At 46.1% G+C, this 576,716-nt stretch overlaps 1 protein-coding gene, 1 long non-coding RNA gene and 1 pseudogene across 2 annotated transcripts; 1 reads left to right on the top strand and 2 right to left on the bottom strand.

Annotated features, from left to right (window-relative positions):
• Positions 1 to 53,327: 53,327 nt before the first annotated feature.
• Positions 53,328 to 316,383, top strand: RASIP1 (Ras interacting protein 1). Its single transcript, XM_069607023.1, has 12 exons — positions 53,328 to 53,834; positions 121,909 to 122,062; positions 150,582 to 151,168; positions 168,548 to 168,939; positions 185,398 to 186,039; positions 249,781 to 249,818; positions 251,874 to 252,025; positions 254,696 to 254,811; positions 262,300 to 262,540; positions 273,694 to 273,866; positions 283,988 to 284,135; positions 310,138 to 316,383. The coding sequence occupies exons 2-12, from the start codon at positions 121,929 to 121,931 to the stop codon at positions 310,335 to 310,337; spliced, it is 2,823 nt and encodes a 940-aa protein (XP_069463124.1). The 5' UTR covers positions 53,328 to 53,834; positions 121,909 to 121,928; the 3' UTR covers positions 310,338 to 316,383.
• Positions 101,263 to 104,027, bottom strand: LOC138553251 (small ribosomal subunit protein uS2-like; annotated as a pseudogene).
• Positions 316,384 to 477,765: 161,382 nt separating the features above from the next.
• LOC138577037 (uncharacterized) lies at positions 477,766 to 539,248 on the bottom strand. The gene is made up of 4 exons (XR_011303973.1): positions 538,494 to 539,248; positions 531,131 to 531,179; positions 479,038 to 479,461; positions 477,766 to 478,017 (listed from the first exon to the last, which is right to left on the bottom strand). It is a non-coding gene; the product is annotated as an uncharacterized lncRNA (long non-coding RNA).
• Positions 539,249 to 576,716: the final 37,468 nt, after the last annotated feature.

Raw genomic sequence — 576,716 nt, forward strand, 5'->3', positions numbered from 1 at the left:
TGCGAGTCGCAGTACCCGGCGAAAGAAACCTCTCGAGCGCGTTTCGAACCCTCGAGCAGGACTATGACCTCCAAACCTTCCTCGAAGGTGCCGTCGACGAAGGTCCCGTCGACGTCGATGTCTTCGACGCCGTTGTCGAGGGGACCTTCGACACACGGGTCTGTCGACTCGACGCCAAGAAAAGTCACGGTTTCCACACATCCAGTGACTATCCCCAGGCCCTCGACGTCGATGACTTCGATATTGTCGAGTAGAATTCCAATTCTGTCGAGGTCCTCGAGGCCTCCACCTCTGTTTTCGACGCCACGCTCGAAGCCTTCGACGTCGACGACATCGACGCTTTCGAGGCCAATAATGACAAGTTCGGCACCTTCTGCCTTGGAAATGGGATTTACTCCCCTTATGAGTTCAGAACAATTGAGAACTATATCCTCAATTTTAGAAGAGGGTGAATTGTCTGAACAAGACATATTTGAGTTACAGGGACCTGTAACCCCAGTTAGAGAGGAATTTTCCTCTGAAGAGCGCAGATTAAAGGATCTTCATGATTCTTTACATGAGGCAAGTGGGTTAGACACTTCCCCTGAGGTGGAGTTTGCTAAGCCAGACCCGGGGGAGCATGCTGAAACCCCATACAGAGCCTTAATGGCCAGAATTACAGAGTTCATGGGGTGGTCTGCACCTTCACAATCTTTCCAACAAGATGACCTCACGGATATTCTTGACAAAGGCCCACAGGAGGATCCTGTGGTGCCTTTTCATAAAGCTCTTCAGAGAAAGATCATGACAAACTGGGAAACCCCAGATGTAATACCTGCAGTAAATAAAAAACTGTCTACAAAATACAGGGTATCTTCCACAGACCCAGAGTTTTTGTCTAAACACCCATCCCCAGAAAGTCTGGTGGTACAAGCAGCATCCTCTACCGATGTCAAGACAGCTTACCCTACAGTCCCACAGGACAGGGACGATAAAAAATATGATGCTATGGCAAAGAAAGTCTTTTCAGCATGTAGCATGGTGTTAAAGTCTGTTAATGCTACTTGCACCCTTGCTAGGTTCAGCCATACACTTTGGGAGTGTGCTTCTACAGCGGCTGACTGCATCCCGGAGGGAGAAGAAATGGATGCGCTCCTGAATATTATACAGGACGGTAAAGACGCTATGTGCGAATCCCTCCAGACGGGCATTGACTCGGCTGACAGTATCAGCAGAGCAATGGCGGCAAGTACTTCAACCAGGAGATTTGCTTGGTTGAGAAGGTCGGGTTTTGCCCCAGATGTGCAAGCCAGACTCTTGAACATGCCATTCGAGGGCTCTTCTTTGTTCGGGAAAAAGGCGGATGACAGTTTAGAGAAACTGCAAACTTCAAAAGCTGCAGCAAAATCCCTAGGAGCTGCAATCCGTCAGACTCCTTTTTGTCCCACAGGAACCTCTGCGAGGGGCAAGTCCTTTCGCTTCTACTCCGCATTCGGAAGAGGTAGAGGACGACCGGCTCAAAGGGGTCAAAGAAGAACTACCCGAGGTGGACGGGGTAGATATTCTAAAGCCGCAGCAACAGCAGGTGCCTCTTTACCATCGGCATCTGCATCAGCCGCCCCAAAACCACTCTGAGGACTCCCCTCACAGGAAACCTGTAGGAGGCAGGTTGACTCAACATCTGACGGTATGGCAGGCTATCACGTCAGATGCTTGGGCAGTGGAAACAGTCGCCCAAGGTTACTGCCTGCCTTTCCTATGTATACCTCAGAGTCATCCACCGGGGATCAGCTCTCAGAAAGCTCCAGATCCGCTCCTCTTGCAGGAAATTTTGGACCTGCTAGAGAAAGGTGTCATAGAACCGGTACCTGTAGCGGAGAGGAACAAGGGCTGGTACTCCCCTTACTTCCTCATTCCAAAGAAAGACGGAGGACTGAGACCCATCTTGGACTTGCGAGAATTGAACAAATTTCTCAGAAAAGACAAATTCAAGATGGTCACTCTTTCTCTGATCCTCCAGGCCCTTCAGTTCCAGGACTGGTTGGTATCTCTGGACCTTCAGGACGCTTATTTCCATGTGCCTATCCATCTCAAACACAGGAAATACCGGAGGTTCGCAATTGGCAACTCTCACTATCAATTTCGAGTGCTGCCATTTGGGCTGACCTCCGCACCGAGGGTCTTCACCAAGTTAATGTCGGTAGTGGCTGCAAGCCTAAGGAGGGAAGGGATTCACGTCTACCCTTACCTGGACGATTGGCTGATCAGGGCTGTTTCTCCGGAGCAAGCTCAGATCCAGCTAAATCACGTGTGCCACTTCCTTCACAGACTGGGCTTCTCCCTCAATTTAAAGAAGTCACAAATGATACCATCGCAGAGACTCCAGTTCATAGGAGCGATCCTGGATACTTCCCTGGGAAAAGCCTCGCCACCAGAGGTGAGGGCTCAAGATATTCTACAGATGGTTACCAAGTTCCAGCATGCCCAACGTCTCCCAGCCTTCGACTTTTTGAGGTTGCTAGGCCTCATGGCATCCTGCATTTTCCTCGTGCCAGAGGCTCGTCTGAGAATGAGATCCCTCCAGTGGGCACTGAGGACTCAGTGGTGGGCCTGTCAGGAGAACATTCTGAAAGGAGAACAGTTTTGGCAACCCTGGCCGGAGATAACAGTAGTCACGGATGCCTCACTCACGGGGGGGGGAGCCCACGCAAACGATTTGACCATCAGCGGTCGTTGGTCTCCATCGGAGTCCAGACTACACATCAACCTGTTAGAGCTGAGAGCCATCAGACTTGCGCTGAAGGCTTTCCTGCCAGCTGTACAAGGGAAGAACGTCCTGATAATGACGGACACAACACGGTGGCCATGCATTACCTCAACAAAAGAGGAGGCGTAGGATCACTACCCCTGTGCAGAGAGGCGATGCAGCTCTGGTTTTGGGCAATCCAAGAAGGAATCTCTCTATCGGCAGTTCACCTAGCCGGAGAGAAGAACTTGACAGCGGATGCTCTGAGCAGGCAGAACACAGTCTCCCACGAGTGGGAGCTAGCTCAGGAAGTCCTTCAAGAGATCTTCGCCCTTTGGGGAACCCCTCAGGTAGATCTGTTCGCCACCAGCCTAAACAGGAAATACGACCTGTTCTGCTCAAGGGAATTTCCTCTGAGAGGAGCTCTGGGAGTGGACTGGGAGTTTCCGCTTCTGTACGCGTTCCCACCGGTCCCTGTCATTCCTCAAATGATCAGGAGGTTGAGAAGATTCCGTCGAACCATGATCCTAATTGCCCCGGATTGGGCCAGGAGAACGTGGTACCCGGACCTTCTAGACTTGTCCATCTGCCCTCCAATTCGACTTCCACTCAGAGAGAACCTACTCTCACAGAAGGGAGGTCAGGTTCTCCATCCAGACATCAAAACCCTCAACCTTCACGCTTGGCTTCTGAACGGCTGAGGTACAAGGATTGGGACCTCCCTGATGATGTTATGGAGGTGTTGCTTTCGGCAAGGAGGCCAGCAACAAAGTCTTTATACCGCTGCCGTTGGAACAGATTTTGCAGCTGGTGTAGAGAACAGAATATTGATCCTTTTTCATGTGGTACACCAATGGTTCTGTCCTTCCTACTATATTTGGCAAATTCAGGCCTTCAAGTTGGCACCATTAAGGGCTATCTCGCAGCGCTATCCATCTTTAAGCGTACTGCGGAAGAACCATCCTATTTCAAATTACCCTTGGTAATACAGTTTCTAAAGGGGTTAACCAATGTTTATCCCCCAAGACCATTCCAAGTTCCCCTATGGGATTTAAACTTAGTACTAACTTTCCTGATGGGTACACCTTTCGAACCTCTCCATTCTTGTTCGTTAAGATTCCTTACCCTTAAAACTGTTTTATTAATAGCACTTACATCTGCCAGAAGGGTGAGCGAATTACAAGCTCTTTCTTGTAAACCCCCAAGTTTTTACATTAGTAGACTAGCCAGGATAAGACAGGCAGACCAGCTGTTTGTAGGTTACACAGGTCACAAGCTGGGGTTACCAATAACTAAACAGACCATATCTAGCCATTCTGGAATGTTATAAACTGGCAGGGAAAGAGCCCCCTCAAAACCTTAGGGCTCATTCGACCAGATGTATTGCAGCTTCATCGGCCCTCAAAAGAGGCGTGCCAGTTAAAGACATCTGTGCGGCCGCTACATGGTCGTCTATCCATACCTTTACACGTTTTTACAATTTGGATTCCTCCTCCAGTCAAGAGACTAGGTTTGGAAGGGCTGTACTACATTCTATTCATCAATAGAAGACAGCGTGAAGTCAGTACTCTCTCCTCCGAATTTAGAATACTGCTATGGGAGCCTATCTAAGATGAGGAATACGTCGGAGGACACAATCCCCTCGAAGAACAAGTTACTTCTTACCTTGTAACGTTCTTTCGACGGGATGTTCCTCCGACGTATTCCTCATCGACCCTCCCATCCATCCCCGCAGTTCTACTTCCCTTGTTGTTGCAGCTTACGCTCCTTCAGGGTGATTAATCTAGTCCAGACAGTAATACTGTGGGCTACAAAACGGAACTGAGCAACGGACGCTGCGCGCGGCCTTTATAGGCAGGATGACGTCGAACGTCGATACGGCGGCTGTCGAGGGACATCGACTCGAAGGACGTCGGCGCGCAGCGCCCTCTAGAGAAAAATTTTTCCGAGGCCAGCAGAGCTGGAAGGAGATATCTAAGATGAGGAATACGTCGGAGGAACATCCCGTCGAAAGAATGTTACAAGGTAAGAAGTAACTTGTTCTTCTCTTGGAGGTAAAGGCGATGCTCAAGATACTTCCTCGTGAAGAAGAAGATGGGAGGATGGCGTCCCATCCTGGACCTACGACGACTGAACAAATTCATCAAGGCACAGAAGTTCCGGATGGTCACCCTCCAACACGTCCTGGGTCAACTAGAGGAGGGCGATTTCCTGTCGTCGTTGGATTTGGAGGATGCCTACTTCCATATTCCCATCCTAAAGGGACACCGAAAGTTTCTCAGGTTCGTGGTCCAAGGGCGTCACTACCAGTCCAGAGCCCTTCCCTTCGGATTGAGGTCGGCACCCAGGGTGTTCACCAAGTGCCTCGCACCGGTGGCGGCGCAGCTGCGCCGAGGGGGGATCCACGCCTACCCCTACCTGGACGACTGGCTCATTCGAGCAAAGACGAAGGAGCTTGCCGTGGAGCACACGGCAAGGACCGTTCAACTACTCACGGACCTGGGATTCTCCACAAACTACGCCAAGTCCCACCTGGTGCCCGCGCAAGACGCACTGTTTCTGGGAGTGAAGCTCGACACAGTGTCGCTTCTGGCCTCTCCGTCGGAGGAAAGGACGAGGGCCATCTTGGGCAAGGTGCAGCGGATGCTGGTTGCGGACGCGGCCAGGGTGAGGTCCATCAAGTCCCTCCTCGGAATGATGTCTTCTTGCATTTATCTCATCCGCCTGTGCAGGCTCCAGATGCGCCCGTTGCAGGAGTTCCTGGACGCGCGCTGGATCCAGACGACGGGCAGCTTCGAGGAGAGGATCACACTCGACAAGAGTTTCCGACGAGCGATCCGGTGGTGGGGCACCCCCGCGCATCTGATGGCGGGCATGGACTTCCAGACCCCCGGCCACCAGGAGACAGTGACCACGGATGCCTCCCTGGAAGGGTGGGGAGCGCACACCGAAAATCTGCACGAGAGAGGCCTTTGGCTTCCGACGGAGAAGTCCCTCCATATCAACGTCCTGGAGCTCCGTGCAGTGTTTTGGGCCCTCAGGTCCTTTCTTCCGTCCCTCAAGGGCAAGGTGGTGAGGATCTTCACCGACAACACCACCACCATGTTCTACATCAGGAAGCAGGGCGGTACCAGATCCCCAGCCCTGTCCAAGGAGGCGCAGGATCTGTGGCATTGGGCCGTCGCCCAAGGGATGTTTCTGGTGCCGTTTCATCTGGCAGGGATAAAAAACACCATCGCCGACTCGCTCAGCAGAGAGCTGCGCTCGTGCCACGAGTGGGAACTACGACAGGATCTAGTGGACTGCGTCTTCCGACAGTGGGGCACACCCCAGATCGATCTGTTTGCGACGGCGACGAACTCCAAGTGCCAGAGGTTTGCCAGCAGGTTTCCCCAGCCGAGGAGCATGGGCGATGCTTTCTCGTTCCCCTGGGAGGGCCTGTTTCTATACGCGTTCCCTCCATTGCCGTTGCTGATCCGGCTCATCAACCAGCTCAAGAGATCACGGTGCAGGATGATCCTTGTCGCACCTGCGTGGCCAAGGCAGATATGGTTCCCAGACCTTCTGGGCTTGTCAGCGTCCCCGTCAATCAAGCTGCCAGTGGACGCGGATCTTCTCTCCAGGGAAGGAGGCGCCATCCTCCATTACGACCCGAAGTCGCTTAACTTGCAGGCCTGGCTCCTGCAGCGTTATTTGGAGGCTACGACATACCGGCCGACTGCAGAGAGGTTTTTGCAAAGGCCAGGACGTCCTCAACTCTTAAATGCTATGGACACAAATGGAAGAGGTTCTCTGTCTGGTGCCACGCACAGAAGATTAACCCTATACGGATTACGCCTCCCCAGGTACTGCCGTACCTTCTGACGCTGGCCAAGGCTGGACTGGCGCACGCGTCCATCAAGATTCATCTTGCTGCGATCTCCCGATACACCAGAACCACGGGGCGGACGTCTTTGTGGTCTCATCGTCTGGTGAAAGAATTCATGAAGGGACTGTTCAGATCGTTCCCGCCGGTGAAGGCTCCGGCCCCGGCGTGGGAGCTCAACGTGGTGCTGACCAAGCTCATGGGACCTCCGTTCGAGCCTCTGCACTCGGCTCCGCTGAAGTTCTTGTCGTGGAAAACAGCGTTTCTTGTGGCCATCACCTCCGCACGAAGAGTGGGAGAGATCCAGGCCCTTTCCTGCAAGCCCCCGTACTTGACTTTTCACGACACGAGGGTAGTGCTCAGGAAGCACCCTTCCTTCTTGCCCAAGGTGCTGTCGGACTTCCACCTCAACGAACCCTTGGTGTTACCTGTTTTCTTCCCGTCGCCTTCGTCGCTGGCCGAAAGGACTTTGCACTCGCTGGATGTGGCTAGAGCGCTGAAGTTCTACGTGGACCGCACAAAGTGTTTTCGGAAGACGTCACTTTTTGTGAACTTTGGACCTGTTAATCAGGGGAAGGCTCTCTCGAAGGCCTCCATTTCCAGATGGCTCTCCGGCTGTATCATGTACTGTCATCGGTTGGCAAACCGACCGCTGCCTGGCCGTCCGAGAGCCCATTCCACCAGAGCGATCGCAGCTACCACGGCGTTCTTGTCTGGTGTGCCCTTGCTGGACATCTGCAGGGCTGCTACGTGGAGGTCGACGCACACCTTCACGAAATTCTACTGCGTCGATCGGGATTCCAGGGAGGAGTCCGGGGTCGGCCAAGCAGTGCTGCGCAACCTGTTCGCCTAAGGTGAGCCTGGTGAGGAGGTAAGAATTGCTTAATGTTGAGTTTGATGTAATGCTTAATGTTGAGCCTTTGCCACCTCCCGTGGTTGTGCATGTGTGTACTGCTATGTATTCTTTATTCATGAGCATGTGAATCCATGCCAGACCCCATGCTGGAGAAGGAACAAGTTACTTACCTGTAACTGTTGTTCTCCAGCATGGGTCTGGCATGGATTCACATGCGAACCCTCCCGCCTACCCCTCTGCGGCTCTTCACTTGGTCATACTGCCACTTCACGTGCTACCAAATCTGAAGATGGCTGCCAGAGGCGGGGCTTAGGTAGAGGGCAGTCATTGGCTGTGGTCAGTATGACGCAGAGATCAGTGATTGGTTACTACTACGAAAGACAGATCAGAAACGAAACTGATACTGATTTTTTCTTTACTGAGGATTCCCAGCCTGACAACGGGGAATATTCATGAGCATGTGAATCCATGCCAGACCCATGCTGGAGAACAACAGTTACAGGTAAGTAACTTGTTCCATCATCCTCCTCTGTGAAGCGCAAGACTGTGCTGATCCTGACGGACAACACAAGCGGGAGGTGAGGGCTCTTTGCGGCAATGCAGAGAAGCAATGCGACTGTGGTTCTGGGCTCTGCATAACGGCATCTCTTTGATAGATGCTCATCTTGCTGTAAGGGAGAATGTCACAGCAGATGCCTTGAGCACACAGATATTAGTCTCCCACAAGTGGGAGCTCTGTCGGGAAGTTCTGGAGGAGATCTTCTCCTTTTGGGCAACTCCTCAGGTGGACCTCTTCACCTCCAGTGTGATCAGGAAATGCAAGTTGTTCTGCTTCAAAAAATGTGCTTCATCAGGGACCACTGAGGGACGCACTGGCGATCAAATGGACATTCAACCTCCGTTATGCTTTCCTGCTGATCCCTTTCATTCTTGTAAGGGTGTAGAAGTAGAAGACCGACGCACAGGTGGCATGCTTTTGGCTATAGACTTTTATTAGTGAGCAATTAAAAGAGAAAACCCTATCTGACCCTAGTTCTAAGAGAGGTTTCCCTGCCTCAACTAATACTAAGGTCAGTCTAAAGCAAAAGGTCTATCCTGTGTCAAAAGCCTAATTCCATCAGTTACACTATAAACTCAACTAAGGAAGACGGGTGGTCTTCTTGGTCCAGAAGAATGGCTCCCTTCTTCTTAGACAACAATCCAAAGTTCAGTTCTGGGTCAAGTAAACAAAATTGTTCTTTTCCAGGAATGTAAATCAAAAGTCTCAAAAAGGTTCTTTGTGTATTGCAGCAAAACACACAAAACAAACATCTTGTATCTTCACAGTGTCAGGGGAATGACTCCCTCCCCCTGACCTTTCTTTGGTTTCTCAATGGTTCTCACAATGCCATGACAAGTGTCTTTTTTCTCCTGGCCTTTAAGACATGTTTCACAAAGCCAGAGGACATTGCCCTGCTATTGGATTTTTCCACAATGTTCATTAAGACCAAGGGGTATGTCTCCCTTCCCTTGGGCTTTCTCCAAGTACCCTTCAGGATCTCCAGTATTTACTGTGTTTCACTACCCTACCAGGTACTGTGACTATGATGATGATCCCAGAGACAATTTGTCATTGGCTGTGGGTCCCAGTCCCTTCGCAGTTCCTCTTGTTCCTCAGGAGTTACACCAAGTTTGCTATGCTGTCAGGCCCCCCGTCGGGTTACAGACCCTCCTTATTAGTTTCTTCATTTTGGGTCCAGGCCCCTTTGGCATAGGCTTCTCTCTCTCGGGTCCCAGACCCTTTTTGTATTTGCCTCTTGTCATTGTAGACTCTTTAGGCAAAGGTTTCCCTGTCTTTTGAGGGCTCCCACAACTATCCCGCTCTCCCCACCCTCTTCTGGGTGCTTATCGGTACCTCGCGGTTGCATACAGGCTTCAATGCCCCTGTCTGGTGTGTCCTGATCCTTCGAGGGACGGCGGTGACTCCGCAGGGGTTCCCAGTGGTCTCCAGCCCTCCTCCGATTGTTCCAATGACTGCTGTGGCTCTGCAGCAGCTACCTGCCGCTAGGCCCGTGCCCCAGGTGGTTACTTCGTTCCAGCCTTGTTCGGCTGAGTGCTCCACCCCCTGTCTCCCGCTCCAGCCTTTCCACAACAGACCTTCTGGTGGCGTAACTGCAGGCTGGTATCTTTCTCGTCCTCTGCTGTTCCTTCCTTCGTACAGGGTTCATATCTCCCGGTTCCTCCAGGGAGGACCTTTCCGATTTGAAATTCCCTCTTCTGTTGTAATGGTAGCTCGGCCAATAGGAATCCTTTAACAACTAGAGCATTCGGTAGATGTGCTCTTCATGCTTTCCGCACTCCTTCCTCATCCCAGGATTTATGTTGAGGACTCCCATTGAGTCAGTTGGTCTCTTCCTCGTCTCAGTACTTCCTACCTGGCTTGGCTGGTTAACGTACATCAGTAAACATGGGAAGGTACTGGTGGGAGGGGTGTAGGAAGGTGTGTCAGGGTTCGATGGGCTATGGGGATACTACGTTCTACCTTTCAGGCCAGGATTATGGTTTTGGTAGGGTGGTCCTTCAGCGTTTTCTGGTTAGGTGGCATCCTTGCTTCCTCCCTCCTCCAGGTCTTCATATGGCTTTGGGACTCAATCATAGAGCCATTACAAGAAAAAATTACTTGTTAGTGCTAGGAAAAATTATGTAACTGAGGTATGGTCCTCTGCGCCTCAATGAGCCATGCTAAACACCCTGGTGGCGGAAAAGTTTCCAAACAGCAGCTGCACTGTGGATAGGATTGTCATACATGTGGAATCTGTATGAGGAACATCCATCAGTAAGAACATTACCCGAGTAGGAAGTTATTTGTTAGTTTATTTTGGAAATCGGTTCCAAAATAATACAAACATACAAGCAAAACTAGGAAATACTATACAATAACAGTCTTTAAAACACAAAACGTACCTTAAATCATCATCCGTTTCCTTTTAAAGTAATACAAATCCTCAAAACCTAGATTTTCAACAAGCCAATATAATCTATATAAAGTCTAAATAAGTAAATAGACTTAAATCAATTGGGCTAGTAACCTGACCTTTCCTTATACAACTGGACAATAGCAATACTTGAAAAAACGACTAAAATAGGTTTTCGTACAAATGGCCAATCACCTAGTTTTACGGTTAATCTACCATCTACATTTTATTCAAGAGAACATTAATTGATCTGCTTCTTCTAGACCAATACATTTTCACATAATTACCTATAGCAAAGACCATGGAATCAGAGTCACTCTGTCGATAGAATTTAAGCACATCCCATTCAAACCCACGCAGATCGTAATGCAGGGAGTGACCAGTTTTTCCTTGCACGGTTATAAATTAGACAAACTATCAGGACACATATCCCATCCTCTCTTACAGATGAGGATAGCTGGCAAGAGGTCAATGGGGACAGTCCCCCATTTCATCATAAGATGAACAAGAGCTAGAGTACCGGGACGTAGTTTTAGAATAAGCACCCTTTTTCGGTAGGGTTCAGATATCCCATTCCCCATCTGCTCTTCCAGCAGGTGGAGTCTGTTAGCCTTTTGCGCCCAATTCTCAGAAGCTTTATTAGCTCCCTTATAAGTTTACTAATTTAGGCTGGATCATTAAAAATAAAAGCTAGTTGGATGGCATGAGAGACATGCCTTATACGTTTGAACTATGGAAGTCTCACCGCACCGTCTCCACTAACATCAATAAGAGCGTCCATATGTTAAAACTAAGTTTCTAAACTCGAGATTTTAATCCAATGTAATAATGGCTTTAATTTGGCTTCCTGCTGAAGGTGTGTGCTTCCCTGGTCTAAGTGTAAAGGGACATTCTTTTGTGGTTTAGTGCTAGAAGTGGTTTTAAAATATACATATTACCAATCAGCATAACATGATATAGTATACCCCTATCTCTGTCGCGTACAGAGCAACCGTTACAGTTTAGGATGTAGTGTTAGGTAGAATTTCCATTTTGGGTGTAATTCTCCCCACTTGTGAGTTCCACAGCACTTTTTGCTGGACTCTTGGATTTTTTTTACCAGTTCACCTGAGTGAGTGGAAACCTTTTTCGACACTCACTCAGTCTTTTCCTCTACGTTTGGGAACCTTTTTCAGCCCTTTTGATTTTATCTTCTTGGAGTCATTCTTCCCTCCAACTTTTAAGGCATCTGCAATTTATTATTGCATCACACAGCACTTTCTGTACAGTGTTGCTGGGAGCTCCTTCAGCAGCTCTTTTTATTTTCCTTGTGATAACAAACGTTGCCAAGGACAGGGGGATACTTTTTTCCTAACTGACATTTATATTGTGGAATCCACACACCTCACATTATGTGGAGTGCTGAGGGGACACAATGGGCCTCATTACAACTGTGCCGGTCCGGAAACAACGGTGCCGATAAGCCTACCGGCACTGTTGTTTCTGGACCGGCAAAGTACAACTCTGCGGGCAGGTGCCGTCCCGCCAGCCAGGATCAAACTTGCTGGGCGGGACGGCACCCGCTCGCAGAGTTCTCACGGAAGCACCAGCACCGTTGTTAATGGTGCCGGTGCTCCTGTGTCCCCATTCCCATGGAGTACTACTCCATGGTAATGGGGACTAACAAAATTACTGGCGCCTGACTTCCTGGCCACCGGACTTGGAATAGCCCGGTGGCACCGGGAACTCGGGTGCCAGTAATTCATTATGGGTCCGGCTGCTACCTGTCGGTTTTACCGGCACGGTTACTGCCGGACCCGTAATGAGGCCCAATGTATCCCCTTTTCGACTTCTCCGGTAGCTTTCTAGTTACAGTGACCAGTTCATCTGAGTGGCTGGTGGCAGTGGATGATTTCTACCAACTTTTTGTGAGCTTTACACACTATCGCTGTCGCAGCTGCAAAAAAGGGACACATGGGTCATCATTGACCTAAAATGGTGGCTGTACCTTTTTTTTTGCCATCTCTTGATGACTTTTCCTTTCTTGAGCCGCCTTCTGCCTACTTGGGTGGGACAGGTCCTACTAGGTCTTTTGTCTTTGGTAGGCTTCCTTGCGAAAGCCCCGCCAGGGCTCTCGTGTGCCTGAAAGGAAAGGAAGTGGTGCTGAGGGAGGATGAAAACTCCCCATGTCTTTGTCCTGCAGTGTTTCTGCCTGGATCCAGTTCGAACTGGGAGGCTGGCTGTCCTTTTGGACAAGCCAGCCACCAGATATGCATGAAGGCTTGAATGGTGATTGGTGAATCACAACGGTTTTCCTGCATAAAAGACGGGTCCTGGGGCAGAAAAGGAGAGTTGACCAATGGAAAGAAGATTCAAAGGACGACGTCTGCAGCCGCCTCCAGCGACGGTCAGTGACTGCTGAGTAACCACTACTGCTCCATCCTCCTCTTCTGCTCGGCGGGGAAGATCCAGACCACACAACTTCCTCCTTTGAACTAGTGGGACTATTTTGAGCTGTCCCTCGAAGAGCTGCGCTTTAATCTCCCAATACCCTGGGAGCTAGACCATTTTGCTGTGCATAGTCTCATGAGAAGCGCGGTTTCGGCTGGAATCCTGTGGGCATCCTTCTGGGCCTAGAGTGACTCTTTCCTGCTCTGAGACGTCGCCTCTTACAAGTCGAGTACTGAGAAACGGAATCCTGTGCTGAGTTCCAACACGCCACTATCGTGAAGATCGTCTGCTGGGCGTCCCATCCAAAGAAGCAGACTGCTCCCGCCAAAAGTTTTCTTCAGGCCCCAGGCCAAGAATCTGAACAGGAGCTGCTGTCGCCTTACCTTGGGGACCCACCGGTGACATTGTTGTTCTTCAACAGAAAAGGTACTGTCCATCTCCTAGGTGCTTACCACAGTGCCTGCTGTGTTGATCTGGACTCCCCCTGAGTTTCTTGAGACACTATGGGGTGGACAACCCAATAGTGTTCTCACAGGCCTAAGGATATCAGTCCTTTGTGCTACAATCCATCAGGGGTCTATCCGACCTCCCTGAACCCTCTTTATACTAAACGTTTTACCTACCTGCAATATTGAAGAATCCTGATAAACTTTTTAGCTTTGACAGCGTCTGCCTTCCTTTGTTCTTCTGCCCATGGTCCGTGTCCCAACTGACTTTTATGACTCTCATCCCCATATAGGGCTGGATTTTCTGAAGTATAGGCTGCCTAGAAGTTACTTCCCAATATCCTTGTTGCTTTATATTGAAGGTTAGTTAAATAATTGATTAGATAACTTGAATGCTACTCTGACTACTTACCTGTTTATCATTTAAAATCTACCAGTGAATTGAGTAATGCTCAACCAATGTCTTATTGCAAATATGGGAATAAGTTTACTTAACCTGAAATCCTAGTAATGTGTTTAGTTGCCTTAATGTTTATAATGAATAACCATATAAAACAACAGTATGTAAGTGTATTCTTGACTATACTTGTGCTGTGAGGTCTTTGTACTTACCTACAGCCCTTCTCCCTCCTAGACTAAGCCTGGCTGTTCGACCAAAGCTACCAAACGTTTGGGGTAGTTCAGGCCAAACCTAAGAGTGGTAGCCCTATACTCCTAAGAGTAAGTCTTCTTTATATAGTCCTACCACAGGTGAACTTTAGTAAAACTCCCTTACACGTACAATTATCCAAAGTGGGGAGTTTACTTCCCTGAAACCAAGGTTTTTAGAAAAATGAGTGTTTGGTACGCAGCATCCTGCAAGAATGGTGGAACTTTTTTGATTCTCTGTTTGCACACATAATTAGTATTCACATGCACTCCCAAATAATTAAATAGCACTTGTTTGATGCTCGCATCCTCCAGTAAATGCAGCCTCGTTTTAGAAGCTCATCTGACATGCACCTTGTTTTGACTGTATTATTGGTCAAGCCGTTGTGCCTACACATGCCATTAAAGGTATATAATTGGCGTTTTGTGTATTATTGTAGCAAGGAGTATCCCTTCCATTCAATATGGGAGTGTGGGCATTTTAATTTCGAATGCCATTCGCTAGTGCATTAATACAGGGAAAGGGGGGGGGGGGGAAGGAGCAGGACTTAACACACCACTACCTTGGCCTCTTAGCAACTTGGAAGGGCTTAGTAGTCGTGCCCCAAAGACCACATCGGACATTATTGTAGATACCACAGATGGCAGATAAACCTTTCAGGATCAGGGACGTCATTTCACCAAAATGCCAGGGGTAGCGGAAGTGACATCACACGACCATTGACCCCCTGATGACATCACAGGAAGTGATGTCATTTGACCCCACCCCCAAGTGACATCACAGGAAGTGATGATACATAACCTTACACCCCTTGACAAAACAGCCAGTGGCATCATATAGCATTGTTCCTCGGTACAATAAGAAAAATATGGTCACATATCACTGTAATATGATATAAATTTCATACAAGAATGCATCACCATATGTCACGTTAAAGAGAATACATACATGGTTCATCAGCACACAGACCTAGAGGCTGACACCACAGCATTGTTCTCATCTATATGCTACTGAGCTTATATGTTAGTAACCATACATGTCTGAACTATATGGTCAGTGGCATATATGGTTGAGTAGACCTTGCTAGGATTCAAACCTATGATGGGCAGAACATACATAGACCCCAGCAGTGAGCACTTAACCCACTGAGCTATCTTAACAGCTAATTATCCTTAAATGTGCATACCACAGCATTTGCTAATGTGTTGGCTATGGGGATTACATTTCTTATTAACCTAACACTTACTATTACAGTGCTTAGAAGCAGCAGGGATATGTCATGGCACACTAGTAAACCTGATAATTGTAGTGCTATACATTTTCTAAAAGGATTTGTGAGGTTGGTGGGTAGATATCTTCATAAATGTTTCTTTTTAACTTCACAATTGATTCTACAGCATAGTGTGTCACAATTGGACAGCTCAGGGATTTAAATCATATGGCATTTTTCTATTTCTGCTGCAAAATGTGCTGTCAAATGTATTGTTTCGACCTGGGGTTGGGTACAGCTCCCTCTCGTCACTCAGTGTGGGAACCTCTGCCCCCTTAGCACAAATCTAAATCTGCAACCCATTAATATATGCACAGTAAGTGAACACATCTTAAAGTGAAATATACACATTTAGTTCAATTGACCTTTCCTTTTAGAAGAAAGTATTATTTGCCTTTAAAATAAGTAATCAAAACTGGAAAAATAACCTGAGAGAGAAGGATTTATAATAACTATACCGACAAAGTGTAAAAGGTGTCCACCTTTTAAACCCAACAATTTATAATGAACTATTCCAAGGAAACAGGATGGGTCACTGGGACAGTTAAGCACCAAAAGCCGATGAGCAGGATCATAGACAGCCAGGCAGGCGAACAAATCCAAGCTGAAATGAAGCTTCCAAGCCATCCATTGCGCTGATTGTTCACACACACACACACACACACACACACACACACACACGTTTCATAGGAGGGCAGCCAACCCATAGCTGCCTACACTCTGGCGCTTACCTGGAGGCTCCAGAATTTTGTGATGGGGGCACACAGCACCCTGCCACATCAAATACTATCTCTTTTCTGACAGAACATTTGAAAACAGAGTTTTGTCTCTGTGAGGCACCAGGCTTGACATTAAGTCTTGCTGTCCAAATGTTAATATCAATATTTTGCTAAGAAGCAGTCCTGCAATATACAGGACTAATAAAAAAGGGTGGTTTAGTGCCAAACATAACATTTAACAGGCACCCACCACTGAAAGATACATTGCACATAAAAAGACATCTCCCTACCTTGCTGCGATTAAACTATCTCCCCTGCACGTACCCGGGCTGGTGCTGCTGCTGTCTTCTCTCAGAGCTCTGCCTCTCAGCCCGCCTGATCTCCGGACGAGCTCAGCTCGAGAAGGCTACATTTACAATCACAGACAGACACTGAGACGCCGCGCCAGTGGGCAAGTTGCACCCATTCTGCAGTTTGGGGCTGCGTTGACAGCAAAGGCCAAAAAGTGTAACAAAAATACTGCTTTGTTGATGAGCAAGCACATTGGCAGGCACGGCAGGCCTACTTTTACGATAATGGCAGCTGACAGTGTTTGTAATGAGGACTTGTGTTCTTAGAACTTGAAGTCATAAGATTATGTGCGCCTGAAGTCTGCGCCTCGGACGTGGCGTTACTCGGAGTGCAGGGAAAGCTATCAGATGGCTGATTAATTAAATGAGCCCATTGTATTGGTTTTCACGGTGGGATAGAATAACAGTTAATAATTCTCTTAAACATTTTTTAGATTACGCTGCATAAAAAATGCATGCTTCCTTACAGCACATTTGCTGCTTTAGTGCAGTAATGGAGGGAACATTTCGGAATACCCTGGTGCTTTGCTCTGCTTTCCTTGGTGCTCGGATTTGATGACGCACATACATTGTTAAAATATCACACGTTTAAGATTTTGAAAGAGAATCTCAATGTGAACGTTTGCAGCTGATAAAATGTCACAAACCGGTGCCGTGTTATCCAGTGGTTTGAGGATAATAAATACCATTCCAAAAATAATTGTCTAAATTAATCAGAATGAACAATAATCCAGTGTCTTGTCTATAGCTATTTTCTATTAAGAAACTTGGTTTTGCATGTTTCTTACTTTGCCTCCACAGGGGTACGCCTGTTGCATCTCGCAGAACTCTTCTAGTGCAATCTAACAGTTGCTGTGAACAGGAGAATTTGTTCTGCCTTGTGGTGGTTTGAAGCAAGAAATATTTAGCAGTATACAAAAATGCACGTGTTGGGGCACAAAAATGCATTTATAGTGGCATTTTTGCTGGGGCCTCTTAATCAGGCAAAAATGCAGCTTCTGCAGTGCAAAACATTTCTATTGAGGTTCCGATCCATGCAGGGAAATATGTATCCACAGGACTGCTACAGCCTCGCAATTGGGAGAAAGTAGTAATACCATTGGATTCCAATATTCTGCGGGGGAAGGGGGGACTGTAGGCGTAACCCTGAGAAGTTAAAGGAGATTCTTGACCTATGTGGTGTTGTTGTTGCAGACAATTTAGAGCATGCATGCTTTTCAAAATAGTTTGTTGAAACAACAAACTATTTTTAAAAGCACAAAGGCTGTTGCGACAAGTTCAATACAAAAGTAAAATCCTACCTTGCTGTGATTAAACAATCTCTCCTGCACGCACCCGGGCTGGTGCTGCTGTTGTCTGCTCTGAGCTCTGCACCCCCATCCCCGACGAGCTCAGCTCCTCTCAGGAAGGTCAGTTTCAGTCAGACACACGCTAGTCTGTGATGCCCGCTGCCCAGGCATGGCAGAAGGCAATCTGGAGCTTGCACGCATTTGAAAATAGTTTGTTGAAACAACAAGCTATTTTTTAAAGTGCAACCTCCAGTCCGGGAACACAGAGGTCGCAAAAATATTTCAGAGGTCGCTGGGGAGACAGCAGAGGTCGCTCTTGCGACCTCTGGCGACCCTCAAATGACGTCCCTGTTCAGGATCTTCAATTCAATCAGGGATTCCTAGAGTAACTCCCTTGGAGTTATGCTATTGAATACGATCTTGAGACAATGGTGGACTCGCCTACAGAAAACTATGTCGGTTTCCAGGTTGGCATCTGCACCATGGGCCTCTTGTTTGGGTACCTGGTCTTCTGTTTCCTTACCGTGCATCCCATGCACACTGTCCTCTCCACCCCATCTTTCTGCTACATCCCATTCAACATTTCCCGTGGGAGAAACCCAAGCCCCTTAGTCCAAGGGCTTGGGCTTGCTAGAACGATGTGATTTACCACTGTGAAAATCCTTTCCAGGGCGCCACAGATTTCTGTTAATATTTCCTTAGAGCTCATTCAAAATTGTCTTGTTATCCACAATGTTACTGACGATGTGGCAGTGTTCTTGACCATGGCCATAGACGCAAAGTCTTTGGATTGATTGAGGATCTGAGCACCTGCGTTGGATACGTTGTTAATCTGTTTGTCTACAGCCACAATATTGAACCTCATGAACTTTCTTTGACAGCTAGGGCCATGCTAAATGAGAGTCCTTATAAGTTTTACCTGTTTACATTACAATTTCTTCCTCGATGGCATGGTTGCGACTGTTCCTTTTCACGCTTCCTTGACAGATTCCATGCCCAGCTCAGAAGAGAAGCTTCTGCCCTCCTATAGCCATATTTATTTTTGGTGTCTCTTGTTTTGTTTTCCTGACTTGATATGGATTATTATTTCAGTGTGTGCTTACTCTTTTAACTGAATGTGAATGGCATACTGCTGCCCTCCAGAGCACAGGAATTGCTGGTAGGTGAGACTATACTAAACCTGGTTTCTTTTTACTCCTTTTTTTTAAAATTATTTTCAGGTGGTCTTGTGGAGGAACTTGTTCTTGGTACACACTTTTCTACATGGCATTATTCCTATCTCAGATACTGTCCACAAAGTTCTGTCACCAATCTGGAAGACTGCGACTGTTCTTGCCAGTCAGTGATGGATGCTAGACTACAGAGTCAGGCAATTCCTGTATTGGTCCTCTGAATGGATTTTCTGCACCTTACATTTCATCCTTCTTAAGCCAGCGAAAGGGTGAATGCATTGTGCTAAAAATATCAGTGTTTGAGATGAATGCCTGCTTTTACACAATTTTCTTCAAATTACAATATTATCACATGGTATTGTCATACTTGATTGTGGCCCAATTCACATTTTCCTTTTTTTTTCTTCTTCAAATTCTTTGGGAATTTCAGTCAACTTTAATTAAATATAGATGTGGGGTGGGGTAAGGGAATAGGGTAAGCTGGAATGGGTCTCCCCACATTTTCGAACAAAGAAAATGAACAAAACAAAGTCGGTCAAATTGGGAAAAGTCAATTTTTGTCGATCAAATGGACCTAAACCCTATCACGTTGCTACAATTTGATATTTCGGCAAAACAATATTGCAAATACTTGTGACCTACCCGTACAGCTTTCTGAAATCCAGTTGCCAAACATGAAGGCGGTTCAGCATTTTTCTGCTGGCAATCTGCATTCTTGCGTTTCTATCTAGTGTTCAATTCCCTGTCCCAATCCAGTTATAGAGATGAATGGCTGTTTCTCTGTTTCAGTCCCATAAGCCCACTCTGCTTTTGTGAAGGATTTGGTTTAATTTTTCATTTAAAATGTTATGAAACGCACCCTGAAGGGTGGCAGAGTGCTGTGGAAACTGAATGAAACGCACCCTGAAGGGTGCAGAGTGCTGTGGAAACTGAATACAGAAATGCATTACAAAAAAATTAGTGGACTTCCTTCCGCAACTTCCAGTACACAGTCTGGTGTGTTTCAAGGCATTGCTGGCAGAAGCAAAGTTGGCGGCCTAAGACATCATGGAGTCCACAGTGGTGCATATAGACACTTCAGGCCGTGCCATCTGCATCGCCACAGACATGAGAAGGACTGCCTGGCTGTGGGCTACCAAATCCAACCCGGACATCCAAAGTGCATATTGGACGTTTCATTCGAGGGTAGCGACCGCTTTCATTCCACCACCGATGAGGAACTTGATAAGAAGAACAGTTCCCAGACTGCAAAATTCTTATCTATCCTCACAAAGTCATTGCCTAAGCATACAGCCAGATGCACCAGTGTTCCGACAAGGGGTGGGCCTTCGGTGGGTTCCGGGGCTTCCAAGAATGAAGGTCCAGGCAGCCGGGCCGATCTCCAAGTCAGTACCACCGCAAACAGCACAAGGCAGGGAACAAGAGCTTCTTTCAGTCCCACTCCTGAGCCCCAGCGGGAAAAAGGCATGACATTCCCTTCCGGATCCACGTGTCTCCAGCAGCGGTACGGGGGGGGCCCACAAAGGCTTGCCTTTCACGCACAGTATTGGCGCGTGAGGTTCACTGTCCCCTGGATCCTATCAGTAGTGTCCACGAGCTACCGCCTACCGGTTCCTCCCTCTGCTCTCTCCTCCCCTCCACTCCCACAGATTGGGACAGCAACTCTGTTGGCGGAAATTCAATCGCTCGTAGAGATCCAGGCAGTGAAAGAAGTCCCTGCCTCTCAGCATGGTATGGGCTTCTACTCCAGGATGTTCACCACACGCAAGGAGAAGCAGGCTGGCCTGAGAGTTGTTGGACCTTTCCACCCTGAACCTTTCCCTCCCTCTTCAAAAGTTCAAGATGGTTACCCCTGCGCTTATTGCAGAGACACTGTGCAAGGGAGACTGGATGTGCTACCTGGATCTGAAGGATGCATACCTACACGTCCCGATTTGACAGCCTCATCGGTCCTTCCTGAGGTTCAGGATCATGGGCTTCCTTTTCTAATACAAGGTTCTACCCTTTGGCCTCAATTCAGCCCCCAAGGTCTTTACCAGGGTTATGAATGCAGTGCCAGCCCTCCTCAGGGCCCAAGGTCACCATGTCTATCCATACCTAGATGACTGGCTCGTCAGGGCGATAGCCCCATAGGCGGTCCATCACACCTCCTCCGCCCTCATGAATACGCTACACGAATTAGGATTCTGCATCAATTTCAAGAAGTCACAGCTGCAGCCGACGCAGAGTCTGGCGATCCTGGGCCTCATCTGGGACACAAGCTCTGAGAGAGTTTTTTCCTCGGAGGACAAGATCACAACCATCAAGAGGGCCACAGGTCATTTTCTTAGCAGAGTGGTGACCTCAGCAGGGTGGTACTAACACCTCTTGGGTATCATGGCGGCATGTCTACTGGCAGTGCATACATAAGGTTCAAAATGAGAAGATTACAGCTGCACTTGGCAGCCTCATGGAGTCAGGAGCAGGGTTCCCAGGCGGAACTCGTCAGCATTCCTCCTTTCCTGGTGGAGCATGTACTGCAAATTGAGGATTGGCAGACGTTTCCGGCAATCAGTACCACAGCTTGCCATAACCACAGATTCTTCCTTGGAGGGCTGGGGGGGTCTACCCTGGACAACCACAACGTCCATGGAGTTTGGTCTCTTCAGGAACAGAAGTCCCATATCAATTGGCTAGAGCTGAAGGCGATCTGGGCTCACTCTCAAAGGCTTCCCGCTGCTTATCAGTGGCAAGATGATCCTCATTCAAACGGATAACTCCACCAGCATGTATTACATCAACAAAAAGAGTGCACCAGGTCTCCTCCCCCATGCAGACTGGCAGTCAGCATTTGGGAGTGTGCTCTGGAGAACAACATTCACTTGAGGGCAATCCACCTCCAGGGGATTCCAACCTGGAGGCGGACAGGCTCAGCAGGTTGGGTGCGGACAATTAAAAATGGTAATTGAACGATCAGGTCCTTCAGGGGATCTTCAGCAGATCGGGGCATGCCCAGGTGGATCTCTTCGCCATCAGATACAACAGGAAGTGCCCTCAGTTTGCATCCTGGCAGGGACAGGGCCTAGGCTCCCTGGGTGATGCGTTACAGTTTCAGTGGAACAGCATGAACGCATACACATTTCCTCCCACTCCCCTTGTACAAAGGTGGATCTGCAAGATAAGGGAGTCCCGACAGCTCTGTATCCTTCTGATAGCTCTGTGGTGGCTGGTGAGACCATGGTTCTCGGAGCTCCTCAGCCTGTCGGACCAGCCTCCGATTCACCTTCCATTGGGCCCAGCTCATCTGCTATCGCAGCAAGGGGGCATGGTCACCCATACTGCACCGCAGAAGTTAGCCCTCAGAGCGTGGTTCCTGAACAGGTCACATTGAAGCATCTGCGTCTTTCACAGGCTAACCTAGACATCATACAGGGTGCTAGGAGTGATGCTACTAGGCGCCAGAACAAAAGCGAGTGGTCTAGGTGTTACCATTGGGCTGAGTAAGGAGGTCGATCCTCTTACTTGTACTTGGGAAGACATGCTATCCTTCTCTGCACACCTCGCCCACTCGGGCGTGCCAATAGACACCTGCCGCAGGCGGCCATTGGACCCTACCGGAACTCGGAGGAGGAAGTCTTCTCTTCCTCCAACCCGGTGGTTAAAAGACTTTTGGCGGGCCTCACTGGGCTCTACCTGCTTATCAAGAAGCCACACCCCGTGTGGGACATCAACATAATATTGGGCGCCATGGTGCATAATCCCTTTGAGCCAATGTCGTCCGCGGACATCAGGCTGGTCACCATTAAGACAGCCCTCTTGGTGGGTCTTACATCTGCACGCCGGGTCAGCGTGATCCAAGCTCTTGTGGCTTCCGAGCCTTACACTACCTTTCATAGGGACAGGGTGGCCATTAGAATGCATCCCGCGTTCTTGCCTAAGTAGTCTCTTCGTTCCACCTAAATGAGATAGTGCTACCCATTCTTAAGGACGATGCTCAGAGGGTCCTGCACCGTCTGTTAGGCACGCTCTAAAATTCTACCTGGATAGAACCAAGAGCTTCTGCAAATCTGAGGCTCTCTTTGTCACCTCTGGGTGGTAAAGCCAGGATATCCTGCTTCTAAGACCTCCATAGTAAGGTGGATGGTTTCGGCCATTAAAGAGGCCTATGAGGGATAGCACAAGCCACTTCCAGTAAATATGCATGCCCACGCTATCACAGCCAAAGCCACAGTAGTCGCATTCCAGAGGCACGTTCCGTGGCAGGTCATCAGCAGGGCAGCCACGTGGGCCACTCTTTCGGCCTTCTGCAAGCACTACTGTCTGGATGGCGGCTCTAGACCCGGCTTTCGGACAGGCAGTATTAAGGAACTTGTTTTCTTAAGGAGGGTCACCTTTCCACCCTGGGGCTACATTCAGTTGTAATCACCCATACAGTATGGAGGAGAAGGGACGGGACGTAGGAGTAATTATAAGTTACTCACCGTAGTGACTAACATACTCCTAGTCCATAGTCCCCTTTCCTCCATACGTCCTACCATCATCCCCCTCTAATAAATCTGGTGTCATTAGGCAATGGTAATATTGTTGACGCGTCAATGGGGACTGAGGAGTGGTGCCGGTGGGCGGAGTCAGGGTGGCATATGCTCCCAGGGCCGCACCCCTGCACGCCTCTAAATTTAGAGGGTAAGAAGATTTTTTTCTTGTGAAAAAGGTTGTGTCTCTAGCGAGGGACACCCATACAGTATGGAGGAAAGGGGACTATGGACTAGGAGTGCGTTAGTCACTACGGTGAGTAACGTATAAGGTATTCACTGTTGTCCTCTCCTCACTTGGGGCTGCCAGGTCATGGATCTTCAGGATCTGCTGCTTTCCTCCTGCCATCTCTTCCAAAGGTGGTCACTTGCTGTCTGGACTGGCTTGGCTTTAAAACTGGACCTTTCCTCCCTTTGGTTGGTGCCTCGGGAGATTGATTGCCCCTGGGTTGTGTGGGCTGGGCTGCCTTATGATTGAGCTATACATCCGGGGGCCGGTGGTTGTGCAGGGGGAAGGGTCTGAGCTTACATAAACTGCCCCCATCTTGAATGTTAACTGGTCCTGGAAATCTGGGTCTTGTTTTCTACAGGCTGGGGTCTCTGCTGCAGTGGCTGCTGCAGAGAAAATGCATTGGGTGTGGGCTGAATAGGGTGGCCATCAGCTTGAGGCAGCATGATGGAGAAAGTTGATTTTGCAAAGCAAGTGCGGTGCCAGAACCACAGGCAGAGCCAGATAGGGCGAACAAGCACTGGAGGAGAGGATGGGTGAGCTGGAGAGGGAGCGTGAGCAGATATATGGAGCGGAAAGTACCTGTGAACAGAACAGAGGGAGTAAATGCCCAGATCACATCGGGAACCCAGCAGAAGTACTCTGGACTTGAATAGAAGACCGGACAAGGGAAGAAAATGGAGGTTGGGAACAACTATTGCCAAACCACAAAGCATTATACAATGACACACTCTCAGATGTATATCTTACTTGGTTCTGCCTGACCAGCAATTGTGCAGCCCTTTCATTCAACCCGTCAAAGCATGATGATGTATTCTGCACAGTGGTAGAAAGTGTACAAAGAGAAGTAGTGGAACTATGTTCCCCACTGGCCTGCACCGCTCCTCACGTACGCCATCGCCACCCCGCCTCAAACGCACAATACAAAACACATGCTCCTGCTATTTAATGGAACGCACTGTGCAGTGCACTGAAAGTGAAAGTTTCAATTTCTTCCTGCACTTTTATTTTAAAACGAAACCATTCCGGGACGGTTTCTTTTTAAAGTAAAAGTAAAGGAACAGTAAAGCTTAATTAAAAGAAGTAGAGGAGCACCGCTCCCGACCCCTTCGACCACTGATTCTGCATCACTACATATACTTGTGTATAAACGTGCCATTCCTTCTCCAACAAAAGGAGGAAAATAACCCAACAATATGACAAATAACTACTGCATAACTGACGTTATGTTTTCACTGGTTCCATGTCATTTCGCCAACCCACCTTTTTTCTGACGGGTGTTTTGCCAACTCAATTTTTTTTAACACATTATTTTTAGGGTGACCCCCCCCCCAAGAACCCCTTAATTTAATTATTTTATTTATTTACCTCCCCCTCAACACTTCATTTACCCTTTCCCACCCCCCCAGACCCCACCAAAATTCCGAGGGGAATTTTCGGCAAAACTCTCGTCTGAAAAACGGGTGTCGGCAAAAGGACGCAATACCATTTTCACTAACAATTGTATAAACACAGTTTGGGTTTAGTCATGTAGTGCATTCATTTCCAGTTTCCTGGGAATGGCCTGTCTAGCTCTTTTGGATACCTTGTCATGGTACGAGCTGAAGTTGCTTTATGGTGTATCCATGCAGCATTTCATCTGGTTGTTCTAAAGGCTTGCTTCGCTATTATCTTTCTCGCCTCTGACCAACCTTAGGGAAACTCCTGGTATTGGTTCTTCATCATCACTAGCTTCTTGTGACTCTTCATACCCTTGTTAGGTTCATTGTTAGGATCAAACTCTTCCTTTAATTTTCTGAAGAGACTGCACTTTTGGGTAGTCAGGCAAGTTTCCCTGAGCCATGATTCTTTTACTTCTGTTACTGTCCATGTCCGGGGCTCAAACTGTAGGCTTGGTTTACTGATAGGTGGCCTATTCCTTGCCAGTACTTTGTCTCCTCTTTGACTGGTGGAGAAAACCATGCCTCATCTGCTGCTCTTTCAGTCATTGGTGGTCACTTGTTTTTTTCACACTGAAGTGTCTCAATTTGAGGAACCGCCTGTCAAAGAGGATTTGTCAGCGTGCCCTTATATAGCACCCCATGAGGGCTTTCCCTGCCACCATTCTGGTTGAGGTAAATTGGAGTAATAAGGTATTTCACTAGAAATTATCATAAATGGCTTGACACAATGTCCCTGATTTGTAGCATTTCGAAAATGCTTTGTTCAATATGTGTATGAACCTTTCTACTGTATTCCTTCCTCTCACTGATTCCTTATCTATGATATCTATAGGTGTCACCAGGATAGACCACCAACATAACACGTAGGACTACAATTATTTAGTGGCTACCATGGACTCCTCAGAGGCGAAGTCGCCACAGGCACTTTTCCCAAATCAATCCTCCACACCAGAGGAATGGGAGGCCTTCTGGTTTAGGATGCTAGACGTCTTTTCCAGGGCTCGGCGCTGACTGCCTCAGCGCCGGTGGCGCCATCAGAATCCAGTGCGCTTGGACGAGCCAGCAGAGACCCTACTCAAGTCTGCGATCGTACGTCTGTGGGCTCAGCCATGGCCCTGTCCCTACGGGTCAATATGTTTCCAATGTCACTTGTCCGGCATCTGCTCTATCCTTCACTGCTCTGCTGCCACTGAGGCCTCTTGTAATATGCAATGAGTCCTCAGTGTACATTCATGTCAAAGATGTCGAACATCTTTGATGAGGAGGGTGATCCATCCCCTCTGGCCTCAAGCCTCTGTGCCCCAGAGAGGTAAGCGACTTGCCTGAGTAATTCTAAGTAGAGGACAGAGAATTGATGGATCTTGCCATTGATCTACTGGAGGCAAGTGGGTTGAATAAATCTCAGGATCTCCAAAGGTGGACATGCTTCCTACACTAACTCCAGGAAGAGCTTGGGCTTCTTTTCAACGTCTGATAGTTAAGATGGTACAGACCGTGGGGTTATCTGCTCCCTCTAGATCTGAAGTACAACTTGATTTGACTGACATTCTTGACTAAGGTCTTCAATCAGGCAGTAGAAGCTCCAGTTCTGGACTTGTGGAAGAAGGGACTTCGCGAAAAAGCATAGGCTGGCACATTCAAACTGGTTTTTCTTTCCTCACGTACCTCTCCTGAGAGCCTGGTGGTCCAGGCTGCCACAGCAAACCTGAAGACAACATCCTTCCCCTCTTTACCTCCGGACAGAGAAGAGGTGTGACACATGGTGGGGTAGGAGGAAGGTTTTTGCCTTGGGAAGTCTAGGCCTAAGGACCATTAATGCCTCCTGTGCTATGGTTACATTTTCTTTTTGTCTCTGGTTTGCGGTTTCAGGTGCTTCTGAACACCTGTCTTTAAGAGAGATCAAAGAGGGCTTCAAGACCCTGGTCATTGATGGCAATGAGACATCCCACCAAATTCTGCAGGTGGGCCTGGACACAGCCAACTGTGTGGTACGATCCCTGGCTACACGGACTATTTAGGAGGTACTTGGGGGTTTCGCCCCGTATGTCCAGGCAAAACTCTTGGACATGCCATTTGAAGGCAATAACTTGTTTAGGGTGAATGCTGATGAGTCCCTCCTGAATTTCCAGTCCTCAAAGGCAACTGTCATGTCTCTGTGTCTGGTGGTTGAGCAGCTACAGGCATGTTCCCCAACTAGTAGAGCTAGGGGATTTCGACCCTTCCCCATGTTTCCTCGGGCAAAGTTTCAATGCTGCCGCAACAGGGGTAGGAGTGGAGGTGCTCTGAGAGGAGGCTTTTCTGCCTCAGCCCCCTGTGAATCTGGCTTCCCCTGCACATCCCTGTGTAGAGGGAGGATTTCCCTGTTTGGCACCGAATGGTGCCTCACCAGGTCCAATACCTGGGCCTTATAAGTCGTTCAACAGTGATATTGCCTGCCCTCCAGAGCAACACCACAGTCACCACTTGATCTGGACCCTCTCCTGTTCGGGGAGGTTTGTCAGTTTCTGACAAAGAGTACAGTAGATTGGTACCCCAGTTTGAATGCAGCAAAGACTGGCACTCTTATCTTGTACCGAAGGAGAATGGGGGTGTAAGGGATCACTATGAGCAGGAGTTAGGTTAACAAAAATTTGTCTTTATTGACTTCAAAATGGTAACAAAAGAAAATTAAGTTGGGTAAGAGCCCCTGTTTAGAGTCCAAAATTCGTTATCAGCAGGCTTGGTTAGAGTGTAAGGGAAAAACCGTAGTTTAGTCTTCGTATGCCACTGCAACCTCTCGGCTGCTTTCTCACTCTCTGCTGGCCTCTGCAACAGAAAGGAAACAAATCCATCAGTTTTTCCTTTTCTCCTCCCTTATATAGGGGCTTGGATAATTCCACCCAATCAGGATGCTTCCCCGCCTGAAAGCTTGAAAAGCCCCTCCAAGCCCCGCCCCCTTCCCTGGAGGATCCTGGTCGCCATAATGGAGCCGTACTGGTGCCTCGTGGAGAACGCTGGTTTTCATTGTAAAAGTACATGGTCAGTTCTGTGATACAATAATGCTGTTTTCTGTGGCGCATTCTTTTGTTTATTAACACGCTCGTATGGTTTTCTGTTCCTGTCATTATACTGCGGTTTGACTTCGAAAGTATCTTGCTACCGTTAATCGGAAAGCACGTTTTTCCCTCGGCTGCCTGAGCCGGAGCTTTTATGAAGTCTGTACTTGTACGGTCGCGGCCGTGAATGCCAGGGCCTGTGTGTGTTTCGTTTTCATGATCCAGCACTGTTTTATTTTCTGTCTCTTGTCCCCACCAACCCTCCTTTGGGTTTTCTGTGTCTGGAGCTTCTGTCAGGTTGTCACAGGGGGGTTTGTAATTGTTTATTTGTAAAGCACTTGTACACAAGTGAAGTGCTACAAAGTGCTTCATGGCGTGAAGGGAATAAGGGGATATCATCGTCATTCTTGGACCTTCAAGATTCCGAATGATCCAAAAGCAATAACAATCATATTAGGTAAGGACATTTCTGCTAGAGTAAGTACGAGACAAAGAATGGCAGAGAATTGGAGGGGACGGGAGACGAGCATACAAGACAAAAGGTTGTTTGTCAATGCGCCTCTGCGTGCAGGCACAGCAAAGTTGGGGAGGAGAGAAAGCGGAAGACAGGACAGATAACATGCTAGGCCTAGTACATTCGTGGTCATGCAAGTGAGCAAACAGAAGTGTGGGGGATGAGCACAAGTGTGCCGTGTCCACCAATGGAGAGGATTAAGTGCAGAGTGGTTGGCAGTCTCATGGAAACATAGTCCAAGTGCAGTAATGCAGGCGGAGTACAAGAGGCCCCGAGGCAAGTGCAGGACTTGAGTGGGAGCCTGGGACCTGTGAGGCTCTGGAGGTACATCAGGCGACCAGTCAGCTGACTGAACAGGTTGCGGATGAGAACGAGGAGGTTATTAGAGGAGACGGAGAGACAAAGAGGAGGAGAAGAGGAATGTCTTGAGGAGTTTCCGAAACTTAAGGAGGTCCAGCTCAAGACTGAGTGAGACAGGTGGGCTATTCCAGAGGGAGGCACCCGAAGAGGATTAGGATCTACCCCCAAATCTCTGTTTGGAAAAGCAGCTCACCCGCAGAGAGTTGGAGGAGGCTGAGCGGAGAGCTCTGGAAGGAGAGTACTTGGGATAACAGCATAGAATATAGTGGGGGTCCCGGCCCCAGAAAGCCTTGTGGACTATGCAGAGGGACTTGATCTTGATCCTTGCAGCCAATGGGAATAAATGGAGGGATTTCAGCGCCGGAGAGATGCAGTCCCTGGGCTTGAGGCCAAGGATAAGTGTTGCAGTTCTGTTCTGGATAAGTTGAAGTGGTCAAAGAGTAGCAGTGTGAAGTTTGAGAAAGAGACTGTTGCAGTAGTCCAGTCTGGAGAGAACCAGGGCTCTGGAGACAGTCAGCCTCTGGGGGAAGGTGAGAAAAGGTAGAATACCTCTGAGGAGGTGCTGTTAGTAGTCGCAACTTTTGGACATGTCCGAGATGTGAGAAGAGAAGGAGAGAGTAGAGTTGAAAATGACACCCATTTTTTTTGCCCCACTAGTGGGTGAGGGTGCAGGATCAAGAGTGGTTGGCCAAAGTGAAAGTGGAAAAACGGAAACAGGGGTCCCTATGAGGACGATCTCTTTCTAACTGGCATTAAGACAGAGATCATTAGCAGCACACCAGGACTGAATTGTGGACAGACAGTTCGGGAGGAGGAAGAGGCCAAGAGTAGCCTGAAAGAGAGCTCTGTGTCATCCGCATAACACTGAAAGTTGGAGGTGAAGGCACAGATCATGTGGGCCAGGGGGGGGCATGTAGACATTGAAAAACCAGGAGGATAGATTAGATCCCTGGGGGACACCACAAGTAAATAGAGTGATAGTGGAGAGAAAGGAACCAAGTTCTACCTGTGAAGGACTGTCAGAGAGAAAGGATGCTAGCCCTGCCAAGGCTTGATCAGTGATTCCCATTGTCTCAGGGAGATGGGCGATCTGGATGTTATAGTCTACCGTATCGAAAGCAGAAGAGAGGTCAAGCAGGATGAGGACAGAGGGAGAGTTAGAGTCATTGTTTACAAGTAGGTCTTCATGGGTGTTCAGAAGAGCTGTTTCCATGCGTCTGGATGCTCTGAAGCCAGACTGATGGTCATGGAGAGAACTAACAGATTTGGTGTGGGGTGGTAAGCTGAGTGATAGCCAACTTCTCCAGGAGTTTGCCCAGGAAAGGAGTGATGGAGATCGGGCGATAGCCGGAATAGTAGGGTTGGCAGAGGGATCTTTTGAGCAGAGAGTGTACAAGAGAATGCTTGAATGAAGTGGGGAAGACTCCAGTGGCGAAGGAGAGGTTGCAGAGTTTTGCCAAGGCTGGAGCTAGCGAGTCAATGTTGCCGTTGATGGTTTTGGAGGAGCAGGGGTCCACCTGTTTGGAGGAGGTTTTCATGGACCGGAGTTCTCTAGAGACCTCCTCAGGTGTGACAGAGGATAGAAGGGGAGTAGTGGGGGAGGACAAGGGGAGCCCAGGTGAAGATGGTGTACAAGTGTGTGTGGAGGAGAGAGAGGACAGGATATCCTGTGTTTTGGTGGTGAAGTGTGCAGCCAGGGCCGAGCAAAGGGCCTGGGTTGGTGCGATAGAGGAAGAGGATGCAATTTGTTAAGGATTTCAAAGGTACGGTACACTCCAGACCAGAACTCTTTCTACTGGCCCGGGGATGCAGCGCACAATTAAAACACTCACTTTTATTTTATTTATTACAAATTCAGTTTGAGAAGGCACCCAACCCGTCTCACACCCACCTTTACAAACACCCATGGTCAAAATGGACCATGAACCTGGCCAGTTTGTAATAATACAATATTCATTTATTTTTAAATTCCAATGAAAATCAGACAGATTTTATATAGGGCAGCAATCACTAGTGTGGTGTTAATTACACTGTAATTTGATAGAACACACTTAGTTGGACCTACATAAGATATATAATGCACAATTGAATACTGGCAAGATTACTTTTTTGGAAGGATTTTCTGATAGCACCACAGTTAATATTTTCCCCTGCAACGCTCCCTCAAACCCCTGTTAACTGAATTTTGTGTGGGTAGAAAGGAGTAGCAAGGAGTCCAGTATACTAGGCAACAAACAGAATGAAAATCCGACCTTCCACCCCTGAATGGGATGCAAAATCGGATTGAAAACCTTTGAAAATTGAGCAAAATAGCACTCGAAATTACTAAATATTTGTTTTACATGTGCGGTTGAATGAATGAGGTAGAAATGAGTGTAGCCGTATCACAGATGTAAGACCACTAGCAAACTACAAGGCAATGTACTAACAATGGGCATACAGTTCAGAAAATCGACTTTGGAAGGAAAAACACACTGCAGCCAAATCACACGTGGAAAATTTACATTTGCTTAGTTTCACAGGTTTAAAATGACAAAACAGCTTGGAAAATGGGTTACACAGACGCAAATCGGAATGCGGTTTTGATGCTAAGGGACAAAGGCACATCACAGGTATAATAAGAAAGTGAAAGGATAACTCTGGAGGGATGACAGTATGAGATTCTTAACGGGAAAGGAAACTCTGTTTGTAAACGGGAATAATTTCACGGGACAACTCTGTGTTGTTAGTAAAGTGATTTCTTTTACTGAAACTATATTTTAGTGACTAGGTTGTCAAAAAGAGAAACACTGCCTGTAAAAAGGGTTAAGCTGCAGTTTTAACTCTTTCACGCCGTGTGTCTCTATGTGACAATTTATTCAAAATAGTACTAAGGGCTTACACAACAGATTAAAAGAATTGGAACAAACAGCGCTAACACATGGAGATCACTACAGATTTTCCTAAGAACAAGGTACACAGACGATTCTGACAATTTTAAGGATTTTTGCAAGGGCAGTAATAGGATCTCTATGGGATTGGACCTAATGCAAGGTAACAAAGCAACGGATGCAATTTGTGGTTACTGGGGAAGGGAAATACAACAAGCACTTGAATGGGGTAGCTTGGACAGCGGACCAGGTTTCTGGACAGCGAGGCAATATCTGGTCACTGCAAACAGCGGCAGGCTCTCCTAGAAGGGAACAGCTGGGCTTCGTCTGGTCACTGGATTACGAGGTGCATCAGCTGGGCTCTCCTTGAATTATTGGGATTTTTGTGGGGGGTTTTCTGGATCAGTGGTCCTGCCTGGATAGGATCAGCTAGCTCTGGCCTGGCAGTGGAATCTGGAATCTTGCAGGGTGAATGTGGAATATCTGGATCTCTGGATGCGCTGGAGCTGGAAAAGTCAGAAGAGTCCAGAGATCCCTCTGCCTCCCCTTTTTATAAGGAAAGGAGCATGACATGAGAGCATTGTACTATGTGGGCTGAACTAAGCTAGACATACCTCCTAAAAAGGGATAGGTCAGCCTATGTATGTCGCCTCCTCCCTGAAAGCCGATTGAACTGAAGGAGGTGACTCAGTTTTATGGTGGGTGGTTTTTTTACATTGTGCTTTGTTCTACCAAAGTTACTTTTGCCAAAATCAGTTATGGAACAAAACACTCATATTTACAAATGTCATCATCAGGAAACGTATGCTGTTATGCTCACCTGGTATCCTGCGGGCGCCTGGAAAGCTCTGAGGTCTGGAATCCTGGATAAGTAGTTGCCCAACGTGGAAATAATGAATCTTATTTTCGAGTATGGTGAGCTATCCGTCCTGCGTTTCTTGTGCAGGGGCGCTTAGCGGTTGCTGGCGCTCTGACCGAGTTACTTCACTGGTGCAGTGCGCCTTCCTTCGGGTCCAGGCCTGCTGTGACCCCAAGTCTGCTGTAGACAGGTAGGTTTGATGTTTTATCAGTCTTTGTCTGCTCTTATATGGTGGGTTGCCGAAGTTTCATTAATGTCTTTATTTCCTTCTTTACAGTAGTGAAAGTCTTTTGGTGCTGGCGTGCCGGGTGGAGATGCACGCTTTAGGTAAGAGACAGCACGAAGCGCAGCGTTCTTTTATTGTCTATTTAAAGCTAACCTGTGTTCTCTTCTTCTTCTCCTCCTCAAAGGTCACTGTGGAGCTACGAGTGGACGAGAGAATGATGAAACCTGGGCCCAAGCATCCGTTAAGGTAAGTAATGCATAGAGCGCAGCGCATTTGTTAAATGTTGAAAGCGAACCTGAATATTTCTCCCTTTACCTTGCAGGATGCTGCTGTGGTGTTCTGGATGGAAGCGCAACGTAGCGCGACGGAATTCAGGTAAGAATAATGAAATTAGATGGTCTGAAACCGCACATGTTTTAATATTATTCCCTTTCTTATTATTTCAGGTTGCGATGTTCGAGCGGAGGCTGCGACAGCGGATTGCAGGAATTCCTCAAGTTAGTACTCACAGGTGAGTGATGTTGATCCTTTTCTTCTCTCTTTATTTCAACAGGTTGCGGTCTTCCAGCGAGGGATTGTTGAGATGCTGGATCGTGTACTCACAGGTAAGGCAGAGTAATCTTGTTCTTGCAGGACTGCAGAGAGCTGCTGAAGCCAAGGAGCTGAACACGATGAGCGTCACGCTGCTAGATGCAGAATAACGTGAAGCGTGTTCTGCTGGTTGGGTGTGGTTTAAATAGCCCAGGTAAAGTAGTTCCAGGCCCAGTCACACCCAAAGCACTAGACCACATGGCTTAGTTCTTAAGAACTGAGCTATGCGGTGGCCTCCATGTTGGATTTAAAGTTCCCATGTTTATAATTGAAAGCAAACCTGCTATGTGTCTTCCTTACAGCATATGAGCCTGGTGCCAGAGGCACCAGGACTGGCTCCAGGAGCCCTTTTGCAGAAGTTTTAAGGCCCTTAGGGCTATTGTGGGTGCTTGCTTGTGCCACAACTTGTGTCCCTTAATAGTGGTCATGACATATACGGGCAGACTACATATTTTACAAGACACATGCTGATCCAAATCCCAAGACGGTGCAATGCTGTTTAGTAATTCTGGCATTCTTTCGCCATTTCCATGGAAAATATTTCACCTAAAATTCTACAATTTCCTATATGTATACATATTATCGCTGGTCATGTTCTCATTAATTTTCAAAGTTGTACCATGTATGTTTTCCCCAGAATTCACATTTTCCTGGCGTTTGGGTTCCCCACATGCTGGAAAACCCTACAAAGTCTTATTTTAATTGTGCAAACATGACATTTAAATTGTCATAATTTCATATTAATTTGTCTTTTGATTACTGAAATAAATGACATGAACTGAATAGTCTCTGAAATGAACGGGGCTGGCTTTGTTTTCCAAATATGGGCATTCCCTTCCAGGCCACAGCCAAATGTCAGGCTCTGGTCAGTTTAGCCCAGTGATGCCATGGATTCGCCTTTGAAGTCCTTCAGTTTGAGTTGAGGGGAGGTGTCTCCAGGAATTCACACCTATGTGCCTTGGCAGTCCATTGTCTCATGCTGGAGCAGTGCTGCTTCATCTGACGAGTGTGCTAGAGTCTCCCCCTTGGCACATTCATAGTTTCCAGGGGGCTGGTCCACTTGGGAGAAGATGATTCTGTTCCCAGGAAAGGCAGGGCCCTTTGAAGCCAGGGCATGCCCAACCTTTTCTACTGGCCTCAAAGTACTTTTATTTATTTATTTTTCTTTCGTTAACCAGAAAGCAAGTCTTTCAGAAATAAATATCATGTGTATGTTTAAAGCAAACCCCCATCACATTTCTATGCAAGCACAAAGCCTTAGTTTAGCATTTCACTTTTAAAAAGGCATTTTCAGCACCATCTTACAAATGGGTTAATATTCCTTGAATGTTCCTTTAAATGTAGTTTTTTTTCCTCTCGTCTGTATTCTGAGCATTTCCATGGCCCTAGTCAATTTCTGCTACACAGGAATCTTTTCAATGCAAGGGTCCTTTGAAACTGACATAAGCAAAGAGAAAGAGTGCTTCTTGTGAAGGGGTCCCCTGTGTTATTTTGTTTCAAACAGTAAAGCGTTTGCTATATGGCTTGGAGTGAAGTTCTCTGCTATTTCACAGATTTTGCCTGACACAACATGCCATTCAGTGAGGAATGCCCCCGTTTGGTGGTGTACTCGCTGAATATGGGTGTACATGGATGTGTCTTACTAGAACCAAACTGGGTAATGTTGAAAAGATGAAAAGGGCATCAGTGAAGTGTCATTTTAAATGCAGAACATTTTCTTTTTCAGTGGGAACTTTTGAGATGGCAGCATAGCAGCGCTGCCTTTGAATTATTTTCTTTGGTGCACATGCAGAAAACACTGGCAGCCATTCTCGGGGTGTTCCATTTTCCATCTCGCCCCATATGTGCTTGGCAAAGACAGCGCAGCCATTATTTTTGTAATTGCAAAACGCTGTTTTAATGCAAGGGAATAGCGCTCAGCAGAGCCAGCGCAGCCGTTCTGCTTGTAACTGCTGGAATGCAGTTTGGTGATGTAGGGGAGTTCTGCTGGACTGATAAATGTACCCCACAAATAGGATTGGCCAGTTCCTTACAGACTTTGAAAAGTTTGGCCGTGTTGTTAGATGCCGCGGAGATGCGGGCTTGAATATGGACTTGTCTTGGATCGCATGCAGAGTCTGTATTGCCTTCGCAGAAGACGGCAGGCCAGCTTATCAGAGGGTGCACCTGAATATCCCCATTTCCGTTATGCTGGCCTGCACTTGTGTTTAAGGTCAGCTAGGTCAGAGTCATGCCAAGTGTTGCACCTTTAGGCAGGCTTCAGTCAAACCCTCATAACAGGGGCAAGGATTCCAAGGGTATTGGAGATGGAAAGATGAAAGTTAGAGAGGGCTTTATCAGAGTGGCAGTCAGCCGCAAGAGTAGGAGGGGGAGAGTAGGTGGAGGCATAGGCAGCCACTGACACTTTTTTCATGGGTCAGATGACCTTGAAGGTCAGAGGCAGTGCAGGGTGTGCCAGTGCTAAAGGAGAGGACAGCTTCAAATGAGATTAGAGGAGAGAGTGATCAGTCCATGAGAGTGGGGTAGTGAGATGAATAGAGAGAGGAATATCTGTGGAGATAAGAGCATCCAAGGTGTGGCCGGCAGTGTGCGATGTTCCATAAGGTAGAATGGATAGGGAGAGCGAGTTGCAAAAGTCAGGAGAGTCTAGATGGATGTTGAGAGGAGCTTGGGGGAGGAGGAGGAAAGGAGAGAAGATGCCAGGTCAGCCCATTTTGAGAGGAAGAGTTGGACTGGGCCGGTGGAGTAAGAGAGGAGACGGGAGAGGGAGTAAGCCTGCAGACAAGGCATTCAAAAGAGGAATAGGCCTGAGTAGGGACGGGCGAAACGGGGATCCACTCTGGAAAGATTAGTGTATCTCCACCTCCTGGTCTGTTGGGCCTGGGTTCCGAGAGAACCTTGTAGCCTTCAGGGAGGAGAGTGTCAAAACTTGTGATAGAACTGTCCTTAAACCAGGTCTCTGTGAGAGCGAGAACATCAAGGTCCAGATGTTCCAAGAGGTGGCAGATGTCAGAAGAGTGCTTCACTGCGGAGCGAGAGTTAAGTGTGGCAACGTGGAGCAAATTTCCATTTCTGAAAGACTTACGGGGGGTGCAAGGGACAGTAGTCCCCACCGTAAGCGGTGCAAGTGCCAGAGAGATAGAGGCATGAGAAGGCAGAGGTACTGACTAGGAGTGCAAGTACAAAAGCCGGACCAGTGAGGAGGAAGGTGGAAAGTTGATAAGGCGAGGAAGGAGCTCATCAAAAGGGAGGTTGTTTTGCGGCCCTTGTACCAAAACGGTACCATTGCATTAGAGATTCATGATAACCCTGGAGGTCGAGGAGAAGGCAAGAAGTACATCCCAGCGGGTGCCACCATAGATGTGTGAGGATGAGTAGGGAGAGAGCAGAGCATAGAGTCGAAAGGTTGTGGCAGGGAACGATAAAGAGGATGTCTGTGAAAGTCTCTCTGGCGGAGGCACTGATGTAGTGTTAGCGATAAGAAGGCCTGGTTGGTGCCAAGTGTGTCCTTAAGTTTCTTCCTGCCAGACTTAGTGAGTGGTGAGGGATAGGAGATAGAGCAGCAGTTAGAGAAGATAGGAGAGATAGAGAGCGCTATTGAGAAGGGTACAGGTGTGGTGCACTAAACCACGCTGAGCAACTGGGGCGCTTGAGAGGGGGTTGACAGGAGGGTGCAGACTCACAGGGGACACATTAGGAATGCGGAAAACATTGGGAGCTGAAAGAGGGGGGAGTACAAAGATAATACAAGAGCGAGGAAGTAGATAGGGTAACTAACTAGGAGCAGAACAATGCAGGATGAAAAACACACCTAGATTCACTTTTATTAAGCAGTACAACAATGCAGGATGAAAAACACCTCGATACGATTTCCTTAAGCAGCACAACAATGCAGAATGAAAACCACACCTTACATACGAAATAGTACAACACTGCAGGATGCAAACAACCCTAAATACGATTTTTAAATGGCACAACACTGGAGGATGAAAACCACACATAGATACCATTTTTTAACCGCCACAATAATGCAGGATGAAAAACACCTAGATACGATTTTTTTAAGCAGCAGGACAATTCAGGATGAAAAACACACCTAGGTTCGATTTTTTTAAGCAGCACATCAATGCAGGATGAAAACACACTAAAAGGTAATTATTGAAGCACATGTATTTGCCACAGCAGTACAGACTTGATGGCAGTGTGGAGGGTGCTCAGAAATGTAAGAGTCCATCTAGTGAGTAGATTATGGAGTACAAGGCAGTGAGGGTGCCTGGGAGGGAGAGGGTGAGAGTCACAGAGAGAGGATTTGAGCTTATTCCCTTTTCTGGATTTGAGGCTCTTTTACCAGTACCTGCAGAAGGACAAGTACAAGACTGTTGCACTTTCCCAAATCCTCCAAACCCTCAACCTGCAGGACTGAATAGTGTTGTTGGATCTTCAGGATGCCTACTTCCATGTGCCAATTCACCTGAAATCCAGAAAGTACCTGAGATATGTAGTGGGTAAATGCCACTACTAGTTCGAAGTCTTGCTGTTCGGACTTCCTTCGGCACCCAGGGTCTTCACCTAGCTCTTCTGGCATTGGTAGCAGCTCACCTTAAGAGAAGGCGTTCATGTATTTCCCTACCTGGACTGGCTTGTCCAAGCTCACTCCCCAGACCAGGCGTCGGCACTTCTCTTCTGTATGCGCAGCCTATTGCACAGCTTGGGCTTCTGTGAACTTCAAGAACTCTATTTTTGCCATCTTGGTCCCTCTGATTTATCAATGTGGTCCTGGACACTGGCCTGGACAGCGGCTTCCCTCCCGAGGACAGTGTGTCAAACATCATCAAGATGGTTCATGTTCTACAGTGAAGGACAGGGTTCCGGCCTCTCCTTTCCTGCCTTTGCTGGACCGTCATGACTTGCTCCATTCTTGTTGTCCCAAAGGCTCAGCTACTCATGAGGTCTACACAGTGGCATTTCAGTTGTCTGTGGTCTCAATTTCAGGTGTGCATTACAGACCTTCTGCAGGTTTCAGCGATTGAGTCCCGAGACCTCACGTGATGATTTCTGTGAGACAATCACTAAAAGGGGAGTTGCTTCAGCAACCCTGGCCCCAACCGATTATAATCACTGATGCGTCCTTGAAGGGTTGGGGTGCTCACCTGCAAGACCTAACACCCAACTTCCAGTGATGTCCATCGGAAAATGTGAACACCTTAATTTGATGGAATTGAGAGTGATCAGACTGGCCCAAGTCACTTTCACCCCTTAAGAATGGGGCTGAAATGTGCTGATCCTGATGGACAACACAGTAGCCATGTGAAATAACGGAAGATGGGTTCTTCATCGAAGTACCACGCTGGAGACCAGGTACGTTATGTATGTTTATTCTGCCCAGATGTACACTAGTCTAAGTGTAGTACATACAGATCAGCACAGGAACACTGGCCCATCTACCCACCAAGCCAGCTTACTCCAACTGTCCCTCAGAACACCTCCGCTCAAGCAGCCCCCTACATTCCACAACCTCAGCACATTTCACTGAACCTAGGGACGATGCAATGTCCCATAAACTCATTTACTACGCTTTTACCCCATTCATCAAACACACCACAAGAGCAATGAAGCAGCTGCGCACAACCCGTATGATTGTGCAAAAGCGATTGTACAAAAGTTCCCCACAAGAACCAGCCACCTTGAGCACACTTGCAGCATGGACAACCATGCACTCCCAAAGGGCACACTGCTGCTGACTCGCAAGCGCATGAAGGAGCGACGCAGCTGCGTCGCGTTATGCAGTGTGTTCACCACGGAGGATTCAGCTCCTTTTTTATGTGAGCGGGAGCAGTTCGCAGTAGGGCTTTCAGTCACAATGGTGGATGGTGATGGCGATAGTCATCGGAAGATTAGGTGTTGTATGAAGAGGCAGCAATTGGCTGTCACAAAGCATTTGTTTGCAGCGCATTGTCCAGTACGTGAGCAAAAGAGGCACTGTGTCTCCAGTATGTCCGTGGATAAGGGGGAACTGTCCCATTTGTACGCTGGGTGAACTTTGGAGTGTGGAATTTTGTGAAAGGTGTTGTGGATTCATTGACAATTTGAGAGAATTGGATCCAGATCTCTGGTGGTTTTGTGTGCAGCTGAGAGGCCTCACTTCATCTGAAGACTGATGGGGTTAGTTGTGTTGGGGAGGCCGGTAATGTTTTTATGTTGGTGTTTTGTGTTGTGGCATAAGAGTTAGTGACTTCCTTAGGTCGGGTTTGGTCATGGGTTGATCTGTGTCTGAGGCCTGCAAGACAATGTTGTTGTCAGTGTTTATGTTGTGGCCCTTGAGTGTCCGTGATAGGTTTGGTCAAATATGGGCCAGATTTATTAACTTTGTTTTCCTCTTCACGGGTGAAGCGTGGACATTTGGGTGTGGGTTGTTTTATCTTGCATTGGGGGCATTGTTGGTTATTTTGTTTGTGGCATGTTCTTATTTGTATTGCAAACATTTTGGTTATGTGGGTGTTGGGAGCTGGTGATTACTGCACAATGTACTTTATATCTCAAATGTTCTTTCACATATATATTATGTTTTCATTCCATTTTGGTATGGAGCATGTAATTGTGTTGTCTTGTTCATATTTTTGGTGGTTGTGTGGGGGGGGGGCGGGTTTTACAGAATGCTGGGTGGCTGTTGGTTACAATCGGGGCCATGTGAGGTGCATGGTTAGTGTTGGACTGTGGGTTTCAGTCTGGGAGGTTGTGTGTTGGGAAATTTGGTTACAATATGGTTTGGTGTTTTAAGGTTGACTGTCGTTTCAGTGAAGTTGGTGCTGTCCATTGGGGGTTACAGTATGGCTTAGCTCAACTGCCTAGACAGTATGGCGTGGTTCAACTGTTTTTTATTGGTTGGCGTTGTCCAGTATAGTCAGGTGACGTGTATGTGTTTTATGGCGCGTTTACACTTTTTAGGCATTTGTTATCCCATGTATGGTGCACGGTGTGGGTTGTCTGTAGCTGCAGTGGTTGGGTTAGCTGTTGTCTGCTGTGGCACATCCACCTTCAACGCCAGCTTACTCCCACTGTCCCTCAGAACACCTCCACTCAAACAACCCCCAACATTCCACAACCTCCTAACATTTCACTGAACTTAGGAACAACGTACTGTCCTATAATCACAATTCACTAGTTTTAATAAACAAGGTGGTGTAATGTCCTTGCCTATGTTCAGGAACGGATGGGGCTGTGGTTCTGGGTTCTGGGCTCTGGGCTCTGGAGAATGATGTGCTTATGATGGTAGGTCATCTCTCCTGGACAGAATACATCAGTGCAAATCCCTTGAGCAGACAGAATTTGGCCTCCAACGATTGGAAGCTGTCAGAAAGCTCTAGGGGACCCCTCAGGCAACAGGCAGTTGTTTCCGCCAATCCCTATCATCTGGCTGGTTCTCAGAAGGCTAAGCATCTTCAGGTCCACATTGATATTGATCTCTCCGGACTGGGCACAGAGGACATGTTGCCCAGAGTTGCGAGACACATCCAACTGCTCTCTGTCACCTTCTGCGTCAAGTGTATCTGCTCTCCCAGTTAGAAGGGCAGGTGCTCATCTGAACTACAGCACCCTGAACATTTATACCTGGCTGCTGTGAGGCTGAGCTATAAGTAGTGGGATTTGTTAGATGATGTCCTGGGCATGCTCATATTGGCCCAGAAGCCTGCCACCAAGTCCATTCATGTAGGTGGCGCATGTTTTTGGCCTGTTGCCGGGAGAGGTATCTGGATTCTTTTACGTGGAATGAGTAATCTATTTTTGTTAGAATCTATTTCTGATGCCTGCTCTCCTGATCTGAGACAGCACTTGGCTGACTCTAAGGAAATTGATCCAAAGAAGTTAGCAAAGGCTGCTGACTTGTGGGTTGCCAGCAGGGCTACTCACAAGGATTCTGGGGCAACTCAGAAGAAGGATGATGGGAAGCAGCAAAAGAAAGATGGCAAAGAGAATTCTAATACCTCCAATCCAAAAGAGGGTCCCAAACAGAAAAAGGGTAAGCCACAAGGGAAACTGAATCAGGCTAGTGAAACCTCTGGTGCCAACCCAGAGGGAGGTCAGCAGAAACCCCCATTTGTCAAAACATTTGGAAAATGTTATGCTTGTGGGTCTACTGCCCATGTGAAAGGGGATCCAGATGCAAGGGTAAACCTTCAGGGATCCACACTGCCTCCATAGCCTTCTCCCCAGAGGTAGAAGTACAGATGGCAAGTGGAAACTTTCAACTGCTGGCTGAAGACACCATTGGAGTCTCTACCAGTGTTTGTTTAGTGTCCCTGGTTCTGTGGGACTAGCATAATTTAGATGTCTATAATTCAATTCCAGATAACACAAAAGAATATTACAAGGACAGTGTACTTGTAAATGGTCAGAAGACCCCTGCCATTAGAGACAATGGGGTCAGCATTACAGTGGTGGATTCATCTTTTTTCAAACCTGTGGATGTTGCTAAGGCACCCAAAGGCCTCACTAAGCTTGCTGGAGGCCGTGTCTGAATGCTTCCTAGCTAGACTACCAGCTCTCATCCAGTGCAACAACCTGACTGTCAAGATACCTGTTAGTGTACAAAGTGAGGTGCCTGGGAGAGCGTTGTTGGGGAATGATTTCAAAACTCTTGGACTTGTATCAAGCACTCCCAGTAAAAGGAAACGGGAGCAGACAAGGAAGGCCAGAGAGAGTACCTTAACTGACTATCTAGTGGATGTTACAAAGGAATCTATAACACCAGTCCACAGGAATTACTAATTGCTATTTCTAAGAAGAATGAGACAAAGGAGAAACCCAAGGTCTGAAAGAAAAAGCAAGAAAGCACTCCTGTGCTACCAACAATGACATCCCTGAGAGGACTGTCCAAAGTCACACATGTGACTGCTCCACCAGCTGAGGCTGAGAGTGAGGAACAACCAGGAAAGGTTGAATCAGCTGCTGAAGATTCAGAGCTGGAAGAATACCTTACCCCTGTTGGAGATCTGGATCCTAAAGACCATCCTGAGCTGCAGTCTTTACTGGCAGAAGGTGGCCCCTGTAGGGCAGAGGTCAAAGAGAGTGCCCTACTCTTGAAGGACTTCACCAACAGGCAGCTTCCCAGGCAAGAGACAGGGAAGCATAGGTTGTACTGGGAAGATTACCTCTTCTACAGTGAACCAACTGAGTCTATTCACCTGAAATCCAGAGAGTACCTGAGATATGTAGTGGGTAAATGCCACTACTAGTTCGAAGTATTGCTGTTCGGACTTCCTTCGGCACCCAGGGTCTTCACCAAGCTCTTCTGGCATTGGTAGCAGCTCACCTTAAGAGAAGGCATTCATGTATTTCCCTACCTGGACTGGCTTGTCCGAGCTCACTCCCCAGACCAGGTGTCGGCACTTCTCTTCTGTATGCGCAGCCTATTGCACAGCTTGGGCTTCTGTGAACTCCCCAGACCCCAGTCTTTACTGGCAGAAGGTGGCCCCTGTAGGGCAGAGGTCAAAGAGAGTGCCCTACTCTTGAAGGACTTCACCAACAGGCAGCTTCCCAGCTGGACGGGCAAGAGACAGGGAAGCATAGGTTGTACTGGGAAGATTACCTCTTCTACAGTGAACCAACTGAGTCTATTCACCTGAAATCCAGAAAGTACCTGAGATATGTAGTGAGTAAATGCCACTTGTAGTGCCTCTAGAGACAAGACACCAGTTTCTACAGTTAGTCCATGAGATTCCTTTGGCTGGTCACTCGAGCTTCATGAAGACCAACGAAAGGCTTTCTCTGTATTTCGACTGGCCTAAGTTTGGGGGTCTGACGTAGATAAATTCTGTAGGAGCTGTCACACTTGTCAGACCTCTGGCAAGAGTGGAGCCAAGAATGTGGCACCTTTTGGTGCCCCACCCAGTGGTGGGAGTCCCTTTTGAGAGGGTAGGAATCAACATTGTTGGTCCCTTAGACCCTCTAACCTCTTCAGGCAATCGATTTATATTGGTTGTAGTAGACCATGCTTCTAGGTATCCTGAGGATATACCTACGAGGACTGTTACAGCTCAGGCTGTTGCTAAGGCCCTAATTGGTATTTTTACCAGGGTAGGTTTTCCTAAGGAAGTCCTCTCTGACAGGGGATCAAATTATATGTCCCACTACACGCAGGCCATGTGGAAAAACTGTGGAGTGACTTACAAGTTCTCAACTGCCTACCATCCCCAGATGAATGGGTTGGTAGAGAGGTTTAACCGTACTATGAAGAGCATGATAGGTGCTTTAGAAGAATCCCTTAAAAGAAAGTGGAACCTTCTATTGCCATGCCTTCTATTTGCTTATAGAGAAGTCCCACAGGAGGGAGTTGGATTTAGTCCCTTTCAGCTTCTCTATGATCATCCAGTTAGAGGTCCATTTGCCCTAATTAAGGAGGGGTTGGAGAGTGCTCCTTCTCCCAAGCCAGTGAGAGTCACTGACTACGTGGTAGGTCTCCGGAGGAGAGTGACACACATGATGACAGAAGCATCTGATAACTTAAAAGCAGGTCAAAAGGGTGTCTGCAAGCTGCTGTTTACCGCTGGTGCCACGAGTGACTTTGCTGCTTTTTTGTTTTTTCTTTTGTTTTCACTGCGCTATTCCAGTGTTTGATTGCTGCCTGGAATCCATCTATTTAATCCTGCACTGTGACCTTAAGACTGCCACTGACGCGGCGGACACACACACCCAGGAAACAGGACATAAATCATGGGCATTGTGGCCCTTGCGGCGTGAAGCCCGCTGCGGTGAAAAGGGCATCTGCAAGCTGCCGTTTACCGCTGGTGCCACGAGTGACTTTGCTGCTTTTTTGTTTTTTCTTTTGTTTTCACTGTGCTATTCCAGCGTTTGATTGCTGGCTGGAATCCATCTATTTAATCCTGCACTGTGACCTTAAGACTGCCACTGACGTGGCAGACATGCCCCCAGGAAGCAGGATATCATTCACGGGCATTGTAGCCCTTGCAGCGTGAAGCCCGCTGCAGTGAAAAGGGCGCCTGCAAGCTGCTGTTTACCCCTGGTGCCACAAGTGACTTTGCTGCTTTTTGATTTTTCTTTTGTTTTCACTGCGCTATTCCAGCGTTTGATTACTGGCTGCAATCCATCTATTTAATCCTGCACTGTGACCTTAAGACTGCCACTGACGCGGCGCATACGCCCCCAGGAAGCAGGACATAAATCACAGGCATTGTAGCCCTTGCGGCGTGAAGCCCGCTGCAGTGAAAAGGGTGTTCCGAAACTGCTGTTTACCGCTGTTCACTGCTGGGCACAAGGAATCTCCATTAGCAGTCTGAGGATTTTAAGAGTTTATAAACCGGAGTCTTCAGTGTGTGCGGGCCTAGTAAGGCGACGCGCAGTGACCGAGAGCATTTCTACGGGAATGGATAAACCCAATTGGCACTTATCTGAAAGAAAAATGTCGCACATGACCGGACCACAGACAAGACTATGGGAGAAAAATGAGATAACAGCAAAAACGCCAACTACCCAAGGAGCGCTAATGACGAAAAAGCAGCATCGTACAGTTAACCAACAACATCAGAAAGAACCTAACGTGGTACAAGAAAAGATGCAAGAAATGAAGGTGAGTGAAAGACACACCCTTGCTAATCTTGGGAATGTAGCAGATAATGTGGAGCAGCCGGTGCACATGAGTTCCATATTGAACTCACCTCTAGTGGACATAAGTGAGGGACCTAAACTGGAATCTACCTTAAATTTAGGGAGACAATATGAGAACGCAGGAACACAGTTTGCTTGTACAAATATACCATTTGAGACAAAATTGTAACAGAGCTCCTCCAGACGACGGTACAGAAGATCATCTCTATGGGGACAACTCCTACTGAAGAAATTGATCAGCAACTGATAGGGGCCCCGTTCTGGGAATCAGTAAATGATAACGAACGGGATAAACCACATCATAATCCTAAAGCATAACAAGAACTTGACACCCAACTCAAAACGTATGTTTATACTCCGGCAAATACTTTGTGTAAATTACCACAGGATAAAACTAATATGCCACGCGACTACCAAGCAATAACAACAATGGCAGAATTGACACAGAATGAGGAGGTGGAACTGAAGAGTAAAGCCGCAAGATGCCAGAACAGAGATCCCTCCACAAAAACGATATCCATGAAACGAAAAGACACACAACAAGACCTACAAGCAGCAATCTGTCGACAATTAAGGCTAGATAACTGCCTAAATCAAGAGCTGACGAAGAATAAGGAGAATGTACAATGTAGTAACTGTCCCCAGAAAGGAGGCGATATGTAATTGAAAGAAAAAGCAGTGATGGCAAAACAAAAATGGCAAAAAACGTTCATGCAGGGAGCTAAAATAGAAACAAATACTGGGCAAAGGAATCGAACAATACTAGCCCGGGCAGCACGTCTATCTCTGGATATAACTGAACGAAGGAAAGACATTTTTGAGGAGACATGTAATATAACAAGAAATAACCCGCATAATACATCAACACCAATGGGAAAAAAGGGGACAGCACAATCATCCGATACCTCTCCAAAAAGACATAGATCAGAGAAGTACAAAAGAAGTACGACCTCCAAATATAGAGAGTACGAGAAATAATGAAAACGAACAAGGATGACCGACATTTTGAGAAACAAGAAAATAACCATGACTACGAGACAACAGAGACAGAGTATCGGGAAAGTATACCAACTACCATGGTGGACCTGCAAAACATGCTTATCGCTGTCAGCTCGCAAGCCATGATCCCCTTTTTAAAATTACAAAAAGCAATGGTTGATGCAACAAAAGACCAGGCCACACTACTTGCCCAAATACATACGAAGCAGATAAATGTAGAGGCTTTTGTAACAACTATCCAAGAACGCTTAAATTCCAAAGCGGGGGTGAGTAGAATGTGGCAAAATAGACTTTCCGACATCGCAAGAGCCGATAAAACTGAAAAACAGCTGATGGAGGTACTGACATCATTAACGAAAAAGATAATGGAAGATAAAGCAAGCGCTAATAACCAAAACATGAAACAAAGAGAACCAGGGTATGGACTCGGGCCAGAGCCCCCTAGTGGGAAGGTAACAACAGAAATAGAGAAGAACATAGAAACAGTGGAGAAATCAAATCCAAGAAGACCTGATACTATGACAGTGGAACAGGCCAGGGTGGCAACGAAAACGCTGTTCACTCCTTTTGAGATCTTTGATGCCTCAAAAAGAGAGAATACCATAAACCAGAACAATAAGAAAATGAAAGCAATCAAAGGAAAGCAGATGGGCTCACGGTCATTCTTGCATAAATTACAGCCGATACAACAAAATGTGCAGAAAGAATTAAAGAAAATACCAAATTTCAAGAACAGAAAAAGCCTCAGTTGTTGCAGATAAATTGGATCAAGACAGAAAGGCTGTCACCAAGCGGACTGCTGAACCGCAAACAATGAACATAAAATCGCCAATGCAACCAGAAGATCTAATGAATCTGTCCATTTACCCAGTCGAAGAGCTAATTTCGATCATAGATTCAGAAATGGATCCAAATGATGGTGACCTAATAATGATCGATGAATATCACAAAGATCTTTCCATTCACTCCATATCAATGGAATTGACTTGTGAAGACATATTAGCTACTGACTTTGAATATTCAAGTCTGTCCGACATGGCAATAGAAGACGGGAGACAGGACGACAGAAAATCAGGGCTACAAGGAGGAAATCGGCGATACGATGAAGAATCTAAGGTATTGTTTGAGTCGGACACACAAAGACACAAGAAATTGGAACAGAAACAACTGAGAAACTCTAGAGCGGGAACGAATGACCTCCACCTACCAATATTTATAGATCCGATGAGGAGGTTAACCAGCAATAGAATCACTCTTGAACGAAAAGAGCAAACAAAAGACCCGCTGACATTGAACAGAGCTAATGTCTTACGACTACTTAATGTAATACCCCAACTCAAAACAATCTGCTCTGTTGACTTCAAGTCGATTTATTTTCCGGATGATGACTTACTTAACTTAGTCGAAATTGACCTCCACTCTGAACAAATAAAGAAGCGCATCATAGCAAGGGATCTACACTTGTCCAGACGGGGCTTTGACTGTAGAGAATTACCACAAGGAGAAACAACGAGGAGAAAACAGAAAATAATGGAAGGAAGAAAGGTGTTTTCCTGACACAGAGAGTGGAAATATCTGGAGAAGAGGCATATTAACATATGAGCAAAGAAACCATGATGAGAGAGAATTAAATGGTAACAACTATAATACGTATGGCAAGATCGAACATTTCCAAACACTTCATATGGAGAGACATGAACTATGAAGACCAGAACAGTACACAACGAAACACAGATTACGAAGCCCAAGAATTGGTAAAACCAGCACAGTCATAACAACCAAACAATCCTCCATCTGCGGGCTACACGTTATGTTCGTGGAATGCGAGCGGTCATGCTCATCTTTTTGAACAAGGAACACCCGAACTCGCAAAAGAGACCTAATATGTTTGCGAGAAACATGGAAAACCACAGAAGTAATCTGTGATGGGTATATTACCCACTCAAATTCAGCAATTGAACGCAAACAAGGAAGACCGTCATCAGGAACGATGATAATAATAAAAATTGATCTGAACTTGAAGATCATGGAAACCAGGAACTTGAATCCATGGGCTCAGTACTTGACCGTACAAATTTGCGAACAGAGTCCAGTCGCCGTTAAAGACCATATGAAAGAAAGGCAATGTAAAATAATCTGTATTTTCAATCTGTATTAGAACTAAATAGCGATTAGTGATGCAAGGTTTTAGATTCTATCTTCTCTGCGATAGACAAGCTTAGTAATAAGCACGAGAACATAGAATTCATCATATGTGGCGATTTGAATATTCATTTGTATTCTCCCAATGGAAAGCTTTGCAAAATTACAAAGCTAATTGGCAGAGCACGGAAATGGACAAAGGAAATCGCTTTGAGAAATGTCACCTTAACAGGAAAAGCGACAAATGAAAAAGGCCATTTGATACCAACCTGGACCTGAGGAAAAACAAAAGCTATTATAGACTACAAATACGTATCAGAGGGATTATGACAAGCAATATCAAAAACTACAAACATTGCTTCAGACAAGAGTGACCATCATCAGTTACTATTAGTATGGAAACAAGGTACAAGCCATACAGAATTGCATCATTTACCAGTCTTGGAACTGAACAATGGGATGACCAGTTTAAGAATGAAACCACACCATATTTATCAACTTGTAGAAAAGTTTGAATGTACAACAAGAACATCACATAAAAAACTGAATTACGAATGGATTCTTCAGCCATATCAACGAGCACGAAGTAAAAAAGGAAAAATAGCAAAAGTGCATAAACACTATTTCAACAGCGAGATTAATAACAGAAAAAAGGAATTGCAGAAAAAAGTACGAATCCTAAAAAAAAAACACTTTTCAGAAGCCAGTATACAACAAGTAAGATTAGAAAAACAGAAATATAGAAATTGGCTAAAATCTGCTGAATGTACTTTACATCAAAACGATGCTGAAGCGATTCTGATGGCTTTGGAACAGAGAAATACGTGAGAACTATGGTCACTCCTAAAACAAAACACAACGAACAAAGACAACATAATTCAGGAAGTAACTGAACAGAACTGGGCATGCTACTTTTCAGACCTTTACAAGGAAAGATAACAAACTTATAAAACAACCTCTGTGAGTCCGGTCAAGAACTGGAATTTATCATGGGGCACAGAGGACATCTCAAACAATCGGCCATCTGAAGGCATCAAGGGCTCCAGGGCCTGGTGGCCTCTCCAATGCAACTCTAAAACTAGCACCTGAAGAGTGGACATGGTTTTTTGTACAACTACTTATGCTGATTTCCAAAACAAAATAAATTCCATAGACTTGGAAAATAGCAACGCTGATCCCTATTTTTAAACAGGGCGGTAGAAAAGATCGTGACAAATATAGACTGATCGCCCTGTTGGATTCGCTGGGTAAGCTGTTTGCATCCTTTCTCCTGAAAAAAACTGAACACATGGGCAAGAGCGAACAAGAGACGTGCTATTCGACAAACAGGATTTGTCCAAAAAGTCGATACCAACATCAATTTTATCCTGCTAAACCTGATAAAGCAAGAGGCGGGGTCTGTTCTTGGATTGAGAGGGCTATGATGGGTTGCTGCCCTGCAATGTGGTCTCCTCTTGTGGTTTCTCTGGCATTTCTGGAAAAGAGAGTACTTGGCCAGCTCTTTTGTTGAGAGGCATGGGTTGAGGCACGTTGGTACTGCACATGTAAAGACTGGCACTTGGGGTGGGGACAGGAAATTGGGCCCACTCAACTGCCACCATCATCCTCTGGGCAAGACTGGCTCTGGTTTTCACCATGGTTGTCGTCCTGCTCTGAGAGGTGTGCCTAGCCCCTCGTGATATGGTCAGCGTGTTCACCTTGTTGAATTGGGGACTGCGGAAGTTGATATTCAAGCACTGTTCTGTAAAACAAATGTGTTCAGCAATAGGAAAGAGAACGGGAATAAGATAAAGAGGGGGCAGAAGAAAGGAAACAGAAATGTAAGATGACAAGGATCAGCTAGAGATTTTGAGGTTGGCCGAGAAGCACATAGCGACAGATAGAGGGATGGAGATATGAGAAAGGGTAGAGAGAATGAAAAAAAGAGAGATAATAAGAACAGGAACCAAGAGTGTGAGGTAGATAGGGAAAGAGATAAGTGATGTAGAATATATAAGGAAAGCAAAGAGAATTGTGATCAGGGGGATATAGAAGTCGGGAGAGACAGAAGAGGCATGTGGAAAGAAAGGGAGAGAGAGAAGTCAATGGTAGAGGGCCTTGGAGAAATAACTGATGAGAAAGAAAAAAAGAGGACAAAGTGGAGAAGAAAAAGATAGGGAAACTTAAGTTGAGAGAAATTGCAACAAAAAGAGAAAATGGAATCAGATGCAAGGAGTGACAGAGCTAGAAGGATAGAAAGGGGTAGCGATAGAGAAATAAAAAAAGATCAAGAGATAGTTGGGGAGTACACAGGCTTAAGAAATGATGGAGAGTGATTTATTTGAGTTTTATAAGGCATCAACTGTGAGTAACAGTCCCTTCTTGGAGCCTCTAAAGCAAAAGGAGTTCAATGGGAAGTCTAATTAGTCGCATGCTTTGGAAACATTCAGATCAGTTAAGTGCAAGTGAGCAACGCAAGGGAGAAGAAACCAAGAAAGCTGAAAGATAAGAGCAGACCTACAAGGAACCATGAAGTGTAAAGCCCATATGCGCAAAGACAAATGACGCACCACAATGATGCATGTGATGGAGAAACATCAATAGGCTACACTGGACAGAACCAACTAAAGACATTGAAAGTGGGATCCATTCTGTGGTGCAAGTTCTTGGGGCCCACATGGAGGTTAAGACGCAAGTGGAAACACTTAAGAAAGATTTTGAGTATCTTCCAGAATTGACTCAGGTGCTTCCCAACTGGCTCTTCCTCTCTTCTGAAGAGCAATGTGAAAAGGTAAGATGGGATTCTTTTGAGGACCCCCACCCTGCAATCACCCACCCCCCGCCTTGCCATCATACCCCTGCCACCTCCCCCCCCCCCTCTGACCCGCCTACCCTCTCTCACACCAATCGCAGCAGAGAAAGAAAGCGTGCGGACCGGACAAGTGTGCGGACTGGACAAGGGTGTGAACTAGACGATGATAATGACTGGACGAATGTGTGGAGCGGACGAGTATGAGGAACGGACGAATATGTGCAACGAACGATACTTAATATGCTTTGGAATGAAGGAAACACTTGAAAACATACATCACACCACACCCCATGCTTACTCTCCCCCTTACACCACCACTCATCTAGAACACAGAGATACTATGACACCATTTGGTATAACTGTTCTCATATCTGCATTCTCCCGCTTACTCCACATCACTCTAAGTAATCATTGCTGGTTTCACACCCCCCCAGCCAGGCGTTCTCCTCAGGCCTAACGCAGCCACACTCGTTCTGGGTAAAACCGACCAGAGCGAACACATACTCCTGACCGCTCAACCACCACACCTACAGCTAAGAAGCAGCTACCACTCGATTTCCGCACCAGCTGCACACATACCTGGTGCGCACACGCACTTTTGGACTCCCTCTACTCTCTCTACTGACCTGAACTTCGGTTCCCAAGGGCGTTCAACCTACCAGCGCCTTCAGACCATACCAATGGTATATAAGGCGCTATATAAATGCAAAATAACAATAACAATTGATGATGATGATCCACACATCTCGAGTAGCATGCCAGCGTGCCTGGTGGCCAAACTCCACATATCTGGTGGAAAACGCTCCTCGTGCAGAAAGTGGACCAACTGGCTTGGATCACACCTCGTCTCAAAGAGAGGACCTGCAGACTTGCCTTCTCATGCCATGCACCCACACTCTAGAACTCGATCCCGGTATCGGCTCGGAATACCCCCATAATTCTCCAATTCCACAAATGTCTCGAAACGTGGGTTTTTCAACAACATTTGACCAAGAACTAATCCTGGTGGCAGCACAGACTGACCCACAGACTGCAACTCCCAGTACTGCGCTACTGTTGAGACGCCAACCAAAACGCTGGCTACCCACACAGTACAGTGTTCCGCTGTTCTCGAGCTAGGTCCACGCTTTAAGCAATACAATGAATAAAACAGAAAAAGGAAGAGAGAAAGAGAGAATATAAAGACAGATAGGCAGAGGGAAATAGTCAGAAAGTGAGAAGAGAGCAGAGTAATTATAGAAGTCGTTATTGTACGAAGTGAAAGTGATGGAGCGCTAAGGAGTACATGAGTGATTGGGGCAGAATTTAAAATACCTATATCCTTTCATGTATGCAAAGGAGTGCTGCTAAGGGCTGTCCTTTTTTTAAGTGTGGGACTTAATGTCAGGTTTTTGCATTAAGTCAAGCTAGCAAACCTACTGACCCCAAATATGCTACCTACTTTGTACAGTATGTTCACTTTGCTATACCTGCTTTGTACATATAGCAAAGTGAACATACCACAAGGGCCTGCACATGGTTACTGACACCAGTCTCCCCCACCAACTGAAGCCCGCCTCCCCCCCTCCCCCCCAGCGATTTCTGATCCCACTTGAAGCACTGTGCCTGCCTCTATGTTGCTTTGGTGGTTTCTTGAGGGAGGGTGTCTTGGAAGGGGAAGGTGTGAGGTGTAGACTGGTAAAGCAAATGCGGGGAAGTTGGGAGAAGGGGGTGAGGAGAGTAGGCGAGGCTGGCAGAGAAATTACGGAGTGTCAGTGAAAAACAGACAGACCCTGAGGCGTTGCTAGGGGGGCCTGAGGGGGCTATAGCCCTGGGTCTTTTGGTTGTAGCCCCGGATAGAAGCTCGGGGGCTACAACCAAAAGGGTAGTTAGCCCCGAGTCCTTACATTAGTGTAGCCCCAGATCGTTCCCAGTCCTAGCAACACGGCAGGTGAACGTCAGGGGGCACAGTGGCAGAGGTGCCAGTACAACAAGCTCACAGTCAAGCAGTTCAGTGCGTTTTCTCTCCCTCGCTGGTCACACCAGGCCTCCCCCCCACCTCCTATATCTATGCCACTCTCTGCCTTTGACCACCCCTTGCCTTATCTCCGTCTGCCTCTTTCCCACCCACCCAAGCTCCCGCTGCCTCACTCTTGCCGCCCCTCAATCAGCATTTCTGGGCCTTGCCCTCACTTTCCCACCCGCATGACCTCATTTCCCTCGCCCTGGTCTTCCTGCCCGCCACCCGTCCTCCAGGCTCGGCCTGCTTTTTGCCAACGCCGAGGGGATATCCGCACCCAGTGACCCTCTTGGACGTTGGAGGAAGAGGGAAGGTTTGATAGCAGCCGAAAACAAAGGGATGCAAGAGTTCAGGCGGCTCGAGGGGACATGACGAGGCACCGAGGGGAAGTGAGGGAGGAGGCCTAGGTGGGGAGGGCAGGCTTGTCACCCTGGGAAGGCAGCCCTGCTGCACAAACCACTGCCGCCGGGACACAGACCGCCCCCCGAACTCCCCTACCAGGGCACGATAGGAGTCCAGAAACGTTGGCTACAACCCCGGTTTTTGACAGCGAGAGACCTGAACGGTCTGACTTTACTCGAAATTTCGACGCGCGCATAAGCGAACTTTTTGTGACGATCCTGTAGGACGGGCGTAGACCTCTTTCTTTTTATGAAGTGATAACGGAAACGTTTTTACTGCTTTGAAAGAGGGACTGATATTTTCGATTGGACTGATTTTTTATTTATTTTTTTGAATGGAGCGGCCGTTGGAACCAAACCGCCTGTGGCTTTACTTTGCCCAATAGAGAGCTGCTTTGGTTGGATTTGGGAGCCCAGGGAGTCGTCCTGCACGAGATGCCAGAGGCGTTCTGAGAAGTGGAGGGCAACCCGCGCTGAAGACCGAGTCACAGGGACACACCGGGCTACCTGCACGCGACGTAAGTGGCCATTTCCAATGATTGATGTTGTTTTGTTAATGGTCGGTGTATTGCAGCATGGCTGAGAAAGGGCGGCCGTTAATTGTCTTCATAGCCTGTGCAGAATGCACCCGACGGTGTTTACTTTCCAGCTGGCAATGACCCCTTGCCTAGCCTGTTGTAGAAATTGCGCATCTTAATCACCAGGCCTACTAATGACATGTGATGTTAATGTGCTTTTATACTGCGCCATTTCCTCACCAAAGTCTTCTCAGAGCGTCTAGGCTTGTCCGCGGAGCGGCGCCCATTTTCCCCCTGCAAGAAGCGTCCAGACCAAAGATAATGAGGCAGGCGGAGACACGAGGATGCTAAATCCGGGAAAAGACGCGACCATCACAGGGGAGTGCTTTGGTTTGCACAGTTTGAGCCACCACCATTTTAACAGAAACATATGATTGAGATAGGTCTAGAGTCTAAATGTGCACCATAGCATCAGACCTAACATCAAGGAGTGAGTCTCCGCTCCAGGGATGGACTGGGAACCAAAGGAGGCCCTGGAAATAATTTTCAAAGTGACCCACTGCCCCTGTTCCATTGAAAACTTGGAAATAAAGGCCCATGATGCAGAGGCTTACCAGGAAATCTCCCTATAGGCCGGTCCACCCCTGCGCGGCTCCAATATGGCTACCCATAGAGGGAGCAGTGTGGGGTCTGCTCTTGGAGGTGAGTTTCTGGCTCCTCACTTCGGACTGGCCATTCTAAGGGCACGCAGGCTCTTTTCGTTGCTGCTCTGTTCCAATTTCAGTCTGCGCCACACCGTGGCAACGTGTACCCGCCAACTCATCCACCTTTTGCCTCCCACTATCATAAGTTGCCTATGTCGTATGTGGCACACTGTTAATTCCCAATTCGATACCAAGACACTGGCAAACAGTGGAGGGCAGCTTCACTCCAATATCATGAGGTACATTTAGCAGTTCCGTTGCTTGTAACCCCTCTGCCGGTCGACTGCGCCCAGCCCTGGGGGCTGTGTGGTAGTAGAGTGCGGACAGTGCTGTCTCTCTGCGACAGGAATGACTCTTTGTGACTTCTCTGCCAGCAGTCACAATGGAAGTCTTGTAGATGGGTAGCTATCCTCTATGGCAATATATTCCACGGAGGCGTTCCGAGTGACATCTAATAGACATCGAGAGGGATGCTCAAGTTGCCCTGAGAGCTACTTTCCTTCAATGCCCCCCTGGGGTCCTTCTGCCCCCTGCGCTATCGCCTAGGAAACAGCATTCACAGGGGTGTAGAGTGGAGGCCTGAAGGAACTATGAGAAACATGAAGAGTACCCCATTTCCTCTCTCCTCCGCAACCCCAAAAGGGGGACATTCTTGGCCGAGAAAATTCTGTCTCCCAATTCAGTGCCATGAATGCATTTGATTATGAATTTCATAATCCTCTGCAATGATGTCACAGCAGAAGGATACATTAACCGGAAAGGGAAATAGTTGCTAACCATACACAAGTGCATGACTACAAATATTGGAATGCGACAAAAAAAATCAGGGTCGGGTGACTTGCTCACAGTCACCACGGCACCACTTGTGGTCTCCAATGATTTGTAAAGAAGGCTAAGAACAATGGGACTGAATCGCAAAGCAGTCACTGTGAGTAACTCTGACCGACGTTTGACTTAGTAGCTGTAAATCAGAGTTACTCAAGCAACCCCGCGTTGCGATGGATATAGCTCTCTCCAGGTTTAAGTCAAAGCTACTCACTTCTGCGTGAATTGACCCCAATGTCAGGAGGCTTGACCACACAGATCAGGTGCAGGTGCGCCATGCAGACCCTTGCAATTCTAATACGCAATTGTGTTTCTGGGCCCTCCCTTAATAGGGGAAAAGACGGAGGCTGCAGGGGCCTACAGTTGGTTCTGTATTGAAGAAGACCTCATCAAGTGAACTGGGGATCCACCCTGCACCCAGGCGCTGCTCTTCTGTGATCCAGTTTCTCTGGGATTCTGTAGGACTCTGTCTCAGTGTGCCCCTGACCCACGACTCCTCAGGCATCCTAATGGAATGGGGCGTCTCTCTTAGGAGGGCGCATTGGAAGAGTGGCAGGTAGGCGCTTTCTCTAACTGATGTGCCCGTATCTTTGGCTACATGTCCCCAGTGAGACTGCACAGGCAGCAAGTCTAGAATGATCAAGGGAGATTTACCAGCCGACAGATCATTCTGGAAGGGCTGTAGGGCTGGGGAACCGGGGAATAGTCAGCCACAGGCTAGGCCTGGCCAGACATGGGACTGGCTCTGCACAGTCATGCCTATTTTTCACTTCTCGGTATAGGCCAGTCCGTCTTGGGTTGAGAGCAGGGCAACACCTGTAGATTGGGGTTCATTTTACTGACCTATACATATGCATGTCTCTTCCGTTCTCCCTCATCCCCGCCGCCCTCCCACCAGCCCCCTTTGCAATTGGCTCATTTGGAATTTAAGACCGTTATTGCAATCCAAACTGAAAAACGGTTGGGATGGCTAACAAAAGGAAAGCGTGCCGCCAACCCCGCCAAACCCTCGTCCATCACACTCCCCCAACCACACACACATTTTAGATGTGAAGTGGATGTAGTTTAAGTGCCTTTCAGGAGAAATAAACCCAGCCAGTCCCAAGTGGTGCAGTGCAGTGTTCCTGTATGCAGAGATATATTGAGTGAGTCGCACAATACTACCAGGTGCAGGTAGTCTGCACACCTTCCTAGCTAGTATAACTGCATAAAATGGCACCACGTAAACACCGGCTACGCCCTGCGCCACTCGCATCTGCTGCATCACACCCACAGCCGGTCAGATAGCACAGCGAGTAGAGCGCTCGCTTTGACATCCGTGCAGAGCCTGCTGATGCAGGTTCGTATCCCGGCAGGGCCAAACTCAGCCTCTCATCCTTCCGAGGTCGATAAATGAGCACCGCACACCGTGGGAAATAAGCAGCGCTCAGATAGCTGAGGGTTCGTAGCGCTATATAAATGCACAAACAAACATACTAGACTTGTCAACTTGACAGCGTCCACGGGGCTTTCCACCTTTTGGATTAAGAGGACGAAGTGCAGCAGCGCAGTGCGATTCCACAAGCAGGCCGGCCTTCTCGCTGCCTGACAAAGACCCTAAACTGGTATGGAAGGAGATGGGGGTGCCTAATTATGCAGTCATGCTACCCTAACTCATCAACAGGCCGACCCTGGAGACATTTCTGCATCAGGCCAAGAGGCTTTTGCCGCCTACGGTCAGCGTTCCAGCCTGCCCCTAGCGAAGGCCCCAGCAACAAGACCTTTGCAAGACGCAGGATGTCTAGTGGGAAAACCAGGTTGGAAGTGGAACCCGGGTATCCTGGCACATATGTTATGTTATCCAAATTTGTATAGCGCTTCTTCACAAACAAGGGCATCATGGCGCTCGGGCAGGAAACTAAACGCAAAGCTAACGCTAACAGCAGGGAAAGAGCTTAGGCGGAGAACAAGAAGGTCTTCAGAGCCTGCCTAAAGGAGAGATGATCAGTGGTCTCACAAAAACGCAGCGGATTTGAATTCCACAGAGAAAGATCAACCGCCCACGCAGGCGTACCTAAACTGAGGCACCGTGATCTGCAGGGAGGTAGAATAGCGAAGAGAACGGGATGGAACATAGTGTCTGAATTCAACCTGCAGATACTCTGGGCCTGTCTCATAGAAGGCTCGATGGGCCAGGCATATAGATTTAAACTTGACTCGTTTTGCCACCGGAAGCCAATGCTAAAAGTTACAAATTCCAGAGGCTGAGGACCAGCGGGCAGCGTCAATGGCCAATCTAGCAGCCGTGTTCTGGAGCAGCTGTAACCGATGAAGGAGGAAGGCAGGTTGTGCCAGAAACAGAGCATTACGGTAGTCCAGTGACCCTGAGGTAAGAGAGGACACTACCACAGGGCAAAGGGGGACAGGGAGGTAAGGCAAACTGTATGCAGCGTCCGTAGTTTAAAATGAACCGACTGGCACACAGTGCCAATCTGATCCTGCATGGGTAGCGAGGACGAGAACTTCTCGCCTAAGTTCTTGACAACCAAGGAAGGCTGGGGAAGAGGGCCATGTTCCAGTGGCCAGAAAGTCGAGGACCACCCTGAGGATTCAGGCGATGACCCAAATATGAGCACCTCCGTTTTATCCCCATTAAGACACACAGCCAGTTATTACCCATCCAGGAGTGAACTGCCAGGAGGCATAAGCGACAACGCTCCAGTAGCCGGCACAGAAAGATCAAGCCGCACCAAGATTTGTGTATCATCGGCATACGAAAAACACTGAAAACCAAAAGAGGGTGTAATCTTAATAAGGAGTAAGATATAGAGATTAAAGAGAGGAGGGGAAAGAGCCGAACCCTGATGGACACCACAATCAAGATGCAATACTGCAATACATAGACTCCTATATAAAAACATGTGTTATTGTAAAGAATTATAAGGATACTTTGAGACAGAAAGTCCTGTGTGCCTATGTAACATGTCTCATTGCTCAATAATTTTCAAGTTGGAGGACCTTTTGCCCCGAAACACTCTGGTAAATATGTAGATTACATGTAAATCAATTTTTAAAAATGTTTTATTGAGCACATGGTATTTCAACAGGAAATGTGTTGAGTTTGATGCTCCTTAATACCAGTGTGGTCTGGTCTTATTTAGGCTATGTATTTGACATAATATTTGATTTTTTATCGCCTTCAGGTTTTTGAATTGCATTTGAGGGACCCAAAACAGACTTTATAAGCTATGCAACATATGCACAATGCCAGGTGTTAGCCTTTATGTACAGAATGTAAAGGCTTTGGGTGCCCAGTTGTATCTGCAAATGCGTTCGGACATTGGAACAATTTGAAGGCTGAAATCCTCTAATTTAAAGGGCACAAAAAATCCTCTACAAAGGCAACTGGGCTAGGCACCTGAACCTCAAAACAGTCATGTATAAATTGAGGTAGAAAAAAAGTACTGTTCTTGATGGAACCTCTCTTCAACGTCAGATGTTGAGCGTCATCTCACATCTGGCAGGAGTGCCATTTTGGTGTATAACATTGCCATCAAAGCATATTAGATGCAGCAAAGCCCTCATGAACCATGTAGAAACAAAATGTCTTAGCGCTTCAAAGCAATTTATGCACTAGGGTCCCACCCAATAGGAAGGAAGGAGGGTTAGCTATGTTACCGATATTCTATTTAACACTGTGAGGGTTCAGAAATGGGAGATGGACGCAGAGTTGTAGTTTTCTCAATGTTTGACATTTTTATTTAAAAAAAAAAGAGGGGTGAGATAAATGCCCACCTATCCCTATCCTAACAAGAAAGTTCCTACCTGGCAACCTAAAACTAAAGAAAGATGACCTAGTGTCCTTAATGTATCTGGCCCTCACACTAATACATATAACGAGAGTGTACAAGGTAAATAGATCTGATTTCAGTTTAACATAATCGTGCAAAAGTTCAAACCTATGATTTCCCCCAAGTACTCCTTGTGACCAGGGTGTGGTTCCCTTCCCCTGGATCAATTCAGGAAGTCCTTTGCAGAGAATTGTATTCAACAAAGTTCTACCCAGTTTAACACAAAGGGCCTCATCACGAGTTGGGCGGTATCCCGGCGGTATTACCGCCGGGATACCGCCCGGGCTAATAGCATTACCGCCAAACCCTCTGGCGCTATTAGCGCTGAATCACGGGTTCAGTGGTAACGGTAATTCCCCATTCCCCATTGGGTCTATTTGACCCAATGGGGGATTTTTAGTGCAATTAGCGCGCTCTAATATCGCAGCACTAATTGCGCCCGAAAATGGGAATTTTTCCTGCGCATTTACCCTCGGCTCAGAGTTGGGGGTGAATGAAGCCAAACCCATGATTTGGCAGACCCTTAAATGCGGCGGTAATAGCATCACCGCTGCATTTAAGGGTTACTGTGAAAATTTGTGATGAGGCTGAAAATGTCTTTTCCATTTAATATGTTCTTCCACTTGGTAAAGTAAATTTCTCTTTCACAAAAAAATCTGTTCCAAAATAAAGGTCCAAACTACAAGCAAATGTTTCCTCCACAAAGTGCTCTTTCCAGGATGTAAAGCGGATATAAGGATAACGCAGTATACTTCCAATGGAATACCTTTGTCGGTATAACACATTAAGGGCCTGAGTCACAGAAGCATTTTATAATGCACAAACCATTGAAAAATGCTCTGTGAATCAGGCCCCACATGTCTTTTGTTACACAACAATTTGTCAGATGGTAAAGTTAACAGTTTCTTCCCACAACACCTTTCTGCCACAACCACATTTCTTCAAAACAACTGTTTCTTTTCTGGTATATTTGCCTGCCAGCATTAATTACACCTGATCCCTTTCCTGGTGTACTCGCCTGCCAGGAAGAAAAACTCCTACAATCGGAATTGGTCTTTTCTGTTAGTGGCAATGTTTGTTCCAGCGTTCTCAACACCAGTGTCCCTTGTGAGGAGAGTTGGACAATGATTGCCTGTCTTTATAGTCGCTTGACTGCTGGCAATGAGGGTTACAGATTTCTCTAAGTTGATATCTCATAAAAGGAGACTTGTGCCCAAGTTGCCTCTATACTTCTGGATAGGCTCTTGGCAATGTGGGCTTCAGGTTTCCCTAATTTAAAATCTCAGAAAAGGAGGATTGCACCCTTATCTCTTTACTGCTTCTGAATAGCCTCATGGCTGCTGTCAATGTGTGCCATGACTCGCGCTGGAAACAATCACCCACTAGGCAAACAGCAAAGTTCTTTGTTCTCTTGCCTGCTCTCTTGGCGGTTGCCATGGCAACTCCATCAATGCTGTAAGCATGCACAATGTATGCCAGCTTCCATGCTCTCACGTCCAAAGGCTTCAGTCATTGCCATGGGTACCTGACGTACAGTGGTATGTTGTCACGTCACTCCTGACTCTCCAGAATCACAAAGAACGTGAGCTCCATGGTGGCAGTGCTTCTAATTGAAGTAAGTACCCCGACGTTCGGTTACTAGTTGATTGCCCTTTTTGATTCATTTGGCCTGTTTCTGCCTCCTAAACCTGCTATTGGATTACATTTTGGACACCTTCTTTTGTGATTACCCAGATAAACAAACTTTGCTTCTGTCATACAGATTGCCTATTGGAACACCCCTTAACCCATTTCTGCTGGTTTTCTTTGCCTTCTGTTCCTGGTGTGGGTTTATGGAGAGTGGGAATTACTGTGTTCTGTGGACCTTCTTTGTGCACTGGAGTTTGGACACTTTGCAACTGGAATCACTGTGCACTGCAAATGTCAATAGTGCATCCTCGTTCCGCCCGGGGGTAGTTCCCTTAACCATACTAACATCCTATCCTTCCCTTCCACATCTAGTACCTTTTCCTCCTGTATCCTACTAAATCCCTCAACTCCAGGACTCCTGCTCCGACTCTTTCAGCTACCACAGAACCTACAATAACACATTAGGTAATCTTATTTTCACCTAGCTTAGATTGGACTTTTTTCTTTTACTTTGGTACATGTTACACGTCCTTGTCTCTTCTTGCCCCACAGAGTGACCATACAGATTTTGTGCCACCAGTCGACCTCTTGAAGGGTTTTGGCTTTGCGCCCAGTGGTTCACAGTTCAGTGTTGCTCTAATTAATGTTTTTCCCTTCTGCTAGATTATTGGTACTAAAACCCATCCTTCTTCTTAAAGCTTGGTGTTTACCTGGTGGTCATTTTGCTCTTTCATTTGAACCAACAGGTAAAGGGGTGCTTCATAGGAAAGGTCGCCCTCAGTGAGGAGACCCCAAAGTTATTGGGGTTGTCCTGGAGAAGAACACTCAGAAAATCATTGTCAGTACTTACAATGTGGGTTACACGTATCCCCAAATTGATATCTCAGAAAAGGAGAATTGCATACTGCAATATGTTCTCGGAGCGCCCGGGGTTACCTTTCACTCCAGGCCAACTCACCAGTCTCCTTCAACGTTTCCGCTTTGCTGCTAGCTGCTGTGGGGGTCCTTCTGCGGTCTGACCATACTGTTCTCAGCTTTGCACGGCTCTTCTCTGGAGCTCCACAGTCTCTGTTGAGTCTCTGCGTCCTCCCGCACATCTGAGAAGCTCACATCGGGTTGGGACCATGTCTAACACACCGCTAGGCTTCTCTCATCGCTGCCATCCATGACTGCTTCCAGCTGCACGCACTCTGCAAAACCACACACCTTCTCTTCCTGCATCAGCTTCTGCTGGTGTTTTTCTTTCTGCTTCGGTGGCCTCTCTCCTGACAGCTTGTGCCTCTGCTACTCTTTCCACTTCTCTCAGCTGGGGCTCATTCTCAAGTTTAAATATCCCGCTCAGGTGCCTTACTTTACAACAACTAGACTGCACATTGGTTTCAATAGAACTTCTGATCTTTACTAACTCTTGGTCCCTCTTCCTCATCCCAAGACCACCGGCATTATGGATCCTGAAGTCCATAGGGATTTTGGGTCTTTTATATCCATTTAGTTTCGATTGCTTTGTGAACGGAGAGTCATCAGAGTTAGTAGGTGTTAGATAAATGGTTTGTTATTTAACATTGACGTTAGAACTTCTACCTAAAATAAAGTCCTGATAATTAGAGGGCGTCACATTGAATTCATGAAACCCCAAGGTAGAAACCTTATTCTGTGTTTGGGTTGTTTCATGGGAGGGACTTGTACAGTGAAAGCATGTCATTAAGTATTTGAGAAATATAGGGCCCTTGTCCTCACAAGAGGACAACTAGTGCGTCCCTCCCAAAGGAGTCACCACTTCCCCTTAACGGCCATCTGCTCCCATATGATCCTCCCTCATAATAACACCCCCAGGTTTAGGATCAGGTAGCAGCTGATTTCCCCTAGCCACATGGGAGGAGATTTTAGGTTGCAGTCCAGTGATTCATCGCAACACCCATTATGCAATGCAGCATTGAATATTTCAAGTCACTTGCAGGCATTGGAGTGGAACAGACTTACAATGGCTGCTATATGGCTGCTTTTTCAACATTTCAATGTTTATTTTATAGCTTCCTATTTACAAATAACTAACTGCCCTAAATGGGTGGACATTTCCAGTAGCATGATAGCTATACTGGCTGTCATAGGCCCACCCCTTGAACTTGGGAACAAACCCATAGCAGCCCCTATAACCGTCGCTGCTGGACTTTGACCCTTTAGTTTTTCTTTTTTTACTTGTTTTTGCGGAGGCCTTTTTGTATTTTCCGGTTTGTATAGTGCACATTTTAGACAGCATGTTTTTACACACAGTTATGTCTTGCGTGTTGGTCAGCAGACTAAAGAGGGGGTAAAGTGAGTGTGTTTGCCAAGCCTGCCACTGAAGCATCTAACACTTTAACATATTGTTTCTAGGGGAAACACATTCATAAAATAGGGCTAGGAACGTGCAACGTTCTCTGGCGGGGTCAACTCGAAGAAACAGCGTGCAAGAATGCCCTGCATCGTGGATTAAATCAAATACATTTCATTACAAAAAATCTAAAAAGGCAGAAAGTAAAACACAATCAGAAGGTCAACAATATACAAATCATACCTAGTATAGTACTTTTATGTTTTGTGTTGATATTGTTGTATAGATGGATAGCTATGAAAGCAGTATTTGTGTAGGAGTCTGTGGTTTAAGCCATTTCAAGGTAGGTCGATTATGTTTGCGGCATAGGGCTAATAATAGTGTAATCGGCCTTTGTCAAGACCAGGGCTAAACATCAGAAACAATTGAATGCAGTGTCTGTTGTTTCAACACGCCTTCAAATCATATGCTTAAAATAAAGTAACAAAACAAAAAATGCATTTTATACAACAATTTGCATCCCTTGGACATTTTCCCCATAGCATTAAAACTCCCGACGGACCCATCTTAAACTTGATTCTTGCAGGGAGCATAATATCACATCCCCTCAACCTGGTCCCCACTATCCATTCTCATTATTGCAGCGCTCAGGTGTAAACAGCAAGAACATAAGGAAATAGATATTCTGTGGCACAGGCATGCACCGTGGGAGCTCTCAGACCTGTGGATTGCAGCCATAATGCTTCAAATGGTTCTATGGGAAAATGTCCCAGGAAAATGTATTCATGTGGAAATGTAGTTAGCAAAAAGTCATTTAAAAAAATGCCATTCAATACAAGCAATCCAAAGGGTGTAAATGTTGCCAGTACTAAGGTCGCCAAAAAAGCTATTGTTAAGAATGCAAAGGTACAAGGCTGTAACCCTAAATATGACCCAAACCTCAAATGAAACCTCTACAATCACCCTAACTCCCTTCCTAAACCTTCCCCTAACTCGAATTACAACCCTTATTTTACCCTGAACTCTTACAGAATGCTAACCCTTCAGTGCACTAAAGCATTTTATTGGCATGTTACTCACAGGGAACCTATCTCCAACCCCATCAAAGCTTGCCACAAATTACATAGCCCTTGCCCTAACCAAAACACTTGTTCTAATACTAACTTTAGCCTTGCCCTCCCTGCAACTCGGCCACTTATCCGAACGCTTACTTTACACTTACCTCTAGGTTTACCTTAACCGTTATCCTTTACCAACATCACCAGCCCTCTCCAACCTCCCTATCCCTTTCCTGAAAACCTATCCAAACTAGAACTCTATTAGCTCTAGTGTTTCAATAACTCCTATCCTAGCAATAACCATGACACTTAATTGGCCCTAATGATTAACCAAACCCAAACATCTTTACTCTAACTCTTATCCTAACCCTAAACTAGGCAATCACAAGCCCACAACACCCTCTTGGCACTAACAATTACCCTAGCAGCACTACATTTTTGACTATTTTTCAGCTGCATTTATTGACTACTTTTTGCTTGGCAATGTTTTCACTGCGGAGGTATTTTCACCTCACCCTTTTCACTGACTGCATTTTTGTTGGCTACATTTTCACTAGATACCCTTCAAATATATGCTTCATGTTAAGTCCTTTCACAGTAGATTGTCCGTTCTCACAACACATCTGTACAGACTTTGTTAGTGGATTTTGGCTCCATTGGCCTCCCAACTTGATTTGAATATAGTGGGCCTCATTACGAGGTAGGAGGTAGCCATGGTGCTATTAGCACCATGGCTACCCCCTTTCCGCATTCCGGGTCTGGGTTCCCGAAATAGGGACTTACCTGGTCATTCCAACCTTGGAGGACTCGGTAAGTCCCCATTCTGGGAACCATTCCCCATTCCCATTCGAGCCCCCATAGGGCTCAATGGGAATGGGGATGGAGCTAATAACGGTACCGCAATTTGCGGTACCGTTATTAGCTCTGAAGTACCTTAACGGGTCTCTTCCATAACGCCTGGTAAAACCAGGCGTTAAGGAAGGGACCCGCTAAGAGACCTCGGAATAGGGTGGTAAGGGATTTCCAGCACCGGTGTCCTTACCGGTGCCGGTAATCCCTTACCACCTACCTCGTAATGAGGCCCAGTGTTAGCGTATCATGTATCAGCTTAGATATGGGGGGTAGATAAGGACTAGCACACCCATTCAGTCTGTCGTTTTCCGTGCTTACTGAAACGCTATAAACCGTACTCATTCCATGGTTTTACCATGCTCTTACACAACAATGACTTCTCGGAGTCTCCCTGAGGCCTCTCTGAATTCTATAACTGATTTCTCTCAACAATAAGATCTTCTGGGTCACTGTAGAGGCCGTCCTTAATAGTCCAGTGAGGAACTGGTCCAGGAAGAAAGGAGTGGGAGGGTGATGCAAGGCTTTTTGTGCATTAGCTGGGTTCCCACAATGCCTTTTCCAGTTGTCCAAAGACAGAGGAATTACAATAGCCATCTTAAAGTACAATTCAGCTCACCTTATGGTCTGTGCATTGACAGTAGTTTTTTCGATTGATTTTTTGCCAAAAATAATCCTTTGAAAAAAGTAATTGGCATATTTTTTTAAATTTGGGTGGTTCCCCCTCTAAGCCCCTCTTCACCTGTTACTGTTCCCACCATCCCAATCCCCCTGCCCCTTTTAGTCCCATACCCTCATATACATTTCGATGAGTTTTTTTAATGACAATTTTTGGGCAAAAATGACATCGAAAAATCTGTCAATGAAAGGACGGTTTATCGTTTTATTGCATATCCATGGTAAACCGATCTATGATTTGCTACTATGTTAAGCATGTTCTCTTTCAGAATTGGGTTATTATATCTTCCCTTATGAAGGCGAGCTGGGTAGGGTCTCGACAATGTTTGTGGAGGGAGAGAATACTCAGAGAGAGACCCAGTCAATTCCTTCACTAAAATGTACTATAAGTGAAACTGAAGGTGGTTGCTGAAAGTAGGACCCGGCATGGAAAATGTTAAGGGGTCTATGGAAGACTGGTCATGGCTGGCTGCGGCCCTTGTTTCCTCCCATGATGAGCCTCATTGCTTACTTTAGGGAAAAACCCTGAAGTAGTTACATTAATGTTGTGGAATAGTAGGGGTTTTAACAGCATTGTTAACCCAGTTAGTGATGCCCCCATCTTACAAATTTTGAAATAGTAGCATTATAGGAGGTATGGCTAATGGAGACCCCGAAACTAGAGGGTTATACTCTGATTTTAAAGGATGCTGCTAAGGGGTAGCTAGGTCGGCCGAGTGGGTGCCCCATGTTTTGAATGAGAAATTCCTTTTGCCCGTACATTGAAGGGCTATTTATTGACTGAAATGACCTCCAAGCTGGCAAATGAACTGTTACTAATTAATGTATATTGGAACCCCTACGGAACAGATAAAGTAGCTCTGTTTGACCTTGTGAATGACGTATTGTCAGAAGGGCACTGTAGGAGAGGTTCTGCTGGAGTGATCCTGATGGGGGATCTTAATTGTAGAGCAGAGGACAAAGACAAAGGTTCCTATGAGGGGAAGGAGGGGAGCAGGAGGAAAAGGAAAAACTGGAAATGTGAATAAAACGCAACTTGCACCCAAGGAACGTGGTAGTAGATGTCGGGGTAGTAATGGACCGTTATGGCCTCCACAAGTTGATTGGGAACACTCCCGGAGATTATGAAGGTAATCATACTTTGAGTAGAGGGTAAACCAAATCTACCATAGATTACATATACGTTTCAGTGAATTTGTTGAGGTGTATAAACAGTTTGAGTGTCATACAATGTTCTGTAAGCGATTATGCTTATCCCTCAGTAAGATTTTCTCTTTGGGTATATAGGTCTGTAACAAGTATGGCTCTGATAAATTTGAAGACTGGTCCAAATAGGAATAGAGTCAATTGAACCAAGAGTATGTTAACCAAGCTGAATAATTATCTGATAGAACACAGGAAAATTATGGAAAATTAGGCGGTTTGACCAGATTGGTTCAGACTCTTGTAAGACTTTAAAACAAAAGTGTTGAACGAATCTTAGAAAGTTAAGCATACTGGATTTTTGGGAAGGGGAGGTTTTGATCCATTGGTACGAAGTAGGAAAAGTGACCTAAGGCATGAAATTCGAAAGCTAATAAAGAAAGATACATGCATAGTTGGCAAAGAGGAGGCAATAAAAAAACATAAACAATTCCAAAACTGGATTTAATTCTACAGGAGCAATAAAGATAATCGAGCTGCTCTGGAAATGTTGAGCTATGTCATAAAGTTCAACTCAGCAAAGTTTTGGAAAGCCATCAATAAGATAGATGGGAAAAAAGGAAAGGTGTCAAGAGGCTTCTGAAAATGTCATTTCTGAGGGAGTATGGAGTGAATATACGACTGTTAAATTCCATATGAAAGAAGAAACTAGTCTCAATTTTGAAAAGGAGAATTTTGCCATTTGGGACCGAGTATGGCATACTGACGACCTCAAAATCTCAATAAAGAGATCTAAAGAGTTTAGAGTAGCTGGCCTCAACAGAGTGCCTAATCTGGTGTATAACTCTAACAGCAATCTTTGGGCTGTTGTCTTGGGTCAGGTGTTTTCTGCCAAAGGGCAGCATGTGAGATATTGGCTGGGGAGATGAGAGGTGGTTGAGTTTGGAAGTGGCACTGCCACATGCAATCTAGTTTGCAATGTGCAATAAAGAAAACATCTTGGATTAATTGAACAAGCTAAAATGGTTTCATACAGTTTTTAAGGTGAAAATGTTTGTGTTTGTGTTGAAGATTGAAAAACATCCATGCAGACCAAATTTGCATGCCCTGAAGATGGCTGGTTTATGTAATGCAGATAGATTACTCAACCAAAACTCGAGTCAATGATTTTGAAACTCCTTTTTGACTCAAGCGTGCAATAGTTTCTTCAATTGAATAAGGCTTATTTTGGTATCAAAAATTGGAAGGATACATGCCATCAAGAAAATAATGGTGCATTAATGGCTTGGATAGCACTTTGCACTTTAGGCGAATTGTTGACTTTTTTAAGATGTTCAAACTTGGTACATTATGAATGAAGCAGAGAGAGAATGAATGGTGTAGTTTGATTAAGTGAATTTAGGTTCACAGTGTTTGGTATTCACAATTTAGCAATCAATGGTGATTACATGTACAATTTAGATGAAATGTGTTTAGAAAAAGATATCATTTTATGTATGAACAAATTCATGAATACATATTTTAGCAATACAAATTGGGACTAGATCACATTTGTGGAATTGATCCTCAACATAAAATAAGTGTCAAATGCAAAGAGGGTGTGTTACTGTGTATTCTTTTATCATTACAACAGGTTATACCCGAAGCATGGAGGAAAGCCTGTGTGGTACCAATATTTAAAAAAAGGGGACTTGAGATGTCCAGGAAATTATAGATCATCACAATCCTGGATTTTTACTGGTCTGTATTACAAGATCTAACAGAAAGGGCAAATGGTATTGGTAAACCCATGAAATAACAAACAGGTTTTCTGAAGACCTGTGGTACCACACTACATGGGCTAGTTGTACAGTTATTTAAGGCAAGAGCTTTGATTAAACTGTCTCATCCCCTGTGTATGGCAAGTATAAATCGTGCCTGTGCCTTCAACACAGTGGACTGGAACAGACTCTGGAGCAAGTTAGATGGCTGGAGTGTTCAAGGTGGACTGCTGCATCATTTGGTGGAATTACACACTGGTTTGAATATCCAGGTACGGCTGGATAATTTCAGCAAAGTAGGATTCCCAATCGATACAAATAAATGCGTTACACAGCGGTGCGTTCTTGCCCTCTGTCTTTTTAATTTATATCTAGCCGATATTGTGGACAGCTTGGAGGGCTTTAATAACCTTCCACCAAGATTGGGAAATCTGAAAATACCAATGGTATCCTGCAGAAGATCTACTTCTTTTTGATTAAACAGTAATAGGACTGCAGAGAGCTATAACAGCTTTGACACAGTACCTGAAAAATATTAAATTAATCATAAACTCCAAAATAACGGCCATAATGGTTATTACTAACAAAAAAGTGAGACAATAAGAAGCATGGTTTATAGGGAAACAAAGATTAGAGAAACTAAATGAAATGAAATACTTGGGATTCTTGATCTCGAGTATGGCAATGTTTAGCACATTGAATCTAGTACTAAAACAAATGCAAGCTCGGCTGCTCACCCATTTGTTTAGGATTCCAATCGCGCATCAGACTCTGGATCAGGACACTTGGTCTTAGCCTGGGATGTGATGCTCAAAAGGAAAGCTTTTTCTTAAATTTCAATGGATTCAAATTGAGCCGGTATCCAACCCGTCTCACACCCATTTTAAAAATACCCCGGGTCACAATGGACCATGAACCAGGCCGGTTGGTGAAGATACAATATTTATTTATTTTTAAAAGTCACAAAAATCACACACATTTTTATATTGGGCTGCAATCACCAATGCAGTGATAATTACAATAAAAACTACTGAACTACACTTGGTTAATTTTCTACATGAACATATCCAAAGCACAATTGAAGAGGAGCACTTTTTGAATTAGGATTAAGGTTTCCCCCTGCAATGTTCCCTCAACCCACATATAATCGAATTCTGAGTGCATAGGAAGAAGCAGCAGGTAGGCAAGGATACGTTTTTAACATTTGTAATTTTAAAACTGGAATTTTCTTCTTTTGTTTGCAAAAGCCCATTTTGACATGTGGTGAAAGCCTGCATTTTTCTTTCATATTCGGTATTTCCATCTGACTTCCCAATATTGTTTTACAGCCATAGTTAGTTTCTTGTAGGCAGCAATTTGTTTGAACACAGATACACTGACATTGACATAGGCCCAGAGGGCTGAAGTTTCTTTGAATTATAGATATTTGACACTTTGTAACTCAAAAAGTAAAGCGCTTCCTGTGCGGCTGAAAATGAAGTTTCTTTTATTTTCCCAGGTTTGGCTTGAAAGAGCCTGTCATTCAGGGATCATGCTTTCTTCTGCTGAAGCACAATGGGGTATGGATGGGCATGGCAAAGCTTTATTAATAAAAGTAGTTTGATGAAAAACAGATGAAAATAGCGTTAGAGCAGCATTCTTTTTAATTTGAAACATTCCCTTTTTCAATGGGAACCTTTTTGTTTTTGCAAGCAGCAGAGCAGCGCTTCTTTGATTTGCTTCTTTTGTGTGCACCCCAGAACACCCTGGCACCTTTCTCTGTGTGCTCCCTGTTCCATCTCGCCCATTTTATGTTTGGCAAGATGGTGCAGCCATCCTTCTGTCGCTGCAAGGCGCAGTTTTTGACGCAATGGTGCCCCAAGGAGCCAGCACAGCCATTTTGCTGTTGACTGCAGAAGCGCAGCTTGGTTATGGAGAAGAATTCTGTTGAGTGGGTCAATGTAGCCCACACATTGAAGAAATATCTTATGGAAATACTCGAAGTTTACATTAAGGCCCTTCATTAGTTATTGTAAAGGGAAGGTGTTGCCAACCATATTATACAGCCTTGAACTCCTTACATTGGATTGCAAGAAATTGGAAAGAATGGAGAGTACCTTTTGGAATAAATTGCTAAAACTGCGAATGGCCTGCCCTGACATGAATTAGGACTACTCTACTGGAGGTGGCTAGTGAATTATCAAAGTTGAGGGTACATGGTAAGATCTTGGTTCCATCAAATAGATCCTTGTTTGAAGACCTCCTGATGGTAAAAGAAACAAATTCTTGTGGTTCATTGAATGAATTTAGTTCAGAGTGTGATTCCTTATTCGATGAGGTGGATTTTAATGCAAACAGATTAATAGAACATCCTGATAAAATGTATCAAAAAAATAAGCTGGACCAATGGAATGGCGACCAAGACTTGATGCACAGATAAAAAATTCATTCTGAAATAGTTAATCAATATAGACCTTATCAGAAATTGGCAGAATGTATTGATACATTTCAATTTTTATAACTCTCACTCCATCTATATGAGATTTCGGTTTGTTGGGAACATTGGAGAACATCGGATAGTTAGGGATGAGTTAGAGGTCTCCCAGAAGAGGAAAGGTCCTGTAGATTGTTCAGTAAGGAGAAATTCGAGTCCTTGAAACAGTGGATCCTTTGTTGTTCTGTCATTAGGCCCCTGAGAGTGCTGTATCTGGGTAGATTTTTAGCTGAAGAAGAAAATCGAACAAAAGATTGGTTCTGGGATAAACTGATAGGTGGGAGAAATGTCCCCTTAATTCTTGCACTAGTAAGATTCTTAAAGTACATCCATGTTATTATTGATGAAATCAGTTATATATACATTAATTGATACGTTTTAAATATATTAAGGAAATGGTATTTTTAATGGGATTATTTTTAAAGAAAATTCTGTGTTATGTTATTATGAAGTGTATTTATGTGTTGATATGTGTTAGTTTTTATAAACAAATGACACAAATTGTTTTTTAAACAGGCATTTGGAGTATTAGAAATTAGTATTAGTATTAGTATTAAAAATAGTCTCTATGATACTTTGCACACATAACTATACCACATACACACACAACGCACTATCCTCATCACAGATGGCCACCATAAAACTAACCAGACCCCAGCACCACGGTGATGACTAGCCCTGGCAATGTTGCCTGAATAGCTCTTCCTGTTCCAATGAGCACATAGGCTGAGAATGTGGTCGTTGATGCACTTTCCTGCACATCTCTCCCAAATTTCCTTTTTTTGGTGTAAATGGGTTCTTGGGGGGCACTGGTTGTACGACTCTTTGCTGCTCCCCCCACCAGAGCTTCCTTCCTTGTTTCCAGTACTATCCTCCTGCGCCACAATAGACCACCTCGTTACCAATGAAGTAACCTGGTTCCAGTTAAGAGTAACACACCGGATCCACGCTCAGTAGGTAAGATCCTTTATTACTGTTCCATGTTAAGTCCAAGGTAACATGTAAGAATGATAGTTACACGCAGAGCAACACTGGACCATCCGCACCTAACCAGGGTCGCCTTCCAACTGTCACTTTAGGAACCCTGACCCAGGCTCCATTGACATTCCATCCTGAGATTCCATGCACACGTCCAAGCATTCCAGCAAGCAAACTACTACGCCTCTCCCTACTTACCTTCCACAAACATTCACCCAAAACACTTCCCAAAACACCTAGATTAGAAGAGCCGGGAATACAGAAACTGAGTGGGAATCCACGCCAAACTCAATTCAGAACCTTTCACCCAGAACCCATACACTATGCACCCCATACAATATCTGGTCAAACCAAGGTACCAGGGTGACACAGTGTACCCATCTAGAACAAAAAAAAGGGAAAAGGAACCCTGCAATCCACATACTGAACTGCAAACACACCTGGAGCTGCAACAAAAGACTGATCACAAAACTAATATGACCATCTTCAAAATCCCATACAGTTTTGGGACATACTACTTTGAACACAACAACAACCGCACAATAATGCAACTGGTAGCTCAAGATCTTGACCAAAAAAAGTAGAATTCATCCCAAATAAAACACTGATCACACAATATGCTGTGACCCATGATAGATATTTAGTAACAGTAGTGCAATAACTTTGAAAACATGTGAACTAGTACACGACTTCTGTACCCTCCGCCTCGCATTACCCTACACCACCCAAACTCCATGCACCAAAAGATGCAACATTGCCCATACCGCATGACAAACCATAATCCCAGCCACGCAAAAATAAGCCAAATCTGCAACCCAACTAACACACCCTTCCAACCTCAGCTATGCTTACACCATACCCCTAAACAACCGTCCTACAATTTCCTGAACACGCCTGGAATCCAGGCAGTGGTGTCACACCCATTCAGTGCCCAACCAACCCATACTCATAAATACACATCCCACAAGCATAATCAATTTTTTTAATCCACCCCAGCATCCAGGGGACGACAGCATACCCATGCAGAGAGTTGCCACCCCAAACCACAAGCCACACGCACATCCCAAAGATCCCAACCCTACAAAACAGCCAAGAAACACAATACAAGGACAAAACAACACATAATGCTATTGTAACGCTCACCTGATTCCCGTAGAGGCGCCGGTCTTGACTGGGCGTATACCGTATCTTCAAAGGTGATGTGTAACACACGGCTGGCTCTTTGGGCTGGACCTCTGTGCAGTGTATGCCTGGCTCGGAGGGTAAGATGTCTGCAGATAGAAAATATGGGATTAATGAACTGGGTTGTTGAATGTCTCTCTCTTCTTCCCTTTCTCTTCTCCTGTAGAACCCCAAAGGTTAACGCTCTCACCTTAGGTAAGTGAACGCCGTGCTCTCCATCTGCCTTGAGGCAGGGTGCTGTAACCAGTTTCTTCACTGGATAAGGGGAGCAGGCCTCTTGACTTCAGAGGACTGCTGTCTGTCGTTTACTGCACGAACGGTAAGTTTCGAGTAATTCTAATGTCTTTAAAGTCTTTAGTAATGATGTCTCTTGTTTTGCAGGGTTCCGGCAATGGCGGATGACGGGCTGCAGTGAGTTGAAGATGGAGCCCGTGTAATGAATAGAAGCGCCTGGAAGCACGTAAGTAAGCGCTTGTTGCCTGCTTCACGAAGCGCTCTAACTGTCTTTTATTTTGCAGGTACAAGTTCGGAGCGGCTGCCGGAATACCCACTGGGTTAGATGTGGAAAGGAGTAATGGCACGTGAGTATTAAAGTTCCCCAATGTCTTTAAACGCACCTTGTTTTGTCTTTCAGATGCGGGATGCAGCGCCGAAGGCCTCCGGAGCGTGCGAAGAGTTGGTAAGCTTTTGTCTTTCAGATGCCGGAATGCAGTGTGAAGACCTCCGGAGCGCACGAAGAGTAGGTAAGCCTTTGTCTTTCAGATGCCGAAATGCAGCACGAGGCGTTGGTGACAGCCGATGGACCGGGTAAGTGAAGAGCTGTCACTGAAGACCGTAATGCTAACCTGTTCTTTCTTGTCTTTATAGGTGTTGCTGAAGACTGGATTCAGGATGGTAAGCCCTTTTTCCTTAGGCCCAGGATCAGATGCAGAAGACACGATGAGCGTCCTGCTGCTGAGGATGCAGAATAACGCAAAGCAAGATTCATCCATCGGGTGTGGTTTAAATAGCCTCCAGTAGTGCTTAGGTGTCTCCTTCCACAGCCACGCCTAGGCAAGAAAAGAGTTCCTGTTTTCCAGAAGAGTTCCAGTGTTCTGAATCTAGGGAGTGGCTCCTGCCCCACCCAACAGGAAAAGTAGTTCCAAACAGAAGAGGATCAGAGGCTCAACTGGCAGGCAAGTAAGCATCATGGTCTGCTGCAGGTAAGTCCACCCAAGCATTATGAGCCCGGCGCTTCCAGCGCTGGGACTGGGCATATTTATGAGCCTGGTGCCACTGGCGCCAGGACTGGGTCCAAAAGGTCCCAATTGGGACTGGTTGGCACTCGGAACCTGGGTTATGGATCTGCTTCCAAGGGAGTTGGGAAAACCCTGACCTTTTGGAAGCAGAGATCATGACAGCTAACTACAATTGCAATAAGCTTAAACCCACCGGTCCAAAAATGATGTGCTTCACAGCGCCATCCAAGTACCAACGATCCATGAAGATTCTCCCTGCACCCTCATCTTCAACCAAAACTCTGTATGAACTGCCGCGTACACTCATGTCCAAATCCCCAGATGGAAACAACACTGTTTGCCGATATTCTCCCGTGCGTAACCCAGCATCCTCTGGTTCCATGACACAATGCTTTACCCTAAATCCTGGCATGAGGCCACAACGTAAAAACGACATGAATAATACATGCCTCCACATGTTACACTTAAGCACCTGGCCTCCCTGCTCGTTCATAGGAGGTCACCATATGCAACAAACACAAACAGCTATTTGAAAGACATCTGCCTCCCCCGCATTGCCCTAAATGTACTCCCTCAGCTCGGTATCCAGTAATATTTTCCTCATAAATGCGGTTGCCATACATAATGTGGCCGGTAAAAGGTTGTGGTGACATTATATATGGTGACCATACATATGTGGTGAAGGGGAGCAGGGGTTGCGGGGGTGACTCCCGCTCCCTTTGGTGAAAAAAAAAAAGGTTTTGGGGGTTGCTGCAGTGTCATCCACATGTTCAATGTAATAATGTCCCTGGAAAAAACGTCAATTTTTTGTTGACTTTTTTGCCAGGCTACATTTTTGCAGGAACATTATTACATGGAACCCTCAGCTCAGCGTTCCGAATTCCACGTTCTACGTGGTGGCATTGCCGCACCCACAGCACCTGATGTCATCTGTATTCCACCTTCCCTAGTGGAGGACGGATTGCCCTCCTGCGGGGCTCCCGTGCGCTCGCTTCAAGCGTAGCGCATTGCTCACCACCTTCCTGCAGTGCTCCCTGTGCACTGCCATCGCACCGCTCACCTCCATCCTGCAGTGCTTCCTGTGCACCGCCATAGTGAATGGCACTAACCACCATCTGCCGGCCACAGGCCCCCTTCCACTCAGGCCCACAGCTCTGTATCTCTGCCACCAGAAGGGCTGCCACCCATCTTTATCAGCATTCTCCATCCCACCTGTAGGTGCTGTTCACAGGCACCTCCCCGGGTAATGGAAAAGGTCGCTTTAATGTGACAGGCCACAGCTTACAAATGCATGCTAACATGGCTCCCTGGCCTTATAGACTACAGATCAAATAACAATCACCAATCAATTAATTAATTAAACAATTCATCACTTCCTGCCCCTTATTACCCCCTCAATTCCTCTCAACCTTCATTCCTGCTTTCTCACCCCCCCATGTTCTCCACAAGGCCAACGCCCCTCCTTCAGTACCTCTTCCCCCCTCCCTTTGTACCCCCAGGAATAGCCTGCTCATGCAAACAGCACCACCACCATCCTTTACCTCTCTACTACCCGATTTTGCTCCCTCCAACCATCCTCCAAAGGGCCATGTCCCCAGAAGCCCCTTACCCCTTGTCAAACTCCCCCGCAATGCTACCCTCAACACCACTGTCCCTCCGAAATACTCTCAGGCCACACAGCCAGGCTGACCTGCCACATCAACATCAATGTGAAACCATTAACATAACCATTCCCCAACCCTTAATGCCCCAGCCTATCACACCAACGCCACAATCCCTCCATCTAATAGACCAATAGGTGTGTGAATCATTTGGAGGTCGAACGCTTGCTTTTACCCTAACGGCATTTTAGATTGAAATACCTGTGACAGCTGCAGCACTGCGAGCCTCGTAGCTCTTGCTGCCGTGCATATCGCTTCCTGGAGGAGGCGGTCCTGAGTTTGTCACGTGACCAATCACATGGTTTTTGACTTCTACATAACGGCAAGCAAGACGCCCGAGCGGCGTATGTGAATCATTTGGAGGTCGAATGCTTGCTTTTACCCTAACGGCATTTTAGATTGAAATACCTGTGACAGCTGCAGCACTGCGAGCCTCGTAGCTCTTGCTGCCGTGCATATCGCTTCCTGGAGGAGGCGGTCCTGAGTTTGTCACGTGACCAATCACATGGTTTTTGACTTCTACATAACGGCAAGCAAGATGCCCGAGCGGCGTGTGTGAATCATTTGGAGGTCGAACGCTTGCTTTTACCCTAACGGCATTTTAGATTGAAATACCTGTGACAGCTGCAGCACTGCGAGCCTCGTAGCTCTTGCTGCCGTGCATATCGCTTCCTGGAGGAGGCGGTCCTGAGTTTGACACGTGACCAATCACATGGTTTTTGACTTCTACATAACGGCAAGCAAGACGCCCGAGCGGCGTGTGTGAATCATTTGGAGGTCGAACGCTTGCTTTTACCCTAACGGCATTTTAGATTGAAATACCTGTGACAGCTGCAGCACTGCGAGCCTCGTAGCTCTTGCTGCCGTGCATATCGCTTCCTGGAGTAGGCGGTCCTGAGTTTGTCACGTGACCAATCACATGGTTTTTGACTTCTACATAACGGCAAGCAAGATGCCCGAGCGGCGTGTGTGAATCATTTGGAGGTCGAACGCTTGCTTTTACCCTAACAGCATTTTAGATTGAAATACCTGTGACAGCTGCAGCACTGCGAGCCTCGTAGCTCTTGCTGCCGTGCATATCGCTTCCTGGAGGAGGCGGTCCTGAGTTTGTCACGTGACCAATCACATGGTTTTTGACTTCTACATAACGGCAAGCAAGACGCCCGAGCGGCGTGTGTGAATCATTTGGAGGTCGAACGCTTGCTTTTACCCTAACAGCATTTTAGATTGAAATACCTGTGACAGCTGCAGCACTGCGAGCCTCGTAGCTCTTGCTGCCGTGCATATCGCTTCCTGGAGGAGGCGGTCCTGAGTTTGTCACGTGACCAATCACATGGTTTTTGACTTCTACATAACGGCAAGCAAGACACCCTTGCGGCGGTAAGCCCGTCGGTGGAAAGGGCGCTGGCTGTTGTGCGGCTGTTTGGCGAGCTGCGCACAGGAACATCTACACGTGCAGGTACTTTTCAAGTATAAGTCACCTACATTAACAACGTAACGCACATCTGCCATTCGACAAAGTAATCATCATATCTTATTATGAAAAGGGGCATCACTTCTCTAAAATCAGGTATGCCTGCAATTACTAAAAATCATGTCACCAACGTGGAGCGATCTTTCTTTAACTCTTCGTCTAGTTTAACCAAGAAATGTCGTTTGAGCTCTACCCCCTCTGCAACTACAACTAAGCATTCCGTAAAATCTAAAACTGCCTCTTCATTGCAAGTGGATATCCGCCCTTTTTTTTGTGATATGGATAATTTACACTCTAAAGCGAAGGGTCAGATGACCACATCTGACGAACTGATTGGTTCAGTCATTAAACCTGCCACAATGTACATCCATGGCACGAACACTTCAGTCTCCGAGACGTGTGGATTGCAAAATTCTCCAGGAACACCAAGAGCTCAAATTAATGGTGAAACTGGAGGCGCCCCCACTGTCACATTTGCTAAAGAAAATGTCTCTTTAACAGACAGTATACTGTTAAACAATGTACTTACTGCAAAGACAATAATGTCTGCAAACAATTCTGCTCTGCCCTTACCTGTTGTAAATGGTGTTAAAAGTCCAATTTCTACCGACTTGGCAGTAATAGACTTGGACATAAACGCTTCTTGTTTTACTGTACACACTCTTTCGGATAACCTCTCTAAATCACCAATTATGTTCACAAACATTAGTGATTCTTACTCTGCTGAGAAAATATCATTTATTGCTCCCACACCGCGTAAAATTGCCCCTGATCATCATTCTATAACGGAAGTAGCAAATCCACAAATTAACATGGTCACTATTGCCTTGTCATCTATGAACACAGCTATTTTGTCTCTTGCAAAACTATTTGAAGCTTTGGCTTCCAAGGCTGATGTACATTCAGAGCAACTAAATCAGTTGCTATCTGGTCATCTTGACATAATAAATAAGCTAAACGATCTTCACCTCCCATCTATCCCACATCCGCAGAAAAAATCTGCTAGCTCTCAAACTACTGTATGGTCTGATGAGCTTCGTCAAACATATTCTATCTTACCCTACATAAGTAAGCCCATCGTGGATTTAACGGCCAGCCCTACAGAGCATTTGCCTGTCTCTACTGTTCAGAATAAAAAACCAAACTATGCTTTGTTTGGCAATATGGGGACTGAGACCGTATCTTTAAAGCAAGGGAAACCTAAGGATGATCTACAGAAGAAATCAAAAAATATTAAATCTGTCCCCAAACGGTCCTCACAAATTAAAGCATTTGTTAAAAATATTACATTGCCCACATCAAATTCTCAAATGGCTTCTAAGGCAATCACAAAGAAATATTTAACAATGTCCCAGACAAAGTCAACTAGAGAAGCTGTGGTGAAACATAAAATTGTTCAGTCGTATAGCCCTTTGAATGCTTTGGTTGATGTAGCGCTCGAAGTAGAACCAGATCTACCTGCAAACAATTTGAAAAAAAGCCGTCATCTTTACAACCCAAACAATCTACACATGAACCGAATCTAATGGCTCAGCGACGAGAAATTAGACAGGCTGTTGATGACTACATGGCTTCCCAGCCGGTCTTAAAGAAGTTGGTATTACCAAACTGTGAACCTATTGTTCCTGATGTCAAAACATTGAGTCCAAATGTTAACTCCAGCTCTGCAAACACTCGATCTCTGAATTTTTGCAAAATTCAAGGGCCAGGACAGCAAGTGATTGATGACACTAGGACAGCGTCTCAGAAGAATAAAACACAAGAAGAAAAATTGTCTTGTCTGAATATTGAATCTTTGATTAAAACTACATTAGTCAAAATTCTTAATATTGATACCTCTGTAGTCGGAAAAGACCCGAAACTTGAGACCTTGAGAAATAAAACACCTATGAAGGCTAATAATAATTCTGAACTGACACAAGGGAATTTGCACCCTAAGAGACCTGCTGTCCATTCGCTATCTTTCAAATGTTGTCCCTTACCGGCCACTCAGTACCTCTTGAATCGCGCATCTATTTTAGCTATATTCAGTGAGTTCTCAGAGCTGGATGATATTGGCTCTATTGATATCGCACAAGTGGAATTCCCTGACCACTCTCAACGGTCTTCAGTAATATTGTGGATAAATTCTCGCATTGTAGTTAATACCATCTGGGCAGTTCGAGCAAAACTGCTTGAATTAGGTTTTATGGTTTCGGTACATTCTAGTCTATCAGAACATACTTCAGAACAAAACACTCAGCTTCTCACACATCAATTTACAAACCATAACCTGAGGTGCAGTCCTGTAAAGTGTGCCTGCAATCAAAAGCAAACTCAGCGTTAGCATCAGGCAAACAATGAGGTTTCCTTTTCCTTGATCAGATGGAATTCCAGGGGGCATCGATATCTGATGAATAACCGACTTTATGATCTGTCGAAGCATGATGTCATACTGTTACAAGAATCTTGGCTCATGCATCCGCCATCCTGGGATAACTATGACATCTTGCTTGTACCCGCTGAGAAGGGGAAATATGGAAGGCCTACCTCTGGTCTTCTAATGGCCGTTAAACAAAATTCTACTCTTAAAGTTGAACCATGGTTTTCTCTAACGCTTCGATCCAAATGTCAAGGCTCATTGGTCCCGACATGCATTGTGCACTTATCAATGTATATTGGAATGCCCTGAGCATTACAGATGATATATTTTTGGCCAACATAACTAACGCACTTAATCTTACCATTGTAGACGACAAAGTAGATTCTATTATCATTGCCGGAGACTTTAATCTCCACTGTCTTGGAACACCTCGCAGTACAGAGTTGAGTCGGTTGAATAAATGGCTGAACTTAGTTGAGGATAGAGGTCTGTTTATGTTAAACGGTTCAATTGCTCCTGATATACCTGCAAGAGCAACATGGCAATGTGCCTTTAGTAAAGGAATCATCGACTATATCTATGTAGATAGCCGTATGTTAGACAGGGTCAAATCATTTCAGGTCATAGATGCAGAAGCAAGTGACCATAATATTCTTAACATGTCTTGGACTTCCAAGACTTTCACGAGTCACGAAATGCCACAATACTTAAGAGGTTCCATAAATGTGAATACAGCTGGGAACAGATTACATTGTACTGAAACCTCTTTGAAAGCATTTAGACATTACTATGAGGCTCAACTTGAACATCAGTGTATGTTGGATCATAACCCTACAGTTACATATTATGAGTTAATGCAATTGTTTCAACCCGCTTCTATCATGCATACACAAAAACAATCACCTCATTTTCATACTTTCAATCATGAAATTAAAACTATGAAAGCTCTAGTTCGAGCAGAAAAAAGGGAGGCTTGCAAACTTAATGATGATAATCGAAAGAAAATGCTTATGTCGATTAAAACCAGGTATAGAAACTGGTTAAGAGGCAAGCGGGCCAAACTATATCAACAAGATGGTAGCAAGATGTTAAAAATACTGGCTAGCAAAAACTCGAAAGCATCATGGGAAATTATAAACCAGGCGACTGCAGGTCAGCAGGCTGCTATACAGACGAATGGGGTGAGTGAAGGATCCTGGGTACAATATTACTCTAATATGTATGCTTCTCGTACCATCATAGCAGACAGCTTTAAGCTTCAACAGTCTGCGTTTGAGCTTAATTTTGACGAAGAAGACCTTTTATTCTTTATCAATAAAGCTAACTCTTCACGGGCCCCTGGGCCTGATGGGTTGTCAAACATGCACCTGAAGCAATTTCCTCTAATTTGGGCTAAAATACTGTACTCCATTTTTGTGCACATACACAAAACCCAATGTATTCCGGCATTGTGGAAAAAGTCCATTATTGTTCCTATTTATAAAAAGGGGGATCGATCTAACCCGGCAATTTATCGCCCTATATCCTTGTTAGACGTGCCGGGAAAAATTTTCTGTCGCCTAATTTTAAGAGATCTGCGTGTGTGGTTGACCAACAATCATGTGGCAGATCCTTTTCAATCTGGCTTTACCTCAGGAGTTGGTACTCTGCCTAACATCATGACCATTAACATGCTAAAATCCCAATATGCAGCACGGAAGCAGTTTTTATACTTTGCTTTCATAGATTTCAGGTCAGCTTTTGATTCTATAAATAGGAGTCTTATGTTTCAGAAATTGTATCTCTTGGTTGCCCTCCCTCTTTGTTAACCCTTATTGTACAGCTACATTCTAACACCTCTATGCGTGTAAGATTAAACTTGGATGGGCTTCTGTCATCTTCCTTCTGCACATACACGGGCCTCAAACAAGGCTGTATACTGGCCTCTTTTTTGTTTAACTTATTTATTCTTGACTTGGGTAAACTGTTTTCTGAGGTGCCTTCTGATGCCCCAGAGTTAGGGGGCCAGCGCATAGGATGGTTATTATACGCTGATGACTTGGTCCTAATATCGCAGACCCCAAAGGGATTACAAAATTTACTAACTGCACTGTCAACTTATGCTGAGGATAATTACTTAATTATAAACTTTGACAAATCTCAGATTTTGATGTGTAACCCTCATGTTAACAGAAAATCCACTTACTTCTCTTGGTCCATTGGCAATGAACCCCTGAAATCCGTTTCAGAATACAAATATTTGGGCCTCACGGTGCAAAATACATTAAATGACAATTTTTACTTACCCAATTTACAGTCTAAACTAGCTAACTTGATTTCTCAAGCAAGAATCTTGAATTTTAAGTATGGCAAATTTACTTTAAAACACCTTTTGCTCTTCTATGAACAAAAAGTTATACCTATACTATTATATGCTGCAGAATCCAAGCCTTGTCTCAGTGACAGAATATGGAATAAGTTTGAAGCTATGTTTTGGAAGAGTGTCTTACGTCTACCAAATTGTGTTCCTATGCCCATACTAAGATTCGAACTTGGCTTGAATTCAATGGCTTCTAGAGTCAAATGGCGGATGTGTGCTTTTTTCTGCAAATGTTTATTGGGCCTAGGAATGAACAATATTTTAAGTACTGTAGCTCGTTACTTGATTTCTTCTACTCATTCTTATCCACGTACTTGGCGTAATTATGTAACTGAAATTTTGCTTATAGCTAATATATCAATCACTCTTTTACTTGAAAATCCAGCACGGGCAAAGACAAAATTTTATCAATGGTCATGGATTCTTAATCAAACAACATGCCTGAAATATAAAGATTTTGATAGACGTATCTTTGGTCATAAACTTTTGGGCCATTCTGCGCCTTATTTGTTGAAATGTCCCTCCACTGACATAAGGAACAAATATCTCCGGTTTAGGTTGAACCTGTTCCCTACTAGGGAAGTCCTTGTGAGGCGGCATTTGATTCCAAATAACATGGACTATTGCCGCTATTGTCGAATAACTAATGAAAAGGAGACATTACAGCATTTGATCATTTTTTGTAGTGGCTTGCATGATCAACGGTCCAAATTTTTTACAAATTTAATGAACTTTTATAGCCAAAAAAATGGTACACAAATTTGGGAAGCAGTATGTGCTGACATGAAATTTTCTACAATTAAATCATTAGTGCAATTTTTGGATGCAATTCTACCTGCTTTTAACTAAGTAATGTTGAACTAAATAAGCTACGAGCTAGATTTGTTTGTTAACTGCTTCGTAATTTTTATGCTACTAAAATTGCAATTTTAAAGAAGAATTGATGTGCAATTATATGCATGTATATTTCCGTACTTGTTGATTTTAGTTTGTTGCTATTTACTGTTTTCATTCTGCTTTTTCTCTTTTTGAAAAGTTGAATTATTCAGCTATATCAAAATAAAAAAAATAAAAAAATAAAAAAAATAGACCAACCTAAAAGGGCATGAGGGAGGGGGGCTTTCTCCCCACCTGTTCTCCCCAAGGCCACACCCCTCCTTCAGTACCTCTTCCCCCTCTTTGTACCCCCAGGGCTAGCCTGTTCGTGCAAACGGTACCACCCCCTCCTTTTCTGTGCTACTACCCCATTTTGCTTTCCTCACCCATCGTCCAAAGGTCCATATCCCCGGCACCAGAAAAACCCTCTCCCGAGGTTTTCTTTGTGTCCCACACTCCCCCCACTCCCTTCTACATCCACCCATTTATGATACCCTCCACCTTTAACCTAACAACCAACCAATAGTACTGTTCCCCCTAAGTGATAAATGAGCTCCATCATCCCTAAACACATCAAAAGCCTCATATTTGATATCCGGGTGTGCAAGCATCTGCAGCCCCCAGGACCTGCAGAACTTCAACATCTACTGGTTAATTTTCTTCCTCATCTGTTCCACCACCCCCTCCTTCACAGCTGCCCTCCATACCCTTCTTGGCATCAACTTGGTCCAAACCAAAACAACCTCTGGCTAAATCTCCCTCAACCAACTAAGGTCCGTCTTCATCGTTTTTAACAGTGCCACACCTGTCCCTGTAACCAAATCGTTCTCCCCTGCATGTAATGCCAGAGCCGCTGTCACCCCATGAAGCACGCTCATACCCACCAGCATATGCAACAGTTGGTCCCACCTGAGCCCTCCCACCCCCAGACCATCTCAGCAAAGCCAAATCATAACTACACCCTAACTGGCTGCCAAAAACCCTTTTTGCTGTAGCTTTTCAGTCCTGCCTATTTCACTATGGAATGTCTGCATATCCATATCTGAGGCAACTCACCACTCCTGCAAGCCGAATCTGAAAAAGAAAAAGACAATGTGCCACCCCTCTGAAAAGCCTCCTCCAACCTCGTCCCTTTGCCCATAAGAAACCCTTTTTCCTAAACCCTGATGTACCCTTTATACTTTGCCGATCTCCAGCGTCCCAGGCTCTTCACTGTGTCATCAGACAAACCCAGCCTGCTCCCTTCGGACGCAGTCCCCATCCTAAAAGAATGAGTCCCAACATCCTCTGTCCTCTCGCCCACCGCCAAAAGGGCCCTCCTCATTACCCCAAAACCTGTGCAGCCATCACCACTTCTCTGTTCTCATGCTGAAAAACCAGACCATCCCTTCCCTTACATCTCTCCCGCCATAACAATCCTGTTCTCTCAACGCCTATACAAAAGCACCCCAATCTCCCTACCAAACTGATCCGTCTTTGATTTACAACTTCTGATAACCACACTGTCTTCCGACAGTCAGAGAACCCTCCACAACAGGCCTCCTTCCCCTCGCTCCTTCAGCACCAACTCTGACTGCCCGAATGCCCCCCAAAAAACCCACATAAACATGCCAAAAGCATAGTTCTTTCCTGCCGCGGCCAGCATATGCCTTCAACCATCTGGGACAACCTCTTTAACAAACCCGCTGTCACTGGTCTCCTGCCATCCTTTGCCTTCCCCTTTTCCTTTACCCATCCTTCCAACATCCTCCATGCCATTCCCCCCCCGCTAGGCTGAAAGCCCCAGAACCACTTTCCATAAAAAGAAATGCCTGCCAGCGTCCCTGCTATTGTTGCCCTGGACCAACCCATACCCACACAACTCAATATAAATTTAATCACATCCTCCCTCCTTCTCGCCTCTGCATCATCCACCCCCTTCCAACTGCGCGCTCCCCCTCACCCCTAGAAAATCCAACCAATGCTCTCCTGTATGCTGCCCGCTATGCTGGCGCCAGTGAACCCTCTACTAAATGTAGGGCTCTCAATCTCCTAGCCACCTCAGCTCCTCTGGGATCCGGTGCCCCTCCGCCTCTGCTTCTGGTGCCAGCCCACAGAATCTCTACCATTGAAAATGAGATAATGAATCAGCGATGCCGTTATCTTTTCCTGGCACGTGCGTCGCCCTAAACACTATCTTCCATTTTAGGCATTTCAACATGAATTCTCCTTATTGGACACCCTCTGGTCCCTGGCGGATTGTTTGTTCACAATGTTAACCACTGCCTCGTTATCCACATTGAAATTCACTTGCTTATTCCTCAACTCTCCTCCCCACAAGTCCAAAGCCACCAGCAACGGGAAAAATTGCAGGAAACCTATGCTCCTCCCCACCCTCTTCCGCTGCTTAGGCCACCTTTCCATGCACCATTGCCCCTTCAATACAAGCCAAAACCTCTAGCACCCGACGCATCTGAGAAAACCTGCACGTCCTATGCCAGAGGGTCCCCTTGCAGCCACATAGACATACCATTAAATTCCTCCAGAAATCTCAGCCATACCCTAGAATCTTACCTGACAGCCCTTGAAATCCTCACCTGTGATGTGGGTGCCTCGCCCCCGCCATAGAACAGGCCATGTTTCTACAAAAGATGCGACCTGGAGCCACCAACCGACACGTAAATTTGAGATGCCGTACCAGACTCTGCATTTCCACAAGCATCATTATATGAACCGCTACTACCCTCTCAAGCAACTATATCAGCTTGCTCACCTTGTCGTGTGGCAGGCGTGAGGTCATAGCCATGGAATTAAGTACAATTCCAAGATAAGTCAGAACCACTGCTGGCCCCTCCATCGTGCCCTCTGCCAATGGCCCTCCCAACTCGAGCATCAGCAACTGAAAAACCTCCAGCATCCGCTGGCACTTCTCCTCTTCACCCACCCCACTGATGAACAAGAGATCATCCAAATAGTGTAACACTCCCCCAAAACTAGAACTGTAAGTGAAAACCCACTGCAAAAAGGAGCTAAAACACTCAAGCAATGTACATGACACTGCACAGCCCATCAGCAATGCTTTGTCCACATAGAATTGACCATCAAACTGCATCTCCAGCAACCAAAAATCCTCCAGATTCACCAAGAACAACCGAAAAGATGATTTGATGTCACACTGGGCCATAATAGCAGCGCAGTGAGACCCAAAACCTTGTCGGAAAGTCAGGGATAAACCTCTGATAAAAATTTGCCAGGCCCTGGAAGCGTTGTATATCTTTCACTGTCTTGGGGGCCGGGCAATTTAAGATTGCTTTAATCTTTTCTGGATCCTTTTGAACCCCACTGGCTAGGAGGAAGTAACCAAGGTAGGAAATGGAAGGCACCTCAAACTGACATTTTTCAGGTTTCACATAAAGATGGTTCTCATGAAGGCATGTTAAGACCTCACGTACATGCCTTTGATGTTCTGATTTAGAAGTAGAATACACCAGTATATCATCGAGATATACCACCACGCTTACATGAGATAGGTCAGCGAAAACCTGGTCTATGAACCTCTGGAATACGGCAGGAGCATTCACGAGCCCAAAGGGCATCACTGTATATTCAAAATGACCCAGAGAAGTTCTGAACGCAGTCTTCTATACGTCGCCAGCTCTTATTCTTAACAAATGATAGGCTCCCCTGAGATCTAGCTTGGTAAAAATAGTAGCTCCTTGTACCGCTTCCAGGATTTCCTTGATCAGAGGAATTGGATAACGGTCTTTAACAGTGTGTTGATTGAGACCCGATAGTCTATACATGGCCTAAGCTTGCTAGATCCTTTCTTTGGGATAAAGAAGAGAGATGCGCCAGCTGGGGACTTGGGTTCCCTGATAAGTCCATTCTTGAGATTCATCTCTAAGTATTCCTTTAGAGCCCTGCGTTCAGGGATGGACAAAGGGTACATCCTTTCAAAAGGAATGGAGACTCCTGGTGTGGTTTTGATGGCACAGTCTTCAGCTCTATGAGGAGGAAGAAGGTGGTGGACTTTATCTTCAAAGACCTCGCTGAAGTCCTGGTAATGTACTGGAACTGCATTGACTAAGACAGAGGAACCTTCATCAATCACCCCTTCTAACAGTCTTGACCTTGCGAGGTTTAAACAGTTCATATGACAAAAGGATGAGTTGAAAGTAACAGTATTGGCTGTCCAATCAATAAACGGATTGTGGCGACGTAACCACGGCATACCCAGAATGATGGGACAATGCGCTGCCTTAATAAGATCAAACACCAACACTTTGTGATGCTGGAAAACCGTAGCCTGGATGGGATGGGTTTCCTGGTTGATCGGGCCTGAAGATGGGGCTGATCCATCCACTTGTTCCACTGGAATTGATCTGGGCTTTGAACAGATGGGCAGGCTTTTTTCTATTGCCCACGTTATGTCCACAAAATTCCCTGCCGCTCCACAATCCACAATGGCCAGGGTTTCCCAATTCCGATAAGCAGAGGATAGTTTAACCTTCAATACCATGAGACAACCATCCTCCTCAACCTTCTGTACTCTGGGAAGACTACAGGAACTGATAGCAACCACCCCTGACCTATCCCTGTCTAGGTCCAGGGAGCTGCGTTTCCCAGCCGACGGGGAGGAACTTCTGGGCAGTTTCTAAGCAAATGCTTCTGCGAGCCACAGTACATACATAAGCCTAGCTCTATCCTTCTCTTCATTTTTTCTTGGGTCAAAGGACCACAAGCTGCTCCAATCTGCATTGGCTCTTCTCCCGAGGCATTAGCAGGTACTTTCATGTGATGGGGAACACAGCAGGGGTTGTGGAACGGTCCGACTACACCTCTTTTCTTGTCTTCTTTCTCCTAGACTAAACTCCACCTGTAGTGCCAAGATAACGAGTTCCTGGAAGGACTGGGTTCGAGCCATTCTGGCTAGCTCATCTTTGATGTCATTGCGAAGCCCTCAATGAAACAATGTCTGTTGGGCTGAATCTGGCCAACCAGCTTTCAGTGCCAAACGTTGAAAGGCTGAGACATAAGTTTGAACATCTTGTGACCCATGCCGCAACTCCAATATAGCTTGGTAGGTCGAATACTGAAATTCGGGTCTCTCAAACCGGGTTTCTTAACTGTTGGGTGAAGGCGGCATAGTCATTGATGACTGGATCCGACTGGGTTATCAAAGGCGTAGCCCATGCCAGGGCATTGCCTACCAGATTGGAGACTAGGAACCCAACACAGGCCTTGTTAGATTCATAAGCCTGAGGCCAGAAAGTAAAATGAGACAGGCATCAAGGAATTCCTTTAGGGTCTTTCGATTACTATCATACTTTCCAAATGGTAATGGTAGAGGTGGTAGATCGCCACGATTTCCTTCATCTCGGACGGCGATCTGTTGCCTTAAGGCCAAATTTTCATTTTGAAGGGTCTGCACTTCTGCCATCAAACCTTGGATGGCTGTAACCATCTCTTGATACTGTTCCAGGGAAACCATTGTATCCTTCTGGCATTGCACGCTCTCAGAATCTGGGGAAACCTCCCTCCCTTCCTCCTCACCTTGACCTTCAATGGAGTTCTCCTCCAGATCCTTCTTCCTTCTGTGATATGTCTTCGGTTGAACATTCACTTTCTTCTCTTTCTTTTGCAGCAAATAAGGTATTTCTCTGTGGGAAGCCACACTGTCGGTAGGAAGGTCCCAACAGCCTGGATTCCCCCGAAGTGAGCCTCCTTAAACAGGGAAAAGCCTCCTGGCTGAAAAACCCTGAAATCCCACGAAGGTTGTGATGGCTTGTTGTGGTAATGGCTCAGGAGACGTGAAGATGACAGTGAACTCCGGATGACTCTGAGATGATGCTGTAAGGAGGTCCCCAATGTACTGCAAGTTGCTGGAGTAGAGTGCAGTACCTGAGAGAAGGAAAAGGATTCAGCCAGGAGAAGGGAGGGGCAAGAGCTCCAGTACAAGCGGCCGCCAGAAGGGACCTTGCAGGTAAGAATATAAGTCGGAAGTGACCCGACCAGATAGAATGGAGCACAGAGAAAAGAAAAACACGAAACAAATTAAAGAAATGAAAAGGCAAAGAAACAGGTAGCAGGAGGATCATAAAATGAAGGGATGAATAATAAACCAAGAAAGGACGATCGAGAGATCAAAGTGCGGATCCACAGAGTAGGAGGGCAATAAAGCACTGGGTGGGGGCCCAAGCACAAACGGGTAGAGCAGTTGACCAGAGAATCAGTGACAGGAGTGTAGCACACAGAGAAACCGAGGTGCAGCGCACCGCGTCGTAGACTCTGAGCAATAATCCGGCAGGCGGCGGCCATTTTAGAGGTAACAACTAGACCGGTAACCACAACCGGCAAAAAACGTGATGGAACTGTTTAATGGCACCGCCAATTATCCCACACTTTCCACGGATGCATGACACCAATATAGACCTTCTCTAATCCCACTAAGAGAGAAGACTCATATCCCTGGAAGGACAATTGTCCAACTCTGAAGTTGACGTTCACCCCAGATTATATGAGTTTGACAAGACTTTTCCAGGTGTGTGTATAACACATTTTATATTGATATAGTCTGGTTAAAATGCACTTAAATCCTCTGCAATAGCCCTCACATCTCGTACTTGCCTGAGGATAAGCCATTCCAGTATGCTATCAGCTGCTGCGCTCCTGTTTTTGGGGCATGGTCGTCATGAGCAGGGGTGTTGGTAGGTCTGGAAAAGATCTGGGGCTACGCTAATGTCAGAACTGTCGGGACTCGGGGCTAGCTAGTCGTTTTGTTGTAGCTCCTGAGCTTCTATCCGGGACTACAACCAAAAGACCCGGTGCTATAGCCCCTCCAGCCCGCCCAGCGACGCCTCTGGTCTTGAGTCAGCATGCTGCTGCACTGTGGTCTTGGGGCACAGCACTGGACACAGACATTTGCAACTACTTCTTCTCTGTATGTCTTGTGAGAAACACAGTGACTTGTGCAGAACTGCGTGCAGGCCTTGAGTATACAATATGCATGCCATAACATCCCACAGTATGCACGCGTAAGAAACTTCTATTGTGCAAGACTGAAAGTGGCTGAGTGCGTGTACTCAGCATTTCACCAGATAGAAGGTGTGTTAAAATGCCAGTGAATATACAAGGACAGGGGTTTGATAGACAGGCCATTTCTCCCATCAGAATAAACTAAGGGAGTGCCGAAAAGAAATCCAAAATTTGAGATACCAGGGTAAATTGGTTTCCAGATTGCAACAAAGCATGTATTAATAGAGAACTACAGAGCGGTCAGAGTAGAAGCACAGATAAAGCAATGATTAAATTGAAGCAACTCAAACATGGCGTTATCTGTGTTTCTACTCAGTCCGCTATGTAGTTCTGGTTTCTAACCTCCTGATTAGAAAGGGGCATCACGTGCTCTTTTTCACAGAATGTGGGCTGACTTATGTTTGTTCCATATTTATTGAAAATATGAGGCTGACGTGTGTTAATACATCGCAATGGACACGTTTCTCAAACATAGACAAAGAAAAAGCCATGGTTATTTTACCCTTTTGTAAATGTTTCTTTGTTTAATTTTGATTTCGTCGAACGGGCAGCGACATGTTTTTGAGATAAGTACCGTATGTTTGACCGGCCATAGGCGTTGACTCTCCAGAAAATAAGGGGCGTTTCAGCTTTATGACGTGTTCTGTGATGTGCGTCTTGGGTGCGAGTTCTAGAGTGTACGTAGACGTCTCTAGAGTTCTAGAGTGTACGTGTACGTATGAGCATCTCCTAGCAGTCGTGCTGTGCTTGTCGGCGTGGCGGGTGGGCTGACAGGAGGGGGCAGTGCTCCAACAGATGGATTTTTGAAAGCTTGTAGAGCAGAGAGACGATCCGTTCGTTCGTATGGGTTGGAATGTTTCTCAAGGGTCTATACCACCTCAGTCCAGGCCTTCATTGGCGTCAAACAGGTTAGTTGAAGATGCGGGAGGAGGGAGCACTAAAGTACCCATGGGTGTTAGGGCGCGCCTTTGCTTTGTCTCTATCCTGGTGGGTAGCAGGCCAGCTTTGGGAAGCTGCCATAATGTACTCGTCAAGCGGATAGGATGGCCCAGACCCCTCGACTCTCCCTGTGAAAAGCAATTGTTTATGATTAAGGTAGAGGGCCTTGAAGTCTACGCTTTATTTGATTGGTTGCCATCGGCAGTGGAGATGTGGTTGAATAATCTTAGGCCATGGACCAGGCAAGCCACGTGATTGTGAGCTCTTTTAGTTTTGTCAGTGATCCCCATTTAGAAGAAGTACAATAATCCCGCAGCGCATTAACTTCAGCAGGTGAAAGGGCAAATCTGTAGTAAAAGGCTGGCGTTCTCACTGAAGTTAATTTGTGACAAAAAAATGGACAACAGTCAAATGTTTTGTCCTTAGGGCCCTGGGGGAGGGGTGGGGATGGGGCACGAGGCACTGCTGGCTCACAACTACATGACGAAAAGGGTCACACAATCTGAAAGCTTCGGGCAGAGTCGATTCTTTTAAATGGAATGCGTCACCATGGTTAGCTAATACATGATTTGGGGATAGCCTACAGCGCCTTTCCTCAGCATCTTTTGGAGGTGGCTATCATTGCTGTATATAGGATACCTCGCTGGTAGTTCTATAGTGTGCAACTAAGGTAACTCATGTATATATTGAAAATGATTGGTGAGATGGCCCCCACCTGTGGCATCCTGCAGAATAGGCATCAGTTGGAGGAAACCTAATACACATCCCCTCCTTTACTTTATTCCTGGCACTTGTTGCGAGACCCAGGATCTCTATAATAGATCGATACTGGGATAAGTGGGTTACATTGGGCAGGGGCATCCCTCCCTCATGACCCCTTCCCTCACAAGGGAAACACCTTCTTACCCTCCCCCTTCTTCCTCCTCTGCTCCACCACTTCTGACGGAAGCCCCACACCCTGTAACGGTTTTATGACACGGCACACTCCAGCCGGGGACTTCTTCCACTGACAATGAATGTGGCGCACAATAAAAACACCTTTTTATTTTTATTTGAATCTTGGGTTCTTTCTTGAGAATGCCACCAACCCGTCTCACACCCACCTTATCAAATACCCCGTGTCGCACTGGACCATGAACCAAGCCTGTGTGTAACAATGAAATATTTATACATTTTATGGTTCAATGAAAATCGGAGCAAAATCAAAAAATAGGGCAGCAGCCACCACTGTTGTGGCAATACAAATGCAACAATCCTACAATACAATGAATTCAAATTCCTAACATAGTCTACATAAACCTTTAATAGAAAACAGAAGCAAAATTACTTTTCAGAGTGACCGATGGCACACAGGTTATGCACTCCCCCTGCAACACTTCCCCCAAACACTGGCTAACGAAATTCTTTGTCGATGGAAAGTAGTGGCCAGGAGTCAGTAGAAAGAGGGAAACATCGCAATGTGAATCCATCCCACTAGCCCCAGAAACAAAATTGAAAACCTTATTTAAGAGCAAAATGGCATACTTATTATTTGTGCATCAGTTTACAATTACAGTGGGATAGCCAGGACAGAAATCCATGTGGCTGCACTTTAAAAGACAAGGAAGCTTACAGACTACTGAGCAGAGCACCAAAACAATGTGAACATAGGTGAGAAAATCGATTTTGGAAAGAAAACAATGCAAAATAAAACACACGCAGTAGCGGCAGTAAAATGGCAATTCTTTTCTACATACAACTTGTGAACACAGGCAGCCACAGAGAAGGGCTGAACTGCCAAAATCAAAAATCTTTTTTAGGATCAGAGACACAGGCACATGACAGATTGGATTCTGATGGAAAGGGATTACTTTTAATAGGATGATAGTGCGGGTTTTTCTATGGGAAATGCAAATCGGAATTTATGGAAAAGCACAATGCACCTGCAAATTCGGTTTTTTTGTTGCACTAGACTATTTCTGTTGAGACTATATTTTAATGGCTATGGTTAGTAAAAACACTATAAAATTGTTCTTTTTGAAGGGCAACAATAATGAATGTGAATTTTCAATGGGGAAATTAATTGATTTACTTCAAATGATACTAGGGACTTACGCAGATAACTGAAAGAATTAGAAAAGTAATGCGCTAACGGACATAGACTAACACAAATTCTTCAATGAAAAAGGTGAACAGATGATACTAGCAACTTGGGATTTTCAATAGGATTTTCTAAGAGATGCAGGATTCAAAAGAGAGGGGTATGCAATATGGGACTTTCAATGGGATTTCCTATAGGATGCAAAATTAACAGAGCGGGATATGCAGTTTTTGGGACTGGGTGAGGTGATACTTAAGCTTGAGTTTGGGACTTTGGGCAGCCAGCGAGGCATCTGGACAGAGGGGCCAAGGGATCTGGTCACTGGGACAGCAGGGTCAAGAGATCTGGTCACTTGGACAGCTGGGCTCTCCTGGATGGGATCAGCTGGGCAAGGTCTGGTCACTATGGACAGCGCGATGGGTCAGCTGGGCAAGGTCTGGTCACTGTGCTCTCCTAGGGGGATCAGCTACCTTTCCTCCTTTCTCCCTGGATGCTTGTGTATGCCTGGATCTGGATGGGTGGTTCTGCCTGGATGGAATCAGCGGCCTCTGGATCTTTTTTTTTAGTCTGAATCCTTGTGTTTCCCTGTCTCCCCCTTTAATAGCCAGTATGACATCATCAGTTTACAACCTGGGGGGGAAGTACCCTGGACTTACCCATTGGCGGGATAGGGCAGTCTCCCAGTGTCCCCTCCTTTCACTGGGCTGGGCTTGACTGTTGGGCGCAGCTTTTAATCTTCACGTGGCAGAACAGCAAAGGTAGCCATTCTGAATGTAGGTCACTTTTCTTATGATTGAGTGAAATGAGGCAAATGCAGCCATTCTTTGGGTGGCAGTGTTTGAGGCTTGCCACACATGTACCCAGCAGACAAAAGCACTGCCATCGTTGTGGCCTTGTTTAAATGCGGTTTTTGGTTGTAGGGGGCTTCTGCTTTGGCCCTTAAAATATACCCCACAACCCCGACACTCCACCTCAAAAACCTTCAAAGGCAGCGATCGTCTCCACCTGGCGACCCTCAACTCACGCTAAGCCATCAAACACTATGCTGACATCTGCCTTTTCCTTAAAGACACTGACCTGGACATACTTGCACTCACTGAAACCTGGTTCAACACCAGCTCAGTTACTTCCTTTGACTCACTCCTACCTCTAAGATCACCTCGAAGCCTCAACCCCACCGTGCTGGCTGTGGGGTTGCCTTAATTTTCCCAGAGTGAATTTCTTCTTCCATCCTACCCACTCAGCCCTATTCATCCTTTGAGAGGCTAGTATGCAAATTGGTCATCTCTCCTTCCTCCACCTTGACCATAGCTACCATCTACCAGCCCCCAGGCACTTCCTCTCTGTTCCTCTCTGAGTGGGTGGACTTCTGTTCCTCCCTACTCAATACCACCTCCAACCTGTTACTACTAGGTGACTTCAACATCCACCTAGACTCCCCTTGCACAGCAACCAGCCTCTTCACTGACCTCTGCTCCTCCCTATCCCTCTCCATTTTTCCCTCTGGCACTACCCATTCTGCTGGACACACGCTGGACGCCATCATCCACTCCATCCACACTCTCTCTACTCCCCTGGTTACCCCTCTCTCCTGGTCTGACCACTCTCTCCTCACCTCTCACATGGGTCCCTATGGCCCTGTGACAACTCCTCATAAAGCCCTACCAACCTTGTTCATGAACATCGGTCCGATGAAACGCGTGCCAGCTGCTGCCTTCTCTTCCACCTTCATTCCCCCTTGCCCACCCAACACAGACTCTACCACTGATTCTGCCCTAAGTAACCTATATCTGTCCATTACCAACACGCTTGACATCCTTGTCCCAGTCATGAGGATCCGCCTGAAACCTGCCTCCAAGCGTAACACCTGTTACGACTCCGAACTTGCAGACCAAAAATGTAAGTGCAGGGCTTCTGAATGGAATTGGCGCACTTCAGGCTCACCCTCTGACAAACTGGCCTGCCACCTGATCCAGAGACACAACAGACTCTCCATCTGTGCCAAAAAAAGAGCCCCCATTCAGACACGAGGGTCCAATGCGTCCAACAACACGGCTGAATTCTTCATAATATGCAGGGCTCACATATATTCTTAGGTTCCTATGGGGAAAGAAGAAACATAGAATCTCGTTATGCAAATTTAAAGCCCCCAAAGGGAAAGGTCGAGTTGGTTTTCCTGAATTAAAAAAATACCATATGGTGTTTGTTTTGCGCCAAGCTCAGATGTGGTTTGTCCCCACTATCTTGAACCCACCAAACTGGCTTTTTTATGGAGAGAGCGATGGTTTCCCCCACATCCTAACGGATTGCCCATATATTAAAGGGACCAATAGATTTATAACCAGTAATACCATTAATACCAGATATTGTTTATCTTAGATCATACTTATTCTCATCTATCCCCAAAATATCTCACTTTATATCTCAATATATTTGGATGATGCCTCTGATAAAGATTAATTAAAAAAAGATATGTTGGAAAACCGTGGCTCTCTCTAGGTATGTGAGACAACTTTTTGTTAAGGGGCTACCTCTCAATGAGATGGTAACCAAATATCATATTCCTATGATTTTTATGCGCCAATATTTAAATTTGATTGATGCTATTATGGTAAATTATGATGTGCTCATACATAATGATAATATTCATCAAGCTAACATAGTGCAACACATGTTTAACCAAAATGTCACTGCTTCAATGTATAACATACTTATATTTGGGTCAGATGACAAAGTTCCATAGAAAAGTCAAATAGAATGGAAACTATATTGCTCCTTGACAGATTCCCAACGAAAGTGGCCTTTGATTTGGAAAACAATTTCTGAAGCTATTATTTTGTCAAGTTTACTCTAGACCTTATACTTCTTTCACCATAGGGCCTTTATTACTCCATTAATTCTTTTCAAAGGTGGTTTTTCGCAAGGTGAAAATTGCTGGAGCTGCCTATGTATGAAAGGTTCTTTCAAACACTTGTTTTTTTATTGTATCCATGTTAAAACATTTTGGGAAATAGTATGGAGTATGCTTAAATCCATTTTTCCCTTGCAACAGGAACTTTGCATTTCTCTCTTGTATCTAGGCAGCTCAGCCATTGAACCTGTAATAGCAGTAGCTATCCAAACTATAACCTCTAATTGGAAGGATCTTAAACGCCTGCACTTTAAAATATGGTGGAACTCTATATAAAATATCCATAGAATGGAGAAATGGAATGCTTCATCCTCACTGTTACAAGATAAACATGAATTGAAATGGAGGTAATTCATTGAATATTTAGAAAATGCATCACCTAGTCCTTAATGTACAACAACAAGGAAACAATGCCCCCCTCCTGTTACTGTCTGTCTTGTTTGTCCATCTGTTTAATTTTCATAATACATACTGTATACACCTATTAGTTTATATTGAATTTGCATCTATGCATTAGGTTATAGAGTGTTTGTTTTAGTGTATTATGCCTTTCATATATTATCAATCTGTTCTGGAAAATCTTCTTTTACCATTATATATATACCTGAACAAGGTTTCTGTATGTTTTAAATTAGCCTTGTATGCCAATGTATTTGAATAATAAAAAACTTAAACAAAAAACATAATCTGCAGGGAACTTGCCAACCCGTCTGCAGTATCTTCTGCCCCTACTCTTTCCCAGGCCCTTTGCAATGCACATGCCTCTCACTTCATTTCCAAAACCCAGGACATACTGTACAGCTTTGTCGCGCACTCTTCCAATCCAACTGTCCCCGCTGTGCCCCCCCACCACTCACCTTCCTCCTTCTTCCTTCTCCTACTTCTCTCTTGTCTCCCCTGAAGAAGTCACTAGAGTTGTCAACTCCATGAAGATCCCTTCCAAGCAGGTTGCCCTTGCTCTTCCAGAACCACCAAGGACAACATCTCCTCTCTTGCCCCTGCTCTGGCTGATCTCTGCAATCACTCCTTCCTCAAGCACTCCCTTGTATGCCCCTTCCTGAAAAAACCCTCTGCTGACCCTTCCTGCCCAGCCATCTACAGCCCCATTTACATCACCCCCTTCCTGGGGGAAATACTTGAGAAGTTGGCCCTGCCCCAACTCAACTCTCATACTGAACTTGTTGGCGGTCTACATGACCACCAGTCTGGATTCTGAGCATCCAGAGGCATGGAAACTGCTCTTCTGAACACCCATGAAGAACTGCTTGCATCCCTTGATTCGGACTCCCCTGCTGTCCTCATACTCCCTGATCTCTCTTCTGCATTTGACACAGTGAACCATTCCATCCTGATAAAAACGCTCGATGATACCCTTGGTATCTCAGAGCGGGCACTCGACTAGCTTACCCCCTTCCTAACTGACCATTCCTCCAAAATCATTCTGGGCCCTTTCTCCTCCCCTACTTCCTCCTTCACCTGTGGTGCCCCCCAGGGCACCATTCTTTTGCCCTGACTAACATATACCTTTCTCTGCTGGAACGCCTCATTTCCTTCTTCTCCCCCAACTTCCAGTGCTATGCTGACGACACACAACTCTTCTTCAAACTTCCTACTGAGGCCCTTGCACCTTCCTTCATCCCTGACTGCCTCTCTGCCATCCAGGCCTGGTGCACTGCTAATGACCTGTGCCTCAATGCCAGAAAAACAGAGATTCTCCATATTGGGTCCCCTGAACCCTACTTCTTACCTTCACTCTGGCCTTCCTCCATGGGCTCCCCCCCTGCCCTATCCTCTGAAGCCAGGAATCTCAGAGTCATCTTCGACTCCTCCCTTTCCTTCATCCCTCATATTCAGGACATTGTCAAGAAGTCCCACTTGCAGCTCTTCCTTCTCAAAGGAACTCTACCCTTCCTCACCTTCCCCCAGAGACTCAATGTTACGCATGATCTGGTTCTCTCCAGGCTAGGCTACTGCAATAGCCTCCTCCTTAATCTTCATTTGTCCATCCTGCGACCCCTCCAGCTAACCCAGAATAAGGCAGCAAGACTTATCCTTGGCCTCAAGCCCCAGGATCACATCTCTCCTGCCCTACAAAGCTTTCACTGGCTCCCGGTCCTAGCACGGATTAAATTCAAATCCCTCTGTATAATCCACAAGGCTATCTGGGGCCGGGGACCACTCTATCTTCAACACTTCCCAACCAAATACTCCCCTTCTAGACTCCAACTCCATGGATGTGAAACGGTTTGCTAAACAGAGAGCTGGTGTTCGATCACTTTCCTTGGCAGGCTTCCTTCTGTGGAATAGCCTCACTCTCCCTCTGCGTCTTGAGTGGGACCACCTTCAGTTCCGACAAAGCCTCAAGACCTTTCTCTTTATCTCTTCCTTCTCCTCCTCTCTTCCCTGCTAATCATACAGTAGCATGACTGATATGCAGGGTCCAAACGGTGCTGGTGCTTCCGTGGAGGGTTTGCCTACCGTGACCACTGTGCCCGGCAAGGTCAGACCTGTCGGGTGCAGAGGCCCCAGCAGGCAAACTCATAGTTTGCCGGTCCGGAAACAAGGGTGCCGGTGAGCTTAACCATCAGTGCTTATTAAAAATGCCCAAACTAATTTCATTAATCATACTTCACATATAGAAATGGTTAAATCATGAAATACAGATTCATTGATATAGATAAATGAAAAGCGGTGGGTTAATATATAGAGACGGCACGGTCGGGAAGGGGGAGGGGTGATTTTGCAGCGGGCTGGGTGGACTGTTGCACCCAGAGCCCCACGTGCAATGAGCAACAACATTCCAGCATGCCTCAAATGAGTGCAGTTTTTAAAGGATTACTAGCTTCTGTGTACACCTATTTCAGCAATCATATTGATTTCTGCATTGATGCAGGCGTGCCTGGTTGTCCTCCACATGTGGGCCTCCACAGTAAGATGTAAATGTGCAAAGGCCAAAGGTGCATGTTCATAGTGCACATTGGCAAGACATATTCTTTTGCCGGTTAGTTCAATGTTGGCTAACACTGTGGCACATGAACCTTTTATTCTATTGCAATCTGCAGCCACTTATCATGATTCCTACTTTCTAGCAAGGTTAGACTTCATTTATTTAATGGTTATTTGTAAAGTGCCTTTACAACAAATGGTGTTTCAAGGTGCCACACAACAAAAAAGGGGTTGGGGCAGGGAAGATAACAACTATAACGGTCTACTAGGCATTGGGCCTCATTACTAGGTTGGCGGTAACGGGTTAACGGCAACGGTAAGGGCCCCGTTGCCGTTAACCCCTTACTGCTGCATTACGAGGTCCCTTAGCGGGTCCCGGTAAGGGCGCCTGGTTTTACCAGGCGCCCATAGCGGGAGCTGCTAAGGGACCAGGGAGCTAATAACGGGCCTGCTATTAGCTCCTTCCCCATTCCCATTGAGCCCTATGGCGGCTCAAATGGGAATGGGGAATGGTTCTCAGAATGGGGACTTACCAGGTCCTCCAAGGTTGGAATGACCCGGTAAGTACCCATTCCGACAACCCGGACCCGGTATGCGGTAAGGGGGTAGCCATGGTGCTCGTAAAGAGGCCTATTGTGTCATTCGGAAGGTGCAATTAATTAACAAGAAGTGCAGGGCAGAGGGAGTTGGGAGATGTAAGGTATAGGTCAGCCGGAAGGGACAATGCTAGGGTGGGAGGGAGGTGGCGGGGCAAGAGGAAGTATACAATTGCAGGGGGGAGAAGAGAGCCAAGGGGGTTAGGCAAGTGCTAAGGGGAGGCTAGGTGGGCAAGTGCCTGAGGAATCAGGGAGTGAGGGCCACATGCTTACCGCAAGGAATGGGGAGGATCAGGCTCGGTAGGGATGCACACCCCTCCAGGTTTGTCAGGGGAATGGGGCCCGGAAGGGGGTGGGTGGCAGGAAGACAGTGTGCTGTGGTATACTGGGTGAGGAGGGCCTTGTGCCCTGTGCAGCTCAGAAGGACTAAGCAGCCAGTCAGTGCAATATATGGGGGGCATTAGCAGTGGTGGGAGGGAGGGTATGAAGAAGAGAAAAGGTGCATCTTGAGAAGGGTCTGAAACTTAGGGAAATCAGGCAGAAGCCTGAGAGGGGCAGGTAGGCCATTACAGAGAGTGCTGCTGCCGAAGAAAGAGATCTACCCCGCACTCTCTGCTTGGAATAGCGTCTGATCTGTAGAGAATTGCAGCTAGATGGCCGAAGGTCTCTAAGCGGGAGGTATTTAGGGAACGAGTCGGATGTAGTGGGGTCCTTGCTCCAGAAAGCCTTGTGGATGATGCAGAGGGTCTTGAACTTGATCCTCGCAGCCACCGGGAGCCAGTGGAGATATTTTTGGGCTGAAGAGATGCAGTCCCTGGGCTTGAGGTCAAGTATAAGTCTTGCAGCCGTGTTCTCGTTTAGTTGAAGGGAACAGAGGGAGGATAAAGGCAGATGTAGGAAGTCTGTTGCAGTAGTCCAGTCTGGAGAGGACCAGAGCTCTGAAGACATTGAGTTTCTCTGTATGCCTGCTGCTCCAATTTTCTACTTAGATTCTTCAAATATTGTGAGTTTATTACAAACACGGCTCAAAATTAGGAAAGCAGGAGTTGCAAGCAGCGCCTGGGTATCCAGCAGTAACCGGTCAGCAGGAGCTACCACTAGGGAACAAGGAGCTAGTTTATAGCATTGCATTAGTTGCCATGAGGAGCCAAAGTAGCTCTTGGTAATTGTTGGTTTTAAGCTCACTAGGCTCTTCACATTTGATTTGAGTGGCATACTTGAAATAATCAGACTGACATTTATTGTTGTAATATAAATCAATTATTTTGATGGTAAAACATACAAAAAGCAATGCAAAATTGAAATTTTAAGGCCTATCTATTGACATTTCTTCAGAAACAGTAATTATTTAAAACAATGTATTTAACTTTTACATCTCAAGTCACAACCTATTCAATTTTTTGTACAATGAAAACAGTTTCCAAACACTGTGCAAAAGCTTGAAACGACCTTTGTTAAACATTGTAAAGAGAGCCACACATCATTTAAAACATATTTTTTTCACCATACAAGTTTTATTTTCAAATATTTCATATCAAAGGGATGTGGGAGATTAAGACCATTCAGTTGGTGCCCCAACCCACTCTGTGGCTTGGGCAGTGGGGGCTGCAGAGCAGTCCTCTGTGCTTGCAGGTTGTGCGCTCCAGTCCTCTTGCGGTGCTTTAGGAATGATTGCAATATCTGCATGCTTGGCAGAGAATTGCTGGATGGGCACAGAGGGCACCTTCTGACCAATCAGCCTCCTCCGGCTGGGGGAAATCTGGCACTGGTGCAGTCCACTCGCCCTGAAATTCTTCTTCAGTGACAGCTTTCTCAGCAGCAGCCTGTTCCTCCTTTTCGATCTCCTCTGGGTCATGCTAGAAGTAAAGATCAGGCATAACCTCCCAGGGATGCTCACAGGAAATTGTGCTCCACATGCGTAGCACCTTACGGGCCAGCATCCTCCACATCTGGCCCACAGAGTGGGCTCCCTTATTGTTGCAGGGAATGGCAACGTCAACATAGCACAGTGGAGAGTCTGTGTTGCATATGGCAATATTGGGGATATTGACATATGAAACCTCAGTCAATGGTTGGTGGTCAGCATGGGGGTCAGTTACTACTAACATTTGAATCTTGAAGTGAACCTTTCCACAAGTTCAAGTTCGGAAAGGAAAACCTCTTTTGCAATGTTTTGTGGAAAGGCTGGCCGCTGGAAATAAAATCTGGATCAATTCCATGCATTTGCATGGCCAGCACATTCAATGTCAGATCTTTCACAAATTCAAAATCCATCTGCTGGAAGATTGGCTTTGCCACCCACTGTTTGCTTCCTTTTGGTAAACTTCTTGTTATAAAAAGGCATCCTGAAAATTCCTGCAGTTTTTGCTTGTTCCCTTGCAATGTTCTCATTGTGTGCAAGTACAGCCAATCTTGTTCTGGCATCCATACCGTCTTTGCCAAATGCAACCTTTTAGGGCTGTACTTTAGGCACATATTATGGAACACCTCCAAATCTCCAGTGTGGCAGAATTCGGTGAGTCCCCTCATGTCTTTTGAAAGTGTTTTGACATACACAATCTTCTCCAGTGCTGTGTGAAGAGGGGAGCCTGGAAACAACCACCTTTTCTTATGCTCCTTGCTCAATGGTCCATGTGCATATTTGTGGAAATGTTTGTTTTCCCCCCCAAGCGTTTATGTTAGAACAGTGGTGCATCAATGAATGCCAATTTTCCAGCAGAATATCAACAGATCCATCACAAATTGTGGATATCCAACAAAAATGGTTGTTGTTAGAATGTGACCAATTTAAAATGTTTTCTGTGGCCTTTTCCCCCCAGCCGGTGTAATTTATTTCGAAATTGATTTTGCGATGTGCCATACAGCATATTGATGCTTTGTCTGGTCTGGAAACCGCTCTCGCATGGCCTTGGCTATTGCAATATGCCTGTCAATGGCTATCAGGTCTATTTGCATTCCTCTGGATTGCAGAAGTTGAATGGATTTAATGAAACCATATTTTTCCATGGCCACATAAGATGTACATTCAGATACTTGCACAATGGCTGAACTCACAATTTTCTTGGTTTCAATGTCTTGGAAGTGGTAAGTGCAGTATTTAGCAGAAAAACCTGGACTGTCACACTGTCCACCACCAGCAAGCCAGAGCCTTTTTCCAGCAAGAGCATTGTCCATTGACATCTGTTTGAGTGTCAATGCCTGGCTAATAGCTGGGAACGAGAAATCCTTCTGATATTTGTAGCATTGGGTTTTTGAAAGGAACTCGAGTCCCAGTAAGAAAAGGGGTATTTTCTTTCTTGGGTCAGGGATGATTGTTATTCTCATATGTAAGTGCCTGTGATCTTACAATTTTATAATTTATTTCCTTGTGTTATATAATTCTAAGCTTATTTAAGTAGCTTTGTAAAACCATATATTGTACATGTCCATTGGTTAAGGACTATGGTGCATCAATTATATCAGAGTGAATCTGTGGGTCTCGAAACTTGAGACGCAACCTTCCTTTTATATACTCATGTGGTTAATGTGTCCCAGGCAGTAGGAAGTTTTCGCTACACCCCTCAAAGTCTTGGGCACACAGTTTATACATGGTGAACAAAAACATACACCATTCATATAGTGAAAGGTTGTATGTTATTCAGTGACAACGTACATTTATATGAAGGATTAATTTATTGTTGCATGGGTTTCTGCAATAAATACATCAAGGTTGTTGATCTAATGTTTGCAATGTGCTGACAGTATTGCAAATTATCAAACAAATAACTTAGCTTAAATGTACAAAAGATATTGTTAATCTATAACTATTAGTATAAATCAATACATTTTCCCTTCTCATACCTCATCGTCCAGACCGGTTGCAGTAGAAGAATATTACGTTGTTGATGTTCCAGGCACTGCCTACATAACAGTAATTGTAATAATAAAGATGTAAAAGCAAAATTACATGCAAACGATGGTCGGTATTGGCAAAGAAGCCTACAAGCCACTTTGTATCAAAAGCTAATATTATACATAACAATAATCAATATTTTTGAAGTTGAACTTGAACAAATATATATTTTGTATAGTCACATCTGAAGGATTATTCTAAAGAAAATGTACTTGAAAGGTGAGTGAGGTTGCTGTTGACTACGGAATAGTGGTTGATGTACCATCACAGTCCTTTAATCGATGTATATATTCATGCCATTGTTCAATAGAAAATTTACATTAGTATTATAATTTAGACCACATCAAAAATGATAAAAAAAGGTTTGTGTGCAAGTCTCTTGGCCTCACCATTAGGATGTTGGACGTTCCTGTGATTTCCTCCATGGTAACGGTTTGTACTTCCATTGGTGCGGTAAAGACAGAAAAGGGCATTTATTTTTAAAAGACCTCTTTTTAAAGAGCGTGATATGATTGTGCGTTAAGAAAGGCTCCCATTGCACTGAATTATTCGAGTATCCCTAAAGTAGGGATACACAAAGTGATCTAAAGTAAAAAATGTATAAACCACAGTGCATTGTGTCATGAAGGAAACTTGTGTAATAAAATATCAATGGAATTATTCCCCAAAAACAAAAAACTGTTCATTATGTTACCTGTTCACAGACTATTTCAATATATTGAGTGGTCATTTAGAAGACATATTTTACAGGCAAATTTAGAAAATGGTAAAATACATTTAGAAATGTCGAGTCCACTACTCACCTGGGTCAGCGTGTGCTGAAATTCAGTTGGAACTGCATTAGGAAGTCATTTGCGAAGGAGTCTGGGGTGACGCATTTTAGTGTACTGTGATTGTTCATACACATCATCTGAGAAGTGCATGCTGCAGAGGCAGAATAAATTGCCCTTCATGTCATCTGAGACATCCTTGGCTCTGCTTTCATTTTCGGACACTGGAATTCTGCAGCTAAAGAGCCATTTTCTCATTACATTTAAATCCTATGGCAAAACATGCAGGACTGTACACTGACTTTTAGCATGGCTGTTATGAGTGCAACCCAAAATGATACAAGAAGACATTGTTGGATTGGCCTTATGATCTTTTAAAGACATTTTAATAAATATCACTATTAAAAAAGTATCACAAGGGGGCGCGGACCATGACGGACGTGTGAAGCTCGCGCTCCGTCTGCACCGCAAGGCCTAGAGAGCTTTTTGTTCACCCCCGGCTGAGATAAAAAGCAGAGGTGAATAATCGAGCCCCCGCACACTGCCACAGGAGGAGACATCACAGCGGAGAGACCAAAGGGGCATCTGAATCAGAGGAGTACCGCAGAGGCCCCCGATGCCGGAAATTTACGGCCCGTTGCGACAGCGAGCGCGGTGTGGACGGCACCCCGCATCCCAAGACTGGGCCCACAAGTGAGGAGCCCACACGCTGGGCCCAAACTCTTGGCGAGAGACCAGTTGGGGGCCCCACGAGCCCCACAACAGAAGAGGGCCCAATCCGGGTCCCACAGTGGTGACCGCGAGCCGCAATGGGAGAGGCCTGGAGGCGCGTACCCTGTGGGACACAGAGCTCGCCTCACCCACGCGGCAGCGGGGACGCCCCAGCATGCTGAAAGAAGCGAGAGGCCCCGGTACGCCTGGGTGGGCGTACGCTGCTCGCCACAGTGAAGAGGTGAGGCGGTCCAGGGGAGACACAGAGGAAACCATGCAGGGGTCTGCCCCCCCTCCTCCTCCTCCTCCTCCACCAGTCACACATAGACCCTGGAGGGGGCGCTGGCAGGGGGGAGAGAACCCCCCACAGGCCCCACACCAGAGAAGAGGGATGGGGTTCCTGCAGCCGCTCCAACGGCCCTACGCCTTAGCCTGGGCTGAAGAGGAAACAATCACACAGGCACGGACACTCTCCACGCGGCGCGTGGTGGCCCCCTATATCTCATCCCTCACTCCAATTGCTCCAGCTACCTCCATTGAGCCCTAACCCACGAGGTCCCCCCACCGGGCCACAGCTAGCGGGTAAGGGTAACAAGGAGGAGTAAAGACTCCCAGACCTCGAAAATAGGGAACGTCGAAATAACCTGCGCATCATGGGGGTGTCCTCCAAGAAGTGGAGGACATAGACTCTCAGGCACAACACGGATCCGGTTACATAAGGGACCCTTAGAATTGGCTCTCTCAACGTGAAGGGCCTTAACTCCCCGGCAAAGCGCTCTCGTGAAATGAAGAAGGCGGGAGTGGATATTCTCTTGGTGCAAGAAACTAGAACAGTGAAGGGGGAAGAGAGAGCCATCCCAGGATCACATGTGGGTCAGACCTTCTGGGCATCTGGCCTCACTAAGAGAGGCGAAGTGGGAATTTTGGTCAGTAGGATCCACAAGCTCACCAAATCAACAGTATGGGGCCGGACGGATGGGAGGGCCATAGTTTTGTCGGGCAATCTACACAACTCCAGAGTCACCATTGCAGCCATATACTGCCCCAATGTGGGCCAGATGGAATTCATCCAGGAAGCACTGGGAGAGGTAATGGCTAAAGCAGAAGGACTCCTCTTTCTAGGTGGCGACTTTAACATGTGGGCAGACCGGGAGTTGGACCACAGTGGGGGATCCATTCCATCAGGTAGTAGTGGGGGACGGCCACGGGGTGGGGGTTCCAAGACACAATGTGGGACCACGGGCTAGTGAATGTATGGAGAGAAATGCACCCGGCCAGGAAAGGATACACGTTCTACTCAGCGGTCCATGGTACCAGGACAAGGATAGATTACATCTTCCTGGAACACCAGTATATGAGTAGAATAGATGCAATCGATCTCCGCCCGGTCAGCTGGTCAGATCATGACCTCGTCTGGGCGAACATTAGTATCTCAGGACTAAAATCTAGAGAATCCCTGTGGAAATGTAACGACTTTGTACTTAGGGACCCGCTCTTTAAGAAAGAGATGGCAGCGGCGATCAGAGAATACTTTGAGTTTAATGAAACGGGGGATAGTATGGGATGCGGCAAAGGCGACCTGGAGGGGTAAATTGATTGGTGAGGGGGCCTCTAAAAAAGGATCAGGACTCTCCTGGCTCACAGACTGAGGTCCGAAATATGCATACTGGAGAGGTCTGAGGGGAAGGGGGAAGGAGAGAGGGAGAGGGACCGGGACCTGGGCATCGCAAGAGGGAAGAGACCAGAACTGAGAGAATTGGAAATGGGGAAAAATGTAGCCGGCCTCCAACAACTAAGACAAAAATACTATGAAAAGGGAGACAAGGCCGACGCCATGCTTGCAGCCAAACTCTGCCAGCGGGCGGATAGATGGGTGACAAAGCTCAACAGTGGGGGGCGAAGGGGAAAGATCAGACCCAGAGGGGATAGCGAGGGAATTCACCAGCTTCTATGAGACCCTATATGGGAAAGAAGGGGAGGAAGGAGGAGAATCATTAGAGACCTATCTCGGTGGAGTAACCCTCCCCACCATCGGACCCGGAGAAGCTTCTGCCTTAGAAGCTCCGATTACAGCGGAAGAGGTCCTCTGGGTAATCTCAGGTTTGAGGCTGGGAAGGGCCCCGGGAGAAGACGGGTTTACGGCAGGCTTTTAAAAAGCCTTTGCGGCCCAACTTGCGGGATTTCTAGCGGGTCTATTGTCGAATATAATGATCACTGGAAGGGCCCCCCCATCTTTCGGTAAGGCGTTAATCACGGTGATCCCAAAGGAGGGGAAGGATCCGGCTGATTGCCGGTCATACATGCCAATCTCCCTTTTGAATGTGGATGCAAAGCTATTCACCAGAATTCTCGCAACGAGACTAGACGGCCATATGCCGGGGCTCATCCACTCTGACCAGGTGGGCTTCATACAGGGGAGGCAGGGGGCAACACGCTTCGTAAAACCTTGCACGTTATGAGGGAGGCAGCGCCTAGGGGGGGATAACCCGGTCTTAGTGGCCATCGACGATGAAAAGGCGTTCGACCGGGTGGACTGGGGGTTCCTGCACGGGGTGTTGAAAAAGCTAGGCTTTGGCAGGGGGATCCGACGAGCTATTAAGGCCCTGTACACAGCTCCATCAGCTAGAGTCACGGTAAATGGGCGTCTGTCACACACCTTTGACCTCCAGAGAGGGACCAGACTGGGCTGCCCCCTCTCCCCGCTCCTGTTCGCAATGACCATGGAGATACTGGCAGAATGCCTTAGAGGCTCCCCGGAGGTATTGGGCATCGACGTGGGAGGCTGAACCTTCAAAGTTGGCCTCTACGCCAACGACATTCTGTTGCACCTGAGGGAGCCGACTAGATCGGTACCAGCGGCCATACAACTGATAGAAAAATGTGGTCAGTTCTCAGGCTTCAGGGTAAATGTGAATAAGTCAGTGATCTTTCACTTCGCTCCAGACATAGATAGGAATTTGGCCGAACTGCCCCCTTGGGCCTTCAAATTCAGGTAGAGGGGATAAAATACCTGGGCATAAATATTGTTAGACCCAACGAGGACTTGAGCCAGGCAAACTACCCCCCCCCCCCCGTTTCATTAATTATTCACGGAAATAGAGGGATGGGTGAAGGGACAAATATAGTGGATGGGAAGGGTAAACGCGATAAAGATGAATCTTTTACCTAGGGTGTTATACGTTTTTCAGATGCTCCCTCTAGAGGCACCGGAGTCCCATATCAGGGAAGCCAAAAAGCGCATAACGAGATTTATATGGCAGGGCCGAAAATCCAGAATTGGATACAAGACCCTAATCCTCCCCAAAGAAAAGGGGGGGTTGCCCTCCCAGACTTGCAGACCTACCACAGAGCCGTGCAACTAAGGGCCTTGGCCCCCCACCTTAGAGAGGACTCAAACAAACAATGGGTCTACCTTGAGAACTTTTATCTGCGCCCAGTCACTGTAGGGGAATGGCTGTAGGTTCCACTGAAAAAGCTCCCAAAGAGGATCAGAGACCACCCGATACTTGGGACAATGTGGAAAGCTTTAGCCGGAAAGGGAAACAGAGGACAGGTGACCACATGGCCCTCACCACTGAGCCACCTTTGGTCGCCGCCAGTGAGAGAAGAAATCTGTGAACACTACCAATCCTGGTTCGAGGCTGGACTTTGTAGGGTGGGTCAGCTGGTGAGGGAGGACACCTTCATAAGTATCCAGGAATTGGAGGAGGTATTGGGGATAGGCAGACTCTCACCACTCCTATACCTAAGGCTTAAGGGGGTTTTAATGGCATCGAAACTAAAGCTGAGTATACAAAGGAAGCTCACCCCTGTGGAAAAGATCCTAGACACCCACGTAAATATGAAGGGGCTCATCTCTCTCCTCTACGGGGCACTCATAAACCCCCCGGCGGAGGAGCTACTGGAGGCCTCAGAAGGAGATGGGAAAGGGACTTGGGCGGTGGAATCGGGGAAAATCTATGGGGACGACTATGCAGGAGGGCGTTCAAGACCTCAATCTCATGCCAATATAAGATGCACACCATAAAATTCCTTCACAGGTGGCAGTATGACCCGGCCACACACTCAAGGATGTTCCCAGATGTTGTTCCCCTGTGCTGGCACGGATGTGGGGAGAGAGCCAAGTACTGGCACATGTGGTGGTCATGCCACAAAGTCCAGGCATACTGGACAGAGGTACTGAGTTGGCTTAAAGAGGCGGGGGAGAGTTCTTACCCACTGGACCCGATTCTGGTTCTTTTTGGGCTAGAGAAAAGGGGCAAACACTGGGAAAAGCTCCCGGATTGGACACATTTCCTACTCCTGGCTGCCAGGGCCTGTCGGGCTAGAACGTGGAGGAGGGCTTCCCTCCCCACGAGGAGAGAATGGGTGGCGGTGGCCAAGGACATTTACTTTATGGAAAGAATCACGGCAGCAATACAGGGGTCCAGCGCACAGGTAGAAACTGAATGGCTAAAATTCATGAACGCATTTGCCAACCCCGAAGACAAGGCATGAAGGCCGCCGGGGCCCGCGACCCAGCCCTAAAATCATCTTAGTATAAGAACACTTGATCGCTGAGTCCTGGGAGTCGGTTTGTCACCGATACCGGGGAGCCCGACGGAGCTGCTGTTAGAGGACTATCGGATACAGATCCTGTGACCTGAGACAATGGATTTGGGCGGGTGGACGCTCTGGGGAAATATTGTTTCTTATGTGATTGTTAGGGGCACATGCCCTGAGTTATGTATTGGAAAATGTTCCCTGTTCAATAAAACTAAATTTTTTAAAAAAAGAAAAAGAAAAAGTATCACAGCGAGTAAATCAAACATCACATTCCTTCGATAATAAAAAAGAAATACTTTATAGAAAATTGCACCTAAAGCAAACATGCATTGAAAACATGCACTACGAAAGATTACATTTGGAAACAATACTCTGTAATGTTATGTGCTATTTGCAGAGATAAAAATGCATAGGGCAGTTGATAATGGTGTAGACTTTTGGAATAAAATAAAATGAGAATAGGGTGCACATTGAGCATAAAGTAATAGAAAGTGGTCTAGCAGAGAACATGGACACTATGGAAAACAATACTAAAAGTTGACTAACCGTTACTTAGAGGAACAGATGAGCCGATTCAGTGAGCAAGGTAAAAAGTGGAGGGACGGCGATATCTGTTGTCGATTTCACAGATGTTTTCTTGGTAACTTCTAAAGTGTTTATAAAGGCTTACAGAAGTGGGTGTGTATGATGTTTTCTTGGTAACTTCTAAAGTGTTTATAAAGGCTTACAGAAGTGGGTGTGCATGTCAATGTCTGACCTGTTCGTTCACTCCACCAGGCCTCTCTGACAATGTTTGACCTCCTCAATCCCGCCAGTGCAACCCACTTGCGAGGGCACGACCACAGGTGCAAACTGCCATTGATACCGGAGGGGGATAGATATGGATGAGGGGAGCGCAATAGACCCGGAACAAAGACATATGTTGATTACAGGGATGGCGTCTTGAAAGGGGAGACTGGAGACATCGGGTCTTGGGTGGCCATGTGGATAAGGGTCCCCATGCGAAAGAACCCTTTGAGGTGTACATGGTATTCGGCACATTGAGAGTTCCCATCCTGCCAGACCCCTTGCAAGGGCATGCCCACAGTTGTGAACTGTCATTTATGCAGAGGTGGATAGATGTGGATGATGGGAGTGCAATAGGCCCGGTATATAGTCAAAGGACACATGCATATGCTGATTGCAGGGACATGGTCTTCAAAGGGGAGACTGGAGGCACTGGGTCTGGGGTGACCATTTGGATAAGGGTCCTCATGCAAAAGAACCCTTTGAGGAGTACAGGGTATTCAGCACCTTGAGTGTTCCTAACCTCCCAGCCCCCTTGTGAGCGCACGCCCACAGGTGCGAACTGTCATTGATTGCGCAGGAGGATGGATGTGGAGGAGTGGGAGCGCGATAGGCCAGTAAACCTGTTAAAACGCACCACTCTTTTACGATACTCTTAGATGTTTGGATGTGTTGTGGAATTACAAAAAATGTATAACTGGTCAGAATAACACATTTTTTATTTGTTTTATTTAGTTTGGTAAAATGGATGGCAATGACACTACAAGTTATACTGTTGCGGTTGCGGTCTGTATAAATCCACGGTATTGTCCGTGGTCACTGGGGAATTCATCACGAATGGCTCGAACCACACAGGCATATATTACTCGTAGAAGGCGAAATCCAATCTTCCATTAATCCACCATGTAAATGCACGATATGCCACAAGCCTGTAACACCTGTGTAAGAGATGCAGAAATAGTTTACTTGAATGAACCCAATAATTGTATTTCTTTTGTTTGTACTACCCTGTACAATGTAAGGCATCGTTATGCTTTAAAAAGTACCTTTTCATGCAAATTACTGACAGTACTTGTGATTTAAAGTAGGGATCAATTTAGAAATGTAAACGCACATTCCAGCAAAAACAGTTAGGGAGATTCTTCCAAGTGAAAGAAACGTAATTGTTCGGATGATAAATCTAAAGATGCACACTTTGGTTTCAGATTAGAATGAGTTATTTATTCAATTTACAGAAAAATGATTTTGTCAGTTATCCATTGAAGTTATATTGATGTAGGGGAACAACATGTTATATTAGCCATCTATGTTGTCAAAGACACAAAATATATAGAGTGAACATACTCGTTACTTGGATTAGAAGGGCGTACTGTAGCTCAAAGTTCATGCATAAGGACCATCATTTTTCGCTACAGAGATCTTGTAAGGCAGGCGTCCCTGAAATCATGCAGCTTGGTAACGCATAGCGGTGGTGTGTCTTCTTCGGCAATGTAGGCCAAGCAGCCAGAGTTTTCTCTGCAACAGCAGTTCTCCACCAAAGTAGGCATAAGCTCACAACGATGGCAGGTACATGAAGTGGAAACGTGTTCCATGCGAATGGGTTCAGGCTCCGGCAATTGATCCTCATGGCTTTCATCTGATTCCACATCGTCTTGAAATTTTTTCTCTTTCAAGGATTTCCTCTTCTGAATATTCGGGCTCGCACAGGTAGGGCTGAACATTGTTGCCATGTTTCCTGAATACTGAAGAAGCACAGAATAAACAGCGACGTAAATAAAAACATTTTTGTTTGTAGATACTAAAGAAAAGAGGTTAACCATTAAAATTGAATATAAAAAAAAAAACAAGCGAAGAAACAGCCATGTTACAAAAACACATTAGGCCTGATCACGACTTTGGCGGTAACACCGGCGGTATTACCTCCGGCAGTATTAGCCCTACCGCCGAACTCCCCGGCGCTAATAGCGCCGGATCACGAGTTTGGCGGTAATGTAATTCCCCATTCCCCATTGAGCCCATTCGGGAATGCCCCATTCCCCATTGGGCTCAATGGGGAAAATTCGCGCTCTTACCGCCGGCAGATTTTCTGCCACCGGTAATAGCGTGAATTTTCGGCGGATACCCCCAGCTCAGAGCTAGGGCGAAATCCGCCGAAGTCCTGATTTGGCGGACCCTTAAATCCGGCGGTAATAGCGCAACCGCCGGATTTAAGGGTTACCGCCAAAGTCGTGATGAGGCCCATTGTGAAAAGACAAGTTTAATAGGCTCAAACTTTAAAAGTTTGCAAGGACACATGTTTAAATATGGTTTGGTAAAGACAGTTGTGCATAATATACGAAATGAAAAGCAACTATTGAGTTAATTCATGAATATGATAGTAAGTATAAGTACTGGTTCTCGTGTGTCGTACTTGGCAGAGCAGAAACAAGTCAAAATTAAATACACTGACACCAAGGAAAAAGAAACACCAACGTTGTGCGATAAGAAAGGGTTTATTTACACCTGTCGAGGAATAAGGCATCTTGGCATTTCCATGGCGACACATCAGCAGTTTGCTTGCAGAGGACGTTGACATCAGACGGGCATTGGCATTGTGAAATGGGGCGTGAGCATCTAGTGATGTCAGCGTTAGGGGCGGATGATCCGAATTAGTGCTGCAGGGGCACCTGAATTTAAGGCAATAAATCAACGGATAAGGTTAGCACAAGATGGTGGTACCCGACCCGTCGTTTTTGCATGTATTAAAGTGAGGAAAAACTCTAGTAAGTTGCACTTGAATTATTTTTTAAGAATGATCGATACATGCCCAATCGATTGGGGTGATAACACTTCTGACCGAACAACCCCTTTAAAACCTTAGATTCCAGGTAGCAGTCTCCCAGTTACTCGCCAGTTAAATAGGAAAAGCAGAATTCCAGCTCTATGAAATGACATGGTGGGGAGTGTTGGAGGGTTACACCTTCATGTCTGGCCATGAGTAGTTCCTCTCTGACACCCAGGGGTGAGGTTTCGGTATCTCTGTGTGGGTGGAGTCATGGCTGATATTCACACATGAAGCTATTGCATTCCAGGTGTGTGAGGAGTTAGGTGGTGATCACAGGCTCTGGTGTTTTAGCATCACATAAGGACCCAGATATTGTTCTGTAGTTCAAATAAATCTCTGGGTCAAAGTTCAGGTTTTTTATCATTGGGTGATGGTCACATGGTTAAGCTTCTGAAGAGATTCCCCACAATGAATGCAGCTGTGACGAAATCACTACTGCTCTACAGGAGTACATGGATGAGTGATGGATAAAACATCTACTCAACCCCACACTACCACTAAACCATCAGTGATCCCAATCATAAAAATTAAATGGGCACGACAGGTACACCTCCTTCATCTCTTTAATGTACCATGGGCCAAGGGCAGGACTATACTATTCATGAGAGATGAGAGCTACAACAGAAGCAGAGCAAACAACAATAGTACAGGGGTACTAAAATAAGTGTCCAACCAAGGTTCTACAAAAACAAGTTACTTTAATTTAATCAACAATACAAATACACTAATCAAAAACAATCTAACCTACTCCTGTAAAGGAAGACTCAGAATATGCCAACTTTGTAGTGGAAGGGGACAATCCGGGTACTGAAGATTTCAGCAGCAACATCTAATTCACAGAAGAAGTAGAAAATGTAGAAAGTGGGGTCTTTCTAGTCACTGGGACCCTTTAACAAAGGCCAGGGGGACAGAACCACTTCAGATACCTGTATTGCTTGTTCTTAGGGCTTGACAGTGTCTAGGCTCTTTGCAATGGGTAGAGTCAGCATCAAGATGTTTTGAGGCTGTTGTTCCTAATGGATCGTGGGTGTCAAGAAAGTTGAGTCAGTTTGAGATGGTTCAGTGAAGCATTATGGTTCTCTAGCAATGATTGGCCCGAATTGAGTGAAGAACAGGCCGGCGACTGCCAACAGGTGCTGGGAGCACACACATGATTTCATTTAGGATCAAGAATGCTCACAGGCAGATTCTGGCTTTTGGTGCTCTGTGCTCCATCAGTCTGTTGGCAGGAACGCACACGGCCAAACTGTAAAACAGCTGTTGAGAGGTGTCATGAGACATGTGTCATGAGACAGGCTCAGCAGAGTTACAGGTTTGCCCTTTGTTTTTCCATATGGAAAATTATGAAAGGGGGTTCTGATTAGCAGATCTAATTTTCAGAGACAGATCTAGCAACATATATTTTCATAATTATCAAAACGGCTCAGGCTATTCCGCACTCACAGATGGCATTCTCTCACAGTGGTATTGATGAGGTTTGTTAGTAGTAGATGCTAAAATAGCAAGGCAAATTTTCTCCACAATGAAGTCAGTATCGGGAACCAAGGAATTAATAGATTTTATGATCATGGTAGTTTATAATTTTGTGGCACGGGGCAGCAACCGGAATTCCGCCAGGAAATGCCACGCCACAGATCTTGCTGAATGGAGGAAATTTCAGATGCTGTGGAGGATCTTAGTGAACTAATTTTCAACTGGAAGAACAGCATGAGATTGTCGCACTGCTATTGTGCTGGAGTTGGAATAGCAGAACCCTCAAGGCTGTCCACAGATTGTTAAAGAACACCTTGGAAGAATTGACGGACTCACTGATGTGGTACTGGACTGGGAGTGGAATGTCTGGGCTCTACTTTTAGCTCGCTTATTGCTCTTGTTGTCTTTCTCCAAAACCGTTCCAATCCATGGCCCCACCATTTTAAGGTCAAACCAAAAGTTGATGGCTGGAATGTTTTGAACAAATAATAACCATGGGCACATCTCTTGGCAACCCTCCAGTGTTTCAGCCTGCCATGCCCTTACAGAAGGGCAATGACCATATGGAAATCAGGGTTGGTCCCACCCCAAAAGGGGCAGTCTAGCCCGAACTGCTAGGTCACATCCCTTCTGCAGGAGACCACAAGAATCCCCAGACTTATTTCGGCCTCGTTGGGCGTCATCAGTGAGGAGTAGCTTGGGTCTCTAGGCCCAGCAAGCTTGAGACCCACATCTGGGCATACCCGTCCCACTCAGGGGTGACTGAAGCACAGCTCTTGGCAACCCTTTTAAGGTACATTCGTCTTCACGGGGCCGATTAGCCACGACAGCGTTGGCTGTTTTATGATTACCATGATTGAGAGAAGCCAACTGGTTGAATGTTTGGCTAATGCCTTCTCCAATGCTTCCAGGATGATTGCTGAGGAGTTATCAAGGATGGGGTGAGGCTGAGGAACATATATAAAGAGGCGCCACAGGGCACGTTTATGTTTTCATGAGATGTTACAATCTTTTCTTGAGTTTGCATGAATCTTGGACAGATCTCACCATTGGTTCCGAATATGATGAAGGACATTTTGCACAATGAGAGTGGTAGGCCGTTGGAGGCAGAGATGTTTACTCCCTGGGAAGAATATCTCAAGGCTGTGTCTTTCATCATAAATTGGTTTCTACCCCAGTTGTAAGAAACATAAGCTGTCTATGTCCAATAATAATACTTGGGCATAACATGGTGGAAGCCTTGTCAGTGTTGTAGTCTGTTTGCTTGCTAGTTGCTTGAGTGCTTGTTGAATGTCATTAATGCAATGTGGAGCGAATACTGGTGAAGGGTTCCTCGCTGTCAGTTGGGACAGACAGGATATGGGCATGGACCCAGAGACTGGCTTATGCTGACTCTCCCTCATCCTCTGAGGGGGAAACACCGGTCCAGTATTTAGCTGATTCCAAACATGCCACTTTCAAGGGTGCACATGGGGTGAGGACTGACACTTCAGGAGGCACTGGTCCATTAGTGGCTGGCGAGCTACACATATTGGCACAGAGATTTCTGAGAAATGGAGTCCCCTTTCTACCACCAGCGTAGGTTTAGTGGCCCAGCGTAGGTTTAGTGGCCCACCCTGGTGCTGCTCCCATGGCACTGCCCTGACTTTCTTTGTTGCAGCCCATTCCTGCTCCAACGGCATCTTGCGTTGTACATTGCCCAGTGCTGAAACACAAGGCTGGTGCTATTGTTGGATTCCCCTCTTCCGCGGGCCACAATTGCATTGTTGCAATGTCATATGGAGTTAAGTTCTTTAGAATCTTGTACAGAAAAATGCTGCAATGAGGGCCATGCTGGGGAAAAGCTGTTCGTTTCCTTGGTTGGGTGAATAAGGCGTTTAATGAAGTTTAGGGCAAATTTGTAAAGCCCCCAGCCTGTATCATTTTGTGTTGGGGCCAAAACATATGTGTCAGTTATGTGTTTCTATAGTCTTCACTGGCATAACGGGGCCCTCACAGCCCCCTTGGTGTGGGGGCCCCATGCTGCCCATGCCCAGCACAGGGGCCCAGTGGCGGTTGGGAGGGCCCTCAGCAGGGCTTGCAGGGTGGCTTCCACATTTTGTTTTACGCCACTGATAGTTCTGTACTGAGTCAAGTGCAATATAGTGTGGAAGCCCCAGTAGCCTTCATCTCCAGCGTAGATGTTCTGAGGTGGAAAGAGAACTCTAACCTATTTCTGGTGTCCATACCTTTCTGTCCATCTGTGTGTTGCGTTCCATATATTTTGAGGACTAGCCATAAACTGCTCAAATAATTGCTCAGTTCCACAGGGTCAAGGATAGCCACCCATAATCTTGCAAGGTGGCAGCTGTAAGGAAGACGTGGTATCAAACAGTAAGACACACATTAGTGATCACAGTAAGGATGTTTATTGACCACAACTGGGTTTAAAAAATGCCTATCTAATCCTAAATCTAAAGATGGGAGAATGCTGCGACCATCAAATAATAATAACGCAGTCGTAGTGTTGTCTTGGTCAAAATAAAAGGGCCTATACTAATAAACCTATTGCCAGTCCTTACTTCTAAATACAAATAGTGTGGGAAACAATGTTATGCAAAAGAAAGGTGTTCAGGAAATGATATTTCAGGATATTCAAGCCATTGACTTCTCTTCCCCATGTTTTTAGCACGGCACAAGGCAGCACACTCGATTTTAGCACAGTCTCTGGCTTCTCTAGCACGAGCATGCAGTTCAAATCTCAGTATCAGGGCCTTCTGTACCAAAATCTCTTTGCCATTCATAGTCTCTTACATCAGAGGACCTGATACGACAAACAAACATTCAAAAGTTCCTTTCTCTTCAGGATTCTAATGTACAACATCTTGGGTGATTTTCGATTCACCCCGGTTCTCCCTCCGCCAGGCTCAGACCCACTTTAACAAAAAATCTTCAATTGGGCTCCCTCTGCTGGGCTCATCCCAGATTCATGTATTTTTCCAAACTTTCTCTTTCTTCAAAATTGAAGACTTGAATTGTGCGCTGGATTTTTTCTTGACCCATCACAGGTCCACTTCGATTCACATTTATTTGTTCACTTTCAAATGATCTCTCTCCACCGTACTCAGATCAAATGTATCTACTTTTGTCACTCCTCAACTGGATACCTTGCAGAGACTTTCGATTGAGCACCCACATGGTGCTGGACCACTCTGTCAAAGGTATTATAGCTTGCTTTAAAGTTCAATCACTCATCAGCAGTTTAACTTCACTCGTGTCTCTCATCATACGCGTTCCAACATTGTTCGTTCCAGCGCTTGCCATACAATATTGCTGTTGATTTCACTGACGCTGCTTTGTTCTTGGAGCCAAGGACAGTACCACGGTGGCTGGGGATTCTCCCTGCCTTGATTAATGACTTGTGAGGGCCCCGGGTATCTCAAACACAAAATGCAGGAATTTTTTGCCTGTTTTCCTGAACTTATCTTTTCCAATCTCGAGGACTCATGAAAACAATGGTTCTTTGTCGAAAGTATCAAGGGTACTTCCCTTGCGATCCCTTTCTGTTTTGCCGTCTTTCTTCTCTCGTTAAGCTGTCATCTTGGAACTGCTATTTCCTCGTGTGTTTTGCCTCTCTTGCTCCGCCTTTTATCCGTGTGGGGAAGTGTAATAGAAGTCAGGTGTGAGTGATTGTCGATAATTGCCTGACCTCGCCTGATCATGCTATTGGGACATGGCAGGTACACGGCTCGGTTGTTAGTCTGTTTTCCCATATATCGAGCTGACAGTGAGAAAGTGTTTGCATTGTAATGGGGGGGGGGTCCTAAATAGCCTACCGGGTAGGATACAGTTAAGGGGTTGCCAGGAAGGGGATATCTGAAAACCCCTCACTCAGGTGATCCTCCCACACTGGTCCACCCCCAGGAACTGGATGCAAAAGTGATGGCCACGTCCTGGCCACCTGGATGACAGATCCCCGGGTACTAGTGGGTAAGACACCTTCTGGTTTATCACACAGCCCAATCTGTAGGAATTTAATTTCAGAGTAGAGTTTGTCACTGGTTGCAGAAGTTAGGTGGTGGATTAATTATCTCTGATACAAGTACAGGGCCTGCCAAATGGCATTCAGCTGGGTGCATATAAAATGGATATGGAAGTATATGAGAGAATGTGTGTATGATTATTTGTGAGTGAATGTGGCTTGAAGAGGTGGGGGAGTTGGTCTATCTAAAGCACTTTTCTAAGATGGTTGGCCAGAATTAAGGGTTATGAGAGTTATGATCACAGTATTGACAATGAGTTGTCGGTATGCAAGGTGTGTGTTCTTAATTGCTCCCCCCTTGTCATTTGCAGGAAAGGCTGATGCATGTTCTGCATTATGGCCATTGGAGGAGGAGTATTACCAAGAAGGGACTGCGGGAACAATATTAGTGGTCAACCATGGACAGTGATGTGGAGAGGATGGTCAGGACTGTGCTCTATGTACATTGAGTGGTATGGTTGGTGAAACCAGTTGTCTTGAGCACTCTCCCAATGAGGGCCCGGCTAGGCTATATCATCTAAGATTGCCATTGATTTGACAGGTCCCCTAGATATTCTGAGATGTGGTGCTACGTTTGCCATTGTTGTGGTAATTTACTTGGATAAACGGTTAAAAGTAGAGATTGCTTCTGAACTGACCACACCATACCACGCATTATAAGATTTTCTGAGGAGATGTTTTTATAGGGTGGGCTACTCTGATGGGAAAGTGTCTGATAATGGGATCCAGTTGACAACAGTAGTCAGGATGACATTTTTAGGAGACCAGAGTATTAAATCAAGAACCATGTCTCTGTATCATTCCAGCTGGACAACATTGGTGGTGAGGATGAATAGAATTATTTAAGGAATTTTCCGTTATCACTGACTAGGTTGGAATTAGAGAAATAATATGTTGAAATTGTGTTGATTTATAGGTATAACCTGAATTCCTCTACAGCATGACCTACGGCATGACACCAAGTGTTAATGAGGTACAGGGTGCCAGGAACAATTTTTATCTACTGTGGCTGGACAACCATGATGAAAGTAAAGTGCATTTGGAGGAGGTGTTGAAGAGAGTGAGAGAGGTGCTAGCCAAAGGCTTATTCTGATAAGGACAGTGGAAGAAAGATTGTGTTTAGAGGGGGAGGGAGGTTGGGTCAGATTTCGGGATCCCAGAAAGATGGTTAACGGGTTGCTGGTGCTTATGTCCCACAAGAGGACTGCTAGGGATGGAGCTTGGTGTGTGCATTTGGAAGACGACCAGGTTGTGGGAGAACAGCAGGGTGGCCGAGATTGTGTCAGAGGATTGTTTTCAGAATGTCAAGCATGGTGAATGCTTCCTTACTTAAGATAACCCTGGGTGTAGTGATTCTAGAGTTGGTATATAATACTACTAATCAAGGTGTTGGTAAGACCGGTGCCAGGGAAGTGACTCTGCGCAAGATGTTCTGTTGAGGTGTGCCAGGCCTGCTGGTGAAGTTGTGTGTGATGATGCAGAAAAATGTCGCAGTGGTTCGGTGCATGGAAATCGTAGTATTGAAGGATGGATTTTACTTTGTATTGATGACACGTATTAACTGTGAAGGTTATGGCTGTTTGGTTTTTAATTTTTTTTTTTATTGTTTTGTTAGTTTCTTTTGTATGCACTTGTGGTGAGAAAGATGTAAAGTAATCGTGACTGCTATTTTCCGGCTGGCTCACTTTAACATGTTATGTTCAATTCTGTCATGTATATATGTCACATGAAATTGTGATCGGGAGGGTTCCATTCTTGCGCCAGTTGGAATTGGGCTGGCTGGCGTGCTTGTGTGAGGTACTTGGCTACCAATACATTATAAAGGAGTCTTCCCTGTACGAGAGGCCACTCTTTACAGACAGCGAACTATGTCTTGGTGAGGGCCAGAGTGCAGATGTCGTGGCTGGAGATAATTGTGAACTTGCGGCGAGCTGAGTTGCATGGGCAGGGAGCTGAGGTTGTGTACCCCACACAGAAGCCATAGGGGAAAGTTGAGCAGAGGAGTTGGGTACTAAGCCTGTGCTGGCACAATCCCAGGTCCTGGGGACCAATGGAAGTTGAGGGACGTTCTAAGTCTTGATAGCTTCCGTCTGGCTATAGCCAGTACAGATCAAGAGTTTGATGCATATTTTCCTGGGTCAGTGTTGGGATGTTTGAGTGGTGGTTCTAATTTGCTCTCATTTATTGTCAATGCCCGTCAGATGTTGGTGGTTGACTTGGATCAACACCTAGCTGTTGCTGTGAAAAATGATGGTTAGTAAATGGCGGGAATTGCCTTTGGATGGGACTGCCAGCAAGTGGCCCGCAGAGGCTCTCATAGCTCGGGATGTCTAATAGCTATTTTGAAAAGCGTGAACCCAAGGCCTCTGTTCCGCGGTGAGGAAAATGCGATTATAGTTTAGGGTTAATGATTATGATTGCCACTATTGTCTGAATTTTTCCGAAATGGGAGCCGACTAATCATTGGAAAGTGATTTGTGATTTAGAGGGATTTGCAGAGGCTGCAGGAGCTCCTAGGGTGACAATGTTGGTGAATAGGTGAATGAGGCAGTCGGGTCAGGCACTGTGGCAAAGCGATGGAGATTAGAGGCACCCAATAATTTGAATGGTTGAAAAGCAGTCCACTGGGGCTGCACAAAGTACTGTGACACCAGTATGGCAATTTCCAGCCATAAATGATGCCTCTTCAGTGTTGACGTTCAAAAGACTTCTAGAAATGATTTAAGTTTTTCTATGTTTTTTTATTTATTTATTTGCATTTTTAAAGCGCTCACACAGCCCTGCGGCATCGAGGCGCTGTTACAGGAATATGTCTTAGTTGCGTATTTACAACGCGCTTAATACCCAGAGGCTTATAAGCGCGAACCTGTGTTGCTTCGTGTTGTCTTGTTGCCAAGGCGAGCACGTTGCCGCTGAGCTAGACTACCTATACTAAAACAACCTGCCTCTTGCTTGGCCAACCCCTTTTTTAAGTGACTTAATAACAGTTTAAAAGATGTGTAAACATGTTTCCACTTCCATGCTTCGCTGTTAAAAAAAATTGTGAAGAATTTGCTGAATGAGAGTTTACAAGTCCAAAGTGTCTTGAGCGTAATTGCTGGTTTGGGGTCTAGAGATAAAGTGCCTTTTTAATTAAGACGGCTCAGTGTGTCCCATTGTTTTTCGTTTTTTTGCAGAGCTGGTGATAGAGTAGACGATGTTCTCAGAGGAGAAAAAGGAAGGAAGTCCCAGATTTGGGAAGCTCAATTTTCCTGTCGGCCTCTGGATTAATTCTCCCAAGAAGCACTTTGCAAAACTGGGCCGCCGCTGGCCCAGCGTGGGCTCCATCAAGTAAGTGTTTGTCTCTTTCCATTTTCCCCTTCCTTTGCTTTACTCATTCTCATCTTTTTCCTCCATATTTCATTTGTTCTCTTTTAACCTTTTGAGTGCCACTAGGGCGTGTATATTTGCCCTATAAAAGGGGTCGCAGTTTGCTATGAGGGGTATATATGCATCCTAATGTGAGAGGACAGGAGGCAATAGGACCCCCGTGTGTCACCCACATCAAGTCCTGGGGACTGCTGCACACATTTTTTATTTCGGACTTGCATATTACAGGTCTGCCTGCTGGAGCCTCCGTGCACGACAGGTCTGACCCTGCCAGGCACAGAGGCCATGGTAGGCAGACCCGTCACAGAAGCACCGGCACTGTTAACAATGGTGCCGGTGCTTTCATGGTGTCCTCACTCCTATGGGACTCTATGGCAATGGGGAACAACATTTTACCGGTGCCTGACTTTCCGGGCACCAGGGTTGTAATCTCCCGGTGGCACCGGGAAGTCAGGCGCAGGTAAATATGTACGCTTCGGCAGCAACCCGCCGGCTGCACCGGCACGGTTACCACCGGACTGTAATGAGGCCCACTGTTTTATTTCTTTACACCGATATGGAACAACGTAAAAGGTTAACCCTTCTTTTTTGTGTCACAAACATGTTTGTATGGCTAATAATCCTGCCTCATCAGTAATAGTAATATAATATATATATATTGCTTATTCCTAAGCACTGTAAAAAAGTTAGGAAAACAGAACAAAACATATGAGATGAAAAAGGCACTTCCAATGTTAACGGTTAGAATTGGCGAGAATATGAGTTTTGAAGAAAGACCAAAAAGAGGCAGGAGTGAATAAAGAGAATACAGAAGAACATTCCAGAGTTTAGGAGCAAGTGTTATGGCCCAGTAGGGCCGGTCCCCCTTCTGCATGCATGCAGTAAACACGACACAGGAGCCAGAGATGGATAGCTGGCGCACAGGGAGCCGCGAGCCCCTTTCATTGGGCACTTGCACATGATTAGAGCTGTCCCTGTGGGTGACTTGCTGTGGTCACTTAAACCACGAACATGTGAAACTACCCGCACCCTGGTGGTGACGGGCCTAAGTCACAACATCGCAGGCCAAGGGTAACGACAAATCAATAATGAAATAAAATTACAAAGTGTACAATTTACACACACTTCTACTAGATATCTCGCCAGGTAGTTCGCAGGTGGCGGTCGAGCAACACTAACGCGCACCTACACGGCATCCATTTTGAGCCCTCTTGATAGGCGGGTTCACAGCTGTAAAAGCACATCAATGTTCCTTTATTTTCTCGGGCCGTGCGCAGCTCCCACCAGCGACAACGTGCTCAGCCACTGGGTCCACTTTAAGCATGCCGAAGATATGCGGGATCGCAGCTTCAAACAGACATAATTACTGGGACCGGTTTTCAGCATATTAATAACGTGCGGGCTCACAGCATCAATTGCGCATCTTTACTGAGTCCTCTTTGAGCATTTATGGAAAAAGCAGGAAGCCAATTCAACCTCACACCATAGTCTGTTTGGGAGCAGGGGGGCAGGGGCGTGCTCTGGGGCAGCATGGCCACAAGGATAGGCACATAGGCTGAGTAGTGTGGGCACCCCGTCGCTCTTATTCCTATTACCCTATTCCCCCGAAAGAATAGTACAGACAGGTTTTTGCTTGTGGAAAAATTATAGGCCGTAGGCTTATTTATTTTCTGCAGAAAATAACACCAAATAATAATCATAACAAACACAGGATAACACCAACTCGCTTTTTGGGCACTTCGTGTCCAGGGGTTGTGGATGCCCAGCCTTCTCCTCGGCTCGTCTTAGTTACCCTGGGGCATCCGTTCCTGGACACGTGCCGCCGCCTACGACTTTCTTCTACCGTGTACCGAAGAAAGTACTCGGCGTTCCTGTTCCTTGTTCTGTCTCCTTTCCTTGCCTTTTTTCTGCTGGGTGGGTTGGGTGGCAAAACGTTTCCTTCTCCCCCTTTTCCAGGCCCTAGGAGCTTACCCGAGTGAGGTGAGCTCCTTGCCTGGTTGTGCCTAACCTGCATTTGCTTGGGGTACTTATACCCCCCTGGCCCTTTGTTGTCCCTCTGAGGGGGCCGGACCTCCTCCTGCCCCCCTGTTGCTTTCCTCACACCTTTCCCCCCATCGTGTGGGGTTTCCCTAGCAACGCTGAGGGTGGGGGCGCCGCTTGGCTGCCCCTCCCCTTGTATTTCGCGCCGTTCTGTTTCCCCCACCCTGCGCCTAACCCCCCAGGCCCTCCATCGTGCCGTACTTTGTACTGCACGGGGCCTGGGGCAGTCATGGGTTTAGGGATAACTCACTTGGGCAATCACATTGTTATTCATCAAGGAGCTATAGGGTATCAGGTGCTCCCCGACACCAGCAGGCAAAGCCGCACACGATGGGATCATGGGCTATAGCTGCTACGCCTCTGCAGTACTTGTAGGGGTGCATAGGGGCATGTGTAGACAGTGGTCTGGGCTGCCGTCCCAGGGTGGAGACATCATTATAAGGATGGGCGGGCTGCAGGCAGCGGTCATGGGCCGCTCCGCTTCAGGCTCCCCCAGTGGGGAGATAAGCCAATTAAGGCGGTGGTGTGGGCCGCTCCTTCTCAATCCCTGGAGGTAGTTGCCTTCCACAATGCAGGGGTGCTCAGACTCGCTACGCCAGGCGGGAGCTTTTTTTTTTTTTTTCTCTCTCTCTCTCTCTCTCTCTCTCTCTCTCTCTCTCTCTCTCTCTCTCTCTCCCCCCCTCACCCCCTCTCTCTCTCCTCTCCCCCTCCCTCCCCTCTTCCCCCGTCCCCCCCTTATCATCAATGCAGAAGCGGTCCACGCCGCGTTGCTCATGTATTCCTTCGGCCGCACACAACCACACAATCCGTTGGTCATCAGTATTGTCCATGGCGCAGCAGGGGCGTGCTTCACACAGCGGAGCCTCCCCGCTATAGCCCGCACTGGGTACTCCTGCAGCAGGCACTCATGGGACAAGAGACCTTGTCAGCTGCACCGATCGTTGTTGGGGGAGGACCCATCAGCGAAAATGGAAGTGTGCTCCAACATGGATGGGCTGCAAATGGGTTCTCTACAGATCTCGTTGCCAGTTGTCACGGGGCCGGGTAGGGCCATACTCCTTCCTGCATGCATTCAGTAAACAAGACATAGGAGGCAGTGAGTCAGATGGATAACTGGCGCACAGGGAGCCACATGCCTTGAAAAAGACCAAGGAGGGTCAAAACACGTTGTTAGCTTTCTGTTATAAAACCCACACCGTGACCAACCTTTTCCAACCAGTTTGAGATTTTGTTAACACGATATTATTATTACAAATCAGAGCCACTGCCTAGGCGCTTGTGTGACTAGGGTTCTAACCAGTTTCTGTCTCTAGGGGACATATTGCACTGCTAGATCTCTGTGCCCTGCGGGACACGGCCAACAGGGTGTGCCAAAAGCACCAGTGCAAGCCAAGCAAAGTGCTGTGCTGAAACGGCCAGTGGCTAAAGGGCCGTGCCTAAAGAAGGCACACGGGAACGTAGGAGCAGAGAAGGAGAATAAACAGCGATGAGAGATAAAGGAAGGACAAGCCTTGGGTATATTTGAACACAATAGAGAGGTAGTGAAACTAAAAAAGGGCAGAAAATGAAAGCTAACTAAGAGAGGCTAGTGAAGGTGAAACAGAAGAAGGAGACGGGAACTGGAAAAGGATATCAAAAGAAGATTTTAAAATAGTATTCAAAGCAGAGCGAGTAAAGGATTTGCATAAAATATATGTAAACTCTGTTATTCTGTAGAGAACATATTGTTGCCATCGAGCCTGTGTCTAAGTGTTCTCAATTTGTGCACATAATGCAACCGAGACGGAGTAAGAGAAACGGATTTGCCCAGAATCACAACATTTTGGTCAGGTAGGAAGTCTAGATAGTAGTCCTGGACCTGGACTACATAATGTGTTTGGCCAGTGCAAAATGGTTGGTTGGTGGCAATTTGGAGATGGTTTTGCGCAGTTGCCTTTTCATTTGCTGATAGAGGTGCGTATTTAGTTCGAATGTTTGTTGTGCTCAGTAATTATTTTCAGTTTTTCGTCTGTTGCGAATATTGTTATCTTTGAGCTTGTGACTGTATTGCTAAGCGCGCAACCCGGCTTGCATGAAGGCAAAAAGATCTGATTTTGCGCGATACACACCGTGGGAAAGTCGTTTGTGTTCTTTTACTTTTCATGGGGCCTTCGCTCTTCGTCATATAGGATAAAGGCAGCAGTGATCCCAGAAATAAAACGTCGACAAAAATGAGTTGCTGCAAAATAGGGGTAGTCAAAATTAGTGCTGCTATGATGCAGCATGAACGAATGCAAACATTTTGCACTGGCAACTTTTTTTTAATGAAAATGGGCCCTAGGTCTTGCATTGGGGTCTGTATGTGTAACCCTACAGCCCCCCCCTTCTTTTTCTTCACTTATCACACACATTTTGCCTTATTCCTAGCAATTGCCACTTGCTGGCCGCACCACCACTGTTTGTTGTTTTTTATTATTTATTTGTTCATGTTTTATTTACTTATTTCTATTTTTGCTCAGCACTTTCCACCTCTTCCCGCCTCCCTGGCACTTTACCCTTTCCCTCTCCCATGCACTCGCGCGTTGTCAATGTCACTGGGCCTAGTAAAATCGTTGTTTTGTTCTCCCTTGTTCCCCTCCCTTGCCCTGTCGCGCTCTGAAACACTTGTGTACGAGCGCGATACAAATAAAATATCAATCAATCTGTAGGTCGCCTGGCTTTAACGTCAATAACTTAATCCCTCTTCCTCATCACCACTATCTTTTTTCTCTTCTTTTCTTTGACCCTTATTCCTCCTCTGTTTAACTCTTACCCCATTATCAAATTACCATTCCTTCATTTTTAGTTTTGGATATTAGGTGCCGGATTGCGCTCCCGACACCAAATGTATACAATATGGCTGACCATTGCATCATTTGCGCTACAGCCCAGCCCACTGGAAATGCGCAGGTCATTTTCAGAATAAGGTGAGCTACTCATTTCCAAAAATGGGTCTAAAAACAGCACATCCTCTGCTGTATTTGTAGACTCTCCATTTTTTGAGAACCTGTCTAAAATCTACATTAAAAATAAAATTAAAATAAAAACAGTCACAATATGATGGGTGAAGGAGGGAGAAGGGGAGTGATGGGCAAGAAAGCAGAGGGAGAGCAGTGGGCAAAAGAGCAGAGAGGAAGCAGTGGGTCAGAGGTGTGGTGGTGGGCCAGAAAGCAGAGTAGGAGCGGCATCCCAGAAAGCAGAGAGGGTGCAGAGGTCCAGAAAGCAGGGATAACAGTGAGCTACAAGGAAGAGGTGGGGCAGAAAGCTGAGAGGGAGCAGTTGCCTAGAAGGAGCCAGTGAGCTGCAGATTGGGAGAAAGGATGGGGAAGAGTGTGATAGAATAGGAGAAAGGATGCAAGATGCAGAAGGAGCGAGGAACGATGAAGGACGGTAGACTGCAGGAGGAACTACACTGGGGACTAAGGTGTGAGTTGGGATCATGGTTTGGAGTGTGGCGGGTATTAGAAGAGTGTGAGTTGTAACTTGGCAGTGTTGCAGAACACCTGAGTATGCACATGACTGGCAGAGGGAGAGTTTTGGGAGTGTTGGTAGTGATGGGGAATTGGTGAGTGTGAGGGGTGTTGGTGAGTTGGTGTGTGGGTGCTTGGAGAACATAGAAGGGGAATATTTTTACAATTATAACTGATAATGATCAATAAAGTTAATAATATCAAATAGGCATGCACATTAAACCAAAAAAGTAGAGTAAACAAACACTGTTCTTTCAAGCCTGGGACACCTGGGACTCTTCCTATTAAATTGTTACAAAAGGTGCAAATAATGAGAACCTGGCTCACTTGTAGCCTCACACAATGCTTATTTCTTGCAATCTGCCAATCTTACACCCGGCATTTAACAAAAAATGTGCTGCATAAATGCTGCAATAAATACAATTTTGTGCCGCAAAATGTGCTTTTTAAGCTGCACAAAGTTTCAATTCATGCCACAATATCGTGGTCTGAAAAAACTACAAACAGTGCAAAACGCTGAAGCTAGACTACTCCTCGGGATGAAATGATTTCAACACATCACCGCAGAACTTCGAATCCTCCACTGGCTTTTACAGCTTCACAGATGCAACAATACTTTACTCCCCCTATGATATAGCAGTATCAAGCCAAAGACCTAACGTTGGTGGGCCCCTGGTCAAGGAATACAGTACAATTAGGGTATGTGCCAAGATCTCACCTTTAGAAAAACGTGGGGACAGATGTAAAGGGGGTATTGGAGAGAATGGATCAGGAATGGAGAGTGTGGAAGAAAGGGGGACGGGCAGGGGAATATGGCAGTGTAGAGAGACCTGTGGTTTCTAAAACAACACATTTTAGCATTCAATAAAGGCCTTTGCGGGAGACCATTAGTGGTGACAAAAAAGAACAGTTGCCAGCTGGCTTGTGGGAAGCAAAAATGGCCGCCCATGATATGCTAGAATTCACAAATGCGCATGTGGACACAGCTGCAAGTAGAATGTGTTTGCGGCTAGACCTCCAATGTGTTGTTGAATGCAACCAGAATTGCACCCGAAATGTGCTTGATGCGGATGTAGAGCGCTGTTCAGGCACATGTTCTTGCCTATACCATTAAATTCCTTTTCCTCCCTATCCTCTGCTTCACCAATCGCACTTTCCATGGAAAGGCGTCAGCTTATTTTACAAGTACATTGCAGCACTACACACTAAGGCCCAGTACTGCAGCACTAGTTCCGGTTCCCAACTTCAACAGAAAAAAACGACAGAGAAGACCTCTTTCTTTGTACTGGCCACCCCATTTTCATCTCAATATCTAAGTATCGCTGCATGGAAGAGACCCAGCAAACGTTCAGGAAATATCCAAAGACCTGGTTGTTCAACTTTCTGATCTGAACAAAGCAGCAGTAAGCCAGACTCTAAACAACTAGTAATATATGTGATCCTTAGGACACCCTCTTTTCGGGAACCACATTCGTATCGTACCGTATAAAAAAAAAAGTACCCAGTCAATTTACCGAAGCAAATTTCAGAGTGGTACATTTCAGTTCAAAATAAAAAGGTGATGGCCGGAATGTTTTGAATTAATCATAACCACGGGCACAGCTCTGGGCAACCCTCCAGACCATTGTTTTTCTGCCTGCCAAGCCATTACAGAAGGGGAAAAACCATATGCAAATCAGGCTTGGTCCTATCCCAAAAGGGGCAGTCCACCCCACACTGCTAGGTCACATCCCTTCAGTGCAACCATAATACCGAAAAATACCGAAAATCTTAAATAAATATATATAGGGTAGTGGGTTAAGGGATTAAAATGGGTTGGGTGGGGTTATATGGATAGAAAAACAGGGGACTTGTGGGAGACCCCCAAATTAATTATTTTGTTTCATTCGGTAGTTCTTCAGTATTTTGTTTGCAGTGAAATGTACCACTCTGAAAGTTTCTTCGGTAATAACACATATAACCTATAAAATCACTCTTCAATGGAGACCAGCCTCCCCTCCCTCCTCTTCAAGGAACCACATTTCCACCGTTCCCCCCCCCTCACCTTTGGGCGGATATGCCAACAATTCAATACAGAACATGCACTTTAGCCAAAAACTAGAATTCAGAATTAAAACCCGCTTTACTCTACAACCAATCTCGATAATCTCTGCAGGGAGCAGCTAGAAGATACCTACCTTTTGCACACCCACCATTTCCTATTAGACTCCATTCTGAACCACAAGCTCTGCTAACAAGGAAGGCATCTAACAGCACACATCCCAGCCCTCCTTTCCACTTGTATCCTCCAACACTAACTCCTCACCACTCACATTTTGCACCCTTAGACCACAATAATTCCCCATCTAAGACCAGCAAGGTCTAACCTACAGAACATTCCCACCCTGTCAACTTGTAATCAACACCCCAAGCACACCCATCACTACCTCTGAACTCTGGGGCTATCCCACCCCATCGCATTCCCCCACCTTAACAGTGACACCACACCGACACACAGGTAACAAGTGCTTACAACCTGCACGCACCAACACTAGAGATTTCTGCATCTGCCATACCTTCTTTCCCACTAACACCACCCTGCCCACCCGCTTTCTTTTGCAGAGCCACGCGCAATGAGGCCCGCATTACTGGCAGAAGGGTGCTATAGAAGACCACATACCTTACACTACCATACCTTAATGCAGTAGTAGCAATGGGAGTAGGCACAAAGGTTTGCCAGGTGTATATATATCATTGATAAATGGGGGCCGGATCACAAGTGTGCGTTTCGGTGGCGGCGGGCAAGATTGACATGTGAATGCCTCTGGGTCTGGGAGAACAGGGCTTCAAAGTAAAGCATACGGTTGTCAGGGGCTGAGGGGGGCAAGACTACCAGTTGTGGGAAGAGGCTAGCATTATCACAAAATACAAGTGGTTGGTAGACGGTAAAACAAAATGTGACCTTTCACTTTGCATCGTTGCTGATGATGCGACAGATCTTCAGCCTACACTTTATCGCCTCCCATGTCACTTCCTGTTTGAGGTTGACGGAGTTTCCCAAAATGGAGGACAGACTAAGTGAGAAAAACGATTGCAAACATTTTTAAAATATGACAGATGAAGACGGTTTCCCTGGGAAATCATCACAAATTATAAACATGTTCATTTTTTTAAAGGGTTATGTCTTCATGCCTGTAAGGTGATTGCATACAAAATGAAAAAGCGGAGGCACACAGCCCTACCAGCTCCCCCCGTACCATATCCCACCTAAACCTCCACTAATCTACCCTCTACCCCTCCACATACATGCACAGCGTGTGGACGCAAGCAGTACATGCACACAGTGCACCGTGCAGATGCCACATGATCGCCGCTAACTTCATCTTCTTGTTTGCGAAGCAGTCGACGAAACTGTGGTGGAGACTTTTGGGCAGCCAACAGCTGAGGAACATCTCTGAGCCATGGAGGCAGAAAATATGTTTAAGAGACACAGAAACTCACAGCTCCTCAGTCAATAACCCAACAAGGAAACAGGCAGCAAAGGCAGAAAGAGGATGCGTCCTATACAGCTGGGCAGAAATGGGTCGGGGAAGCAGCATAGTATCTATGTCCCAAACTTGAGGCCCTCGAGTACAACAGTGCTTTCCCAGTTTTTCTCAATGAGCCTCTTACCGTAGGCCTATGTGTTATATTTAGTGGGTACGTTAACAATGGACTTCCTAACGGTACATTCTGGGGGCATGACTTTACAAGACAATCCAAGCTTCTTGCAATGCTGCTCAACCCACCCACGTCACATGACCCAGCTACACTCCAGGAGTTTCCCATTGCACCTAATGATAGTAAACCTGCTGGCTCGGCAGTCGCATGGCTGCCATTCTGGATCAAAGCTGCCTGAATGAAATCATTTGTGGGTAGGCGTACCTGGGTATCAGAGTATTTCTTGCTTCATCCTTATGCGCATTTGCTGACCAACTGCCTCTCAATCTGCATCACCACCCCTTAACATGGCCGGTGCCGCTATGTCACGGCCACAATGATGGCTGTCGCTTTGCGCCAGCCAATGCTCATGTTTGTCCTCTAACCTATAAGTAAAAGACCACTGGTTTCCACACAGAATAACTGTGGCAGAGGATATGCCCATGGACCTTACTACTTGGAGAAGACAAAAGTCAGAACTAGTGTGGCACCTAATGAATTAATCTGACTTACTGTAATTGTGAATATGTCTACCGTGTGCCCGCAAATATGCCAAGACTGTGCCAAAGAAAACCTGTATTGATGTGCCAGATAATCTGTTGGCCATTACTACTAATGGAAGCATACGCCTAGTAAGATGCATGTTCCAGTGGATGCAGCCATTGATGATAATGGCCAGGAGACTCTTCCCATTTGAATACATGCCACCTGGTTTTCTTTTTTCTTGTCTGGCAATGCCCATTTGAATTTCTTTTGTATACTGAATCCATCAAAACAAAATACACAGAGTATGGCCATCAAAGTAATTGGGCCAACATAAATCGCCCATCAACATTACAGTGGCAAAAGTTGTCCGCACATCATTTTGCTGTGTCAGAAAAGGTGTCCATCAGAATGATTACGCCTGAGGATATTCAGACCGAAACAATTTGGGGGCTGGTAAGATAGGCCCTTCAGTACTTGCCCGCCGTAGAATACCGCAAAACAAGAGGTGATGGCTGGAAAATTTAGAATTAATCTTAATCTCTGGCCTGGCTCTGAGCAACCATCCGGACTATCGTTCTTCACCCTGCCAAACCATTAGAGAAAAGGGAAAGACCTTATGGAAATCAGGGTTGGTCCCACCCCCAGTAGATGCAGTCTAGCCCGAACTGCTTATGGGGTGATGTGAGAAGTTTTGGGCTAAGTGAGCCACCTAAGCCAGGTGCCCTAAGCATTATTCTTTAAGTGTATATGCAATACTGTGATGCTGGTGTATGTGCTTGCCTTGTGGGTCTTCGTCTCGGCCTTTGAGATATGATATGATAGGTTATTTATAACACGCTTAATACCCAGAGGTTTCTAAGCACGGACCCAGGGATCGAACCCGTGTTGCTCAATGGCATCTTGCTTCCAAGGCAAGCAGGTTGCCGAACTCTGGCTTTCAGAAGGGCCTTCACACCCACATTCAACCCACATGTCAGGGACAGAAGTACCATTGGATAGATTTACTTATCATCACTTACACAGTTCTTAAATGCACCTTCTCATATGGAGCGTTTGTATTTACTGTTGCGCAGCCTTATGAGTTTCAACGCCTATTATTTTAGCAGAGAACCACTGGCTTAGCCGGTACGGCGAAAGATATGGGGATAAATGAGTCTCATGTTTTTGTAATGCCCACAGATGTGTTCTTTATATTGCATCACCCCTTTGATACTTTTCATCTGCTTTGTGACGCATTTGTACACTGCGCTCCGTTACTAATTTTTACCGTTGGATGTCTGTTAATACAGCGTCATCACATGTGGGCTTCTCGCTCGCATAATGCACTCGGCTATGCTGGTGGAACAGAGTTTGCACAGTGGTTAAATTATTCCATCTCATCAGCTCCCTTTGGAATGGCGAATTTCTCACATTTAAGGGCGAATGCTAGAATTGATCAATTAGACCACACCTGCCCTTCCCGCCCTGTGTTATCCACAGCCATTCACCATCCTGCGCAGTCTATTTTCTGCGAGGCCAAGCTCAGCCCCCTCTCTGGGCAGTCCCAGCATTAACGTTCTGGAGTATGAGTTCAAGGTACGCCTCTTTTAGTATTGTCTGTGCACATCTCGGGCCCATCATGCATTCTAATATGACACAAGGGCTCATTAATGCTACATGCAGGAAGTGCGCTAGCAACAATGGCATGCATGAGCTGTTGGGTCCCGTACATGCAATTGTTGCAGCTTTTCAAAATGGAGCGCCAATGTACACTTTTACTCTCCATCTTGTAAAGGATATACATGCCGCCTGCATATTATGCTTTGCAGACAGAATTTCCAATGGATTTCTAGGTAAGCTGCCTGCTTTTGTCAGGTGGTAAATGCAGACGGAGTCCATAGGAAGCGATTTGCTGTGCGCCTACATGAAAATCTCATACAGGCGTACAACTAAGAGGTTTTGCACACAGAGTAGTAAGGACGAGCGGTAAACTGACTCCCCTTCCTGTCTCTCCCTCTACCTAGAAAAACCTAAACCTAAACTGCTGTACGCAAAAGAATAGGGTATCTACTATACAATCATATTTAAGAGAACATATCAGATAAAATCAGTTATGTTGTTCATTTAATGTATTTATTTGATTTATATACCAGAGGAACAATGCATCTTTGATCACAAACGAACGCACAATAGATAAGAAATCAGATTTGAGGGGAAGCAGTGAGCTTCTTACAATGGGGTGAGTTTGAGGGACATTCTGACCAGGTGTGGAGGGGGGTAAACCGAAAAGTCACCGGGTACAATACATAAGTAGGCATACATAGATGAAGGAGAATAAACAGTGGACATTTTTAAGTGCAGGTAGGCGATATGGCCAGCTGTGCTCGGGATGTGACGACGATGGGTGAAGTGCTAGAGTGGAGGCAGAGGAAGTGAGGGACAGAAACATGTTACAGATGAGGGAAACATTTTAACTAGTAGGTAGATGAGAGGTAGATAAAGAGGGTAACTCGGAGGCGAGGACGTAGGCTTTTAGTTTGGTTTTGCACAAATCTGTGTAGACTGTTTCTCGGATGTCTGAGGGAAGATAATTCCATGCAAGTGGAGCAAGAAGAGAGAATGAGCAGAAGCGAGAGGAAGCACAGGGAGGGTGAAGAGCTACAAGGGTAGTTGAGTGGGCAGAACAGAGTTTACGAGAAGGCTTGTAGGGTTGGATAGAGTAGGATACATACAGTGGTGCCTTACCATAGATAGATTTATGAACCAGGAGAAGACATTTCAATCTGGCCCTGTTTCGCATCGTCAGCCATCCAGCCTGGTGGTGGTATGAGGAAGTAGGTGTGAAGTGAAGGAGTTCAAAGAGAGTCCTGGGAGCGAAGTAAATGATGTTGCCGCGAGTACAGAAAGCATAATTGGGGACACCACAGAGGATGCTGGCACAGTGGTGCAGTTTAGAGAAGACAAGAGTGTTTAAGAGATACTTGGCGGTGTTGAAAGGAAGGAGGTGCCCGATTTTCCTAATATTTAAGAGGTTGAGGCGAGCTGCTGTTTCAGTTTTGGAGATGACAGTAGAGAAGGTGTAAGGAAAGTCAAAGATGACAGATGTTTCGAGCTGAAGAAGAGTAGGAGAGGGTGTCAGGGGGGAACTGGATAGGTAGAGGAAGAGATGAGTGAGAGCTTATCACAGGGAAGAAGAGCACCTCTGTTTTGGTAGAGTTTAACATGAGAAAGTGAAAAGCCATCCAATATTTAATGACAGAGAGACAGTTTGAAATTTTGACAGAGAGATCAGAGGAGAGTTCAGAAAAAGAGAAGATTTGGATGTCTTCCACGTAGAGTTGGTACGAGAACCCAAAGGAGGAGATTAGAGCCCCCAGAGCAAAAGTGTCGAGTGTAAAGAGGGGCATACCCGAGACAGACCCTTATGAAACACCAACAGTTAGAGTAGTGTGTTGAGAGTTGTGGTTGTTCCAGGAGACAGAGAATTGTTGAGGTACAAGGTAGGATTCAATCCAGGCAAGGGCTCAATCACGAATCCCAAGAAGAAAAAGAGCATTAAGGAGTTCAGAGTGATCGACAGTGTCAGAGGCAGCAAACAGGTCAAGGAGAATTAGGATAGAGGATAAGTTGGAGTGCTTAGCAGAGGCGAAGAAGTTGGACACATTCATGAGAGCGGTTTCCATGGAGTTACAGGAGCGAAAACATGCTTGCAGGGGGTCTTGAAGGTTGTGAATGTCTAAAGAATTGATAAGACGGTTGAGCAGAACCCTTTTGAGCACTTTTGAGTAGTGCGGACTGAGAGACACAGGGTGAAAGTTAGCCGATAGGTTTGGGTCAGCCCCTTGCTTTTTTAGGAGAGGGATGCAAATGGCTGTTTTGAAAACAGAGGGAAAGCAAGCAGAGTCAAAGGGACAGGTTGAAGAGTTCAGCTAAGAGAGAGGCCTCTAAAGGGGCAATAGGCTTGACTAGCTGAGGAGCAAGAAGGTCTGATGTGGCAAAGGAGGTGTTAGCCCCCATCAGTAGACATAGGACTTTGTGATTATTATTGTGACTAAAGTGGGAGATAGAGGCAGAGGATGATGGTAGAGTAGGCAAACTGTGAAATTTAGGAGGAGGGAATGTGAGGAAGGTCAGGAGAGAGCCTCTAAGTTTGGAATTTGTTGCATCAAAGTATTCAAGTAGGTCCTTAGCTGTGAGAGGGGAGTTAATAGTCATAGACTTAGGAAGAGTGAGTTTAGGGTGCCCTGTAGCCGGCGAGAAAGGTTTGGAGGGAGATTGGACTTGAGAGAGTTCAAGTGGGTACGTCTCCATTTGCGCAGCAGCCGATGCATGTCTGTGCATAGAGAGCGTATGCATGGGGTGACCTATAGCTGTAGATGCTGAGATTTAGGGGCAAAAGTAAGCAGTGGGAAGTGAGAGGAGAATGAATCATATAGTAGGGATTGGAATCTGGAGAAGGCAGTGTTGGTGGAAGAGGCATCAGGTGTGAAGCAGGACAGTTAGAACTGTAGGTCGGAGAGAAAATAGGGAAAGGAAGAAGGTTTACATTTCCTTTTAGTAAAAGGTGAAGCAAGCAGTGAGGAAAAGTCAGAGGCTGGAAAGGAGATGGTGGTGGAAACAATTAAGTAATCGGATATGGATGGTGTGTCAGTAGTATACATGGCTGAGAGAGAGGTGGAGATGAATAAGAGATCCAAAGAGTTTTGTGGGTAGGTCGATTAGGGATAGGGTGGAGAGCATGGCCACTAATTAAAGACTGAACCTCAGATTTCTGAGAAGTGGTTGGAGAGGGACGGTTAAAGTCACCTAAAAGAATGAGGGGATTGTGATGGGTCAGAAATGAGAAGCAGACACAAAGTTGTAAGGTTTTCAACATTAGACATCTTTATTAAAATAAAAGGGTTAGCTAAAGGGTTTTCTGTCCCTACCCTAAAGAGATTTCCCATGCCTAGGAAACTAAAACTAAAGATCAGTCTGTGTCTCATTGCCAAAATTATGTAAACTGACCTTGTGTCCGAAATATATATATGACCCTCACACTAGAAATGAACAACTAAAAAGTGCAAGGAAAAATCTCTCTGATCTAGGTTTAGCAAACAAATTTCACATGTAAAGCAAATAGATAGATCCAACAAAATAGTCTCCTCCAAAGATGAATCCTTGGATTCAGAGGGTGTTTGCCTTCCCCTGGATAATTTCAGGAAGGATGGTGAAATTGTCTCTTTTATACAACAACTTCTTAAGGATGACTTTCTGGTACACTCCCCTGCCAGGAACCCGTCAGTAGATTATTTAGATCCACTGATATACTCTCCTACCAGGTATCTTTTCACAATGTCTATTCCTTTTATATACTTTACATGGATTACCTGGTGTACTTTCCTGCCAGGAACCCCCTTCTGGGTTTTGTATATCCGCTGGTATACTCTCCTGCCAGGTATCTTTCCCCCAAAGGCTCACTGCCTGATGTAATTTTTTTACCAGGACTTCTTTCAATGTTTTCTGTTTTTCAGCATAGCGCAGTTGTATTCCTGTACTGTATATACTTCATTGGCTTTAGATACTGCTTGTTCCAAGCTTCCCCATATGGACATCTCTTATATGGAGACTTGTTCAAGTTCTGTCTTTCAACTTCTTCACCAGTATTCATTTGCTTGTGGCAATACTTGCTCCAACTTTCCTCATATTGACATCTCATATATGTAGACGTGTGCACATTATGTCTACTAACTTTTTCATTAACATTAATCTGCGTGTGATAACATTTGCTCCAACATTCCCCATATTGACTTCTCATGAATGAGTATTTGTGCAAATGCTGTCTTTCTATTTTACTTGGTCGGTATTCAAAATGAGTTCTTAATTATGCCTGTTAGTACGCCCCGGGATCCCCATCATCACTGGGCAGACTCAACAGTATCTGATAGCATTTCTGACCCGTGGGACATTGCTGTGGTGAAGTCTCCCCCAGTGGATGGCGTCTCCCGCTTTGCAGACTCTCTTTCAGCTCTCCCGCCGGCTCCGAATTCACTTGCTGGTGAAGATGCTGCTGTTTGGCATGACCACATCCTCGACAGCTTCGCTGCTGCTGCTGTATCCTCTGCAGCTCTCCCCCAGTGCCTACTAGGCTTCCCTGGGCCTTGTGCCACTGTGGTAGGTAATGCTTAGAGGCGTCAGCTTGAAAGCACCTGCCTCCTGCAGCATGGTCTGTTCCCATGTCTCTGCCTTCACCTGCGGTTCTGCTTCCTGCTTTGCCCACTCCGCTTCTCTCTTCTCTGATTTTCAATTGTAGGCGTAAGTCATTTTTAAATGTCCCGCACAGCTGAGCTTCATTGCAACAACTAGTCTGCGTGTTTAGCTTGGGGTTTCTTTCAATCCATATTAACTCCTCCTTCCTCTTTCTCACCTCACTACTTGAGGCATTATGGGAGTTGGAGTCCATAGGATTTTTAGGCCTTACAAAATGATATTGTTTAGGATTTTTGTGTTAAACAAAAACATCAGAAACAGGAGATTTTAAATGTATATTATGTGTATATTAGGTATGAATCGTGTTCTGCTCAGTGTGTTTTGTAGGAAAGGTTTTAGGGTTTTTCGATGGGAGGGATTTGTAAAGGGACAACAAGCCATTTAGAATTCAGGAATTATGAGGTCTTCTCTTCTGGAAAGGGAAGAACACTGCGTCTTTCCTGATGGGGTCGACATCTTTACCGACAGCCATGTGTTCCTCCCTCATAATACCACACCCAGGGTCAGGATTAGGAAGCAACTGCCGTCCCCTGGCCACATGGTACGAGATCTCTGGCTGCGGATCAGTGATGGCTCTGCAAGATTCATCAAAGGATGTTTAGTGGTAAGGCAATCAAGGAATTACCAAAGATCATCAAAGAATGGTCCAGTGGGTCCAGGCGGTCGATAGGTGGAGATTATGTGAATCGAGTAAGGCAGAGCAATAGTACAGATGGTAAATTCAAAAGAGGTAGGAGAGGACGTGGAATTGGAGATTTGTGAGGCATTGAGGCGGGAAGAGAGTAGGTGTCAGATGCCTCCCCCTCTCTGCCAGTCAGTCGAGGAGAGTGAATGAAGGATAGTTTGCAGTCGTAGAGGGCCATCAGAGTGACGGGGTCAGGTGGAGAAATCCAGATTTTTGTGATAGCAATAAATTCTAGGGGAGGAGAGCTGGAGTGAAAGTAGTCAGTGATAAAGGAAGTTTTGTTTCATACAGACTGAGCATTCCAGAGTGCAATGATGAGGTGAGGAAGAATATAGAAGTTGATTCTCAGAGGAAGAGAGATGAGGGGGATTGGTGTTAGAGGAGGTATGGTGCTTGTCGGCTTTGTTTGTTGGAAGGAGGTGGAAGAGAGATGTAGTAGTGGGAGTTTTGAGTTATGAGTTTTATAATAGGGACTGGAAAGGACGAAGTTGCAACATGATTGGAGAAAGCGAGGGAGAGGTGACGAGGAGGAACATATCCTTGTCCAACAGATGTTTTGGGCTCTGCTCTCTTCTTTAGGGCTTTTATTGTCCTTGTTCAATTTATGTCTCTAGAGTCTCTATTTTTGGATTCAGGTTCTCTTATTTCACAAGTGTCCTTTGGTAGCTGGGTCTGCACCATGGTTTGTTATTGTTGAGCATTATAGGTTATTCCTTAAATATTACCCTCTTGCCTCTTAGCATTCTTTTCCATTGGGGTGTTCCCCTTAGGGTTATGGTGTGGTCCTTGCCATCGGTACAAGTTGCACAGTCGTGATGGAACAGGAATGCCAAGAGGCTAATAACTAAGGACTAATCATGAAATAAGAAGAGAACATGGGTCCAAATAATAATGAATGTAGAGACATACATGGAAGAAGGCCAATCAAAGCCCTGAAGAAGAGCGCAGAGCTCGAAACACTTGTTGGCACAAGGATATGATTAAATAAAATAAACAACACAACAGATTTTTTCGTATATGTTCTCATATATGTGATTATTTAGTAGTTGGTGCAATCAGAAACCTAGATACCCTATCCTTTTGCATAACAATTACATTGAGGTGTATAGAGAAGTGCCTCATTTTTGTGGGTAGGTTCAGATATTACACATGCATAATTTGCCAAGTGCAGGAGGTTTCTACAGACTCTTCATTTTTTATCTTGTAGACTGCTTCACGCCTTGGTTTTACACCTTAATTTTTTGCTCCCGGCCATACAAAAATTAGCTCTGTTGCCCTCTAATTTCCCTACTCTCCACATCTGCCTTCCAATTAATCCCAAACACATTAAATCAAACAAGTCTTTTTTAAATCCAATGGTCCACCTGACAGGACTGATATGCACCCTTGCTATCACAAAATATTCCCCACTTCCTCTCCCACCTTTTGTCTGTGGCACCTATTCCCACTTTCCCACCCTCACATTTCTCTGCGCTACTTTTTCTTCTGCATACTAAGTTCTGGATACTGCTGGCTGGGCACAGTGAGTACGCCAACTATTAGACCAGTGAGATTTCGGGCAGCTTAAAAACTGTTATCATAACACAACATCTGAATGTCACCAGTGAGCAAACATTGCAAAATCAGTGCCATATATTGCCAAGAAGTCCTGTGTTCTTGGAGTACGCAGCGCAGAGGATTCCTCCAAGTTATTTTTACAACTCACAGAGCCTTGACTCATGTCACATTCGGGAAAAAATGTGCTTAAACTGATAGGGAAAGGAAATGAGGAGCCAGCATACTTCAAAGCGGCGCCTAGAGCCAGGAAGTGACGCAGATAGCAAGTTCGCAATGGCCCGTTGATCAAGCACACTCGACAAGTTATTTTCAGCTTTAAAAAAGCACCGTCAATCCTTGAAAATGTGATCTTTTGGATTTAATCGATGTTTCACATCAAGTGTCAGGAGCAAGGTTAAAACGATGTAAGAAAAGGGGAAACCGCCAGTGGTGGAAATGGAAAAAAATTGGTGGGGGATCCCACAAGGGCCGAGGTGGGGGCAGAGTTTGGGGTGGGGGGCGGTGCCGAGGAGGCGGTGTTAAGGGGACGGAGCTGGCAGTTGACCTACGATCAAAGGAAATGTCCAAAATAATAGTTTAAAACAGCACTATTTCTTTCATGCTGCTTCTTTTCCAAACTATTCATCAATTCCACTTTAAACCATTTCCATGGCACTGGTGATGAGTTACTTCACTTTCACTATGCAGATAAAAGTTTTGAGCGGTGTTGCTGAGTAAATCCTTTAAAATCCACAATGTGCATTCCATTTTATAAAAAAAACTTCCCCTTGGGTACTATTCAAACACGGGGATTTCTGTTCGCCATAACCAACGTTTTCCTTTACTTGAACCACACCCAGCACAGCTCCTGCAGCTCCCCTCTGAAAGTAGTTGGGTGGCTGCATTGTGTGTTATGTTACTAGGGGTATTTATTTATGCAATATTTGTCGGATTCTTGTATATTTATTTATTTATGCAATATTTGTCGGAAACATGTATCTGACAAACATTGCATAAATAAATAATCTGGGTCCATGTATCTGACAAACATTGCATAAATAAATAAATCAACCGGGTCGTGACTGAGGACCAGGTCGTGGCTGAGGAAAGTAACCTCCTCTTGTGACCTCTTGCATGGGGTCACCAGAGGAAGTTATAGTTTGCTTGCAGGTGCTTATTTTCTTCTCCACAGCGCTTAGCAAGGGTTTGGGGTGGTTTACTCTGGCCGGATCTTGAGATCTGGCTACACATCTGGTGCCAGACCTCGAATCCGGCGAGAGCCGGCCCAATGACCAGCGCTGGAAACCTCTAAGACTGGGTTTGAAATTGCAATCTTACAGCCCTCTGTTATACCCATTGGATCGTCACACTGTACCATGATATGAATTCTCGCTAAACTCGCGCAGCCTCATGTTATGAAAATCTTTCATTGCATGCAGTGGACCACCAATGCTAGTACGTATGTGTTGTGGGTCCTCTGCACGTAATCTTAAACCTTTACAAGGCGAAGGAAGATTGAAGAAGGAAAAGCGAAACAAACTCGCTTTTACTCTTTCATTTTTCCCCGTGTCTCATGAAAAAGTCAACTCTGCCTACAAATACGCTTTCCAGGCAGGCGTTTACTAGTGGAGACCTATCGAACCTGCATGGGGTTCACCAGGCGCAAAACTCAGGTGAGGAATCCATTAATTATATCCATTAATTATATGCCGGCATGAAAATGAGTTGAGTTCCAGTGCTCACAGATGTTCTCAGGATAACTATGAAGGGATTTATAAAAAATTAGAAAAGTGGGTATGTATGTGATGCAGAAAAGGGCCGGAAAACACTGCTGAATGGAGACACACTTATGTGGATTGCAGGGGCGCGGCCTGCTTCAGGGGAGCCTGCCAGGAGACACTGGCTGGTTACCAGACATTTGGTCGAAAAAAATTGGTCGACTGGACAAATGGTCGAACCGATTTGGTTGAAAACCAAATGGTCGAATTTGTTTTATTTTATTTTCACCCCTTTTTTTTGGGGGGGGGGGACCCCCTCCAACCCTTTTTTTTCTAAAAAACCCTTTTTTTTAAAAACGAAAACCCGAAAAATATATATATGAATAAAAAAAAAATTCGACCATTTGGTTTTTGACCAAATTGCGTCGACCAAATGTCTTTCGACCAGTTTTCAGTCGACCAAATGTCTGGACACCACACTGGGTCTGGCTAGACCATGTGAGCAATGGCCCCTGCGCGGTGGATACATTTGAAGTGTACATGGTGTTTGGCTCCTTGGCCGTTCCCACCCTGCCAGACCCCTTGGAGGGCATGGCCACAGCTGCGAACAGCCATTGATACTGGAGGGGGGATAGAGGGGCATGAGGCATGCAGAAAAGGGCCAGAACACTGCTGAATGGAGACACTCTTACGGCCTGCTTCAGCGGACCCTGCCTGCAGACACTGGGTCTAGCTAGGCCATGTGAGCATCAGCCCCTGCACAGAAGATACCTTTGAAGTGTACATGGTGTTTGGCACGTTGGCCGTTCCCACCCTGCCAGCCCTGCCAGGACAAGTGAGCGTGTCCTTGATTCAATGAAAAATTGAAACAGCTATTCATAAAAGATGATTTTTATTTTATTTTGTTGCTGACGTTGATGGCACAAATGTATTACAAATTGTATACTTCGGGTTGCAGCACAGTGTGGGAAAATCCCCTGTACTGACCGCTGTCACTGGGGAATTTGGCTCGAATAGCACCAACGACACAGGCGGGTATTGTCGAACGTGGTAGCCAAGCCTCCCATGAAGCCACCATGTAAACGAATGAAAGGCCACCAGCCTGTACCATCTGTGGAAGAGAAACTTACAAACTGTTTTTAAATGAACATGATAAGTGTACAAACCTTAATTGAAAATGCAATCTTGTATCCTATGGTATAGTTGCCAGTACAAATGTTACTTCATGGATCAATCAATTTGGGCTTTAAAGTGTAGACACATTACAAAAGTGAACACCCATGCAATCCATAACGTTTGAGGGACAGAGAAATATTGTTTCCTGGTTGTACGTGAAAGATACATAAGATGACCACTATGATTTCCCCAAATCACGAGAGATGTATTGAATTGCCAGACTACATTCATTTGGCAGTGATAGATCAAAGTTATGACAATATAGGAGACAAACATGAAATGTTAGTGGTCTAAGTTACATCACATCTAGAGTACACTTACTCGTTACTTGGATTGCGAGGGCGAACTGTTGTGTGAAGTTCGTGCATAAGCACCATCATAATCCTCAACACGGACCTTGTGAGGCAGGCTGCCCTGAAGTCATGCAGATCGGTAACGCATTGCGGTCATGTCTCGTCTTCTGATCTGTAGTGGAGATGTCTTCCATGCGACTAGGCTCTGGCTCAGGATCCGGTGATTCGTCCTCCCAACTGTCGTCCAATGGCCCATCATTTCCGCATCTTTCAACTAATTCTGCCTCAGGATACTCTGGCTCATACTGGTAGGGCTCGAGTGTTGCCATTATATGACAAAATTAAATTCGATAGTAATGCTAGTACTAGTATCTGTTTGCACAGGCTATGAGCAACGAAGATAGCTGAACATAGCAGAAACGAGTCACAGGAAATCCAAAAAAGGACAGTGAAACGAATTAAAAAGCAACTCTGATGTTGTCTGATGGGAAGCGGTCTGTTTATACTTATTGAGGAAATAGGCGTCCTGCCATTTCCATGGAGACGTGTCATTAGCTGGCGAAAAAGGGAACATTGACACGAGACGTCCATTCGCATTGTGAAATGGGCCGTACGCGTCTAGTGATGTCAGCTTCAGAGGTGTGGGATATGATTTAGTGCCGCAAGGGCAGTTCCACTTAGGGCGATGCGGTAACGGATAAGATTAGCACAAGATGGCCACTCCTCGATGCTTCATTTCGTATGTGTAAAAGTGAGGAAAGCTATGGTAAGGTGCATAGGAAATGTTTTTACGATTGATCACAGATTGCTTTAAACCACATGCCTGAACACTCGGGAAAATAACATTTTTGAGTGCACTATTCCTTTAATATTTAACTTTAAAGTCATGGGGCCTCATTACACGGTAGGTGGTGGACCAAGGCATGGTCCGGCATGTGCTAATAGCACCTTGGTCCATGCCGGTAAATTACCGGCACCGCCTTGGAGGAAAGGGAAATTACCGCCCTATTCCAAGGTTGGAGGGGCGGGAATTCCCCCTTCCTCCATTGCCCTTCCCCATTCCCATTTTTGCCCCATAGGGCATAATGGGAATGGGGAAGGTGCTAAGTACGGTACCGCAAATTGCGGTACCGTAATTAGCACCCTGGTCCCTTTGCGGGTCCCTACTTTAACGGCTGGTCTACACCAGCCGTTAATGTCGGGTCCCACAAAGGGACCTCGCAGTAAGGCGGTAAGGGTTAACGGTCACCGGTACCATTACCGGTGACCATTAACCCTTACCGCCTTCTGTGTAATGAGGCCCTTGGACTGTGTTGCAATAGGGAAGGAGTACACACTTACATCTAGTGTGCACAATTTCCAGATTTCGTTTAGTTAACATTTCCTTTGTAGTGTCTGAACTGACAGGTTGTTGAATTTGCCAGATATCGAGGAAAATGATTGGCCATACTCTGGGGATCAAAGGATTAGCATTTGTCAATCCCAGGACATCAACTGAGAGTCAGTAGAAAGTGTGGCAAGGGTCTGGGAAAGTCAGATAGCTTTTACGAGAGGGGAAATCATTTTTCACTGTGCACATATAAAGAAAAGGGATCAAACAGATTTAGAGGGACTCCAGGATCTACAGTGTAAGATCAGCAGCAGTCAATTAGAAATGAATGAGGTTTGGAGCCAGTTGTTCAGATCAAAATAATTTTAATGGGGTGGAAAATAGTGTGAGAAATGTTATTGAATCTGACCTTGCCAGATCATTTTGTTGGCATATAGTGTGAAAGTGAAACATATCAATCTGAATATTTAAAGGGAGACAACTTCTTTCAGGTGAATTTTAAGCCTTGAGAAATAGCCTAGGGAGGCTCGAAACACGTGGTGGTCGCTACTAAAATTGGAACCATCAATAAATGCAAGATGCAACATTTCTGTCAGTGAACTACATTTGATGACTAATCTTATGGTGTATGAAATCCCTCGTTAATAAGAGTGCGCTCTAAGCACTAAAATGAGAAAAGTTGTCTCCGTAAAGGAGTGTAGTGGGACAATTATTGACTAGAGAGCATGTTCAGGCTTTTCCCCCGCCTTCCTCAGAAGAAACTAAATTATAAGATAAAAAAGGTCACATTTGAAACTGCACGAAAATTCTCCTATGAATGCAGCTGACACAAAGAATTGTTATTTTTGCGCTACCCAACTAGGGAACAGATAAGGCATTAGCTTGCACAATTGGTGTGTTTTAAAATACAATAGATTAGGTGACAGGATGGCATATACACAAGATAGGGACTCACTGCACAAGTAGGGCAGAACATTGTAGGTAGATAAGGTTGCTGTGGATACACAGGGAGGTACATAATGTGACAGGCATGCACCAGGAAATCAGTAAATAGCAAAGCAAATGTGTTCTGCAGAGGAATAAAAATATGACAAGCAGTTGCCATTTTAAACTGCACAAGTACAGCAGAGAATTAAGCTCTGTAGCTTTAAGAGAGGCCTTGCAGCTAAGCACACTATTTGAGAAAAATCTATTTAATTCAGAAAAAATGCTGCAGTGGCTGGACATAGATACCTCAAAGGAATGTCAAGGCCGAGGACACCGTAGGGGAGGTTTACATACTGGAACAAGATACCATTGTGAGCATTCAACTATTAAGGTAAATCAAGTTATGACAACACAGCAGACTATTTGAAGTTCATAGGACTAAAGGAGCATCTCAGGTAATTTCCTAAGTGGCTGACAGATTAATGTCTCAGCGATCGGCTAGGTGTGACATAGAAACGCAGATGCGGCTAAAAAGACAAATAATTGCTGCAACAAAATCTTAACATGGTGGAAGTAGCACGACTCACAATAGTTATTCATAATGTGTCAAGAACAGAATGGCGCGTTTACTGTTGCAAGAACAGGGAGGGCTGGAATTTGGCAAGAACAAAGTCTTTGAAACCCAGAGACATCAATGCAGAAATAACATGGGCTGTTTTTTTTAATTAAGACCAAAAGCGATATGCTTGTCCTCTCCTCCCATCTACATACACATGTCCTCATGCCGCCAATTCACAGAGAGTGTGACTGCATGTTAACCAATAAGCATATGTTCTTTTCACAGCAGAAGGAATTTAGAGCTTGCCAATAATATTCAAGCATGATGAGTTCATACATTTTTATGGGTGGGACCTTAGTAGATAGTTACCCAATGAGTAGGCTGGGACATATAGATACTATATGTAGCTTAGCAATTAGGACCAATGAGCAGTAGAGCTAGGTTTTCATAGCTCAGTGATTATGATGACATCAGGATGACTCATTTGTATTATATAAATTGTGTTTTCTGTTCAAAACAGAGAGGAATTGGAGAGAGCGAGCTTTGCTGGGCTGGGCTACCTGTCATTTGGCATACCACACCACAATCCACTCTGTGTCGTCTCTTTATTGGCAGATACCAGGTTGAGGGATCTACTGTTTTTGGATCTATGATTTTCAGGAGCACATGATAAGTTGGCACTACAGAATGGAGCATGCCTGTGTCTTAACTCTTGCACCACCATGAACAGGAAACTGCACTTCTGCTCTCTATGGAATGATCAAGGTTTGTTACAAACCAAGCAGGTCTCCCAGCTGTGCTGCGCCATCTTCTGTATATTTCTTACTGTAGCATAACTTTTTATTAGCTAAGCATCTAATGAAGCAAGCATGTTAAGTGTTCTATGAGACTAGACTGGCTTACATTGGCTTACATTGGAACCAGTTTGGACATGTTTTCTTAGTGTCACGTGTTACTTTATAATGGCCAAACCAACGGGAGCATGTTCTTACATAGGCGTACTGGCATATATTGGCAAATCCAGCTTTGTACCGAGTGCCAGAAATGATACTATGAAAAACATGTCAAAGCGAACATGAGTATGTTCTTAGATGGGCATACTAGCATATGTTGGTGGAGCCAGCATGAACATGTTTTTATACTGGCATATATTGCAGGGACCGCCATGACAATGCATTGGGAAAAGCGCCTGTGCCCTTTTGGTAATTTTCCATACATTGTACTTTTTTCATGTGTTACCCTACACCCTATAAAACCGATTGCATGCCAATAGGAGTGATTGGAAGGGAGGACAGGGGACAGGAGTCTGCTCATTCACACAGCAGTCCTTAAGTGGGTGCTTTCAGACTTGAAGGATTTAACTGCGTGTAACATTGAAGCAGCACTAGAATAGTCTCAATAGAAGGAGTTAGATGCCCTCACACAAATAAGTTTGCCCCTCCCCCACCATCTCTGAAGTTAGAGCCTCTCCCAAAATTTGAAGGGTTAGCCCACCCCATTTTAGGTTTTGTAGAACAGCAGGCCATGCTGTTTCACTGTTGGCAGCCAACACTTGGAACAGACTCCAACTGGCACTCAGGAGTATGTTATATCACGAAAAACCTTGCAAATTAAAAGAAAGTCTCTCCCCTAACTAAACATTCACCACTGTACATTATTACAGCATTCCATCATAAGTCAGTGACATTTCTCCCATCCTAAGGGAGCTGCTTTGGCTTCCAATCCCAGCCATAATATTGGATAAGACTGTCTGCAAGGTAACCACTGCTTGCCCACCTACCTACTTACCTACCTACCAAACTTTGTAGCTTAGGTCGGTCACTCTGCTTCAAAAGCCGCACCAAGTCAAAGCGGTTCAAGATTAAACTGGAGTGTAAGGAAAAACAGAAAACAAGCCGTCTCGTGCTCCACCATGGCCTACTGGCATACCCTCCCAGTTGCAGTCTGCATCCTGGCAAAGCTCTTGCAATTCAGGAACAAATTCAAAACTTTACTCTTCAGTCGACACCTAGGTGCCACCTAGGCTCCTTGCATTCCTGCATTACAGCCCATTGCCTGGAATATACCATGCCACATATTGTAACTGCCTCTTAAACCTGATATGTTGGATCGATGTCCAAATCCAGGGAACAAAATACCGACTTTGGAGAATCCAGGCCCTGCAAGGTTGGTATTTTGTTCACAGTCCCCTCTCCCAGACTATTTTCGGCGGCTCCACCCACACTGCCCGACACCGCTGTGTGAGCCCGTCTGCCCCTCTCCCTGCGCACCCTCCATTTACCTGAAGCAGGGTCCGGCTGCCTTCATCGTGGATCTACAGGCTGTGAAGATGGAAGCCCCACGTGCAACACATCGAGCTTCTGTACGTGACCTTTTGTGCGTCAGGCTACCATCTTCACGGCCTTCATGCTGCAAACAGATATGTTAGCCTCAGCAACATATTTAGTGCTCTGTTGCTTCCAGCTAAGTCCACAATATATAAAAAACCCAAAAGCCAATGCAAACAAAAATCAAAATAGTCAGATACATTTAGAAATTTGTTTAGTGCATCGGGGCTGCTTGGATGGTGAGAGACACACTCAATATGGATAGTACAACGTGACATATTTTAAGGAAATTAAGTGCTGTTGATGTATTGTGATGCAGTCATATGTTCCCCCAACCTGACAGTATATTCAACACTTCATTAAACCATAAACACCCAAAGATATCCAACACTCTCAAATGCCTAACAAAAGCGCATTGGCTGACCAAAGGTCGCTGAACTGAGGAAAGATGTATTGGTTTTTCCTGTTGATATTGCCCGGGCTCCATACTAGCATTGGTCATGAAGGAGGAATTGAACTGGAAACACATTTGAATTCTTTTTATATATGGTATTTTCCAAACCCAACCGTTTCCTCTTGGCCAACCGTGCCATGCTCGAACATGCTTGCCCGGTTTTAAATACTCACTTTCTAGTGCGTTTTTATTGATGATGACATAGCTTCATGCTAGCAAAACCGATAAATTACAGAGACCAAAAAAAGAACAGGCCATAAATACACATTCAGAAATGTTTAAAAACAGACAGAATAGGAAACAGGGCTGCTAAAGCGGAGAAAATAGTACTCCTCAGACTGTAGCACGCGAGAAAGTATGAGGGAAAGAGGAAATGTTAAAAACAGTAGAGCCACAGAGGTGGAATGAGAGAGGTGAAGGAGAGACACATGGAGAGGCCTCAGCTCTGCAGTGACAGGCCGATCAACGATTGCAGCAATGATGACAAACCATGTTTTAATCTCTTCAATCAACTGGCTCTCTCCCCTCATAGAATGTTTGAATCAGCACTCAGCTGAGACCTTTGTCAAATGGTTAAAATATAAAAGAGAAAAGAGCACAGTGATGTGTCTCAAACTCGGCTCTTTTGGCTGCTCAATACCCTACTCTCCCACCCAACCCCAGGCGAATAGTCTACTCTTTTGTCCTCCAATGCTCCGTCTAGGATTAATTCTTGAGGGCATTCTTGCCTGAGAACAGTCAGCCTATGTGTGTTTTGGACAGGTATTGCAGGTGCAGCAGATTCAATCCCTGTGAAATGATAGGAAGAACCTTGGTGGCTGAATGATGGAGTGCGGCTTATATGGCCGTATCAGGTATGGCTCAGAGATCATCTGGTGCAAGGTTGCGTTGATGAGAAGGTCGTTTCATGTGATATAAAATAGCAAAATGTCCCAATGTCACCTTCAATTAAATATTAGGGTTGATTGGAATCGTGCCAATGTATACCCTCAGTATGCATAGAAGTACCAGTGGCAGTAATAAAATAACCAGAGCAGCATTAGGGACTTTGGCCATTGGGGTTGGATATTTCCAATGTTGGGGTCTCCAGGTCTGGTCGTCAAGAGACGAGTCCCCTCTATGTTTCTAGGAGCAAATTTGAAAACAATGAACAGGTATTTAGGTGTTCGTGCTTGTCCTGAAAACCTGGTTTGACTGCCTCTACGAAAGCTAAGAGTAGAAGACCTCTGCTCTAAGCCTACAGATGTTTTAATGATCAGTAGCTTTGGAAAATTGATGTTTTTTTATCAGCATTGTCTAATTTCAGGTAAATAAATACCATCACACATTGATGCCCCAAAGTGCATTGTCTGGTGGCTCATAATTAATACAACCTGGGCAAAGTCCCTGCAGTGAGCTTAAATCTCATTGCAGACATGTGCTGTTGGCATTTTTCAGTAAGTCTTCACTTAAAGAACACCATCCATCTCTCCATCTCATCTTGATAATGGTTCACTGGGCAATCAAAGAATCAAAGCCACGCCAATCACTGTCATATTTCCTTTTTCATTTTCAGGTCTACCTCTTCGGACACAGCAAGCCGTACCAGTGAGACAGTGGAGTTACGCCAGCCGACCAAGAATAAGAACCAGCGCCACAAGCGTCTGTCCAACATATTCCACCGCAGCACCAACAATGTGGTGGGCACCATCAGCTCCGGAAGCAGCGGAGGGCGCTGGGCCAGTGAGAAGAAGCTCTCTGAGATCATCGACCACGTTCCAGAGGACCTGGTGGAGCTGTCCAGCCAGAGGAACCTACCAGGCATCCTCAAGATATTTGGCGATGACATCTCTTCGGGCACCAACTACAAGAGTGTGCTGGCCACGCCGCGCTCCACTGCCCGTGAGCTGGTGAAGGAGGCACTTGAGAGGTACGCCGTGACTGATCCTGATACAGATGCGTTTGCCTTGTGTGATGTGGTAGGGCGCTTTGAAGGCCATGAGCGAGACTGGAAGATGGAATACTTGCGCATTGTTGGGGACCGGGAGAGACCCCTCGTGTTGCAGGAGATGTGGAAACCCAAGGTTGGATTCTCACGCCGCTTTGAGATTCGTCGTAAGGAAGAAGTGGAAAAGATGTCTGCCGAGGACACAGAGACAGCAGGTAACGTGATGGTTAACTATCTGCTTTTAAATACATTTATTTGAGATTGATACTCAGAGGAAGTTGGAGGGCAATCTCACCGGTCATTTTTACCAAGATGGAGGTGTATGTTTGCTGGCACAGGCTGTACCCTTAGTGTACACATGAAACAGTGATGCAGCCTTGATGTGGGAGAAGCCCACACGGACCTAACAACTACAGAGATGGCTTTAGGCGTTTGACCCATTAGGAGGAGTACTGTCAAGGGCTAGAGCTGTTGTGTGTCAAGGATGATGACTTTGAGGAGACTATGCTTGATTAATTGGGATGTCTTTACCATATGCCCTGCTAAAGAGAAAAGTCTTCAAACTCCTCCTAGAGTTCACTTTCCAGATCTTGTCTACCTAATCAGGTGTATGTTGTGTTCAGATTTGACAATCTCTGTGTCTGTGAGGTTGATATGGTTGGACAATCTTGGATAGGTAATTTGAGGTGGAGGCACCCATTCTGTGGGACGTCCCAAGAGAATGGAGGAAAGCGGGCAGGACGAACGAGTACGGAGAAGTGACTCACCATAGTGACACTGGTGCTCTTATTCCGTAGCCCCCTTTCCTCCATACAGTTGGGATGTTCCCTGGCTGTAAATGTTGTTGCAACACTTAGTCGGAAGGAGACCTTTCCAAGGACAAGGGTGGTTTTATAGCGAGCAGAAGAAAGGGTTCTTTTGTGCCAGTGTAAGTGATGGAAACAATTCATATTTGCATATTCACCCAACCATCGAATGATAGATTAGTTTTAACCAACACTATTGCTTGCGGACTGTCTAGATGGGTGCTGTAGGCAGACCCCTTGGATCGGACCAGGTGATCAATGGTGGGTCGGGGTTACAGATATGATCACTCCATCTGTCTGTCCCGGGGCATGCTGGACTTTGAATGAGATTAAGCCCATCACTCTTGCTTGAAGGCTGTTCCATGTGTTTAACGCCCTTTTGGTGAATAACTTTCTTCTGTTACTCCTGGGTCTCCTGCATTGTCTTAGGGCTATTTGTTCTAGAACCAGATCACGGCTGCCAGGGTCTATGCAAGGATTGAAAAGTAATATTTTACCCCCCACCTTCCCCTCATAAGTGTCCACCTTCACACTAGTGGATGCAAAGTGGTGTAAAGGGGGTGGGGGCTGTTAATTAAATTAAACTCGACGGGTGAAGAAGATTTTCTGTTTATGGTTCAACGCTCTGCGATACACTTCCTGTGTTTCTCAGAATGGAACCTAACTAAAAATCCACCTTTTTCGTTAGCACTCGTCAGACAAATTCTGTGGCTACACACTGCAACTAGTTCTCCTAACAGCGTTCTACTGCCTTCGGGCTTCAGTGTTCTATAAATCACCAGTGACAGTGAGAATTGCTTTCTTCAAGTTCGGCATTCCGGTGACTCCCGATCTCTGGTGCCTTTATCATTTGCCCACATCTCCAAATGGGTTGGCCTGGCCTTGTCCACCAGACCCACTTCCCTCTATTTAGAACCATGAGTTATTCAAAGCCTTGCAACATTTAAAAATTGCAGATAGATTTTGAAGTTCTGAAGAAGTCCTCTTGGCTTCTGGAAGGTGCTTTTCATTTTCCACCATCAGTTCCAAAATGTTTCATGCAGATTACAGTAGAACATACGCTGCTCAACGTGTTCACCTGTGCCGTAGGCAGGAATTACTACGTAAAATGGGCAGATGTATGGAACTGAGAGCAGCGTGCTGCAGGGTTTGGTAAGGAAATCTAGGCTGCCTGTGTTTTTGAGAGGGAGACAAACTCATCCTTTATGGCATGAGTGTCTCTGAACAGTAGTCTTATGCAGGGACGAAGCCAATCGGATTCTGCAGAACACGGGCTGAAATCTCTGATCTCAGCCCGCGTTCTGCGCAACCCGCAGGCTGCCTCCCAGCCACAGGCCACCATAAAAAAAAATATTGCTCTTAAACCCCACCTCCCTCCACTTACCTTTTGGTGCCGCTCGTAGCTGTTCCTTGTCGTCCTGAGCGCTCCGGTTGGCCGCCATGGAAAGAGAAGCAGAGCTATGATATGATATGATATGATATGATATGATATGATATGGCATTTATAACACGCCTATACACAAGTGTTTCAAGGCGCGACGAGGCAAGGGGGGGAACAATGGGAGGACAAACAACGATTCTACTAGGCCAGGTGTCATTCAGATCGTGCAAGTGCAAGGGAAGGGGGGAAAAGGAAAAGTGCGAAGGGGGAAGGGAGAGGGGAAGTGCAGTACATGGGAAGTGGAATAAATATGACACATAAATAGCCAGCTAGTGGCAAGTGCAAGGAAGTGCAGACGTAAGTGCTAGAAGGGGGGGACTGAAGGGATACAGAAAAAGGTCCCCAAGTGCAGGGGTTGCCAGGGAGGCAGTGCAGGTGGGTAATTGATGGGGCCTGGGCCAGAGATCAAAAGGGTGGCCAGGTAGCCAGTGCAATTTCGGTCAGGAATTCAGCAAGGGAGAAGGAGGAGAGAAAGCAGAAGCAAAGAGGAAGGTTTTGAGGTGTTTTCGGAACCGGAGATGGTTCTCCTCAAGTTTCAAGGAAGCAGGAAGGCTGTTCCAGAAAGAGGCCCCTGCTGAAGAGAGTAATCTGCCACCAACTCGTTGCTTGGAGAAGCGACTGACCCTAAGGGAGTTGGAGGCAGATGAGCGAAGAGCTCGAGAAGGGAGATATTTAGGTAGAGAGAGTTGAAGGTATTTCGGTCCCAGACCCCAGAAGGCCTTGTGTACAACGCAGAGGGTTTTGTACTTAATCCTCGCAGCCACTGGGAGCCAGTGCAGAGATACGGAGCCCCACTTTCCTTTTCATGCCAGCCATCTTGGGAAAGGATTTTCCTTCGTTCAACGGGACACTTGTGTCCCATTGAACGAAGGGAACATTTTTGTTTTTTTAGCACCCTGGGTTGCCTCCTGGGGTGCTAATGGACTTAACACACGATCCGGCTCGCCGGATCGGGTGTTATTGGCCCGGGGTCCGAGTTAAAGACCGAGCGAAGTTAGGCTGTGTTGTGGGAGGTTGCTAAGAGAACATATTATGAGTTGGGTGGTAAATCTGCCAGTTTTTGGCCTTAAATTGGGGGTGTTTACCTGCAGCAGTATGTCAGATGTAAATCCTCTATACTTCTAGTTCAAACTGTGAATTTGGCAGTGCGGTAAGAACTGCCTTAATTCTATTACCACCCAAAAGGTGGAAGTAACAGAATTGCCACTGCTTTTTTACTGTCCCACAATACTCGTAATGAGGCCCACGGTGTAAACTAAAGGATTTCGTTTGGGGTTTTATGGAATCCTAAAACCAGGGGAGTTGGTAGGTCTGCAAAAGACCCGGGGCTACGCTAATGTCGGAACTGTTGGGACTGGGGGCTAGCTAGACTTTTGGCTGTAGCTCCTGAGATTCTATCCGGGGCTACAACCAAAAGATCAGGGGCTATAGCCCCCTTACCCCCCCCTAGCAACACCCATGTCTAAAACCTTAAGCTCTCCAAGTGCTTAGTATTCACAGAGGTCTAACATTTTACTGAACAAACATAGCGATTTACAGGGTTAAACCACTGTCATGAACACATCCTGTGCTTGATCCTTTGTCTGTTGTGTGGTGCATGGAATCCAGTATGTGGGAGATAGGAAGGCGGCAGTCCCTGGTGTAGAGATAAACAGCACAGGAAATGACTCAGCTGGCTAATATCTGGCTGACATGAATTCAAATCCAGCAATACCGCAGTGGTCACAGCGCACTGGGTCGGTGCCGGGCTTTTGCTTCAAATGTGGCGCCCTGTGGTTGTTTTAATTCCCAGAGCATTGTGTGCTTGGATGAGGCCATTTCCTGAAGCCTGACGGGTTTTCAAACAACCTATAATGTTGCCTGCTTCTAAGGCCAAAGCCAAGACTTGGGAAATGTATTCTCACTCAGGGTGTGGAAATCCTGGACAGGTCATTCAAAATGTCTGCTAGCTAATGGTCGTTTACGAATAGGCCAGGACTACGCCATTAATTACACGCAACGTACATTATTTGTAAGCACTCTCGAGTTTTGGAAAATTAGGTACCCGGAGGTAGTGATTTTCAAAGGCTCGTACAGTTTCCAAGTGGAAGGCAGTCTTTGGAAATCGCCTCTCGGGGTTCTTCGGCTCCAATGCCACGACACGTTATGGGTGCACAAAAGGAAAGGTCCAAAATATGGCCCCACAGAAATGAAGCAGGGCCTGCCACGTGTCAGCACATGGGCACGTGTTGCTATGCAGCCCCAGCGATTGAAGGCAAGGGAAGTCTTGAACACTGGTAAACAGAAAGGGAGTTACACGCAGAAAATGATGCCAAACCTTCAGCCACACAGAAAGTCAGGCCCGACCCTCGGGTACAGATGAATACATCACACCAATAGAAAAGCATAAAGGAAGTGATGTCACAGGGAGGAACGTCTACCACACGACAACACTGGAAAAAAAACAAGACAATTATCCTTTCCTAACCCCGAAGCAAGGCGATCCCCCCATCTCACTATCAAACGGCCTTCCAAATGCCTAAATTCACATGCGGCTAAGTTCCACACAGCTTACGTTTACAACAAATGCACTGTATGCGGGATCCAACGAATACATCATGGACAAAATGCAAAGACTCCAAAATAATGCCCTTAGAGCAGCGCCAAATATTCCAAACAGAGAACACATCTCGGCAGCTAGAAGAGATGTCCATTGGCTGAAGATCAAAGACCGAGTCGCACTTAAAAAACTCTCTCTCACGTCCAAATGCCTTAATAATATAGCGCCACCCTACCTGACAGAAAGAATAAATAAGAGAACTTCTAACCGACCCATGAGATCTGCTAACGCCTACACCTTAGAGGGTCCTAGATTTAAACGTTCTACAGCCGGCGGTTCTAGTTTCCTGGTCATAGCCGCTCCATCCTGGAACGGACTCCCCTTAGATCTCAGAACTGACCAGCCCAATTCTAGATTTAGACGTAAAGTCCTCACCTGGATACGATCAAATGATGTCCAATTCCTGTTAACTGAGCCTCCTACTGCCTATTCAACTGTTTATGTTTTACTGTACCTCGGAACTGTATTACTTGAAGAATATCTATATGTGACTACTGGTATTACTGCAAACTATGTCAGTATGTACTTACCTACCATGCAACTAAGCTTTTAAGTATACTTGTAAAGTTTGCACCCAGCTACCTGAGGATTTTGGCTGCGTTTTATCAAATAATAAACAAACAAAAAACAAAGAAAGGTTACAGTAGAAAGCCACTCCTGCTCACTGCAGACGGTCAAAGTTCATTTTGAAGACGCAAGTTCACATCTGCACATGGGCGATCCGTATCCTGAATCCAGCAATCGTTGCCGGACATATTGCAAAATGAGTGCATAAGCGAAGAATACACAAAGTTGCCGCATTACATTTCATAGCCTGATTTTCTACTCATATCTCGGGGGGGGGGGGGGCGGTGGGTTTGCTGCACACCTAGGCGATGCCCCATGCATGTGAACCCTGTGATTAATTGCATTACCCCTTGCCCTGACCAAGAGCCAGTCACTTAATTACTTTTATGGGTTGAAACGTCTAATGCAACCATTTCTTTTTTGATGTAGATGTCTCCTCCGAAGCTGATTTTCGCACTCATCGCAATTTTTGGGACACTTCTCTGCGACCATAAACGTTTGAAATTTTTCTACTAAAAGTACATTACTTGACTGACTGCTTTAGTTAGGGAACCCGAAAGAATATAGGCTTCCCCTCCATGACACTTCTCCATGGAGGATAGCTCAGTGGCAACGTGCTTGCCTTGGAAGGTGACACGAAGCAACACAGGTTCGATCCCCGGGTCTGCGCTTAGAAACTGCACCTAAGACAACAACAAAAAAAGAATTGTGTAACAGCTCCTTGTGTGAGCACTTTAAAAATGTAAATAAATAATTATGTTGTCCCCCGACCTTGCCTACTATTTAATGTAATTCAATGATTGGACGTGAGATCCACTTACAACAGCCCTTCCCTGAAAAACGTGTCCTTTAAGCATATAACACACTATTGCTTTGTGACTTGTGGAGCATCCCCCTTCACAGGAAAGGGGGGGGCAATAATGAGGATGCACAACATGCAGCCAGACAAGATGAAAAGCCGCTTGGAAAGGAAGGCCTTTCTGGAAGCCATGAGTTCACACATAAATAACTGTCCACCATACTCTTAAATGCACAGAAGGAATTGCAATAGACAGTGAGGCCCAGCATGCAGTAAAACAGAAAGGAAAGCTCAGTAAATTGGGTGTGCACGTCGCGCGACATGCATGCAGCAAGCACGGGACTGGGTATCGAACCCATGCCCTTCAAGCACGGCACTGAGCAGTGAAAGGGGAAGGAAGGCCGTCTCGCCACTGTCGGTTGGCTGTTTCAGGTCTGTGGATACCGAAATGATTGGTAGACTGTGTAGTCCATGGCTCGTGAGACGTACCCAAAGCGCTTGGCTTTATGCTGTGCCCTTTGTCTGCTGTAGACAAGAGCTATGTGTTCCAGGCATGGCCCTAAGCCATTCCAATACCAAGTACCTACAAAGCGAGTCCTGTGAGTACTTTGTACTGTGAATACCGGACATGATTGAAGTGCAAGACCTTGGCGTGGCAGCAAGGAGCATAAACGTATTAATACTTATTGATGACACCAATGATGGCACTTGACATATCTGTAGGCGGAATTATGAGCATAACTTGATGCAGGTTATGGCTCCCTTGGTAACAATAATAGTTCAATTGCAGTGTTTTATAGGTCTTGTGTTATCAGTATAAGGAGCCTTCAACAAAAGTTGCTATTCTGGGACATAGATATGAGAGAGACTGAGACAGCGAGAGAGAGCAGAATTAGCCATTTCACCCAAGTCACACACAACACTGTGCCACCTAGTAACCATCAGTGGAAGTTCACCCCCACTTCATAGCCAGATGGGCAATGCATGTTGGGTAAGCACATTACCTCACAAGTCACAAGCCTTTTTTCAAGTAAACGCCTTTGTCTATAGGGCAGTACTGTTTTATACATATTATTTTTCAACCCAAGGCAGACACCTCTTTAGGATGCAGACAACTGCATGCATGTTTCACCCTTGTTAGGGATCATTAGCACAGTATAGCCTGAAGTCTGAATCCTTTTGGTTGGAGCTTTGAGGCATATTGTGCAAGCACCAACAGAGCTGTGGTGGTTTTGAAAGGCTTGAACAAAATGTCTTCACCTGAGATGTGAAATCAGAGTTAGCCATTTCAGGCAAGTCACACACAGCACAGCGCCATCCAGTTGCCATGAAACGTCATATTTGCATGAAATACGTGTTGAAAAATATCCTCGTCTCAGCCCCTCTTTATATCCCTTCTTCCAGTACCTCTTTCATGCCCCAATCTGTCTTCCTCTCCCCTGTCACAGTGCTATTTCCTTGTCCCAGTCACTCTTCCTCATCCCAGTCTTTCTTCTTTTTATTCCAGCCCCTCTGCCTTGTCCTATTCCCTCTTCCTTTTCCTCACCCCAGTCCCTTATCCAGGTTCTGCTTCCCCTTCCTCGTTCCAGTTCCTCTTTTTCTTGCTAGCGTGCTCCTATCCCTCTTTCTCTTCACCATCCTAGTCCCTTTTCCTCTTCCTAATCGCGTTTCCTCTTCCTCATCCCAATGACTCTTTCTCATCTCAGATTGTCTCCCTCTTCATTGTTAGTCTTCCTTCCTCATCCCAGTCTCTGCTCCCCTTTTATCACAGTCCATCTTCCATGTTCCCAACCAACTTCTTTGTCCAAGTCCCTCATCCCCATCCCATTCCCAATTCAGTGTCCCAGTCGCTCTTCTTCTTGAACGCCCCAGCACGCTTCCTTCTCCTAATTGCTGCCACTCTTACGATTCCTGTCCCCACCCCTTTTCTTCCTGTTCCTCTCCTCAGGCATTCTTCCTAGTCCCAGTACCTCTTCGTTGCCCCACGTCCAAATGCTTTTCCTTGCCCCAGACCATCATTTTCTTCCTCATCCCAGTAACTCTTCATCATCCCACCCCCTTTTCGTCATTCCACTCCCTCTTTCTCACCCCAAACCCTCTTTCTTGCCCCAGTCCCTCTTCCTTTCACTGTGCCTCTTCTGTTTCCCAGTCCCTCTTTCTCATCCCAGTATAGTTTCTTCATCTAACTCACGCCAGTCCCCCATTCACTTCCTAATCCCTCATCTAATTCCTCATCTCAGTTCCTCTCCCTCATCTCAGTCCCTCTTCACCATCCCGTTCCCTCTTTCACTTCCTAATGCCCCTTACTCCTCCAAGTGGCTCTTTGTCCTTGCAGCCCATCTTCCTCATCCCAGTCCCTTTTCCTCATCCCAGGCCCTTTTCCTCATTCCAGTTCCTTTCCCTCATCCCTGTCCCTCCATCTCATCCCAGTCACTCACCCTCTTCCTCGTCCCACTCCCTTTCCACTTCAGTCCCTCTTACGTGTTCCAATCACTGTTCTTCATACAAGTTCCTCTTCCTTCTTTCAGTGCTTCATTTTCTTCTTTGCCTAAAACACTCCTCTTCATCCCAATCCCTCTTCACCTTGCTCTCCACAGTCCCACTTCCCGGTCCTGTTTCCTCTTTAATGCTGCTCTTCCTTATCCCAGCTGCTCTTTCTCTTCACAGCCCTCTTCCTATCCCTCATCAAAGTCTCTCTTCCTCATTCCAGTCTCTCTTCCTCATCCCTGTTTTATCTTCCTTATCCCTCTTTCTCGTCCAAGTCTTTCTTCATCTTCCTCATCCTCGTTCCTTTTTTTGTCCCTGCACCTTTTTCTAATGCTCATCCTAATCCCTCTTCTTGTTCCAGTCCCAGACCCTCTTCCTTATCCCAGCCCCTCTTCATCCTTTTGCTGCCTTTATGTTGCCCCAGCCTGTCTTCCTCTTCATCATCCATTGCCTCTTTGTGGTTCTAGTCTCTATTGCTCATTTCAGTCCAATTTCCTTATTCCAGTGCTGCCTCCGCTTCCCAATTCTTCCTCCTTTTCCCCTCCACTTTTTTGTCCCAGTCCCTCTACATCTTCATCATCCCATTCCCACTATCTCATACCATCCAACCATCCTCTTCCTCATCCCAGTCTCTCTTCCCTGTCCCAATCCCTCTTCCAGCCCCTCTTCCTGGAGCTATTCCCTCTTCCTGATCCGAGTGCCATTCCTCATCCTCCCAGTCTCTCTTCCTTGTCTGACTACATATTCCTCTTCCCTCTTCCTCTTGCTCATTCAAGTGCTTCTGCCTTGTCCCGTTCTGCCTTTATTCTTTCTCAACCCAGTCCCACTTCCTTGTACAAGACCTGCTTCCTCTTCTTTTTCTCTGTCCCCTTTTCTGATACTACTCATGCTTCCTCATTCCACTGTCTCCACCTAATGTCTGTCCCTAATTTTCTTGCTCATGTCAGACCCTCGTCCACGTCGTTGTCTAGCACTCTCTTCCTCATCCCTCTCCCTCTTCCTTTTCCTTGTCCTTCTTCCCCATCCCTGTCCCTTTTCCAAATCCCTCTTTCTTGTCCTACTCCCACATCATCTTCCTTATCCCAGTCCCCATCCTCTTTCTCCTGCATTTACCTTGTCCCAGCCTGTCTTCCTTTGTTGTTCTAGTCTCTCTTGCTCATTCCAGTCCCCTTTCCTCATTCCAGTGCCTCCTCCTCTTCCCAATTCTTCCTCCTTGTCTCCTACACATTTTTCTCCCATTCCCTCTACATTTTCCGTATCCCATTCCCACTTCCTCATACCATTCAATCATCCTCTTGCTCATGCCACTCTCCCTTCCCTGTCCCAATCCCTCTCCCTTGTTCCAGTCCCTCTTCCTGGAGCCATTCCCTCTTCCTGTTCCCAGTGTTCTTCCTCTTCCTCATCCCACTCCCTCTTCCTTGTCTGGCTACCTATTCAACGTTCCTCTTCCTCATCCACATGCTTCTACCTTATCCCGTTCCACCTTTTTTCTTCCTCACCCCAGTCTCTGTTCATTGTACAAGACCTGTTTCCTCATTCTTTTCCCTGTCCCCTTTTCTCATACAACTCTCCTCTCTCTTCGTCATCCCATTCCCTCTTCCTTTTCCTTCTCCCCATCCCAGTCCCTTTAACTCATCTCATATCCTGTTCTCGTCCAAGTCCCTCTTCCTCTTCCCTGTTCTGTTTTCCTTGCCCCTCTTCCTCGTCCAAGTCTCTCTTCATCATCTTCATCCTCGGTGCTCTTTTTTGTCCTTGCACCGTTTTCTTATCCTCTTCCTAGTCCATCTATCTTGTCCCAGTCCCACATCCTCTACCTTATCCCAGCCCCTCTTCATCGTTCTGCTGCATTTACTGTGCCCCAGCCTGTCTTCCTTGTCATCATTGGAGTCCCTCGTTGTTGTCCTAGTCTCTCTTGCTCATTCCAGTGCCCCTCTTCTTCTTAATTCCTTTCCTTGTCTGCCCCACTTTTTTGTCCAATTCCATCTCCATCTTCCTCATCTCTTTCCCACTTCGTTATACCATTCAATCATCCTCTTGCTCATCCCACTATCTCTTCCCCATCCCAATCCCTCCTCCTTGTTCCAGTCCCTCCTTCTGGAGCTATTCTCTCTTCCTGTTCCGAGTGCTCTTCCTCTTCCTCATGCCAGTCCCTCTTCCTTGTCTGACTACCTATTCCTCTTCCCTCTTTCTCATGCAAGTGCTTCTGCTTTATCCTGTTCCACTTTTTTCTTCCTCCCCGATCCCTCTTCCTTTTACAAGACCTGCCTCCTCATCCTTTCCCCTGTGCTTATTTCTTACACCACTCCTGTTTCCTCATTCCATTCCCTCCACGTAATGTATGTCCCTCATTCACTTTCTCATACCAGCCCCTCATCCACTTCTTTGTCCTGCTCTCTCTTCCTCATCCCATTCCCTCTTCCTCATCCTCCTTCCTCATCCCAGTCCCTCTTCCCCTCCCTAATACCTGTTCTCTCTTCCTTGTCCCTCTTCATTGTCCAAGTTTCTCTTCGTCTTGTTCCTCTTGTTGTCCCTTTTCCTTTTCAAATCCTCTTCCTAATCCCTCTTTCTTGTCCCAGTCCCTCTGCATCTTCCCCATCCCGTTCTTACTTCCTCGTATTATTCAATCATCCTCTTGCTCATCCCAGTCTCTCTCCCCCTCACAATTTCTCTTTCTTGTTACAGTCCCTCTTACTGGAGCCATTCCCTCTTCCTGTTCCCACTGATCTTCCTCTTCTTCATCCCAGTCCTTCTTCCTTGTCCGACTACCTATTCTTCTTCGTTCTTCCTCATCCAAGTTCTTCTGCCTTGTCCCGTTCCACCATTTTCCTTCCTCACCCCAGTCCCTCTTCCTTGTACAAGACCTTCTTCCTCTTCCTCCTACCACTCCTGCTCCCTCATTCCAGTCCCTCCACATAATGGCTGTCCCTCATTTACTTTCTCATACCATCCCCTCATCCACTTCTTTGCCCAGCTCTCTTCCTCATCCCAGTCCCTCTTCCTTGTCTTTCTTCCCCACTGTCTCTTTTCCTCATCCCATATTCTCACCCCTTCGTCATCCCACACCCTCTTCCTGTCTCTCCTCACTGTTCTCTCTTCCTTGTCCCAGTCATTCTTCCCCATTCCAGTTCATCTTCCTCTTACTTTTCCCAGTCCATTTTCTTCATTATTGTCCCTCTTTCTTGCCCCAGTCCCACTTTGCCTTCCCATTGCCTCATTTACCTCCTAATCCAACTACGTCTTGTTTGTCCCAGTAACCCTTCCACTTCCTCTTCCCAGTGCCTCTTCATCTTCCTTACCACAATCTTGTTTCCTTCCTCAATACCCATTCCTTGCACCAGTCCCTCTTCATAGTTCCTCTTCTGGTTTCTTGTTTGAGTGCTGCTTCTTTACCCGAGCCTGTCTGCCTGTTTCGAGCACCTTTTGCTTCTTCCTGTACTTGTTCTTCATCCCTGTTCCTCTTGCTGATCCCATGGTCTTCCTTGTCCCACTCAATTTTCCTCTTCCTTCACCAGTCCCTTTTCTTTGTTCCAGTCCCTCTTCCTCGTTCTGATGCCTTTAACTTATCCCAGTGTGTCTTCCTCTTCATCATCTGTGATGAATCCTGCAGAGTCAGCACCAAACCACAGCCTAAAGTCTCCTCCAATGTGGCCAGAGAAAGGCAGCGGCTACCTGACGCTAGCCCTGTGGGTGGAATCAGGAGGGAGGATCACATGGGAGGAGACGGCTATCAGGTGGAAGTGGCGACTCTGCTAGGAGAGACGTAGTATTCATCTTCTTCGGAGGACGAGAGTCATATTATTACCAGATACCTAATGGCATGTTATCAATGTACAAGTCCCTCCCATATAACCACTAAAAGAAACTTTCATAGAAAATCATCTAGACAGAATAGGTTGGCACCTCGGGTTCAAGAATCAAATGTGAAATCCTGTAATGGTCATGATTCTGCCATGGGTAGAAGTCCTCACCCCGATGTGGGATCACAAACCCTTCTCGTAACTTCCCCTCACCCTGATAACTCTCAGTAAATAAAACAGTCACACTTAACTGAGTATAAAAAGATCAATACTATTGTGAACTTCAGCATCGATAATGCTTATGGTACTGGGACGAGGAGGAATGGCTCAGAGACCGTGAGGATTAAGAATGCTCTTAACCAAAAGGTGCAGTGTTTTGCTTTTCAGACATGTGTAATAACCTCAGAAGTACTTACACTATTACACGGACTAAAAGTTCTTGGACCCAGGAAGTCAATAAAGCACACTTAGACCAAGGGTTGAACTATGATGGGCTCATTACAGGCCCCTTCATTCATACTCCATAAGCACACCGATAACTATGGGATAAATGCAATTGGTTATACCTAAGCACACAAACAAGGATAACACTTTAATAAAACAATATAAAATTAGAGCAGGACCACATCAATCAGCCCCACACCTCTAGTACACCAGAAGGGAACCGAACAGATTGGAAACAGAAGAAAATTATAAATCTGCTTTTCCAATTTTGTTAACGTGGACGGAACAGCAGTTTTATCTCTGCAAGGTCGTGGATCGTTGATTAGTTGCAACAAAGCGAAAATACAATTATCACCCAATGATAAAAGGGACTGTCCAGTCAAGGTTGTATAAACATATCTACTTTATTATTATTATAACAGACCGTACTAGCACATTACAAAACACAACCCACCCTGTAAACGAACACAGAGGACAGACAGTTTCACAAAGGAAAGGGATGCACTCTAGATACTGACAGGAGGGTAGTCGGTAAAGCAATCAGTCTTAACTGTTCAAGGTTATTTGGTTTCAGCACCAAGGAACGAAGGGGTCATAAATGTCACTAGTGGCCTTTGGAGAAGGATCAGGGGGACAGAACCACAATGTACCTAGTGCTTGAGAAGATCTTGATGCTCAACAGGGTTGAGTCGGTTCCAGGATGTTTTGCAGCCCCTGCAACAGAGTACAAGAAGGGAGACAGCTGTGGGTATCAGGCGGCAGGCAGTTCGGGAAGCGAGGTTGGACGGACGGCTGCAGGCTGGCCTACACCGCGGCTCAGGGTAAAAAATCATTGTCTATGTGCTGGTTGACGGTTCTGGAACGCTGGTCGAGGAGTCTCAGCTGGCTTTAGTGACTTCAGGTGACAACAATCAGTGGTGCAGCCAGTCGCTGTTCGAGGGATTGACTGCCTCGAGAAATGGCCTTAAAATATGGATGCTGGTTGATGCTTGTTGTGGCACACCTCCTAGCTTCCTCCAGCTAAATGTGACAGGGAGGACTATGCATGTAGCCTGTGTCCCTAAGAGTACTATGTGTTTGTTGTGCAGTGAGCAGAGGAAAATGTGTGCAGATTAGCCCAGCACATTTTCTGAGGTTGATCTCCCATCATTTTCATTACAAAACTTCAAATAAATCCCAGGTGAGTGCACACTCCCCGTGCGGATGGTCAAATTCCTCACAGCCTCTCAGTTTGTACTTTATCCAGCCAATGCTGTTGGGCTCACTCCCAGTTCACAGTTCCCCAAAGAAATATTCTTGACCATTCACCAAAGCAAACTCCTTAGGTCTTTCTTTAAGCTCCTCACAAAATGTTTCAAGTCTCTGTATACACCAAATCACTCTTGTCCAACAATTTGGCATTTTTCTTTCCTCCCCTATGTCAGAGTCTTGACCAGACTCATTGAACCCTCCAGGGTCTCCTCTATTTATCAGTTGTATAAGGTTCCTTTTTTCCCCAGGGCTCACCAGACCCCTCTGGGTTTTAGGCTGTGTTAGATTTTGTGGTGCGATTGTTGGCACCTGCCATAACTTGGGTTTCTTGGGCTCCCTTAACCCTCCTCATTAGCCTTCTTCTTTGTGTTGTGTCTCGCTCACCTCCCTCCTCCATGGGCAACCCTAGTACGTTCTTGGTTTTCTGGTGTGCTCCAGAAGGATGTTGTCAGAGCGTGGGCGTTACTGCTCATTCCTCTCTTCGCTCTGTCTGCTATAGAAGCATTTGCTTCTCTGATTTTTCCCGTCTCGGCAGCTTCATCGGCCTTCAAAGGTTCCTCCTCTCCATTTCTCTCTTTGCTGCCTTAGCTATAGAAGTGTTTGCTTCTCAGATTCTGTCCCTCCCGGGAGCTTTGTTGGCCTTTGTACTTTGAACAAAGGATTAATTCCTTCCCTCTGTTCTGGTCTTGGTGTTCGTTTCCAGGCCCCAGGCCCAACATGGCTTCAACCTGGTCACACCACCAGGTGAGACAGTACTTTCGACCCTGTCTCCTCCACAACAGTATTGCTGCACTTGGCGCTGGCCATTTGGCATCTCTCTCTATCTGCTCTTCATTGCCACTTTTGGCCTCGTGGTCTAGCATGGCCCCACACCTACAAGAGGCGTGCCTCTGTGAATTACTCCTCTTCCTCCATTCGAGCTGCATCGTCTCTTTATTCACTCCGCCGTATTTCAAAGGGGCGTGTTGTTCTCCACCAGCTGCTGAGCTCAAGGTGCTTCCAGCCAAAGATATAGAAGCAATGTCATTGGGCCTCATTACACGGAAGGCGGTTAGGGTTAACGGTCACCGGTAATGGTACCGGTGACCGGTAACCCTTACCGCCTTACTACGAGGCCGCTTTGCGGGTTGGTACTTTAACACCTGCTTTTTAGCAGGCGTTAAAAACCAACCCGCAAAGGGACCAGGGTGCTAATTACGGTACCGCAGTTTGCGGTACCGTAATTAGCACCTTCCCCATTCCCATTATGCCCTATGGGGCAAAAATGGGAATGGGGAAGGGCAATGGGGGAAGGGGGAATTACCGCCCCGCCAACCTTGGAATAGGGCGGTAATTCCCCTTTCCTCCAAGGTGGTGCCGGTATTTTACCGGCATGGACCAAGGTGCTTACAGCACCTTGGTCCACCGCGTACCGTGTAATGAGGCCCATTGTGTTTTGAATGCCACACAGAGATGCCATTAGTCTTTTACACTCCCACATATAAGGTGTTCCCTCAAAGGGTGTTCCTTATAGCAGTGGGAGTTCTTGTCCCCTAGAGGGGAGTCACTCCCAGTGAGTTCCTGCTTTCCCAGACCCCCTATGGAGAATCTTGCTTAGCGGCTCCCCTCTATAGCCTCAAAGGGGATGACTCCCCCCTGGGATGAATTGCCCAGACTTGTCACAATAGTTAACGCACTGAGGGGGTTACAGGTATGATGCAGGGGTAGCAGAGGTAGCTGGGATGGGTAAGAGCAGGGTAGTGGGAGGAGCATCAGAGGGCAAGAATTTTCAGAGGGGAGAGGTGGGGTTGAGTGGAGTGATTGGCAAGATGTACATTGAAGATGAGGGCCGTCAGGTCTTGCGACTTGCAAGCCTTCTTGAAGAGTGGGGTGGAAGAGGCCGATCTTACCCTGACGACATACTATACCAAACAATTCACTCACTCGCCCATTCTCATAAAATGTCCTTCTTCAGTGTACAGCTTTGTGGAGTACTTCTTAGGTGAGGAAAGTATGTTATTTGTATGTGTTTCTATGAAAATGTAGGTGTTCTAACCCTTACCTGGGTCTCTAATCTCGATTCGAACTTCTTTTACATTCGAGCAAGTTATTTTTCTTTTTATTACTTTCTCTCCCTAATCTTTCTCCATCTCTTCCCACATTCCAACATCACTGTGTTTTTCGATCTCTTCAATTTATCTCTTCTTTTTTTTCTCTGTGAGTGTTTTATCTCTTTTCCCTTTTTCTTCCTGCCATCCAGTCCTTTTCACCTGTTATTCTGTTACCTAATTTCCTCTGGAATTGTGTTGCATTCTCCCCTCTCTCTTTTCTACTCACATTTGCTATTCTTTGTTTCCCTTCAACCGGTTCCTTGCTGACTGTTTTCGTCATGTGTTCCTCTTTTCTTCTCTTTCTGTCTCACAATATACCCTCCACCTGTCTTGCCTCGGTCCTGCTTTCAATCATTGGTTACTCTTCTATGAATCCTTTGCTTCCTCTAGTTTTCTCTCCATTTCTACCATGATTCTCCCCTTTGCCTTTCCACAACTAGTCTCTCATCTTTTCCTTTTTCCTCCTTTTCCCTTCACCCACCCTCTTCAATTCTTCTCGTCTCTCCCATTACTCTGATCTAGCTCCACATGTTTATTTATTCTTTCCCTATTTTGTTCTCTTCTTTGATTCCTATTGCTTACACCTCACCCCATGTCAGGAGGGTCAATTTCACTTAGTCATAGCCTTTTAGTAAACATCACTTTGTATGCTCGGACTTGAAGACCTATGTAAAAAGAATAAGTACAAGCCCCAGAATGCAAAGAGTGAGTTGATAAAAAGCCAGGATGGAAAGAATTGACTTCAATGTTATGTGACCAGTTGGTAACTACACATTGGGCCTCATTACGAGTATGGAGGTAGCCATATTGCTTTTAGCGGCATGGCTAACCCACACCGGGTACCGGGTCCGGGTTCCAGAAATAGGGAATTACTGGGCCATGCTGACTTTGTCAGGCCCGGTAATTCCCATTCTCGGGACCGGGACCCAGTACATCCCCATTCCCATTTGAGCCCCCATAGGGCTCAGTGGGAATGGGGAGGATTCTAACAACAGGCCCGTTAATGACGGGCCCGTTGTTAGCATCCTGGTCCGCTCGCGGGACCCACTAAGGACACCTGGTTTTACCAGATGCCTTCAGTGGGACCCGCTGCAGACCTCGTAATGTGGCGGCCCGGAATGTACGGTGCCGGTCCCTTACCGGCACCGTACATTCTGGGACCCCCTTCCTCGTAATGAGGCCCATTGTTTTTGTCATTTTTTTCTCTGAGCTTCTACCTTTTTTATGTATTGCTAATATGGACCCCTTGTATCTCCTTTTGTTCCTCTCTCCCATGTGTGGCCACCTCATCTTGCCTTGTCTCTTCATCCCAGGTATCAATGCCCAGGCCCGAAGGCTACAAAAGAGCCGTTCCCGGGCTGCCTCTGGTGGAAACACGCCAGTCAGGGACCGGGATGACCGGCTGTCGCTCCGGCGCAGCATCAGTGACATGAACCTGAACACCAAGAAACGACGCGAGCGCAAGAACGTCAAGAGCATGGTGGCCAACGAGGACGAGGACCCTGGTCAGTGCACAGAGCCTATCCTGCCAGATGGGACTTTCGAGACACCAACCTCCGCGGAAGGGGCCACAAATCCTGCCAGTGCTGATGATGTTGCCGACACTGTAGACACCGGCGACTTGGAACGTCTTTCCCAGTGCCTAATACAGCCACCCAGCGAGCTTCCGTACTTTCTCCTGCTGCAAGGCTACAACGAAAAGCAGGTCAGAGCCTAGGAGCCTTCAAATGCGGGCATGGAGTTAATCCATTAATGTACCATTTATTGTTAAACTGGGGTAGGGAAATGCTCTTTGTACATTAACCTAAACCCCAAATGCGCAGAATTGTGTTCCTTAATTGTTTATTTGTACATTGCAACATGTTTTGAATTTGTATGGAGCATTTTAAATAAGCCCATGTTGAATGTGTGCTGAAAAGCAACTAAAGTCGTATTATACAGAGAACGTTGTGGAAGTGGCCGCTATGTGGATTTGTGTTTCCAGAAAGCATTATACTAATGTCACTAGCAGTCTTGAGAGACAGTTCTGAAAAACAAACCAGCCGCCTGGGTAAAAGATTATGAAAAAAATATGATAGGTTATTTATAACGCGCTTAATACCCAGAGGTTTCTAAGTGGGGACCCGGGGATCAAACCTCTGTTGCTTTGTGTGGTATTGCTTCAAAGGCGAGCACGTTACCCCTGAGCTATCCTGCTGAGACATTATGCTCCATTTAGCCATGTTTTCGCCCCAGATTGTAGATTCCACAGACAGACATGGGTGCAGTTCCAGTTGCAAGCTTTCTTTCCTTACCTATCCCTGCCACTTTACTCTCTAGTCAACTCTTGCATGACCCGTGCTGTCCCAGAATATGACGAGCACGCTGTACTTCCTGACGCATCTGCAAAGAGCTAAGGCCCCCACGTCCCCCCAGAGGGGCATTATCACTACTGGGATCCCACATGCACGTCAACCTTACTGCTTTCCCAGCAGGCTAATGGGGTGTTTATGCTTCAGGACCTCTAAAGACCCTGAGAGTTTAAGGGGGGCTAACTGGAATCACCCTGGTGCTAAACAATGGACTGCAGCTGTTAGAGCGTCACCTTTTTGCTAAGCAGACAACCTCCCACGGCTTGCCTTAAACTGGGCGCCGATAGGCAGGGTTCCTGTTTTTGTCGTGCGTTTTCCATAAATAAGGCAGGCATGTTGTTGGCCACCTTTATTTATCTTACGCCAATGGTTCTCCTAAGCTGTCAGTCACCCTTTAAAATGCTCTAAGCGGCCTTGCGCACGCGACCCTGCCAGCTTCTCCCACAAACAGGGTAGCATTCAGATAATGTTTGGCACATGCCAAGCTGCTCAGGCACTCGCCGCGCCCTTCCAAAAAGACACTTAATCGCGTGAGAAAAGGTGCCCTCCATCGTCAGGAAATGGCCATTGCTACCGTTTGCTGGAGCCACTGCCTACAACGTGAATGCCATCTTAACGAATCAGAATGCCATCTTATTATCCACCTCGGCCTGCAAATCTCCTGCTCCAATCTCATTCACATTGACCACAGCGACCCTAAATAAACAGTCAGTCCTCATCTAGATGGAGACTAGCTGAATACCTTTGCGTATCAGTCATCAGCAGCCTGAGTGGAGGCGCTGTCCAATCAGGATGCTCGGAGCGGGGACTGTATTCTATGGTACAAGCCGGCATTCCGAGCAGCCTCGTTGGCCAGCGCCTGTTCGCTCCCCCGCTCCCACTCACCTTAGCACCTGTGTAGTTTCCTACACGGGTACTAATGATGTCTTTTTTTTATAAAAAAAAAAAAAAAGAAACGTAACTTTCCTGCGTGGCGCTGTCTCGCGTCGTGCGGTGCTGTTGTCCCCTCACTCCGTTGTCATGTTGATGGCAGCCATCAGCGCTGCAAAACGCTGGGTCGGGCTGGGCTGCGCATGAAAGTTACGTTTGTTTATTTTTATATTTTTTTAAAAAACGTTAGCACCCAAGTAGGGATCTACAAGGGTGCTAATGGTGATATGCTCCTCGGCGGCGGGCTGACCCTGTCGGTAACGGCGCCGCTGCCCTCCTTACGGGACCCCCGCTTCGCTCGTACCCTTAACTTGTGCCGGCAGATTGTTACCGACTAGGTCTTTCTTCCTTCTCCTCCCCATTTTCCTTCACTTTTCTCCCTTGTCCTTTCTCCGATCTTTCTCTTCTCTTTTTCGCTCCACATCACTCTCTCTTTCCTTTGTCCTGCCTCTGTCTTCCGGATGGCCCTTTGCGTGCTAAATTTCCTTCTATCTTTTTTATGTTCCTGATTGTTTCTTCCCTCGCCCTCCTCCCTCCATATCCACTCTTCCTGCCTCTCCCTAAGCTAAGCAACACCGGCTGAAACATTATAAGAGGCGCGTCGACCTTATACGAGAAAGACATGTATACACTGGGAAAGTATCAAGCGATGTATATGGGTTAAACGCCTACACACATGCAGTAGGCAATGTGTACATTGTCATGGTTATGCAATATGTGAATGGCCACTGTATGTATGATTTACTTTTAGCCAGTGCAGAGCAGCAGTGACTAGCTTTTAAGAGTCCTTTCTTCTAAAACGCCTTTCTGTTACACTTTACAGTCATTCATTCATAAGGAACTGTTGATGGCCACCCATATTATCTAAGCTGGGGAATAACGACCCCAGGAGTGGTAGTAGTTTAGTCCAGTTCTGTATTGCTTTCAGTTGCCAAAATGGTTGTTTGGTAAAGCGCCATATATTCCCATTCATTAGGAAACCGGTTTGGCAACGCTTGATAGTTCGAGGGCACTTTGCCCTAGGTACAAGGAGCTGCCCCTGGGGATAGCCATAAATAGTGACTAGTGCAGCATTCCAAGGAAGTAGTTCCACATGTGCTCCCTGCCAAATCACATATGTTGAATGCTGTGCGGTCGCCCGGCATGTTTCATAGAGTCTGATCCAGTTCTAGAACAATTCAGGACTGTGGATTACCAGGTATGGACTGGGAACTAAAAGAGGCCCTGGAAATAAAGTTCAAGGTGGCCCCAGATGAAACATTTTCAGCAAGCCCAATGCTTTTCCTATGAGAAAATGTGGAAATGCCAGACAAAAGAGGCCCAGGGTGCAGAGGCCCACCGGGAAATCTCCAGCGTTCCCTATATGCCAGTCCACCCCTAGATTAACCACGTGATTAACTATTGGGGCACCTCCCCGGCACACCTCAAGACGTACTCACTAGGCCGAATAAATCATTTTTTGCCTTGAAAATGACCCCTGAGGGTCGAAATACGTGTCGGCAACACTAATAAACACTTGATACACTCCTAAAACCAATAATTCGTATGCATTATTATAGAGAATACACTCTCAATCTCATCCCAGTACCTGGCGCAAACGTGAAGAGTCTCAACCCCCCTTTCAATTTTCAGCCAAGATCAGTGGGGCACTGTCCTAAGTGGAGCCAAGCCACACGCAGCAGGGTACGCAACAAACTCCTAATCATGTGTGGCAGTCCCGTGTTTCTAGTGCTCCCACCAACTCTTACACAATTCTTCTGTGTCTCCTCCAGAGCCAATTTCAAAACTCTTCGGTGGTATCAGTTTTCATTTCCCTGCATTGTCTTTTTATACGAGAATCTCCTTTGAGTTCCACATTTACGGTTTGTTGTAAAAGGTTCAGCTCACCTGAGCATGTGCCAAACAAAAGCAGAGTCTGCCCATTAACTATAGTAACAGATTATAGCAACACCATCCTGAAGTGACTCTACTTTCTTGCAGAAACTGACATGAGTCCACACTGGCACACCTCGCCACTTGTTGGTAGAGTTCCTAGTGAGCAGGATCTGATGTGGCTCGTGCCACCTCGGGGATATGCAACTCTTATGCTGGTGGCTCTTTATGAATACAAAAAACATAACTGAGAGTACACATGTACCTTATGTTTACTCGGCTCGAGTTGCAGCGCTTATTGCAGTAACGAGAACCTTCATGCTTTCACAGTTTTCTTGGTAGTGGTTTGGAACGATCCACGGACATTTTGAATGTACCCTCCTTCATTTGTGTGTTGCAACTGCAAACATTCAGAGACTTTAGATAGCAATTCAAGAAGGTTGTGCCTGATGCATCTTCTTTGGAAAGGGGTTCTGGCAACTCTTTTTTTTTTGTAACATGTTGAATGCAACATCTGCTTTCTCTTGGGGGATATCTGAAAATACACCATCTGGGCTACTGTGCATAGTACTTTTCAATTAGTACGCTAAATCTCACCCCAGAAAATGTACGAGAAAAGATTATCTAAGTAGGAACACGTGCTTATCAGTCCCGGGCCATAGAAAGAGGTACAGTAATAGGTGCAATACAGGTTTATTAGAGATACCAACTGCTTTATCTGTGGTAGAAGAGAGAGAGGAACATTTAGAACATCTTTGAACCAAAGTGCTGAGTGATGTCCTGGGAGGATAGCTCAGTGGCAGCGTGCTCGCCTTGGAAACAAGATGACACGAAGTAGCACAGGTTTAATCCCCGGGTCTGCGCTTAGAAACCTCTTGGTATTAAGCGCGTTATGAATGCGCAACTAAGACATATTCCTGTGACAGCGCCTTGATGCCCCCGGGCTGTGTGAGCGCTTTAAAAAATGCAAATAAATAAAAAATAAATACATTTGCTTTTTTTATCCACAATGGAAGGTAGATATTTCCCCTGAAACACAAATTCCACAAATGGATTTTCTTGGTCAATAGGTATCATTAAATGCCTGGCAATGTTAACTTTACCCAGATAGTCCTAACCTTATTTTCGTGCCACTTCCCCTTGCATTTCAATTTGAGAAAGGAAATGCTGAATGAAAAAACGTTAAGTGTGGTTTGTTTGGGCAATCAAATGTCCAATATCCTTCCTGTTTCCAATAATGGCAGGTAGTACTGCTTCCTATAAGCACCCTCTGAGAACCCATGACATTTTGAAAACCATGGGTAACACTACCTCCTCTGCCCTGGCCGCTTCCCCAACCATTTCCGGTGTTGCATTTGCGTTTGCGCTTAAAGCTTCACAATTGAAACATTAGCTTAGATTAATTTATTTCATGTTTCTATTCCTGACACACCACACAATGATTAGCTACCGCCACATGATCCTTTAATGGCTTTGTTTGCCATCCAACACATATCACCTTCAACGGTTGTTGAAACTTGGGTAGAAGCCTTTGAACAAACACAGCATCCACTGTCCCTTTGGAAGTTTCTTCTGCTTTGTTAATCCGTTAAGCTCTCTGAAAACAATCTTCAACTGATCTAAATATTTGGCCGGATATTCATTCTTGTTCTGTTTACAATTGTTAATTTTTGTCCAGTCTGTTTTTCTCCATTGCCTACCACAGGTATATTTCTCAACAAATGTTCCTTTGGCAGCATCACTTCAGCACACCTATTCCTGGATTCTGTGCAGGCCAACCACAGATGCTGGCACGCTTCACCATAAGGTCACTCGTCTGCACTCTTTTAGTTCATTCTAATTTCATAAATTCTTCCACAACAGCTCCGACTGATGAGAAATCGTTTTAAACAGATCCAGATATTCTTTTTAGATTTCGCTCACAATTCCTAGGATGCATCTTGTACCATTTCAGTTCAGTTGCTTATATACACACATTCATACTTTACTTTACTTTTCTTTACAGGTCTATATTTGTCCAGACCTATTAACGCACCTATCTATCTACTCACTTTAAGTAAGCGGTCCCTAACTAACTAGCCCCATCCATCCACCAGACTGTATTGATCTTTACTGCATCAAAAATAAAAACGGCTGTGTGCACAACCTGACTCACTTGTCCTCACAGACTGCCTTGATGACATATCCTTTAACACCACTTTGGAAGAATGGTCAAAGTTGGGCCAGTGATCCCCATATCGGAACACCTGCCATTAGAGGGTATTTCAGACGGGTGCTGGTTTCAGTAGTCAGGATCCATAATGGAGAACCTGTCCAAAGTGTTGCACTGGCTCTTGGACTGAGACAATATTTGAATGGCTTATCAGTCATTCTGGAGAGTGCCCGTCTGTGCCCAGGCACACCCTCCTTTCGCGCCACTGACCTTTCAGGAAATGTCTCCATTTCTCATTAGTGCAGGTCACTGCTTTTCCTGTCTGTCTCCTGAGAGACACGGTCTTGAGCACAGTTCAGAGCATGGAAAGTTCCAATAAGCGGGACACCAATATCAGCAGCATTGGAGGCCCTTTGATTTTAGAGCACAATGAAATGAGTTCAGATTCTTTCCGGTTCTTTTCCTGGATGGAAAAGTAGGCTTTTGATGGAAAAGAAGCACAGAGGCCATCCTGGCCCTATGGAATTCCTCAGACACTAAACGAGGGAGAAGCGAGATAGAAGCTATTGGAAACCTTGTGTTTATAAATGCAGTACAGTGAGAGGGGGGATAGGCTAGACAGGTAAGTAGCTTCAGAGGTTAAGTGTCAAGAGTTGGTAAGGGGGAGATATGAGAGTGGCATGTAAATGCCCCACTGTCCTAAATGCAGCCTAGAGCCAAGGAGAGACATGCAGGAGACATTTAAACACATCCGGGATGTGAATAGACTAGAGAAGGTGGGCATGCAAGAGGAGTAGGCTCAGAGGGAGGAGGGTCTATGAACAGGATCATGAGGTAAGACGTGTTGGTTGGGTACTCAAGACAAAAAGACAGACATTTTCTGCGCAATGGGCAGCCAACGCACGAACGCCCGTCCCGGCAAAAGAATGGGAGCAAAATCACTAACAGAATGAAAGCAAATGAAGGCCATGGACAGACACAGGTGAGTAAGCAACGGCTGAGGGCAAAGATGGAGTTGGAAACTGGCCACAATATGCATTGAAAATAAAGAGGGCGCAAATTAAGAATTGCAGATATCGGATGTTCAAAAATAGAGAGACCATGAATGGCTTTTTCTAAAGATAAAGACTTGGTTCATCCAGGGTGGTGAGGTTTGGAAGAGATACTGATAATCATAATGTTTGTTTTTTTAATTGGTTTTGCTGTATACTGGAAATTCCAGTTTCAGAGCACCGCTTAGCGGTTGGTGGAACACACATTTGTGGTTCTCAATTGTGCAAAGATGGGATGCAGTTTGTAGAGCTGATCACTCCCACTCCCCACCCGACAAAGACAGCGTAGAGAGATTGCAGACAACTTGAAAAGGTCATAATTTTTACAGTTATTGTGTATACATGAAAAGGTTGACATTTTGTCATTACATGCAACAAACTGGCTGTTGATATTGTCCTATTTTTTTCTTCAAAGTTCTGGCACTCTTTTTGTACGAGATATTTTGAAATGGGACCTTTGCAGGTGACGTACTTGGGTTCCAGAGGAGGAACTGCTGGCTGACGCAGCCATAGAGACTGCACTTTCAATATGTTGACATGTCCAATCCTTTCTGACGTGTGCTTGGCACTGGGCCTTAGTATTGCGTGCTACAGCTTGCCCGCTGCAGTCCCAGGGCCCCTTAGCCAAAGCACGCCACAGGACATGAAGGGATCAGGGGGACAGAGCAGGGAAGCAGAGGAAATCAGAGGCACTACCTCAGAAAAGGGAAATTACACGTGACAAGCTGTCAGAAGTGGCAGATGACCTGAGGGCAGGCGAGGTGAGAGTTCCCTTGCTCTTATAGACAGACAATTCTACCCCGTTGACCCACACGCAAAATCTGTTTACTGTGATTTTACTGAAAACTCCATGGAAAAAATCACTGATTTTTTTAAATGGTTTATTTAGGGGGGTCACCCCCAAACCCCAAGATTCCCTATTTTTTTAACATTCAAATCCCTCCCCACCAATTTTAACCCCTTACCCTCCCCCCATATATATATATATATATTTTCCATTCTGTGTTTTTTCGATGGATTTGTTTCAGTTAAATAATCCATCGAAAAACAATTTCCCGTAGGCTCTGGTAATAAATTGTTTCATCAATAAACTGACCATCACTCAAATTGATTATTATGCTTTGGGACCGGGATCACAACGAGTTTTATCCAAATGGATTTTCATGGTGGGACTTCCCGTCACTAGAACAAATACTTTGGAAAAAATGGATAACACCTTGTCTGACTGCTTAAGGTGGAAACCACACCTGAATAGCATAATCGGGAAAGCTGGAGGCACCTCAGTAAGTTGCCTTCACTTTTCCAGGATCTACTGAAATGGCGTCCTAATTAACTTGGACGAGACTGCCACGGATCAAGCCATGTGACCCATTTGCTTTGGCTGAGCTATACGCGGGCCTGCATACAGGCACTGATGAGCAAGGCCAAGCAGTGGAAACTCTGTCAAAACCAGTGGATCAATATCCAGATGTGCTATCATGAGGATAGTGGTCCCGCGTTTTCCAAAGATGCGTACCCTATCCCACTGCACAATCGCACATCCCTCCCCCACTCTCTTGCAAACTATGATTCTGAGGAAAATATACTGATAGGTAATTTTTGTCTTTTCAGTTTGCCTAAAGTTACACTTCCCTGATCCTTCATAATCACTATTAATCTGGTTTAATTGATCCCAATTCGGTGCCATGTCCAGACTCGTTTGAATGAGGTGGCCCAAGTCGGGCACTGATTTATGCAGGGGTGGCATGAAGTACGAGTGCACACACAGATTATGATCATAGTTTAGGATAATGGGTTGGCACGTGTGGTGGCCAATCAGATTCCAGGAGTAGCATGTGCCACCCTAGGCCACTCCCTGGACACGCCCCTGTCCCAATTCAAGAGATGAAAGTGGTTGACAAGAAAAACCTATTTGTATTACCTTCTTTAGCTGAGGATAATGTCAGTGATGTTTTCATAAAATGACTGATTTGCAGAAACTCTACTAGAAAAGTACAAGTGAAAAGTGGAAACTCGTCTCGGAACAGTGGATCAAACCTTACAAAACCAGAACAAGTGCTAAAGCCTCTCTACACTGAAAGGTCAAAAACCAAATGCCTCTAGATATGAAGTGGATACAAATAATCTCTACACTCAAGCAGGACTGGAGCATTTATCAAACATCACACGTGGTTCTTTTACTTGTGTACATATACTTGCTGGTGTTTATTTTTTCTTTGCTATCAGGGGTAGTGCAAATTCCATTGTATAAACAAGATCAGTGTTTTTACTGTTCTTGGCTGTAGCATTTTACTTAGTTTGTCTTCCAGATCTATTGGAGGACAGGAATGGAAAAAGAATTAAAGGCAGCCGTGCTACCTTCTTTTAAAAGGATCACGTTGCTACACTGTTTAATCTGCTTTCAGGTGGTTCTTATCACTGCTGAATTTTTATTTTAAAGCAGCACACACTGGGCCTCATTATGAGTTGGCGATAATTTGGTGGTGAAACTGCAGAATTACAGTTAAACTCAATTACCGTTACTGCCACTTGGTTCAGCGGCTTTACTGCAAGATTACTACAAGTGTTGGTAGGGTGGCGTTAATCCACATTTTATGAGTCCACAGGACTTCATGGGGATTTCAGCAGAATTACCACCAGCGGAAATTTGGTGGCAGTAATTTCGCCTTTTTCGCAGATTATTGACCTTACCATCAAAAATATTAGGGGGTGTTTGTCCCCCCCAACTTTCATGGCACACTATTTTGTCCCCATTCATTTGAATGGGGCACCTTTTCTTCAGAGGTCATGTCCCCCCCAACATTTTCAGCAGAGTTTCTCCACTGCGTAGTAATGTAGCGTTAATGGAAGTAGTGTCACATTACTGCCGTTTTTACCCACACCGCCTTACTTGTAATGAGTCCCACTGTTCCTTTACCTGTGAACCCATACTTTGCTTGTATTTATTTTTTACTTTGCCGTCAAGAATGTTCAAGGCTCTTTTGTGATAACAGGGTCAAGTTTTTGCTGTTCTTGGCCACAGCATCTAAGTCTCTTTTCTACAGGACAGTAACATGAAACACACTTAAAGGTAATCATGTGCTGACTGTGCCGCGGTTGCACCAACGGCACACCTAATACAAGCCCGTCTGCGCCTGTGTGACAGAGAGCCACTGCCGCTAACCTGTTCCCACTTGTCTTCATCTTTTTCTCGCTTCAGTAAACTTTTCTACTTTACTGACAAACGACCCACTTTAAGTGAGCACCACCCTGATATGTTTGATGACGCCAAAGCCGGCCTACAATTATATCACATCTATAATCACCTGTTGCCTACCAAGGCCGACAGCGAAAATGCGGCATCTTTGAACATCCACCTCTGCGCTTCAACCATGGATGATTCTAGTCTACTGGGCCAGCTGCACTCATCAATACACATTCACTATTTAAGCATTGCTTAAAGGTAAAAGGATTGATCTAGACTCGCCATCTTCTTCGCTTGTTTATAGGAGTGTCTTGGATTTCAGAAGAAGCCTTGGCTCTATATGATGGATTTATCCCAAATAACTATGTTATACTCACTCAAAGTAGGGGGAGGAGGATCACCACTCTCAAGCCAGACTTGGGAGCGTAGTAGGGTCTGCTCAGAACTAGCATCTATTTTCTAAAGCACAATCCTTACTATCCTTGAAGTCAGTCACATGAATAACAGTTCAGAGACACTACACTTTACTGGAGAGAACTGAAATACTTCAAAGGTCATCACCACAAAGGCCTTTGAGGCCTTTCATTTACTATCACCTGAAAACATAACGGGCCTCATCTTGAACTGGGCGGAATTATTACTGCCACATTTACTGCTCTGTCCAATCTCGAGTTGGGTGGAAAGTGGGAGTTTTAACTCAAGCTTTTTGCTGGAGGTAAAAATCTCCCCTTTCCATCTGTTTTCGGTGCTAATATCGCCAGCACTAACAGCGCCAAGAAAGGCCCTTTGGGAGCCCAATGGGAATGGGGATTTACCTCCCCACCGCAGCTCAGGATCCGGCTCAAATTGCACCTGACCAAGTTGCATTAACGCTAATAGCGTCTGGCGCCGGGTTATATCGCAGCGCATTTACCGGCGGGGTACCGGCCAACTCAGGATGAGGCCCAATGTCTGTGATTTCCTCTAGTGAAAATTCAGGCTTCTTTTTTGAACCACTGTCGGCCCATTGATTTAAACGATTGTTGCAAAGCACTCAGATCCAGCCTGTGATCACTGATCTCAATAATGTTTCTTCGAAACAGGCTTCGATTAGATATGAACTGAAGAAGTCAGTAGTCATGCAACCTCTGCAGAAACAACCTATGACTCCAGCAGGTCCTAACAACTAGTGAGTCATCTGAAAATATCCATTTATCTGATTCCCCGCAAGAGAAGATGGCGGCCTCCCGCTCCAAGAAGGCTCGGAACAGGGGTTTTACTGTGTGGTAAAGACCCCATTCTTAGCCTCCTCATTGGCTGGGAGGCTGCTACACCTCCCTCACCGGGTACTAATTTTTAATATCTATCTCTGCACGCGTGTACGTTTTATCTGATCATTCGCTTTTTGCGTTTTTGTCATGAGATCTCGGCAGATATGGATAGTTAGATAGTTAGAATTTAAAGGTAGCCGTTAAAAATTGCAACACTTGAATGAATATGAACCTGTTAAAGTTAAAGCATTCAAAAGCTGATTTGTAGTCATAGATCTTTCCATATTTGATATTGTATATTTTGGCCACCATTCCTTGGTCACTTCGTCTCACTCTTAAGATCGGTTAAAATCAATGGGGTGGTGGTTAATCGGGCTCTTTCGATATACACTAAGATCACTCAAGACATTGTTGGTAATATTCAACCCTCTAAGAATGCTAAAGAAGCTATTCTTGTATTTGGAACAACTACATAGGGCCAAAGCTGTGATTGCTTTGATTCCTTCACACCTAGATTTTTCACAAGCATTCTATCTGGGCCTGACCCAACATCTTCTCAATAGTTTACAACATCTAGAAACGCATCTGCTCTTCTGCCGGGCCTATTTCCGAAGTTGATGTCATATCTATGATCCTTCAGACTGCTCCTCCAGACCCTCTATCTCCCTGTCTGGATAAATCTGTCTACCCTGTTTTGGCTTCCTTCCTTACTACTTTCTTGAATCTCTCGTTGTTCTCAGGTTCCTTCCCCTTAGGTTTTAAACATGCCACTGTTCTCCCTCTCCTCGTAAACACTTGACTTGTCTGACCCATCTAATTTCCATCCTCACTCCCTCTTTCTGAACTTATCTAAACTCTTGGAACATTTGGTGCAATCTCAACTTTTCTCCTTTCTTAATTCTAATTACTTACTTCCTTCTCAACAATCTTGCTTCAGAGCCAGCTTCTCTATGGAAACTATACTTCTTTGTGTATCCGACTCAATTTGTCATGCACACCATCTCAAACTTTCCTCTCTACTGATTCTTCTTTATCTCAGTAAAGCCTTTGACACTGTTGACCACCCCACTCTGCTCTCCACTGTCTCCTTCCTTGGTCTCTCTGGCATGGTGTTCAACTTTTTCTCGAGTTACCTCTCCTATCACTCCTTTTCTGTTTCTTTGATATGTTGTTCTTCTCTTTCCTTTCCTCTCTCTTGTGGTGTCCTGCAAGGGTCTGTCCTTGGTCCTTTCCTTTTCTCTCTTTACACTTCATCCCTCCCTGCTCTAATTACTAGTTTCGGGTTATAAGCACACCACTACACTGATGATACCCAGATTCTTCTCCCATTGCCTACTTTTTCTGACTCTATTCATCACTGTCTATCCACCTGTCTTTGCCATCTCTGCCGGGATGTCCTCCCATTTCTGAGCCTCAACTCAAATAAAACCAAAATCTTGTTCTTTCTTGCTTCTTCTAAAATTCTCCCCCATCTATCTACTTTTCTCGATTGCATCTTCTTTTGTCTTCTCAAGCACGGATCCTGGAAGTCATCTTTGATCCCTCCTTCTCCTTTCAATCTCATATCTTGTCCATATCTAGCTCCGGTAATTTTCATCTATTTAACGTTAGGAAAATTCAACATTTGATCGCTTTTGCTTCCACCAAAACTTTGCTCCCATTCTGGTTCTTTCCTGACTCTATTACTGCTCTTCACTTTATGTAGGCCTACCTATGTCTTTCTTCCTCTACATTCTATCCTGCACTCTGGGGTTAGGATTATATTTAGTTTTCATCCCTCTGTTCACATATCACCTTACCATGCCTGCCTTAAATGGCTTCCCGTCCACCGCCGTTGTGAATTTGATTTTCTTTGTCTTGTCTTTAAGCGAATCCATGCTGTCGCTTCTAGTTACCTCTGCTCCTTGATTTCGCTTTATCAACCTACTTGGAATCCCTGGTCTTCTTCTCAACTCCTCCTCTCTGTTCCCTAGCCACCTCGCACCGCCTCTCGCTTTCATTCTTTTCAGCTCCTTGCCCCTAAAAATTTGAATTCTGTCCCCCTTGAAATTCGCTCTTGCCCTTCTCTCTCTCTCCCTTTAAAAACATCTCAAGTCTACTCCTTCTCGTAATAACTGGTCTTTGATTCCTACCCTCTATTGTGACTGATTTTTCATTTGATTGTACCATCTTCCTTTTGTTAAAGCGCTTTGGATAAAAGCGCTACATAAGCACTGCAAATAAATAAATAAATACATAAATACCCTCCAGCCTATTAAGTCATTCCACAAGCCATTAGCTTTATAGTGGGACTCTGGCCAAATGAAGTCTGAACTAAAATAGCAGCTTTGTTTTAGTCTCAAACAGGTATTCACATCACCCAGAGAGGGGGTGATAAAGAGAAAAATCTCAGAGTCTGACGCACGGTGGATTTATAGTCTTCAATCAGCCACCTGATGTCTTCTGTAAGGATAGCTATCCTTTTGTAGGATTTGTAATATGGTTCGTTGGTTAATTTTCAAATGTATTTATGCTCTTATGATCAAGAAACTGTGCAAAACACATTCTCTCTCTGACAAAGGACAGATAAAGAAAGCTTTCAGACGTAACCATGCAATACTAAGGCTTTCCAGCTAGTGTTTTCTGTGGCGAGGCCACGGATGTATCGTGGTCAGTATTGAACACATGTTGGATGGCCGAAGTATGTATATGATATGCACAGAATATTGGAACTGTTTTTTGTGTTAAAGTACATGTTTTATATTAGAAGTATGTAGACATCTGGAGTTTTGGGAACGTTTTCTAATAAGAGTAATGGCTAACCTCCTTTGCAACATGGCGGGTTGCATGCTCCACCTCAGTATAGTATAGGGATGTTTGACTGCCACTCTAGTCATTACGTTCTAACTGTGCGAGGCCTTTATCGCGTCTGTGCAGCAGATTATCATGGCAAATGCAGTTCCAAATACAATGGTGATGGCTTGAGACACGCTGTTTTGGAAAACCTTCTTCCTTCCTAGCAACTGAATGATTGGTTTGTTTTGTTTTTGGACATCCATGAATCCGTAAGCAGTAAGGGGATATTCTTTACTGCATAATTCAAGAGACCCTGTAAATATTTGACTAGGTTACATGCAGTTATAACTAATGAAATAATAACTAAGGTAAAATTAACAAATACAAAATGACTAATTCCAAAATAACAAATTCATTTTTCGTTGTTTTCGGGGGGCTTCCACTTCCCCCCCAAAGCGCTCTCCCCCTTTTAAATAATACTTTTCCACTACCCCCAAAACCACTATTCCTTCTCACAACCCCATTTTTAGTTTTTTCAAAATTAGTTATTTTGCTGTTGTTTTTCATTCGTTATTTTTTCATTAGTTGTTTTGTATCCGATATAATCACTGCATAGCGTATGAATGTAGCATCACTAATGCTTCCATAATCCAATTCACAACTAAGGGCTTGTGGACCAGTGCAGAACCACATCACTGCATGGATATCATATCAGCACTGCTCATCACCTGAACCTTGTTTTTATGGCATGAAGTAATAAAATCGCAGCACAAATGTCGCCTTTACACAAAATTGTGGCAAAAATGCTGTGGTTTGACCTGGTGAAGGTGTACCCCATTATACCATTTAAGGGGAGCAGGGGTTGCGGGGGTGTCCCCCGCTCCTCTTAAATGGTATAATGGGTCCGGGTGCATGGGGTTATCCCCCACATCCTTTACATGGATTGCGGCAGCAAAACCACTGCTTTTTTTGCCGCGATTTTTTGTGTAAGCTGCCTTTTGTGCCGCAATTTGAACACATGGAACCGTTTTTATTTGGGTATCCCCTGAATGTGTGGACTGTTACAGGAGGCAGAGAACTGGGCATAGTACGACGGCCAGGCAGGCCTGTACTTCCATCACTATCTATGGATGTTTAGTGTTCTTGCATGACAAAGCTAGGGGCTAAGTCGAGTAAATGCCAATGATACCTCAGGCAGGGAACTACCAGGACTCTTAGAGATTGCTGTGAAGGTGCCAAGATGCCAAGAGTGTCTGTTAAAGGGAAGTGTGACCTGCTGCTAGGATCACAACAGCAGAGTTTAGTCACTCCCAATCACTTTTGTTTGTTGATGTTTTGGAATCGACGACCCAATATTATTTGATTAATCGTTAATACACATCTAGGCCATAAAGTCAGTGGGTTGCGTTTGTCAATTCAGGTAGACAGTTACATTAGAATCCAGGAAGGCCAACTACTCTGTCATCGCAATACTTCCCCGGAAGCTGATCCCAAACATCCATGACTCCGGTAACGATATCCCTTTTGATATGGATCAACTCAACTTGAATCTCCCAGAATCGGATGACAAGGAAGAAAGTTACATGCATTCTACCGCTAATAAAGTGTGCAAGTTAAGCAGTGAGATCCATTTTCTCTGATCATCTTAAAAGCCACTTAATAAAATAAATAATACACGTAATTCTTTTAACATTATTTTTGTTGGTTCAGTTTTTCTTTCAATGAGAAAATGATACACTAAGAAATACTTTTTTAATATAACTTTTTCGTGAAGAATAGCTACTTGAAATCCTGTATTTCTCCATTTATTTTATTTGTAAAACACATAGACAGGGTCCGTAGGCATAGTAGCGCAGAGACAAAAACACAAAACGGACAAAAGAATCATAAATAAAACGCGAAGGAAAAAAGAAAGGCTCAGTCCAGATGACCAGGTGTTATCCTGTCAGGTTAAGGAAAGAGGACAGTTTTAAGTTCCTGTTTGAAGGTCATAAAAACAGGAACAGGCTCTTAAAATCTGAGACTGGAGAATTCCAGGATCTGGGAGCAGAGTAGGGAAAGGATCCTTGCATGACTATAGCAAGTTTAGATTTAGGGATTTGCAGTAGGTGGGAGTTATTTGATGGGAGGGTTTGCCGATCTGGCAGCCAGGACAGTCTGCTAACCAGGTAGCTGGGGCCATTGCCATAAAGGCATTTGTGAGTATTGCAGAGCGGACGAAAGGTAATTCTGCTATCAACCACCTGCAACCAGTGCAAAGAACTCCTTCCATTTTGCAGTCTACCTTTTATGGCAGGCATTCTTTGTCAGCAATGTTCCACCATGTTTTACTCTGGCTATTCCCAAGACGGTGGCCATGTTGTCGTTCCAGGTCAAGATGCAAAAACCTCATGGGAAAGTAAGTATTTGCGTTTGTATGCTGTTGGGAGATGTTGTAACAGTCTGGTGCCTCTGAAAAGCAAGTAGTGTGGCGGCAGATTTTGCCAAATGTCTTGTTTTAGTTTTGCACAGTTGCCTGTTCATGAATAACCCAATGTTGACATATGTCTTACTAAGTCAGGTCATCTCTTACTTCTTCCTGCCTCCCATCCCAACAGGACTTTGTGGTCTATGTGATGACGAGGAAAAAACACCTTTTTGGGAGGGCTGAGCGAACACCCAGAGATAAAGGCGGACCTTACGTTGACACTTTCCTCTCTGCCCCTGATATTTTGCCCCGCCACTGCTGCGTCTGGCGCATGGAGCCAGCTGGCCAGCGATTTGTGACCCGGGTCCGGCCTTATCGGGGAGCCCATGTCACCCACAACGGAGGTGTGCTGCAGAGAGATGCTGTACTTTCCACGGGAGACCTGCTTGGGCTCGGAGAGCATTTCCTTTTCATGTACAAGGACCCTAGGGTGTCGCAGAGCAGGCCTGCTTGGCTTCCCAAAGCCTGGACCTCACCTGGCCTCAGCGGAGCCTTTGCATGCCAGATGTGTGGGCGGTCCCTGCAGGAGCGTCAGGAGGATTTCCAGGCCTACATGGAGAGCCGGGAACTGGTTCTGCAGTTCCGGTCCCAGGAGGAGGATGAACTTTTGAAGGAAATTATTGAAAAAACTGGGAACGCCAACAGTGAGTTCAGGCTGGCTCCGGCCTACCTTTTCAGCCTTTGCATCGAGCACTCAACTCGGGCTTTGGAGCCAGGACACTTCCCCAAATTGGCCATGAAGATCGCCCATCTCATCAAGGAAGTTGTCTGGGTAAGTGAGTGATTGTTTTTTCTTTTATAGTGCTCACTACAAACTGAAACTTCTCTATGCACTTGCCATTGTGAATGTATATGTATATATATGCATCCATGTCACTATACTATTGTAAACTGGTCTAGTTGGTTAAAGTGAAGTGCACCAAAACCTGAACCCCCAGAATACATTCAATTGATCGATGGACACGAAGCCAAATGGTTTTTACGTTTATTCATTCATTCATTCATTAATTCATTCATTCATTCATTCATTCATTTATTCATTTTAGTGTTTTTATATCACGCCCCTGGCCCTAAGTTTATCGCTTTCGAGCTGCATATTGCTTACTCGCGCTTGGGAGAATCTAGGGGATGGATTGGTGCTCGTGATCGGTGCCAGAATTAAGAGCCCTAGTCGTCCTCATTAGTGCACTGCTCACATATTGCTCTGCAGTGTTTCTCAGACCAGCTCAGAAGCTTAGGGGAAGGGAATTTAGACTCCTGCCCATTAAATCCCGGCGCCTTGACGAGACTGCCAAGAGAAATGATGATATGGGGCCCGCTGCGATGTCGCTTTTGTGATATAGAATAAAGGCAAGGGACCTCTCGGTGGAAGGAAGGAGGCCAGGCAGTTATTTTGATAATAAACGCATTTGCATACTGAACTCTTTTGTATGGCCAGTTAACCCTGATAAGGGTATGCTTAAAATTTCATTATCGCACCACAGCCTGCAATATTTAAAATACACTTTGTAGATCATTTGGAATAAAATGGAAAATGGATACAGGGTGCCGCCAATGTTTGCACTACCGTGCTGTTGGGTCCACTGTATGCAATTTTGAACACTCACAAAGTGTTGTAAGTGTAATTGTGAAGAGTAAATGAAGGCGAAATGGCCTTTACTCTTCACTTATCCTCTCCGCATTCTGAGAAATAAAATGCTGCCTGCGATTAACACTTTGCAGGCAGCCTTTTATAATGGATTCCTAAGGAATCCCTCTGCTATTTACCAGGTGTAAATGCAAGGCGTATTCCATAGGAATCATTTGGTTTTACCCCAGCATAAAAATCTCATGCAGCTGTTGAACCGGTGGTCTTCCAAAAAGGAGAGGAAAGCAAAAGGCAGATGCAAACTCCACTTTGCGGCCCTGCCATGTCTTAGAAAGGATGGAGCACACAATGGAAGAGTAAAGGCGTTTACACCACTCAGTACAAAGCGACCCCCTCTTTGATTTCATTTCTCGCCAGCTTAATCCAATAGTCTCTTTTCTTGCACTCAATGGGGTTTAGGTTGAAATTGTCTTTGTTGTATGTGAAGGGAATTCTCAGCACAGTGTTTGTCTGTCTTTCCTTTCATTCTATGGCTACCATCTGACGGAGAGGCCTTTCGGACTTCAGAAACCCATGCCTATTTATTTACAGTTAGTTGAATAAAAGATTTCCAAATCCTGCATCCACTTGACCGACCTATAACATCCTGGACAAATGACTCTCTCTCTCTCTCGATGCCGTAGTACCTTATTTTGTGAAATGTGTCTAAGGAACTAGCGGAATTCTAGTACACAGACCTATATAAGAAAAAAACTGTACACTTCTATACATTTTATCTGTGGAGTGTGAGATGAATGAGTGGTGGCCAGGGAGGGATGTCAGAAGCTCGCTAGGAGTCACTAAATGGAGCAAAGTGTTTTTTTAGAAGAATCAAGTCAGAGACCAGCAGGAAAACGGAGCTTCCTAAATCAGGGACTTCTTTCCTTTTTCTCCTCTGAGAACATGGGTGCTGCATTGCCAGCTCTACAATAAAAGCAATGCAACCAAACTAGCTGCCCTTCATTCGTGGTATTCAACTGTGCAGTTTCCCTAGAACCCACGTCAACAATTATGCCAATTGCGCCATTAAAACGCTGATGAGCCCTCACACTTTCAGCGAGTTGGAGTACTGTGCCAGCCTCATTGTTGGCGACCAGCATTACACCTGGTCTCCCACTTCTCCAGTAAGACCCATCTTCAACCTCCGCAGATCCTCTCCCACCTACACCTTCAGACAGCAGACTAGGTTGTTGTGAACAACAGGGCCCTTTTCAGCCTTGCTTATTGGTCCACAACCTAGCTCCTCCCTCCAAAAGCCCAAACCAACCCGCTCTGTGCACCCAACTACCCCAAATCCAACAACTCCCCCACTACCTACAAAATATATTGGGCCACCATCGTAATGCACTACCGTACCCCTCTTTCAGGTCTGTATCAGAACACTGGTTCTCTGTCCGCTTGCAAATGTTTTTTTTTAATGTAATTTTTTATGAAAACATTCCATTGAAAAAACTCATTGATTTGTTTTATGTTTTTTCTTTTTTGGGTGGGGTTCCCCTCAAGCACCCCCTCTTCCCTACATTTAAACCCTACTCTAACCCCCCATACACATTTTATCCCCTTACCCCCTCTACATTTTGATGAGTATTTTCCATGGGATTTGTTTTGGTAAACATTCCATCAAAAAAAACCCTGTCGGCCAAACGACGGTGTACGCCAGAACACTACCCTACTGACCTGATGGTATATATTCCAGCAAAAAAGGCCAATAAAACCACTTCTGCTTGATGGAGATCCCTAATTGCTAACTGAACACACGCCGCAGCAGCGGCGGCGGCGGCGATGCTGCAATGCTGCACACCATTCTCGGATTATCTACGCAGATATTGGTTGAAAGATTTGCTCTATATTTTTCCTCTTGCCTCTCCTTTCTCCACATATACCCAGTTATAATTTGTTACTAAAGCTTTAAATGATTATGAATTAGACCCCCCCCCAAGGATTTTGTTTACAATATTTCTGGTCGTGGTGCTCAGGAATCCGGTAAGTATAAAAAAGGAACGACCATAGAATACTTTTGTGGCATGTCTGGACCAGATATTAGACCTCCGGTCATGATGTAGCAATGCAGGCGAGTTGGAGATGGAATTGAAGTGGTAATGGTGCGAGGAAAGGGGTCCAGTGCTCTCTTAGAGCTGGTTGTAAAACCTGTAAGCCATCATTTACTGTTTGCTAGCTTCCATTTGTACCAACCTCAGTATTCCTTCAAATCACTATCCTAAAGTTTCAGTAAGTACTGCCGCAAGCTTTTGCTTGCCGGTTAACAATGAACAATTGCCCATAGCTGATTGGACGTGTGCAAATGCCCATTCTCTCTGTGTGTCTTGAACATTGGTTAACATGTCTGAAGAAGGGGCTTTAGAGGACTGCGCGGTGTTTTGAGGACCATGAGGATAGTTTCTATTTCTACTGCAGAGTACTTGGGGGAAGGCCCCAAAAGAGGCCTAGAGGAAATGGGAAGATGCGCGTGCTTATTGGTATTTATATTGGTGGTGGTTTGGGACTCTTGGACTGATGATGAAAGTTGGGATTTATTTCCGACAGCTGACCTTAGGAAGAATCTTACGCAATATCTAAAGCTCGCCACGGGCCCAATAGTGCAGTTGTGGTGTGGCACAATCACATTGGTAAAGTAGATTTGGGGTATGCGTCTCTCTAAATGATAGCAACTATTATTGTTCAAACCTAGGGTTGCCACCCATATGCGTCTGACCCCTAACAGATCAGTTTTGGTGTAATTTATTTTGGTGTAGGCATAACAATTGCTGTGACAAGGCCACAGGAACCCCTCTCAGCTGGGAGTGGGAGGCCTACCAGGAAGAAATCCAGAGCCAGTCCTACCCCCTGGGTGGACTGTGGCAGTTGAGAGGGCCGCAATTGACCCCCCTTGTGCCAGTCTGTTTCTAAGCAGTCCATCTATTTCTCATACAATACCTCCTACACAAGATGCTTGCCAGTCTTTTTGTGTTTCTTATAGTAATCGACCATCAAAAGAAGAAAACAACAAGAACCTTCAAAGTCATAGCCTTTGTCGAGTACCACACGCCATTCACAAGAAACCCATGACTAGACCACTGTGAGGCAGTGCCCCAGACTTCGGTGACATGCTACCCGCAGAGAAAGACCAGCAGAAAGAGAGTAGCACAGCGACATGGTCTATGCGCGGCGCGGTGCTGTCGGAAGAGGGCGGCAAGCAAGCACAGCCACTGAGCACCCTAGAACACCAGGGACTTACTCGCAAGACACAAACTCTTGTAACATTGGGACTTTCCTTCTGGCTCTAGGAACCATGCCCCTTAACACGAACAAGAACATTCAACCATACGGGCCGCCGCTGCTGTTCCAGGCCGGGCAGAGCAGAGGAAGTTGGCGTGGTGTAGCCCGCTACTTTTAACTTTGCCGGTCATCACAACGTATGTGTGGGTGGAAGCTAGGGCTAGATTGACTAGTGATAGAAAACCAATCCGCAGAGGTGGAAGGAGATATAAAGGGACTACAGGAAGTGTGTGTTATTCGGTCAGATTCAGCAAAGGAGGAGGTGAAAGACCGAGCGACCAGCAGCAGGGAGGAAGGAGCAGTTGAGTGCAGAGGCAATTTCTGGGCAAGGTATTGACTTGTGAGTGAAAGTGCTACTGCATTGTGAGTGTGTGTAGAAGTGTGAAAAGCATTGTTAGAAGAGTTGGTAGAGTGGGGAGTGAATTTGAAGTGAATCTGCGAGCGAAGGAGGATGTCTGAGTTAGTAGTGGATTGTATGGTGGTGGTGGTAGTAGTGGGGAGGGAGTAGTGAAGTGCAAGAGGGAGTAGTGGAGTGGAGGAGAGACCAAGGGAGTTGAGGAAGTCGTAGTAATGTGGAGGAGGGAGGAGTACTAGTGTGGAGGGAGGAGAAGTGAGGGGGTGGGTATAGTGGTGCGGAGGAGGGAGTAGTTGTAAGAAGGAGGGTCGAGTATCATCAAAGGGTCGAGGTGAGGTCTAGAACGTATGAGAGACATCAAAGGGACAGAGGAGGAATAGAGTAGAGGCTGTTTGACTGGCAGAAGAGTGTAGTAGAAAGAAGGAGAGAGGGATCAGAGAAAGTGAGTGTGAGAGGAAAATACCAAATCAAGCAGGGTGTCTGTAAGGCACACATCCTACATCCCTTTAGATCACTAACAACTGGCTAGAGAAGAGACATTTAGGAAGTCCCTGAGGGAGATTAGTGAGATACGGCAAGGGGCCTTTAGGTCAACATCTCAGTCCATTTAGCGATCAGCATACTGAGGGTGACACAATTTCTATATACTAACTAGGGGCTAATGTCGCCTGGGCTGGTAAGGATGTGCATTGAGAGGCGAGAAAGAGAGGGACGATCAGAGGGCTCATTGATATTTCAATAAAAACCCTCGAACCGCCTCTTAGATTTTGAATAATTCTTGTGCCATCTGTGACACTGCCTTCTCGGAATCTATGTTGTGTTCAGGTCTCGATAAATATTTCTAGGTCAGAGGGAACATCTTTCCCATTGGGGCATTAGCTGTGCTTAGTTCTGCAGGAAGCTTAAGATAGCATCATTTATAGGTGGCTTTAACAGAAGGTGCTATCCCTTCGAGGGCACCAGCAACATTATTTGTCTCTTAAATATCAGATAGGATATTTGCAAAAATGGGGAAGCCCCTCTACTAAGAATGAACACGGCCGAAAACCTGCTTTATAGGATAGTTCCCACTCAGGAGATTCTACAGCCACGTGTTAGCTCATTGTACCTTCCCAGCTCACTGTACCTTCCCAGGGCAGACTATCGATTTGACTATCAGTCTTGTCACGCCCACAAGAGCATTTCAGCACTGAAATACTAGGCAATTCTCCTCTGAACCAAAGCACCCCCAGCAACTCTAGACATGTGTTTCTTCGATCTTGGGCACCTTCAGTGACGCATGGCTGTGCAGATGTGGCTCTCTATGCACAGAAAGCAAGGGGTTCACAACTGGATTATGCGTACTGACTTAGGGTGAAACCCCAAGTGTTTCAAAATTAGCAAACAAATGAGAGTACCTGTATTTTGAATGAACAAACCCAAATATCTTGTTCTCTAGAAAGGGACCCACACAAAAGGGGTTGCAACCACGTTTTAGCTTTGTGTCCCTTACCAGAGGAGAAATATCCATTTGCATGTAAGTCTGGTCCCACCCACAAGAACAGTCGGGCATTCAAATGCACAATTCTCCTCTGAATTAGAGTACCAAAAGAACCCCAGACAGATGTTTGCCTTGTTGAGCATCGTCCGTGAGGTGTGGCCCAAAAAGCAAGGGGTCCATGTTCGATTACCCTTACTGACTTTAGGGGAAACGCCAATCATTTGTAAAACTCACATGACTGGTTTTACTGGTGTACTCTTGTTCAGAGGGGAATGATCTCGCATTTTAGATGGGACTAGACTGATGGGCAAATGGATATGCTTCCCCTATATGGCACAAAGAGCTAAAATGTGGTTGTAGGCCCTGCTGAGTGGGCACATCTTACAGACTATGGGCCTCATTACGACCCAGGCGGTAAGGGGTTAACGGCAGCGTTAACAGCGCCGACCCTTACCGCCTGAGTACGAGGTCCCTTAGCGCCATGGCGCTTTTAACACCTGCTTTTAGCAGGTGTTAAAATCCATGGCGCTAAGGGACCATGGAGTTAATTACGCCACCGTAATTTACGGTGGCGTAATTAACGCCTTCCCCACTCCCATTATACCCTATGGGGCAAAAATGGGAATGGGGAAGGGTAAATGGGGATTGGGGACTTACCGCCCCGCCAAGGTCGGAATGGGGCGGTAAGTCCGCCAACCACCATGGCGTAAACGTAGTTTACGCCATGGTGGTAAAGTCACGGCCCAGGCGGTGACTTACCGCCTGGGTCGTAATGAGGCCCTATCTCTGAAAATCGTGTTTCAAAAACCCTTGTATATTGTTTGTTAGTATTGAGATAGATAGGACAGTGCCCCATGTTACAGCCAATTAGAAGCCCAAGGTATTCAGGCCTTCACTTCTGATATTGGCCTGCAATCTGAGCCTCTGGATAGAGTGAGCAAAGCCGTCCTACATTTTAGGGCCCCTCCACCCATGTACATCTCTCTGCTTCCTGCCACAAACTTCCACCACTCTCCATCTGCCACCCCCAGCAACTGTAGGACCCCTCCCTCCCTCCTGTCTCCCCTCATTCATTGCTCTTTCATCGCTGGTCTCACTCCGCTGGTCTCCCTCCCTCGCCTAGCTTCAACCGTGCTGAGCGCCGATGCAAATGGAGAAAAAGAGACTACAAGTTAGTTGCATTCCCTATTTTCATGACAGTCATCTTCTTTGGAATTTGGTTTTACTTGAGGAATAGCTAGCGTTCTCTGTCTTTAGTCTCAACTAAAAAGAACATGCTTTTAGGAGTCTGGAAAACATACCAGTGTTCTGGTAATTCTGAGCCCTTTTCGGTTGGGCATTACAGTGCTGAAACCTTGTTAAATGCCTTAAACTGGGTTTCTGGTATGTTACAACCTCTGAATGCCCTCGAAGGTGGGAGTTATTGCTGACAGGCACTGTCACTGATGTCTTTCCAAAGGTCTCAGCCTGTGGGCAAATCTCACACCTTCCCTAAACATCAGTCCTCTTGCACTAATTACTATGTCATGGTTGGACATGTGTATGTTTATGCATTTTGTTGAGTATTGTATTTGTATTTGTTTATTTATAGAGTGCACTAAGCCCTGAGGCATCTGGGCGCATTACTTACATGAGAATCGTTTACAGGTTACAATAAATTAAAGGTGGCTATATGCAGTGAGCGGTACAACAGTATATACATTGAGTTACAAGAGGTGTAAATGAAGTGACTGAAGTTACATTGTAGATACATAAGAGTAATACAGTAGAAATTATAATAATACATATATTAAATTACAACGGTGATATGTGTGCGGTTGCAAGAGGTTACATAGGATGCAGAGTGACAGGTTGTTAATTCTCTTGCTTGGAGAGCCAGATTTTGACATTTCTTTTGTGTAGCCGCAAAGTCTAATGATGTATCCAAAGATTTGCTTACTCTCTAAGGAGGCAAGATGAGGCTGATCCAAAACTTATTACTCCTACTCGACCGCGTATATGACACAAACATTCTTCTTTTCTTCTAGCTTTAAACACACAAATACCCAGGGACTATGACCCTTGTCAACATTTGGGCTACAAATAAGTGCTTGTATGGGATATAGAATAACAACCCTACAAAATATGAATGCTATTGTCACACCTCAGAGAACCTGGCTGCTTTGGGCTAAATGGAAGCTGCGTCCTCCATTGCTGGTTCCTTCACGTACAACAAAGCGCAGAGTACGAGTCTAGTCTTTTTCTACGCATTCCGACGCCCGTACATAAGCCATTCACTTCCGGGGCGGATGTGTTGCAACAAACAGTTTTCCTGATCGCCTGCGCTGCCGTACTCCTTGCACTTCGCTCCTCAGTGTTTTTGCTCTCTTACTCGCCTCTTTCCTCCCGTCCTTCCTCTCTGTATTTCCAACTTATCCTCTCGCCTCCGTTTTCCTTGACCCTCCTCATTCTACTTTCCGCTCCCATCTTCCCCCTGTCCCTTCCTCCCGTCTTGTGTGATTTTCCCTCTGTCTTGCCTTCTTTCATTACTTTCCTCCCTGTCTTTACCTTAGCCTTACCTTTCCGTGTATCGACCTCCTTCTGTTCAACGGACTGCCTTGCCTCATCCCCATTGGCGTTTTCTTGTATTTCCTGTGTACCGACTCCTGCCTGCCTAACGGATTGCCTGCCTTTTCCAGTACTGTATTGTTACTACCCGAACAATTAACCCGTGCTACTCAGTCTTTCTTCTACTGGACCTACACCCAGGTTAACCATCTCTGGATATTCCTCATCCACTCATCTCTTCAGCTTAAGCATATCTTTCTGGGGTTTTTTATGCCTCTGGTCGTCCTTATCTGCAAAAACAAAAGGGAAAGACTCGAACCCAGGATAACCCGAAGCTTGCATTACATCGGAAAATCAGAGGTGAGGAGGGAGGGGAGGACAGGGGATCAGACTCTTCACAAGCAGAAGAGGATATAACAGATATATCCGACAGCTATTGATAATTGGAGACTATTCTCAATAGGACCTGTCATAAATATGACTTCTTTTCTCAACAATTATAATTATCCCACAAGTCAACAGGATCACCAAGTCATGCTTCTACTACACATCATCTTGGTCAGGGCAATGCAATGCTGTCTTCCTACGCTGACAAGGACGTTCCATGAAGAGACTGCACAGTCTCCAAAAGGAGGCATCTCGAATCTTACTATTCATCTTGCTGCATTAATCTCATCCAAGATTGTTTGGGGCACCTCAATTGTACTATGTGAATTGGGGCAAAAGTTAATTGGTTACCGAGGCCTCCCTTCCCAGGAACTGTATTCCTCTAGAATTATGGACCATATTATGACAGCATATACAATCCCACCTCTTTCCACTCTACCAGTATCTTGCCTATTTCCCAGCCTTTAGCGCTGAAACTAAGTTCTGTGGTGCCCTTCAGGGCATCAACCATGCTTAATAATTATAAAATAGACTGCCAAAAGTGACGTTACGGACCTAAGTTGTTTGGGAGGACTGAACACTGCCAGAACATCTGCTGCAGACCAAGTTACTAAGGAATATGGACGCTTCTCAGAGACAGCTCCAAACCTTAAGGCACTGTACAAAGAAAATTCTGAGCCCAGCCCTAAGGCCATCTTTAGGCCTCACCCTTTTGGATATGGTTTGTATACATCATATTCCCTTGCCACAAAACACTTAGGTTTGTAGTACTTGAGGTAACATCCTCTTGTTCCTTTCAGGTGGTCAGCAAAGCTATGAAGTTAACCTAATGCAGTCAACAATAGGTCAGAGGGATTTGTGCTAACGAGAGATGGTCCTCAATGCCTATAATCGATAGATTATAATTGTTCATTTATAACCCGCTTAATACCAACAAGTGGTTTCTAATCGCGGGATCGGTATTCAAACCTGTGTTGCACTACGTTGTTTTGCTTCCAAGACAAACGCGGTGCTCCTGAGCTATCCTTTCTCCCCAATGCTAATGGATCATGGTAATTTGACAATTGATGATCAGTCCATGATAGAGAACCTAGTTAACTAGTTTAGGTCAAGGACCCAATACCTGTGACCGAATGTTGACACTTGAAATGTTATTGGAAGCCCGGTAGGTCATAATACCTCCCTTTGACACAATGATTTTAATTCTCTTCTTTTTCATCCATCTACTAACTGCTGGCATACACAAGAAAGAGGAAGTTGTGACAAATGATAGATCACCATTCAGTCATAGTGATATTTGATTCTCGTCAGTGCTGGTCTAAAAATACCCTTCCAAAACAATGTAGCTTTTAACAGGGGTTAAAGATTAGAGGGGATATCACTGAGCGTTGAGGCGCCACATTGTGTGCTCTTGATTTAAAAGGCACCAGAGTAGCAATATCATTGTGGTGGGAAAGGAATGACAACAGCAATGCCGATGAAATGGAGAACGGCACCCAAGGAGATGGTGTGCTCGAAGATGACAAAGGCAGTCTTAGGTGAAGAGATCTTTTTAAAAAGACAGAAAAAAACAATTTAGAAAGACCGCTCTATGACCGCACAGAGGGGTCTTTCTAAATCGAACTGTCAGCCCTTGCGACGCACACACAAGTGCGCACAGAGGTTGACAGGCATGCCAGGTCCTGGAAGCGGCCAGGAGGAAGAACGGGTAAGTGGGTATGTACACATTTGTGTGTGTGTTTGTGTGCGCTTTGTTGGGACGGGAGGGAGAAGAAGGGGGCAGGGGGTGGGAGGTTCTGGGGTAAAACCCCCCGATTTGAACTAAATCCGGGAAGAGGGGGTGAGGGTCTTTTGGTTAGGCGACCTACAAAAATCGAAATAATTATATAGAACCGACAAAGGCAAATGAAAGATCACAGCAAACAAGCATTCCTCCACTGCAACCATCGATGATCCGCCTAATGTTGTCTAGTGCTATTAACACCACAGACTCAGTCCCCAACCTGTACAGAAAACAAACCAGCTAGCTGGTGATCCAGGGTATAGGCTTCCTCTATGTGATGCTGTTGCCAGGGGTGACAACGTAGGAATTTGCTGAGGGGAGGGGGTGCCAGTGGCAGATTTTAGGGATGTTCCATTGACAGTATAGGAACATTTGGCACATATTGTTTTTCCCTGGGGTTGCCCAGGCCTTGGAGTGTCCTTATACTCGGAGCCGGCTGTTTGCCACAGATTCTGGCAACCTTGCAAAGAAGGGAAGACGGGAGGTAGACCAGACATTGGACAGGTCAGCAGGATGCAACATAGCTTGTTTCAAAAGTGGCATGATTCAAATCAGATATCAGATGGGGGAAAGCCAGCTGAAAGAGGCATTAATCATGCTTTGCTCTCTATCAGCAAATCATGGTGTGACTTGTTTAGCTGCTCTTGTTGGACAGCGGTCATGCAGGGAACCCAAGGCTTTGCCTTTGGAAACGAGATAATTAAAATCTACCTGCGACATCAGTTTGAAATTCTAAAAGTGAGGTGGATGTAACATGTTGTCACAGCAAAAGTATACAAATCACGTTCGAGTGATGTTCAAAGAATTTCAGCAGTGATAATAATTTGTAAAGAGCTGAAAGCGTCTGCAATCTTATCAAACAGCCGTGAAGAGGGTGAAATCATATATTCCAAACCTTTCACTGGGTTGGGAGCGCAGTCTGTCGTAGACAGGATTGCACCCCAAGTGGGAAACATCCTCGGCGCCACCCTCCCAATCCCTATATGACAACAACAAAAAATTGCATCGTGCAAATGTCGTAAATGTATCATATTTTCCATTCAAAATAGAGCAAATAAAGCTAAAATAATGCTCTGTCTGCTTGACAAATTTCGATTTGGAGGTACATATTTGTCAGGTTTGGCTATTAAGATATGATTTGTGAACTTTTAAAGTGATTTCTGTAAAACCGACTGGGTATTCTTAAAAGCCAAAGCCAAAGCTTTTTTTTAACACACATGTAAAACATTTACACCTGAGAAGATGTTTGGTTATGCTCCTAAACTGCAGACTGGTCTCCAATTCCAACTTCATCACTTAACTGAAGTGTGTGATCCTGGGCAAATCATTTTATCTCACTGTGGCTTATCACCACAAAATATAAATACCTACAAGTGGTCAGTTCACTCTCTAGGGTATTTTAAAAAAGGCCCACACATAGTACTGCTTGCTCTTCATAATGATAATAAAAACTATACTAATGGTTAAAAATAATAACAAAAGAGACCATATATTGCACAAAGTTATTTGTCTCTTGACTTACTCAAGGCAACGCAGTGATGTTACCGAATTCAAAATAACGAAAAGATTTTTAACGGAACGTTTTTAACGAAAGAATTCCGATTTTTAAAAAAAGATTTGTATATGGGTGCAAGGGTAAGGGGTTAACACTGGTGGGGAGGAGGCTAGGGAGAGGTTATAAATAAAGTGAACTGGAAGCTTGTGGGTACCCCCCAAATTAAAACAAATATATTTCAATTTTGGTGCTGTCAGTACACTCTTAAAGAAGGGAGCTGGGACCTCTTTTGCCACACGGGCCACCACAAATCCTAGAACCTGCACTATGCGTTGGTAACTCTAAGGTGAGTGCTCCTTCATTGACGATAACACTACGCCCCTGTTTTTCTGTGTGGAAAACCTTTAAAATCTCATGTGTGCTGGTGGCAGGCTTCTAACACAGGTTCATATTTTATAGGTGCCCAGTCACTGCATGCTGTGTTGGTTATACATATATATGGTTCAGAAGCACAGAGGGCCAAACGCTGCTGCTTGTTTACTTTTTGGGTAGTGTGACATGGTCCTCTGCCTGGCGCAGAGGACATCTAGTGATGACTCCATCGGGGCTGGGTGCCTCCCCAAGCTAGCAGATGACGTGCCGGGAGTGGTTTCCGGACGATCCCCTGGTCAACCCATCCTACTCTCTGTCTCATGGCAATGGATGATCTCAGTACTTTGAGAACCTTGTTTCTGTAAAGGACACTGCTTTTCTATGAAAGAATATGAATTTGACTAACAGTGAGATACTGTTTTCCTCGTGTCCCAACTGAGGCCGCCTATCTGTACTGGGAATTGACTCACTGGGCCTCATTACGAGGTGGGCATAAAGGGTTAACAGCGCAGGTAAAGGTGCCAGTGCCGATAACCCCTTACCGCCCTATTACGAGGTAATTTACGGTACCATTATTAGCTCCATCCCCATTCCATTGAGCCCTACAAGGGCTCAATGGGAAATGGGATTGACATTTTCAATGGGGACTTACCGGTCCCGCTAAGGTCGGACTAGGCCGGTAAGTCCCCATTGAACCAGGGCAGACACGGTACCGGTAATGGTGCTAATCATGGCGCTAATAGCTAGCACCAACCTCGGAATGAGGCCCAGAGTCTAGGTTTGGTGTTGCTCGCTTCGCAAACGTACTCTAATAAGCAAGCCATGTCGCATTCCCATGTGAACCGCAAGCAGCGAGCCCGCAAACCTTGGTGACCCAGTATTTGCTCCTTAATGACATCAAGCTATGTGGTGCACAGAGAAACAGAACCCCAGTAAAGCATATTTCCCCTTCACTTACCCATAAATCAGTTTCCCGAGGTTTATGCACCTACATTCTAGACAGTTACACCATACAGAGGCCAACCGGACAGAACAAAGGGAAAGGAATGGAATTCAAAATGACCAATCACCCGTATAAAAATTTGGTTCAACCACAAACACGCAGAACACCTACATGTGATAGGAATTAGGCTCAACCAATCACAGCCACTCACTCAGGAACATCCACAAGTGCAAAGCATCACACAGAACTCAACCTCTAGGGAGGGGGTAGAGGAGTATATAATTCCAGAAGCTTGTAAAGCAGAGTGGGTGTTTAGGCTGGCGGGAGGAGTTTGAAGAATATTGGAAGGTGGGGAGAGAGAGACTAGAGGTGGTAAAGAAACATTGGGAGGTGGGAAAGGAATATCTGAAGGAGTTAAGGAGCGATTCGGGGGATGTGGTAGAAAAACATAATGAGGTGGAGAGTGAAATAGATGAGAGGCTTTAAGAACATGACACGAGAGAGAACCTAGTCAGCCATATTAGGAAGGTTCAAAGCATTCTTGGCCCAATTCAAAGGGTAGGAAAAGACCCCAAACTGAAAGTGTCAAGCCCACAGCAAAAGGAGTAATGTGCATCAGGTGTGGCGGCAAGGAGGACAGGAACAAGGACAGCGAGATGGTGAAGCGCCGTGAGTACAGACCCAAGGTCAGGCAGGTGATGAAGACTGTCAGGGCTCGACAAACAAAATGAAGCAAGACCAAATGAAGCGAGACCAACATCAAGCAAGGAGGTCGAGAATCTTTAAGCACGAGTTTGGAAATCAAGAGGAAGCTCTACTACTTCCACCTACCAGTGGCATAGATCCAGCAGCACCTATTGAGAAAAGGTACAATAGGAGTGTAGCAGATTGACAATCTTCAAATGATAACATTTTATTCGAAAATAATTTAAATGGGAATTGTAGGGTTTGATAATGTGTGTTGCTCTGTAAAACAATTGCAGTAGTCTTGGGAATATTCACTGGATTTATTTGTTACAAATTAACATTCAAGTCAACAAACGTTTGCAATGTTAGGATAATTAAATAATGTATTTTTTGCAGCTTATTTTTCTGTCAATACACTTAATGGTGCCTAACAAAATGCCTTTCTTCCTTGGAAATAGTAAGGCTCAGATTAAGAAAAATTATCAGTTTCTTCTGTTTAATTTTGCGTGCAGGCCACTGATTGCTTGGTAGTGCTGTTGAAGTGGACATTTGCAGCAGTATGCACAAATACTAATAATTAACAAAAAAATCTAAAATAACAAATGCAGTTTAAGAAGACCTTGCAGCCTAGTCGTATGGTCACTTTCAATGTCTGTCAGAACACCAGTACCTCCCACAGAGGGCCTATCCATCCCTCTCTCTCTCTCTCTCTCTCTCTCTCTCTCTCTCTCTCTCTCTGTCTCTCTCTCTCTCTCACTCACACACACACACCTTGTTCCCACAATGCATTCTCCTCCTCCGGGTTCACATTCTACTTTGAGAATAAAAAAGTGTTGGGACAGGTCAAATACAGAATGCGATCATGCATATTAAAATGAAAACTCACCAGCCTGTCCGTTACTTAAAGGGGAAGTTCAGTCGAAAATGGTATTGTTTAAAAAGATGGGTCATAATCAAAAATATATATAAAACATATATTTTATGTAAAATTTGTGGGAAATGAAATTCAAACTCATACTTTTCAAGCACTAGGAGGCATCCATTTTGTGAAATGAATGAGCCTCCTGTGCTTTTGTTAACTCTGCTCTGTTTGCACTAATCAAGGAAAAGCCCCCCACTGGGAGCTTTTGCTTATTCCTGACAGGGAGCAGAAAATGATGGTGTGCTCCTGTTGAGTGCCGTCCCCACCCCTTCTTTTTTATTATTTTTTTACTTTGCTGGCTTTGTACTCTGTTGTGCCTTTCGTTTTAAGTTTCCCGGGCACCCCGACCCAGCTCGGGAGACTTAAAGCGAAAGTACCAGCAATTATAAATACTTCGCGATCGGCGTGCAGCGTTGTATTCATAATTGCCGGCACTATTCTGTTTAGTCTCCCCGACTCCCCTGGCACGGGGGAACTCTGGAGACTTATAAATAATGCGCCGCTCATCGGCGGGCATCGTAATATTTATGAATGCAGGCACTTTCGTTTTAGGTTGCCTGACCTCGGGAAACTGAAAACGAAAGTCGCAACAATTATGAATAATTCACCAGCCGAGTATCATTGCTGCGATGTTTGTTTCAAGTTCCCAGGCTCGGGAAACTTAAAAAGGAAGTCACAGAAATTATGCTGACTCAGCCGGCGAAGCATTTATAATTGCTGTGACTTTCATTTTACATTTCCTGAGCTCCCCTGTACCTGGGCAGCAGAGGAAACGTAAAAAGAAAGTCAAGACAATTATGGATGCTGTGGCAGCCTCCTCTCTTCATGTTAAGCTCTGCTCTCTGGCAGCAGTAAGCAAAAGCTCCCATTAGGGGGGTTTTGCTTGATTAGTGCCGCGAGAGCAGAGCTTAACATGAACAGAGGAGGCTGCTTCGTTTCACAAAATGGATGCCCCCATGTGAAAACGTTTAGCCTAATTTCCCACAAATTTTACATAGGCATTTCAAAAAATATATTTTTGATATATATTTTTGATTATGGCCCATCTTTTTAAACAATAAAATGTTTGACCGAACGTCCCCTTTAATTTTGCTTGGTCGTTCATTAGGATCAGGTTTGTTAAAAGTGTTTTGTCAGGCAAATGAAAAATGATTTTCCACTGTGGGGTGGATACCTGATTGGACTTAGATTTTGTATTGCTCATACTCGATTTCCGGAAAAGATTTTTATTGCATGACTGGCAATTGAATTATGAACATTTTGTAAATCTCAGATCGTATGTGGCCTATTGTAACCTGAGCCATAGATATCTGCAAATGCAACGTTACCTGATGCTGTGCCCATCACCTGATTTAGGCAGGTTTATGCTGCTGCTGCTGCTGCATTTGGATCAGTTACCTACCTTGGCGGCTAAAGGCCGCGAATTGAATATACCTGCGCACAATAAAACATGTAGGATTTGCAGAAGTGCAAATGTGATAGAGACAAATCAACACGTCCTGACTTCATGTGCCAAGCTTGGTGATTTGTATATCGTGCACTTAGGAAGGTTTGTACATGACCATCGCTCCATTACTTCTCAAGCATTTTGGAGCTATTGCCTCAATACTCTGAGTTTTACTGTTAACTTTGCTCTATATAATATATGGGAGCAGATTGAAACTATGCTGGGTATTTGAAAGTTGAGGATGTGTGTGTTTGCAAATATTGATGTGATTAATGATTTGTTTTTTTATAATATATTTGTCTGACCTGAAGTGCATATCACGAATATATTTGAAAATTGTGGATGTATGCATGTGTTCCTACATATTGATGTGTGTGCAATTATTTATTTTTATGGTGTATGTTCTTAGATGTTCTTAATTATTTCTAATATTTTGGTATGGTGTTTTTAAATGTGTGTAAATTTGAGATGACAAGATGTGAAAAGTTCAATGAACTGACACACATTACAAAAAAAATACATAGCTATAGCCATAGACATGGAGAGAGAGAGTCAGATCTTTGTACGCTATGCCACATACAAGTGTTTTCTATTTGCGTTAGAAAAACTATAATTATATCACAAATTACGACTCAAAATATCTCCTGCTAAGTTACAAGTGGTGCTACTGTTGACTTTAGGGAAATACCGTGTTTTGCTTGAACTTTAGGGTGGCGCACTGAAAAATCTATAGGCCTGTGGCATTCCTATCTCCTGGCGCATGGCTGAATTGACCGCAGCACTGCCTGTATTTTACAAACACTGACCTGCGATAGTACGACTTAATCCACTTCAAGCCCGAAGGCCTTTTAGAGCCAAACACATGACTGACACTGGCCTGCCGGGGACATGTCCATCTCTCATTTTAAACGTGGCTGGCCCTCTTGGAAGTTGGCGAATCCCCAGCAGTTTTGGAAGCCTGTAAAGCCGCCAGCCGCTCCTTCCTCTTGAGTGCAGTTTACTGCGTAGTCCAGGTGCAGTTCAAGGCAGGGAAACTGCTGTTTCAAAGAGGAAACCTCGCCTCTTCCTTCAGTGGGGGCGGCCTCCGTGCTTGCCAGCAGAACTGCAGACAGGAGACCAGAGAGAATTTCAAGGAGAGCCTTTCACTGCCCATTGATGCATTTGTAGAGAAAAAGTTGAGAAGCTGTAACACTCAAACTGAAAAAAAACGGTTGCACATTTGGAAGACCCGTACCGTTTGTGAGGGCTGTCAAAGTTAGACAGCGATGGAAAACGCTCTGCACCCAGTCCCTCGCTCTCCCGCCTCACCTCCAGCCCAGACAGTACTGAGGCTGTAACACAAAGGCCTGTTTAAACATATCAAGCGGCCCAAAGGAGAGAAGCAAAATGCCAGGCATGGAGTCTGCGGTAAAACCATGCACAAATTAAGGCACGGCCTTGTTAGTGAATACAATATAGAGAATAATAGATGGGTAGCTTCAACTTGGCAGATATATTTCACCAAGAGTTTTGAGAGACATCTGATAGAGAAAGAAAGCAAACTCTTGCTCCAATAGGCCTCGTGGAAGAAAGCTATCCATCTATAATGTTATGTTGTGTATGAACCTCCTACCCCTTGTGCCCTCTTTCTAACCACTGCGCTGCCCCTCATGGAGCAGCATTGCATGGGTGATTGGGTGGTCGCTTGAGGGCCACATTCCATTCAGAGCCACATTCACAGTGTTAATGGTACACAGAGAAGTTGTTAGCGGTATCAGTAGACCACTGGACCCTAACACTCCGGATGGTGGCTTCAGTCTTGCACTATTGAGCTGCGCCATACTTTGGTCAGAAATAGAATTAAAATCTACCTCTCTGAAATGAACTACCCAATCCTGGCTACAGATGTTTTGTTTGGTCTGTCTTTTGTCTCTATGATCAAGGACCACCATGAATTTGCATCTTCGGGTGTGGGATTCAACTACTCTACTAAGCACCTTACCCATGCCCTTTGATCTCAGTTGTTAAGTGTGCGAGGCATCTAGGGAAAGGCAAGTTATTTTCCTGCCATCATGGTCTTTGCAGATGAAGGACGTGTGGGGGGAGGGGGGGGTCTTTGACTTTGTGATGTAGGGGTTAAATACGAAAGGTATTTAGGCCCCTCAGGATTCGGGTTGACAGCCAGCTCCTGTTTTGTCTCGGGAGGATAGCTCAGGGGCAACATGCTCACCTTGGAAGCAAGACGACTCAGAGCAACACAGGTTCGATCCCAGGGTCCGCGCATAGAAACCTCTGGGTATTAAGCGTGTTATAAATAACCAATCATATCATATCAAATGTGGAGTTGTAGAACAGGCTAGAGGCACTTTTTTTTTGTAATATCACATTGTATTAGTTTCAAACCTATAGCAAATATGAGTAAAGCACAAAAGAAAGACATAAATCAACACATCCATTGAGTAAACAGATCATCAGTCCATCCTAATCCCCCCAGTCAGATTCAATGAATAAGAGTTCAGTTTGTTTCTTCAATTTAGGTTCATGTGGTATATATGCCCCTATGGTCATTGCCAGTTTATGAAGTGTTCTTGACCCAAAGCATCTAATCCTCTGGCATTCCCACAGTGTATCAACAAATGTTGCATCTGAATTATCACATCGCAGACAGCGCAGGTGTGTCGCTCGCCCGCATCTAAAGAGCAACGTGCATGTATGTTCGATGTAGAATCTTAAATTGAACCAATCGGAATTGGGCTGAGACTGCCACCTCCCATGGGAACTTTAGGACTTCCACCCATTACTCTGGTTCTATGGGACCCGGATCTGTTTCCTATTAAAGTTTAGATAGGTCATGAGTTAGCTTCCAAGGACCTTGGGATCTCGCGGGATCTCACAGAGGTCTTTGAATTGTGCTTGTATGGCATGAGTGATGAAGGGGTAGTGATATCGTTCAGTGTCTGGCAGCACATATTTATGTTGGAGATCCGTAAAGGGAATGAGGTTCTCCCCATCCACAAAGTCACCCAAGATTGAAATATTGCACCGGATCCATACTTTGAATATACCAATCTTAGTTATTTCAAGTAGGTTCCTGTTATACCACAGGGGTTGTGCCTGTGTCAGCCTATTATCCCACCTCAGACATCGGGTCACCTCTTTCCATATCCAAAGTCACCCTTCCCCCATACAAGACTTGTACTGGTGCTATTTCCTCCGTCCACACCCTTTCGGCCCTTATGTGGGGAAGACAGCCATCACCATGTAGTCAGTTGTTAACAGTCACCAGTTGACTTGCCCAGTAATAATGTTGAATATTAGGGAGTCCGATGCCCCCCTCCCATACAGAGTGCTGTAGTGTAGCCATAGCAATTTGTGGTTGTGTCCCCCCGCCCCAAAGAAGCTCCCTAAGGGTGGCATTGACTTTAGCGAATTCCGTCGTGGGGATCGCATGCAGAGCATTCCGAAGGATATATGTGTATTTAGGGAGCATCAGAATTTTGAACAGAGGTGCCCTTCCCAGGAGAGTTACTGGGAGGGACCTCCAGTGTCAGATATCTTGGATGAATCGGTCTGTAATAGGGTCTAAGTTACGAGGGAGAACATGCACATGATTCGCACGTATTTGTAGGCCCAAATATTTAAATTCAACCCTTGAGATGTGATGGGGACAATTGGGAGGAAGCGCTCGTACCTCCCCTTGTATAGGAAAGGACACTGACGTGTGCCAATTAACCCTGAGACCACTGAACATACCATATTCCTGCAATGTTCTGATCACAGTTGGACAAAAGCGTAGTTGTATCACGAGCAGTTTGATGGCCAGGGTAAACAGAAGGGGGGAGAAGTGTCAACCCTCTCTGGTAACTATTCTAAGGGGAAAGATCTAGAAGTCATCCCGTTCACCCTCACCTCTGCGGCCAGTGCCTCAAAGAGCAGCCCTAATCCACCAAAGAAAGTTTTCTCCGAAGCCCATTTTTGCCAATGTTTTCCACAAGCAGTCTCAAATGAAAGGAGTGCTAGAGGTTCTTGCATATTTGCAACCTGGTCGATCGCCAAATGCCAGGGTCTGATGTGTGATTAGACTTTTCCGGTAAGAAGCCACATTAGTTGGGGAGGACTAGTGATAAGATAACTTTTAATAGGCAGTTGACGAGAATCTTAGCAAGTGTCTTAGCTTCCCTATTAATAAGGACGATCGGTCTATGGGAGGTGCATAGATTACAGGGTTTGCCCTTTTTGGGGATGTCTATAATGCTAGCCTTCGGCAGAGTTGGAGGTAAAACACCCTCTTCTTTACTGCGCAGGAACAGTTTACGTAAGTGTGGAACAATCCTGTTTCTGGGTTTTTTGAAGATTTGAACTGGGAGCCCAACGGGGTCCGATGTTTTACCTGAATGAAGTTTTGAAGCCACTGCTGTCAGTTCTTCTTCTGAGATTTCGACCTCCAGGTCATGTTTTTGTTCAGAAGAAAGTTGTGGGATAATGATGTATTGTAGAGTCTCAAGACTAATGAGTTGGTCAGTATCTAGCAGGGTTTCGATCCAGGGTTTTATAATAATCTGCAAAAGTCTCTGCAATTTCTCTTTCACCCAAGATCATTCCGCCCTTTCCATCTGTCAGTACCCTGACATCCCTTCTGTCTTCATCCCTTTTCGCCTACCATGCAAGAATCTTCCCAGCCTTATTACCCATTTCGTGGATTCAACGTTTTTTTCCCCAGTGAGCCTGTTTTGCATTATCTAAAGTGACGATTTGGGGTACCACCCTTGCTGACATCAGCAATCTGTATGTTGCCGGGGAATTTGATTTGAGAAAGACCTCCTCTCGCCTTTCAGCCTCTTCCCACACTTCTACTACTATTTTTTGTATTCAGGTTTTACGTTGCGCTGAGACCAGGAATATAAGTCCCCCAAGCACTGCTTTATAATTTCCCCAGAGTGTGACTGTGCTATCGACTGACCCATTGTGATTGCAAAGCATTCTTCTGTTTTAGTGGTATTGCCCTCCTCGATTTCCGGGGAACTGAGATAATAATTATTTAGGCACCAGCCCGCCCTCGGTTTGGGTCTGTCTCCTTTCAGCTCCATGAGAAGCGGTGCATGATCAGATATACTCCTGGCTAGGAATCGAACAGACTCAAATTTATGGACGTCTTAATAGGGGCAAAGTAGTAGTATTTCCTGGATATCGATGAATGAGCCCCAGAGTGAAATGCAAAGCCTCTGTCTTGTGAGTGCATGACCCTCCACGTATCACAAAGACGGATTGTGGACATAAAGGTGTATAATTTAGTGGGTGTGTCGGGGTTCCTACTTCAGAGGTCTGTCCAGTCCATAAGTGGGTCCATAACATCATTAAAGTCTCCTCCAATGATCCAACTCTCTGGTTGGTGGGACAATAGTAAGTTCTGAATGTGATCCAGGAGTTCCATGGAGAGTGGTGGAGTTGCATATACCACCAGGATACTAATGGTGTCCCCCTCAAACTCACCCCTAATCAAGACAAATCTGCCTTGTGTATCGCACTTAATTGTAACAGTCTTGAATGGTAGCCGTTTGTGTATGAGATTCAGAACACCCCGAGACCCCCTGGAGAACCCGGCATGCATGGCAGACCTATAGTTAAAAGTAATGACAGTCGGAACCGGCGAGGTGTGCTTCGGTTAGAAGGGCCACATTGGCAGAGTATCCATTCAGCAGTTGTAGCACTAGCCCTCTTAAAACAGGAGCAAAGACCATTGACATTGCATGTCATGAGGCTTATATTCCTAGTTGCAGTCTCAGTCCCCATTTAAGTACGAAGCAAAGACTGTCACAGGTGATATGTGCGTCTAAATGGCCTAAGTGGGGCGAATTCGTCCCTGGTATGTGATCTAGATAACTCAATGTGCATATCTGTACTCGTAATAAACCCAAGATTCCCAGCTCCCCGACTCCAACTCCACCCCTGCACCTCCCGACCAAACAGAAGCATCTGTCACCCAAACGTGAGACCGGCTGGTCCAATAGCCTTAATAAGCAACTACAGAAAAGCTAAGAGAAAATGAAAAAGGAAAAACCTAATGGGGGCGCTAGTGAAGCGATCAGCTGCCTCAGGTGTCTCGGGCCCAGCCACCATATCAAAAAATCTGGAAGTGTCTGTCCAATTTGAAAGTCCATTATGGAAGTCCCACCTATCTACAAGGGTACTCAGCCTTCATTCTAGGTGGTCTCTCCTGGCCTTCGGTTGCGGTTGAGGTGGTGTCCTTGGATTGCAATGGGATTGGGGGAAGTGCCCTGTCTCGGATCAGTTGGGGTAACTCCTACCACCTCTTAGTTCGGGCTCTTTCCTGTGTGTATCTCTATCCATGTCCAGCCCTTGCAGAGGTCAGTGAAGAATTGTGTTATTCCATTGCGTTGGGGAAAAAAGGACATATTTGATTGCCTGGGTCTGATGCTTTTTCTTAACTGCATCAAATGTATCACAAGTTTTCTGCACTTCCCTGGTGTAGTCTGGGAAAAGAGCGATTCTGTTGACGTTGTAAGTGATCAGCCCTTTCGAGCATGCAATTTTTTACAGGGCATCCCGGTTTGGTAATTAAGGAATTTGGCTACTATCATCTCTGGTGTGGCCACTTGTACGGGTGGGCCGGTTGGCATTCGATTGCTCTTTTGTTCGAAAAATTAGAGTTTTGGTTTCATGAGATCCACCCACCATTTATCAGGGAAGAGTTCCTTGTTGGGGCCATCTGTTCTTTCGGGCAGTGCCAGGATATCAATGTTGCTTCCCCGGGAGTGCCCCTTGCCCTCCTCAACTCGCCCCTCCCTTGTTTTGAGCAGCTGCACCATTTCCGTTAGACGGCACTCTGTGGTGCGTATTGTATCTTCCAAACCTGTTATGCGCTTCTCTGTATCCCCCATTCTAGAAGCTAATTTGTGCAGGTCATTGCAAAGTAAGGAAACATCGCAGCTGAGCCCATCCATCTTCCCCTCCATTGAGTTCCCGGAGTCTGCAAAGGTGCTCATCATGTCTGCAAGGGAAAGATCCATGGGTGGCGACTCCGTATCCAGCAGCTCTGTGGTCGACCGAGTGTGTTTAGGAACGGTGGGGTGCACACTGTGTATTGGTCCATTTCGTTTAACAACCCAGATTTCTTGGTTTTTTCTTTGGCCATATTGAGAGTTAGGTTGTGGCAAGGCGATATAGAGGGGCAAAGTGTCTACCGTCTGCACTGGGTGAAAAGTACCAGGCAGTGATGTTGTATAGCACTTTATAGAGGAGCCCCAAAGAGAAATGATTGTCTTGTGTCCCCCTTCAGACCTCACCAACTGAAGAAGCAATGATACCTTTTGGGACGATATTGAGAGGTCCATAGTCCCTGTCATTTCCAGGGGGTTCCTATAGAAAAGTAGTATGTACATATTTTCTTGGCAGGACTGCCTGAGCAGTCGCTGGCTTCTAAGTGAATCTGAGTACACTGTATCATCAGAGACCACATCTCGTTGCAGTTGCACGCTATCTCCAAGCAGTACGCTCCATGGCCACTGCTCTGAAAACTTCGTTGGGTGGCAGCGTTTGTCTTTGTCTTTGTGGGGGCCGGGTAAGAGGTTGGGGCTGGGACAGAAGGCACTAGAGCCCGAGGGTGGGTGTGTGCCCAGCCTGGGTGTGAGCATGCAGCATGGAGGCTCCCAAGCCGCAATGGCGCTCCAGAAGGATTAAAGCCTCACTGCCAACGTCCCTCCTCTTCACGTCTTCCCCGTCCAGTGGCCGACAATCTCGTGTACAGTCCCCTCTGACCCCAAAGCCTTCCAATAGTAGTTTGGGTGCCGCACCCATGTCTCCAGTGCCTGGGATGCAGACATGAGGTACCGGTTCCCTCTGTGGATCCATCGCAAAATGGCGCCTGACTCGGGAGACCCGCAAGCTTTTCTTTTGATATCTTTGTATGCCGATTTCCGTGTTGTTCTGGACACATATTATGGGAGCCTTTGGATGTAGGAAAACTCACTTGGGCTGCCTTATTAGTAACTTTAAGAGGATTCATTATGACAGGATGTGAGGGCCGGGACAGAGCTGCAAAGGCAGACTTCTATAACTGTATGCTGCGCAACAGCACCCCCGGGTAGAGGCACTCTTGAATGAAGGATTTTATCAGCCTGGTCTCTTCTTATGACATCTGGAAGTTAGCTCTTGTGGCTACTTCGGGAAATTCCATTTCTGGCCTCAAGATAACATTGAGTGTCTTCTCTTGGGGGCATGTCACCTATATAGGGCCTGTAACACTAGCAGGGGATCTCCCTATCTGGTCTACGGGCTCCTTCATGTAACATCGCAGTTAGATGGGTGAGACATCTGGACACTTCTTTCGGGTTACTCAACCCTTTGGATCACCAACTATTACCCCGAAAGTCGGTTCTGAATCCGGCAAGATCATAGGCGTTTACGTCAGAATGTTGTTTAGGGTAAATCTTCCTTCCACCTCCAGCCCGGGAGTGGCTAATTGTGCAATGACACATAGGGAGCCTCCTTTTTCCTTTTCCATAGGTGCATTTCCACAGACAGAGCGGGTGGTAACAACATGCTGACTTGTTAGGACCTGGTGTGGGAGGACAAGGTACTCCCTATCACAGAGGCCCGGCAAATTCAATTTGTTCTGCTTTGGCAGCTCTAACTGCAGGCAGCACCTCCACCCCCAGTTTCAGCTCTTTCAACACCAGTGGATTTGGTTAAGGGGCAATGCCTCTGACTCAGTCCACACTACAAAGGTATTGCAACCACCAGTTAAAGCGGTTTCTACCTGAAAGGTACAGAGCGCTACCCTAGAGGTAGTTGTGAAACAGAGGGTCTTCATGAGGATAGACGTTTGGCCACAAAGGTGTTTATAAGTTTCCGAGGAAATACAATTCGATCTCCCAGTCACATTAAATTCTTCAGAGGCAGGGGATCTTCTGACATACCTGACGGTAACCATCACTGAGGACTCCACATTGGTTGGACCAACTACTTGTGAGGGACCTTCCATCATTCCTAGGTTATTGCCAGTCACAGGGGGCATGCCAGATTATCTCCTGCTAATTCGGTATTTCTGGTGCCGGTTCCAATTGAGTCAACATCTGGCTGCTTCTTCCCTCGATTATGCTTGTAGCTTCTTCCTGTAGGGGATGGTTGCCCTGACTTGTGACTGGCCAACCGGTTCTAGTTGCACCTTCCCTCCTGTCCAGTTACCCACAGGATTCTGGCAAGGATCATAGCATTGTCAACTGACTTGGAGCTTGTTGCACCATATTGGCCTCGATGATTGTGTCTTTCTGCTTACAGAGCATGTCAAGCATGGGACCCTGGACCCCTCCTTGTTCCATCTCCTCTGAGGACACCAGTACTTTCTTCTCCCCCCCCCGAGGCTGGGTGAGTAAAAAAGTCTGGAGAGTGAGTGAAGCGGCCTTATATGGATAGGAATCTCAGAAAGAGGTAGTGGGTGCATGCAATACTGTCAAGATGTCCTTTTTCTGAGACATTCTTGTTCACACCATCGGTCCTCCTCTAGCTAATGAAGTCAGGGAACATGCTTACAATTGACGTCTTGTAGACCATGAACGTCCTAGATCCTTTCTGGTGGAATTCAATTGGAATTGTCTGTTTCCGCTACAAGCACCCAGTGACCGCAGTTTGGACTTGCTGGATACCATCAGGGGTTCTTCTCTATGACTGATGCTCAATCAGGAGAGAGGCAAGCAGCAGGAGCTCAAACAAACTCAAGCTAAGTACAAGTACCACCCAGGAAGCAGAGAGAGTGGGGGAGTGTCCCAGGAGATTCGCAAAGGAAGCAAGCTTAGTTGACGCCAGAGGCAAGCAGGTTGGAAGTGGTGGTCAATGAGAAAAATGATCAAGAGTGAAAAGGAGGTGCATTCCATGTGGAAGTGATTGTAAGGGAAAGCAAATATCAGGAGGTGCTAGTGAGAAGGGAATACCAGGAGGTAGAAGTGGAAAGTAACCAACAGGAAGTGATAGCAGAAAGTGAACAACAGGAGACAATATCAAAAGGGGGAAATAAGAAGGTGATAGGGGAAAGTAAACGTTAAGAGTTCATCAGAGAAAGAGCAGACCAGGTAAAAGAAGAAGTGAACGCAGCAGAGTGTCAGACGGAGATAACCATGTGTAGGGAGGGACAGGAGAGTATCAAGAGGAGGGTACTGAGGAAACCTGCCCAAAAGGTCCATTGCAATAACCACTGTAGTAGCAACAGAATCAGCCTTTATTTCTTAACAGCTATAGGGAACCAAGGAAACCAACACCGTTCCCTGTCTCAAGAAAATGGCCCAAAATCAGCTTTCTCTTGATATCTATATGATTTTAACACAATGAGAATCACACATAAAAACAATACATTGGTAGACATTAAGAGGCCGATTCATGGAATAATTAGCGCGGCGCAAGTGGGCAAAAACGTGCGAATCGCAGTGGAATAGCGAAAATCGCAGTGCAAGTGCGAAAATCGCACGAAAAGCAGCGCACGTCGATTCATGGAAGGCCGTGCGCGAGAAAACCAGCGGATGTGCGATAAAAAAGTGCGCGGCGCACGTTGGCGCACGTTGGCGCACAGGCCATCTAACAGCGTGCGCCAGGTCACAGCGAAAATCGCACAGGCCACAGCGAAATTCGCACATAGCGCAGCGCACGCAATAAAAGTAGGCGGAACACGGGCGTAACACTCGGAATGGGGAACAACTTGCCAAAACGTGGGCGTCACGGGGGAAGTACAGGGCACAAGTGCGCGGAACGCCCACACGCTCGCCTACAACACGTATTCATGGAATAGAATAGGGGAAAAAAGCGCACGCTCAAACCAGCGCACAGGCACAAACACGACCGCCACAAGAAAGGAGGCGGTAGCGTCTCTGCGGCTGTAAGAAATGTGCGCCAAAAGGTGCTCCAACAAATAGCACCTATATACTGCCATGATGAATGTCCCATACTGTGGCCCTCCAGGAAAAATGACGTGCAAAGGGGTACCCACAAACACGGACACCCGCTGACAAAAAATACGTGTGCATGTATACCGGGGTGCGCGGGAAGTGTCACACGCGATTTGCAGGGTACGTGCATCACAGGGGTTCGCGTGAAGTTATTCACGCGATCGGGCCTGGGGGAGCGGGCTACGTGTATTACAGGGGTTCGCGTGAAGTTCCTCACGCGATCGGGCCTGGGGGAGCGGGCTATGTGTATTACAGGGGTTCGCGTGAAGTTCCTCACGCGATCGGGCCTGGGGGAGCGGGCTACGTGTATTACAGGGGTTCGCGTGAAGTTCCTCACGCGATCGGGCCTGGGGGAGCGGGCTACGTGTATTACAGGGGTTCGTGTGAAGTTCCTCACGCGATCGGGCCTGGGGGAGCGGGCTACGTGTATTTCAGGGGTTCGCGTGAAGTTCCATACGCGATCGGGCCTGGGGGAGCGGGCTACGTGTATTACAGGGGTTCGCGTGAAGTTCCTCACGCGATCGGGCCTGGGGGAGCGTGCTACGTGTATTTCAGGGGTTCGCGTGAAGTTTCACACGCGAATAGCCTGGGGACGTGAATTTGAGGGGTGCGCGGGAAGTTCCACACGCGATCGGGCCTGGGGGAGCGGGCTACGTGTATTACAGGGGTTCGCGTGAAGTTCCTCACGCGATCGGGCCTGGGGGAGCGGGCTACGTGTATTTCAGGGGTTCGCGTGAAGTTCCACACGCGATCGGGCCTGGGGGAGCGGGCTACGTGTATTACAGGGGTTCGCGTGAAGTTCCTCACGCGATCGGGCCTGGGGGAGCGTGCTACGTGTATTTCAGGGGTTCGCGTGAAGTTTCACACGCGAATAGCCTGGGCGCGTGAATTTGAGGGGTGCGCGGGAAGTTCCACACGCGATCGGGCCTGGGGGAGCGGGCTACGTGTATTACAGGGGTTCGCGTGAAGTTCCTCACGCGATCGGGCCTGGGGGAGCGTGCTACGTGTATTTCAGGGGTTCACGTGAAGTTTCACACGCGAATAGCCTGGGCGCGTGAATTTGAGGGGTGCGCGGGAAGTTCCTCACGCGATCGGGCCTGGGGGAGCGGGCTACGTGTATTACAGGGGTTCGCGGGAAGTTCCACACGCGAATAGCCTGGGCGCATGTATTTCAGGGGTTCGCGGGAAGTTCCACACGCGAATAGCCTGGGCGCGTGTATTTCAGGGGTGCGCGGGAAGTTCCACACGCGAATAGCCTGGGCGCGTGTATTTCAGGGGTGCGCGGGAAGTTCCACACGCGAATAGCCTGGGCGCGTGTATTTCAGGGGTTCGCGGGAAGTTCCACACGCGAATAGCCTGGGCGCGTGAATTTGAGGGGTGCGCGGGAAGTTCCACACGCGAATAGCCTGGGCGCGTGTATTTCAGGGGTGCGCGGGAAGTTCCACACGCGAATAGCCTGGGCGCGTGTATTTCAGGGGTGCGCGGGAAGTTCCACACGCGAATAGCCTGGGCGCGTGTATTTCAGGGGTGCGCGGGGAGTTCCACACGCGAATAGCCTGGGCCCGTGCATTTCAGGGGTGCGCGGGAAGTTCCACACGCGAATAGCCTGGGCGCGTGTATTTCAGGGGTGCGCGGGAAGTTTTACACGCGAATAGCCTGGGCGCGTGTATTTCAGGGGTGCGCGGGAAGTTTTACACGCGAATAGCCTGGGCGCGTGTATTTCAGGGGTGCGCGGGAAGTTTTACACGCGATTTCTGCACGGTACGTGTATTTCAGGGGTGCCGGGGAGTCCCACATGTGATTTGACAGTGTGGGTCCTCCCAGGTGTACCCTGTACACCCTCCACGGCCCCTGCAGGCAGCCCACACCACAGGGGACTACCCTGCATCCCTGGTCATGTCCCGCAGGCAGCCCACCCAACATGGGCATGCCCCCCAGCAAAGGCACATGTCTCCTTGAACTAATGAACACCAACACATGTCCCCTTGCACCCCCACCCCCCAGCACTGTGGGGCACATGCCAGCAGTCCCCCACCCATGTCCAACTCATGTCCCCCACCACCCCCACCCCCCAGCAATGTGGGGCACCTGCCAGTAGGCCCCCACCCATGTCCAACTCATGTCTCCCACCACCCCCACCCCCCAGCCACCAGGGTCACCCTCCACCAGGGCCCCACTCATGTCTCCCACCACCCCCACCCCCCAGCACTGTGGGGCACCTGCCAGCAGGCCCCCACCCATGTCCAACTCATGTCTCCCACCACCCCCACCCCCCAGCACTGTGGGGCACCTGCCAGTAGGCCCCCACCCATGTCCAACTCATGTCTCCCACCACCCCCACCCCCCAGCCACCAGGGTCACCCTCCACCAGGGCCCCACTCATGTCTCCCACCACCCCCACCCCCCAGCACTGTGGGGCACCTGCCAGCAGGCCCCCACCCATGTCCAACTCATGTCTCCCACCACCCCCACCCCCCAGCACTGTGGGGCACCTGCCAGTAGGCCCCCACCCATGTCCAACTCATGTCTCCCACCACCCCCACCCCCCAGCCACCAGGGTCACCCTCCACCAGGGCCCCACTCATGTCTCCCACCACCCCCACCCCCCAGCACTGTGGGGCACCTGCCAGCAGGCCCCCACCCATGTCCAACTCATGTCTCCCACCACCCCCACCCCCCAGCCACCAGGGTCACCCTCCACCAGGGCCCCACTCATGTCTCCCACCACCCCCACCCCCCAGCACTGTGGGGCACCTGCCAGCAGGCCCCCACCCATGTCCAACTCATGTCTCCCACCACCCCCACCCCCCAGCACTGTGGGGCACCTGCCAGTAGGCCCCCACCCATGTCCAACTCATGTCTCCCACCACCCCCACCCCCCCAGCCACCAGGGTCACCCTCCACCAGGGCCCCACTCATGTCTCCCACCACCCCCACCCCCCAGCACTGTGGGGCACCTGCCAGCAGGCCCCCACCCATGTCCAACTCATGTCTCCCACCACCCCCACCCCCCAGCACTGTGGGGCACCTGCCAGTAGGCCCCCACCCATGTCCAACTCATGTCTCCCACCACCCCCACCCCCCAGCACTGTGGGGCACCTGCCAGTAGGCCCCCACCCATGTCCAACTCATGTCTCCCACCACCCCCACCCCCCAGCCACCAGGGTCACCCTCCACCAGGGCCCCACTCATGTCTCCCACCACCCCCACCCCCCAGCACTGTGGGGCACCTGCCAGCAGGCCCCCACCCATGTCCAACTCATGTCTCCCACCACCCCCACCCCCCAGCACTGTGGGGCACCTGCCAGTAGGCCCCCACCCATGTCCAACTCATGTCTCCCACCACCCCCACCCCCCAGCCACCAGGGTCACCCTCCACCAGGGCCCCACTCATGTCTCCCACCACCCCCACCCCCCAGCACTGTGGGGCACCTGCCAGCAGGCCCCCACCCATGTCCAACTCATGTCTCCCACCACCCCCACCCCCCAGCACTGTGGGGCACCTGCCAGTAGGCCCCCACCCATGTCCAACTCATGTCTCCCACCACCCCCACCCCCCAGCCACCAGGGTCACCCTCCACCAGGGCCCCACTCATGTCTCCCACCACCCCCACCCCCCAGCACTGTGGGGCACCTGCCAGCAGGCCCCCACCCATGTCCAACTCATGTCTCCCACCACCCCCACCCCCCAGCCACCAGGGTCACCCTCCACCAGGGCCCCACTCATGTCTCCCACCACCCCCACCCCCCAGCACTGTGGGGCACCTGCCAGCAGGCCCCCACCCATGTCCAACTCATGTCTCCCACCACCCCCACCCCCCAGCACTGTGGGGCACCTGCCAGTAGGCCCCCACCCATGTCCAACTCATGTCTCCCACCACCCCCACCCCCCAGCCACCAGGGTCACCCTCCACCAGGGCCCCACTCATGTCTCCCACCACCCCCACCCCCCAGCACTGTGGGGCACCTGCCAGCAGGCCCCCACCCATGTCCAACTCATGTCTCCCACCACCCCCACCCCCCAGCACTGTGGGGCACCTGCCAGTAGGCCCCCACCCATGTCCAACTCATGTCTCCCACCACCCCCACCCCCCAGCACTGTGGGGCACCTGCCAGTAGGCCCCCACCCATGTCCAACTCATGTCTCCCACCACCCCCACCCCCCAGCCACCAGGGTCACCCTCCACCAGGGCCCCACTCATGTCTCCCACCACCCCCACCCCCCAGCACTGTGGGGCACCTGCCAGCAGGCCCCCACCCATGTCCAACTCATGTCTCCCACCACCCCCACCCCCCAGCACTGTGGGGCACCTGCCAGCAGTCCCCCACCCATGTCCAACTCATGTCCCCCACCACCCCCACCCCCCAGCACTGTGGGGCACCTGCCAGTAGGCCCCCACCCATGTCCAACTCATGTCCCCCACCACCCCCACCCCCCAGCACTGTGGGGCACCTGCCAGTAGGCCCCCACCCATGTCCAACTCATGTCTCCCACCACCCCCACCACCCAGCACTGTGGGGCACCTGCCAGCAGGCCCCCACCCATGTCCAACTCATGTCACCCACCACCCCCACACCCCAGCAGTGCAGGGTCACCCTCCAGCAGGCCCCCACTCATGTCTACCACCACCCACATCCCCCAGCAGTGCAGGGTCACCCTCCACCAGGGCCCCACTCATGTCTCCCACCACCCCCACACCCCAGCAGTGCAGGGTCACCCTCCACCAGGCCCCCACTCATGTCTACCACCACCCCCACCCCCCAGCCACCAGGGTCACCCTCCACCAGGCCCCCACTCATGTCCCCTATCACCCCCAGCCACCAGGGTCACCCTCCACCAGGCCCCCACTCATGTCTCCCATCACCCCCACACCGCAGCAGTGCAGGGTCACCCTCCACCAGGCCCCCACTCATGTCTCCCACCACCCCCACCCCCCAGCCACCAGGGGCACCCTCCACCAGGCCCCCACTCATGTCACCCACCACCCCCACCCCCCAGCCACCAGGGGCAGCCTCCACCAGGCCCCCACTCATGTCTCCCACCACCCCCACCCCCCAGCAGTGCAGGCTCAACCTCCACCAGGCCCCCACTCATGTCCCCCTGCACCCCCACCCCCCTGCCACCATGTGCAGCCCCCACCAGGTCCTCACAATCCCCAATTATGTGCGTAATGGTCAGCCTCCACAGCCAAAAAGCCCTACCAAGTAACCCATTCACCCACATGGAAATGGAAATCACATGTTACACCCCCAATGTACATGAAGCAAATGAACCCATGTCCGTCACACACATATTTTCAAATTGAATGGGAAAACACACAACATGACATGCATGAAACCAATGAGATGAAACCACACAGTGAACAATGGAAAAAAAAATGTATTGAAAAAAATACAAATGCCAAAGAAAGAAAACTAACTACAATGTAAATGTGAAAAAATAAGCTGCATGTCCGCATAATAACACAAAACTAGAAAATCAAATCAAAAAAATTATGTCCAAAGTGAAATGTAAAAACTCTCCATGCAACAAAGAACTATGTACAAAAATAACAAGGGTCCATCATCATAACTGAACTAAGGAAACCTCCTAAAAAACCTACCTAAATATCAACTATATACAAAAAGTGGAGCAGTGTCCGTCGACTCCAAATAATAATAAGAACGAAAGGAAACCTAAAACTAAAGAACTATATACAAAGGCGGCGGGCAAGTCCAGTGGCTCACTCTGTGGTGTTCCGGGCCAGGGCATCATCGAACTCCTGTTCGATGTCCCGGAGGCGGTCCAGTTCCATGGCCCCGAGGGTCCGCAGGGACGACGCCGTGTCCTCCTCCAACCCCCTGCGGATTGCCTCGAGGCACTCGGCCCGCCTCAGGGCCCTCCGCATGGAGTTCTCCGCCCTGACCATTGTGAGCCGCGCCTCTTCCGCCCGCCGCCGCTCCGCACCTATGGCGTGGCCCAACCGCTGCCACACGGAAGACACTCTCTGTCCTGGGTCCTCCTGCCCTCCGGCCGATGCCTGCCCCTCCGATGTCGAAGGCCCCGAGCCTTCATGGCTCCCACCATCTTGCTGCTGCTGCTGCTCTGCCTCTGCCCGTGCACTGCCTCCTGCTGCCTGCACATCCTCCGCCGGCTGGGGTGCACCTGTTGATGTGGCCACCCCTGCTGGACGTCCGACTCCCGACTGTGGCAGGGATGCCTCCTCCACCAGCCTGGCCGCACTGTCCGAGGCAGCTCCACAGGGCACCCAGGTGACTGATGGGTGGGAAGATGGCACAGAGGACGACTGGCGCGTAGGGGGTCCAGTTGAGGAGGGGGTCGGAGCAAGCCCCATCAGACAGCGGAATCCGGCCTGGGTGACCTGTCCCAGCAGGCTGACGTGGTCAACGAGCCATTCGAGATGACGTGCAGTCTCTCCATGAAAAGACTGCAGGTCACCTCGCATGGCCCGTTGACGCAACGCCACACCAGCCAGGACAGGCTCAACCCGGACCTGGATGGCCACGTCCGCAGGCAGAGGAAGGCCAGTTGACGTCAGCTCATCCCCTGCCTGAAAACGGGTCTGGACGTAGGCATCCCTGCTGGTGCAAGATGATGCAGGGACAGGATCGGGGACAGGATTGCACACAGGCACCTCCGCGGCCGCCTGTGCTGCCTCCTGTCCCTGGTCCTGCACTGCACCACTAGCACCAGTGGGATCCCCACCTCCAGACCCTGTCTCTGGTGCTTGCGCGGCCCCCTCCTCCACCAAACCCCCCACCAACCTGGATGACTCCGTGCCATCTTCCCCTGTTGGGACCTGTGGGGTCCCAGCTGCCCCTTCTGCTGCCGAGGAGTCCAACTGCAACCTCCGCCTCTTGGACCTCCCCCCGGCAGCTGCGGCCTGGGACGCGGCACCGGACTCCTCACTCCCCGACGAGATGACAACACGGGAGGGGAGCCGGGCCTTGCGTCTCCGGCTGGCGGTCGGATCCCCGCCGCTGTGCTCCACAGCACCTTCTCCGCCCTCTTCATCAGTTGACGCTGCAGACAGGGAGAAACAAAACACAGGCATCAGGGCACTGTACAATGGACACATACACGCATGACAGTTGCACATGAGTGGCATTGGCAAACCTCAGACATGTCATCACAATCCCCAACACACATGTCATTGCAACTGGCACACATGAGCCATACCACAGCCATATCGCAACTGCCACCACCATCCCTACACATACAACAGCATCAGCAGCCAAAGGGGAGCCATACATCACATGCAACACAGGAAGTGCACCACACATGTACACACACCACCACACTTGCATGCATGTCTACACCTCTGCCAAGTGTCGCACTGTTCAGACGGGCATCCATGTCACATCTGCCAATCAGGCTTCCACATACCGCTGTCACATGCATCCATGTAGCATCACTGTTGCACCTTTGACAAATACACACACATGCACATGTACACAGTGCTCATACATGCAGCCGAAAACAACATACATGCCTGACATCACGGACATGTCTACTTACATACACATTCATCCAAACATGTGTGCACGCACAACTGCATTTGCCATGCAAGCCCACACACACAAGCACCATCCATGTCTCACACATTACAGCCCTCGCATGTGTCAGCCCCACGGCCCTGTACACCCCCACCCATACTCCACCCCATACAAACAGATGTGCAACCGGCACAATGGGGAATGATCACCACACGCCCTGCTCACAACCAGGATGCATGTACACTCACCGCTCGACTCCAGACGGCTCTGCTTCTCTAGGACCTGGACGTGGAGCGCTGGGGATATGCGTTCCAGGACCCCCATCTGTTCTTCCGACAAGTGGCCCCGGCGCCCCTTGGCATCCGCTGCCTTCAAGAGGCGCCAGGCCTTGTTCAGGGTCCTGGACCTGAAGTCCTCCCAGCGCTTCCTGACATGTTGTAAGTCCCGGACTGCCACCCCCTCCGCGTTGATGGCAGTCACGATGTCAGTCCAGATCCGAGTCCGTCCTTCCTTGTTGGCGCGGGAACTTCCAAAGAGGGCATCATACTGCCCCAGGACTTGCTCCACCAGGACACCAATTTCGGTGGCACTGAAGCTGGTGCCCCTCTGCCTCTCTGGCCGGGGGTTGTCAGTGGTCACAGATGGTGTTAGCCCCGACATGACAACCCCAGAGGCAGGAGTGGGTGGGCAACTGGGTCCTGGGGCTGGGCTGTGGAGCGATGGAATTCCAGTCGGGAGTCTTCTGTTCCAGCAGGGGTGGTCACAGCAACAGCACCCCTGGCTGATGTGCAGGCAGCAAATGGCAGTGCACGTGGGCAGCAGGCAGTCAGGCAGCAGCAGATAGCAGGTGGGAGCGTGCTCGGGGCTCTGGGGGGCAGTAATTCGGCCTTCTGGGCAGGAGCGTGGTCTCCCGTGTGCTCACGCGTGGCCAGCTTGGTACGGAGTGAATTGGCACGTGAAAATCCTGCACGTCAGCGTGAAAACCGAGGAAAGGCCCTTAGCGCGTAAGCGCGTCAGCACGCATACGCGATTCCATTGGACCAAAGGCCCTCAGCGCGTAGGCGCGTCTGTGACGTGACCCGCACGGGTGTTTCCCACACAGCACGTGATGACAGAGCACACGTGGAAAGACTGCACGTCAGAGTCTCATCGCGTGTAATTGGACAAAAGTGCGTGTACACGCGATTGGCCTATGTACGTGTATATGAGGTGTGCGCGGACACTTACACACGCAAGTACGTCAGCGCACCTGTATCCCGGTGTACGGCCATTTCCACCAATCACACGCAATGAGACTCTGACGTGCAGTCTTTCCACGTGTGCTGTCATCACGTGCTGTGTGGCAAACACCCGTGCGGGTCACGTCACAGACGCGCCTACGCGCTGAGGGCCTTTGGTCCAATGGAATCGCGTATGCGTGCTGACGCGCTTACGCGCTAAGGGCCTTTCCTCGGTTTTCACGCTGACGTGCAGGATTTTCACGTGCCAATTCACTCCGTACCAAGCTGGCCACGCGTGAGCACACGGGAGACCACGCTCCTGCCCAGAAGGCCGAATTACTGCCCCCCAGAGCCCCGAGCACGCTCCCACCTGCTATCTGCTGCTGCCTGACTGCCTGCTGCCCACGTGCACTGCCATTTGCTGCCTGCACATCAGCCAGGGGTGCTGTTGCTGTGACCACCCCTGCTGGAACAGAAGACTCCCGACTGGAATTCCATCGCTCCACAGCCCAGCCCCAGGACCCAGTTGCCCACCCACTCCTGCCTCTGGGGTTGTCATGTCGGGGCTAACACCATCTGCGACCACTGACAACCCCCGGCCAGAGAGGCAGAGGGGCACCAGCTTCAGTGCCACCGAAGTTGGTGTCCTGGTGGAGCAAGTCCTGGGGCAGTATGATGCCCTCTTTGGAAGTTCCCGCGCCGACAAGGAAGGACGGACTCGGATCTGGACTGACATCGTGACTGCCATCAACGCGGAGGGGGTGGCAGTCCGGGACTTACAACATGTCAGGAAGCGCTGGGAGGACTTCAGGTCCAGGACCCTGAACAAGGCCCGGCGCCTCTTGAAGGCAGCGGATGCCAAGGGGCGCCGGGGCCACTTGTCGGAAGAACAGATGGGGGTCCTGGAACGCATATCCCCAGCGCTCCACGTCCAGGTCCTAGAGAAGCAGAGCCGTCTGGAGTCGAGCGGTGAGTGTACATGCATCCTGGTTGTGAGCAGGGCGTGTGGTGATCATTCCCCATTGTGCCGGTTGCACATCTGTTTGTATGGGGTGGAGTATGGGTGGGGGTGTACAGGGCCGTGGGGCTGACACATGCGAGGGCTGTAATGTGTGAGACATGGATGGTGCTTGTGTGTGTGGGCTTGCATGGCAAATGCAGTTGTGCGTGCACACATGTTTGGATGAATGTGTATGTAAGTAGACATGTCCGTGATGTCAGGCATGTATGTTGTTTTCGGCTGCATGTATGAGCACTGTGTACATGTGCATGTGTGTGTATTTGTCAAAGGTGCAACAGTGATGCTACATGGATGCATGTGACAGCGGTATGTGGAAGCCTGATTGGCAGATGTGACATGGATGCCCGTCTGAACAGTGCGACACTTGGCAGAGGTGTAGACATGCATGCAAGTGTGGTGGTGTGTGTACATGTGTGGTGCACTTCCTGTGTTGCATGTGATGTATGGCTCCCCTTTGGCTGCTGATGCTGTTGTATGTGTAGGGATGGTGGTGGCAGTTGCGATATGGCTGTGGTATGGCTCATGTGTGCCAGTTGCAATGACATGTGTGTTGGGGATTGTGATGACATGTCTGAGGTTTGCCAATGCCACTCATGTGCAACTGTCATGCGTGTATGTGTCCATTGTACAGTGCCCTGATGCCTGTGTTTTGTTTCTCCCTGTCTGCAGCGTCAACTGATGAAGAGGGCGGAGAAGGTGCTGTGGAGCACAGCGGCGGGGATCCGACCGCCAGCCGGAGACGCAAGGCCCGGCTCCCCTCCCGTGTTGTCATCTCGTCGGGGAGTGAGGAGTCCGGTGCCGCGTCCCAGGCCGCAGCTGCCGGGGGGAGGTCCAAGAGGCGGAGGTTGCAGTTGGACTCCTCGGCAGCAGAAGGGGCAGCTGGGACCCCACAGGGCCCAACAGGGGAAGATGGCACGGAGTCATCCAGGTTGGTGGGGGGTCTGGTGGAGGAGGAGGCCGTGCAAGCACCAGAGACGGGGTCTGGAGGTGGGGATCCCACTGGTGCTAGTGGTGCAGTCCAGGACCAGGGACAGGAGGCAGCACAGGCGGCCGCGGAGGTGCCTGTGTGCAATCCTGTCCCCGATCCTGTCCCTGCATCATCTTGCACCAGCAGGGATGCCTACGTCCAGACCCGTTTTCAGGCAGGGGATGAGCTGACGTCAACTGGCCTTCCTCTGCCTGCGGACGTGGCTATCCAGGTCCGGGTTGAGCCTGTCCTGGCTGGTGTGGCGTTGCGTCAACGGGCCATGCGAGGTGACCTGCAGTCTTTTCATGGAGAGACTGCACGTCATCTCGAATGGCTCGTTGACCACGTCAGCCTGCTGGGACAGGTCACCCAGACCGGATTCCTCCGTCTGATGGGGCTTGTTCCGACCCCCTCCTCAACTGGACCCCCTACGCGCCAGTCGTCCTCTGTGCCATCTTCCCACCCATCAGTCACCTGGGTGCCCTGTGGAGCTGCCTCTGACAGTGCGGCCAGGCTGGTGGAGGAGGCATCCCTGCCACAGTCGGGAGTCGGACGTCCAGCAGGGGTGGCCACATCAACAGGTGCACCCCAGCCGGCGGAGGATGTGCAGGCAGCAGGAGGCAGTGCACGGGCAGAGGCAGAGCAGCAGCAGCAGCAAGATGGTGGGAGCCATGAAGGCTCGGGGCCTTCGACATCGGAGGGGCAGGCATCGGCCGGAGGGCAGGAGGACCCAGGACAGAGAGTGTCTTCCGTGTGGCAGCGGTTGGGCCACGCCATAGGTGCGGAGCGGCGGCGGGCGGAAGAGGCGCGGCTCACAATGGTCAGGGCGGAGAACTCCATGCGGAGGGCCCTGAGGCGGGCCGAGTGCCTCGAGGCTATCCGCAGGGGGTTGGAGGAGGACACGGCATCGTCCCTGCGGACCCTCGGGGCCATGGAACTGGACCGCCTCCGGGACATCGAACAGGAGTTCGATGATGCCCTGGCCCGGAACACCACAGAGTGAGCCGCTGGACTTGCCCGCCGCCTTTGTATATAGTTCTTTAGTTTTAGGTTTCCTTTGTTTTTTCTTATGATTTGGAGTCGACGGACACTGCTCCACTTTTTGTATATAGTTGATATTTAGGTAGGTTTTTTAGGAGGTTTCCTTAGTTCTGTTGTGATGATGGACCCTTGTTATTTTTGTACATAGTTCTTTGTTGCACGGAGAGTTTTGACATTTGACTTTGGACAAAATTTTTTGGATTAGATTTTCTAGTTTTGTGTTTTTATGCGGACATGCAGCTTCTTTTTTCACATTTACATTGTAGTTAGTTTTCTTTCTTTAGCATTCGTATTTTTTTCTAATACATTTTTTTTTACATTGTTCACTGTGTGGTTTCATCTCATTGGTTTCATGCATGTCATGTTGTGTGTTTTCCCATTCAATTGGAAAATATGTGTGTGACGGACATGGGTTCATTTGCTTCATGAACATTGGGGGTGTAACATGTGATTTCCATTTCCATGTGGGTGAATGGGTTACTTGGTAGTGCTTTTTGGCTGTGGAGGCTGACCATTACGCACATTGTGAGGACCTGGTGGGGGCTGCACATGGTGGCAGGGGGGTGGGGGTGGTGGGAGACATGAGTGGGGGCCTGGTGGAGGGTGCCCCTGGTGGCTGGGGGGTGGGGGTGGTGGGTGACATGAGTGGGGGCCTGGTGGAGGGTGACCCTGGTGGCTGGGGGGTGGGGGTGGTGGGTGACATGAGTGGGGGCCTGGTGGAGGCTGCCCCTGCACTGCTGGGGGGTGGGGGTGGTGGGAGACATGAGTGGGGGCCTGGTGGAGGGTGACCCTGGTGGCTGGGGGGTGGGGGTGGTGGGTGACATGAGTGGGGGCCTGGTGGAGGGTGACCCTGGTGGCTGGGGGGTGGGGGTGGTGGGAGACATGAGTGGGGGCCTGGTGGAGGCTGCCCCTGCACTGCTGGGGGGTGGGGGTGGTGGGAGACATGAGTGGGGGCCTGGTGGAGGCTGCCCCTGCACTGCTGGGGGGTGGGGGTGGTGGGAGACATGAGTGGGGGCCTGGTGGAGGGTGACCCTGGTGGCTGGGGGGTGGGGGTGGTGGGAGACATGAGTGGGGGCCTGGTGGAGGGTGACCCTGGTGGCTGGGGGGTGGGGGTGGTGGGTGACATGAGTGGGGGCCTGGTGGAGGGTGACCCTGGTGGCTGGGGGGTGGGGGTGGTGGGTGACATGAGTGGGGGCCTGGTGGAGGCTGCCCCTGCACTGCTGGGGGGTGGGGGTGGTGGGAGACATGAGTGGGGGCCTGGTGGAGGCTGCCCCTGCACTGCTGGGGGGTGGGGGTGGTGGGAGACATGAGTGGGGGCCTGGTGGAGGGTGACCCTGGTGGCTGGGGGGTGGGGGTGGTGGGAGACATGAGTGGGGGCCTGGTGGAGGGTGACCCTGGTGGCTGGGGGGTGGGGGTGGTGGGAGACATGAGTGGGGGCCTGGTGGAGGGTGACCCTGGTGGCTGGGGGGTGGGGGTGGTGGGTGACCTGAGCGGGGGCCTGGTGGAGGGTGACCCTGGTGGCTGGGGGGTGGGGGTGGTGGGAGACATGAGTGGGGGCCTGGTGGAGGGTGCCCCTGGTGGCGGGGGGGTGGGGGTGATAGGGGACATGAGTGGGGGCCTGGTGGAGGCTGCCCCTGCACTGCTGGGGGGTGGGGGTGGTGGGAGACATGAGTGGGGGCCTGGTGGAGGGTGCCCCTGGTGGCGGGGGGGTGGGGGTGATAGGGGACATGAGTGGGGGCCTGGTGGAGGCTGCCCCTGCACTGCTGGGGGGTGGGGGTGGTGGTTGACATGAGTGGGGGCCTGGTGGAGGGTGACCCTGGTGGCTGGGGGGTGGGGGTGGTGGGAGACATGAGTGGGGGCCTGGTGGAGGGTGACCCTGGTGGCTGGGGGGTGGGGGTGGTGGGAGACATGAGTGGGGGCCTGGTGGAGGGTGACCCTGGTGGCTGGGGGGTGGGGGTGGTGGGAGACATGAGTGGGGGCCTGGTGGAGGGTGACCCTGGTGGCTGGGGGGTGGGGGTGGTGGGAGACATGAGTGGGGGCCTGGTGGAGGGTGACCCTGGTGGCTGGGGGGTGGGGGTGGTGGGTGACATGAGAGGGGGCCTGGTGGAGGGTGACCCTGGTGGCTGGGGGTGGGGGTGGTGGGAGACATGAGTGGGGGCCTGGTGGAGGGTGCCCCTGGTGGCGGGGGGGTGGGGGTGATAGGGGACATGAGTGGGGGCCTGGTGGAGGCTGCCCCTGCACTGCTGGGGGGTGGGGGTGGTGGGAGACATGAGTGGGGGCCTGGTGGAGGGTGCCCCTGGTGGCGGGGGGGTGGGGGTGATAGGGGACATGAGTGGGGGCCTGGTGGAGGCTGCCCCTGCACTGCTGGGGGGTGGGGGTGGTGGGAGACATGAGTGGGGGCCTGGTGGAGGGTGACCCTGGTGGCTGGGGGGTGGGGGTGGTGGGAGACATGAGTGGGGGCCTGGTGGAGGGTGACCCTGGTGGCTGGGGGGTGGGGGTGGTGGGTGACATGAGTGGGGGCCTGGTGGAGGGTGACCCTGGTGGCTGGGGGGTGGGGGTGGTGGGTGACATGAGTGGGGGCCTGGTGGAGGCTGCCCCTGCACTGCTGGGGGGTGGGGGTGGTGGGAGACATGAGTGGGGGCCTGGTGGAGGGTGACCCTGGTGGCTGGGGGGTGGGGGTGGTGGGTGACATGAGTGGGGGCCTGGTGGAGGGTGACCCTGGTGGCTGGGGGGTGGGGGTGGTGGGTGACATGAGTGGGGGCCTGGTGGAGGGTGACCCTGCACTGCTGGGGGGTGGGGGTGGTGGGAGACATGAGTGGGGGCCTGGTGGAGGGTGACCCTGGTGGCTGGGGGGTGGGGGTGGTGGGTGACATGAGTGGGGGCCTGGTGGAGGGTGACCCTGGTGGCTGGGGGGTGGGGGTGGTGGGTGACATGAGTGGGGGCCTGGTGGAGGCTGCCCCTGCACTGCTGGGGGGTGGGGGTGGTGGGAGACATGAGTGGGGGCCTGGTGGAGGGTGACCCTGGTGGCTGGGGGGTGGGGGTGGTGGGTGACATGAGTGGGGGCCTGGTGGAGGGTGACCCTGGTGGCTGGGGGGTGGGGGTGGTGGGAGACATGAGTGGGGGCCTGGTGGAGGCTGCCCCTGCACTGCTGGGGGGTGGGGGTGGTGGGAGACATGAGTGGGGGCCTGGTGGAGGCTGCCCCTGGTGGCTGGGGGGTGGGGGTGGTGGGTGACATGAGTGGGGGCCTGGTGGAGGCTGCCCCTGCACTGCTGGGGGGTGGGGGTGGTGGGAGACATGAGTGGGGGCCTGGTGGAGGGTGACCCTGCACTGCTGGGGTGTGGGGGTGGTGGGAGACATGAGTGGGGGCCTGGTGGAGGGTGACCCTGGTGGCTGGGGGGTGGGGGTGGTGGGAGACATGAGTGGGGGCCTGGTGGAGGGTGACCCTGGTGGCTGGGGGGTGGGGGTGGTGGGAGACATGAGTGGGGGCCTGGTGGAGGCTGCCCCTGCACTGCTGGGGGGTGGGGGTGGTGGGAGACATGAGTGGGGGCCTGGTGGAGGCTGCCCCTGGTGGCTGGGGGGTGGGGGTGGTGGGTGACATGAGTGGGGGCCTGGTGGAGGCTGCCCCTGCACTGCTGGGGGGTGGGGGTGGTGGGAGACATGAGTGGGGGCCTGGTGGAGGGTGACCCTGCACTGCTGGGGTGTGGGGGTGGTGGGAGACATGAGTGGGGGCCTGGTGGAGGGTGACCCTGGTGGCTGGGGGGTGGGGGTGGTGGGAGACATGAGTGGGGGCCTGGTGGAGGGTGCCCCTGGTGGCGGGGGGGTGGGGGTGGTGGTAGACATGAGTGGGGGCCTGGTGGAGGGTGCCCCTGCACTGCTGGGGGGTGGGGGTGGTGGGAGACATGAGTGGGGGCCTGGTGGAGGCTGCCCCTGGTGGCTGGGGGGTGGGGGTGGTGGGTGACATGAGTGGGGGCCTGGTGGAGGGTGACCCTGGTGGCTGGGGGGTGGGGGTGGTGGGTGACATGAGTGGGGGCCTGGTGGAGGCTGCCCCTGCACTGCTGGGGGGTGGGGGTGGTGGGAGACATGAGTGGGGGCCTGGTGGAGGGTGACCCTGGTGGCTGGGGGGTGGGGGTGGTGGGTGACATGAGTGGGGGCCTGGTGGAGGGTGACCCTGGTGGCTGGGGGGTGGGGGTGCAGGGGGACATGAGCAGGTGTGCAGGGTAGTCCCCTGTTTTGTGGGCTGCCTGCAGGGGCTGTGGAGGGTGTACAGGGAACACCTGTGAGGACCCACCCAGCCTAATTGCGTGTGATAATTCCCGCACACCCCTGTAATACACGTACCTGGCCAAATCGCATGTGAGAATTCCCGCGCACCCCTGTAATACACGTACCCAGCCGAATCGCGTGTAGAACTTCCCGTGTACCCCTGTAATACACGTACCCAGCCAAATCGCGTGTGATCATTCCCACATACCCCTGTAATACACGTACCCTGGCCAATCGCGTGTAGAACTTCCCACGCACCCCTGTAATACACGTACCAAGCCAAATCGCGTGTGATAATTCCCACGCACCCCTGTAATACACGTACCTGGCCAAATCGCATGTGAGAATTCCCGCGCACCCCTGTAATACACGTACCCAGCCGAATCGCGTGTAGAACTTCCCGTGTACCCCTGTAATACACGTACCCAGCCAAATCGCGTGTGATAATTCCCACATACCCCTGTAATACACGTACCCTGGCCAATCGCGTGTACAACTTCCCACGCACCCCTGTAATACACGTACCAAGCCAAATCGCGTGTGATAATTCCCACGCACCCCTGTAATACACGTACCTGGCCAAATCGCATGTGAGAATTCCCGCGCACCCCTGTAATACACGTACCCAGCCGAATCGCGTGTAGAACTTCCCGTGTACCCCTGTAATACACCTACCCAGCCAAATCGCGTGTGATAATTCCCGCGCACCCCTGGAATACACGTACCCAGCCAAATCGCGTGTGATAATTCCCGCGCACCCCTGGAATACACGTACCCAGCCAAATCGCGTGTGATAATTCCCGCGCACCCCTGTAATATACGTACCCAGCCAAATCGCGTGTGATAATTCCTGCGTACCCCTGTGATACACGTGCCCTGGCTAATCGCGTGTAAAACTTCACGCGTACCCCTGATATGCACGTTACCCGCTTTGCGTTCCTTGTTTGGCAGCCCTGTGGACTGGTCCAGGGTTAGCGCTGCCCTTTGCGATGATTTAGCGATTTTGATGGCTTTTCCTTGCGCGAGGGCGTTCTTGGGGGCGTTACTGGCGCTGCTGCAGGGTCGCTGCGATACTCTGCGCCACAGCTGGTTTGGGAGCCTGAAATCCATGAATACGCTGTGCGCGGAAATCGGTTTTAGCGCACGTGCCTGGCGCAGTCAATCGCACGCGGACACTCTGCGCCAGCCGCTTGCGACACTTTTCTGCGAAATTCTATGAATTACCCTGTATGTCACTTATTATACAACAATTCACTTCCTAATAGAACTAGCTACGACTTTGAGAGGCATGGCTTAACAATACCACATTATGCCTGCATAATTCCATTCTCCTTACCCATGTGACAAAGTCTCCACATGCGGTGAATTGCTGCATCATACGTTACAAGCTACGGGCTGGTGACTAGAATTCATATGAACACTTTACTGGCTCTTAGGAAAGGATGCCACGGCTTCTTATGCGACGTGTCTCTTAGTATACATAGCTGGGCGTACCTATGTCTCGAGCAGAGATTAACGTCAAAACAATGCAGCCTTCTGGTCTTTTTCAATGTCTACCAATCTATCATGGCTTCTCCCAGTCCGGCCATGACACATCACTAATCTTGGCTGCGGTTCTGTTCTGCCCGGTACAGCTGCATGACCAGTGCTCATTACATAACATAAAAGACTGTTGGCTTCAACAACAGTGAGTATCAAGCAATATTGGAGCAAGAGCTCAGATGTTGGCTGGAGAGGAGCTGGAGCAGGCTAGGAGGTGAAAGAAGGAGATAAAAGTGGGGGGCAGGTGACTAACTGTATTGGAAGGAACCAGAAAGAGGTGGAAACTAATCCCGAAAGGGAGAAGGAGCTTGAAAGGAAACAGGAAGTCAGAAGTGAGAAAGATAGCAAGAAGGGGAGTGGCAAAAATAGGAATGTCAGGACAGAGGGAGAGGCAGAGGCAGATGTCTTGTTTGGGAGAGTATGTTGGGGAGAGAGCGAGGTCTAAAAAGGTTAAAAATTAAGGGAGACTAACCTCAGTTGAGAGATATAGGAGGAAGGTGAGAATAGAGAGATTAGAAGATTCTTTTTGTGAGGAGTTGATAAGGGAAATAGAGTAAGGGAGACGACCAGGAAGTAGGAGAGGTGTCAGGAGGTCTGTAGGAGCAGAGGGCGAGGAATACAAGTCTGCGTAACCCATATGAAGAACAACAGGAACAGTATAGTTGGCCATCCTCACATAATACTATCCCCTCGTAGCCCGCATTTAGAGGCCTCTGGAACCTGCTGAAGCATCTGCCATGGCCCCATTGTCTGGATAGTCTGAGTAGTCTGCAAGTTGCTCAGGAGAGGGTGCGTACCAGGCATCGGGAGACTAGAGCATTGTTTAAAGCATCAAGAGAGGGAGAAGAAGTGACAGTGAACAAAGAGAGAAAGAGAGAGAGAGAGAGAGAGAGAGAGAGACCCAGACATAGCACAGAAGAAGCATACGGAAATCCAAAAGCCTGAGGTGCTCAGTAGAGGGGAGGCACGCAGCACCCCACGAAGGCAGAGAGCTAACAGACACTTTTTTGGCAAAACACTCCCCGGAAGAGGATCCTGGGGCATACTTAAAGTTGGTGAAAATCCTTTTGGAATTTTGAACTAACCTTGAACATTTAGTTCCAGATTCTCAAATAATTTTCTTGGTGCAAGTGATGAGATAGCGCATCTCATTACCTGCGCCCACAAAAAGGAGAAGCCCAATTCTCGAAGGGCATCTGAAGGAACGCTTCTTAGATGTACTCATTCACATACGATCCCCGCATTTGCGCAAATAAGGGCGCGTTTCAGCGCATTTAAAATCGCATCAGAATTCACAAAAGCGGCCACGTCTAAATGTGCAGAAATGAGGGTCATTCCCCTGCGGCTGTTGGGAACAGGTGCAGGGGAAGGCACAAATAATGTGAGGTCCGTTTCTGACCCTCTCATGATTTTTCCTTTAAATGTGACAGCCACGCTTAAACCAAGGCTGTCACACTTGAATGGACATATGTTTCCCCCCAATCATTTCACAGAGGTAGGCCTTTTAAGGGTCCCTATCTGGGAAAATGCACTCCCAGCAATTAGTGTCAGGGGCGTTCCCAATATTCATGTATGCAAGAGTGCTGAAAGGTGCATTTTTGCTACTGTCCAGCCCCTCCCCCGAAATGCGCAGGTCACTTATAAGAATAAGGTACCTAACCATTTCAGCAATGATCACAAATTAAAAAAGTGCATCCTCTGCGCTTTTGCGCTAATTTTTAAGAATCTGCCCCTTGGTTTGTTATGAATGACAGGGGGGCCTCATTACAACCCAGGCGGTAAGGGGTTAACGGAACCGTAAAAGGTGGCGGCGCCGTTAACCCCTTACCGCCTAATTACGAGGTCCCTTTGCGGGTCCCTACCTTAACGGCTGGTTTTACCAGCCGTTAAGGATTGGACCTGCAAAGGGACCTTGGAGGTAATAACGGTACTGCAATTTGCGGTACCGTAACTACCGCCTTCCCTATTTCCATTGAGCCCTATGGGGGCAAAAATGGGAATGGGGAATTACCGCCCCGCCAACCTTGGAATGGGGCGGTAATTCCGCCATTCTGCATTGCGGAATCGGTAAAATACTGGCGGCAACCATTACCGCACAGGTCGTAATGAGGCCCAGAGACTCATCCTGATAATTAGGTGGGCGTTTTACAACATTGAGCACCACAGAATGTTGGTCTGTTATACTTCAAGGGGAGCAAGTCTCACTAACACTGGCGTTATTAACATTTCTGAAGGAAGTATTCTTGTTAATGGATGAAAAGCAAGATCTTTAGCCAGCTATTGTTTGGTGCCTCTCGGAACTGTTAATCTTTTTTTTTCTTTTGAAATTGTCAATAGTGGGGGCCGGGGGCCATGACCCCTCTGAAGATGAGTGATTTTTTTTCTTCTGTTTTTTTAACATTTGTTTTTTCTTTTCATTTAACTTTTATTCAATATTTCATGTTATGTTTTGTTTTACACGGTTTGATAAATATCTGTATGGTTTATATTTTAAACCAAATGCAAAAAAAAAAAGAAATAGGTCGACGTTTTTCCAACTTTCCCCAACATTGTAATAAACCCCTTATCCTTGAGCTCCTTGTCCTGTAGTGTCAATCAGTCCCATGCCCGGTTTCTGATAGTAGGTTTTTAAGAAAGGGAAAAGGGGGGTCCTCTTTGTGTTTTATAGAGAGGTCTGAGTCTGGAGGACGAATTTATACTGCAGGAAAAAAGGGGTGGACTCTGGCTGCCTCTTCCTCTGAGACACTAACAGGTGTCGCACTGGCATACATGAAACCAAGTCTGCACTGGTAGGACTTGTATTTCTTATAGTAGAACCCAACAACAATTTTTCACAGGTGCTAAAACTTCTTTATTTAACACACGCCAAATTTTTTATAATAGATAGACAAACTAAAAGTCCACTTTCACAAATTGCATTTCCATTATATTGTATCGGCATATAATGTCAACAACACATGATTGATAATACAACAAGGTTATCAAGTGCAATATTACTACGCATCATTTTGCCCTGAGACAAAATACTGTTGAAGACAGGTATGTCTGAGCACTGCATCATGCATTTTAGTTACTTATTTAGTAGAACCTTTTAAACAACACACGTTCCTTTCTTGTTCCTTATCCACAGTTTGTTCTGAGCAACACACGAAAGACTACTAGATTCCTTCTCATTTTACAGTCCTGAAGAAAGCTATAGAACAAACCCACCATCAACACCTGTGTTGTTACATAGCTGGAAACACATTTGAGTGTCGACTCTTTTTCAGTGCATGAGTAGTAATATTGCACTTGATAACCTTGTTGTATTATCAATCATGTGTTGTTGACATTATATGCCGATACAATATAATGGAAATGCAATTTGTGAAAGTGGACTTTTAGTTTGTCTATTATAAAAAATTTGGTGTGTGTTAAATAAAGAAGTTTTAGCACCTGTGAAAAATTGTTGTTGGGTTCTACTATAAGAAATACAAGTCCTACCAGTGCAGACTTGGTTTCATGTATGCCAGTGCGACACCTGTTAGTGTCTCAGAGGAAGAGGCAGCCAGAGTCCACCCCTTTTTTCCTGCGATTTCTGATAGTATACACGGCCAAAGGTTACCTGCAGGCTGTGCCCCCTTGCTCGTATACCAGCCTTCCTCTATCTGCACTTTCATTGCAGTCATTATTTTCATGCCAAATCTTTTGCCTCTCTCGATGTCGCTAACACGACAGGAATGAGCCACAACTTAAAAGGAGGTACAGCAGCCACCCACTCTATCAAGAGCTAAGTGTTTCCAAAATACTTTACACAAGGAATCAGAACACACTCCTTTGCTAAATGTTAGCAAGATTTTAAAGCAACCGAGAAGACTTCGAGTCGAATGTTAATTTCCTTACTATTTGGTTTATCTTGTTCAGAGTCTTTTGCCATTATTTTGATGGACGTCATGCACTTTTATTTAAAAACATTGAATTGATTAGACTTCAGCATTCACGCAGTGTTGATATTATTCCTTCAGCTTTACCAATAGCGTTATTGCGTCATCACGTTCTACGGGATGAAACGATTTAACATTTAAAGTGGCCATCTTGGATTAAATGGTTCTGCCTTAAGTTTCAGTTGAACACAATCCTCTTTTAACATTGATATCGTCTCTGGTCAGCAGCACTTGCCTGTCAGGCTCTATCACTTTACCTCGATAAGAACTCCTGTGTAGTGTTTTAAACTATACTTTAGTTCAAATATGCCTTTCAAATCACACTATTTATTTACTTGGGTTGAATTGTGAGCCCTGGATTACTTTTGTTAGTGGGAAGTGTGTTTGATAATCCCACTATTTACACACATTCTCACCTACCTATCCTTGCAGTAATGTGTTGCTTGCATAGGTCATGGATTCCTGGGGATCATTTTGAAACTTCCTGATAAATTGTGAGATTTCAGGTTAACTGTGTGATTTACCCATTTTGGTCTTTGATTCTCAGACTGTTTTTTGCTAGAGGTAAGCGTGGTTGACAGTTCCACTATTAACTGATGTCCTCGCCACCACTTAAAACCGTTATTTAAATCACATTGTTACTTGTTTATTATCTAGATTCTACATTTCGTCTTTGGATGATAGTGCTTTCAACTAATTCCTCATACAGATTTATGATACAGAAGGGTTTTCCCCTTAATATAAGGTATATTAATTAAGATAACCACACGAGTGTCTGATATACAACTTGTTGGATTAACATGTTCATTTGTTATTCCTCAATTTATTGGGGGTCATTCCGAGGTGGGCGGTAAGGGATTACCGGCACCGGTAAGGAGACCGGTGCCGGTAATCCCCTACTACCCAATTCCGAGGTCCCTTAGCGGGAACCGTAATAACGGGCTTGCCATTCGCGAGCCTGTTATTTGCACCCTCCCCATTCCCATTGAGCCCTATGGGGGCTCAAATGGGAATGGGGATTGGTTTGTTCAATGGGGACTTACCGGTCCCTCCAGGGTCGGAATGGACTGGTAAGTCCCCATTGAACAACACCGGACTAGGTACCGGTATGGGAGGCAGCCATGGAGCTAATTGCTCCATGGCTACCGCCATACTCGGAATGACCTCTTATTTGTAGAGTAAAACATGGACTATTGAAATTATGTACTGCTCCCAATGAAGGAATACATTCCTGAAATGCGTTGAGCTCATCTTGAATATAATAGGTTTTATTAAATGATTTTTCAGATTTTGGAATATGTTTAATTTTTTACATGATCTTTCTGCATCAATTCTTGAATTGTTTACTCATTTCCACAGCCTTTTTATCTATTGGTTGGTTATTCCAATATTGGGTAGTGTGCAATGGACGGGAGCGTCCTTTAACTTACGGCACTTCATTTTTGTGGAGGTTCTATTTGCAATTTGTGTGCCAGAGTTGCTTTTTTTCCTCACCTGCACCTTTAGTTACTTAATTTTTGAATTATGCAATACTTTTGAATTTTTTACTTTCTCTATATAATTAGTTGTGCTGTGGTACATTTTTACATTTTTATTGCAATTAGGCAGACAGACAGGGCAATATGGGAAAAACCACAATGTTTCCCTGTTCTGTAAAGATTGTGTCCAGGCCCATCAATTTTTTATTGATAACCTTTATCATTCTGCGTATTGTACATTTCTGAAACTTTTTACATACCTCAAGTTATTCCAGCCATTGGCTTGTCCTCTATCATGTCATTTTTTAATTACTTCTTTGATTTCCCTCTCTGTAAGAATAGCGCTGAAATGTTTTTGTTCCCTCACAGAGAGGAAAGGTAGCAATTGGGAGACAACATTTTCTAGCACTGAAATGAGAACCCATTCCCCCACCTTTCAGACTGTATAATCTAATAGAGTAAATCACACACATTCCTGCAAGATAGCCTCTTTTTCAACCAAAGATTGAGTTTTCTCGTCCACAAATGTCCCTGGACTACAGCAATCCTGGGCATTACTGCTAATATCCACTTTTTATCTTTAAAAAGTTCATATCTGTATGTTATTACCTGAAATGTTGGATTAATTGCCATACAAGGTTTTACACTGCACTCGACTAGAGCTTATCTGACTTGAATCTTGGCTGTTGAGCTTCTAATTATCTTTGAATGCTCAAAGGGCCTTCAATTTGCTGTCAATTTGATTTTCATGATCTTGGTTACCATTTAATGCTGTGGTCAAATATGATGTTTTATATCAGGATAAACACCTCGAGGCCATCAAGATCAGCAGATAGCTTGAATATCCCATGTTATTTGTTGAAACCCTATACTTGACATACTCCTAAGTCCTGTCCCATTTCCTCCATACTTATGAGCTCCCTTGCTTCTTCCAGCATCTCAGGATCTTCTCACTCAACAGGGGTGGGGGGGTTCATCGATGAATTTAACAGCCTGGTACCTGAAAAGCTAGACTTCACTCACTTGGGGCTTTCCGAACAGAATATGCTGGTAATGCAATCAGCTAGGAAGCCCTCTATGAGATCACAGTATAAAAGCAAGCAGACTAGCAGACTAGTTTTTGTTTCTGGAAGATAGAACATCTTTTTGATCCTCTACATTCTTCTTAAGGCAACGTTCTGTCTTTCCTTTCTTACTTAGCGCCTTCGAAGATTAAAATTCAATCTTGTCTAGCATATTTATCCACTATTGATGCTTATGTCAGCTACCCAGAGCTTGCAATTTCAACTTCAGATCCTATTACTAAGAGGCATTTTGAGGGCCTTCTTCGACTAAACCTACTGGTGTCGAAACGTCATCCGTTGGGGAATCTTAGTCTTGGCTGCATTATCTCATAAGCTGTTAGAACACATGTCAATGTCAGACATAACACTGGTATCCTAGGAAACAGCCTTCTTCGTTGCAGTTACTTCGGCTAGAAGAATCAGGGAAATCCAGGCCCTATCAACATCAGAACCGTATACAGATTTTCATAAAGATAAAGTTGTTCTTAGAACACATCCTCCATTTTTACCTAAAATAGTCTCGGGCTATCACTTAAATCAGGAGATTGCACTTGCTATATTTGTTCCTTCTCAAACCAAAAGAGAGAGAATGTTGCATTCGCTGGAAGTTTGGTGTGCTCTCAAGCTTTACTGAGACTGTCCTGGGTCCTTCAGAAGAGATGACAGTCTGTAATCTTTGGCAGGCAGGAGCCCGGTTTTCAGGCATCTATGGCTATTATCGCCCGATGGATCCTCTCTTGTACTGTACAGGCTACAAGCCTCAAAAGAAATCTGTGCCTTAGGGCTTGCATGTGCCTTAGGGCTTGCATGTGCCTTAGGGCTTGCATGTGCCGTAGGGCTTGCATGTGCCTTAGGGCTTGCATGTGCACGCAGTTAGAGCTAAAGCTACTGCTATTGTGTTTCAAAGAAATGACCCCATGCATGTTATTAGTAAGGCATCTATCTGGTCTTTCTTGTTTGCTTTTTGCAAGCATTACTGCATGGACACAGCTGCAAGTTGTGGGCGACAATCCTACAAAAAGTGTTTGCGTAAGAGTCGTTTCCTGCCTCCCTTGCCTGATTAGTGCTTTTTAATCACCCATAAGTATCTATGGAGGAAAGGGGATGGGCCATAGGAGTAAGTAAAAATTAACTTACAATAGTGACTTCTGTACTCCTAGCCCATAGTCCCCTTTTCACCATACTCCCTGCCCACTGTCCCCCTATAAGTTGGATAGTAGTCAGGTAACCCCTCTAGTAGCTCCAAGGACTGATGGGTTTTGCAGGTAGTCGGGGAGAGGGGTTAGCCACACCCACGCTGTGATGCTTTATTGTGCAACACACATTTACTGAGAGGGGAATTACACTATTTGTGCTGTGCAACAAGAGTTCCAGTCGTGTCCCGTGGGACAGACACCCCTAAGTATTGAGAAAAGGGGACTATGGACTAGGAGTACAGAAGGCACTACTTTATCTCTGTATAACAGCAGTATAATATCCGACAACAAATAGCAGGCAGAGTAGCATATGGAGATGTGTAACAGTGCCAGAGCCTGGTTACGCACATCAACTAAGTGATCCGACCGCAGCTTATTTTGCCGGGCCGGAAAGTTCGCATGAGAAAGGTGCGAACTACTAAAAGTTTGCACCTTTCTCATGCGAACACACATACTACGGGGGCTGCAGGGGTGTCCCCTGCAACACCCGCAATCCCCGCTCACTATACTGTAAAGTATAGTGAGCGGGGTGTTGCGGGGGACACCCCTGCAGCCCCCATTTATTTTTCTTTTTTTCGTGGGTGTGCTGGGGGGGTGTCCCCTGCAACACCCCGCTCACTATACCACACAGTATAGTGAGAGGGGTGTTGCGGGGGACACCCCCACAGCCCCCGCAGTCTTTTTTTTTTTTTGTTTTACTTACCTACCATGCTACCACCAAAGGTTTGACCTTTTGGTGTTTGAACCTTTGGTGGTAGCATTTTTCAGTCGGATTGTACGGTCGGACCTTTTTTTTCGGTCCGATCGTCCAATACCACATGAACACCCATTATTACAATTCCTGCATTTGTATGCTGAAGCAGCACCAGTACACAATTTGTGAGCACTGAAATAGTACAAATACTCTTTCCCATTAACATACATGTATCTCTTCAGGCCTCTTCACAATTATGGCTGCATATAAGACTATCACCAGTAGACTGCACCTTAGTTTGATTATCAGCGAGGAACCTGATGTTCTGTCCTCCTGTAGGACTGGGGAAATCTCCACAAAAGCTCAAGACCAGTCAATTGCAAAATGAGTGGACCCTCTTCATTAAAGGAGTCAATTGATGCTTTATAAAACCTTAAGCAACTGCCTGGACATTGAGGAGTATTCCAACAACTGGTTTGTTCTCTCAAGGATGTTCCCTCTTTAATTTGAGGTTTTATTTATTTATTAACATTTATAAAGCGCACAACAGTCCAGAGGCATTGTGGCGCTGTTACAGACAGTGAGAAATCGTTGTTGGTTGCAGAAATGCTTAGTTACAGGAGGTGAAGCAGAGTGGTCACAACATGATTATGAAGAGGTACAGGGGTATGCAGAGAAGCAGGGGTGGGAAGGGGGGAGTGGGTGTGTGTGTTAGTTGAAGAGTGTGGTTTTGAGGCCTTTGTGGAAGGCCGTGAGGGAGGTCTCAGCCCTTAGAGATTTGGGTAGGTCGGTCCAGAGTTTGGGAGCTATGTGGGGAAAACCGATCTCCCCTGCTTTGGCTCTTTTGATAGGTGGGATGCAGAGTTGGTTAGCGTACTGGCTTATTTTGTAGCGCGCAGAGGACTCTCTGGTGATGGTTTCAGACAGGTAGGGCGGGCGGAGAGGCTAAGGCATTTTTGCGTTAGGGTGAGGGTCTTGAATGTGATTCTCTCTTTTACAGGGAGCTAGAGGGCGGACCGTCTGGCCTGCGTTTTGTGGTCTCTTTTAGGGATGCTAAGGGCTGCTCTAAGCACCTTGTTTTGCACTATTTGGAGCCTATTTAGATTTTTTGCAGACATGCCTGCTAGGAGAGCATAGCAATAGTCTAATTTAGCTCCGATAGTGGCTCGAGCGTTGGAGAGGCAGTTTTGGTTGGATAGGAAAGGTTTAATGGCAGTAATTAGTTTTGTGGTGTGGGAGGAGGCGGAGGCAATAGCACTGCCCTGTCGTGTCATAGACAGGGAAGAGTCTAAGTAGACTCTGAGGGTCTTCACCGATGAGGAGACAGGGATAGTGGTGTTGTCGATGGAGAAGTTGGTTTATAGTGATAATACCGAACTTAAAAATCTCGAAAAAAAAATCTCGAAAAAAAAGGCCGAAAAAAAAAATATCGAATTTTTTTTAATGACTTTTTTTTTTTTAAATGGGGGGGTTCCCCCAACCCCCCTTTTTTCTATTTTTTTTATTTTAACCCTTTTTTTACTTACCTGACCCAAAAAATACATATATATATATATAAAAAAAAAAATATAAAAATATAAAAAATTCGATATTTTTTTTTCGGCCTTTTTTTTGAGATTTTTGTTATTCGAGATTTTTTTTTCGGCCTTTTGACCGACCACCGGAGAAGTTGCTGTATTTCTGGTTGAGTTTGGCCAGGGTTTTTTTAGGGGTATTACCCAAATTGACCTTTTACAATTGACCTTTTGCACAATTGACCTATTTATAGTGCTCCTAATTGACCTTCTGCACAATTGACCTTTATATTATTTCAGTTATTTTATATATGTATTGGGTTGGTTTTGGATTATAAATAATATAAGGAGATTGGGTGGGGGGTTGCAGGGTTTTTTGGATTGGGTGGGGGGTGTGCGGGGGGTTTATCCCCGCATATATGTCCTAATATTGACCTTCTAAATTAGGTAAATTCTCCCGAGGTCAATTGTGAAAAGGTCAATTAGTATACAACTTTTCTAGGGCCTAAGAGGATGATCTCAGTTGTATCTCCACTGAGGCAGAGCCCATTGGCAGCCATCCAGGCTTGAATGGTGCTGTAAATTTGGAGGAGGGCTGCTGAGTCTTGTTCAAAGGATCCGGTGAGGGGGAGGAGGACTTGCATATCGCCGGCATAGTTGGTGTAAGCTATGCAGAGTGAGTCCAATTTGTCGAAGAGTGGTTTTGTGAACAGGTTATAGAGTGTAGGGGCTGTGCAGGAGTCCGGGGACTCTGCAAAGGATTGTGGTAGGAGCGGCGTCAGCCAAATCCGAGAAGACCATCATGGCTCTGCCTTCTAAGAATGAAGTAATCCAGGAGGCTTGTTTGGAGAAGTGAGCTGTATTGGTGAGATGGGACGTAAAGATTTTCTGATCCACAAGGTCAAACGCTGCTGAGAGGTTCAGCAACAGCAGAAGGGCTGGTTTGCCTGTGTCTATTATCTCAGTTATTTGATTTTGGAGGTGAAGGAGGGTGGTTTCAGTGCCATGGCCTTTGCGGAAACCTGATTGCCTCTTGCCCAGGATGGCGTTGGACGCCATGAATTGATGGATCTGGTTGTGGGCTGCTTTATCTAGGATCTTGAGAAGGAAGGGGACGGTGTTGATGGGGCGGTAGTTATTGGGAAGGTGGGATCCAGAGAAGGTTTTTTTAGGAGGGGGCGGACCCAGGCATCTTTTAGGTTGGATGGGACCATAGCTGTGGTAAAAGAGGCATTGATGAAAGCTGTGATGATAGGAGCCAGGGACTCGGCGCATTCCTTGATAATGTTAGGGGGGCAGGTGTCCCCTTTGCACACGGATGGTTTGAGATGTTGGAGTCTGTTTATGACTTCAGGTTCTATGACGTCTCTGAAGGCGAAGAGGGGGGTGGGCGGTCTGTGAGGGGCGGTGCTGGGCGCCGCCTGATGGGCAGATTTGGGGAGTGCTTTATGTTGAGATTGAATTTTGTCTTGGAGAAGTTTAATTTTGTTAAGCATGGTTGCTTGTATGCTGGAGCACCAGGCTTGGTCTTTAATAATTTCATCGGGGCTAATGGAGGGCGTGATGAGGTCTATAAAGATAGAGAACATTTCCTTTGATTTGGAGTTAGCATTTGCGATGCAGTGGTTGAAAGAGTTCGACTTGGCTGTGAAAATAGCTTTTTTGTATTGCGAGGAAAGCCTTTTAAATTCTTTCAGTGTGGAGTCAGTAGGTGCAAAGGGCTAGTAGGTCTTCTGTGAACCAGGAATTAGTGTGCATAGAATTTATTTCCTTTTAAGCTTTGAATGGGGCTATGGCGTCAGTGGCTCTGGTGAGGGTGTGGGAGTAGATGTCGGCGAGCGAGCTGGGGTCGCTTGCAAAAGGAGGTTTAAGTTCTGGGACGTCCTGGTAGGGGAGAAGGTTATCCTTGGTTAATTTTTTGGAGCTTCTGACCATGGCTGGAGGATCATAGGAGAGTACTTTGGTAGTGGGGTCGGTGGGAACTGTGAATTGGATGTAATGTAATGATGGTGGAGGAGTAGTTGAGGTCTGCCACCCAGTCGAGGGTGCGGCCGTTATTGTGAGTCAGGCTTGTGACTTTTTGTGAGAAGCCAAGGTCTTTGAGATCTTTGGCTAGGGCTAGGGGTGCTTTATCTTTAGGGTTGTTGAGGCCTAGATTGAAATATTGATAATTACAATTGTTATCCAGCTCATTAGGCTGGGTTGAAATGTTGCCACACTGTGATAGGACCAAACACAGGTTTTCACAGATCAAATAATTAAAAAAAAAATCATGAATATAAACATGATGATAACAATGCATGAATATAACAATTGTGCATACCTGCACACCAACGTCTGTGAGATACACCTTTGCTTCTTCAAATGTAGGCCCTTAACTCAACTCCAAATGTTGGTTTGATGAAAATATCTTTTTTTGTAGGCATTAAACTTTTATGTGGGTTTACCTTTTATTATAAGCTTCTTCAGCATGCTTTTTATGTGCACTCAGCAGTGTGGGAGCTTTCATCTGGGACCATATAAAAAAAGAATAGGAATCTGCAGAAAAGTTAGCCAAAATCTGAAAGCCCCTTTCTTGAGAAGGAACACGGTTAAACGTTTTATGGGATGGTGCCATTTCAGGAGGTTCTACAATCATTTATTAGCTCACTGTGCCTTTTCTGCACCCGAAGAGATGCTCCACCTCAGCGGCAAATCACTGATGAAGGGGGGCGCTGTTGCGCGACAAGCATGGCACCCATGTAACCATGCAGCTCTGCACCACGCCAACTTAATCCTTCATGAAAGAGCAGGTCAGCGCCTGAATTCGGCTGGCACAGTGAGCGCCCGTGCTTGGGACGGCACAGCAGAATCTGGATCGGATGCATTGCGGTGGTGCTGAGGAGCGAGCACTGCGATGGAGCCACACTGCAACTGGCGGCAGCAGATGCCGCGAGTGGGTTTAGGACCTGTTCTAGTATACAGGCGGGCCCCCATCTCCTGTGAAGACCTGAGTGTGTGGTGAGCTTGGGTGCAGCCCCATGCCCGGTCTGAGTGGCGGTGGACTGGTGGCTGCGGTGCTTGCCACCCCCAGATGGTCGATGATCTGAGGTCAGTGGAGAACGGGCTGGCTAGTGGTGGCGCCTTCCCAGGACCACACGTACCCTCGTCTAACACCTTGCTCCCCCTATTTGGTAAGGTGGGGCGGTGGGAGTGAGCCCTGGGATGCCACGGCTTGGGCTGGAAGCAGGAGTGGACAGCGTTATTTGAGGCCTGGGGGTGCACAAAGTGAGTGCCGTTCAGCTCAGATGGGCAGAGGGGTCACTGACACTGACTTATAGCACTGTTGAGGTGGTAGTTGCCCAGGCCGCCATTGGAACTTACAGCTGGTGCTATTTCTAAGTGTTCCCTGATATCGGACAGTAAACAGTGGGTACCTTGAGCCATATGCAGCAGTAAAGTGACTGGCCAACAAAGCAAATAAGCATACTGCAGCACTGAGGTTGCTGGTTGATGGTGAGTCCTTTTGATCTGAAGGGCGAGTGCATACTGGCATTATAGTCCAGAACAGCAGCAAATGGCAGGGCAGTCTGGACGGCTTTACCGGTCAGTGCCTAGAACTCAGACACCCACACTGGCGCCCTCAACCCCTTTGGATCCGGCTCCATCCTCAGAGGATGACGCAGCACCTGATATGAGGTAGGTGCTTCAGAGCATGCATGAGGATTTTGCCTCAGTCAATACGAAACTGGACAGCATCACCTCCAATCTCAGCACATTAAATGCAAAGCAGGAGAAAGAAAGTGCTTACATCACTGAGGCGGAGGAAAGGATTGGCAGATCGAAAGGTAATCATTCAACTGTGAGGTCAGAGCTTGCATACGTACACAAGGAACTCAAGTCAGTGCAGTCCTAGTGTGATGACCTTGAGCCGAGATCCCGAAGAAACAACATCCACATAGTGGAGGTGCTAGAGAACAGTGAGCGAGGCAGAATGGAAAGATTGGTGGAAGAGATTTTGAAAAGGGCCCTAGACAATCTTGTTCTATCTCCACACTTCATGGTGGAGCGCTGGCATCACTCGCTGGCACCAGTGCCTAAGCACGGGGTGTGTCCCAGACCAATAATCGCCAGATTACTGAACTATCGTGACAGGGGCTTGCTGCTGAAATACGCTAGGGAGAATGGGGATCTTTGTTTCGAGGACAGTAGAATATTCTTGTATCCAAACTTCTAAATTGCTGTCCAAAAGGAGCACACAACATCTACAGGAGTGAAGATACTCTTGCGTGAAAGTCAAATCAAGTACTCAGTGCTGATGCCGGCTAGGATGCGCTTCCAGTACCAAGAGCAAACATATTCTTTTACTGAACATGAGGAAGCAGTTACATTTATAGAAAAAAGCCGTCCCTGTGCCGCAGGCCAACTAGAAGGGGAAGTTGTGGTGTTGGGGGATGAGGGAGCCACGGGACAGGAATGCTTACTTTATGTTGGTTCTGGTGCCGGGATGGAAGTACTGCTCAATGAGATCCTTTCAGGGAATGGTGCAGTAGCAGTCTTCTCTGAGCGCCTCTCTAGCTGCAAGATCGCTGGATGGTGGTACGGCATGAAGTTGAGTTGTTCATGGGGTACATTGCATATGTTGGGGATGCAATGAGCTTGGGGGTAGGGACAAGGGTGGAACGGGTGAATTGGTTTAAAAATACTTGGTTATTTGCAAATGTTTGTATACGAAGAAGCTGCTGCACACATGAGATCACAGACAACTGCCTGTTGTTCTTGGGTGGAGACAATGCGGGATAGCAGAATAGCAAGTCCAGCCAATGTTGTGTTCATGAGCTGTAATGTACGAAGGTTAAATAACCTGGTGAAGGCTAGAAATCTGTAAGCGTGTGTTCAAAAGGCACAAAGTCCAAGGGTTGTTGCTGCTGGGGACAAACGGTATTAGGGCGGTGAATGAGTCCTTTCCTTTGGGAAGCACATCAATACTACATAGACTACTCCACACGGTCTAGAGGGAACCTGACATTGTTCCACAGGGCGGTGGGGTTTCAGTTGCTTACATCACTAAGTGACCCCAAAGGCTGATACGTGGTAGTGCATGAAATGCTGAATGGGGTGGCAGTCCTGGTTATTAGCATGTACAGTCCTAATATAGATCACTCAGGCTTCTATGGCTCCCTTTTCAAGAAGTGTGATGAATAGCCAGACATCCCGTTGAAATGGGGCGGAGATATAAATACAATACTTAATGTAGGCCTTGACCGGTCCAGTGCAACAGCTAGGGCCCTTATTGGCTCTGCCTGAGTGATCCTGGGATGGCGGAAAGGAACTGGATCGATGTGTGGAGATGTATACATGGCCTGAGCGTGACTATTCTTTTACTCCTCAGTCCACGATATGTCTTTGCACTTAGACTACTTGCTAGTGTCTGACTATTTGATGAGGAAGATTCGTAACTGCGACATGCTGCCGCGGACACTCTCCGACCACTTGCCTATTATGCTCACAGTCAGTCCGTGCATAGATGCCCAGAATAGGCTTTTACGGAAATTCAAGCTGCTGGTGTTGCTCGACAAGGCCTTTGCAACCAATTTTCTTGAACACATACATACCTATTTTGATACAAACATGGCATTAGTGGACATTATGGGCATGCTTTGGTCGGTGTTTAAGGCATATATAAAGGGGGTGGAAATGAGCACAGAGTTTGGGGTCCTTTGGGTTATCTGCAGGGAGCTAGCAGAATATGAAGCAAGACTAAAGGAACTAGAGCGACAACTAACCCAGCAACATGATGTGAGCATGCTATGGGAGATAAAAACAAAATTGGAGAAGTTCCATTGACTAGAGGAAACGGAGATTAAATACTTCTCGGTTCCAGCTATGACAAGGAGATACGGGGTACCGGACAAACGTGGATGCCCCTGGCGAGGCTAATACAGGTGGAAGGGCCAAGTTTGGCCCCACTAGAAGTCGGAAACAATGGGGCGAAGCTATGCATGGAGGTTTATAGTCATTCCGTCGACAGCCAAAGCATCTAATGCCATACCATCTATAAAAAAAAACATCTAATGCGTTTTTTTTATTTGTTTGTTTTAATGGGGGATCCCCCAGCTTTTTTAACCTTTAAAACCCATTTTTATTAAAGTAAACCCTTTACCATCTAAAAAAATGCATTAGATGCTTTTTTTTAGATGCTTTTTTTTTGCTGCTTTGGTTGTCGATGCAATGACCGGATACCGTGGTACAGAGCATGCACACCGACCACAGAGGAGTCGTACAACTCCAAATTCTGACTAATAAGGTTTTAGATTTTGCACAAGTACACACCCTCAGTATTGTATATACGCTTAGAGGCGTGAACGAGCTGGACTGCCCAAGTTGTAAGTTAATGGAGCCAGATCATATGTATGTATAATATGTTCTGGTCACACCCACGACTAAAGCAATTTTGGTCAAGCGTATGCATGGAGTTGTCCCAAATGTTAGATATAGATATCCCTGTGGACCCCAGGTGGGCCTGCTGGGTTGCTACAGCAAAGTGGGAGACCTAATGTGCAGATTTCTCCACATTGGCTTCCGCCTCGCAACTAGAGCAAAACTGTTTGGATGGAAGCAAAAAGCGCAGCTGGCCCTCAAGAACTGGCTCACTATGATGACATGGGCCAATGAAAAGGAAGATGTGTACGCCTCCCTTCAACTGGATGACAATCAGCCCAAACATACGTGGATGTACTATCGTGCCTAGTTACTGCAGCCAAGGAGAGGCAACACAGAGAGCGTTGACTCGGATCATTAGGAAGCAGCTGGACAAAGGGGTCTGGCGACCACAATCTCTCATTCCTATGGACTCGCGAGAAAGGCATGTGTTAACACCACTGCAACAATACGGGGTATGGCTCTCATGCGTGTGAGCGGAACTGTGTTGTATTTTATACCAGGTGTCTAAATAAAGTCAATAAAATTAAATCTCTGATGATGCCCGTCAAGATAGAAAGACATGTTTGGGGTTGCTGGGCTCTCTTGTAAAGAGGAGAATTGTTAGCGATATATGTTCATTCTTTATAAAATATTCGATATAAAGACTGCATACCCTGGATTGTCCTTCTGGGCTAGGATCAGGCTATTATGCAAAAAGATATTTCTCCCCTGCGAAAAGTACTGTCAGCTCAAATGTGTTTTTAAACCCCCCTGAGTGGGATCCACCCCAGAGAATAGGTTATTTAACTGTTTGTTCTCAGTCGAGGAGCTCCCACAATTTTGGCAAATTTGGACCACTTAAAATGTTCAAGTTAATTTTGAAGGGTAATCCCACATGAACACCTTGCTCTCTGTGTCTAGAAAGGCACAGCAGCAAAGCCACAACTCACTGATGACCACCAGCAGGGCAGAAGCACGCGTCTGTCTGCCTAGCATCTCTGTAGGTGGGACCAGACTGATGTACAAATTGATATTTCTCCTCTGATGTCATCAGAGGTGAAGGATCATGTGATGTCACTTCCGCTACCCCTGGCATTTTGTTGAAATGACGTCCCTGCCTCCCTCTATTACTGATCTTAGACATTCGATGCAGCACTTGGCACTTGGCAGCACTTGGCAGTCCACTGAAATGATTAACTTTGCTATCTTTAACTAGTGGAATGATATGATAGGTTATATAAAACGCGATTACTACCCAGAGGTTTCTAAGCGCGGACTTGCGGGATCGAACCTGTGGTGCTCCATGTCGTCTGGCTTCCAAGACGAGCACGTTGGCCCTCAGCTATCCTCCAGAGAGACAAACAGCGATTGCACTGTCAAATAGTGTAGGCAAACCTGACTAGTACACGACTTTAATAATCTTCCAATCCCCAACTTGGACTTCACTTGCTGATGCTTTAGAATACTCTTTCTCTTTGTGCCTTTATCTTGTAACTCTCAAGATAAGAGGTCCCCAAAATGCCTGAGCGATCTGAGTATTACGCATGTTTATGGCTCTGTGCCCACCCCATGTCCATTCACACAATCTTAATCTGATTGCACTCTTGTAGCTCAGCGCTTGGATGGATCTATTTAAGACAGAAGCACTTACCCTTGCCCACTGCGCTGTTGCCGGCGTGTGAGGGCAGCATTTTAGTGAGTGTAGGCACGTATTTTGTTGTATCTGATGTAATGCTAAAGGGTAGGCGAGGAACTGCAGCAATTGCTGTGGACGGTGGTGGCAACTACTCTTTGGGAAGACCAGCCCTGTATACTTGGGATAACATTGTCTAGTACGCAGTGGCAGTCAGCCAGGAATAAAATTTAGTAGGGGCACAGAGGGGACCACAGGCAAAAGTAGAGGGGCTGCCTATAAAAGGGCAATGAGTGATGTCAGAAGCACTATTGCAGAGAATCTTTTGTGCACACCAACTACCACACCCCTTTTGTGTACCTCCCCTCCCATCAGAATGTAGGCACTAAACCATTAAGTCACTAATGACCCATCATTAGCAGTTTCGTGCACTACATTCTGATTGGAGGGGCTGTTCTTGGCTGCAGTGTTGTTCGGCAGCATTGATTGTGGCCCTGAGTGTGTGCTGTGCTGGCGGGCACAGCACTGCAGACAGTGCGGAGAAAGTAGCTCAGCTGAGGTAGGGGGGGCACAGGAGGGGACATAGGATTTCATAGGAGGGCCCCCCCTTGCGACGCCACTGCCAGTAAGAGGGCCTGTTCTTGGGTCTGGGGGTTGTGAATTTTCTTCTTGAGCAACTAGGAAGCTTCTGCTTCCTGGATCTCTGATGTTACTTAGGCATTCTTTTGGAGCTCTCCGGAAGTGAAACCTGGAAAGTCCGGATGTGCCGCTTCTAACGGTTTGTTTTCATTTTCTGTCAACTACAGGGGAAGATCAAAGAGATCGGAGACAAGCAACCAGAAAAGTGAGTCTGCTCCTATCGAATTTTCTTTATTTTTGGTTATTTGTCGGCAAAATGATGTTGTCTATCTGGCCTCATCCATGCGCAGCAGAAGAAAAATGCCCTGTTGAGAAATGTACAGATGTCCTGGAATGCTGGTAACTTGTAGAGGCGAGCTAAACTTCTCCGTTTTTTTCTTATCCCTCTTTGCCTGTGTTTCAATGGCTAATAATAATTTCAGTGTTTATATATAAAGTGCTTCATGCTGGGTTCCTCCTCTTTCTAAGCGCTTTAACAATAGGTGTTAACAATACCCAATTCAATGGCACTCAGGTTACTGAGCGCATAAGGATGAAGTCCTGCACTGGGTTTGCTAGATTAAAACCTGTGACTGGAAGTCGCTCTGTGAGGTGAGAGGCGAACTCTGACCTCGCTGACCTCTGATACTGGCATTTGGCTTCCTTAAAGGATGCGCGATATGGACAGTACCTCTCAGTTCAGAAGCTTCAGTGTCATTTGTTATTTTTGACTTTCAGGTGGGGCTTGCAACATCTCATTTGGCAAAGTAATTGTGTACATTGGGCCTCATTACAAGGTTGGAGGTAGCCTTGCCGGTAGAACCGGCAAAGCTACCTCCAAACTTGCAAGAAAGTCTGGCACCCGCAAATGGGCAATAACCGGGTATTCTGGCCCCGCCGGACCCGGTAATTGCCCTTTCGCAGGTTCTGGAATCGGGTGATCCCCATTTCCAATGGGAATGGGGATGCCTTTAGCACCGGCACTGTTCATTACCGTGCGGGTGCTACAGGCAAGCTGTGCTCGCGGGTGCCGACATGGCGGAATGAAAGGCACCGGCGAGCACAACTCGGAGTTTGCCAGTCTTTATAGAACTTTCATTAATCTTTGAGAACTGTTGTGTTGTTCTAAAGGAAAGTCTTGAAACACTGTCTAAAATCCACTTGTATTGTAATCCTCCTTCTCCTGAATACAAAATAAGGTGACTTTAAGCCATTTGCTCATAGTCGAAAATCAAACTAAAATGTTATCTTTTTAAATGGATCTGCAGTTAATCAATTTATGTCTGAAAAATCAAGGCCTTGTGATGCGTAAAGGAAAGAGTAGACGTTGGCAATCTTTCTATGAATACAGGTCAATAGATGTTCTGGCCCCAATAGATGCATCGGATGGTCATATCAATAGACACCAAACGTGCAACAGCAACCAAAGTAAACTTGTTCCAATAATGTCTGGAGCGTGTCATTTGCTGAATGTTCTTACTGCGTCTGGTTTTTCGCAGTGAATGTGCAACATGTTATACATTATCCTTTGATTGGCACAGAGCTAATTGTCTTGTCTACTCACTGGGCCTCATTATACGTTTGTCAGTCCGCAAACAACGGGACTGGTAAGCTTGCCAGTACTGTTGTTTCCGGACTGGCAAACTACGAGTTCTGCGAGCAGGTGCCTTTCAGCCCGCCAGGTCTGACCTGGCGGGTGGAACGGCACCCGCTCGCAGACCTTGACGGATGCACCGACACCATTCATAAATGGTGCCGGTGCATCCGTCCTCCCCATTCCCATTGGGTCCAATGGGACTCAAATGGGAATGGGTAGCAATATTTTCCGGCGCCCAGCAATGGGAAAATTAATGACTCTGGCGGCAGCCGTGCCAGCATTTACCTGCACGGCTACCGCCAAAGTCATAATGACCCCCACTGTTTTTGTTAGAACTGTGCCTAAAGTTTTACTTTTAATCAGCAGAGGTGTGATAGAAAGTCAACAAAGATATTGGATAGACGAATACTCCTTCCGGAAGGTTATAATGGTAAATTAACTTCAAATAGCAACTTTATAAAATTAGTCCTACATTTTCTGTCATCTTTATCAGTGATCTGAGCCCCTCTGCACCATAGTGCTGATTGCTAACACTGCCCATGCATTGCAATTCCTCACTAAATGTTTAGTTAGCAAAGGTGGAATGCCAATAGCATCTTCGACCATTGCTTTCAGAAGATACAGGGAATATCATTGAATCAGGCCCCTTTGCCCCACCTTAAAATGTAACCTTTTGCATTGTAGTCAACAGGGCAAAACCAATGTTGGCATGCTCAGCGTGGAGGACGTCGCTGCTGATCTCCAGCCGCTGATGCTATGGATGGCCAACTCAATGGAACTGTTGAACTTTGTGCAGAAGAAGGTTTTGGATGTGGAGAAGGAGTGGGAGGCAGACGGTAAGGAAGATCGGGTTTTCAAATGAATAATGCATGCTGACTAGGATTAGGACGGTGTACCTGCCATTAGTGAGTGAAATGACCTTCCAACAGCGACGTCATGTAGGGGTCCTCAGCGGTGTCAGGTAGATAACCTGACACCGCACTTTTGACCAGAGGCTGGATTTGGGGTGTGATGGCATCACCTGGCTATGTGAGGCTGCACCTTACATATTATCACTATACCTGACCTGTGGGTCATTAACTGGCAAATGAAGGCAGTACTGTTGCACTTCAGGTGTTCTATGCATCTGATGGCAGCACCTGGCCATTGGAAAGTGTGTACCTCACATATGGTGACTATAGCAGGTGTTGCGTGTCATATGTTGGCAACAGTGGGGAATTTAAGGCTGCATTGGCATTTGATGGTAGGACATGCCCATCTAAACATGTACTTCTTGCTGTGGCTGTACCAGGCCTATGAGGCTTTTGTTAGTAAAAGTTGTTAGTAAAAGACAACTGTACAGAGGGATTTGAGGCTGCACTTGTCATAAGGGGGAGTACCTAGAGGCTACACATGCCACCTCAGCCACAGACTGTTATAAGATGGCAGTATTGCAATATTTGACCCTGCACTTGGCATTTGATGCCAGAACCTGACCATGTAAACCTGTAGCTCACATCTTCTGACTATACCAGACATAGACTGGAATGGGACGGTAGTACTGGAGCATTTGAGGCTGCATTTTGCATGTAAGTGTGGCACCCGGGCATTTGAGGCTGTACCTTACACAGAAAGACAACGCCTGCCATGTGAGATTCAAACTGAAATGAGAGGGCAGTACCAGCTCATTTGACATATCATAGGAGCTTCTGGAAATGTGTGGCTGTTTTTCATCATATTTTGACCATAGCCGGCATGCACAGCTATAACTGGCATGAGATGGAAGTAATATAGTGTTCATGCCCCGATGGGGGAAGGACATGAGCTTTAAAGGGCCGCCAGCCTGAATTTTGGCCGGGCTGAGCTAAGTGAGAGCCTTAGCTCGGGCTGTGGGCCATTCAAGCCCATGTCTGCTCCCGCCACTGGGGCGTGAAAGCTATTCGCACCCCGGGATTTACTGAGGTGTGGATAGTTTTCATTTTTTTCATCTGACAAGCGATCAGCTCAGCACAAGCCCATCTCCCGTCAGAGAAAAAAAAGTACAAAAAATGGCTTCCGCCATTAAAATGGGAAAGTAACTATGTCCCTTTTACGATGACGGCGGCCATCAAAAACATTTTACAAAATGGCCACCGTCTTCCGAAAGGGGGACTAGTCCCTTTTCTATTTTAATGGCGGTGGTGCCGGCGGTGAAAGCACAATCGCACCTGGGAAAGACAGATTGTGATTGGACAATCTGTCTTTCCTGGGTGAGAATATGCTATATGAGAGTGTGCTGGCATATGAAGGCAGTGTCCCTGGCTTTTGTTTGTTGGTCTAGGTCTACCTCTGGTATATGATTACCCTTAACAAGGCCTATTTGAGGCAGCTGAATAGCTCAAATATAGTTAGTAATGAAAACAGACTTGTCTGCCTGAGGAATTATTTTTTATTTTATAAATCTTAAGCTTATTTTAGTTGTTTACATATGCATTGTCACTTGTGTTGTCATCAGAGTAAAAGGTCAGCTGGTGGCCATGTTGTGGAAGAAGGCAGCTGTGACAATCATGGTCAGAAGGAGGTTTGGAACACATTGTCACAAGTACATGTGAAACACCATGAGAGCAGGGTTCTGCCACCTGCCATTCTCCAGCTGGTTTGGACTGTGCATTCCACAAACGTGCACCTTTGACTTTACTGGCTAGGGCTGATGGGAATTGTAATCCAAAACTACTGGCAAGCTCAATGTTGCAGACCCCTGCTGTACAGAGAGCATTCTCCAGACATGGAATTCATAGACCACTCCAGAATGGCAGATGGTCAACATTGATTCAACATGTCTTCAAGCACCTGAAGTACCCCAAAAGCCCTGTCTGAGGTGTATCGTTGTCATTCATTGTTTGGGGAGTGGTCAATGTTTCATTGCAAAATAGTTGAATGTAGCATTCCATGTGACCGTTTATACACCCCTCCTTTTATCAAGAGTTTTAACTGTGTATGAAGAAGTTTCCACAGCCCCTTTTAATTTATATATCTTTCTTTATGTTATGATTCTGTTGATTGGCGGCGTGGCTGAGCATGTATTGCACAGGGCTGAGGAGGGAACGCGTCTGCATTTTGCACGGATTCTTTGGGTAGTGGGCTTCAGTAACTGGTTGCCGGGACCTTCTAGAAAACGGGAGAAAAACCCTCACAGTGTCTCGGCCACCATACAACAAGGCTTACAGACTGCTACTGAACTTCAGGAAGTTACCTTTGAGTCTGACTATTTGCGAGGAAAACAGTTCATATTCTTAAACCATTGACCCTTTAAGTGCGAATTTGGCAACCAAAGACAGACATCACTCATTTCTGACATTTCCTCCAGTTGGGGGATTTCCTGACAGTGCCACTGAGAGACTGGAGACTATTTTCAGAAGTAATACTATAGGCTATGTTACCATTTCTTCTTCGGCCTATTGAAATCCGATGCAGTATTTTTGAGCATTTATAAAGTTAGAGTCTTGAGCGACAGCTAAAACATTGTCTTTTCCTCTTTATTTTGGCAGGGATCTCCCATGATGCTTTGGTCTCCAGTGACCTTGAAGCCTGCGAGGAGGCAATGGCGCTGCTTGATGAGGTCATCATGTACACTTTCCAGCAGTGCGTGTACTACCTAACCAAGGTGAGCTGATGCAAAAAAGGTTCCTTTAAGATGTTTTTAAATTTCTGTGTATTTGAAAACTCAAATTTGCGATGATGCTGCGTTTTTACCTCTTTGTTCCTTGCCTTATTTCTAATTGATACTAATATCGTGGAATTTCCGCCAGAAACAAATAGAATGCAATAGTAAATTCCGGAAAGAATTCAAGCATTACAATTATTAATTAACTGGTGCATTTTTTGTTAAACTACAAAAAAAAATGTGCTGTATTGACTCGAAGCTTATCATACAAACAGAATGTAGCGACTGTTGGCACAATGCATTCTATATTTGCACATATTGGGTAGCAGCATTTTCAAATTCCTGTCCCCTGAGCCTATTAGCATGATTTCTTGTTCACGGAGTGCACTTAGACCAAAAAAATACCTTTACAAAAAATACAGAGCTATAGCAACTGAACCGTTTCCATGTGTGCAGCCAATCACTCCAAGACAGAGGATGTCGGGGTGCCTGAAAGTGAAATCAGTGCTTCACCAAGGCTCCTTTGTGTGCCCTTGGGCAGTGCAATAGAATGGTGCAAGGATAGTTTAGGGGAGTAACTCCATCAGCTGACAAGTAAACACCAAGGAGGTGATGGCATGCTCTCCTGAAATGCAATAATTTCCTCGGCTGCTCTGCGTTACGGGTGTGGCATGGCATTACATCTAAAAAGGCACCCATCTCCTGCTACACTCCTTGGAATTTGATCTAGTCTCCCTGCTTTCCCTGTGGTATGCAAGCACATATGTTTTACCCCCTTACATAGTGCTTGTCATTTAAAGCATGCACCATTTGGGTTTAGTCTCCAATCTCACGAATCTGCCAACATCTTTCTGGAGATGAAGCCTCCAGCGCTGGATACAATGATCTAGGTGAGGTCTCCGGAAAGGAATACCGTAATCTGGTCGGGCCTCCAAACTCTGGCTCACTACTCCCTGGAGGCATCCAAGACTGGAGCCAATGCTGAAGATATGGCCTCCGGAGCTGGACACAATACATCATATGACTCCCTCTTCAGATAGGCGCCTTACTCCAGGTAAGATCTCCACGACTGGTCCCCACGCTACAGATCAGCCCTCTCTGAATCAAAGTGGCCAGGTGGGCTTCTGAAAAAGACGCAATGCTCTGCTTCTATGTGATATTTCCACATATGGCAGGCCGACCACAAAAGAGACCACTTTGTTTTGGCTGATTTTGTGCGGCCTTCAATCGGAGATATATGACATCTCTGGGGGTGGTTTCACTCCCCCACCAATCCCTGGAAAACGAATACCCTGCCACCCCCACCCTTTCCTGCACTTGCGGGATGTCTTAGAAATGGAGAGTTTCAGTCGCCAAGCTCCCTTTCCTTCCCCGCCCAAAGCATTCCCTGCAACCCCCCGCAACAGACACACTTACGCAGACAAAAAAACATGCAAACACACTCACATTTACCTGCTCCCTGGCCCCTTCCTTCCTCTCCACAAACATTTCCCTCCTCCCCCACACAGAGATACAAACATACATACATACAGACACAGACAGACACAAATGCACACACCACTTACCTCGGGCACCTGCACCGTCCTTCATCTGCCCGGTGTTGCCTGTCAGCCACTGTGCACACACATATGCATCCAGTGGCATGACAGTTTGATTTAGAAAGGCTGCTCGGAGCGGTCTCCAAGCACGCTTTCCAAATTGATCTTTTTTATTTTCGTTTTTTTAAAGAGATTTTCACTCCACTCCAATGCTCTAGGCGGAGAGCTGCGTAATAGGACTCAATACTCTGAGCATAAAGCGCCATATGTTGGCTTCAGAACTAATCACAGGCAGGGGTAGTCTCCGGAAATGCACACAGTACTCCTGCAATGGCCTCTTGAACTAAAAACAAAATTACTGATGTGACTTGCTCAACTTGAAAAATAATCCAGATGAGTACCCCAGTAGAAGAAAAAAGACTCCAGGCGAGGACTCAATAGTGTACATGCTAGCACCAGAAGAATCATTCAGGGGGTAAGGTCACAAGTATACATGTTGAAGAAAATGTCAGAGGAGCACTTCATAGCATTCCATTATAAATTCAAATAGGATGGCTATTGGCCTGTATTACAACTCAACTAGCCGTGCCTCGTGTAACATATGCTGTTCTAACAGTTCTTAAAGGTCAATATCAGTCAGTAATTCATAGGGTCACTTTTGTCCCCCTTCTTAAATATCAGAATTACCACCGATTGCTTCCAGGAATGGTCATTGAAAAGGCTAAACATATAGGTAACTGTCTTCTTTTGAATTTGAAAGGCATATTTCTATCAGATGGAATGAGAGATATGCATGGTATGAGAACTGTATCTAAGTTCCACTGATTATGCAGGCCTCTATGATGTGTCTTTGTAGATGCATAATTGTCTACCTTGTTCTATGGCAGAGTACCCGTGATGGTATAAGATTGCGTAGTAGCATAATTACAGCACCTACTTCCAGTTTTAGCTTTTGAGGAGGCATTCATTTGCTCTTTATAGACTGCAATGTATAGCCAGTAATTAACAGTTCATTGCCACTGTAACTGCTGTGCCCTGTTTAAGAGAATCGGGGTGGAAAGAAGGAACTTGAAATTATTCTGAATATTTGCGATAGTGGAAGGTGAAGGTGACCACATAGAACCGGGCACACAGAGGTGCACTGGACAGATGAGGGCAACCTAACACTGATGAATTGCATCAGCTGAGTACAGAAACATACCTAAGCGTTTTATATAGAGCTTGCACTCTACTGGCATTTACTATTTTGGTGTATCTAAAGGAATCCTCACAGGAGTGCTGCTCACCACGACAGTGTTTCCTCGCCGCAAAGTTTTCAAGTTTTGGATATATATATATAAGGCAAAAAGAAGCTTTTCCTGAGAAAGGCAGCTGGTGGAGTGCACTCCCAAGAGCAGGAGCAGAGGAAAAAATGTCCCTGTAACAAATAAGAGGAAACCAGACACCTCAAAGATTCCTGGCAACAAAAATGTCTTCTTTATTAGTGTTTATGCGTCAGGAAAGGGAAACATCCTGGTAGAAAAAATGACGCGTTTCGCGGTATGCAAACTGCTTGATCACGTAAGTTACAAACAACACAGATGATGGACTATAGTTTTAAAGCCTTGACAACTCTCTGATTGTGTGTAGAGAGTGTCTACCTGCTATTAGCCGCTTTTTTTTCTCTCGCATTACCGAGCGGACATCTTTAAACATTAAAAAAGATACATGATCATCTTGGGTAGTTACACATAGAGTACATTTTCACATAAACCACAAATCTAAAAAGTATTAAGATGCAGTTGATGTTTTTTAAACTAGCATGATGAAAATAATGTAAAAGCGGTGTATAAGTAAAACGACTTTGTTGAAAACATTTGAAAGTATGATGCTAGAGTAATATATGTTAACCAGCGAAAATAGGCAATGCTAAAAAGGCATGATAATAATATTGCCCGTTCAGTTAGGCTGTGCTAATACGCAAAAGAAAGAAAGTACAGAAGTTAGTGCAAAATGCATTTTAACACTGAAAGGGTTTGTATTTGTAAAGCAGCGAGAAATAAAGTGCTTAGTGCTCTCCGTCCATGCATGTAATCCATAAGTATGGTGCTCAATAGACAAATGTTTGAATATAGATACAAATATCCTAATATTTATTTATCTATGGGAGCTATCAATACATGCATGGACTGCTTGCTTTTATTTTTTTTAAAAAAGAGGGGGGAAGAGAAAAAACATGCCCTCTTTTGATAAAGTGCTAAGTGCGTGCAAATGTTGCATTGATCTAAAGTGCAAAGTGCATTACGTATCCATGTTCTTTTTAAAAGAAAAAATGTTTTTGCCTATAAGTCATATTGAATAAATATTTGCCCATATTCATGCATCAAATTGTAAGTTAAAAATACAATACATTTCGAATGTATTTAAAAATTACTATGTGTTACACCCATTGACAATGATCTCGAATTTTAGCAGTAAGACAAATAAAAACAAGTCCAAAGATCTATGAGTTGAGAGGGCGCTTACAATAAGTACCTAAACCTTTACAGCTACCCATCTTTAAACAGTACTTAAAAAAGGAGAAAAACACCACTCTATCTACAAAGAAAACAATCCAAACCAACAAAGTATATAAGTTCACACAGAATAACTCAAAAATCATGAAAAAAGGAAAATATGCATACATAAAATACTCCAATGTAGTTAAAAAATTCATTTCATGTTTCAAGGAACAGCAAAGACTACATTTAACCCAATCTATACCCAGAAAGGAATGAATGATTAGTAGACCACAGTAAGATGCATTTAAGTACATTGCAAATAGTTCTAGGAGAGTCTGAAAAAGGCCTCAGGTACCCAGGAAGGTATATAACTCCTCATCGAGGTTGTGACCCCTGGGTTTTTTTGTTTCGAGGTCTAAAATACATTTGGTTTCCAATTGTCTTAGTGTAAGTTCACTGTTACCCCCTCTTAGTGGTTTATTGACTGCATGAATTCCAAAAAAGGTGAAACCGTCTAATTTACCGCAATGTTTGTTCTTGAAATGGAGGGCCATAGCGTAGGTTGGATCAGCATTCTTAATAGCCCTAATGTGCTGTAGCACCCTCAGTTTCAGTTTACCTTTGGTGCTGCCGACATACCACTTATTGCATGGGCAGTTTAAAACGTATACCACAAATTCAGTTTCACAAGTGATCCTAGATAGAATCTTAATGTTCTTACCTACAATAGGATGTAGGTAGCAACTGGTATTAACAGCGTAAGTACATGCTTTACATTTAGAACATTTTTGGAAGCCTGTCCTTTTGATATTCATCCAACTGGCTCCCAATTGATCGTGAAGAGGACTCATGAAACTTGGTACAAGGGTATCTTTAAAAGAGGATGATCTACGGAAGGTGATGTCCGCTTTGGATGCCAGTAGTTCACCAAGGTGTTCATCTAACTGGAGAACATGCCAGTGTTTCTGTATCACCTGGCGAATGTTCTGTGCACCACTGCCGTAGGTCAAAATTAGACATGTGTCCGTATTGTCCGTGGTTTTAGCTTGGACAGAATTGGAAACCAAGAGTAGGGAGCGATTCATGCCCCTTGCTTTTAAAAATGCTCTTTCCAATACTTTGATTGGATACCCGCGGTTTTATATATATATAAATATATATATATATATATATATATATATATATGTATATATATATATATATATATATATATATATTTGCTGTGAGATAATAAACCACAAATGCAAGTTTTGAGTGTTTTCTACGTTTCTATTTAATGCTGAGACGTCCTTAGACAACCACATAACATGCGTCCCATTATTACCATTTCATATTACATGATGTGATTTTGGTCATACTTATTCAATGTTCAAAATCTTTAATGAGCTTTGATTTTGGTGTTTTCAAGCCCCTCGTGAAGCTTCAATAAGCTAATAATATAACTTTGCTTGGGCCGATAACTTGGGCTGCCGGGCCGTTATCCCCCGTTCCAGGGGGATGAATGCCACATTGACACCCCCCACCCATTGCTCATCGACTGGTTCACTAATTCTTCAGTCACCATCTAACCCAACCACTCACTCTCTCACTTACTTTTCAATCAGTCCTCAGTGACACCATCCCTAACTGTCCATTCACTCACCCGCTGACTTTCAGCTTGCACCTACCAACTCCCACTTACTCCTCCCTCAATCATTGCTAACATTTTCCAAACGTGCAGTCACTTCTCACCCCCCTACATCAGTCACACTCCCACCAATCATGTGTCTAATATACACAACTGCAGTGTCGCATTAGTGCTGTGTATGAAATAAAACATCACAATTCAACTTTGAGTTAAAAACAATACACCTGTGTCATTTGTAGAGGAATGGGGGGTGAGTGATGGGGTTGCTGGTGAATGGATTCCTGGCTGGGCCTAAGAACAGCAGCCAATTGAAAATATTCACAGTGATTGACCACTAACTGAACTGTGTATGCGTGTTACTGTCTACATAGATTCCCCTACTGCATATGGATACTATAGTTAGCATATGGGTTCATGTTTCCACCCTTGTGATACATAGTAATGGTGCATAAGTGTTTTTTGGAAAGGCCAGAAGTCCAGACTGGAAACACGTCTAAATCTTTGGCGAAGAACACATCATATCTGTTCTAGAGAAGCACTATTCTGGCAATAGGGTTGGACAGTATCAAACCTATTATCACCCTTGTTTTCAGCCAATGCATGCTGTCAGATGCTCTGTTCAAATCTACTTAATAATGTTAGTTTGGGTCACAGTGCCATAATTATTGGCCCTGTTACCACCAAGGAACACGCAAGGAGTATGGAAATATGCTGCCAGTTAATTCTGTTTAATTGAAAACTCTACATGTTTTGGAAATGACTGAGTTTCAAAAATGTACGCAATAGGCTATATTTTTAATTTAAAATTAAATCTAACAGGAATATCACCGTCAAAAACGTAATTATCGATTACTTTCTACAAAGACAAGTATTTTAAATACATTGGAGCAGTTATCAAACAATCCCAGCTTTTGGAAACGTGCATGAGCTTTTCATGAAATATTCCATAAACATGTTCAACTTTTTAAAAGTTGAATAAGTTATTTGGGAGTTTCAAAGAAGTTAGAATTTGTAATACAACTATGATAGCTAAGATTCAATTTGTATTTAATATGCCCCAAGTTATAACCATTTTAGAAAAGGTGGCATGTATAGTTTAGGCTTTAGAAGTTAAAAAGGAATTTTGGAAAAGTTTGAATTAGTATTAGTAATGAAGAAGTTAGTCATTGCATAGTTTCGAAAAACTAAATTGTACTTTGGAATGTGCATCTTATTAAAGAGTTTAGAAATATTGCAATTATGTAATTAAGATGTTTCATGTTATTAAAGTGTTTAGAACCTGCATCATTTGTAATGAAAACATTACAGGTTACAAAATTTGCATTGAGATGTTAGAAGTCATTAAGGTTTTCCAAAAATGTGGAATTTGTAATTATAACACAAGTTACTAAGGAATTTAGAAAAGTCACAATTTGTAATTAACACACCAAAGGTAAACATTTTAAGTTGCAAGGCACTAGCCGGCTATAAAGTCACTCACCACCACAATTCTATACAAATAGGCAGCACACTATTTCTTAATCACCAAGAGTCAATTATCACTAGTCAATGCATAGTGGAGAGTACACATTTTGCACACTGCAAACGTTAAATGTTATTAAGGAATTTGGAAAAGTTTATCTTTGCAGTTAAATTGTTGTTAAAATAATGTAGGATTCATTGCCGCTTGTGAATGAAAGAAAATATTTACTTTTGTTTGGACCAGATCAGTAAATTCTGTTTTTGGCGCAATTTTATGCTGCACAAATTCTGTGCACTTGGAGGATACAGCCCCCCTCTCTATTAGGCAGTGTCTTGTACAGTTATCTCTTAAAGTAGTATTAATCTGTCATTTACTCTCCAGACCCTCTACATGGCCCTGCCAGCCCTCCTAGACAGCAACCCGTTTACAGCGGCCACCGATCTCTCAGATGTGGAGGAGCTCAGCAGCATGCCGGAAGGAACACGGGGCACCCTGGCCATTTACCAGGCCACGCTGGACCTGACGCGGGAGTGTGAGCTCCACCCAGACCTGGTCTCTCAGACGTTTGGCTACCTCTTTTTCTTCTCCAATGCTTCACTCTTCAACACCCTCATGGAGAAAGGTGAGCCAGCAAAAAGCAGCGTCCTTGAAAATGAGCAGCAGGTGGGACGTGGGGGTGTGACAAGAGGAACGGCATATAAATCTTAATTAAATGCACACACACCACGGTACACCCAACACACCACCATTAAGTCTGTAAATAGCACTATCAACAGCATGGGGGACTGGAAGCAAGATCTTGCCAGTCTAGCACAATACCACAAATGTAGTCCAGTGAGTGACCGGCAGCTGCAGAGGTCAGTTTATGACAAGAAGGCCACAGGCTCGAATCTCATCCTACCACGAATGATAAAAAGAGAGACATAGGGCCTCATTACGACCCTGGCGGTATGGAGTGAACAGCGCCGTAAAAGGTGCCGGCGCCGTTCACTCCGTACCGCCGTATTACAAGTTTCCCTCGCGGGACACGGTAAGCATGCCTGGGAAAACCAGGCATGCTTACCGGGTCCCGCGAGGGGAAGAGGGAGCAAACAACGGGCCATCTCGTAATGGCCCGGAGTTTGCTCCCTCTCTCATTCCCATTCAGCCCTACAAGGGCTGAAATGGAAATGGGGAAGGACCGTGTCCCGGTCCTTGGAGGGAGGAATTACCGGGCCTTCCGAACTCAGAATGGCCCGGTAAGTCCTCATTCCGAGGACCCGGACCCCGATGCGATTTCGGCGGCAGCCATGCCGCCAATAGCTGCATGGTTACCGCCGAACTCGTAATGAGGGCCATAGTGATGTGTGAAAAAACTCTTTATTTGATTTAATTGAGCATCTTGTACATACATGATGTACAGAGCATACAATAGATGACTACAAATGACAAAAGTGGTACATGATAACGGAACCAAAAGAGCTGAGTTTACTGGGTGGAAGTGGAACGATAGAATGCAGTGCAGTTTTGCACACTATTTTAAAAAAGCAGGACCTCTTAGTGGGTGGATATCCATGAAATAATCGAATGAGAAATGTCAGACGGAGAAAAAAACAAAAGTTATTTGAACGAAAATGTCTTTTGTTTTTTACTCCTGTGGACTGTTCTGGCAACCCGCTTGCTCCACCGCTTTACTTACCTTTTGGCAGCACACTTCACTGTGTGCCGCCAACTCCTCCATCCATGTGCGGTGGCGGTTCCCCTGACTTATGTGTATGGGAACCGCCGCCATAGGGTCCTTTTTTTTAAAATCTTTATTGCCGAGGGAGTGGGCACACCCCTACAAACCCTGATGCCATTGTAATGAACAACTCCGCTCCCTTTATTCACTGGAATGTCACTGAATGGGATATTTGTTTGAAATTTTCAGCTGTTAGAAGTTTTCGTTCAGCCGAAATTCGAGTCGTTATCGATCAGCACAGAAAACAAAAAACTCTATACCAGATACCCTTGGTGCAGTAATAGAATAAACCACACAAATAACAGTCATAGTAATACTAATAGAAAAACCCACAAAAAAACAGTCATAGTAATGAAGTGTTTTTCACCAATGTTGTCAACATAAGAATCTAATGTGTAGACATTGTTGAAATAGAAACAACAGGGTCGGTTCAACATTCGTGTATTTAAGACTTAAGCAAATGCTCACAACAGAAGAAGGTTTTGACTACAAAAAGAGAGAAAGTGTAGCACAAAGTTCTGTCGTACTTGTTTATAGGAATGTCTAAATATACCATTACCAGGAGGTACAGCAGGAAATGATCATCCTAGTTCTTAAATTGAATTTCATGTTTGTTTACTAACCATGTCTTCTTTTGTAAACTCGTGTTTTGTTTCTTACTTGTTTGTTTATAAGTGAAGTACAGCACACTACAAAATGGTAAATGTGTTAGTGTATAATGTTCTGAATCAATAAAACAGGGCAATGTGAAATTCCCACACATGTCATAGAAAATAAGGGATTTTCTTTGACCAGCATGTATGAATAGCAAGATGTTCTGTGAAGGAATTGAGGGATTTAGTACCTCTCTTAAATTAATGAAGGAATCAGCCAAATTAATGCTTGCTGTAACTAAATAAAAGGGTTAGGATATTTTTTTGTTATAAACAGTGTTTTTTGCCCACAGTCCTAACACTATAGGGCTACCATTCTGTTAAATTTGGAGGTTGCGTAGTCATGTAAACAAAACGCCTCCGTTTCAGTTCATTTTAGAGAATTAAAAATAATAAGCTTGTTATGATGTTACCCAATAATTATACTGCGCCCATCAGCACTGTAGTGGTCTTACTGCGTCTGCCCCCGTCTGAAAGGTGGCATATTGTGCTATCCTGCCAGGTTGTCGCCAGACCTTAGTCTGTGGAAAGTAAAGAAGCTATCCTTGTAAGAGGGATGACCTGCTTTTCAATGTACAAGGATTGGTCAAGACATGCCCTTGACAGAAATGAACACATACTAGATTAATAACCATGCAAGATTAATGCATGCTGGAAAACAATGGGGCAGGACACCTTTTGTTATAGTACTTTCAATGTACATAAACATTTCAGTGTTTGCGGAAAATGTACAGCAATCAACCATCAGTGGAGGTGAAAATCTGGTGCAGAAAAACAAGTGTGAGGAACCATCAGCTCAGATGGAGCTACGTCTCTTTTCTCCCAGTGTCTAACTTTAGAATATACATCTTTACACCACATTTTGCAAAGCACGATCCAATTGATTGATTAATGGCTGCCAACGATGAACTGTGGCGTAGAAAATAATCGATGCCAAACATCACACATTGGCCCAAACCGGCTGCCAATGGCTCTTTCAGTTCTGAAATACTGTTACATTGCTGCTGCATTCTGTTAGGTGAAGTCCTGCCTTTATAATAGTGGAAGCACAGCTAGAATGCCTGAATTCAGTGAATACTGACTGTTGTCATGCCACAATTTAAGATCAACATATAGGCCTTCATTATAAGTGCCGGTCTGGGAAAATTTCTGGTAAAACGGCTGGTAATACCAGATCTGGCATTTTTCCCGGACCGGCACACTCTGACTGTGCCGGTACACTAGGGGCAGTGAACTACCGACAAGCCTGATCTGCCGGCAGGCCCCTACCGGCAAAGAATTGCCCCATCACCTGCACTGGTAGTAATGGTGCCGGTGATAGGGGCAAGCTCATTCCATGGAGTCCTTTGGTATTCCATGGAATGGGAACTTGATGCCATTCCCGGTGTCTGTAACATCCCGGTAACACCTGGATATTGGGCGCCAGTAGCACTAAGGTGAGTTTGCCGGTAACCCGCTGCTAGCACCGGCGGGTTACGGGCAGATTCGGAATGAGGGCCACAGTCATGAATGCGTCGATTTTATATAGCGTGCTCATGATTGTTACGTCGCAGATCAGATGACAATACTGCTGAGTGCTCATTTCTAATGTGCATTATGGCACAGCTTATGGATGCGATTTGCCACTTATCTAGCTCAGTCAGTTGTGCACCTACCGCAGAGAATGTGATACGAGTTGGAATCCGGGGTTAGGCAGCTCATGCTTTCCGAATCTGATAAAGTGATACATTTAGTACCTCTGAGTTGGGTGATGAAAGGTAATAACTTTATTCAAGCGTACAAAGTCCTAGACTGGCGTTGACTTTTTAAATGGCTATAAGTAACTTAGTGAGTTTTAGCATTTTCTGCCGAGATCTGTGTGCGTAACCTATAAATTCACAGATTTCAAACCAGGCCCGAACTACTCAAACTTTTATCTTATTGAGGTAGATAACATTGAGCTGTACATTGGGGGACATCTTTTAGTTGCCACTAAACAAAATCGAACATCTTAAATTGCAGATGGTATGAAATTAAAACCCAATAATGTATTTAAACATTAACTTTTATTTTCATTAAAACAGGCTAATCATATTTGTCGTGCATTATTATAATGACCTCCCATGATTTCCTTGTCCATTTCTTTTGGACTGTTCTATTTTACAGTTGTTAGGGTTACTGTCTGTCCTCGTCCCCTCAGCCACGCACACCCCTGTCCATGTCAGGGGTGGGGACGGCCCTGTTCACACCATGGACCATGGGAAGGGAATTCCTGCCATTGTTTGGGAGAGTTATCTGCAGGAAGCGCCCCGTTTCCCTCTCTAGTGCCTTGCTCTCTGGATTGGCAGAGAGTGCTCACTTCCTGTTCACGACAGGAAGCAGTCTGTCTCAGCGTGCTAAGGTGAAGTGACGTCGGTTCATTTTCCAACACAGTACCGCGCCCTAAATTGAAGAAAAAAAGAATAATGACGAGTCTTGTGAGGTCAGTCGGGAGAGAGCAACGGGGGAGCAAAGTAATAGAAATGATAGTGATTATTCATCTGAAGATCTGTGACGATCGGTTTTTTTTCAGCCACAATTGATGAAAGTACATTTAAGGGTTCATCGAGTGAAAAGAAACAGTGCCATTTTCCTTTACACCTTCAGCATGTGGTGCATCATTATGTAGCAGGACCCCAGATAAACGGTGCGCCTGCTTTATTATACACCCTAAAATCAGGCCAATTAAGAACTAGCATGGGCAAAGCCAACAGTTTTGGATTTTGTGAAGGCATGGGGTGGATTTCCTTGGCATTGACATGATGATGGTGTTATAAAGTTACACCAAAAACATATAACACAGAGGGCCCCTTGGCGGCTGATTCTCAGGGTGCACCTCCATTTCACGCCCGCCAAGGGGGGAAGTCACTCACCCAATATCCCATGGAGGGCACCAGCTATGATGGGGCTAACTAGGAGGCATCCTCCTCCTCCTCCTCCTCCTCCTCCTCCTCTGGCCCAGGAGTGTATGGCTAGACTGCTACAAGGCCACATTCACAATCCCAGCTGATGGCCTCCAGGGCCCCTAGACAATTCCATTGGTGCTCTGTTCAAGCGTTAGACATTCACGGCTTGCCAGCCACGCTCTGCCCCCTTCGGGCTGTCTCAGCGGAGCGCCTGAAGATATTCTTCAAAGCACCTCAGGAAAAGGACGACTAGGCTCGCAAATCTATTTTATACCGGCTCTGAGGCGCATGAACCGCACAAAACTCTGACTGTGGGGGTTGGATCCGACCGTGCCACCAAAGATGCTCTTATGGCATACTTCACACCGTTGGTCAATATCGACTGTGAGTGGTTTCAACTGCGACAGCCTAACCAACCATCGGCCAAATGCCTGGATACTTTCTATACATGGCTCAGAAACCTGGCTACCACTTGTGCATTGCTCAATGGAGAAGCTAAGATAAGAGGACGGATCATTCAGAAGTGCTTTTCCTTATGATATGATATGCCAATTATACCGCGTCTATACACAAGTGTCTATACAGCTAAGAATACAAATATTGAAGGATCCTGGTCTGTCCCTGCAAGGAATCCTGGAGTTAGGGCGATGCCACATGCAATATAAATGTAGAGGATGCACATGCAGTGCAATCCTGGCGGCAACCGCCCCAACGAGGCAGAGATCGAGGCAGTTCCAGGACAAGCAACCAGCATCGTCCTCCCTGGCCAACACGTTAGCCACTTGCTCCATCAGACACAATGAAACAACCCCCTGCAGTCTGTGCGGTAGAGCCTCAACCGCCCCACACCCCCAAGGATGTCCCGCAGCAGGAAAAGAATGTGGCCGAGACGTCAGGATGGCTCATTTAGCAAAGATCTGCACAGTGAATGGTCACCTCCAAATCAACCAAAACCACAAACAAGCCTGTAAGTGTGAGTGCCGACACACAAGACCAGGCGTATGAAGGAGAAGTAGCATACAGGCATGATGTAGATGGTGTATTGCTTTTGTGACAAAGCCGCAGGCGACAACCCCGATACACAGTCACCATTCTAGCCGAACAAGTTCCAGTTTTGATTGATACCAGGGTGTCGATAAATGTCATGCCATCAACTTAGTATCACAAAGGTCGACCTACCTCTCGCCTGGCTACCCCAAAAATATCATTTCTCACTTATGGGGAATCACAACCCATGCCCTTGGATGGGTGTTCCACACATGAGTGAGTTCACACCCGACATCTTGTAATGACAGACGCGCAGTACACACTGAATGCAAGCTTCAGTGCACACTGATTGCCAGTTGGGCTAGAAGTGGTGCTGGTACAGTTAGAACAACAAGGCATACTTCACTCCATAGAAGCAAGTTGAAAAGACCCCACCACCCCCTTTGCCTAGGTACCCTGACTGTGGACACAGGAACATACCACTTACATTGAAATAATATGTACTTCAGGGATGACAGATCTCAATCTATTTTGATGGAAACTGTTATGCATATTGTCTATGGTTCTTTTGTTGGTTCATTTATTTAATGCTGAGGATGGATGTTATGATGTCACACTGCCGAAGCAACCAAGCCTACCGGCGCGTGTTGCCACTTTCGAGCCCAAATGGAGTCAGTGTGTTCCTTTCACGACCGTGCTAATAATGATCATGTAACCCCTTATCTTGAGAGGGTGCAGCATCCCTGCGCCCTATTATAACAGTTACTGCTCGGCCATAAGATGGTAACAGCTGAGAAATGGTGCAGGTACCTGTGCATATGAAAGCCTTGCCTGGAAAATGCACATCTAATATCTATACAGAAGCCAAACATGTTGGCCTTGTCAGTACTTCTTTATAACAGGACTTTGATGTCCGCTTAGAAGTAAGACTGGGAGGGCATGTACTGCACAACGTTTGATGTTACTGCTTGAAAGAGCTTGCTAAAAGAGATCCAAGGAGGACGTATTTTGTGCAGAGAGGGAGGGGAATGTAGTGGGTAGGAATAGTTATAGGGATGAGCATGGCCACTGACAGTCAACAGGTGGATAAATGACCAAACACCAACCACAGGGTGTGTCCCTCCACACATCGCATCTCACTCCTAGCTGTACTCCAATACAATAGTTTTAGCTTATCAGTGGTGCTTTCGCTTGCTCACTGGCTAATACAGCATGTGCAGTTGATCTCGAAAGGGTTGCACTTTAGCACCACCTAATAGCAAATACTAAAAATAGGGAGTAACAGGTATCTTTCTGGCCCTTTGTGCTACCTGCACCTCTCAGGTGACATGTTCAGATCAGTGGGAGGAGCAGCACCTTCCACAAAGAGGACCCCTACTATAGTGCTGATGGAGCTAAAGATGGCCTATATCATTGTATGTGATCATCATATCCTATTTTTCTCTATCCTCCCTTCGTCGCCTTTGTGTGCTCTATCCCGATCCTCTAGTTCTCCTTCGTATTATCGATGTGATCTTTGCGCCTTTAGTACGCCTTTTTTTTATCTCGTATTGGATTTTTGGTCTTCCCTCTCACTCATCTTTTGCTGCTCTTTCCTCAGATTATGCAACCTATATTTTTTCTTCTACAATTCGTCTTTGCTCAATTCATTGTATCCAGTTTCTTCTTTCTCACTTTCATGGAAACCTTCTCAACCTTTGATTACGATGCAGCTTCATTCAATGTGACGTGCTCTTCGTCGCCTTGAGCGTTGCTGGCTTAAATACCATTCTGATTCGGATTGTCTCTCCTTTTGTTCCTATCATGCGCTTTATGATGAGGTTCCTCTCCCTCATCTCATCCAAGTGTTCCTTTTTAATCTGATCTTCTTTATTCTCAATCTCCTCACTCTAGGCCTCATCTTTCCCCCTTCTCCTGATCACTTTCTCAATTCTGCTCTTTCTGCTTCTGATTTTTCTTCTTGTTTTTCCTCAAAAGTGGACATTCCTTCCTCTTCTCCCTCTCCTTTTTCTTCACCCTCAGCTCTATCATCTTTTTCTCCGATTTCTATTTCTGATATTCTGACTCTGTTAGCTCGTACTCACCCTATAGCTACAACATCTGATCCTATTCCTTCTTTGCATCTTTTACTTAAGGTGTATTCTTCCTTGCTCCTCTCTTTAATATTTCTCTCCTTTCCTCGATTTTCCTCTCCTCTTTTAAGCATGAATCTATTCTTCTTATTTTGAAAAAGCCTTATTTGATCCTGCTCTTCCCTCAAATTTCGACCTATTTCTCTTCTCCTTTATCTTTCTAAGCTTCTTGAGCATCCCGTCTACTCTTAGGTTTCTTCTTTTATATCGGCTAACTCTATTCTTCTTCATTTTCAATCTGCCTTTTGTTCTCTTCATTCTACTGAATCTGCTCTTTCAGTCTGTATTTGTTGTTATCGGCACACTATTCTTAAGACTCATCTCTTCTAATCTTATTAGACCTATCTTCTGCTTTTGACACTGTGAATCATACTTTACTCCTCGCTTCTCCTTCCTCTTTTGGTTTCTCCAGGTCTGTTCTATCTTGGTTGCGTTCTTACCTCTGTGAATGCACTTATCAGTATCTTAGGCTGGGAACTCGTTTGGCACCTTGCCTGATTTACATGGTGCCCCTCAACGTTTTGTTTTAGGTCCCTTCCTTTTTTCTCTTCAGACTTCTGCTCTTGCTTCTATCATCTCAATCGGGATATCTCATCACTTCTATGCTGATGATACCCAGCTTTTTCTTTCCTTTTCCTCGTTTTCTTCTTTTCAGGATAGACTTCATGCCTTTTAGCCATAACATTTTGGATGACTGACCAAAGTCCTCTTTTTTTCAGCTACTACTATTCCCTTCTCCCCCTTTTTCAATCTCCTTCTTTACTTCCTAATTCCAGTACTGCTCATAATATCAGTTTCTACTTCGACTGTGAGCTATCGTTTTCTTACCATATCGCCTTACTTTCACGCTGATGTCAGTTTCATCTTTTTAACATCCATAAGGCAAGACCTTTCCTTACATTTGAAGCAACTAAGCTCCCGATTTCTTCTCTCATTTTTTCTCATTTGTTTTATTGTTCTATGCTTTTTGGTCTTCCCGCTTCACGTTTGGCTGACTCATATTTGTCTTTAATTCATCTGTTTGTTTGCTATGTTTGCTTATGCCTCGGGATTCTATTTCTTTTTCGTTGCTTTCACTTGGATGGCTGTCTTTTCATTCCCGTCTTAAATATTATTTTCTTTGCCTGATTTTTAAATTCCTTTATGGTCATGCTCCCATCATATCTTTCAACTTTAGTTTCCTTTTATATTTCTTCACGTTCCATGCGCTTTCAGTCTCTTTTCCATTTATCTGTTCCTCGTCCTCCATGTGCCCAGTCTAGTTTTCATTCATTATCTTTGCTGGGTTCTCTACATTGGAACGCTGTTTGTGTTCCCTTTATTTTCTTACTTCATACTCAATGTTCCGCTCTGCTCCTAAGAACCACCTTTTCATTCCTAATTAATATTTCTCGGACTCTATTATATTTTCATGTTTATTGTACTGTAAAGTCAATTTGTACCTCACTTTGATGTAAAGCGCTTAATAAATTCAAAATAAAATACAAAAATTAAAATACAAATACTTCTTTTTATTTGTAAATTACAAACAATTACTAGTTTACAAGGAAAATACTTATTTTTGAAACTTAAAATATAGTTTTAATACCCTAAAAAAGACACTAGTCAGAAATGATAACTATGATTGTTCTCCCTAAAACTCCTTTTGCAACCAACTTACCACAGTAGGGCATAAAATATGTATTTCATTTTATCATCTCGAGCCCAGGGCAATCTCTTGTTTGTGGATATTCTCAGATCATAACCTAAATTCACAGTAAGGAGCCCACATATTGGCCTAAGTAGGCAGTTCCAGCAATAGGGTAAATACATTTTCTAGATTAAACCACTGGCCTGTAAAGCATCTGCAATTGATCTTGAAATGGTTGTCTGTGGTGCTAGAAATATGTGTGTCTGTTTCTTGTTCCAGGGCTGTTTCTGGGAGCTGGCCAAGTGGGTAACGGCACAGTGCATCAATACTGAAGGTGCATTGTGACTGATTGCCATCTGGTGAGAATGTGACAGCCCTGGTTTTGTTGATTTTTATTAAATAATTAAATGATGCAGGTAATTTCGTCTCAGAAAGGGGGGCCTGCTATTCAAAGCCCCCCTTTCATAAAGCTCCATGCCAAAAGCATAGTGCATACATGTGCGCCTGCCGCACCAGTCTCCTGACAACTGTAGCACATGCTCTTCGGTGCCAAAGGACAGGTTCAACGGTCAGATGTGCATTCCTGACAGCTGCTGTGACCCAAGGTTTTGGCAGATAGAGGCTGCAATTTAACATCTGCACCCCTGATCCAAAATGTAATAATTGTTGCCTTATATGTCCGGTGGCATCTATTCACACACCTTTATTCTTTGACTTAAAAAAATCCCTATCCAATTATCAAAACATGATATCATTTCATCACATATATAAAAACATTAAAAATCACCTTAAAACAAGACAATGCTTAAAGTGCTATTGTGACTATAACATTCCTTTCTCTTGTTTGTCTGTTCCGAATACCCTAAATTGGGTAATCGGCACAAATGACTTTCTAGGGCCTCCTGCTCTATTCTAAATCATGACCTCGGTATGCCAACTCACAGAGAGGAAGGATAATGCATTTGCAATAAGGAGTATATCTTATGTAATAGATTGGAAGTTTTTGGAAAGATTGCAAATGTGTTAGCGTGGGCAGTGCCAGAGCATATATATTTAAATCAAACAAATCATTTATATTTAAAAATGATAAGAAATCAAAAATCACAACACACATTAAAGAAAATTGATTTTATTCTTAGAAAGCGTTTGTAAAACACAACATTACTATTCCAACACAGACTGTGTCAGAAACTTTTATATTACCTTTTTTCTGCAAGTTACAGTTTTATAGGAAATTGAACACTAGATAGAACCAATGTGATAGATGTTCTGTCAACAGTATTGTCCTAGGTACTTATCAAGCATTTTGATCTGGTGTACGGCTGTTTTTCTTTTAATCCCAATGTGACATTGTTCCCTTTCTTGTCTTTACTTCTCTACCACCCTCCGCAAGCTGTTCATAACTCTACGTCCACCTCTTTCTGTCTGCTGCACTACTCTCTCTAATCCACTCCCATTCCCCCTTTGTTTTGCTCCTTCCTCTCACTCATTCACTTCTCCAACGTCTCTCTCCATCACCATGTCACTCTCCATCCCATTTGTTCTGTCCTCCCCATGCTATCGCCCTGCTCTCATCCTATACCCTCCTGCTTTCTCACCCAATCCCCTCTCTACTTATCCCCTTCTCACCTCTTCATCATTGAGTACTTGAATGTCTTTTTTTTAAAGAGGTGCTGTCCGCCCCCTTCTTGTATTTACATTGATTCACTCCATCCACTTTTCCATCCAGGGAACGGCGAGCCTTTCTATCAGTGGTCGAAGGCAGTCCAGATTCGCACGAACCTTGACCTCCTGCTCGATTGGCTGCAGGGTGTAGGACTGGGCGATATCGCTGCTGAATTCTTCCGGAAGTTGTCCACCACTGTCAACCTACTCTGCATACCCAAAACTAGTCTTCTGAAGGTAAGATGGCTGCTTAGGTGAACCGTCTTAATCAGAAGCATACAGATCCAGAAAGATCTGATAACAAGTGGGACACATGTTGACACATAGCAATATTCAGTTTTACGCTTGTGATGATTGGTTATTTATAACGCCCCTAATACCTAGAGGTTTCTAAGCGCGGACCTGGGGATCGAACTTGGGGTGCTGTGCGTCGCCTTGCTTCCAAGGCGAGGGAGTTGCCCCTGAGCTATCCTCCCGAGACAATTGTGCCGAATCCTACTAGCCTGTTGCTTAACTATACTTCCCCCTGTCCTTTGGAGAAAGCTTTCTGTTTCCTTGGCATGCAAAAGAAAGTGATGGCTGCACATCTCTGGTCTGACAAGCTTCTACTGACACCTTGGCTTTCCTGCTTCCTCTTTTTCTATCATCTGTTTCCCCTTAAAAGCTTTGTAATGGGTGGTACAAGTAATACAAAAACAGCAAACATAGCTCACTCGTCCATCCCGTCATTTTCCTGGATACTGGTGGGATGGCATCCAGAAATGGTGCAATAAGAGAATGACAGATCGACTACTCCTCTCTAAAGTCCCCTCTTGGACATCAGGCAGTTCAATCGGAAAACTACTCAGTCATTTGGTAGATTATACACGTTTATCAACTGCAACACTTTTTAAACACAGATTTTCGAAAATCCGAAAAGAACTGTTGTACAAAAATGATTACTATCCACACAATGAGGCAATACACTGAAATTAATTGTTACAGTATGTGTCTAATGATTTTTTCCTGATCTATGAATATGTTGTAAGTGATCACATGTTTTTAAATTTTTTTGTAAAAAAGAGAAGAGAGTAATACAAATTGTAAGTTGTGTGTAAAAAGTGTCACAGTTGATAGGGGACTTTAGAGAGGGGCGATCTGTCATTCTCTTATTGCACCTTAACATTCTCCCCATTGTACAGATCTGACCTCCCCCCCCCGTTAACAAAAAAAAGGGGAGTACCCAATTCTTGATTCTCTCATCCCAGAAATGGGACAGGATCGGAGCGTGTTGTGGATTCAGCATGAATGTAAATAAATTATCAGCAACCTCCCCATGCATGCTCCCAGCTGCAATCGCAAGTCCTTTTCTCCGTTTTTGTGGAAATTGCATCGAGCAGTGGATACTCTTCATCTCATCCCGTCTATATGAGCCAAGGAGTCGGGGTTCAGACATTGCGCCTCCTATGGTAGGCCTTTGTTGTAGGCCGATCTGCATACTGAATACTTGGAGTGTCTTGGGCCTGATCAGGCCTGGGAGGGTCATGCTTTTTGCGTCGCTCTTTCTGTTAAAGCTCTGTAAGGTTGACTAAACAGGTGGGAAGAGATTTTACACCACTGAAGAGTTTGTTGACTGTAAAACGATGAGTACTTTTCTATTTACTGAAGCATCCTGTTCATTTGCACATTTCTGGTGTGGTATCAGGGCAGTAGGTTCTCCCTGAGTTCTTTCATGAGCTACTTGGGGTCCACCATCATGTGGAAAGCCTCAGGTGGTTATGGTCTCTATTACCGGGTCTCTGCCTAAGTGGACTAACACTGGTTGAAAGGTAAGGTGCACAGACTACCTTTTTAGAATCTGGGTATACCTGAGACTAATACTGTTAGAAAAGCTATTTGGACTCTACACATATATCCCAAAAAAACTGAAGGGCGCTCCGGCTCTCATATCTCTGCAAGGTCTGTGTCATAGAAACCTGAGAGCGATCATCCCAACAGAATTCTGCTTCAGATGCACCTTCATTCAAATGTGCTCCAGTTTTCCACTGATGCACCCCTTTGGGGTTAAAGGTAGGTGTTGCATGCCCTCACTGCATCACATGAGAGTAAAGTGTACCATGGCAAAACAGGGACCCTGGCTTGGATTGGGCACAGCCCTCCACTGGAGTGGCACAGCCCTTGGTCGAGGATAGGTCAGAGCAGGACTATCTCCTATCTTGGAGCAGTAATATCCAAGCGAGATTTCCTCAAAGAATGTCCGGGGCAGTGGTGCCACCAACTTTCTCATGCCACCCATTCCTGCTTTTCCAAGGATGGATTAGTCTCCTCCCTCTCAATGTGAATTTGCATCCTCTAGACTCCACATTCCATGCTCTATTGATTGCCAAACCCTCAATAGGATAGAGCCAGAGCAGCTGCCCCCCTATACACACAAGCTCTCCCATCTTGGCTGATCACTTTCACTCTAAATAAATCTCCATGGCAGGAGGACTCTGCCTTTGAGAGATTTCACTCCTTTTTAACAACTTGTGAACTGTAGACCGTTTTTGCAAACATTTTCAAAAAGGTTATGCCTATAGTACAATAGCAAGTTGTACCACCCAGAGCTCCATCAACTCTGCCTATTGTTATGGCTCTGCCCTTGCCAAAGGATCGTTCTCCTCCAGTGCCTTTGCTGGCATCACCACTGGTGGATATATCATGGGTCAGCGCTACCACCTCTAGTTGCAGTCCCATTGCAAACTGTCATGAACCTGGGCCCAAACCCACAGACAAGGATCCTAGAAACCTGCCTTCCTATCTGATATGATATGATATGGTATTTATAACGCGCCTATACACAAGTGTTTCAAGGCGCGATGAGGCAAGGGAGAGGGAACAAAGGGAAGACAGACAGCGATCCTTCTAGGCCAGGTGTTATTCAGATCGCGCAAGTGCATGGGAGGGGGAAAGGGAAAAGTGCGAGGGGGAAAGGGAGAGGTGGGAAGTGCAGTACAAGGGATAGTACAATAAATAAGATACATAAAAACGGCCAGCAAGTGTATGGTAAGTGCAGAACATAACAGCGGGTAGGGGGACTGTAAGGATACAAAAAACAGTCCCCAGGTGCAGGGGTTGCCAGGGAGGCAGTGCAGGTTGGCAAATGGCGGGCCTGGCCCCAAGATCAGAGGGAGGCCAGGTATCCAGTGCAGTATCTGTCCGGAAAATCAACAGGGGAGAGGGGGAGTGAAAGCAGAAGCAAAGAGGAAGGTTTTGAGGTGCTTCCGGAACCGGAGATGGTTCTCCTCAAGTTTCAGGGAGGCTGGAAGGCTGTTCCAGAGGGAGGCCTCTGCCGAAGAGAGAGATCTACCACCAACTCGTTGCTTGGAGAAATGACTGATCCTGAGGGAGTTGGAGCCAGAAGAGCGAAGAGGTCGACAAGGAAGATATTTAGGAAGAGAGAGTTGAAGGTATTTTGGCCCCAGGCCCCAGAAGGCCTTGTGGACAGTGCAGAGGGTTTTGAACTTAATCCTCACAGCCACTGGGAGCCAGTGCAGAGATTTCAGTCCTGGAGAGATACAATCCCTGGGCTTGAGGCCAAGGACACGTCTTGCAGTCCTGTTCTGGATAAGTTGCAGAGGGCGGAGAGTAGAGGCAGGCAGATTTAGATAGAGGCTGTTACAATAGTCCAGCTTAGAGAGAACCAGGGCCCTGGAGACAGTGAGCTTCTGGGGGAAGGAGAGGAAAGGAAGAATACCTCTGAGGAGGTGACTAAGTTTAGAATTTGCTGGGGAGGAGAAATAACTTTGAAGAGAAAGAACGTTGATGCTCCATCAATGCCTTTCCCCAGTCAGCAGTGACAGCCATTTCCATTTCTGCAGACGATAGAACTCCCCTTTGGAATCAGAACTTCTGGCAGTGGTTCTTTCACAAACAAAGAGGAAAATCAGGAGTTCAAATTCAACCTAATGACATTAGGGAGGCCAACAAAATCAGGTAGACCTCCCAAATGGGTGCTCCCTCAAAAAAAAGACAAGAAGATGCACCTGTCCACTAAGCCACCCTCTCACTCAGCAGTGGTCTCAGCAGTATTGGGTTCCTCTAACTCCTCTACTGCACAATCAGACCCCTTGTTGTAAGAAGGAAGAAGGAAAAGAGCTGCAGGCAGGGTGGAGAAGAAGGTACACCTCAACAGTGTTCTTCACCTGTGCCAAGCCAATGCAATTTTGGTTGCAGACAATGTCAGTGTATGGAAGGCCAAAACTGAATTTTCGTCAGATATAGGATGCCTAAGTGATGCATAATTTAATTATTTATTTAGAAATAGTACTCTTCTTCAGTTTATATCACTTGCCCCTATAGGTTACTTTGTATCTCTGTATGTCACCTGCTTTCTTATATATATACTTTTTCTGTCTGTTTTGTCCCTAGTATATGTTGCACTTTCTTTTTGCCGATATAAACTGGCTCATCCCTTGTTCCAATCTTTGAGCTAATGTACAGGGATACTTCGTGGGACTGCCTCCGCCATCTCTAAATGTGTTGTTGCAAGTCATTTCTGTTTAGAATTGACATTCCCTTTTTTCAAATTAATACAATAAATATACACAAATATTGTCTGATCGGAAATAGCTATTTCGGGTGAGCATAGTGGAAAGGAATACATTGTTTACAATATACTGGAGGTTGCAGTGGGCCATGTTAAAAGAGCAGCTAAACATTTGTGTGGGTCTGAACATCAGACAAAAGGCCTGGCTAAGGAGCTCACACCTAATTTCTGATGGCAAGGAAAAGGTTGCAGTGCTGCCATTTGATGACCTCCAGTTTTCCACCCGAATATAAAGGATGTCCAAAGAAAAGGCCAACACGTCAGTGGCCAAATCTTTAACTGCAATTGCAAATCAACCACATAAATTGGCTACTTATGCTAACCAGGAGGGAGACAGACATTGCAGATTCTAAGTATTCTGTGGCTTCCAAACAAGCCTTAAAACAGGAGGAAGAGGAAGCATGTTCCTCAGGTGCTTCTCCAAGGAAAAGGCATGGGTCCACCAAAGGCTTATTAAGAACCATGACCTCCTCTGCAGACAATCCTAAGCACTGATGACTTTCACGCCAAATGTAAATTGACTCCAGTAGAAGGCATGATTTCCCAGCATCTCCTTGTTTGGAAGTCCATAACCACCAAATCCATGGATCATTTCCATGGTTGGAAATTGATTCAAACTTCCCCCACTCGCCTTCAACACGTTACATTAAACGTGAGCAAGGGGATTTCCAAAGTGTTACACAACAGTGAAATAGAACTCATTCCATGATGGACTCAGTTATTGTTTCTTTCCAGTTCCAAAGAAATGCAAGGCTGGACTGCAAGCGATTCTGAACTTCTCAGACTTCAATGACTATCTTTCAGTGGAGCGGTTCAACTTTATAATGCTAGCATGGACCTCAGCTGCATTCCAGGAGGGGGATTGGTTATATGCGATAGATTGGCAGAATTCATAAAATGTAGCCTCCTCATCACACGTTCCTCAGATTATCAACAATAAGTCAGTCACGCCAGCCCAACGTTTGACCCATTGGGCCGAGCTCAACATTGAGGGTTATCTTTACATAACTAAAGGAAGTGCTAACAGTATATAAGTCAGAGAGGAATCCACATTTAAACTAATCTACCTGACCCGCTCATCTGCATTGGAACCCAAAGAGGTACTCTGGTATATTCAAATGACTCTGAAGTCAATTTTTTCACTAGGTCTTGGACTCCAAGAAATCGTTTTTCCTCAGCCCAAATCATTCGGTACATTCAGTTGATATGGCCACTAAAATTAGCAGATCATTCCGGGACAGAACCAAAGTCATTCACTTGGTCGGCATCCAGATGTGTGAAGCGTCGAAGACAATTACCCTTCTTTTTTGTAGGCCTTTCTTGGCTTCCAGTGTTCTGGTCATCCATTATGCCAGCTTCCACATGAAGGAGACCCAACTTCACTTTATGAAAAGTTGGGTTCTGGAGTCCAAACCACACATTTGTTGATTTCGTTATCAGACAATTTTAGGCCGGATTCTACTGGTGAATGGAAGATGCAAACCTGACAGTTGGGGCTCTTATCTGTGCACCAGACCGAAAGACCTGTTTCATCACAGACCTCTCTGAAAGGGTGGGGCTCAACCATGGGAAGCTTGCAAGATCACAATCTGTGTGACGTTGAGATTGGGAGTCATGCATCAACATTCCAAAGCTGCACAAAGTGTTTTGGACTGTGGAAAGGTATTTCTACCTTCCTTCAATGACAGGAGAGGGTGCTTTGTCTATTCAGTTATTCAGGCTAGCACAGATGTTATTCAGGCTAGCACAGATGCTGAGGAAGTGGTGCAAGTCCACAGCATCTTCACCGTAGCTAATCATCTGGGAGGAGAATTGAACGTACAAGCAGATTCAGCAGATGAGAATAGGCTTCTCACAAATCAGACTCTGCACATAATGGATCACATTTTGGAATCTTGGTGGATCACTGCTTTCTACAAAGACAATGTGGTTCTCCAGATCCACCCTTCATTGGTTCCAATAGTGGTTGCAGAATTCTATCTAAATCAAAAGATTGTATTTCCAGCTCTTTCTACCGGTCCTGACTGTAAAGACTGGAGGGGGGGTCTGTACTTCAACTCTCTATATGGTAGAGGAGAGGCACAGAGAGAGGACCCCAGCCAAGATTCTCTATTGTGTTAGCAATGGACGAGCAATCATGGCCTAGCTTCTCAGGAGGTGATTCAGGCTGGTTCTTAAGTACAGTGTAGTCCCCAAGCACCCACAAAGGAATGTCCCCACACCGTATTGGTTAAAACACAGTCTTTATATAATTAATATTCAAGGTTATGTACACTATCACTATATCTCACTTTGTGCTCAGAAAATCAACAATGGTAAATATATACAGTTCTACAGTGGTACCACAAATCTTATCAAATCTCATTGAAGTGCATCAACTATACTGTCAAAATGTCACACAGATAAATAAAGAGGAAACCAGCAGTAGAGAGAGGAAGGAAAGCAAGATGGTTGAACAAGTGGCAGAATACTGGTCACTACCATAAAACACAGCTCTGCGTGGAGATCCCCCCACCTGGGCAACCTGTAAAATAAAGATACAATCCCAGTCCATATATTGTACACACTAGACTTTCCAATAGTTCTGCAATCCCAAAGTACCTGGCGTTGTAGCGTTCCTCGTCGGGGAATCGACGGCCCTTCTTGAGTGCCCTCCCTTTAAGGCAGGAGTCATGGGTCGTCGAACGTCCGACTGAGAACAGGATGAGCTACGATGGTGAAGTGGCAGCTTCGTTCCTAGCGGTGCTCGTTGACGGGGAAGCGTAAACGTCCTGCAAGGAAGAGGCGTGCGGGGCACCTCAGTGTCGATAGTTCTGGACCGCAAAGAGTTTGAAGAACTGTGGCCCAGCAAGGGCGTCAAGTCATTGGTGTCTCTGTGGTCTTTGGGTGGCGGGAAACCCACCGGCGGATGCTCCTAAGCGCGTCGACGGTCAGGCCTTCTCCAGCAGGATACAGCGGCGACGATCGGACGAGAGTGTCCTTGGATTCGAAAGTTCTTAGGCAAACGGGAGCACGGCGGCTCCAGTCGGTGACGGCGGTCGTCGACAGTGGCGGACAACAGTCTGGGCGCTTCTCCTTGGTATTCCGCAGCAGTCCCCGTCTTGGGTCGGCAGCCTGTCGAAGGTCTGTCTACCAGGGAGCTTTGGCAAAGATCAGCTGGTGCACGATGGTCCCTCGTAGCTCGGGAAGAGGGCACCTTACCAGGTCCTCTCTGGGTCAGCCCTTGGAGACACAGCAGCTTTCAGATTGTGAAGGAGAGCAACAGCAATTCTTCTCGTCCAGCAGGGCTTCAAGGTCAAGCTTCAGTTACTCCAGTTACTCGTCGTAGTGGACTTCAGCTTCTGAACACGATCCCTAGCAGTGAGAGGTCCCCAGATATACTGTTGATCTCCCATTCATTCCGCTGGGCCATACTCAAGCATCCAATCACGACTAAGGGCATTCATGCAGGTAGGCAGCCAATCAGGCACATAGTGCATTCAGGCCATTCACTTCTCTCCAGACACTCACAACAAGTTATGTGTATTGGGACAAGTACCCAGCCATTCAACACTCCACACTGCATTAATACCAGTTTCGGGCAGGGATGTCTCAGTCATTGTGTCAAACACCAGATACTAGACACCCACAACACAGAATGTGTATTTGTCACACACTCCATTCACCCAGGTCCCACCCACAGGCGTACCCACAACATACAGTCATTGGGAAGGCTCCAGCCAGTCTGGCCTGGACTTCACGACAACACCATATATGGAACTTCCACCCAACAGCCATTCAGGGGGAAGGGACAGAGTCAGGGCTTCCCAGGACTTCAGGAAGATCAAGGTAACAGGCGATGGAAGGCAAGAGGCCATGGGGAACATTTTGTCTCCATCAGGAATCTACCGATTCCAATGACAGGGCCTGGGCATCCCAAAATGGAGGACGCTCTGGGCACCAGTCAGTTCAGCACGGAGCTGCCACCAGCCCGTACCCTGCTCTGTGGGTCACACACAGGTGCCCAAAAACATACACTAGGGGCACAGGGTTGTACCCCTACCCATGGGTGCCATAAGGGTATCCCATGGGTCTGTTCACCAAACCAAAAGAGAGAGCTGCACCGCCAGGAGTCCCACATGAACTCCTGCGCGGAAAACACGACAGAACACACGATAAAAAGCAGTAAAGGACAAGGATACAGAGGCCCTGTCCCCCTGATGCATTTCCAGCCTCAAACTGACACAGAGAGAACTCTGCACAAACTAGATATGAGTAGAGTTCTGAATTTCGATGTGGACTGCACCAGAGAAATTCGCTCTGCGGTTCAGTTGCTTGGGATGTACAGAGCAGAGAGGACCCACTCCTAGAACACAAGCCTCTAAGGCAGCACTCGCCACCTTTTAGACTTTTATAAAATGAGGAAGGTGATACACCCAAAAGATATGCAAGCCCCTTTTGTGAGGGTGAATGCTGCATCGGTGCCTTCTCAGAGTTCTATGCCTCTGAAAGGAATTCTATGGGCCATTCCTCTTGCTCAATTTGGACAGGCAACTCTGCAGAACATTTTTGAATGAACTGTAAACAGTTGAGGGATTTTAGGTGACGTTCAGCATGTGTGTGCCATCCTCCCATTTTTTTAGGGTTCTATTCAATCTCCTAAAAGTATGGAGGAAAGGCAAGACGTGCGTTTTAAGAAGAGACATAAGTGGAAGTTACCCGCAGTAGTGGCTACTGACCTCCTAGTCAATAGTCCCCTTTCCTCAATACAGGCCTTCCTCCCGTTCTGCTTAAAAGTCTATAGTATTAGTCACGTGGTTAAGGACCAGTGTTAAGGACTGGGGGCATGCACTTGGGAAGTCTCCTGTGGGTGGTGTGATTATGCATGCACCTATCATGCTTTTCTTTTAAACGAATGCTGCTGCACAAAATACTCTGGTCCTGTCAGTTTACTGCGGTGACACACCGCTGGTGTGAAGGAATGCAGTCTATGCGTACAGATGTCAGAACAGTCAGTGGGCCTCATTACATGGACGGCGGTAACCATGGCGCTATTAGCGCCATGGTTGCCGCCGGTATTTTACTGAGTCGGCCATGGTGAATGGCGGAATTCCCACCCTATTCCAAGGTGTGTGGGGGCGGTAATTCCCCATTCACCATGGCCCTTCCCCATTCCCATTTTTGCCCCATAGGGCTCAATGGGAATGGGGAAGGCGGTAATTACGGTACCGCAAATTGTGGTACCGTAATTACCTCCTAGGTCCCTTTGCGGGTCCCGTCCTTAACAGCTGGTAAAACCAGCTGTTAAGGTAGGGTCCCACAAAGGGACCTCGTAGTAAGGCGCTAAGGGTTTACCGGCACTGGTACCCTTACCGGTACCGGTAAACACTTACCGCCGTCCGTGTAATGAGGCCCAGTAACTTTCATTTTCTGTGTAAGTGGAGTGGTCCTGTGGTGCAGGGATTTATTGGTCTGGGCTAATGGTACAGTGGTTTGCTGTTATTTAGTAATAAAGGGATGTGATCCAACTGCAGAATGTGTTACCCAATGGTCAAGATGTTGTGCTAAATATATAAAGGGTTTAGTGGTGAAGAGTTGTGGTCTAATGACTTATATCTATAAGATTTGGAAGCCTGCCTTGTAAACTCTGTAGAACGATAGCCTTAGCGTGTGTCATGAAACATTGACTGCAGAGTATGGAAGCTTTGTTGGAGTGATATTAGAACAGCCATGTTGGTAGACAGACTTAACATATTTTATAACATTTGTGCTTTTTTCCCTTTTCTCTTCCCCACACATCCCCCCCAAACAGCTCTCCTGGTCTCGCTTACACAATGACTACTCCATCCTCTCTGCTGCCCAGCTCAACCACCTGCTACGGAACTACCACCTCGGTGTTGGGAGGGCACACCCGGCCGCGTGGGACCCTCCAGAGGAAGAGAAGGAGGAAATTGCAAACAGTAAGTAGCCTCTTCTCTAGACGCAGTGACCCTAATCCAAACCCTAATCCTGGAAATGACGAGGTGGCAGCACACAACATGGGACCTGCCAGAGAAGTAGTAAGGGGAAGTCGTTCTAATTATTCTCCTAGCACTACCACCTGCGGTTGAGCAGGCGACATCCAGCATGTGGGATTTTCCAGAGGCGATGAAGGAGAATGTGGCAAATAATGAATAGTCTCTGTTCCTACACTCTTGCCCAACGTGGCTCGGTGGGATTTTTCCACCCAGTAGCACGGGACTTACCCAATGAAGAGATAGCAAACAGTAAGTCCTCCTCCAGTCAGTTCTAATCATGCCTAGTACCCACATGCCTCACACTTGCCTCTAATTAGGACTTTGCCACAGACTTTGCTGAGAGAAACAGACAATGGAAAAAGTTGGCAAATTGGGGCACTCCTTGTGAACTATTGCATCAGATCAGGTTCAGAATTGTCATGCACATTCTTTGGACTCAAGGCGGGGGGAGGCTATTCAAATAGAACAATGTGAATACAGGCTGAAAAGAGGGCTGCATCCTCAGCTTCACTTCTTTTTCATTCATGAGTCACAGATCTCACAGTGGCCCTGGTCAAAGATAGATATTCCTGCCGTAACTTGGCACTCTCCCCCACTCCCAGATATGTTCTAATGCAGATGATGCATAACTCCTGGATCAAGCTGTGGTAGGTAGATGATGGGATTGGGAACACGTGACAGGAAATGTTCTTGGTGAACTGGAGCACATAGACTAGAATCTGTTGTGGAAAGCATGTTCTTGGGCTTCCTGATCAATAATGGAAACACCTGGCGCCCTATAGTGAATGTCACCAGCTTTCGATTACCACTGACATGGATCAACATAAAACATGGCGGGCATTCGACAGCCCTGTTGGTCAAGGCTTACTTAGGAAATGTGACCACTTCTGGTTCTGTAATTTGGAATCCGAACAGTAAAGTTGATTTATTAAATATGGAAAGGGACAATCTGGAAAAAAGTGCTGTACGTATGCCAGGATACTCCCCTACACGTGGTCCACCTTGAATTTGATACTGTTCCCATGAACTCTAAGATCAAACAATCTTGGTTGTGAATGTGTTTAAAAAAAATTAAAATGCTAAGAAGGGTAAAGTTAGGATCTTATTGGGGGATGTTTTGTTCTTCTGCCAGCAGCCTGAGGTTTATTAGTATACCACTACATACATGATCTGGAAGTACCATATGTGGGTTTTGATGGCCACCTTAGTGTACACGCAAGATGATCTTAGTGTAAGTCAAGAGCCACATGAATACAATATTCAAAACAGAAGATAGCAAAGGAGATCCAGACTATTTGGCCAACAAGATCACAAGTAGGGAATTAAAGGGAACGTATTCAGGCACACAGTAATTCCATGTTATTTTATGGATAGGCCTGACCACAGGATCTGAAGATTCTTCTCATGCTCTTACAGTTTAACCAGCTGAGTACTCAGGAGATCACCTCTGTGTGGGAAGACATTCCTCCAACCCAGAGTATTTGTAGTCAGGAACGTGGGAATCAGGATTTTAATGCCAGTCTCATCAAAGACAAGTAATGAGCGCTACTTGCACATGGCTTACTTGTTGGTTGACTTGTTAGGGTAGTTGCAACATGGACAGTACAATGAATCATATAATGAATGCCCTAGTAAAGGGCTTTGCATTGTCAGTGGTGAATATGTGGGAAGCAATGCCTGGGTTCTATTTGGATGTGAAGAGTTGCAGAGTGAGGGAACAAAGGCACTTTAGTACAAGTGAAAGGGTTAAGTCACTGAGAATGGTTATTACAATTATTGCTTCTCCATGTATGTGTTCATTATTATGTTTAATGATTTCTTTATTCATTACATACATTTTTAACCTGCACACACATTTTCACGCACACACACACACGTTTTACCAGTGAGATCGGGTCCCCACTGCGTATGTGTGTTTTCATGCTCAAGTCCCCACAAGGATAGAAACACAAACCCACACACATACACACACCGGAAACCCATACACACACCGCCAACCCATGGCTTTTCAGGCGTTCTGGACTATCAGAAGATTTCTTGTTCGCCTTATAGACCAGTGCACCTCACTGGCCATCTCCCACATGCCAGGTATCTTAATCATCTTTTTCTCTAGCCTTGACCACCCTGGAATATGAATGCCATTTCCAGGGCTAGGTCCCACCTAATACTACTGTAGATGCCCCTTCTTTCATGATGGGAAACCTTCCACCCCAGTGTTGCCAGCTGTGCTTCTTCTTTCTGGATTCTAAGTGGAAAATAAAAGAAAACAAAACAAAACAGAATTACTTTGGCAGATCCTGGAGCAGTGACGAACAGGATCAACAAGAGGCAATAAGCAGTCCACAGCTTGAAGCATGTAGGCCCATGTTTTGGAGTTGCTCTCCCTTCCACAAAACCATCTGCTTGAAGGTTAACTGGGAATATCAAGTTACTGGGAATGTCCAACTGGAATGATATTGGGTATTTTAAAGTGGATGATTCCTGGAAATGTCATGTTTACTGTGAATGTCAGGCTTATTGGGATGCCAAACTGGGACCTTCCTTAGAGTGCCTGTGGGCGTGTCAGACTGAGCGCTTACTGAAAATGTCAAACTGGGATCTTATGGGAAATGCCAAGCCCAATGGGAATGTCTGGCAAATAGGAAATATCAAACTTGCCATTCATTGGGAATGTCAAACTAGGACTAGGAGCTTAGTGGAAATTCCATACTGGGAACTTATTGAAATTTTAAACTGAGAGTTTATAGGAATGTCAAAGAGATTACAGGGAATGCGAACCTGGGAGGTTACTGGAAATATTAAACAAACAGCTTACTGGAAATGTTGAACTGGGAGTTTATTGGAAATGTCAAGGTCATGAGGAATGCCATGTCATACTATGGCATGATATATCATGTTGACATATCTAGACGCTGTCCGCCCCTCTCCTCCCTGCCACCCTGTAAAGCTGTACCCATCCTCTGTATCATACCCCCCGCTGTACATCTGTTCTGTTGTTAACTCTGAAAGTGCTCCGTTGTGTATCTGTATTGTTGTATACCTCTGTAAAGCACTCTGTTGCTTCTCAAATAATTTCCACAATAATAATAATATTGCTGAGATAGAATCTGCGCATGTGCCCAGCGGGAACAGAAAAGCTAGAGCGCTCCTTTTAGAATTCTATGTTGGGGAATGAAACCTCCCTAACTAAACTCTCAGGACGGAGAGTGCTCGACCATTTTAAAGCAAAAGGAGTGAATGCATTACACTGAAAAAACATTAAATGAGAATTCCAGATATGTGTAATTAGGCCAAGGTGAAGGAAACCTGTGCACATTAAGGATTACACGTTCTTTAAGGGGAATAGACTGCATCTGAAGTTTTAACTTGTAAAATATATGTTAGTATAGTTAGTTAGCATACTTTAGGGATTGGTAGAAGAGTCTTTAATAAGGACACTTAAAGGAAACGTTTTTAGTAAAGGGAATCTTTCTTCATTAGAAAACTATAAGGACATTTTAGTCTCCAGACAATTGGGGGAGACCTCTAAGGTAATTGAAAGAGAAGTCTAATAAAGGAGATTAGTACCCAATGTGGGACAATGAGCTTGTAACAAACCAGCCCGACAAAGCCTTTCTCTGAGTCGCATTCAATGTTCTAATGGCCACCATGGAAAGAGAGAAGGGACTACATCCTCATTCCCTACTGGTCATCTTCTTTTGTTACTTTTTTAATTAACTTTTTAATGGCAGCCATCAAAAGGAAGAAGGGGCTACATGTAGTCCCTTCACTCGTTCAATGGCAGCTATCTTATTTGTTTACATTTTTCTTTGCTTATGAATGGCCACCATGGAAAGGGAGAAGGTACTACGTATAGTCCTTTCTGCCTGTTTGTGGCGGCCATCTTTTTTCTTTTTTTCCGTTCCTAAATGCTGAAGGCATCTGGCAACTTAAAAAAAGACACTATTAGTACCCCGGTCATACAGGCTGGTATACTAATAGCAAGAAACCCCTTGCAGCATGGGAAATTACCACTTCGGGTAATGTCCTGGGGCTAAATAGTTACAGTCGCTGAGTTGGGGAGATTGAGATATACTTATGTTCTGTATTCGAGTGTCTTGAGTTTTTTATTTGATCCATATCCCTTCCCTTTTCCCAAGGGGCGAAAATCGTGAAACTCAGAGATTTAATCTGTTGCACACTAGACGCTCAGAAAGGTCTGTGGGGCTCAGAAAGGTCAGCTCCTGCGGAATATCACAGATCAGTTCCTGACTGCTGGTGGCGCAATTTGCCCCGGGAGTATGGCAAATCCCCAGATCCGTGGTAGTGGGGCTCTTGCACAGCCCCTCAGCAGGGCTTTTGTGCTTGTTCATGTGAAGAGTCAGACAGGATAGGAGATTGCTGAATTCTCGTAGAGCATTTCAGGGCATGCAAGTGATGTTGCCTCTGCTCACTGTTCCATTCAGGGATCTCTCACTTGCAAGCTCGTTTTTTTTGTATCTTCAACCTATATAAAAAGACCTTTTAGACATAATAAACAACAATTTATCGAAGCAATTATAAAATCAAATAACATAGAACCTGAATCATTAACTTAATTCAATAATACATCTCATTCAATATATTAAAAATCATATCACATAAATGCACCATGTAATAAATCAGGATGAGGGAGAGCCTTTGTCCAACTGGTGCTAGGTCAGAGAGCAGTGTCCACTCTGTATTCTTGTAAAAGAGAGTTGTAATAATTTCAGACGCTTGCTCTTGTTTTGTATCTTGGTGATTTTTAATTGCACCGTTCAGCTGACATGTGTATAGCCATATACTTTGCCTTATTACAACTCATAGCTGTTTCCAGAATCCCTAACTCCATACCTTCTAAAGAAGATTCAATACTTCTCAGACAACTGTTAGCCTATTATTATTTTTTTGCATCCTGTATGAATGCCAAAGCTTTTGTACCAAGGTCCCAGATTCGGCATAATACAATCTCTTAGCTAATGCAAGCATTTTTGGCAGAACTATGGTACTGCAGCTACATATATTACATTCTAACTTTAGATATTCAATTGGCAAAGTAGATGAAGTTCTCAACAGTTTCCTAATGATTTTTGCCCCTCATTTTTGTAAATGCTTCCTACCCCATATTTCTATTCCAAACAACTTTAGTGACCTGACTTTCAAAAGATAGAGGGTTTTAATGATCTTTAGTGAATGACCCACATTGTTTCCCACAAAAGTACTGATCACACCTACTATTTGGGAAATCCGTATGTTTAACAAATCCCAATGAATATTACAGTTTAAATCAGCATTATCCACTTTACCCAGATATGTATATTCCTGTACATTTTCAACAATATTCCCTTCATTTTTGAGCTGTGCTCAACAGGTCTGACCCTGCAGGGCGCAGCGGTCATGGTAGACAAAACCTTCATGGAAGCACCTGCACCGTTAGCAACAGTGCCAATGCTATGGGAATGGGGATTAACAAATTTACCGGTGAATGACTTCCCGGCCGCCGGACTCGTAATGAGCCGGTGGCACCAGAAGGTCAGGTGCTGGTAAATTATTACGGGTCTCGCGGCAACCCGCCGGTAGCATTGGCAGGGTTACCGCCGGACCTGTAATGAGGCCCATTATTTTGGTTTTATTTGTGTTAGTTACTAAATCGTTTTTTTTTAACAATAACTTCCTAGCCAATCAAGTTTCATTTGTAGTCCAATTGGGGCATACTCCACCAGGACCAAGTCGTCTGTGTCCCCCAACCAGGCCAAGGATAATTCCCCATACCTGACATGAAAAGAGCCACTGCCCTCCAACACTTGTAATTTGATGATTCATTTTGTTTACACTTTTTAAAAACCGGGAGTATTATACTCTCCTTCTAACTAGGCAGAATTTTCCTGTTAGGCTAATCGCTTTAAAAACCTTTAACATTACGTTTGCCCAGAGTGCAGGGGGCTTTTTTAATAAAACATGACTGGTGCCATCTGAATCCATGGCCCTTGACATTTTTAAACTAGCAATTACTTTTATAAGTTGTTCAACAGTGATCTCACATTGCCTCCTTATCTAATGTTTCCAAGACTACATGTTCGGATTGTTTTTTCCCCAAGACTTCACCAATATATACTCTTCCCATATATTACAGGAAACTCTATTAATCAGCCTTCCCTCTTGTCTATTTGATTTTGTAAGCTTCCAGAACATACAATCATTATGAGTTTCTATTGTCTCGATCAATTGTATCCATACATCTTTCTTTTTCTTTTTCAGATAACACCTTAGCCATCGTTTGAATGTATATTTCCATTCCTTTATAAAGACGACAATCTATCTGGCTTCTTGAGCTTGTTCTGACCGCTTTAGCTCTATTATCAGGTTATATAGATCTTTTCTAAGCACTTTCTTTTCATTTTGTAGTTTTATCATACTATTTAGAGGTTCCCTTTGTGAAAGTACTGAGTTTAAAATACCATCAAAGCCCACTATTTCTTCTTCCACTATCTCTTTATTATCAATAGATTCATATCGTGCAACAAACCTGATCAAATCAATACATATAGTCTGATTTGACACCTCCACGTTTCTCCCATTCCACACAATTCTATTAGATACCTGGTTAACCTTTAGGTCAACTGCACCATTTAACTTCTCTACTACGGGTTTTTCCAGTTCTAGAACTGCACACCAAGCAAGGTGATCACTTTCTTATCTTGAAGAGTTCATCATATCAACGACACTGCCTGTATATTGGGATTTCACAAACAGGTCATCTATAGTGAATTGGCTTCTGCCATCCACACAGGTACTTCCCCCATGTTTATCACCTTTACAATACCCATTTAACATCTTAAATCCGTGAATTTGCAGAAAATTCAGTCAACCAAGTCCCTTGTTATCAGAACGCTTTTCTGGTAAGGGTGATGACCTCAAATTGGTTTCTACTTCAATGTTAGCTATCAGAATCCTTGCATTGGAGTCACCACCCATAATCATTACAGTATTTTCATCTACTATATTCATAATTTCCAATACAGTTGTTTTGATAGCACTATGCTGCTTTACGCCAGGTGGGTCATAGATGTTAATTATCATTACCTTTGTCTTATTCCTACCAACATACTCTATGATAGCTCTAAGTACATTATCCGTGCTTTCTTGCAGTCTGTTTAAAGTCCATGCGTTATGAACTGAAATATGTAATCCACCTTTTGGTCTACCCCTTGGTCGCTTTTTTTGCCATACATTCTGTAGATTGTCTTCCTTCAAAACTCAAAGGTTCAGTTAGACAGGTTTCCTGTAACAACAGCACAGACAGAAATGTGACAATTATCACTCAAACAATCTTCGTCCTAATAATGAGACGACCCTCTAGTGCTCCATGAACACAACAACCAATGATCATCAGGACTGATTGGAGAACTATTCGTGAAAGGCTTTAGGAAGCCAGAGCCAATAACTAGAATGGTCATAAACATCTCTTGTTTCAATTCCAGTTCCCTGTTTACTTCTTTCTAATATGTTGGTTGCACTTTGTCTACTCTTATCTACCTCTATCTTCACACTTATAGACTTGTTATTCCACATTTCTTCCTGGTTGACTCAGGTATTTTAGGAGGGGATTACTGTTTGTGAACAGCTATAACCCCTTTTAAATAGATACGCATCATACATCAGTACACAATCTAGAAGATCCACTGACTTAAAAATCACTTCCGAAGTAGGTATATCATTCCAATTGACTTGATCACCTAAAGTAATGTCTTCGCTTTTAATTACCCTCTGTGCGATTATACAAGAAAAGATGTTCATCAACTCTTTTTGATTAATATGAGAGTCATTTCCAAACATGGATGCATAATTTATTGTCAGGGCTTTATATTGATCAACTTTTATATCCTCATTGGACACAGTCCTAGTTCCCCTTGAAACTGTGTTCTTTTTATTCCAAAAGCTCCAGTGCTGTCCTTTGGAGTTTCTACAGTCAATATGTTCTTGTTTTTTGTGACGGACGCTTTTGCACTACTCCCATCTCGAAGATCCCCACATACATAGTCTGTCGATGTTGCCCCATCAGAAAATTGTCCTTCATCCTTCTTCTTTCGATACATTCTGATATCCTACCCCTTTTCTTTCATTTTAATTGTATTATGAATCTGCGCCTTTGCAGTTGTATGATGGGTTGCTTCTAACATTCTGTTAAGAGTTTTATCTATAGATGGTCTACCACTCCTTTCTTTATGCTGTTCCTTCGCCACTTCACCATTCTCTTGTGTGCTCAAGAGGGATATTTCAACAATTACATATATGCCTTCCTCTTCAACTAATGCCATCTTTTCAGAATCTGATATTATGATCTTTTTTTCCTTACCATTCTTCTTGACGTGCATTATTGCTTGATGCGTGATGCCCTTGTTTTTCCGTTATCTCTTTTCACTACCGCACTATCTTCAGATGATTCACTATTACCCTTTACGTTAATAGAAGGGGAGGACACATCATCATCACTACTAACTACATGGTAGAGTTCTGAAATGGCCTCAAACTATTTGCTCAGAATGCCCTACATGGCTTTTTAATACTGACTGAGAGCCAATCGATAGTTAACAGGCAAGGGGGATTTTACATGTAAATGTGCCTACCACACGGGAATGCATCTTCCCAATTCCATATCTTAAATTGCCATCCTCCATTCATATCACCATGCATTCCTCTGTTCCAACCTCAACTGTCTCCTGCCTGACAATGCCTTGTATTAGGGGATGGTCGACCAAGGCACTTCCCAAATTTTTTTATTCACCAATCACAGGTCAGTGCATCCTGCGATATAAATTCCGGCTGCCTCTACCCAGGACATGAAGGACATCATCACATATTTGAATGTTGTGGGATATTAGAGTTTTAGAGGATTTAACTCATTCAGATCCACCAATCAGTTCTCAGGCGCAAGTTCCTGGGTGCCTATTGCACTTTGCATTGCTCTTTCCTCCAAGATAATCATCCCGACTTCTAATGAATAAGTCGATACACTCAAGGAACCCGATCTCATGTTCTGTATGAGTGCCCAATCAAACCTTTTTAGTCTTGGCTATTAGATGTTGCTTTAAGACCTGTCTAGAAGCCCAGACCATTGGCAGGGAAAGTGAATATAGGCGGGTGATGAGATTTGAGGGGCGACACACAGCCCGCATGTGTTTGGCTTTTTACCCACACATTGACGGCTCATTCTTTACCCACCTATTCACCACGCATTGCCATGCTAGACCCTGTAGCCATTCGCACTTGGTACATGCCTATCTCTACCCACAACACACACCCGTGGGATCTTTTTGTGCTAGCTCAGTGCTTTTAAAGAGGATGCCAATGTTATTTCTAAGAAGTCTGTTGAAGGGTAAGGGGTGTAACAGCTCCTAGTGTAATAGACATTTCTTAACCAATTGTGCCTCAGCGTCATGATTCCTGCGATCTGTTCCGAGCACTGAGTTACTTTTGAAAGCAAGCAATTGGCAAAACCAACAGTTTGGGCTCTTACAAAGGGATTAGGTAGGCATTTGCAAGGCACTGCCATAACATGCCCAGGGACTAACAGCATTTGCCATCTTTTGACCTTTGCAGTACTGCCTGACAAAAGTCTATAGCCTCATTACAACTCCGGCGGTAGTCGTGCCAGTAAAACCGGCAGGCTGCTGCCGGAGAGGTGATTTTTGTTGGCACCTGGCTCCATGGAAACACCGGGGGATTACAACTCTGGTGTTCCTGGAAGTCAGGCGCCGGAAAGAATGTAAATCCCCATTCCCATTGAGTCGCATAGAACTCAATGGGAATGGGGATGACGGAAGCACCGGCACCGTTAATAGCGGTGCCGGTGCTTCCGTGAAAGTCTGCGAGCGGCTGCCATCCCACCCGCCAGGTCAGACCTGGCGGGCGGGACGGCAGCCGCCCGCAGACTCGGAGTGTGCCGGTCCGGTAGCAACGGTGCCGGTAGGCTTACCGGCACCGTTGTTACCGGATCGGCATTCTCATAATGAGGCCCTATGTCATGTCTACACTGTTGGCTATGTCACTGCGTGTTTCTGGTGTTCTGGGAATTAAGCAAAAGGATATCCTTACACATTCCTGCCTACAAGGAAGCCTGCACTCTGGCACTCTAGCCTTTTATCTTATTTCAGAAGAAACTTCAAGAAAGAGCAGCTCTTGTAGTTGCAAGAGACCCCCAAAAGGATGCACACGGTTTCAGCAGTCACCGATCCCCAACCAAAGACTCATGTTTAAGGCCTAGAAAGGTACAATCCTGCAAATGTTCCATGAATCTTTCGGTTCCCACCTTTTATCCATAGCCAAAAAGCACAGTGAAAAGCCTGTTTTTTTCCGTCCCATCCTACGTGCAATCCAAACGCCCAAACGAACACACCTGCTGTTTAAGGGAATGTTTAGTGCAGCGCAGTGAAAAGTTTCAACTTCTTCCTATACTTTTCTTTTAAAACTAAAGCATTCTGGAACAGCCTCAAGTATTGGAACAGTAAAACCTATTTTATTTTTAAAGTAGAGGAGCGCCGCTCCCAACCGCTCCGGCCCACTTCGACAGCTGCAGGTATCGCCTCAGTGATAGGCAAGACGCAAACGCACGCCTCTTCTTTCATCTAGATGCCACAATCGCATCTTGCTGGCGTTATGGTCCGTGCCTCTGTCTATACGCCACAATCGCATCTTGCTGGCGTTATGGACCGTGCCTCTGTCTAGACGCCACAATCGCATCTTGCTGGCGTTATGGACCGTGCCTCTGTCTAGACGCCACAATCGCATCTTGCTGGCGTTGTGGTCCGTGCCGTGGTTACCCGCCACGCATCCATCACAGTGATTTAAATTCTCTGCATATCGTTCATCAGGCTTTTTAGAACATGGGACCTGTGAATCTGGTGAAAGAGTTTCAGCAACACAGCGGCAGCTGCCAGTTAGAATCATCATTTGCCTTGGTACCCCATGGCCCCAGGTTTAGGAAACTGAAAACATGTGAACGTGCTTTCTCGGTTTTGGCCACCATCGTACGGAACTCATTTCCACAGAAAAGCAGACCAATTCCTGTTTATTCAACCTTTCCGACAACATTTGTAGACATTACTGCAGGGGAATACATATTCGGTGCTTGTGGGTCGCAAACAGGTCCGGCTTTTATGTTATCGGCATGAATATGCATGAGATTAGTTTCCATTCAGTGGATCCAAATGAGAAATCATTTACATATTCAGTGGTTATTCTGAAAACTGATAGGTATGTAGGCTCCAGTGCCAGAGGGGCGCGCCACTGTATTACAGTTTTCACATTATTGTTCAGCTCTGATATTTCACTCTGGTGATGCTCTCACTGCAAGGAAATGGCAGATCTTGGTAATGCAAATTAACAAGGGGGGTCCTGGGAGTCCCTCTGCCAGACATTAGTCCTGGTTGCGAGATACTTACCCAGAGTCTTTAGCTCACTATCTTTCACAGAGAAGAAATATCCTAAACATATCAGTATTTGTCCTGCCCTGGGGCAGTCCAGCACCGAAATGCTAGGCAATTCTCCTCTGAACAAGAGTACCAACAGCATCCCCAGACACGTGTTTCGGTCTGGTTGGACCTCATCAGTAGGGAGGAGCTGTGCCTCTCTAAGAATAGTGAGCAAGGGGTCCACGTCTGGATTCCCCTAGTAACTTAGGGTGAGACCCAAAGTTACTTGCATATGCAAATTAACAAGGGGGGTCCTGGGAGTCCCTCTGCCAGACATTAGTCCTGGTTGCGAGAGACTTACCCAGAGTCTTTAGCTCACTATCTTTCACAGAGAAGAAATATCCTAAACATATCAGTATTTGTCCTGCCCTGGGGCAGTCCAGCACCGAAATGCTAGGCAATTCTCCTCTGAACAAGAGTACCAACAGCATCCCCAGACACGTGTTTCGGTCTGGTTGGACCTCATCAGTAGGGAGGAGCTGTGCCTCTCTAAGAATAGTGAGCAAGGGGTCCACGTCTGGATTCCCCTAGTAACTTAGGGTGAGACCCAAAGTTACTTGCATATGCAAATTAACAAGGGGGGTCCTGGGAGTCCCTCTGCCAGACATTAGTCCTGGTTGCGAGAGACTTACCCAGAGTCTTTAGCTCACTATCTTTCACAGAGAAGAAATATCCTAAACATATCAGTATTTGTCCTGCCCTGGGGCAGTCCAGCACCGAAATGCTAGGCAATTCTCCTCTGAACAAGAGTACCAACAGCATCCCCAGACACGTGTTTCGGTCTGGTTGGACCTCATCAGTAGGGAGGAGCTGTGCCTCTCTAAGAATAGTGAGCAAGGGGTCCACGTCTGGATTCCCCTAGTAACTTAGGGTGAGACCCAAAGTTACTTGCATATGCAAATTAACAAGGGGGGTCCTGGGAGTCCCTCTGCCAGACATTAGTCCTGGTTGCGAGAGACTTACCCAGAGTCTTTAGCTCACTATCTTTCACAGAGAAGAAATATCCTAAACATATCAGTATTTGTCCTGCCCTGGGGCAGTCCAGCACCGAAATGCTAGGCAATTCTCCTCTGAACAAGAGTACCAACAGCATCCCCAGACACGTGTTTCGGTCTGGTTGGACCTCATCAGTAGGGAGGAGCTGTGCCTCTCTAAGAATAGTGAGCAAGGGGTCCACGTCTGGATTCCCCTAGATCTTGGTAATGGCCATGCTGTGTAAAAACTAGAACACAATTCCCAGCTGACAGAAGTTCCTCTGTACTTTCATTCACAGGATGTAGTTGACAAGCAGCTCAGCCCCACCAAACCCTCCAATGTGTTTAGTCAACTACTGATCAGAATGAGCAGCATTCTCAACACCTCCAAGGGAAAGGGGAAGTGGATGAGATAAAAAAACACAGGCTTTGCTCTTCAACTTAGTTGGGAACCTGCAGAGGATGAGAAAATAAAATAGTTATTTCTATTCTCTGACACTGACCCACCTTAATTCCCCATTTGACTTCTAATACTTGTTTGACCTCCTTGAACAACTGGAAGGTGTGTTGAAATATCCAATAACTGTGATAAACTTTAACTTCTCTGTGGGCCTCATTAGGACTCCGGCGCTAAATTAGCACCAAGGTCCCTTTGGTAAAAAGAGGTGTTAAGGTCGGGTCCCGCAAAGGGACCTCGTAATTAGGCGCTAAGTGTTTAACGGCGCCGCAGCCTTTTACGGTGCCGTTAAACACTTAGCGCCTAAGTCATAATGAGGCCCTGTGTCTTTAGACTGAAGAAACTTCTTCCTGAATACTATAACACTGGAGACTTTCAGAGCAGTGTTCATTTCATGAGACCTGAATGTTTTATCACCAACTCTCTTAGTTATCTGATGGCGTTTTACGTTTTTATTATATTAAATGTAATCCCTTTGAATTGAATTTTGAGGGCAATTATATATTAATATGCATTCAGTCCTTCTGCATCTGAAGCGTGCGCACCTTGTAACAAAAGACTGAAATTACCCACTTGCGTGCATGCTCAGTTGAGAATTGCCTGAAAGAGAGATGTTAATCCCCTCCAGGCTTGCCCTGCTTATCTCCTATGAAAGCGCAATGAAAATAGAGACACTAGTCTCGTACGCATGCGCGCAGCAGCGTTGTAGCTCGTTGAAACGCTTGTTGCACGAAACTGCAATTAGTAAACAAAACTTTTGAAAACTCAGTTGACTGGGAAATCAGTCTCTGCCGGAAGCCTCACTTGCACTGTTCCATCTTTAAACACAATAGCTTATCACTAATGAACGTTCCAGCTGTTATCCTTAGTTCTTGTCGTTACGCTATGCGCGTCTAACGGTTTCACTTCAGATTCATAGATAAACAGTCTCAAGCAACGAAGTGTAGAGAGAAGCTCTCTCCTTACGATTCAAAAACAAAGAACCTTAAAAACCTCACTAAATACCTAAACTAATTTTAAATTAAACGAACATTGTTTTTGATTTTCTTCACTGCAGATGCTCTTTCAGAAATAGTCTAGTCAATAAACTAGAGCGCTGCGCTCCCACCAGTCAATCCGCTTGCCTTGTCCCACGTCATGCTCCTAGAGGAACTTGAACTTCCCAAAAAAAACTGACCGAGATATCTGCTACTCTGTAATAGGCCTTAAAGTTGAGAGTTCACTGTAACAGGACCTTCCTGTTTGGGGAAGGACAATGAAAGGCAGTTTAGAATGCCCTTTGAGTTTCCAAGCACCCACAACCTCCAATCAGCTTCCAGTTTCTTCTTCTCCAATCAATCGCCAGCTCCCTCAGCACCATATTGTGTTGGGGAACTCTCCTTATAAAACAATAGGGTCAAGGGCCAAACCAACTAAAGTTCAAATATAGACTCAGAAAGAAAATAAGAGAAAACTAAAGGGTGTGAGAATATTGAATGTAGCTAATAGTCAAAGTAACCTAAAAATCGAATGGGAATTCAGAATTGGAATGAGAAACCTGACGCCGCGGCAGTGGCCGCGACACTCCATGTAAAATAAAAGGTTCCACCATGCTGGGCGGCAGCAGCGCCCAACCTAAGTGAAAAGCTCCCAGCAAATAAAAGTTAATGAAATTCATTAGACTTGGGGGGTGGCTGGATGGATGACAGTTTTGAAATCTCGTTATCATAGGATATATTGATATCGCCTGTCCTCTTCCATTGTATGTTTGCTGCTGCTGCCATGTTAATGAATGTTTACATGTTTGCTGCAGGTGAGAAATCTGCAGGATCTTGGTAGCACCCCTTTCCCGTTGGAGCCCAGGGCTTAGCACTCGGACATTAAGGCAGAGCGCTTCCTTCTGTCTACAACCTCCCCAAAATAGGAAGCCTTACCCCCCAAAGCCAGGGGTTGCCACCACTCCATTTCGGCGAAAACTCCTCTGCTGAAACTAGCCACGCTTTTGTGGAGGGGTCCCGAAATTTGTTTCACCCGAGGCGCTGACAGAACAAAGGCCAGCCCTGCACAGTTGTATGAACAGGATATTTTAATGCAGGCCCGCCAGGCTTGGGCCCAAAGTTACCACAATATCCGAGAAAAGACACAGCTTATTCATATTCTCCGGTGAGGCAGCAGGCACAAGAATGGGCCGACTTGATGGTCTGGTAGACCCTGTCCGTTGTCACCTTGCTGTTTAGTAGGAATGCTTGATGCGGCTGTTCCAAAAGCCTGCCTCCACTCCATGCGCCACCCTTCCTGAAGGAAGCCCTCCCCGGCCATCTGCCCTGGGGGTCACCTCGCAGCTTGTGGCACCGAGCACAGGTACCGTTATTCTGGATCTGCTCAAGAGGACCGCCCTGGCACAAAAAGCCTGCAGACATTTGCGAAATAATGTGTTCCACCAGCTGTTAACCCCTTTAAAGTTCGATGAATGGAGGGGCGGTACTTCAGTAGGAAAATCACTGGTAACAACTTCTCCAAGTTCATACCACATGCAACCTTTTCGCAGTTCTTTTTTTTAAGTTCCAATATAACAACAGACATCAAGGATTAATATGAAAATGTAATTTAAGTGGTCTTGTACAGCGCCCTTCTGCCACCATTGCTGGCCTTGCTGTGTTTGCAAGAAAAGGGGGGTTATTAGTGGGACAGTGGTAGAGGCAGATGTGAAAGGCAGATGTGAAACCTCTGGTGTTGAAGGGTGCAGGTAAGAAATACCCTGTTCCTCCTCTGTGCCAATCTGCTATCCATGGCTTTGGCTGAGAAACTTGGGAGTGTGTTATCCATGATAGGTAGGTCTGTGGCGGACGTCTCTGGCGGGTTTACGTGTGCAGTATGGGGTGTTAGGAGATCTTAGAGGTGAGCCGGTTAGTCGGGGATGGAGTGACTAGTCCATACAAGGTTAAACAAAGTTTGATTTCTACCACTGGCCTCTTGCAGACAGTTCCTATTTCACAGACTCATCTTGCCTTTGCCAAACTCGTTCTCGTTCTCTCTCTTTGTCAACAATAGATACATTTTATCTCATGAGGAACAAAAACAAGCATCTTCTATCCCGGGAGGATAGCCCAGGGGCAATGTGCTCACCTTGGAAGCAAGATGACACGGAGCAACACAGATTCAATCCCCGGGTCCGCGCTTAGAAACCTCTGGGTATTAAGCGCATTATAAATAATCTATCATATCATATCATTCTAGTTGGCAGATGAGGGACATGGGCAATTTGAAAACTCCAGTCATTACCTGCTAATGGTTATGGATGTGAGGACTGAAACCACCCATTTCACTTTCCTTAGTATGTCCAGTAGTAGGTTAAGAGCCACTGCAAATCTCACTCTAACATGCTGCGCTTCTGTGCTCAGCGGCCTGCTGGAGCTTTTGCCCATCAGGGGCAAGGCATTTGCCAGGCATTTGTCACATCAGAGGCCACACTCCTCTCTCCCACATGTTAATCCTGTTGACTCCTACAAGTTCCAAACTCTTTTCACACAGTCCAAAACGTTAAGTTGCAGAACTGTGGAAAAAGGGAAGAGGAATTGCATGAGAACGAGATGAGAGCAAGACAAACTCAAAAGAAATAAAGAACTGGCAAAGCCAATAGTTTTGGCTTTTGCAATTGTTCATGTCATTTTTCATTGGTAGACTTGCATTTGAGTAGGCCCCATAAAGAACAGGCTCACCATAAAAAACATGCAAGTTCAAGGGGAGGGTGTCATGTTCTTTCCTCTCCAGCACATTGATGCCTTCGTGTGACTGTGCGCTATATAAGAAATCTTAACATAACATAACATGTGACCATTATTATTTGAGCCTTTAGCCTCTGCCGGTGGATTCACCTAACATTTTTCATTGACAGCTGAGGCACGAAGCCTGCAGCCTTTGCAGCCTGATAGAGAGGCCCACGCAGTGCTGTTGAACTGTACCATCCGGCACCGCATCACCAGTAATGTTAAAACACGCCGTCATGCCCCGATTACCTGTGGCCAAAAACAATGTCCTACATTATGGTGTGATCCCAGGCTCTAGAAGGCGACATGTAGGAGGGAGGGCCTTTATTGCTTGATAAGCATCAATTCCAGTTAACTCCAGGAAAGCTGAAGCAACTGCTTTCCCAGAGGTTGCCCGAATATTTTACACTTAATAACAGAGCTTAAGCTCCATTGATTCCCCAAACCCTCCAAGTAAGTGAAGCCCCTAGTTGCGAAATCTAGAAATAACACACCCAGACTCTTATGCAGGATTAGGAGAGGTTGTTTCAGCATAACAGAGGTGAACCCTCATAGACTAGATTACATGTTAAGCAATCAGCACCCAGCTCCCTCACAAACTCTCCATGGAGCCGTTAATTATTTCTTTTTCCCTTGTGCCATATCCATCCCAACCAGCCCCACCCTACCCAGTGAGAGGACTGGAAATGTAGAGGAAAAAGAGCAAGCAAGAGAGAAAGAAAGGCAGAAACAGATCAAGAAGAACATATCGAGGTGGAAAAGAAGACAAAATAAATGAACTGATATAGAGGGTTGACGAGAGAGAGACTGTGACTGACTGAGAGACTGTGTCTGTGAGACTCTGATGGAGAAACTGACTAAGAATAGGAGAGAGATTTAGGGTTGGGTCAAGGGAGAGAATGAGGACGAGGGATGCGCAAGAGAGACTTGGGTGAGGAAGAGGGACTAGGATGAAGGACTGGGATGAGGGAATTCAGTGAGAAAGAGGGATGAGGGAATTGGACAGGCATAGGGACTAGGATAAGGGACTGGGACAAGGAAGAGGGATTGTGAAGAGGAAGAGTAACAAGTAGGGATGAGAAAGTGGTACATGGAAGAGGGACTAGATAATGTAGTGGGGTGAAGAAGAGGGTCTACTACAAGGACCTGGGACTAAAGAGGAAGAAGGAATAGGACAAGGAAGATGCAAGAGGAAGAGAGATGAGGAGTAGAAAGAAGGTTGAGGAAGGGGAAGTAAGGAAAACTACAGCAATTAGAAGGTGCTGAGACCAGGAGAAGGCACTGGTTCAAGGAAGAGGGACTAGGAGGAGGAAGAGAGACTAGGAGGAGGAAGAGATACTACGATGCAGCCACACGATTTTGGTGCAGCAAGAGGGATGTGGACAAGTCAGTGGACAAGGACCAGGATGAGGATGATAAATTAGGAAAGAAAGAGAGACTAATATGAGGAAGAAAAAAACAAAAAAAGGTAGCAGGCATCCCTCTCTAGAAAGAACATGGCATGATAACCTGTTCAGTGGTTTTTACCCACTTTGAGATTCCACAGCCATCACATTTTGCTCACTGTACTATTCACAAATCAGGAATATCCATTTGCATATCAGTCTTTGTCCCACCCACAAGGGCAGTCCAGCACCGAAATGCCAGGCAAACCTCCTTTACCAAGACTACCAACAGCAACCCCAGACACGTGTTTTGGGCTTGTCGGGCCTCATCAGTGAGGTGGAGGTGTGCCTCTCTGAGCACAGTGAGCAAGAGGTCCACGTCTGTGCTCCCCCATGTAACATAGGTTGACCAACCCCAAGTTCCTTGCAAAAATACATAAAGGTAGCAGATGCCCATCTCTAGAAAGATAACATGTTCAGTGGTTTTTACCTACTTTGAGAGTCCTCAGCCATTGCTTTCTGCTCACTGTACTTTTCACAAAGGAGGAATACGCATTTGCATATGGAAGGAGCACTCTCCAGCCCTTCCTTCATTAAGGCCAATGGACCTCTAACCGGATGACCATAGAGGAGCTCAAAGGGGGCTGACCCCTTCCTGAGGGACGTCTCTATAAGCAAAGAGAAAGCATGGCAGTGGAAGGTCCCACTTTCTTCTAAGGGGTTCTTATAAAGCACCTATCATGCTCTTCATAGTTCTATTAAACATCTCCACCAGCCCATTGGTTTGGGGATGGTAGGCTGTTGAGAACTTGTAGGTCACTCCACAGTTCTTCCACATGGCCTGCATGTAGTGGGACATACAAATGGTCCCCCTGCCTGAGATAACCTCCTTAGGAAAACCAACCCTTGTAAAGATACCGAGGAGGGCCTTAGCCATTGCCTGAGCAGTAACTGTCCTAATAGGTATGGCTTCAGGAAACCTGGTAGCGTGGTCTACCACAACCAATATAAATTGTTTGTCTGAAGATGTAGGAAGGGTCTAGGGAACCAACAATGTCAATCCCTACCCTATCAAAAGGAACTCCCACCACTGGGTGAGGCACCAAGGGTGCCACGTTCTTGGCTCCACTCTTGCCAAAAGTCTGACAAGTGTGACAGCTCCTACAGAATTCATCTACGTCAGACCCCATCTTGGGCCAGTAGAGATACAGATAAATTATTTCCTTGGTCTTCTTAAAACGTAAGTGACCAGCTAGAGGAATCTCATGGACTAACTGTAGAAACTGGTGTCTCACGACCTGAGGCATTACAGGTCTTCTGTATTCCCATGGGGTAGACTCAATAGGCTCATTGTAAAGGAGGCCATCCTCCCAGTACAGCCCGTGCTTCCCTTACTCTTGCCCTTCCAGCTGGGAAGCTGCCTGTTGGCGAAGTCCTTCAAGAATAGGACACTCTCTTTGACCTCTGTTGAAGTCTGCCCTAGGGGGTCCACCTTCTGCAAGCAAAGTCTGCTGCTCAGAATGGTCTTTAGGATCTAGATCTCCAACATAGGGAAGGGCTTCTGCCAACTCTATTTCACCAGTAGCTGGTTCACCACTTTCTGGTTGATCCATTCAGCCTCAGCTGGTGGAAGAGTCATAGGTGTGACTTTGCACTGTCCTCTCTGAGATGTCCTTGTCCTTAGAACAGGTGTGGCACCTTTCTTCTTTTCTGAGACCTTGGGTTTCCCCTTTGTCTCCTTCTTTGTCCTGGAATTAGAAGCCAATCTCTGGCCAATCTAGTTTGCTCTTGCTTCCTTTTACTGGGAGGCCTGGGGGTGCTTGATAAAACTCCAAGAGTTTTTAAGTCATTCCCCAACAGTACTCTACCAGGCACCTCATTTTGTACACTGATATGTATTCTTACAGTCATATTGTTGCACTGGATGAGAGCTGCAGTATTGGAACCATCTGGATAGGGCCTCTAGCAAGTTTAGTAGGACCTTTGGGTGCCTTAGCAACATCTTCAGGCTTGAAAAAGCTTTCATCTACTACCGTAATGCTGGCCCCACTGACGCTAATGGGGTCTCCTATCCATTCACAAGTACACTGTCCTTGTAGTATTATTTGGTATTATCTGGAATAGTGTTATACACATCAACATTCTGCTGTTCCCACAGACCCAGAGACACTAAAGAAACACTGGATGAGACTCCAATGGGGACTTCAGCCAGTAATTGAAAGTTACCAATTGGCATATGAACTTCTCCCTCAGGGATGAAGGCTATGGAGGCAGTGTGGACCCCTGAATGTTTACCCTTGCACCTGGGATCCCCTTTCACATGGTCAGTTGACCCACACGCATAACATTGACCTAATGTTCATTGGAATAGGGGCTCTCTGCTGACCTCCCTCTGGTTTAGTACCAGAGGTTTCACTACACTGACCTGGTTTCCCATGGTGTTTAACCTTTTTCTGTTTGTGGCCCTCTTTTGGGTTGCTGGAATTAGAATTCTCTTTTCCATCTTTCTTGTACTGCTTTCCCTCATCCTTTTTGTGAGTGGCCCCAGAATCCTGTGAGTGGCCCTGTTGGCAACCCACAAGCCAGCAGCCTTTGCTAACTTTTTGGGATCAATCTCATTTGAATCAGCCAAGTGCTGTCTCATCTCAGGAGAACAGGGATCAAAAATAGACTCTAACAAAAACAGATTTCTCATTCCTTCAAAGGTGTTTACTCTGTAACCCTTAACCCAACCATCTAAGTTTTTCAAACATTAACACACCCAGGTAGCCCAAGGGGTACCATCAGTCTTTGCGAGGGTCCTAAACCTCTTAAGGTACTGGGAAGGAGTTTTCCCAAATTTGAAAATCAAAGCCAGCTTCACATTCTTATACTCCTGTCTTTCAAGTTCACCCACCTCCATTACAGCATCCGTTGTAACCTGGGGAAGCCTAGACAAAATCCAAGGAATCAGCTGATTCCCTGTGAGACCCTGAATCCCATGATTGTACTCAAAGGCACACAAGCAATCCAAAATATCAAGTTTCACATCATACATACTCACTGCTTCTTTAGGCAGGCGAGGTGCTATGTGTCACAATGTAAAACGATAATGCCTATGGAGTTTGTCAGACTCCAAAACCAAAAGAAACACAGTGTTCAAATCAAAGAAAATACGTTAGAGAGTTGGAAAAAGGTCTCAGTCTCTCCGGGATAAAAATTAAAAGTCCTTACGTCCAGCAAAAGAGCTGGGGGTCTCTAAGGTAGAAGGGAATTAGCACATTTTGTAGAATTCTCCCCAACAGTTTCCTCTTCAGATTTTCACTACATGGTGGAAATCAGTAACAATTGCATGCAGGGGGTCTTTTTTAAGAGCAAAAGGAGGTGGGCCCCACCATGCCATTTACTCCACAATTGAACATGACCGAACCCTTTGTTTTAGTTTAATCTGGAAGAAACCCGAAAACATGAATTTGTGCGCATTTCGTAAAGGATAAAGGAGTCTCTACAAGACAAGAGTCCCTAATCTCTGCGTGAAGAAAACGTTCGGGGTGAAAATAAAAGCCATCAGTTGCTCCAAGGATTCTCCTTGGACATTGGAAACACCCTTTCTCCCCATTAAGCCCCCTGTTTTGACGTGAGGGCCAATGGTCACAGTGTATAATTGGGTACCACACTCTTGTTCACAATGTAACATTTTCTTCTCCTTAATCATCTGCATGGCCTTAACTCAGAGTGGGGCAATGCTGGGCACTGGACTTCACAATGCCTTTGCCTTACAAGGACTCAAATGACTGTTGGTAGGGTTGTCCAGATGCTTTTGTATACTTAGACACCGATGTGTCCCGGGAGGATAGCTCAGCGGCAACGTGTTCACCTTGGAAGCAAGACGACACAAAGCAACACAGGTTCAATCCCCCGGTCCGCGCTTAGTAACCTCTGGATATTTAAGCACGTTATAAATACGCAACTAAGAAGAAAAAAAAATAGATTTGTTGGCCAAACACTCTTAGGGCTCTATCAGGAGCTGTGCGGTATCCCTGCAGTCAATCCAGTGGGATACCACCCAGTGCAATTAGTATTACTGCAGGTTGGGCCAGCACTATTAGCGCTGGATCACAAGTTGCAGTGGCGGGGTAAGTCCCCATGTTTTCGGAGCCCATGGGACTCAATGGGGCATTTTTAGCGCAATTACCACGGCAGTAATTGCACAGTGGTAATTTCACTGAAAATGGCCGGAAAGTCAGTGCATTCACCTCCAGGTTACAGCTGAAGGTGAATGCTCCTAGTTTCCCCCCAATCTCTGGATTGGGTGGAGCGGTAAAGCAGCGATAATAGTGTTACTGATGCATTTTTACCACTCTACCCAACTCCTGATGAGGCCCCTAGTGCAGGATGAGGACTTTTCCACCCTGATATTCTGGAGATATCCGGCTTCAATGCTGGGACTGGCTGGTTGGTGTTTCGCCCTGCTTTTCCAGTTACCCTGGATAGTATACTAGGGCACAGATCAAGGGCCAAGCAGATCCCAGTGCAGTGAAGTTTCCTCTCTCCCCTCTTGTATGTATGCAGTTCTAAGTGCCTTGATGGGGGACCTGATTTCTTGGCACTCACCCCTGCTCTCTTGATTTACTCATATGGGCACAGTTTGGCACAAAGCAGATGGTGGGACATCACCAAGGCAAGAATGTGGGCAGCCTCAGATTTACACCTACCCCTGCTGTTTACATACATTCCAATCTCTGGCTTAAATTGGAGCCCCTGAGAATGTTACAAGCGTACATGAAAATGTTAAAGATAATCCAGTCTTGAAGACAGCAAGAGCGCCTAACTTGTGTTAGCTGTAGTTGGAGAAAAGGTTATCTGCTAATTGAGGCGGTAAGGGTTAACGGTCACCGGTAATGCTACCGGTGACCATTAACCCTTACCGCCTTACTACGAGGTCCATTTGCGGGACCCGACCTTAACGGCTGGTGTAGACCAGCCGTTAAAGTAGGGACCCGCAAAGGGACCTTGGTGCTAATTACGGTACCGCAATTTGCGGTACCGTAATTAGCGCCTTCCCCATTCCCATTATGTCCTATGGGGCAAAAATGGGAATGGGGAAGGGCCATGGTGGCATGGGGAATTACCGCCCCGCCAACCTCGGAATGGGGTGGTAATTCTCCATTCCGCCATGGCGGAATCGGTAAATTACAGGCATGAACCATGGTGCTAATAGCACCTTGGTTTACCACCTACCGTGTAATGAGGCCCAATATCCTGAGACTGGCCAGGATGTGTACTTACAAAAAATGCAAAAACAATAAGAATACGTTTGTCACTAATATGTTGCTACACATAGGTCACATATTTTAGGATGTTCAGCTTTCCTTCAGGAAAAGCATCAGGGTCTTCATTATTGCATTACTGCAGAATATTGTGCATTTATCTGACATCATGCTTGCACAAAAAACTAAAGACAAAGCAAACTTCTGGGGCACATAATCATTTACCATTTTTTAAATTATCTGCACAACTTGAATCACAAAAAAAAAAAAAAAAAAAACTAATTATAATTTCAATAAGGATCTGGTTCCCTATCCAAAATGGCGTCTGCTCGTACGCGAATTACGTCATTGCATCATCACGCACGTTAACACGATGATGTCATTGCGTCGCATAAATAACATTCGATTCCCACGAAAAACATGGCAATCGTACCATTGCGTTCCATACCGAAAACAGCATCTTGCTTTCAAGGTAAGCACAAGATTGAACATTTCTCACCATGTCCCATAGTATTCTTTTGCTTAAATTAAATAGGAAATTTCCTGGCCCACCAATAAATTATAATAACTTGTCTTTTGACACAGGGAATTGAATTTGTGAATATATTGGCCTTCATATGAAAACTAGTGAGCATATTTTTCTTAAGTGACAATCGATTTCTAAAAAGTATTTACAAGTCCCCACAACATTGATCTGTCTTGGTTTTGCAGGCATACCCTAAAAACATGATCTTCATTTCGAATATTTTCAATTCTCCATTTGACCTACACAGTTAATAGAAATGAATGTATAATCACCTCATCATCCCCTAAAAAAGAGTAAATACTGTACCTCCTGAAGAACCCCCTTACATGACAGGTGGGGAAACATGTGTCGAGGTTCAGAATTTGACACAAGGTTCTGGCATGAAAATATTTGAAATAATGGACTAAATAGGAAACTTCAGTGAAATCAACTGAAGTTTGAGGTTCTATGCTTGATACAATTGGTGGACACTTTGTAATAATCAGTGAATGATTCATCAAAAACAATTGAACATCTAAAAAACAAAATACTGCTGGACACTCTGAAATAATCAGTGAATTAAACTGATCAATTCAATTTCTTACCTGTGTTGATTCTTTTCTTCTTTTTTCAACCATCCAAGTTAGCGCAACTTGAGACTTGCATTTTTTTGTAAGTACATGAAAATGTGCCCGATTTTAGGACCAGTCTCAGCTCATAGACGAGCGTTGTGCCAAGTCTCCCACATCAAAGGTGGCAGAGGCTCAAGATTCAAAGGAAGGGAAGGTAGAGGTCTAGAGGCGAATGGACATTGTGATGATTTCCCCATGAGGAGAAACCTGATCAGCAGAAGAGGAGTCAATCATTTTATTTCCTCACTCTCTGAAAATGGGGCTATTTTTCAGGATGCGAAGTCCATTGAATGGGAATGGGGAAGGTGGGCTTCGGGCGCTAGCAATCACTTGCCGATGATGAACCCTCGTTGCCCTAAGAGGCAGGTGGACATGGAAACACCGGCTCTGTCACAGACAGAACCAAACTCCATGGGAATGGGGATTTACAGAATTCCACCTCCTCCGGAATAACCGGGTCACCGGGGTTGTAATGCCCCAGTGATTCTGGCAATCACGGAGGCGGAATGGTATTACGGTCCGGCGGCAGCCTGACGGTTTTTCCGGCACGGCTACTGCCGGACTCGTAATGAGGCCCATTGTTTTTTTGCAATTCCGTCCAGCGTCTATACAGAGAGGGACCAGCCGTGTTTATATCAGTCTTGGTTTTTTGGCCAATGGGAGCAGTCAAGCCCAAACTGCTAATCCAGGTCACTTCTTCCCAGGAACACAAGCAGCTGCCGACTCACTATAGTATAAACAATAAAAAGGAATGGATGGTAATGGGCAGGCTAGTTGGGCCCAAAATGGACGGGGACCTTACCTCAGACACCTAATCGCTCCAGCTTCTGTCTACTCTCAGCACTTTCCTTGGTACTCCCTCTGCCATCGAGGCTCACACTTACACCCAACATGGCTCCAGGCCATGTAGCACTTACCACGCCATGCACTTCATCTACTGCTCACTCACGAACACGGACACTCCAGCACCTACCCCTCTGCCCTCTTCCTTGCAACACTTGCACGTTCTGAATACTCACAAGGCATAATAGGTTTGTCCTTTTTCCGTTCCCCTCCTCTGGTGTGTATTCAATACTTATCACTCACTTGTTCCCTCCATTTGCCCTGTGGGCGTTTTGAAACAGCATGTACTTGCTGTATAAACACCTAACAAGCGAACAATAAATAAATAAAATAAATAAATACAATTATATTTTCCGGATGCCATGCATATGAATCCTGGCAAATATGAAATTTCATTGGAGTTCCCCAGGATGCGCGTTCCCTGTACAACACCCTAATGTTTACCTTCTGTTCCATGATGCTCGGTCAGTTTTTGATGTGCATGCCTACAGTATCCAAAAAAGCTCGAATCTATTTGATTATGTATGTTGGTGCTATTTAGAACACCTTGAGCAATCTGGGGCCATCTTGCTTTGCTGTGCATGCCAAGGCTGCGGCCGCCATCTTTGTTGTTGAATAAGCTCTAATGCCACCTCACATGCATCTCATTTAATCTCTTCCTCTTGTCTCTCCTCCCACCATAGCGGACATCTTTGAGAGCTTCACAGACCACCCTCCTTTGATCCTGCCCTGCGAGAACTTTCGCCTGCAGCTGTCTGAGCAGGTCACCAACGAGGCCTTCCACCAGCAACTCTGCCACCTGCGGCGCTTCCTGTGGGATTTGGAGCAGCTCTCTCTGCCAGCCAACCAGAGGGCTTTGTGCAGAATGGAGAGCAACCAATAGCTCGAGCGAGCCCATCAAAAGATAGCAGTAAATGGGACTCAAATACCATTAGCAGTCAACAACATGCCTTACACGCTTGTGACATTCCAAATACGCATGGACCTATCCACTTGTGGTTCGTTGATGTGTTTCAGGCCCAGCTGTGACTCTGTTGGACACGTGGGCCAGGCCATCACCCTTGCGATGTGTAGTTGGCCAGCGACCACTCTTTGATCGTGATTGACGTTTCTGGCGCTGCATTTGAGAGCTGTACTGAAGACTCCAGATTTCATTGCTTCTTACAGATTGCCGGACATCGCCTGGCATTGCGGTGACAAGTTGGTCCTTGTGTGGTCACCTTTCCTGCGTCAGCCCTTTCATCTTACAGTGGCTTACCTGTGTATGCCTGTGTAGTCGTCTCTTCCCTACCTGGACAATTGCATTCTCGTGGCTGAGGTTCTGGGTGGCAAACTCCAGCTCTGCGTTTAAGTTGGTGAGGTCCCCGAGCGTTCCACCTGCCCTTGTTATATACAAACATGTCTCTATTCCTTTCTCCAAAAGCAGAGGGGCGTGCGTGAAAATCGGGAGAATCCGCAACAGGCAGTGGTACCTTCGAGAAAAGAATAGGCCTGGACCAGGCAGCCCAGTGACTGCTGAAATCTGGTGGTATGGCTGAGGCGGAGTCACTCGCCTAAGACTGACTCAGCCTAGCCCTGTCCTCCCCCAGACTTTCAGGGGCGCCGCCCTGTTGTTAATTCACTCGATCCCTGAAGCAGCCTATATATACCAGTTACTCTCTCCCTGTGTACGTCTGCGGGCTGCACACCTTTCTGATTGTTGATGTATATTTGACTCAGCTGGACTTCAGACCATCACCTGAAGCTAACAATGTTACAGGTGCTACAACACTATTTTTTTAGGTCTAGAAATTTGAGGATTCACTAGAAAAAATATTTACACACTGGTGTCCCACCCCCTCCACGACTCCATTCTGTAAGCTGGTCCCCTTTCTGTTCCTGACTTGGCACGTGCAGCAGTATTCACCCTGATTGGGCAAAACAACTGACATCCGGGAGCATCCACTTTACTCACCAAGAAATGGATGGACCTGACCTGATGTGTTGGCAAGGAATGTGTCAACCAGGCCTGGCCGGGTTTCCTCACATGTCAAATCTGACAAAAAAATGTGCGAAGATAGCAAATGAATGTTCACATAAACGAGAAAACTGACATTTATCACTTAGATCTCAATATTATATATAAATAAACAGAAGAGAGCTGTGCAGTGTTGAACAACAATCGTATCACACACACAGATTCTAGGCCTCATTACAACCTTGGCGGTGTTCCAGCGGTAAATATGGCAGAATACCATCACGCAGAATTACTTATGCTGCCACTTGGCCCCACGGATCTACCGCAGCGTTACAATTCGTGGCAGGCAGTGTTAGCCCCATTTTTTGAATCCATAACACTCCATGAGGAATTCAGGCACAATTACCGCCGGCAGTAATGCTGCCAATTTTGACCATTTTTTAGTTGGCCGGAAGGTGGTGGATTGGCCTTTTGCTGGAGGAAAGTCCTACACCTCACCACCACGCCTGTAGTATGGCGGTGCACTGATGAGGTGGTAACAGAATTCCCAACACGTCGTTCTTGTAATGAGGGCCAATGTTTTTTCAGAATGGACCAAAGACATGAGCCCATTACTTGTACGAAGCGATTATACTGAACCGCCAGGCAATAAAGGGTTACCTCCCGACAGGACTGTACTGCCCGTCCTGCGATGCATGCCAGAGCTGGCGGAGGTCTCTGTTGGCAGGAAATATGCACTGCCAAAAGCAAAGTTCTGCGCTGTTGGTCAGCTCCTGGTGCATCGCCACGGGGTGTGGGATATGGAAAGACGCTTTGCACTCTGCCTGCCAGCACTGTCACGGTGAAAGCCATTATGGAACCCATGAAGGCAGGGGGAACATTGGTCAAAATAAGACCAGACCTTTGCTCGTATTCTGGACGCTGCTCAGGGTCAGAGCCAGTAGGGTTCCGTGCCCTAGTGCAGGAGGGCCCAGGGACAGATATTACGCCTGTGGAGAGAGCATTGCTTCAGAGGGGTGTAGGCCATGCATGTGCTCACTGGCCAGGCCAATTGGCATCTCTCTCAGTACATCTACACAAGTGCACGCATTCATCCTTGAAAACCTAAGACAGCTCAGCTCTGACCGAATAATAATTGACCAGACCCACTCTTAAAAATATCACAGATGAACTCAAAGCCATACAGTGCACAGATCCTGGGATCCATTGAAAGTCATGAATCCTTCTGTCTGCACTATCCCTTCCCTCATTCCCATGAAATCTGGGGATCAGGGCCATGATGTCTATGGCAGCATAGCCATACATGAGTCTTGGACTGAAACATAGGGCGATAGAACACTGCCAGAAGGACTGGCCAGACCGACCACCATGACCAAGTTTCATGGGCCAATGTAGGCCCCTTAAATTAATCTTTATCTGGCCGTTTTACGCCATGTTACTGGCCTAATGTAGTTTAAAATGTACAATGTCTCAGAAATACGCTCCCAGGTACTAGTGAAACCATTTGTTATGAATGTCACATATTACAGTCTGTGAATTTGAGCCACTCTTTTTTCACACTGCACTACCCTTCTTGTGGGTGGAGCTGTTACAAGGGAATTCAAGTAGAAGAATGGAGCTGGGGGTGGACCCTGGGGTACCAACGTAACAGGGTTTCAGTTTAGTGTTAGGTTTTAGGTTTACAAAGCCATACATTCATACATATATACACACATATACACGTTAGCACCGGTATACAGTGTTTATATTGAATCTTTTATATAGAATGCACATATGTTGAATATTTTATAATGAAAATTGTTATAGTGAATGCATTTAGGGTGGGGTAAAGGGTTAAATATGTTTTGGGAAACGGTCAGGATGGGTTTTTAGGGGTGGGAAATGAGGGTTGGTGGGCGCCCCCCCCCCCCCAAAAAATGCATTCACTATAACATTTTTCAATATATTCGATATATGTGCATTCTTTACAAATTACTTCGGTATAAAGACATGTAACCGTTAGATCCCGCATGGAAAAGCTCAATTCATAAATCAATACTCACAGACCTCATTTGCAGTTCAAATCATACTACACCAAGGGTCTACAAACTGTGGCTCTGCAGGTGTTTTAGACTACAACTCCTATCATCCATCAAGATTGACTATGCTGGGTAGGGCTGGTGGGAGTCAAAGCATCTGGACAGCACAAGAACAATGAAGTTAATTTATGATGCACACATATCTAACCTCAAATGTCAATTCACATAAACACTAAAATGGCTTCTTGGTAGTGTTATTAATACCCCAAAACATAATTACCCGAAATAAAGGCCAATATAAGGCAATGTTAGCAACATTTAAAACCAGAAATCGCATTTAGTTTTTTCAAGAAAAGAGAAAACGATTGTTTTACAATAACCCAATTCATGTTTGAACCGCCTTCTAACATGTGATTATTTACCTCCCTGAAACAATAAAACCTGTTTGCAACACTCTAGTTTAATAGAAACAAGACCCATTTCTAAACATACGAATTGCGCTATTTACGCATGACCTTTTTTTTCACATTTCACATCATCCCATCTAGGTCTGATGCAAAGCCTAAGGTTTACGAGCACCAGAAACATATGGTTATGTTTACATCATAAATCTTATTGGACTGGCCGCTTGGCCCTCTACTCCTCCCTGCAGTAGTTGAAGTGCTTTAGAGCAAGTGCTAAACCTTCCTTGCAGTCTGTTCTGATGTTCCATCCCAAATCCCCTTCCATTAGACCACAGGCCCAGAGAACAAAAGCTGTTAATCTACCCCATATGCTTCCCATCCACGCACCCAGTGAAATCACCTACTGTCGAGCTCCCCAATTTCATAATTTATGTTTTTGAACTATTGAGTTTTAGCTCATTATTTTTGCTATATGCTAGTAGATGGCCAGCTGCTTGGTGACGAAATGCCCTTGTCACGCCCAACAGGACTATGGGCATCATTGCGAGTTGGCGTGCGGCCAAAACTGGCAGTAGTGCAGTGGTAACATTGCCGCCACAACGAGCTACAAGTTTGGAGGTAAGGTGGAGGAAAAATATCAAGAAGAATGTTGGAGGTAATTCCCTTGCTTTACGGCCAAAAACCGGCAGAATTGGCCGAATTACCACCGGCAGTAATTTCACCAAAATCTCCATGGAGTCCTATGGACTCCAATTGATGGGGGACTAACACCACCTACCACCGCTCGTAACCTGGCATTTATTCCGCAGGACCAAGTGGCGGTAATGGTAAATCGGTTTGGTGGTATTTCGGCAGATTAACTAGCAAAATACCACCAACATGTAATGTGGCCCTATATCTTCTGCATGAAGAAGTTTTGAACCACGCTAGCTGAAGCTTTAGGGGGAAAGATCTCCCTGCGTGGGCTAAATAATTGGAAAGATCTGTGATGTATAGACTGAACAAGAAGCGGGCTGACATAAACCTTTCCTTAAGTTCTTGTTTTTTATGCGATTCCCTGTGCGATACAGAGGCATTGCTAGGGGGTGGGTGAGGGGGCTACAGCCCCGGATCTCTTGGTTTTAGCCCCTGATAGAAGCTCAGGGTATACAACCAAAGGACTGGCTAGCCCCGAGTCCTGACAGTCCTGACATCAGCATAGCCCCAGATCTTTTCCGGTACGACGTCCTTTCATCGTCTGCCTTTTCATTCCCAGGCTTTTTAAAGTGCACATTTCATCAAATGTGCTCATCGAATTTTTTAGGGGGGGTGTGGGAAAGGGCAGATAAGGGTTTGGGTGGGTGGGCAATGGCAAAAAATAAGTGTGGGCGCGGGGTTTGGTGGGTACCTCCCCCAAAAAACAAAAAAAAAACGATGAGCACATTCGATGGGATGTGCACGTTTAAAAGCCTGGGGATGAAAAGGCAGGTGATGAAATGACATGGAACCACCTTTTCCAGACCTATCAACACCCCAGGCGCGATATATTGCCCATTTAATGCCAGCCTGATTCGCACCCAGCTGGAAGAAGGAAATGGCAGAAGGGAATGCTCTAGTAAGCAATTTCTCCAGAAAATGACACGATTCACGCTGTTGAAAGCGGGTGTACAGTATCTACAAGCAGAGTATGACTCTTACATCAATATATTCTCCCTCGGAGTGCTGCAGAACCACAAGCCTGTGTACAGGAGAGGGGGAGGGGCAGGCCTGGGTGTCAATTTAGTCAGACAAGGTAACCGAGAGTAGCACTAGATCCTTTTAGGAAGGTTGGGGCTGAAAATAGTTGTAGTTGAGCTAGCTCAACTACAACTCTTTTCAGCCCCAGCATGGGCAGAAACATCCCACTGAGTGTAGAGACTTTGAGAGAGAGTCCATGTGCTCTTACTCCTAGCTATGCATTGACTTGGGGATTTGGTATATCGGACTGTGACAGTATAGCAGCCTCGTCGATTGACCCGCCCCCCCCCCCCCCCCGCCACCCCTGAACACTGAAAGCAAGGGCGATCCCTTTGCTGACCTCACAGACTCACACTGACAGCCGAAGAGGTGTTTCTTGCTGAAAAAACCACTGCAACCTGATCACAAAGAAGGCCTGCCCTCTGAGACACTATGCATATAGGAGAGAGTGTGCTAAAGTGTTTCTCCATCACCCAAGATATACATTGACACTAACACCGAAGATGTGTGCTTCTCCACTGCAGGATTGTATTGTACCTTTTATTACACAACAACCAGCCCTCTACAGCCTAAACCTATCATTGCAAGCAACTTGCCTAACACAACTGCATGCTGCAATGGAACAGAAACGTAGGTATGAATATTATTATTTTGTATTGTTATTAATATAATTAATATTATAATTATATTTGTTCAGTAAGTCATGATGCTGCAGGGGGTTGAGCTTGCTTTTTGAGCACACGTGCCGTGTTTGTTTAAGTTCTCTGATTGGAGTGCAGCATTGTGGTTTTTTATTTTTATTTTGAAGACATTATTAAACGTTGTTCCAACGCAGAGTTCCCTTTTTGTCTCGGTGTCTTGCTACTTGTTTCATTCCTGGATCTCTGAAAGGTCGCTCAGCAGGGGTGAGCCTGACTCACACAACACCAACCAGCGGCGTAGCCCACCGCTGTGAATAAAGCACATCAATGCACATATCCTGGCCAGGGCAGCACAATAGTTGGTGTGAATGTGTAGTTTGCTGCGTAGTGCACACCCCCTACTTCCCATCCACGTATGTGCAAGAGAATGTACGTTCTATCTCTGCTCCCTCACTGCAAAATGCAGATTTGCTGCTGAGCAAGTTCTTTTTGCACACGCTAAATTCAACCATACTTAAATCTGCCAATGTACCTGTTCAGTTATTGTATTTATCTTGCTTTTAAGGAACTACTTTCCTATCTAAAACGTTAAAACATGCCAAGTTAAATTAGAAGGGGCACAGGCATGCGTTTTCTCCTTTCATGAAAGTTACAGCAAAAGGAGGGAAAAAATCGTTGGAATCTGGTGAAAGGTATACAGAAAAGACGTACAAGATTCCATTCCAAGATGGCCACCAGGTTGCGAAACAAAAAGAAAAGAAATCTTACAGGACGAGGGCCAAGATCCCAATAAAAAGTAACAAGCGACTACAGGAAGATGCTTAGCAACAGGTTCGTTGGGTTTTGCCTGGCTCCTGATTCCTGGGGATCCTGGCGTCACACAGAATTGGTTTGTCCCATTGTTGCCTTTTGGTTCCTGCTCCTCTCGCTAGCGCTTGTCCTAGTGCTTCTCCTAGGACCCTTCACTTTCTAGGCTGCATTTTTACACTCAGCCTTCCTTCCAAGTGTTCCTGGGTGGGTCGCACACTCTGTTTGCCATGGTCTTCTGCATTGTGTCTGGGTGGACCTGCCCCTTCTATCACGGATGGCCTTAATAACTCAGAGTCCCACTGAAAGTTCAAGTGGTTTTATTTTCAAACAACTTATGATGAGTTTAATGTGCAAATTGTCCCATTTTAAGATAGGCAGATTTGTCAATATATGCACAAGGCTGGAAAGGGTGGAGGGGGCTCGCTAACGAGTGATCCCCTACCTCTCTTGTCTAGAATGGACTAGTCCCTCCATAACCCAGGTGTCCTCACTCCCTGGGTCAGTGTCTACTTATTGCTCCTCCCCAATGTGTACGTTTTTACTTCTCTAACAGTGAGCACCTAAAGACAAACACCTTATCTGTCTAGTCTCCCTCAGGGACTTCCTAGGCTGGCCCTACTCTGGCAATGATTTTAGTTCTAAAGTGATTGTAGGATTGTGCCTTACAGATGCTCCAGCCTCACTCTATCTTCTTTCTCCCAGAATGTGGTGTTCCTCTCCCTGTGTCTCTCTATCTCCTACTCTCCTCCCTGCTACTTCCCCATCATTTATCCACACACCCTTTGACACTTCCTTCTCTAATCCCCATGTTCACCTCTCTCTCTTTCTCTCTCTCTCTCTCTCTCTCTCTCTCTCTCTCTTTCTCTCTTTCTCTCTCTCTCTCTCTCTCTCTCTTTTCACTGCGTTCCCCCACCCTCCAATCTTACTCACCACTACTCTCTGTTCTCTGCACTCCTAGTAATCAGTTGCTGTTGTGGTAACAGCCAGAGGTTCAGGCTGCTCTTACTCCCTATGGTTTTCATTAAGTGGTGGTACGTTTTGTTGCCAATTTGGTTTGAGGAGGGTCCCTGTGTCTCTCCTGCCCCCCCCCTACAGTCTCTCCTCATCCACAGTTCATTTTCTGCTGCCCCCCCCATTCACCTAGGTCTGTAGGGGGTCGTCAGGTCGGACGTTCAATGTCTCATTGTTGTTTGGAAGGGAAATTCCAAGGCCATTTCCTGGCTACTCTTCAGTCTGTTCTCTTGGCTGTGGTCCATGTTTTCTCAGTTGCTCCCAAGTGCACTGTGGGAGTTGGAGTTCTGAAATGGAAAAGAGAGAACACTGGCCAGAACAATGGCTTGGAGGCATTTAGGGACAGCACTAGTATCCACATGCATGGCACTTGAAAGGGTCTCAGCGGCTGGGGTCATCCCATTTCCTCCTCCCCACCGACAGAGTAATGACCTTGTCACACTTCCCAACTCAGTTTGCCGTTACAGGAACAGGAGTTGTTAAAGCCTGTGATCTTGCTGCAATTTAGGAATTACAGAATCTCCTTACTACTCTTTCCCCAGGGCTTTATCTGTCCTTCTATCCCTCCCGTGGCCAACTACTCCAGAAGGGCCCATCGATTCCTCGAGGTACAGGAGTTGGTTCCATTCACAGAAGTCATATGTGGCATCAGTATTCAATCGCAACGATTCCCCTTTGGAAAATGAAGGCAATATTTAATTTTTACTCCACGCTTTATAAAATTGCATGCATGTGGCCCAACAACAGTGACGTGTAAACGCCGATAGTCCCCTGCATGCAGTTTTTTTTAAATTACCTGCATGAGAACGAGATGAGAGCAAGACAAACTCAAAAGAAATAAAGAACTGGCAAAGCCAATAGTTTTGGCTTTTGCAATTGTTCATGTCATTTTTCATTGGTAGACTTGCATTTGAGTAGGCCCCATAAAGAACAGGCTCACCATAAAAAACATGCAAGTTCAAGGGGAGGGTGTCATGTTCTTTCCTCTCCAGCACATTGATGCCTTCGTGTGACTGTGCGCTATATAAGAAATCTTAACATAACATAACATGTGACCATTATTATTTGAGCCTTTAGCCTCTGCCGGTGGATTCACCTAACATTTTTCATTGACAGCTGAGGCACGAAGCCTGCAGCCTTTGCAGCCTGATAGAGAGGCCCACGCAGTGCTGTTGAACTGTACCATCCGGCACCGCATCACCAGTAATGTTAAAACACGCCGTCATGCCCCGATTACCTGTGGCCAAAAACAATGTCCTACATTATGGTGTGATCCCAGGCTCTAGAAGGCGACATGTAGGAGGGAGGGCCTTTATTGCTTGATAAGCATCAATTCCAGTTAACTCCAGGAAAGCTGAAGCAACTGCTTTCCCAGAGGTTGCCCGAATATTTTACACTTAATAACAGAGCTTAAGCTCCATTGATTCCCCAAACCCTCCAAGTAAGTGAAGCCCCTAGTTGCGAAATCTAGAAATAACACACCCAGACTCTTATGCAGGATTAGGAGAGGTTGTTTCAGCATAACAGAGGTGAACCCTCATAGACTAGATTACATGTTAAGCAATCAGCACCCAGCTCCCTCACAAACTCTCCATGGAGCCGTTAATTATTTCTTTTTCCCTTGTGCCATATCCATCCCAACCAGCCCCACCCTACCCAGTGAGAGGACTGGAAATGTAGAGGAAAAAGAGCAAGCAAGAGAGAAAGAAAGGCAGAAACAGATCAAGAAGAACATATCGAGGTGGAAAAGAAGACAAAATAAATGAACTGATATAGAGGGTTGACGAGAGAGAGACTGTGACTGACTGAGAGACTGTGTCTGTGAGACTCTGATGGAGAAACTGACTAAGAATAGGAGAGAGATTTAGGGTTGGGTCAAGGGAGAGAATGAGGACGAGGGATGCGCAAGAGAGACTTGGGTGAGGAAGAGGGACTAGGATGAAGGACTGGGATGAGGGAATTCAGTGAGAAAGAGGGATGAGGGAATTGGACAGGCATAGGGACTAGGATAAGGGACTGGGACAAGGAAGAGGGATTGTGAAGAGGAAGAGTAACAAGTAGGGATGAGAAAGTGGTACATGGAAGAGGGACTAGATAATGTAGTGGGGTGAAGAAGAGGGTCTACTACAAGGACCTGGGACTAAAGAGGAAGAAGGAATAGGACAAGGAAGATGCAAGAGGAAGAGAGATGAGGAGTAGAAAGAAGGTTGAGGAAGGGGAAGTAAGGAAAACTACAGCAATTAGAAGGTGCTGAGACCAGGAGAAGGCACTGGTTCAAGGAAGAGGGACTAGGAGGAGGAAGAGAGACTAGGAGGAGGAAGAGATACTACGATGCAGCCACACGATTTTGGTGCAGCAAGAGGGATGTGGACAAGTCAGTGGACAAGGACCAGGATGAGGATGATAAATTAGGAAAGAAAGAGAGACTAATATGAGGAAGAAAAAAACAAAAAAAGGTAGCAGGCATCCCTCTCTAGAAAGAACATGGCATGATAACCTGTTCAGTGGTTTTTACCCACTTTGAGATTCCACAGCCATCACATTTTGCTCACTGTACTATTCACAAATCAGGAATATCCATTTGCATATCAGTCTTTGTCCCACCCACAAGGGCAGTCCAGCACCGAAATGCCAGGCAAACCTCCTTTACCAAGACTACCAACAGCAACCCCAGACACGTGTTTTGGGCTTGTCGGGCCTCATCAGTGAGGTGGAGGTGTGCCTCTCTGAGCACAGTGAGCAAGAGGTCCACGTCTGTGCTCCCCCATGTAACATAGGTTGACCAACCCCAAGTTCCTTGCAAAAATACATAAAGGTAGCAGATGCCCATCTCTAGAAAGATAACATGTTCAGTGGTTTTTACCTACTTTGAGAGTCCTCAGCCATTGCTTTCTGCTCACTGTACTTTTCACAAAGGAGGAATACGCATTTGCATATGGAAGGAGCACTCTCCAGCCCTTCCTTCATTAAGGCCAATGGACCTCTAACCGGATGACCATAGAGGAGCTCAAAGGGGGCTGACCCCTTCCTGAGGGACGTCTCTATAAGCAAAGAGAAAGCATGGCAGTGGAAGGTCCCACTTTCTTCTAAGGGGTTCTTATAAAGCACCTATCATGCTCTTCATAGTTCTATTAAACATCTCCACCAGCCCATTGGTTTGGGGATGGTAGGCTGTTGAGAACTTGTAGGTCACTCCACAGTTCTTCCACATGGCCTGCATGTAGTGGGACATACAAATGGTCCCCCTGCCTGAGATAACCTCCTTAGGAAAACCAACCCTTGTAAAGATACCGAGGAGGGCCTTAGCCATTGCCTGAGCAGTAACTGTCCTAATAGGTATGGCTTCAGGAAACCTGGTAGCGTGGTCTACCACAACCAATATAAATTGTTTGTCTGAAGATGTAGGAAGGGTCTAGGGAACCAACAATGTCAATCCCTACCCTATCAAAAGGAACTCCCACCACTGGGTGAGGCACCAAGCGTGCCACGTTCTTGGCTCCACTCTTGCCAAAAGTCTGACAAGTGTGACAGCTCCTACAGAATTCATCTACGTCAGACCCCATCTTGGGCCAGTAGAGATACAGATAAATTATTTCCTTGGTCTTCTTAAAACGTAAGTGACCAGCTAGAGGAATCTCATGGACTAACTGTAGAAACTGGTGTCTCACGACCTGAGGCATTACAGGTCTTCTGTATTCCCATGGGGTAGACTCAATAGGCTCATTGTAAAGGAGGCCATCCTCCCAGTACAGCCCGTGCTTCCCTTACTCTTGCCCTTCCAGCTGGGAAGCTGCCTGTTGGCGAAGTCCTTCAAGAATAGGACACTCTCTTTGACCTCTGTTGAAGTCTGCCCTAGGGGGTCCACCTTCTGCAAGCAAAGTCTGCTGCTCAGAATGGTCTTTAGGATCTAGATCTCCAACATAGGGAAGGGCTTCTGCCAACTCTATTTCACCAGTAGCTGGTTCACCACTTTCTGGTTGATCCATTCAGCCTCAGCTGGTGGAAGAGTCATAGGTGTGACTTTGCACTGTCCTCTCTGAGATGTCCTTGTCCTTAGAACAGGTGTGGCACCTTTCTTCTTTTCTGAGACCTTGGGTTTCCCCTTTGTCTCCTTCTTTGTCCTGGAATTAGAAGCCAATCTCTGGCCAATCTAGTTTGCTCTTGCTTCCTTTTACTGGGAGGCCTGGGGGTGCTTGATAAAACTCCAAGAGTTTTTAAGTCATTCCCCAACAGTACTCTACCAGGCACCTCATTTTGTACACTGATATGTATTCTTACAGTCATATTGTTGCACTGGATGAGAGCTGCAGTATTGGAACCATCTGGATAGGGCCTCTAGCAAGTTTAGTAGGACCTTTGGGTGCCTTAGCAACATCTTCAGGCTTGAAAAAGCTTTCATCTACTACCGTAATGCTGGCCCCACTGACGCTAATGGGGTCTCCTATCCATTCACAAGTACACTGTCCTTGTAATATTATTTGGTATTATCTGGAATAGTGTTATACACATCAACATTCTGCTGTTCCCACAGACCCAGAGACACTAAAGAAACACTGGATGAGACTCCAATGGGGACTTCAGCCAGTAATTGAAAGTTACCAATTGGCATATGAACTTCTCCCTCAGGGATGAAGGCTATGGAGGCAGTGTGGACCCCTGAATGTTTACCCTTGCACCTGGGATCCCCTTTCACATGGTCAGTTGACCCACACGCATAACATTGACCTAATGTTCATTGGAATAGGGGCTCTCTGCTGACCTCCCTCTGGTTTAGTACCAGAGGTTTCACTACACTGACCTGGTTTCCCATGGTGTTTAACCTTTTTCTGTTTGTGGCCCTCTTTTGGGTTGCTGGAATTAGAATTCTCTTTTCCATCTTTCTTGTACTGCTTTCCCTCATCCTTTTTGTGAGTGGCCCCAGAATCCTGTGAGTGGCCCTGTTGGCAACCCACAAGCCAGCAGCCTTTGCTAACTTTTTGGGATCAATCTCATTTGAATCAGCCAAGTGCTGTCTCATCTCAGGAGAACAGGGATCAAAAATAGACTCTAACAAAAACAGATTTCTCATTCCTTCAAAGGTGTTTACTCTGTAACCCTTAACCCAACCATCTAAGTTTTTCAAACATTAACACACCCAGGTAGCCCAAGGGGTACCATCAGTCTTTGCGAGGGTCCTAAACCTCTTAAGGTACTGGGAAGGAGTTTTCCCAAATTTGAAAATCAAAGCCAGCTTCACATTCTTATACTCCTGTCTTTCAAGTTCACCCACCTCCATTACAGCATCCGTTGTAACCTGGGGAAGCCTAGACAAAATCCAAGGAATCAGCTGATTCCCTGTGAGACCCTGAATCCCATGATTGTACTCAAAGGCACACAAGCAATCCAAAATATCAAGTTTCACATCATACATACTCACTGCTTCTTTAGGCAGGCGAGGTGCTATGTGTCACAATGTAAAACGATAATGCCTATGGAGTTTGTCAGACTCCAAAACCAAAAGAAACACAGTGTTCAAATCAAAGAAAATACGTTAGAGAGTTGGAAAAAGGTCTCAGTCTCTCCGGGATAAAAATTAAAAGTCCTTACGTCCAGCAAAAGAGCTGGGGGTCTCTAAGGTAGAAGGGAATTAGCACATTTTGTAGAATTCTCCCCAACAGTTTCCTCTTCAGATTTTCACTACATGGTGGAAATCAGTAACAATTGCATGCAGGGGGTCTTTTTTAAGAGCAAAAGGAGGTGGGCCCCACCATGCCATTTACTCCACAATTGAACATGACCGAACCCTTTGTTTTAGTTTAATCTGGAAGAAACCCGAAAACATGAATTTGTGCGCATTTCGTAAAGGATAAAGGAGTCTCTACAAGACAAGAGTCCCTAATCTCTGCGTGAAGAAAACGTTCGGGGTGAAAATAAAAGCCATCAGTTGCTCCAAGGATTCTCCTTGGACATTGGAAACACCCTTTCTCCCCATTAAGCCCCCTGTTTTGACGTGAGGGCCAATGGTCACAGTGTATAATTGGGTACCACACTCTTGTTCACAATGTAACATTTTCTTCTCCTTAATCATCTGCATGGCCTTAACTCAGAGTGGGGCAATGCTGGGCACTGGACTTCACAATGCCTTTGCCTTACAAGGACTCAAATGACTGTTGGTAGGGTTGTCCAGATGCTTTTGTATACTTAGACACCCATGTGTCCCGGGAGGATAGCTCAGCGGCAACGTGTTCACCTTGGAAGCAAGACGACACAAAGCAACACAGGTTCAATCCCCCGGTCCGCGCTTAGTAACCTCTGGATATTTAAGCACGTTATAAATACGCAACTAAGAAGAAAAAAAAATAGATTTGTTGGCCAAACACTCTTAGGGCTCTATCAGGAGCTGTGCGGTATCCCTGCAGTCAATCCAGTGGGATACCACCCAGTGCAATTAGTATTACTGCAGGTTGGGCCAGCACTATTAGCGCTGGATCACAAGTTGCAGTGGCGGGGTAAGTCCCCATGTTTTCGGAGCCCATGGGACTCAATGGGGCATTTTTAGCGCAATTACCACGGCAGTAATTGCACAGTGGTAATTTCACTGAAAATGGCCGGAAAGTCAGTGCATTCACCTCCAGGTTACAGCTGAAGGTGAATGCTCCTAGTTTCCCCCCAATCTCTGGATTGGGTGGAGCGGTAAAGCAGCGATAATAGTGTTACTGATGCATTTTTACCACTCTACCCAACTCCTGATGAGGCCCCTAGTGCAGGATGAGGACTTTTCCACCCTGATATTCTGGAGATATCCGGCTTCAATGCTGGGACTGGCTGGTTGGTGTTTCGCCCTGCTTTTCCAGTTACCCTGGATAGTATACTAGGGCACAGATCAAGGGCCAAGCAGATCCCAGTGCAGTGAAGTTTCCTCTCTCCCCTCTTGTATGTATGCAGTTCTAAGTGCCTTGATGGGGGACCTGATTTCTTGGCACTCACCCCTGCTCTCTTGATTTACTCATATGGGCACAGTTTGGCACAAAGCAGATGGTGGGACATCACCAAGGCAAGAATGTGGGCAGCCTCAGATTTACACCTACCCCTGCTGTTTACATACATTCCAATCTCTGGCTTAAATTGGAGCCCCTGAGAATGTTACAAGCGTACATGAAAATGTTAAAGATAATCCAGTCTTGAAGACAGCAAGAGCGCCTAACTTGTGTTAGCTGTAGTTGGAGAAAAGGTTATCTGCTAATTGAGGCGGTAAGGGTTAACGGTCACCGGTAATGCTACCGGTGACCATTAACCCTTACCGCCTTACTACGAGGTCCATTTGCGGGACCCGACCTTAACGGCTGGTGTAGACCAGCCGTTAAAGTAGGGACCCGCAAAGGGACCTTGGTGCTAATTACGGTACCGCAATTTGCGGTACCGTAATTAGCGCCTTCCCCATTCCCATTATGTCCTATGGGGCAAAAATGGGAATGGGGAAGGGCCATGGTGGCATGGGGAATTACCGCCCCGCCAACCTCGGAATGGGGTGGTAATTCTCCATTCCGCCATGGCGGAATCGGTAAATTACAGGCATGAACCATGGTGCTAATAGCACCTTGGTTTACCACCTACCGTGTAATGAGGCCCAATATCCTGAGACTGGCCAGGATGTGTACTTACAAAAAATGCAAAAACAATAAGAATACGTTTGTCACTAATATGTTGCTACACATAGGTCACATATTTTAGGATGTTCAGCTTTCCTTCAGGAAAAGCATCAGGGTCTTCATTATTGCATTACTGCAGAATATTGTGCATTTATCTGACATCATGCTTGCACAAAAAACTAAAGACAAAGCAAACTTCTGGGGCACATAATCATTTACCATTTTTTAAATTATCTGCACAACTTGAATCACAAAAAAAAAAAAAAAAAAAACTAATTATAATTTCAATAAGGATCTGGTTCCCTATCCAAAATGGCGTCTGCTCGTACGCGAATTACGTCATTGCATCATCACGCACGTTAACACGATGATGTCATTGCGTCGCATAAATAACATTCGATTCCCACGAAAAACATGGCAATCGTACCATTGCGTTCCATACCGAAAACAGCATCTTGCTTTCAAGGTAAGCACAAGATTGAACATTTCTCACCATGTCCCATAGTATTCTTTTGCTTAAATTAAATAGGAAATTTCCTGGCCCACCAATAAATTATAATAACTTGTCTTTTGACACAGGGAATTGAATTTGTGAATATATTGGCCTTCATATGAAAACTAGTGAGCATATTTTTCTTAAGTGACAATCGATTTCTAAAAAGTATTTACAAGTCCCCACAACATTGATCTGTCTTGGTTTTGCAGGCATACCCTAAAAACATGATCTTCATTTCGAATATTTTCAATTCTCCATTTGACCTACACAGTTAATAGAAATGAATGTATAATCACCTCATCATCCCCTAAAAAAGAGTAAATACTGTACCTCCTGAAGAACCCCCTTACATGACAGGTGGGGAAACATGTGTCGAGGTTCAGAATTTGACACAAGGTTCTGGCATGAAAATATTTGAAATAATGGACTAAATAGGAAACTTCAGTGAAATCAACTGAAGTTTGAGGTTCTATGCTTGATACAATTGGTGGACACTTTGTAATAATCAGTGAATGATTCATCAAAAACAATTGAACATCTAAAAAACAAAATACTGCTGGACACTCTGAAATAATCAGTGAATTAAACTGATCAATTCAATTTCTTACCTGTGTTGATTCTTTTCTTCTTTTTTCAACCATCCAAGTTAGCGCAACTTGAGACTTGCATTTTTTTGTAAGTACATGAAAATGTGCCCGATTTTAGGACCAGTCTCAGCTCATAGACGAGCGTTGTGCCAAGTCTCCCACATCAAAGGTGGCAGAGGCTCAAGATTCAAAGGAAGGGAAGGTAGAGGTCTAGAGGCGAATGGACATTGTGATGATTTCCCCATGAGGAGAAACCTGATCAGCAGAAGAGGAGTCAATCATTTTATTTCCTCACTCTCTGAAAATGGGGCTATTTTTCAGGATGCGAAGTCCATTGAATGGGAATGGGGAAGGTGGGCTTCGGGCGCTAGCAATCACTTGCCGATGATGAACCCTCGTTGCCCTAAGAGGCAGGTGGACATGGAAACACCGGCTCTGTCACAGACAGAACCAAACTCCATGGGAATGGGGATTTACAGAATTCCACCTCCTCCGGAATAACCGGGTCACCGGGGTTGTAATGCCCCAGTGATTCTGGCAATCACGGAGGCGGAATGGTATTACGGTCCGGCGGCAGCCTGACGGTTTTTCCGGCACGGCTACTGCCGGACTCGTAATGAGGCCCATTGTTTTTTTGCAATTCCGTCCAGCGTCTATACAGAGAGGGACCAGCCGTGTTTATATCAGTCTTGGTTTTTTGGCCAATGGGAGCAGTCAAGCCCAAACTGCTAATCCAGGTCACTTCTTCCCAGGAACACAAGCAGCTGCCGACTCACTATAGTATAAACAATAAAAAGGAATGGATGGTAATGGGCAGGCTAGTTGGGCCCAAAATGGACGGGGACCTTACCTCAGACACCTAATCGCTCCAGCTTCTGTCTACTCTCAGCACTTTCCTTGGTACTCCCTCTGCCATCGAGGCTCACACTTACACCCAACATGGCTCCAGGCCATGTAGCACTTACCACGCCATGCACTTCATCTACTGCTCACTCACGAACACGGACACTCCAGCACCTACCCCTCTGCCCTCTTCCTTGCAACACTTGCACGTTCTGAATACTCACAAGGCATAATAGGTTTGTCCTTTTTCCGTTCCCCTCCTCTGGTGTGTATTCAATACTTATCACTCACTTGTTCCCTCCATTTGCCCTGTGGGCGTTTTGAAACAGCATGTACTTGCTGTATAAACACCTAACAAGCGAACAATAAATAAATAAAATAAATAAATACAATTATATTTTCCGGATGCCATGCATATGAATCCTGGCAAATATGAAATTTCATTGGAGTTCCCCAGGATGCGCGTTCCCTGTACAACACCCTAATGTTTACCTTCTGTTCCATGATGCTCGGTCAGTTTTTGATGTGCATGCCTACAGTATCCAAAAAAGCTCGAATCTATTTGATTATGTATGTTGGTGCTATTTAGAACACCTTGAGCAATCTGGGGCCATCTTGCTTTGCTGTGCATGCCAAGGCTGCGGCCGCCATCTTTGTTGTTGAATAAGCTCTAATGCCACCTCACATGCATCTCATTTAATCTCTTCCTCTTGTCTCTCCTCCCACCATAGCGGACATCTTTGAGAGCTTCACAGACCACCCTCCTTTGATCCTGCCCTGCGAGAACTTTCGCCTGCAGCTGTCTGAGCAGGTCACCAACGAGGCCTTCCACCAGCAACTCTGCCACCTGCGGCGCTTCCTGTGGGATTTGGAGCAGCTCTCTCTGCCAGCCAACCAGAGGGCTTTGTGCAGAATGGAGAGCAACCAATAGCTCGAGCGAGCCCATCAAAAGATAGCAGTAAATGGGACTCAAATACCATTAGCAGTCAACAACATGCCTTACACGCTTGTGACATTCCAAATACGCATGGACCTATCCACTTGTGGTTCGTTGATGTGTTTCAGGCCCAGCTGTGACTCTGTTGGACACGTGGGCCAGGCCATCACCCTTGCGATGTGTAGTTGGCCAGCGACCACTCTTTGATCGTGATTGACGTTTCTGGCGCTGCATTTGAGAGCTGTACTGAAGACTCCAGATTTCATTGCTTCTTACAGATTGCCGGACATCGCCTGGCATTGCGGTGACAAGTTGGTCCTTGTGTGGTCACCTTTCCTGCGTCAGCCCTTTCATCTTACAGTGGCTTACCTGTGTATGCCTGTGTAGTCGTCTCTTCCCTACCTGGACAATTGCATTCTCGTGGCTGAGGTTCTGGGTGGCAAACTCCAGCTCTGCGTTTAAGTTGGTGAGGTCCCCGAGCGTTCCACCTGCCCTTGTTATATACAAACATGTCTCTATTCCTTTCTCCAAAAGCAGAGGGGCGTGCGTGAAAATCGGGAGAATCCGCAACAGGCAGTGGTACCTTCGAGAAAAGAATAGGCCTGGACCAGGCAGCCCAGTGACTGCTGAAATCTGGTGGTATGGCTGAGGCGGAGTCACTCGCCTAAGACTGACTCAGCCTAGCCCTGTCCTCCCCCAGACTTTCAGGGGCGCCGCCCTGTTGTTAATTCACTCGATCCCTGAAGCAGCCTATATATACCAGTTACTCTCTCCCTGTGTACGTCTGCGGGCTGCACACCTTTCTGATTGTTGATGTATATTTGACTCAGCTGGACTTCAGACCATCACCTGAAGCTAACAATGTTACAGGTGCTACAACACTATTTTTTTAGGTCTAGAAATTTGAGGATTCACTAGAAAAAATATTTACACACTGGTGTCCCACCCCCTCCACGACTCCATTCTGTAAGCTGGTCCCCTTTCTGTTCCTGACTTGGCACGTGCAGCAGTATTCACCCTGATTGGGCAAAACAACTGACATCCGGGAGCATCCACTTTACTCACCAAGAAATGGATGGACCTGACCTGATGTGTTGGCAAGGAATGTGTCAACCAGGCCTGGCCGGGTTTCCTCACATGTCAAATCTGACAAAAAAATGTGCGAAGATAGCAAATGAATGTTCACATAAACGAGAAAACTGACATTTATCACTTAGATCTCAATATTATATATAAATAAACAGAAGAGAGCTGTGCAGTGTTGAACAACAATCGTATCACACACACAGATTCTAGGCCTCATTACAACCTTGGCGGTGTTCCAGCGGTAAATATGGCAGAATACCATCACGCAGAATTACTTATGCTGCCACTTGGCCCCACGGATCTACCGCAGCGTTACAATTCGTGGCAGGCAGTGTTAGCCCCATTTTTTGAATCCATAACACTCCATGAGGAATTCAGGCACAATTACCGCCGGCAGTAATGCTGCCAATTTTGACCATTTTTTAGTTGGCCGGAAGGTGGTGGATTGGCCTTTTGCTGGAGGAAAGTCCTACACCTCACCACCACGCCTGTAGTATGGCGGTGCACTGATGAGGTGGTAACAGAATTCCCAACACGTCGTTCTTGTAATGAGGGCCAATGTTTTTTCAGAATGGACCAAAGACATGAGCCCATTACTTGTACGAAGCGATTATACTGAACCGCCAGGCAATAAAGGGTTACCTCCCGACAGGACTGTACTGCCCGTCCTGCGATGCATGCCAGAGCTGGCGGAGGTCTCTGTTGGCAGGAAATATGCACTGCCAAAAGCAAAGTTCTGCGCTGTTGGTCAGCTCCTGGTGCATCGCCACGGGGTGTGGGATATGGAAAGACGCTTTGCACTCTGCCTGCCAGCACTGTCACGGTGAAAGCCATTATGGAACCCATGAAGGCAGGGGGAACATTGGTCAAAATAAGACCAGACCTTTGCTCGTATTCTGGACGCTGCTCAGGGTCAGAGCCAGTAGGGTTCCGTGCCCTAGTGCAGGAGGGCCCAGGGACAGATATTACGCCTGTGGAGAGAGCATTGCTTCAGAGGGGTGTAGGCCATGCATGTGCTCACTGGCCAGGCCAATTGGCATCTCTCTCAGTACATCTACACAAGTGCACGCATTCATCCTTGAAAACCTAAGACAGCTCAGCTCTGACCGAATAATAATTGACCAGACCCACTCTTAAAAATATCACAGATGAACTCAAAGCCATACAGTGCACAGATCCTGGGATCCATTGAAAGTCATGAATCCTTCTGTCTGCACTATCCCTTCCCTCATTCCCATGAAATCTGGGGATCAGGGCCATGATGTCTATGGCAGCATAGCCATACATGAGTCTTGGACTGAAACATAGGGCGATAGAACACTGCCAGAAGGACTGGCCAGACCGACCACCATGACCAAGTTTCATGGGCCAATGTAGGCCCCTTAAATTAATCTTTATCTGGCCGTTTTACGCCATGTTACTGGCCTAATGTAGTTTAAAATGTACAATGTCTCAGAAATACGCTCCCAGGTACTAGTGAAACCATTTGTTATGAATGTCACATATTACAGTCTGTGAATTTGAGCCACTCTTTTTTCACACTGCACTACCCTTCTTGTGGGTGGAGCTGTTACAAGGGAATTCAAGTAGAAGAATGGAGCTGGGGGTGGACCCTGGGGTACCAACGTAACAGGGTTTCAGTTTAGTGTTAGGTTTTAGGTTTACAAAGCCATACATTCATACATATATACACACATATACACGTTAGCACCGGTATACAGTGTTTATATTGAATCTTTTATATAGAATGCACATATGTTGAATATTTTATAATGAAAATTGTTATAGTGAATGCATTTAGGGTGGGGTAAAGGGTTAAATATGTTTTGGGAAACGGTCAGGATGGGTTTTTAGGGGTGGGAAATGAGGGTTGGTGGGCGCCCCCCCCCCCCCAAAAAATGCATTCACTATAACATTTTTCAATATATTCGATATATGTGCATTCTTTACAAATTACTTCGGTATAAAGACATGTAACCGTTAGATCCCGCATGGAAAAGCTCAATTCATAAATCAATACTCACAGACCTCATTTGCAGTTCAAATCATACTACACCAAGGGTCTACAAACTGTGGCTCTGCAGGTGTTTTAGACTACAACTCCTATCATCCATCAAGATTGACTATGCTGGGTAGGGCTGGTGGGAGTCAAAGCATCTGGACAGCACAAGAACAATGAAGTTAATTTATGATGCACACATATCTAACCTCAAATGTCAATTCACATAAACACTAAAATGGCTTCTTGGTAGTGTTATTAATACCCCAAAACATAATTACCCGAAATAAAGGCCAATATAAGGCAATGTTAGCAACATTTAAAACCAGAAATCGCATTTAGTTTTTTCAAGAAAAGAGAAAACGATTGTTTTACAATAACCCAATTCATGTTTGAACCGCCTTCTAACATGTGATTATTTACCTCCCTGAAACAATAAAACCTGTTTGCAACACTCTAGTTTAATAGAAACAAGACCCATTTCTAAACATACGAATTGCGCTATTTACGCATGACCTTTTTTTTCACATTTCACATCATCCCATCTAGGTCTGATGCAAAGCCTAAGGTTTACGAGCACCAGAAACATATGGTTATGTTTACATCATAAATCTTATTGGACTGGCCGCTTGGCCCTCTACTCCTCCCTGCAGTAGTTGAAGTGCTTTAGAGCAAGTGCTAAACCTTCCTTGCAGTCTGTTCTGATGTTCCATCCCAAATCCCCTTCCATTAGACCACAGGCCCAGAGAACAAAAGCTGTTAATCTACCCCATATGCTTCCCATCCACGCACCCAGTGAAATCACCTACTGTCGAGCTCCCCAATTTCATAATTTATGTTTTTGAACTATTGAGTTTTAGCTCATTATTTTTGCTATATGCTAGTAGATGGCCAGCTGCTTGGTGACGAAATGCCCTTGTCACGCCCAACAGGACTATGGGCATCATTGCGAGTTGGCGTGCGGCCAAAACTGGCAGTAGTGCAGTGGTAACATTGCCGCCACAACGAGCTACAAGTTTGGAGGTAAGGTGGAGGAAAAATATCAAGAAGAATGTTGGAGGTAATTCCCTTGCTTTACGGCCAAAAACCGGCAGAATTGGCCGAATTACCACCGGCAGTAATTTCACCAAAATCTCCATGGAGTCCTATGGACTCCAATTGATGGGGGACTAACACCACCTACCACCGCTCGTAACCTGGCATTTATTCCGCAGGACCAAGTGGCGGTAATGGTAAATCGGTTTGGTGGTATTTCGGCAGATTAACTAGCAAAATACCACCAACATGTAATGTGGCCCTATATCTTCTGCATGAAGAAGTTTTGAACCACGCTAGCTGAAGCTTTAGGGGGAAAGATCTCCCTGCGTGGGCTAAATAATTGGAAAGATCTGTGATGTATAGACTGAACAAGAAGCGGGCTGACATAAACCTTTCCTTAAGTTCTTGTTTTTTATGCGATTCCCTGTGCGATACAGAGGCATTGCTAGGGGGTGGGTGAGGGGGCTACAGCCCCGGATCTCTTGGTTTTAGCCCCTGATAGAAGCTCAGGGTATACAACCAAAGGACTGGCTAGCCCCGAGTCCTGACAGTCCTGACATCAGCATAGCCCCAGATCTTTTCCGGTACGACGTCCTTTCATCGTCTGCCTTTTCATTCCCAGGCTTTTTAAAGTGCACATTTCATCAAATGTGCTCATCGAATTTTTTAGGGGGGGTGTGGGAAAGGGCAGATAAGGGTTTGGGTGGGTGGGCAATGGCAAAAAATAAGTGTGGGCGCGGGGTTTGGTGGGTACCTCCCCCAAAAAACAAAAAAAAAACGATGAGCACATTCGATGGGATGTGCACGTTTAAAAGCCTGGGGATGAAAAGGCAGGTGATGAAATGACATGGAACCACCTTTTCCAGACCTATCAACACCCCAGGCGCGATATATTGCCCATTTAATGCCAGCCTGATTCGCACCCAGCTGGAAGAAGGAAATGGCAGAAGGGAATGCTCTAGTAAGCAATTTCTCCAGAAAATGACACGATTCACGCTGTTGAAAGCGGGTGTACAGTATCTACAAGCAGAGTATGACTCTTACATCAATATATTCTCCCTCGGAGTGCTGCAGAACCACAAGCCTGTGTACAGGAGAGGGGGAGGGGCAGGCCTGGGTGTCAATTTAGTCAGACAAGGTAACCGAGAGTAGCACTAGATCCTTTTAGGAAGGTTGGGGCTGAAAATAGTTGTAGTTGAGCTAGCTCAACTACAACTCTTTTCAGCCCCAGCATGGGCAGAAACATCCCACTGAGTGTAGAGACTTTGAGAGAGAGTCCATGTGCTCTTACTCCTAGCTATGCATTGACTTGGGGATTTGGTATATCGGACTGTGACAGTATAGCAGCCTCGTCGATTGACCCGCCCCCCCCCCCCCCGCCACCCCTGAACACTGAAAGCAAGGGCGATCCCTTTGCTGACCTCACAGACTCACACTGACAGCCGAAGAGGTGTTTCTTGCTGAAAAAACCACTGCAACCTGATCACAAAGAAGGCCTGCCCTCTGAGACACTATGCATATAGGAGAGAGTGTGCTAAAGTGTTTCTCCATCACCCAAGATATACATTGACACTAACACCGAAGATGTGTGCTTCTCCACTGCAGGATTGTATTGTACCTTTTATTACACAACAACCAGCCCTCTACAGCCTAAACCTATCATTGCAAGCAACTTGCCTAACACAACTGCATGCTGCAATGGAACAGAAACGTAGGTATGAATATTATTATTTTGTATTGTTATTAATATAATTAATATTATAATTATATTTGTTCAGTAAGTCATGATGCTGCAGGGGGTTGAGCTTGCTTTTTGAGCACACGTGCCGTGTTTGTTTAAGTTCTCTGATTGGAGTGCAGCATTGTGGTTTTTTATTTTTATTTTGAAGACATTATTAAACGTTGTTCCAACGCAGAGTTCCCTTTTTGTCTCGGTGTCTTGCTACTTGTTTCATTCCTGGATCTCTGAAAGGTCGCTCAGCAGGGGTGAGCCTGACTCACACAACACCAACCAGCGGCGTAGCCCACCGCTGTGAATAAAGCACATCAATGCACATATCCTGGCCAGGGCAGCACAATAGTTGGTGTGAATGTGTAGTTTGCTGCGTAGTGCACACCCCCTACTTCCCATCCACGTATGTGCAAGAGAATGTACGTTCTATCTCTGCTCCCTCACTGCAAAATGCAGATTTGCTGCTGAGCAAGTTCTTTTTGCACACGCTAAATTCAACCATACTTAAATCTGCCAATGTACCTGTTCAGTTATTGTATTTATCTTGCTTTTAAGGAACTACTTTCCTATCTAAAACGTTAAAACATGCCAAGTTAAATTAGAAGGGGCACAGGCATGCGTTTTCTCCTTTCATGAAAGTTACAGCAAAAGGAGGGAAAAAATCGTTGGAATCTGGTGAAAGGTATACAGAAAAGACGTACAAGATTCCATTCCAAGATGGCCACCAGGTTGCGAAACAAAAAGAAAAGAAATCTTACAGGACGAGGGCCAAGATCCCAATAAAAAGTAACAAGCGACTACAGGAAGATGCTTAGCAACAGGTTCGTTGGGTTTTGCCTGGCTCCTGATTCCTGGGGATCCTGGCGTCACACAGAATTGGTTTGTCCCATTGTTGCCTTTTGGTTCCTGCTCCTCTCGCTAGCGCTTGTCCTAGTGCTTCTCCTAGGACCCTTCACTTTCTAGGCTGCATTTTTACACTCAGCCTTCCTTCCAAGTGTTCCTGGGTGGGTCGCACACTCTGTTTGCCATGGTCTTCTGCATTGTGTCTGGGTGGACCTGCCCCTTCTATCACGGATGGCCTTAATAACTCAGAGTCCCACTGAAAGTTCAAGTGGTTTTATTTTCAAACAACTTATGATGAGTTTAATGTGCAAATTGTCCCATTTTAAGATAGGCAGATTTGTCAATATATGCACAAGGCTGGAAAGGGTGGAGGGGGCTCGCTAACGAGTGATCCCCTACCTCTCTTGTCTAGAATGGACTAGTCCCTCCATAACCCAGGTGTCCTCACTCCCTGGGTCAGTGTCTACTTATTGCTCCTCCCCAATGTGTACGTTTTTACTTCTCTAACAGTGAGCACCTAAAGACAAACACCTTATCTGTCTAGTCTCCCTCAGGGACTTCCTAGGCTGGCCCTACTCTGGCAATGATTTTAGTTCTAAAGTGATTGTAGGATTGTGCCTTACAGATGCTCCAGCCTCACTCTATCTTCTTTCTCCCAGAATGTGGTGTTCCTCTCCCTGTGTCTCTCTATCTCCTACTCTCCTCCCTGCTACTTCCCCATCATTTATCCACACACCCTTTGACACTTCCTTCTCTAATCCCCATGTTCACCTCTCTCTCTTTCTCTCTCTCTCTCTCTCTCTCTCTCTCTCTCTCTTTCTCTCTTTCTCTCTCTCTCTCTCTCTCTCTCTTTTCACTGCGTTCCCCCACCCTCCAATCTTACTCACCACTACTCTCTGTTCTCTGCACTCCTAGTAATCAGTTGCTGTTGTGGTAACAGCCAGAGGTTCAGGCTGCTCTTACTCCCTATGGTTTTCATTAAGTGGTGGTACGTTTTGTTGCCAATTTGGTTTGAGGAGGGTCCCTGTGTCTCTCCTGCCCCCCCCCTACAGTCTCTCCTCATCCACAGTTCATTTTCTGCTGCCCCCCCCATTCACCTAGGTCTGTAGGGGGTCGTCAGGTCGGACGTTCAATGTCTCATTGTTGTTTGGAAGGGAAATTCCAAGGCCATTTCCTGGCTACTCTTCAGTCTGTTCTCTTGGCTGTGGTCCATGTTTTCTCAGTTGCTCCCAAGTGCACTGTGGGAGTTGGAGTTCTGAAATGGAAAAGAGAGAACACTGGCCAGAACAATGGCTTGGAGGCATTTAGGGACAGCACTAGTATCCACATGCATGGCACTTGAAAGGGTCTCAGCGGCTGGGGTCATCCCATTTCCTCCTCCCCACCGACAGAGTAATGACCTTGTCACACTTCCCAACTCAGTTTGCCGTTACAGGAACAGGAGTTGTTAAAGCCTGTGATCTTGCTGCAATTTAGGAATTACAGAATCTCCTTACTACTCTTTCCCCAGGGCTTTATCTGTCCTTCTATCCCTCCCGTGGCCAACTACTCCAGAAGGGCCCATCGATTCCTCGAGGTACAGGAGTTGGTTCCATTCACAGAAGTCATATGTGGCATCAGTATTCAATCGCAACGATTCCCCTTTGGAAAATGAAGGCAATATTTAATTTTTACTCCACGCTTTATAAAATTGCATGCATGTGGCCCAACAACAGTGACGTGTAAACGCCGATAGTCCCCTGCATGCAGTTTTTTTTAAATTACCTCGTTATTGTTTAACTAGTTTATATTTTATTAAAAACAGTCTGGGAGCCCCTCTACTTATGTGTTGATATTGTACCCTCCGACTACAGGGCTCCTGAGTAAGAAGGCGTGACATACATTCTTTGGCCACCAGAGGGCAGTGTCTACTTCATTCATACTTTGTAGCAAACAAATACACTTGGACAACCAAGCTAAAAGTATCTTATCTCTTTTCATCAGTTATGTCACACTGTTGAAATGAGATAAGTCTTATCAAAATATTAAGGGGGGATCATTTTCAATGGGTCATTAATTGCCTGGATAGGACGACGGACGCTAAGACTTAAATGCCGTGGGCATCTCGTGCACTGTTGACTGTTTTTGGCACAGGGTGTGTTTGAGGCACTGAAATATGGTACGTCACTTATACCAGCCACCTGTCGTGCACATATATAGTGGGTGTCATTAATATGCATCTCTCCGGGGTTCTTTTATTAAAACATAAATAAATAAAAGCAATTGTATACTAGGCACCACCAACTTTAACAATTGATGTTGGAACCCGTGCATGCAATTTGAAACATTTACAGAACATAATGAAACTTTGAAAAGTAAAACCAGGTGAAATCATATTTACTCGTCGGTTTTGCCCTCTGCTTTGTTGAACATTGAATGCAGCCTCCATGTTACACTTTGCAGCTGGCGTTTACTGATGGGTTCCAATGGAATTAGCGGGTTCAATGCAAAGCGGATCCCTCGGGAATCCATTGGTTTTACACCTGCAGGAAAGTTTCCCCAGCCAGGGTGTCAATATATCAATATGTCAAACACTCCTGTCTCACAGTGTGTGTAAAGTGAAACACACTTTTTTTTTCTCAAACAATATTATTTGATTACATTTTCAGTCCATGTGCTCTTATTTAATCAAAAGGGTTCTGATGCACTTATTCTACATAGAACATTGTTCAACCACTTCGCTCGGCAGATATTTGCGCATGCAAACCCATGCACTTTGTGAAGAATGCAAAAAATATCATTATTTGGACAAAGCATCATATGAAATACAATCAAGACATGCCATACAGTATACAACACATACATACATTAATGAGCATTTGCAACATCACAATAACTGAAAAACACATACATCATATGTGCTTAAAGTTATTTTTATTAAAGGATAGTTCCGGGACTATTTTTTTATTGTCCCTACGGTTCGGCCATGTGTTTTTAAGCATAAATCGGTAGATCGTAGAAAACTTTCCTATGGACCTTACCCGACTTTTCGTCCATTAACGCACTTGAAATCAGCCGCCATTTTATGATAATCCTATCATTTCCCCCCATCGCCCTGGCTCACCTGCTTTTGCGGCACTAAATCAAATCCCCCGCCCCTGAAACAGACTTTATCAAAACATTCATATTCCCCGCCTCTATCCGTGACGTGACTGTGCTGCGTAGGCAAACGCGCCCAGGCGTCTTCTACGCGACTCTACACAGAACCCGGAAATCAACACAGATTAGCTCACAACACAGCGCGCCACAATTCGGAATATGAAACTGTACTTTTAAATCAAACCGCAAGATTGTAAATTTGGTAAAGTACATTTATTTGACATCAAATGTTTAGAGAATATTCAGCGATTTTCATTTTTATTTGCTCACGTTCCAAAAAGTTTGTTTTGAGGCACGCAATGTTCCTTTGCTGTACACAGGGTCTTAGATCATCTCACAATACAGCGCCACAATTCGGAATATGAAACTGTGGTTTAAAAGCAAACTGCAAGATTGTACATTTGGCAAAGTACATTTATTGGACATAAAATTTTTAGAGAATATTCAGCGATTTGCATTTTTCTTTGCTCTCGATCCAAAATAGTTAGTCTTGAGGCAAGCGATGTTCGTGTGCAGTACACAGGGTGTTGGTTTACGATAAAATAAGCTCTTCGGTCGCACTGATAATCGCATGGCTGTTCCAACAACGAGGCACTAGGCCACCACAACGGTCTGTATGTTGCATCTAGCCGTTAGTACCGCGTAAGGGCATACTTGTACTTGGCGATCGTCCCACAAAATGGTCAGGGTGCTAATGTTGTTCACGCGGATAAGCAATTGGCGATTATAGAAGCCATCCGCCGGTGTCTGGTACTCGTGACACAGACAGTAATGGATGAAGTACCTGTTTGAAAAACATAAAAAATGAAATTAGTCTCACCATCAGATCTTTATTAAAATTATTCATTTTATATATTAGGTCGGGAAATTATTTCATAGCTAGGACAGTGCAACTGGGTTTTATACGTCAAGGGGGGGCTGTAGGATACTGAGACAGTCCCCCAGTGCAGGGGTTGACAGGGAGTGCAGGTGGAGAGTGGAAGGGCCCAGGACCGAGATCGCAGACAGTGGACCAGTTGTAGCAGGGGAGAGGGGGAGAGAAAGCAGAAGCAAAGAGGTAGGTTTTGAGGTGCTTCCGTAAAAGGAGACGGTTCTAGTGTGCGGTAAGCTACTGTATAGTAATTAAATTGCGGTATAAACTCATCTAAAGAGTTACTTACATTATATTTGCATTTCCCATTGTGTCTGTGCGTAGGGCAGCCCCGAAATACCACTCCTTCTATGCCGACGTTATTTCTTCTAATGAACGAACATGAAATGGCTTTCGTTTCTGAAATTATATTCATTATCGTTTCTTACGTGGTCCCGGCCTGTCAAGGTCAAATAACAATAGAACCTTATACTGAGTCGTGGGCCATTCTGGCACCCGAGAAAAAATCAAAGCAGCTGACCTTCACTTTGAACGAGCACACATTCCTAGTTAGCTACATTCAGTTTAAGGCCATCTCACAGGACTTGAAATTTACACTCCATCTTTGCATTTTGTCTGCGTGCTTTGCAGCCCAACAGAACCATAAATACGGAGACATTCTATATTTTTTGAAAAATGATTTATATTACTGTTTGGTTTAATTTAATGCGCAAATGAACAAGGTTGGAGAGACACATTGCATGTACACTGAGCAATCACTTTTATTTACACAATACATAGCTACACATATTCAATGGGCCTGCGACATGAGGAGACTCCAGAGCAAAGTCACAGGTGACACCCGGGTGGTTCGCACAACTGCACAGTGAAGGGAGGGGCAACGGTGGAGAGACACATTGCATGTACACTGAGCAATCACTTTTATTTACACAATACATAGATACACATATTCAATGGTCCTGCAACATGAGGAGACTCGAGAGAACAGACAATCAAATTACAATCATTTAAACCGTGATGTGTATTTCTCAATGAGCTCTTCTTTAGGTGGACATGGAACACAGGCAATGTTGGGTGGCAATGCAGTTGTCCCCTGCACAGGTTCGTTCACAACTCCATTTATGTGCCTATCTAGGACGTCAACAATAAGTCTTTCAATAAACTCATATTGCATATCCTCAAACACTGGTTTGATCACCCATTGTTTACTTCTTTTAGTGAAGGCCTTATTGTAGCGAAGCGTCCCTAAAGTTCCGGTCGTCCTACTTTGTTGACGGCCAACATTATGGTTATGTGTCAAGACCGCTAGAAGAGTCCGATTTATCATGCCCTCCATGCCAAAATGCAATCATTTTGGCCTGTACTTTAGGCACATATTGTGGAACACCTCCAAATCTCCTGTGTGGCAGAATTCCGTGAGTCCCCTCAAAGCTTTTGTTATAGTTTTATCAAATACAATCTTTTCAATGGCTTTGTGAGTGGGTGATGAAGGAATCAACCACTTCTTCTTCCGTGCCTCCTCTGTGGACAAATGGCCATGTTCACAATTGTGGAAATGTTGGTTCGTGTTCCATCGGTGAACGTTTGTAAAGTGTGGCATTACTGACCGCCATTTTTCCAGTAGGATTTCCAACGACCCTCCACATGTTTTTGAGCTCCACCAAAGATGGTTGCTGATTGACTTGGACCACTGTGAAATACCTTGCGTTTCTTTTTTTTTACCTGCAGCCGACAATTTTTTATTGATTGTTTTTGCAAGATGCCAAACGTCAAATTGGTGATTTATATTTTTGTACTGTTCTCTCATTGTCTTGGCAATTGAAACGTGTCTGTCCGTGGCTATCAGGTCGATCACCATTGCCCGCGATTGTAGTTCTTGCAATGATGCTACAAAGCCAACTTTCTCCATGGCCACTGAGGATGTACTTTGTGACACCTGCACGACCACCGAACTCACAATTTTCTTACTTTCCATGTCCTAAAAGTGGTAGGTGCAGTACTTGGCTGAAAATCCTGGGCTGTCGCACTGTCCATCACCGGCTAGCCTGAACCGTTTGCCCGCGAATGTACTATCAATAGACATTTTTTCCATTCTCCAAGCTTCGCTAATGGCTGGAAATAGATAATCGGTTTGGTATTTGTAGAACTGAGTTTTCGCAATGAAATGGATTCCCACAAACTGAAAGAAAGACTCTAATTTTTTAAAACTTGAACCACTAAAAAGTGCAGCCGCTGCACAAAGTAGATTGCCTGCTGGCAGTTGTCCCAGCATAGGTTGTGCAGACCATGAGAAAGGATGATATTTTGTACAGGTGGCATGTATTTTAAGGTTAGTGCCTCGAATTGCACGAGTCACATTAATAAATGACTCCCCACATACTTCCCCACCAACCGAATGCCCACATTTCATCCGAATAATAATATCAATCAAACAACTATCAAATACAATGAATTTGGCCTCTTTCCTTATACTGTCACTCTGCATCCCAGCTGGTTCGGCCTGTAACGTTGAGGACATGTCACTCACATGAAAGGTAGAATCTCTGATATCGTCTTCCGCTATGTTCAGTGATATTGATGGTGTTTCATTGTCGTCCACTTCATTCTCTTCCATTGCAACATCTGTTCCTTCTCCGGCGATGGGTGAATAAAACAATTTCTTCAACTTTCTCGCGGTCTTAGTTTTCGCGGGTGTGGATTCTGTGAATTGATCTCCGACTGCATCCCAACTACCAGGAGGACATTCACTATCAATGGCTGGTGATGGTATAGCTCCGTTGTCAATCACTTCATATTCTTCCCATTGGCACGATGCATCTCCAGTCTCAAGTCCCTGCCAAAAGGTTTGACAAGCAACATCTCTCGTTCGCTTCACTGTCTGTGTAGATCTAGTTCGTACACCCACTCGCAACTAGAGGACAGATTGGAAAAGGGATGTTCAGTTTAAACACAACTTACAGTATTGAACTATTAACAGTGAAAAACAACATAATATAGTGACCAGGACACTAACCTTCTTTTGCTTTCTTTTCTTTGAAACTTTCTTGCCTCGAACTTCAACATCAGGACGCTGTTGCTCCGACTCGTGTGTGCATGTCTCCACTTCCTCTTGCGCTGCAACGACTATATTTTCCTGATAAGCACATCCATCACGCACTGACGCTCCATCGACTCCCTGAAACATAGAACTTTCATTAGTATGTATAATAATATCGAAAACACAAAATGTACTTGGGGACCAATACCCACGTACATGTCAATAGCAAAACACGAATGAAAGCTTTGTGTAGAACATTCAAACGACAATTATTCACGCATTGTTGATCTAGTTAGATGGAACTGTCAAGATCCATACCTCGGGCTCCTCATAAACTTCCATTGATGATATTATTGAAGATGATGCTTCAGTGACTCCCTGAAACACAGTAATTGCATTAGTATGGTTTTCTATTTTGATAAAAAGAACAGAAACTTTGTGCAGGCGTGAACGGCTCATCTAAATAGACCTGCACAAACGATCAGTTGTCTAAAATAAATAATGGATATGTAAATATGATTCGATTTGCTCGATCGTTGGAAGTGTCACCACCCAGAGATCTGCATCAACTACTAGGGGTGATGTTCTTGTAGAAGAAGCTCCGTCATCTCCCTGAAACATAGTACTTGCGTTAATAAAGAAGGAAGTATAGCGGATGTAATCACGTCATATGATTTCGCTTGATCGAACTGTCAGTATCCATACCTCGAAATGCATAAGAACATCAAGGGACGATGTAACTGCGGTGCACACTTCCGCAAGCTGTTGCGCCGACCCGTAACTGCACGCTCCCCCATATTCTTCTTGGACTAATGCTCCATCGACTCCCTGAAACATAGGACTTTCATTAGTAATGAACACAATATTGAAAAAAGAAGACACATAGGAGGGCGACGACAGAAGGACATATCAATGGCTAAAAACGAAAGAAACATTGTGTGTAACAATCACGCTACAAGAATGCAAGATCTGATGATCTCCATCGATGGAACTGTCCTGAAACGTACCTCGAGCATCTGAGTGACATCAACGGTAGTCGTCAATACGTTGGACTCCTCAGCATCTCCCTGAAAGACAGTACTTGCATTATTTTGGATAACAATAATTATAACTGAAAACAAAGACTAGAGGACGAGTACAAGGGTGTACCATTAGGTAAAATAATTACACGATAAATTAAAACTATTGATTTACATGCCTAAAACAAGTCAGTGGCAGAATAGCCAAGTAAGATTACCCGATAGGCGCTTGAAGTGGCTGATGACTGCAATAACGACACGGATGGAGAATCTTCCACCTTCATATTGAGTGGATACATAAATGGGGAAATTATTGTTAGCTAATGCTACACACTACCGCAAGGCCGAGAGATAAATACATAAACTTGACTCACCAGTGGAGGGATGTGGACGAATAGAGTGGGAATAGCGGTTGAGAGCAATTTTCGCCTCGCTCGCGGTGTGTTCTTCTTTATTAGCAATGATGTGGAGTACATGTCTGAGCTAAAGTGCCTGCTGCAGATGCGGTATCGAGCACCCCTCTTGTCCGCAAAGACTTCTAGGACTCTACTTTCAAGCTCAGACGGTGGATATCCGCAGTATCGGACCCATTCTCTTATCTGATCTATTGTCTTAGGTAAAACATGCATTATAATACCTTCAGATTTATTATGGGTCTTCGAAGGGCAACCGCCAATGGAACAGGCAGGCATTGTGGAAAGTTCTGAAAAGTAAAGATCAACAATTCTCTATGAATACCAATGTGTTAAAAAATTAAATGACACATAAAATGTTCAATGCAAGGTTCGTTTTGGTTCTTGGAACTATACACGTTATTCACATGCGGATAAGTATTTGAATAACTTTAAAAAAATAGAAAAATAATTTGACTAAACTCAGAACATGTGACTAGTTACTTGCATGTACTGTCTTGAACGAAAAGAAATTGCACGCAAAATGATTATGGTACATGGCCTTACCTTGACGAACAAACAGTTAGATGCAGGGATCAGAGTAGTTTCTTGTCGTAGAACAGGGAGCAGTTCACAGGTTGCAAACTGACGAGTTTCCTCGAAGTGGTCACGGAAGTTCACAGAGACGAAGAGCAGATAACCAGCACCTTCACGGGTTGACTAGCAAAGCGCAAAGTAGTTCTCATTAGAAATATGAAGTGGGTTATAAAGAATTCGAAACAGGGGTGTGTTTGTGAATGAATGACGTGTATATGTCGTGGCATTATGCGGTTTGCAGGGGGCCGTCCAGCGTGAGGGGGGATGCTTGGCAGGAGACACAGGGTCTGGAGGTAGACATGGGAACAACAACCCATGCTCTATAGACCACTTTGAAGTGTACATGGTCTTTGGCACCTCTTGGCCTTTATCGCTCCCTGACAGCTCCACTTGCCAGCACAAGTACCCCGGTGCGAACTGCCTTTGATAGGGCGGGGGGGGGTGGATTGGGGCGGTGGTCGTGCAGACAAGACACAGGAAGACTCGTGAATGGAGACACACTTATGTGGATTGCAGGGGGCCGTCCAGCGTGAGGGGGGATGCTTGGCAGGAGACACGGGGTCTGGAGGTGAGGTAGACATGGGAACAACAACCCATGCTCTATAGACCACTTTGAAGTGTACATGGTCTTTGGCACCTCTTGGCCTTTATCGCTCCCTGACAGCTCCACTTGCCAGCACAAGTACCCCGGTGCGAACTGCCTTTGATAGGGCGGGGGGGGGGTGGATTGGGGCGGTGGTCGTGCAGACAAGACACAGGAAGACTCGTGAATGGAGACACACTTATGTGGATTGCAGGGGGCCGTCCAGCGTGAGGGGGGATGCTTGGCAGGAGACACGGGGTCTGGAGGTAGACATGGGAACAACAACCCATGCTCTATAGACCACTTTGAAGTGTACATGGTCTTTGGCACCTCTTGGCCTTTATCGCTCCCTGACAGCTCCACTTGCCAGCGCAAGTACCCCGGTGCGAACTGCCTTAGATAGGGCGGGGGGGTGGATCGGGGCGGTGGTCGTGCAGACAAGACTCGTTTGCCGCAGGGCCTCACCAAGGAGAGGCCATCTAACTGCATGTAAGAGGCAGGCTGCAGGATGCTGGCCGGAGACATGTGGTGTGACAAGACAAGGCACAGGAAGACTATTCAATGGAGACACACTAGATTCATTTAACAAATCCAAACAACCATTGTTAAAATATATGTTGGGTTTTATTTTAGATCTTAATTTCAATTGAACATAAATAATAAACATTACACATTGTAAAGTTCCGGTTGCAGCACATCCAGGGAAAATCCGCGGTATTGTCCACTGTCGCTGGGGAAATGTTGTCTAATGGCAAGTACCGCACAGGCAGGTATTACTCTCCGAACGTGGTGTCCGAGCCTCCCGTGAAGCCACCAAGTGAAGCAACGATAGGCCACCAGCCTGTACCACCTGTGAAAATGAAAGATGCAAACTGTATTAAAATGACAAAACTTTCTTATCACTGTCGATTCAGGTAAAAAATGTCATTCTGCTTTGAAAAAAATTCTATCTAGAAAATGCACAATATGGAACCAGTTTACATGCATTCGAATGATATGTAGATGTAATTTTATATGTGGGAGACGACCATGACATAGTAGTGGCATCACTGACATCAAAACCAGAGTATACTTACTCGTTACTCGGATTACGCGGACGAACAGTGCCGCAAAGTTCGTGCATAAGCACCATCATCATCCTCAACACGGTCCGTGAGAGGCAGGCTTCCCTGAACTCTGGCAGCTCGGTGATGCATTGCGGACTTGGCTCGCCTTCCGAAATGTAGGCCAAGCACCCGGAATTTTCACGGCAGCAGCAGTTCTCCTCCTCAGTTGGCATTAGCTCGCACCGATTGCACGTGCACCAGGTGGAGACGCTGTCCATGCGACATGGTCCAGGCTCTTCATCCGTTGACTGGTCCTCCCAACTGCCGTCCGAATCCCCATCGTTTTCGCGTGCTTGCCTTTCCAGTAGTTCTTCCTCGGTGTACTCGGGCTCGTACATATACGGCATTATTGTAGCCATTGTGTGGTAAAGAAAGTAAAATAATTTACAGAGATGGTACAGGTGTTCACAAGGCCTAGAAGCGGCGAAGGTAGCTGACCAGAGCACAGAAACGAGTCACAGAATACTCAAAGTAACGCAGAGAGAGGAATGGAATCGAAAATCTGCTGCTGTGTGTTGTGAAACGGTGTGTTTATACTTATTGAGGAAAGAGGCGTCCTGCCATTTCCATGGCGACACTTCATTAGCTGAGGCGCAGCGATTGTTGACACGAAACGTGCTTTGGCGTTCGGAAATGGGCGGTACGCGTCTGCTGATGTCAGGCTCAGGGGCGGGGGATTTGATTTAGTGCCGCAAAAGCAGGTGAGCCAGGTCGATGGGGGGAAATGATAGGATTATCAGAAAATGGCGGCTGATTTCGAGTGCGTTAATGGACGAAAAGTCGGGTAAGGTCCATAGGAAAGTTTTCTACGATCTACCGAGTTATGCTTAAAAACACATGGCCGAACCGTAGGGACAATAAAAAAAAAGTCCCGGAACTCTCCTTTAATGAATGGCAAGACTAGTTTCAGAACTTGGGTCCCAATTTCTACTGCTCTCTTCTCATGGTCAATTTCACTATGCTGACAGCATTCTCATTGTTCTTGCCAATTTCATAGGTACAGACGCATATCTTTGCAGTGTAAAGTCTGAAGGCAGCGCATAGTCATTTTTGCAGTACAAAGGGACTTTGCCCAGATTTTGCATGGCAAAAATACACTTTGCACGGTTCCATGAATCAGGGTTTGTGTCGGCAGTGCAAAGTCACTTTGAACCGGGAAATATTCCATGAATCGGGCCCTTAGTTATTAAGTAAGTTTTGGTGTACTAAATATGTTTATAAATGAATAAAACGCAGATTCATTTTTGTGTAGCCTTTCGTTATACACAATTCCGATGAATCGTTCAGTATCCACGTGTGTAGCAGAACAAAAGGAATAGTCTCATTGCACCTATCAAGAAACAATTGGGTGAAAATCAGATAGCGCGTCTTATTACTTTCTCGAGGTACAGTCTTGGGATCCAGAAGACTATAGGAACAAATGAGACAATTTGGGAATACTGCTCAGCAAACAGCGACCATTGTCTTCCTTTAGACGAGGGAAGACTCTTAAAGATTCCCCAGAACAGTCACCCAAGCAGAAATAAAACAACTCTCCTCCGCTAACAGCATTATGGGGGTTTACCCTCCATTATAGCATATGCCCAATAATGCAAATGTGCAGATTGTGAATTTGTAATAAAGACAGATGTTTTTGTGTGTCAAGAGATCCTTGGGTGACTGGCAAGTGGGACAAAGTCCCTTGCACTTGGGCAGGAGACGGCCACGGGAAGGCTTCCCAGATGCCTTTTGGCACCTCCTGAGTGCTCAAGATCCTAGGGAGCAGATTAGAGAATCTCCATAGTATGGAGGGAACCTGAAGCTCTCTCCAGCTAGACCCAATCCACCTGTGTAGGAACTAATGTATTCCTCTTTAAGGGAACATAGTTGCAACATTTCAAAATCCACATTGAGCAAGGAAATTAAATGTGTTCTTCTGCACAAGTGCCGAGAGAAGTGTTACCCTTTGAGACTCATATTCGCTCGAATCATAGGAGCTCCATGGATATAAAGTTGCATGTGAACAATAGGAAACTGACCTACATTGAACGAAAGAGAAAGAAACCAAAAGGCACCACGCTCTCACTCCAGGTAGCAGCAGGGCTTTAGGGTGGGGAGAACCCATATATGTCCAGGCCAGTTTCCAGATAGAAAATGGAAGCAGGGCTTGATATAGGTTTAGGCCAACTCCCTTTCAGTTCACATGACCATAATACCATTACCCAGTCACAAGGCAGTCCAACATACAGAGCTCAGGTGCAACCAGTGACCCAAAGCACCACTTAAAAGAAGTGACCAGGATTCGAAAGCCAACCAGTCCAGTCAGATAGTCTGAACCGCTGGGAGAGCTGGCAGGAGGAGAGAAGCAAACTCTGGGAGACCCCTTTCCCAGAGGCCCCAAGTGAGGAGAGGACGACAGTGGAGACAGTGTAGGTGGAGACACTTGTGTGTGTGGTAAGGAGGGAGAAGTGATGAGTAGAGAGGACGGGGAGATCTTGGAAGGAGGAAGAGAATTGTGGTCAGAGAGGAGTAATAGAGAGGAGTCTGGAGCTGGAGGGAGATTAAGATTTTCTGGAGCCAGAGGGAGATATTGATGGAGGGAAAGATTTGGATTTGCTAGCCAGAAAGATATTTGCAGATGAAGCGTAACAAAGCACCTTGGAGGAGTAAGAGAGCAATATTGTTCAATGGAGAGATGACACCGAAATCAGAAGACATATAGTGCTGTATTAAGCTACTTGGCTTGGCTGAAGGGAGAGATTGTTCTGGGGAGTTGAAGAATGGACATTCCACTTTGAAGGATGGGGAGATATTCATTTGGAGAGAAAGGAAAGATATGTCACCTTATGAAGGAAGAAAGAGGTCGGTGTGCAGTTGGAGATATGGTCGAAGGAGAAGGAGGAGAGTCAGAGTAAAGGAGGAAAGTACTGTGGCAAATAGGAAAGAGGGGCAGGCATGGAAGCGAAGTGTATTGCAAAGGGGAGATACCATCAGAGGAGAGAGTTGTGTGTTGGCGGGAAGAAGAAAAGCCAAAGCCTCGGGAGAAAGGGAACAGACTGAGATGCTAGAGAGGGGGCTGGAGCCTGGCCATCCAAGGCAGGAGAAAGGAGGAGTGACAAAAAGACAGTTCCAGAGGACCAGGGTAGACTATAGAGGAGAAATGAGATGGTGCCACAGGGCTTGGCAGGTTGGAGGATAGCATAGGATTAGGCAGGGTGGGGGCAGGGCCCAAGATGGAGCATTGAGGGAAGAAGTGATTGGCAGGTCCATCCTTTACCACCAAGCCCCACCGGGGTGCAACAGAGTATCTTGCAGGTGCAACTCTGCACTCAGCTTGGTGCGAACTCCCGACACTCTTAACTGAGAGGACTCAGAAAGGAAGGCCTCGGCCCCAGCGGTCAGGAGGACCCCGCAGAACATCCACAGCCCAGGTGAGCTGGCAGCCCAAAGAGAAGGTTGGAGGACATCACGCAACCTCCCCTACCGACCCCTGAGACGGGAAAGAATGAAGTCTTATTGTTTATAGTTCCTTTGGGGATTTTCTTTTAGGGTCTACTTGGAAAGCCGTCCTGAACCATCGGAACGATCTGGAACCTTTGATTTGCACCTGCAGTCTGTCTTATTGGATTTGGGAACTTTAAGACAGTGAACACTTTGTTCCCATTTCCGTTGGGTGCAAGCAGGGAAGCCCCTATTTGTGATGAACTCTTTGCTGTGACTCCCGGGCCCTCCCCTCATGTTATACTCAGAAATTTGGAGCCAGCATCCTGCCACCTTTTTTGTTAAGTTGAACAACCATCCTGCCACTTTATCGTTTGAGTATTTGTTTAACAAACACTCTAAAAAGTACACTTTGCGCCCCAGTCTCAATTCAGGAGCACAGTGTCAGTCGCTCTAGTGTCCTAGCAGCCCTGTCACACAAGCCACACAAACTGCCGGACAAGTAACTGCATATATTGGGTATCCAGTCTTTTAACTGTGCAAAACTTACCCCAGATGTTATTCACTACACACTATTTTACCGAACCTTTGCTGCAAAATACCGTGGGTAGGTGTGGGTGAGGTAATATGGTTTGGGAGGTGGAGGCTGAGGGGGTGGGCGAGGATGTACGCTGGTGCAGTTTATTCCCCGCACATTTCGCGGTAAATAAATGCTTGGTAAAAAAAATTCTGCTGTAAAAACTTGCGCAGTAATAAACACATGCAACCATAAACACATGCAACCATGTAGTGTATAATGTGCCTTATGGGAACCAAAACCACGGTAAGAACAAGAGGCAGGTAAATAAAAATACCGCTGAACACGGATCCAGGATTTGGACAAAGAATACGGCAGCTCTAATGGTGCGACATTACCTAGAATTCAACCACAGAGAAAAGGATATAACATGGATGATTCTAGAAATAATAAAGTGAACGAGTGTAACAGAGAGGATGAGATTAGGTTGGCAACCCTTGAACAATGACGGATGCTGCGGTTGTGCTCACATTCCGTAGGATTAAACAAACATATTGACTGGGCAATTCTTATGTAAAATCAAACAGGATCTCTGTTCATATAAAGTTAGGATTTGTCCAGAAATTAATCTGTCACAATAAAATCTAGATGGTTATCCATGAATATTTAGCGAAACCGTAGGATACCCCACCATAGTGTTTACATTTTGATATGGCAATAGAATTGCCTCGGTAATTACAGAAAGAGCGGAGGAACTCCAATATGCGTGTAATAACAGAAATGAAGGATGTATCGTTGCATTGCAAATTGGATGTTGACATTCATTGTTGAGCGATTGTTCCCATCTAAAGCTAGAGAACAAATACTGGGTAGAATCGAATCCGGGTCTAAATAAGTGATGATCTAGGCACATTACGCTGTGAATATACAAAAGATCTCGAAGCCCGTCTACTGAGAACACACATGGCCAAATAACCTGTTCTCTGGGTAGGTTCCCACTCGGGAGGGTCTACAACCACGTTTTAGCTCGCTCTACCTTTCACAGAGGAGAAATAACCATTTGCATACCAGTCTTGGTCCACCCACTTGGGCAACACAGAACCGAAATGCTGGGCAATTCCACTTTGAGCAACAGTATCTACAGCAACCCCAGACACGTATTTTGGCTTAGTCAGACCTCATCAGTGTTCAGTTATGTGATGTTACTTTGCATTTATATAGCGCCTTATGTACCATTGGTATGATCTCAAGGCGCTGGTAGGCGGAGAGGGAGAGGGAGAGGGAGAGGGAGAGGGAGAGGGAGAGGGAGAGGGAGAGGGAGAGGGAGAGGGAGAGGGAGAGGGAGAGGGAGAGGGAGAGGGAGAGAGAGAGAGAGAGAGAGAGAGAGAGAGAGAGAGAGAGAGAGAGAGAGAGAGAGAGAGAGAGAGAGAGAGAGAGAGAGAGGGAGAGGGAGAGGGAGAGGGAGAGGGAGAGAGAGAGAGAGAGAGAGAGAGAGAGAGAGAGAGAGAGAGAGAGAGAGAGAGAGAGAGAGAGAGAGAGAGAGAGAGAGAGAGAGAGAGAGAGAGAGAGAGAGAGAGAGAGAGAGAGAGAGAGAGAGAGAGAGAGAGAGAGAGAGAGAGAGAGAGAGAGAGAGAGAGAGAGAGAGAGAGAGAGAGAGAGAGAGAGAGAGAGAGAGAGAGAGAGAGAGAGAGAGAGATATGACAGACAACGGGTGCGTGTGTGCACCGGATATGTGTGCAGCAGGTGTGGTGCTCGTATGAAAGCTGCTTCATAGCGGTAGGTGTGGTGGTTGAGAGATCACGAGTATGTGTTAGGTCTGGCAGAGTGATACCAGACAGATTCTGGCTGTGTTGGGCCTGAGGGAAACGCCTGGGCTGGTGGGTGTGCAGCCAGTTGTGTTTAGATAGGATGATGGGGAGTATGTGGCAGGTGTTGTATGAGAACAGCTATACCGAATGTGTCATAGTATCGCTGTGTTCTAGTTGAGTGGTGGTGTATAGAAAAGAGTAAGCATGGTGGTGTGATGTGATGGTTTTCTGTAGACGCTTGAGATGTAGTGAAGCTGTGCCTCTCTAAGCATAGTGAGCAAGGGGTCCACGTCTGGAATACTGTGGGTAACCTAGGGTAAAACCCCAAGTCTCTAAACATATATACAAAAGGTCTGAGAGCCCCTCTAACGAGAATAAACACAGCCAAATAACCTGTTCTCTGGGTAGGTTCCCACTCAGGAGGGTCTACAACCACGTTTTAGCTCAATCTACCTTTCACAGAGGAGAAACATCAATTTCCGCTGTGAGGCTGTCATGCAGGAAAACAAGATACAACATGCAAAATGGTGGATGACACCACCAACATGCACATCATTTTGCAGACCAGGAGCCACTGTGCCTAGTGATGAAAGGCAAGTTATTTTGAAGGCTATGCTAGTATGGGCTGCAGGTAAACAATAGACTACGTCATTTTTTGAAGTGGAACAAGGTTTAAAAGTTGCTCTAATGAGCCTAAAGGAAACAAATAGTTTAAGAGTAATTGAATGTGTGCGGTTTGTAAACATGGTGATAAAAATCTGAAAAAACTGGATTGAATCTTAGTATGAAGCTCGGAGAAGGTAAATAGGGTGATAATGAATGAAGTAGAAGGATACACGTCATTGCGAGCACACATGTTCTAAAAGTTAGGTCTAGCGCTACAGGCCACCAAAAAACCACAGTCATGTTAAGAAGATATCCCTTCTCCTTTCACATTTCAGGCTAAAGGGCAGTGATTGAGTAAGAAAGATAACATTTAAGCTCAGATACAAGGTGCAATAATGCTCTATGGCGCAGGATTGTTAGTGGAGAAACACGGACACTATTGTAAAACTCTGTTGAATAGCTTTCTGCATGATATGAAGTTGACAAAACAGGAAATGTTAAAGTCTTCTTTTTGATTCATTTTCCATTTATGCAGATAGACAGTGGTGGCTGGTGAAATTTGGAACTAGAGGGGGATAAATGTATGTGTCTAATATGCGTTTGTGACCAATTGCAGCGAGGGAGCGGGAACCAAACAAGGCGGATTTGGGGGTCCTTAAAATGGTTCATTTTATAGCACTTTCTGTGAAACAATTGGGTAAAATGCCACAGTTTGCAATCAAATTTGTATGGTGGTACATTAAAAAAACAAATTGATGCTAGTCACCAACAGTTGACAGGACCATTTTTATTAGGCATTTGGCATATATATTCCAGTATATAAAACATGTTCATGGTGACTGTGCCCATACATGACTATGCATTCTGAACCAATATATGCCAGCATTACCAAGCAGTAAAAAAAATGCCATGCCACAGAATGGAAGGGAATTCATTGTCGGCCAGTCTAGCCAAATAATTCCACTTTGCTAACAATGTTTGCTTTAGCCTTGATGTACGCTACTGTGCACTATCATAAAAGCATTTTTCTATCTTGGGCGGGTGGACTGACATCCCGTGCGTTCTAAATTGATAGCACTGCTTTTCTAATCCAAAACTGCAGCATTCTGATCAAATTAATTTTAGCCTGCATGTGAATTGCATACACATAAGTTAGAAACCCACAACCCCACACTCCCAAGGGGACGAAGGGATGTAAATATCAGTATTTACATGTCACATTTCTATGCCAACTTTCTCTGCTATCGCAATTCCCTTCTAAACAAGAGTACCAAAAGCAACCCCATACATGTGTTTCAGCCTTGTTGGGCCTAATCAGTGAGGTGGAGCTGTGCCTCTCTGAGCACAGTGAGCAAGGGGTCCACGTCTGGAGGACCCTAGGAAACATAGGGTGACTAAGCCTAAGTGCCTTAATAAATAAAAAAATAGTCCATAGGTGCCCCTCTGTGAGAACGAACATGGCCCATTGACCTGTTCTATGGGAAGGTACCCACTCGAGAGGCCGCAGCCACACTTTAGCTTAGTGTACCTTTCACAGATGGGAAATATCCATTTGCATATCAGTCTTTGTCCCACCCACTAATGTTAAAAAAACAACTAAAAACCTGGTTGTTCAACACGTACTAAAACTCCAGCACAGGCTTCTCCCTCGAAGCCTGTAACCCTCAAAGAATCATTAAACTACTGCTATGCCATAGGATAGCCAATATGTATATACGCATGTTCTGTTTTTGCAACTTAAAATGTATGTAACTCTGACATGAAAACGAATATATATGTAACCTTTGCCGTGATACCCAAGGGTTTGGGCGTATAACCAAATGCAAATAAATAAATAAATGGGCAGTCCAGCACCAAAATGCTATGGCAATTCCCTTCTGAACAAGATGAACAACAGCAACCCCAAACACATGTTTCAGCCTTGTTGGGCATCATCGGTGAGGTGGAGCTGTGACTCTCTGAGCACAGTGAGCAAGGGGTCCAGGTCTGGATGACCCTATGAAACTTAGGTGAATAAACCTAAGTCCCTTAATAAATAAAAAAAATAGTCCATAGGCGCCCCTCTGCTAGAAAGAACATGGCCCATTGACCTGTTCTATGGGAATGTACCCACTCGAGAGTCCGCAGCCACACTTTTCGCTCAGTGTACCTTGTTCTGACTTGAGAGTCGTGTAGACCGATGAGACCTCCGTCCCCAAGTGACGCACAGGGGAACTAATAGAAACCCGCTGTGCGACCTTGGAGGCCACAGGTGAGAGATGTCTTCCCAGATCCACGGAACCTCTGGAACACCGATGCTGCTGTCAAAAGGGAACGAGGTTAAGTACCAGGCAATTACAATACAATCAGGTAAACAATAGGATCTAAAGTGTCTTACCTATCTGGTGTTGGGGAAACCCAGGTAACCTAGTAGAGAGGTTCGAGACTCAGATGATGCGGCGGTCCCTGGAATAGTAGAACCGCAGGTGAGCGTGGATGTAGGGTTAGCCGCCTGTAGGAGAGAGGGCTTGACTTGAATCCCAAGAAGGGAAATGGCGTAGAAGTTCAGCAAGGTATCAAGGGATGATCCAAAGACAAGTCGAGTTGAAGTCCAAAAATCCGGCAACAGGTAAACAGTTCCAAGCAAAGGTACAAAGGGGTGTCCGAAGGAGTCTGAGGTAGAGTTCTGTGATCAATGTAACAAGGAGCAATTCGTAACGCCAAACAGGGTCTGAAGACAGCTGAGAAGCAATGAGCATTCTGTCTCTCAGACCTTTATACTGTGTGTCTCTGGGTCATGTGACGTCCACCAAGGTCACGTGAGGAACGCCACACTGGATCACGTGACCGACGTGAAGACGTAACGCCGCTGCTTCTGCTATACGTTCTCCAAGGCAATTGCCAATGCAGAAAGGGTTGCGATCGAGCCCGTACACCAAAGCTGGTACGGTGTTTTCGGTCCTTTGGGTTCACCGAATCACCCGAGCCTCGAACCGTGGGAGCTGGGGGAATGTGCGCAGTGTTCTGATGTGGAGCGGACTGGTGTGCCGAGGATCGCCTAACATACCTTCACAGATGTGAAATATCCATTTGCATATCAGTCTTTGTCCCACCCACATGGGCAGTCCAGAACCAAAATGCTATGGCAATTCCCTTGTCAACAAGAGTACCAACAGCAACCCCATACACGTGTTCCAGCCTTGTTGGTCCTCATCAGTGAGGTAGAGCTGTGCCTCTCTGAGCACAGTGAGCAAGGGGTCCACATCTGGACAGTCCTTTTGCTCTTGGCTGCCATATCTCTTTATTCTTCTGAGGTGTCCATAGTAGTTTGTATGATCATCAAAGGACCAGCTCATATAACAGCGCACTCCTTCGGGGTTGCACCACACCCACTTCCCTTCATAGTACTTTGCATCAAATGGGTTGTCCAACTTCATAGCCCCAAGTGGAAATAATTAACATGTTGCAATCCTCTCTCTTATCTTGTTTCTTTCTGCCACAATCTGATCCTCTGCTCCTCCTATGTTCACATCCATCAGGACTTGCATCGCGATAGCCTCGTCTGCCATTTTCTTGCACCTTGCCATACATATTTTTATCCGAAACATTGATATTGTTGCCAGCACTGGTGCTCCCATTATCACCTTTAGTCCATCTAACAGCCATGATGGCATCCATGACCATATGTATGCCATCCAGATTTGGTCCTTTCCAGTCCACTTTGCTTCTTTCTCCATTTTGACGTGTATCTGGGATAGTTGGAGTACCAGTTCTGACAGCGTACCATTGTATTTGTCATTGGCAGGTATGAATGTGCAACATGAACTCCCCATTTTTACATAAACTCCTCCTTCCATTGCTGTCAGCAGATCCAGGACATATCTATTCTGGAGTGCCACCAACCTTACTGCTCCAAGCTCTTCTTTTAGTGCATTGAACCCAGATACTGTGGAGTTTATCGTCGCCATCAACTCCCAGCGGGTAATCTGCGGCTATTTCGCATTTGTGTATGCTTGTAAAGATGGTATTATCGAGGAAAAGAACATTTGTGTCCTGCTGAACAGTCTGTGCTCTGCCGGAACTTCATCTAGCACTGTCTCTTATGCTTCTGAGAAGTAATTTCCTCCTCTCCTTACTCTGCTCAATTCAGTTGGCGTCCCTGTCTTGGCTGTTGGTACCCCTTCCACTCACCTCTTCTTCCTCTTGTTGTGTCACCTCACTGAGCTTCACATCCTTGTGGGGCATGACCAATGATGGCATATTGATGTGCACCAACAAGCATACTCCGCCGCAGTTGGGTGGCAGCTTCTTGTATGCCTTCTTGTATGCCTTCGATCCACACGCCCAGGAGTGGTCCATCAGTACTGCTGTTCCTGCGTTCATAGCTGCATGTTTTTCAATGCTTCTGCATCCAAAATTCTCACCAACTTCAGCTTCACTGTTGTTCTGATAGCACAGTGCTGCTGAATTCAGGGGTATTATTGACATTGGTCTTGTTTAATTCTCCACCCATGTCAGTAACTTTTCACTCGCATCCCATTCCTTCAGGCGCCTGACGCTTTCATCTCGTACCTTGTTCACTGGTGATTGTGCTATTGTCAGTGCCTTGCTCCCTACTACTCCATCCTTCCATCCATCTTCGGTGTACACTTGGCCATACACAAGTACCTCCTGTTTCTTTCACACTCATCCAGGGACATGGCAATTCCTTCAGGGTGATAGTCTTTGTTTCTTCTTTGTCAGGCCCATCAGTTATGTGCAGTATAGCTTCATCTAGCTGCCAATAATTGTTCATCATGTCTAATGTGTTTAGATAATTATCTTCATATGGGAATGTTACTATGGACATCCATCTTATTATCTTCCCTTAAAACCTTCCTCGACTTGTCACCATTGAGAGATACATTAAGCATTGCGCTCTTGCTGCTGGTATTTCAGTTGCTATGAACGCTCTGGAGGCACTCATGGCATAGGGGATTAATGAGCAGACATAACAGCTCTCCCTGGTGGTTTCTTTAACTACTTTTGTCATGTGTTTGTACCACTGTTTGGACACTCAAGCAGTGCTGATGAGATACATGTCTACCCCTTTAATGTCTGTGTCAACTCTGCGCTTATCTCTCCTTACTCTGGCTTCAGTGCTCTCCTGTCTGCCTGACATGGTCGTTCCCCCTGTTCGGGTTGGAGGAATGTTAGTGGAGGGTACATCAGTAGCGCGATCAACGCAAGAAATCTTCCAAAATACAAACACAATAACACTGCTAGGAATAAGTAGGACCAACAGAACCATTACATTTTTTAATATTTTGTTCATTTTTACTTGTGTTGCTGATCCTCCTGCAGCCTGGAGATATAGTTGCCCACCTGAAATGCACAAAGAAATGCGTTATTGTTTTAGAATTGTATGTAACTCCTAAGCCCTGCAGACCAAATAATCACTTCTAGCAAATGCAAACACTTCTTCTCACATTTTTCTTTCTGATGGGTCTCTCAATGTGGCAATGATAGGGGGATTGCCGTGTTCAAGCTGTGGGTATTTTTGGGTCCAATACTCTATAAAGTAAAGGTACTATACTCTGGGGGATTGCTCTCGGAATCCACTGGGTCTCTTTATGGTGTGGACAAATTGGTTTGAGAAAGTATCTGGGTGGCGGGCAGTGGGCAATCATCAACAGTTTGATCGGCTTGCTTGTGTAAGGTGTGTAGAGAATAAAATAAACAGACAATCATTGATCAATCCAAGTCAATGAGCGGTCCAGTCTCTAGTTCTGCGGCCCGTGAGCCAGTAACCATTGGGTGTCCTCCACTGGACTGCGTACACTCAAAGTTCGCTTGTAGCTCTTCCAGTTGCTGAACTTTGTCCCTGTCGATCATGTTGCCAAGTGAGGCCGCTGCTTTGTAGGGCTTGATGTCCGTGAGGTGGTTCCAGACCGACTTGCCCTTTAGTTTGACTGCAATGTCTGCCACCTGTTCGACAATATGGGGTCCTCCTGTAAATCGTGGTACATTCCAGCACCTCACAAAGTTCCTTAAAAGTACAATATCCCCTACGTTCACTGGGTTTTTAAATCCAGAGTCTTGTGTTGCGCTGTCGCAGTTCTCTCCGCTATCTTTTGGGCTTCCCTGGTATTGTATCTGGTGAAAGATAGAAGAGGCGCTAGCAATCAAGGAAGTAATGTACTCATGCATTTCTTGTCCTAACACATCTGCACTATTCTGACAGTCTTTCAGTGCTCTTGCGGGAGGAGCCAGTGGGCGATGCATGCGCCATCCCATCACCACCTCATGGCGCCTTACATGGTGGTCAGACCCAGACGTATTGCGCAATGCAAACTAGGCGAAAGGTTAGCAGTGTATCCAATTTTTCTTTGTGCTTTGCTGCATTTTTACAATGGACTCCTCCAAGAGGCTGTTCAAGCGTTCACATAGCCCATTCACTTGTGGGTTGTACGCACAGGCAAATTAATGTTGAATGCCCAGAAGCGTGGTGATGTGCTGAAATATCTCATTGGCAAAGTGAGGGCCATTGTCAGACCACAGGACCTCACAAACGCTCCATCGTGGGAATGCTTCCTTGACCAAGAATTTGGCTGGTCTGAGAGCGTCAGCATGTATACAGGGGCCTACTCATTCCACCTGGAGAATGGGCATAAATCCAATATCATGTAGCGATTTCCTTGACACACTTGAATCATGTCAACATAAATGGCATGTAAATGCTGGGATCGGCCCACTAACTGAGGTATGGCTCCTCTCACAACTCTCAAGGTATGCCCTGTTGTAAATTGTTTACACTTCAAACAATTACTGACAAATTCAGCCACGTGTTCCACCAAATTAGGACAGAACCATGTTTCTCCAATGCCAGCAGCAATTACCTCTTTCCCTGTGCACGTTGGATAGTGCAATTGTGTCAGTGCAGTGTTCAATAATGCTAGTGGCATGACAACTTTTCCTGTGTTATTCTGCTGCCATGGGCATCTGTTGGCGACTTTGTACATCCTCTTTTAACACACAATTTCTTTTCCTCCCAGGGTTCAGCTCCCTGCAATTCCATAATCTGTACATCTGGCAGTACATTGTACCCTGTTCCTTGTGCACTCTCGCGCATGTGATGCTGTCTGTATTTCTAATAGCTCTCCAAAATATACTGAACATTTTGCTTCAATGTGTGCTGCTACGTTCCCCCTCTTGTTCTCAATGCCATCTATCGGTTGTAATATGGATACTGGATACTGTTGGCGTACCTGCTTGTTACCCTTCCCCTAGAGCAAGCCATGGCTGTTTCACCCTTCGTTCGTCCTGGGAGGTCTCTAAGACTATCCACATATGTAGTGGCATCATGTAGGGTGTGTAAGTCGTTCGCCAGCTGTGCCTGTTCATCTGAGCTGCCCCCCTCCTCCCATCCTAAACTTCCATGACACCCGCTTGTCTGTCCCTGTCGACTGGGATCAATAGTGCTCCCTCCTCTCATCCCCACTGTTCTTGTCTTCATTGTCAGACCCTGAACCCATGTTGCTGCAGAAATCGACACAAAACTCAGTCTACTAGATGTCAAGTCCATGTTAGGTTTCATGCTGAGGTCAATGTCCCTCAAATCATACCTTCTTCCTCCCTCAGCACCCCTTAGGCCTGCTCCGTTTCTTTCTGCTGTGCTCCTGCCCCATGAACCTGTGCTATCTGGTTCTGTTCATCTGTCCTCCTCTAGTCGGTTGCTTCCCCTGTCCTTGGCTCATTGTGTCTTTACCAACCTTATTGCTCGCTCCTCCTCCTCCCTGCGCACTCATTCCCTTGCCAGCCTGTCCAACTGTAACTTCCTTTGTTTCCTCTCAACCAATTTGCACTTTTCCCACTCTGCTACTTCCCTTTGCCTCTCGATCTCTTCCACTTCCCTTTTTCTTCTGTCCTGCTGCTCCTGTACCACTCTTTTCCTCTCCTTGTGGCCGTTCTCGATCCTCTCCTCTCTTTCCCTCTCCATGCACTCCTTCTCCTCCTCCTTCCTTTGTTCCCTATCTTCCCTCTCCAACTTCTCTTCTCTTCTCCTCTCCCTGTCCTCTCGTTCTAACTTCTCCTCCCGTTCCTTCTCATCCCTATCTGCCACGTTCATTATCTCAACCCAGTCTGATGCTTTGCTGCTTCCCTTCATACCTTCTATTGCCTTAGTTGCCCCCTCTTCCTCCCTGTCCCTCTTCCCTTCCAGTTTCAGGGGTATCTGTCCTCCTAACCATTCCTTAGTGGCTATGTTCCTGAGCCCGTCTTTGACACCCTTCTGCACCTCGCTGCTCGTCTCTTGTTCAGTAGCTGGCTGTCCTGCGCCTCTTGGCCTATCCTCCTTCGTATATTGTGGTGGCTTATATGTCGGATTTGAATATCCCTCTGCTGCTCTTAATTTCCGTGTTGGATATATCCCTTGCTCATCGTCTGTATTATCGGATACTACACTCAGAGGGACTTGGAGTCCCTGGCACCTTCACCTCCTGCTGGCTCAGCATCCACTGACACCTCGCTGCATCCTCCTCACCACCATGGAATATGTGCCACAACTCGAATATGGCCATGTGTTTTGTTAACATTTTCCCTTATAGGCACTCTGAATCTGCGTCAGTAGTGATTGCTGCATGTCCTAGGAGAAACTTCCACACGGTGGCCATGGTTTAGTTAACTTTCCCTCAGTGCGTTTGGACCATTCTATGCTATAGTTACACATCTTCTCCCTATCGGGCGGGAGCGTCTTACACAAGTGCTGAAGGGACATGTACCCCTGCACTTCCCTTGGTAAATCTTTCGTGCCTTTACCTGACCTCAAGTCGAGGGTTTCCACAATCTGCTGTTTAGGGAAAAAGGTACAATATAATGACAATACTTTTCAGGTTACTACAAGCCTCTCTGGCTGCCCAACTTATTAGGCGTGCTGCGTACACCGCCCCTCCTTCACAACCACTGCCTCCTCAGGCACACCCACAATCTTGTGCATGTGCCTTCCGCGTATCGCCACTTGTTCACCTCGTCTGCCAATCCCAATTATCCAATACTAGCTCCTCACCCTCTCATGTTCTCAGTGTCCTATGTACAACCCTATGGGTGACTTCACCAGTTTACTAAACAAGGTAGTGCTAAGAACAATTGAATACGGCACGCACACTGTTATAACCCATTACTCCCAAAAACACAAACAGCCCACAACTCTCTTCCCGCTCCAGGCGGAGTATAACAATATTCTCTTGTGGCTCAACTCTAGCTGCTGCGTCACCTAGTGTGCAAAACATCTCACTCCAGGAGACTTAACTAGTCAACTCACCTTCCACAATCTAGGCCAGCTTTCCTTGCTAACCCTTATGGGGATACTGTCATCTATGATTCGAGCTAAAATGCCCAACCCGCAGGAAAACTACTTTTTACATATCTTCTGTCATCAGTGCCCTTGAGTCAATAGTCTAGGTTATTCACCAGAACCATTTACCTCTAAAACCGAATGTGCTCTAAAGACAGAAAGGGGACTTCGACCTCCGCTCCTGTCCCTACTCACTCTGACAATGCTAGACAATACTGTAACAATACTCAATGACACTAAACAATACTCCACAATATTCAATACCCTCCCTCACACCCACAGTTGGCGTTCGACTGGGTCAATACTTTCACTCTGTGGTCTGCTGGTGCTGCTCAGCTGCCGACTCCCCCAGAAAGTGCTCACTTCCCCGTCCTGGTCTACCTGGACTCCTCGCTGACCGCGGGCAGGATGATTTCCAACTGGCTCTTGACAGTCTTTCCACGGGCACTCGTTTCCTGTCTTCTCAAAATATGCAAGGGGCCTGCAGCCTCTCAGGTTCCACGGCGGAGGAGACGACCTGGTGCCGGGCTGGCGCAGCTAACCATCGAATATGCTACCAACTTGTTGGGGATAACTCCCAGGTATGCCAGAGCGATACTGGAAGTTCACAGACTTAGAGGGCCCAACACCTTTCCCCAGGATACACGGAGGACTCAGTCAATGGCAAGTTCAAAGTGCGGTTTATTACAGCAAAACGAAAAGGGATACAAGAACTCAGAAAAATTCCAGCATGTCACCCAGCAAATGGCGCGCAGGCCACTTTTGTCTAGAAAAAACGTCACCGCTCTGTTATTACTCGGTCCTCTCTCCAAAAACCTATTGTGGTGTGGGATTGCCCGTCAGGAGCATAGTAATCTATATGAGTATGGTTACATGTCTTTATACCAAAATCTTTTATAAAGAATGACCATAGATCGTATATTTTATAACACATACTTTCTTTGGGGGCAGGGAGTCACCCCCAAACTCGTTTCCCACTGCTAAAACCCACCTCTTCCATTTCCCAAAAATATTTAACCCTTTACCCCACCCCTAAATGGATTCACTATAAAATGTTACATCATAAAAAAATGTTATATATATTCTTTCTATATAAAATATTCAATATAAACACTGTATACCAATGAGCACCTATGCATGTTATTCTACTGGCTCTTCCATGTCAGGTGGCTGGCTGGTTCCATTCCCAATTTACCAACTACAACATTGTTGCAAGGTTATCGACTTACCATTGGTTCTTGCCCATTGCTCCCCACCCCTAGGGTACTAAACTGTGATTGGCTAGAGCTGATGTCGCCAGGCCTGGGACCCGAAGCGGTTCTCAGCTCACTTTGCACCTTTTCAAGGTGATGGGAATGACCATATCTCTGTCTTGTAACTTGTGTGCACCACCTTTACCTTATGAGATATTCTCCTGCTCGAGGCAGCACTTGTTGCAGTCTGTGTCTGGCTGCCTGGGATCGGCTCGCCTTTCTCACCACCGATCACTGTCCATTGTCTGCTTTGGCTGCATCACATGTTTGGAGACCATGAAATTGAACTCTGCTGCTCTGAATTATGAGGATGTATTCCCTTTTTCTGCAGCTGGTCCCTCTGCCGTCTGGGGATTGGAATGGCTTCCGTATCTCTTGACCTTGGCGCGAGTCCTGTGTCACACATCTTGCTCTCTGTCCAGCCTGAATCAGCTCAACTCGTCCCTTGCTCAGTGGTCTGAAGCCTGCTGTAATTTTCCTAAACCTTAAAATGTGGTTTCTCCATTGTCCACGGCATACTACATTCTCCATAGGTTAGTCACACTTGGCTCTGTCAGGCCCCATAGATGCCCCTGCAGTTCTGTAGGGTTATTCGCATTTAAGCATCTGCAAACTTTGCTCAGGATCTCTTGTGCCCCCTTTTTCTTCTTTCATGCACTTATCCAACTTACCCAGTTCTGCTGGCGTAAGCACAGCACTTGCCACGTGTTGGCTGCATTACCCCTATTTATTTTTCCATTATCTATTTTATTTGTTTTTATTATTTATCTGTTCTCCCCTCTGCTCCGCTCTTCCCACTCTCCCCCTTCCATGCACTTTCCCCTTTCCCTTTCCCATGCACTTGCACGTTCTCAATGTCACTGGGCCTAGTAAGATCGTTGTTCTATTATTCTCCCCTGTTTCCCCTCCCTTGCCTTGTCGCGCTCTGAAACACCTGTGTACGAGCGCATTACAAATAAAATATCATATCATATCATACCAATACCTGCTGACATCAACAGGGACACAGATTGTGGAGGCTAGCAGTATTACACTACATCTCACACCTGCACGCACAATCCGATCGAGTGGAAATTGGCGGTACTCAAATCAATTTTTTTTTTGCTTCAGTCATTCTGCTGCTCTGCTCCTGTATGACCCTGCCACAGTGTACAAGATCACATTGGCCTGCATAGTTCAAGAAACATAGGACTTCGGTGAGCCTGCAAATGCATATTACATCATGACTTGCATGCAGAGCCACAAATGCTACATGCTGTTGCAGTTGGACTGAGGCATGCAGGAATGGGTGTAAGGAATGATCTGGTAGCAATGTGGTTTTAAATAAAGTGTCCTGTGTGTAATGCTTGCTGAGACACATTGAACAGTCTGCATACATGGTGATGGCATGTTATACCAAACGAGTGTTCATCTATTAAGTAGTGCATACTGAAATGCAACGCATACATCCCCTTATATCGCAAAGTTCATGAGCACTCGTCAGCCAATTATGATTTTGTAAATCACAATAAGGGAACCGTAGAATCACAAATTATTTTGTATTGTTTTGTAGTTGTCATTTATATAGCGACTTTTACCATTACTACAGTCTCAATGTGCTGGATAATGAAAAAAAATTAAATTAAAACATAACCATAACCATGTAACCAAGAGTCAAGTATTGAAACTACTAAAATAAATCACTCTCCAGTGTCAGTGTCATGATAGCAAAAGAAAAGATGATCATTTACATTTTAAGGCCATTTCTTTGTCTGGACCATAATCCATCCACTCCCAATGCCACAGGTCAGTGGAGCAAGGTGGGATGGTGGATGGACTGATCTCATGCAACCAAATATCAATATTTATTAAGGTATTTTATATAGTGCTACATGTCAGCTTGCAGCCACTTAGAAATACGTATCTACCTGCTGGTTGTAGCATGTGCAATGAAGTCCCCTGCCTAACCTTGGGGACAGAGTGTATTATGGTCAAATGGATCATGGGATGCTGAACCCAGAGGATGTTTATGGGATCCCCTTACCACCTCAATGGGTCCTGCACTAAATCAGGAGTCAGCCACAGGAACACTCTCACACCGGCATTGCTCAGTGACATTTTAGTGTGGCACAGGCATAACAGTCCCAAAAATAACTATAGCGGCAGTACTCCTAGAGAATTATTTAAATCAGCAGCATAGCTACCAGGGAAATCACTCTGTAAAATGAACCAGACTGACCTAACTTGAAGGAGATCAGCTGTATGTTCAAAGTTGTTCTAAAAACAAAGATGGCGGCTGGACTCACTATAACCTTAGGCCAATCCCCTAACAGCCAACATGACAATAGGCACATGGACCAATCACAGACCAACCAAGCCCACATTAAACGGGTGAAGACCATATCAAAGGCATATCAAAGGCACCAACTAAGTGGAGAAGTGGACACACTATAAAAGACAGTCTGTGGATGTGTGATGCCCTAGAAGGCACTGGAGGAAAGTGTTTGGAGAGAATTAAATGCAAGGAGCCTATTGAGTTGATAATTATTTGGAGGATGTAGTTGGAGGGAGGAAGTGGCTGTGGTGAAGGAAAGTTGTCATCAAAAAGAAAGTGGTACTGGAGGAGGAAGGTTCTCAGAGGAAGGTTGTCATCAAGAGACCGTTTTACTGGAGGAGGAGGAGGGTTGTGATCAGGTGGGAATTGTATTGAACAAGGAGTGGTGCCTTCTGGAGAGGCAGATGTTTAAGGAGGGTCACCATCTGTTGGTCGGAAAGAGAGAGTGCAAGTAGAGGAGGAATAGGGTCTTCTGGAGGATTGGACTGATGAGGGTGGAAAGATGGAGAAGCATTCTCACCTGGAGAGGAAGTACATCATATTGCTAGAGGGGGAGATATTTTTGAATTGCCTTAGATGGAGGGAGCAGAACAGGTTATAAAGCAGTAAAATTAGAGAGGTTCGAGTGAATCAGGTTGGTCCAGGGCAGATTACAGAGGCGGGAGGAGAAGGATATGATATGGCATTTATAACATGCCTATACACAAGTGCTTCAAGGCACCAAAGGAGATGGGTCAACCTCACCTAGGGGCATAGATGCTACAACAGGTGTAGAAAGCACATTAGTGTCCTGGGGAACAAAACCATGAACAGGGTGGTAGTCAGGTTACAGAAACCTACCCAAACTATGTCTCTCATCTCCTGGGGAAATGGTCCCATTGGGGAGAAGATCCACCTCTGCCTTAAACTGCTAAAGGAAAACTTGAGACCTTGCAAAGTTGTGTTGTTTGGGTCTCAGAAGACCCCTGCTGTCGACCCTACAGAAGCATGTTTCGGAAACCTGGAAACACACAACCAGAAGACAAAGGCCAATCAACCAAGAATACATTGGACTGAGGATGGGAGGAGCCAAACAGAAATACTGTGTAAGAGGTCTTTCTTTTTCTCAAAATTCACAATTGAAGAGTTCAACCCATGGTTTGGTTAGGTAAAAAAAATTGTCTCATGTAAACTACATCCTCGTGTCAACCTCTTGGTTCGTCCCACTCAACTCACCATGACACATTTCTGAAGCCATTCTTGGCCACAAACTTATGTGACTCTATATTCAGATGACTCTATAACATGGGTGGCAAAAAAAAAAGTTTCAGGAAGTCCCGAAGATCCTGATTGTTTAGCAGGGCTCAAAAAAGGAAACTGTGCTTATGCACACGTCCCAGAAGCTTGTCCCAATGTGTTCGGTTTCATTAATACAGCCTCCATCATGGACATGGAACACCAAGAACTCCTCGAGAGCACTACAGCAGGGATATGCTCACTGCGGAGGCCAGAATTTATAGGGTCCACAATCGACAAAGCACCAAGACCACTCCTCAAGCAGCAGTTGTGCCCGAGCAAAGGATAACAAGAGCGCTATCATGCACACTTGAGCTGTTGGACTCAATTGAGGCAGTTTTGGCGGATGTGAACTAATTGACCTTTTCAGAGTTGACCTCGGGAGAATTGACCTTGGAGGAATTGACCTAATTTAAAAGGTCAATTAGGAGATCTATGCGGGGGAAACCCCCTGAATCCCATTTACCCAATCCAAAACCCCCTGAATCCCCCCACCAAATCCCCTTATATTATTTATAATCCAAAACCAACCCAATACATATATAAAATAACAAAAATAATATAAAGGTCAATTGTGCAGAAGGTCAATTAGGACAAAAGGTCAATTGTAAAAGGTCAATTTGGGTAATACCGTTTTGTCCATGTGCCCCCCCACCCCCACCTCCCACTATGGACATAGAGCATCTACATCTTTGATGTGCACAGGCCTAGGTGGAATCAAGGAAAACTAGAAGACGTTCCAACTGTGACCCTTCATTTTGCCCACAGGAATAAGCCAAGGAAAGTTTGGACTCTTTGACCCCTTCTTAAATACACTCAGTCCAGGATCTCCTTCACCACTAACGTGTACATCACCGCCTCTGACCACCTTTCCATGGCTCACCACTTATACTGCAGCTATGCCTGCTAGGTCACCTCAACAGTTCACACCCATTTGAGTGAAGTGGTACAGAGCTTTCTCTGCACGATTCTGCCCTTCCCCCACACAATCACCCCACAGCTTCTAGGCCCACCGGCTCTATTGGAAGACCTTTGCTGGTAGAAGTCGAGCAGGCCACAAAAACCTGGGTCCACCGTCTGGATCTACACTAATGAACTGTCCTCACCAGGAACAACAAATACACCTGCAGATAGAGAACATGTTTTTTTGGCCTACCCTCATCAAAACCTTAGGATTTGCACCTGGCTCTCGCTCTCCCCATACCATCCTTTTCCCTTCTTTTTTTCTCCCAGGCCCATGCTCATACAGTATTCAACAAAGGTAGCAGGCGCCCCTCTCTCGGAAGAACAAGGCATGATAACCTGTTCAGTGGTTGTTAACCACATTGAGAGTTCGCAGCCATCTGCTTTTTGCTCACTGTACCTTTCACAGATGGGAAATATCCATTTGCATATCAGTCTTTGTCCCACCCACATGGGCAGTCCAGCACCGAAATGCTATGGCAATTCCTCTCTGAACAAGAGTACCTACAGCAACCCCATACACGTGTTTCAGCCTTGTTGGGCATCATCAGTGAGGTGAAGCTGAGCCTCTCTAAGCACAGTGAGCAGGGAGTCCACGTCTGGTTGCCCCCAGGTAACCTAGGGTGACCAACCCCAAGTTCCTTCAAAATATTCAACAAAGGTAGCAGGCGCCCCTCTCTCGGAAGAACAAGGCATGATAACCTGTTCAGTGGTTGTTAACCACATTGAAAGTTCGCAGCCATCTGCTTTTTGCTCACTGTACCTTTCACAGATGGGAAATATCCATTTGCATATCAGTCTTTGTCCCACCCACATGGGCAGTCCAGCACCGAAATGCTATGGCAATTCCTCTCTGAACAAGAGTACCTACAGCAACCCCATACACGTGTTTCAGCCTTGTTGGGCATCATCAGTGAGGTGAAGCTGAGCCTCTCTAAGCACAGTGAGCAGGGAGTCCACGTCTGGTTGCCCCCAGGTAACCTAGGGTGACCAACCCCAAGTTCCTTCAAAATATTCAACAAAGGTAGCAGGCGCCCCTCTCTCGGAAGAACAAGGCATGATAACCTGTTCAGTGGTTGTTAACCACATTGAGAGTTCGCAGCCATCTGCTTTTTGCTCACTGTACCTTTCACAGATGGGAAATATCCATTTGCATATCAGTCTTTGTCCCACCCACATGGGCAGTCCAGCACCGAAATGCTATGGCAATTCCTCTCTGAACAAGAGTACCTACAGCAACCCCATACACGTGTTTCAGCCTTGTTGGGCATCATCAGTGAGGTGAAGCTGAGCCTCTCTAAGCACAGTGAGCAGGGAGTCCACGTCTGGTTGCCCCCAGGTAACCTAGGGTGACCAACCCCAAGTTCCTTCAAAATATTCAACAAAGGTAGCAGGCGCCCCTCTCTCGGAAGAACAAGGCATGATAACCTGTTCAGTGGTTGTTAACCACATTGAGAGTTCGCAGCCATCTGCTTTTTGCTCACTGTACCTTTCACAGATGGGAAATATCCATTTGCATATCAGTCTTTGTCCCACCCACATGGGCAGTCCAGCACCGAAATGCTATGGCAATTCCTCTCTGAACAAGAGTACCTACAGCAACCCCATACACGTGTTTCAGCCTTGTTGGGCATCATCAGTGAGGTGAAGCTGAGCCTCTCTAAGCACAGTGAGCAGGGAGTCCACGTCTGGTTGCCCCCAGGTAACCTAGGGTGACCAACCCCAAGTTCCTTCAAAATATTCAACAAAGGTAGCAGGCGCCCCTCTCTCGGAAGAACAAGGCATGATTGTAAAGAAGACCGGTGGGGGGGTCTGTACTTCTGCTCTCTATATGGTAGAGGGGAGGCACAGGGGACCCCAGCCAAGATTCTCTAATACGGTAGCGATGGACGAGCAATCAAGGCCTAGCTTCTCAGGAGGTGATGCAGGCTGGTTCTTAAGTACAGTGTATCCCCAAGCCCCCACAAAGGAATGTCCACACACTGTATTACTGAAAACACAGTCTTTATATAATTAATATTCAAGGGTTATGTACACTTATCACAATAACGCACTTTGTGCTCAGGAAAATCAGCAATGGTAAATATCTACAATTCTAAAGTGGTACCACTAATATTAGACCTCATTAAAGTGCATTCACAATACTGTAGAAATGGCACACAGATCAATAAGAAGGAAACCAGCAATAGAGAGAGGAGAGATAACAGAGGGTTGAAACAATAGGCAGAATACTGGCCCTTGCTACTGGACACAGTTCTGTGTGGAGATCCCCCCACCTGGGCAACCTGCAAAATAAAGAGATATAACCCCAGCCCAGTCCAGATATTGTTCAATAGTCTATTTTTCTCCTATAATGTTTTTACCCCCCCAATGTACCTGGTGGAGTCGAGTTCCTCGAAAAGGCGTCGACAAGCGTCGAGGGACTCGCTGTTCGGCGACGGGGAATCGACGGCCCTTCTTGAATGCCTTCCTTTTCAGGCGGGAGGCACGGGGCGTCGAACGTCCGTCGACGAACGAGGCCGAACGTTGTCGAAGAGGCGGCAGCTCCGTCCGAGCGGTGCTCGTCGGCGTCGGGGCGTCGGCGTCCTGCAAGGCGGAGGTGTGCGGGGCACCTCGATGACAATAGTTCTGGACCGCAAAGATTGTAGAGACGGGAGCCCAGCAAGGGCGTCGAGTCGTCCGAGTCTTTGGGGTCGTCGGGTGGCGGGAAACCCACCGGCAGGTTTCTCCTCGGCGCGTTGGTCGTCCTCGACTTTCTCCGGCAGGATAAGCGGTCGACGATGCGGTCGAGAGAGTCCTTCGATTGAATGTTCTTAGGCAATGGAGCGGACGGCTCCGATCGTCGGCGGCACGGCGTCAAGTGGTTCCCACGGCTGGGCAACACAACTTCGACGGGCCTCCAGCGGTTACACAGACCTGCGAACCCTGGTCGACGGCAATGGACTTCGACAGCGTCGATGTCCGGGTGCTTCACTTCGATCTCCTCGGCGGTCCCGTCTCGGGTCGGCAGCCTTTCGAGGGTCTGACTTCCAGGGCGCTTCGGCGAAGATTCAGCGGTGCTCGATGGTCCCTCGGAGCACGGGAAGAGGGCGCCTTACCAGGTCCTCTCTCGGGTCAGTCCTCGACGATTTCGACAACCTTCAGTTCCGTCGAAGCAAATGCCACAGCAAGTCTTCTTCTTCCAGCTGGACGTCGAGGATCAGCAAATCCAGTTACTCTTGAGTGGAGACTCAGCTTCTGAATGCTTCTGAACAATTTCCAGTGGTGAGAGGTCCCCAGATATACTATTCTGTCTCTCATCCACACTGCTGGCACACACACAGCAGCCAATCACACAGAAGGGCATTCATGCAGTCAGTCAGCCAATCAGGCACACAGTGCATTCAGGCCACACTCCTCCCTTTCAGACACTCACAACAAGGAATGTGGATTGGGACAAGTACCCAGCCATTCAACACTACACACTGCATTCAGGCCAGTTTCGGGCAGGGCTGTCTCAGTCTTTGTCTCTCATGCCAGAAACCAGACAACCACAACAAGGAGTGTATATTGGTCACACACTCCATTCACCCAGGTCCCACCCACAGGAGGTACCCACAACATACAGTCACTGGGAAGGCTCCAGTCAGTCTAGCTGGGCCTTCACAACAACACCATATATGGAACTTCCACCCAACAGCCAGTCAGGGGGAAGGGACAGAGTCAGGGCATCCCAGGACTTTGGGAAAACAAGACAACAGGTAATAGAAAGCAAGAGGCCACAGGGGCCATCTTGTTTCTATCAGGAATCAACTGATCCCAATGGCAGGGCCTGGGTATCCCAAAATGGAGGACACCCAGAGCACCTGTCCAATTCAGCATGGAGCTGCCACCAGCCCATACCCTGCTCTGTGGGCCACCCACAGGTGCCCAAAAACATACACTAGGGGCACAGGGTTGTACCCCCCCACCCATGGGTGCCATAAGGGTATCCCAGGGGTCTGTTCACCAAACCAAAAGAGAGAGCTGCACTGCCAGGAGTCCCAAATGGATTCCTGGGCAGAAAACATAACAGAACACACGATAAAAGGCAGAAGAGGACAAGGATTCAGAGGCCCTGTCCCTCTGATACATTTCCAGCATCACAGTCGCCCCCCCCAGACTGAGGTGGAGGGTGCCTAATCTCCCACGGGATAGACACCCTCATCCAGACGGTCAACATACCTTCTGGAAAGGCCATCTGCATTATCGTGACTCTTCCCTGGTCTGTGCTCTATGGTGAAGTCTAGCCCTTGTAGGCTAATCGACCACCTGAGCAATTTCGGATTCTCACCCTTCATCTGCATAAGCCACTTCAGGGGCTTATGATCTGTTTGGACCTTGAAGGTGGACCCCGTAAGGTAGGGCCTAAAACGCCTAAGGCTCCAAACTATACTAAAACATTCCTTTTCAACAGTAGCCCACCTAAGTTCTCTACCCTTGAGTTGTCTACTGATGAATATGATAGGATGTTCTCTCCCTTTGTCATCTAACTGGGACAAGACAGCTCCAATTCCGGTGTCGCAGGCATCCGTCTGGACGATAAAGGGTCGGCTGTAGTCAGGCGCACTCAACACAGGTGCCCTACACAGACTTTCTTTCAAGCCATCAAAGGCCCTCTGACAGTCTTCAGTCCAATTAACCTTCCTAGGCTGTTTGGGTGAAGTTAGAGCTGTCAGGGGTGCAGCTATGGTTCCATAGTCTGCCATGAAATTGCGATAGTACCCAGTGAGGCCCAAAAAGGCTCTCACCTGGGTTTGAGTAGTGGGAGTCTCCCAGTTCTGTACGTCCTGTACTTTACTGGAGAGAGGTTGGATTTGACCCCCTCCTACCTCATGACCAAGATAGGTAACTTTCCCCTGAGCTATCTGGCACTTGGTGGCCTTGATAGTGAGGTTAGCCCTTTTCAAGGCCTGCAACACCTTATCCAGATGTGTCAAATGCTCTTCCCAGGTGGAACTGTAGACGGCAATGTCGTCTAAGTAAGCCACACAAAAGGCTTCCAGCCCACTGAGCGCATGGTTGACCAATCTCTGGAAGGTGGCAGGGGCATTCTTCAACCCAAAGGGCATGACCCTAAACTGGTAGAGTCCCTCAGGTGTGGAGAATGCCGTCTTTTCCTTGGCATGGTCCGTCAGAGCTATTTGCCAATAGCCTGAGGTAAGGTCAAAGGTGCTCACAAATTTGGCAGCACCTATAGTGTCCACGAGCTCATCAGCCCTGGGCAATGGGTGCGCGTCAGTTTTGGTGACGGCATTGACTCCTCGGTAGTCCACACAGAACCTCCAATCCTTGGTACCCGCCGGGGAACTTGCCTTGGGGACAAGGACCACTGGACTGGACCAGGGACTGGTGGAGGGTTCAATAACACCCAGATCCAACATCTTGGCGACCTCAGCCTGGATGTGGTTTTTGACGGTATCTGACATACGATAGCTCCTGCTTTTGACAGGCACACTGTCACCAGTGTCAATTTCGTGCTTACACCACGGTGTAAGGCCCGGTGTCAGTGAAAACAGAGGGGCATACTGCTGGAGCAAAGCCCGGCAGGCCCTCTGCTGCTCTGTTGTCAAATCGGGAGAGAGTTGTACTCCCTCCACTGAGCCATCCTGAGGGTTGCTATGCAGCAAATCAGGAAGGGGCTCACTCTCATCCTCTTCTTGCCCTGAAGCTAGCAAGAGACATGAGACTTCTGCTCGCCTGTGGAAAGGCTTGAGCCTGTTGACATGGAATACCTGGGGGGCTACCCCAGAGGCTCCCATGTCCACCAGATAATTGACTTCGCCCATCTTGGAGATGATCCTGAAGGGTCCAGTCCACTTGTCTGCCAAAGCTCTAGGCTTGGTAGGCTCCATCACAAGGATTTCCTGTCCCGGAGTCCAATCCACTTGCGAAGCTTTCAGGTCATGCCAGTACTTATTCAATTCCTGGCTGGCCTTGAGATTTGCTGTTGCCTGACCCATCATTTGTGTCATCCTCCGCCTGAGGCCTAACACATAGTCCCCCACTTGCTTGGCGGGACCTGGAGGGGTGGCTTCCAAGCCTTCTCGGATCAAGGCGAGGGGCCCCCTCACGGGATGTCCAAAGAGTAACTCAAAGGGGCTGAAACCAACACCCTCTTGAGGTACCTCTCTGTAAGCAAACAGCAGGCATGGCAGGAGGAGATCCCATTTCCTCCTTAGGGGCTCTTCCAAAGCACCTAGCATGCCCTTGAGAGTTTTGTTAAATCTCTCAACCAGACCATTGGTCTGGGGGTGGTAAGAGGTGGAGAACTTGTAGGTTACCCCGCACTCTTTCCACATGGTTTTCATGTAACTAGACATGAAGTTGGATCCTCGGTCAGAGACAACCTCCTTGGGGAATCCAACACGGGTGAAAATGCCCAGGAGAGCCCTGGCAACCACCTTGGCAGTAACAGTCCGAAGGGGTATTGCCTCAGGGTACCTGGTGGCATGATCTACCAAGACCAGGATGAACCGATGTCCACCTGAAGTGGGAGGGTCAAGGGGACCGACGATGTCGATGCCCACCCTCTCAAATGGGGTGCCAACCACTGGTAATGGCTGCAGTGGGGCAATGACCCTGCCTCCAGTCTTGCCAGACAACTGACAAGTTGGGCAGGTCCTGCAGTGGGACTCCACCTCTACTCCCATCCGTGGCCAGTAGAAATGGGCAGAGAGCCTCTGCTTAGTCTTCTTGGTCCCAAGATGACCAGCCAAGGGCACCTCATGCGCCAACTGCAGTAGGAAGGGCCTGTAAACCTGGGGTACCACCAACCTCTTGCGGGCACCAGGTTCGGGCTTAGTGGGCTCACTAACAAGGAGCTCACCCTCCCAATAAATCTTGAATGTCCTAGGCACTTCACCTTGTGCCTGGGACAGGGCCTGTTTCCTCAGGCCCTCGAGAGAGTGGCACTCTCTCTGTCCCTTACAGAAGTCTGCCCGGGAGGGTCCCCCTTCAGCTAACAAGCATTGAAGGTCGGGATGATCCTCCGGGTTGAGAACCTCTCCCACAGGAGAGTCTTCTGTCTCTTCTCCCACAGGAGTTGAGTTTGGGTTTTCCGCTGGACCCAGCCCGTCCGGAGCATGGATCCCATTGGGTGCTGTCGGAACAGCAGGAAGAGAAGGTGTTCCCTCCACAGAGGTGGCCTTCTTGGTCTTCCTTCTTCTTGCCTTAGGCCTCGCCTTTGGCTCGGATACCTGACTCACAGCCAGACCCGGTGTCACCTGTGACCTAGTGACTGCAGCAGCAGTCATGGGAAGACCATCCGAGATCAACCCCAACTCTACTAGATCGTTTCCTAACAGAATGTTAGCAGGGACCTTGTCCTGAACCAGGACAGGAAGCTTTGCTGTCTTGTCTCCAATCATGAGTGTGACTAGGGTTACAGGCGATAATTTGGGAGGCCCACCAGCTAACCTGGTGGTTCTCAGAGGAGCACCTACATAGTCCTCTGGCTTGAGCAGGGTCCTGTCCACCACTGTCATGCTTGCCCCAGTGTCTCTCAAACCAGTAGAAGGCTGGCCATTCAAGAGGACACTTCTCAAAAACCTACGGGTGTTCTGCGGGATAGTCGCCAGTACTTCTGCGTACTGGTCCCAGGCCCCAAGGGACACTAAGGAAATCTCTACTGGAGCACCAAATGTGATTCCTGTAGAGGAGGGGAGGACAGTGGCCTCCACCTCAGACACGGGGTAAGGGTAGGTCAGGCTGACAGCCTGTACTCCAAGTGCCTTACCTTTACACTTGGGGTCACCCCTTTTGTGATCCAGAGCCCCACAATCCCAACAAGTGCCAGGAGTGCGGGGTACGGTACTGGAACCACTGGGAGCCTGCTTTGCAGCAGGTGGACCACTACTCTTATTCCCACCCACAGAGGACTTATCCCCACTAGATTTTTGGGTCTTAGGAGAGGAAGGTTTTGGTTTACCCGACTGTGACTGCTTTTGGGACTCCTCAGCTTTCTGAGAGGCCCCCTTTTCTTTGTCCTTGTCCTTCCCACTGGAGTCCTTAGGGGACACCCGGTGGGAGACCCACTTGTCAGCCAACCTAGCCAGCTTAAAGGGGTCCAAAATGTTCTGGTCAGCCACATACTGACGCAGCTCTGGTGAACAGGCTTCAGAAAAATGCTCAAAAAACAAGAGGTGGGACAACTCAACAAAAGTTTTCACCTTGTATCCATCAATCCACCCCATCATGTTCATGTGCGCAGTACTCACCCAGTCAACCCAAGACACATTCTCTCTTTTCTTAAATTCCCTGAACCTTTTAAGGTATTGGGCAGGTGTCTTGCCAAACTTGGCAATCAAAGCAGACTTCATACACTCATACTGACCCCTTTCTTCCACACTCAGCTTCAGAATACAGTCATATCCAGTTTGAGGCACTCTGCTTAACAAACACTTAGCCCAATCTCTTTTATCTACATCATGAATTGCACAAGCCATTTCAAACGCTTCAATCCATTGGAGGATATCTGAACCCTCCACAAACACACCAACCAAATCTTTCATAAACTTGGTGGCTGGGGACCTGACACTCTCACTGGATCTAGCTGAAGTCTCCACTCTGGCTTTCTCTAGCTGGATTCTCTGACATTCAGTGTCCTGGCTTTTGAGTTCAAGGTCCTTATTTCTGAGTTCAAGATCCCTATTCTTGAGTTCCACTTGCTGTGCCAGCTCCTCTTTCTTAAGCTCAGCTTCTATTTCCAACTTGCGATATTCAAAGGCTAACTTCATCCTCAATAACTCAAGTTCCATGGAATTGCTGGGGTTTGGAACAGAGGCAGCAGGAATGGTGGCATTCCCAGAAACAGATTCAGCGACAACCCCAGGGGCAGAGTCCTCACTGGTTGCATCCCCCCCTTCCTCAAGAGTTTCACCATCAGTCTGGTAATCCACCAGGGCAGCTATCAGCTCAGCCCTAGACTTATCCACAAAGTCTAACTCCCTGGCTTCACAAGCACTCTGGAGAGCCTCTAAGCTCATCCGAGTCAATTTACCATTTGCAATGGCCTCCATTGCTTGTAATGCAGTTATTTGGTACACACCCAAACCTTAATCTAATAAAAGTGCGGATATTTTGTAAGTGGCACGGTTATACACTGAGTCTTAAAACCATAAGCATCCCACCGCTGCCACCAGCTTTGTAAAGAAGACCGGTGGGGGGGTCTGTACTTCTGCTCTCTATATGGTAGAGGGGAGGCACAGGGGACCCCAGCCAAGATTCTCTAATACGGTAGCGATGGACGAGCAATCAAGGCCTAGCTTCTCAGGAGGTGATGCAGGCTGGTTCTTAAGTACAGTGTATCCCCAAGCCCCCACAAAGGAATGTCCACACACTGTATTACTGAAAACACAGTCTTTATATAATTAATATTCAAGGGTTATGTACACTTATCACAATAACGCACTTTGTGCTCAGGAAAATCAGCAATGGTAAATATCTACAATTCTAAAGTGGTACCACTAATATTAGACCTCATTAAAGTGCATTCACAATACTGTAGAAATGGCACACAGATCAATAAGAAGGAAACCAGCAATAGAGAGAGGAGAGATAACAGAGGGTTGAAACAATAGGCAGAATACTGGCCCTTGCTACTGGACACAGTTCTGTGTGGAGATCCCCCCACCTGGGCAACCTGCAAAATAAAGAGATATAACCCCAGCCCAGTCCAGATATTGTTCAATAGTCTATTTTTCTCCTATAATGTTTTTACCCCCCCAATGTACCTGGTGGAGTCGAGTTCCTCGAAAAGGCGTCGACAAGCGTCGAGGGACTCGCTGTTCGGCGACGGGGAATCGACGGCCCTTCTTGAATGCCTTCCTTTTCAGGCGGGAGGCACGGGGCGTCGAACGTCCGTCGACGAACGAGGCCGAACGTTGTCGAAGAGGCGGCAGCTCCGTCCGAGCGGTGCTCGTCGGCGTCGGGGCGTCGGCGTCCTGCAAGGCGGAGGTGTGCGGGGCACCTCGATGACAATAGTTCTGGACCGCAAAGATTGTAGAGACGGGAGCCCAGCAAGGGCGTCGAGTCGTCCGAGTCTTTGGGGTCGTCGGGTGGCGGGAAACCCACCGGCAGGTTTCTCCTCGGCGCGTTGGTCGTCCTCGACTTTCTCCGGCAGGATAAGCGGTCGACGATGCGGTCGAGAGAGTCCTTCGATTGAATGTTCTTAGGCAATGGAGCGGACGGCTCCGATCGTCGGCGGCACGGCGTCAAGTGGTTCCCACGGCTGGGCAACACAACTTCGACGGGCCTCCAGCGGTTACACAGACCTGCGAACCCTGGTCGACGGCAATGGACTTCGACAGCGTCGATGTCCGGGTGCTTCACTTCGATCTCCTCGGCGGTCCCGTCTCGGGTCGGCAGCCTTTCGAGGGTCTGACTTCCAGGGCGCTTCGGCGAAGATTCAGCGGTGCTCGATGGTCCCTCGGAGCACGGGAAGAGGGCGCCTTACCAGGTCCTCTCTCGGGTCAGTCCTCGACGATTTCGACAACCTTCAGTTCCGTCGAAGCAAATGCCACAGCAAGTCTTCTTCTTCCAGCTGGACGTCGAGGATCAGCAAATCCAGTTACTCTTGAGTGGAGACTCAGCTTCTGAATGCTTCTGAACAATTTCCAGTGGTGAGAGGTCCCCAGATATACTATTCTGTCTCTCATCCACACTGCTGGCACACACACAGCAGCCAATCACACAGAAGGGCATTCATGCAGTCAGTCAGCCAATCAGGCACACAGTGCATTCAGGCCACACTCCTCCCTTTCAGACACTCACAACAAGGAATGTGGATTGGGACAAGTACCCAGCCATTCAACACTACACACTGCATTCAGGCCAGTTTCGGGCAGGGCTGTCTCAGTCTTTGTCTCTCATGCCAGAAACCAGACAACCACAACAAGGAGTGTATATTGGTCACACACTCCATTCACCCAGGTCCCACCCACAGGAGGTACCCACAACATACAGTCACTGGGAAGGCTCCAGTCAGTCTAGCTGGGCCTTCACAACAACACCATATATGGAACTTCCACCCAACAGCCAGTCAGGGGGAAGGGACAGAGTCAGGGCATCCCAGGACTTTGGGAAAACAAGACAACAGGTAATAGAAAGCAAGAGGCCACAGGGGCCATCTTGTTTCTATCAGGAATCAACTGATCCCAATGGCAGGGCCTGGGTATCCCAAAATGGAGGACACCCAGAGCACCTGTCCAATTCAGCATGGAGCTGCCACCAGCCCATACCCTGCTCTGTGGGCCACCCACAGGTGCCCAAAAACATACACTAGGGGCACAGGGTTGTACCCCCCCACCCATGGGTGCCATAAGGGTATCCCAGGGGTCTGTTCACCAAACCAAAAGAGAGAGCTGCACTGCCAGGAGTCCCAAATGGATTCCTGGGCAGAAAACATAACAGAACACACGATAAAAGGCAGAAGAGGACAAGGATTCAGAGGCCCTGTCCCTCTGATACATTTCCAGCATCACAATGATAACCTGTTCAGTGGTTGTTAACCACATTGAGAGTTCGCAGCCATCTGCTTTTTGCTCACTGTACCTTTCACAGATGGGAAATATCCATTTGCATATCAGTCTTTGTCCCACCCACATGGGCAGTCCAGCACCGAAATGCTAGGGCAATTCCTCTCTGAACAAGAGTACCTACAGCAACCCCATACACGTGTTTCAGCCTTGTTGGGCATCATCAGTGAGGTGAAGCTGAGCCTCTCTAAGCACAGTGAGCAGGGAGTCCACGTCTGGTTGCCCCCAGGTAACCTAGGGTGACCAACCCCAAGTTCCTTCAAAATATTCAACAAAGGTAGCAGGCGCCCCTCTCTCGGAAGAACAAGGCATGATAACCTGTTCAGTGGTTGTTAACCACATTGAGAGTTCGCAGCCATCTGCTTTTTGCTCACTGTACCTTTCACAGATGGGAAATATCCATTTGCATATCAGTCTTTGTCCCACCCACATGGGCAGTCCAGCACCGAAATGCTATGGCAATTCCTCTCTGAACAAGAGTACCTACAGCAACCCCATACACGTGTTTCAGCCTTGTTGGGCATCATCAGTGAGGTGAAGCTGAGCCTCTCTAAGCACAGTGAGCAGGGAGTCCACGTCTGGTTGCCCCCAGGTAACCTAGGGTGACCAACCCCAAGTTCCTTCAAAATATTCAACAAAGGTAGCAGGCGCCCCTCTCTCGGAAGAACAAGGCATGATAACCTGTTCAGTGGTTGTTAACCACATTGAGAGTTCGCAGCCATCTGCTTTTTGCTCACTGTACCTTTCACAGATGGGAAATATCCATTTGCATATCAGTCTTTGTCCCACCCACATGGGCAGTCCAGCACCGAAATGCTAGGGCAATTCCTCTCTGAACAAGAGTACCTACAGCAACCCCATACACGTGTTTCAGCCTTGTTGGGCATCATCAGTGAGGTGAAGCTGAGCCTCTCTAAGCACATTGAGCAGGGAGTCCACGTCTGGTTGCCCCCAGGTAACCTAGGGTGACCAACCCCAAGTTCCTTCAAAATATTCAACAAAGGTAGCAGGCGCCCCTCTCTCGGAAGAACAAGGCATGATAACCTGTTCAGTGGTTGTTAACCACATTGAGAGTTCGCAGCCATCTGCTTTTTGCTCACTGTACCTTTCACAGATGGGAAATATCCATTTGCATATCAGTCTTTGTCCCACCCACATGGGCAGTCCAGCACCGAAATGCTATGGCAATTCCTCTCTGAACAAGAGTACCTACAGCAACCCCATACACGTGTTTCAGCCTTGTTGGGCATCATCAGTGAGGTGAAGCTGAGGACAAAGACTGATATGCAAATGGATATTTCCCATCTGTGAAAGGCACAGTGAGTAAAAGCAGTGGCTGCGAACTCTCAAGTGGTTAATAACCACTGAACAGGTTATCATGTCTGTTCTTGCGAGAGAGGGGCGCCCGCTACCTTTGTAAAACTATTTGTTAAGGAACCTGGGATTGGTAACCCTAGGTCTCCTGGGGGCAACCAGACGTGGTCTCCCTCTCACTGTGCTTAGAGAGGCATCAGCTTCACCTCACTGATGATCCCCAACAAGGGTGAAACACGTGTATGGGGTTGCTGGTGGTACTCTCGTTCAGATTGGAATTGCCATTGTATTTCGGTGCTGGACTGCCCCTGGGCAGGACAAAGACTGATATGCAAATGGATATTTCCCATCTGTGAAAGGCACAGTGAGTAAAAGCAGTGGCTGCGAACTCTCAAGTGGTTAATAACCACTGAACAGGTTATCATGTCTGTTCTTGCGAGAGAGGGGCGCCCGCTACCTTTGTAAAACTATTTGTTAAGGAACCTGGGATTGGTTATCCTAGGTCTCCTGGGGGCAACCAGACGTGGTCTCCCTCTCACTGTGCTTAGAGAGGCATCAGCTTCACCTCACTGATGATCCCCAACAAGGGTGAAACACGTGTATGGGGTTGCTGGTGGTACTCTTGTTCAGATTGGAATTGCCATTGTATTTCGGTGCTGGACTGCCCCTGGGCAGGACAAAGACTGATATGCAAATGGATATTTCCCATCTGTGAAAGGCACAGTGAGTAAAAGCAGTGGCTGCGAACTCTCAAGTGGTTAATAACCACTGAACAGGTTATCATGTCTGTTCTTGCGAGAGAGGGGCGCCCGCTACCTTTGTAAAACTATTTGTTAAGGAACCTGGGATTGGTAACCCTAGGTCTCCTGGGGGCAACCAGACGTGGTCTCCCTCTCACTGTGCTTAGAGAGGCATCAGCTTCACCTTACTGATGATCCCCAACAAGGGTGAAACACGTGTATGGGGTTGCTGGTGGTACTCTCGTTCAGATTGGAATTGCCATTGTATTTCGGTGCTGGACTGCCCCTGGGCAGGACAAAGACTGATATGCAAATGGATATTTCCCATCTGTGAAAGGCACAGTGAGTAAAAGCAGTGGCTGCGAACTCTCAAGTGGTTAATAACCACTGAACAGGTTATCATGTCTGTTCTTGCGAGAGAGGGGCGCCCGCTACCTTTGTAAAACTATTTGTTAAGGAACCTGGGATTGGTAACCCTAGGTCTCCTGGGGGCAACCAGACGTGGTCTCCCTCTCACTGTGCTTAGAGAGGCATCAGCTTCACCTCACTGATGATCCCCAACAAGGGTGAAACACGTGTATGGGGTTGCTGGTGGTACTCTCGTTCAGATTGGAATTGCCATTGTATTTCGGTGCTGGACTGCCCCTGGGCAGGACAAAGACTGATATGCAAATGGATATTTCCCATCTGTGAAAGGCACAGTGAGTAAAAGCAGTGGCTGCGAACTCTCAAGTGGTTAATAACCACTGAACAGGTTATCATGTCTGTTCTTGCGAGAGAGGGGCGCCCGCTACCTTTGTAAAACATGCTCATACAGGCTGCCAGAACTGCAGAGGTTGCACTAAATAAGACCACTTTACATTATTTCATTACACGTCTGTTGCCACAGTGGTGTGGGCTGCTGATGACTGGCACTGCAAGGACTGTTGCCACAAAATGCCGCAGATGCTGCAACAATACAATTTCTAACCACCATGCTCTCAACTTGCTTGGATATCACAAAGCACATATTGTCACTGCGCAAGCATCACGGGTGTGACTTGACTGCACAAATCCTGCAGCCTTTCCCAACTATATATCTTATTTCCACCAAAAAGCCCTACACATTCATTCCTGGGGACACAGATGAGCATCTTGTTGCTCAATTTCTTTGTGCCCATTAATTAGTGACGCTGCACCAACGTTTTCACTGCATGTGCAGTGGGGAGCTGCTTCCCATCCCCTGTGTCGGCCACGTGCTAAGGCCTAGGTTGTAGTAGGTTTGGCAATGGCATGCCATGGTCAGATGACACTGCGTCTTTGTATTGGTGTGCCATCTTGGCCATTGCTTTGTCCCTCTAGCACTGGCAGATACTTATAAGGCTTGGTCTCGAGCTCTGTGAGGGCTGCTGCATCCCTGCAGATTGTCGGTGGATGAGTGGCCTCTTAAACTGGCTAAACTTCACCAAACGTGCCCTGCACAGAGCTAAACGTTCTGTTTCCCATGAACATTTACAGGACCCTTTTGGGGGTTCACACCCGCCTCACTGCACCCTCCAAAAGCAACCTACAACTTCCCCTATGCACCACCTACTTCCTCCCTTGGCCTCCCCCCCCACTCTCACTATGCCCCCTCCGCCTCTCACCTCACTGCTTTGAACTGCCATCTGCCACCTGTGCCTTCCTACACCCCACCCCCCTGGTCTTCAGCCTCATGCCTAGATCCCTGCTCTGTCTGAAAGTTGTTCATCCCTGCTATTGCATATACATCTGGCTATCATGCTTTCCATCAAATATGTCAGCATTGCTCCCTTTCAATGACATCCCCACCCACCTCCTACTGCCCCAAAATAGCTGACGGTGGTGGCAGGAGGTGCCATCTGCTTGGGCCCTCACGCCAACACCACTGCTGTCTAGGGGCATCCTGGATCAAGTGGAAAAGTTTGGTATCTGGTCATCGAATGCACTTTTTTAAATGGTAAAGGGTTTAGTTTAATAAAAATGGGGTTTAAAGGTTAAAAAAGGGGACTTAGGGGGGTGAACCCCCCATTAAAAAAACATGTTAAAAAAAGGCATGCAATGCTTTTTTCCCGATGCATTTCTTCCAATGGTATGGCATTCGACGGTTTGGCAGTCGATGCACTGGTTATGAACCAAAGGTTCACCAAGGGCCAGTAGTTTCTCAGCGTTGTAAACACCATCTATTCCTATGACTCAAATAAATGGTACTCTCTTTATTGATTGGATGAGAAAGAGAGGCAGAGACGGCTCTGAAAGAATTCCAACTTATCCATACAGGGGGCCCAAAAATCTATTTAGGTGTGTCGGGCCCTATGGCATGATCTGGCTTAATTGGCAGGAGTAAAAATGTTCTCCTTTGTGGAACAACAGCAATCTACATACAAATAGTGGATCAATGAAATCCTTCAAAAACCAACCAAAGCGCGCCGAGCACATAACACCGCGGAAGTGCCTGTAAATGCAGAAATCACTAAACTGCCTGTACATGGTAATACAGCTACTGAACGCAACTTTGTTCGGCCCTTCTATAGCGGTGATCATGCACGCCCGGTGACACTATCGAGTCTCTTACCACCATTATGTCTAGCCAGGGCCAAGTGCATGCTGTCTCATTACCAGTTAACCTCTTCATCTAATTCTTCTGGTACCGTTGGTTCCTCAATCGTCCACTTTAGGCAGAACCTTGTGTCTCGCGATCTTATTGTGTCTAATGTACCTACATATCCTTTACCATCCATATGCTGCTCTCCTTATATTATACTGCCCAGAGACAAGCCCAGTAACCCAGCCACTGTAACATATCAATGGATTCCTCCAGGGTTGTGTGCACTCCCAGAGTCTGTTCTGATTCCCTTGTAATCAGAAATATTACCCTAAATTCTGAATGAGGGTCTGTTGGTATTCGTCAGCCAGACATTGCTAGGAATTCCATTATGGATACACAACTCCCCATGCAAAGTGACATGCTATATTCAAACAATGCAACTGATGTTCCATCTCTGGTTTAAACTCTGCCTTCGGATTTGTCGTCACCACATAGCACTCTTAGCCTTCTGAAAGGTGTTTGGATCAATACCGGGTCGTTGGTGAAACACGCCTCTGAAATAGCTGTCTATATATTAGAGCATTGATATTGATCTTCTGGCAATTACTGAGACATGGTGACATGCTGCAGCAGGTCCATCCCTGCCCATCGCTGTTCCTTCAGGATATGCTATTCTCCTTAAGGACAAAAGTAGTGGCAAGGGTGGAGGCGTCCCTTTACATTTGAGAGAACATTGAGAGAAATTGATAATCCTGAAGGCTGTGATTTAATTCATTTAAAACCTCTGATCAATTCCATCACCACTCATAATTTACTTATTTTGTATCATTCTCCACAGAGCATGCCTGACTTCGATTATAATTGATATCTACCCTTTTGTCCTTACCGAAAACCAACACCAAAATAACATGACATGGGGATACCAACTATGGGTAAGGCCATCTAGCAGACAATAGGGCTGTTGCTCTGGAACAGGTTCTGTCTAAACATGGGTTTATTCTCCCAGCTAGGGAATCTACCCACAGAGAGGGGTGGACCCTTGATTGGGTTACCCACCTGAACATTCATATTCATGACATTCAAGTACATCAATGCCCATGGTCAGACCACTTTCTGGTTTCTTTTGGTGTTGTTACTCACAACATTCAATCCAAACCTCCAGCTAGGAAAAAGATTGTGAACATGTGCAACGGCTGCAAGCTGGCAAAGGAAGCTATTTTTCTCTTTTTGCAAACTGATACAGTGCATCTCAATAGTTTGGCATCAGTAAATGAGCTAGTTGACCATTACGACACCCTACTCTCGGGAGCAGTTAATACACTGGCACCAGAGAAGCTCAAAACTCTGATCATTCGTCCTATTACCAACTCCTGTATTTACCTCCAAACTTATTGCAGAGCACAGACACTGGATTTAATCTCCCTCTTGCGGAAAGCAAAGAGGCGTATATTAGTGCTATACTTCAAAACAAGAATGCTATTATCTTGTCCAAAAAAAAAAGATCGCTTTGACGCTGAAATAACTAATGCAAAATCTGACACTGCAGCAATTTTCACAATCTTGACATATTTAGAAGCACCCAAAGTGTGATCCATAACTACAGTTATTAAGGACCAAGCATGGTGTTCTGACATCCAAAATGCCTTGCTATGTAATGTTCACAAACTGCGGACTAATATCCTAAGATGGATCGATTTACATGTCCTACTCCAGTACTTTACTTATCTATAATGGATCATCCTCCAATTACATTTGTACTTGTATCTGAGAAGGAGGTCTCTGAACTCATTGCAGCTTTGAGGCCTACATTTGCAAGGGGGATATCTGTCCTGCTGTTGTGGTCAAGGAATTCTCTGCTACTCTGATTTGCGCAGATCAATACGTTTATTAATGCCTCATTTGCCCCAGCAACTGTTCCATATGTCATAAAATAGGCCTGAATCATTCTGCTTTAAAAAAAAAAAAAATCACGGTCAAGTTGTGGCTACAAACTAGAGGCCAATCAAAAATGTACTCCTGGATTGAGTAGTGTATATTTAGGTGCAGCACTATATTTTGCAGGTGGGCTTCCTTGGTCAAAGACAATCAGGTTTTAGGAGGGCACAGGGTACGGAGACAGCGCTATTGGACTTCAAGTCCAGCATGCTCAAGATGATGGACTCTGGAAAAGCGGCTCTACTAATGTTGTTTGACCTGTCCGTGGTGTTTGATCTGGTGAACCATAAGTCTACAAATACAACAAAAAATGGGACACACAGACCGATATATAATAGCCAAGTCTGGTGACACATAATGTACAAATTTACAATATGACAATATGAAGACCACATCTCATGCCATTCAGAAGAAACGGTACTGTTTACAACAAGGGAAAACTCCCAGAATATTCTTCATCGACAACTCCATCAAATGAGTAGACGTACAAATTGGCGGTCTTTTCAAGCAGTACTAATCAGAAGATACTTAGTGCTGCCAGTATTCTCAGTAAATGCCCATAAGATTGTTATGTGTTGGGTAGTAAAACAGTCAAGGGCTCATGTTCGAGCTCCCCGTAATTTGATGCCGGGGACCCATTATGTTTACACTGTAACGTATGCGAATCCCAGACACCAAATTTTGGTAATTTGCTATGCGAGAATCAAAACTAAAGCGCAAAGGCAGCATACAAGCGTATACGCTGCCTTTTGCTCTTCACATTTGCACTTTGCAATGCAAAGTGAGCAAACTCTGCTTGGCATGCCAGGCAGCATTTACTGTTCATTGTGAGCGCAGCTATGGCAAGCAGTGCTCACACTTAAAATTTAACCCTGCCCGACATGCTGTCAGGCAGGGTTTGATTTCAATTGTGAACACTGCTTACCATGCAGTCATGGTAAGCAGTGTAAACAAATAGAATTAAACCCTGTCAGACATGCAAGCATGTTGGGCAGGGTTTCATTGTAATTGTACACACTCCTGGCTATGGTCTCATGGCAGGGGGTGCATACAATGGATTCCCATGGGGTCCGTCTGACCCCTGTGGGGGCAGTCTGACCCCATAGGGATCTCCAGCATGAAAATCCATGCCGTTGCAGATATTGGAGCATGTGTATTGCGGCGGGGAAGGGAGCAGCGGAAACGCAAAGTTGCGTTCCGCCCCGCCTCTCCGCCATACAAATGCTTGAAAATGAGCTGTGGCGTGAATGGAGGGTGTCAACAACCTTACTCAAGGCTTTTACACCTTTCATTCACGTTACGGCTCTCTTGAACATCAGTCCCTCAGTATTTATACAATGCCAACTGCTTTACTGTTATCACCATAGCTGTATGAGACCCAAACTATGTTCACTGTAAAAACCTGTGGGTTATGTAAAGGTTTGGTCATAAGGAGCTTAAGACTAGTGGACAGGTAGTTTTTGTTGCCAAGGGAACCAAGGCACATGAAGCTAGTCATTGTTTAGTTTAGTTTAGTTTATTCATTTGTATTGCGCACCAGACCCGAGGGTATGAGGGCGCATGAGCAGCATGGTTATTCAAAGCTTGGTTACAAGTTGCTTATACATTACATAACAGTATTACAGTGCGACAATGAAGGACAAGGTGTACAGTTTTACAAGAAGGCTATAATACAATACAAATATTTTATAAATTTACAAATAAACATACTTTGAATAAGACATTGACTTGGTGACACGGTTTTGTCAAGTGAATAAGGCGGAGTCAGTCCCAAGTTCTCCAGGTTTCCCATCTTTATAGCATGGATCAGGTAACATCCCTTACAGATTACCCAGTAGCCACACAAGCCTGCCTCTACCCTGTGAACTGCGGTAGATCATTATCTGAAGGGATCCCACGATCAGCTGTAAGCAGAGGACATGGAATTTGGATCCAGGGGAAGGAGTACATCAATCACTGGCGAGCGGTGACGGTGGCCACTTTTAGAGCGAGTGAGCTTATATATAGCGCCGGCTGCAGTCGACAAAGCTTCCTCCTGCAGGCATCAGTAGTATATTTCCAGATGCTTACACATAAAAAGAGGACATTGTTGGTTAGCATTTAGAACGATCTGGGGGGAAAAATAGCTGTGGAACTAAAGCAGGGGACATTTCTTGGAACATCTGGTAGAGCCAATGTTCTACTGCACTAACACAATAAGGAAAGGGTGCCCTAACTATGTCCTGTGGGTGATTGAGGTACACTTCCTATCCTAAGTAGCTGCTTATGCAGTGATCGAAGTGAGTGGGAACTGCCCGGAGCAGTGTTCCACTACTTTTATTTTTTTCTGTTTACCATTCCTGTACTTTTTACAACCATATTCACCATTCTATACAGAGTATTTGTCCATTCATGTCCCTGTGCACGTGTTAAGTTGTATTAAGAGCCTTAGTTACTAGTCACTTAGACTACTGCAATGCCACGGCTGCAACACCTTGTCACATGTTGCACTATGCTTCCGCCTACCCTCTCCCCTGCCGAGACCACAGTTCCACTACTTTTTTCGGTACACTTCTACCACTGCTCTTATGGCACTGGTAGACTGGGCTGCCTTGCAGCATAGTGGAGCATAGGCTGGAGGAGTGTTAGGACTGGAGTGGGAGGATTGTTACGGGAGGCCAGTGTGAGGTGGTGCAGGCAGGGCCCTGAGTACAGGGCGCGTGCGTGCAGCAGCGCAATGAGGGACACAGCCACAGTGGATGCAGGGTCCGAGCGGAGACTGCCTATGCGGGCTTTCTCGCTCACCTTTATTTCCTTCTCCCACATGGTCTCTCCCAACCACATCATACTGTCACGTGGACATCACATCCAGAAGGCTGCATGAGAGTGGGTCATGACTCATGAGCAACAGGGAGGAAACGGGAAATACTCAGTACAGAGGCATTTTAAATGGTGGACACCTCAGGGTCCAGTGCCATTGACTCTGAGTGGAACACAGTCATGTCTAAAAAGGAGCGTATGGTACAGAGTGAAGACAGGAGCAGGTGTCCTCTGAATAGGGGCTTGGACTTTGGCCTCAGGTTTGGGAAAGCCTTTAGATACTGTATTGGAGCACGAGGAAGTGGTGTCCCGGGATAGTGGTGGGGGCCAGGAATTGAAGGGCATATGTGAGTATGTAAAGTAGTAAGAGTGTACCTTATGTTTTACATTTCTGTACAAGTTTGGAGGAATTAATGGTGAAACTCAGGCACAACAAAGTGGCTGAAGTGAGAAGTTTGGATAGGAAAAATGGCTGCCTGCTATGGCATTGGTGACCCTTATCGTGATGCCCGATTGTTTGCATATCGTGTATGAAGGTTTTTGACTTTTGAAATCTCTGCCCCTCTCATTGACATGTTTTAAACGCTGGAGGTTTGGCCATGTGGCCAATGTCTGAAGAAGAGTGCGATTTGCGCTTAATGTTGCGGAAGTCATGATATAAACGAAAGTTTGGACTTGAAAAGGCCTGTCTGTAGGAACTGGAATGGAGATCACTCTGTTATGTATAAAACACTCACTTAATGTGTGCAGGTCACATGTATCCAATCAGTGAAGGTAAATAGTAAAGTAACATATGCAGCTGTGGTTGCTCAGATTTAAGAAAAACACCACCGTGTGGCTGTCAAGGTCAACAGGCCACCACTCAGATACCATTGAATCGGTGCACTTCCGCAGAAGTTCAGAGTGTGCTGCACAAGCGGAGGTGAGGATGTTTTGGTACCTACTCGAGAGATGTCCCTGGTCTTCATCAATGACATAATTCTTACAGAGTCACATGAGCGGCTGGATGCTATGCCAATGGTAACAGTGCGCGGTATAAAACAACTTAACATAACATTCATTTTTCGTCTCAGACTCCAACTAAGCCTCCTTGGTGATTTGAACTTAGGTTTCAATGACAAACTAGATCAGAAAGCCAATGCCCTCCACACCTCGCTCACTCAGATGAACTTCTCTCAGCTAGTCAATGCCCCCACTCACAAAAAGGGCAGAATACTAAACTGGATACTCACACTAAATACTTCAACCTCAATAGATTCCATTGTACCAGTTGACTGGACAGATCACTACCACATCAGTTTCAACCTCTCCAGCCACGAGAAACCCCTCCACACTCGTATTCAAATGGATACAGTAGAGACAAGAAATACTCGAAAACTGACAGCAGACAGCATCACCCCTCTTCTGAAGGAAGCCCTCGACTCAAACACCCTTTCGAGTGACAACCGTAGCCAACTATCCGACATCTACCACAAATGCCTAATTACCACCATTGACTCCTTAGCCCCACTTACTACCAAAACAAGATACCCAGATAAACGCTCAAACTTTTGGTCAATGATGAACTTGTAGCACTCAGGCGTACGCAAAGGTCTATGGAACACATCCACAAAAAAACCTGCACCACTGATTCTGCCTGTGCTCTATCCAAAGCAAACCAAACATACAAAGCAGCCATTATAGCCCACAAAGCAGGTGCCCTAAACACGCGTATCAGCAATGCTGCCTCTAATTCTAAAGAGCTTTTCACAATACTCAGAGAACTGGAAAACCCTACCCCACCCTCCACACAGATCGATTCGAGTAAAACATGGTGCACAACCGTACAGAATGCCTTAACCTCTAAAATCCAAATGCTGCAAACCAAAATCGCCACCAAAAGAATAGTATCGGCTAACAAAAATTCACCACCTTCCACTACTGAAAGACCTAATGACATCCCCAAAGCCCAATTCAAATTCATCCTAGTAAGCCAAATTCAAGTGTTAGATACCATCACCAAATTAAAACCTTCCAACTGCAAAGGTGATAGCTGTCCAGCACATTTAGTCAAACTGTGCACTCCCACTCTTGCACCTATCATTACCAAATTTGTTAATGCATCGTTCAGCACCAACACTGTCCCCACCAACATCAAGGAGTTACTTCTCTCCTAAAAAACCCATCCTTGGATGCGACAGTCCCAACGAGCTGTCGCCCCATAACTACTGTCCCCTTTTTGCTTAAAATAATCAACAAAATAGCTTATTCCGGAATTCAAAATCACCTTGAACAAAACCACCTCCTAGGAGCGCAAAAATCTGTCTTTCACCCCAATCACAGCACCAAAATGGCACTCCTGGATCTTAAAATCCAAATGGACTCCATAAGAGACGCCGTCAAACTATGCATTCTCCTGCTCTTAGATTTGTTTGCTGCATTCAACCTAGTCGATCATGATAAACTATGTGCCACACTAGCTAAGGACTTCCAATTCTCGCAAGACACCACCTCCTGGATTAAATCCTTCCTGGCTGATCGGACATCCCGTGTCGCAATTGGCAAGAAGGCTGCAGACCCCATCCCAGTACCAATAGGAGTCCCACCAGCATCCTGCTTGTCCCCTATTCTATAAAATGCGTACAGTAAACTATTGTTTACTGCACTGGATGCCATGGGTGTCATCTAAATGAACTTCGCGGATGACTCCCAGATCATTGTACCTATCACTGGCAACTATGATCAGGATACCACTACGATCAACAAAATCTATGCAATAATCCAAAACTGGATGGCGCTAAATTGTCCTGCCTTAACAATGAGAAAACGGAGATATTCATCGTATGCTCCCCAGCCAGAATCAATACCCTCCACGCAGATTACTCAACAATCAACATCGATGGAACTCCCATTCCAGTTCTAAAGCAGGTCAAAACTTTAGGTGTCTACTTAGACGCCGACCTAACAATGTCCAAACACATTAATTTGCTATCCTTAGCCACCTCCTACAAAGCTAAATTAATTGCATTAAGCTGCCAATTCCTTACACCACAAAACTGTATCACAATAGCCCTGGCCCTCATTGTGTCCAAGCTAGACTACTGCAATGTCCTTTTGCTCAGTAGCTCCAACACTAATCTGGACAAACTGCAACTACTGCAAAATAAAGCATTGCGAGCAGCCTTAGGACTAAAACAAATCTGACCATATTTCTTCAATCAGGAGGGAAGTGCACTGGCTTAAAAGCCAGAATCATATTTAAATCACATTATATCACCCATAAATGTATCGCCAAAAAGGCACCCACATATTTCAACAACATTGTCTCACTGAAGAAGACAGCAAGAGTACTTAGATCAAGCAAACATCTACACCTCTCTGTCACACGCTATAAATGCTCCAGAGCTGGAGGTAGTAGCTTTCCAGTAATGGCTCCAAAAATCTGGAACACTCTCCCATTACTCACTAGAAATGAACCTTCTCACCACTGCTTCAAGAAGTCCTTAGGAACCTGGCTCTTCAACAAATTTTAGACCACTCTCCGGTCCCTTTTACCCGACTGCCATCCACTGAGAGCCTGTGGCTGCCAGACGTAGAAATATTGATTTGACTGAAAATGTAATGATTCGACTGTATCCACAGCACCTATTTTTAAATCTGATTCATAATTGTTGTTGATTGTAACTGTAACCTTCATGCTAAGATGTCTGTAACTATGCCGTGGCACCCAATGGTTTGGGCGTTTAATAAATGCAATAAATAAATAAATAAATAAATAAAATAAAATAAGACAGAAAAGTTGCTGATAATATTTAAGTGGCCCGTGAAATTCTTGGCCATTTTTTGGACTGTATGAGAGAATATTAAAATAAGGTTCTGAGTAAGAGAAAATTGCACTGTACTAATTGATTCAAGTTCTTTGGACTGGTAGGGTATGGGTATGTAGTGGAGCACTGTTTGATGGTAAAATGTGATGGGCATTCTGCCGTATGCAGAGTCTATCGGAATAGTCAACATGTAGGTGCCACGACGCATGAACTACGACATATGCAGGAAAAACGCCTGAACCGCTTACAGCAGTACGGAGCTAAGAAGCCGACGCCTGCTAGGCTACATCAACCTCTGCACACGAACACAAGGAACGCGAGCTAAAAAACAATGGATTGGCATGCTAAGCCGCGGTTAATAAGCTTTGGCACAATCATTTAGATCCCTCACTTGTTTTAGTTTTGATGGCTATGTGAGAGGAGTGCATCATTGCTGTGATCTTCTCCTCCCCACCCCCCAATTCCATGGTTGGTATCTGGGTAGGGAAGTGGAAACACAGGAACGCCACACTCCAGCATCCTTGCTCACTCCTTTCCACCCACTTCTCTGACCTTCTTCCCAAATCCAGTGACGCGATAGGGGAAGTGGGAAACACTCTGCTTCCACGGCAGCTGCTCCTCCACCGTGGCAGTAGGAGGAGGAGAGCGCAACATCTCTGTTCCCTTTCTCACCTGGCCACTAGTGGTACCCTTGCCGCTCTTCCATGGCAGAGGGGATTGGGAGGTGGCTGCGTGAGGAGGTTAGCAGGTGTGCACACTCCGTTCTTCACGCTAGTGTCTACTCATATAATACCAATACATGGGATGTGGAGTAAGTACATGAACGTTAGGTGGCAACGCAAGGAAATGGCAATGGTTTGATTGACATGGTTTTTGAAGAGGGTACCTGGCCACTGTGTGGGCATCTGGAATTGTAAGGCAACCCCTGGCAATAGTGAGAGGTCCTGGGTTTTTGATGGCACTGTTTAGAAATTATTATGTGAGTACTTGGGCTTTTTATGGCAATACCTGGAAGTCGTGTGAGTACCTGGGGATTTGCTGGCAATGAATGACAATGGTGCGAGTACACAGGCATAACCTGATTCCCTGGCAAAGACAGGATTACAGGAGAGTCTGCTGCCAATACCTGGCAAACGAGGATTATGGGCGGCAAATGATGGCGATTCTTGGATTTTTTTATAGCAAATTCTGGTACATGGTGTGAGTGCGCGACAGGGAATGGAAATATTTGCCAAAGATTTAAGTACTGTGGCATATAAACCCAGTATCTGACAAATTGTCTGAGTACCCGGGTATGTAATGTAAAACGTATTACATTGACACCACATTAAAGCTTAGATGAGTTTCCTTTCATTTGCTTCCATTTGTTTCATGTAAATAAATGGTAAAAACAGGGGTTATGCATGCATGCTTTTTATAAACAGAACAAGTCTCTGTTGAATCCCTGATTATTGGGAGTCGCATCAAAAATCGGCTAGGCTATAATGTTTCCTCTGTGGAGAGGTCTACACTGCTGATGCCCTGACCCCACCCCTTTCAAGCTGGTCTGGATCCAGTGTCCATAGCTCTCAACCTTTTGTGTTGCCAGGGAGGGTGAAAACAGAGGATTGTGTTTCAGGCGGGTAAGAGCCCATTGAAATCTATGATGGGTAAGGGGCTTGGCGGGTGAGTGAACTGATTCCATGTTGGGTGATAGCTGCCATTAGCGTGAGAGATTCGAAGCCTGGTTGTCTCTTTGAAGTGTCTGAAGAGGCCTTCTGTAGCCTGACTGATGCCTAAACTATGACACACCCACGATGGACTTCATCCTTGCACTGAGGGGAGCCATCTTTGAACACCAAGTTAAGTGCTAGCTCGTGCTGCACCTATCTCTACATCGCTAATCCTGCTCCTCTGTCATCTTGTGTCGCCATCTTATATAAGGGACTATGGTGAATCAGGTCTCCTGACAGAATACGCAACGGAAATCTTTTATGGACAAATATTTGGACATGGCTTTGTTGCCTTCGCTTTGCTCTGTGGATAACAATACCTCTACCGTCCCCTCTCAGGACAGGTGCACTACTAAGGCAGCGGCCACTGAGGATAATACGGTGGGGTCTAAAGAAATTGGGGACAGTGAGGGGCCATGGTCCAACCTTTGCTGATAAGGAAGTTACCCTGAGATTTTAATCCGATTTTACCGTTAATCTGCCTACTGAAGCCCATGAGTCAAGTACCGACATTGTGTCCAGGCACCTTTCTCTTGACATTGTGTCTAAAGAACAGACACCTTGTGTAATATTGTCCATTACTAGCCCGGATTCCCTCCAGCTGTCGGATGTATTAAACAACGATAACATTAATGACGGACTACAGGCTGACCTCCACCTTAAAGCCGTGCCACAGAAACTTCACTGTGTGTACCTCAATACGAGTTCCTTGTCATGCCAGGTGGTGGAAGTGTCTTGACCTTATTATAGAGACACAATTAGACATTGCTTTAATAACTGAAACCTGGATAACTGACACATCTGTTCCTGATCTAACCACGGCTGTATGTAAAGAGGATAGTAATCCAAAGCCTAAATGGCAAAAATAATCCAGGAATTGCAATTGGGCTAATCAAAACAATATATGATGTGTAGAAAGTAAAAAAAAAAAAGAAATTGCGCAACCACATTCCCCCCAAATAAACCTGTTGTTAAAACACTTTGTTTGCATATGTACTTAACCTTTTAAAGTATTTATACTGTTGATAAATATAAAGTTATTAAAGTGTTACACTAACTGTGTACAAAGACTACACTCAATGGGCCTCATTACGAGGTAGGGGGTAGCCATGGCGCTGGTAGCACCATGGCTACCCCCTTACCGCATTCCGGGTCCGAGTTCTTGAAATAGGGATTTACCGGGTCATTCCAACCTTGGAGGACCCAGTAAGCCCCCATTCCGAGAACCATTCCCCATTCCCATTCAAGCCCCCATAGGGCTCAATGGGAATGGGGATGGAGCTAATAACGGGCCCGCTGATAGCGGGCCCGTTATTAGCTCCCTGGTCCCTTAGTGGCTCCCGCTAAGGGCGCAAGGTAAAACCAGGCGCTGATAGTGGGACCCGCTAAGGGACCTCAGAATACGGAGGTAAGGGGTTACCGGTACTGGCGCCCTTACCAGTGCCGATAACCCCTTACCTCCTACCTCGTAATGAGGCCCAACATATCTTAAAATAAATCTTCATAAGACTACTGCCCATATATTTAAAATTTTCTGAAGCTCGTATATTTTGCTGACTCGGAATGCGGTTCACGCCGCTTCGGTGGCTTTTCTTATCTACAAATCCATTTCACATGGCGTGTTCCATGCCAGACTAGCAATGGGATCTCTACATTTGCAACACGTTCTGTCTCACTTACGCAGTGTGAGAAGACACAGCACCTCTGGTGGCGGATAACTCGCAAACTGGGGATGTGTCATGGCACCCATGAGAGCCTAGTTTTGGAGGCACCCTACACTCGTTTATGGTTGAGGTGGGTCTGAGGATGCATGGATTCCAGATTTCAGGTAGGTGTAGTTTTCCTTTCCTGTCTCTCATTTATACTAAATGGTTTTGTGCATCGCACTTTCTCCTCACCAGTATTCTTACGGCTACCTTTTTATCTTATTTGGCTGAGTCAGTCGGGTACCTTCTGAGTGTCATTGGTTTTGGTGCTCCCAGCTTTCTTTTGTTCTTTTTTCTTTAATTTTACATACAGCATGCAGGACATCAGTGAAGCAGCCCACCTATTGCTGGCTCAAACCCTTTTTAATGAACAGCAGAATGTCTCGCAAGCATCTTTTTTGAAAAAAGAAAAAGAAAGAAAATACCCCAAAAATGTTTCTTTTTTTAATTTAATTCCCTTTGTTACATGTTTCATCCTTATGCATTTTCCTCTCCTCTTCCACCCCCCTCTTTCCTTCCCCCAAAACGGCCCTTTTAGGGGCCACCATTTGTTACAAAAATAGATAAAATTGAACACAGACTGCAAAACTATATTACAATATCTATTGTAATTTATTTTATGCAGTTTGAGTGCCTAAAATCCCCCAAAATGTTTCTTTGTAACAGTGGTTACAATGTTAACTGGGGAGCCAGTTACTGCGGATAGAACCAGTCCAGTCGTTGCTCATTTTAGCCAGCAAGCATAAACCTGCGACTCATTGGCTGATCCTATAGCTGAAGCTAAAAATACAAATATTATAAAAAATACAAATCTGTGTCTATACATATGTGCATTGCACATATATATATATTCAGTGAAAAAACTTTGTTAAAGGGACGTTATGGTTCAAAGTAAAACCAAAAAACCCCTGAAATTCGGCAGTTATGGTAACATAAGCAACCATAACTCGCGCCACCGTGCACTGCTAACAGTAACACCCAGGACATCACAGATGACATCACAAATGTCATTGATGACATCACTGATGACATCACATGTGCATTTACTTTTCATAAAAACTCTGTACAAGGGATTCTTATAATGCTGACCAAAAACTGTCAAGGATCATTGGGATAAATATCATGAGCTAATTAGTGCATTAAGCAATGCATTGATATAAATAGCATTCTATTATGAAGTTCTATCCAGTATACTAAGCTACTCATGCAGAAACATAGGTAGTGTGTGCAGCATACATGATGAAGGTGCCATATTCATAATCTTGCCATGTTGAATACTGAAATGATAACTGCTTTCTTATTAGAGTTTTGCGTACTGTTAACATGTGATAAGTAGATAATAAAACCCACTTAATACATAATTATTACAGACAAAACACAAAGAGACAACAACACATACAAATATGAGTATATACAGGGACAGTGAAGTAAACAAAAAAGCAGAAGTAGTAGCAGGAAGAGTTCATAACCTAACTGATTGTCTTTATGCAGAGAAACTATTGCTCTGTTTCAAAGCTGCTACTTACCATATGTATGTGTATCACATGATGTGACTGGACCCAAAGGAAAGGAGAGTGAGTATAATGTATACAAATATGAGCATATACAGGGAAGGTAGAGTAATAAAAATAAAACTATGAGAAAGTGCTGATAACCCTAATGATTATCTTCATGCACAGAAAGGATTGCTCTCTTTCAAGCCCGTGTCTTCCGCTATGTATATGTTTCATATGATGTGATTTAACCCTAAGTCTACAAATATAGTACCTTTTCAATTTTTACTTCCTGACTGTTACTGAAGAAAACTATGTGGCTTCGATATGTCAGTAAAGGATAAAAAGGGAGAGCCAGCCATGTGATGTCATCAGTGATGTCATCAATGACATTTGTGATGTCATCTTTGATGTCCTGGGTGTTAGTGTTAGCAGTGCACGGTGGCGCGAGTTATGGTTTCTTATGTTACCATAACTCACGAATTTCAGGGGTTTTTCGGTTTTACTTTGAACCATAACGTCCCTTTAACAAAGTTTTTAAACTGAATTTCATAGGTTTTTAGTAGCGCAACTTAACCATAACGTCCCTTTAACAATGTTTTTTTACTGAATTTCATAGGTTTTTAGTAGCGCAACTTAACCCTAACGTCCCTTTAACAAAGATTTTCACTGAATTTCATAGGTTTTTAGTAGCACAACTTAACCATAATATCCCTGACTTCATATACATGTAACATAGCACATACTAACCCCCTCATAGTGATTTTCATGTCCGCGGACTACCGCCATGTCCGCGGACATATTGAAAATCTGAGCGTGGTGAATGTAAATTTAAATAGTGTGCCCCATTTCCCCTTTGAAGTTGGCTCTGAAAAGAGCCATTTTTTTTTTGTTTTTTTTACAGATGCTTGACAGACACCTGTTATTTTGTATTTTTTTTCCCGTTTTTTTCTTACTTTACTCCTAAAATCTTCACATAACCTTCTCCAAAGCAACCCTTACATTCCAAAATAGAAAGGCATTTCCCGTAAAAGATAAAGAAATGCCATCTTCTTTAAAATTAACAGCATTACTGGCATCAATATTCTCATTATTACAGAAGAACATACCAGCTCTAAGCATGAAGGCACACATGCCTCGGTTGATGACACACCTAGCAATGTTTTGCTGAGAACAAAAAACTGAACTATTGTCCCATATTGCCCTAGGTAGTAATCCAGAAAAAATTACTTTCGCATTTGGAAGGATCTTCATTACGGCTTGAACCAAGCTTTCCAAATCAGCCAACAAAGTAGGGGCACTGAAGTTGCCCAAATGGAAAGCACCATAGTGCAAAACTACCACATGCGGACTGTTCATTGTGGCCATATCCTCACAAACTTGTACAATTCCCTGTACATTGCAATCAGGCACAGTGCTCCACACCACCTCCACTCCTTTCACATCAAAGTTCTTTGCAACATGCCTGCATTGAGCGTACTGTTGTAAACCATACACAAACATATCTCCAAGCACCAACACCCTGACTTTCTCTACTTCTGCCATCTTCACCACACACAGTCTCTTTCAACACAAATCCACAACCTCGACATCTGATTGGCTGATCCGTACAGTCTTCTTTCCATGTTGGATTTCCTGGAAAAACCCGGATGTAGCACGCCCTGTCCACGAACAGCCGCGGTGTCCGCAGATGGTGTCCACTTTACTCTCTGTGCCATTCCCTCATTGCATACAGCTAAGCAATCACACAATACGGATAACGTCCTCAGAACACCCCCATTTTGTGAATTTTCAAACATTTCAGGACAATTATCATTTCAATATTCAACATATTAACATTACAAATATTATACTTTCATCTTGTACTCTGCACACAATTCTATGTTTCTCCATTAGTAGCTCAGTATACTAGATAGAATCCCATAATACAATGCTATTTATATCAATGCATCGTTCAAAGCACTAATAACGGTATGATATTTATTGGAATATCCTTGACACTTTTTTCGCAACATTATAATAATAATCCCTAGTACACAAATTCCATGAAAAGTACATACACATGTGATGTCATCAGTGATTTCATCAATGACATTTGCGATGTCATCCTTGATGTCCTGGGTGTTAGTCTTAGCAGTGCACGGTGGTGGCGCAAGTTATTTTTCATAGCTTACCATAACTTGCAATTTTCAGGGGTCTTTCGGCAGTACTTAGAACCATAACGTCCCTTAAACAAACTTTTTTTAATATCACGCAAACAATATACAAACATGGCGTGCAAAAACCAACTTCTCACAGATGGCTTTACACAGAATGTTGCAAAGTAAGAATTTATGCTCGTTCACAGTGAAGGTCAGCTGTTTTCATTTTTTTCTCGGGCCCCGGAGAGGCTCACGAAGCGGACTATAAGGTTGTATTGTGTTTTGACCTTGACAGACAGAGATTGTGATGAAAGACTTCTCTTGAAGGAGTGTTGCTAAAACGTAAGAGAAGATAAGGATGAAATTTCTGAAACAAAACCACTTTTATATATTATATCACTATGCGAAAGATCATTCGCACACGCAGAGTCGTATTTTGGGACTTCACTACTCGTAGACAATGGAAATTGCAATTGTACTGTAAGTAACCCTTTAGATTATTTTATACCAAATATAATTACAATAGCGTAGCATTAAAGACCGCTCAAGTTGAACTTGTTCGTTGAAAGTGGCATAATGTTTTCTACCGCGCACTATCACCGCCGAATTGATCCCCTGTCGTTTAGAGGGCTCTGAAAAAGGGAGACGACACAGGGTGGGTTAATAGAAATAATTTAACCGGTCTATAGGCGGTCAAGCGCTCTACTCGCTGTGCCACTTCACTGTAGCCTGTCAAGTGGCACAGCAAGTACAACACTCGCTTTGACATCCTTGCACAGCTTGCTAACGCAAGTTCGAATCCCGGCAAGGCCAAACTCAGCCTTTCATCCTTCCGTGGTCGATAAATGAGCACCACACACCGTGGTTAATAATAAGCACCGCTTAGATCCCTCACGGTTCTTAGCGCTATATGAATTGGAAAATATTATTATTTTATTATTAACATACTCCGTTGCACTATCTTCGATAGCAAATAGTTTCACGCCCTAATAAATAAAATGATAATTTTTAATGAAGATCGGCTGGTGAGACTAATTTATGTTTTTTAAAACAGGTATGTGGCCCCATTTTGCCTGTGTCACGATTTACAGACTCCAGCGGATGGGGTCTTCAACTGCCAGGTGCAGGTCCAAATATGCAACTTCATGACCCTCACCATTTTATGGGACAATCGCCAAGGACCAATATGCCCTTACGCAGTACTAGCGGCTATAAACAACATACCAACCAATAGGGTGGTCTAATGGCTCGTTGTTGGACAACCTTCCGATTATCAGAGCGACCATTTACTGCTTTTATCATAAACCAACAGCCTATCTACCGCAAAGGAACAACGCGTGGCTCAAAATAAACTTTTGCTGATCGACAGCAGAGACAATAGCAAATCGCTGAATATTCACTAAATATTTCATGTGAAATAAATGTACTTTAACAAATTTACAATCCTGCTGTTTACTTTTAAACCACAGTTTCATATTCCGAATTGTGGCGCACAGAGTTGTAAGCTGATCTAACACCCTCTGTACCGCAAAGGAACATTGCGTGCCTCAACATGAACTTTTGCGGATCGACAACAAAGACAAATGCAAATTGCTGAATATTCTCTAAACATTTGATGTCAAATAAATGTACTTTACAAAATTTACAATCTTGCTGTTTGCTTTTAAATCACTGTTTCATATTCCGAATTGTGGCGCATTGTGTTGTGACATAATATGTGTTGTCTTCCGGGTTCTGTGTAAAGTCACTTAGGACTGCAGAGGACTGGGCGCGTTTGATGACGCACCCTCTAACATCACGGAGAGAGGCGGGGAATATGAATGCTTTGATAATATCAGGCTTAGGGGCGGGAGATATGATTTAGTGTCACAAAAGCAAGTCAGCCAGGTCAATAGCGCCAGTCATAGGATTATCACATAATGTCGGCGCACACCAGCCGGATTTATCGTTTCTTTAGTGGACAAAAAGTCGGTTGACGTCCATAGGAAATTGTACTATTAGCGGACAAAAGGAGTGGTCTTAAAACACTTTCACCCTGACAACGAACAATACAAACAAGTTTCTCAGAACACCCCCATTTTGTGTAATTGCAACCATTTCGGGACACCGCGATTGTTCTTAGAACACGTTCAACTAGACAGATTACAATACGGACAGCGTCCTGAGGACACCCCCAGTTTGTGTATTTACGAACAATTAAGTACACCGCGAGTGTTCATAGCTCATTTTTACCTTCCTTGCGAACAAAAATGACACATACTCTGTCCTCTAAACACCCCACCATTTAGTTTATTTACAAAATGTCAGAACAGCCGTGTTCTCCGCGGACAAATCGAACGCAACAAAAATGTCTAGCACATAAAAAAACAAAACATTGAACCTATCTCATACTCCCCCACCCTCCCCAAACACTCTTACACACCAACACACGGCAGTAAATACAATTTTTTATCCACGTTTCACCACGCTGTACGCGGTTGACGGCGAATACAAGATGGCGGGCGCCACAGGAAATCTGACGCGCTCCACGCCCATCGCCGTTCAATCAGTGAACACGTCGCATGTCCCCGGACATGACGCAAGGCCATGGGCCAATCTGGGTGCTGTCCGCGGAGCGAACAGGGAAGTCCGTCTGCGAAGCGAACACAGATATCACACATTTTTTTGCCTTACATTTTGGTCATTTTTTTAAAAAAACTACTGGACGGATTTACACCAAATTTGCAAAAGCACGCTTTCGGGACCAAGCCGACCGCTCCTGCTGCAAATTTGGTGTAAATCCATCTAGCGGTTCGGGCTGTAGCCGTGCGCAAAGTTTTTTCCCATTATGTCTATAGGAAAAAACAAAAGTTTTGGGATCCCCCCTATAACTTTGCCCCCCCTGGACCAAGCCTCTCCAAACTTTGCAAAGAAATTCAGACTGGGCCATGTATTTATTTTGCAAGGTTTGGTGAGGATTCGTCCAGAGGGAGCGAAGTTATAAGCCACCCAAAAAATGCTCTTCCTATGGAAACACCAACTTAACCATAACTACATGGACGCTACCGCGTCCATGTAATTATTTATCAAATGTTTTAATCCATACCTTTTTATGTTATGTCTTCTTTCTTCAATATTACTAACTCTGAAACATAATGAAATGTATTTCATAATAAAATAAAGACAAGAATATAGTTTTTTTAAAAAAATGGTTCTAAGTGAATACTGAATGTCTTCCCAGTACACAACCAATACAAGGTTGTATTCATGAAAAATAAAATAGAGGGGAAGAAACGTCTTGTTGGAGAGAAAGAAAACCTCTACTCAGTTCTTTAAAAAATGTACATCTGTGTAACGTGAAATAAACAAGTGAACAATTTTATAAAGAAAACGCCTATCAAACCCTATTGCTATAAGGGACGTTCCCTGCCTAGCCAACTAAAAGTAAGGGCACTCGTCAAAATCCAAAGGAAACAGTCCTTAGACCAAATCCTATTAGCTAACTGGCCCTGCCACTTAGGAAAGAAAATAACCAAAAGTCTGTCCGTGGCTTCTGTCCACCAATTCCGACTTGGTGCTTGACAATGTTCTGATTTGTTACTTAATGATTGGAACATTCCAGGTTCTCTCTCTCTCTCCAGTTTGATCTGTCTCTTTGTTTCTCCAGGCTCTCCAAAGACACATTACAGGCTTGGTTTAACTTGGCTTAGATAGGGCGTCTGCCCGTTCGGGGTGATCAGGCTCCCGTAACCCTTGTGGCCTTCCCAGCCTCGACTGTTAATCTCTTTCGGTTTCTCAGGGCTCGGCTCTCCAAAGCCCTCTACTTCTCTGATATGCTTGTGTTAGCTAAGTTTAGGTAGGGCGTCTGCCCACTTTGGTTTATCTGACTCCCATAACCCTTGTGGCTTTCCCATCTTCGAATATTAATGTTCCCACTTCTCACCAGCATTACCTCTTCGGGAACGTTGGCTTCCCTTCTGCTGCTCATCTCGGCAGCTAATGCACTCCTCGTGTCGAGCTCTGGGATTCGGTATCTCTGCTGCAGTCTGGTCTCTGCATCAGTTAACAGACCTCATGCCCACCGTAGCTTCTGTGTGGTTGCGCCACCAGGTGAGAGGGTCACTTTACCATTCCCATCTCCTTCTTGACCCAGGCTTCTTTGCCGGTCAGGGCACCAGCCTTCCGACATCTTGCAAGTATCTCGTCCACTCTCCATGCTACCGCAGGCGCTGGAGTCTAGCGTGGCTCCACTCCATGTAGGACGTCTTCCTGTCAGAGGCTCACCTCTACACAGGATTCTCTCTCTATGTTTCCAAGTTCCTTGTGGTTTTATGTACATCATTACAAACAAAAGGTGTGTGTCACTGCTCTTTGACTGTTTAGGTCAGGCGAGATCCAGCATTACCTGAAGCCAAAGAGGTTGAAGAATATGTCACCATTTGGGGAATCCAAAACATGGTTAAGAACAGACTTTCTGATTCCCATATAGTCAGATAATGTGTTCTGGACTGGGAGATGGGTGTTACATGTAGGAATGGGATTCCTTGTCCCCAAGAGGGGAGTCACACCCAGTGAGGTCCCACTTGCCCAGACCCCTAGGGAGGAACTTGCTCCATGGGCTCACCTCTCTAGCCTCAAAGGGAGTGTATCCCCCAGGGGAGAAGGGACGAATAGTCCAGCTTTGTCACATGGCACAGAAAAAATGTTGTAAGTGTTTGCCCAAAACAGGTTGCCCATGGCATCTGGCACAAATTAGAGATATCTCAATGGGTTGAGTTTCTATCCAGCCACCCAAAACAAGATTGTTGACAGACCATTAGTGCTGGCATTCTTGTCATCAGCTCGATGTTCAACAATGAACGTGTGCCCATACCGAGTAATAGAGCACCCTGGTTATTTTCCACTTTTATCATCCAGGGAATGGATGAAAGTCAGAAGGCTGTGGCTGATATGACCCACAAAGGTTCCAGGCGTGGCTGCAACTATTTTAAGATGCAGACCATGATGAGATGCTCACTTGAAGCAAATGGCCACCTTTGTTTGCTGAATTGATACTTATTGTATTTATTTATTTATTTATCTATTTGTTTGTTTATTTATAACCCGCCAAAACCCAGAGGCATCAGGGCTTGCGACATTGGTCCAACAAAGGCTTATTTAAACCATGCTATTACTCATAACTGAGGCCTGTTCTGACAGCAACGTTTGAACCATTTGTTCGAACAATAAAATACTTCACTGGGTGAGGACAGCCAACAATGCGAGAAGCGTTCAACTAAAATGGAACAAAGCAGAAATAGATAGCGCTATGGGCTATACCCCAGTGAGGTGGACCTCAATCCTCTTTTTGTGTGCCAAGGCCTCCAGACGTGGACTACTTGCACTCTGTGTTCAGGGAGATGATGTACCTCGGCCGCACATCACTGATGATGCCCAAGTCGGCGAAAACATATGTATGGGGTTGCTGTTGGTACTCTTGTTCAAAGAGATTGGAGTAGCTAGTCAGCTGTGAGAAATGCTGCCGTAAAGGCCTAGTGATATGGGACCTCTTTATTGAATTTGGCTATACGGCAGATAATGGTATGGTGGCAGCAGATTTCCCAGCCAAGTATACTTTTCATAAGGGGAGGTATTGCAGTCTAATAGACTAGCTGCCAGCCCCGTTAAACCCCTACCGCTGCATTACGAGGTTTGCTTGCGGGACCTGGTAAGTACGCCTGGTTCTACCAGGCGCCATTAGTGGGTCCCGCGAACTGACCAGGGTGCTAACAACGGGCCCGTTATTAATTTTGAGAAGTTGCTAGGAATATTTAAGTCAATTCTATATGATTGCGGGCACAAGATACTGGGAAGGAGAGCATCCTGGTTTAATATGCAGAAAAAAGAAGAACGAACCACTAAAGGCATTCAGATCTACCTGAATGGATGTGGAGAAGGTAGGATCGGCTAAAGCCACAGGCAAGTAACACTGCATGAAAGTAGACCAAAGTATAATGAGGGGTTTTGGCAGAAATGTGTAAAGGCAGCCAACAATAAAAATTCCTATACGTTTTGGAAAATCGTGGCAGAGATTAGCAGTGGAATAGGGAAAAAATGCCCAGTGGCATGCTAGTTGCTGGTAAAAAGTAGGTGGCATACTTCTAAAAACATTGCACAAAGAAAAATGACCCCACAGTGAATGTCCAATGTGATGATCGTCACAGTGAACTGAGTATTCACTATGATGATCATTGCTCCCATGTTATTGAATACACAACTAGGCAATGAAAATGTCACAGGCCAATGGAGGAATACTTCACTTTGCTCATAGGGGGACCAGTCATCCCATTGACACTATTTACTTCAATAGGGATGCATGGTGCTGATGTTTGCGGGTTTGCGGGAACGGGGAAATTGCAAGTGGCACAGAATGGGTTCTTGTGCAATATTGTAGGCTTTAGGCATAACACGACAACCTATAATGTCCACTTGGAATTAGGAATGGCCTTCTTGTGTGATTTGATTAGTTGCCCTGGGCTAGTGTTTGGAACCAACACAAAACCATATTCACAAAAGAGTTGCTAAAAGATGTATGCAGAAGCCCCTTTGTGAGGAAAATACCTTGGCTGAACTATGTAAGAAAGCATTGGTATGAACTAGGCTTAAACCCGGATAGTATCCCTCTAGGTGCCCAGAAAATATATTAAGGGGAAACTCTGGGGAAAAACGAGATTGGTGCATACATCTGCTGTAAGAGACAGCATGAGATCATATATACCACTTGCACCACAAAAACCACCAACAAGGTCTTTAAACGGGTGTTCCCAAAGCATCGAAGATCTAATTGGTTCAGATTAGCATTATTGCCCTTGAGAATACCAAGGGACATATGGGGACCAAGTGATGTCAGTAAAGTTAAGGATAATATTTCTTTATGTGGATACGATTGTGAAACTCTTTCTACTATTTTGCACTTTATATACTGATATTTAGAAGGACTCAATATTATACATATGGAAATAAAATATGAAAAAAGGAACCACAGATTGGCCCTAACTCACCTTGCAACATTGCCTAAGACACATACCTGTATTGCAGTGGTTACATTTTTAGTGTGGGCTATTAGGTGTTGCTTGCTACACATATACGTCAAAACTGTTCAATTATTACAGTACATGTAGGGAGGAATGACGTATGAGGAGGGACAAATAGCCTGTAGGTGTTGTTTGGCCTGTAGGTGTTGTTTGGTTATGTGTCCATTGACTGTTCATGGCCATGCTAATGCCTATGGCCATTCCCATCCAGTTCCTACCACTCCCCGCCAAAAACACCTCCTCATCAGAATTATTTGAGCTCGCTTTAATCAAGCCTTATCATCAAACGTTGCACTCGAAGTGCCTGCAAGTGCTTTTTCAAAGCAGTCTTCGGAGAGTTAATGACTTAATTGGAGTTGTAAACCCACTACTGGTGTAATAAAAATGTCATACCAGCTCTGCCTTCAGCCAATCGATTTGTAACACTCTGTGTCCTTCACTGAAGTCCTGTTACAAACAATCATTGGCAAAGCCAATAGTTTTGGCATTTGTATAAGTATTAGGCATTTGGCAGGCCCTGCAATCAGATGCTCGGTTACCTGCACCATTTATCACCTGCTACTATTAATGGCCAGTTAATAGCACTACAGCAGTGCCTGGCAAGTGCCTTACCCATGCCTACAAAAAAGCCCAAACTGTTGACATTGCTGATGTTTTTTTTTTGTTCAGTGTTTTTGTCAATAGCACCGATGACACTTTACTGCTGCTTCATGGGGCCGGGACAGGGAGGAGTTTTCTAGTCTGTGATTCATGGCCAGCCCTGGTGCAAGAGTTGATTCGGTAAGCATCCACAAACAATGCTTTGTTAGAGAGGATCTTTTTGACCCTGTGTTCAGGGCGCAGGAGCACATTTCTCAACCCAGGCAAACAGAATTCTTTTTAGCAGTGGTCGAGCATTCAAGGTTAACTCTGAGAGGTGTGGAGTAAAGAAGAGTGCACCTTAACATGGTGATACATTAAAAAAAAGGAACGCTCTCAGGAGTTGGGCAAGGTGTTCATGTAGGTCGGCGATCTGGGCTCACAAGATATGTGTGTGTTCTCTGGGCCTAGCTCTGTTTTCTTGGGACATCTGGTACATTAGGGTACCGAGTTTCACAGCCCTCCCCCCATTCATTCCCTGGTAGTACCTTAGATGTAGAAGTTCAAATGGAATTCAATTCAGTCTTACTTAGGACTCTAGGAAAGAGATTGAGCGGCTTCCGATTGGCAGTGCTGGATACAGATGCTAAGCAGCACCCATTGATGAGTGTTGTGCTCACTGCTAAAGAAGTCATCAGGGAAACTGACAAAAGCCAACAGAGAACTTGTTGGTACACTTACTCCTAGAGCTCATCTATAAAAAAAACAGGCACGAGCTCCTTGATGTTCAGGGTATTACGATGGCGTCCCAGAGTGAGAGCTGTGTTGCAGTGGGAGAATGAGGAGAGGAGCTAAAGAGAGAATCTGTGTTGGATAAGCCCATTCGGCCACTTTGGATATATACAGAACAAGAGGTGGCCAAGCCAGTTGAGCCTGACTGTAGATAACCAATTCAGAGAAAGAGTAGGCTAAGGGACCCTCTTTTGTGGTTACGGGGGGGGGGGCTGACTCGTGAGGGTATGACAGAAATTATATAAAGCAGAGTGAGTCAAGGCTACCTCTCCCTCTGGCGCTGGGTGGTGGATGACACACAGCCACAGTCTAGTGCAACATAATTAGATCACACTGGTAAAGAATACATATAGTTAAAACAGAATTTATTCTAAAAAGGTTAACACAATTGTGACATAAAAACAAAAAAACACCATTTTCTGCATGGGAATAATCAGATTAGATTCACAATTTATCACAATGCTCAGTGCATAGATAACCTATGCCAGGTTGATAGGGAAAGCTAGTCTAGTGAACCTGCTACTCCTTGATGACCAAAGACTGGCAGGAGCCAGGGACTGAATAGAAGGAGCCATAGTTTAGCCTGCTGGGCCCTAGACTAGATACTGGTGGTAGCAGCAAAGACACTAACCCAACTCTCAAGTTTTCACCCTTTGAGGATTTCTGCCCAGAAGTACCCAGGTAGGGATGAGGAGTCTTGCACATAAGCAAAGACCACTTAGGACTAGGTCAGAGGTTGCGGGGTCCGCTGGCATACTTGCAAATGATGGACTCCTCATAATTCTGGCATTAGACTGACATGGCAACCCTTCAGATATTTCTCCACAATTCATAGACTTCTGTGCAGTGCAAGACTTGCCTGAACCCATAGTCCTTAAAGGTGGTGTTTTCTTCCCAATAGAGCCCAGCCAGTGACAACAATGCTGATGTTTGCACTCCCCCAGTTCTACGGTTGTCTCACTCAGGTCAGGATCAGGCCATGGGTGAGTCGGGAGGAGGGACTTTTCTGCTCCCACCCTGTAGCGCCTCCATGTAGTTCCTGGCTCTGGTGTTAATGCTCTGGTAGGCCAGCTTTTCTTGGTGGGAGATTCCCTTCCTGGCCTTAGGAAGGAGTCAGTCTTTACGTAGTCACAGTTCCTTGTTTCACCAAGGATTGTGGGATTCGCTCCTGAAACTCCCTAAGGGGCTGCGACTTGCAACACCCTCTAGATATAGCAACATTCTCCTCCCAGTACATAATAACGGTGTTCCTGACACTTAGCAAGATTGGAAAGCCAGTTGCCCTCACTGGCTCATGTCGACCTATCGACAGTGGAAGCAGCTTTGTCAGATGTTGGACCAGAAATGTCACATAAATGGAGGTTGTGGAGCCGATGGCAGGCCACCAAGTCCGCTACCTTCTTTCTGGGGAAATTGCCGGCTACCGCCTAGTCTGCCTCTTCATATGGGGCCCCGTGGGCACTGGTGATCCCCTGAGATTGGCGGACCCCCAGTAGTATAGCTGGTAGGAGAAGCCTAACTTTTAGATCCAACTTAATGGTCTCCACTATCATTACCTTTAACAGATCCACCAAAAGTTGCCAGTGCGGTATCAGGAGGAATGAGCGGTCCGGGTACAGGAGGAGCAGGTACCACTTGGACCAGTCCTAATCCTGTCCAGAGGCACGGGCACTTCAGGATGGCAAGGTGGAAGCCTGCCACGGCAATAGTATCTGCCAAGCCTATGATCCCCTAACCCCTCCTATGTGAGCGGGATTGGGGCCTGCTCGTCTGTGTTCCAGCTAGACAAGGTAGACTCTTCAGTCTGCAAATCCAAAACACCTAGCTAATTCCTCATGGTAAAGATCCAAACTAATGGAACGCTCTCCCCTTCCTGGCTGTCTTAACGCAGAGCGGGCAATAGAGCTGGCTGGGACGGTATCAGGTTATATTATCCCCACCAAAAATATCGCTGCACATATGGTCGTCGGGAACGGCCATAGGCGATATTTTTGGTGGGGATAATTTATGGGGTAAATGGGTGGGGGGGTTGCAGGGGTGTCCCCCGCTCCCTTCAAAAATATATGGGGGTTGCGGGGGGTCCCCCGCAGGTTCCATGGGGTAATATCGCCGTAAAAATATGGCGAAATGTTTGCGGGGATATTATCACATGGAACCGCTGGGACACCATCACAGACTTGCCAGAGCAAACCATGGCCGTGCTGAATACAGGTGCTATACTAAGATCACGGGGAAGGTTACTTTCCTTACTCTGCTCTCCCGGGCCAGATCAGGCACACAGGTTTGGCATCACCTTTTGAGAAAAACCCTAACCAACAGCTTTGGGGTACTTGACAGTTGAATGCTGAGCCGCCGTGTGGCAGGCACCTTTTGCCCAACGGTTGAAAGGAATGGCAGCTCAGATGGATCTCTAGTAGCCCAGATTGTTTCCTGATGAATAAAATAGGCACAGGAGATATAAGACGCTCTGAACAGCAGAAAATAGGCGGGTGCACATGGGGCAGGGTGGTGGAGCCTTATGAACCCTCAACCATTCGAGAACATAAGAGTATTCTAACCTAGCACTGGGCACAGTAGGGCCACGCGCCCTCGCACACCAGCTGATACGAACACCTTCCATTTTGTTCTCTCCCCTCTGCCCGTCAGTGTGCCCAGCCACTCTCAGCAGTCTGGCGCAGACGCTCAGCGGGGGCGCACTAGTCTCCCTGTTGAGTGGTGTTCTTCAGAGGCTTAAAAACATCCAATCCAGCACAAGTTGGTATTATGTCTTGAGCCCCTCCCACCCTCGACCGGAAAGAGGGAGCTCCAGGACATTTCGTGTGGAGAGACCCCTAGTTTTGTGACTTTCATTCTCCCCTTACCAGAAAGCAACTGCCCTCTGCAGTATCAAAGCAGCTTCTCCATTTACTGGGAGCTAGCGGTCAGTCCTAACTGTCACATTTTATTATTTACACTCCTCACTGATCTACTCACTCAGTGTCCACTATCAATGGCTTCTCTCCTGTTTTTTAGTCTTTGCATACCAAACTACACATAGTGTGAGGCATATATCCCTGCAGACCAGGCAGGCCATCACATTAAACCCAAGAATGCCACAACACAGACTCCAGTGGAAACACATGAACAAACAATTCATACAGGCTGTGACTGGCCCCAAAATGACTAGAGGGCTAGATTTCTGTCTTCGACCTCCCTTCCTCTTGCATCAAGTGGTTCAGAGCTTCTGGAATTCGGGTACTTTCGTTTTCTGGCTCTCCCATGGCCTTGTTACTTCTCCAGGTGACACCTTGGTGAATTGGTGAAACCTTGCTGAGGCGGCACCTGGAATGATCACCAATTTGCGTGAAGGTGGGGGGCACAAACTTGCAGGTGTTGTTTGGTTATTTGCCCAACCATTGACTGTCCATGACCATGCTAATACCTACGGCCATTCCCACCCAGTTCTTGCCCTTCCCCACCCAAAACGCCTACTCATGGGAACTCTTTGAGGTGACTTTAAACAATCCTTACCATCAAACTTTGCACTCAAAGTGCCTGCAAGTGCTTTTTTCAAAGCAGTCTTCTGAGAGTTAATTACTTAATTGGAGTTCTGAACTGGCCACAGGTGTAATAAAAATACCTCATTTTATGTGTCCTTCACTGAAGTCCTGTTAAAAACAAGCATTGGCAAAGCCAACCGTTTTGGCCTGTGTATAAGTATTAGACATTTGCCAAACACTGCTTGTTGATGCTCAGGTACTCGCACAATTTATTCATGTGCTACAACAGTGGCCAGTTGATCCCACTATGGCAGTGCATGTCAAGTGCTTTTCCCATGCCTCCACAAAAGCCCAAACTGTTGGCATTGCCAATGCTTGTTAATATTGGTGTTAAGGAAGAGAGAGAATCTTGTGAAGGTGACTTTACTTTATATCATTTATAGAGCCCGGCCATGGACCCTTGGGCTTGAGGGCGCTACAATACCTTTCACAACAGTCAACAGACAAAAAGCAGTATCAAGAACCAATTAAAAGCAATTGCATCAGGATAAAAGAAAAATAAGAATTAGTTAAATAGGTGAGTCTTTAATTATTTTTTTTTAAATCTCAAGGGTTTCAATCCCTCTCTGCTCTGGAGGGAGCGAATTCCAGACTTTAGGACCAATAGCAAAAAAAGCTGAATTGGAGACCTTTGTAGTTCTACATTTTGGAACACATAGCAGGTGATGATTGTTTGATCTCAAGCCTCTGCTATTCATTCTTGTGGGTAGTAGATGCTGTTGGTAGATGGGCATGTTTCCCTGTCTACATTTCTCTATTAGGGTCAGGGTTCTGATTAGGATTCTGGATTCCACAGGCAACCAGTGGAGAGAGCGTCTGGCCGATGTGACATGGTATCTCCGCTAGAGCCTCACAACCACTCGAATGGCTCCATTTTGACATACTTGGAGTTTGTTTCGATCCACTTTGCCCACGCCCATTAGCAGGCCAGAGCAATAATAAATGTTTGCCCCTATAATTGCTCTGGCAATAGTTTCGGCGTTGTCTTGTGAAATGAGAGGTCTTAGATGTGCTAACGATTGGATATAATACAGGTTAATTTGATTCTGGAACTTGTTTATATATTAACCATGAACTGTTATAGTTCTCCTTTTACCTTTTCAAATATTGTAGACTACATTAAGCTTTTAACCGTTTTGTATTCATTTTTATATGTACTTTTACGGATTGATATAATCCGAAATAAAGCTTTCTGACTGACGGTGTCTAGGGAGATGTTGCACATCGCTGATGATGTCCAAGACAACAGGAACACATGTATGGGGTTGCTGTTGGTACTCTTGTTCAAAGAGATTGGTGTAGCCACCTATGAACAAAAGCTAATGGTGGCACTAAAGCAAAACATGTGACCCAAAACAAGGGCGTCTCACTCGGTTCTGCTAAAGCCCTGCCTTTGACCCAACGCCAATGAAGCACTAATGCCCCGCCTATGAGCCAACCAACGGTGGTGATAATGCTCCACCCATAACCACAAACTAATGTTGACCCTAAAGCGCCACCTAAGGGCCAAAAGCAATGGTGGTGCCGAAGCGCCACCTCTGAGCCAAAAGCAATGGTGGTGCCGAAGCGCCACCTCTGAGCCAAAAGCAATGGTGGTGCCGAAGCGCCACCTCTGAGCCAAAAGCAATGGTGGTGCCGAAGCGCCACCTCTGAGCCAAAAGCAATGATGGTGCCGAAGCGCCACCTCTGAGCCAAAAGCAATGGTGGTGCTAGACTCGCTCAGGGGTATGAAACCTTTGGCTTCCGAGACGCTTTGGACGATAACTCCCACCAGCCCTGACCAGCATAGTCAATGGCCAGGGATCATGGGGGGGTAGTATTCTAAAACAGCTCAGCTAGAAAGCCAGAGGTTGCCGACCCCACAACTAGGCGCTGATACAGTGCCAACTATGAGCTAAAACCTAGCAGCCCGAGGACATCTGCATACTTTCCTGGCTCCTACAATGTTTTTTCTCTCTACAGACTCTCTACAAGCAATTTGTCTTCACAAGATGGAACTAAAGCACCAAATATGGGACACAACTAAAAAGGCAACAAAAGTGAAAGCAGGGCTTTCTCATCCTTTACAAAACATCAGTACTTCATAACAAAATCCCAAAACTCTTCAGGACTGAAGGTGTTCGTCTTCAAAGGAACCCACCCACAAAGAACTCCCTTCGCTAACTATACACGCCTGCATCACCATTCAAGGAAACTCACAACTCCCAATAGGCAGTGATCCCTAAGGCACCCTCCAACCTTGTCAGAAAACTCTCCACCTTTGCAGGTTAAAGCAACACCAGAAGCAAAACCATTGGCCCTCCATAAATAAAACAAGCATTGGCATAACTTTGCTAAAGGAAAAATCCTCAGCCTGTGCAGATCTCCTGGCATGTGCAAGGCAGGCACTGCTAATTTGGCCATGCAGGCCGCCTTCCCATGTTTCATGGGCGAAGAGTGCAGCATCCCTGATCTCCCCCCGGCTCTGCGTGCTTCCCGGTTTCTGGTGCGCTTCCATGTCATATATCTATAATAACATCACTGGCACTCACTGCCTGGGCCTAAAGTGCCATCTATGGCAGAGTCTAATGGTGGAGCCAAAGGGCCCCCCCATGTGTCAAATTTAATGGTGATGCTGCAGCACTGCTTGCGAGCAAAATACTAGGTAACCTCTCTAGGTAACACCATCCATGAGCTGCATGTAAAGCACAACCAGCAAGCCAAAGCTGCTATGCAGTCTCACATAGTGGTGCTGAAGAGGTACCTATGATCCAAAGTAAAAGTGATGTTATAACACTAATTATGAGCCAAAAACAATGGGTGGCACTTAAGCGTTTATGTGACGCAAAACTGTGAGCCAAACTTCATAGGCGCCCAAGGTGGCTCTAAAGTACCACCCATAAACCCAAACCTATGGTGCACTTCTCTTGCTACACTCTCTGTACTAATATTTATGCTACCCTAGATGGCTCTAAAGGGACACATGAGCCAGAACTAAAAATGCAGGAAGGAAAAAGAAGGCTAGTGTTACGCACCACACCAGTACCCCAGAGAAATATGCCACTCTGTATTTAACCATACCACCTTACCTTCCTCCTTGCATCCCAACACAAGGAGGCAATCTTATTTGTGCATTTTGTCAGAAATCCCTTCAGGATGATCACCATCATCATGATCTGTCCTTTGTGTAGCGCCTTTCACCATTGGTATGGTCCCACCGCGCTGTAGGTTGAACGCCCTCAGCGACCGAAGTCCACGTATGGGAAATTGGTCTGAGATGTGTAGAATGCATGTGTGCATTTGAGCCGATACAAAGTTAGGAAGGTGGGGGGGGGGAGGCATGTCCCTGTCAGACACCCATGTTGAGCTGGCATGTGGATGGGTGCTGAGAGGCAGTATGGAGAATATGCAAAGGCAGGAGAGTCATTATGTGTGCAGCTAGAGCCGGAGAAAATCATGTGCTTTAAAATCCATTTTGGCCCTCATGGCTTGTCTTTCATCTCAGGTGCCATCAGCCTCCCTCAAATTGTTCCTTGCCAGGGGCAAACAAAAAACCTTACCTCAAAAAATCCCAGAGGGAAAGCTTCTGAGGGGGAATCAACGCCCTTGCCCTCCTCCCCCATTACTCCACTCCCTCATTGCCCCACCATTGGCTACGAGCTTCCCCAAGGAACCAATGAGTTAGCTGGATGCTAACAGGTGAGGTTCCTTGCACTGGTTTGGCCAGGGGGAAAGTGCAGCCCCTTTGTAGCAGTGTGAAGACCTCTGCTCTACTTTATTTCTTGCTTCGTCGTGCCTCCACCGACCTGCTGCTGCAGCTTTAGATGCGATCCCAATTACAAACAGATGTGTTACATAACTGGCTGGGTCTCATTCAATACAATCGATGTCATTTGTTTGTACTGTGTTGAACTCATAGAGGGACAACCCTGTTCCATCCTTCTGTACCAGCAGGACTCTCTTACCTGGAGGCCCCACTTGCAAACAATCTCTAGTGACCACCAGTGGAAAAGTGACCTCTTCTGTATTGGCTGTCCGTGAGACACATGCTCCTTTAACTCTCTGGTCTGTGTTTGATACTCAGATATCAACATCCATCCTCTCCTCCTGCAGCTAACAGTCCTTCCATTGCACCACCCTGTTACTGTCAGCTCCCTTCCTGGGCACTGCCAGTACGCAAACACTAGTGGCCCCTAAAAGTGCCAGTAAAAAGGTACGTTGAAATAGGACTACCTCAAATGCATCCCTGCAGACTTCCTGTAAGATGGGCAAAATCCCTCCCAAAGTAGGAAACAATATCCCCCTACTCTTGTCCTGATTCCTTTCCCCCACCTGCCATTGTCTTCTTATCCAAGAAACCGTTGCGCAGCCGCTCCCTGACACAAACCATTGCTCCGAAGGTGTTTGCTGCCTCCCTTACTGCTGTCCAGGACCTAGCTACATCTCCCTTGTTCCCATGCCCATACAATGAATTCGACCATTGTTTCCTCGTCTTGCCAGTGTGTTGTACCCCAATACCCCAAATAGTGCCACCACCTGAAAATCAGTCTCATATGTAGTTTTTGTGGCTTTGAACAGTGCATTCTCCACTAGGCCATTTAGTTGTGGGCCCAAAATGTCAAAAGACAGGTGAGGACATGGCCATCTCCCCTGCAGCCTCTCGGGCTAATCACCAAACACGTTCCGACTGAAAACGAGACAACACATCAGCAATGTCATTCTTGTACCCGTCATCAAATCTCACAATGAAGTTGATGTTCTGTTGTAAGCAGTGCAAAACTAAACCAATGCCCCCAACAGCAGCAGTACATGTGGGCACCTTGCTAACTGCTTATTCAGCACTTATATGACAGACCAGCTGTCATACAAACACTTATGGGCCTCATTTCACAAATAAGTGTTAATTGCATGCAGGGGACCACAATGTTATCGCTATGGGGGTGTAAGGTCCCCTGTGACTAAACTAGTACTGCTCTGCAAGAGCACAGTGATAAGCAGCGGCTAAAATGCATACTCAGCTCCATAATACTACTCATTCATACCAATGATAAAGTTGTAACAGGCACAGCCAGGAAGGTATATCACCTTCGCCTCTTTTGGTAACGTGGGCCCGGGGCAGGCTATATCTTCAGGAGAGTTGTGAGTGGATAACTGCAGCAACCCGAACCGCTTTAATACTATGTTTCAAAAATTAAAGAATGTCAAGTACAAGGTTCTATAAAAAATACAGGTACATTAGACAATAAAATTCAAACAAACTAATTATAAAGCACTAGGAAAGCCCACCCTTGTAAAACAAACACATAAAAGGAAAACTTTCATGAAAGGGCATTCTGAGTAGATGAACCTGTGTGTTCAGGCAATCAGACTGTGCACCAATATCAGTGGTCAAGGCTATGCTCTTGTGGGGGAAAAAGAAGTGAAACAGCTCTTAAAAGCAGGGCCTCTTTACAGTACCTCTACCCGGACAACTCCAACATTTCGATGGGGATGATATTTCAGTCGAAATGACTGCAGATCTAGAGATAAAAATTGGGCAACATTGGTCAAAACACCTGGTGATGGTTGTCACTTCAGAGGCCACACCTTGTTTACTGGGGAATGATCTCCTTTGGAGGTTCTCCCCTCTGATAGACTGTGTGAACAAGGTCCTCTGAACCCAGACTATCTGTCCTATAAAACTAAAATTAAATATAAATTATGTGAGTTTGAATGGCTCCTGCCATTTAATTGAACAACGTTCCGAGAAAGTGGAATTTTACTTTCAGAATAATCAGGTCTCAGATATCACCATCATCTCTGTAGGAGAACAAACTGGTTATGGGAAGCCGTCTCAATTCTTGAAAATCAACCTTCCTCTCAGTTTTAAGTGGCATTCCACACTGGAAGGAAATAATTTTACTTTTTTTTACAAATCCAAACCTTGAAGAAACCCTAAGTCCCATGAAAGAGGACGATGAAAAACCAGCTCAAAGTCTGATTGACATTCAGAAAAAGGGCAAACAATTGTTTTTCCCCATTCAGATTAAAGAGGGAGAGGAGCTAGTGCTCGCCAGAGTATTCCTGAATAATGGAAAAATCTTTATCAGGGAAGGATTATTCAGGAAACTCCAAAATGATCGGACTATTCCTGTATTTAAATTGATTGATGATTGGGAAGTTGGTCTGCAAACCCTAAATTCAAAGCACTTCCTGCCTTCTGATTTGTATGTAGGTAGTGACATTAAATCGATTTGCAATTAGTTTGAATATAATCAATGAGAACGTATGGTCCTGTCTGGGGGGCAACCCCATGGGCTTTGACAATCTCGAAAAAGCATTCCATTCAGTTCAATTGCTGCCGTATGTGGTTGAAGTTGAAGTATGAGGTGAGGTTGCAATCCCAGGACAGGTGCGACGACTCACAATTCCCTTCAAAATTAAGCGAGGACAGAACCACAAACATCAGGATGCTGAGCATATGGCCCTTTAGTAACGTGCATGCAATGGATGGGATCACAGAGTAATTCTGAGTCCAGATAATCTAACCAGCTCAGGTAGATGGCAAAAGTACTGTTTTATTAACAATTATCTAAAACAGAGAGGTTACAATGGGCATCAACGGATGTTCGCTCAGGCTCTCAACGATGTTCTCATAAAAACATCCTTATATGCAAAAAATACATCAGAGGTGATGTCATACTACGTAGCAAATAATAGAAAACCTATCAAAGGCTGTGGTAGGCTTAAGGGGAACATCTAAGTATACATTCCATAGGGACTGGGATTGTGATTGGCTGCCCACTGTCAGGTGGACAACGTGTGCCTACTTCTAAAAACATGTCATCTTCAACACAATTAAGTACACAGTTTAGCATTGGTCTTCACACTATAACGCCCTTCATTATATGGCCACCTACAATTGGTTGGCACGCTCGTGCCATTTCTGGAACATTTGGTTCACTTAGCAGCACGTAAGCTCAGACCCAGGTGCCAGGAGGTGGACTTGACTTCACCTCCCAACCCAATCAGCCCAACATCTCTCATCACCCATTCCTTCTGCCATGAAGTTTGTCTTTGAACTTGGCCTTGCAAAGTATCCTTGTCTGTGGGAATATATGGGAGTGCAGGCACTCACTATCATTGTTCTAGGACTCCAAGCTCAACTCTATTTCCATCCTTGACTCACTTGACAGGAGACCAGGAATTGGTCCATTTTGCAGCAGTTAATTGTCTTAAATGAATAAAACTTGGCACTCTTGATGTTCTTTCTTGGCACCTTATGAAAGGTTGATTCATCCTTCGCACGTTCACTGCTTTCAAGAATAGATAACCGACCATGGCTGCTTCAGTTTTGATACCAGGCCAGACAGCCTCGCCAGGCGCTTCCACGATCTCAGCGTATTCTTGCTGCAACAAAATTCTCTGCCTTTCCTCTCCATGGGTCTGGACTTACTAAATTCATGACACAGATGTCCAGCTCCTATACAATGGCAGCTTTGCCTGCAGTCTAATCTCTACTCATAGCCAGCTTCTATGATGGCGAAGTGTAGGAGAGTGTTCGGTGTTGTGGCAGTCTGTTTTCCTAAGCAGAGTGTTTCTGCAGTGCTTACTGTTCTTGGAGGAGGTGCTTCATTTGCTATTTACACTCTGGCACCAAGCGGAGCGGTGTGGAGTGTAGCAGAGTGTTCGGTGTTGTGCCGGTCTGTTTTCCTAAGCAGAGTCTTTCTGCAGTGCTTACCATTCTTGGAGGAGGTCCTTAATCTGCTATTTACACTCCGGCACCAAGCCGAGCGGTGCGGAGTGTAGAACAGTGTTCGGTGTTCCGTGGCTTCAGGCGTAGCAGGAGCGCATTATTAGCAGTGAATCTATTTTGTTAACCACACTGGCACCCGATGACTATATTCCTTCAGAAGTAAGTCAAAGAGAAACTGGAAGTGAGCTTTTCTTGCGGGCAGCATATTTGTCCATTTGTGAAATTACAGCTGCATAAACTATTACTGGATTGCCGGATTGCCATACAAAAGTAAAGTTGGCCTTATGATTATTTCTCGAACAAAAACACAGCTGCAGTGCAGTAAGTGGCCATTTGATCACTCGCAAAACTGTTTGCCTGATTCATTTTTGTTATACAAACTGTCCTTTGAAAATCGAGTCCTTTTGGCTGTGGTGACTGCAGTGCCACGGCCCTTTGAGCCACAGCTGTTTATTTTCAGTTTGAAATCTTTTCAGTGGTGTGAAGTGGTGACTGTGGCGATATTACCCTTTGAGCAACAAATATTACTCATCTTTGGTTATGTGATTACGTGATCACTCAGCCTCCTCGTGATGCATGGTCTTCGCAGTGGCAAACGTCTGGGGGAGCTGGAATTGATTCAGAGTGAGGAACTGGTTTCTCTCCTAAACAGATTTAATATCATCCTTACAACAGACAATGCTTCCAAGAAGTCCCCCCCCCCTTTGACCTCTTGTGCTCACACAGGACTTAGTGTCTCCTCTAAATTTGGGGGTGGGGGCTTTTACAAAGGCTCCTACAACGAAGGTTACTAATGTTTAAACCATGGAAGCACATCTGGGAGTGACATGCTCACCAAGTCTAGTGGATTCTGAGGATTTACTGGATTGTGCTGATTCACACTTTGTTTCAGACATTTCACTATTGGCCCCGGTGGTGTTTCTTGAACTCTCCAAACGGGTTTGCTTGTCACTGGGGCCTCATTAATTGGATCCTCTGGTGATTTGCTCTGGAACGCCCCAAGGGATTGTGGAGGAAGTGTTTCTACATAAATCTATGGGGAAAGTGGTGTTCAAATCTCCCATCAATGGGGAGGACTCTGGGCTTTCTCTTAACCAAGTGGAAGCCTGTCTTTTCTTCAACCAACCAGGCCTTGATTCCTTCCAATGCTCTTCTCCATTGAAAAGCACAGGTACACTGCAGAATCAAGCTGATCAATTCTTGCCTTTAAGAACTGGCTAGCCCTCGAGCCAGGAAGAGCCTATAATTGATGTATTTTCCTTTCCAGTCCTTTCTAGGATCCTGGACACTACAGCGCACTACTCCCCTGAAACCACAGCACATGAATTGCTGTCCACACAAGCAAAGAATTGTTTTGTGTCTTCCTAATTGTTTACGTTGTTTTGAAAATCCTGTTCTGAATTTGTACACTATCTTGTTGTGAATTCTGACAAACCCTCATAGAGGTTGGGTTTGTTATATGCACACTATTTTGATATTGTCCCAAAAATGTTTTGGTACTGTGTGTTGTAAACATATATTTTTCTGTCTATTCTGTTCTGGTTTAGCATACCATTCTGATGTCTGAGTTTTTTGGAATTGTGCATTTATGTTCTGATTCACACAACTCTAATATAAAAAATTGAGAGATTTTTCTCTACGATAAAATACTGAAGAGTGATTCCTTCTTTAAAAAAATTGCAAAGTTCAAAAAACCTTGGGAGTATCTTGTTATGAGCATAGTGTCTTTGGACCTATTCATTTGTATGCTTTGTTTTCTAGTTCACCCTCCTGGGTAGAATAGGTTCCATACCAGGAGCCCTAATTTTTGATTCCTGGACACTACGGACAGAGGCAATGACCAGAGTCTGCATGAACTGAGAGAAGTGCGCTCTATTTTAAAAGACTGTTCTGCGAAAATGAATTTCATTGAAGGTTTTATCATGGCTTCCGGAATTTGCAATGTTAATGGTGATAAAGGTTGCGAAGAGCCATATCGCATTAAGGGCTATTTGTCTAGAGCCTCTCAAATGGCTCCTGCGTGTGGTGGGGTCTCCGATGTGCCAGTAATTCTGGTTGTGATCTGTGAGCCACAGAAACCGGCCGTGGATCCCATGCCACAATCAGTGGCTGTGAATCAGCAGAAGGCTGAAACTGCAACTTTGCCTATTTTGGTTTCTTTCACTGAGGCTGTTGGGCCCAGCGATGGGGCTGCATTGGCAAGTGAACCTTTGCTTGTCCAGCTGGCTGTATCTAAAAAGAAAAAGAAGAAAGTTAACAATGCGAAAATGACTGCCTCCTGAGGATTTCTTGCAAAGGGGCTGAGAAGTGGCCTCCTTATCGCTGAAGCCAAAGGAGCTGGCCACACGGAGGAGGGTTACAAATATGACCAAGCACCCTACATCGCATCCAAAATAGTTCCAAAATGCTAATTAGCCAAATGGCGTAATCATAGCTTTCTTAAAACCTAAAGGCAAAGCTGTGACTGAAAGTGAGGTTAATCTTTCAATGTTTTCTACTTATTCCATACATTCTGAAGAGTGTGACCTTAGTCTGGCACCAAATATTGCTAATGTACCGTTGGATGGATCTTTGAGCCAGGGGGGAAGGGGCAAGAGAGTTAGTTTACCTCTCTTAGCTGAAAATGTGCAGCCCACAGTTGTCCTTAATAGCAACGCCTCTAATTTTGTACCTGCATCCTTTTTGTCCCAGACTATTCTGGATAGATCCCCACCCTTTATAACTATGGAAGAATGGAGGTTTAGAGTTATAAGGGAGCGATTGTGCCATTTAACTTTTTGGAGCATGCTCCTCGGGAACCTAAAGGCCCAAATACCATGGCTCTATTTAAGCTCCAAGAAATAGGGGAGTTTGATGAGGTGACTTCAGCCCCAGGTCTCGTGGAGCCTAGTACGAAGTTGGGGGATAGCTTAGTCTATCTATCAATAAAACATACCTTTAAGCTCAATGGGGTTTACCCACTGAATCGACAATACATTCTGGCTCGGTTTAAAGAAATTCCATCTCTACATTCACTGATATCCAGGGATATTGAAAGAATATTTTTTGTGGACTTTAGAAGGGTGGATATTGTAAAAGTAGGGTTCCATTCCCATTTGGTTAAAAACTTGGTTATGGCCGAAGCAGAGACGCTGCTGGCTATGGGTTACCTCTTAACTGAAGTAGGTGATGAACTTCTCTCTGGCAGTCAAAGAGACATTTCTAGTGAGGGGTTAGATCTAATTCCATGGGGACCCCTTCCAGTTAACTTCAAAGTGCCCTCCATCTGACCTACTGGTATAGGATTCCCTGTTGATAAAAAGTGTACAGTCTCATATTATTGGGCTCACGTGATTAATTCCCTGGAAGAGCATAAATGGGGACATGATGGTTCAAATTGAAATTTGGCCATGTGATTGCTCTCATGGAATACGCAAGGTTTTTCCCACCTATGTTTTAATGGTCTGCTTTGGGATGAGGCAGACCTTATTTGTCTATAGGAAACCTTTATGTTAGATATCCCTGCTGTGGATGGGATTCTAATTTTGTAGGAGACCGTCCAAAAGGGGCCAAAGGGAAGACCTTTTGGTGGCCTACTGATGGCCTGCAGTATTTCTCCAGGCTCTAGAGTTGAACAACTTTTATTGAGACGCAGAGATATTTTGGGCATCAAGATTACTTGGCGCGATGCTGTTGATCTTGTTTGGAAGTCGCTGTTCATGTTCAATGTTCGTTATAATCCTGCTTCAACATGTCTCGTTGTCTTCTTATCTGTAATCACTAAGTGCATCGAATTACACTGTGTTTCCAAAGGAACTGATTTGGTCATCATGGGCGTAATGCTTAGATGCTATGATCGACACTAGACTATGAGCCTCATTACAACTGTGATGGTCTGGTAACAACAGTGCCAGTAAGCCTACCGGCACTGTTTTTACTGGACCGGCACAGTGGGACTCTGTGGGTGGGTGCCGTCCCACCCACCAGGGTCAGACCTGGTGAGCAGAATGGCACCCACCCGCAGAGTTTCACGGAAGCACCGGCACCGTTATTAACAGTGCCGGTGCATCCGTGGTCCCCATTCCCATTCAGTCCTATGGAACTAAAATAGGAATGGGGATTTCCAATTTACCGGCGCCTGACTTCCCAGAACGCCAGGGTTGTAATCCCCTGGTGTTACCGGCAATCCAGGCGCTGGTAAATATTGCAAGTCAGGCGGTAAACCAGCCGGTAGCATCGGCAGGATGAGGCCCAATGTATTTATTTGGGACTCTATGTAAACTAGTTTCCATGCTTTGAATATTCAACATTGTCAGGAGAGTGATCATTCGCAGCTTAGATCTTCATGGGTAGCATTTAATAATGGGGAGACTACATCTAATTCCTCTCTGTATATTGCGATTAGACTACGTGATCAATCGGTATTATGGCAACCTAAAATAGCTGATCATTTTAATATTAAGGTAGAACAGCATTTTTTGGCAGGAATTTTCATTAATAAGTCCCCGGATAAGTTTGGTTTCCATCTACAAACTATACTGCAGGGCTTAATGCTTCATACCCTGAGCTTTCCCATAAATACAACCTCGCTGTCAGTTTAAGAAAAAGGAAGCTTCAACAGAACATCAGGCATGCTAACAAGTTAGGGCTTGCTGCTTCGGAGCTAATAAATAAACTCACGCAGAGTGTATGTTATCCACATTAAACTCATTAAACTCAAGCAACTCTGCACATTTTTGGCGGTTGATTCGAGGCCAGGTGGATCAGATGTCTCTTCAAGCACAGCCAATTTCGGGGTCTGCTTGGGTGGTTCATTTTAACACCTTGTGTAGCAGCCTCAAGGGAACACGTGCCTCCACTGTGGTTTCTGATTTAGCATCGGCCCGCACTTCCTCTTGGGAGAATTTGAAAATTGACGCAGAGAACTTAGTGTGGGCAATAAGGAAGGCAAAAAGGTCTAAGGCTCCGGGTCTGGATGGCCTAACAAATCTTACTTTTAAAATGGCTCCTTGGTTATGGGCTGAGGTTCTATTGGTTTTGTATTATAAAGTATTGATGTATCAGGTATTCCCGTCCACTTGGAAGGAGGCAATGGTCGTAGTGATCTTTAAAAAGGGAGATAGAGTGGATCCTGTAAATTACGACCCTATCTCTCTACCCAATGCCTCATATAAAATCTTTCTGAGATTATTACTGCATGATCTTGAGCGCTGGGTGGAGGACTCTGGGAAATTTGATATTAACAAATCTGGTTTTAGAAAAGGAGCTAATACATCCCTTAAAAGGAGCTAATACATCCCTTAACTGTTTCCTTCTTCGGCTGCTAACAAAACAAGGATTTCTATCAAAGCGCTCTCTGTATGTGGCCTTGTTAGATATCACAAAGGCATTCAACTGTGTAGATTGAGTGCGCTTATGGAAGATGTTAAGGTACTGGGGTTGCCCAGAATATTTGGTTAGCATTTTGGAACATTTACATACAGACATTCGTTTAAAGGTCAAGCTAGAACAAAAGGGAAACTTGACTGAATGGATTTATGCAGCACGAGGTCTTCGGCAGGGTGTGTGTTAGTCCCGTTCCTATTTAACTTATATATTCTAGACATAGGAGCGGATCTGGCTGCCACTTTTACAAAACCATCAAAATTGGGTTCAACTAAATTGCAGTATCTTCTTTACGCTCGTGATGCAGTCCTACTGGATTACACCGCAGTCGGACTACAAACCTCTTTGATGGCTACCGATCACTACTTCAAGGATCTGGGTCTGTATGTTAATGTCCCTAAATCTAAGGTTCTCATTATGAATCAGCAAACGCTGCTCTCGGGTAGAAGAAACTTTGGTTGGTTTATTGATGGTCAAAAATTGGAGGAAGTATCCAAATTTAAATCTCTTGGTGTAATGTTTAACTCCAAGAGTTCATTGGTATTGGCAAACCAGGCCCTTGAGCTAAAAGATATTTTGGCTGCTTCCCAACTTCAGGCTCTTGACAACAAGTATGGTGGATTCTCTCTTGCCCCAGTAATAAAGATGTATAACCAAATTCTGGTTTCAAGATTGATTTATGGAGCCGAGGTGTGAGAAGAGGGTTTTTTGTGTTTGCAAAAGTTGAAGCTATCATTTGGAAGCGCGTCCTCAACCTTCCATCGTGTGTTCCCTTGGCCGATATTCGACATATTTGGGCTTCGTTTTGCTGAAAGCCATGGCCTCTTGGTGTAGATTACAGCTATTACGCAGTATTTTATTTCCTCCTGCTGGTAACCTGTTTAAACATCTAAATGCCTCTGTTTCATGTGATGATTGCTGTATTTTAACTCAATGGATTAAGGGGTCTATGATTATACTTATGACCAACGAGTTATCTCTATCTGACTTGGTATATTCTCCTACTAAGGTCAAAATGAAATAGTATTAAAATGATTGGATATTAAATAGAACCCGGTAAGAAACATATAACATTTTCGAACACTGCATTTAAACAAAATTCAGAACTGTCTTTTTAGACATCCTGCAAAGAAATCAAGGTCTTTCTGGGATGATTGAAATATCTCCTTTTGAGGAACGAGTTTTTGGGGACGTCCAGCAAATTAACTAATGCAGATCGATCATGCCGGCACTGCATGTAGACACACAAAACTCTGAAACACATAATTATATAAAGCACTGCACTTTCTGATCTTCACAATCGAATGTTTGAATCTTATCTTAAAAATAGGCAGTTTTTATCTTCTGAACATTTGTGGTGGACTGTACGCATAGAACCTAATGAACATCTTCTGATTTCAATAATTAATTTTTTAAAAGATCTCTCTTGGATTTGCTTGTAATGATGGCATTTTGTGATATTTTGTTTTTTAATCTTTTGTAATGCTTTGTACTGAAAAATGTGTGTAAAGTTTTAATGGCTAAAGCTAAACCACACAATAAATTAATTTAAAAAATTAAAAAATAATGCAACTTGGTCTGCTTGCGTTTCAGCATCTGTACAGTTAATGAACGGTTGATTTTTTGTAGTACTTCGCACACGTGTAATCTTCTTTTCTTTGCATATGAAAGTTTACTTGATTCTTAGCTTCTTCATCAGTTTCTGTAAGATCCATGCATTCTCTCCAGCCAATATTCTTGGGGCATCACACATGTCTCTTGTGACGTCACTAGCTTCTTCTCTTCGCTCCTTTTCTTATTCCCTCAGATTGTTGTCTCTTAGGGAATACATTTGATAGGGTTTTCTCAGTGGATACCTTCTTTCAAATATATGCTGCAGTATTGGTACAACTGCTGGTGTCAAATATGGCACAATCTCAGGCCTCCAACATATAAGAGGGGGGGGTGGGATTTCCTGCAGAGGCATGTAACTGCTCCTCTACATTCCCCCCTCTGGTCGAGTCCTCGACCACCTCCTCAATTGTCTCTACATCTTGATATTTTCTCTTGAAGAAGTGCTTATTCAGAGTTCAGATCTTTATCACCCCCTCAGGGTGCCGGCTGATTTAACATGCTCATCTACACTCATGTAGTTGCATTGTCTATTCAGATTACAATAGACCCATCATCCCACATACTTCTTATGATTCTTTGTATACAGGAACTTCGTTCCTTCAGGTGCTACAATGCTGACCTCTATATATTTTCGGACATCTTTATCTGTCAATTCCTTGGGTCCAAACCCAGATTCGACATTGATCATGATCTTCATTCCTACCACCTTCTTTGCTATTTTCTTGCATTGGGCGATCAATATCCTGATCACACAGAATCCAAACATGAGCATCACCAATATTGCTCTAAGAATCTTGAATATGTGTGTCAACCACTGCAGAATCCATGAGAATATGGAGGCAAAACAACTGTCATTCGCAATGTCCTCTGTCTCATCTTCCATCTTAATATGCAGGTCTGTTAACAGCGTTATGGCCTCTGTCAAAGTTCCATTCTAGTCATCATGAGAAGGTATGAACATGCAACATGAAGGCCCGATTTTGGCGCAAACTCCTCTTTCCATCGCTGTGATCATGTCAAGAACAAATCTTCTCTGCAGGGTCATTAGTCGTATGGCCCTCAGCTCTTCTTTGATAGCATTGAATCCCTTTATGGTGGTATTGATTGTTTGCATAAGCTCCCATCTCGTAATCTGCAGCCACTTGGCGTTGGCCATCTTTTGGATCGCAGGCATGAATATAGTCATAAATATTGAGGCAATCTTGCTGAACAACCTTTGTTCGTACGGAATGGAGTCATATGCTTCTATTGACTTGGCTGAGAAGTAATTCTTTCTTCTGGTCCGATTGAGAAATTGAAGCAATCTTCTTTTTCTTAAATGGGCATCTGCTTTTGAAAATTCTCCAATTTTCAGGTCACTCTGAGGAATCATTAATGTAGAGAAGGAGTGAAGTATCCCCACCTCAACCACCTCACCCATATTGCCTATATGTTGGGAACCAGAGTGTGAGACACGTGCACTAGCATTGAAACTACAGATACTTAGGAGAATCCTGGAAGCAAGGTCCCCATTAACAAAGCCATACCTGCATACAAGACAGTATGATGGCCATTTGAATGAGATCCCAGAAGAAGCAGAGCAAATGTCTGGAAGAGAAGAATGGTGACTTCACACATGAAGCAAGACTGACGTACATAGAAGAGATGCAGAGACAAGAGAATGCAGATATTCTATAATGCATCAAGAAAGTATCAAAGGTAAGTGACATCTTGGGCTCAAGATGAAGAAACTTATAACACAGAAACAATGAAGATATGAAGTCATTTTATACAAGTACATATGAAAAGAAACGCAAGCAGACAAAGAATTTTTAAGCCTGGCTTTGTAGTGAATAGATTGTGGCATGTGCCAACTTATACATATATAGTAATAGGTAAAGGATGGATGTTTCCACTATGTACTATAGCAGTGCTGGACAAGAAAGGAAGGCCTTTCCAGTGTGTCACAGTTATAAAAGAAATTGAATTAACAGGAGTGAAATCCAGAAAGGCGAGGCTGGATGAGCCCCAAGAAGCCAAGGTCGTATCAGACTGGGATGAACAGACATTGGATACAAATTGTGTGAAAGAATGAAACTCCTGTTCAGAAGGCATGGACAAAAACAAGAAAGAAGTCAGAGGTCTACTAGAAAATAGTATTTTAAATATACTAGAGCTCAATTTTGTGGTCTTCAGTCGTGTGGAAGGATGAAGTTGGACAAACATGACAACCACACCTACGCATTGTCAGAGCACTCTGGTCCTAGGCGCAGGAGCGACGCAGTACCAACCACCCCCACTATGGTCGTGGAGCCTGCAAGTCGAAGCTTACGCAGGCTACCCGGACCAGAGCAGGGAAGGAGGGTTAGGGTCTCGTTGATTGGATAGGTTGGGGGGTTTTAGGGAAACCGGATTGAGGATTGGGTAGCGGTTGTGGATAGGACGGGGTATTGAAGGGTTGATTGCACACTTTAGATTGTACTTGGTACCAAGTAGCTATTTGCACACCACCTCCACATAGTCAGACTTAGGCCCCCTCACTGATCAATCTAACGTACAAGTCTAAGCCATGCACCTAATTCTGTCCACAACTAATTAGCATTTTTTCAGCATGCAAACTTAGCTCTGGGTTTCAGTGTCCTGTCCATGATGAAGCCGTCAAGTCTTGTGGCAGGTCCGTAATGTTCGGTGCTGGTCCAAGAAGCTAAAAGAAATAACACAAGTTAGGGTGTTGCCTCTGCATTCCCATAACCTTCTCATTCATTCCTCACACACACAAACACACAACATTCCTTGCTGCCACCCGGGCTCAAATCACGGGCTTTTGAGTGTGCCAAAGTTCGCCACTCTTCGAGGCTTTTCCACTTGTTCCTGATGTGGAAAAAATGCCAGTGTTAACTCCCACAGGGGTCTTCCTTCAGACCGCCGCGGTAACTTTTGCCCATGTGTTTTCGCCTCCCGTGCGCCGAGTTTTCCCTGGTTCCAGGAGACGGGAACACACGTACTAGTGTTTCGTACGGTTCGCTTCCCCACTACAAATGCAAGCGCGGATTAGCGACGAGCCTAGGACACGCCCACTTATCTTTCCTGTAGGCGCAGGGGCTAGGAATGGGTGGGCTAAAGCCCCCTGCGCTTCTCCCCCGATCCCTCTGATCCCCAAGATGGGTTTAAAGACTTATCTTGCGGGAGCGAGGGGCCGAACTGCTTCTCCGGCGGGGCGGGGCCCCTCGCGAATGATTCTGGAGGAGCTGGGCTCTGCACGTCCTCTCCTTCCGAAGTCTCAAGCGCAAGCCCCGTGCCTCGGGGCTTGCGCATGCGCGTTGATGTGCCACACCCTGCTGGACTCCTGATTGGCCCGTGGCACCCCCGAGCATGCTGGGAGTTGTAGGCAGGAGACTGCTTCTGCTGGGAGCTGTAGTTTTTGAAGGCTGCTTTTCTGCAAAAGGGGCACAGCAGCCTTTTAAATGGACACAACTTTCTGGACCCAACTCGTACGCTCATCACAGCCCCCACCATGCCCCTCTGCACCCCTTGTCTTGGTTTGGTCTTGGCTTTGGCCCTGACACGCATGAAGGCAGGGCGTGCCTTCACTCCCCTGAATTCTCCAGAGCAAAGAACATTTCAAGGACAAGTTCAAAGCCTTAATGGACAGCAGACCACTGAGGTGATGATAGATGATATGCTAATTGGTGGGAAGCTATGGTTATGACCAGCTCACCAGCACCTGGAAGTCCAGCCCGTGTGCTGTTAGCATAGGTGGAAAAGTACTAACAGAGGTTAGAGTGCCAACCAATTGTAGGGGGCCACGTGATTAAAGGTCCTATAGTTTGCGTAACCAATGGGATGTTGTGTATTTAGTGATGTTCATGGTGACCTGTTTGAGGGGAGGGCTTAGTTGCCCCACCTGATGTTAAGGAGCCTATTACTCTCTTAGACTAGTATGGAACGTATACTTGGATGATCCCTTCTGTTCCATCACTTGCTTCAATAAGTTTTTGTAGTTTGCCACGTAGGATGACGTTAGTAAATACGTAGGTTGACGTCATCAATGACGAGTTTTTACTATAAATGCAGTGTTTTTTCTCAAATAAATTGAGAAACCATGTGCTGAGAAGTCTGTTGATGTCTGCTGTACTCCCTGTTTTAGATAATTGATATTAAAACAGTTAACTTTTTTGCCAACTACGTGAGTCGTTTTGATTATTGATGTTTGATTAAAGTATGCATCCCCAATCATCTCCAGGGTATTGCTACCTCGTTTTAAAGAGCTGGGCGGACTCCCAGTTCATTAATGATGGAACATGGATGAGAGCCAAGGAGCATACTCCACCTCCATCCTTGGGCAACTTTATGTAGGCTCTAGACTCACAAACCCAATATTGATCCATCAGGACATCTGTCCCTTTTCCCATCCTGGAAACGTCAACTGTAGTTCTGCATCCCTTGTTATCTGCAACATGATTCTTTCTGTGTCTTCGGAAGCACAATGTTGCATTAGCCGATGGGATTACAACCAATAGTCCTGACTCATCTTCTACCCATGTCAGTAGTTTGACGTGTTTAGCCCATGACTTCAAACATCCATCGTTCACTCTTTGTACATCTTGTACATATTCTAGCTTCAGTAGATGAGCTGCACAGGACATCAATCCTTCTTCCCATCCTTTCTTGGACTTCAGTCATCCATAGACTAGTACTTGGGTTCTCTCCCAACATCCAGGTGATCCAGCTATTTCTGTCATATCAGGGCAGTTAATTTTCTTCATCTCTTCAATGACCACCTTGTCCTGTCCTGCTGCAGGATACACAAGCATCTTGCTCTTCCATCCAGGTTCCTTTTCCATATGTGTGATCTTGATATAATCATCCTGGTATGGAAATGATCATTTTGATCTCCATCGTAGAGTGGCCCAACTTCCCTGAAATTGTCCTCTGGTCATACATGCTGCAAGATGACTGTCACAACCTTGACCCCTGACTATGGGACTCAGGCGCCATGGCCCCCGTCTCAGTGCTTTTACAAGGCCAGAAAGGCCCACGTCAGCCCGTTGCGAGTGCCTTGGACGCAATCCTGGCACCGTTGGCATCAGGCTCACTTGGCAAGTATGGGTTCCGATTGACAATGGGTGAACATGGCTGCCCCCACAAGGATCGTCAGGGAACTGCAACAAGCAGTCTAGCATCAGGGCCTGGTCCGCCCCAAAGGAACCTGGGATACCGGGTATTTAAACCACGCCTGACCCAAGGCAAGCGCTTCGCGTTATTCTGCTTTCGCAGCGTGACGTTCACCGGGCCCTGCTCAGCATCCTGGCCTACACGGGCGAGAAACTTTAAAGAACATTGCTATCCTTACCTGTTCAGCACCAGCTCCTCCATCCAGTCGGAGCCTTCGGGAACTCTTCCATTGTTCTCCTGCTACATCTCTAGGACAATAGAGGCAAGAATCAAAAGCTACTTACCAGCTCTCCTGGAAGGCCTCCACCATTCCGACATCTTCCTCGGCGTTTGGGCCCAATACATCGCCACTTCTGGGAATTCTCCACGACCTGTGAAAAACAATAGCACAGGTCAGTCAATTTGCAAGGACGCTTTCAACACAGCATCTAGCGCATTCTTACCTTCACGAACTCAGCCATCAGCCTCGGCTCACTCCATCAGCCTCTGCAAGACAAGAGAAGTAGGTTATTGGAGCATTCATCAATATAGACACTACTCGAAAAAACACTAAAAGACTTACCTGAAGAGTGGAGTCGCAGCCGGTCTGGACACCAGGCTATCGCCAGTGAAGTATCTCGGCGGATCAAGCCAACAACAACGCACCCCTGCCCAGCACGGCAGGACAGAGAGCACAACATTCCGAAAATCAACGTGAGCGAAGTCCCAAGGGGAAACCGCAAAGGGGAACACTCGGACGTGGGTCTCTCGAGGGAAGGAGAAGTCGCTAAAATCCCCCTCCTATCTTCTAGAACTGATTCCTGGTACAAAGAAACCCGGGGAAGGCGCAGTGAACCCAGAAGTGTCCCAGGCCAGTCGAGAGGCGCCCCTGTGGATACAAGGTGAGTGTTACAATGACTGAGGCATCTTGCATCATGTTCTGGGACTTCTCTGGTGATGTAAGTTTGCACTGTATTTATGGCATAGGGGATGAGAGAGCAGACATAGAAATTTTCCTTGAATGTTCTCTCTCCCACATTTCTTATGTGCTGGTACTACATGGTATTTCCCCAAGTGCGCTGCATTATCTAGATAGGCATTTATCCCCTCATTATCCTCCTCTGCATCTCTCTTTTGTCTTTTAAGAGTCCATGAACCATTCATGAAGTATGTCAAAAGAAGTTCCCATAGTGGGAAGAACCATAGGGATCTCTGCCTCAGTGGAAGTACTAACATGATCAACACTGTGAAAGATGAAGAACAGAAAGACAAAATAAAGTAATCATACAGGCATATATTATGCATAAGAATATATGCATCCATCTCTTGTGCCATCCTACTACTCGTTGCACTTGTTCTTCGCCTAGAACCATGCCATTTACTTCCTTAATGATTTCTAATACAATCATCCAATTTGTTTATACTTGCAACTGTAAAATCTGCGCGATAATTGCAATAAGAAGCCTTCTTATCACTGGGCCATTTTTAGGATCCTGTAAGAAATTACAAGTGTCTCTTCTCACAAGAGCAGGGTAAGCTTGAAGTATAAACACAAAGACAGAAAGCACAAGTCGGTGACCGCCACTATTGGTAAGTACCATATGTTTAACTGCTTAGAACAGTCATTCTCAAAGAAATGAATCTGGATACTGATCTTGTTTCCAATATCTAATCAAGAACTGATGTTTAGGCATCATCATGCTTCAATGTATCTCTAAAAGATCATTTTCAAAATTCCTAGAATTCTCTGCAAGTCTTTGCACTGTCTGCTAAAATATTCTATAAGGAGTGTCCTCTGAATTGTAGTCCATTACAAAATGTGCATTAACTGCTGGTTTCTTTATCTTCCTATCTTCCTTCTTCGTCATCGATCGAGTCTTCACACGCTGAAATTATTCTTCTTGTCTTGCTTCTGGATCAGCAATGGTTAGAGGGTGGGTCTCACCTTTACAGCCTTTACATCACTCAGGTGAAGCCAAGCTCATCTCCCTTGGACCTTCACAGTTGAAGGAGTTATATTCTCAACACAAAAAGGACCATTAAAACATGGCTGATGCCACCTTCTAGTAAATTTCTTGATGAGAACTAGGTATCCAACATATAACTTAGGTGCAGATAATAGTTCAATTGGGGTGGTTGTTGAATTTTCTTCTTCTGTGTTTTGAAGCCAACACCCCTTGCGCTTGATTTGATCTGAAATGAAAGAAATTCTAGAGGTCATGCATGTCAAATAGTCGTGCATTTCATCACCTAAAGTTTTAGCTACACTCTGGGCATCGCTTTTACTTCTAGATGAGGAGTAAGAGGCATTTTCATTCAGCTCCTTGCCACTAGTTCATGAGGGGTGACGTGGTGGTCTGATGCTGGATGATTCTGAAGGGCATATAAGGTTAGGGGTAGGCAATACTGCCATCCCTTCTTCAAAGTCAATTTAATCTTGGAAATCCTTTCTTTAAGGAGGCTGTTGAGTCTCTCACATATCCCGTTCGCTTGCAGGTGATAAGCAGAAGCTAACGTGTGCTTTATACTCAATAGAAGCCCTATCTGTTTGAATAGCTCATTAACAAAATGGGGCCCATTATTGGATCTCAGCACTTCACAAACACCCCTCCTCGGGAAGACTTCCCGTACTAAAAACTTTGCTGCACAAGTGGCGTCAGGGTGTGTACACGAACCTGCCTCAATCCACCTAGAGAAGGGACACACCACCACTAATAGATATCTATATCCATTCCATACTTACAACATATCGACACAGTCGATATGTAAATGCTGAAATGGACCATTCAGTCGAGGGATTACCCTTCTGATCATCCTCAGTGTCGGTCCAGCAGTAAACGTTTGACACACGATGCAGTTTACCATAAATAATGCAAAGTGTTCCAACAAATTAGGAATGAACCAGTCTTCTGCAATTGTAGCAGCAAGACTCTCCCTGGTTCCATCCGCTGGGTAATGCAACAGTTCAAGCGCAACCTTTAATGATGCTACTGGCATCACCGGCTTTCCAGTGCTGTCTTGTCGCCATAATGCTTCTGTGGGGGATAAAGAAAACCCCCTTCGTTTCCACAATTCCTACTCTTCTTCTGGTGCACCACCTTGAATATCCATTAGTTGGCATATCAATAATTTATTAAATCCTTCATGCACTAACATGGTTGTGACTACTTTGTCTTTAATACTCTCAGTATCAAAACTCGAAATGTCTGGGGAATATGCAACCCTTTTGGCTTCTTCATCTGCGGCTTCATTCCTGCAAGAGATAAAATCTGTTCGCTTAGTATGCGCTGCACATTTAATGACTGCTTTGGCAACTGGGAGTTGTAGTGCCTTAATAAGCCTATGCAGTAAGGATGCATGCTGCACTGGAGTGACATCTGTGCGGAGGTAGCACCTCCTCTTCCAAAGTGCTAACCCTGCGTGTACGGTTGACATCACGTAGGCAGAGTCACTGTACACCATCACTTCCTGCCCTTCATGTTTCTCGAGCACGACAATGAGTGCTACTAATTCTGCCGCATGTGCAGAAAAGTGAGACGGTAGCCTTGCACTTGCTACAACATCAAATTCTCCATTTAATCTATGCCTCCCTACTGCAGCGCCTCAAAGCCTTTCCTCACTAGTCCGATCAATAAAGCGAATTTCCCCTCCTCATAAAGCATTTTCCTTTTAACCTCTCCTATTCTCTTTAATAAACCTACGTCATAAGTGCCTGTGGTCCAAAGGACGCTTGGCACCTTTTCCAAGTCTTCCTGAAGAAATGCTGGACGTTGCTGCATTATTGCCATTCACTGTGTGACTTCCCTCTTTTCTATCCTTATCTAGTATGTGATGCTCATGTAGAACACCACTGCATTGTCTGTTCGGTCTTCCCTGAACATGTCATCAGTTATGTCAGTCAATCTGTACCCTCACTCGAGAGCTATTACTGTTCTCCATGGTCTACCCTCATCATCTACTCCTTCGAGCATTGCCATTTCCCTTCGTACCATGGCTGCTCCTAATTCTATAGGGATAGTCTGTCCCCTCTCTTCGTCCATAGGTATTCAAGGTCCGAACAAAAATTCATCAGGTATCCTCACAGTTTTTCGCACCAATCCACGTAGCCGTGTCAGTAGAATGCTTAGTCCACATAGAAACATTTCTGGATCTAATGGAACGCCTCGCAGATCCACTTGCCCTTTGAATGGCAGTATACATTCTCCCACATTTAGATAGTGTATTCCTGAAGTGGAGCACACTATTCCTTGATAAGTAAATTAAATTGTCATGTTTTGTTCTATCATTAAATCTTTTCCCAAAATGTTAACCGGTGTGTGTCGTGAATATAACAAAGGAACACGACAAGCCGTTTGGGCAGTTCCTCAGAATACTGCACCACTTTACCAGAGTACGACGGGCACAGGAAAGACCTAGAAAACCACCTGAAAACTAGGGAATACCCAGCGGCAATCATCAGAAAAGCACGCAAAACAGCGAGAAACACAAACAGAACAGACTGCCTGACTAAACGGGCAAGAGTAGAAAACAAAGAAAAGATGACATGCGTAACCACTTTTTCACCTGTCAGCAACGCAATCAGAAAAACTATCCTGACGAACTGGCATCTATTGCAAACAGACACCTTTGCACCAGAAACGCCGCGTTTCGCGTTCAAAAGAAGTAGAAATCTGAAAGACCACCTGATACATACTTACCTGACAGAAAAACCTAAAGGAACACTCCAACCCACACTCTGGCATCAACCCACACTCTGGCATCTCCCACCTGTAGTTGGACATTACCTCTGTGGAAAATGTTCGGTATGCCACCTCACACAAGATCAGAAAGAAGTAACCCTCAATGGCACCATCTGGAAGTACAAAACATTTTCCAATTGCCTCACAAAATGGAGCATTTACATGATAAAGTGCCCGTGCAACCTATTATATATAGGTAAAAGTAAGCGCGAAGTTAGGCAAAGAATCTGCGAGCACAGATCCTGCCTCAAGAACGCAATAGAGGACAAACCAATGGTGGCCTACTTCCTCGAAAAGCAACACAAACATACAGAATTGAGATGGTGTGTTATCTAATCCATTAATGCCAAAGCCAGAGGGGGAGACAGAGTTTTAGAACTGAGAAAATTATAGCAAAAATGTATACACCGCTTAGACACAGTGAACAATGGTTTAAATATCTCTATTGAGTGGAATCTGTTTTTTTAAATAAGACTCTACTGCGATAGAGGTCAGAACGAGGTGTGTCTAAAACCTATCAAATATAATGTACGAATGAATACTATGGCTAAAAAAATGACATCTGCTAGTTATACATGCATTTCACATGATGATTGGATGTGTTTGCCTAGTTTAAATAAGACATGTTGTCTCAAACTAGCATCCTCTGCAAACAATACACTCATGCCCAGCTCATGTCTTCATACTGAATCCATTAACATGTGAGTAGTTGCCAGCATGCCCAACCCTTGCCCTCCCCAACTGGGGGGTTTAGGTGCACGAGTCCCCTCAGAACAATATGACTGGGTGCGCTTCGCGCAGACATACCGTCATGGTGCGAGATTAGCATAGATACAGACACTACCATACCCAGCAAGGACAAGACAGTTAAACTAATCTCTCACGTATGCGCCAGACTTCCATTGTCACGTAGATACGAACAACGTGCCCATATGTGGAAGATACGCATGCACAATGCGATAGCCACCACCCCAGACACGGCCATTTGCAGCAGCGAGCAGACGCAGGTAGGAACACAGCGCTGCATTACAGCGGTTCTCCCCCTTGCTTGCCGAGCCACTAACCACAAGCCTTTGCAATAGGGATCACTTTGTGAACCGAGGCACTTCTATGTGTATAAATAGCCTCTCTCACCCTATGGAAATTGCAGCCCGTAATGATAATTGCTCAAAAATGGCGGCTCGCCAGGTACATCAATAGAGTTAAGTAGTATTTTAATCACAGAAGGATAAGATCATTCAAGCACTGCATAAGCGCAGTGTTTCACCTTATCTTATCACTGGGCGAACAGAAGTCACTTATTAGAAGTAAATCTTCACCACCACCGCCAGAAATGGTGTTTCACGAACAAATATGGCTAATTTATTCATATATTAGCTAGTTGCACAACAGCAAGATAACCATTATCTATTTCTTACAGCTGAACCAGCTGAAGACCAGACCCTAGTCAAACAGGATCTAATCACTCAAGGCGCACAGAAGGCCCCTTATAAGAAGAACCCTATACATCTTCTCCAACACCTGTGACACTGGAAATTATTGGCTCAGGTAGGATTCTTTACAGCACACACTCCAGGCACCACGGTTCCTGCAGAGAGAGACCCAAGTTCTGATTTTACTCTTTTACCTTTAGATGTTCAATTTTTGGGGTACACCAGTGACACCACTCAGTCCACTTCAACAGTCCTGAAGAAGTCACTAGAACACCAATTACCTACTACGTACCAGAAACACCATAAGTGTCGACTAGACAGATGTTCGGTTATGACAACCACATTCTAAGTCACGACATGTACTAACCCACACTGTGAAAAAACTAAATGCAAATTGTCATTGTATGAGTTTTTGAATATGCCTTAAATTGTATATATTCCCGTCAACTATGGGTATAAAAAAGGTTATGACAATGGCCCTGTTAGGCCATTTTTAAATTACATGAAAAAATAAAATATGTTAATGTGTAACATGCAAATTGGGTGCTCTCTTATGTACAGATCAAATGCTGTGATCTGTTAATGTGTGTTGTATATACTACCGGCAATTGTTAGACAGGTGGGGTAGCCTGTGTCCCTGTGTTTCTAAACTATAACAAAGGAACAGACATGTCACATTCTATTACATTCTATTATAGAGACTGGTAATTCATTGGTATAAGAAAATTGACTCGTAGCTCCACAGAACCCTTGTGCATTCATGGCAATTCCTGACATCTGATATTTTCCCTCTCGTATACACGAACGAGTTGCTCCAGTTTTTACAAGAAAAGAAAAAGGATTTGCCTCCTATCGTCACATCAACCCTTAGTTCCTCTTGGGGGTCTGGTGTCACAGATAGTACTGAACACATCAAGTCACCTCAAGTCATACTGAGAGCTGTCCTATTGTGGGTACAGGCTCATCCCCATCCCTGTGAAAGGATTTCCTCCTACCACCGTGACACCTCCTATTTTGGGGGGAAGCACTTGTATTTGCATACTGTTATGTCTGCATAGGGGCTTGTTGTGACTGCCCTTGTGGTGGATTTCTTTGCACTCGCTTCTGTTGCTGTACCTGCTGTACTCACTGCACTTGTGTGATAAAATGTGTGATCTTGGGCGAACCCTTCTCTAGTTTGTGTGCTATATGGTGGAGGATAAGCTGTCCCCCTTCTTGAAAATTGGCCATTTTGTACATTCCCTTGGCTTCCACATATGTGTGCAATATGCCCTGTCATCCCATAAGTCCAACATACTGGGGGTGCCCATCTGACAAACCCTCCTTGGTTATATCCTCCTTGAGTATTCTGGTTCTCATTCTGCGTGCCTTGAAACCCACCTTGATTATTCTGAAATCCACCTCCTCTTCCTCTGTAGCCTGAACCTCTGCCTCGTGGCACAAACCCATATCCACCTTGATCCATCGGGTGCAGATTACTCACCTGTCAATACTGCCCCGTCTATGGCAAATTTTGACAATTTTTTGGGAACTAATTTGGCTTCCTCAATTTCCTATTCTCATCTTCTTATTTTTCTCTTGTAAGAACCAACAATGGTGTACTATCGTCAGCTGTACCTCGGCCCATGGCTTCGCTTCCATCCCAACTTGTTTTTTCATCTGCCTCTATTCCGGCTCGGGCAACCCCTGGCATACAATGTGGTAAAATAATGCCACTCTCTTTTCCCACAGCTCGCAAGTTTCAAGTTGCCATTTCTCCTGAATGTCATGAATGTAAGCAAATGGGGTCTTCATCTTCTTTCATCTTTCATGTCATAATTGCACCCATATCTGATGTATCGGGCTGTACCCTGAGAGCCCTCCAAACATCTGCTCTACAATTATTAAACAGCACTCCATTATGCACTGTATTCTGTGCTGTCCACTTGAATAAACTGCTCTTTTCCATATGTCATCAGCCCTCTCCCCAAAAATAGCTACTAGGAGACCTTTTATGTCCCCTGTGGCCAATGTGTTTCCTCCTGTCATTTTTTCTAATTCGTATATCCATTTCAAAGCACCCGAAGTCATATTCGGGAGCTTACACCTTAAATTTTCCATGTTCATCTGTGGCCATGGGACTAACTGTGGTCTTGCTCCCCCTTTTTCCAATAAGGGAAACAGTGTACCCCCCCTCACAGTCAGGTCCCATAATTGGTCTATCCATGGCAGGGATGATCGTCCCTGTCTGTCTCCTCATGGGTACCAACCTTATTCAGCTCTCATATGGCGGCGACTCTCCCTTCTCACTGTGCGATCGTCCTCGGGGACACTCTGGATATGCTATGGGATCTGGCATCCTATCTTTGGGCTGTTCCATAACCAACCATCTCACTTCTTAATCCATTCGCAAACTTCCTTCAGGGCCGCACATGCTCCCTCCTTCTACCCAAAGACTGGACTCTTTCCTCATCCAACATGTCTATTCCCCAACTAGTGTGACTATCATGCCCTTCATTCTTATCCTGATTCAATCTACCTAAAGACAATGCTCTACGTCCGTGACTGAACAGATTTTCTTCTTCGCTTCATAATTGAAATGCTAGGGATTGATCACCCTTCCCTTGAATCTCATACTTGCTACCTTCCTTTAACTGTTGATAGACCTTGTCGATCCTTTCTCCAATGCTTGCCTTATCAAATCTTTCTTCTTCCAATACTACTCTAGATGCCATTGGTGTTGCTTCCTTTATCAGAAGGAGCTCTCTATTCTATCCCATTGTATTTCTGGGCTTGGCCCTATTGGTTCCTTAAGAGTGAGAACGGTGTCCGTTTCTTCATCTATTTTTCTTTGCTTTCTTGCATCCCGTCTAATTTCTTCTTCCTCTTGTCTTCATTCTTCTCATCTCCTTATTCCTTCCCTTTGTCTCTGTAATCTTTTGTCCCTTAATCTTTGCACGTCCTCCTCTTCTCTCTTCCTTTCCCTTCTAAATCTATCTTATATCGCTCTCTGTCTATTGTCATACTTTCTTTATTCTTCTGCCTGTTCTTTTCTCTCTTGCTCCTCCTGATATATCTGTTCTCGTTGTTCCTTGGTCTTTCTTTTCTGCTTGTCTTCTTTCAGGCTCATTTCTCGTTCCTTGTCTTTTATTTCTTGTTCATCCTTATCTTCTCTTTGCCTAACTTCCTCAATACTTTTTGCATCTATTTTAAGTAGTATCTGTCCTCCCATCCATTTGTTCTGCATGAGAGCTATCTTGTCATCTTTATCCTTCTCTCCTTTCCATCTCTTAATCTCCCCGTCTATTTCTGTCGACAAATTCGACCGCTCATTCCTTTCTTCTTTGTCTTGTATGATGTTATATATCTCTTCTTTTCTCCTATTCACCGGTTCGTATATTGGATTACTATACACCGTCGCCGCTTTCAACTCTTTCAAAGGATATAACCCTATTTCTTCCGTACTAGCACCCTTTGCTTCGGGTGATGTAAGGGGAGCTCAGGGCTCAACACATTCCTCCTTGCACTGACTAAGCATCCACTTTTCAGGTGGCAGATCTTCTCTTTCTTCTTGGTAAATCTTCCAGAGCTCTAGAATCGCAAATCTTTTCTCTCATTTCTTCCCCGTGTACGCAGCGTGCAAGCATGTGGTCATGTGTTGCAATACCGCTTTTGGCAATGATACCCCTGGTGGCCATGGCATGAACATTTTATCTGCTGTGCCTTTCACCCATTCCGCACTACACTGTTTGAGCTTGGGCATGTGCTATGGTAATGTTTTGCATAAGTGCATAAGAGGAGTCTCTCTCATAATGACAAGTCTCACTTGACTGTAAATACTTACCAGACTGTTAAATAACCTTTATACCTTTGCTTAAATCACCACTTTTCAATGTTATAAAACATCAAATATGAGCATGCACCATCAATCGCTGCTCAAGCCTCTAATTTCAATAGTTTACCTATTTTCTTATTCGATATATCTATTTCTTTAATTGGCTATTTTTATATTCTTGATTGGCGCCAATCACTTCACTAAGCCTCAATCACTGTTGCTCCTCAACTTTTTAAATTTTTTTCACAACTTCTATCGCTCTTCGATATTTTTACTCAACAAGCAACATTCAGACTAGTTGACATTACACATTTATAAACCCGGTGATCACAACATCTCTCTTGCCTTTATTTTATACCCTATAGAGGGTTTGAGACATCACCTTTCAGAATCCTCATTGCGCGTTTTATGTTTCTGCTCAACCCCTGTTGGGATTTGAGACGTCTCCTTCTGAAAGTCCCTTGAGTCTGGACTCATAGGCGCTACCTTTTCTCTTCACAATATTTCCTGTTACTCAAAAATTATCACAATCCCATCCCCTTTATTTGCCATTCCCTTAGTCTACTCACCATTCGTTAATTGACTCGAGGCTAACATATCGACTCCTACTTCCATCCGAACACTTCGCCTTCCGTCCGCAGAGTGCCCATGGAAACCAGGCAGGGATTTCATCAAAGAGGGACCTGCCCACCATCTCAGTTCTTCTTACAAGTTTATTTCTATCGGTTGCTCTCCACAAGAAACCCTGTGATCTTCCTGCTAATGGCGGAAGATGCCTGATCGTCCGAAACTCTGGAGAAGAACTAGTTGGATCTTTTTCAACCATCCCCACCGCTACAACATGAGCATACGGCCGTATAGTAACCTGCATGAAATGGATAGGATTGCAGAGTAATTCTGAGTCCAAATAATCGAACCATCTCAGGAAGATGACAAAGGTACTGTTTTATTAACAACTATCTAAAACAGGGAGGTTACAACTGACATCAACGGACGTCATCTTTCTCCTTTTCTCCTTTCCATCTCTTAATCTCCCTGTATATTTCTGTCAACAAATTCGACCGGTCTTTCCTTTCTTCTTTGTCTTGTATGATGTTATAGATCTCTTCTTTTCTCCTATTCTCCTCTGGATTATCGTCACTACTGCAAGCGGGCGGTTCGTATATCGGATTACTATACACTGTCACCGCTTTCAACTCCTTCAAATGATATAACCCTATTTCTTCCGTACTGGCTGTCAGATACCAGAGTTGCCCTCGTAGTGTAGCCGATGAGTTCTTCTTCCCAATCTGCCCCTCTGGTTTTGGTTTAGAAAGAACCAGAGCGATCTATTGGAGAAAAGAATGGATGCCGATGGAAGTCCCGGAGTATCAATGGAACAACTCAGGTCGAGACGCGGGATGCCAAAGGAGGACTGGAGATGAATAATACAACAGGGATTCGAAGCCGGACCTGCAAAGGTGAGATATAACAACACACCACAGCAGCAAGATTGAGTTGCGTTATACCAAAGATTTACCATGCAAGGCAAAAAGGGAGTTTAAGTAAATGTACCCCACCAGTAATAGTAAGAGAAAGATACACAAACCACCCCCCTTCTTCCCCCCAGGCTTATCAGAAAAGGTTAACCGCTTACCGGTGGTTTCGTACCAGGAGAGGAAATTCACACGTAGGCAAGATCCAAGCAATCCACAATGTAGCAGTCCAACCTAGCCCGACGGCACGAGGACGCCTAATAACACCCTAACCCGATGGCACGAGGACGGTAGTACACCCAGGGAGTCTCTAGTCCGTGTACCAATTCTAAACTCCAAAGTTCCAGATAAGCAGGAGAAAACCAGAAGTTCCAAGAACAACAATCCAAAGGTGGAAAAACGTCTGCAGACGAGGTCTGGCCTGAAGTAACGTGGCATCCAAGGAGCAGGCAAGAGAAGTCCAGTAGCGGTCCGTGATCAAGATACCAGACGAGGCAATTCAAGGCAAGGCGATAAGAAGGGCAATCCAATAAACAATCCGCGTCGAGGGACCAAGGTGATCATAAACTGTGGGGAAAAAACAGGGAAACCAGGACAGGAACAGAAAGAACAAGATAACTTTAGACAGATTTCGAAACGCCACTAATCCGTGATCAGAAGCACCGACCTAGAGGGAGGAGGTGCTAATAAAGAGGCAAGTCACCTGACAACACAGCGCGCTACTCGGCGTGATCCCTGGGAGGAGTAGAGCGGACGCCAGCGTTGCCATGCCAATTTCCAGGCACCAGGTTTAGCGTTTCTTAAAGGGACACGAGCCCGTAGTCTAGAACGGAACGAGTGCCCATACGTAATAGTATCCTCCCACAAAGGGGCCCTCACCCCCCGAGCGGACCAAAAACGGGCCATAAGGACATGGGCGTGAATGTTTTCAGTCGGTTCCCATGTGCGGTCCTCCGGACCATAGCCCTTCCAATTGACCAAGTACAAACGCCGTCCCCTGCACACCTTGGTATCCAGGATAGCAGCCACCTCGTATTCGTCGAAACCATGCACCTTGACAGGAGACGGGTGTATAGGTAGTTTGGTCAATGGGTGACAAGGTTTCACCAAGGACACATGAAACACCGGATGTATCCTCCAAGTAGAAGGTAGGGCTAGACGGACCACTGCCGGATTTATGACTTGCAGAACTTTATAGGGACCCACAAAACGCGGTAACAAGGCCCGTCGACCTGGCAATCGTAGGTTTTTCGTAGACAACCAGACCTTCATGCCCGGAGTATACATAGGAGCCGGGGAGCGGTGTGCATCCGCATACTTTTTCGAACGGCTCTGGGCCAGAACCAGTTGGCTCTTCACTAAGGCATGAGTGTCCGAGAGTCTCTTAAAACAACTCAAAGCAGCGGGATTGTGGAATGGTGGTTCGGCACCAAGAGGCAAGGAACGTGGATGTCTACCATGCATCGCGTAAAACGGGGACATGTGGGTCGCAGAGTGGAGGGAATTATTGTAGGCAAATTCCGCCAACGGCAATACGGAGACCCAGGTACCTTGACGTTGGAAAGTGAGGCAACGGAGGTACTGTTCCATGGTTGCATTAAGCCTCTCCGTTTGACCATCTGTTTGAGGATGATAGGCGCTGGAGTATCTGCCATCGATGCCTAGGGTTGTGGTCAAAGACCTCCAAAAGCGAGAAGTAAACTGCGGTCCCCGATCTGTGACGATCATAGTAGGTAGGCCAAACCTTCTAAACACGTTCTTCAAGAATAGATCCGCCAACACCGGAGCAGTAGGGACACCATGGCATGGTACAAACATAGCCATCTTGGTGAAGTAATCAACCACTACCCAGATAGTGTTGTAACCGTCCACCAAAGGTAGTTCTACGACAAAATCCATAGAAAGCATCTTCCATGGGGCATCAGGTATAGGCATGGTTTGCAGCAGGCCCACAGGTTTCCCATGATGACGTTTGCACTGGGCACAAATGGCACAAATAGCTATATATTCCCTTACATCTTGGTTCATAGAAGGCCACCAGCACCAACTTCCCAAGAGGTCCAAGGTCTTTCCAACCCCTGGATGGGCTGCTGAAGCAGCATCATGACACCACTGCATGGCGGTACGCCGGGTATCAACATCTGGCAAAAATATCTTACCCTGTTTGTAGGGTAGTGAGTGAACGAGCTCCAAACCAAGGCTGGCAACCTCGGAGGGAATGTTCCTCGCCCAATCCTTGATGGCTGCGTTTAATGAGGGACGTAACGTGCAACCACACACCACTTGAGTAGGCAGTAACAGGGAGCCGTGAAGGTTGGAAGGAGTCGGAGGTCCATGAAGTCGAGAAAGGGCATCTGCTTTTGAGTTCAAGGAACCGGGACGGTAGGTGATGATGAAATTGAACATCGAGAAAAATTCATGCCACCTAGCATGGCGAGCCGTGGTGCATTTTACCGACTGCAGGGCTAAGAGATTCCTGTGATCAGTAAAGACCTGTACCGGCTCGGGAGAGCCCAACAGATGATGCCTCCAAACCAAGAATGCGTCTCTGACAGCCAATAGCTCGCGCTCCGTGATAGTGTAATTTCTTTCATAGGGTGTAAGTTTTCTGGAGTGATAAGCCACTGGATGGAGGCTTTTGGTGTCTGGACAATGCTGGGACAAAACCGCGCCCAAGGCTACATCAGAGGCATCGGCTTCAATAACAAATGGTCTATTCGTATCCGGATGCTGGAGAACAGGAGCAGAAGTAAAGGCAGACTTCAGGGCTTCGAAGGCAATTTGTGCCTGCGCATTCCATTTGAACGGATGTTTAGTGCTGGTGAGAGCCGTCAGTGGAGAAGCTAGGGCAGAGTAGTCTTGGATAAACCGCCGGTAGAAATTGGCAAAACCAAGAAACGATTGCAAGGCTTTCAATGTGTTGGGACGCAGCCAGTCCAAAATAGCAGAGACCTTGGAACGGCTCATCTGCACGCCCTGGTTGGTAATGTTATAGCCCAGAAATTCCACCTCAGTAACATGAAACATGCACTTCTCCAGTTTGGCGTACAGACGATTATCCCTTAGTCGTTGCAATACGTTAGAAACATGAGTGACATGGAAGGCAATCGAAGGGGAATAGATCAAGATGTCATCCAAGTATACAACAACATATTGGTCCAACATGTCATGGAATACCTCATTGATGAAATACTGAAAGGTAGCTGGAGCGTTGCACAGGCCAAAAGGCATAACGCAGTACTCAAAGAGGCCATACTTGGTTTTGAAAGCGGTTTTCCATTCGTCGCCTTCGCGTATCCGTACCAGATTGTATGCACCCCTTAAGTCCAGTTTAGTAAACACCTTGGCCGAACCCAATTGATCCAGTAGAACCGAAATCAGAGGGATCGGATATTGGTTTTTGATTGTGACTGCATTCAATGCCCGATAATCGATGCAAGGACGAAGGTCTCCCTCCTTTTTTGGGACGAAGAACAAGGGTGAGGCAGCAGGTGAACGAGAAGGGCTTATAAACCCGGAGTCCAAGGACCGCTTAATATAGTCCTTCAAAATCAAGTCTTCCCTTGGGGTCAAGGAGTATATGCGTCCTGAAGGTACCTTGGCCCCTGGGACCAATTCAATAGGACAGACGTAGGGTCTGTGAGGTGGAAGCACCTCCGCCCCCTGAGCATCGGAGACATCCTTGTACTTTTGGTATGCCACAGGAAGCGTAGTATTGATAAGTGCCCCTACGGTACCAGCTAGCTCAGAGAGAACGCGGCCTGGATTGACCACTACAGGGGTTGTCAGACAATGACTCTCGCAGAAATCAGAGAGAAAACACACGTCCCCTGAACACCAGTCCACGGAAGGATTATGCAGCCTGAACCAAGGCAGACCTAATATAAACCTGAACTGTGGTGCGGCAATAAGATCAAAGGATATGCTTTCCTGATGACCACAATCCGTGGTCATGACCAGATCGATAGTGCGTTCTGTCACTAGCCCAGAGACCAGGGAAGAACCGTCAACAGCATTCACCATTTCAGGACAAGATTTTAGGACAATCGGAAGACCCGATTCTCTTGCATATGAGGCATCCACGTAATTCCCTGTGGCTCCAGAGTCCAATACCATGCTAACCTCCTTTCTCTCAAGACCGGAGGCCGTGAGTGACACAGCCAGACAATAAGGGCTACACAAAGGGGGATCTGTAGATGAAACACCCGGCGTCTGGATCCCTTCAGTCACCGGGTTTTGGCGTTTCCCTGTTTCTTGGTAGGTCTTTTGGGACATTCCCTGAGCAAGTGTTCAGATGCTCCACAGTAAAAACATAGGCCGTTCTTCTTACGGTGTTCCCTGATTTCTGCCGATAGAGGGTTTCTCAGAGCCCCTATTTGCATAGGTTCAGAGGATCCCGAAGCAGGAACGGGAACAGAAAGAGAAACCGGAGGAGCTGTTCTTTTCTCTCCTTTCCTTGCTGCCTGTCGAGAATCAATCTGAAGAACCAAATCCATTAGCTCGGGGAATGTCTTGGGTATCAGTGGAACCGTAGCTAGGGTGTCCTTCAAGGAATCAGACAAGCCCTTATAGAAGAGCGAGGCTTTCTTATCTTCGGGCCAACCGGTCTCTGCCACAGTTGGTTAAACTTGGCCACGTAGGCTAGCAGAGAGAGACCACCTTGTTGCAAATTGAGCAGTTCTAAGTCAGTAGCCTGTGTAGTATAACGTGTGTCAAAGACACGACTCATGGCGTCTATTAATGCGTCACAATTATATAGAAGATGGCTCCCTTCTGCCAGCAGTGGATTCGCCCAGGCGGCCGCAGTGCCCCCTAAATGGGACAACAAAAATGCTGCCTTGGTGGTTGCATCAGGAAAAGAAGCAGGACGACAAAGAAAGTGCAACCTACACTGATTCAGGAAGGTCCTGAATGTCTTGGGGTCTCCATGGAACCGTTCAGGAGGAGCCAAGGGAAACTGGGCCGTCATATAAACAGGTCCCGTGCCCTGTTGAGAAGGGAGAGGAGCTGCGTCAGAGATACCCGCCAAAGGAGCCGCCTCGGCCCCCCGAGGCGACAAACCTGCTTGCAAATCATCTATGCGCCGCTGCGTAGCAGTATGGGCAGCGGTCATATCATTGCGGAGTTCGGCCACCAATTGCAAAATGGTGGCCAAAGTCTCATTGGCATCCATTATGGCTTCTGATTCTGTCAGATACCAGAGTTGCCCTCGTAGTGTAGCCAATGAGTTCTTCTTCCCAATGTGCCCCTCTGGTTTTGGTTTAGAAAGAACCAGAGCGATCTATTGGAGAAAAGAATGGATGCCGATGGAAGTCCCGGAGAATCAATGGAACAACTCAGGTCGAGACGCGGGATGCCAAAGGAGGACTGGAGATGAATAATACAACAGGGATTCGAAGCCGGACCTGCAAAGGTGAGATATAACAACACACCACAGCAGCAAGATTGAGTTGCGTTATACCAAAGATTTACCATGCAAGGCAAAAAGGGAGTTTAAGTAAATGTACCCCACCAGTAATAGTAAGAGAAAGATACACAAACCACCCCCCTTCTTCCCCCCAGGCTTATCAGAAAAGGTTAACCGCTTACCGGTGGTTTCGTACCAGGAGAGGAAATTCACACGTAGGCAAGATCCAAGCAATCCACAATGTAGCAGTCCAACCTAGCCCGACGGCACAAGGACGCCTAATAACACCCTAACCCGACGGCACGAGGACGGTAGTACACCCAGGGAGTCTCTAGTCCGTGTACCAATTCTAAACTCCAAAGTTCCAGATAAGCGGGAGAAAACCAGAAGTTCCAAGAACAACAATCCAAAGGTGGAAAAACGTCTGCAGACGAGGTCTGGCCTGAAGTAACGTGGCATCCAAGGAGCAGGCAAGAGAAGTCCAGTAGCGGTCCGTGATCAAGATACCAGACGAGGCAATTCAAGGCAAGGCGATAAGAAGGGCAATCCAATAAACAATCCGCGTCGAGGGACCAAGGTGATCATAAACTGTGGGGAAAAACAGGGAAACCAGGACAGGAACAGAAAGAACAAGATAACTTTAGACAGATTTCGAAACGCCACTAATCCGTGATCAGAAGCACCGACCTAGAGGGAGGAGGTGCTAATAAAGAGGCAAGTCACCTGACAACACAGCGCGCTAATCGGCGTGATCCCTGGGAGGAGTAGAGCGGACGCCAGCGTTGCCATGCCAATTTCCAGGCACCAGGTTTCGCGTTTCTTAAAGGGACACGAGCCCGTAGTCTAGAACGGAACGAGTGCCCATACGTAACACTAGCACCCTTTGCTTCGAGTGATGTAAGGGGAGCTGAGGGCTCAACACATTCCTCCTTGCACTGACTAAGCATCCACTTTTCAGGTGGTGGATCTTCTCTTTCTTCTTGGTACATCTACCACGTGAGCATAAGGCCCTAAAATAACGTGCATGCAATGGATGGGATTGCAGAGTAATTCTGAGTCCAAATAATCGAACCATCTCAGGAAGATGGCAAAGGTACTGTTTTATTAACAACTATCTAAAACAGGGAGGTTACAACTGACATCAACAGACGTTCGCTCAGGCGCTCAATGATTTTCTCATAAAAACATCCTTATATGCGCGCCCCAAGGACGTGCCCTGTAAGTGCCCGATACGCCTGACTACTCTGCTGTATTCTTCTGCCATGGGTGAATCAACGCTTTCAATTCAACCAACAATGGCCACGCTGCCTTGTAAACATCCTCCTACAAAAGGCATGCGCGTGTGCCCCTGCGCGCGCCACAAGGAAGTGCCCTGTAAGTGCATGCTGAGCCTGATTACTCTGCCGTATTCTTCTTCCACGAGTGAATCAACGCTTTCAATTCGACCAACAATTGAGTGTTATCAGCATAGTGGACTTTAATACTGCTTGTCACTACCTATATACCACTCATAGTGATATGTATGATATATGTAGTGTATTAATATGCATTATTTTTCTTTTACTATAGGCCATGCCGCCTTGTTAATATCCTCCTACAAAAGACACATGCATGCACCCCTGCGCGCACACCCCAAGGAAGTGCCCTGTAAGTGCCTGATACGCCTGATAGGCCTGAGAGACATGAGGGGCTCAGGCATATAGTTGTGCCGTAGATCCATTTGTTAGTACGCGGTAGACGTGGCACTTCTAAGTTCGCTGTTGTACCAAGGTAATAGAATGTTTGCTGTCACCCTCAAACTGCCAGTGATTTCTGCATTTGGTTGCTTATTACGTAAACTGTTGCTCAACTAGTGTTAATGGTGAAAAGGACCATCTTTCAAAGTCAACTGCTTTTGATTTTAGCCGTAGTCTGTTTTCTAGTGAATTACATACTAGATTATTGTATTGTCAATCTAAATGAGGTAAATTGCAGTTGTTGTAAAGAACTGGCGTTGCATGCCGTTTCTTGTTTGTCCATTGCGCGTCATCGCTGACTCTGCTGTTTTGAAAAACTTGCTTGTGTCCATTCACGCTTGTATGAATTAGAGCTATTTAGACCTTGTAGTTCCCTCAAATGTGTAACCGCTTGTAAAGTGAGGCTCATTTGTATTTGAGCGTTTCAGAATAAACCTAATCAAATAAGTATCATCTACATTGACTCGTTCTTCTGCTAACTACGTCATTGCTGTGTAACAAAGATTGTAGATCCAATTGTAGATCATGGTTGGGTGACTACGTAGTGGGAAATGTTTGAACAAGCATAATGTCTCCTCTCAAATGGATATGTGCAATCCTATACAGTTTCACAAATCTATTGATTTCACTGAATTAAATTTGCCTCAACAACCATTATCGAACGAAGGCTTGTTGGTTTCTGATACAGCATTATATAATCAACACTCCACTGTACTGGAGACATTAAACAACTATGAGACACCCCACCAACCCGTGATTGCGCAGACTCGTGCACTGTTATCTGCTTCTGTTATAACAAATGAATTATTCACACAAGAGTTAGATGGGAGTTTACATTATACAGCTCCTGGACCATCTCTTAATGCAAATATTCCTGCAAAATCTGTTTTACTGAGAACTTCCATGGAACAATTTGACAATCAAATATCAGATGTCTCGATTCTAGCTCCAGCCCTGAAGGCGGAGTGGGGCAAGTGTCGCTTGAACCGTCATCTCCTGCCTCACTCTTGCCTTCTGAGGTTGAAGAGGTGTGTCTACATAATTTTCTTAAAGGCAACAACAACGATCAACATGGGTTGAGTGGTATAGCTTTCGCTAGAAACACCCATAATCCTACCACTAGTTCAGCAACATTCTCTATAGATAAACCATCTTCTAATATCTTTACCAACACACATAAATATTTAGATGGTATATGCAATGAGACATTTAAAGACAATCATTAAAATGGCTTAGAAGCAAAGGTGCCTTTACTTCAAAACTTTAGTGCTCAGTCACATGATCAAATGGACCCGATAATTTTACCTTTCCAGTATATGCAACAACAAAAAAAAAAGGTGATGTCATACTACGTAGCAAATAATAGAAAACCTATCAAAGGCTCTGATAGGCTTAAGGGGAACATCTAAGTATACATTGCATAGGGGCTAGGATTGTGATTGGCTGCCCACTGTCAGGTGGGCAACTTATGCCTACCTCTAAAAACATGTCATCTTTAACACTATTAAGTACACCGTTTATCATTGGTCTTCACACTATAAGGCCCTTTGTTATACAGCCCTCTACAATTGGTTGGCACACTCGTGCCATGTCTGGAACATTCAGTTGATTTAGCAGCACGTAAGCTCAGACCCAGGTACAAAGAGGTGAACTTGACTTTACCTCCCCACACAATTAGCCAAACCTCTCTCATTACCCAGCCTTCTGCCATGAAGATTGTCTTTGAAACTGGCCTTGCAGTGTATCCTTGTCCGAGGGAATATATGGGAGTGCAGGCTCTCACTATCATTGTTCTAGGACTCCAAGCTCAACTCTATTTCAATCCTTGGCTCACGTGACAGGAGACCACACATTGGTCCATTTTACAGCATTTAAATGTCTTAAATGAATAAAACTTGACACTCTTGGTGTTCTTTCTTTGCAGCTTAACAAGGGATGACTCATCCTTTGCACATTCACTGCTTTTGAGAATAGATAACCGACCTTGGCTGTTTCAGTTTTGATACCAGGCCAGACAGGCGCTTCTACAGTCTCAGTTTATTCTTGCTGTGACACAATTCTCTGCCTTTCTTCTCCATGGGTCCGGGCTTACTGAATTCATGACACTGATGTCCAGCTCCTATACAATGGTGGCTTCGCCTGTAGTCTAATCACTACTTATAGCCAGCTTCTATGATCACTTGGTCTACTTACGTTTCAGCATCTGTACGATTATTGAAAGGTTGATTTTCTGCAGCACTTCACACACATGCAATCTTCTTTTCGCATATGAGAGTTTACTCGATTCTTAACTTTGTCATTGGTTTCTGTAAGATCCATGCATTCTCTTCAGCCAATATTCTCGGGGAGAACACATGTCTCTAGTGATGTCACAAGCTTCTTCTCTTCGCTCCTTTTCATATTCCTTCAGGGAGTTCCTCCCTCTGATTGTCATCTCTTATGGGATACATTCAATAGGGTTTTCTCAGTGCATACCTTCTTTAGAATATTCGCTGTGGTATTGGCACAACTGCTGATGTCAAATATGGCACAATCTCAGGCCTCCAACATATAGGAGGTAAGGGTTGGGATTTCCTAAAGAGGCATGTAACTGCTCCTCCAAATTGCCTATATAAATTTGAATTCTCATCTCCAATAACAAGGTTTGTATTTACATCCGACACCTCTAGTGGATCTAGAACATGACACCATTTGAATATTGGTGGATAACAGCACCCCTCAAAGTATCACTTTGGGTGCAGACACCTTTGGAATGGTGGTTGATGCCCAACATTCTTCTATTGATTTAGGTAATGAAATCATCGGTCCGATTCCAAACAACTGTCTCGACAACAGCAACGGTATTTCTTCAGAGAAGATTTGTACCTGTCATAGGGTGAATTTCTTGGTGTAGTCTACATGCCCTTATGTGGTGGAAGAGGTAACCTGTGACATCAGGAAGGACGAGGGGGTCTTCAGAGTGAATAACAACTACCTCAAATCCATTGAACCTCCTGTCCAGGTGAACACCATAAAAAGAGATGTCTCCACCCAACTGGAGGATACTGCTGAAATTGCCAGCCCAGTGTCTTTACAGGTTTTGGGCAGATATATGGTTGAGGAATGGATCAATCTCGCTGATGCCTGTGAAACCCAGGAACAAAGGCAGAAACTGAAACAGGTATTCCTGAACTTCCAGGATATCTTTTCAGTAGACTCATATGACTGTGGACGTACATCTATCCATTCAACCACCAAACTCATGGACCCAGAGGTCGCTTTAGTACCTGTTAAACAGGTTACCTCTCGCATCCATGGAAGCACTCACAAAGATTATCAAGAACTTGGAATCCTGTGGGAATATTTGTCTGATCCACAGTACTTTTAATACCCCAGTACTGGGTATACAAAAGGAAATGGGCGATGAAGACGAAATGCTGACAAGTCCACATGTCAAGATGGCCACTTCCCTACATCGATTAAGGGGTGGCACAGATCCAAGGGTCAAAAGTGTACACATCCATTAATTTGACCACAGGCTACTGGGCAGTACCCGTGAGTAGGGCAGACCAATACAAGCTTGTCTTTAACTTCGGGGGCAGCAATAGACGTGGAGCCGAACACCCTTATAATCTCCAGAAATTACGTAAATATCTTCCTACATAAGGCCATGCCCGAGTTAGGCGAAAGGGGAAACATGGCCTGTGTGGATGATTTATTGATAAAGAGTTCAACTGTGAAAGAACATATTGCAGAAATTTGCTATGTTCTGACCGAGTTGCAGAAAGCCAGAGCAAAACTGTCCTTTCAGAAGGCACAATGGTGTAAAACCAGAGTGAACTTTTTAGGGCATGAAATCACCCCTGTGGGTCTCAACCCCCAAGTGAAGAAGGTGGAAGCCTTACTGAAATTGAAAGACCCAATTACTCTGCGAGAATTGAGAAGCCTTCTTGGACTCACCAATTATAGTAGAAGGTTAATTGAAGACTACTCAGAAGTCACTCAACTTTGGTCCATTTATCAAAGGCCGGAGTCAAGTGGGAATGGGGTCCAGAGCAATCCAATGCATTTAAACAACTGAAAAGAAGCCTTTCCCAAACTCCTTGTTTGGCTTACCCCATTAAGAATAAGGGGTACTTCTTGGAGACAGGGTTTTCAGATACCTGCTTGATAGTGTTTTAGTACCAAAAGCCTGACAAGGCCCACAAAGTTATCTTGAACACGAGTAAAACTTTGTCCTCTGTGGAGAAGAAATTCAATGACTCTGAAAAGGCACTACTGGCAACGGTGTGGGCGTTGAAAAACTACTGCCCATTCATTCAGGCAGAGCACTCATCATAGAGACTTCTCACCAACCTTTGCAATACTTACAAAGTGACAGGGTCTGGGCAGTGAATGTTAGTAATTCCAGAATTACCTGCTGGATTCTGTCCATGCAAGGCATTCCTGTGGAGGCCAGATATGGCCCGAACAAGAAAAGTCCTCTTGTCAATACTTGGATGATTGTCCTTAAGAAAACTGACTGAAGGACGAAAGATGAATTCCTAAACACAATATGGAGGTGTACCTACCATGCCAACACAAGGTCCATGAAGAAGATTCTTGCCAGGTGATATCCACTGTTTATGTGGACGGGTGTTCATACCATGTTACCAATAATGGGGAAGAATAACTAGTGGCTGACATTGGGAATGCGTGGGTGTTTTATAACCTAGTGCCCTCTACTGGTTACAAAATAGGACCCTGAAGTAGTCAGGCGGCAGAGTGGATGACCGTTCATCAAGCCTTCCTCACTGCAATAAACCACCAACTCAAAGAACTGGTGATAATCACAGACTCTGACTATGTCAGGAATGGGTTTGTGGAACACCTGATTAACTGGAAGTATTGGGGCATGCTTTGCGCTAACAACAAATCATTAAAACATGGAACACTTTGTCTAGTTGGTTGATGATCTGGTGACCTCTAATAAGATGACCATCTATTGGAAGAAAATAAGACATAATTCCAAAATATATGGATAAGACTGGGAATCACCTGGCTGACCAGCTGGCTAAAACCGGAGCTTTGAGTGTAGATTTCATAGAGACGGAATTTCTGCTGGGTGAAATCCAAGTCACAGCTGTGACCAGGTCTTAAACTTTTGCCAACAGTGAACTGTTGTGTCTTGACTGTCGTGTAGAACGAGGATACCTCCGTCCACAAGTGCCGCACAGGGAGATTACAAATGTCACTCTCTGTACAGCCCTTGAGGCCACAGGTGGGAGATGGTCTTCTGGAGCCACGGACTTCTGGGAACCCCTGGGCCACTGCAAATAAACACTGGTTAAGTAACTAGCCACAACAATAATCACAAACCAAACAACAAGAAAGGAACGGTCTTACCAATGGCTGATAGATGTAGTTCAGTTGAATCTAGTGAGGGGTTCCGGGACCCACCAGTGTCTTGCCTTCGATGCAGGTTGTTCCTCCCAAGATGGTAGGTGGAGTCCTTGAAGGCACCGGGTACCACCTGTTGATGGAATCCACCAAGAAGTCCAGAAAAACAAAACCAAGACGAGTATCAGAATGGAAGACCAAAGGTAGTCCGTGATTCGTAACCAGAGTTCCAAAATCCAAGATCCAGAACACAGGGCAATCCAAAAAACAGTCAGTGAAACAATCCAAGATCGAATTCCAAGTGAGCCAAAGATGAACGTAGCGCCAAACAGTAGTCACTAGAACAGCTGTGAAGCACTGAACCCTCATATTCGAGCGTTTAAATAGTGGCGCTACGTTTGTCTTCCGGTCAAGTGGTCTGAACCCGCATCACGTGATCGTGCTGTTGTTACACGTGAGTAGGAGATGTCGGCCACGTGACGCGGAAGCAGGAAATGAGGCCGATCCTGCAGCTGCTACAGAATGCGCCAATGGAGCGGGCGTCCGCAGGTGGTGGGCTGGCCATTGGCGCTGCCACACTGGAACACTGGAAGAAGGCAGCGGTGGGTCCCAGATCCTAGCCTGCGGATGGGGCATAGTGGAGGTATAGGGTCTGGAGCTTTGGGGGGTGACATCGGGATCAACGGGAACTCCTAGGGACGTGACAGAGCCCCCACCCAAAGGCCCACGACCCCGTGGGCACAAAGGATTGTCCCTATGGAAATGTGCCACCAAGCGCGGAGCGCAAACATCCCAGCGGGAACCCAGGACCTCTCCTCAGGCCAAAACCCAGACCAGTCCACCAGATAATGAAGGCGACCACTACAAAGGCGCGAACCCAGGATCTCAGAGACCCCAAAAACATCAGGGGAGGACAAGGACACCGGAGCCACAGGCGCGCGAAGCCGAGTCGGACCAGGACAAGGCTTGAGGAGGGAGACATGGAAGACTGGGTGAATCCGCCAAGACTTTGGGAGAGCAAGCCGGAAGGCCACAGCGTTGATGACCTGGGTGATAACATAAGGACCCACAAAGCGAGGGAGGAGCTTACGGCATCCCGCCAGTCGCAAGTGTCGGGTGGACAACCAGACATGAGAACCCACTGTATAAGACTGGGCCACCACCCGTTTCCTATCCGCCTGAGCCTGCATGGACGCCTGAGCCTTGAGTAGATGAGTCGTGGTCTGGGCGTGGATGGAGGACAGGTCCCTAGAACAAGCGGTGGCAGCAGGGGTGACTGAGGAAGGCATGGCAAGGAAGGGCAGAACCTGGGGATGCTGGCCATACAAGACATAGAACGGGGAGAACCCAGTGGAAGAATGTTCTGCATTGTTGTAGGCGAACTCAGCAATGTGGATAACTTTCAGCCAGGAAGTTTGTTGCTGCAGGGTCAGGCAACGCAAGAACTGTTCCAAGGTCTGATTGAGTCTCTCCGTCTGACCATCCGACTCGGGGTGGTATGCTGAAGAGAAATGTACGTCAATGCCAAGTAGTTTGGTCAAAGCACGCCAAAAGCGTGACGTGAATTGGGGACCCCTATCTGAGACAATGACCGTGGGTAAACCAAAGAGACAGAAAACCCCTTCAAAGAACAGTCTGGCTAATACTGGAGCGAAGGGAACGCCCTTGCAGGGGATAAAACGAGCCATCTTAGAGAAGGAATCGATGACCACCCACAGAGTCTCAAACCCCTGGACCCGGGGCAGGTCGGTGATAAAATCCATAGTAACAGTGTGCCAGGGCCTCGGGGAACAGGTAATGGAAGCACGAGACCAACAGGGCGACCTCTGCGGTGTTTACATTGCGCACACAACCCACAAGTATTAACATAGCACTCTACGTCCCTTTTCATAGAGGGCCACCAGTGTTTCAACAGCGTTAGAGTAAGCTTCTGACTGGGGTGTCCATGTATAGGGGCATCCTGAGACAAAGCAAGGGCCATGTTACGGGTTTCGGTAGTGGGCAGAAAAAGTCGATCAGCAATAAATGGTAGCCCGTCATGAAGTGTGAGATCCCACTCAGATAATTGGTCAGGATGCAGGGAGACCCAATCCCGAACAGCTTCCAGCAAAGGCGGTGACGGGGTACATAGACAAACCACCTTGCCGCAGTCCAGGAGAGTGTCGGGATATTTCGGTAGAGTGACCCCCCCCAGGGGAGCGAGAAAGAGCATCGGCCTTCCCGTGAGCCGAACCTGAGCGATGTTTGATAACAAAGTCAAAGGCTGCAAAAAACAAATGCCATCTGACCTGTCTACTGTTAATGCCCTTTAGAGAAGCCAGATCCTGCAGATTTTGGTGATCGGTGTAGACAGTGACCTGATGTTTAGCACCCAAGAGGTGGTGTCGCCAAACACGGAAATCATCCATGACTGCCAACAATTCTTTTTCGGTCACTGTGTAATGGGATTCTGCGTCCGTGAATTTACGGGAGTGAAAGGCCACGGGGTAAAGCCGACCGGTAGCGGGACAGACCTGTGACAAGACCGCACCCAAGGTAAAGGAGGAAGCGTCAGCTTTCACGATGAATGGCAATTCCGGGTCCGGGTGTTGCAGAACCGGGGCATTAGTAAATGCCGTCTTGAGGGAGTCAAAAGCCTGTTGGTGTGTTTCGGCCCATAGAAAGAGAACACGAGGACTTGTCAAAGAAGTAAGAGGAGCCACTACAGAAGAAAAGCCAAAGATAAACCGTTGGTAAAAGTTTGCAAAGCCAAGGAATGACTGAAGCGCTTTTAGGTTTTTTGGAACCGGCCAGTCTAATACGGCCCTTACTTTGGAGGAGTTCATGGCTACGCCTCCAGGCGTAATATGAAAACCGAGAAATTCCACGGTGTCAGTGTGGAATTGGCACTTCTCTGGTTTCGCGAAGAGTGAGTGTCTTTGTAAACGCGAGAGTACCTCCCGTACATGGGGTACGTGTTCTTTCAGGGTTCGGGAATAAATCAGGATGTCGTCTAGATAGACAACAACAAATACATCCAGAATATCGGAGAAAATATCATTCATGAATCTTTGAAATGTGGCTGGGGCATTGCATAGACCAAACGGCATGGCCGTATACTCATACAACCCATATCGAGTGCAAAAGGCGGTCTTCCATTCGTCCCCAGGACGAACGCGGACTAGGTTATAAGCCCCCCGAAGATCTAATTTCGTGAATACAGAAGCATGAGAGAGACGTCAAGCAGTGGCGTAATCAGGGGAATGGGATATCGTTTTTTTTCTGTGATAACATTTAGTCGCCTGTAGTCTACACATGGGCGGAGGACGCCCTCCTTCTTGGGGACAAAAAAGATTGGACTGGCTGCAGGTGAAGTAGATGGACGGATATGGCCTAACCGGAGGGACTTTTGGATATACTCCTTGAGTGCTGTCTCTTCAGTAGGAGTCAGGGAATAAACCCGGCCCGTGGGTACTGTACTGTCCGGTATCAGATCTATTGGGCAATCGTAGGGACGGTGCGGAGGAAGCACTTGGGAAGAACCATGATCGAATACGCCTGCAAAATCCTGGTATTGAGCGGGAATGAGTGCAGAAATCAGTCCCACCATGTGGTGTTCTGTTGGCGAACTCATGGTGTCCTCTATGGTTAAATGGGCTATAGCCCCTAGGGCTTGAGCAGGAGTGTGATCGTTGGTGTTTGCAGGAAGACAGAAGCATTGGCACAACTCTGACTTAAAGTGAACTGAACTCGTCTTCCAGTTTATCAGCGGATTATGCTCATGGAGCCAGGGGATCCCCAATATTAGGCTGAACTGGGGCATGGCAATGAGGTCGAAACTTATGGTTTCTTTGTGTGTGTCTTGAATTGTAAGAAGCATAGGAGCCGTCTGCTGTTTAATGGGCCCGGATATCAGGGATGTGCCATCCACCGCCTGAACCGGTTCCGGCCTGGTCTTAGTCAAAAGGGGCAAGTTGAATGTTTGGGCAAGCGTAATATCTATGTAGTTACCTGTAGCCTCGGAGTCAAGGATGATCGTGACCGGGTGTGAAACCTCAGGTGTGGGTTGGAGCTTGGCCTGTAAACGTATGGGCCGGATACGGCCAAAGGCAGGTATCGGGTCCGGGGTGAGAGGGACAGTGCTCGACCCAGTCCCCGGGTCTAGGGTCGAGCATTCCAAAAACCCGGCGTTTTCAATTTTGGCCGGCGAGGACATTCCTTAACATAATGGCCAGTCAGACCGCAGTAATAGCATGCATTTTCCACCCTCCTGCGCTCCCTCTCTGATGGTGTGATTGGACTACGTATGCCCCCTACCTGCATAGGTTCCTGATTGGAGCTGGAGGCAGTAGAGGTGGAGGATGGCACTGACGCGGAAGCAGAACTGGCCTCAGCTCTGCGTGCTGAACGTCTTGCATCCACCTGTAAAGCCAGATCCACCAGATCATGGTATGCCGTGGGTAAAGCAGGGACTACGGCAAGTGCGTCTTTCATGACATTTTTTAGACCCCTGTAAAAAACAACGGCCTTTTTACTTTCAGGCCACGCAGTTTCTGCTGCAATTTGGTTGAACTTGGTAATGTATTCAATCAAAGACCCCCTCCTTGTCCCAGATCCAATAGTTCCAAGTCTCGGGACTGCACCTTATGGCGGGTATCAAATACTCGGGCCATTTCTGTGATCAACAAGTCGAAATCATAAAGCACCGGACTGTTGCTTTCCATGAGGGGATTAGCCCAAGTGGCAGCTATGCCCGCCAAATGTGATAGGGTAAAGGCGGCTTTTGCAGCTGAATCTAGGAAGGCCTGGGGTCTACACAAAAAGTGCAGTTTGCACTGATTGACGAACGTCCTAAACTTGCCGGGGTCCCCATGATACCTCTCTGGGGCGGCCAAAGGGGAAGGAGTGGGAAGTACTATAGGCGTGGGAGTCTGAGGGATTGGAACCGGAGGGGGAGCTATTGGTGGGGCAGAGGAGGCACCCCTGAATTCCAAATCAGGAGGCAGGGGGTATCTGATACTCTGGAGGTAGTCTAACCGTCGGTGAATGGCAGTGTTTGCTGCGGCTATGTCTGCACGTAACACGGTTATGGCTTGAACCATAGTAGCCAAGGGTTCTTCCGCAGCCCCCTCCATCACCTACACGACAGGGTGGCTTCACAGTCTGTTGTGTCTTGACTGTCGTGTAGAACGAGGATACCTCTGTCCACAAGTGCCGCACAGGGAGATTACAAATGTCACTCTCGGTACAGCCCTTGAGGCCACAGGTGGGAGATGGTCTTCCGGAGCCACGGACTTCTGGGAACCCCTGGGCCACTGCAAATAAACACTAGTTAAGTAACTAGCCACAACAATAATCACAAACCAAACAAGAAAGGAACGGTCTTACCAATGGCTGATAGATGTAGTTCAGTTTAACCTAGTGAGGAGTTCCGGGACCCACCAGTGTCTTGCCTTCGATGCAGGTTGTTCCTCCCAAGATGGTAGGTGGAGTCCTTGAAGGCACCGGGTCCCACCTGTTGATGTAATCCACCAAGAAGTCCAGAAAAACAAAACCAAGACGAGTATCAGAATGGAAGACCAAAGGCAGTCCGTGATTCGTAACTAGAGTTCCAAAATCCAAGATCCAGAACACAGGGCAATCCAAAAAACAGTCCGTGAAACAATCCAAGATCGAATTCCAAGTGAGCCAAAGATGAACGTAGCACCAAACAGTAGTCACTAGAACAGCTGTGAAGCAGTGAACCCTCGTATTTGAGCATTTAAATAGTGGCGCTACGTTTGTCTTCCGGTCACGTGGTCCGAACCCGCATCACGTGATCGTGTTGTTGTTACACGTGAGTGGGAGATGTCGGCCACGTGACACGACAGCAGGAAACGAGGCCGATCCCGCAGCCGCCACGGAATGCGCCAATGGAGGGGGCGTCCGCGGTTGTGGGCTGGCCGTTAGCGCTGCCGCCCTGGAACACGGGAAGAAGGCAGCGGTGGGTCCCGGATCCTAGCCTGTGGATGGGGCATAGTGGAGGTATGGGTCTGGGGCTTTGGGGGGTGACATCGGGATCAACGGGAACTCCTAGGGACATGACATGAACTCTCAACTACTCAGTGGAGTAAAGGTGCCCCGGATGCAGATTTGATCACTGCACAAAAAGAGGAGCCGATTATTGGACAATTCTATCAACACATTGAAGACCCTGTTGATGACATTTTCCAAAATGTTTTGAATCCAAGATGGTTTATTGATATGGAGATCCCTATCTAGATGTGACCAGTGGGTGGTACCTACCTAATTCCAGAGTCTGGTGTTGAATCACACCCATGACGCAGCCACTGCCGGTCATAGGGGTTTTCACACGACAATGAAAACCTTGCATGAGGTTGTATACTGGTCACGCATGGGTCAGGATCTCAACATTTATCTCAAGGGGGTGTCTTGTGTGTGCACAATTTCAGCCAAATTTTCCCCACACAGAGCTCCCCTACAGAAAAGGGGAATGACACTGCCCTGGTCATATTTGCATGCCGATTTCACCGGGCCAGTGATTCGCTCCGCATGTTGACTGTAACATGCTTGTTTAAAAAGTGGACAGAATTCCTTCCTGCCCTGAATTGTAAGGTGGAGACAGCTGCTGCGCTAATGATCAACCACATCGTCTCTCGTTTCAGCCTCCCTCAAAGGAGTGAGTTGGACTGAGGAAGTAATTTTATCCAGGAAGTGATTACCAACATTTGGGAGATTCTAGGGGTAAAGAGAAAACTCCACATCGCCTACCACCTGCCATTGAGTGAAGGAGTTGAGAGATACAATAAAACAATTGTAAACATACTGAAGAAGTTTGTGGTTGACTCTGGACCCATTTGGGACATTCGATTACTGCTTGTCCTAATGGCTATGAGGTCTACACCATCTTCTGCAAGCAAGGTGTCTACATTTGAGCTTATGACCGGATGATACAAAATTGTGTTACCTCAACATATACTCTATAGAATGCAGGAGCAGACATTGATTAACGCTTCCACTAATCATAAGTACATTGAGAGCCTAAGGAAATATCTCCTGTATGCTTATGCGTATACTTATGCACAATGCAACTTGGAGAAGTCGGCTGAAGGAAATAAATTATATTATGACTTAAAGACCACAAAAAAGGAGTATGAGGTAGGTGACAAGGTTTACCTGTACAATTTCCAGAGAAACCAGACCACAGAATGGCAATTGTGTCCGTCTTGGCATGGTAGTTTCAAAATTGTGGACCAAATATCACCAGTTGCCTATAAGATCTGCATCCTAAAAGGGGAACAGGTGGAAGAGAAATGGGTCAACATCAATTAGTTGAAAAAGCTGTCATCCCAGACAAGCTCTTAGAGTGATTGAGGTGCCCACAGAAGTTAGAGCCGATGAACTGTGCAGTAGCTGCTGGAGTGCTCCAGGTGCCAGATGGGATTACCAATAAATGATCTCAGACCCAAATAACCGGACAGACACATAAAATATGGCAAAATACTACTTTATTATCAGCTCAATAAAGTAGGGAAACCTGGTGAACAGACAGATTGCATTTTAGGTGTGCTTCTCACCTGGGGCTTGCTTGACGACTTGGTTTGGGTGTCGTGTGCATAGGGCCGGTTCTCCCTGGCGGCCAGGACTCCCCTGGTGGAACACAGGACAGACTGGCCTCCAAAAAGGCCAGACCCCAAGGTAAAACCCCAGTGGAGGTGAAAAAACCTTGCAGTGGTCTGTGCAGGTCCTCTATGTAAATGGATCAAGGTGGCACGCAGGTTTCAGTGTCCCCGAGGTGGTGGATGCTGACTATCTTTCCCGGAAACAGCTCCAGGCTGTATGAAGGCATAGCAAGGTCCTGCCACGAATTGAGACAGCGCAGCACTAGATACAAAGAGGTGGGATCCAGTGAGCTCCGTGAAGCCAAAGGATAAGAGAACGAAAGAACAGAAGTGCAGGGCTCGGAAACATAAGCGTTAAGGCAACAAAGTCGCAATGTGAGAAGCCGTGGTTACTTTCTGTATTTGTAAGAGCCGGTGATCCTCCCACTCTTGCATCTGACGTGAGGAACGCAGGATGGCCATCTTGTGATTGGCATTGCAAGTCGTTGTGGTTTGCAATGGAGGCAGCCATTGAATGTTTGGCAGTTAGAGTAGGTCGCTGAAGGAATGACGAATGGGAAGTTGTCATCCACTTATCTTAAATCGACTAAGGCCGAGAATGTAACATAACATTGCAGCTCACACACTCTCAAATATATTTTTGTTACACAAAAGGCTTTATACCTCAATGTACGTCAGCTATGACGTCATTCTGCCTAGCAAACAGTAAAAACCTATCAAAACGAGGGATTGTTTAAGGGAACATATATCTATAGCTTACTTAGTAACATTATTGGCTGCCCCTTATCTGGTAGGCATGCCTTGAACTGCCTCTAACTACATATAATACAGATAATAGCAGAATAAAAGCAGCGGATTGGCTTCTGCAGCAATGTATATAGTTCATTGCTACGTAGGCCCTTATCATTGGTTAGAATCTCCCAACCTTGGATATTCACCTCGTTAGCAGCACGAAAGCAAAATGAAACCCAGGTGTGGGGAACAACGTCAGACAACTGCCCACTTGGCCAATTAGCCTACCATCTATCATCAGTTAGTCCCTAAGCCAAGGCTTCTTCTTTGTAGTTGACCTTGCTGACTGTTCTCTTCCTCAGAGCCTTAGAGGGAGTGAAGGCACATTGCTATCTCCGTCTCTAGCTTCATGAATAGGCCTTGTTTTCTGGTTTTGCACCACGTATCAGGAGATCATGATTTTGTCCATCTTCTCCTTCTATTTAGTGCTATTTGATTCAATGATAATGGGTGCTGTGAGAAACCTGAGGGTCTTCTCACAGATAGACCCCGATGATCTTTTGCTCACATGGCCAGTGCACTGCCATGGCCGTTGGAACCGGACCCTCGGGGTGGACCAGTGTGAGAGGATCACCTGGACAAGGGGTCTTTGGGGACTGTGGGAGGAATGCCCTCGGAAGAGATGCAGTATTTCCCCCTTTCCGACACAGCCCTACCCGACACCCACTCAGTCTACATGGGATATGTTAAACCAAGCCCCATCTTACCCCAGTACTATTCCCTAAAGGAAAGAAGGCGAGAACCATGGGAAACCAGAACTCATGTACCCACAACCATACATCTACCTTCCCTTATCTGACAATACCCTGCTAATTTTTCCCATAATTACCAGAAAACAATACGACTTCCCAACTCCTCCTCCCTTTTTTATACAAACACTGAGACAAAGAATAGAGGGACTGAGAGGAGGAACATCACTGAGAAGAAACACACTCAGACACAGAGGGCAACTCTACCTTTTTGACAACAGACTGTCCTCTTAACAAGGACAGGCAAGGTCAGGCCTCCCTCTACAACCACTCACACCTGATTCTGGTTGACTCTCCCAGGCAGTATAAAAGGTGGATACATACATGCACACTCGGAGCAGGCTAGGGATGCTGGATGGTACTCGGCAGCCAGAGGGAGGGAATTCGAACTGGAGAGACCCTGGAAGGCCTGGAGGAAGAAAGACTGCCTGATTGCTGGTCCTGTGAGTACAGGGGATGCTGCAGTGTGGAGAGGGAACTGTACCTCCAGGAAGCCAAACCAGGGGCAGCTGGGGTTACCTGGCAGTGCCCACACCAGAGCTCCTCCCCTGGGCAAAGCAGGAAAACCCAGGCCTTTGAGGGGCAGGTGGCAAGAGTTAATGGCATTAACCGATATCTGCAAGTCACCCCCCTGTACCCGCCTATTTATATTTTCCACATATTTGGACACTCATCTTAATTGGAACCGTTTGGGAGGGTCTGGATCTGAATGTGCATCGCAACTTTGGCTTGAGGCAGAGACCCTCTCTGGCGCTGGGCGGCATGATTAAAACTACGCATTTTGTCCCGCCTGGCCCAGTTGGGGCTCTTCCTCACTTAGTTGCATCCTCCTTCTTTTGCATTTCCACTCTATCCCCTTTGAAGAAACAGTGCAAATAGGTGGCCCTCTCCCACCACTGGCCACTTGCCCTGCTGCCCTCCTCTTACTACCTGTGCCCCATATCTAAACGTTTGCAGTCATTCTACGGCACAGGGCATAAGATGAGGAGAAGCATATGGCAATTAGAAAATACAGAAATTATTACAGTGAGGCAGGAAATATGGAAAATAACAGGCCATAGGCTTTATTAATTACAACAGTTAATTATAAACTGTGAAACTCAAGGTGTGTGCTTTTGGGTACACCAGGAACAGGATGAGGGACGCCCTTTTTTGCCAGCATTCCTCCTGAAACCAATTTTTATCCCAGGTGCGTTTCAGTGGGACCTGCCATAATTATATTTCCAGATCCGTGGGAGTGGGATCTGTCATGCTTCTATTCCCAGGTCTATGAAAGTGGGACCTGTCATACTTATTTATGGCTGGCACTGTGTCTTGTCTTATGGGGTGCTGGCAGCCCTTAGCCTGACCTGTGCCGCCACCCCCGAGTGGGTCCACCGCCGCTAAAATTACTTCTAAATGCATTTTCTTTCTGCTAAAGTGCTGAAAGTACCTGCAGAGAACTACTCCATACCTTTCCTTGATAAATGTACATCATCTTTGTGAAACAGTCAGGGTTTCCTAATGTTATTCCACCATGTCTGACTCTGATGAAAGTTAGACCCATGCTCCCACAGAACCTTGACACTAATTTGTTCAGCTTTCTCCTTGCTATATCTATTGCCTTGTTGGACAATGCCCGGCGCCATTGCCTGCTGGGCAGAATCTTTGATATAAAACTCTTGGTGTCGTTCCAAGCATGTAACATGCCCTTTAATGATGTGCAGCTATCATGAACCAACTGTTTTTTCCCAATGTAACTAGATCAGTCCCCCCCCTGAATGTATAACTAAATATTCTGGAGGCTCCCTGAAACCCATCAAGTCAGCTAATTTGTCATGGATATCTTCCCATCCCATGCCTGATGTTCCCCACCAGGTCGTGATTGACTTTTTGAAATATATTCCTCGTTGTGTGTCCTCAAACCATTATCCTGTCCATGACATAAAGGAGTGCCCTACGATCCAAACGGACCTAGAAGAGTAGCCATCAACTGTCAAGAAAATATGCTATATTAGATCAGGTCCTGCCTTATGAATCTTTTATAACACTTGGGAGTCCAGCCCCCAACTTGTTTCATTTTCTGTGGTATTCTTCCTTTCCTCACTTTCCCCCTGAAGCTCACTGTCTACAGAGCGCTGGTCCTCTCTAGGCTGGACTATTGCAACAGCTTCTTTCTAAATCTTCCTGCCTCTACTCTCCGTCCTCTGCAACTTATCCAGAACAGGACTGAGAGACTTGTCGTTGGCCTCAAGTCCAGGGATCGTATCTCTCCAGCTCTGAAATCTCTTCATTGGTTCCCAGTGGTGGCAAGGATCAAGTCCAAGACCCTCTGCATCGTCAACAAGGCTTTCTGGGCCCTGGGACCGCACTATCTCCAACTCTCTCTTCCTAAACATCTCCATTCTCGAGCTCTCCGCTCATCCACCTCCAAATCTCTGAGGGTCAGTCGCTTTTCCAAGCAGAGAGTTGGGGGCAGATCTGTATCTTTGGTTGGGACCTCCCTCTGGAACAGCCTACCTGCCTCTCTCAAACTTGAACAGAACCACCTCTGGTTCCCAAATCAACCCAAGACCTTCCTCTTTGCTTCCGCTTTCTCTCTTTGACTATACCCTCTGCTTCACTCCTCACATCTCGGAGGTCTCTAAGAAGTCAAACTATCAGCTGCACCTCCTCAGTGGTATTCTTCCTTTCCTCACTTTCCCCCAGAAGCTCACTGTCTCCAGAGCTCTGGTCCTCTCTAGGCTGGGCTACTGCAACAGCTTCTTCCAAGCACAGAGTTGGGGGCAGATCTGTATCTTCGGCTCGGGCCTCCCTCTGGAACATCCTCCCTGCCTCTTTCAAACTTGAGCAGAACCACCTCTGGTTCTGGAAGCAACTCAAGACCTTCCTCTTTGCTTCTGCTTTCTCTCTTCCTCTCCCCTGCTGATGTCCCGACTGCCCCATGGACTGGTCACCTGGTCACCTTCTGAACTGAGCCCAGGTCCCTGCATGTCTAGTTGCACCTCACACTGCCTCTTTGCTCCCCCAGCTCTTGTGGTCTGTATCAGTAACCCCACTTTTATGAGCCACCCATTGGCCACCTGCTGGCTACATTTTAGAGTTACCTGCACTTGTCCCTCTCACCCCCACCCCCTCGGCACTTCTCCCCTTCCACTTCCCTGCACTTGTGTAATCTGAATGACACAAGGCCTAGTAAGATCGTTGTTTTGTCTTCCCTCTGTTTCCACCTCCTTGTCTTGTCGCACCTTTAAACCCTTGTGTACAGGTGTGTTGTAAATGCCATATCGTATCATATCATATATCATGCTCCTGTCTGTGTCATCTGTATCAGTGGATTTATCAGAGAGCTTCAGCTTCTTTTTTTCCCCCATTTTGTTGAGCATGTTTTCGATTTTTCTCAAAACCTGATTATCCTGTCCTGCTTCCTTACTAGACACTGCTTTCTTAATCGCTTTTACCAATTTCCCCTCATTAGTAACTGGGTTGTTACTCTTCTCCTTGTGTTTCCTCTTGGCACCTCTGTTTGCTGCTGACCGGGTGGCCCGACCATGGCTCTCTCCTCTGCGCCATGCTTTCATTCTTGGCTGGCCTTCCTCCACGATGTCGACATCACTGCAATCCGCATTGTTGGCTTCTTCAAATTGGCTAGGAGACTCGGTTCTGTCACGCAACCTGACGTCACAACGTAGTCTCCTTCTGACTCACTCCCTGACGAATTCTTGCTCCACAGCCCTTGCCCATGCCAACAGCTCCTTTTCTCGCTGCCCTTAACCATCATTGCCAACTCCTTTCCTTATGGCTCACGTTTTGTCTCTGAGAATGCACGGCAAAACCATACTCCCTTTCACAACTACTCTGGGAACATGGCCCATGCCCACATCCTACCAGCATGGTAGGGTCGAACTGGCTGCCCTTTACTTCCAAGCTGGCAAATGCAGCCTGCGCCCTCTTCCTACCAGCAAGGTGATCTTACTCCGGCCTCAGCGTCCCAGCTTCCAAGTGTGCACTTGGTGTAATCGGGCACTAGTTGCCAGGACTTGCTCCGTGCAGAGCATGTGAAAGAGCAGGCCGCTAAGTTAAATTTAAGAAGTCGGGCTCCGTGCAGAGCTCGAGGGGGTAATTAAAAGAATTCTGTCATCAGTAATCGTACTTCCTGCAGAGTGCGATGGGGAAGATCTGTTTGGGTGCCCTGGGTCACCTGATATTTATGGGGCACAATTGGCCCAAGGCAGAGTTCCTCTATGACGCCGGGCGGCACGATCAAAAAGACTGTTTTTTTCCTGCCCGGCCCAGAAGGGGCTCTTCCTCACTTAGTTGCAGCCTCCTTCTTTTGCATTTTCACACTATTCCCTTTGACGGGACAGTGCGAAAATGCTGGCACTTGTTGTGTTAGAAAGGGGGTGGGGGCCTGACAGGCGCTGACCTCTTCCCTCATCGGCCACTTGCCCTGCTGCCCTCTTCTTACTACCTGTGCCCTATATGTACATGTCTGCTGTCATTCCGCGGCATATCGCAAATATCCTGAAACCAAAGTAAGTAGCAGCCACCTGAGGACTATATGAGGCCTATTGAAGCTCTGACCAAGTACATGCTCCTCTAGACAAAGATCAACGTCTAAAAGGCGATCATCAGACCTACCCTGATGTATGCCTACCCAGCAAGGATGACCTGCCAGGAGCGACACCGGAAGAGTCTTCAGATAGTCCAGAACAAGGATAGCGTCTGGAGCACCACTCTTCACAAGGATAGCTGGCCTTCACAGAGAACTGGACATCAAGATGTTGGATAAACATCTAGCGAAACTGAGCAAGAACTTCTGCCAAGGACTGGATCAGAACCCGAACCCTCTAATCAGAAGCCTCTCTGCCACCACTGCAAACGTTTTCGACCGCTACCCACGGCCCATCACGGCGAAGACCCTGTGAAGCCAGCCTTACTGTGACAAGTCTACACAGACCATGAAGAAATCCAACCTTGACTACATATTCAACCCGAGGGGATGGAATAGCGGGGCTCAAGCCTTGGTATCTAACAATCACTGCTGATGGATTAGATCTGTCAGCAAGGAGAAGAACGAAGCCTGAAATCAAAGAGTGGGAACCCCTGGGGCCCTGAAGAGGAGGCAAAGACAAGCCCAGCAGTCACTCCATAGGAGAGCTGATGACCAGGGGGCAGCAAAAAGGGCCGGAGAATTGTGGGTTCCCACCCCTTCTATGACCCAGTGTGGTAGGGCCAATTCTTAAAACAAAAACAATGAAGGACATTTTAGAAGAATTAAAGGGGGAGGCCAACTACCGTCATCTGCATTGACTAGGAGGCGGTAGAGAGGACATGTATCGGGAGGGTAGCCCGGGGACAAGGTGCTCGCCTTGGAAGCAACGTAGAACAACATAGGTTCGATCCCCGGGTCCGCGCTTAGAAACCTCGGGGTATTAAGCGTGTTATAAATATGATATCATGGTGGTAAGGCCGGCCACATTCGACCAGTTTTGAAATTAAGAGCCAGAAAAGATTTTAGAGATCAGGAGCATTGGCTCAGGCCCCCTAAAGCTTTTTGGTGCAGAAGAAGTACCCGTCGAATGTACCGGGATCCCTGCTGAACGCTGCCTGCTTTGGTAACATTGGTCAATCACTGTTACCCATTTTAAATCACATTTTTCAAACACGCGAGCACACCACCAAAAGTCCACATTTTCCAATAGAGCAATGATTTCGATCGGCACTCGGCAGCCACCACAAACCTCGAGCTTAAAGAGGCAGACTGGCCCTTGTGGAGATTAGAAGCGCACCTCACAGGAAGGTGCCCCTCCCAGCCCTACTGGCCTATGAGAAGCACCAATATTTTACCGTAGGCTAGCTCTCCTCTGGCCTTTGGGCCAGCGCAGTTTTCTCAGCTGGTGAGGCCCCTCCCTGGAACACATGCTCAGACAAGGGTGACATCAGAGATGGATGGGCATTGCTACACAAAACACTGTGCCCTGGAGGCATGGCATGTCTCATCAGGATGGGCGCTGGGCCTGGGGTTATGGACATTTTTTTAAAAAATTTGGGGGTTTACTTTTTTGGGGTGGGTGGGTTGATTTAAGAGTGGTGAAGCGGCCGGGGGGGTGTGGGGGGTTGAGGAAGAAAAAGAAAATGAGTGCACGTCTTTAAATACCCAGTGGCTAACCTGACACCGCCTCGTCAGTGAAATCCAGCTCTGCCCGAGGGGGGGGCTGGGCAGGAGGTGGTGGTCGGGAGTGCTGGGGGAGTAGTAGGGACGAGTGGCAGCAGGTGACACCTGTTAGAGGAAAAACACAGCTAGGGAAAGGGAGCTAGAACCTGGCCCGGGGAAACAGTGTGCAGAAACGCCAAAGGGCAAAGGGGAGAGTGGGCGGCCTCTACTCCATGCCTCCCTCGCCCCCTCTCTGTCTCCCTTCTTTCGCCACCTCCATTCTTACCTTTCTTCCTCTCCTGCTCCCTTTTGATCTGTGTTCGACTCACTTTCATTCGCATATCTACTCCTCGTCCTCTTCTACTCTGCTCTCACATATCACATTTCACTTTCTCCACTTTCCTTTCCTCTTCTCCTCTTTTATTTGTAGCTCCTCTTCATCCGTTCGCCCTTTCCTGACCCCCCCTGTCCCTCTTCCGGGTTATTTTGCCAATTTTTTATCTTTCATTGCCACCTCCTCTCTCCCCATTCTCTTCTCTTCCACCCTATCTACACTTTTCCACTTCTTTCCTTTGCTCTCTTCTCCTCCATCCATTTTGTCCTGTTCTTTCTTCATATCTCCTCTCTATTTTCTTCTTAAAGCCCCTGCACATTTTCCTTCATCTTTAATTCCCCCTCTTGTAATGTTGCTTTTGATCCCCGTTTCCCTTTCCTCTTGTCATTTCTCTCATCCTTCTCCTGCACTCTCTTTTGCTCTCCTTCCATTACTATTCTTCTCTATCACCTTTCCTCTTCCTCATTCATTATCTCTTGCACTTTCCTCCTCTGTCATTGTCTTTCCACTGCCTTTCTACTCGCCATCAGTCCTCTCTGCCTCTCCTCTACGCTTCTCTTACACTGTCCACCTTTGTTTCCCCTTCATTCAGCCTCTTTTCCTTCTCCCCCTTTTGCTTTCCCACTTTCATCCCTCCTCTCCCTCTGATACCATTCTCCCCCTTCTCACCTCCTTCTCATGTTCTCCCCTTTACTTCCTTATCTTCCGCTTTTCCCCATTTGTCACTCCTCTTTCCTTGTACTGTTTCGCCCCTCTGCCCTTCATTCCTTTTCTCGCCTCCCTAATGCCTCTAGCCTTCTGCCCTTGCCCCTCCTACTTTCTCCCTACCCCACTCCTGCCCTTCATACTGCCATGGCACAGTACCAAGAGTAGGGCACATTTTAGGAATAATGAGCCCCTGTGCAGCAAGGCGCCCCCAAATGTGAAATACATTGTCATCACCAGAAGCGACCACATAGAAAATGATGTCACATGGCTGTACAACACTGTTTGATCCTCGAGGGCATCTCGGAAAGTGACATTCCAAGAAGTTGCCATGATTAAGTGAAGAGACAAATAATGTTGTGATGTGGATATATGAATCGTCATTATTATGTACGGAGCAACACTCTATTCTATTTAATCGTGTTTTCTTTTTACAAATTTGTCTGCTGTGAACTGAATCCCTTCTAGCGATTCCTAATCTATTAGAAAAGGAAAGCTGAAATCAAAAGATTTGCCCAGGATAAAACACTTTAGTTAAGTTGCAAAGCCAGTATTTAAGCCCAGCAAATTGATCAATTAAATACATATATTCTCAGCTCTACTTGGCAATAATAAGTATCAAAGTTTGTTTTTCAAGAGCTCAAATAATACAATGTTTTAAATTGCACTGATTAAAGTGCACTAGTGCTTTGAAACCATGGGCCTGATTTGCAGAAAAACGTATAAAGTGTCTGCATAAGTTCCAGCGCGTGCGCTAGGATTGAGTGCTGCAAATGCATTGCGCAAGGAGGCGATTTACAGAAATAAGTGCTAGCAGGGACCTACAGTGAAAAAGAAAACAATTTCAACTGACACGCCCACAACACGCCCACAGTGCAAACCAAGGAACCACTGAAATAGACAGTTTTGCGCAGACTCTGAACCCTGACACCAGAAGTGGCGAAAAAGCTAAAATTGCATGGTGAGTACTCACAAGTAATTGCCATTACTTGCACCCATACCAACCCCTAACAGTCCCAGGAGTGTCACAAATCTGCGCCCTTCAAATGCAGCGTGCACCTACACTCACTATTCCTCTGAGCCCCCATGCAAGTGCGACTTCATCCCATATTCCCACACTCTGTACACCCACCAACCTGAGCCGCCACATGCAAAGTGCACCCACACCCACTAATCCTACTCTCTGTACAACCACCAATCACCACACCACACACACGTAAGCCCACACACACGCATCCCCCTCAAAGGAACAGCACACACAAGGTGCACACCAAATCTGCACAACCCTGTACTCATGCATCCTCCTGGAATAAAAAAATAGGGGACATGGTTCACTCATACATTGATCTCATCTGCAAACGAAATGGGCATAATGTCCTTAATATGGTGTAATGTTTAAAGCCGATTCTCTTAATCTTTCAATGCTTTCCTATTTATTATGTTACTGCATTGCTATTGTTGGAATGTTAATACATGGCGCAGTAACAGAGGGGTGGTTGTGGAACCAGTCCAGTGTCCTGTGACGTCATGACATGTAAAAAACACTTCCAGTAACCTATAACGTTACATGAAGCTTACAAGTCACAAGATATAACACATTTCTTATTGTTACACGGGGGTCATTATTAGACTAATGTCTCGCAATGTTGGCCATCAGAAACCAAGATCTCTCTGACATTCATTCGCGAATAAACGCAACACTAACTCAGTGCTCACTTGTGGTGTAAAGTGCTGACATTCTACTACTAACGCATGATACAGGAATTGGGAATCGTCTATGAAGACAGCCTCCCGTCCTGCGCCAGTGTAATGTAACGTGATGTATGATGTAAACCTAGCGTCTTTCATCTCTTTAACGCTCGGTGCAGGAATCGGGAGACGGCAGTAGAAACAGCCTGCCGTCCTGCGTCAGCTTAATATAATGGAAGAACCAAGTCATGTGACCCGTGACATCACGTGAAGCGTCCCTCACGCAACACATCAACAAATTCTTATGTTTGCATGGCGGCCATCACTAAATATGTCGCTCTTTCAGAAAGAGCACTCTAAAGACCACTCTTTCCGAAAGAGAGACACATTTAAAGATGGCTGCCTTGCAAAAATAAGAAGATGATTTAATTCATTGAAGGTGGCTGATTTATTGTTGCCATAGCCATCCAGAGCAACAGTTGTTATTGTAATATACAAGCAGGATATGAGGTTAGTTTGCTCTATACAGTTATTCTTTATTACAACCATCTGGCTGATGTTTAGAATCTGAAGAATAAATAATATACATGGTGATGTATATTCCTTTTTCAGCTCTAGCATTGGAGTACTTATTGCGATACTTTAAAGATCACACAGGTTAGTGCCTCATTTAATTCACTCTAAATAAGGAATATACATATTGTGTGAAAATGTGACCTTTTATTTTCTATCTTTTATTCCATCAGATATTGAAAAGGATAACACTCACACCTGAAGAAGGGGCACTCGCCCAGAAACGCGCAGTGTTTAACTTATTGAAGAATTCCTTAAATCAATGATATACCATCTCTATTGATACTTTATTATCCTGATATAAGTTAAGAGCGTTATCTAACATGATGTAAAATATTATGGTGTTTAAAGACAACATTAATTAAGTGCCAAACATTAATGAATCCATTAGATTATTATGAGTGATTTTTCTGTGTCTCTTCTTTTTTCTTTTTTTAAATGAAATTGTTGGTGTTGAATATGATGTTCACTGGAATTGGGATAGAATGAAAATATTTTGATCCATATGAATTGTTTTGACATGATCACATATGAAAAATATATTATTGAGCAATAATTAAGTTTCCTTTGTGGAATGTACATGCGGTAGTTACCCCATTGGATTGACTGGTTCACTTGTCAATTTCTTGACAGGCTGTTTGTTGTAATTATTTTTGTCCCGGTAGTGTGGGACTGCCAAGGGCACCTAAAGTTGATTAAAGTATTTATCACTTGATGAAAATACTCGATATCCATATACAAAAGGTAGTACACCCCATTTTAATTTTTATTGTTGTATCATTCATACATTTGTCCCTTGTCTGTCGGGGCACAATGGTGGATGCGAACTGTGTACCGCAGGTAGCGGTTTTGAGGGGCAGCTGGTGGATGCCCCCCTACACCTGTACGTGTGAAACAGGAAGGCAGGAAGCCAACCACCCCACAGTTGGCTTGGGTGCCCCCAGTGCAGGCGTCGCTGAATTGCCCTGAGGCCATAGTGATAATAATAATAATTTAGAATTTATATAGTGCTACGAACTCTCAGGCATCTGAGCGCTGCTTATTATTACCTGCGGTGTGTGGTGCTCATTTATCGACCTTGGAAGGATGAAAGACTGAGTTTGGCCCTGCCGGGATTCAAACCTGCGTCAGCAGGCTCTGCCCACAGATGTCAAAGCGAGCGCCCTAATCGCTGCGCTATCTGACTGACCTGATGCTGAAGTGAGACTTGAAGCTGTGGGCCATGTGAGACCCAGCCCCTGGCAGAGGTGCCAGGGGAAGAGGTGGCTGGGCACCTTGAGGTGGACCATGACACACTTTGCCTTCAGCCCTCACCACTGGTCCCCCACCAATTTGAACCAAATGGCCAGAGTGGAATGCGAGTCCCAACAAAGCCTAGCAGCTGGACTCACAGACGTGGTGAAGGCAGTGAGGGTGGGACCAGGGGCCTGGTCAGGGCTACACCAGGCAGGCTCCTCCTGGTTCTGCACCCTACAAGAACTCAGCCCTGTTCCCAAATCTCCAAACCTAAGCATGTCAGTACTCAGCCAAATACCCCATCAAAATCCACCACAAGTGTCACCACCTCCAGTGTATAGCCACAGCGTCCTACTGTATCTTGTGGAGGGACATTGTGCACACATCATTCAAACTACAACCTGTGGGTGGTGTGTACAAAATGAGTGACCACAATTGTGGACTGAACTCAGATTGGGCACTACCTTAATTACCAACAGTGACACGTATGGTCTGCATTACTACTGGTTCACTGTAACACCCCTTCTGAGGAAATTGACTCCACATGGCCCGCCACACCAAATATGGAGGAGGAATACCACCTGAGTGTACCTGTTCATCCACATGAATGTGTTGTCCCATCATCCCTAGAAGTGTGAGAGTTCAGTAGGACATCATTTCCCCACTTACCCTTGTCCAGCGGAAGTTCAGATTTCAATCCTACACAGATGTGTTTCCCATGAAGTACGCCATGGAGAAATCAATGACTACATTCATTGGAGGCACCCGTGGTGCTATTGACACACATTCAACTGAAGCACATGTACAGCTACAAACACCCTTACGCACACACTCATCTGCCCTATAGATGTCAGAGTGATGTTTGGTGGGTAACACATGCATTAGCAGTCACAGTGCGTAAAATGAACACAACTCTGCACAAAAGGCCAAATCAGGCAGCACAGACATTCACATTACATATACTGAGCATTAAAGTTACCATCACTGGGATTACCAAAATTACAGAGCAACAAACACCATCACTGGCAACATCACCACAACCAACACACAAGACATTGATAAAGCCTTGCCGATAGTAATGTCACCCATAAAAGCACATCCACAACACAATCACAATCCTGCATGAGTTGTGGGGCCATATACACCAACCACATCTCAGGATCACAGATGTGTACAGTGCAACATCCATGTGTACTGCAAGGCGCACTCTTCATTGTCCCACATAGGTAATCATAGAGCTGTACAGCCAACATTCATGGCTACATGACCATCTGTGCAAGGAATGCAATGTAGGACAACCTCGACTACTACAATGATGAACCATAACAATACACCACCACCACACCACCACCACCACCCCCACCCTCACACGCATACACACACAACCAGAGATGCACATGACAGTCTGCACACAACACAAATACATGTCACAATCCTATGCACATGCATTGACTACATGCATGGACTGAGAAGGCCACAATGAATACTTCTACATAGGGTGATCGATAAGTGCATGGCTGCGAGCCTGACACTTGCATACAGCACACATGGTGCATGATGGCAATGTGCACACGTAACACAGGATCCTGCATGGTGAGCAGATGCATGGGCAAATGCTACACAGAATCTTGTCAACTGAAAACAATTAGAAGCTGAGTGAGCACTTATGAATCGTGAGAAGCATACAACATGAATATGTGGCATGCACCCATCAAAACAGCCCAATGTGACAAGCGCACCAAAAGATGAATGCACACATACATGAGTGTCGGAAAAAGTGAATTTCCCACGGAAAGACAAAATAACCACAAGAATCCAATTGAACCAAAGACACAACTGTATAATAATGCAAACAGAACTTGAAGCATGAAAACATTAGGCCAAAACAAAATCACAGGAATCCTACTTCAAAAAATAAATAAATGATGCAAATCCATAGACAACACAATATTTGCAGTCACTGCTGCAGTCCTATCTCAAAGTTTGGCCAAGACTGCCTGTATCTCTGCCTACACTTGCTGCGGGTGGGCCTCATTGGTGTCCCTGAGGGCCTGCAGGGCCTTGCGAATGGTCTGTTCAATGTGTTGTGCAGCCCTCATACTCTCCCCCAGAAGGGGATCAAGCAACTCCTCCATTCTTGCATGTGCTGCAGCCCTGGCCCTGGCAGCTGCCTCCTCAATTGCCTGCAGCCTCTGTTACTCCTGCTGCCTCATAAGTTACAGTTAGCATATGGTGGCTACATGTATCTGGTGCCTTGCCACCTGCCGCTCCTGCCGGACATCGAATGCCTGCTGCACACTACATGTCATGAGTTGACGGTGTGCCTACCTCTGCTTCGACAACATCTCTAGCTGTCTGACACCCCGCATCTGGCACTGGGACTCCTCCAGTGAGATAAATGACTCCTGGAGGGGAGTACTGTCCCACCACTCGCCACCAGTGCCATGCCCACCTGCACTGCTTGATCCTGTGCATAGGATATCCCAGACTGTGGGACCACCTGAACAGCCTCCTTGGCCACTTGCACCCCCACTGAGCATGAAAGAGGCATCATAGCTGCAGACTGGGTGACAGGGGCAGAGGAGCCTGAGGTGCTGGTCAGCATGGAGCCCACACATCAGTTGCTGAGGAGGAAATAGGTGGCACTGGTGTTGCTTGTGTCAATCGTACCATGCACAGCAGGGCACTAGCCATTTGTGACATGATGTTGCACACCTGCCCCTGATGGCTGATGAGCTGGCCACGGATCACGTCAAGAGCCTCAACGGCAGCGGCCTGACAAGAGCTGGGGCAACACGGCAACACGTATGGCCTCATCAGCACTGACTACGGGATAGATTGTGTTGTGTCATGACCGAAGGTGTGTAGCCCTGCAACCGATGGGCCTGGGACAGTGCGAAGAGCTGACTCCACCACTGTGTCTGTCACAACCTCCTGTCTCAGACCCATGTCAGCAGCCTACACATCCGACAATGTGCCCCCACCAGACACCATGGTCAGGCACACCTTGACCCCCTCCCCCTCCACCATACCCGACACCCCAGATGGCACCTCTGTGGTTACTGACCTGTCTGGGGGGATAGTGGAATGTCTGCCCCAGAGGGCTTACCCTCCATGACAATGGCAACATCATGCATGTCATCTTCAGCACCAACCGATGATGTCCTCTCGTCAGCCATTTGTCCCTCAGATGAGGTGTACGATGGCAGTCATGGCCATGGTTTTCGTAGCCTCCTGGAAGGCCTTGGCCTGGCAACTTGCTCCTCCTCAATGCTGGTCTCATCCTCTGTATGTGACACTGGTTGAAAAGAGAGAGAGGATAGGCAGTTCAGCATGTGTGTGTACACATATGCATACCCAAAGATTGGCAAGATACCATAATGCCATCCCACATACAGATGCCACGGCCCCAACACATCACGACTTCAATAAATCATCTGGACCACACCACACAGACATGTGAGCTTGAGATACATGGTGATATCCCCACCAATTGCATGCATGAATTTTCATAGGATGAGCAGTCACCACTCCATGGGAAAAATAGTTACCAGGGCCAACTGGGCACATGGATGGGGCACACATGAGGACTGTAGCATATTGGCAAGACACACAGTCATTATCATTGCACTATCAATGCCAACATACCTCACCCTTTACTGACCAAGGACCCCCCTCCAGCTATCAACTATGTGACATAGTCAGGGGAACACTGGGCCTGACAGACTCCCTGCTTTCCTCCATAGACTCTCACAGCCTCCAGGCGAGTCAGCTATCCATCACCCATTACAATCAATGCCCATCCAGGGCTCAAAACCCCCTCACATACATCACATCTGCCACCAACAGACAATGCCCCTGCACCCGATGTGCCACCCCAGCCCTCGAATCCCCCATTAGAAAACACACATCCTACAATGCAGATGGTGGCCTAGGCCCTCAACCCTGAATTGGACCATGTATGTCAGTCAGTCAAAAGACAAATGGGAAGTGAACCTGAAGGTTGAATATCCCTTGACCTGTAACTGATGCAAAAACACCATTGACACCATCATGTAAATCCTCACGGCCATAGCGGAATACAAGGACCCTCAATGCACACCACCCTCATGCCCTCCCACCCATAGGACCCACACAGTGTGGAACCTTGCATGCACCATGGACACAGCACATATAAGCCATGCCAATGGCACCAGAACAAAATGCCATGCCACATTACGTTACACTACATTGCCCTGTACATTAACCAGCGTCCTCCCAACATACATCCTCTACACATGGCATACCCATTCAGCCCCATCGCACAGTGTGGACTCACCTGCAGCCTGGATCTGGGCCTGTAGTTCGAGACCCTTTGTGGGAAGAGCTGGGTTCACCCTCTGGAGGATCCTGACTGATAGCATCCACCAGATTGCACCTCTGTGGTGTGTCCTGCCTCGATGGCTGCCCTGGCCTTCTTCTGACTACAGATCCTCTTGTCGTCTCACTGTTTTTAGAGGTCACCCCCTCAACATTGATGATAGCAGCGATCTCCTGCCATATCCTCCTACGTCCAACGGCCCCAGGCTGCTGCTCCGGATGGAAGAGGGCTTCGTAGTGCAGCAGCACCTGTTCTCAGAGGATGGCAACTTATGCCCCCGAGAAGTTAGCAGCCCTCAACCTTGCAACCATAGAGGTGTCGGTAGAGGTGGCAGACATGCTCCAGCTGATGCTGGTGGCATGGAACTGGGTCTGGGATGCACCTGTAACAGAGATGGAAGTGTAAAAACCATTGTTGGTATGCTGTACCACCACTCAGTTTGCTCCCTACAGAGCATGCCTACTGTTCAAAGGCTGAAGAATGCTCTTGGTACGTTTCTCTTCATCCCTGACCCAATATTGATTCAGCTGGGCATGAACAATCGAGCCCTACCAATATCAGAAGTGACACCCAGGCATGGACAGACAGACACACAGACACACACACAATGATCAGCTGTACGCGGCTCTGAATCCTTACCACTTTAAGCAACTTGCAAAAACTATTCTTACATCTGCAGTGGAGGCTTCCATATGCATGATGGTACAATTGGAAGTGGACTACTACGCAAAGCAACAATAACCATGCCACATGTACATAGCAAACCATGGGACAGCACCGACCTGCCACGCACTGTGCCCCCCACAGCATTTCCCTGTCCCCATATTTGCCACCATCCCGCTCCCACCTACTTGGATGCAGCCACAAAACCACTTGTTCGACTTTGGCAATTAGCCCACTTAGCTGTACTGTGGAAAAGCGATGAAGTATTGGTGTCCAGATGAGGCAGTGGTAGTGTTCAGCAAAATGTCCCAGGACTGCACACTGGCAGAATAGCAGGAGTGTGAGGTGAAAGCCAAGCTGGAGGAGGAACAGGAGGCAGACATAGGAGTGTGGCAGCAAAAGCTGATTATTCAAGCTAGGCTCGTGTCACATGAGTTATGTGCGTCGCGCTGAGCAAACTGTGCATGCGTGGCTTACTACGAATAGGGGGCGCGTGCTCAGGATGCATCTGCACTGCCTAAACCCAACGGACGGAGGACGCAAAGCACATTGGAATTCGGTGTGATGGGCGGTACCTGAGTAGACGCGGCAGAAGTGCAAACTTGCGAGATTTGCTGTGAATTATCTACATCCCCACTATGATGGATGGGAGGGGAACTGGCAAGGCTGGGAGACCAGTGAGGAGGAGTGCGCCACCACCAACACGTGCCAGGAAGACAGCACCACTGCCACATGCAAGGGATGCACCACTGGCACAGATGGGCAGCAGCACTGTAGGTGAAGGGGCTACTGGAACTCCCACAACCCAGGGACAGCCTCTGGTCCCTGAGAAGAGGCAGAGCCAGAAGAAGAAATTCACTAAGGAGGAGTTGCAAATCCTCCCAGACTATGTGGATGAGCACCAGTCGGAGCGCTACACATGGGCTGGCAGCACCCTAACACTGGCCCAGTGGAAGTGGAAGTGGCAGTAGGCCACTAATTTAGTTAATGACTGTGGGGTTGAGAAGCGGACAGCACCAGAAGTGCATAAAATGATGGGTGACATCACCAGGCATACAAAAGAAAAACTTGGTGCACATGTGTCCTCTGCACAGGCTACTGGTGGTGGGTCTCCACAAGTTGTGGACCTCACTCTTTTTGATGAAGTTGCCGCAGGACTCATCATAAGTGAACATGTTGCTAGCGTGGGATGCTACGACACATATGGACTTGCAGCAGGTGAGTGACATATGTGACTGATACATGTGGTCATGACACCACTGTGCATGACAATGGATGAGTGTATTGATGTTGCCATGGGGGATTCACATATGGCATTCCATTCCAGCTGTAAATACATTTGCACTCTGTTCACATGATATGCAGTGTGACTGTTGGATGGAGGATGGTCATTACACTGCACCTTACAGGTTTATTTGTGAATGGCATTGCCTACATGCCAATATGCCAATTTTCTGCATGACACATGTCAATGCACACAGTATCAGTGTCATGCCCGTGTAAAGTGACCTCTCAAGGCTGGGTGCACTCACATGGCTCATCTAATAGCAATGGGTCATTTATGTGTGATTCATTCACTGCTCCAGTCAGATGGTGTCCTAGAAAGGGGTGCATTGCCAGCAAAATGTACAGGGGTTCACATCCACTGCTGCCCTTATACTGGCAACAGACAGCAGAGACATGTCTTCTCATGTTGCTGGTGCATTTGAAGTGTCCATACTCTATTGTCCATGTAGGTGCACAGAGGTGAAATCCATGTCAGGCTTTGCCAGACATGCCTGTGATGCAGGTGTGCATTTGGCCCTTGATACCCCATTGGCATTTACCTTTGCTGGGGAGCTGCCTGTAACCTTGTCACTGCCTTTCCCCATGAGGGTGGCAGCAGGATTTTATGGGGCACTGATTGGACATGGCCACATCCACGCGCAGAGGCTTGCCTTTGGATTGGACGGGTTACACGGTTTGTCTTGCCACCTTGGCCCAAAGTCCTTGCAATTGCAGCAATGCCCATGTGACTCCATGTCCTACTCCTGCCTTCATCATTTCCCAACTTGCATGTTCCATTGTCTATGACATTTTGCATTGCCAACATATAACACACCTACTATATGTTGCCCTGCCTTCTGCCTCTGCAGCTGCAACATCCATTTGTTTCTTCCTCTGGCAGTGTAACTACGTGATGCTGCTCACGTGTGTGAATACTGACGCCAACACATACATGCACATTCTGCAAAGCACATCCAGTCCTGCTGCCAATGACATGACTGCTATGACTTATTGGCCAAACTGATGATGTCTGCTTGAATAAGACATTGCATTTGCATCACCAGAATATGTGTGGCTGATGTCTGCAGGCTACCGTCAGTATGCTCAATGTACGTCCTGATGGCTTTCGTGATATGTCCAAGTTGCAACGATACCTCTTTCCTTACTCATCAGGTTTACACTGCCATGATGTATGTCTGATGCTGGGTGTCTGGGGTGGCATGGTGATTCTGCTAGGGTCAGCATGATTGAAGAACGAGACTATATGGCCAGTTTGTGAGTCTGATGCATGTGTAGATGGTCCTTATGCTCTGCATGCATTCCATGTTAGGCATATATGTCTATACAGATAGCCGCCGGGACCTTTGTTGTCTGCCTTTTTGTAAGGGATCATGCAGCAGAGGGCGAGCCGGTGGCAGAGGAGTTGTCAGGGGATGCAAAACCAGGCTGAAGAGAGGGCCCAAGGAATGCCCCCCTCATCCCCATGAACATGACAGCCCAAAGAGTCAAGAATGTACAAAGCCACTCATTATTTAAAAATCCCCCAGGAGCACCAGTGACTGACATATATGCAGAGAAGCACTCTCTCAGACATACATTGAAACCTTATCCAGTGAATTGGCCTCATTACGAAGCAGGCTGTAGCCGTGCTGCCGCCGGTATTTTCTTTTTTCCGGCGCCCAGAAATGGATAATTACCAGGTCATTTGCCCATTCGTGGGAGTGGGAAAAATTCTGCCCCATTCCCATTGAGATGCACAGTTAAGGTCCGATTGGTCCCTTATTTCAGCCTGATGCAATTCATTGGCGAGCCATATTGTACCAAGTTTTTCAATTAGCTGTTCGTGAAAACTTAATCGCTGGGCTGCACTGTGGTTTTCTTTGGGTCTGAGGCTGACCAGACTATATACAATAGTTGCTAAATGGTCTTTTTGAAGAAAAAAGACAAAAAACAAATAAAATTGCGCTCTTAGCGAACTTATTTTTTGAATGGAAAATAAAGAAAATAGTCCAATTTATTATTTTTGACCATAGTTTGATATTTATTTTCAAAGTTTATACATCAGTTCCCTCAACACATGTTTCACTGTCTTAAATTTGCAGAAAGATCCTCAGGAGGGAAAAGAAAAAAGAAATCAAGTTTTTGGGAATTGAAAAAGTGAACAAACCTTTAAGAGGAGGCAATCTGGAGAAAATCCTCAGAATCAGAGAAGCCTACTGGATCTGTACTTTGGATAACAACTGTATTGTTCAGCCTTAGAGGATATTTGTAATATTATTGTCAAAAAGGATAATACATAAAAAAGATAACGCTTTTCAAGGCAAACCACCAGTTTATTCTCTGCTGCAAGAGCATTTTTGAAAACAAAATACTTACTCTTCAAGCCAGAAAAGGCTTTATGTGCTTAATGAGATGCAAAAAAGCTTTTCTTTTCCCTCCTGAGCATCTGTCTGCAAATTTAAGACAGTGAAACACGTGTCGAGGGCATTGATCTATAAAATTTTAAAATAAATATCAAACTATGATCAAAAATAATAAATTGGACTATTTTCTTTATTTTCCATTCAAGAAATAAGTTCGCTGAGAGCGCAATTTCATTTGGTTTTTGTCTTTTTTCTTCAAAAAGACCATTTAGCAACCATTCCCATTGAGCCCCATCGGGCTCAATGGGAATGGGGATGCCTGATGCACCGTAGTTCCCGGACCCGCAAACTTATAATGAGGCCCAATGTCTGCACCTTTAGTCACGTGATCCTGCCGATAACCCCCCAGGCCACCTAGTTTGATGGGGTGCTGGACCACCCCCACCATGCCGCCTGCTGCACATGCATTGTTGTAAACGAGTGGGCTTCATGCTGCCCGCATCCAGTCTTGCATGGCTGCTGCCTGCAGCTTCCAGGTATCCCACTGCCCTGGCACCTTCCCGCTTTGACTTCAGTCCTCTGCCATCCTCGCACTTACTCAGAGCACTGCTGCCTTGACTGCACTTCCCCTCTTACCCCTTCCTTGCACTTCTTCCCTCACTCTCTCCCCTGCACTTCTCATTGCACTTGCACGATCTGAATGTCACAAGACCCATTAAGATCGTTTGTGTTGTCAACCCTCTGCCTCCCCTCCTTGTCTTGTGGCACCTAGAAACACTTGTGTAAAGGCGCGTTATAAATACCAAATCATTTTATATCATAACTCCCACCCCGCCCGACCATGTGGACCCTCCAACATGGGGGAGGGGGATCTGCTTTTGGTGGCATTTAAATGGTATATGCTTATTATCAGGGAGACAATAAGTTCTTTTACAATGTACTTATTGAGGCTTCATGCGTCGGAAACGGGTAATGGATGTGGCTCAATATGGGATGGTGTGCCATGCTCTTTGTTTGACATTGCTCGATGGGTCATGTCCATGTTATTTTCTTAGTTGATCTGTGTAGCCAAGTGACCCTGTTATCTGTATGCTTAGGTGAGTGACTTGGGGGTATGCAATGTGTAATACTAAGGACCATGCCCATGTTTTCAGGTTTTACTGTGAAGGATGTAAATGGAGGATGTGTGATTTTTTGATTATGAGGCACACACTACATGTGAACTCTGGACTGCAATTCTCAGGTTGTTGTTTATGGCCCAACCGTACTTGCCATGTTTCATCATCAAAGGCCGTCAGGGATGTGGCTATGGTGTGACATTCACACTGGATGTTATTCATGTGAAGAATGTCTGGATGAGCTGACTGCGTATGTGCTTGCCCCTCACCCTTTGGCCTGCTAATGGTGTGGGTACTGCCTGTGGCTGCGGCCGCAACCCCTCATGCACCTTTATTGGTATGCCACAACACGTGGCTATATTATGCAAGATGCAACATGCCAATATGATTTTACATGACAGCTGGTGCATATAACAGTACTCCACCTGAATGGTCCAGGCCACGGAACTGTGATTTCAGCACTCCAAATGTGTGCTCCATTATGCCTTTGGCGGCAATGTGTGCTGCATTGTAGCGGGCCTTCGCTGGTGGGGTGGGATTTCAGATAGGCGTCATCAGGAATGGTGATAGCGGGTATGCACTGTCCCGTGTAAATGACTATAATCACATTTTATTATGGTATGTGATGGTATGGTGGATTGTATTGGATATGACCCCAAGTCAGTGTCTTTTTGTGTGGCCCAAACATGTTTGGGGTTGCTGGTGTTTCTGTGCAGAGGGGACCTGGCCTAGCAGTTTGGGCTGGGCTGCTACCATTGGTGGCAGTACCTGACTCTTTTGCATATGCCTAAACTCCTTTTTCAATGGGGCAGATGGGCTAAAAAACAGTGGCGTGGAAGGTTGCCCAGAGAAACGTCAGTGGTCCAGAATCATTCAAAACCTTCCACCCATCACTTTTGTGGTTATAGTTTGTCTAACTATTTGAGAGAGGGTATGCCCAGACGTGGGTCCCTTGCTCTCTGCGCCATAGGGAACCAAGCTGCACCTCAATGAGGAGGCCCAACAAGGCCAAAACATGTCAGGGGTTGCTTGCATTTCCGCTCAGCGGAGACCTGGCCTAGCAGTTCCGGCTGGGCTCCTACCATTGGTTGCAATACTGGACCCCTTTTGCAATGGCGCCGACAGGCCAAAAAACCGGCGGCGAGGAAGGTTGCCCAGAGCAACGCCAGTGGTCCAGAATCATTCAAAACCTTTCACCCATCACTTTTGTGGTTATAGTTTGGTCTCACTATGTGTTTGCCCAGACTTGGGTCCCGTGCTTGCTGCGCCATAGGGAACCAAGCTGCACCTCACTGAGGAGGCCCAACAAGGCCGAAACATGTCTGGGGTTGCTTGTGCTTCCATGCAGAGGGGACCTGGCATAGCAGTTTCAGCTGGGATGCTGCCATTGGTGGCAGTACCTGACTGATTTGCATATGGCTAAACCCCTATTGCAATGGTGCAGACAGGTTAAATAACAGTGGTGTGGAAGGTTTCCTAGAGCAATGCAAGTGGCTCAGATTCATTCAAAACCTTCCACCCATCATCACTTTTGTGGTTATAGTTTGTCTCACTATGTGAGAGAGGGTATACCCAGACGTGGGTACCTTACTCACTGCGCCATAGGAAACCAAGCTGCACCTCACTGAGGAGGCCCAACAAGGCCGAAACATGTCTGGGGTTGCTTGCGTTTCCATGCAGAGGGGACCTGGTATAGCAGATTGGGCTGGGCTGATACCATTGGTGGCAGTACCTGACTGATTTGCATATGGCTGGACCCCTTTTGCAATGGCACAGACAGACGAAAAAACAGTGGTGTGGAAGGTTGCCCAGAGCAATGCCTATGGTTCAGATTAATTTAAAACCTTCCACCCATCCCATTTGTGATTATATGATACTCACCAATGAGCCACTTGTTGCCGAACGTACCCGATGCCAGTGCCTGGTGGATGGGGGAATGGCATCATATGTAGCTGTCGTGGGTGCATCCAGAGTAGTTTGCGTTCATATGCATGATGTGACCCTTTGCATCACAGATGTTCTGTATGTTCAGCGAATGGCAATTCTTTCGGTTCCGATATATATGTTCTGTGGCTCGTGGGGGTTGTAGTGCAACATGTGTGCAAGCAATTGCCCCAAATACCCGTGGGAACTGGGCAACTGCATAGAATTCTTGAGCCTCTTGTTGCTTTGCCTGCACGTCGTATGGCATGTCTATTTGGCTGGGCGCACATGCTATGATGCAGCGTAGGTCCTGTTTGAGGCAGCGTGATTGTGTAGGCTGTGAAATACCCCCAAAAATGGCTGTGGTCTGTTGGAATGTTTTCACACACAAAATGGATATTAAAGTACTTTTGATTTTATGAAATTTTAACACCAGACCAAATCTTGGAACTACTAACACTATCCCTAAAAAAGAAGTACACCCTGTCCCTATCACGGGCTACTCATCCTAGGGTGACGTTGTTGCACCACCTGTCTAGAAGGAAAGAGGGAGAGTTCTGTCCCTAATTAACAGTATGCAAAATTATTCCATGGCTTTTAAATACATTTTCTAAAAAAGCCACACTAGTGGTAACCCTCGAGAGGAGCAGACCAATACTGTCTCATGTTCCTCATAGATTGAAAATTTCAAGAGGTAGTTTCCTCTGTGGATGAAGACGCCTGTGTTTATTAATCCACTAAACAATATGTTTCCAAATCCTAAATACTGGGTTCTAGGTTCCAGTGGGGGATTTATAAAGCTCAGGGGACCTGTTGTAAAAAAAGTGTCAATTCCTTCAAAACACATATCTTGGTCACTCTAGTGGGTATCGTGGAAGAGAAAAAGATCGACCAGTTTCGATGACTATCGCAATTTGGGTCATCATCTTCAGGACCAATTTAGTTGAACATGGGTATAACTCATGGATATAACTCCCATCGATCCATTTCTCAGGGCTGGACAGCCATCTCGTGACCTAGGGTAAAAGGGAAAAAGATAAAGCCAATTAGGCCATATCTTACAAGGGATGGGTTCAGTAGTTCATTACACATCTAACGTTTATGCCATCCATGCCAGAAAGGCAGTCTGCGCTCCATACAAGAGAGCCAGGAACATCCCGGGAGAGATCACTCTGCAACAGCACCCAAAACCTCCAGCCAGGAAGAACATAACAGCAGCGGTATTCAGTTATTCCCCTCTCTTTATCATGCTTAAATGAGAAATTAAAAAGCTCTGCCACTCTTGGGCACAGGATCATGCCCTCCGACCTCCCACCCCATGTTTGCCCTGAAACATAGACAAAATCTGAGGGATAGATTGGTGAGAACCCTTGCATGTTATATCCGGCTGGATGATGAAAGAAACGGTCAACAAACTCTCTGGTGCAGCGCACCCCTTGTTGCACACGATCCATGTGGTCGATGTTCTGTATGTACCCAGACACACCGCAGTCCAAGTGTTGACATTGGTTGGACAACACCGTGGCAACAAAAACATTTCTCCAATTGTAATAGCTCAGGAGTAGTGTGCCTTATCACGTGCCCCTGTAATCTACGGCATGTTGGCATGACAATACGACCGATCAGGAACAGACTGATAGAACACAAGTCCTGTATGAGGACAGCAAAGCTCACAGCTCCATTAGTCTCACATTTCAAAGAAATGGGACATTCACCAGAAGACTTCAGCTGGACAATCCTGGAAAAGTTCCACCTGCCACAACTGGGGGACGGGGGGCAATTTTACTAACAAGCGCCTAAAAAAAGGAGCAACAGTGGATTTTTCAGCTTAATACATGTAACAATGTCCTAAATTCACGCCATTTCCCGATCACAGAAGTGAAAGGGAACAGGCGTTGCAGGCACCAGCGAGTGGGAAGCTAGGTAAGTAGGGGATTCGGGGGGGGGGGAAGTGTGTTGGGTAGGGATGTGGGTATGGGTATGGTGCAAGTCATAAATGTTCAGAGGAGAAAAGAGCAAAGGTTATTTAAAAAAAATCTTCAGTCTTTTCTCCCTTGAACATTTCTAGCTCGGTCTTTCAACCCCGATACTTAGTAAACATATTGTTTAGTGGGTTAATAAATGAGGGCTTCGTCACCCAAAGAGGAAACTCCCCTTTGCAATGTTCAATCTATGAGGAAGATGAGACCGTATTGGTCTGCTCCTCTAAAGGGTTACTACCAGTGTGGCGTTTTTAGAAAATGTATTTAAATTCCATGGAATAATTTTGCAGACTGTTAAGTAGGGACAGAACGCTCCCTTTTTCTTTTTAGATAGGAGGTGCATCACCGTCAACCTAGGGTGAGTACTCCCTGATAGGGACAGGATGTGCTTCTTTTTACGGATAGTGTTGGCAGTTTCAAAATCCGGTCTGGTTTAAAATCTCGGAAGTACTCTAATATCTGTTTTGTGTGTTAAAATAAATACATTTCTAAAGATAACAGTGAAGTGCAAATTGTATTTCCATATGAATATTAACTGTGTCCCTTCTTGTTATTGTGTCTGTTGGAATGTACCAGTCCCCAGGAAGTGAAGGGCAGTTAGGAATTTCATCAAGGGTTGTAATGGCTGTCAGCAGATGGGTGGGGACACCAGGTAATTCTCCCACTCCCTGAACAATTCAAGGATGACATGTGGTGGGAGCGGTATGTGCCATATACTTCCTCATCAGGCATGCCGAATATCATTGTGCGTATATGGTAGATTCTGGCCCTCCTCTTCCTTCTATGAAGCCGTACGCATGTGAGCAATGCAGGCACAGGCATGGTGGCAACGTTTCCCTATGATTGCATGGCGGTTTTTAAACCTGGGATTGCATGGCGCAGTCTCACCATGTGCCTGGTCATGGGTGTCGGTAGAATGTATATCCTTTTTAGTTAGCGCAGATGCACAAGTGAATCTGTAAATACGGTTTGTTTGCACTTCATGGGGCGTGTTTGTACATATGCACAGTGCCTCCCTGCCCATGCCCATGCCCATGTTACCACTCATTTCTCCACTTTATTGAGGACGTTTGCATATTCCGCCACGTTCTTGGTTTTGCACTGGCCATTCTCTCAAACCTTGCGCAGGGCGCGTGGATATCCCGCACAGAACTGGGTACCTGCGCAGAGGCCGATCTGTAAACCCGTTAATATAGTTTTGCGCGATGCATGGAGATATTTTATTGCTCAAATTGCTTATGCACCGTGCACAGCTTTCTGTAAATCTGGCCCCATACCAATCGGAAAAGACGCCATACAAATGACAAATTACATCACATTGCATTACTAATCGCAAATTAAACAATGTGTATGAAATGTATTAAGAAAAGCCAAATAGCTGACACCTGCTTCACACCTGGCTGTCACTTCTTTCAGGTGTAAACATAAACAATTAAGACTCTGTTCACACAGTTTCTTTATTGCTTATTATATCACTGAACCAAGAATATAGAGTAAACCTTTTGCCATTACCAACCTAAATATCTTTACATCCTTCTCGAAATATGTAAAGAAACCAAAAAAAAGAGTATGATTGTAGTTTTATTTTATTTTCCCCATCCATAATGCAAACTGCACATACCAGAATGCAAAGTAATGTGATCCCAAATACTCTCCAATGGGTTTTGCTACTGTACTTTCAATACATAAAGATACACAGAAAAATAAATTGTGCAATGAGATCACCTGCTTGTTATCATTATTTGACACTGGCATGCAACGTGTTGTTATGCATGACGTGAAGAAAGTGTGGTCACACTAAAAAGCAGCACACATATACAGGGAGCCTATTGGGTATAGGCTACTGTAACTCTGTAACCAGAAGGCGGAACTGTAACACACAAGAGTGGAACAAGCTCATACAATGATTTTATGCTAGGATTCAATCACAACACCTGACTAAGCTATCTTTATCCCTCAAGGAAGGACAAGGCTATCCTTGGGTGAGGTTCTGCCGCTAGGAAGAGGTAGTTTAATTTGAATAGTGATAGTGCATGCTTGCATTGGTAGTTTGAGTTCAGTGGAGGGACAATCCTCGTTTTACTATCCCTGTTAGACAGGTGGTGCACTACCTCTTCCTAGGGGCAGGACCTCACCAGGGGATGGCGTAGTCCTTGGATAAAGATAGTTAGTCAGGTGTTGTGATTGAATGCTAGCATACACATTATTGTATGAGCTTAGGAACACTAAAAAGTAAACCACATTTGTGCAGGGCATACAAGCACACATGGTGTGGGAATGAAAATGTCAGTTTTAAGAGACGGCCGTTGTTTTGTGACAATGTTTTTCCGAGAAGATGGAACCGTTTTGGGTTATCTTACTATAGTTCTCTAGGTGCTTTCAGAGGCAGATGTACCTATTGTAATTCTTGTATATTTGGCCATACCTTCATGGGTGTTGTAACAGAAAATGGTCACTAAAATGATCAATTACTCAACATGCCTGTTGGTAGGTACCACTAGCAAACAAAGAGCTTAAAATCCAATGTGGATATCAAAGAGACGTACCAAAGCATATTTTCTAGAACCCAGTGCCAGGCCTGCTTAATGTGCAGTGGGAGCGATGGACGTGGCCAGGGCCGGCTTTAGGCCTGAACGATCTGGGCGACCGCCCAGGGTGCCACATGAGCCCTCCCCCTCCACGCCAGCTCAGGGGGGGGTCTTTCAAGGACTCCCCCCAGCGGACATGGTGGCTGAAGGCGCGGCAGGTGCCATACTGTAATAAAATGCTCCCCGCTCTCGTGCTGAAGTAGCGCGTTTCAGCGCGAGAGCGGGCGCTTTTCATTACAATAGGGCGCTGATGATTTACCATCGGCACCCTATTGCAGTGATTAACTTCCTGCTTCACCACGGGAGCGGGGAGTGACGCCATCTGCCAGAGAAAAATAATTTCCGGGCCCCCAGGACTTGACCAGGAGAGGTGCTCATTAATAGGTATTGCCCGGCGTGCTGCCACGGCTAAGGCAGGCCTTGGACCTGGCACTGTATATCATCAGGACCCCTTGCCATCCCCAAAGCTGACCCTGAATTTTCCGTAAAGCCCTTGGTGCCGTTTGTCCTGGCTTCGCTGTTCCCCAGAACGTCCTCTCTGTGAAAACAGTCGCAAAATCATCAGCTGCTCGACCAGGACAGCCACCTTTCAGTCTGACATTGCCCACTTGCCCAAATTGTTAGATCCTGGGATTATCAAAATCTCGCGGTGCTTTAGATGTGTCCGTTTGCCTTCCCTTCGCCACCCACGCGGTGTGCTCTTAATCTGCCCTGCCTCCGTTTCTCCCGCCGTGTCCCTCGTCGGCTTCTCTCTGACTCCATAAAACTTCGCAGCTGTGCCCCGTTTGCTCCCGTCAGCTGTTCCCTTTTTCCCTGACTACGCCCGGCAACCTTTCCACACTCTCTAGTCTTTCGTCTCTGCCCTTGCCATTTATGTTACTCCAAAAACTCGCATGCTTATGAGACCTCTTAATCCACCCCTTTTCAGCATTTCCCCAAGACCGAGAAATCACTCCTCATGTTCCCTATACTGTACATTCAATTTAATTTGCTATTTAAAAAAAACAAAAAAAAACTACATTTTGATTTCCTGATTACTCGGCAAACGTACATGAGTTAATGATGGAATATAATAATTTTACTTTAGGTTATAGCTGACTGAGGCCTTGTGCACAAACGAGCTGGGTTCGTATAGGACAGAGGTTCTTGAAGACTTTTCAGGAAGCAGCACATTGCATGCTGGGACTTGTAGGCCAACACACCTTTTATGTGTTATTGCCAGTCAATTCGTAACCCATTCTCATTCTTCTTCAGATATGCCAGTATAACAACCATTGGCAACACAAACAGTTTTGCTTTTGTGTAGGGACGTGATGGGTATTTGCCAAGTAAATGACATAACGGTACTACCTGGCCATAAGATGGCAAAAGCTAGAAAATTGTATGTGTACCAGCAAATATGATGCCAGTGCCTGGCAAATGCCTAATGCCAATATACAAGCCAAAACCGTTGTCTGTGCCTATGCTTGTTTTTAACAGGACTTTGGTGCAAGGAACAGGCACAAGTGGCTAAAGTTAAACTTGGTTAGACCATTTTGATTACATAAGGAGCTCCTTTACAAAGACAATTTAGTCATCAACGCTCAGCAAATTGCTTAGAATTAACCCTAATAGGCCCTATGCAGCCCACACTTTGATGTTACTGCATGATAGAGCTAGCTCTGTGAGAATCCAGGAAGGTGTGGTTTGGGCCTGGAGGGGCAGGAAGGAATGACCATAGGGATTACATATCAATGGCTTGCCAATGGGTGGGTAAATAATCAAATAACTCACACAGTTAGCTGTTCCCTCCCCACATCCAAACTCCCTCCTATTGGTACTCCAAGTGAGCATTTCTGGCTTATAAATGGGGCTAAAGCATCACATAATATCCAAAACTAAAAATTGGATTAATTGGCAGTCTATTCCTAACAAAGTCTTATTCACCTTCAGATATGACAGTGTAAACATGAGATGTATTGTTGGTTCATTCAAAATCCAGTCTCCGTTTTGTATGTGCCATGATTATTTTCTTGCCATGTTTGAATTTAAATGAAGGAGGTTATGAAGTGACTTGTATCAGGTGAATTTCTAAGCAGACATTAGGTAAACAACACTATACAATGTATGATCAGTTAATTGGGAGAAATCAGGAAAAACTCCAATAGATGGCAAGTTATCAACAGTAAACAGGAGCATTTTGCAACACATGAACATGGCTACTGTGTCAAAAGAAAAGTGACGAGCCCCGTCTCATCAAATTAGGCCCGCATTGCCCTGCAAAACAAAGGTTCACAGTGCTCAACAATATAGGCCAGCTTTGCCGTGGAAAACATATTTTCATTCTGCCAGTGTTTAACAATATGCCAGCATTGCCACTGCAAACCCTTTTAATGCTGGCTGTGATTAATATATGACAGCTTGCCTGCATAAAAACACTGTTTTATGCTGGCTGTGATCAACATATTACATTATTGCAACTGTAAAAAAAAACGGCATGTTGGCCATGCCCCCATTTATACCAGCATGCCAGTCCAAGAGCACAGTTTCGTGCCATATGTGTGTGCCCACATATGCTAGCATACCAATGTAAGAACACATTTGGATGTTGTCATTGGCCACTATATGCTAACATTGCCTTTTAATCATATTTTTATGCTGGCTTTTCCCGATATATGCCAGTATTGCCACTGTAAAATATGTATATGCTGCGGTTTCCCCATATATGGTTATTTTGTGAAGGGAGGGGTTGTCACCAGCTTCAAAGTTACTTTCTACTTGTTTTGTCCTTTGAATGGCTCTACAGGCAGGCTCTGCAGGCATTGCCCTGCCAACTGATGTTTAATTCACACCAGAGGAAAAACAGTGTGTGCACTTCACTGACATAGCAGCTGAAGATCAATGGCCTGCATTCCATTGAGCATATTTTGACAATGCGTTTTGACCACAGGAGCATCTCCAAGAAGGCAGTACTTTTCTTCCTTTCTGCACACTGAAAAATGTATCAGTGTATCATGAGAAGATTGTCACCCCTCAAGTGTTGTGCACACAGCTTAGACAGAGGTCAAATCTGTCCTTGCGCACATCAGTCTGTCCTCTGATAATGCATGATGTAGAGTGCAAACATATCTTGAGTGGAGGTCCAATGATCAGTGTGGTGCTGTGGTCTGTATGCACCGTAGAGAAGACGTTCTTGGGAAATACAAAGAGCAGTAGAGAATGCACCCTGGGCACACTCATAGGTAAAGCTTTGGCATAAAGTGCTTTATAAATTTAAAATAAAATACAAATACAAAAATAGGAACCATTGGTTGTAAGCATTAAGTCCAAGTGACATGACCAATGATGGACTGAGCATTAGTGTGAATAGCCCATTGCAGAAAACACACACACTCTCTCTCTCTCTCTCTCTCTCTCTCTCTCTATCTCTCAATTTAAATCTTTCACACTTGGGTGGGATGCGGCATATAGTTTTAACAGGTGGGAAAGGTTACGTCGTCACAGGTGGTAGCGGTTATGTCATGTGAATTGAATGTAATGAATGTAAGATCAAGCACCTCTGCGCTGACAACACCACTGACAACAACAGGCGTACTGCAAAGTGGAGCGATGGCCCGGGTACTTACTGGTAATCTTCATTACTCCTTGCCCTACACGTCCTCGTCACAGTGCTTACTTGTAAGGTTCCCCACCTCCATCTCAGGATTCTATTACATGTTTTACTAACACCCATTTATTTTAAAATTTGTTTATTGGCATTTTCAATAACATCTGTTACATATTTCCATGTTATGCCTTATTCTCGTAAAATCCAAAATTTGTTTTAATTTTAACTTTAACAAACAATAACAACCGTCTCCTTACATTGTTCACGTGAGTCCGCTCGTCTCTTCCTTGGGGGATAGGGGTGTTCGAGAGGGGACAATCATGTCGTTTGCAGGGTGTGGGGGGGATGTTTCACAGAGGTCCATAGTGTCGCTCGTTGGCTCTCATCCAGTCTTCCTTTATGTCTTGTAGGCATGTCTGTGCTAGCCGTTGGCTCAGGGGGGCTTGTCGTCAGAGGGGAGAAACATATGTCCAGTGAGTTCCTTCCATGCTTCCAAGGCTCTACTAGACTCTTCGGTTGATCTGGCCACGCTTTCTTCCCAGGCCTTAGTCTCAGCCGGGAGCCATCGCATCATTTCTCCATGCCATGCTTTGTATTGTGGTCCGGCTTTTTTTTTTTCCAGGACATGGCTATAGTTCGTTTGGTTAATATGCACGTTATGTCCATAAGCCTGACTAAGTGTTTTATCTTGGCCAATCTGGGGTAGGTTCCCAGCAAGCACTCCTCCGGCGTCCATTTGTATTTGGTCATGCCTGCTTTCTCGCATGCTTGTTTCGCCTTTCCCCAAAGTGTCTTTGTTTTGGGGCATTCCCACATCATGTGGATTAGGTCTGCTTCCTCCTTGCTGCACCAGGTGCAGTTTGACTGCGTTTGCTTGCTAAATTTGGCTATCCGCTTCGGTGTTAGGTAGGTTCGGTATAGCACATTCAACTGTATTTGCCTGAACCGGTGGTTTCTCGACACCTCCTTGGGAAATGTGAGCGCCCGGGTCCACTCCTCCTCTGTCATCTCCCTGCCTATATCCATATCCCATTTCTTTTTCATGTCCGTGCTTTGGGGGTTAGGTGTGTCGCTCAGTTGCCTATAGATTTGGGATATTGGTCTGCAACCCGCCCCCATGTTGTATAACAGTGTTAATAGTGGGTCTGTGTCCGGTTCCTCGGGCCATGTCTCCCACTTGCTTCGCGCTATGGCGCGGGTCCTATGGTACCAGAGAAACTGTCCCGATTGTATACCCTCCCTGTCCCGCAGCGTGATAAAATCCTTGAATGTGCCTTCATTGTATAGGTCCCCCCAGGTGTAAACCCCTTCCCTTTCCCATGATCTGATTTGTTTCAGGTCTGTGGCTGTTGTGTATAAGTCTGCGATCAGTGGGATCTCTGGTGAGTAGGCCCTCTGTGTGTGGGCAAGTGTCCTCGTTCTGCGCCAGACCTCCCTCCCCAGGGTGACTATGTGCGGTGTTTCTCCCATCAGTTTCGATGGTATCCATACCAGTTCTTTCAGGTGGTGAGGGAGGCTCATAGTCTGCAGTAGGGGGTTTTCCTCAGTTGGTTCGTCTGAAAGCCATTTAGTTATAAAGCTGAGTTGTGCTGCTAGGTAGTATTTTTCTAAGTTAGGGAGCTGGATGCCACCCCTGGCATATGGCAGGGTTAGTGTTGACAGTGCTATTTTATGTCTATTTTCTCCCCATATGAACTCCTTTATCAGTGTCTCCAATAGTCTGAAGAAGGGTTTTTTGATGTAGTAGTGTACATTTTGGAATCCATACAGGAAGCGCGGTAAAACAATCATCTTAACTATGGAGGCCCTTCCCATCATTGACAGGGGGAGTCGCAACCAAAAGTTCATAGATTTGCGTAGGGTCCGGAGCGCCGCCTTCGTGTTATGTTCGTGCATCAGCGAGGGAGTGTGCATTATCTGAATTCCTAGGTATCTGAATTTGGTGGTTTGCCATTTTAACCCTACCTTCGGGAGTGCCTCCGTCTCGACATGTTGCAAAGCCGCCAGGGGGAACAGACAGGACTTAGACCTATTGAATTGGATCCCAGATACTCTGGAGTAGTTGTCCAGGACCTCCAGCATGACTGGTACGTTGAGATGTGGGTCTCTAACATATATGAGGACATCGTCCGCATAGAGCGAAATGATGTGGTCTACCCCTCCTAATCTTACGCCAGCGTCAAAAAACTGTTTCCTAAAATAGATCGCTATGGGCTCTAGCCCAAGTATGTATAGCATTGGGGATAGTGGACAGCCCTGTCTGGTCCCTCTCTGTATGTCCCATGCTTCTGATATGTGTTTCCCGGATTTCACTCTAGCTCTTGGTCCTGTGCACAATATCTGAACCCATCTTATGAACCCGGGTCCAAAACCAAATTCTCTAAGTACTGCCACCAGCCACTCCCAATAGATGGAGTCAAACGCCTTTATGGCGTCTAAGGACATTAGCGCGTACAGGCTCCTGTCCTCATTGGTTTGGGCCATAATGTGTTGTAGTCTACGCAGGTTCATTGATGTATTTCGGCCCGGTATAAAGCCGCATTGATCGCTGTGTATTATGTCCCCTATAATTCTGGACAGCCGCTTGGCTAGTATTGCTGTTAGAATTTTCGCATCATAATTTAGCATTGCTAGCGGGCGGTAGGAATCACACAGGTCCGCCGGTTTGTCCGGTTTAAGGACCGGAACCACCAGTGTTTCCCTCATGTTTTCGGGCAGCACTCCCCTCTCATAGGCTTCCTGGAATACCTCATGTAGCAAGGGTGTGAGGGAGGGTTCATATGCTTTATAGAACTCTGGGGGCAGGCCATCCGTGCCAGGTGTCTTGCACGTTGCCAGAGACCGGATAGCTTCTGTTATGTCGTCAAGCGTGATTTCAGCATCTAACATCTGGGCCTGCTTGGGTGGTATCCTATGGAGTCCTATCTCTTCAAGGGTGTCTGAAATCTGTTCTGGAGGGACCTGATCCTCATGTGAATAAAGTTTTGTGTAGTAGTGTTTGAAGGTGTCGTTTATGTCTTGCTGTGTGTGGTGTATGTTCCCTTCCTCATCTTGTAGTGCGGTGGTGGGGTGTCTAGGGTGTTCCCTTCTGCATAACCAGGCCAGCAGCCTGCCTGGCCTGTCCGCCTCTATATGTGCCCTGTTCGTTTTGGCCGCGTGATCGAGCTTTTCCAACCTATTCCACGCCGAGTCGTTTTCTCCTCTGAGTTCCCGAAGTTCTGTTTCCCTGTTGTGGTTGCCTATAGGGGCTGCCTCTAGCCTTTCTATCTTCCTTTCCATTTGGTCCAATTCTTTCCTGAGCTGTCTCCTGATTCCCCCAGCCTTTGCAATGATTTCCCCCCTTATCACTGATTTCAGGGCATCCCATACCGTGCTGCTGTGTTCCACACTTCCCACATTGTTGTCTATGTAGCTATCTATGGATTCTTGTAGCTCCTCCCTGAAGCCTGGATCTTTAAGTGCTTCTGTTGGCATTTTCCACATGGGGATTGGGGGTCTGGGGCCATTGTGGTTCCATGTCACCATGAGTGGGGAGTGATCAGATATGGTTCTTCCTAAATACTGCGCCCCTTCCACCTGGGTTAGGTGTTCTCTACCTATGAGGATGTGATCTATTCTCGTGTATATTTTGTGGGGGGATGAATAGTATGAGTAGCCTCTCTGCGTTGGGTGCGTTTCACGCCACACATCTGCTAAGTCCAGCCTATCTATCATTGCAGTCAGTGCCGTTGTCGCTGCCGATGGGCCTTTCGGGTGGGGGATGGATCTGTCTATTGCCGGGTCGCGTACACAGTTAAGGTCGCCTCCCCAGAGGAGTAGACTATCTCTGTGTTGCGCGATTTTGGGATATAGTGAGTCCAGGTGGGCCGGTATATTGCTGTTGGGAAAATAGCAGTTGATTATGCATATTTCTGTCTGCTCTATGTGGCCCCATAATATCACAAATCTACCCTCCGGATCAACCTCTGATTTTCTCAGGCGGAAAGGGAGCTGTGGGTGTATCCAGGTATATACTCCCCTGGCGTATTTGGAGTATGCGGTGCCAAAACCCTGCCCCCCCCAGTGCGTTTGAAGTTTGGCCAGTGAGTCTGCCATGCAGTGAGTCTCCTGTAGTAGCGCTATCATCACCCCTTTTCTGTTCAAGTAGGTCTTAATTCTGTTTCTGCGAATGTATGTCCCCAAACCTCGCACATTCCATGTCAGTATTTTAACTGCTGTTGTGGTCATGATGATTCAAAATGGGCATAGTGACCGTTCTGCTCCCCTCTCACTGGCGTTCGTGTGCCAGATGTAGGCATTATTGGCCCCTTCCCTGGGTATGACAGGAAGCAAGTTTCCTCCTCCCTCAATTCTGCTCCCTTCCCCCTTCTGATCATTCTTGGAGACTTACCAACAATAGTAACTTCCATTCTTCTGAATGGGAACAGCAAACCGTGTAACTTTGAACTGTCCCCAGCAGTTGCTTCCAACTTGCAACGCTCGGGGGGTCCCGAGCCTTCCAGGCCGCTCCTGGCCTTCCGGATCAGGGTGCGTGTAGGTGAATTGCCCACACAGTTTCCGTGGGGGTGGGTCGACTTTCCGTGTTCGTGTGGTCCTTCGAGTTTCCGTCCGGTTCAGCAATCTGCTTAGTGTTGTGTCGCTGGGGTTTCATTGTCTGCTTTGTTGGCTCTGTGTGCGGGGGTCTCCCCTCGCTCATTATGGCAGTGGGTGCCATATTATCCCATGTCCGATTTCGGTGGATCATCTTTGCCTTCAGCCAGGTTGTTATGTTCCAGCCATAGGCTTGCTGCAGCTGGTGTCTCCAGGAATGTTGCTCTTCCTTTGTAGAGGACCTTGAGGCGTGACGGATAGAGCAGCATATACTTTAGGTTGTGGTTCCGTAACTGCGCTTTTATTGGGATGAAAGAGTTCCTTGCTCGTTGCACAGTGGGTGTGTAGTCCGGATATATGACTATCGTGGAGCCGTTTCGTTTGATTTCTCCTCCTTCTCTTGAGTATCGCAGTATGGTTTCACGGTCACGGAAATTTAAAATTTTAGCTATGATTGGTCGCGGGTGTGAGCCCGGCGGTGGGCGTTTTTGAAGGGATCTGTGGGCTCTTTCCACTGAGAACCCTTGGGAGAGCTTCCCTGGGCTTATCTCCTGCAGCAGAAGTGTCTCGATGAAGTCGGTCGGGTCCGGGCCCTCCATGTCTTCGGGGACCCCTAATATGCGGACATTATTTCGGCGGGCTCGACCCTCGGCCTCCTCGGACCGTGCCTCCAGCCTCACCACCTTTTGCTCTAGCTCCTGGACTTTCGATTGCAGTTCTTGGGTGTCCTCCACTGTGTCCTGTAGTGTGTTCTCCGCCGCCGTGACCCTTTCCGTGAGGTTCCGAGCATCCTGACGCATGAGCTGTATGTCCGATTTCACCTCCTCTATCTTCCCCTCCACCGATGTGCGGAGGGCTGATATTGCCTGTAGTATCTGCGCGTGTTTGAGGTCCTCTTCCTTCTGGGAGGGTTCCCCCGCAGTTTCCTGGTCTTGTTGAGGTTGTCTCTGGGGTCTAGCCGTCGTAAATGAGTCCATTGTGACCAGTTTCAGTTTGCTCTTAGGGGGTGACATCCCCTTCCCAGGGTCCCCCCTGTTCCTACTTCTGACCCGCAGTTTGTGTGGGTCTGAATTGCTGCCTCTGGGTAATGTAGCGGTCCCAGCGTTACTTAGTGGGGCTCTTGAGTGGGGCTCCGTGGCCCGCCAGTGGCTATCAGCCCCAGTGGTTATGGTGTGGGCCCCTCGCGTTGTCCAGCCTAGGTTGGGTTGGCCTTCCCGTGTGTTAGAAGGTCGTGTGGGGCAAGGTCTGGCGCAGGGGGCGTCCCGGGGTCCTCTCCCCGTGTGCTACGTCGTGCTGGGGCCCGTCGCCTCCCGCTGTGTGTCCCTCAGTTTTGGTCTCCCCCGGTTTCACCTACGTTCAAGCGAGCCAGCGTCGCAGGCACGACTCTGTGTCCTTCGCTTCGCCGGGTGATTCCCCCGCAGGCCGCATACGCGTTCCTCTTCTTCAGGATGCGGTCGGTGAAGCAACCGGGCTGCTTGATGATTGCAGCCTCTTCAGTTATTGCGGTCTGCGGTACGGCCCGGTGTCCCGTCGTGGGCCTGAATCAGGAAGGTCGGCACACCGTCGCTTCCGCTGGGGGTGTATCTGGGTGGCTGAGCGTTCGCTCTCAGCCTCTGCTGCTTCCCCCTGGATTTGGAGCCTGGGCGAGACTGTGGGTTGCCGGGCCCGTCGCGCCCGCGAGAGTGCACAGGGGTACGTTCGTTTGCGGGGCCGATGGGTCTCTGCTCTCGCCTTGCAGGGTCTGTGACTTCTTCCGCGCCCACCGCACCGGGCTCGTAGCGCTCTGTCCGCTCAGCCGCTGGCGCCGAGAGGGGCCAGGGATCAGTTGGTCTGATCGGTCGGTCGTTGTTGTGGGTTCCACGGGGCCTCGAGTCGGCTGCCGCGTCAGTCACGGCTCGCAGCGAACGGCGCCATCTTGCCGTCCCCAGGGGCTCGACTTTGGGCTCCGCGTTTTCTGTGTTCTCCTTTACGATTCGGCTCGGGAGTCAGGTCGAGTGGTGGGGGTTGGTTCCCCTGCAGGATTATGCAGTTAGTTCGAGTGTAGCAGAGCTAGTTAGGCATTAATATTTCTTCTTAGCAGGATCTCGGACGGAGCTCCACGGGATCTTGTCCTTACGGCATGCGTGCAGACCACGCCCCCCTTACTAACACCCATACCTGCCTCCCCACCCAGATCCCTGGGGAGTATAATACTCCCCCACCCTCACCAAATGCTAGTTCAATACCTCCTAACTAATCATGGACGTTTTTTTTTCACACCGCACCAGGTCGGGCGAGGAGGGCCATAAGTACTGTGAGGAGAAAGAGCAGGACTAGGAGTAATGAAGATTAGTGGTAAGTAACCGGGCCATTGCCTCCACGTGCCTCTTCATCATCCAAGTACTTACTTCTGAGGCATACCAAAAACATTAGTGAAAAATCGATCCAAGAACATAAAAAACAGAAGCCAGCCAGAGTATAGTTGCAACACTCCATCACCAACTTTATGCCCAAACACCACAACAAATCACCCTTGATTAGCAGTACCAGCACTCAACACCTCCTCCCAAAGGAGAAAGACCCTTGCATGTTCACATTTAGACAATGGTGTCTGTTGAACGTATTCCGGTTGGTCCAGGTTGCTGTCCTGTAGATGTCCTGAATCGGCACTCCCTGTGCCTCCGGTCAGGATACCGGCATGCCCTTAGTAGAGCGACCCTGAACAGAAGCCAGCAAAAAGACATGCACCCCAGAATAGGCTAATGCAATAGCCTGCTGTATCCATTGGCTAATCATAGGCACCAACACCTTCTGTCTAGGCTTCAAACTCCCAAATGTCACAAACAGACCGCTTGACTGTCAAAAGGACGACGTTCTTTCCAGTGAGGCCAAGACAGACATCTTAGCTTCCAATTTATTCCACTGCTCCTCCCCAGGAGAGGTGGGACCAGGAAAGAAGAACAGAAGCACAATGTCATGTGCCCGGTGGATCTTAGAAATGACTTCATGATGGGACACCGGATCGCACCCGAGAACCAGGGAATCTAAGAGAACCTGCAGAAATGGAGCCTTGCACAACAACGATCCATATTCCCCCAGCCTCCTTGCCCAAGTAATGGCCATGAGGAACACTGTCGTCCATGTGAGAAACTTGATATCAATGGACTCCACTGGTTCAAATGGAGAGTCTTGCAAAGCTTGCAACACCCAGGGAAGGTCGAAAGGAGGAACACCAGCACACACCGTGGGTTTAGACAACAGGAAACCTTTTCATAGCCGGGGGACCAACGGCTCAAAGCCAGAACTGATAACCCAGGGCTCCAAGAAAGCCTGGTTCACCGCCCACTGGGCTGTAATAAATTAAGCAGCCAGACTCTGGAAATGCAAAATCATGGGCAAGGAGCACTCCAGAGCCACCCTGACTTTCTAATGCACCACAGTGCAAAGTCCTTTCAATGCGCTTTTTATACCTTCAGAGTGGAGGGCCATCTGGACTTCTGAATTGCCATTGCCAACTGTGGAGTCAAACCCTGTCCGTCCAATCCCTGCCTCTCAATTTCCAAACCTCCCCAATTCAGAATCTGAGCGGCAGTACGACCCAGCCCCATTCAGATCAGGGACTGGAATTAGAGCAGGAACCATCCCGGAGCCACAGCCAGGTCGGGTAGAAGAGGGTACCAGGAGCACCTGGGCCACACTGGTGCCACCAGAACCACCTGCAGCCCTGAATATTCAACAGCACCTTGGGAAGCAGCAGAATCAGAGGAAATGCATAAAGTACTCCCTGTTGCCAGTCCAGCGTCAAAGCATCCACTCCCCAATAACCCAGAGAAGGGAACCTGGAGCAAAACTGAAGCAGTTGAAAATCCATTGGCGGTGCAAGCAGGTCTAGCACCGGCATCCCGAACTTCTAACAGATCACACAAAACACAGACCGGCACAAGATTCAATCGGATGAAGGGAAAATTCTGCTCAGGCCATCAGTCTGTCCTCCCCCCTGACCTGAACTGCCCACAGCAGGTTGCTCTCCGCCCAGCCTCCCAGCAGGAAGGCTGGAGTCTCCAGTCGACGTGACTTCAAAACATCCTGTTGATTCAGATACACCAATGCCAATGTATTGACCGTCTGTACCAGACCAGCAGACCCCAGGATGGAAAGGGAAAACGTTTTCAGTGCCAGGAAGATCACTGCCAGCTCCCTCCAATGGGATGAGAGAGAAGAATGCATCTGTGCTCAGTGCCCCTGAGCACTCTGGGCTCCAAACACTGCCCCTCTTGAGGCCACTGGCTTCAGTAGTAACAGTGCTCTGTAATGGGTGAGCCAACAGAAACCCCTGTAACAGATTGTCCAAGTCTATCCGTGAATCCTCGGATCCAAGAGAAGAGCAATCCGTGCTTCGTACATCTGGGAATCTGTTCTCCAAGAGGGGTGCAAGTGTGACACTAACGGGCGCATATGTAGCTGTGCCCATAGAACCACAGAACCACAAAGACACACACCTCTATGTGACCCTGTACTCTGAGAACTTCCCTGGCTGTAACCCAGTCAGACCGCAACCAAGCACGCCACTAAATGCTCACAACAGAGAGAAAATAACCCGCTAGGGAAGAAAAGCCCAAGTCGATCTTGTAAGGATAACAAGTTTTAATCTCACACGCAGATGAGAGCAACAGCAAAGAACCCTGCTGCTAAGAACGTTCTGCCGAAAAGTAGTACGAGCAGAATCTTATAAAGGAAAACATTGTCATAGATGATGCAATACATACAGTGAAAACTTGTGCGGCTGATTGAATGGCCCCTATACAGGTACCACCTTTATCCATAAGGGATGGCAGTTTATTGGTCTGAGCCCAGTCCGTCCGTCTTCCATGACATGGGTGCTGCAGGGCTCATCTTCTTCTCACGTCGAAGGTCAGAAAACAAATTAATTATACTCCTACTATACAGCTTGTTTTATCACTCATACTGTGCACATGGCAGGCCTTAAGACGGACACAGAGGAGGTTCTGGGGCACTCTAACCGTCACACACACACATTTCACTCACTCCCTCCATGCCATCCGGCTCCAAGGTCTCCACCATCGTTTTGATCTATAATGCATCCCTTCCAGGAACTCTCAATACAAATCACATGTTTGTCACTTTGCTGTTATGCCCTGTCCATCCTCTTTGAACATTTCAGGTCTTGTTATTTTAGGGTTGGCAGTCAAAGGGCACCTGGTGCCATGGAATTCAGGGGTCTTAGGGTTTAGTCAGTTATATGGGCTATAATTCGGGGTCACCCGAGAGTGAGCCTGGTCATGCTTTAGCTAGTGTGAGATAACATGCACACCAGGCGCCGGTCTCTGATCGCGGCCTTGTAGGGCACATTCCTCTGGGGTGAAAGAATGCCTCTTTGCAACACTTTTGGTACAATTAATAGACTTGTGGTGGTTGAGGGTGTGATCTGTCCTTCTGTGACCTCGGGCATGGCTGGGGATTTCCATGGTCTTGCGAATTTCGGCCTAGTGCATGCAATGCCGCATTTACCACATAGGCTACTACACCGGCTACCTATGATTACTAATAACTATGCAAAATAGCGATGCTGCTCGCGCCTTATACTATACTATGTAGTTAAACTATATTTAGTTGTACTGAAGTAAGGCCCTGTTAAACGGGACGGCATCCCTCTCACAACCCCCCTCGCTAGGTGCTTTTGGAACCCCAATTGATACCATCATTCTTGAGCTATCAGGTGCCACAGTGGCACAGCATCGAAGGACCAAATGACAAGTGCAGAAAATGACTAGGATGAACACAATGATGGGCATTAACATCTTCACGATTGCTCCTAGCCACAACGGGGCCCACTTCAAATCCACAGCTAGCCAATCACTGTGCTCTATTCCTCCTCCATGCGAACGCCCAGGCCATGGACAGCTGCAATGATGTGGGATAATGCAGATTTTTTGCAAACCTCACCCTCAATCGCTGTTGACATGTCCAGCAAGTGTCGGTTTTGCATTGTCATAAATCGCAGCGTACGCAACTCGACCTTGATCACGTTGAACCCATTCTCTGTGTTGTTCACGATCTGGACCAGTTCGCACCACACTATTTGCAGCCATTTGGCATTGGCTGCAGCCTGCACTTCCGCAGAGAGTAAAAATGCGAAAAGGGATTCTCCTCAGCTGAAAAGCCTGTATTCTTCTGGTATTTCATCAAGCAATGTGGAAGAGTCATTGGATATGTAAATCGATCTTTTCATCCTCTGTGGTTGTTGGAACTATCCTTTTCCTAGCCAGATGTGGGGCTCATGTGTACCACGCTCTTATCTTTATTTTCGACTGTGGCGACATTTGTTGGTCCCTCTGCAGGCAGTGCTCCCCCTTCAGGTGTTCTTCTGGGATTACTAATAGCGCTGAGTGCAGTGTGGCCAGCAATCAACAGCCCCTCCATGATGGTGTGAGGTGCAAGTAAGCTTGTCAGACGCAGACCCAGCAGTACTCCATCAGCGCCGCCATTCCTTTCTTCATGTCTGTGATCAAAAGAGTTTTATTGCAGTGTTCATACCCTTGTTGCGGAAACAGAGGGCCTCATTACACATTCGGTGGAAGCCTTAGCCGGCAAAATCGGGCAGGCTGCCACCGAACTTGCGAATTTTACCGGCGACCGGGAATGGGCAATTACCGGGTCATTACGGCCCAGCCAAGCCGGTATTTGCCCATTCCCGGGCACCAGTAAAAAATGCTCCCCATTCCCATTTGAGCCCCATAGGGTGGTGCTGGTGCATCCGACATGCTCAGCTCGTGGGTGCCGGTCCTCCCGCTAGGTCTGACCTGGCGGGCGAAAAGGCACCCGCAAGTAGAACTCGTAGTTTGCCGGTCCGGTAACTATGGTACCGGCAAGCTTACCGGTACTGTAGTTACCAGACCGGCAAACTTGTAATGAGGCCCAGAGTCTATATTCTTCTTTCTTGTGCACTCTCACTGGCTTTTCCATTGTCGCAATCCACGTCAACTTTGTGATATGATCTGTCCAGATTTGCACACAGAAAGTGGCCACTCGTGCTATCCTTTCCTTGCTATATGTTACTAGTCCCTATGGCAAGCAAGGTAGTGCAATGTGCTGACAGTTGTTATTGACATGTTTCCGCCCTTTCTCCATCAGTTAGGGTAACTCCACACACTTGATGTTTTTTGGGTCTTCAATGCCTTTTACAAAGTCTGTGCCCACCATTTGCAGTTGCACACTATGTGGGTGGAACGTTCCTTTTATTCTGCATAGTGCAAGATGAACTAGGCATTGTACCTCTATAATTGGGAATGCATGCAGTACTAACACCTTGGGAGGCCCTGGCGCGTGCGGAATGTGTGAACACAAATAACAACTCCTAGTCACAGTGTTTTTCCCCACACCACCATGAATTAGTGAACTCAGGGTGATGAATATCCTCAGTCACATCAAAACCCAGCCCTTGATACGTGTCGTACCACTCTTTTTATTCTGCTATACACATTCTCAAGGATGGCCGCTTTAGCAGTACTGTGAAACATACAATTATACCATTTCATAGAGGTAGACACTCACCTACTTGTTGTAAACAACCTATTCTCTGCTTCCCCCACAGACGGATTATACATATTACAATCATTATATACATTTCCATTATTATTGTTAGTGTTCAGATTAGTGCTGATATATGTAAATCCCCTCGTATTGCTAACATTTAGGTGTATTGTTACATTTGGATAATATAGAATACTACTTCCCCCATTGCCCACCTTTATAGGAGCTCCCCCTATAATACCCTCCCCCAATATACTCCCAGTAGTTCTAACAATATCACACATAGCCCTCCAGCAATAACTGACCCACAAAAATAGATATAGGTCCATATTCTCTCATTAGTGTGTCTACGACTCAGGTCCCTCCTTAACAAATCATTTACAGTAGTTGCGTGCATCTTTTTCTTTCCTGAAATAGAAGCACAGACACACAAGACAATGAAAAGGGAAAAACGTACAAGACGTACTTCGTACACAAAAGAACAAAAGAAGACAAAACGAGAGAGAGGGAGATAGAGTGTGTAGGAAAAAGAGAAATGGGAGAAAGAGAGATAAAGAATCAGAAAAAGAGAAAGAGAGAGAAAAGAAAGCGCTATGAGAAAAAGAAAAATAAGGAGCTAGCATCTGAGCTATGGCCTGCCAACTTGAGCGGGCCACCACACCCGTATCACCCCTGGACAGGCCGCCAGGATAGTCGGGTACAAGTACTGCTACCCCTCGTTTTAAGATAACTGATGCACAAGCGTGTTCTCTGGAGGTGCCCTACGGACGTCAGAGAGGTGGACAAAATAGCGCAATTTCTTCACTTTAACTGCAATGGGAGTACAAAACACCACCTCGTAAGGGCCTTGGAACCGAGGATTTAAGGGCCATTGGATGGCACACAGTAATCAGGAGCCCACCCTTTGGTCTACCAATTTGTCCTTTAGTGGCTATTTGATGAACAGTGCTATGTCCATCAAATTCGCAGAACTTTAACAACCATGTTTCCTGCAATGCTACCATCCAAAATAAATTGATGTAGGTTAATAAACCCTCTTCTGCAGATAAGTGGGAATATCCCAGCATATCCCATGAGCATAGAAATTCAGATCAACAAGGTTGTGTTGCAAAGTGGGACTTGAACACTGTTGGCAAGCACTTCCAATATCCATCATCACTGATCTCAGGCTCACTTCCACTGTGTGAATTTGTACATATGCGTGTATCCTGGTTATTTTCTGTATTTCTCACCATACGTTGTCTATTCGAGTTACCCTGTGGTGCCGGCATGCAAGCAGGACTAACCCTATGGTTTGGCAATTTAGGGGGTCTTATTTGTTTTGATGGAGTTGTCACAATACTACAACTGTAGCCCAATTTATTTATTTCAACTTCATACTTCATGATATACTCCACTGGAAGTAGACCATATATTAGACACTGATACTGGCAAATCTACTAGTTGATTCACTATTTTGATATCTTTTGATCTTACCACACTGAGAGCAACCACAGAGTGGAAAAGACACAGAACATATGAACGATTAAGGGGGTGCACATATTCGGATGTTGAAAGGGGATGTATCTGTAGAACTTTAAATTCTACATCATCTGGCGCTTTATTCCTTTCATTAATTGGATTACTTTTAACTTTTGTGCTCCTGGCACTTGCCTGCTGATTTAACTCATGAATCCCTGTTTGGGAGGCAGTAGTCACCAGTTGTGTGCCATTTGCCTTATCTTTAGGGATAGTGCTACATGATATTTTTTTGTGTTTGGGGTTTAGGGATAGGTGGGTGTGGTTGTAATGCATAATCTTATTTTATTTTATTTATTTGCATTTGTATAGCGCACTTGCAGCCCAGGGGCATCAAGGCGCTGTTACAAGTAAATGTTGGATTCTTGATTCAGCGGTGACCAGAGGTCTCTTGGTTACCAGATACAGGCATAGTTACGAGTGATGCATGATATGCAATGTACAGTGGCAGAGTGCAGTCAGGTACATTTCATACAAAGAGCTTGGTTTTAATGGCTTTGCGGAAGGCTTGGTGGGACTCAATCATTCTTACGTGAGGTGGCAGTGTGTTCCAGTGAGTGGCGGCCCGGGTGGGAAAGCTGGCGCACCTTGCGCGTTTTGGGCGTGACAATCGTGTTGGAGTAGCACATTCTTAATGGTCTGGTGGCAGTATGCTTGGTGATTCTTTGGGTCAGGTAGAGTGGAGCCAGTTCATGGAGACATTTGTGGGTGAGGGCGAGTGTCATAACTACTTCAGCATCTGTTTTGCTCGGTACTTCGGTTATTTGGGTGCATATTTCATCGGTGTCAGACACTACACAAGCATTCTTTTCGTGGGTTTGTTTCTTACTATACATTTACGCTTGGGATATTACTTTCTTTTTACAGCCTTTGGGACCTTTATTACCAACAGGTTTTGCAGGGGGGTGGGGGAGGTGTACATTATTAGTGTCATCAGTTTTAACAGTGGGATTCCTAACTTCACACTCTTGGGACTGGTTAGTTGTACAGGTGTTCACCCCCCGGAAGGAGAGAGAGGGGGCATACACTGATGGTCCATTTAAGGTATGTTTACCATTCAATTCTGCATGCGTTACAAACTGTGCCAAACGCTGCCGGTCTGAAGAGTAGCACTAATGAGCCAGGCTTATAGAATATGGACAGGCCCACAGACACACGCTGCACAAATTATACAAGCTGCCACAACCTATTTAGTAGAACGCTGCTGTTGTTGCTAAACTTCAACTCGCGGCAGAGACAGGGGGGAAGGGGCTAAGTCTCAGGCTCATGGCTAATAGCAAACAGCAATCCACGAAACACTCGTTAGATGCGTGCGAAGATGCGCACGCCCGCTTCCTTTGTACTCTTCCAGGGCAAAATGGGGTTTGACTTTTCTCACACACACAAGTGTCCAAATGTCCAACAGTTCTTGTCCAATTATTAGGCAGGTTTCCATGCAAAGCGAACACAACGAACAGCACTCCATGAAGCACTCGTTAGATGCGTGCGTGCAGATGCACACGCCTGCTTACCTAATACTCTTCCAGGGCAAAAGAGGGCGTGGCTTGGTTCACACTTCAGAACTGTTTTCTTTCACTCTTGGCAACTGTCAGTCTTTGCGCTCTGCTTTTTAGCATTTATCTTAAATGTTAGCTGGTGTTGGATGTTATTTTCGGTCTCTGAGATATATATACATGGCATGTACGAATGTATAGTACTTATTATATAGAGCAAACCTGGCTAGGAAGCAGAGGAGCACTTTCCAGAGGGAAATAGAAGGTTGACATGAGCGGCAACACATCAAGGCCGTCTCTTCGGGTGATGGAGAGCCATGCATAGGTTTTGGTGCTTGAGGGTCTCTGGGGCAGCAAGTGAAACCCTCTACAGAATGGTCTTCAGTTCTTTCGGAACACTAAGGACCTGATTCACCAACGGTTTTCTTATGGGATTGCGCCATTATAAAATACTTCTGTGAATCAGGCCCTAATAGTGTTGGAGTTGGTTCGCACTAGGGATGGGCATGGTAGTGATTGAGTTGCTATAGCTTTGAATATAGTGATCTCTGCTGGGATTGGAAGCCAATGAAGCTTTCTGAAAATTGGAGAGACTCATTTGACTTTCCTGCTGCTTCTGATGACTCCATCAGCGGCATGTTGCATTGCTTTGAGTGGCCGGAGGACTGAGTCAGGAACACCTGATACGAGTGTGAGGAATTCCACCAACCGCACAGTGGGTGTGAACTCGCCTGGGCTTTTTAAAAATTTTATATGAAAGTGAATGATGGTAGATCAACCTCCAGAAAATGTATGAGGCTAATCCGCACACATTTTCCTATGCTCATCGTATGACAGACACACACCCCTGTGTCCTCTGGGTGGACACAGCCTACAGGCGCCGGCCCCCTGTCACATTTAGTTGGAATGTGACAGCCAGGAGTAGATCAAAGCATCTCAAAAGGGGAGGGAAAAACCTTCTTCCTGCCATGGCCAGCCTGAATAAATGACAAAGGCTCCATGGATCTGTCCTGTCCTTTGTTGGCCCTGCTCGTGGCAGCTACACATACTGATGAGAGTTAATTTAAGCAGGCCCACGAGAGGCCTGGTCACAGGGCTAACAAAAGACAGTAAACCACAACACCTTTGATATGCATCTGTGTCAACCTGAAGCCCACTCTCACCTCTTAATATCAAGGGCAGTGAAATGTCATGTCTGGGACAGCTGTTTACAGTGTCATCCCCGCAGGGGAAACCCTTTCAGAAGGTACGAGTATGTGGTTTGGGGCGACCGAAAGTCTGGTCTGGCCGCAGCTTCATGGGAGACCTGCCGCTTTAATCAGGAAACACAGAGAGCACAATTAACCAGAGAGACTCTTTGATCCATAACAGACAGGAACATGGATGGGACTTAGTAGTACATGTTTTCACCCCTTTACCTTTCCTGTTGCAAAGCACTCTAGTTACGCCCTCATGCATACAGGAAATAGTTGGTGGGGACACAGGATGGGTTTATTAAGGAAGAATTACCCTACACCAATCACTGGGGCCCATTTGGCTTTTAAAGAGGGTTGAACCCCTCTTTTTGCAGATCATCTGAAGACTTTGTAAGGATTAACAAGAAGAACCCATTTGGACCATGGCTGAAGGTATAGTCTGCCTAACAGCTTCTGCCAGTGAAGGAAGGCCAGGATTTCCATAGAGAGAAGGAGGATCCCTTCCCTAAACATCTCCCAGGGACCAGAGGGAGATACTGAATCCAGAAGACCCTCCAGCAGCTCCAGAACTGGAACCCAGCCAGCACACAAGGTGCCCTGCTAGGCTCTGCAAGCAAGCTTCCTAGGTGGAAAATGCCGGAGGGTTTCTAAACCAAGTACAAGAACATTGCCTGCAACACTCTCCTCAGCTTTGGGTCATCCGCCTTAATGGAAGACACGAGCCCAATGAAGAAGCTAGGAGGGTTGCATCGACAAGCACCAACCAGCTTCTGCTTTAAAGGACATTTTTGAGCCAGACGAGCCCATCAAGCTGCAACCGACTGCACCGCTGACTGTTGTCACGTCGCAGTCGCTCATGTCGTCCGAGACACCTCAACCAGTGCTTCAGACCCACCAACCAGCACTGAGACCACAATTTCTGACCCAGAGCCACTCTGTAGGCCAGACTCCAGCTGTCCATCCAGCCTCGCTTGCCGAATTGCCTGCTGCCTGAAACCTGCAGCTGTCTGGCATCTTGAACTCTGTCGCAGGAACTGCAAAGCGCCCTGAAACTGACTCGACCCTGTCCAGCACCAAGAACGTCTACAAGTACAAACCAATATTCATCCCCGGACCACTGGTGCCCCAGAAGTTGATTCATCACAACAAGTGCAGTGCGACCATCGAAATGTGACAGTACTAATGCTTGGTCAGTGATCCTAGTGTCAGAGGGTAGGAGAAAAGGGTTAATTTTGCACAGGGGTGTTTCCTGAAACCAAGCCATTTGGGCCTTCATGGTGATGACGGGTTCAAATATAGGGTGCTGTAAATGATGAAAGTCAGGAATTTGGCAATACCGGATAGTTATGACTTTAACTCTGAGGTTCATGCCTGATAGCCAGGATAGCATACGTGTTAACTTGGCTGGGAACCCCGATTGAGTACACGCACCACTATATCATACATGCAACCGCATCCCCACGCTGTGATTCCTATGTGCAAGTGTACTTATGCCTGCCTTCGGGTGGTGGATAGTAAGATCCATGAATACGTCTTGTGCCGAGCAATTGTGGGCGTGCAAGTGACTGCCTAGAGGCCGTCCCTTGGAAAGCCCATTTTTAAGTAAGTTCGTCCCCATTTTTGGTGTTCCGCCCCCTTCCCAGCCCTCTGCGCAAGCCACGACCACGCTCTGCGTGGAGACGCGTGCAAGGTCCTCGATGGCTCGCAGAGACGTGCCGAGCCTGCGCAAACTCCACCCAAGTCCAGGAAAAGTACTGCTAATTCGATTCCATGTATCGACGAAAGTGGATTTACGTGCAGTTTGGCACGCAAGTACGCAAATAATTCCATGAATCGGGCCCTTTATTGTTAACTGTTTAAAGAAGATTGTGACCAATGCTTTGCAGCAATTATGTCTCTCAAGAAAAACAAGGAAACCTATGCTGGGACTAGAAACATATCTGGAATAGGTGGAGAATTTTCCAGCCACAAAGTTATTTCATCAAATTGTGGTTGGGGATTTGGCCACTGGCTGCATATAGAGCAAAATGAGACAAATCTGGCCTTAGGAGCATTTATTGGAAGTTTTGCCCAGAGAAAAAAGAGGATCTGACACATTTTCTGTTATTTAGCCCCAGATATACATCTATGAGGAGATTATTTCTTGTGCCCCTTTTCCAGATCTTCAATATCAGGACCGTTAGCCAGTGTATTCGGTAGTGGTTATCCAATGGTGGCAAAGAGAAATGTTATCCCATATGTTTTTACACCTGCTGATACACCCTAGAAGAAAAGATCAATTTAGACCTTGCCTCACCCCTGTGAAACAGCAATTCTAAGACATATCCAGCATTGCCGCCCCCCAGGGAGACCTACTCCATGCCCAACATGAAGGCATCTTGCCGAAACGTCTAAGGACCAGCACTCCATACTTCACCTGGTCCCCCTACCTGTCATGAACTACAGAACACGCCCCTTTTGGACTTCCTGGTCCTTGTCTCAATGGGGCTTACACTCCCTTGTACTCCCAACATGGCCGTCCACTGTGAAACACCTTCCTCGCTGTAGACCTTGGACGTAGCGTGTTCTATTAATAGACCACGCCTCCTGCGGCTCTGCGCGTCTCAATGCTATTGCGAAGTAGCGACCAGACGTGTTCTCCGTAGCTCGCGGTATTGTTTTCCTTGGTTATTTCCAGCATACCCCATTCCTGGTCCCTTTCCTTCCTTTCTTGATTCCTGGACTCGTGTGCTAGTAGCGCACTCTGTAAATTTCCCGGATTCCTGGATCTTTGCATCCCAGAACTTTGAACGAACGCTGGAGTCGGAAGAGACTTGTGCAGCCTTATTCAAGACTCGATCCGTCCGCAAGAAGACATCGATCAAGAAATCCAGCAAAGATCGAACTCAGGTGAGAAGGGGGGAACTCCTTGACAGTTTGAGACGCCATCCGTCCCTCGATATGGACATGGAAGCGGCCGTCCAGGACCTGATGCGTGGCATGCAAGAGCTATCAACCGAGGTGCAGAATCTAAAGGTGGAAAACGCCGCTCTCAAACAATTAGTTCTATCCCGTGATTCTGCCACAAAAGAAAGTGTGTTGCTGGGCGGCATAGTGGACAAATACGATGGGTCGGCAAAAACCCTTTGGATTCCTGGATTTATGTTTGGTCCACTTTACTTTTAAGCCCTACTACTTTTCAACTCCCAGGGCTAAGGTGGGGTTCATAATTTCCCACCTTTCAGGAAACGCCTTAACCTGGGCTACGCCCCTCGTTAATTACGGCGATGCTCTCCTAGATGACTATGATGGCTTCACACAAGCCCTTAAGACCATATTTGACCGTCCAGAGCAGGTCTATAGTGCCCAGGAACGCCTGTTAGACTTTCAGCAAGGATCCCAGGATATGCTCACCTATGGTACCCGATTCAAGCAATTAGTCAAGGAAGCTGATTGGTCCCCTGAGGCGAGTTTTACCCTTTTCAGGAGAGGACTGAATGAGGAGATTAAGGATGAGTTGGCCAGAGTGGCTCGCCCCAAACTCATTCCAGGCACTAATGGACCTTGCCATGCAAATAGATTTCTGTATCCAGGAAAGGAAGGCAGAGAAGAAGAAATCCAGAGGTAATCCTCCGAAGCTGTCCTTTGAGAGTAGCACCAAGACGGACACAAACCCAGGCTCAATCTCTGAACCAGAATTCATGCAGATAGGAGCCTTCCGTGGACCTATATCCCCGCAAGAAAGGATGAGAAGGATTCATACGGGGTTGTGCATGTATTGTGCCTCAGACAAACACTTGGTTAGGGAGTGTCCTCTAGCCCCTCCTCGGCATTTGAGAAACGCCAGCTCCCGATCCTAGATGGAGCAGAGCTTCGGGAGAGAGATGTTTGCTCCACATCAATTCCATCCTTGAAGTCTCGTGGACAAAACAATTTGGTGATACTACAGGCCTTCCTGTCGCCCTCCAAGAATAAGACCTATCCCATTCTGGCCTTGGTAGACTGCGGAGCTATGGGAAATTTCATTGATCAAGACTGGGTTGTTAGTCATCATATTCCGTACGAGACATGAAGCACCATGCAGCCGGTGGAAGGAATCAACGGAAGACCCCTCACTTCAGGACCCATAAGCCTGCAGACAAAAGAGATCCAGCTTTCCATAAACCATCACCAAGAGCGGATTACATCCGACATCATTAAGTCAGCTCATTACCCCATAGTATTGGGTATGCCCTGGTTACAGAAGCACAATCCGTATATCAATTGGACAGCAGGATCACTATTCCTAGGCTCAGAGTTTTGTATGTCCCACTGTCTATTCCTGGATCCCTCTTCGACACCCCCTAAAGAACCACTAAGAGACCAGCAAACACCACTCATGGTTTCCAATATCATACAAGTCCCAGAGGCCTATCAGGGATATCCTGATGTATTTTCAACTGCCATAGTCCAGGCCTTACCCCCTCACAGACCTGAAGACTGTGCCATAGATACAGATCCCTCAGCAGTGATTCCCTTCGGCAGAATGTTCATCCTTTCCGAACCTGAGAAAAAGGCCCTCCAAGAATACCTCGATACCAACCTTGAAAACGGCACCATAAGACCCTCAAAATCTCCAGCGGGTGCTTCGTTGTTCTTTGTTCCCAAGAAGGACACCAAGGAACTCAGACCTTGCCTCGACTATCGTGGCTTAAATCAATGCACCCTCAAAGACCGGTACCCACTGCCCCTGATCTCGGATATCCTGGAAGCTGTGAGAGGCGCCGTAATATTCACGAAGTTGGATCTCCGGGGTGCCTATCATTTGATCCGTGTCCGTGAAGGAGACGAATGGAAAACAGCCTTTAGAACACCCTTTGGTCACTATGAATATCTAGTCATGCCCTTTGGACTAGCTAATGCCCCTGCAGTTTTTCAACGTTTTATGGATAGGGTGTTTTCTGACATCTTATTCCTCTTCGTCATTGTCTATCTGGATGACATATTGATATTTTCCAAGGAACCTCTAAAGCATGAAGAACATGTAAAGGCAGTATTACAACGACTCCGTGAACACAAACTTTTAGGCAAACCCGAAAAATGCTTGTTTCACGTTACTTCTGTTCAATATCTAGGATTCATCCTTAGCCCAGAAGGAATTGGTATGGACCCTTCAAAGGTAAAGGCCATACTGGCATGGCCCACTCCCACATCCGTAAAACAACTTCAATCCTTCCTGGGGCTTGCCAACTTCTACCGGAAGTTCATTTCTACCTTTTCCGAGATCGTTCAGCCGATCGTTGCCCTCTTGAAGAAAGACACCCCTTTATCTGGTCTACACTGCAAGATAAGGCATTCCAACGTCTAAAGACAGAGTTCACGCAAGTCCCCATCTTGGCCCAACCTGACCTAAATTGGCCATTCCTAGTGGAAACGGATGCCTCTAACTACGCCATAGGAGCGGCCTTGAAGCAGGAACTTGAGGATAAACTGGAACACCCCATTGCTTACCTCTCACGAACCCTGACAGCCAGTGAGACACATTACTCCGTCCTGGAAAAGGAACTGTTAGCCATCCGACAAGCCTTCAGTGAATGGCGACATCTACTTCTGGGTGCTAGATATCCAGTTCAGGTCCGCACGGACCATCGGAATCTTCAAATTCTACAGTCGTTGGGGTGCAGGAACAGTCGTCAGGCGTGTTGGGCCTACTTCTTTGCCCAGTACCAATTCCAAATCACTCATGTTCCCGGATCACAAAACCTGATTGCTGATGCCTTATCTCGACGTCCTGACTATGTAGCTACTGAAGACAGGGCCTATCCTAAAATGTTTCCCCACACGATCTTTGTAGCTCAAGCAGTCAACCTCCTGGAAGAAATTCGAGTGCAAACCCAATCCTCTGACCTCTGGAAGGATATTTCAAGGAAGAATCCATGGAACCTAAGAGTTAAGGAAGGATATTTATTCAAGGACAATGCACTGGTCATTCCTACACAGAAATTACAACAAAGAATAATAAACCTCTGTCATGATACCCTTCACTCCGGACATCGTGGCATAACCAACACCCTCCGTCTCATACAAAGACAGTTTTGGTGGCCTGGAATGAAGACCAACGTACAGCAGTACATCAAAGCTTGTACTATCTGCAGTCAATATAAACATGATAACAAGAGACCGGCGGGTCTTCTACTGCAACCTACACTGCCAACAAGGCCATGGGAATTCATTGCTACTGACTTCATTTTGGAATTACCACCTTCCCGAGGATACACGACCATCATGGTTACCATAGACTTGTTCACTCAAATGGCTCATTTTACACCCCTGTGTAAGCTACCATCCTCATCCGAGCTTGCTGGAATCTTCCTGGAACACATATTCCGTTTACATGGACTTCCTTCTAAGATCTCTAAGATCATATCTGATCGAGGACCTCAATACGTCTCTCAATTCTGGAAACATCTCTGTCGCATTTTGGGAATACAACGTGCCCTCTCATCTGGTTATCATCCCCAAACCAACGGGGCCACAGAACGTGCTAATCAGACCCTGGAGCAGTATCTTCGATGTTTCGCCACCAAGGTTCAGGATGACTGGTCGCTCCTGATACCCGTGGCTGAATTCGCCTACAACAATTTCGATCATTCAGCACTTAAGACCAGTCCCTTTTATTGTAGCCAAGGTTTCCATCCATCGGTTCTACCCTCTGTTCTCCCTCATCCTCCACCAGTACCTACTGTCGACTCCTGGATAGAAACCCTCATCAACATACACCAGGAGACCAAAGAAAACTTAGAGAGGGCCAGAACACAGGCTAAGAGGTATGCGGATTCCAAAAGAAGACCAGGTCCTTCTTATCCAATTGGTGATCAAGTCTGGTTGTCCTCGAAATTACTACCCTGACATCTACGGCCAAACAAGTTGGCCCCTCGGTACTATGGTCCATTTCCCATCAAGGAAATTATCAATCCAGTTTCATACCGGATCAGACTACCAGATTCCTGGAAGAAAATTCACCCGGTATTTCACACATCCTTATTAAAACCCTACACCCAATCCTCCCGGAAATCCTGCCGACCTCCTCCTCTGCTGGTCGACAACCAATTGGAATATGAAGTATCCCGAATATGTGACTCCAGGTATAAACGGGGTCAGCTTCAATACCTGGTTGAATGGAAAGGATATCCTCCTATTGAAATAACCTGGGAACCACTTTCTAATCTCAAGGCCCCTCGACTGCTCAGAAGATTTCACCTTATACACCCGGGCAAACCCGGAGGAACGGGTCTTCGGAGGAGGCATGCTGTCATGAACTACAGAACACGCCCCTTTTGGACTTCCTGGTCCTTGTCTCAACAGGGCTTACACTCCCTTGTACTCCCAACATGGCCGTCCACTGTGAAACACCTTCCTCGCTCTACACCTTGGACGTAGCGTGTTCTATTAATAGACCACGCCTCCCACGGCTCTGCGTGTCTCAATGCTATTGCGAACTAGCGACCAGACGTGTGCTCTGTAGCTTGCAGTATTGTTTTCCTTGGTTATTTCCAGCATACCCCATTCCTAGTCCCTTTCCTTCCTTTCTTGATTCCTGGACTCGTGTGCTAGTAGCACACTCTGTAAATTTCCCGGATTCCTGGATCTTTGCATCCCGGAACTTTGAATGCACGTTGGAGTCGGAAGAGACTCGTGCAGCCTTATTCAAGACTCGATCCGTCCGCAAGAAGGCATCGATCAAGAAATCCAGCAAAGATCCAACTCAGGTGAGAAGGGGGGAACTCCTTGACACTACCTCTTGATTCATATCTAGACGTCAACCATGTGTTAGGTCACCCCCTAGCCTGGCTACATACAACCTAGTGTTATACAATTTACTGTTTTCAGTCTGGTTCTTCTGTATTGAGTACCTACACTATCACTTGTCACTAAAGGTAGTGGTTACACATTGATATCAAAGCACAATTTTGTTTCAACTTTGTATATTTGCAATTCAGTTGCTAACCCAGTTACATTAAGGACTTGTGAAGACTAAAAATTAACTACCCTTAATGTACTGTAACTTTTATTTTCTAAAAAATCACCAAAAACTACAAATGCATGACTGTGAAATGCATTCAACAGCAAAATAAAACAAAAGCTGTATGATTGACATCTACTATTGTCTGAATTCCCCAATTTCTTGAGTACTACTATATTTAGAGTGTTCTTGCATGCATGTGACATGATAGAATAAATCTAGGCCTACTGCAGTTAATAAGTAGACCCCAGAATCTCAGACGTCAGAGCAGACCCCCTTTTGTGTATTTACCATCCCATATGTTTTTAGAGCCTGTCTCATAAGAGCAAAAGATATGTTCAATGCAGTCCTTGTGTTGTCCAACATATTATATATCCTGAGTTTCATAAGCATTTGGTTTCATGCTGGATTTTAATGTGTTTATTTATAAAACATTATACTGGCATTTTATATTAAAAATAGGGCAGGATTTTTAGAATCGACTTTTAATTAAGATATTCTATTGTTTTTATCTTTCTACAATGGACTGTTGTTATTTCTTTATGTCATTTGCTTTCACGGCAGCTGCCGAAATAAAGCTGTCTCTGATCTGATCTGAGTCCTCTTGGATGCAACCGGACCTTTAGGTTTAATTCTCTGATATCTGCAGATGCATGGACTCGGGGTCATTGTTGAGAAACCCTCGAGGCCGCACGTACATATTAAAGATGACTGCTGGTGACTGGAAGGAGGCTCGGAGGACACCGCATCTCCCAATGTCAACCAGCTGGTGTCCTGCCAATCTGGAAGGTGAACAAGTTGAGCGGGGAGCCTGAGAACCTCTTCCATGAGGCTGGTAGCGTGATGAGGGTTGGGTTTTATGTGAATCAGCTGCACTTTAGGCCGTGTTCTTTCTGCCCAACCTGGGTCTAAATGCAGCAGGGTCTACGGAAAGCCGGCATTTTCTATGGATGTACACTCTTTGAGGGGCAGAAGGGAGTCTCCCCCACCGCACTTTTCTCACTCCCATGCCACCTGATTTGTTGCCAGCCCTGCGTCTCCATTATGGCCATCTTCAGTTTCCCCGTTTCCTCTAATGCCCTCACAACATTGGCATGGTTGACAGCACAGCCTATTTCCCCTCCATTGTGAATGTCTATTTCAGCTCGCAAATTCACACAGTACGCAAACTCATGTGGTTGACTGTCTCAAGGGATGTATAGGAACAGAAGACTTAAATGCCCTTTGTCCATGATATGGCCTGCATCGTAAATGACCTATATGGGCAGCCTTGATTCTGCATCTGGGTCGGCACCCAGAAGTACAGCCCAGTGGCAGGCCGTGTTCTGTGTTGTTTCATGAAATCTGATGGCTACGGTTTTATCCATAACCTTCGCCAGGCAAGGGAGGTCGGTGACTGGCAGGCCATTTGCAAGGTCGTCCAGGTCTAAAGAGTTTTTGTTTGAGAAGGGGCAATATTAAGTTTGTGTTCAGTTATGGAGGGAAGATCCCTTGCAAAGGAGACACATTTACAAGTTGAGGAGGTGTGGGGGAAGGGCCATTGGGCTCAGGTTGATTGGTTGATGGTGACATGTCATCCTCTTATGTGGTAGTTTTGAAGGACCGGAGGATGTTGGCAAGTTCATCAGTGGTAATGGGCCTGACGTTTGGCCATCCTGAAATGGCCCTAGAAGGGGAAGGCAAGATGGCCGGACTAGTGGATACGGTAGTGCCAATGTGCATTGGGATTTTTCAGATCTTGTTTAAGAGTACGTTTTCAATGGTGTTTCATTCCTCTGCTGTTTGCAGAATTAGGGTATCTGGGACCGGATTTCAATTATGCTTTACAAGCTGGAGGAGAGGCCTGAGTTTGTTTGCATCCTCTACTAGTGTTACTGCTTGATGTGTGGCTTTTGCTGTTTTTATGAGGGTGCAGTGTGCAGTACTTTAAGTATGTCAAAATCATACTGGATATTGTTTTCATGTCATATCTTCTCTGCTCAACCCATGGCTCATTTGCTGTTGCCGAGCTCTTAAGTGTACGCGGAGGTGATCGGTTTCGCCATGATGCTGCCCTGTTTCAGTGAAGCATTGTGGACCATGAGAATCACCATGTAGTGATTAAACTTGCAGGGGAGCGAGTCAATGGCCACTACAGGACATGCAACACCTGCCAAGGAATGGAGTCTGCCTTCCAGAATATCTGTAGGGAACTCCTTGAAGGAGTGTCAGGCGATTGATGTCTGGGGTGGTTGGCAGTGGTTGAAAGCTTTTGTGGAGGTGAAAGGATTGGGATAGTGGACTAATTCCGCCAATCAAATTGGATTGGGGCATGACAGTCCATGAGCTGTGATATGGCCATTACTAGTTAAAGCGTGTTGCCCTTGAGCTGGGTAGTGACTGTGATGTGCCATTTAATGTCCACAGTGTCAATAAAGTCTAAGATGGTTGCTTTGGTGTTTTTGGTAGCAGCGGTACCAGGGAGGACACAATGGCTGAGGAACATGTCCTTCAACTGCAAGACTGATACTGATGATATCAGGTCCTTAATGCCTTTCAAATAAACTGTGGAGGCACCTGGAGGACAATAAATGAGGTGAAATATTGCTATTTGGGCATGTAAACAAAACAAACAAAAAAAAGATATATGTCCTTATTACACGGAAGGCGGTAAGGGTTAACGGTCACCGGTAATGGTACCGGAGACCGTTAACCCTTACCGCCTTACTACGAGGTCCCTTTGCGGGACCCGACATTAACGGCTGGTGTAGACCAGCCGTTAAAGTAGGGACCTGCAAAGGGACCAGGGTGCTAATTATGGTACCGCAATTAGCGGTACCGTAATTAGCACCTTCCCCATTCCCATTATGCCCTATGGGGCAAAAAGGGGAATGGGGAAGGGCAATGGAGGAAGTGGGAATTACCGCCCCGCCAACCTTGGAATAGGGCGGTAATTCCCCTTTCCTCCAAGGCGGTGCCAGTAATTTACCGGCATGGACCAAGGTTCTAATAGCACCTTGGTCCACCGCCTACTGTGTAATGAGGCCCATAGTGTGGCTTGGTTGGGACAGGGAGGAGTGCAAGACAGGCCGAAATTATGGGAAAAGGAGGGAGAATCAAGGAAGAATCAGGACAAGCAACAATTGGCTGGTGGGCGGTACAGGAGACTCATGAACACGCTCTGCTTGCCTCGGCCATAAAATTGCATAGGCTGATGTGTCCCAAAACCCATATTTCACGGCCGCTGCAGAATGGTGGAAGGTACCGGATTGTATGCCGAATCTGACATTCTTATCCTGATAAGAGAAACAGTTTCTTGCCCAGCCCTAATTTACACCAATCAATCCTTGTAAGCCAAAGCAACATATCCAGCTACATTTTAAAAATTGCCATTTTACAGGTAACTTCCTCTCTTATTTGTCCAGTTAGACAGCAGAAGAAAACAACCACATTTTACTAACTTTTGCAATAATTGACACTAAGAAGATGCTTGAAGATTATACAAAATGTTGTGTAATGTCTTTTTTGAAAATTAGAAAACCAAAATGTTGGCCGGGAGAGGCTTGCTGACAGTCAAGCAAGATGGCTGTGTTTCCTCAAATATATTTCCCTACCGCTCTTCTCCCATGCTTTGATGTGATTAATTCCAGGCACCTGAAAACATGGCTCATAAATAGGAAAATCATTCTCTCTCCCCGGTGTTGGTGGCCCTGGAAGAGTTTGGTGAGTGGTATCACAAGGAGGTCTGATTCTCACTGAGCAAAGAGAAACCCACTTGCAGATGAGCAAGGCAGATGTGCAGCGGAGACTATAATCTCATCCACTGTGGCGTGTCCTCACCTTGGATCATGGGTGTAATGTCTGCACCCTGGATGCATAGATATTTCCAAGGTCAGAGGCACATAGAAGTTGATATATCCTGCCATATAAGTGACAGGATCCAACACAAGATGTTTTACATTGGTTTGCGGTTTACAGTACAATATTCCTGGAACTGTGGTTCCAGGGCTGCTTAGTTATGCTTAGTTCTGCTTAGTTCGACAAGGTTGGGGACTCAGAGGGCCTGCTACAACCCCGCAATGATGTTGGGTTACGGGCGCAGCATGGGAAGGATCCCTGAGTAACACCAACTTATGATGGTAAAGTCCCAAGGGCTTATCCCCAAGATGGTCCTTGGAGGTCGGACCTTCCCCACTCCACTGGCAATGTAGGGCAAAGCAGCCCTGAAAGCTCTGCCCAATCCAAACCAAGCCAGAACCATTTCTTATGCAGGCCTCTCTGCTACTGGATAGGAAGCAAGCTTAGGGAATTTGTTACATGCGCTGAGGACATCGCTCATGTGGCTGACACCCACTCCACCTACTGAAACACACCCAGAGTTATGATGGCTATGGCTTGGGGAGCCAGTTTATGGGAGAGAATAGTAGCTACATTTGTATTTGTATTTATTTTATTTATAAAGCGCAGCCAGGCCTGGGGGCATACGGGCGCGTAGGTTAGATCTGGTTACAGTTACAATTAAAAGCGGTCAACAAGGGTTACGTTACAGTTACAGGTAGGTACATAGTTAGTATTGCAAATGCATACATACATAGTCTAAGATAAATACATTAATTACAAAAGTGTGCCGTCAGCAGTCAATCATGCTGGGATCAGGAGGTTAGTTGGCTGTCATAGAGTCCATGTTGTGAAGCCAACACTTTGTGTTGTGTTTGAATAGGTTAAATGAAGGTTCTGCTCACAAAGGCGCGGGGATTGTGTTCCATAATTTAGAAGCTTGTACAGGGAAGCTAGCTCCACCCGAGTTATAAAGTTTGAATCTCGGTATGGACATAGTGTTAGCTTGTGCTGCTCTAAGTGGTCTTGAAGAAGTGTGAGGTGTAAGTTGGTTGGTAAGGTATGCTGGTGCAAGGTTGGCCCTGGCTTTGTGTGTAAGGGTAAAAGTTTTGAGGGATATTCTGTGCTCGACTGGGAGCCAGCGTAATTTGCGTCTGGTCTCAGAGATGTGCGCCTTTTTGGGGATGTTGAGGGCAGCCCTGATGGCATTATTTTGAATTACTTGCAGTTTGTTGATATTTTTGTGGCTAGTGCCTAAGTAAAGGGCATTACAATAGTCTATTTTGGATAGGACTAATGCTCTAGCAAGAGTAATGCAATTGGGTGAGGAGATAAACAGCCTACATGCAGTGATCAGCTTACAGGTGTAAGCGGCTGATGATGCTACTGCGTTAGTTTGTTTGGAGAAGGATAAGGTGGCATCGATGTAGATACCAAGGGTTTTAGTATTATTTGACACGGGGATGAGATTGCCATCCATGGTGAAGGATTTGAATGCGGGATTAAGATTTTTGAGTTTGGCGTGAGTGCCAAGGATGATCAACTCAGTTTTTTCGTCATTGAGACAAAGTCCATGATGTGCCATCCATGCTTGTATTACTGAGTAGATTTCATTAAGGGTTTTGCTGTCTGTTTCATAGTTACCCGAGATAGGAATGAGTATCTGGGTGTCATCCGCGTAATTGGTATACGTGACACCCAGATAGTCATGGATATCAAAGAGGGGCTTTGTGAATACATTATAAAGTGTCGGGGACACGCAAGAGCCTTACAGGACTCCACAAGGTAATGGTGAGGGTTCAGTAGAATCAGTGGGAGAGAAGACCCTCATGGTTCGCAAAGAAGGAACTGATCCAAGCCGTGGCTGCGTCTGAAAAGTGTGCTGCAGTTTTCAAGTGGTGACAGAGTGTTTGGTGGTTGACCAAGTCAAAAGCTGCTGACAGGTCAAGCAGTAAGAGGAGTGCAAGTTTGCCATTGTCTTTCAGGATTTGGATCTGGGTAGTGAGATCTATTAATGAGTTTCCGTGCCGTGTCTCTGTCGGAAACCTGATTGCCTAAGTCCTAGGAGATTGTTTGATTCTAAGTAGGCCTGTATTTGTAAATAGGCTGCTCTGTCCAATATTTTTAATAGGAAAGGTACAGTCGTTGTCGGCCTATAGTTAGACGGGTTGACTGGATCAAGAGTAGGTTTTTTGAGGAGTGGAATGACCCACGCGTCTTTTAGGTTATCAGGTACTACTCCAGATTTGAAGGAGGCATTGATGAGGTTGGTAATGAATGGTGCCAGATCGTGCGCGGCAGCTTTGATGATCGGGGCAGGGCAGACATCACCTTGGCAGTTTGAAGGTTTAAGTTTCCTGATGATGTTTTCTACTTCCCAGATTGAGAGGGGGGAGAAGCTGAAAGGTTTACACGTTGACTTAAAGGTAGGTGATTTGTTAGGTAATTGTTTGTAGTCCGGGTCAGCTAGGATTAGGGATTTTTTTGCGTTGATTTTAGATTGTAGGCGAGCTATTTTATCTAATAAGGCCTTCTGAATATTACTACACCATAGTGCTTCAGTAACACATTTGTCTATAGGGGCAGTGGGGGATTCTAGTTCTTTCAGAATCTTAAAAAAGTTCTTTTGTGTTGGATTCCGCTTGTGTAATCCTTTGGTGCACTCTGATCCCCACACCCTGGTAATATATTTCATGAAGGAAGTATGTCAAGTGTGCCAAGTGCTGACAAGAGAACACCAGCACCTCAGAGAGATGTACAACCAACAGGGGATACTATCACTATCACAGGAAATCATGGTCACCGCCAGCCCATACTGGGCTCGTTTAAAATCCAAAATTGAGGGTGGCATTTTTCTAAGCTTGGCAGAGCCTCTATATAGTTTAGCAAACATATCTGAGGCAATTATGTTGATCCATTCAAAGCCCCTGAGAAATTCATTAGCACAGGGGTGTAAACCCTTCCAACAGGACCACTCAGAGAGAGGGATCTTAGCCAAAGAAATAACGCCGGGTTCATTTGGGTATTGTGGGTTGTAGGAGCAGGAGGCCTGTGTTTGGAGGGGGTTGAAGATTGGAGAACAGACAGGTTGTAGAAGTGGAGAGGAGGAAAGGGTGGTGAGAGCTAAGAGGGCAATTGAGGTAGTGATAACTTCAGAGGATGAGAGTGACCAGAAGGAGTTTTTGGAAGTTTGGAAGGTCAAGAATCAGATGGTGATATCTCAGGTTGAAAGTTGGCAGAAGGAGATGGTAATCAGAAAGGAGGTAATATCAAAGGACAGAGAAAAAAAGACAGAGTAGGTGGTGAGAAATAAGGGACTAAAAGAAGAGGAGCTATCATCAGCAGGGGGTGGCAGCAAGACGAAAGTATAACATTAGCCCGGGTGCAGGAGAAGATGGATGGACACAAGGAAAAGGAAGATGGGGCCAAAACTAGAGAGTGATAGTGGTACAGACAAATTAGTACAGAGGGAAAGATAGACGGTAAAGTGGCGGAGAAAGAACGTCATGAGGAGGAGGTGGTAGTGGTAATGAAAATGGCATAGGTGAGAGAGGAATAACATCAGGAAGAGGAGGAAAAGCCAAGGCAGGGACATCAGGCAGTGATTACAGGAATAGGGCAGAGAGAGAGATAGCCAGAACCTAGTTCATATGAGCAGGTGGGTTCAGTGGCACCAGTTGGCTCTAGGCAGGATCAGTTGGTGGGTGGGTTTATACGCTATGCACAATGAGTGTATTATGAGCTCAGAGAGGTGGAGAATGAACGATCTGAGGGAAGTCCAGGAAGACCCCAGGAACGCCTCTATACCTCTCTCTGTTGACCAGCTTCCCTAAACCCACCTGCTTATCAGGATACACAATACAGTGAATGGTGGGGTACAGTATCCCAGAAAGCCTGCATCTAGATTAGGTCAAGAGGAAGTAAGGTTTTTGTCACCCTCAAGTCTGCAACAACTGGGAGGGGTCAGGAAACCCCAATTGAAATGATTGAACTGAAAATTTGCTTCTGAGGTTGGGGGTACCTAGTAAGCCACATCCCACACCAGAGACTTTGTATCAGAGAGGTTCCTCAGAATGAAGGGATCCAATTTATATTGAAGGTAATGCCTTGCTGACACTTATTTGGTTTTGGGGAAGACCCCGTTTTAACTTTATGTTGGTCAACCTTGATACAGATACTTGTCGAAAGGCAGTAAAAACTGACATCCAATCTTGGGATCCTTCTTGATCCAAGATTAAACCCTGTGTCAGATGGTGTCAGATGGTGGGATCAAGCTGACTTAATGGGCAAACTGACCCAGAACACCAATGCCAAGGCCACACTCTCATCCGCCTGCACTAAGGCACGAAACCAAATGTTCCCCATATTTTCCCGAATGGGTACAAAAGGTGATTGGAATAAGATTCAACCCACCATTCAGGGTATTAGGTGATAATGAGGAATTGCTATAATCAAACTCACTTCTGCTTGGAATAAGTCTAATCACAGTGAGAATCCTTTGGACTCCTTCCCGAGTGGTTCCCTAGACCTGCATAATGGTCAGTCCAAGGCAACCGCATTTTCTCATTCGTAAGGAAGTCCTAGGCTATTGAAAAAAATGCAGGTGTGGGGTGTTTTTGAGGCAAGCATGAGACTTTTCTTTGGGTACCAAATGAGGCTTTTTTTGCTCACTGTTACTGGGTTAAAGGTGGATGGAACGTGTCCATTAGCCGGGGAATGCTTTGTGCCTCTATCTCACAAAAGTGCACGCTAAGTGAGAACTTCAGCAATTAATACTGGGCGTATGCAAGTATGCAATGTAGCTCAAATGTGAACCTTTAGTTCCATAAAAACATCCTCGTTTTACAGGGCAGTGGATTTTATACATCGCTTCTTCAGCCCAAGACAAGAGGCTCTCAACATTGCAGACAAATGCATACCAGTCCCACCCTTATTAGGCACCATCAGATGTCTTCTCCTTAATTATCGGATGCTTGATATCTTGTTGTGGGATCATTGAGGCATGTGAAGCAAACATTAGCAAAGTTATGGTGGGTTTAAAAGGGCTGGAAAAAATCCCTTCTAAAGGAAATGCAAAAGAAGAATAAGCCATTTAATCAAATCACACAATCCACAGCACCACCCAGTTGCGATCACTGTAAGTTCACATCCAGTTCAGAGTCACATGAGCAAACCATTAAGGTTATGCAAATTAGCCTATATGCAGGCCTTCCATCATTACATATAGAGGACTTTGGGTATACACTGGTACAGTGAAAATAATATGAAATATATATGTCTAAATATGAATGCCTATAGGTAACACCAAAACCTCTCCTGTTCATTGTACATTGTAATCCATCTGCAAATCTAAGGTGGAGTCAGCTGTTAGGAATGCTGCTATGTCTCTCCATAATATGTTACTGTTACAACCAACCTTTGGATTAGTCAAATGTTGGACATGCATATTTAAACATAAAACCCCTGAACCAAATTAGAGTGCCTAGGAGGAAGCACATGAGTGAGTATTGACACATGCATAAGAGGGAATGACAGAATGATCTTAAGGAGTTATACAGCCTGTCCTGAGAGTTCATCACCTATTAGAGAAGAAGCATGGAACAAGAGTAAAAAAGGATGAGAGTAGATTTACAATTTGAACTGGAATATGTTCTGTTTTTTGCCTAATGTATTCAAGATGTCATACCTTCTAATTTTCTCCGGGACACAATTCCAAACCAAAGGAGCCTGTCATGGAATGAAGTACTTATCAACATAAACCAGCCAGTATTTTGACAGGTACAGATTTGTCACCTTGTTGTATGAAAGTTGTCCTACCTGGGTGAACTGAATAATTGTACTTGTAGTCCTGTCATAGACGATCCATGTAGTCATTTGCGGATTATGCATCCTACTTTTGATTTCAACCCGGCTTTGGGACCCACTGAAGTACCCTTCTTCTTTAAGTCTCCTGCTGATGCCTACAACACCCTCTTTCAACCATACCACCTTGTTTTCATCGCTTGTAGCATGTGCCGCTGTTCTGGGGCGATATCAGACAGTAGACGTTTAACTTTGTTTATTTTTAGTTGTTAAGGCTTGGACCACCACTGTAGAGACCCCCCATACCCCCATGTGGAACGGCGGGCAGAGTTTTGTTCAAGCATTGGATATTGGATAGGACTCCCAACTCATGACTGTGGAAATGGCATGGAATTTCAGGAGAGAGACATTGAGACAAAGGACATTAGAAACACTATTTCACAATGATGAACTGGCCTTCACATACAGATGCATGCCATCATAATCACCCACCTCAGTCTATGAACTAGAATCTGCACCTTTTCTAAGGGTGATCTTAAAAAGAACTTGTAAGGTTTGCCAAACAAAACACAATGTCCCAGATCTTACCACAGAGCCCACCGCACATATAGAAATCGGCATTGTGCATTTCTCCAAATCCATTTAATGAAACTGCATTTTTAGGATCCTGGTGCTAGAATCAGCCTGCACCTACATCCCACCTACTGAAGAGGTTTTGTGAGAAATGTGCAGAAAAACACTCCCCTTGGCATCAGAATAGAGTCTGGCATACAAGCATGGACGAGGTATGTGCATTTTAAAGTGAGCAATCTCTCATGAACAACTGGGGTCCATACAGACCCACTTCCATCTTCATATTGGATGAACTTGTAAAGTGGCCAGATAGTGTACACTGTGGCAGCTTGAAGGTCAAAGCTGCATGTACCCTTGCAGCTTGTAGGTCAAAGCTACAAGGGTACACCAGTACCCTTAACTTCTAGAGAGTGTTGTTTTCCAATGAAGATATTATGTGCAACTCTGACTTACTCCAGGGATACTCTTTTCTTTTTGCACCTGATGTGTCCAACCCAGACTTACATTTATTTTACCTCTTCTTTCTAGTTTAAATTTTAAACAATGTCAACCTGCTTTTCTCTATTGATAATGGTAAATTATTTTAGAATATGTCTTCACTCGAAAGATTTATTTTTTGTACTGATAGTTTAATAATATATCTTTCACACATCATCTCAAACTAGATAGTCATTGAATATAGACTACAGCTACGTTTTCAGTTAATAGTTTATGTAACTTGATTACAAATCTCATTAGTGCATTGATCATAGACACCTGCTCACCCATCATAAAACAATTCCATATAAAAATCAAGGAAATTGGTGTAAGGCTATATACACATTTAAACAAAAAAATAATAATTTTCACCTCAAGTGTCCTAACACAATCTAAGCATAGGTGTTTTGTAATTGTGGTCCTTATAAAACCAGCACGTATGCTGGGCAAAATCTAAGTTCCTTCTGCTTGGGCCCATTACTTGTAAAGTGGGTAAAAGATTAAGATGAAATCTCAGATGTAGAGATCTATACCAAGCACAGGCAAAACGAATTACGTAAGTGTGAACATGTTCTTGCTGTTATGATTTTTGGAAAATTCCCTATAAATGAGCTATTTTCTAATGCCCAATTTTGGGTTGCACCAGCCATGATCCTGCAATTTCTTTTTAACCAGTCGAGGTTCTGCCAATAAAAGATCGGCAGAAACCTTATTTTACCAATAAGGATTTGTGACTAGTTTTACTGAATTGCATAGAGTATTGTTGTTTCAGATAACATGTAGGAAACTTACAGGCGATTTTAAGATTTTTGCAAATGCTTGTACATTTTTCCATATGCTATAGGCCTTAAGGAAAGTTCACCCAAACTAATTTCAGATTATGGCCACTGGTAAGTATTTTGGAATTGGAAGATGCAGAACTTTCTTCCAAATAAGACCCTCCAAGGCCTTTCTCTCACTGCACTTGCACGTTCTGAATGCTCGCGAGGCCTAGTAGGACCGCCTCTATCTTTCTTTGTTATATTTGCTTTTAATTCCCATGTTCCCTCCCTGTTGCCCTGTGGGTGGGTGCTTTGAAACACAATTTACTTGGTGCATAAGCACCATACAAATGCACAATAAACACATAAATATAGGAAGATAACCGTGACCAATTTTTATATTGTAACTTCAACCTGTCCAGTATTTCCAAGACTACTGTCCTCTTATAAAAGTTAATTAATGGGATGTAGAAATACAGTATTTCTGACTGATCTTCTCCATTTGAGCTATTAAAGGCATGGCTTTCAACCTAGTCTCAGCAGCAAACAGTTGTTCATTGTTTTTAGAGTAAAGTTGAAAGCCGAGATAGATAAACTCATTCAACAGTTGAAGTCACTACTCATCGATAGTCCAGTGAAACTTTAGGAATCTAGTAGAGTTGACCAAATGTAAACATTTTTGTTTTTTGGGGAATTGATAATTACGTTGTTTTCTCTAGCACAGATTTCCATCATGTTCAGGATATGCTGCAAACCAGTTGCAGTTGAGTCAAAAAGGATGATATCATCAGCGTAGGAAAACCACAGAAGATGTAGGTGACCTACCTGAAATGGAAAGGAGTGAGTTGCGTCCGAAGCTTCCTTTAACTCTGACCTGTATAGATTAAATAAAAAAGGAGCTAAAACACGTCCTCATCTTAAAACCACCACAGTAAGAATTTCCCTGGAAGGTTCCCAACTAGCAAGACCATACTTTAGTGTTGTCATGCAAGAATCATCATCATCAGCTTCAACCGTACTTTTGGATTAACCCAATTATTTAATATGATCCAGATTTCTGTTTGATAAACATGTAATTCCCTCTGGGCATCTTTAGAAAACAACACAGAGGCACTTCAATGCAGTACCTTCATGACACGGAGTGCCCTGGCTCCTGGTGAACTCAACCACGTGGAGCGCCCTGGCTCTGGGTGCCTACAAGCTACAAGTTAGCAAGGACGCTGGAAGCCTTCCACACCAAACGACTGATGGCTGCTATGAGCACATGATAGCTGGTTCATTCACACAGCGAGTCTCCGAGGGCAGGACTCCTTTCCCTGCCCGCCTTGCCCGGCGCCTGGAGCCCTCCACACCTCCCATGAGGCTTCATGTTCACCTGCTTGCTGTTTTGGGCATTGTCATTGAGAGGTAGGGAAAGAAAAGACAACCATTTTAAAATGTTATTTTATCTCTGTGTATCTGGGGCAGTGTTGTATCTAGTGCCTGGATACACTGATGTGCCTCCAATGTGCTGTGTGTGGCAGGCTGACTACTGAAGAGGAAATCTGATCAGCTGGATACTGATACTACGGCCTCCCCGTGGCCTTTATAAGATGACTACACTAGGAAAGCACCCCTGGTGATTACTGTCCTGCCTCTCGCAACCCGATTGGACAGGGCAGCCTTCTTGTGACCTATCAGGGAGCAGGCAGGCTATAGCTGGCCCCCTTGTCAAAGGCCCACAGCTAGGCCGCTGGGACTCCCTGGCTGGTTTATTCATACAGCAAGTCTTTGAGGGAAGGACTCCTTTCCCTGCCTGCCTCGCCTGACCACTTGAGCCCTCCACACCTCCCATAAGGCTTTGTGTCAACCTGCTGGCTGTTTTGGGCATTCTCATCAAGCGGAATGAAAAACAAAAGACACACCTCTAAGGCACCTGCCTGTGCCTGTCCTGGCCTGGGAGGGCTCGGAGGCCCCACTTTTACTCTCTGCAGTACCTCACACTCGATCACCTGCCACCTCATGGCACAGTCCCTCGACATGCAGCCGGGTACTCCAAGAACTTGTGCCTCTCTGTTAGGAATCTAGCGGCCTTGACCACGTCGTGTATCCGTAGAATTTCTAAAGGCAATATTCCTCTTGGGTAAGGGTTAGAACCAAGAACACAAAGAAGGATATTGTCCAGAAGAAGGAGATCAGTGGTTGTCCTGGCTCTGCACTGGAAGGTTCCAACAATACTCTGGACAAACGTGGTACCTCCTGAACGAAGTTCACAGATCACCAAATAGTTACACCAGAACAACTCAAGCACTTTGCACACAACAGTGATAGTACTGACCTGTATCAAATGTAGTAATGCAGATCAAAGAATACAGGCTGAAAACAGAACAGGTCTTCCCGTGGAATAACAACAAGAGACGTAAGAGACCATAAAGAACAAGATTAACAAGAAACTACTCAATCAAGCAGATATCCGAATAGGCTTACCACAGTGGAGTGATGAGAAGAACCTCTCTTGGTCGGGGAATGGTTGGGGCTAAACCCGACGGCACACGGACGCCTAAACCTTAAGATGGCAAGTCTCTAGGCCACAGAAGTAACCGGCTCCGACAGCACGAGGACGCCTTGCGCTAAGGTGGCGAGTCACTAGTCCACCAAAGGCCACCGGTCCCGACGGAATGAGGGCGCCTTAATAGAGGATGATCCCCAGACCCCCAGACCAGAGGGTGGAGTAGAGTTATTCTCGTATCCTTGTTGTAATTGCGGGAAATTCCGGATAAGTAGCCAAGCAGTCTGGTAAGATGCACCAGGAAGCTGATGGAAGTAGAGAGTGCACTGATCTCCAGATAAACACGGGCAGCAAATGCAGCAAACACTGGTTCAGTTCTGTGCTCTGTATGAACACGAGTAGTCCGAGATGCTGTTTCAGTGAATCAAGGTCATGCAAGCGGTGCTCTTGGCAGTTCGTGATTCCTGGAATGGAACGTAAGCAGGTAAGTGGGATTCCAAAAACGGTCCGTGTAGGAGGCTGGATTCGGCAATGGGCGGGCAAGTTCAAGAGTCAGACAAGGAGAATCAAGACAATACAAATAGCGTAGCCAGAGGTCAGGGCAACGTGGGGGCAGAAATAAAGCAAAAGGAAATAGACAAATTTCGTCCGTACAGCAAAGCTTAGGTCTGGATACTGAAGAGATGTAGCAAGGAACAACAGACGAGAGGGACAAATCGCAACTTAACTAGAAGCGCCAAGCTGCTTCCTGTAATGGCTTATGAGCCTGTAGTCACGTGACCGCGTTCTACATTGTGCGTGACCAGAACGGAGAGGAAGCCAGCCCAGTTTCCAGGGCAACCAAACACGCTCTGCGAAATGGGTCCGGCTGTGAGAAACACCCGCCGAACCAACGGCACGGAGCAGTGTTGGGGAGAGATAACATGAAATGATTTACCATGTACGGTACCATTGTAACATGGGAACTGGAAACGTGGAGCCTGAATCACGATATCACACCGTTTCCTGACAGTTCCCTTCCCCAAAGAACGACCCACCTTCCTAGAAGCCCAGAACAAGGAAACCAATCTGGGTGCACGTACATTAGGAACGGGCTCCCAAGTCCGATCCTCCGGACCATACCCCTTCCAATCAATCATATACTGATACTGACTGACACCCTGTGACACTGTGACACTCGAGTATCCAGAACCTGATGAACTTTGTATTCATTGGAACCTTGTGGATGAAGGACAAGGCTTCACCAACGATATATGAAAAACCGGGTGGATTTTCCACTGGTCTGGTAGCCTTAAGCAAAGCACCACTAGGTTTAGAACTTCAGCAACTGGGTAAGGCCCCACAAAACGATGCCTGAGACGCTTACGGCCCAGAATTCTCAAGTGTTTAGTGGAGAGCCAGACCTGAGAACCCACCTGATAACAATGTACTGGAGAACCGTGCCGATCTGAGACCTTCTTAGCCGCAGAATGTGCATCGGACAACTGCTGTTTAACATCATTCTGTAACTTAACCAGGTCCCGCACACAAGCGGAGGCCGCAGGTACGGTTAAAGGAGGAACCGGAGACAAAGGCAAAGAACGAGGATGAAAACCGTACAAAGCAAGGAAAGGAGAAGCATTAGTAGAGATGTGCAAAGAGTTATACGCAAATTCAGCCATCCCTAGTACAGAAAGCCAATTGTCATGGTACTGAAAAGTAAGACAATGAAGGTACTGTTCCATCGTAGAATTCAGACGCTTGGTCTGCCCATCCGTCTGCGGATGATAAACAGAAGAGAACCTGTCATCAATGCCTAGAGCAGAGGTAATCGCTTTCCAAAACCTGGAGGTAAACTGCGACCTCCTGTCGGAAATGATTATGGTATGCAGCCCAAAAGAACGAAAGATGTTCTGAAGAAACATATCTGCCAGCACCGGAGCAGAAGGCAGCCGTCTACAAGGAACAAAACGAGTCATCTTTGTAAAGTAATTTATGACTATCCATATTGTGTCATAGCCCCGCCCCGGATGGTAACTCCACAACAAAACCCATGGATATAATGGTCCAGGGTAGATCGGGAACTGGGAGAGGTTGTAGAAGACCCATAGGTTTGGAACGGGCACCCTTCCCTTGAGCACAAACGGCGCAAGAAGAGACATACTGGCAGACTGTTTTTATGCATGGAAGGCCACCAACACCACCTCATCAAGAGGTCCAAAGTTTTTTGCAGCCCAGGATGCGCCGCCACCTTGGAATCGTGACACCAATTCAAGGATTAATGCAGGTATCCTCATCTGGCAAAAAGACCCAACCCTGAACATAAGGGAGACCATGGACGAGATCCATGATATAATCCTTGATCTGAGTGGCGTAGAACGCACCCAATCTACCAACCTAGCTTTCATCGAAGACTGCAGGACACAGCTGTAAGCCACCTGGTGAGGAAGCACAAACAACATTTCTGGGGCCAGCAGAACATCGGAGGTATAGAGACGGGAAAGAGCATCAGCGTTGGAATGCTGAGTACCAGGGCGGTACGTAACCACAAAGTTATAAACCAAGAAAAACTCATGCCAACAAGCATGTCTGGCCACGTTGCACTTCACTGAATGCAAAGCCACAGATTTCTATGATCCGTAAACAGCTGTACATATTAACTAGTGCCCAAGAGATGATGCTGCCAGACAAGAAACGTGCCCTGAACTGCAAGGAGTTATTTTTCCGTGACTGAGTAGTTCCTTTCATACGGGGTGAGTTTTCAGGAATGAAAGGCTACAGGAGGATTCCTGTGTCCCGACATGCCTTGGACAGGATGCTTCCACTACAAAAGGCAGTGTTGGTTCAGGATGCTGTAACACAGGGGCTGTTGTGAATGCCTTCTTCAAATGATCAAATGCAGTTTGTGCTGCAGGGTTCCAGACAAAACGGCCTTGCTACTGGTCAGGGCAGTTAGGGGAGCCACTATAGTAGAAAACGAATGAATGAAACACCTATAGAAGTTGGAGAAGCCCAGGAAAGACTGTAGCGACTTTAAGTCTCTTGGGACAGGCCATGCCAGCACAGCCTCAACCTTGGATTTGCTCATGCGGATTCCTTTGTTGGTGATAATATACCCCAGGATTTCCACTGAGGTAACATGAAAAACACATTTTTCTTGTTTGGCATAAAGGCGATGGTCCTACAATCTTTGCAGAACTGTTGACACGTGTCGGATGTGGGTTTCAAGATCGGGTGAATAAATGAGGATGTTATCCAGGTATACTACCACAAAGACATCCAGCAAATCCTTAAATATATCATTGATAAAGTGCTGGTACATTGCAGGGGCATTACAAAGCCGAAACGGCATCACGCAATGTTCGTATAGGCCATACCGCGTCTTGAAAGCCATCTTCCATTCGTCGCCTTGACAAATCCTCACAAGGTTATATGCACCCTGCAAATCTAACTTAGTAAAGATCTCTGATGACCCTAACTGATCCAGCAGGACAGAAATGAGAGGTATAGGATATTGGTTCCTAATCGTGATTGCATTCAACTAACGGTAGTCTATGCAAGGCCTCAGATCCCCTTCTTTCTTAGGCACAAAGAACATAGGAGAGGCTGCAGGTGAGCGAGAGGATCATATGAAAGCGGATCTCAGAGATTTTTCGATGTTCTCCTTCAATAGTGCGTCTTCCTTAACTGTTAAGGAGTAGACCCTACCAACCGGGAGCTTGGCCCCTGGAGTGAGATCAATTGGGCAATCATATGGTCTGTGGGGTGGTAAAACCTCTGCACCCTTTGGATCAAATTCATCCCGGTATGAGGCATACACATCTGGAAGCAAGAACTTAGAGATGGCCCCCACCATAGGTGCGGTCAACAACAATGGACGGCATGGATTCATAGGGTCAGTACTGGATGAAAAGCAGGACTCTTCGCAATAGGCAGAAACAAAATGCACTCCACCAGATTTCCAGTCAATACAAGGATTCTGTAATGATAACCAAGGTAAACCCAAAATGACTCGAAAATGCGATGCCGCAGTGACATCAAAGGGAATTATTTCTACGTGACCCGTACCAGTTATCATACTTAAGGGAACTGTTCTTCCAGTAACCAAACCAGATAGAAGAGTAGTACCATCTACTGCATTGACCAGTTCTGGTTTATTCTTTGGAACCAAAGGTATACTCATGTCATGAGCATACCTAGTATTAATGTAATTGCCTGTGGCACTAGAATCAATTACGGCCCTGACTGCCCATGAGGAGACGGCCGGAATCGTCAGTTGGGCCTGAATAGAAAAAACAGTTGGAACTACAAAGTCCTGAAGGTTCGAGCACAGCAGTTGGACCCCCTATACTGTCGGACTTTTGAGTTTCCCTGCTTCTTAGGTTTGTGGGGACACAAACGTAATATATGGTCAGAAGCCCAACAATAGAAACACAGGTTGTCTCTCTTAAGTCGTTCCAGTTCTTCAGGGGTTAGAGGCCCCCGAAGAGCCCCTATTTACATGGGCTTGGTGCTACCAGAGGAGACAGCAGGGATGGGCACATGAACATGAATCTTAGGCTCCCCTTTCCGTTCTGACCGTCTGGAATCTATTTGCAACACAAGATCGAGAAGATCAGGAAACGCAGTGGGAAGTACAGGAACGGTGGCTAGGATGTCCTTTAACGGTTCAGACAAGCCTTTGTAAAACAGAGAGGACTTCTTCTCTTCTGGCAAGTTTGTTTCGGCCACCAATTGATTGAATTTGGCCAGATAAGAGAATAGGGTAGAATCTCCCTGTACGAGACTCAACAACTCTAGGTCTGTGGCTTGCGACTTGTACCTGGTGTCAAAAACCCAGCTCATGGCTGTCAGAAGCGCGTCGCAGTCATACAACATGTGGCTTCCATCCTCCAACAACGGATTGGCCCAAGCCGGCTGCGGTACCCACTAAATGTGAGAGTACAAAAGCGGCCTTGGTAGTGGAATCCGGAAACGAGTTTGGACGCCACAAAAAATGCAGACAGCATTGATTGACGAAGGTTCTAAATACCCGTGGATAACCGGTGTACCATTCCGGAGGGGCAAGAGGGAATTGAGCCGTTATGTATACAGGTCTCTCTCCTTGACTCCCAGCTGACAATCCGGAAGTAGAAGCCCCTGGTGCCGAGGGAACACTTGAGCTAGTAGCATTAATGGCCGCTTGTAGCTCATCCATCTGGCGCTGCGTGGCGTTATGTGACGCAGCCATGTCGGTATGCAAATCAGCCACCAGCTACATAATCCCTGCCAGGTTCTCACTGATCTCCATATTGGAAGCTTCTAGTTCTGTTAGGAATCCAGCAGCCTTAACACTGTCGTGCAGCCGTAGAATTCCTCAAGGCAATATTCCTCTTGGGTAAGGGTTAAAACCAAGAACACCAAGAAGGATATTGTCCAGAAGAAGGAGATCAGTGGATGTCCTGGCTCTGCACTGGAAGGTTCCAACAATACTCTGGACAAATGTGGTACCTGCACAACGAAGTTCACAGATCACCAAATAGTTACACCAGAACAACTCAAGCACTGTGCTCACAACAGTGATAGTACTGACCTGTACCACAAGTAGTGATGCAGATAAAAGAATACAGGCAGAAAACAGAACAGGTCTTCCGCTGGAATAACAACAAGAGACATAAGAGACTGTAAAGAACAAGATTAACAAGAAACTACTCAATCAAGCAGATATCCGAATAGGCTTACCACAGTGGAGTGATGAGAAGAACATCTCTCTGGTCGGGGAATGGTTGGGGCTAAACCTGACGGACCGCGGGCACCTAAGATGGCAAGTCTCTAGTCCACAGAAGCCACCGACCCCGACTGCATGAGGACGCCTTGTGCTAAGGTGGCGAGTCTCTAGTCCACTAAAAGGCCACCGGTCCCGACGGCACGAGGATGCCTTGATGGAGGATGATCCCCAGACCAGAGCGTGGAGTAGAGTTATTCTCATATCCTTGTTGTAATTGCGGGAAACTCCGGATAAGTAGCCAGGCAGTCTGGTAAGATGCACCCGGAAGCTAATGGAAGTAGAGAGTGCACTGATCTCCAGATAAACACGGGCAGCAAATGCAGCAAACACTGGTTCATTTCTGTGCTCTGTATAAACACGAGTACTCTGAGATGCTGTTTCAGTGAATCGAGGTCATGCAAGTGGTGCTCGTGGCAGTTCGTGATTGCTGGAATGGAGTGATACTTAGAACGTAAGCGGAATTCCAAAGGCGGTCCGTGTAGGAGGCTGGATTCAGCAACGTGCGGGCAAGTTAAAGAGTCAGACAAGGAGAATCAAGACAATCCAAATAGCGTAGGTAGAGGTCATGGCAACGTGCAGGCAGATATAAAGCAAAAGGAAATAGACAAAGGCAGTCGTACAGCAAAGCTTAGGTCTGGATACCGAAGAGACGTAGCAAGGAACAACAGACGAGAGGGACAAATTGCAATTCAACTAGAAGCGCTGAGCCGCTTCCCGTAACAGCTTATGAGCCTGTAGTCACGTGACCGTGTGCCACGTTGCAAGTGACCAGAACAGAGAGGAAGCCGGCCCAGTTTCCTGGGTAACTGAACATGCTCTGTGAAACTGATCGGGCTGAGAGAAGTACCCGCTGAACCAACGGCACAGAGCGGTGTCGGGGAGAGATAACATGAAATGACTTGGCACGTATGGTACGATTGTAACGTGAGAACTGGAAAAGTGGAGCCTGAATCACGTTATCACACCGTTTCCTGACACTGTCCTGGAGCCTTGTTCCCATTGCAGAGTAGAGCACCTGTGAGTTATATTCTGACTACCTGATGTCTATTCACTACTCATCAATGTTGAATCAAGCTGTGCCGTAAGCCTATTTTCTGTTGTCTCGCTGATGCCTTACTATGCCTCCTTTGTTTTACTGCATTTGTGTGCTGTTTGGGCAATTACAGTTTTAACGACTCTACACCCCTCCCATTTTGCATTGCATTTGTGTGTTGTTTGGATAATTTCATTTAACAACTGTACACCCCCACCCCTTGTTTTGCATTGTATTTGTGTGCTGTTTGGGTAATTTCCAACCAAGGTGTGTTTAACAATTACACCTCCCTCCCCCCACCATTTTGCATTGCATTTGTTTGCTGTTTGGAAGATTTCAAACCAAGGTGTGTTTAACAACTATACACGCCCCATTTTGAATAGTATTTGTGTGTTGTTTGGGCAATTTCAAATCAAGGTGTGTTCAACCACTGTACACACCCCCCTCCCCATATTGCATTGAATGTGTGTGATGTTTGGGCAATTTTTAACCAAGTTGTGTTGAACAACTGTACACCCACAATGTTCTACCCATGTGTTTCTACTGCATCTGTTTGCTCTATATTTCGGCTACTAGGCCCCTTGGTGAGTTCTGTGCTCGTGCCATGCAGTGCCTCCTTCTATCCTCCTTCCTTATCTCCCTGCCACCCCCATGGCACTCCCCATGTCACCTATTTACTTTAACTGCTTTACTATCCCCTATCCTCCTTCTCTCACAAGGTGTTTAAAAAAGAGTTCCTGACCACCAACCCTGGTCTACCCACTGCAGACACCTACGTCAGTCCAACTTCAAGACAGATTGACACTGATATCCTCTTTTCTATCCCCTTCCCAGATCTCTGGACCCCTCATCTTATCTCTACTCTCTCTCTCTTCCTATCCTCACCCATTAATGGTGGCACTAGATGGGAAGTACTCTTGGTGGGCTTATCATAATCCAGGTGTATCATTAATGTCTATCGTAATGGCACCATCATGGCTCAGGGTCCTCAACCCAACCTCCCCCTCTTTGACAGGTGCCTGCCATCCCTCATCAATTTCCTTCCTGCACCTGCTACTCCATCCTCCTCTCTCCCTCTTCCCCCGCTTCCAAATGGTGCACCATGCCACTGTACCCCTCCTCGGAAAACCTTCAAAGGCATAGACCTACTTCATCTAGCCACACTTAATACCCACTCTGCTATCAAACACTCTACTGACATCTGCCTCCTCCTCGAAGACATTGACCTTGATATCCTCACTCTTACCGAGGCGTGATTCAATGCCAGCTCAGTCACTGCTTTTGACTCCCTTCTCCCTGATGGCTACAAGATCATCTCTAAGCCTTGCCCTAACTGTTCTGGTGGTGGGGTTGCTCTGATCTTCCCTGAGTGGGTTCCTTCTTCCCTCATATCCACCCAGCAATACTCCTCCATTGAGAGTCTGGTCTGCAAGCTGGCCATCTCTCCTACCTACTTTCTGACCACTGGCATTATCTATAGGCCATCTTGCTCTACTACCCTGTTCCTTTCTGAATGAGCTGATTTCACCTCCTCTCTCCTTATATCTTCCTTTAAGCTCCTTCTACTGAGTGACTTCAACATCCACCTTGACTCCTCAGGCACGGAATCCACTCTCTTCCATGACCTCTGCACCTTGCTGTCCCTATCCATTCTTCCTTCTGGTCCTACCCACATGGCTGGTCACACTCTTGATGCCTTTATCCACACAGATCTTTTGCTCAGCACGCCACTCACCACTGGTTCTTCTGGTCAGACCACTCTCTCCTCTCCTCCCACCTGGGTCCTCTCAACCCTCTGACCGCACCTCTCCCAGCTCTGCCAACCTCATTCATGGACATCCACCTGATGAAATGAGTGTCAGTTGCTGCCTTTGCATCACCTTCATTGCACCCACTACTCCCACTGCAGACTCTACCTCTGACTCTGATCTCATAACACTTGGTACGACTCTGATCTAGCAGATCTGAAGTGCAAATGCAGAGCTGCAGAACGGAAGTGGATGACCACAGGTTAATCTTCTGACAAACTGGCCTGTCGCCTTCTCCAAAGGCAATATTGTCTCACCATTCGTTCCAAGAAGAGGCTCCACATTCAGGCCTGCGTCTCTGGAGCATCCAACAACATGGCTGCACTCTTTAAAATCTGCAAGGAACTAGCCAATCCTTCTGAAGTCTCCACCTCGCCTCTACCCTGCATTGATTGGCCACCCACTTCACTGAAAAAACTCAGGACACCCTGAACACTCTTTCTTCCTCCTCTTCTTCCCCTGCCTCACATCCCTCTGCCCCTCATGGCCTCCCACCCGCCTGAGTCTTTCTCTCCTCTTTCTCTCCAATCACATCGGGCGAGGTCACTAGGGTTGTCTGCTCTATGATGGTCTCCTCCAAACAGGTCTTCCCCTGTTCTTCCAGAACTATTAAGGACAACATCAGCTCCCTTGCTCCTGAACTTGCTGATTTCTGCAAACACTCTCTTGCTGCCGTGTCTTTCCGCTCTTCACTCAAGCACTCTCTTGTGCGAACCCTCCTGAAAAGCCTTCCGCCGACCCCTCGTGTCCGGCTAAATACCGCCCCATCTCTATCACTCCCTTCCTTGGGAAAATCCAGGAAAAGCTCCTCTTCCCCCAAATGGCCAAGGATACTGAGCTCGTTGGTTGCCTACACAAGCATCAATCTGGATTCCGAGCATCCAGAGGCACGGAAACTGCTCTTATGAACACCTGTGAAGAACTGCTCCATGTCTTGACACTAACTCTCCGACTGTTTCTATCCCTACTTCCTCTACCATTCCTGACTGCCTATCTGCTATCTAGTTCTGGTGTGCCTCCAACTGACCTCTGCCTCAATGACAGCAAGACTGAGATCCTTCCTATTGGGACACTCACTCCCTCTTTCCTCCCTTCACTCTGGCCACTCTCTATGGGCTCTCCCCCTTCTCCTGCACCTGAAGCCAGAAACCTTGGAGTCTTCTTCGACTCCTCTCTCTCTTTCCTCACTCACATGTTGAACCTTGCCAAGAAGGCCCTTTTTCAACTCCACCTCCTCAGAGGTATACTTCTTTTACTCGCTTTTCCCCAGAAGCTCAATGTCTCCAGAGCTCGGGTACTCTCTAGGCTGGACTATTACAATAGCCTCTTCCTTAATCTCCAATGACCTCTGCCTCAAACAGGGGGATTATGCTTCAATGTGACATTAGCCAGTCCATCTGGTCCAGGAGCTCTCGAGTTCTTGGATCTTTTAAAATGGCATTTTGGTGCTGCCAGTCTAGCTATTTCTAACTTTGAACAACAAAAAACAGTTTTCGTTCCACTGGTTAGATGCGCTGCTAGATCAAACTCTGACAGCAATCAACAATGATGAACAAGTGACAATATCAATGGTGCAAATGCCAACACAAAGGTAATTGTCAAATGAATCTTGGATTGATGTTTTATTCGTATTCAAATGCCAGAGAAATTTGTCGACACGTGTTTCGACCTGCAAAGTTCTTTCTCAAGGCAAATCTCTGTGTGTTGCAAACAATGCCAAATACAAAATCCAAAACCATGTGAATTCAATGTAGAATATTCACAAAATAACATTCATGCCAAATAATAAAAAAAATAATAAAAAAACCAAACGTGTGGGATCAAGGGCATTGATAACAGGGGTAACATAAAGTGCATTGGAAAACAATTTTGTTCCAATTAATACCTTACCAAGTCAAAATGTGCATGAATATGCAGGAACATGTCACCGTGAAATGAATCCCCAACAGCAAGAGGGAGAAGAACAAAAGCGCATTGAGCCACTAACATTGATATCATCATTTGTAAAGTCCTGTAAGCATGCTCAAATCACAATGGATCTACTGTTAAAATCTGCCAAGGCCATGTGGTCTGGTTAACATCTTAAATTTGATGCTCAATGTATCATGCAAGTGTTATAATTTCGTGTGTAGCAATAGCGAGAACCCAGTGCCACCATCTGTCGTGTTGTCTACTGCACCTGTTCGCCATCTTAGGTGTGTTAGTGTGAGCTAATATCACTCCCACTACATAATATCCTAATATGACCCATGTGTACAGCGTGTGACACTGAATGCCATGCTTTAATAGTGACTCTATCATGAGAAATCTATGTAATACATGTATAAATGATATGTTACCAAGAAGTATATGTCCATCAACTGAGTATCAAAGTTGAACCAATGCTGGATTCAATATCGGAAATGGAAGATCTCTGATCCTGTGCCATATGGAGAACAAAATTGTAAAGGTTTTCCATGTTTACTTCAATACACAATTAATCATGGTGCACTCTGTAACCCAAATGGCGGATTGGCCAAATAGTGGATTATCTGTTAGTCCTGTAAATTACTTATACTGTTGCATGTGCAGCGTGGATTCGGTCAATTGTAATCCTGGAAAATGGTCCATAAATAGGGTGATCTGATGAGCCAACGACAAAAAATTGCGTATGTGTTGGAAAAACTTTGGCATGGCATTTTTTACTGGCCATCTATGATAAAGCAAACATGATATGTGTCATCACGTGGCTAGACTGGCACTTTGGTGGAGCCACTCGAGCTATTTCTTACTTTGGTATGGATTTTCTCACTGAGCATCTCTGATAAAGCAAACATGATCTGCATTATTAACTGGCTAGATGGGTGTATTTTGGTCACTGGCATATTTTGGTTCAGCTCGTCTGGCTATGGCATTTGTACTGGGCATCAATGTTAAAGCAAACATGATAAGTGTTATTACATGTCTAGTCTGGCCTACATTGGTGCAGCTAGTTTGGATTTGTTTTCACATTGTTACATGACATTTTTTAAATCAAAGCCAACTTCCATATGACGGCTGATCCAGCATGGTCATGTTTTCTTATAGATCATTAATAGAATTATGTGCAAAGCACACATGACTATTTTCTTATATGGGAATACTGGCATTTGTTGTTGCAGCCTGCATGGAAATGTATGGACACATACATGGCAAAAATGTTTTTTTACTGGCATATATAGTGGGCAAATTCATCATGAATATGGGTTGGGTAATGCTACTGTACATGATTGGTAGATTGTGTCTATTGCATTTTTTCATGACTTGCCCGACAAAACCAATTGCAAATTGTCTGGCTTTTTACCCAATTTTTCATAGAAAGTGTGTGTCATGATGCCTACCTCCAAGGAGCCAGGTCCGACCCATCAACCCCAGAGGCAGGCATCATTTCCCCCAGGGGAGTGCCAGCGGGCCCAAGCTGGGGCCCTTTGGACGCAGTCCTGGCGCCTTAGGCGCCAGGCTCATCTTGGACCTCTGTCCTGGCGCCTTAGGCGCCAGGCTCATAAAGCTAGTCATGTGTTCAAGTGTTTTAATGTGTACTTACCTGATGCAGACCATGCTGCCACATCCAGGCCCTCTTGAGGCCTGAATGGAACTACTTTACCTGTGGGACTACTTTCCACCCGGGTTTGGTCGGGGAAGGATACATACCTGATCGGAGGAAGGATACACAGTTGGAACTTCTTCCAAAGCTATTTAAACCACACCCGATCAGCAACTCACGCTTCGCGTTGTTCTGCTCCTCGCAGCTGGACGCTCACCGTGTCAGCTCCTGCATCTGGACCTCAGCCACGCCTGTCAGTATCCTGGGTCATCTGCAAAGGGAGACAAAAGACCTTACCTGCTAAATCAGCACCACAGAGACATCACACCGACGATCCTGAAAAGGAAGACATCATTTTAAAAGCATTTCGCTACGATCGCTGCAGCGCTACATTTCACTCACCTATCCTGAACGCCACCATCTTCAGCAGCGATCATCCGGATCCACAGCCACTTCCCAGAGCCTAGAGAGAAAATGACAAGAACAAGATGAGAGAAGGAAGGGAATAGGAAAAGCTCAGTTTCCTTCTAAGTCTTACCTGTTGGGTCATTCCCATTTCATTTCGGGTCTTGCCGCTTCCAGGCATTTTCCGGACCCGGGCCCCTATGGGGAAAAAAGACAAAGACATTGAATGAGCGAATGCAAAGACATTACCCGAGCGCTCATCCAGAATTTACCTGTCATTTACTGGAACTGCACGTTTCACTTCGGGTCGGCGCCATTTCTCCGGCATTCCGAACCCCGGCCCCTAAGGGGAAAAGACAATGAACATTATTATTAAGCTTGGACTTTTGAACTTGCAACAGAACTTTTACAGAGCCTTACCTGAATAGTCAAGCTTACCTGAACTCCCATCAATCCTCAAACCAGTGAAGTAACTGGGTTTCAACGCGCCCCTGCATCAGAAGCAGGATGGAGAGCTCATCCTTCCTGACCCTAAGGTGAGACTTCACGGGGAATCGTGGAAGGGTATCGTGGAGGGTTGGAAGAGAGTGGGAGGCTTGAGCATAACTCAGTCAGTAGGTAATACTCCCTTTTCACGCACAGGGGAATATTCCTGCGAGCCGGAGAAGCCAGAGTAGAGGGGCCCTTCCTGTCCATCTTCAAAGTCCTGCGCTTCACCATTGAAGAAGCATCAGCACTCGAAGCCAGACCTGCGCCTCCGTGGGAATCAGGTGAGCGTTACAGTGTGATATGCTATGATATGATAAGTCATTTATAACGCGCCTGTACACAAGCCTTTCTAGACGTGACAAGACAAAGGAGGGAAGACAAAGGGAAGACAAGACAAACAATCTTACTAGGCCTTGTGTCATTCAGATTGTGCAAGTGCGAGAAGGAGAAGTGCAAGGGGGAAGGGAGATTGAGGAGATACAGGGCAGAAATGCCTTGAGTAAGTGCAGCCAGGGCAGTGCGACCCTGGGTAGTGCAAGGAGAACAAGGGGATGTAAGGTTACAGTTACAGCCCCAAGGTGTGTGGTAGGCATGTAGGCAGTGCAAGGGTGACTGATCAAGATCAAGAAAGAGCATGGTACCCAGTGAGACTCGGAGAGTAGCCAAGCAACCAGTCGGTACAGCAGACAGGTAGGTCATCAGGGGAAGGAGAGAGAGAAAACATTGGAGAAGAGGAACATTTTGAGCTGCTTCTGGAACTTCATGTGGTCTGGCTCAAGTTTGAGTGGGGCAGGGAGACCATTCCAGAGGGAGGCACCTGCAGAGGAGAGAGATCCACCCACCACTCTCTGCCTGGAGAAGTCTCTAACCCTTAGAGAGTTGCAGGTAGCTGAGCGAAGGGCTTCAGAAGGACGACATTTTGGAAGAGAGCATTGGATGTAGTGCGGGCACCGGTGCCAGAAAGCCTTGTGGACAATGCAAAGGGTCTTGAACTTGGTCCTTGCAGCCACCGGGAGCCAGTCTAGAGATTTCAGGGCTGGAGAGATACGGTCCCTAGGCTTGAGGCGAAGGATACGTCTTGCAGTCCTGTTCTGGATTAGTTGCAGAGGGCGGAGAGTAGAGGAAGGCAGATTGAGTAATAGGCTGTTGCAGTAGTCCATCCTAGAGAGAAACAGGGCTCTGGAGGCAGTGAGCTTCTGGGGGAAAGTGAGAAAGAGAAGAGTCCCATGTACCATTGGACTATTTTAATCCATTTTTCAAAAAGTGTCACTTGGTTGGTTGGGAATAACTTGCTGCGCTCGGTCAGTCTGGCATATTTGTGGAAAATATTTATGCCCCTTCAATTAAAGAATTTCGAGCCTCTGCTGTGACATCTCATGCAAGGTGTTCAGGGTCAGCATACATGAGATGCGTCTTGCTGTGCCCTAACCATATTTGACTTACAGAGGCGCTGGCCTGTCATGAAATATGGCATTTAGACCTACTAGCCAGACGTTCAACCCCGTCTCGAAGTGATGAAGACTCGACGATGGTGATTGGCGGGTCTATGTGTGTGATGGAGCTGAGCCATTACTGCAGAGCAGGGAATCATACGTGTTTAAAATTAGGAGGATTCTCAGGGCGCAACGTTGGCGAATGGGCTACGCATGTAGTGACGGGGCTTGACAGGCAAGGACAGAAGCGCAGTCATGCTTGAGGTGCGTTGGGGCAGCAGTACCATTACTTTAGGAACAGCTGGTCCTCGCGCAGGCCGGGCATTGTGGTAGGGAAAGATGACGCACGCCCCTTTTGAAATCCGTTGGCAGTACAGCGGGGGCACTCAGGACCGGGACAGCACGCCTTAATGCGCCTTTGGCAGGGCTAGAGGGGAGGGTCTAGCAGGGGAATAGCAGGGTGCATGTCAGGACATACTGAGGGCATATTGACAGTGCAGCCCCACTGCTGACGTAGCGGAGGGTGGAGGTGCACGAGGGGACGAAAATGCGCCGTCAGAGCTGCGAGTGACAAAGCCCGTGTTATGGTGCCGAGATGCCATTACTGACACATGGCAAGGGCATATCCTTCAATTGCTTCTTTTGGTTTCTTCAAATGCTGATTTTGATCTGGTTTAATTTGTGTTTAATAATTGTGAATCCTTTATTTCGTCTTGAAATATTTTGTGTTATTTTGTTGCATTTATTTAATTTGAATTTATGTTTTCCCACATTTTTTTCTTTTATGTGGGAGACCGCTCTTTTGCCCCAATTATAATATTTTATTCTGGCTGATTTATCTCCCGCCCCTCTTCCATCAGCCTTCCGCCAGTTTATTTTGGTGTTTTTTTTTTCATAGCGAGGAATACTGTACTTCAGAACTCTCCCACGTCCCTATCACGTTTCTTAACCCGTTCCTCTTCCGTTCTTTCCTTTAAACTGGTCTTCCTGTCATTGTGTGTGTCTTTCTCAACACACTTTTGAGTTTCAGATTTTAGGTGGCACAGACAGTGCTGGTCATTGGGCCGGCTCTCGGCGGATCCGAGGTCCGCCACCAGATCTGGAGCCGGATCTAGGGTTCCGGCCAGAGTCAGCCGCTCAAGCCCATGAACTGCGCTGGAATACTTCCCAAAAAAATAAAAAACGCCCGCGACGGCAGCATTGCCTTTTACCGCCGGCGTTGGCACTGGTGTGTGATGCACAATGCTCGCTACATGGAAAACTGAAAGGAATCAGTTGTAAATGTAGCGAGCATTGTGTATTACACACCAGTGTCGCGGGCGTTTTCTTATTTTTTTACATTTTTTAAAGTATTTCAGCATTGCTGGATGTCCACTACGAGTTCGACCCCTCTAGACCACGCCCCTCTGGGATCGCCCCCACCCCGGCCCTTGTGTTGTGGGATCCCCCACCACATTTTTTCCATTTCCACCACTGGGCACAGAAGCGACACCTATAAGCCAAAACAATTGCATTAAAGTACGGTGAGGATTGGAGATAGCATATGAGGAGGAACACAAAGTTTGGGAGTGCTTTTTGGTTATCTGTCCACCCATTGATTGCCCATGGCCATGCTAGAGCCTGATGGCTATTCCCACCCACTTCCTGCCCAAAACACATCTTCCTGGGATCTCTTACAACTAGCTTTATTTAAAGCCTTAAAATCAAACTTTGTGCTCAAAGTGCCTGCCAGTGTTATTTCAAAGCAGTCTTTTGAGAGTAATCGGAGCTCTTAATGTACGTCTGGTGTAATGAAAAATGCCGAAACCAAGTGTGCCTTCAGCAGCAGGATGTGTGTCCCTTACTTGAAGTCCTTTTAAAACAATAATTGGCAAAGCCAACAGTTTTAGCTTGCACATAGGCATTAGAGAGGCTTTTGACAAGCGCTGTTATGATATGATAGGTTATTCATAACGTGCTTAATACCCAGAGGTTTCTAAGCGCTGACCCAGGGATCGAACCTGCATTGCCCGGTGTTGTCTTGCTTCCAAGGAGAGCACGTTGCCCCTGAGCTATCCTCCCGAAACTGATGTTATATGCCCAGGTACTTGCACCCTTTTGCAGCTGCTAACATTACGGGCCAGTTAGTATCATTACGACAGTGACTAGCAAATGCCTATCCAATCCTACTTAAAAGTCAAATGGCTGTTGGTTATCACACACGCACACAACCACAACCCTATCCCACCACGCTTTTCCTTTCTGTTTTGCCCAGCAGAATCTGTCTTATTTTCCTATCCCCGTTCACGTTTATCTTATCCGGTATTCCAGCTTACTCCATCCCCACCTTTCCCTACCCTCAAACCAAGGTCTGGTAACACCCGTGTAGGGTCTCAATATGTTACTGCTTTCGGACAAGATCCTGGTGCCACAAGACCACTACGGTTGGTGGACGGCACAGTAAAAATGCTGTATAACATAACATTGCCAATGCCTGTGTGGCTGTGGCCTGCTGGTTCCCTCGTTGTCTGGTAACCCCGCAGTAAGGTGGAACTGTTGCTAGGCCTTGCGCTCCCTTTACCCCTGGTTGAAATGCTTGTGTTATTCAAACTTAGCTTCCTCTTCTAAATCCTTTTTGGCGATTTTAAGATGATAGAATCCCAATAGTTGACACTTTGTATTGTATTGTTTACTTTTTTAAATCAATTTTTTTAGAGTGTCACTGTGGTTTGAAATTATTTCAACGGGATCAATTGGCTTCTCGTTTTTCTTTAAAAAATGAAACTTATGTGAACCGAAAAAATGAATGGGTAAAGTTTTTCAACCAAATTGTTCATATGCCACCAGTCGCCTGTATGGTGTGTCCCAGCTAATTGCTTTGGGGCAAACGCATGGCCATTTGATGAGGGTCTGGAATAGGGGATGAACTAGAGGGAGCCATTAGGGATTTATTCATCATTTATTTTAAAATGTCATGCATCACGAACCAGGCACGGGTGCATCAGAGCACTCAACAATTCAACAGATACAAAAGTTTGTAATCATAATAACATCACGTACACAACATTAAAAATAACAATATTCTGAAAAACAGGTCAAACAATTTAAAACAAGTTAAACAACTTGTAAAATATAAAGTTCCATTTCCATTCAAAATACAGAATTCCATAACCATGCTTTCAGGGTTTTTCTAGACAACAGATAGTCAAGAATTTTGCGGAGATCCACTGGCAAGTAACTCCATAAAAATACTGCCGGCCCCGAGAAGGATCTTTCCAGTGTAAGTGACAACTTCCTTCCAGGTGTAGAGTGCCTTGACTACGAGGCCTCTTGAACCCGTTGATATTTTTAGTTTATGGGCCAAATAAACAGGAGTCTGCCAATGCAATACTTTGTAAGTAATGCATAAAAGCTTACATATGATCTTAGGGTCTAGAAGAAGACAGTTTAGGGATTTCAGAATCAGAGCAATATGCTCCAATCTATGTGTTCCGACAACCAGATGTTCAGCTGCATGGAAAACAGCCTTTAAAGGGGCTAGTGAAGAATGAGGAATACCTATTAAAACAGCATTTCCATAATCAGTTCGAGATAAACTAGTGACTGGACCACTGCACCAAAGCGGACTGGAGTCACAAAAGGCTTCACTGATCTCAAATACAATAGATGATCGCAGATTTCACTAAAGCAATAATGTGGGCCATCAGGGATAATGTGGTGTCCAACACAAAGCCCGATAATTTAGCTGATGGGGACAATTCTGTCTATAAAAATGTAATATTTGCATCTTAAAACCGCATTTTTAAAAATAGATTGGTTAAAAGAGCAAGAAAATAAAAGAAATTCAGTCTTTTACTGATTAAATTAAAACAAATGATCAGACATCCAACTCTTAATCTCATCTAGACAATCTTGTAGAAGAAACATATCCTTTCAGGAACACATTCTCAGATAGAGCTGAGTGTCGTCAGCATATTGGTGCATCTCAATATCATATTTTGCTACCGATTGGCCAAGAGGCTGCATATGAAGGTTAAAAAGGAACAATGAGGGAATCAAACCCTGGGTAACACCAAATGGTGTCGTGAAATGATCAGAGCGATTCTGCCCATCATGATTGACTGACGTGTGGCATTCAGAAATGAACCAAACCCCTCAAACCCTTGATCTCAAAAAACCTATTTGATGTGAAAAATATCCAACAAAATCTTATGGTCAATGTATCGTATGCTGCAGAAAAATCTAACAAAATTAAAAAGCAGGTTCCACCATCATCTTTAATCCTATTTACATCTTCAAGAATGTGCAGAGTAGCTGATTCTGTATTACATCCAGCCCGGAACCTGGACTTATATGATGCCAACAGATTTTGGTCCGTTATCCACCCATTCAATTGATCTGAGGTTATTCTTTAAAAAAGAATGTACCCAAGAAGGGTTAGGAGGATACCAGTCTATAATTAGACAGTTCCTGCATGTCCAGAATAGTTTTTTTTAACAAGGGCAAAACATGCCTGATTTCTAAAGTCTGGAAATGTGACATGGTTAAAGCATCTTGTGGTCATGATGAGTAAGGTGTGGTACCTAGAGTGCAGTGTGGCCGTGAATAGTGGATCATGGTTGTTTTACATAGGATGTACCATAGAGGTGGAGAACCGTGGATGGAATGAGTGGCAATTGTATTATATTAACTTAACAATGTTGCTCATGTGCAAAGTTTTTGGTAGGATTCTGTGGTGGTTTAAACAGAAGGAATTTGGAGAGAGTCAACTGAAGGCTTGTCCCACAGGCAGTTCTGATGGTCAGTTACTAGGTCCTGGGTAATCATAACCCCTTGTATAGTAAAGGGTTCAATTTAAAGTCATGTGATGATGCTATATGGCTTCGATTGGAGAGTAGCCAACACCTGACTTGGCTCATACCTTAAAAGGAGGAAGCGTTCAGGTGCAAATCTGTGATATCTGCAAATGGGGGACCGGGCTAGCTGAAGATGTATCACGTGGAGGCCCCTTTCAATATGATGTTTGGGGGACCCCTTGCCTACAATATGGGAAAACAGTCTGAGATACCCCTGGGGTGCTAAAATAAAAATGGATACAAAGGAATGCAGCCAGGATGTTAATCACTGCAAATTACCACAGGGCGGGCAGCCAGCAGAGATATGTAACACAAATCTCCACTGAATAACTATTAATTTCTCTTTGCCAGCAAAGTGCAGCGCACAGGCCGAGGGACCATGTAAGTGGACAGCATTCAACCACTTTTTAGAGATGGCAGATGCCTTCCCCCCTTTGTGTTTTAAGAAATTTTTAAAACGACGTATTTGCTGCACCCACTTGAAGTGGGTCATCCCAACATTGGTTTTGTGTTTGTAAGGCAAGACCCTTAACCACAAGACCACAGGAATCAGTTATAGTGGGTCACAAAAATGTCTAATATACACATTCTACTAATCAGGATTTGTTTTAGCGATTCTTAAATATAAAGGTGGTATGTTTTATATTAAGTCAGTAGGACAATAGGATAATATGTTCCATTGGCAAATATTTATTTGTCCTGTGCACTATCTTCAGCTGTGTAAGACAAGTTGAATGCAATTTGCCCATTAAACTTAAGGAAATATGACATCACTTCTCAATGGGTGTGGCAGTGTCCCCCCAATTTATTTTAGGACTCAAGCCCTAGCAAGGTGCAAATGTTGATGAAACCAGAGTGCAAAAAAAGGCAACGAGGTGATAACAACGCTGCTGGATGCTGGGTGTCAGCAAAGGCAGCCTGTAACCAGTTATGTGACAGCAGCCAGCAAAGGCAACCTGTATGTAACGTGCACACAGCCAAACACACACTTAATGTCATGAATTAAAGAAATATGTTGCTGTGTAGTAAGACTGCCAACATGGGGGCAAGTAGCTTGGGGCCCCCTGAAGCTCCCTGTCTTGGAATGGAGTACAGTGATGTTGAGCTCCAACAAGGCAACTTTTCATGCCCTTGGAGCCGCGCCTCTGTGCCCGTCAGCTGTCCTTTGCTGAATACCATTGAGAGGGACCTGCTCCAACAGTGTTATGCTGTCTAGCCTGCACTTATGGCCCCCCACATATGGTAAACATATTTAACATATGCATTTTGTGCAGCTCGACCCAGACACGCATCAGTGGGCTTTACAATGTACATGAAAAATGCTGTACAGTCCTGCTCCACCGATGGAGGAGATGGGCATTTTATTACCCCTAAAGTTCAGACTTTCAGTGTTATTCCCCACTCTTCCATCACTACACACCACAGCCTCTTATACACCTCATATCAGGGCTCAAGTCAAGGGTACACGCGGGTGGACGGAGTTGTGCCCTTTTCAATAAGAGCATAGATAAATGTATCTAAAACTTCCCTTACTTATCTGGCTTCATCATTATCTTGTCTGCTTTTTCTGCCAAATTCCATTTTTCCCCTGACAAACCTAATTACCTCACTGCAAGTTGCTGCCAAAGACTGTCTCCAATGTATCAGCCTCTGTTGCTACCCTGAAAACGTTTGGCATGAGTCATAGTCTTTCACACCTGGCTTAGGCCTGGAAACCGGTATTAGTATAATTGTTCGGTTTTATATGACTGAATGTTACATTTAACCGAATTTGGTCAGTAACATTTGGTCTAATTAAACCGAACAATTAGGCTAATACATACCGAAGATGGGGAGCGGAGGTTGTGGGGATGTCCTCCACTCCCGGTGTTCGGTATGTATTTGCCTTCCGGGGCTGCAGGGGTGTCCCCTGCTTCCTTATTATTGAAGGGGTACCGAAAAAAGAAAAAAAGAAAAAAGAAAAAAAAGAAAAAGGGACCCTGGAGTGTCGGATTCAACCTGCGTTGGAGGGACAGATCCGATGCCGCAGGGCTGAAGTGCACCGGGGCGTCGAGTAAAGAAGTAAGACGGGAAGGGGGTGGTGGGTGGGGGTGCGGGAAGGGTTGGTTTTAAGCCTTTTAGATCATATGAAAAGAGATCGCATGTGGGCTGTTTTTTTTCAAACAGTTTGCCCAATCACTTTTCATACGATCAAACACCCCTAAACCTGGAAACCATTTTCACTTGAGTTATCCATTATGAAATATATTATTGTCTGACACTGTATTTATTCTACAGGAAGTTATTATTTATTTAATTAAGCTTCTATCACTTTGTATCCCCTATTCATAATATATCTTAATACACTCATGGTATGTGTGTGATATTTAATGCACCCTTCATTTCCTGGGCCATCCCAACCCAAATATGTGCAGTGCCATGAGCACTTTTTACCTTAAATAAAGGCGATCTAGTCCGGATTTCTTCAATGATGGAACCATTTGATCTGCCTATCATGTTATCTATATTCAGTTGAGGGGGTGGGGTTGGCAACCCCTATACAATATGCCATATTGGAAGTGAGACCTATCGACCTCTTTAGAATTAATCTTCCTTTATTCATTTCATTGTGCTTGTGAACATTTCAATTGAAAATAATTGCTGTTGTCAAAATCGATGACTTTTCTGATTTAATATCCTGCTCTCTTTCCACTCATTGCAATACATTCTTATTGGTCTTAATAGCCAGCGCACCACAGACTGAGCCTATGTTTCCATTATTCCTTCAGGAGGCATTCTCTCCTGTTATAGTTCGTATCCATGTGGATCATTCCAGAAACAAATGCATTTTTCACTGATTATGAACCTCACTCTCACTCTCACCTCACAATTTTTGAAGATTCCTCCCTCTATCTCACTGGGGGATGTTCTCAGCTCCTGTATCATGCCGTGCCACTCTAGAATGCTTACATAACCCCATGTCTCTCTGGGAAATGTGTGACTATGGCATAATGTGCATGTCCTTCCACAATGGCTCACACATGTTGGCAGATTTTTCATTTTAGCATTTCGATGATTCCACATATGTTCCTCACACAGTCAGATCAAAGCATGTATTCGTGCAAATGATCTCTTTATTAGTGTGGAATTTGCATTTCAGCAGTCAGAAAGATGCAGGTAAACTATGGCAGATAAAGTAGGTTGATGTGGGCAGGAAGGGAAGGAAGTACAAAGAGATCTGTAGAAACAGACAATCCCGGCTAAAACTGACAGCTAGTGGCAGATACAAAGACATCAAAATGTAATAGAAACTGACAATCCAGGCAAACACGGACAGCAAATGGCAGATACAAAGACATCAAAATGTGATGGAAACAGACAATCCAGGCAAACGGACAGCGGCGCACTGGGAACCAAAAGAGGCCATGGAAATAATGTTCAAAGTGGCCTCATATTACACATCTTCAGCAAGCCCAACCCTTTTGCTATGAGGACATTTGGAAATAAAATAGGTTGCCACACAAAAGAGGTCCAGGGTGTAGAGGCCTACCGGGAAATCTCCAGAGTTCCCTATAGGCCATTCCACCCCTGCAAACGGACAGCTAATGGAATATACACAGACATCAAACTATAATAGAAACAGACAATTCCGTTCGGACAACTAATGACAGATGCAAAGACATCCAAATGTGTACAGACAGCCACAGATTGAGAGATCTCATCAAGCAGACATGGAAACAGGCATACACTAACCTAGACAAGCAGGCAGACCTACTCATGCAAACAGATAATCAACATACACTGAAGGAGACAGACACACACTGCACAGACCAGAGATGCAGACAGATAAGAGCAGATGGTACCAACAGGCAGGTGCTGACAGATATAAACCGACAGGTGGGGACGCATGATGACACATTGATTAGTGCAGACACAAATGAATCCATACAGAGAGACACAGATGCAGATAGATAGGCCGACATTCAAATACAAACTACATTGCTTCTTCAGTAGAAACGCAGTTAGAGGCCAAATCACACAAGAAATGCAGCACTTGCACACCACTGACAATGTGGAATGTTCACTTATCTATAATGCCACGCAATCCCAAAAGGAAACAGGAGCTAGATTACAGAAATTCTGCACCGGTGCAAGGGCAAAGTTGCACGGTATTAGCACTAGGGGAACGTTTTTTCTAGTGCAAAACCATTGGGGCCATATTAGAAAACCTCTGCACCATGACATTTGCCATTTTGCATGGCATAAGCACCCGAGCTAAAATGCAGCAGTGCAATTAACATGCACTTTCAATGCATTTTTGCTCCAGGACAACTTTGCCCCAGTGTTAATACAGAATGGTATTAGCACTAGGGGAAACTTTGCCTTTGAGCAAAAATGCACTGAAAGTGCATTGTTTTTGCATTAGGGCAATTGCTGCCTTAGTGCTAATACCGTGCAACTTTTCACCTGGACTGTTGCAAAATGTCTGTAATATGGCCACAGAAGTGAAAATTACTTACAATTCTCTGAACCGGCGTGAATCGACCCAAAATAGTCCAATAGGGCTTTTTCACCAAGGCTTATGACAGTGTAAATTAATTATACTTCTGTTTTCTTTAAGGAATGAAGGGAATTGCACTGATTGTTTCAAGCACAGCTTTCATTTTGTGACCCACCCCCTTCTATTTAAGTTGATTATGTCTCCAACCCATGATTTGGTCATTCTGAAAACATTTAATCAATCCACTACTCTATTTTTATGCTAGCGAGCAATGCTGAACAGAGCAGCAATGAAGATAAAAGGACAACATAGTGTGGAGCAGGGATGGAGACAGATATCAAATCATTACAGTGTTAAAGTGACAGTAACTCAGTTACCAGCACTTTGCCACTGCATTACCACACCGTTCTATGAGTTTGTACTTACAGCAAAAGGTTGGAGGTAAACCATCAGCCTTACCGCCAAAACTTGACGGATTTATCATGTGGTAATACCACCAGAGGTAAATCTGCAAAAATTCCACATGAGTCCTACAGACTCCGAAAATGGGGACTAACACCACCGAGTTGCCACTCATAGTCCCATGGTAAGTCTACAGGACCGAATGGCGGTAACTGTAAATGGGTTTGGTGGTAAATTGGCGGTTCTACTGCCAAACTAGTAATGAAGGCGAAAGTCCTTGCGCTTATGCTTATGCCCTTTAGGCATCATATTTTTTATCGACTTTTGCCAAAACAGTCCACAGATGTGCCATAGAATTCTGCTATATACCCATCCAGCTTTATACATTTCGCGTTCTTATGTATAGCAGCTGAAGTAGAAGCGAGGAATAAATGAACTACACAAGGGATGTCTATTGATTCTAGATCAGCAGCAGCCAACCTTTCACCCACCAAATGCTTTGGCCTACAACTCCCTTCAGTCTCAGCCAGCATAGTAAGTTGTAATGTTGTCTGGGAGTTGTAGACCAACTCACCTGGAGTGTGACAGTTTGGCTCGCACTGCTCTTGATCTTGAACCCCATGTCCGCCATCCCACCCGCATCCAACTCCACACCCATGGTCTAATTCTAAAAAGGCAATATCGCGGACCATTTGCTTCTTTCCTTCCTACTTCTCTTCATTCACCAACTGTGCACCTCTTGTGATCCCTGAAAATGACTGGGGGAAGGATTCTCCCCTTCCTTCCTTAACCATCTCTACACTACCCTCTCACTGGCAACTCTCTAGCCACAATGCACCGTACAGATTAATGGCAGCTGTGACCCCGGAAAGAATTGCAAAACTAAAACCCTCTAGTCCCCTTGCATCTCTGACACCCTTAAAAAGTAAAATCAAGAACCAGAGCCCAGGAATCTTACCACTGATGGAGCTAATTATTTCATCAACCTAGAAATCCTCATAAACCTATTGCCTTGGAGGAATATCAGGGACGTCATTTCAGCAAAATTCCAAGGGTAGTGGAAGTGACATCACATGACCATTGACCTTTGATGACATCACCAGAAGTTGAGTTTATGGCTCTTAAGTAACATGCATGCAATGGATGGGATCGCAGAGTAATAGAGTCCAAACAACTGAACCAACTCAGGAAGATGGCAAAGGTACTGTTTTATGAACAATTATCTAAAACAGGGAGGTTACAACGATCATCAACGGACATTTGCTCAGGCTCTCGATTTCTTCACAAAACATAGACTTTATACTAAAGATACGTCGGAGGTGATGTCATACTACATGGCAAATAATGAAAAACCTACGAGGGATTGTAATTGGTTCAAGGGGGACATCTAAATATGCTTTCTATAGGAGCTAGAATTGTAATTGGCTGCCCTCTGTCAGGTGGACAATATCTACCTCACTGCTCGAAGTGTTACACTAGGACACCGCTCCTGTTTTTTTGAAAGAGGCCTGAACAAGAAAGCCAGCCACTCCAGAAACAAAGCGCCACTTGGCACTGGCCACAGCCAGCCCAGGGGCTTACATTTAAAGAAAATTAAATAAAAAGAAAACATTAATTTTTAAAAATGTCTTTTTAGGGGTAGCATGGGAGACCTCATTGGTCGCAGTTGTGTGTGACCCCTGGTGACCCCCAAATGAAGTCCCTGAGGAATATGACTGTTCCACACAAAACAGAGAGTTGTCTGGGATAATAGCTCCCCTTCAATCAATTCACTAGTTTATCGCACTCCTCCCCTCTATGCAATACACTTGCCACTTTCTTTGAGAACAAAATCTTCTCTCTAAGGTCCTTCCATGCTGGAACCTATTCACAGGACGATGGATCCATGACTGGTGTCCTCCCCTAACTCTCAAAGTCCTCTCTTCCACTTCTCCAGGCATCATCTGGACACCATGTTGACTGGAGTCTTATCATTAAGCTTGCCACCTCCATTACCCTAAGCTCTTTGCTCCCTACCTTTGGGAACATCTTCAACACCACCGCTGGAGAAAGTGCTTCACTAACTTGTTTTAACCAGGCTGTGATTTGTTACATTTTAAAGAAACCCAGACTGGATCCACTCTTACTGAGCAACTGTAGGCCAATAGCCATTCTTACACAGGCCTCTAAAATGCCGTGATTATCGGCCACCCAACAATTTCTTTTCTTCATTTTGGAACATTTACTACTTCATACATGTCAATCCAGATCCCGGCTCAGCCGCGGGGTTGAGGTAGCCCTGTGGTCCTACTGGGACAATGTGCTGAGAGCATGGAAGAGGGAAAAGCTACTTTAATTTGCCTTTTAGTGGCCTTTTATAAAGTGGAACATGAGGTATTGCTTGATCACCATTTCTTGTTGGTCCCCTGTGAAGGAGCATGGTGATGTCATCCATTGAATGTTGGTAGTGAAACTTGTTGGGCGTGGCAGGTTTCACAAGTATCAGTTGTTCGGGAAGATGTTGGCGTGAGGGGGGCTCTACCTGTGCTCTAGCCCCTCTTTATGGAGGCCTCCAAATGCATGCAACAAATACTTTTATTGCATGCCTATCTCTGTCAGCTTCCTAACATTTCTAACAAGTGACTTGTGTGGTTCTGTGCATCACACGGCAGAGGAGAAAAGTCAGAGAAGCTGCGTGGCTGCCAAATGCCACTTTTGCTGCTTAGAGGGCCATGCATTTTGCCGTGGAGTCCAGGGCTACATTAAGGTAATGTGTCATTCCCCTCTAACCTTTCCCTTGCAGGGTGTTGTTGAGCTGTGGTGGCCCCACGCACATCTCACAGTTGTGTCTTGCATCCCTACACTTGCCAGTGCATGTTGTCAAGCAAAGCCACATGCGCCCAAAAATGCCTCAGAAGTCTGCGGGTGCCAAAGAAATCTACCAGAGTGGGTGCCAGGGGTACTCATCAAGAACAGCTCAAGGAGGTACGCAGCTACAGGAAACACATTGGGAACAAGACATGGGTACCCTCAACACATAGGAAGGGTCACCCATGATCAAGTGCATTCGAAGTCAGGAAGTTGAGCTACGGTGAATGTGCCAGGGAATCCAAAGATGAAAAGTCTAAGCCATAAGAAAGTGCCTGTACAGTAGGTAATAGCCGTGTAACCTTAAAACCTGTGAGGTATGTGCATTCAGCGAAATCTTCATTGGTTACCAATACAGCAAAGGGTCCTGTTTAAGACCCCCTGTCTAATTTTGAAATCTCTCCATGGGACTGCCCCTATATATCTTTGCTCAAAGATTCTTTCTTACCATCCAGATCGCTGGCTACGATCCTCAGGACAATACCTTTTGCTGGTTCCAACAACAAGATCTGCTTCCTGGGGTGGTAGATGTTTCTCCTGTGCAGGCCCCCGAGTTTGGAACACCCTGCCCTATTATCTTCGGAAAATGTAATCCCTTTGTGAATTCAAGAAAAAGTTGAAGACTTATCTCTTTGAATAATTGTTCCTGGTTCTTACTATTACCTCATATGCACCCAGATGCAATTTCTTGCTTGGCTCCAATGGATATGCGCATTATAAATATAAAATAAAATAATTATTTATATTGCTATTTTAACCAATTGTGTTGGTTGTTTTATATCCTTACATTACCTTGTACTTTTGACCATGGCGATAACCCTTCAGGAACCCTCTTCTTTTCAAAATACGACACGGCCAATGAACCAGACATTCCGCTTTTTGACATGTATTTAAGCATAACAAAGGGAACTTTAATCATAACAAAGGGAACATCTTTGATGTTGAATGGAAGCCGGCCATACACTACTGAACGTCTTGGGGGGTAGGCCCCCCAGTTGAGGAGGGGCTGGCGATGCACGTCATGCCACAGAACACATGCTGGATTCGCAGTTTGCCCCCAAGAACAATATTGTCCTAGAAGGACACCTCTTTTATATCCAATCTCAGAGGCCAGGAGAATGATGTCATTGTGCCTGGCGGCTTTTTGTGGTCTTGCCAAAAAAATTGAGTTTGAAGCCCTGACTAAAGATTTAGTTAGGGATCAGGTTGTGCAATGTTGCAATAACAAAACATTACAGGAAAGACTCCTATTAGACACCATACACTGAGTGACCACAAGCATGATTGCGCAGTACAGGGGATGTATCCCTGCCTTATGTAAGCAGATTAAGATCACTACCAGGAAGAAGACAAATGGGCGAGACTAGCCCTGCTTGGAAGACGAGTAGTGTGGGCAAGTATGATTATGGACCGGGATTTTTGCAATTCCCATTATCGGAGAAGGGGGAGGAAGACCACACTATACACTGTGGCCACAAATGGATAACGACAATTTAAGATGTAAATTACTGAGTTTGACTTTTGGTGCGAGAAAATTGATTTATGAGTTAGAGAGAGTGACATCAGGAATGATGCTAGCTATAGGTGACGTAAAGGGCTTGCAAGCAGCTATCATAGGGGAAAGAGCTGACGACATTTGGAAACGAGCAGGATACACAGGTGTGACTGCACAAAACACGACACACAATGGAGCACCATTTAATAAATGCAGAGCAGACGTATGGTGGGCGCTCAGAGTGCAATAAACTGATACATCAGACATGGGTGTGATTATGACTAGGAAAATGGGGGAGGATGAAGATCCTGTTGCTTATTTTCAAGATATTCAAGACAGATGACATCAGGAGACCTGTGAACCACAGGATGAAACAGTAGCATTATTTTACCACATTTTGCGTAAGGGACTGCCCGAGTTAGTGTAATGGCAATTGAAGAAACAGATGGAAATGGAAGCAAAGCAGAAATAAAATTGACAATCGTGCATCAGTGCCGATTAATGCAGGAGAAGAATAAAAACAAAGCTAAGAATAGAAAGCAGGAGGAAGCAAAGTTAGTCCAGAAGAAGTTGTCAAAAATAGCCATAGAGGGTGCAGTATTGATGAGTAATGAAGGAGGTGTGACACAGGAGATGCAGTCAGGGCAGCAAAATAAGGCAGGGTATTCCACAGATCAGAGTGGGTACAACATTTGGCCAAGGGGAAGAGGACATGGGCCTAGAGGAGTAGGACAAGATGGTTTTCAAATCCTCAGGGAAGAGGAGGATTTAATGGCGGACAGCTGCAACAATGCTGGAATTGCAGAAGAATAGGACACATAGCTAGAACATGCAGAAGCAGAGGAGGCATGAAACAGAATTGGTAAGTTCCAAGAGGGGGATGGGCTATGTGACACAATATAATACAGAACCACTGGAATATTAGGACCAGATCACACACAGGCTCAGACATATGCGGTACAACCCCAACAAATGCAGCCAAGGCTGCTGCAAATGCAATTGCCACAAGGGCAACCACACAAGTACCTACGCAAGCAGAACAGGTACACGTGCAGCAAGCACAGTCACAGCACGCTATGGTACCACAATGGAACATGGCCCCAGGAGCCCAACAAGCACCCGCACCCAAATTGGGGAGTGTGACTGTGATAGGATGAAATCCGTTCATAGGTACAGGGATGAATTTATACACACAATAGGACAGCCCACAGAGTGACCTGATGTGTTCAGTACTCTCAGTGACACCAGACCCCTAAGAGGAACCAAGGGTTAGGGTAACAATAGGAGACACTGGAGCCACTCGTTCCTGTGTCTGTGACGTTAAATACCCAATGTCATTTACTGCCATGAATGTTCAGGGATTCTCTGGGGCAATTAATTAAGTTCCTTTTAAAAATGAATTGCCAATCGCAATAGGAGAACATGATATGTCAATGCCATTACTCTATTCTAGGCAGACACCAGTTACCATATTAGGACGTGACCTGATGACAAAGCTTAACATGACGATATCCTTTACTGAAAAAGGAATAGTCTGTTCTACTCCAGGGATACACTATATGAATGTGGGAAAGGGTATATTAGCCTTTAAAGGCCAGAAGGTATTACGCATTACGAGGAGTTCCTTAATATCAGAGGTATTTTTATATGGAGTGACAGTTTTATTATCATGGTTACCCAGATTGGAAGATAAAATATTGAGAATACCTGATGAATTCTTGTTTAGACATGAGTTTCCCATGGACGACGAGGAAGGGAATATTATCAGCCTTAGAGTTAGAAGCAGCAGTGGTCAGAGAAGAAAGGCTGATGCTTCATGGGATAGATGATGATGGATGAGGATGAAGAACAGTGATAGCCCTCAGTGAAGGATATAGACTGACAGAGTTGACAGACTTAGAACTGTTGAGAGATGACTATTCAGACAATGAACTAGGTTTTTAAATGTCTCACTTATTGGATTAAAGTAGAGAATATAGAAATACCACAGAGAATGGCACTGGTAAAAAGAAGACTGTCATTCTTTCAAGAAGACTTCGAGAATGTGCCAAAGATTTGATAGATCACAAGCCCATATGATCTGGGTCCATTAAAAGGGATAGGAACAGTTAAAATCAAACTAAAACCAGGAGCCCTTTTGCCATGAGCAAAGCAATATCCCATATCCAGAGAGGTGGAAGAAAGTATATTTGAGACCATATCCGCTTTAATGAAGCAAGGCATATTAGTGCCATCAGATTCATCATGTAACATGGCTGTGTACCCCATAAGGAAATCAAAGGGATGTCGTGGAGATTTATACAGGACCTTCACCCCCTAAATAATATAGTGGAGGCTGAGTTTCCTTTAGTTCCAAATCCTGTGACAATGCTGTGTAACATCCTATCTAAGGCTAAATATTTCACAGTTAAAGATTTAAAAAATGAATTGTTTTTTCCCCTTCATGAAGATTCACAAGATTTAACTTCCTTTTCATATAGAAATACTCAACTTGTCTCTGCAGGCGAGTCCCCTTCAATGTTTAACAGAGTCCTCCAGATGGAACTGGGTAATGTTGAACTCGAAAGTGCAATAATCCAGTACGTGGATGACATTCTGTTGTGCTGTGTGACAGAAGAAAGATGTAGAGAAGAATCAGTTAAACTCATGACTATACCCTCAGAGAAAGGATACAAGGTAGACAAAGAGCAGTTACAATACTGTCAGGAAGAGGTATTGTACAAAGGACAGTTGATCTCTCACAGAAAAGTTACACCTCAGAGAGCGGAAGCAATCATGAAAACCGTAGCACCTAAACCAGTGAGGGAAATGCAACTGTTTCTAGGCTTCTGTAACTACTGCAGGGCCTGGGTTTTCGAATACAGTACATATATTTAACCACTTTCAAACACTTAAAGAAGCACAAGTGGACAAGAGTACAGTAACATGGACAGATGAGATGACTGAAGGATTTTAAGAGTTAAAAAAGGCAATCTGTACAGCCACTGTAGTGGGGAACCTAGATTATATTGAAGACTTCTATTTATTTTCCCATTCAAATGGAGACGTTATGACAACAGTCCTCACACAGAAGACAACATTAGGACATGGACACAAAGCATTGGCTTATTACAGTGGGATTTTAAATCCAGTTATGAAGGGAGACTATCCCTGTGAGCAATCTTTAGCTACTACTGCATTCGCAATTGAAAAGGCTTCAAGCATAACAATGGGGTGCCCAATAATGTTATTTGTAGAGCATGCATTATGCGTGATTTTAGAGAAACCCAAAAGTACATGACCACACAATGACCATCAGGGTATGAGGTGATTATTTCCAACCCTGCAATCAAAATTGTTAGATGTAAGCACTGTTAGCACTGTCTCCAGAGCTCTGGTCCTCTCTAAGCTGGACTACTGCAACAGCCTCTTTCTAAATACTCCTGCCTCTACTCACCGACCTCTGCAACTTATCCAGAACAGGACTGCAAGACTTGTCTTTGGCCTCAAGCCCAAAGATCGTATCTCTCCAGCTCTGAAATCCCTACATTGGCTCCCAGTGGCGCCAAGGCTCAAGTTCAAGACCCTCTTCATCGTCCACAAGGCTATCTGGGGCCTGGGACAACACTAACTCCAAATCTCTCTACCTAAACATCTCCCCTGTCGATCTCTTCGGCTCATCCACTTCCAAATCTCTGAGGGTCTGTCACTTTTCCAAGCAGAGAGTTGGGGGCCGATCTCTATCTTCAGCTGTGGTCTCCCTCTGGAACAGCCTCCCTGCCTCTCTCAAACTTGAGCAGAACCACCTCCGGTTCTGGAAGCAACTAAAGACCCTCCTCTTCGCTTCTGCTTTCTCTCTTCCTCTCCCCTGCTAATGTCCCGACTGCTCCACGCACTGGTCACCTGGCTACCCTCTAACCTTGGGCTCAGTCTGCTGCATGTCCGGCTGCTCTTCGCATTGCCTCACAGCTCCCCTAGCACTTGAAGTCTGTATCTGCAACCCTACAGTCCCTTCTCTCTGCAATTATGAGCCACACGTTGGCTGCACTTCTTGAGCTACCTGCACTGAGCCACAAGCTGACTGACTATTGAGTTACCTGCACTTCTCCCTCCACCCCTAAACCCCCTTTGGCAATTCTCCCTTTCCACTTCCCTGCACTTGCTCGATTTGAATGACACAGTGCCTAGTAATGTCGTTGTTTTGTCCTCCCTATGTTTCCCCCTCCTACACTTGTCACGCCTAGAAACACTTCTGTACAGGTGTGTTATAAATGACATATCATATAATAAGACAATAAATCCAGCATCTTTTATAGCAGAACCAGTAGGAGAGGATGATTATGTACATGATTGCACAACGTATACTGAATATTATAATGATATTCCCCAGGATAGAGAAAATGCCTTTGGGAATGGGGAAGTTGTTTTTATTGATGGTTCTTCAAGAATTGACCGGACAGCTGGGGAAAAGGCATACTGGATCAGCGGTAATAAAGCTGAATCGAGAAGGTGAATTTGAGGTAGTAACAAGTATGAGATTGTCTTTGAATTATTCAGCACAGGCTGCAGAATTAGTGGCAGTCATCGAAGCGCTGCAGAGATTTGAGGATGAGGAAGTGACGGTGTACTCTGACTCCGCCTATGTGACTTCAACTGTGCACGCAGGTTTGTCACGTTGGAATATGAGGGACTTCCTGAGTGCAGACAGCTCACCAGTGCAACATACAGCCCTATTGGATAGGCTTATAGAAACATTAAGTCTCTGCTTGACCCAAGCAGTCGTAAAATGCACTGCGCTGTAACGCTCACCTGGCTCCCACGGAGGCGCTGGTCTGGTCTGGGTTGCTGTGGCCTCTTCAAGCGTGATGCGCAGAATTCGGACCACCGATTGAACAGGACCCCCAAATCTTGCTTGTCTGGCCCGTAGGAATATCCTTCTGCAGATGAGAAAGGGGATTAACTGTCTGCTGAATAGTGTGCTTGCTCCCCCCTTTACCCCTTCGTTCTTCTCTGACTTCCTCCAAACCCCCGGTTTAAGCTCACCTTATGGTTTGGAAGGATGAACTCTCCATCCTGCTTCTGGTGCAGGGGCGCGCGTACGTCCAGTTACTTCACTGGTTTTCAGAATAGCGCTGGCAAATCCACTTGACTTTTCTGAGCGATACGCCGTAAGTATGAAGATGCAAAAGTTCAAGTGTGAGCGTCCTTTTATGTTGTTTTTCCTAACCTGTGATCTGTCCTTTATTTCAGGTGCAGAACAAAGGCAATGCGTTGAGGGGTTAAATTGCCGGTGGTAAAATCTGGTGAGTTAGTGCTGAGGGCGACCCCTCTAAATGTCTTTATAATTCCCCAGTAATGTCTTTTGTCCTTTCCCCATAGGGGCCGGGGTGCGGTAACTGCCAAAGATGCGGCGCCGACCCGAGATGTGGAATGGTTCACCAAGAGAAGCCGGAAAGTAATATGGCTGAAAATTCGGCTTTCCTCCTGTGTTCCCTTGCTCACCTTTTGTCTCTTGTTCTCTCCCCTAGGTGCAGAGATGTTGCGACCGGTGCTGAGAGCCGCGATGGAGCCGGGTGGCGTCTCGGGAACAGGTGAGTGAAGCGCGGCGCTGCAGCGAGCAACGCGCTGCTTTTAAATGGAAGTCTTCCTTCAGGAATGCTGGCGTGAAGATTCCGGATGCAGGTAAGAAGGTTGAATAAGTTCTTGGTTTTCACCTTTCTCTTCTCTTCTTTCCTTACAGGTGTTCCAGGTTCGAGGCGGGCGTGGCTGCAGTCCAGGTGCAGGAGCAGACACGGTGAGCGTTCAGCTGCTGGGATGCAGAACAACGCGAAGCACGTGTGGCTGTCTGGGCGTGGCTTAAATAGCCTTGGAAGAAGTTCCAGGTGAGTGTTCTTCCACAGCCCCACCCAAGTAACAAAATAGTCCCTTCAGAAAAATAGTCCCTCCTAAGCCTCATTTGGCTTGGTTCTTCATGCAGCATGGTCTGCATCAGGTGAGTGTGCAGCATGGTCTGCTTCAGGTAAGTGCACCCAAACACTTCCCCATATGAGCCTGGCGCCTATGGCGCCGGGACTGATGTCCAACATGAGCCTGGTGCCAACGGTGCCAGGACAGAGTCCAAAGAGCCCCTATAAAGGGCCGCTCGGCTTTTACCCGGGGGCGTGATGCCTGCTCCCGGGGGTGCTGGGCCTGGCCTGGTGCTCCGGGGGTAGGCATCATGAGATGCGCATTCCAAAAGAACAGATTTAATCTCCTGCCGAAACAAAGCCGCAGATTTAGAGTCTAAAAAAGCAGCCTCTTATCCACCCATATCTAGTTTTGAAGTAGAAGATGTTAAACATCTGACAGGACGATGCATGTTGGTAAAGGAGGGTTTTAACATGCTGTCTATTGTCCACTTAATTGAGATAATAGGTCGAGCCCCATGGGAAGAACATGATTTATAGCGAAAGCAGGGGTGTTTTTTTATCCCCCACTGAGGCAATTTGGAGACAGGATAGCAATGGAAAGCTAATTGCCTCTAGCCTTATTGAGAGTAGTGCAGGAGCAGCTTCACTACCCAGCACACACGACTCGCGAGAGTCTTGCTGCTACAATTGCAGAAGAATCGTTCTCACCCATTCTGTTAGAACATGTGGCACAGTTCATTGTAAATTGCATCGTGTGCCAAAAATGTACTGCAGGGCACACTTTGCGAACAGTAATAGGAGGAATTCCTAGACCCAATGGACCATTTCAGCATCTACATATAGAGTATGTAGATATGTTACAGACGTGCAACGGCTACAGATATATGCTGGTCATAGTACGTCCTTTTCCTAGATGGATCGAGGCAGATCCATGCATACACCCTGATGTGTTGTGTGCCGCCAAGTTCCTTGTACGCGGGGTGTTCCCCAGGTGGGGGGTGTGTGAGGTTTTGCAGTCTGACAATGGACATCATTTTGTAAATAAGTTGTTTGAGCAGATAGGTCTCCTATTAGGTATTAAGCATACGGTTTCTTCCACTTATCACACACAGGTGAATAGTGTCTGTGAGAGATAAAATTGATTATTAGAGGTAAGAATGGCAAAGCTCAAAATAACCTTACAAAAGTGATGGCTACATTGCCTGCCCCTTGCCCTATGTGTCCTGAGAAATCAGCCTGGCTCAGATCACCATCTAACTCCTCATGATTTGGTGACTGGATGCTGTATAAGAACCCCACTTGCTCCTCCAACTAGGTTAAGAACTGATGCCCACAGTGTAGCGAAGGCATTAGTTGACAAGATGCACAATTTCCTAAGAACAATGACTGCAAGTATTTCTTTCATGTCGCAACAGATCAAGAACAGAAGGGAGGGGTCTAAAAGAAGCGATAAAGACAATCAACCCCTTGAAACAGAAGAATTGCTAAAGCCCCCAAGTCTGCATCCAGGCAACCAGGTGCTGGTGCGCAGATTTGTTCGCACCTGGATTACGCCCCTCTTTGAAGGGCCACATGAAGTAGAAGAAGTTAGCCCCGTAGCTGTGCAACTAAAAGGACAGAGAGTGTGACTGCACATACATGATATTAAACCATATAAAGGTGAAACACCAACCCCTCCTGCAGCTGCCCACAGTGAAGCAAGAGAAGTAGTTCCACGCATGCTGACACGTTCGATGGCCAGAAGCAAGGATAAAGAAAATGATGAGCATATCAGTACTTTAGATTAGGGATTAACGTTTCCAAATTAGATACTGAGAAAATAGACTTGCTTTTATCCTGGAACATTTTTAGATAGGATATAAGAGACATTATGAAGAAAATCTGAGGTTTGAAGAGAAAAAAGAGCATTTTTCACCATTTATGCTACCTGCTATAGTGACAATACACACACTCCTATATGCTATTTTTTCTGACATATTGCAGTCTGATATGAAGAAGAGTAAACCTTTTTACGTTTTTCAGAGATCCCAAGACTAATTGAATGGTTTGGAGAGTAATAATCACAATTATATTGCAGTTTCTGATATAAAAGTGAATCTATTAAGAATAACTGAGTTGTATATTGAAGCAAACAAAAAATTAAGGGGTTTCAAAATATCAGAAATTCACTACCATCCAGAAAATCAATAGGTTTTCATGGAATATTGATAGGGAATTATTTTGATATTATGATTTGTGTTTTTCTTCCCATTCTGGCATTCAGAAATGTTATAAATGATTAAGTAGACATGGCCAATGCCAATGAGACATCTACAGATATGGAGAGTGTCAATGAGACATCTATTATCATTCCGGGTAGAGTTGCAGATAGCCTGTTTTACAATATAACTAGGGGTCTACTTTGATTTAAAGGGGATGTTGAGGAGAACCATGAAAATATAAATATGTATCTTGACAATTCGGTTCATTTAAAGAATAATCTATGGTATCAGCACATGAAAAAGGTGGCGAGAAGAACATCAGATGAAAGCTGTTATTGGTGTTCCGTTCTACCTTATGTTTTGGAAACATCTAAAATATTCATAGCAACAGAAGCATCAGTAAAAAAAGGCACACTGCATGATGCACCTTGCGCTTTGCCTGACAAAAGGACAATTCAATGGCAGAACATCATTAATAGTATGGGTGAATAAAAAGACGTCTCAAAAAGAAGACAATTATGTACAAGATATACAGTCAAGAGAAAACCAGGAGACAAAGCACCACATAATAAAATATGAACAGGCCGGAATAAATGGAGCAGGAATCAAGATAGAAGAAAATAAGATGCTCCAGTGTGAAGATAAGATTGAGGAGGAAAAACGAGAATGCTGGGAAAGAGGCCAGCTATGAATCAAAGGAGCAGTACTCACTCCTGAATGATGGGTTGATGGATTGGTTGTGTCTAAAACAGTGGCATTAAGAGGACAATAGGAAGAAGTTGTGATGAACGCAGAGAAAGAATGGCAAGAACCAATGGTCTAAGACTGCAAGATTGTTAACATGGGTCAACGATGAGGGGAGACCATTGCAAATATTACCCCTGAAGAATGCGTCCTTATTTTTCAGAATTAATGATATAATCAAATTTGGGTAAAATCTCAAGTGTGGCCAAGTTTTTGACGTCCCAGGCATGAATGAAAGCTGTGGATTAAGATTATATATGAAATTACTGCCAAAATGGGGGCGAGTTTGTTCATTAGTACTTATAAGTATACCAGCCTTGGTAGTACCACAAAGTGACTTACAGATAAGACATTTTCCGAAGATGTACGCACATCTGAGGAAGAGAAGGTCGTTCAGCAGACACTGACAACAGGGAGAGAATTACTTCTCAGCAAAATCAGTAGAAGCATATCATGATATTCCAGATGAGCATAAACTGTTCAGCCAAACAGCAGTGATATTTTCATGCCAGGAATTCAGACTGTGGTGAATGCCAAGTGGTTACAGATCACCAGGTTGGAGCTGCTACAGACGATAAATATGGCAATAAAAGGATTTAATCTAATCAGACAAGAAATTAGTGCAATCAGGCTCATGGCCCTCCAGAACAGGTCTGTCTTTGACTTAATCACAGCAATGGAAGGAGGTGTGTGTGCCAAGATCCGGCCTTCTTGCTGTACATTTTTCAACTGCCCATGATGTAGAAAATGGGACCCGGACAGAAGCAATAACGAGGTTGTCAACTCTGCACACGAAGATGATGGATTTAGTAGGTGATATTGAAGAGGCTGATTGGTTTACATCTTTGTTTCTGTGGGTTCGAAACTGGCTGGCGAATGCCTTCAAGCTACTCAGAGCAATCTTAGTGTTTGTGTTGCTAGGATTTTGTCTTATAAGGATCATCTTGGGACAATGCTAGAAGACAGCCAAGAAAGCTATTGGGATGAAGATCATGATTGATATAGATGCGGGAACTGGTGATCAGATGCAAAATGAAGCCAATACCCATGAGAATATAAAGAAAAAGTACTCTTGCACCTCCAGGAACAAAGTTCTATTATCCCAAGGATCATAAAAGGTCATAAAAAATATGTAGGATGTTGGATATTCTGTCCACCATTAGAAGATTGTTGCCACAGACCTGGAGTGTGGAAGAACATATAAAGAATGCAGGTCACCTGAGGGGCGTGACACAGATATGGATTCCAAAGAAACAATAATTTAAAGAGATGATGAAGGAGAATGAAGAGAGGAATGTGGTCGATGATTCGACCAGAGGGGGGAATGTAGAAGAGCAGGTGGATGCATTTTCCCTAGCTCCCACCCCTTCACTGCCGTCATACTAGAATAGCAGTAGAAGGGCCATATGTGGGACACCATGTATTATGCCTATACCTCATTGAGTGTATGAGACACGTTATGCACTCAGACAGCCATATAGAATGTACCCTCACACTGAAAGTGTGGAAGGATGCTGCATGGAAGGATACCAGCAAACACCTAGGGACATCATAGATTGTTAAGTGAAATCTGACGAGAGTAGAGTGATGTCATGAAGAAGATAGATGATGCCATGCTGAAACTATACGAAAATACGTGTACGATGTAACTGAAGCATCAAGAGAATATATGTACCTAAAGCTAAAGTAATCATGAATACAAAGAAGATGAAGTAACTTACTGACCAATAACTGTAAATACGCAGTAATGCAAGATAGATGAGACACAAAGAGGCTTGCTATAGAGGAATATATAATGTGGCAAGGACGGCCATTACAGGAAAATGGACGCTGGCTCATGTCGAATTCAACCAAGCTACCTCAGAGACAGACCAAGGCTGCAGAATCAGGAGATGCTGGAAAGCCCAGTGTGCAGAATAACAAGAAGGCTATGTTGGCCAGGATCAAGGATGCTATTTTGAGGAATAATTGCAAGGCACAAGGAGGGTTAACCTATGAACAAAGGGTACATTTCTCTTATATTAAAAAAAAAAGTAAACATCTGCAATAGCCAAAGCATTGGATAATTAAAAGTGTATAAAGTCTATGCAAGGTAGAGTGAGCAAGCCTCCAGAGGCCAAGAGGAGCAACAGCACCCTGCATATTTGAATCAAATAACAGTAAACAAGAGGCTGAAATTGACAACTTTGTGGTCTCTCCACATGTGACTGAGAAGTCAAAGACAAGGGCTATTCATTAGAGCCTCAGATGAAGATAGTAGTGTGCTCACGCCCCCTCAAATGTTCCAAGACAATGAGCAGGCTGCAAGGTCAACTACGGATGGAAAACGTTGGCTTATGGCCGAACGATGAAGGATGATGGATTATTGGAAGAACGGGGAGTAATATGACACAATTCAAAGCACCTAGGTTTTGTATCACGTAAGTGCTGCTAAAAAGCCGGAAGTCCAAGGTTGGGATAGTATGCCAACCAATCAGTGGGTCTAAGGGGCATCCTAACATTTAATGTTGCATAGACCATTCTGCTATAATCAGTACTATATGTATTTAGAGGAAGTTCAAGGCGTGTCCTACAGATAAGGGGCAGCAAATGATGTATTAATTCTTATTTGTTCTATATGTAGATATGTTCCCTTAACCAATCCCTTCCTTCGATAGGTTAATGATTTGCCACGTAGAATGATGTCATAGATGACGTATATTGAGGTATAAGACCTCTCTGTAATCAAGTTAAGATGTGAGTGTGCATGCAACAGTCTGATGCTTGTCAGTTCTTCCTGCTTTATTAAATGAGAATTAAGTATTACTTTGCCACATTCCTTAAGTTGTCCGGTTACTTGGTCTGAGATCTTTATTTGTAATTCCATCTAGCACGAAAGACGTTTCAAGGTGAAAGAGCACTCAACCATCAGAAAAAGATGAACAACAGACTCATGTTGAAATAAGCAAGCTACCCCAGAGACAGACCAGGGCTTCAGAGTCAGGAGACGCTGGGAAAACAGCTTTGTGGGAGGAATAAAGAGGTGTCTATTGGCCAGGGATCAGAGATGCCACATCAAGAAATATGTGCAAGGCACAAAGGGAGTCAAGAGTATAATCCATGTACGTAATACATATTTCTCTTAGATTAAGCAAAGAAGAAAATATCTGTAAGTGCCAAGTATTGAACAGTCAAGGGTGCATAAAGCTTATGTGAGGTAGAGCAACCAAGTCTCCAGAGGCCAAGAGGAGTAATGACACCCAGCTTAATTGAATTAAATAACACCAAAAAATAGGTTGAAATGGACAAAATCGTGGTCTCCCCACATGTGATTCAGAAGTCGAAAACAAGGGCTATTCATTAAGCTCCAGGCTACGATAATGGTGTACTTATACACCCTTGAATGTCCCAGAGCAAAAAACAGGCTGCAAGGTCAACTACAAAGGAGGTGTCTTGGCTTAGGGACTGACTGATAAGAGATGATGGACTAATTGGGCAAGTGGGTAGTAGTCTGATGTTGTTATCTGCGCCTGAGTTTCGTTTTGCTTACGTGCTGCTAACAAGCCAAAAGGCCAAGGTTGGGAGAGAATGCCAACCAATCATAGGGACTATGTAGCAACATGCCATACAATGTTGCAGAGGACAATATGCTGCTGTTATTCTGCTATAATCTGTATTGTACGTATTTAGAAGTGGTTCAAGTCATGCCTACCAGATAATGGGCATCCAGCAATATTACTAATGCTTATATGATATATGGGTACATATGTTCCCTTAACCAATCCCTACCTTCAATGGGTGTTTCAGTTTTCCACATAGGATGACATCATAGATGACGCAGATCGAGGTATAAAGCCTCTGTATAATCGTAACATAAGTGTGAGTGCTTGGACTACAAATTGCTCTACTTTATCGAGCTGATAATAAAGTAGTACTTTGCCATATTCTTTGAGTCTGTCCAGTTATTTGGGTCTGAGATCATTATTAGTAATTCCATCGAGCACATGAGACACTCCAAGGTGCTAAAGCACACAGTGAGGAGAGTGGGGGATTGGCCTTTGTTCCAACAGAATCAGCAGTGATGGATTGTTGTTCTCCTCAGCTAGGTGGCGGGTGAAATCACGGTAAGAACGCAGATGAGAAGTGGTAAAGGAGCGGGCAGAGTAGTGATTATTGAAGGGGGCAGTTAGTTCAGCATTTAATTTGCCAAAGGCAATTTCAATGGAGTGAGCAAGTGGAAGAGAGATGTTGAATTGGTTGAGATAGGGGACAATGGGATAGGGGCTGGATTTACGTTTAGTGATAGCTGATGGAGGAGAATGTGAGAGTGGAGGAGCAATAGAGAGGGTGAATAAAATGAGGGAGTGGTCAGAGGGGGATATCTGAAATGTGTGGGCGGAGGATAACAGGGTGGAATACAGATCAAGAGAGTTACTTTGGATGTAGTTTGGAAGGTAATATAGGTTGACTAGCGAGTTGCCAGAGAGAGTGCAGTAATATTGATTATGATGGTAGGCACATCAGCTGGGAGTGTTTCAAGTAACAGATCATGATCAGAGAGGAAGAGATTGAGTGTTCTCATGGGTGGTAGATGACAAGGATAGTAAGAGGGGAAGGAGGGAGAAGTGTGATTGAGATAAGCTCAAAGGAGGAGGGAATAAAATAACAGAGGGAACGGGTGCTGATGTTTTTCTGCTGATCTTGAGTCCCTGAATAGGGGGTGGTTGGATCCAAAGGAGAAGATGATGTATCCAAGGAAGGAGGTGGAAAAGTTGACTGTTAAGAAGTCAGAGCCGTTTGATTTGGGAGACGCCAACAGGGAGAAGGGCTGACTCAAAGGACTCAGCGTTCTAAGAGATAAAAAAGGACTGATGTGAGTGGTAAGAGACTACGGCCTCAAGATAAGTTCCCTAGTTGCCCAGGTTGTCACGGGTCTGAAGAAGAGTGTAATGGTCAAACAGTCAAACAGAATGTTTGGAGTGGTGACCAGAGGTTACAAAGTTATAAACATGGTGGAGGGCAGATTCAGTGGAATGCTGGCTACATAAACCAGATTGCAGAGAGTTTCTGGGATTGTTAAAGTCAAGGTAGGTGGAGATGCTGTTGGAAATGAGTAGCTCGAAGACTTTAGAATAGTGAGGGATGAGAGATACTGGTTGATATTTGGTGGGATTGTCAGGGTCGGATGAGGGCTTTTTAAGGATAGGAAGAACAGTTGCCATTTTGAAACAAGCAGGAAAGGTGCATATAGAACAAGAGAGGTTGAAAAGAGAAGGCAGATGGGAGCAGGTGAGAGGTGCAAGTTCCTTAATAGTACGTGGTGCAAAGGGTTAACAAAGAGGAATGGGGGTAGGCAATTGTTCGAATGGGGCATGATCAAGAGGTGCATGAGAACAAGAAGGCGGAGGGTGAGAAGGAGTTGGAGTAAGAGACAGGATAGATGTAAGTGCATTGTAGATTGTTTAACATTTTGAAAGAGAAGTAGTAAAGGCAAAGTTATTAGCAGAGAGGGAAGCAGAGAACGCCTCGGGGAGAAGAGGAGACAGCATGGCATGATTTGGAGTGTGAAGGAGAGTATCTATTAGAGAGTAGCTTGGTGATTAGATAAGTGAAGTAGGGATGATTTAGCAGATATGAAGAATTTGGTGAAGGATCAAAGGACATTATAGCAGATTAGGAAAAGAGAGGTGATGCTGTCTTTGTGCCACTTTTATAGGTGTTGTTGCAGTTATACTTGGAGGAGCAAGATTCAAGGAGTATTCCATATCTGATGAAGATGTAAAAGGAGTGAGGCTATGAGAGGGATAGTGGAGGTTAAAGATTTGATAGACAGCTGAATTGAAATCCAATAAGGCCTGTACAAAAGAAGGGGCACAGGGAGAATCAAGGGTTCAGGGCGGCCATGACTGTGGCAAGGTACAGAGAGTGAGGGTCAGGTATGAATTTACATTTGGAGATGGCAGGAATGGGAGGGAGAGAAAGAAATACCAAAATTAAGGATAGATGGGCCGGAACTGAAAGCCGTTAATCTGAGGTTGGATGTGGGGAGAGAAGAGGAGAGGAAGACAACATTAAGAGAATTACCTTGGAAGTGAGTGGGTAGAATGTGAAGGGTGGTAAGCTTGTGCTCAGGCAGGAGAGAGATGAGTTTGATTTGGAGGTTGAGAGAGATTTTAAGAGTGCTAAAGTCACCCAAGTAACTGTCCTTACCGGCATGGAGTAAGTGGGCCTCATTACGAGTATGGCGGTAAGGCAACAATGGCGCCGGTATCGCTACCGGCACCGTTGTTACCATACCACCATACTATGAGTTCTGCTCGAGGGTGCCCTTGCAGCCACCTGGTCTGACCAGGTGGCCGTACCGGCACCCGCGAGCAGAACTTGATGGTAATACCGGTACCATTATTAACGGTACCCCCATTGAGCCCTATGGGGCCGAATGGGGAGTCCCTTATTACCGGCACCCACGAGTGCCGGTAATAAACTTGGCATAACCCGGTAATTGCCCATTCGCGGGTGCCGGAAAAAAATTGATTCCGGCAGCAGCCGTGCCTGTACTACAGGCACGGCTACCAC

The sequence above is a fragment of the Ambystoma mexicanum genome, chromosome 1p (assembly GCF_040938575.1).
Source record: "Ambystoma mexicanum isolate Mex_15411 chromosome 1p, UKY_AmexF1_1, whole genome shotgun sequence".
In the NCBI taxonomy this organism is placed as follows: Eukaryota; Metazoa; Chordata; class Amphibia; order Caudata; family Ambystomatidae; genus Ambystoma; species Ambystoma mexicanum.

Coding starts and splice junctions, on each gene's coding strand:
- RASIP1 (XM_069607023.1), top strand. CDS start 121,929: ATGTTCTCAGAGGAGAAAAAGGAAGGAAGTCCCAGATTTGGGAAGCTC. Junction 254,812..262,299: donor GCGTGTACTACCTAACCAAG/GTGAGCTGATGC, acceptor TTTACTCTCCAG/ACCCTCTACATGGCCCTGCC. Junction 273,867..283,987: donor CCAAAACTAGTCTTCTGAAG/GTAAGATGGCTG, acceptor CCCCCCAAACAG/CTCTCCTGGTCTCGCTTACA.